A 493,842-nucleotide genomic window follows, 5' to 3' on the forward strand; every position below is an offset into this window, starting at 1 on the left:
CTCACTCAGTCACTGCATCACATTTAACGGATACAGTGAATCCTATTCAAATGAGACGGTGAATCAATTTCCATCAGTCACCACACCCTATTCCCCATAGTCACGGCACCACATTTCACTCAGTCACTGCCTCCCACTTCACTCAGTCACCGCCTCCCATTTCAGTCACTCACTACCTCCCATTTCAGTCAGTCACTGCATCCCATTTCAGTCAGTCACTGCATCCCATTTCAGTCAGTCACTTCATCCGATTTCCCTCAGTCACTGCATCCTACTGCTGTCAGTCAGTGCATCCCATTTCACTCAGTCACTGCATCCCATTTCACTCAGTCACTGCATCACATTTCACTCAGTCACTGCATCTCATTACCCTCAGTCACTGCATGTCATTTCCCTCAGTGACTGCATCCCATTTCACTCAGTGACTTCATCCCATTTCACTCAGTGACTGCATCCCATTTCACTCAGTCACAGCATCCCATGTCACTCAGTCACTGCATCCCATTTCACTCAGTCATTGCATCACATTACCCTCGGTCACTGCATCCCTTTTCACTCAGACACTGCATCGCTTTTCAGTCAGTCACTGCATCCCATTTCACTCAGTGACTGCATCCTATTTCACTCAGTGACTGCATCCAATTGCAATCAGTCACTGCATCCCATTTCACTCAGTCACTGCCTCCCTTTTCCCACAGTCACTGCAAACATTTCTCACAGTCACTGCAACCCATTTCCCATGGTCACTGCATCTCCTTTCCCTCAGTCACTGCATCGACTTTCCCTCAGTCATGGCACCTCATTTCATTCATTCACGGCACCTTCTGTCCCTCATTCACTGCATCTCATTTCCCTCTGTCACTGCAACTCATTTCGTTCAGTCACTGCATCCCATTTCCATTACTCACTGCATCCCATTATCACTCAGTCACTGCATCCCATTTCAATCAGTCACTGCATCCCATTTCACTCAGTCACTGCATCCCATTTAACGGAGACAGTGAATCCTGTTCAACTGAGACAGTGAATCAATGTCCATCAGTCACCACACCCTACTCCCCACAGTCCCGGCACCCCAACTCACTCAGTCAGTGCATCCCATTTCCCATAGTCACTGCATGTCCTTTCCTTAGTCACTGCATCGCATTTCACTCAGTCACTGCATCGCATTACCCTCAGTCCCCACACCCTATTCCCCACAGTCACGGCATCACATTTCACTCAGGCACTGCATCCCATTTCACTCAGTCACTACATCCCATTTCACTCAGTCACTGCATCCCATTTCACTCAGTCACTGCATCCCATTTCACTCAGTCACCGCATCCCACTGCTGTCAGTCACTGCATGTCATTTCCCTCAGTGACTGCATCCCATTTCACTCAGTGACTGCATCCCATTTCACTCAGTCACTGCATCCCATGTCACTCAGTCACTGGATCCCATGTCACTCAGTCACTGCATCCCATGTCACTCAGTCACTGCATCCCATTTCACTCAGTCACTGCATCCCATTTCACTCAGTCACTGTCTCCCATTTCACTCAGTCACTGCCTCCCATTTCACTCAGTGACTGCACCACATTTCACTCAGTCACTGCCTCCCACTTCACTCAGTCACTGCCTCCCACTTCACTCTGTCACTGCCTCCCATTTCAGTCAGTCACTGCATCCCATTTCCCTCAGTCACTGCATCCGATTTCCCTCAGTCACTGCATCCCACTGCTCTCAGTCACTGCATCCCATTTCACTTAGTCACCACCTCCCATTTCTCTCAGTCACTGCATCTCCTTTCCCTCAGTCACTGCATCACATTTCACTCAGTCAAAGAATCACATTTCCCTCAGTCACTGCATCTCCTTTCCCTCAGTCACAGCATCACATTTCACGGAGACAGTGAATCCTATTCAAATGAGATGGTGAATCAATTTCCATCAGTCACCACACCCTATTCCCCACAGTCACGGCATCACATTTCACTCAGGCACTGCATCCCATTTCACTCAGGCACTGCATCCCATTTCACTCAGTCACTGCATCCCATCACCCTCAGGCACGGCATCCCATTTCACTCGGGCACTGCATCCCATTTCACTCGGGCACTGCATCCCATTTCACTCGGGCACTGAGGCCCATTTCACTCGGGCACTGCAGCCCATTTCACTCGGGCACTGAAGCCCATTTCACACGGGCATTGCAGCCAATTTCACTCAGGCACTGCAGCCCATTTCACTCAGTCACTGCATCCCATTTCCCTCAATCACTGCAACCCATTTCCCACAATCACTGCATCTCCTTTCCCTCAGTCACTGCATCGCATTTCACTCAGTCAGTGCGTCTCATTACCCTCAGTCACTGCATGTCATTTCCCTCAGTGACTGCATCCCATTTCACTCAGTGAATGCATCCCATTTCACTCAGTCACTGCACCACATTTCACTCAGTCACTGCACCACATTTCACTCAGTCACTGCACCACATTTCACTCAGTCACTGCCTCCCACTTCACTCAGTCACTGCATCCCATTTCACGCAGCCAGTGCATCCTATTTCACGCAGCCAGTGCATCCCATTTCACTCAGCCATTGCATCACATTTCACTCAGTCACTGCATCACATTTCGCTCAGTCACTGCATCTCATTTCGCTCAGTCACTGCATCTCATTTCGCTCAGTCACTGCATCTCATTTCGTTAAGTCACTGCATCCCATTTCAGTCAGTCAATCCCTCCCATTTCAGTCAGTCACTGCATCTCCTTTCCCTCAGTCACTGCATCTCCTTTCCCTCAGTCGATGCACCTCCTGTCCCTCAGTCACGGCACCTCCAGTCCCTCAGTCACGGCACCTCCTGTCCCTCAGTCACTGCATCCCATTTAACGGAGACAGTGAATCCTATTCAAGTGAGACGGTGAATCAATTTCCATCAGTCACCACACCCTATTCCCCACAGTCACAGCATCACATTTCACTTAGGCACTGCATCCCATTTCACTCAGTCACTGCATCCCATTTCACTCAGTCACAGCTTCCCATTTCACTCAGTCACAGCATCCCATTACCCTCAGTCACAGCATCCCATTACCCTCAGTCACAGCATCCCATTACCCTCAGTCACAGCATCCCATTTCCCCACAGTCACTGCATCTCATTTCCCTCAGTCACTGCAACTCATTTCCCTCAGTCACTGCATCTCATTTCCCTCAGTCACTGCATCCCATTTCCATTAGCCACTGCATCCCATTCTCACTCAGTCACTGCATCACATTTAACGGATACAGTGATTCCTATTCAAATGAGACGGTGAATCAATTTCCATCAGTCACCACACCCTATTCCCCATAGTCACGGCACCACATTTCACTCAGTCACTGCCTCCCACTTCACTCAGTCACCGCCTCCCATTTCAGTCACTCACTACCTCCCATTTCAGTCAGTCACTGCATCCCATTTCAGTCAGTCACTGCATCCCATTTCAGTCAGTCACTTCATCCGATTTCCCTCAGTCACTGCATCCTACTGCTGTCAGTCAGTGCATCCCATTTCACTCAGTCACTGCATCCCATTTCACTCAGTCACTGCATCACATTTCACTCAGTCACTGCATCTCATTACCCTCAGTCACTGCATGTCATTTCCCTCAGTGACTGCATCCCATTTCACTCAGTGACTTCATCCCATTTCACTCAGTGACTGCATCCCATTTCACTCAGTCACAGCATCCCATGTCACTCAGTCACTGCATCCCATTTCACTCAGTCATTGCATCACATTACCCTCGGTCACTGCATCCCTTTTCACTCAGACACTGCATCGCTTTTCAGTCAGTCACTGCATCCCATTTCACTCAGTGACTGCATCCTATTTCACTCAGTGACTGCATCCAATTGCAATCAGTCACTGCATCCCATTTCACTCAGTCACTGCCTCCCTTTTCCCACAGTCACTGCAAACATTTCTCACAGTCACTGCAACCCATTTCCCATGGTCACTGCATCTCCTTTCCCTCAGTCACTGCATCGACTTTCCCTCAGTCATGGCACCTCATTTCATTCATTCACGGCACCTTCTGTCCCTCATTCACTGCATCTCATTTCCCTCTGTCACTGCAACTCATTTCGTTCAGTCACTGCATCCCATTTCCATTACTCACTGCATCCCATTATCACTCAGTCACTGCATCCCATTTCAATCAGTCACTGCATCCCATTTCACTCAGTCACTGCATCCCATTTAACGGAGACAGTGAATCCTGTTCAACTGAGACAGTGAATCAATTTCCATCAGTCACCACACCCTACTCCCCACAGTCCCGGCACCCCAACTCACTCAGTCAGTGCATCCCATTTCCCATAGTCACTGCATGTCCTTTCCTTAGTCACTGCATCGCATTTCACTCAGTCACTGCATCGCATTACCCTCAGTCCCCACACCCTATTCCCCACAGTCACGGCATCACATTTCACTCAGGCACTGCATCCCATTTCACTCAGTCACTACATCCCATTTCACTCAGTCACTGCATCGCATTTCACTCAGTCACTGCATCCCATTTCCCACAGTCACAGCATCGCATTTCACTCAGTCACTCCCTCCCATTTCAGTCAGTCACGACCTCCCATTTCAGTCAGTCACTGCATCTCCTTTCCCTCAGTCACTGCATCACATTTCACTCAGTCACTGCATCACATTTCACTCAGTCTGAGCACCCCATCTCCCTCAGTCACTGCATCCCATTTCCCTCAGTCACTGCAACCTTTTCCTATCGTCACTGCAACCCAATTCCCACAGTCACTGCATCTCCTTTCCCTCAGTCACTACATCTCCTTTCCCTCAGTCACTGCATCTCCTTTCCCTCAGACACAGCACCTCCTGTCCCTCAGACACAGCACCTCCTGTCCCTCAGACAGAGCACCTCCTGTCCCTCAGTCACTGCATCCCATTTAACGGAGACAGTGAATCCTATTCAAGTGAGATGTGAATCAATTTCCATCAGTCACCACACCCTAGTCCCCACAGTCACAGCATCACATTTCACTCAGGCACTGTATCCCATTTCACTCAGTCACTACATCCCATTTCCCCACAGTCACTGCATCTCATTTCCGTCAGTCACTGCAACTCATTTCCCTCAGTCACTGCAACTCATTTCCCTCAGTCACTGCATCCCATTTCCATTAGCCACTGCATCCCATTCTCACTCAGTCACTGCATCACATTTAACGGATACAGTGAATCCTATTCAAATGAGACGGTGAATCAATTTCCATCAGTCACCACACCCTATTCCCCATAGTCACGGCACCACATTTCACTCAGTCACTGCCTCCCACTTCACTCAGTCACCGCCTCCCATTTCAGTCACTCACTACCTCCCATTTCAGTCAGTCACTGCATCCCATTTCAGTCAGTCACTGCATCCCATTTCAGTCAGTCACTTCATCCGATTTCCCTCAGTCACTGCATCCTACTGCTGTCAGTCAGTGCATCCCATTTCACTCAGTCACTGCATCCCATTTCACTCAGTCACTGCATCACATTTCACTCAGTCACTGCATCTCATTACCCTCAGTCACTGCATGTCATTTCCCTCAGTGACTGCATCCCATTTCACTCAGTGACTTCATCCCATTTCACTCAGTGACTGCATCCCATTTCACTCAGTCACAGCATCCCATGTCACTCAGTCACTGCATCCCATTTCACTCAGTCATTGCATCACATTACCCTCGGTCACTGCATCCCTTTTCACTCAGACACTGCATCGCTTTTCAGTCAGTCACTGCATCCCATTTCACTCAGTGACTGCATCCTATTTCACTCAGTGACTGCATCCAATTGCAATCAGTCACTGCATCCCATTTCACTCAGTCACTGCCTCCCTTTTCCCACAGTCACTGCAAACATTTCTCACAGTCACTGCAACCCATTTCCCATGGTCACTGCATCTCCTTTCCCTCAGTCACTGCATCGACTTTCCCTCAGTCATGGCACCTCATTTCATTCATTCACGGCACCTTCTGTCCCTCATTCACTGCATCTCATTTCCCTCTGTCACTGCAACTCATTTCGTTCAGTCACTGCATCCCATTTCCATTACTCACTGCATCCCATTATCACTCAGTCACTGCATCCCATTTCAATCAGTCACTGCATCCCATTTCACTCAGTCACTGCATCCCATTTAACGGAGACAGTGAATCCTGTTCAACTGAGACAGTGAATCAATGTCCATCAGTCACCACACCCTACTCCCCACAGTCCCGGCACCCCAACTCACTCAGTCAGTGCATCCCATTTCCCATAGTCACTGCATGTCCTTTCCTTAGTCACTGCATCGCATTTCACTCAGTCACTGCATCGCATTACCCTCAGTCCCCACACCCTATTCCCCACAGTCACGGCATCACATTTCACTCAGGCACTGCATCCCATTTCACTCAGTCACTACATCCCATTTCACTCAGTCACTGCATCCCATTTCACTCAGTCACTGCATCCCATTTCACTCAGTCACCGCATCCCACTGCTGTCAGTCACTGCATGTCATTTCCCTCAGTGACTGCATCCCATTTCACTCAGTGACTGCATCCCATTTCACTCAGTCACTGCATCCCATGTCACTCAGTCACTGGATCCCATGTCACTCAGTCACTGCATCCCATGTCACTCAGTCACTGCATCCCATTTCACTCAGTCACTGCATCCCATTTCACTCAGTCACTGTCTCCCATTTCACTCAGTCACTGCCTCCCATTTCACTCAGTGACTGCACCACATTTCACTCAGTCACTGCCTCCCACTTCACTCAGTCACTGCCTCCCACTTCACTCTGTCACTGCCTCCCATTTCAGTCAGTCACTGCATCCCATTTCCCTCAGTCACTGCATCCGATTTCCCTCAGTCACTGCATCCCACTGCTCTCAGTCACTGCATCCCATTTCACTTAGTCACCACCTCCCATTTCTCTCAGTCACTGCATCTCCTTTCCCTCAGTCACTGCATCACATTTCACTCAGTCAAAGAATCACATTTCCCTCAGTCACTGCATCTCCTTTCCCTCAGTCACAGCATCACATTTCACGGAGACAGTGAATCCTATTCAAATGAGATGGTGAATCAATTTCCATCAGTCACCACACCCTATTCCCCACAGTCACGGCATCACATTTCACTCAGGCACTGCATCCCATTTCACTCAGGCACTGCATCCCATTTCACTCAGTCACTGCATCCCATCACCCTCAGGCACGGCATCCCATTTCACTCGGGCACTGCATCCCATTTCACTCGGGCACTGCATCCCATTTCACTCGGGCACTGAGGCCCATTTCACTCGGGCACTGCAGCCCATTTCACTCGGGCACTGAAGCCCATTTCACACGGGCATTGCAGCCAATTTCACTCAGGCACTGCAGCCCATTTCACTCAGTCACTGCATCCCATTTCCCTCAATCACTGCAACCCATTTCCCACAATCACTGCATCTCCTTTCCCTCAGTCACTGCATCGCATTTCACTCAGTCAGTGCGTCTCATTACCCTCAGTCACTGCATGTCATTTCCCTCAGTGACTGCATCCCATTTCACTCAGTGAATGCATCCCATTTCACTCAGTCACTGCACCACATTTCACTCAGTCACTGCACCACATTTCACTCAGTCACTGCACCACATTTCACTCAGTCACTGCCTCCCACTTCACTCAGTCACTGCATCCCATTTCACGCAGCCAGTGCATCCTATTTCACGCAGCCAGTGCATCCCATTTCACTCAGCCATTGCATCACATTTCACTCAGTCACTGCATCACATTTCGCTCAGTCACTGCATCTCATTTCGCTCAGTCACTGCATCTCATTTCGCTCAGTCACTGCATCTCATTTCGTTAAGTCACTGCATCCCATTTCAGTCAGTCAATCCCTCCCATTTCAGTCAGTCACTGCATCTCCTTTCCCTCAGTCACTGCATCTCCTTTCCCTCAGTCGATGCACCTCCTGTCCCTCAGTCACGGCACCTCCAGTCCCTCAGTCACGGCACCTCCTGTCCCTCAGTCACTGCATCCCATTTAACGGAGACAGTGAATCCTATTCAAGTGAGACGGTGAATCAATTTCCATCAGTCACCACACCCTATTCCCCACAGTCACAGCATCACATTTCACTTAGGCACTGCATCCCATTTCACTCAGTCACTGCATCCCATTTCACTCAGTCACAGCTTCCCATTTCACTCAGTCACAGCATCCCATTACCCTCAGTCACAGCATCCCATTACCCTCAGTCACAGCATCCCATTACCCTCAGTCACAGCATCCCATTTCCCCACAGTCACTGCATCTCATTTCCCTCAGTCACTGCAACTCATTTCCCTCAGTCACTGCATCTCATTTCCCTCAGTCACTGCATCCCATTTCCATTAGCCACTGCATCCCATTCTCACTCAGTCACTGCATCACATTTAACGGATACAGTGATTCCTATTCAAATGAGACGGTGAATCAATTTCCATCAGTCACCACACCCTATTCCCCATAGTCACGGCACCACATTTCACTCAGTCACTGCCTCCCACTTCACTCAGTCACCGCCTCCCATTTCAGTCACTCACTACCTCCCATTTCAGTCAGTCACTGCATCCCATTTCAGTCAGTCACTGCATCCCATTTCAGTCAGTCACTTCATCCGATTTCCCTCAGTCACTGCATCCTACTGCTGTCAGTCAGTGCATCCCATTTCACTCAGTCACTGCATCCCATTTCACTCAGTCACTGCATCACATTTCACTCAGTCACTGCATCTCATTACCCTCAGTCACTGCATGTCATTTCCCTCAGTGACTGCATCCCATTTCACTCAGTGACTTCATCCCATTTCACTCAGTGACTGCATCCCATTTCACTCAGTCACAGCATCCCATGTCACTCAGTCACTGCATCCCATTTCACTCAGTCATTGCATCACATTACCCTCGGTCACTGCATCCCTTTTCACTCAGACACTGCATCGCTTTTCAGTCAGTCACTGCATCCCATTTCACTCAGTGACTGCATCCTATTTCACTCAGTGACTGCATCCAATTGCAATCAGTCACTGCATCCCATTTCACTCAGTCACTGCCTCCCTTTTCCCACAGTCACTGCAAACATTTCTCACAGTCACTGCAACCCATTTCCCATGGTCACTGCATCTCCTTTCCCTCAGTCACTGCATCGACTTTCCCTCAGTCATGGCACCTCATTTCATTCATTCACGGCACCTTCTGTCCCTCATTCACTGCATCTCATTTCCCTCTGTCACTGCAACTCATTTCGTTCAGTCACTGCATCCCATTTCCATTACTCACTGCATCCCATTATCACTCAGTCACTGCATCCCATTTCAATCAGTCACTGCATCCCATTTCACTCAGTCACTGCATCCCATTTAACGGAGACAGTGAATCCTGTTCAACTGAGACAGTGAATCAATTTCCATCAGTCACCACACCCTACTCCCCACAGTCCCGGCACCCCAACTCACTCAGTCAGTGCATCCCATTTCCCATAGTCACTGCATGTCCTTTCCTTAGTCACTGCATCGCATTTCACTCAGTCACTGCATCGCATTACCCTCAGTCCCCACACCCTATTCCCCACAGTCACGGCATCACATTTCACTCAGGCACTGCATCCCATTTCACTCAGTCACTACATCCCATTTCACTCAGTCACTGCATCGCATTTCACTCAGTCACTGCATCCCATTTCCCACAGTCACAGCATCGCATTTCACTCAGTCACTCCCTCCCATTTCAGTCAGTCACGACCTCCCATTTCAGTCAGTCACTGCATCTCCTTTCCCTCAGTCACTGCATCACATTTCACTCAGTCACTGCATCACATTTCACTCAGTCTGAGCACCCCATCTCCCTCAGTCACTGCATCCCATTTCCCTCAGTCACTGCAACCTTTTCCTATCGTCACTGCAACCCAATTCCCACAGTCACTGCATCTCCTTTCCCTCAGTCACTACATCTCCTTTCCCTCAGTCACTGCATCTCCTTTCCCTCAGACACAGCACCTCCTGTCCCTCAGACACAGCACCTCCTGTCCCTCAGACAGAGCACCTCCTGTCCCTCAGTCACTGCATCCCATTTAACGGAGACAGTGAATCCTATTCAAGTGAGATGTGAATCAATTTCCATCAGTCACCACACCCTAGTCCCCACAGTCACAGCATCACATTTCACTCAGGCACTGTATCCCATTTCACTCAGTCACTACATCCCATTTCCCCACAGTCACTGCATCTCATTTCCGTCAGTCACTGCAACTCATTTCCCTCAGTCACTGCAACTCATTTCCCTCAGTCACTGCATCCCATTTCCATTAGCCACTGCATCCCATTCTCACTCAGTCACTGCATCACATTTAACGGATACAGTGAATCCTATTCAAATGAGACGGTGAATCAATTTCCATCAGTCACCACACCCTATTCCCCATAGTCACGGCACCACATTTCACTCAGTCACTGCCTCCCACTTCACTCAGTCACCGCCTCCCATTTCAGTCACTCACTACCTCCCATTTCAGTCAGTCACTGCATCCCATTTCAGTCAGTCACTGCATCCCATTTCAGTCAGTCACTTCATCCGATTTCCCTCAGTCACTGCATCCTACTGCTGTCAGTCAGTGCATCCCATTTCACTCAGTCACTGCATCCCATTTCACTCAGTCACTGCATCACATTTCACTCAGTCACTGCATCTCATTACCCTCAGTCACTGCATGTCATTTCCCTCAGTGACTGCATCCCATTTCACTCAGTGACTTCATCCCATTTCACTCAGTGACTGCATCCCATTTCACTCAGTCACAGCATCCCATGTCACTCAGTCACTGCATCCCATTTCACTCAGTCATTGCATCACATTACCCTCGGTCACTGCATCCCTTTTCACTCAGACACTGCATCGCTTTTCAGTCAGTCACTGCATCCCATTTCACTCAGTGACTGCATCCTATTTCACTCAGTGACTGCATCCAATTGCAATCAGTCACTGCATCCCATTTCACTCAGTCACTGCCTCCCTTTTCCCACAGTCACTGCAAACATTTCTCACAGTCACTGCAACCCATTTCCCATGGTCACTGCATCTCCTTTCCCTCAGTCACTGCATCGACTTTCCCTCAGTCATGGCACCTCATTTCATTCATTCACGGCACCTTCTGTCCCTCATTCACTGCATCTCATTTCCCTCTGTCACTGCAACTCATTTCGTTCAGTCACTGCATCCCATTTCCATTACTCACTGCATCCCATTATCACTCAGTCACTGCATCCCATTTCAATCAGTCACTGCATCCCATTTCACTCAGTCACTGCATCCCATTTAACGGAGACAGTGAATCCTGTTCAACTGAGACAGTGAATCAATGTCCATCAGTCACCACACCCTACTCCCCACAGTCCCGGCACCCCAACTCACTCAGTCAGTGCATCCCATTTCCCATAGTCACTGCATGTCCTTTCCTTAGTCACTGCATCGCATTTCACTCAGTCACTGCATCGCATTACCCTCAGTCCCCACACCCTATTCCCCACAGTCACGGCATCACATTTCACTCAGGCACTGCATCCCATTTCACTCAGTCACTACATCCCATTTCACTCAGTCACTGCATCCCATTTCACTCAGTCACTGCATCCCATTTCACTCAGTCACCGCATCCCACTGCTGTCAGTCACTGCATGTCATTTCCCTCAGTGACTGCATCCCATTTCACTCAGTGACTGCATCCCATTTCACTCAGTCACTGCATCCCATGTCACTCAGTCACTGGATCCCATGTCACTCAGTCACTGCATCCCATGTCACTCAGTCACTGCATCCCATTTCACTCAGTCACTGCATCCCATTTCACTCAGTCACTGTCTCCCATTTCACTCAGTCACTGCCTCCCATTTCACTCAGTGACTGCACCACATTTCACTCAGTCACTGCCTCCCACTTCACTCAGTCACTGCCTCCCACTTCACTCTGTCACTGCCTCCCATTTCAGTCAGTCACTGCATCCCATTTCCCTCAGTCACTGCATCCGATTTCCCTCAGTCACTGCATCCCACTGCTCTCAGTCACTGCATCCCATTTCACTTAGTCACCACCTCCCATTTCTCTCAGTCACTGCATCTCCTTTCCCTCAGTCACTGCATCACATTTCACTCAGTCAAAGAATCACATTTCCCTCAGTCACTGCATCTCCTTTCCCTCAGTCACAGCATCACATTTCACGGAGACAGTGAATCCTATTCAAATGAGATGGTGAATCAATTTCCATCAGTCACCACACCCTATTCCCCACAGTCACGGCATCACATTTCACTCAGGCACTGCATCCCATTTCACTCAGGCACTGCATCCCATTTCACTCAGTCACTGCATCCCATCACCCTCAGGCACGGCATCCCATTTCACTCGGGCACTGCATCCCATTTCACTCGGGCACTGCATCCCATTTCACTCGGGCACTGAGGCCCATTTCACTCGGGCACTGCAGCCCATTTCACTCGGGCACTGAAGCCCATTTCACACGGGCATTGCAGCCAATTTCACTCAGGCACTGCAGCCCATTTCACTCAGTCACTGCATCCCATTTCCCTCAATCACTGCAACCCATTTCCCACAATCACTGCATCTCCTTTCCCTCAGTCACTGCATCGCATTTCACTCAGTCAGTGCGTCTCATTACCCTCAGTCACTGCATGTCATTTCCCTCAGTGACTGCATCCCATTTCACTCAGTGAATGCATCCCATTTCACTCAGTCACTGCACCACATTTCACTCAGTCACTGCACCACATTTCACTCAGTCACTGCACCACATTTCACTCAGTCACTGCCTCCCACTTCACTCAGTCACTGCATCCCATTTCACGCAGCCAGTGCATCCTATTTCACGCAGCCAGTGCATCCCATTTCACTCAGCCATTGCATCACATTTCACTCAGTCACTGCATCACATTTCGCTCAGTCACTGCATCTCATTTCGCTCAGTCACTGCATCTCATTTCGCTCAGTCACTGCATCTCATTTCGTTAAGTCACTGCATCCCATTTCAGTCAGTCAATCCCTCCCATTTCAGTCAGTCACTGCATCTCCTTTCCCTCAGTCACTGCATCTCCTTTCCCTCAGTCGATGCACCTCCTGTCCCTCAGTCACGGCACCTCCTGTCCCTCAGTCACGGCACCTCCTGTCCCTCAGTCACTGCATCCCATTTAACGGAGACAGTGAATCCTATTCAAGTGAGACGGTGAATCAATTTCCATCAGTCACCACACCCTATTCCCCACAGTCACAGCATCACATTTCACTTAGGCACTGCATCCCATTTCACTCAGTCACTGCATCCCATTTCACTCAGTCACAGCTTCCCATTTCACTCAGTCACAGCATCCCATTACCCTCAGTCACAGCATCCCATTACCCTCAGTCACAGCATCCCATTACCCTCAGTCACAGCATCCCATTTCCCCACAGTCACTGCATCTCATTTCCCTCAGTCACTGCAACTCATTTCCCTCAGTCACTGCATCTCATTTCCCTCAGTCACTGCATCCCATTTCCATTAGCCACTGCATCCCATTCTCACTCAGTCACTGCATCACATTTAACGGATACAGTGATTCCTATTCAAATGAGACGGTGAATCAATTTCCATCAGTCACCACACCCTATTCCCCATAGTCACGGCACCACATTTCACTCAGTCACTGCCTCCCACTTCACTCAGTCACCGCCTCCCATTTCAGTCACTCACTACCTCCCATTTCAGTCAGTCACTGCATCCCATTTCAGTCAGTCACTGCATCCCATTTCAGTCAGTCACTTCATCCGATTTCCCTCAGTCACTGCATCCTACTGCTGTCAGTCAGTGCATCCCATTTCACTCAGTCACTGCATCCCATTTCACTCAGTCACTGCATCACATTTCACTCAGTCACTGCATCTCATTACCCTCAGTCACTGCATGTCATTTCCCTCAGTGACTGCATCCCATTTCACTCAGTGACTTCATCCCATTTCACTCAGTGACTGCATCCCATTTCACTCAGTCACAGCATCCCATGTCACTCAGTCACTGCATCCCATTTCACTCAGTCATTGCATCACATTACCCTCGGTCACTGCATCCCTTTTCACTCAGACACTGCATCGCTTTTCAGTCAGTCACTGCATCCCATTTCACTCAGTGACTGCATCCTATTTCACTCAGTGACTGCATCCAATTGCAATCAGTCACTGCATCCCATTTCACTCAGTCACTGCCTCCCTTTTCCCACAGTCACTGCAAACATTTCTCACAGTCACTGCAACCCATTTCCCATGGTCACTGCATCTCCTTTCCCTCAGTCACTGCATCGACTTTCCCTCAGTCATGGCACCTCATTTCATTCATTCACGGCACCTTCTGTCCCTCATTCACTGCATCTCATTTCCCTCTGTCACTGCAACTCATTTCGTTCAGTCACTGCATCCCATTTCCATTACTCACTGCATCCCATTATCACTCAGTCACTGCATCCCATTTCAATCAGTCACTGCATCCCATTTCACTCAGTCACTGCATCCCATTTAACGGAGACAGTGAATCCTGTTCAACTGAGACAGTGAATCAATTTCCATCAGTCACCACACCCTACTCCCCACAGTCCCGGCACCCCAACTCACTCAGTCAGTGCATCCCATTTCCCATAGTCACTGCATGTCCTTTCCTTAGTCACTGCATCGCATTTCACTCAGTCACTACATCCCATTTCACTCAGTCACTGCATCCCATTTCACTCAGTCACTGCATCCCATTTCACTCAGTCACCGCATCCCACTGCTGTCAGTCACTGCATGTCATTTCCCTCAGTGACTGCATCCCATTTCACTCAGTGACTGCATCCCATTTCACTCAGTGACTGCATCCCATTTCACTCAGTCACTGCATCCCATGTCACTCAGTCACTGGATCCCATGTCACTCAGTCACTGCATCCCATGTCACTCAGTCACTGCATCCCATTTCACTCAGTCACTGCATCCCATTTCACTCAGTCACTGTCTCCCATTTCACTCAGTCACTGCCTCCCATTTCACTCAGTGACTGCACCACATTTCACTCAGTCACTGCCTCCCACTTCACTCAGTCACTGCCTCCCACTTCACTCTGTCACTGCCTCCCATTTCAGTCAGTCACTGCATCCCATTTCCCTCAGTCACTGCATCCGATTTCCCTCAGTCACTGCATCCCACTGCTCTCAGTCACTGCATCCCATTTCACTTAGTCACCACCTCCCATTTCTCTCAGTCACTGCATCTCCTTTCCCTCAGTCACTGCATCACATTTCACTCAGTCAAAGAATCACATTTCCCTCAGTCACTGCATCTCCTTTCCCTCAGTCACAGCATCACATTTCACGGAGACAGTGAATCCTATTCAAATGAGATGGTGAATCAATTTCCATCAGTCACCACACCCTATTCCCCACAGTCACGGCATCACATTTCACTCAGGCACTGCATCCCATTTCACTCAGGCACTGCATCCCATTTCACTCAGTCACTGCATCCCATCACCCTCAGGCACGGCATCCCATTTCACTCGGGCACTGCATCCCATTTCACTCGGGCACTGCATCCCATTTCACTCGGGCACTGAGGCCCATTTCACTCGGGCACTGCAGCCCATTTCACTCGGGCACTGAAGCCCATTTCACACGGGCATTGCAGCCAATTTCACTCAGGCACTGCAGCCCATTTCACTCAGTCACTGCATCCCATTTCCCTCAATCACTGCAACCCATTTCCCACAATCACTGCATCTCCTTTCCCTCAGTCACTGCATCGCATTTCACTCAGTCAGTGCGTCTCATTACCCTCAGTCACTGCATGTCATTTCCCTCAGTGACTGCATCCCATTTCACTCAGTGAATGCATCCCATTTCACTCAGTCACTGCACCACATTTCACTCAGTCACTGCACCACATTTCACTCAGTCACTGCACCACATTTCACTCAGTCACTGCCTCCCACTTCACTCAGTCACTGCATCCCATTTCACGCAGCCAGTGCATTCTATTTCACGCAGCCAGTGCATCCCATTTCACTCAGCCATTGCATCACATTTCACTCAGTCACTGCATCACATTTCGCTCAGTCACTGCATCTCATTTCGCTCAGTCACTGCATCTCATTTCGCTCAGTCACTGCATCTCATTTCGTTAAGTCACTGCATCCCATTTCAGTCAGTCAATCCCTCCCATTTCAGTCAGTCACTGCATCTCCTTTCCCTCAGTCACTGCATCTCCTTTCCCTCAGTCGATGCACCTCCTGTCCCTCAGTCACGGCACCTCCTGTCCCTCAGTCACGGCACCTCCTGTCCCTCAGTCACTGCATCCCATTTAACGGAGACAGTGAATCCTATTCAAGTGAGACGGTGAATCAATTTCCATCAGTCACCACACCCTATTCCCCACAGTCACAGCATCACATTTCACTTAGGCACTGCATCCCATTTCACTCAGTCACTGCATCCCATTTCACTCAGTCACAGCTTCCCATTTCACTCAGTCACAGCATCCCATTACCCTCAGTCACAGCATCCCATTACCCTCAGTCACAGCATCCCATTACCCTCAGTCACAGCATCCCATTTCCCCACAGTCACTGCATCTCATTTCCCTCAGTCACTGCAACTCATTTCCCTCAGTCACTGCATCTCATTTCCCTCAGTCACTGCATCCCATTTCCATTAGCCACTGCATCCCATTCTCACTCAGTCACTGCATCACATTTAACGGATACAGTGATTCCTATTCAAATGAGACGGTGAATCAATTTCCATCAGTCACCACACCCTATTCCCCATAGTCACGGCACCACATTTCACTCAGTCACTGCCTCCCACTTCACTCAGTCACCGCCTCCCATTTCAGTCACTCACTACCTCCCATTTCAGTCAGTCACTGCATCCCATTTCAGTCAGTCACTGCATCCCATTTCAGTCAGTCACTTCATCCGATTTCCCTCAGTCACTGCATCCTACTGCTGTCAGTCAGTGCATCCCATTTCACTCAGTCACTGCATCCCATTTCACTCAGTCACTGCATCACATTTCACTCAGTCACTGCATCTCATTACCCTCAGTCACTGCATGTCATTTCCCTCAGTGACTGCATCCCATTTCACTCAGTGACTTCATCCCATTTCACTCAGTGACTGCATCCCATTTCACTCAGTCACAGCATCCCATGTCACTCAGTCACTGCATCCCATTTCACTCAGTCATTGCATCACATTACCCTCGGTCACTGCATCCCTTTTCACTCAGACACTGCATCGCTTTTCAGTCAGTCACTGCATCCCATTTCACTCAGTGACTGCATCCTATTTCACTCAGTGACTGCATCCAATTGCAATCAGTCACTGCATCCCATTTCACTCAGTCACTGCCTCCCTTTTCCCACAGTCACTGCAAACATTTCTCACAGTCACTGCAACCCATTTCCCATGGTCACTGCATCTCCTTTCCCTCAGTCACTGCATCGACTTTCCCTCAGTCATGGCACCTCATTTCATTCATTCACGGCACCTTCTGTCCCTCATTCACTGCATCTCATTTCCCTCTGTCACTGCAACTCATTTCGTTCAGTCACTGCATCCCATTTCCATTACTCACTGCATCCCATTATCACTCAGTCACTGCATCCCATTTCAATCAGTCACTGCATCCCATTTCACTCAGTCACTGCATCCCATTTAACGGAGACAGTGAATCCTGTTCAACTGAGACAGTGAATCAATTTCCATCAGTCACCACACCCTACTCCCCACAGTCCCGGCACCCCAACTCACTCAGTCAGTGCATCCCATTTCCCATAGTCACTGCATGTCCTTTCCTTAGTCACTGCATCGCATTTCACTCAGTCACTGCATCGCATTACCCTCAGTCCCCACACCCTATTCCCCACAGTCACGGCATCACATTTCACTCAGGCACTGCATCCCATTTCACTCAGTCACTACATCCCATTTCACTCAGTCACTGCATCGCATTTCACTCAGTCACTGCATCCCATTTCCCACAGTCACAGCATCGCATTTCACTCAGTCACTCCCTCCCATTTCAGTCAGTCACGACCTCCCATTTCAGTCAGTCACTGCATCTCCTTTCCCTCAGTCACTGCATCACATTTCACTCAGTCACTGCATCACATTTCACTCAGTCTGAGCACCCCATCTCCCTCAGTCACTGCATCCCATTTCCCTCAGTCACTGCAACCTTTTCCTATCGTCACTGCAACCCAATTCCCACAGTCACTGCATCTCCTTTCCCTCAGTCACTACATCTCCTTTCCCTCAGTCACTGCATCTCCTTTCCCTCAGACACAGCACCTCCTGTCCCTCAGACACAGCACCTCCTGTCCCTCAGACAGAGCACCTCCTGTCCCTCAGTCACTGCATCCCATTTAACGGAGACAGTGAATCCTATTCAAGTGAGATGTGAATCAATTTCCATCAGTCACCACACCCTAGTCCCCACAGTCACAGCATCACATTTCACTCAGGCACTGTATCCCATTTCACTCAGTCACTACATCCCATTTGCCCACAGTCACTGCATCTCATTTCCGTCAGTCACTGCAACTCATTTCCCTCAGTCACTGCAACTCATTTCCCTCAGTCACTGCATCCCATTTCCATTAGCCACTGCATCCCATTCTCACTCAGTCACTGCATCACATTTAACGGATACAGTGAATCCTATTCAAATGAGACGGTGAATCAATTTCCATCAGTCACCACACCCTATTCCCCATAGTCACGGCACCACATTTCACTCAGTCACTGCCTCCCACTTCACTCAGTCACCGCCTCCCATTTCAGTCACTCACTACCTCCCATTTCAGTCAGTCACTGCATCCCATTTCAGTCAGTCACTGCATCCCATTTCAGTCAGTCACTTCATCCGATTTCCCTCAGTCACTGCATCCTACTGCTGTCAGTCAGTGCATCCCATTTCACTCAGTCACTGCATCCCATTTCACTCAGTCACTGCATCACATTTCACTCAGTCACTGCATCTCATTACCCTCAGTCACTGCATGTCATTTCCCTCAGTGACTGCATCCCATTTCACTCAGTGACTTCATCCCATTTCACTCAGTGACTGCATCCCATTTCACTCAGTCACAGCATCCCATGTCACTCAGTCACTGCATCCCATTTCACTCAGTCATTGCATCACATTACCCTCGGTCACTGCATCCCTTTTCACTCAGACACTGCATCGCTTTTCAGTCAGTCACTGCATCCCATTTCACTCAGTGACTGCATCCTATTTCACTCAGTGACTGCATCCAATTGCAATCAGTCACTGCATCCCATTTCACTCAGTCACTGCCTCCCTTTTCCCACAGTCACTGCAAACATTTCTCACAGTCACTGCAACCCATTTCCCATGGTCACTGCATCTCCTTTCCCTCAGTCACTGCATCGACTTTCCCTCAGTCATGGCACCTCATTTCATTCATTCACGGCACCTTCTGTCCCTCATTCACTGCATCTCATTTCCCTCTGTCACTGCAACTCATTTCGTTCAGTCACTGCATCCCATTTCCATTACTCACTGCATCCCATTATCACTCAGTCACTGCATCCCATTTCAATCAGTCACTGCATCCCATTTCACTCAGTCACTGCATCCCATTTAACGGAGACAGTGAATCCTGTTCAACTGAGACAGTGAATCAATTTCCATCAGTCACCACACCCTACTCCCCACAGTCCCGGCACCCCAACTCACTCAGTCAGTGCATCCCATTTCCCATAGTCACTGCATGTCCTTTCCTTAGTCACTGCATCGCATTTCACTCAGTCACTGCATCGCATTACCCTCAGTCCCCACACCCTATTCCCCACAGTCACGGCATCACATTTCACTCAGGCACTGCATCCCATTTCACTCAGTCACTACATCCCATTTCACTCAGTCACTGCATCCCATTTCACTCAGTCACTGCATCCCATTTCACTCAGTCACCGCATCGCATTTCACTCAGTCACCGCATCCCATTACCGTCAGGCAGTGCATCCCATTTCACTCAATCACTGCATCCCATTTCACTCAGGCACTGGGGCCCATTTCACTCAGGCACTGCGGCCCATTTCACTCAGGCACTGCGGCCCATTTCACTCAGGCACTGCAGCCCATTTCACTCAGGCACTGCAGCCCATTTCACTCAGGCACTGCAGCCCATTTCACTCAGGCACTGCAGCCCATTTCACTCAGCCACTGCGGCCCATTTCACTCAGCCACTGCGTCCCATTTCACTCAGCCACTGCGGCCCATTTCACTCAGGCACTGCGGCCCATTTCACTCAGGCACTGCAGCCCATTTCACTCAGGCACTGCAGCCCATTTCAATCAGTCACTGTATCCCGTTTCTCACTGACGCTGCATTCAATTTCCGTCAGGTACTGCAACCCATTTCCTCAGTCACTGCCTCCCATTTTCCACATTCACTGCATCTCCTTTCCCACATTCACTGCATCTCCTTTCCCTCACTCACCGCATCGCATTTCCCTCAGTCACTGCATCCCATTTCCCTCAGTCACTGCGTCCCATTTCACTCAGCCACTGCCTCCCATTTCACTCAGTCACTGCCTGCCATTTCACTCAGTCACTGCCTGCCATTTCACTCAGTCACTCCCTCCCATTTCACTCAGTCACTGCATCCCATTTAACAGAGACAGTGAATCTTATCCAAGTGAGACAGTGAATCCATTTCCATCAGTCACCGCAGCCTATTCCCCACAGTCACGGCATCACATTTCCCTCAGTCACTGCGTCCCATTTCACTCAGTCACTGAGTCCCATTTAACTGAGACAGTGAATCTCATTGAACTGAGACGGTGCATCCCATTACCCTCAGTCACTGCATCTCTTTTCCCTCAGTCACTGCATCTCATTTTCCTCAGTCATTGCATGCCATGACCCTCGCTCACTGCATCCCCTGACCCTCACTCACTGCTTCCCATTTCACTCAGTCACTGCATCCCATTACCCACAGTCACTGCATCACATTTCACTCAGTCACTGCCTCCCACTTCACGCAGTCACTGCATCCCATTTCACCGAGTCACTGCCTGCCACTTCACACAGTCACTGCCACCCATTTCACTCAGTCACTTCCTCCCACTTCACTCAGTCACTGCATCCCAATTAACTGCATCGCATTTCACTCAGTCACTGCATTACATTTCCCTCAGTCACAGCATCCCAATTCACTCAGTCACTCCCTCCCATTTCAGTCAGTCACTCCCTCCCATTTCCCTCAGTCACTGCATCCAATTTCCCACATACACTGCAGGCCCTTTCCCTCAGTCACTGCAGCCCATTTAACAAAGACAGTGAACACTATTCAGCTGAGACAGTGCATCCGTTTCCGTTAGTCACCGCACACTATACCCCACAGTCACTGCTTCCCATTTCACTCACTCACTGCATCCCATTTCAGTCAGTCACTGCATCCCATTACCGTCCATCACTGAGTCCCATTTCACTCAGTCACTGCATCCCATTTCACTCAGTCACTGCATCCCATTTCACTCAGTCACGGCATCCCATTTCACTCAGTCACGGCATCCCATTTCACTCAGTCAATGCATCCCATTACCATCTGACACTGCATCCCATTTCACTCAGTCACTGCCTGCCATTTCACTCAGTCACTGCATCCCATTTCACTCAGTCACTCCCTCCCATTTCAGTCAGTCACGACCTCCCATTTCAGTCAGTCACTGCATCTCCTTTCCCTCAGTCACTGCATCACATTTCACTCAGTCACTGCGGCCCATTTCACTCAGCCACTGCGTCCCATTTCACTCAGCCACTGCGGCCCATTTCACTCAGGCACTGCGGCCCATTTCACTCAGGCACTGCAGCCCATTTCACTCAGGCACTGCAGCCCATTTCAATCAGTCACTGTATCCCGTTTCTCACTGACGCTGCATTCAATTTCCGTCAGGTACTGCAACCCATTTCCTCAGTCACTGCCTCCCATTTTCCACATTCACTGCATCTCCTTTCCCACATTCACTGCATCTCCTTTCCCTCACTCACCGCATCGCATTTCCCTCAGTCACTGCATCCCATTTCCCTCAGTCACTGCGTCCCATTTCACTCAGCCACTGCCTCCCATTTCACTCAGTCACTGCCTGCCATTTCACTCAGTCACTGCCTGCCATTTCCCATAGTCACTGCCTCCCATTTCCATCAGTCAATGCATCCCATTTCCCTCAGTCACTGCAACCCAATTCCCACAGTCACTGCATCCCATTTCCCTCAGTCACAGCATCCCATTTCAGTCAGTCACAGCACCCCATTTCACTCAGTCACTGCATCGCATTTCACTCAGTCACTGCATCCCATTTCCCACAGTCACAGCATCGCATTTCACTCAGTCACTCCCTCCCATTTCAGTCAGTCACGACCTCCCATTTCAGTCAGTCACTGCATCTCCTTTCCCTCAGTCACTGCATCACATTTCACTCAGTCACTGCATCACATTTCACTCAGTCTGAGCACCCCATCTCCCTCAGTCACTGCATCCCATTTCCCTCAGTCACTGCAACCTTTTCCTATCGTCACTGCAACCCAATTCCCACAGTCACTGCATCTCCTTTCCCTCAGTCACTACATCTCCTTTCCCTCAGTCACTGCATCTCCTTTCCCTCAGACACAGCACCTCCTGTCCCTCAGACACAGCACCTCCTGTCCCTCAGACAGAGCACCTCCTGTCCCTCAGTCACTGCATCCCATTTAACGGAGACAGTGAATCCTATTCAAGTGAGATGTGAATCAATTTCCATCAGTCACCACACCCTAGTCCCCACAGTCACAGCATCACATTTCACTCAGGCACTGTATCCCATTTCACTCAGTCACTACATCCCATTTCCCCACAGTCACTGCATCTCATTTCCGTCAGTCACTGCAACTCATTTCCCTCAGTCACTGCAACTCATTTCCCTCAGTCACTGCATCCCATTTCCATTAGCCACTGCATCCCATTCTCACTCAGTCACTGCATCACATTTAACGGATACAGTGAATCCTATTCAAATGAGACGGTGAATCAATTTCCATCAGTCACCACACCCTATTCCCCATAGTCACGGCACCACATTTCACTCAGTCACTGCCTCCCACTTCACTCAGTCACCGCCTCCCATTTCAGTCACTCACTACCTCCCATTTCAGTCAGTCACTGCATCCCATTTCAGTCAGTCACTGCATCCCATTTCAGTCAGTCACTTCATCCGATTTCCCTCAGTCACTGCATCCTACTGCTGTCAGTCAGTGCATCCCATTTCACTCAGTCACTGCATCCCATTTCACTCAGTCACTGCATCACATTTCACTCAGTCACTGCATCTCATTACCCTCAGTCACTGCATGTCATTTCCCTCAGTGACTGCATCCCATTTCACTCAGTGACTTCATCCCATTTCACTCAGTGACTGCATCCCATTTCACTCAGTCACAGCATCCCATGTCACTCAGTCACTGCATCCCATTTCACTCAGTCATTGCATCACATTACCCTCGGTCACTGCATCCCTTTTCACTCAGACACTGCATCGCTTTTCAGTCAGTCACTGCATCCCATTTCACTCAGTGACTGCATCCTATTTCACTCAGTGACTGCATCCAATTGCAATCAGTCACTGCATCCCATTTCACTCAGTCACTGCCTCCCTTTTCCCACAGTCACTGCAAACATTTCTCACAGTCACTGCAACCCATTTCCCATGGTCACTGCATCTCCTTTCCCTCAGTCACTGCATCGACTTTCCCTCAGTCATGGCACCTCATTTCATTCATTCACGGCACCTTCTGTCCCTCATTCACTGCATCTCATTTCCCTCTGTCACTGCAACTCATTTCGTTCAGTCACTGCATCCCATTTCCATTACTCACTGCATCCCATTATCACTCAGTCACTGCATCCCATTTCAATCAGTCACTGCATCCCATTTCACTCAGTCACTGCATCCCATTTAACGGAGACAGTGAATCCTGTTCAACTGAGACAGTGAATCAATTTCCATCAGTCACCACACCCTACTCCCCACAGTCCCGGCACCCCAACTCACTCAGTCAGTGCATCCCATTTCCCATAGTCACTGCATGTCCTTTCCTTAGTCACTGCATCGCATTTCACTCAGTCACTGCATCGCATTACCCTCAGTCCCCACACCCTATTCCCCACAGTCACGGCATCACATTTCACTCAGGCACTGCATCCCATTTCACTCAGTCACTACATCCCATTTCACTCAGTCACTGCATCCCATTTCACTCAGTCACTGCATCCCATTTCACTCAGTCACCGCATCGCATTTCACTCAGTCACCGCATCCCATTACCGTCAGGCAGTGCATCCCATTTCACTCAATCACTGCATCCCATTTCACTCAGGCACTGGGGCCCATTTCACTCAGGCACTGCGGCCCATTTCACTCAGGCACTGCGGCCCATTTCACTCAGGCACTGCAGCCCATTTCACTCAGGCACTGCAGCCCATTTCACTCAGGCACTGCAGCCCATTTCACTCAGGCACTGCAGCCCATTTCACTCAGCCACTGCGGCCCATTTCACTCAGCCACTGCGTCCCATTTCACTCAGCCACTGCGGCCCATTTCACTCAGGCACTGCGGCCCATTTCACTCAGGCACTGCAGCCCATTTCACTCAGGCACTGCAGCCCATTTCAATCAGTCACTGTATCCCGTTTCTCACTGACGCTGCATTCAATTTCCGTCAGGTACTGCAACCCATTTCCTCAGTCACTGCCTCCCATTTTCCACATTCACTGCATCTCCTTTCCCACATTCACTGCATCTCCTTTCCCTCACTCACCGCATCGCATTTCCCTCAGTCACTGCATCCCATTTCACTCGGTCAGTGCATCCCATTTCACTCAGTCACTGCATCCCATTTCACTCAGTCACGGCCTCCCATTTCACTCAGCCACTGCCTCCCATTTCACTCAGTCACTGCCTGCCATTTCACTCAGTCACTCCCTCCCATTTCACTCAGTCACTGCATCCCATTTAACAGAGACAGTGAATCTTATCCAAGTGAGACAGTGAATCCATTTCCATCAGTCACCGCAGCCTATTCCCCACAGTCACGGCATCACATTTCCCTCAGTCACTGCGTCCCATTTCACTCAGTCACTGAGTCCCATTTAACTGAGACAGTGAATCTCATTGAACTGAGACGGTGCATCCCATTACCCTCAGTCACTGCATCTCTTTTCCCTCAGTCACTGCATCTCATTTTCCTCAGTCATTGCATGCCATGACCCTCGCTCACTGCATCCCCTGACCCTCACTCACTGCTTCCCATTTCACTCAGTCACTGCATCCCATTACCCACAGTCACTGCATCACATTTCACTCAGTCACTGCCTCCCACTTCACGCAGTCACTGCATCCCATTTCACCGAGTCACTGCCTGCCACTTCACACAGTCACTGCCACCCATTTCACTCAGTCACTTCCTCCCACTTCACTCAGTCACTGCATCCCAATTAACTGCATCGCATTTCACTCAGTCACTGCATTACATTTCCCTCAGTCACAGCATCCCAATTCACTCAGTCACTCCCTCCCATTTCAGTCAGTCACTCCCTCCCATTTCCCTCAGTCACTGCATCCAATTTCCCACATACACTGCAGGCCCTTTCCCTCAGTCACTGCAGCCCATTTAACAAAGACAGTGAACACTATTCAGCTGAGACAGTGCATCCGTTTCCGTTAGTCACCGCACCCTATACCCCACAGTCACTGCTTCCCATTTCACTCACTCACTGCATCCCATTTCAGTCAGTCACTGCATCCCATTACCGTCCATCACTGAGTCCCATTTCACTCAGTCACTGCATCCCATTTCACTCAGTCACTGCATCCCATTTCACTCAGTCACGGCATCCCATTTCACTCAGTCACGGCATCCCATTTCACTCAGTCAATGCATCCCATTACCATCTGACACTGCATCCCATTTCACTCAGTCACTGCCTGCCATTTCACTCAGTCACTGCATCCCATTTCACTCAGTCACTGCGTCCCATTTCACTCAGTCACTGCGTCCCATTTCACTCAGTCACTGCGTCCCATTTCACTCAGTGAGTGCATCCCACTTCACGCAGTCACTGCCTCCCACTTCACGCAGTCACTGCCTCCCACTTCACTCAGTCACTGCAACCCATTTCCCACAGTCACTGAAAACGATTTCCCACAGTCACTGCAATCGATTTCCCACAGTCACTGCAATCGATTTCCCACAGTCTCTGCATCTCCTTTCCCTCAGTCACAGCATCCCATTTCACTCAGTCACTGCATCCCATTTAACTGAGACAGAGAAACTCATTGAACTGAGACGGTGCATCCCATTACCCTCAGTCACAGCATTCCATTTCCCACAGTCACTGCATCTCCTTTCCCTCAGTCACTGCATCTCATTTTCCTCAGTCACTGCATCTCATTTCCCTCAGTCACTGCATCTCATTTCCCTCAGTCACTGCATCCCCATTTCAGTCAGTCATTGCATCCCCATTTCACTCAGTCATTGCCTCCCATTTCACTCAGTCACTCCCATTTCAGTCAGTCACTGCATCCCATTTCCCTCATTCACTGCATCTCCTGTCCCTCAGTCACTGCATCCCACTTAACAGAGACAGTGAGTACTATTCAGCTGAGACAGTGCATCCGTTTCCGTCAGTCACCGCACCCTATTCCCCACAGTCACCACATTCCATTTACAACAGTCACCACATTCCATTTCCCTCAGTCACCGCATCCCATTTCACTCAGTCACTTGATCCCATTTCCCTCAATCACTGCATCCCATTGCCCTCAGTCACTGCATCCCATTTCACTTCGTAACTGCATCCCATTTCAGTCAGTCACTGCATCCCATTTCACTCAGTCATTGCAACCCATTTCCCACAGTCACTGCATCGCATTATCCTCAGTCACAGCATCCCATGTCCCGAAGTCACAGCATCCCACTTCACTCAGTCAGAGCATCCCATTTCACTCAGTCACTGCATCCCATTTAACTGAGACAGTGAATCTTATTGAACTGAGACAGTGCATCCCATTACACTCAGACACAGCATTCCATTTCCCACAGTCACTGCATCTCCTTCCCCTCAGTCACTACATCTCCTTCCCCTCAGCCACTGCATCCCATTCCCCTCAGTCACTGCCTCCCATTTCCATCAGCCACTGCATCCCATTCCCCTCAGTCACTGCCTCCCATTTCACTCAGTCACTGCCTCCCATTTCACTAAGTCACTGCAACCCATTTCCATCAGCCACTGCATCCCATTACCCTCAGTCACTGCATCACATTTCACACAGACACTGCATCACATTTCCCTCAGTCACAGCATCCCATTTCACTCAGTGACTGCGTCCCATTTCACTCAGTCAATTCGTCCCATTACACTCAGTCACTGCGTCCCATTTCCCTCAGTCACTGCAACCCATTTCCCACAGTCACTGCAACCCATTTCCCACAGTCACTGCATCCCATTACCCTCAGTCACAGTATCCCATTTCCATCAGTCACAGCATCCCAATTCACTCAGTGAGTGCATCCCATTTCACTCAGTCACTGCCTCCCACTTCACGCAATCACTGCATCCCATTTCACCGAGTCACTGCCTCCCACTTCACCCAGTCACTGCCACCCATTTCACTCAGTCACTGCCACCCACTTCACTCAGTCTCTGCATCCCATTTCACCGAGTCACTGCCTCCCACTTCACACAGTCACTGCCTCCCACTTCACACAGTCACTGCCACCCATTTCACTCAGTCACTGCATCTCCTTTTGGCAGTAACTGCATCGCATTTCACTCAGTCACTGCATTACATTACCCTCAGTCACAGCATCCCATTTCACTCAGTGACTGCCACCCATTTCACTCAGTCACTGTATCCTACTTCACTCAGTCACTGCCTCCCACTTCACTCAGTCAATGCCTCCCAATTCACTCAGTCACTGCCTCCCATTTCACTCAGTCACTCCCTCCCATTTCAGTCAGTCACTCCCTCCCATTTCAGACAGTCACTCCCTCCCATTTCCCTCAGTCACTGCATCCAATTTCCCACATTCACTGCATGTCCTTTCCCTCAGTCACTGCATCCCATTTAACGAAGACAGTGAACACTATTCAGCTGAGGCAGTGCATCCGTTTCCGTTAGTCACCGCACCCTATTCCCCACAGTCACCGCATTCCATTTCCTTCAGTCACTACATCCCATTTCATTCAGTCACTACATCCCATTTCATTCCGTCACTGCATCCCATTTCACTCAGTCACTGCATCCCATTACCATCCATCACTGCATCCCATTTCACTCAGTGACTGCATCCCATTTCACTCAGTCACTGCCTCCCATTTCACTCAGCCACTGCCTCCCATTTCACTCAGTCACTGCCTCCCATTTCACTCAGCCACTGCCTCCCATTTCACTCAGTCACTGCCTCCCATTTCACTCAGTCACTGCTTGCCTTTTCACTCAGTCACTGCATCCCATTTCCCTCTGTCACTGCACCCCGTTTCACTCGGTCACTGCGTCCGTTTCACTCGGTCACTGCGTCCCATTTCACTCAGTCAATGCGTCCCATTTCACTCAGCCACTGCGTCCCATTTCACTCAGCCACGGCATCCCATTTCACTCAGCCACGGCATCCCATTTCACTCAGTGACTGCATCCCATTTCACTGAGCCACTGCATCCCATTCCACTCAGTCACTGTGTCCCATTTTCCTCCGTCATTGTGTCCCATTTCCCACAGTCACTGCATCTCCTTTCCTCAGTCACAGCTTGCCATTTCCCACAGTCACTGAATCACCTTTCCCACAGTCACTGCATCCCATTCCACTGAGTCACAGCATCCCATTTCCCTCAGTCCCTGCATCGCATTTCACTCAGTCACTGCACCCCATTTCACTCAGCCACTGCATCCCATTTCACTCAGTCACTGCATCGCATTTCACTCAATCACTGCAACCCGTTTCCAAAAGTCACTGCGTCTCCTTTCCTTCAGCCACTGCATCCCAATTCCCTCAGTCACTGCATCCCATTTCACTCAGCCACTGCTTCCCATTTCACTCAGCCACTGCTTCCCATTTCACTCAGCCACTGCTTCCCATTTCACTCAGCCACTGCATCCCATTTCACTCAGCCACTGCATCCCATTTCACTCCGTTCACTCAGTCACTGCATCCCATTTCACTCAGTCAGTGCCTCCCATTTCACTCAGTCACTGCATCCCATTTCACTCAGTCACTGCCTCCCATTTCACTCAGTCACTGACTCCCATTTCACTCAGTCACTGCATCCTATTTCACTCAATCACTGCAACCCGTTTCCAAAAGTCACTGCGTCTCCTTTCCTTCAGCCACTGCATCCCAATTCCCTCAGTCACTGCATCCCATTTCACGCAGTCACTGCATCCCATTTCACTCAGTCACTGCATCCCATTTCACTCAGCGACTGCATCCCATTTCACTCAGCGACTGCAGCCCATTTCACTCCGTCCACTGCATTACATTTCACTCAGTCACTGCATCACATTTCACTCAGTCACTGCATCCCATTTCACTCAGTCACTGCCTCCCATTTCACTCAGTCACTGCATCCCATTTCCCAAAGTCACTGCATCCCATTTCACTCAGTCACTGCCTCCCATTTCACTCAGTCACTGCCTCCCATTTCACTCAGTCACTGCATCCCATTTCACTCAGTCACTCCATCCCATTTCATTCAGTCACTGCATCCCATTTCAGGCAGTCACTGCATACCATTTCCCATCGTCACTGCATCTCCTTTCCTCAGTGACTCCATCCCATTTCAGTCAGTCACTGCATCACATTTCACTCAGTCACTGCATCACATTTCACTCAGTCACTGCATCACATTTCACTCAGTCATTGCAACCCATTTCCCACAGTCACTGCATCTCCATTCCCTCAGTCACTGCATCGCATTACCCTCAGTCACAGCATCCAATGTCCCTAAGTCACAGCATCCCTTTTCACTCAGTCACTGCATCCCATTTAACTGAGACAGTGAATCTCATTGAACTGAGACAGTGCATTCCATTTCCCACAGTCACTGCATCTCATTTCCCTCAGTCACTGCATCCCATTTCCATCAGCCACTGCCTCCCATTTCACTCGGTCACTGCCTCCCATTTCACTCAGTCACTGCCTCCCATTTCATGAAGTCACTGCAACCCATTTCCATCAGCCACTGCATCCCATTACCCTCAGTCACAGCATCCCATTTCACTCAGTGACTGCGTCCCATTTCACTCAGTCAATTCGTCCCATTACACTCAGTCACTGCGTCCCATTACACTCAGTCACTGCATCCCATTTCCCACATTCAGTGCGTCTCCTTTCCCTCTGTCACAGCATCCCATTTCACACAGTCATTGCAACCCATTTCCCACAGTCACTGCATCTCCATTCCCTCAGTCACTGCATCGCATTATCCTCAGTCACAGCATCCCATGTCCCTAAGTCATAGCATCCCACTTCAGTCAGTCAGAGCATCCCATTTCACTCAGTCACTGCATCCCATTTAACTGAGACAGTGAATCTTATTGAACTGAGACAGTGCATCCCATTACACTCAGACACAGCATTCCATTTCCCACAGTCACTGCATCTCCTTCCCTCAGTCACTACATCTCCTTCCCCTCAGCCACTGCATCCCATTCCCCTCAGTCACTGCCTCCCATTTCCATCAGCCACTGCATCCCATTCCCCTCAGTCACTGCCTCCCATTTCACTCAGTCACTGCCTCCCATTTCACTAAGTCACTGCATCCCATTACCCTCAGTCACTACATCTCATTTCACACAGACACTGCATCACATTTCCCTCAGTCACAGCATCCCATTTCACTCAGTGACTGCGTCCCATTTCACTCAGTCAATTCGTCCCATTACACTCAGTCACTGCGTCCCATTACACTCAGTCACTGCGTCCCATTACACTCAGTCACTGCGTCCCATTTCCCACAGTCACTGCATCCCATTACCCTCAGTCACTGCATCCCATTTCCATCAGTCACAGCATCCCAATTCACTCAGTGAGTGCATCCCATTTCACTCAGTCACTGCCTCCCACTTCACGCAATCACTGCATCCCATTTCACCGAGTCACTGCCTCCCACTTCACCCAGTCACTGCCACCCATTTCACTCAGTCACTGCCACCCACTTCACTCATTCTCTGCATCCCATTTCACCGAGTCACTGCCTACCACTTCACACAGTCACTGCCTCCCACTTCACGCAGTCACTGCCTCCCACTTCACCCAGTCACTGCCACCCATTTCACTCAGTCACTGCCACCCACTTCACTCAGTCACTGCATCGCATTTCACTCAGTCACTGCATTACATTACCCTCAGTCACAGCATCCCATTTCACTCAGTGACTGCCACCCATTTCACTCAGTCACTGTATCCTACTTCACTCAGTCACTGCCTCCCACTTCACTCAGTCACTGCCTCCCAATTCACTCAGTCACTGCCTCCCAATTCACTCAGTCACTGCCTCCCAATTCACTCAGTCACTGCCTCCCATTTCAGTCAGTCACTCCCTCCCATTTCCCTCAGTCACTGCATCCAATTTCCCACATTCACTGCATGTCCTTTCCCTCAGTCACTGCATCCCATTTAACGAAGACAGTGAACACTATTCAGCTGAGGCAATGCATCCGTTTCCGTTAGTCACCGCACCCTATTCCCCACAGTCACCGCATTCCATTTCCCTCAGTCACCGCACCCCATTTCATTCAGTCACGACATCCCATTTCATTCCGTCACTGCATCCCATTTCACTCAGTCACTGCATCCCATTACCATCCATCACTGCATCCCATTTCACTCAGTCACTGCCTCCCATTTCACTCAGCCACTGCCTCCCATTTCACTCAGCCACTGCCTCCCATTTCACTCAGTCACTGCCTCCCATTTCACTCAGCCACTGCCTCCCATTTCACTCAGCCACTGCCTCCCATTTCACTCAGTCACTGCCTCCCATTTCACTCAGTCACTGCCTCCCATTTCACTCAGCCACTGCCTCCCATTTCACTCAGTCACTGCCTCCCATTTCACTCAGCCACTGCCTCCCATTTCACTCAGTCACTGCCTCCCATTTCACTCAGCCACTGCCTCCCATTTCCCTCGGTCACTGCGTCCGTTTCACTCAGTCACTGCACCCCATTTCACTCAGCCACTGCATCCCATTTCACTCAGTCACTGCATCGCATTTCACTCAATCACTGCATCCTATTTCACTCAATCACTGCAACCCGTTTCCAAAAGTCACTGCGTCTCCTTTCCTTCAGCCACTGCATCCCAATTCCCTCAGTCACTGCATCCCATTTCACTCAGTCACTGCATCCCATTTCACTCAGCCATGGCATCCCATTTCACTCAGCCACGGCATCCCATTTCACTCAGCCACGGCATCCCATTTCACTCAGCCACTGCATCCCATTTCACTCAGTCACTGCGTCCCATTTCCCTCCGTCATTGCGTCCCATTTCCCACAGTCACTGCATCTCCTTTCCTCAGTCACAGCTTGCCATTTCCCACAGTCACTGAATCACCTTTCCCTCAGTAACTGCATCCCATTCCACTGAGTCATAGCATCCAATTTCCCTCAGTCCCTGCATCCCATTCCATTCAGTCACTGCATCCCATTTCCCACAGTCACTGCATACCCATTACCCTCAGTCGCAGCATCCCGTTTCCACAGGCACTGAATCACCTTTCCCTCAGTAACTGCATCCCATTCCACTGAGTCACAGCATCCAATTTCCCTCAGTCCCTGCATCCCATTTCACTCAGCCACTGCTTCCCATTTCACTCAGCCACTGCTTCCCATTTCACTCAGGCACTGCATCCCATTTCACTCAGCGACTGCATCCCATTTCACTCAGTCACTGCCTCCCATTTCACTCAGTCACTGCATCCCATTTCACTCAGTCACTGCATCCCATTTCCCTCGGTCACTGACTCCCATTTCACTCAGTCACTGCATCCCATTTCATTCAGCGACTGCATCCCATTTCACTCAGCGACTGCAGCCCATTTCACTCAGCGACTGCAGCCCATTTCACTCCGTCCACTGCATCACATTTCACTCAGTCACTGCATAACATTTCTCTCAGTCACTGCATCCCATTTCACTCAGTCACTGCATCCCATTTCACTCAGTCACTGCATCCCATTTCATTCAGCGACTGCATCCCATTTCACTCAGCGACTGCAGCCCATTTCACTCAGCGACTGCAGCCCATTTCACTCCGTCCACTGCATCACATTTCACTCAGTCACTGCATAACATTTCTCTCAGTCACTGCATCCCATTTCACTCAGTCACTGCATCCCATTTCACTCAGTCACTGCATCCCATTTCACTCAGTCACTGCCTCCCATTTCACTCAGCCACTGCCTCCCATTTCCCTCGGTCACTGCGTCCGTTTCACTCAGTCACTGCACCCCATTTCACTCAGCCACTGCATCCCATTTCACTCAGCCACTGCCTCCCATTTCCCTCGGTCACTGCGTCCGTTTCACTCAGTCACTGCACCCCATTTCACTCAGTCACTGCATCCCATTTCACTCAGTCACTGCATCGCATTTCACTCAGTCACTGCATCCTATTTCACTCAATCACTGCAACCCGTTTCCAAAAGTCACTGCGTCTCCTTTCCTTCAGCCACTGCATCCCAATTCCCTCAGTCACTGCATCCCATTTCACGCAGTCACTGCATCCCATTTCACTCAGTCACTGCATCCCATTTCACTCAGCGACTGCATCCCATTTCACTCAGCGAGTGCAGCCCATTTCACTCAGCGACTGCAGCCCATTTCACTCAGTCCACTGCATCACATTTCACTCAGTCACTGCATCACATTTCACTCAGTCACTGCATCACATTTCACTCAGTCACTGCCTCCCATTTCACTCAGTCACTGCATCCCATTTCACTCAGTCACTGCCTCCCATTTCACTCAGTCACTGCCTCCCATTTCACTCAGCCACTGCATCCCATTTCACTCCGTCCACTGCATCACATTTCAGTCACTGCCTCCCATTTCACTCAGTCACTGCATCCCATTTCACTCAGTCACTGACTCCCATTTCACTCAGTCACTGCATCCTATTTCACTCAATCACTGCAACCCGTTTCCAAAAGTCACTGCGTCTCCTTTCCTTCAGCCACTGCATCCCAATTCCCTCAGTCACTGCATCCCATTTCACGCAGTCACTGCATCCCATTTCACTCAGTCACTGCATCCCATTTCACTCAGCGACTGCATCCCATTTCACTCAGTCACTGCCTCCCATTTCACTCAGTCACTGCCTCCCATTTCACTCAGCCATGGCATCCCATTTCACTCAGCCACGGCATCCCATTTCACTCAGCCACGGCATCCCATTTCACTCAGCCACTGCATCCCATTTCACTCAGTCACTGCGTCCCATTTCCCTCCGTCATTGCGTCCCATTTCCCACAGTCACTGCATCTCCTTTCCTCAGTCATAGCTTGCCATTTCCCACAGTCACTGAATCACCTTTCCCTCAGTAACTGCATCCCATTCCACTGAGTCACAGCATCCAATTTCCCTCAGTCCCTGCATCCCATTCCATTCAGTCACTGCATCCCATTTCCCACAGTCACTGCATACCCATTACCCTCAGTCGCAGCATCCCGTTTCCACAGGCACTGCATCTCCTTTCCCTCACTCACTGCATCCCATTTATCTCAGTCACTGCATCCCATTTCACGCTGTCACTGCATCCCATTTCACGCTGTCACTGCATCACATTCCCCACAGTCACCGCATCCCGTTTCCCACAGACACGGCTTCCCATTTCACTCAGCCACTGCATCCCATTTCCCACAGTCACTGCATCTCCTTTCCTCAGTCACATCTTGCCATTTCCCACAGACACTGAATCACCTTTCCCTCAGTCACTGCACCCCATTTCACTCAGTCACAGCATCGCATTTCACTCAGTCACTGCATCCCATTTCACTCAGCCACTGCATCCCATTTCACTCAGCCACTACATCCCATTTCCATCAGCCAATGCTTTCCATTTCACTCAGTCACGGCATCGCATTTCACTCAATCACTGCATCCTATTTCACTCAATCACTGCAACCTATTTCCATCAGTCACTGCATCCCAGTTCACTCAGTCAGTGCATTCCATTTCAATCAGTCACTGCATCCCATTTCCCTCAGTCACTGCATCCCATTAACTTCAGTCGCAGGATGCCATTTCAAACAGACACTGCATCCCAGTTCACAGTCACTGAATCCCATTTCACACAGCCACTGCATCCCATTTCACTCAGTCACTGCAGCTCATTTCACTCAGTCATAGCATCCCATTTCACTCAGACACTGCACCCCATTTCACTGAGACACTGCATCCCATTACCATCAGTCTCTGCACCCCATTTCACTGAGACACTGCATCCCATTACCATCAGTCACTGCATCCCATTACCCTTAGTCACTGCATCCCATTACCATTAGTCACTGCATCCCATTACCCTCAGTCACTGCATCCCATTTCCCTCAGTCACTGCATCCCATTTCGCTCAGTCACTGAATCCCAGTTCACTCAGTCACTACATCTCCTTTCCATCAGCCACTGCATCCCATTTCCCTCAGTCACTGCATCCCATTTCCATCGGTCACTGCCCCCATTTCCTTCAATCACTGCATCCCATTCCACTCAGTCACTGCATCCCATCTCACTCAGTCACTGCATCTCCTTTCCCTCAGTCAGTGCATCTCCTTTCTCGCAGTCACTGCATCTCCTTTCCTGCAGTCACTGCATCTCATTACCCTCACTCACTGCATCCCATTACCCTCACTCACTGCATCCCATTACCAAGAGTCACTGCATCCCATTTCCCACAGTCAGTGAATCTCCTTTCCCTCAGTCACTGCATCCCATTTCCCACAGTCACTGCATCTCCTTTTGTCATTCACGGCATCCCATTTCACTCAGTCACTGCATCCCATTTCACTCAGTCACTGCATCCCATTTCCATCAGTCACTGCATCCCATTTCCCTCAGTCACTACAACCCATTTCCCGCAGTCACTACAACCCATTTCCCGCAGTCACTGCAAACTATTTCACTCAGACACTGCATCCCATTTCCCTCAGTCAGTGCATCCCATTTCCATAAGTCGCTGCATCCCATTTCCACAAGCCACTGCATCCCATTACCCTCAGTCACTGCATCCCAGTTCACACAGTCACTGCATCCAATTTCACTGAGTCACTGCATCCCGTTTCACTGAGTCACTGAATCGCATTTGTTGTTCTCACTTGAATGCAATGGTCATGAATCTCCTCCAATGGCTGGTCATGTATTTCCAATGCAAAATTTTACCAAGTTTTGATTTTCAATTTTAATTACATGTGTTTCCTCTATTCTATAAGATGCTGCAATAAACTCAAATTTGATAAATCATAATTCAACCACCATTACCTACAGAGTTAATTTAATCAAACAGATCCAATTAGAATTATCACATTCCCAAATCCTGATTCAAGTTTTTCTAATTATGGGCCATGTGGTTCAGAAAAAAGACACTTAGAATCAGAGAGATGTACAGTCGGGAAACAGATCCTTTGGCACAATTTGTCTATGTTGACCAGACATCCTAAATTAATTTAGTCCCATTTGCCAGCATTTGGCCCATATTCCTCTCAACCCGTCTTATTCATATACCCATCCACATGCCTTTTAAACGTACAAGCCTCCACCACTTCCTCTGGCAGCTCATTCCATACATGCACCACGATGAAAAAAATCCGGACCATTTTAAATCTTCCCTCTCTCATTTTTAACCTATTCCCTCCAGTTTTGGATTCCAGCAACCCGGGGAAAAGATCTTGGCTGTTCGCTCTATCCACGTCCCTCGTAATTGTATAAACTTCTATATGGTCAGCCCTGAACTCCAAAGTTCCAAGAAATAGCTGCCTGTTCAAGCCCACGGTATACCTTCAACCTCCGATGCTCATAAGATCCTTGTAGATCTTCTCTGAACCCTTTCAAGTTTACAACATACAACAATACAGCGCAGAACAGGCCCTTCGGCCCTCAATGTTGCGCCGACATCCTTCCTCTCGCAAGGAGACCAAAATCGATTGCAGTATTCCAAAAGCAGCCGAACCAACGTCCTATATCGCTGCGAAGTGATCTCCCAACTCCTATACTCAATGCACTGACCGATAAAGGCGAGCACACCAAATATCTCCTTCATATCCTTTCTACTGGTGGCCGTACTTTGATGGAACTACGAAACAGCACTCCAGTGTCTCTTTATTAAGCAACTCTCCCCACAACCTTCAGTGTATACGTGCTGCCCTGATTTGCCTTTCCAAAATGTAGCACCTCACATTTATCTAACCTCAACTCAATCTGCCACTCCTCAGTTTATTGGCCCTTGTCAATGTCCCATTGTATTCTGAGGTGACCTTCTTGGCTGGCTACTACACCTTCAATCATTGGGAAACTTACTAACCACACCTTCTATTTTCATATCCAAATCATTGCATCACTTCAACTCCCCCTCCCACTCCCTGGACGACATGTCCATCCTGGGCCTCTTCCAGTGTCACAACCACACCACCCAGAAACTGGAGGAGCAGCACCTCCTATTCCGCCTCGGGAGCTTCCAACTCAATAGCCTTAATATGGACTTTGCCACCCTCAAAATCTCCCCACCCGCCAGCCTCATCCCAAGATGCAATTCTTGTGTCACAAACGCTAGTTCCTCCCCTCATCCCCGCCTCCATGACCTGTCCGCCTTCTCTCCCACCTATCCACTCCTCCCACCTCACTGACCAACTCACACCACTGCTTGGAATTATTCTTCTTTTCACACTTCATCAGCTCGACGTTATTTCTAAAATCTATTTTCCAATTGTTGGAAAAAGTGAGATAAAGAGAAGTAAAAGAAGTTACATTCTTACCACTCGTGAAATCTCTGAATATTCTTCTGTTGAAAGGCCGCCAAGGAACGATGCAATTCTTGTGTCACAAACGCTGTGAGGGAGACATCTTTTTCGGTTCCACTAACTCCACCCTAAGGAAGACAAACCCACGTAACATATCTAGTGACTTAAAACATACTCTATTGTTGCCCAAGGTGGAGAGCTGGATGAACACAGCAGGTCAAGCAGCATCAGAGAAGCAAGAAAGCTGATGTTTCGGGACGAGACCCTACTTCAGAAAATTGGCGCTGGAGAATCTGAGATAACAAGGTGCAGAGCCGGATGATACTGCTTGGCCTGCTGTGTTCATCCAGCTTTACACCTTCTTATCTCAGATTCTCCAGCATCTGCAGTTCCTACTGCCTCTATTGTTGCCCTTTCACTTAACTGAACTAATATGAGCCAGTAGTTTTGTTTAGGCTCGTGTAATCTTACGGTTATTGGCCTGTACAAAATCCTGAATTAATTTTGATCGACTGACGGGAGGGGAGATGAATTTTATAGAAATTTTTGTTTTCTACCAATTTGCAGAGGGCATCGTGGGCGATTGAAGGACAGTGTTCTTATCCTCCAGGTCTGCGGACTGCATCGTTACCAACTTGCCCATTTGCATATACATACAGTATTCATTATGTACCAATGAAACATAATAAACCAATACTGCGTACTAAAAACAACCCTCACATATCAATGGAAATTTAAATATTTATCATAGAGTTTGAAGGATTGAATTCAATGATACAAAGCAAAAACCAGTGAAGATGAGTGCAGTTGGTCAGCACTTTTGCCACTAAGTGGAGGTTGGCAGTTTGAGGCCACCCAAGAACAAGCAAGCTCTGTCTAACTCCAAGGGCAGCACGGTGGCTCAGTGGTTAGCACTGCTGACTCACAGCGCCAGGGACCCAGGTTCGATCCCACCGTTGGACGATTTTCTGTGCGGAGTTTGTACATTCTGCCCATGCCTGCATGGGTTCCTGCTGGGTGCTCTGGTTTCCTCCCACAGTCCAAAGATGTGCAGGCTCAGTGTATGGGCCATGCCAAACTTGCCCATTGTGTTTAGGGATGTGTAGATTAGGTGTGTTAGTCATGGGAAATGTACGGTTACTGAGGAAAGGGTCGGGGGATGAGTCAGGGTGAGATGCTCTTTGGAGGGTGGCCGTGGACTTCTTGGGTCAAAAGGGGCTTGTTTCCACACCGTAGGGACTCTATGATATGGAAGTATCTTTTGAAGTGGGCATTCATGGGTATGCTGTAACAGAGACCTTGAAATACTGCACAACAAATATTTGGAACTAGACTGTCAATTCAGACATAGCATCAAAAAAGGTCATGGAAGTTGTCACCGATATAAAGCAGGATTGATGAAAATCCAGCAGGAAATGGTGTCAAAAGGCACAGTATCTTTTATTCATCTCCAGTTATTTTGTCCAAGGCACTGGATGCTGGCAGGATTGAAACATTTAAGAAATGCTTCACAAATCACATTTCAGGACCTGCACATCTTTGAACGATGGGAGGAAACTGCAGCACCTGGCAGAAGCCCCTCGCAGACGCGGGGAGGACATGACAATTCCACACAGATAGTTACCCAAGACTGGAATCTCAATTGGCTCCCCAGTGCATGAGCAGCTCTCACCACTGAGCAACTACCTTGCCCAGAAGGAGTTTTATAAGCGCATACATTATTTCCATTAAGACAGATCCAATCCTCTATGTCCAATCAAAATAACATATTGTAGATATCATGACAACAATCATAAATGATTTTGAATAAGTAAATCAAAAAAATTGAAATCGTTTCCAAGCCTAAATACTAGATAAGGTGCAGTTAAGATGAATAGCGCAACAACAAAAAGGCCATATTTTATGTGACCATCGGTAACACTTGAAAACTTGCAACAATTTGTCGCCAGTAGTGCTCTGAAGTGGCTTGATGGTGCACTCCTTCATACACTGGAATGAAACTCCAAAGATCACAAATTCTCCTTCAATACCGTGTTGTAACAGTGACTGCATCAACCTGTGTTTTTGGGCCTGACTGGAAACCCACACAACATGCATAAACAAAAAAATAATCTGAGGTGATAGGAGAAAAAAATGTATGTCTGCAACGTCTTTGAAAAGCAATTATTTGTAGCGGCTGCAAGCCCATTAGGAATCTCGTTTCACAGATTATATTCATTTGCACTGCAGGTCATGCCAGTCAGAATCAGTTTTCGTTTCATGACAGATAACTAAAATGTCCATTACAATGAACTTTGGTTGATCAGAAGATTTTAAGTAAGGACTATGTCTTGTGTGAGCTGACGGCATTAGGGGATGGAGAAGGTACATGCACTGCTGGCATCTTGACACCATTGAATGAGCAAGCGTGGACGCAAAGGTTGTAACAGGTAACAATTGTACAGGCAATATCTTTTGAGCTCCTTCCGAGCAGGCCTGTAATACTCTAAAGCTGTGCTCGACCTTCACTTCCTCCACCTTACGTACGCTGCCTTTTCTTTTTGACAAGAAGCACCTCTGTACCCGTCATCCAAGGCTCCTTAATCTTACCCCTTCTTACCTGTCTCAGAGGAACAAATTTATACATCACTCGCAACAACTGCTCCTTGAACAGCCTCCACATGTCTGCTGCGCCCTTTCTGTGGAACAATTGCTCCCAATCTGTACTTCCCAACTCCTGTCTGATAGCATCATAGTTTCCTTGACCCCAGTGAAATATCTTCCCCTGGTAACTGCTCCTTTCCCTTTCCATGGCTATGGTCAATAGGAGGCTCTTGCGGTCACTGTCGCCAAAGTGTTCTCCCACCACGAGATCTGACACCTGTCCTGGCTCATCGCCGAGCACCAAATACAAAATGGCCTCCCGCCTCGTCGGCCTGTCCACATACTGAGTCAGGAAACCCTCCTGAACACACCTGACAAAAACGGCTCCATCCAAACCATCTGCACTGAGGAGGTTTCAATCTATATTGGGAAAGTTGAAGTCACCCATAACAACAACCCTGATACGTTTGCACTTTTCAACAATCTGCCGGCCAATGAGTTCTTCGATCTCCCAACTGCTATTTGGGGTCTGTAGAAAACCCCCAGTGAAGTGACTGCTGCCTTGCTGTTCCGAACTTCCACCCACACTGACTCAGTCGACAAGCCTTCCTGGGCAACCTCAGCCCATACAACCGCAGTAGACGAGTCCTCAAAGGTTCTTTCAGCCGCCGTTATACTGTCCTTGACCAACAAAGCCACACCTCCCCCTCTTTTACCACCTTCCCAGACCTTAATCAAAGATCTAAACCCGAGAACCTGCAACATCCATTCCTGACCCTGCTCTATCCATGCCTCCGAAATGGCCACAACATCGAAGTCCCAGGTACCTATCCAAGCTGCAAGCTCACCTACATTATTCCGGATACTCCCGGCATTAAAGTCGTCACACTTCAATCCAGCTTGCTGTCTGCCAGCACACTTCTGTGACAGTGAGGTCCTGACCATGTCCTCCCTATGCTCATCCTCCTGTGTACTAGGACTACACCTCAGTTTCCCATCCGCCTTCTGAGCTCGTTTAAATCCAACCAAATGGCACTAGCCAATTTCCCACCCAGGACATTCGTGCCCCTCTGGTTCAAGTGGAGACCGTCCTGTTTGTACAGGTCCCACCTTCCCCAGAACGAGCCCCAATTGTCCATGTAGCTGAAGCCCTCCCATCTGCACCATCCCTGCAGCCACGTCTTCAGCTCAAATCTCTCCCTGTTCTTTGCCTCGCTATCACGTGGTACGGGTGACAAACCAGAGATGACCACTCTGTTTGTTCTCGCTCTCGGCTTCCACCCGAGCTCCCTCAAATCCTGCCTGACATCCCTATCCCTCTTTCTACACATGCCGTTGGTGCCTATCTGGATCACGACTTGGGGCTGGTCACCCTCTCCCCTCAGGACCCGAAAGAGACGATCCGAGACATCACAGACCCTGGCACCTGGTAGGCAACACACCAATCGTGGGTCTCTTTCGTTCCCGGCAAATCTTCTATCAATCCCTCTAACTATTGAGTCCCCAATGACTATCACTCTCTTCCTATCCCCGCTTCCCTTCTGTGCAAGAGGGACAGACTCTGTGCCAGAGACCTGCACCCTACTGCGTACCCCTGCTAAGTCGTCCCCCGGAACAGTATCCAAAATGGTATCGTTGTTTTTCAGGGGAGCTACCGCAGGGGATTTCAGGGGAACGACCACAGGGGAAGGTTAGTCAAGCTACACTGGGTAAACGTGCATTTTTGGCTGAAGAAACATGTGTTTCAATGTGAGCTAATGGAAGAAGCCATGGAGTCAAAGCTAAACATTTCGACAATAAGACAACCATTCTTAAAAGCAGCAGACAGCGTGAAAAAGAAATGAGCTGCTTTAACATCCACTTAAAATTTATGTGGAATATCAGATGGAATTTTCTTATTGACTCCATTGTGCAATCATGTCGAGCTAAAAATGTCAACTGCATTAATTAATACTAACCAGAAACGGACTTTGTAGGAAATGGTTTGACGATTTTCTGTATCTGGAACATCCCTTTTCCTTCTCGAACGAAGATCGTACCAACCTGTGGTACCAAACTGTGAGTCAAACGGATGGGACACATAATCTTTAAATTCCTCATCAAAACAGTCTAATCGTATGGTTCTGTGCAATAAAAGAGAAAGAATAAACATGTTTCCCACAATTTTGCTGATGTTTACGAACAGAACGCTCAAATTCAAAAAGTTTGGGCTGGCATGTCTGCTTCCTCCAGCCTGTTTAAACTGTTCCATTCAATGTGAAATTTGTGATAAGTTTTAGCACACAGGTCTACGTGATCTGCGCCACCACCTTCTATTAGTCATACATGCTTTCCCCCTCTTCCTGTAATACATTCCTTGAAGTGTTCAATGAGATTTTGATTTTAAATCGTATCGTCATATTCTTTTGATTCTCAAGCATCAATGAATCTGATGTTGCCGCCATTCCATGCAGTGCACAGCAGTCAAACAGGAGTCTTACTCTTGCCATGAGCACTGAGGTAGTATGGGGTCACAACTGTCTCATAGTTCAGAATGAAATTCTACATATAGGGCTATGAAGAGTCATGCAGTTAATTTTATTTGACATGCTATTTCTTTTCTTCACAAATATGCTGGATTTAAAGTGATCTTCACCCTCATTTAAAATGAATTCAATATCCAACCATCTGTAAAACTAGCAGATCCAAATTTTAATTTGAGTTCAGTGTTACACAAATATATGACTTTTTTAAAAATTATGTTCGAGTCAACATTAACATTTCATTCCCTGACAGTGGGTGAACTTACTTTTTTACTCCAATTTTCCTTCGGTATTAATGGAGAGGTGAGCCTTTTTGCACCGAAAGGCTGCACCAGTTTATGCTAAAACTTACGGAACTCTAAGTTTCACAAATATGTTCCTCTTAAACACTAATTCCTATTGAAGCAGTATGAAGCTAAATTCATTCAACTGGACAGCAAAAACGGTCAAGATTTTAAAAGCAAGCAACTATTTTGAAGTCACTCTTCGAACTAAATTCCATCTTGGTGTGTGAGAGTCCATAGGTTCCTCACTCTCAACGAACCATTCAACTGTCATGCAATTACTGAAACACACAGATAAAAAACATCAATGTTAACAGTCACTAAGATTTTGAGAGTGATTTGGAATTCGTACTCAATACCCCCTGGGGAAAATCTGTTCCAATATGGATAGTACTCACTTATTACCATCCCACCTACATTCCCCAGCACCTCCTCCCCCACTAGTTGTTTCTGAGCTCCCTTCCACCCTCCATTTCTCAGGAAGGGTCCTGACCCAAAACCTCAACTTTCTTGAGCCTCTGATGCTGCCTGCCCTGCTGTGTTCCTCCAGCTCCACAATGTGTTATCTCAGACACCAACATTGGCAGGTCTTCCCACCTGGATAACTCATTCTCACCTTGCAACAAGTGTTTTATAGTCATTTTCTTTTCAGATTACGCATGTACATGTATATACATAAATATACATATTACACTTTTATGCCTGAACCACTAACCTAGAGGATATTTTAAAAGAGTCTCTTCATATCTGCATGAAAGAGAAATCATCAAGGTCATAACTTTCATTTTAGGAATAACTCGAACATTCAAAGTACTCACAGTCAGTGTCCCATTTCCTTGACCAGTCAATTTGATGTGAATCTTTCTTCCAAGTGGAAACTATAACAGCAATTATATTTGAGAGTCAAACACTTCATTGCATCACCAATATTTCCTTGTCTGTTTGAAGCATAACATAATGAAATAATCATGGACAGATTGGCCAACAGTGTAATTTAATGTGTGTTATGGCAACTGAAAATCACAACCATTGAAGTGATCTTTAAAAAGCTGCTGTCATACACCAGAGCACTTTTTGAGATGCAGTGATGAACATACTTCCTGAGATGCAAATAATATATGCCAAATTAATTCCAAAGAATACCTTTACAATTAAAAAGAAGCTAAAAATCTCTTTACATTGCGAAGCTTGTCAGATTGCTATTAGTCAATGGAAATCGTTCAGAACAATTATTTATTCCCAGATGAAAAGGAAGTGTATACATTTCATGACAACAAAATGTGAGGCTGGATGAACACAGCAGGCCAAGCAGCATCTCAGGAGCACTTTTGTGCTCCTGAGATGCTGCTTGGCCTGCTGTGTTCATCCAGCCTCACATTTTGTTGTCTTGGATTCTCCAGCATCTGCAGTTCCCATTATCTCGTATACATTTCATTTTCACATCTTATCCAAGAGAGAAAAAAAAAACACCTTCATGAATGCATTGTCAAACAAGAAGGCTCACAAAAAAAGTCATTTGGCCCATTGAATATTCCTCCATCATTCGGTGAGATCATGGTTGATCTCATTACATTTATCATGACACAGCATTTCCACCAAACCCTCCTAATAGCTAATACATTCCGATCCAAGTAACATCCTGGTAAATCTCTGTTTCTGTGCCATGCCTTGTCTTTCTAAATATTTTTTCAGTCATCTACAAATTTAGCCACAGCACATGCACCTCTTTCCTCCAAGTCATTCATAAACAAGCACAAGAGCGACCTCATTTCTTACTGACAAGCCAACCCTGGCATCTCTGTCCATTTGTATCGGAGATAATGGGAACTGCAGATGCTTCAGAATCCAAGATAACAAAGTGTGGAGCTGGATGAACACAGCAGGCCAAGCAGCATCTCAGGAGCACAAAAGCTGACGTTTCAGGCCGAGACCCTTTTCTCATTATCATTGTTTCTTGGTTTAAAAATTAACCTGGCCGTTACAGCCTAGCATATGATTAATGGCATTACCTCTAAAATCTTCTTGGCTAAAGTGTTCAATAAATTGCTACAACCTGAAAGAAGTAATTCTTCCCTGAATTCATGGGCAACCAATTTGAAAATGTGGCCTCTGGTCGTAAAATCTTTCACAAATGAGAGTAATCTCTACGGATATACACTATCAAGCCTCTTAAGAATCTTACATGTTGAAAAAATAAGATTTTTTTCAATCTTATAAACGCCAATGAATGTAGTCCCTGCCTGCCCAACTTTCATAAGCATAGCAATCCCCTCTGCCATTTCTCAAATCAACCCAGTCAACATGAGGTGTTCGGCCTCCGCAGCATTCGCTCTGTGGCCGTACATGACTTGTAAGTTACCATCCTGCTGCTACGTCTCTACTTCTATTTACGATGCAGTCCTCTGTCCATCCGAACATACTACCCTTGAACACATGGGCTCTTTTCTTTTGAGACACCTTATCAGCTGCACCTTATCAAATGCTTTTTTGAAATCTCAATGTACTACACCAACTGGTGGTCCTTCATCAGTAATGTTTGTTTCCTTCTCAAAGCACTGCAGCAAGTTTGTCAAGTATTATTTCCCCTTTATAAAAGGATGTTAACTCTGTCGGATGTTATAGCACACTAAGTACCCTGTTATTTCATCTTTCATTGCAGGCATGAACATCTACCCAGGTTGACCTAAATTGGCAATACTTGCTTACTACTTTGTCCAAGTATCTTTGTAATAATGGTGTTATGTTCACAATCTTTCAATCCTCTGAGAATTTTCCACAATCTAAGGATTCTTGGAAGATTATCATCAGTGCCTCCATTGTATCTGTAGCTGCGCTGTTCAACATGAGAGGATACATATCCCCTTGGATATTTTCTCTACTGATTGGAGTCATATTTGGAATTCTGTGCAGTGACATTCACTTTTAACAGTTTGCTAAATACTACCAGGAACAGAAATTGTGATTCAGCTGCAACTAAACTAAAGCTTTCAGCACAGAAGGAAGTCTTTCAATTCATTATGAACCTAATAACTCCTGAAAAGGGCAATACAATTTGCCTCAGTCCATAAATGTTCTTCCTCCAACATCCTGAGATGCATCATCTGTATTTCAACAAATTTACCACAGATTCTGTTTCAATCATCCTTTCAGCAATACGCATGACAACAATTCGGCATTCTTAGTCCCCCTGTAGCTTCCGTTGCACACGTGCATTGTTAGATGATTATTTATTTGTGTGCCTGCTTTTTTGCTCGAATGGATAAAGGTAAATTTCTGTTCTTTTGTCATCAGAGCTATTGCCTCCTCATTCTCATCTTCCTTGTTTTATCCTGTGCTGGAATATTTAATTTGTTGACTTATCTGAAATATGTTCTTGAATGGATCGGGTTTTGTAACATTGCATTCCCCATCGACCATCTACCGATGCTGTTGCTTGTTCTAACAGTTATTATCTTGCAGAGAGGAAAATGCAGTTTGAAAGCAATGGAACATTATCGATGAAGAAGTTGATGCATAAATTGCTGCGATCTTCCAAACTACAAACTCACCTTCAATTCTTTCTTGGTCAGAGCATTATGCCGGCGCAAATGAATCGTGTTCTCAATGGGACTTCCAAAACTATGGAATTGAATTTGCATATTGATTTCTTCTTCCCTCTTCAGAAATGCAAAGTAGTATCGTGATGAAGCTTCCAAGGCGATGATTGTGTCCTTCAATGAACGGAAAAGTGACTTTTAGCTTCATGGAAATATTTCACTACTTCTATAGACATGAAAGGCAAACATTCTCCCTGCATATGACCCAGTCTCATTTTATCGTATCTTTCTCATTTTACATGCCACGGGATAATCATTGCAGTGTAGCAGAAATGTTGATCATGGAAATTTATCACTGTTTTCATAAATAATGGCAAATTTTCAACATCTTGCAATTGTATGAAGGCTCAGTCTCATCACACCTCGCCTGCTGCACAAAGACATTCTTACACTGCTTTCAATGTTAGGGCTCAAACAAAACACAATCATGACACAAATGCATCAACACCCCACTTTCAACAGGATCTGATATCCTTGCCAGGCACTGGAGGGGTTGCGGAGACTGGTGATTGGATAAAGTCGTTCCTCTGTTCAAGCAGGAAAACAGGGACTTTCCAGGAAACTACAGACTGGTGAGTGTCTCATGTCTCAAAGGTATGGGCTAATAAGAAACAGCCAGCATGGCATTATGCGGGGCAGGTTATGTCTTACCAAGTCAGTTGAAGTTTTCACGGAGGTGACAAGGGTGATCAATTTGGGTAGAACAGTTGATAACATATACATGGATTTTACGAACGTTTTCGACAAGGTCCCTCATGGTATGCTCATCCAGAAGATTAAGATCCATGAGATCCATGGTGACTTGGCCTGCCCATATAAGGCAGACGGTAGCGGTGGAAGGCTAACAAATATCACACAGTATAGGGCTGGAGGAACACAGCAGGCCAGGCAGCATCAACAATGTCAGCTTTCCTGTTCCTCTGATGCTGCCTGACCTGCTGCGTTCCTCCAGCTCCACACTTGGTTAACTCTGATTCCAGCATCTACAGTTCTTGCCGTCTCAGTGGTGGAAAGCTCTTTTTCTGGCTGCAGCTCAGTGACGAGTGGTGTTCCGCATCAATGTGACTTCTGCTGTTTGTGATATATGTAAATGACTTGGTTGCAAATGTAGATTGGGGATTACTAAGTTTGCAGATGATATAAGGACCAGTGGACTTGTGGACAGCATGGTGAGACCACACAAAGTATTGCATCCAATTCTGGCTGCCACATTACACTAAGGATGTGCAGGCTTTGGACAGGGTGCAGAAGAGATTTACCAGCATGCTGACTGGAATAGACGGTATGAACGAGAGGGAGGAGCTGGAAAAACTCTTCGTTTTCTCTGGGGCAGTAGAAGCTGAGGGCAGGCTTGATAGAAGTCTATAAAATTAGGAGATATATAAATACAGCTAACGGTCAGAAAACTTCTCCCCCGGAGTTGAAGTGTCCACTATTAGGGGGCATGCATTTACGCTGAGAGGGGGGAAGTTCAAAAGAGATGTGAGGGGCAAATATTTCACACTGAGCATGTTACAAGTGTGGAATACATTGCCCGGGGTGGTAGTGGATGCAGATACGATGAAAGCATTTAAAAGGGACTTTTAGTTCCGTGCACGAATATGCAAGGAATGGAGGACTATGGATCAAGGACAGGCAGAAGGGATTTTTTCATTTGTTGTCATGTTTGGCCCAACACGGTGGGCCAAAGGGCACATTCCTGTTGCCGTCGTGTTCCAAGTTTTATGCTCACTTGTATCATGATTACAAAAAGTAGGATTGGGAAGAATTTTTGAGAAGCGTTTGAGAACATTATTTCATGTTAGGACAAACGGGATAAGGATGAGGTGACACAGCACAATCAGATCTTGGAGCCCATGATGAATCATAGGGACGTCACAAGCACCAATGATCAGAGGGATCTCAGGATCTTGATGTGTATGCCTGTTGATCCCACAATGTAATGGACCAGGTCGTTGAAGTGGTTTGGAAGGCAGATTGGATACTTGTCTTTATTAGACTTAATATTAAGTGGTAGAGTTTCAGAATAGGCAGGGTATGTACAACACTGTTGGGCCGAACCAACATTAAGTCAACGATGAGAAAATACAGTGAGAATTGGACAACGATCAGGCTTGGCCTGATCAAGGATAAGTTACATTTGCACCATACAAGTGCTAAGCAGCAATCAGCTCCAACAAGAGAGAATATGACCATATCAAAAAAATTCCATGTCCTTACCCTCACATCATCGTTACATTTATTTTTTTTTAAATGTGCAAGTGCAATCCAAGCCATGCAAGGCTACGGGCCAGGTGTTGGAAATGAGGTCAGAACAATTCAGTGCTTGTCCTTGACTGTCACAGAATCTGTCAGCTTAAGAATGCATTTCTCCTGTATTGTAGACTACTGAGGTGCTTGGCTATCCACTAAACCAAGGTTAACACTGATCTAAAACTAAACTGGGTCAGTTATATAATCAGCAGTAGCCAGATCCATAGTGCAAACCACCCTGCTGTGGGACAGGGTCAGGCAAATCCAAGTGAGCGAGTGTGTTTAGAGACTCATTCGTTGGGGGCATCGATTCTGTCGCCACATTTGAGACACCAGGGCTGTGTGTTGCTTCCCTGGTGCAAGGTCAAGGACATCTCTGAGTGGTTGCAACAAATTCTTAAAGGGGAGGGTGAGCAGCCAGAGGCCACGGGGCACGTTGGTACCAATGACATAGGCAGAAAGAGGGAAGACATCCTGCGGACTATGTGCAAGGAGTTAGCAAAGAGGCTGAAAGGCAGGACCGAGAGGGTAATAATTTATGGGTTGCCATGAGTGCCACATCTTAGTGAGCTAAGTCATAGAAAGATAGGTGAGATGAATGCATGGTTAAGGAGCTGGCACAGGGGGCAGGCTTTCCGGTTCATGGATAATTGGGACCGTTTCTGAGCAAGGGGTGACCTGTGCAAGAGGGATGGGAGGCAAAACGCTGTGAGCGGGTCAGGACAGAGGGGGCAAGTCGTTGTGAGCGGGTTACGACGGAGGGAACAAGTGCCTGTGAGCAGGTCAGGAAGGAGGGGCAAGTCGCTGTGAGCAGGTCAGGGCTGCGGGGGCAAGTCACAGTGAGCGGGTCAGGGCTGCAGGGGCAAGTCCCACTGAGCGCGACAGGACTGCAGGGGGCAATTCGCTGTGAGCAGGTCGGGGCTGCGGGGGCCAGTCCCTGTGAGCGGGACAGGGCTGAGGGGACCAGTCCCTGTGAGCGGGTAAGGGCACAGGGGGCCAGCCGCAGTGAGAGCGACAGGACTGCAGGGGGCAAGTCGCTGTGAGCGGGGCAGGGCTGAGGGGGCCCGTTGCTGTCAGCTGGACATGGCTACAGCGGCCAGTCCCTGAGAGCGCGTCAGGACTGCAGGGGGCAAATCACTGTGAGCCGGTCAGGCCTGCGGGGGCCAGCCGCTGTGAGAGCGACAGGAATGCGGGGGCCAGTCCCTGTGAGCGGGTCAGGGCTGCGGGGGACAGTCCCTGTGAGCGGGTCAGGGCTGCGGGGGACAGTCCCTGTGAGCGGCTCAGGGCTGCGGGGGACAGTCCCTGTGAGTGGGACAGGGCTGCGGGGCCCAGGCCGCTGTGTGCTGTCATGGCGGCGGGGCCCGGTCCGTGCCAGCGGGACAGGGCGGCGGGGGCAGGCCGCTGCGAGTCTGTCAGGGCGGCGGGGGCAGGCCGCTACGAGCGGGTCAGGGCGCCGGGGCCCAGTCCCTGCCAGCGGGTCAGGACTGAGGGGGCAAGCCGCTGTGAGCGGGTCAGGGCTTCGGGGCCCAGGCCGCTGTGAGCGGGTCAGGGCTGCGGGGGCCCAGTCCCTGCCAGCGGGTCAGGACTGAGGGGGCAAGCCGCTGTGAGCGGGTCAGGGCTTCGGGGCCCAGGCCGCTGTGAGCGGGTCAGGGCTGCGGGGGCCAGTCCCCGTGAGCGGGTCAGGGCTGCGGGGGCCAGTCGCTGTGAGCGGGTCAGGGCGCCGGGGCCCAGTCCCTGCCAGAGGGTCAGGACTGAGGGGGCAGGACACTGTGAGCGGGTCAGGACTGCAGCGGGCAATACGCTGTGAGTGGGTGAGGGCTGCGGGGCCCAGACCACTGCGAGCGGGTCAGGGCGGCATGGCCAGGGTCCCTGTGAGCGGGACAGGGCTGCGGGGCCCAGGCCGCTGTGAACGGGTCAGGGCTGCGGGGGACAGTCCCTGTGAGCGGGTCAGGGCTGCGGGAGACAGTCCCTGTGAGTGGGACAGGGCTGCGGGGCCCAGGCCGCTGTGAGCTGTCATGGCGGCGGGGCCCGGTCCGTGCCAGCGGGACAGGGCGGCGGGGGCAGGCCGCTGCGAGCAGGTCAGGGCAGCGGGGCCCAGGCCGCTGCGAGTCTGTCAGGGCGGCGGGGGCAGGCCGCTACGAGCGGGTCAGGGCGCCGGGGCCCAGTCCCTGCCAGCGGGTCAGGACTGAGGGGGCAAGCCGCTGTGAGCGGGTCAGGGCTTCGGGGCCCAGGCCGCTGTGAGTGGGTCAGGGCTGCGGGGGCCAGTCCCTGTGAGCGGATCAGGGCTGCGGGTCCAGTCGCTGTGAGCGGGTCAGGGCGCCGGGGCCCAGTCCCTGCCAGCGGGTCAGGACTGAGGGGGCAGGACACTGTGAGCGGGTCAGGACTGCAGCGGGCAATACGCTGTGAGCGGGTCAGGGCTGCGGGGCCCAGACCACTGCGAGCGGGTCAGGGCGGCAGGGCCAGGGTCCCTGTGAGCGGGACAGGGCTGCGGGGCCCAGGCCGCTGTGAACGGGTCAGGGCTGCGGGGGACAGTCCCTGTGAGCGGGTCAGGGCTGCGGGGGACAGTCCCTGTGAGCGGGTCAGGGCTGCGGGGCCCAGGCCGCTGTGAGCTGTCATGGCGGCGGGGCCCGGTCCGTGCCAGCGGGACAGGGCGGCGGGGGCAGGCCGATGCGAGCAGGTCAGGGCAGCGGGGCCCAGGCCGCTGCAAGCGGGTCAGGGCTGCGGGGCCCAGGCCGCTGCGAGTCTGTCAGGGCGGCGGGGGCAGGCCGCCACGAGCGGGTCAGGGCGCCGGGGCCCAGTCCCTGCCAGCGGGTCAGGACTGAGGGGGCAAGCCGCTGTGAGCGGGTCAGGGCTTCGGGGCCCAGGCCGCTGTGAGCGGGTCAGGGCTGCGGGGGCCAGGCCGCTGTGAGCGGGTCAGGGCTGCGGGGGCCAGTCCCCATGAGCGGGTCAGGGCTGCGGGTCCAGTCGCTGTGAGCGGGTCAGGACTGAGGGGGCAGGACACTGTGAGCGGGTCAGGACTGCAGCGGGCAATACGCTGTGAGCGGGTCAGGGCTGCGGGGCCCAGACCACTGCGAGCGGGTCAGGGCGGCAGGGCCAGGGTCCCTGTGAGCGGGACAGGGCTGCGGGGCCCAGGCCGCTGTGAGCGGGTCATGGCGGCGGGGCCCGGTCCGTGCCAGCGGCTCAGGACGGCGGTGGCAGGCCGCTGTGAGCGGGCCAAGGCGCAGGGGGCAGGCCGCTGTGAGCGGGTCAGGGGTGCAGGGGGCAGGCCACTGTGAGCGGGTCAGGGCTGATGGGGCCAAGTCGCTGCGAGCGGGTCAGGGCAGCCGTGCCCAAGCCGCTGCAAGCGGGTCAGGGCGGCGGGGCCGTGGCCGCTGCAAGCGGGTCAGGGCGGCGGGGCCCAGGCCGCTGCAAGCGGGTCAGTGAGGCGGGGGCAGGCCGCTACGAGCGGGTCAGGGCGCCGGGGCCCAGTCCCTGCCAGCGGCTCAGGACTGAGGGGGCAAGCCGCTGTGAGCGGGTCAGGGCTTCGGGGCCCAGTCCCTGTCAGCGGGTCAGGGCGGCGGGGGCAGGCCGCTGTGAGCGGGTCAAGGCGCAGGGGGCAGGGTGCTGTGAGCGGGTCAGGGCAGCGGGGCCAGGTCGCTCTGAGCGGGTCAAGGCTGGGGGGCCTGGTCCCTGTCAGCGGGTCAGGGCGGTGGGGGTAGGCCGCTGTGAGCGAGTCACGGCGGCGGGGCCAGGCCCCTGTGAGCGGGTCAGGCCTGCGGGGCCCGGTCCCTGGAAGCGGGTCCGGGCAGCGGCAGCAGGCCGCTTCGAGCCGGTTAGGGCTGTCGGGGCAGGCCACTGCGAGCGGGTCTGGGCTGCTGGGGCAATACGCTGTGAGCGGGACAGGGCTGATGGGGCCAAGTTGCTGCGAGCGGGTCAGGGCGCCGGGGCCCAGTCCCTGTGTGCGGGACAGGGCTGCGGGGCCCAGGCCGCTGTGAGCGGGTCAGGGCAGCCGTGCCCAAGCCGCTGCAAGCGGGTCAGGGCGGCGGGGCCGTGGCCGCTGCAAGCGGGTCAGGGAGGCGGGGGCAGGCCGCTACGAGCGGGTCAGGGCGCCGGGACCCAGTCCCTGCCAGCGGCTCAGGACTGAGGGGGCAGGCCGCTGTGAGCAGGTCAAGGCGCAGGGGGCAGGGCGCTGTGAGCGGGTCAGGGCAGCGGGGCCAGGTTGCTGTGCGCGGGTCAAGGCTGGGGGGCCTGGTCCCTGTCAGCGGGTCAGGGCGGCGGGGGTAGGCCGCTGTGAGCGAGTCACGGCGGCAGGGCCAGGCCTGCGGGGCCCGGTCCCTGGAAGCGGGTCAGGGCAGCGGCAGCAGGCCGCTTCGAGCCGGTTAGGGCTGTGGGGGCAGGCCACTGCGAGGGGGTCTGGGCTGCGGGGGCAATACGCTGTGAGCGGGACAGGGCTGATGGGGCCAAGTCGCTGCGAGCTGATCAGGGCGCCGGGGCCCAGTCCCTGTGTGCGGGACAGGGCTGCGGGGCCCAAGCCGCTGTGAGCGGGTCAGGGCGGCGGAGCCCAGTCCCTTCCAGCGGGTGAGGGCGGCGGGGGCAGGCTGCTGCGAGCAGGTCAGGGCGGCCGGGCCCAGGCCGCTACAAGCGGGTCAGGGCGGCGGGGCCCAGGCCGCTTCAAGCGGGTCAGGGCGGCGGGGGCAGGCCGCTGTGAGCGGGTCAGGACTGCAGGGGGCAATACGCTGTGAGCGGGTCAGGGCGGCGGGGCCAGGGTCATGTGAGCAGGACAGGGCTTCGGGGCCCAGGCCACTGCGAGCGGGTCAGGGCGGCCGGGCTCAGTCCTTGTGAGCGGGACAGGGCTGCCGGGCAGAGGCCGCCGTGAGCGGGTCAGGGAGGCGGGGCCCAGTCCCTGTCAGCGCGACAGGGCTGCGGGGGCCAGTCCGGGAGCGGGTCAGGTCTGCGGGGGCCAGACCGCGTGAGCGGGTCTGGGCTGCGGGGTCCAGTCCCTGTGAGCGGGTCATGGCTGCGGGGTTCAGTCCCTGTGAGCGGGTCAGGGCCACTGGGGCCAGTCCCTGTGAGCGGGACAGGGCTGCGGGGCCCACCTGCTGTGAGCGGGACACGGCTGCGGGGGGCAGAAAACTGTGAGCGGGACAGGGCTGCGGAACCCAGTCCCGATGAGCGGGTCTGGGCTGCGGTGGACAGTCCGTGTGAGCGGGACACGGCTGCGGGGTCCTGTCCCTGTGAGCGGGTCAGGGATATGGGGCCAGTCCCTGTGAGCGGGACATGGCTGCGGGTGCCAGTACGCTGTGAGCGGGTCAGGACTGTCGGGGGCAAGTCACTGTGAGCGGGTTAGGACTGTGGGGGGCAAGTCGCTGTGAGTGGATCAGGGCTACGGGGGCCAGTCCCTGTGAGCGGGAAAGGGCTGCGGGGCCTAGTCCGCTGTGAGCAGGACACGGCTGCAGGGGGCAGTATCTGTGAGCGGGACACAGCTGCAGGGGGCAGTACGCGGTGAGCGGGTCAGGGCTGCGGGGGGCAGTACGAGGTGAGCGGGTCAGGGCTGCGGGGGCCAGTCCCTCTCAACGGGTCAGGGCTGCGGGGGCCAGTCCCGGTGAGCGGGTCAGGACTGCGGGGTCCAGTCTCTGTGAGCGGGACACGGCTGCGGGGTTCAGTCCCTGTGAGCGGGTCAGGGCTGCGGGGTTCAGTCCCTGTGAGCGGGTCAGTGCTGCGGGGGCCAGTCCCTGTGAGCGGGTCAGGCCTGTGGGGGCCAGTCCCTGTGAGCGGATCAGTGCTACGGGGGCCAGTCCCTGTGAGCGGGACATGGCTGCGGGGGGCAGTACGCTGTGAGCAGGACACGGCTGCGGGGGGCAAGTCGCTGTGAGCGGGACAGGGCTTCGGGGCCCAGTCTCTGTGAGCGGGACACGGCCGCGGGGGGCAGCACGCTGTGAGCGGGACAGGACTGCGGCGGGCAAGTCGCTGTGAGCGGGTCAGGGCCGCGGGGGCCAGTCCCTGTGAGCGGGTCAGGGCTGCGGGGGCCAGTCCCTGTGAGCGAGTCAGGGCCGCAGGGGCCAGTCCCTGTGAGCGGGACAGCACTGCGGGGCCCAGTCCCTTTGAGCGGGACAGGGCTGTGGGGGGCAGTACGCGGTGAGCGGGACAGGACTGCGGGGGGCAAGTCGCTGTGAGCGGGTAAGGACTGCGGGGGGCAAGTCGCTGTGACCGGGTCAGGGCTACGGGGGCCAGTCCCTGTGAGCGGGAAAGGGCTGCGGGGCCCAGTCCGCTGTGAGCGGGACACGGCTGCAGGGGGCAGTATCTGTGAGCGGGACACAGCTGCGGGGGGCAGTAGGCGGTGAGCGGGACTGGACTGCGGGGGGCAAGTCGCTGTGAGCAGGAGAGGACTGCGGGGGGCAAGTCGATGCGAGCGGGTCTGGGCTGCAGGGGCATGTCCCTGTGAGCGGGACACGGCTGCGGGGGCCAGTCCCTCTCAACGGGTCAGGGCTGCGGGGTCCAGTCCCTGTGAGCGGGACACGGCTGCGGTGTTCAGTCCCTGTGAGCGGGTCAGTGCTGCGGGGGCCAGTCCCTGTGAGCGGGTCAGGCCTGTGGGGGCCAGTCCCTGCGAGCGGGTCAGGGCTACGGGGGCCTGTCCCTGTGAGCGGGACATGGCTGCGGGGGGCAGTACGCGGTGAGCAGGACACGGCTGCGGGGGGCAGTACGCTGTGAGCGGGACTCGGCTGCGGGGGGCAGTACGCTGTGAGCAGGACACGGCTGCGGGGGGCAGTACGCTGTGAGCGGGACAGGGCTTCGGGGCCCAGTCCCTGTGAGCGGGACAGGGCTGCGGGGCCCAGTCCGCTGTGAGCGGGACACGGCTGCGGGGGGCAGCACGCTGTGAGCGGGACACGGCTGCGGGGGGCAGTACGCTGTGAGCGGGTCAGGGCCGCGGGGGCCAGTCACTGTGAGTGGGTCAGGGCTGCGGGGGCCAGTCCCTGTGAGCAAGTCAGGGCCGCGGGGGCCAGTCACTGTGAGCGGATCAGGGCTGCGGGGGCCAGTCCCTGTGAGCAAGTCAGGGCCGCGGGGGCCAGTCGCTGTGAGCGGGACAGGGCTGCGGGGGCCAGTCCCTGTGAGCGGGTCAGGGCTGCGGGGGCCAGTCCCTGTGAGCGGGTCAGGGCTGCGGGGGCCAGTCACTGTGAGCAGGTCAGGGCTGCAAGGGCCAGTCTGTGAGCGGGTCAGGGCTGCGGTGGCCAGTCCCTGTGAGCGGGTCAGGGCTGCGGGGAGAAGTCACTTCGGGCGGATCAGGACTGCTGGTAGAAGTCACTGTGAGCGGGACAGGACTGCCGGGGGGAAGTCGCTGTGACCGTCTCAGGAATGCAGGGGCAAGTTGATCCAGTGAATTCAAATATGAAATTACACGAAAGACAGCAATGAATTTAAAGCATCAAGAGGAAAGGGATTTGGAATCGAGCATTAGTTCGTGGGGATGGAGCAGCGCTTGGAATATTGCCTTCAGTTCTGGTTGCTTCATTACAGGGAGGATGTGGAAGCTTTAGTGAGGGTGTAGAAGAGAGTTAGCAGGATGCTGCATGGAATGGATGGCAGGTCTTAGGAGAAAGGGTTCGGGGGCGAGGACTTTTTTCATTGGAGCAAAGAAGAATGAGAGGTGACTTGATTGAGGTATACAAGATGATGAGAGGCTTGGCTGGAGTGGATAGTCAGAGATTTTTTCCCAGAGCAGAAATGACTATTACGAGGGGGAGAAATTTTAAGGTGACTGGAGGAAGGAGGAGGGGAGATGTCAGAGCTAAGTTCTTTACACAGAGAGTGGCGGGTGTGTGGAATGCACTGCTGGCAGTGGTAATGGAGTCAGGTACATTTAGAGACTTTTAAGCGACTCTTGGATAGGCACATGAAGGACAGTAAAATGAAGGGTATGCAGGGTAGCTTGATCTTAGTGGGATAATAGGTCGGCACAACATCGTGGGCCGAAGGGCCTGTACTGTTCTTTGTTCTCTGTTCAGCCAAAGGTTCTTTTCTTTTGAGGAGCGGGGAATTGATTGTCGTTTTTAAAGACAGAACTGGAGGACAGAGAAAGATATCAAGGAAGGTTGCACGTTAGTGACAGTATCAACAAGTCCTCAGCAGATGCACTCTCTGAGTAACTACACTGTTTTGAAGGCGAGAGGACCAATGATATCATTAAGCCCCCCTTGTTTTTGTATTGTGTATGTCTGACATATGCGCAAATGGACAACCTCACTCTCCTGCTAAGCTGCAGAATGAATAATGCTGCAATATTTGTCAACTCCCAAATGGGCATTGATACATTAGTAAATCTCACATCAATAAACTTACATCTCAAGGTTCTCACCTTCTAGGACTGTTTGTACTGGGAAATAACCCAAACGAGGATGCTTGGCCAAGTATTTCTTTGATCTGAACTTATTTTTCAGCACCTTGGTGAAATCACGCACATCTTCACCTGATGTTGTCTAAAAATGTAAAATAAATCAAATTTAGTTCAGAATTAACAATGAACCAATCTACTCAACTCACTCTATAATCCATGCTCTCCCTGCTAAATGTCTTTGAAGATGTAAAATTGAAGAGTCTGCAACTCCGAGGGATAAAGTCGGCTATCTTTCTGTAAGATTATGATAAAGTTAGATATGTCTGAATGTGAGTTTCAGACTATTAAGCTTCAGTTTCATAGAGTCAGACAGCATGAAAACAGATCCTTTGGTCCAACCAGTCTATGCTGATCACAATCCCAAACTGAACTCGTTCCACCTGCCTGTGCTTGGCCCATATCTCTCCAAACATTTCTGTCATCTTTCTATCTTCTGGCTACAACATCACCTGAGAAGAATTCTCCATCTTGTGGCCAAATACTAGAACTATACAATTAAGTCATTTCAAATGATACACAGATCCAGGATTCACATTAGTGGCCTTTCTGGTTGAACTGCTAATTATTTTAACAATAGTGCATTTTTTTGTCCAATTTTGCCATGTAATCCAGTGATCCAAAATTCATCTCATTGGGTTTAATTTTTTTGGTTTTCTGTACAGTGTCAAAGATGAGATCAATACATTGGTGAGAAATTATCTTGGTTTGGAGATTCAAAGTCACTATAGTCCCAGACGGGACCACAGGGCTGCTCTCACAGTCAAGAGAAATATCTGGAGGTGGTTTAAATTGAAGGTTACCACACCTCAGATGAGGAGACAGGTTGAGAAGGAGACTCCTTCATTGTAACTTCAGACAGTGTAGTATCCCATGCTGTTGGTATCATTCTGAATTACAAACCAGCCAACTGAGCTAACTGGCTCCCAGGCAAAATATAGAATCAGTTTGGGTAGAGATAAGGAACAGCAAAGGAAAGAAGTCACGGCTGTGACAGTTTCAGATTCATAGATCCCCTGACAGAAGATACAGTCCAGGATAGCAGAGAGGCTATAGACCAAGAAGTAATGGGATCTTGTCAGAAAGATGTTACAATAAACTGTGAATTCAATTGGCACAGGTAGTCTGGAAGATTCTTTTTTATTCACGGGATGTGGATGTTGCTGGCTAAGCCCAATTACCCTGGAGAAGGTGGTGGTGAGCTGCCTTCTTGAATAACTGCAGTCCTTAGAGCAGTGCTGTTCAGAAAGAAGCTCCAGAATCTTAACTCAATGACTATTAATGAACAGTGATATCGTCCCGAGTCAGGATAGTGTGTGTGGCTTGGAGGGAAACTTGCATGGGGCACTAATTATGCATTAGTGATGATAGAACAGATGTTGAAGGTGGTGGGTGGGGTACCAATCCAACAGGCTGCTTTGTCCATATGATTCAAGCTTCCTGAGTGTTGATGGAGCTGCACCAGTCCTGACCAGTGGAGATTACATTCCTGACTTGGGCTTTATAGATGGTGGACAGGCTTTGTGTAGACAGGGGGCTCATTATTCACTGCAGAATTCTTAACCTCTGACCTGCTCTTGTCGTCACAATAATTATAAGTTTGGTCCAGTTCAGTTTCTGGAAACCTGATAAGCCTCAGCATATTGGCAGTAAAGGAGTGGAAGTCATGGGGCAATGGTTAGATTCTCCTTAATGGTGACGTTCATTGCCTGTAACTTGCGCAGCACAACTACCACTTGCTTCTCTTCAGCTCAAAACTAGTTATGTTCCGTGGACATGGACTACTTCAGCATCTGAGGAGCTATGAGTGGTGCTGAACATGACACAATCAACTGAGAACATCCCCACGTACGACCTTCTGACGGAGGGATGGCATTTGATGAAACAGTTGAAGATGGTTGAGCTCAGGGCACAAATTTACGTAACCCCCGCAGTGATGCTTTGGAGTTGGGGCAACTGACTTCCAACAACCACAACCACTTGCTTTATGGTAAGGTTCCAGCCAGCAGAGGGTTTTTCACCTGATTCTTACTGACTGCAGCTTTGCGACGGCTCCTTGATGTCATATTTGGTTGAATGGCACCTTGATGTTAAGAGCAGTTATCTACCCCTCAGCATATATTCACAGAATGCATTTGGAGTCTTAAAACTGTACCACTGGAACCAAGCAGGGATTAAGATATTTTAGACCTGATAGTATGTTTTGAGATACAACTCATCAATAGTATCGGATTCTCTGGATAAGAATGATCAGGATGTGGTAGAATTTTACATCAAGGACGAGGTTGAGAATTCGGTCTGAAACTGTTTAATATCTTAAACTTTCATTGAAGATAATTCAGGAGTATAAAGGCAGAGTTGAACTGGGAAAATAGTTTAAAAGGTAAGACCATAGAGAAACAATGGCAGATGTTTCAGGGGATATTTCATAACTCTGAACAAAAATATTGTCAATTTAGAATGAAAGGATGTACAGCTAGAATGCACCATGGTGCCATCTGTTGCTCTCTAAGAAAGTTAAAGATAGTATAAATTGAAAGAAAGATTGGAAAATTGTGGAACTGGAAATATTTCAGATGTGAACAAAAGATGACCAAAGTAATAATGAGGGAGACATTAATATAAATACAGTAAAGGCTTCCACAAGTGTATCAAAAGGAAAAGAGTAAAGACAGTGAATAATGGCTCATGAGAGGGTGAGACTGGGGAATTCATGATGGGAAATGAGGGTAATGGCACAAGCTTTGAACCAATATTTTCCATCTGATTTCACAGTAGAAAACATACAAAAAATATCAATGGGCGAAAAGTAGGGAGCGAAAGGGAGAAGGAAATCCTCAAGGAAACATTGAAGAAAACTGAGAAGACGAAGTTAACAGGTTCCCTGGACCTAAAGACTTGGATCCCAGGTATGCAAAGAGTCCAACCCCACATCGTACCATCAGAGCTTTATTTCTTTTAATAATACTCCATAAACTTCAACCCCTAATTACTAGCTCCCATATTTATACAACCAACTCACACTCAATTCATCCTCAATTAATACAGACATAAAACCTGTTCCCTCACTTCGTTAGTTCTCAGGCATCCCTTCAGACTAAATTAGATGATAACATGGAGGATTATAAGAGTTGACTGCAGAGATGAGATTAAATTAGGTTCCATACAGTGTGGAAACAGGTCCGTCAGCCCAACAAGTCCACATCGCCCCTTGCAGCATCCCACCCCACCCCTATAACCCAAACACCACTGAACACGATGGGTAATTCAGCATGGCCGATCCACCTAGCCTGCACATCTTTGGACTGCGGGAGGAAATTGGAGCACATGGAGCAAACCCATGCAGACACAGGGAGAATGTGCAAACTCCGCACAGACAGTTACCCAAGGCTGGAGTCGAACCCGGGCCCCGGCGCTGTGAGGCTGAAGAGCTAACCACTGAGTCACCGTGCTGCCCAAATGGATGTATTGGCTGTAATCTTTTCTAGATTGTGGAAAGATCCCAGCAGAATGCAGCGAAGTACGAATTTACTTCGTCTAAAGTTTGTCATTGGGAAATTGCTAGAATTTATTATTGAGAAGGCAGCAGCAAACCATTTAGATCATATTCAGGCAGATTTGATAAGTTAAGTGAAAAGGATAAATTTAAAAATATGGTGAATCCATTTGAGTTTCTACTTCAAGGAATTCTAATTCTTCAACAAACCGGGTCGTTGAAGCGAAATTAACAGATGTCGTTAATTTGGATTTCCAAAAGGCGGACATGAAGCACAAAAATTTAGCTTCTATGCACAGCATGTATTTTAGAAGGCACGTGAGGTGCAAATCTTTATTTCAAGGAGGGAAGGAGTGAAAATCTTTCCACACAAGACATTGGTGACGCCACTCAAGGAGCACAGTGTACAGTTTTGGTCTATTAAGCGAGGATATGCTTACAACAGCAGTTCTCAGAACGTTCATGATGTTAATTCCAGGGGTAAAAAGGGTTATTTTGTGCAGAGTGAACTGGACAATGTTCAGGCTCAGCTGATAACATGCTGGGTCAAAATCCAAAATTCCCTCCCTAATGACATTGTATCTACCAACAGCAAATGTACTTTCAGCAGTTCAAGAAGGAAACTAACTGCTACCTTCTCAAGGGCAACGAGGGACAGTTGTGCTTCAGACCTCAAATGCCCGTTCTCATTTAGAAAATAATCTACGCCTCCATTTTTCCTACCAAAGCACATAACCTCACAGTGTCCCACACAGTCTCTGTCTGCCACTTCTTTGCCCAGTCTCCGAGCCTATGCAAGTCCTTCTTCAACTTCCTCACTGCTATCTGTCCCTCCATCTGTCACTGTGTCGACTGTAAACTCAGCAACAATGTCTCAGTTGCTTCGTACATATCATTAAGGTATTACGTGAACTGTTGTGGTCCCAACACTGATCCCTGCAGGACTCCACTAGTCACCAGCTGCCATCCTGTAAAAGACCCCTTTATCTACACTCTCTGCCTTCTGACAGTCAGCCAATGCTCTATCTATGGCAGTACCTTGCTAAAACACTATGGGCTCTCATCTTATTTGGTACCTTCTCAACAGCGTTCTGGAAATCCAAACAAATCACATTCACTGGCTTCCTTTTGTCTAACTTGCTCACTTTCTACTCAAAGAATTCTAACAGATTTGTCAAGTATAACTTCCCCTCGATGAAGCTGTGCTGATTCAGCCCGATTTTGTCATGTACTTCCAAGGTCTCTGCAATCTCATCCTTAATAATGGACTCTAAAATCTTACCAATGATTGAGGTCAGGATAACTGGCCTATAATTTCCCTTCTTCTGCCTCTCTCTTTTCATAAACAGGGCTGTTGCTTTAGCCATTTTCCAAATCCCTGAGATCCTCCCTATCTCCAGTGATTCCTGAAAGATCACCACTAATGCCTCAACAATTTCCTCAGCTATCTCCTTCAGAACTCTGCAGTACAGTCCATCTGGTCCAGGGGTGATTGGTCCACCTTCAGACTTTTCTGCTTCCCGAGCACCTTTTCCTTAGTTATGGCTATGAAATTCACCACTGCCCCTAACTCTCAAAGTTCTAGTATGCGATGGGTGTTTTCTACCATGAAGACTGATACAAAGTACCTGTTCAGTTCCTCTTCCATTTCTTCATTCCTCATACTGATTCTTCAGCCTCCTTTTCCAGTGATCTACTGCTACTTTTTAATGTCAGTTGCAATACTGGTCGAAGACGATATCACAGCTGTACTGAAGGAGGGCCCCATGGAGGGCTCAAGCATTGAGGCAATATGGGTAGAACTCAGAAATAGGAAGGATGCAGTAACAATGCTGGGGCTGTACTACAGGCCTCCCAACAGCGAGCGTGAGATAGAGGTACAAATATGTAAACAGATAATGGAAAGGTGTAGGAGAAACAGGGTGGTGGTGATGGGAGATTTTAATTTTCCCAACATTGACTGGGATTCACTTAGTGTTAGGGGTCAAGATGGAGCAGGATTTGTAAGGTGTGTCCAGGAGGGTTTTCAAGAGCAGTGTGTATGTAGTCCAACTCGGGAAGGGGCCATACTGGACCTGGTGCTGGGGAATGAACCCAGCCAGATGGTTGAAATTACAGCAGGGAGTGACTTTGGAAATAGCGACCACAATTCCCTAAGTTTTACAATACTCATCGACAAGGATGGCAGTGGTCCTAAAGGAAGAGTTCTAAACTGGGGGAAGGCCAACTATACCAAGATTTGGCAGCATCTGGGGAATTTAGATTGGGAGAAACTGTTTGAAGGTAAATCCACATTTGGTATGTGGGAGGCTTTGAAAGAGAGTTTGATTAGTGTGCAGGACATGTTCCTGTGAAAATGAGGAACAGAAAAGGCAAGATGAGGGAACCATGGGTGACAGATGAAATTGTGAGACTAGCCAAGAGGAAAAAGGAAGCATAGATTAGGTCCAGGCGACTGGAGAGAGATGAATCTTTGGAAGAACACGGGGAATTTCGAGCGCATCTGAAACGAGGGATGAAGAGGGCTAAGAGAAGACATGAGATATTGCTGGCAAACACAGTTAAGGAAAATCCCAAAGCCTTTTATTCATATATAAAGAGCAAGAGGGTAACTAGAGGAAGGATTGGCCCACTTAAGGACAAAGAAGCAACGTTATGCACTGAGTCAGAGAAAATGGGTGACATTCTTAACAGAGATAATGGGAACTGCAGATGCTGGAGAATTCCAAGATAATACAATGTGAGGCTGGATGAACACAGCAGGCCAAGCAGCATCTCAGGAGCACAAAAGCTCCTGAGATGCTGCTTGGCCTGCTGTGTTCATCCAGCCTCACATTGTATTATCTTGACATTCTTAACAAATACTTTGCATCGGTATTCATCAAGGGGAGGGACATGACAGATGGTGATGTGAGGGATAGATGTTTGCTTACTCCAGGTCAAGTTGACACAAGGAAGGATGAAGTGTTGGGTCTCCAAAAAGGCATTAAGGTGGGGATCTATACCAGGTTATTGAGGGAAGCGAGACAGGAAATAGCCGGGGCCTTAACAGATATCTTTGCAGCATCCTTAGACACGGGTGAGGTCCCGGAGGACTGGAGACTTGCTCATGTTGTCGCCTTGTTTAAGAAGGTTAGCAAGGATAACCCAGGTAATTATTGACCAGTGAGCCTGACGTCAGTGGTCGGGAAGCTACTGGAGAAGATACTGAGGGATAGGATCTGTTCCCATTTGGAAGCAAATCAGCTTATCAGTGATAGGCAACATGGTTTTGTGCAGGGAAGGTCATGTCTAACCAACTTAATAGAATTCTTTGACGACGTGACAAAGTTGATTGAAAGGGAAAGGCTGTAGATGTCATTTACATGGACTTCAGTAAGGTGTTTGATAAGGTTCCCCATCGCAGGCTGATGGAGAAAGTGAAGTCGCATGGGGTCCAGGGTGTGCTCGCTCGATGGATAAAGAAAAAATGGGCTCGGCAACAGGAGACAGAGAGTAGTGGTAGTAAGGAGTTTCTCAAATTGGAGACCTGTGACCAGTGGTGTTCCACAAGGTTCTGTGCTGGGACCACTGTTGTTTGTGATATACGTAAATGATTTGGAGGAAGGTGTAGGTGGTCTGATCAGCAAGTTTGCAGATGACACTAAGATTGGTGGAGCAGCAGATAGTGAGGGGGACTGTCAGAGATTACAGCAGAATATAGATAGACTGCAGAGTGTGGCAGATAAATGGCAGATGGAGTTCGATCCGGGCAAATGTGAGGTGATGCATTTTGGAAGATCTAATTCAAGGGCGAACTATACAGTAAATGGTAAAGTCCTAGGGAAAATTGATGAACAGAGAGACCTGGGTGTTCAGGTCCATTGTTCCCTGGAGGTGGCAAGCCAGGTGAAGAGGGTGGTCAAGAAGGCATACGGCATGCTTTCCTTCATCGGACGGGGTATTGAGGACAAGAGTTGGCAGGTCATGTACTGTTGTATAAGACTTTGGTTCAGCCACATTTAGAGTACTGTGTACGTTACCAAAAGGACGTGGACGCTTTGGGCAGGGTGCAGCGGAGGTTCACCAGGATGTTGCCTGGTATGGAGGGTGCTAGCTATGAAGAGAGGTTGAGTAGATTAGGATTATTTTCATGAGAAAGATGGAGATTGGGGATACCTGATTGAGGTCTACAAAATCATGAGGGGAGAGACAGGGTGGATAGCAAGAAGCTTATTCCCCAGAGTGGGGGACTCAGTTACTAGGGGTCATGAGTTCAGAGTGAGAGGAGGAAAGTTTAAGGGAGATAGGCGTGGAAAGTTCTATACACAGAGGGTCGTGGGTGCCTGGAACGCGGTGCCAGCGGAGCTGGTAGACGCAGACACATTAGCGTCTTTTCAGATATATCTGGACAGATACCTGCAACAGGTATGAGATTGTTGCTCCCTGTGCGGTTGAGGAAAAGGACTGTGGACAGGATGAGCCAGCTGACCATGGCACCGTGGCGCACAAGGTCATTCAAGAGGGGGGGAGCAAAAAGACAGGTAATTGTGATCAGGGATTCTATAATTAGAGGGACAGATAGTATCCTGTGCAAGCTGCATCGGGCGTCCCGCACGGTGTGTTGCCTGCCCGGTGCCAGGGTGCGAGACATCTCCGACCGGGTTGAAAGGATATTGGAGCAGGAGGGGGAAGATCCGGTTGTTGTGGTCCACGTTGGGACTAACATCATAGGCAAAGCTAGGGTAGAGGTCCTGCTCAGGGATTATGAAACACGAGGAAAGAAATTGAAGTACAGGTCCTCAAGGGTCATAATCTCTGGATTACTGCCCGAGCCACGTGCCAATTGGCATAGGGAAAAGAAAGTTAGGGAAGTAAACATGTGGCGAAGGAATTGGTGTGGGAAAGAGGGATTCCATTTCATGGGGCATTAGCATCAGTTTTGGAACCGGGGGGGATCTGTACCATCGGGACAGTCTCCACCTGAGCCGATCTGGAGCCAGTGTTCTAGCAAAAAAGATGAATAGGGTGGTCAGTCAGACTTTAAACTCGTGAGTCGGGGGGAAGGGAAAGTGAAAGAGACAGGGAGTATGGAGTTAAATGGAAAGATAAGCAACAGGATAGCATGTGTACAGGTGGATTTAAGCTCGAGGCAGACTAGGAATACAGCAAAAAGGAAGGATAACTTAAGGCATCTTGGCATGTCCAACCTCTCTCATATTGATAAGAAAGCTCGCATTAAGACACTTCATCTAAATGCTCTTAGCATTCGCAACAAAGTAGATGAATTAACAGCACAAATCCTCTTGAATGATTATGATGTGGTAGGCAGCACAGAGACATGGTTGCAGGGAGCTCAGGACTGGCAGTTAGACATCCAAGGATTCACAACATATCGAAAAGAGAGGGAGGTGGGCAGACCGGGTGGGGTTCCCTTGTTCGTTAAGAATGGAATGAGATCTATGGCACTAAATGACATAGGGTCAGAAGATGTGGAGTCTATGTGGGTGGAATTGAGGAACCACAAAGGCTAAAAAAACTATAATGGGAGTTATGTACACACCTCCTAACAGTGATCAGGATGAGGGGCGCAAGATGCACCAAGAAATAAATAGGGCACGTCAGAAAGGCAAGGTCACGGTGATCATGGGGGACTTCAACATGCAGGTGGATTGGGTGAATAATGTTGCTGGTGGATCCTAAGAAAAAGAGTTCATGGAATGTTTGCAGGATGGCTTTTTGGAACAGCTTGTGATGGAGCCCAGAAGGGAACAGGCTATTCTGGACTTGGTGCTATGCACTGAGCCAGACTTTATAAAAGATCTTAAAGTAAGGGAACACTTAGGAGGCAGTGATCATAATATGGGAGAGTTCGGTCTGCAGTTTGAAAGAGAGAAGGCAAAATCGGATGGAATGGTATTCCAGTTAAATAAAGGTAATTACAGGGGCATGAGAGGGGAATTGACGAAGATCGACTGGAAGCAGAGCCTAGCGGGGAAGACAGTAGACCAACAATGGCAGGAGTTTATACGTGTTACTGAGGACAGAGTACAGAGGTTCATGCCAAAGAAAACAAAGATTATCTGGGGTGGGATTAGACAGCCATGGCTGACAAAGGAAGTCAGGAAATATATCAAAGTAAAAGAGACAGCCTATAAAGTGGCCAAGAGCACTGGGAAATCAGAAGATTGGGAAGGCTACTAAAACAGACAGAGGATAACAAAGAGAGCAACAAGGAAGGAGAAGATCATTTTGAAGGTAGGCTAGCTAGTAATATTAGAAATGATAGTCAAAGCTTCATTCAATACACAAGAAACAAATGAGAGGCCAAAGTAGATATTGGGCCGCTCCAAATTGATGCTGGAAGGCTAGTAATGGGAGATCAGGGAATAGCTGAAGAACTCAATAAGTACTTTGCGTCAGTCTTCACAGTGGAAGACATGAGTAGTATGCCAACAATTAGGGAGATTCAGGGGGCAGAGTTGAGTACGGTAGGCATTTCAAAAGAGAAAGTGCTAGAAAACCTAAAGGGTCTAAAAATTGATAAATCTCCTGGCCCCGATGGGCTACATCCTAGAGTTCTGTGGGAGGTGGCTGAGGAAATCGCGGAGGCATTGGTGGTGATCTTTCAAAAGTCACTGGAGTCAGGGAAAGTCCCAGATGATTGGAAAATTGCTGTTGTAACTCACTTGTTTAAGAAAGGATCAAGGCAAAAGATGGAAAATTACAGGCCGATTAGCCTAACCTCAGTAGTTGGTAAAATTCTAGAATCCATTGTCAAGGATGAGATTTCTAAATTCCTGGAAGTGCAGGGTCAGATTAAAACAAGTCAGCATGGATTTAGTCAGGGGACGTCGTGCCGATTAGAATTCTTTGAAGAGGTAACAAGTATGTTAAACCAGGGAATCCCAGTAGATGTTATCTATCTCGACTTCCAAAGGCCTTTGATACAGTGCCTCACAGGACGCTGCTGAGCAAGGTGAGGGCCCATGGTGTTCAAGGTGAGCTACTGGCTTGGATTGAGGACTGGCTGTCTGACAGAAGGCAGAGAGTTGGGATAAAAGGCTCTTTTTCAGAATGGCAACCGGTGACGAGCGGTGTCCCGCAGGGTTCAGTGTTGGGGCCACATCTGTTCACCTTATATATTAATGATCTGGATGAAGGGACTGGGGGCTTTCTGGCGAAGTTTGCCGATGATACGAAGATAGGTGGACAGTCAAGTCGTACTGAGGAGGTGGGGAAGCTGCAGAAAGATGTAGACAGTTTAGGAGAGTGACCCAGGAAATGGCTGATGAAATTCAATGTGAGTAAATGTGAGGTTTTGCACTTTGGAAAAAAGAATACAGGCATGGACTAATTTCTAAATGGTGAGAAAATTCGCAAGTCAGAAGTGCCAAGGGATCTGGAAGTGTTGGTCCAGGATTGTCTACAAGTTAACTTGAAGGTCGAGTCCGTAATTAAGAAAGCGAACGTAATGTTGTTGTTTATCTCAAGAGAGTTGGAATATAAAAGCAGCGATGTGCTTCTGAGGCTTTAGAAGGCTCTAGTTAGGCCCCATTTAGAATACTGTGTCCAATTTTGAACCTCAGGAAGGACATACTAGCCCTGGAGCATGTCCGGCGGAGATTCACACGGATGATCCCTGGAATGGTAGGTTTAACGTATGATGAACGGCTAAGGATCCTGGGATAGTCCTCATTAGAGTTTGGAAGGTTGAGGGGAGATCTAATAGAAACTTGCAAGATAATGTATGGTTTAGAAGGAGTGGACGCTAGGAAGTTGTTTCCGCTAGGCGGGGAGACTTGGACACGTGGGCACAGCCTTAAAATTAGAGGGGGTAAATTTAAAACTGAAATGAGACGACATTTCTTCAGCCAGAGAGTGGTGGTCTTGTGGAATTCATTGCCGCAGAGTGCATGGAGGCCGGGACGTTGGATGCCTTCAAGGCAGACATCGACAAATTCTTGATCTCAAAAGGAATCAAGGGCTATGGGGAGAGTGCAGGCAAGTGGTGTTGAAATGCCCATCAGCCATGACTGAAATGGCGGAGTGGACTTGATGGGCCGAATGGCCTTACTTCCACTCCTATGTCTTATGGTCTTATGGACAGGTACATGGATAGGCAGCGAGCAAATGGACACAGACCCTTAGAAAATAGGTGACAGGTTAGACAGAGGATCTCGATCGGAGCAGGCTCGGAGGGCCGAAGGGCCTGTTCCTGTGCTGTAATTTTCTTTGTTCTCTTTGTTTGTACTCTTGCCTTTCTCATACCTTTTCTAGCTGAAAAAAACTCATGCAATTTTTTTCCATATTACCCTCGTTAATATTGCCCTCAAATTTCATCATCTTCCCCCTTATTGCCTTTTTACATGTCCGCCGCTAGTTTTCGAAAGGCTTCCCAATCCACTGGCTTCCCACTAACCACAACACATTTTATGCTTTTTCTTTTGCTTTCATCCTGTCCCTGACTTATCTTGTTAGCCGTGGTTGCTGATCCTTTCCTGATCTCAACTCCACTCTCCTGCCTGCTCCCCATGGCCCTTTCTCCCTATTTTTCATCAGAAACATATCTATTTCTTTCTTGAATCGGTCGATTGGTGCTGCCTCCATTGCATTCAGGGGCAATGAATTCCACAGATTCACAACTCTCTCCTCATCTCCATTTTGAACATTCCATCTCTCACTCGATAGCTACAGCTTCTTGTTTGAGACTGTCCCACAATGGCGAACATGTGCTCAATGCCCATCTTTTCAATCCCCTTTACTATTTTATATACCTCAATCAGAACCACCCCCTCACTCTCTCGAACACCAGCAAGTACAGGCACAAGCTACTCAGCAACTTCTCATAAGACAGCCCTTTCATCCCGGGAATCAATCAGTCCAACCTCCTCTGAACTGCCTCCAGTGCAGATGTATCCATCCTCAGTAAGGGGATCAAAACTGGACACAATACTTTGGTCTCACCAACACCCAATGTGTTCGGAAAAACACTGTGTTACTTTAATGATCCAGTCCTTTGGTGATAAATGCCAGAGTTCCATCTGCCTTTCTTATGCTATGCTCTTCCTGCATACCCACTTTCAGCTACAAAGACAGCCAGACAACTGCACTGACACACTTTGAACCTTCCCTCCATTTAAATAAAAATTCGCCCTTTTTTCATGGACAAAATAGGCAAGCCTTGTGCTTATGCACATTAACCACCTGCCAGATTCTGGTCCATTCTCCTCGCCTGTCAATATTCAGCTGTCTCTGTTTTATTTCACATCACAGGCTGTTTTCCCATCTCTTTCAGAATCATCCACGCATTCTGTTATGTTACATTTTGTCTCTGCTTACATATCATTTGTATACGTTACAAATAGTTCAGGTCAGAGACCTGAACCCCGCAGCAACCCACCAGTAGCAATTCACCATCCAGGCAAAGACTCATTTATCCTGACACTCAGCTTTCTGTCAGTTAGCCAGCCCTTTATTCAAACCAATATTCTACCCTTAATCCCCTTGGATCTAACCTTCTGGTTCACTTTTTTATGCAGCAACTGGTCAAATTCTTTCTGGAAATCTCGATATGCCACATCCCTCGGATCCCTGTACAAGATCCTCAATTCTGCCACCTCATCAGCTCCTGACTTCATTACAGCTTTTGTTCAAACATGGTCAAAAGAGTTGAATTCCCGAGGTGAGCTAAGGATGGCTACATTTGATCGAGTGTGGCATCAAAGAGCGCTCGCATAACTGGAGCTGGTGGGAATCCAGCAGAAACTCACCACTGGTTGGAATAATATCTGTACAGAGGACGATATTTTTTCATTCTTGAATCGGAAAGAGGTAATTGCTGGTTAGGCCAGCTTTTATTGCCCATCCCAAATTGCCCAACTGATATCTGGAGTTCCATGTAGGCCACAGCAGGCCACGCAGTTTCCTTCCCTAAAGAACATGAGTGAATCAGATGGGTTTTTCCGACAATTGGCAATGGATTTACGATCATCATTAGACGCTTAATTCCAGATTTTCATTGAATTTAAATTCCATTATGTGCCATGGTGGAATTTGAACCAGGTCCTCAGAACATTACCTGAGTGTTTGGATTAATAGTCTAGTCATAATACCATTAGGTCATCGCCTCTCATGATTGGCATTTTGGTTGTTAGAGGTCACCTGCAGGAGGTCCTGAGGGTACAGTCCGAAGCCTAACCATCTTCAGCTGATTTATCTCATCATCTCTCCATCATAAGCTCAGAAGTGGGGATGTTCACCAGGGATAGCAGAATATTCAGCATCATTCACCACTCCTCAGATACTGAATCTGTCCATGTCCAAATGCAACAAGGCCAGAACGATGTCTCGGCTTGGGCTGGTAATTGGCAAGTCGCATTTATACTGCACAAATACCAGGTAATGACCATCTCCAGGAAGAGAAAATCCATAAATTGTCCCTTGACATTCAAAGGTGTCACCATCACTGAATTGTCCGCTATCAAAATCCCGGGTTTTACCACTGAACAGAAATTCAACTGGACTTCCTATTTAAATGCAGTGGCTACTAGAGCAGGCCCAAAGCTCCGATTACTGCATCAAGTGACTCACCTCCTGATTCCCCAAGCCTGTCCACCAGCTACATGGAACAAGTCAGAAGAATGGTGGAATAATCCCCACTTGCCTAGATGGGTGCAGCTGCGAAAGCACTCAAGAAGTTCGACACCATCCAGGAAAAAGCAGCCTCCTCCCTGCAGTCCTCAATAGCAGCAGTGTGCACCATCTATGAGATGCACTGAGAAATCTGCAAAAGATCCTGAGACAGGACTTTCCAAACCTATGACAAATTTCATCTACAAGGGCAAGCGTAACAGATATATGGGAACAGCACCACCTACAACAACCTGTCTAAGCCACTCACCATCTCAACTTGGAAATATATTGCTGTTCTTTCACTACCACTGGGTCAAAGTCCTGGAAGTTCTCCCCTGGCTGACTGAGTCTACCTCCAGCACATGGGCTACATTGATTCACCAATTACAAGGGTAACTAAGGATGGGAAGTAAATGCTGGCCCAGTTAGCGATGCCAATGGCCCAGAAACAAATAACAATTAAGTATCACCTATCTCCTCCTAATTCCAGTTTCTCATGCAGCACCATTCTGATTAATCTATAAAACCTGGTCTTTCTGTGGCAATGCTCAAAGCTACACACAGTACTCATTTGTGATCAAATCACATTCTGCACAATATTAAGAGCCATCACTGGCTGATGAGTATGATTGCCCAGCTTGGAAATTCCATATCACAGGTCATGAGCTCTGTGCGGGTTGATTAGCCTCAACTAGAGCCACATATCTGACCACATGTTTAGGAGGTCTTTCAGTGTGATGGAAGTGGTCTTGGCCTTGAGAACACCAGCATTCCTTTCTCCAGTTCCTTTCCCACACTTCAACTTCTTGTCTGGTGCTGGTGAAGAATTATGTGCCTTCATACAGGAGATTCACCAAGTTGGTTTCTTCTGAATGGGGATATCCCATACTTTGATCTCGATGTAGTATTTCTTGAAGGAACATTTCAAGGTCTTTGAAATGCTTCCTTTTACTTCTTGATCAGATGCCTTCCTTGAGTTGGCAAAAATTTACTTTGGTAGTCATAACTTAGGCATCCAAAGTACATGGCCAGCCCAATGGGGTTTGTTTCAAATCATCATGGCATCAATGCTGATGCTAGGAGGTTTTTCCTCCTAGCTGATGTGGAGAATCCATGACAAAACTATGCTGAAAGGGTCTTGAAGTGGCAGCTCTATGTTATCCAGGTTTCACAGTCATATAGAAGAGGCTGAACGATGCATGCCTTGAACTCAAGGATCTTGCGATCAGCACAGATGTCACAATTGTGCATTCTCATCCTCTGGAGTCCAAAGGTGCCACTCGCAGATTGGACGTAATGTTAGAATCTCTGTATCGATGTCAGCCTTAAAAGAGAGAGAGCGTCCCATCTAAGGGAAATGTTCTACATTTGGGAGGATTTCTCTATTAATTTTGATGAAAAGATGGGCCACAACTTGACAGATTGGTAAAGGATTTGAGTCATCTTGAGGTTCGAACACAGAACATAACAGCGCAGTACAGGCCCTTTCGGCCTTGATGTTGTGAAACCAACCTGAAGCCCATCAAAACTACACTATTCCATTATCATCCATATGTTTATCCAACGACCATTTAAATGCCCTTCAAGTTGGCAAGTCTACTACTGTTGCAGGCAGGGCATTCCATGCCGTTACTACTCTCTGAGTAAAGAACCTACCTCTGGCTTCTGTCCTATATCTATCACCCCTCAATTTAAAGCTATGCCCCACCGTGTCAAACATGGCCATCCGAGCCAAACGACTCTCACTGTCCACCCTATCTCATGCTCTGATCATCTTGTATGGTTCTATTAAGTCGCCTCTTAATCTTCTTCTCTCGAACGAAAACAGCCTCAAGTCCCTCAGCCTTTCCTCATAACGCCTTCCCTCCATACCAGGCAACATCCTGGTAAATCTCCTCTGCACCCTTTCCAACGCTTCCACATCCTTCCTATGATGTGGCGACCAGAACTGTACGTAATACTCCGAGTGCGGCTGCACCAGAGTTTTGTACAGCTGCAACATGCCCTCATGGCTCCGAAACTCAATCCCTCTACCAATGAAGCCTAACACACGGTATGCCTTCCTAACAACCCCATCAACCTGGGTGGCAAATTTAAGGTTGAGGCTAATTCTTCAGTGTACTTCTGCAAAGGCCTTAAGGGAGATTTGAAGACTTCTGCGAGCGGAAATGACGTTGTGAACCACATACTGAAGCTCCAGAAGCGAGGTCAGTGTCATTTTCTTCTGTGATTTTAACTGGTTGAGGTGAAAAGGTTTTCCATCCATCCTGTTCAGGCCACTGGGAAGCTTGTTCTTGATGAGATTAAGAATGGTGGTGACAAAGCTGGAGAAAAGAGTGGGCGTGAGCCTCAACTTGACCTCAAAGAGCTTCTGCACAACATTGTATTTCTGGTATTGAAGCCTGATTTAAGCTGTTGGCCTTTTATCATTTTAGCAAACTACTTCAACTTTGAGGGCAGATTGTATTTAAATGGTTAAATCCCTAAGTTTCCACAGATCGGAATAATTCTATCAAGTGGAACAATGTATTACTCACTGAAGTGCAGTACTCCACCATTGGGTAATGTAACTTGTGCCCCTTGGATGTGCGTCCCGAAAAGAAACAGCTTCGGCAGATGTCATAATTTAAGTGTTTGAGGCTGCGGCACCTATTAAGGAAGAACAAGAAGTAAGAGAAATGTTCATTTTTGTTTGGATATTTTTAACCATCCAAGGAATGCAAGTTAAGTAGTTAAATTATGTATTTTTTTTTATTTTGAAGAAACGGCAAAATTGTGTGGGGAGAAGCAAATGCTAGGTCAGTCGAGGAAAACTGTCCCAACTCCCCCAGTCAATTTTCATAATGGGATATCCCATCCCTGGAATTATTTAAATTGCTTCTGCTCTGCAACGTTCCCATAGTATGGAAGGTTTTCATCTGCCATGGTGGCAGAAACCTATTTAGAAGTAACCTTGCCAGAATCTTCCTGGAAAAGGTAAATCTGACGAGCAGCGATTGTAACATGTGAAGCTGCAAAGGCAACACTGAAGGAGGAGGACACACATTTTCAGCTCAGACAGCAGAAGGGAAGTACTCCAGGGAAAGAGAAGAAATAGCGAAGAAATAAACTGCAATAATGGCTGAGTCACAGTGGTATAGTGGCAATATCATTGAGCTAAATGCTCTGGAGAATGTAGGTTCATGTTCAAACACTGTAGCTGGTCAAATTTACATTTCATTAAAAAATACCCAGAACTAAAAGTTATTTCCAGCAACACTATCATGAAACTATCAACAAATGTTGGTAAAAACCCATCCGATTCACTCATGTCCTTTCGGGGAGTATTCGATCATCCTTACACCACTACATGTGGCTGCAGAGCCACAGCAATGTAGGTAGCTCTGAACCACCCTCCCAGCCATCCACTCAGTTCCACGGCAATTAGTGAAGGACAACAAATGATAACTTCACCAGTGATAGCCAAATCCCTTGCAAGAATGGAAAATGTTCTCATGAAATGGAAGGACTTGATCAATGTAGTGTGAAATTATCAACAGATGAATGGATAGAACTGCATACAGAATGTAGGTCATCAATACGATGAGATGGTGCAAAACAGAGGATATTGCCTTCAGGATTCCTGTCATGAAGCCAAACTCTGAGACTCAGCAAGCACTCAAATGTGTGAGCAGAAACTAAATAGCCATGAAAACCAACATAAAAGTACAAACAGCAGGCTCTTAAAATTTTTGGAGATATGCAAGGCAATATTAAATTATGCACTGAAGTGGTTAAGTTCAGTTAATCCTCTTGTAAATAGCACTGCTAACAGGAAACTCACTGTCAATTACAGATTAGTCCAGAATTTTCAAGGCAATAGATAAAGTGAAGCAGAATACCAGTTTCCGTGAGGAACAAACATAATTTGGAAGTTAAAGGGATGAAAGGAATTACTTTTCTGAACAACATTCGGAAGAAACACAGACAGACGGTTGATTGAGAAGATGAAACATGAGAAGATGGTAAGGAAAGAAATAGATTTGGAAGCAACAGTGTGGTAGAATTGTGGAAGTTCACTGGCCTCACGCAACATCAGGAACCAATACATTTGATCTTTAGAGAACAGAATGTCAGAGAAGGGGGGCTCTCTTCCCAAATGATCAAGCTTACAAAATGTAGGAAAAAGGCTGCCTTCCTCTTGGTGCTTCTCACTGGATGAACACGCGAGGAAAGTTGTGCTTTTTGGTTGCGGACCTATTGGTGGTTGGTTCATTCATATCAGGCAGATTCTCCAACAGCGGGTGAAGGTGTGGTCACAGTCTTCGCTCGGGGCAACTGAATCTATTCCTCTTCTTTGTTCTTTCATGCAAGTTCTGTGTTTGGATTCCTGATTGCGGCTACAAAATCTCCTATCTGTCCCTCGAACTGTCAAGTCTGCGATCACTCACGTCCTGTTTACCTCACCCTTTTCCGCCGTGTCCCAGAGCCAATTACACTTTACTTTAAAGTAATTTTAAGTCCAAATCACAGTAAAAGGAAGCCATTTGGTCCATCATGTTTGAACTAGATCTCCAAATACATATCACAAATTAGTGCCTTTTCCTTAACCTGCACATTATTTCTCTTTAATTAATCAACTAGTGCTTTCTTGCATCTTTTACTGAAACTGCCTCCTCTAGGTAATGCATTCTATAGACTGTGATAAAGCTATTTCTTACACTGCAGTTACTTCTTTAGTCAATCACTTCAAACCTCTGCATCTTATTCTCAATTCTGTCACAAGGAGCAAAGTCTTCCCCTCGTCTACTCTGACCAGACCTCAAATGATTTTGCAAGATTCAAAATAATCTCTTCTAAGTCTCAGCATCTTCGAGGAAAGCTGTCCCAATTCCTCTAATCAATTTTCATAATGAGATATCTCAACCCTGGAATCATTATTGTAAATTGGTCCTGCTCTGTCTCTCTCCAACATTTTCACAAAGTTCCCTTCGCACGGAAGGTTTTCATTTGCCATGGTGGTATAAACCTATTCAGAAGTAACCTTGCCAGAGTCTTCCCAGCAATGCAAAGGCTGGTGATCTCATGGTTCTTTGAGCAATCTGACATTTCTCCTTCAGTTTTGTACAAGATATGGCATCTTAAAGATTCTGTGAAATCCTGTCCTGTTCCTCATAGTCCATGAAAAGCTAACAGATCTTGGCCTTCAGAGTTAGGCCACCATTCCTCAAGCTTCAGATGGAATTCAATTGACTCCGGGTCGCTGTTGCTCTTGATTTAGTTACGGCAGTCATAGTTTCATCCACAGTTGGGCTCTCACTCCAGTTCTTCTCAGACAGAGAGTTGTTTGATCAGATCAATGGCAGTAACACGCACCTTCTCCAAGATGGCCAATCTTAGAAATGTAGGAGAATAGTTAACCAAAAAGGTTCAATTTACCCCTTAGAAATCCTGTCCAAATCTGCAATTTAATTTACTAGTTGTGGACAAGAAGTTTTATCGATCATTTAGCAACAACACAGCAATCACTTTCATAGGATGCACACACACTGATTACAGGACTAATAAAAAGGCCTTTCTGTAAATTCCCAATAATTGCAAATTACAGAACCAACCGGAAGTCGAGTCACAATCCGTTCTGAGCCACAGTGTCTGTGATCAATGCAACTGCGAACAAAATACCAAAAGCATGCAGCACTCACCTCTCACAAAAAATTAAGGTAAAGAAGTTGATACTTAATTTGTCCTAATTACTTCTCTGGTCCATGAATTTGTTCGGGTTTTGTGATGATCTCAGTTGTGTTGTTGACTGATGGAGTTTCTAATAGAACATCTAAAGTAAAAGCTTTCTTTAAAAACTAACTCCCTCTAACTTTCTGCTGGTTTGCACATCTCACCTGAAACCTACGAGTGGGTACTCTTTGCAGATGTTACACTTAGCCTGATGTTTTGCAGTTTCAGCAGCTGCCACACGGTGTCGAACAGGCAGCCACACCATGGACCGAGGCTCCAATCTCATCCACTCTACAAAGTGTTTATCATCAATCTCTGGTTTGTTCTGGCCCTAGAAGAAAATAAAAGATCAGCTGCATGATTAATTATGTCAAGTTTACATCCGCTGTCCTCAGACATATCTAATACACTATCATTGGGGTTTCTGACATTGTTTTTATTAAATTAATGATTAAAAACATTGACTATTTATAAACATGATAGCCTTGGATTAGTGGTGGTACATGTTGGCCTCTGGAACTCATTCAAACCGAAAATGAGCACAAAATTCGTACTGGCAAGTAGACCCGCTTGACCTTCTGAAGTGGCGCAGAGCACACTTACATGTTGGAAGCAACTGCGGACACTTGGTTCAATGTTGCTGCCTCCAAATGAAGGTACCTCACCCAGCTGCCGAGGGATCTGGACTGCATTGTGAAGCAAAAGGCTCAGGCTTTGTTGGTCACATAATTCTGTGGGTTCAGCTCCTTGTTTGAAGAGGTCTGCAAAAGTTATCCATAAGAAAAAACTTGATATTCCTAAACTTAAGGGAGGTAGTTAAGAGTTCAATACATCCAATATATCTTCCTCAATTGCCTTGCTTTGTAAATTATCTTAAAACATTATTTTATGATCTTGATTGGCTATTTGCAAACAACTGTGGAAACAAAAACTTCTGTTTCTTGGCACCAATGGACAATGTATGTTGTATGATTCTCCAAGGAAGTCATTTCTTTCTTGATTGTAAATCTCAAACCTCTCTAATATCTCCTCGTTCTTTTCACAGAGATAATCTTTGTGTGGACCTGGAAAACATGGGCACTGTCCTCAATGAATATTTTGTGTCAATCTTTACAATGGAAAAGGACACTGCAAGTATTGATATCAGGGCAGAGGACCTAGGAACATCAGAAGTTTAGACATCGGAAGATGCAGCTGGTTTAGCAAATTTAAAAGTGGATACATCTACAGGCCGAACTGAAATGTATACCAGCGAGCAAGGGAAGTGAGGGAGGAGATATTTGGGCCCCTGTCAGCAAATTTCAAACCCTTGTCAATCACACATGAAGTCATGAAGGACGATGAACATTGTCCTACGATGAACAAATGGAGAGAGGAACAGACCAGGAAATTAAAGGCCAGTCAGAATAATCTCAGCACTGGAGAAGCTATAAAGAGGCATTCTTAGGGGTAGAATGTACTTCCATGAACTAATCAGGGATAGTCAGTATGGATTTGTTAAGGTGAGGTCACGTTTCAGAAATTTGATCCTTTTTTGAGGAGATGTTGGAGTGTTGATGAGCTTAAGCATTCGATGTGGACTGAGTAAAGCCCCCCTTGGCAGACTGATCAAGAAAGCAACAGTCAACGGGATCAAAGGCAAAGAGGCACGCTGGAGCCAAAACTGGCTGAGGCAGAGAGCACAGGGTGATTGATGGTAGAGGGATATCGATTTGACAGGATGTTTGCTTTGAGTGGGGTTGTGCAGGGCTTGCCACAAGGACCCTTGAAATTTGTCAACGAGATTCATCATTTTGGCTTAAACACAGTGTGTATGACCGTGTTGCTAGCCAATGACTAATTTAGTGAGGAGGATATCGACGGAATGGTCATGTAAATAACAGCCATGGGATCAAAGGCAAAGTGGTACACTGGACCCAAAATTGGTTGACAGACAGAAAGAATAAACTTCAGGAGGAGATCAGCACACTGGTCAGCTGGACACAGCAATTGGAACTCAACCAGGAAAAGTGTGAGCTGACGAACTCGGGAGGGCTAACAAGGCAAGGGATCACACTATGAAGGGTGTGATCCTGGACATTACTGAAAAAACCAAGATGCTGCCTGGGCTGGGGGTTCTCATGGAATCATAGAGTACAGAAGAGGTCCTACGGCCCACTAAGGCTGTACCTCTAAAAACACACTGCGACATATACTAGTCCCATTTTTACACACTAGACCATTCTCAAAAATATTATGCCATTACAAGTGCTCATCCAAGTACTTTTCAAAGGGTGTGAGGTTTCCTGTTTCAACTTCCCTCCCAGGCAATGCATTCCAGACCTTTACCACACTCTGGATGAAAACGATTTTCCTCAAACCTCCGCTAAATTTCCCGTGTTTCTCTTTAACATTATGCCCTACCGTTATTGATGATTTAACTAAGGGGAACAATGCTTTCTACTCAACCTATCTTTACCTCTCATAATCTTATATGCCTCTATCAGGACCTCCACTCAACCCCGAAAACTTCTCTGCTTCACAGAAAATAATCTGAATTTTTCCAGCCTTTCTTCACAGCTAAAATGCTCCAACCTATGCAACATCCTTTTCATTCCCTCCAGTGCAATCACATCCTTCCTGATGGGTGGTGACCAAAATGCCACACACAACTCCAGCTGTGGCCTAACCAAACTTTTAAACAGCACAAAGTGACCTCCCCACTCTTACCATCTGATAAAGGGAGATGTCCCATATGTCTTTGTAACAACCCTTACTAGCCTGACCTGACCCCTTCAGGAATTTATGAACTAGCACCCTAGGATCCCTTTTCTCCTCTAAGCTTCCCAGTGTCCTGCTATGCATTAGATTTAGACTTAGGTTTTATTATCACACATATTCAATACAGGGTACAGGAGTGCAATGCCACCTCAGACGGTGCCATCTCAGGTACAAAGTACCTCGGTACGAAATTTCAGTTGCAAATGTAGAAAATTTATCCATCCTTCTTTACTCAGTCGTAGGGGAGTGGAACGCAAAGCCGGAGAGGGTAGTGGAGTCGGCCTCATTAGGGGCATTTAATCGGCCATTAGACAAGTACATGGATGACAGGATAAGGTAGTGGTGGAGGTGAGACAGACCTTAGGATGAGGGTAATAGTTCGGGACAACATCGTGGGCCGAAGGGCCTGTACTGAGCTGTACCGTTCCATGCTCTATGTTATAAAAATAATTGAATATGTTAAAAAGTTCAGCACTACAGTCTTCTTCGTATAACAGTAGAAAAATAAAAACAAAAGTTTAAAAAGTCAAACATTACAGTCCTTTCTTAAGCCACGAGTTTTCAGACACTCTGACCGAGGCTTCCCCCATGACGGTTCGTATTCCCCTGCGCTGGGCTAAGGCCCGCCCATCCTTGCCAGTGGACTTCACTGCTGACTGCCGTTGCTGACCTCCATCGGGCACGACAGGCTTTGCCACATTAAGTACTCTCTTATCTTAATCCTTCTTCAGGCTATATCAATCTGCCACTGACCTGCCCATCTGACCGATGCCAAGATTGAAGCAGACAAGGGGAACTGGTAAAGATGTTTAAGATTTTGAAGGGCATAGAAAGGATAACTGGAAGCTGCTTTTTCCATTCGTAGACATGTCAATACACAGGGGGCATAGATTGAAGTTCACAGGTAGAAAGCTAAGAGGGGAGTTGAGGAGAACCTATTTTCCCAGTGTGGTGGGAGTCCTGAGCTCACTGACTGAAAGTGTGGCTGATTCAGAAAGTGTCTGAATATTTAAGTATTTAGATATTCACTTGTGTTGCCGTAGGCTTCAGGGCTATGAGCCAAACAATCAAAACGGAAAGCAATGTCCTGTGAGTTCGATGCAGACAGATCTTTGTTGAGCAGTGCAGGAACTACGGACCGCACGGCCTCCTCCTGTGCAAAAAACATCCATGAGACGACAATTACACAGCTTTTCTTTGAGGCATTTCTCCACTTGACTGATTCTTTGTAAATGCAAGGCCGATAAAATAAATCCTTTTCTTAAAAGCTTCCATCTCACTGAGAAAGCTTCAGGCCAATTTGATAATCTGCTCTCAAAAATCTGCTCATATTTTGATAGTTATGACAAATTCTACTATCAGGGCTGACACAATCCACAACATTCTAAATCAATCAATAATATTCCAGAAAGATGATCATTTGCCTATCCGACCAATTTTAACTGTTGCTTTAAAAAATAGAGAAATAAATCTGGATCTGTCAAAAACTAATCAGTTCTTCCTTGGACCATACCCGTACGTACCAGCTTTCAATGAAATATGCCCATTAGTTTGTGAGATACATTGCTGACCAACAGAACAACAAATGGGCAAAAACATTACCTCACATTCAGTGTTATCACTGCTGCAAGTGAGCAGTAGAGTCATACAGCACTTCCAAATCTTTTTCCCAGTGCGAATGATGAAAACATTATTGGTCACAAAAACAGCCGCTAAGGTTAGTGCCTTTGAGAAACAATAGCATCATACATATGTAGCGCATCATTTATCTTGCAGGAATGCACTGTGCACATTCTGCACAGACCAAGTTATGACTTAACACTCATGTGGCAGTGACTAAATACAGAAATATACTAATACAGCAAACCTTTTGTTAAACAGCACCTGCGGTACCAGGAATGAGCTGAATAATCAAAAATTCCAGTTGATCAATAGGTCCACACACGCAAAAAACACACACTCAATAATAGGAACATAATGCATGGGATATACACATTGTATCAGTGATAATGGGAACTGCAGATGCTGGAGAATCCAAGATAATAAAATCTGAGGCTGGATGAACACAGCAGGCCCAGCAGCATCTCAGGAGAACAAAAGCTGACGTTTCGGGCCTAGACCCTTCATCAGATGAAGGGTCTAGGCCCGAAACGTCAGCTTTTGTGCTCCTGAGATGCTGCTGGGCCTGCTGTGTTCATCCAGCCTCACATTTTATTATCTGGGATATACACATCACTGTTCTCCCTCATTTACAGCATAAATGACTTCAGTAATGAGGCAACTTTGCCTCAATTAAAACTTACTGGCAGAGTGCCTTTTCACTTGCATCCTCACCATACATCACAAGATGATGAGAATACAGTAAACATCTGGTGTATAATTTTTGTCAGTTTATTGAGTGTGCTAGTTTGTTGAACAAAGTTTACATACAGTTAAATCTACAGTTTACATGTGTATCAGCAATGATAGATTTAGTACTGACACCTTTATTTTTCCTCCAGATGACCCTTGTAGAGTCACGTCAAGCCAATTTTCAAAGAAAGCACTCTGATTCTTCCACTCATACTTCTGGAAAAGGAAGTTGCAGAACGTCACTGACTGACTTTACTTATTTGAATACAGCGTAAGGTACATAGAACATCGAACAGTACAGGCCCTTCAGCCCACAATGTTGTGCCGAACTTTTACCCTAAACCTCAGGTCTATCTAACTCCACCCCTATCTTATATGACCATCCATATGCCTGTCTAATAGTCACTTAAATGCCCCGAATGAGGCCGACTCCGCAACCCACTCCAGCTGAAACAAAGATCTCTTTGAATTGTCATTTGTCACACATGTATTGAATCAAAAAGCAAATTTCTCACTTCCATAGATTTCTGTAGCATCTTAATATGATTTGTGAAGATTAATACTTCACCCGATCATTTTATAAATACAACTTTAAACAAAATGCCACTATATGGAACTTGTATGTTGGTATTTGTGCAGATGCCAATTCAGTTTGTGTGATCTGTTTCGATGCAACGAGTGATAAACACTTCGAATAAAATGGTTGAGAGCAGTGTATGTGAGATTTAATACCATGCTTTATCGACAGATAACTCATCTGCAGGTAGTTATTCATGAGACTCAACTGACATCATGTCTCAGGGGAGCTTGTGACCTCTGGGTTAGGTGTTGTTTGACCATTGCCTACTGGTCACTGGTTGAGAGGAAAGAGAACTACTAGCTGCTATCCATTTTCAACAAGTGATCACGATAATCTACCTGCGTTTCAACGTCCCATCAACATGCAAGAATTGTTGCTCGAAGAGGCTTCTGTGTAACAAACAGGAGCAGAATCAAGATCAACCTTGCTTTCCCTATCTGAACAAGCTGCCAACACCAGAAATATGGGACCGTCTTAATCATTCTTATACAATTAACTTTTACAATAGACAACAGGTGCAGAAGTAGGCCATTCGGCCCTTCGAGCCAGCACCACCATTCATTATAATCATGGTTGATCATCCACAATCAGTATCCTGTCCCTGCCTTATCCCCATAACCCTCGATTCCACTGTCTTTAAGAGCTCTATCCATCTCTTTCTTGAAACTATCCAGAGACTTGGCCTCCACTGCCTTCTGGGGCAGAGCATTCCATACATCCACTGCTCTCTGGGTGAAGAAGTTTTCCCTCAACTCTGTTCTAAATGCCCTACCCCTTATTTTTCAACTGTGTCCTCTGGTTCTGGACTCACACATCAGTGGAAACATGCTTCCTACCTCCAGAGTATCCAATCCTTTAACAATCTTATACGTCTCAATCAGACACCCTCTCGTCCTTCTAAGCCAGGTCCCTGTACAGCTGCAGAAGGACCTCTTTGCTCCTATACTCAATTCCTCTTGTTATGAAGGCCAGCATGCCATTAGCTTTCTTCACTGCCTGCTGTACCTGCATGCTTGCTTTCATTGACTTATGTACAAGAACACCTGCATCTCGTTGTACTTCCCCTTGACCGAACTTGACTCTATTTCGATAGTAATCTGCCTTCTTGTTCTTGTCACCAAAATGGATAACCACACATTTATCCACATGAAACAGCGTCCGCCATGCATCCGTCCACTCAGCTAGCCTGTCCAAGTCACCCTGTATTCTCATAACATCCTCCTCACATTTCACACTGCCACCCAGCTTTGTGTCATTGGCAAATTTGCTAATATTACTTTTAGTGCCTTCATCTGTATCATTAATGTATATTGTAAACAGCTGCGGTCCCAGCACTGAACCTTGTGGTAGCCCACTGGTCACCGCCTGCCATTCCGAAAGGGACCCGTTTATCACTACTCTCTGCTTCCTGTCAGACAGCCAATTTTCAATCCAAGTCAGTATTTTGCCCCAAATACCATGTGCCCTAATTTTGCTCACTAATCTCCTCTGTGGGGCTTTATCAAAGGCTTTCTGAAAGTCCTGGTCCACCCCATCCACTGGCTCTCCCTTGTCCATCTTCACAGTTATATCCTCAAAAAATTCCAGAAGATCAGTCAGGCACAATTTCCCCTTCGTAATTCCTGCTGACTCTGACCTATCCTGTTACGGCTATCCAAATGAGTTGTAATTTCATCTTTTATAATTCACTCCAGCATCGTTCCCACCACTGACGTCCGGCTAACCGATCTATAATTTCCTGTTTTCTCTCTCCCTCCTTTCTTGAAAAGTGGGACAACATCAGCCACCCTCCAATCCGCAGGAACTGATCCTGAATCTAGAGAACATAGGAAAATGATTACCAATGCGTTCACGGTTTCCAGAGCCACCTCCTTAAGTACCCTGGGATGCAGACCATCAGGTCCCAGGGACTTATCAGCCTCCAGACCCAACAGTCTATCCAACACCATTTCTTGCCTAACATAAATACCCTTCAATTCATCCATTACCCTAGGTCCTTCAGCCATTATTATATCTGGGGGATTGCTTGTGTCTTCCCGAGTGAAGACAGTTCCAAAGTACCTACTCAACTCTTCTGCCATTTCCTTGATCCCCATAATAAATTCACTTGTTTCTGTCTTCAAGGGCCCAATTCTAGTCTTAACCATTTTTTTTTTCAACACACCTTTTACTATCCTCCTTGATAATTGGAACTGCAGATGCTGGAGAATCCAAGATAACAAAACGTGGAGCTGGATGAACACGGCAGGCCAAGCAGCATCTCAGGAGCACAAAAGCTGACGTTTCGGGCCTAGACCCTTCACCCAGGCCCGAAACGTCAGCTTTTGTGCTCCTGAGATGCTGCTTGGCCTGCTGTGTTCATCCAGCTCCACACTTTGTTATCCTTACTATCCTCCTTCATATTTTTGGTCAGTTTTCCTTCGTACCTCATTTTTTTCTCCGCGTATTGCCTTTTTAGTGATCTTCTGTTGCTCTTTAAAAGCTTCCCAGTCCTCTGGCATCCCGCTCATCTTTGCTATGTTATACTTCTCTTTTATCTTTAGAGAGTCCTTAACTTCCCTCGTCAGCCACGGCCGCCCCTGCCTCCCCTTAGGATCTTTCTTTGGAATGAACTGATCCCGCACCTTTTGCATTATATCCAGAAATACCTGCCATTGTTGTTCCACTGCCATCCCTGCTACGGTATTGAACCATTGAACTTTGGCCAGCTCCTCCCTCATCGCTCCATAGTTCCCTTTCTTCAACTACAATACTGACACTTCCGATTCTCCCTTCTCCGTCTCAAATTGCTGATTAAAACTTATCATATTATTGTCACTACCTCTAATGGCTTCTTTACTTCGAGGTCCCTGATCAAATCCGGTTCGTTGCACAACACCAGATCCAGAATTGCCTCCTCCCTGGTAGGCTCCATACTGACTCTGCATCTCCTGATTCTACGTCTCCACTCGCAAAGGGCTGAAGATTTTATATTTCTTTACATTCATAATTTCATATCTATTTTACTATTTCTTCTTTCTTTATTATTTCATATTTCTTTACTTCTGACTATTTTAAATACAACAGGTTTTCTTATGCTACATCAGTGACGACATTTCAAAGGTAGTTTAGCTGCCTATTAAGTACTTTTTATGCCTGAGACCATAAAATGAGCTACATAAATACACTTCTTTCTTTTATTAACTTCTGTAGTTGTGTTTCTTTGCCAATGGAGGATTGGCTACAATTACACAGGGTAATGTAGGTGAAATACATTTCCTATGACAAAATTCCAAACCAAAGTTACGAAATTATAATAATAAACTATTGGCTGTTTGCAACTGAACACTGTAGATGAGCAAAGGTCACTTAATCAGTAAAGTACCAATTAAGTATGTTCCCGACATGGAGAATACAAATGAAAACTACAGTAATGCTCATAGGAAATTGGACAACGTTCTATTTTATGATCATAGCAATGCCATATCATCAACACATGTTTTAATAGATAATAAGTCACTCCAGGATATTTATTCATTTGTTTTATATCCTCAAGATCATCTTTGCAAATCCTGTGAACAGGGACCACTGAACAGCTTACTTAGCCTTTTTTTTACACCTATAATATCCATGTTTTATCCCTCTCCCCTCGATGTTTGTCTGCAGGAAGATGAGTTAACAGGGGGCTTACAGTTTTAATTTGTACAGATATGTGTCCAATGTTTGTAAATATCTGACTGTAGCTAGAATCTATGCAGTTGTAATAAATAGGCATTCTTGTTAAGAACAGAAATCTGGACCGTGGTCTTCATCAAGTTTGGATCTAAAAGACAAGTAAATTAGGGAAACTTACATACTTTTCAAAATCTTCCACATTGGGATTACTCTGGAAACTGCAGGCTCGAATTGCAGCATGGTACCCTTCTGAATGTAACACCTGAAATCACGAAAGTAATAACTTGCTTGAAAATGAACATGGACTCTATGGGTTAAGGTGACACAAGCCCACGAGCTACAACATGGGGAAAAATACAGTGGATGCTATTTTTAATGAACAGTGTGTCAACATCAACTGTTCTGTCTGAGAGTGAAATCTGAGAAATGAAAAGTGAAAACTGCCAGGTTAGAAAGTTCCAGCTACGTGCTTACCTGATGGAAATGCATTGATTGTGATATTAATATATATATATGATTGTTAATTGAGAGTACTGATGAATTTTGCTTTTTGTTTCTGTGATGATCTAAATAATCCATTTGTCAACACAATAAAGTAAATATTGTTATTGTAAAACACCCCTGAAAATCCAAAGAAAATTTCAAGAGGGGCCAAATAAGTCGTGTTGGGGAACAAACAAATGGCAGAGGAACTGAACAAGTATTTTGCATCAGTCTTCAGGTTGGAAGGCACCAGTAGTAGAACTTTAAGGGAGTCTGAAGCAGAAGTGACTGTGGTGACCATCTCAAAGGAGAAGCTGAAGGGTCTGTGTGGAATTTGTACATTCTCCCCATGTCTGCACGGGTCTCCGCCAGGTGCTCTGATTTCCATCCACAGTCCAAAGATGTGCAGGCAAGGTGGATCAGCCATGGCAAATGTGAGCTTGCGGGGAAACAGTACAGGGCTGGGTCTCGGTGGGATGTTCTTTGCGGAGATGGCGCAGACCCAATGGCCTCTTTCCGCTCTGTAGGAATTCTATAATTCCGAGAAGATGGTAAATTACATGGACCAGATGGACTGCCCCCCAGAGTTCTGAAGGAGATAAGTGAAAAAACCATGCAGTTATTGGTGATCTTTCAGGAATTACTGGAGTCAGGGTGGGTCCCAAAGGAGTACAAAATGGCAAATATAACGCCCCTGTTTAAAATGGAGGGAGGCAAAAGACAAGAAATTATAGACCTGTTAGCCTGGCGCTGGTCATTAGGTCAGATTTTAGAGTCCATTATTAAGGATGAGGCCGGAGAGTACTTGGAAGTACATGGTAATACTTGGAAATACATGCTAAATTGGGCTGAGAAAACACAACTTTGTCAAGGGAAGGTCTCTGTTAGATTCTTTGAGAATGTAACCAGTGAGTTAAAACAAAAGAGAACCATTGAACTTTATCTGTTTGGATTTCCAGAAAGCCTTTGAGAAGGTCCCACACAGGAGGCTTCAAAATTTAAAAAAATGAGCTTATGGTGTTAGGGAGTAGGTACTGCCACGGACAGAGAATTGGCTAACTGGCGGAATGCACAGAGTGGCAATAAAAGGGTCTTTTTCAGGATGGCAGCCAGCAACTATAGGAGTTCCGCAGTCATCAGAGTTCAGACTACAGCCATTCACATTATACATTAACAATCTGGACAAAGGAACTGATGGTATTGTTGTCCATAGTGGGTTGTTGCTAAGTTTGCAGATGACATTTCGATAGGTGGAAAGGCAGGCAGTGTTGAGGGGGTTGGGAGGTCACAGAGAGTCTTTCGAGAAGTGGCATTACAGGCATAGACTATTTTCTAAATGGGGAAAGGCTTCAGAAATCTGAAGCACAAAGATGCCCCAGTTCAGGATTCTTTTAACATGCAGGTTCAGTTGGCAGTTGGGAAGGCAAATGCAATGTCAGCATTCATTTCAAGACGGCAAAAATACAAGAGCAGAGATGTATTGCTGAGGCTGTGTAAGGCTCTGGTCATATTGCATTTGGAATATTAAGAGCAGTTTTTGGCCATCTATCTAAGGAAGGATGTGCGGGCCTTTGTCAGGGTCTAGCGGAGGTTCTCAAACATAATCCTGGGGATGAAGGGACTGTCATGTGAGGAGTGGCTGAGAACTCTGGGTCTGTACTCGACGGAGTTTAGAAGGACGAAGGGGGTCACACTGAAGGTCAGTCAGGCCTGGATAGAGTGCACACGGAGATGTTGTTTCCACGAGTCGGAGAGACTAGGACCTGAGGGCACAGCCTCAGAGTCAAAGGGACCACCCTTCAGGATGGAGATGAGGAGGAATTTATTCAGTCAGAAAGTTGCGATTCTGTGGAACTCATTGATGTAGAAAGCTGTGGAGGCCAAGTCAGAGTTGATTTCAGGCATAGATAGATATGTTCTTGCTTAGTATGGACAAAGGAGAATGGGATTGAGAATGATAGATCCCACTCAATGGGCTGAATGATCTAATTCTGTTCTTAAATCTTCAGGTCTAAAACACTGGAATGAATCAGTTCAGTGTCATTTTTATTGCACTGCAAGGACAGTATCTCTCCAAAAGACCGAAGAAATTTTCTCACTCTGTTGTTGAAAACCTATTCAATAACTGGCAACAATGCTCCTGTTGTGCCTCTCTCAACCGACGCTAGTTAGTTCTCCACTCAAAGTAACTGGACCATCCCGGTATTACTGGCACTCGTGCCATGTTTGAAGGCTATTATGGACCAGTAAATTGCTCAGAATCCAGAACTGCCTCGTACCGTTCATAGCATTTGTCCCAGACAGGGCAGGAAAGGGGAAATTAGCACCTTACTTTACAGTTAGGGACCTGGAGGTCCTGGTGGATGGATTGGTGCAGTGCAGAACTGTCCTCTTTCCCAAGGACAAGCACAGGAGGCCACGACACAAGACTCGGCCAGACTGATCCAAGGCTGTCCAGTGCCAATGCAGGCTCAACCACCAAAAGAACCATCCAGCAGTGCTGCAAGATCAGTGACCCCTGCTCCAACAGAAGAAGAGCCTCATTGTTCTGTGCTACCTCACATTCACCCTCTCTCTAATTCTGCACCACCCTTCAGCACAGCTCATGTAATACCATTCTCACCAAAGCATTCAATGTCTGTCTTCACTTGCTCTCGCCTACTTGAGGGCCAAGGCTATTAATCCTCTATGTCTCTGTGCCTCTTGCTCTCACCCAGGAGACCTCACCTCCCTTCCCAAACATACATGAGCACTAACAAATGCACCAGCTCATTTCATCTCACTCAATCCCTCCCTTTGTTTCATCCAGGAAAAACAGCCCACAGTAGGGCAGAAAGAGCCAACACAGGTAGTGAGGTGTCTAACGTTCGACTTCTCACAACCTATGAGGACAGTGTCCTGACGATGGTCATCCTGAGCAGCCAACTGATTGCATCCAAGCCCCTCGAGTGATATCAGACAATGCCCTGGAGTTACCTAGATCTGCTGCCTGAAACGGCCTCGCTTGACTGGAGACCATTCCCCTCGGAACCTGAAGCATGACCATGAGGTTGGAGACAATGCAACGCGTTCTGTGCTTCTGCAGCTGGCACATGCTGCAGGTGTGAGATCAACATATCACGGTGCTGAACGGCAACACACCCACTCCTTTGATTGATGACTGCTGACAAACATGACAAGCTGTCTGGCTTTGTCTCGATGCCAAAAGGTTAATCAATATACTAGCATTATGAGTCTGTGAGGTGTGGCGGAGGGGGCAACCCATAAAAAGACAAGGCAAATGAAGACAAGGCAGAGGAGCTGTTAGCATTCATGCAGGGACAAAATGAGAGTGGAGAGCTCAAGCAAGGTGTCCTGATGTGTAACGTGGCCCAATACACGAATGGGTGCCTGTTCCTGCATATAAAAGTGCCCTGGCAGTAGCACTGCAATGAGGGGGGCTGCTGCAATCCAAAATGCAGCAATGAAGTACAGAAGAGTACTGAAAGCAGATGTGAGATGTGCTGAGGCTGGAACATGCCACATGTCAAAACTGTGGAGATGGGGTGCTACTGAAGGGTGTGGCTGCAGATGCTGGTGACTACTACCCAAGTTGGAGGTCCAGAGGAGCATTGAGCAATGTGCAAGCACCACACACCCACTCAGAATTTCATTTCGGTAATTCTGAGAGTCTAGTTTCTGTCTGGCAGGTAGAAAAAGTATTAATGAGGGTGGTACTGAGAAATAATCCATGCCTTTCAGTACTCCCTAGTGTGAATTTCCGCTCAATGTCTGCAATTTTACTGGAAAATGCAACATTTTGGTTTTGACATCCAGAAGGACCTTGAGCTGCAATCAATATGAAGGCTACGCACCTAATGAACAATGTCAAAATTGACAGTCACAATAATGATATAATATTGGAACACATCTCATGCAGACGAAGCTCAATTTAATATAAATGAAATATTGGAGGTGATTAGGGGTGTATAGAAGGACACTGAAAGTTTAACCCCGGACTTTCATCTCCAAGTCCTAGAATTATATCCAGCCCGGACTGAAAGAAAATAAAATTCTCTCCGCTTGCAAGGATTCCCCAATATACTGTCACAGTCCTCATACATTTCCAAGTGAAGTGCATAACATTATTCCGAAATGGAGTTTAGTAAACAATCTGACTGAGATAAGCTGAAGGACAATTAGTCTGGAAAATACCACAATGACACAGTTAGAACATAGAACATAGAACATAGAACAGTACAGCACAGAACAGGCCCTTCAGCCCACGATGTTGTGCCGACCATTGATCCTCATGTTAGCACCCTCAAATTTCTGTGACCATATGCATGTCCAGTAGTCTCTTAAATGACCCCAATGACCTTGCTTCCACAACTGCTGCTGGCAACGCATTCCATGCTCTCTCAACTCTCTGTGTAAAGAACCCGCCTCTGACATCCCCTCTATACTTTCCTCCGACCAGCTTAAAATTATGACCCCTCATGTTAGCCTTTTCTGCCCTGGGAAATAGTCTCTGGCTATCAACTCTATCTATGCCGCTCATTATCTTGTATACCTCAATTAGGTCCCCTCTCCTCCTCCTTTTCTCCAATGAAAAGAGTCCGAGCTCAGTCAACCTCTCTTCATAAGATAAGCCCTCCAATCCAGGCAGCATCCTGGTAAACCTCCTCTGAACCCTCTCCAAAGCATCCACATCTTTCCTATAATAGGGCGACCAGAACTGGGCGCATTACTCCAAGTGCGGTCTAACCAAAGTTTTACAGAGCTGCAACAAGATCTCACGACTCTTAAACTCAATCCCCCTGTTAATGAAAGCCAATACACCATATGCTTTCTTGACAACCCTGTCCACTTGGGTGGCCATTTTAAGGGATCTATGTATCTGCACACCAAGATCCCTCTGTTCCTCCACACTGCCAAGAATCCTATCCTTAATCCTGTACTCAGCTTTCAAATTCGACCTTCCAAAATGCATCACCTCGCATTTATCCAGGTTGAACTCCATCTGCCACCTCTCAGCCCATCTCTGCATCCTGTCAATGTCCCGCTGCAGCCAACAACAGCCCTCTATACTGTCAACGACACCTCCTTGCTTCGTGTCATCTGCAAACTTGCTGACCCATGCTTCAATCCCCTCATCCAAGTCATTAATAAAAATTACAAACAGTAGAGGCCCAAGGACCAAGAGCCCTGTGGAACACCACTCACCACTGACTTCCAGGCAGAATATTTTCCTTCTACTACCACTCGCTGTCTTCTGTTGGCCAGCCAATTCTGTATCCAGACAGCTAAGTTCCCCTGTGTCCCATTCCTCCTGACCTTCTGAATGAGCCTACCATGGGGAACCTTATCAAATGCCTTGCTGAAGTCCATATACACGACATCCACAGCTCGACCCTCATCAACTTTTCTAGTCACATCCTCAAAGAACTCGATAAGGTTTGTGAGGCATGACCTGCCCCTCACAAAGCCATTTATTCCTTGACATTAACTGGATGATGTTCATATTGTGTACTTTATACACATCTTTCTCCAGCACTAACATTTGTCACCGTGAAGAGCATTACAATCAGAGTGTCAAGACGTCTACATGATCCTGTACAGATCTGACCAAATGGAATCAAAAGTATATCACTTTCAATTTTATGATTTAAAACAAAAGTCGCTCAAACTTTCAACTACTTTCTCTGTTGAACTAAAATGAAATTAGAACATACTGAAACCTTATGTCATCAATACTCGGATTGATTTTAATCAGTCAACAATCTTCACATTTACTTAACTGATCATGTACATATCAAAATCCAATACGTCGCATGCAGTTTCATGCACCTTAGGACAATCTAAACATACTACATTAAAGTGTAAATCATAGATACGTATCAAAGACGCTCAGCAGCCAGTTCAGACACATGTCGACACAGAGTGACACATTGACCAAGTGATTTTGTTCCAAACCATCATAAATGGTCGTCAAACAGTTGATTACTTCAGTCACATTTCGACGTTGCTCGTTTTGTGTCAATTTGTGTTGATCCAAGACGCGTTGTGCTGGGTGCAACTCCAACAGATCCACTACAAAGGAGGAAGAAAACTAACTTCAATTACAGTTTTAACTTATTGGAGCTATTAAATAAAATTAATTCCTTTATTTGGCCTCGAAATAAATACAAGGATTCACAAAAGTACTCTGGAATGATGGAAACAGGCCATTTCCTTCTCAAATGCAAAATGTCAAATCTAACGAGGGAACCGTCAGTGATGCTGGTCATATTCTGTTGTTTGGTTCAGTAATTTCTGCAGAACAATGGTGGAGGAACAGTAGCTTTCTATGTCATGAAGCCCTCCTTTATATTTATGAAGCAGGACTCACAACAATTTAACCTCAAACATCCATCTCTTTCAACCGATGTTCGTTCTCACGACATCCAAATCCAAAGTACAATCTAATTGGCTCTTTACCCGTTTAAAATATTGGATCTTACAACCCATATTTCACTTCTGGTAATCAGCATTCTTTTAAATCACACTATGCCACAGCTATTAAGTGTGTTAATCACACATTCTTGTTAATTTTAAAAAGGTGCTCTGTTACCGAGGTTTTGAACTAGATTTCTCTTGTAATTTTGCTATTTTGTCATACATATGCTATGTTCTACAGTGTCTACCAAAAACAATTAGTAGTTAACCAAGTATCACTTCAATGTTAGTTCACATGATGCCAACAAAATCTGGCAAACTTCATCAAAACATCAAATGCCAGTCGAACCACTCGAAATATAACAGAACCTCCATAAATAAAATCTAATGGCAATGTGAGGAATGAAGCGCCCAGAGATATGCATTCATGTGACTGAAATCATTGATTTTCTCGGCTTCTAACCCTTCCACAGGCAGCAAGATCCTGGCCCATGAACATTGACTGCTTCAAAAAAATTCCTCTTTACAACCCCTACATCTTTTCCCCAAAACATGAATGCATTCCCTTCTCCTTGTAACATCATCCATCAGCCATGGGAACACAGCCTTTCCACGTTTATTTTACCCCAACTGATCATAATCCTTTATGTTTCATTAACTACTTATTAATCCCCTGTACTCCAATGAAAATAGCATTAGCTAAATTTGTTGATAAAATGTCACATTCCTAAAATACGTTGGGTAAATTTCATCATTATTATTCAATACTACCAAAATTATTACCCTTGAAGTTTAGTCACCAGATTTGGCTGCATCATTCCAGTCCTATTTCAAGTTTCAGGATAACTTCTTTGTTTTAGCACTGCATGAGCTCGATTATACAGCCCCATCCCACAGATACGAAGGTGGGAAGAAACACATAAAATCTGGAGGGCACTGTGTGTATATGTGTGGAAGTTCTGGGGAACTGTCAAGCAGCCTGCCTATCCTTTGGCCTGCTGAGACCAATTGATGGCAATTTAAGAGATCCCCTCTATTGCCTAAGGAGATAGATGTCAATCAGAAAGACAGTCAGCTTTAGATGCATAATCCAGCCTAGAAAACGTGAGTTGGAAGGGGAACCTCATTCGCAGGCCCCTTGGCCTGATCCTAGGCACTTCACACCCTTAAACTCTCATCCAACCTTTCAACAACCCCTAACAACCCTCGACCACTCCGTACCTCTCGTCGGGGACCCGCCCTCCAGCCATCAGCAACTTCAGACTCTTCTGAGCTCTAAGTGGCCAGGAGTTTGACAAGGTAGAACTTCCATCCAAGAGGGTGCCTGATGTCCTGCCTCCAGCCATTTAATGCTGCAGGGCAGATGTGAAGAGCATGGGCAGGCTCCTATTTGGCATTTCAACTGGGAGAGACCTGAGCAGGAGCTGGGGCAACAGCACCATGTCGAGTACAATTTATCAGACCAAAACTTCCATATCCTCAGCATTCTCTCCAATGTTCTGCCAATTCAACAGTCAGTGCCCAAGGTTAGTGGGAAACCAGAAATAAGGAAAGATTTCAAAGCTGAGAAATAGAAAAGAAACAGACAATAAGAGCTTATTTGAACAAATGAAGGAAGAGGTCAAAGTGAACGCAGATCCCTTAAAGAATGAAGGCTGCAAAAATAATAATGGGGAATCAGGAAATGGCAAATGAGACAAATAAATACTTTATGTCAGTCTTCACAGCAAAAGGCACAAATACCATCTCAAAAATATTTAGTGAACAAAGAGCAAAAAGCAGACAGGAAATATCACCAGAGAAAAGGTGCTCGGGAAACTAATGGGGCTAAAGGTCGAGAGGTATCCTGGACCTGATGTACTCTGCACTAGGATATTAAAAGATGTAGCCACAGAGATACTGGATGCACTGACAGTCATCTTCCAAATATCCCGGGAATCTGGAACATTTCAAGCAGTAGATGGGAATACTGCCAATGTAACAACTTGATATGAAAAGGAAGGATGACAAAAAATAGGCAACCTCTCATTGGGAAAATATTGCAGTCTGTTGTAAAAGCTGCAACAGCAGGTCATGTGGTCTGGCAATACTATGGCTTTAAGAGGTGTATTTTGTCCTGGCTTGTGTTCTTCTCGAAACCAATAAACAACTCGTGAGGCCTTGGGGTTTTATTTTTTGGAAGTTGTAACAACAAAAGCAGCATGCATGAATGGGTAATTTCCAAAGAAGGGTCTCAGCCAAGACATCAGCTTTCCTGCTCCTCTGATGCTGCATGGCCTGTTGTGTTCATCCAGCTCTACACCTTGTTATCTCAGATTCTCCAGCATCAGCAGTTCTTACTATCTCAGTATGAATGGGTCATGTCAGGCTCCCACAGAACCAAGGTTTTCGTTGAGATTTCGACAGTTGTTGAGGTTTGAAGTTGGCTGTGGAAGCTGTTATCTCTCTCTCTCTCTCTCTGTGTTACAGCTAAAAGCAGGGGTTCTCTTTCTGCTACCAGAATCATGTGAGACAATCTGTTTTACTGACTTTGCCTTTGCCAAGATGTGTTTGTGGGATATTATGATATTGGAACAGTTGTTGTTTGGTAGTTAAGTAATATATTATTCAATTAAGTTTTCCAGTAGAGTTAAACTAATCTTAATTCTTCTTTCTTTTGCTTGCATTTTAACTGGGGGGAAAGTGGTTTTGCTTAAAGCTGAGTGGTGTGCCCAATCGATTTACATCTGGAACACAGCACCTTAGAATTGTCTTTAAATAAAAGTTTGAGTCTATGTTGTCTCCTTGATACCTATGTGTGGGGATTTGATCGAGTCCATAACAGTGGAAGCAGATAATATAATCAAGCAAAGTCAGCATAGCTTCATGGTGGGGAAATTGTGCCTGGCAATTTTTAAAAAATTCTTTGAGTAAGTAACAGACAGGATAGATAAAACAGAACCAGTAGATGTATTGTGTTTAGATTTTAAAATGGCACTTGAAAAAATATCGCCCGAAGTTTACCTAATATAAGAAAAAACACATAATTTTGGGATAGTATATTAGCATGTTTTCAGAATTGGTCAAAGAACAGAAAATAGGCAGTTGGGCTGAAGGGAGAGATAATGGGAACTGCAGATGCTGGAGAATCCAAGACAACAAAGTGTGAAGCTGGACGAACACAACAGGCCAAGTAGCATCTCAGGAGCACAAAAGCTGAAGTTTTGGGCCGAGACCCTTCATCAGAGACGGGGATGGGGAGAGGGTTCTGAAATAAATAGGGAGAGACGGGGAGGCGGACTGAAGATGGATAGAGGAGAAGATAGGTGGAGAAGAGAGTGTAGGTGGGGAGGTGGAGAGGGGATAGGTCAGTCTGGGGAGGACAGACAGGTCATGGAGGCGGGATGAGATAGTAGGTCGGAAATGGAGGTGCGGCTTGAGGTGGGAGGAGGGGTTAGGTGAGAGGAAGAACAGGTTAGGGAGGCGGGGATGAGCTGGGCTGGATTTGGGATGCAGTTGGGGGAGGAGACGAGCTGGGCAGGTTTTGGGATGCAGTGGGGGAGGGGGAGATTTTAAAACTTATGAAGCCCACATTCATACCATTGGGCTGCAGGGTTCCAAAGCGGAATATGAGTTGCTGTTCCTGCAACCTTCGGGTGGCATCATTGTGGCACTGCAGGAAGCCCATGATGGACAGGTCGTCAAAAGAATGGGAGGGGGAGTTAAAATGGTTTGCGACTGGGAGGTGCAATTGTTTATAGAACATAGAACATAACAGCACAGTACAGGCCCTTGGCCCTCGATGTTGTGCCGACCTGTCATACTGATCTGAAGCCCATCTAACCGACACTATTCCATGTACGTCCATATGCTTATCCAATGACGACTTACATGTACCGAAAGTTGGCGAATCTACGACAGTTGCAGGTAAAGCGTTTCATTCCCTCAATACTCTCTGAGAAAACAAACTACCTCTGACATCTGTCCTCTATCTTTCACCCCTCAATTTAAAGCTATGCCCCCTCGTGCTCGCCGTCACCATCCCAGGGAAAAGGCTCTCATAGCCACCCTATCTAACCCTCTGATTATCTTATATGTCTCAATTAAGTCACCTCTCAACCTTCTTGTCTCTACGAAAAACAGCCTCAAGTCCCTCAGCCTTTCCTCGTAAGACCTTCCCTCCATACCAGGCAACATCCTAGTAAATCTCCTCTGCACCCTTTCCAAAGCTTCCACATCCTTCCTGTAATGCGGTGACCAGAACTGTACGCAGTACTCCAAGTGCAGCCACACCAGAGTTTTGTACAGCTGCAGCATGCCATCTTGGTTCCGGAACTTGATCCCTCTATCAATAAAAGCTAAAACACTGTATGCCTTCTTAACAGCCCTGTCAACCTGGGTGGCAACTTTCAAGGATCTGTGTACATGGACACCGAGATCTCTCTGCTCATCTACACTACTAAGAATCTTACCATTAGTCCAGTACTTTGCCTTCTGGTTACTCCTACCAAAGTGCATCACCTCACACTTGTCTACATTAAACTCCATTTGCCACCTCTCAGCTCAGCTCTGCAGCCTATCTATGTCTCTCTGTAAACTACAGCAACATTCGACACTATCCACAACTCCACCGACCTTAGTGTTGTCTGCAAATTTACGAACCCATCCTTCTACGCCCTCATCCAGGTCATTTTTAAAAAATGACAAACAGCAGTGGACCCAACACCGACCCTTGTGGTACACCACTAGTAACTGGTCTTCAGGATGAACATTTCCCATCAACTCGCACCCTCTGTCTTCTTTCAGCAGGCCAATTTCCGATCCAAACTGCTATGTCTCCCACGATTTCATTCCTCCGCATTTTGTACAAGAGCCTCCTGTGGGAAACCTTATCGAATGCCTTGCTGAAATCCATATACACCACATCAACCGGTTTACTCTCATCTACCTGTTTGGTCACCTTCTCAAAGAACTCAATAAGGTTTGTGAGGCACGAACTTCCCTTCACAAAACCGTGCTGACTATCCCTAATCAGTTTAATCCTTTCCAGATTATTATAAATCCTATCCCTTATAACCTTTTCCAACACTTTACCAACAACTGAAGTAAGGCTCACTGGTCTATAATTACCAGGGTTGTCTCTACTCCCTTTCTTGAACAGGGGAACCACATTTGCAATCCTCCAATCATGTGGCACTATTCCTGTAGACAATGACGAGTTAAAGATCAATGGCAACGGCTCGGCAATCTCCTCCCTGGCTTCCCAGAGGATCCTAGGATAAATCCCATCCGGCCCAGGGGACTTATCTATCTTCACCCTCTGTAGGATTTCTAATACCTCTTCCTTGTGAACCTCAATCCCACCTACTCTAGTAGCCTGTATCTCTGTATTCTCCTCGACAACATTGTCGTTTTCTAGAGTGAATACTGTTGAAAAATATTCATTTCGTGCTTCCCCTATCTCCTCTGACTCCACACACATCTTCCCACTATTATGGTTGATTGGCCCTCATCTTACTCTCGTCATTCTTTTCTCTTTTATCTTATTTATCTTCATGATGTACTTTATGAACAATACCACACTTCCCCAAATCACTTTAAACCATTGGAACCTGAACAACTTGCAGATATCTCCAATTAGCTAACTTCTTCCATTGAAGCACAGCAAGGACCAAGTCCTACAGGGTGAAAATGTTAGAAACAGCAACAAGCGCTGTCCTGCCGAGCCTTACCTAACTTCGTTACTAACCAAACTCCCAGCACCCAGCTCAAAGTTGCACAATTGCTCAAGCTTTGCATTTCAGAGAGTGGCTATTGTAAACATGGAAGATAGGAGCAGGGAGGAGGCCAATTGGCTCTCCGAGTCTGCTCCACCATTCCTTCTGATCATGACTGATCATCCAACTCAATCGCCTAATCCTGCTTTCTCTCCATAACCTTTGATCCCATTCACCCCAAGTGTTATATCTAGCCATGTCTTGAATACGTTCAATGTTTTACCATCAATTACTTCCTTTGGTAATGATTTCCACGGGCTCACCATTCCTTGGGTCAAGAAATACCTCCTCACAAGCATCCTAAATCGTCTATCCTGAATCGTCATACTGTGACCCCTGGTTCTGGACACACCCACCACTGGGAACTGCATCTATCCTGTCCAGTCCTGTTCGAATTTTATAAGTCTCTGTGTGATCCACCTCATTCATTTGAATTCCAGCGAAAACAATCCTAACCGAGTCAATTTCTGATCATACATCAGATCTGCCATCCCCCGAATCAGCCTGATAAACATTCGGTGCACTGATAAACTAAGAGAGTAACAGCATCCTTCTGCAGAAAGGGAGCACAAAACTGCACACACTATATTCTAGGTGCGGCTTCACTCAGGCGCTGTGCAACTGCAAAAACACATTCTGGCTCCTGTACTCAAAACCTCTCGGAATGAAGGCCAACATACCATTTCAGAGATGATAGGAACTGCCAATGCTGGAGAATCTGAGATAACAAGGTGTGGAGCTGGATGAACACAGCTGGCCAAGCGGTATCAGAGGAGCAGGAAAGATGGCGTTTCAGGTTTGGGCCCTTCTTCAGAAATGGGAGAGGGGAAGGGGATTCTGAAATAAATAAAGCGAGAAGGGGAGGTGGATAGAAGATGGATAGAGTAGAAGGTAGGTGGAGAGGAAACAGACAGATCAAAGAGTCAGCGATGGAGCCAGTAAAAGTGAGTGTTGGTGAGGAGTTAAGAGGGGGGTTCGTCAGTCAAGGGAAAGCAGACAGGTCAAGGAGGCGGGGATTACGCTGGTAGGTAGGAGGTGGAGTGGGGATTAGACTGAGAGTTTGGGTTAGGGCTAGGTTTAGGGTTAGAGTTACACCCTAACCCCCACCCCACCTCCTACCTACAAGCCTCATCCATGCCTCCTTGACCTGTCCGTCTTCCCTTGACTGGTCAACGCCCTTCCTAACATTTGTCTTTAGCAGTCGCTTTCTCTTCACGTGTCTATAGAAACTCTTTGTGTCAGTCTTTATGTTCCCTGTATGCTTACATTTGGACTGCATTTACTCCTTCTTAATCAATCCCTTGGTCCTTCTTTGCTAAATTCGAAATTGCTGCCAATCCTCAAATGTCGTTTACTTGGATCAGATTCTATCGCTAATTTCCTTTGTCAAGTCATGGATTGGCCCTCTTACCCATTTTGCTTTAATGCCAGACAGGATTAAACAGTTGTTGCAGTCCCCCGACGTGTTCCTTAAATGTTTGCCATTGCCTATCCACTGACATCCCTTTAAGCAACTCTTTCCTATCTATCAAGGCTAACTTCATGCCTCATATCTTCAGCTTTCATGATTAAGATACAGCATCCTGGTCTCAAAATCAACTCTCTCACTCTCCATCCTGATTAAAAAATCCTATCATGTTATGGTCACTCATCTCCAAGAAATCTTGCACAGCTAGATTGGCAATGATTCCATTCTCATTACATAGAACATAGAACATAGAACAGTACAGCACAGAACAGGCCCTTCAGCCCACAATGTTGTGCCAACCATTGATCCTCATGTAAGCACCCTCAAATTTCTGTGACCATATGCATGTCCAGCAGTCTCTTAAATGAACCCAATGACCTTGCTTCCACAACTGCTGCTGGCAACGCATTCCGTGCTCTCACAACTCTCTGTGTAAAGAACCCGCCTCTGACATCCCCTCTATACTTTCCTCCAACCAGCTTAAAACTATGACACCTCGTGTCAGCCATTTCTGCCCTGGGAAATAGTCTCTGGCTATCAACTCTATCTATGCCTCTCATTATCTTGTAAACCTCAGTTAGGTCCCCTCTCCTCCTCCTTTTCTCCAATGAAAAGAGTCCAAGCTCAGTCAATCTCTCTTTATAAGATAAGCCCTCCAGTCCAGGCGGCATCCTGGTCAACCTCCTCTGAACCCTTTCCAAAGCATCCACCTTCTTCCTTTTGATGAGAAGCTCCACAGCTCTCGTCATCCAAGGTTCCTTTATCTTACCCCTTCTTGCCTGTCTCAGAGGGACATATTTACTCATCACTCACAACAACTGTTCCTTAAACAGTCTCCACATGTCTATAGTGCCCTTACCATGGAACAATTGCTCCCAGTCCATGCTTCCCAACTCATGTCTAATCGCATCATAGTTTCCTCTTCCCCAATTAAATATCTTCGCATTTTGTCTCATCCTCTCCTTCTCCATAGCTATGTACAATGTGAGGCAGTTATGGTCACTATCACCAAAATGCTCTCCCACCACAAGATCTGAGACCTGCCCCGGCTCGTTTCCGAGCACCAAGTCTAGAATGGCCTCTCCCCTCGTCGGCCTGTCAATGTACTGAGTTAGGAAACCCTCCTGAACACACCTTACAAAAACAGCACCATTCAAATCTCCTGCTCGAAGGAGGTTCCAATCAATAATGGGAAAGTTAAAGTCACCCATTACAACAACCCTACTACGTCCGCACTTTACCAAAATCTGCCGACCTATGCTTTCTTCAATCTCCCTGCTGCTACTGGGGGGCCTGTAGTAAACCCCTAACGAGGTGACTACTCCCTTGCTGTTCCCAATTTCCACCCATACTGACTCGGTAGGCAGATCTTCCTCGACAATGGAAGCTTCTGTAGCTGTGATACCCTCTCTGATTAGTAGTGCTACACCTCCTCCTCTTTTCCCCCCCTCCCTATTCTTTTTAAATGCTCTAAACCCTGGAATATCCAGCAACCGTTCCTGCCCCTGAGAAACCCATGTCTCTGTTATGGCCACAACATCATAGCACCAGGTACTGATCCATGCTCTAAGTTCATCACTTTTATTCCTGATACTCCTTGAGTTAAAGCAAACACACTTTAACTGATCCCTTGGTTTCTTCCCAGGAAAATCCTTCCCACTAGCTGGTCGACCTCTTGCTACTGCCTCACCTGCATCAACTCTCACCTCCGGTATACAGCTCAGGTTCCCACCCACCTGCCATACTAGTTTAAACCCTCTCAAACTACTCGAGGAAACCTTCCACCCAGGACATTGGTCCCCTTCCAGTTCAGATGCAACCCGTCCATCTTGTACAGGTCCCACCTTCCCCAGAAGGCATCCCAATTGTCTACATATCTGAAGCCCTCCTTCCTACACCAGCTGCGCAGCCACGTGTTAAGCTGCGCCCGCTCCCTGTTCCTCGCCTCGCGATCTCGTGGCACCGGTAGTAAACCAGAGAACACTACTCTGTTCGTCCTGCTTTGCAGCTTCCATCCTAACTCCCTGAAATCACTTTTTATATCCTCAATCCTTTTTCTGGCTATATCATTAATCCCAATATGTAACACGATTTCTCGCTGTTCGCCCTCCCCTTTTAGAACCTTATACACCCGATCGGAGACGTCCTGGACCCTGGCACCAGGGAGGCAACATACCTTCTGGGAATCCCGATCCTGACCTTTAACGTGCGTTTCCTTAGCTGTGGTGGAGTGATGACCCTCATTCCCCACAGGAGACCTCCTCCTTGTTTCGATAGTTCTAGCTTCCACGTGACATGTGGTTTCAGTTCCGGTTGCTCCCTTTGCAGTACCACACCCACCACTCACGTAGTCGTGGGTTATTTTGACTGTCTCTCTTAATTTGTCCTACCGTTGCCAGAGTGTTCCCTACTTGCTCAAAGTAGAAAATGTCTACATAAGGACTGTTTGTTGTCAACTCATTTGGCAAGGGTAATCTAAAATCCTTCAGCATTCTCTCCTAAGTGTCTGATTTACAGCATCCCACAGTGAACTTCAGTTTTTACTTTTGAAGGGGACTTGTATAATGCCATGGCATCAATGATATGGCCTTAGTATTGTATGGAAATCTTTTTTAAAAAATCACAGTCAGTTTTCCTCACTTCTTCAAATCTAACTTGTGAGGATGCTTTTTTTTTCGGTTCTCCCTATGAGTAAAATATTGTCTTGGTAACACTGGACTCCTTTCAATCCACTTCAAATCTGATCCATGGCATGTTAGAATAATCCAAGCACAGATGGATTTCAAATGGAAATCTCTTGATTTTGAATACTCCTTTACGTGTCACAATAATCAAGTATTCCCGTGACTTAGGATCTCTATTCATCTGGAGATAGACTTGACTAAGGTCAATCTTACTGAAAAGCAGACCTCTAGCTGGTCCAACAAGTAGGTCATCGATTACAAGCAAAGCATACTGCTCAGCACATCGTGCTGGATTAGTAGCGAACTTGTAAGCAACGCAGATGTGTACTCCATCTATCAGTGGAATGATAGGTGTGGGCCAATCATTTTTGGATTCAAGGATTCCAATCTTGACCAGTGTCACTCAATTATGGTCACAGTGTCATAGAGGCGTACAGCATCGAAACAGAACACTTTGGTCCAACTCATCTACGCGAACAGAATATCCTAAATTAATCTCATCCCATATTCAAGTATTTGGCCCATATCCTCTAAACCCTTCCTATTCATGTACCCATCCAAGTGCTTTTTAAATATCCTAATTGTACATGCTTCCACCACTTCCTCTGGCAGCTCATTCCTTACACACACCATCCTCTGCTTGGAAAACGTTGCCCCTTACGTTCATTTTAAATCTTTCCCCCCTCACCTTAAAGCTGTGCCGTCTCGTTTTTGACTCCACTACTTGAAGGAAAAGACCTTGGCTACTCATCCTATCCATGCCCCTCATGATTTTATAAACCTCCAAGTTCTCCCCTCAGCCTCCAAAACTGCAGGCCAAGTAGTCTAATCAGCCTCCCCATAGCTCAAATCCTCCACCCTGGCAACATCATTGGAAATCCTTTCTGAGCCCTGTCAAGTAGGTTTAATTCTGCCTCAACCTTTAGTCTGATTGCACGAGGCACTGATTCTGCCTTGCAACATTTTGCTTGACTCTCATACTTGATTTTCAATTCGACAGAGGTCTTCCCCATGTCTCCCAGATCCCGATGAAAATAATGGCACACTTCTTTAGAATTTTGCAATGAATCAGTTTCAGAATCTGACAAGCAACTCAGTTCAACCCAACTGAGTTTGATTTTTTTTCCAGCCATGGTCCTCCCAGTGAAACTAGCAGATTATCCATGCTGTCATTGTACCATGTAGATTTTTTTCCTACTCTTCACTTTCAGTACTTTTGCTGTACTCTGTTCATATTTCTTTCTCAAACACACCCATTCAATGGGCCCTTTATTGCCGCAGTTTCTGCATACGACTAATTTATACCAGCAATTTGCTGTTGAGTGAAGTGCTCTTTCACACCAATGGCAGTTGTGAGTCTGTGTTGGTGCTCATCTCTCAGCTGCCACTATTCCTACTATTTCTTCATAAGTTTTGAAACCCGGCTTCTCTGGTTGTACCAGGCTCCTCAGGTGACTAAGGACATTCCCACACCCTGCCATAATACCAGGAACAATGGATTCGCTGGGTGGAGGAATTTCAGGTCTCTTTACTATAAAATATTTAACAGCTGATCTGTGGCAAGATCAAACAGGGACAGCAGGGATTTATGAAAGGTGACAGAGGGAAATCACACTTGAAAATTTTTAGGGGATTCTTTGTGGATGTAACTCATTCAGTTGATGAGGGTGGAACCACTGGATGTGGTTTCTTTGGGCTTTCAGAAGGCTTTTAACAAAATCCCACATAAGAGATTAGTGCTTTAAATTAAAGCCCATGGGATTGCCGTAGTATATTGAGATGGAAATAAAACTGGTCAGCAAGTATCAAAGGATAGGAATAAATGGTCTTTTTCCAAAGGCAGACTCAGGTGGTGTGTCACAAGGATCTGTGCTCAGACTCCGGCTACCCACCTATTCAAACAAAGGAATCAAATGCAATATCTCCAAATCTGCAGGTGACACAAAGCTGGATGAGAGGGTGAGCTGTAAGGAGGATGCAGAGATGCTTCAGTGTCATTGGGACAAGCTGATCGACTGGGCAAATGTGAGACAGATACAGTATTACACGGATATATGTTAGATTATCCACTTTGGGAGCAAAAACGGAAAGGCAAAAACTGAATGGATATAAATTAAGACATGGGAATGTAGAATAAGATCTGGGCAAACCTGTACTTCAGTCATTGAAGGTAAGCATGCAGGTGCAGCAAGCAGTAAAGATGGCAAATAGCAGAAGGGCCTTCATAGTGAGAGAATTTGCATTCAGGAGTGGGGATGTCTTGCTGCAATTACATACCAAGAATATTACGTGCAGTTTTGGCCTCTTTATCTGAGGAAGCACACTCTTGCTCTAGGGACAGTGCAGCAAAGGTTTAGCAGACTGATTCCTGGAAGGCAGACTGGCATATAAGGAGAGGTTGCGTCAGATAAGATTATACCACTGGCATTCAGAAGAATGAAGGGGCTTCTCATCGAAGCTTAAAATTCTTACAGGACCAGTCAAGTCAAATGGAGGGCAGATGTTCTTGATGGCAGGGATGTACAGATCAAAGGAGTCACAGTCATTCTTCATACCCTTAAACGAAGATGAGGAGATATTTCTTCACCCAGAGACTGATGAGCCTACAGAATTCACTACCACAGAAATCAATGCTAAAACATTGCACAGTTTCAAAAAGGAGTTTGGGTTTAGCACTTGGAACTAAGTGGATCACAGGATATAAGGTTAAAGGAGGAACAGGCTACTGTGTTGGGTGATTCGATATATTCATAATGAATGATACAGCAAGCGTGAAGGGCCAAATGGCCCATTTCTCATTCTACTTCTTATGTTTCCGTGCCAAGTGAATGGCTACAAACTTGGCAGATGGAATATAATGTGGAAAATGTCAGGTTATGTGCTTTGGCAAGAAGAATAAAAGAGCTATATGTTATTAAAATGGAAAAAGATTGCAGAAAGCTGCAGTACAGGAGGAATTTGGAGGTCCTTGTGCATGAATCATAAGAAGTTAGCAACCATGCTCAGCAACTAACAAGGAAGTCTCCTGTTGGCCTTTAGAAGGAATGGAATAAAAGAAGAGGGAAGTATTGCTAAAACAATACAAAGTACTAGACAGACCACATCTCAAACACAGCAAATACTTTTGGCCCTTTATCAAAGGAAAGAAATCTCAACATTGGAGGCAGTCCAGTGAAGGTTAACTAAGTCGATTCTAGGTACAGAAGGATCTTCTTTCTAAGGAGGTCAAATAGGTTGGACTTGTACTCTTTAGAATTTAGAAGAGTAAAAGGTTACCTTATTAAAACATACAGGATTCTTAGGGGACCTGTTAGTGTCGATGCAGAAAGTTTGGTTCTTCTTGGAGGAGAATCTACGGCCAAAGGGCATCATCTCAGAATAAGGCGTGACATATTTAAGACAGGGATGAAGATGAATTTATTTCCTTTGTGGGCTTGATTTTGTGGAATTGTTTACTCCAGAGGCCTGTTGAAGCTGGGTTACTAAGAATATTCAAAACAGAGATAGCCATGATCTGATCGAATGGTGAAGCAAATTCAATGGGCTAAAAAGCCTACTTCCATTCCTTCATTTTATGGCTTTATGACCCCTACATTCCTGGGTTTTTCAGTCCTCACACACTCTTTGGAACAATGTCTTTCGAGTATTTATTGTTTGCCACTATCCCTTTAGTTAAACTGCTTCACCTCATGCATCGTTTTCTTTTTCCTTGGACATTTCCCATTTTATATGGGGTAACACAATGCAAGTTGATCAACGACAACAACAAGCGAAAAGTTGCTGGAAAATCCCAGTGGGTCTGGCAGCATCCGTGAAGGGAAAAATAGAGTTAACGTTTCGGGTCTAGTGACCCGAACTCAGAACAGTGAGCAAAGATCACCACTCTTTGCAATTATCATCTTTTCATCTTGTAGATATATCTGCCGCTAACCTAAGCCGTCGATCCAGGCTGAGGATTCATTACCACACAAGTTTGCTTTCCTGCACTGAATACTGGGTCCTTCTGTCTCGGAGTGAGAATCACACCGACATTTCTGACTCAGAAGGAGGGCCACTGCTGACTAAACCACACTGTATCCCAGATCCCCTCACATTTTGCTGTATTGAACTCCACCTGCCATGTCATTTCCCATTCTGTTGGCCTATTGCAGCTGATCGGAATCATCCTCATTGTTTGGGCTCCTGCAAGCTTGGCAATCGTGGTAAATTTTGGAACTTCACGCTGTATTGCTCATGTTGAGGTGTGCAATAATAAGATGGTAACTATACCAGGGGATTTCAACTTCCTCAACATTGTTTGGGATAGTCATAATCAGTGAATCATACAATATATGAGGCCCTTCAACCCACTGAGTCTGCGCTATCAAGGACATACTATTATATACACTAGACCCACTGTCAACACACTAGGTCATAGCCTTGAACGTAATGACACGTCAAGTGCTTTTTAAAGATTCTGAGATTTCCCGTCTCAACTATAATCCCAGAGAGTGCATTTCAGACCCCTCTGGATGAAAAAGGTTTTCCTCTAATCCCCTCTAAACCTTTCTTTTTAAAATAATGTCCACCTTGTTGTCGAGTGTAAAGTGCACAGTGTAAAGAGGAGTTGGATTTCTAAATGCGTGTTCAGCAGAGTTTATTGTGTCAACATATGGAAGGTCCATCAAGGGACAGTCCAGTCCCAGATCTAATTCTTGAGAACAAAGTTGCCAAGGTGTTTAAGGTGGTAGTGGGGAGAATATAGTGATAGCAACCACTGTTATGAAAAGGAAAATGGTAGATTGCAAAAAAAAAATTTTGGATCGGAGGAAGGCAGATGTTATTAAAATAAAGCAGGATCTGACCAAAGTAGACCAGGTTCAGCTACGTCTGGCAAATTCTACAGTAGAAAGTGAACGTGTGATTGGGAAGAAAATGGGGAAAGCACAGGCCCAACATGTTTCCTTTGGGATGAAATTTGGAAATAACAAGACAAAGAACCCTGGATGTGTAGGAATATTCAGAATTGGTTTAGAACAAAAAAAAAGAGGCTTTTAGTAGGTACAAAGGGAGCAAATGATGGAGACCTCAGTGGAGTATAGAAAGCTCAGAGGGAACTTGAAGCAGTTACGAGGAAACAGGCGCATGAAAAAACATGAAGATAAAATTTGACAGATCCCAAGATATTTCACAAGTACATTTAGGGTAAGAAGATAACCAGAGAAAGAATGGGGCCCATTAGGGTCCGGGGGAAAACTTTATACCGTACAGAAGGACACTGGTAGAGTGTTTCACTTTAGTCTACATTCAAGAGGAGGAAGATGGAGGTAGAGAACTTGGGGACAGGGACTGAGGTACTTGAGCAGACTGACACAGGGAGTGAGGCTTTGCTAGGCCTAAAAGTAGATAATTCTCTAGGTTTGAAGGGGTGGTATCATATGCCACAATAAGAGATGAGAGGAAATCACAGGGGCTCTGACCCAAACTTTGAATTCTTCTCTGGCTACAGGGGAATTGGTAGAGGACAACTAATGTGGTACCATTTTTCAAGGAGAGAGAGAGATACACCAGGAATTACAGACCTATGAATCTCATATCAGTGGGAGGGAAACAACTGGGGAAATTCTGGAGGAGAGAATTCATCTCCACTTGGAAATGCAAGGTTTGATCAGCATGGCTTCATCAAAGTGAGGTCACACTTCACAATTTTGATACAATTTTGCGAGGTATGTAGGTGCCCAGATTTTCACAAGGGTTTTGATGAGCTATAACACATTAGGCTACTTAATAAGATAATAGTCCATGATGTTGCTGTTGTATATTATCATGAACAGAGGACTGGCTCACTCATAGAAGACAGAATTGGGACAAGGGAGGCATTTTCAGACTGGCAACCTGCAGCTAGCGGAGCGCCGCACAGATTAGTGCTGGGGACACAATTATTTATGAAATACATTAATGCCTTGAATGACGAAAGAGAATATACTGTAGCTGATGACACAAAACCATGTGGGAAGGCAACTAGTAAGGATTAATCAAAAAGTCTGCAGAGAGATATTGACAGGCTAAGCAAATGGGCAAAAACTTCGCAGATGGAATATAATGCAGGGAAATCTGAGCTAATGTATTTTGGCAGGAAGAATAGAAAAGCTGGTTATTATTTAATGGAGAATGACTGCAGAAAGCTACGGAACAGAGGGATTTAAATATTCTCGTCTACGAATCACAAAAAGCAAGCATCCAAGTTCATTGGGTAACGAAGAAGGCAAATGGAATGGAATATAAAAGGTTTTGTTAAAATTGTACGAGGCAATTGTCAGATCACAGCTGTAACACTGAGAACAGTTTTGGGAGAAATATCTAAGGATGTGGAGGAAGTTCAAATAAGTTCTAGGAGGTTAAGAAGATTGAATCTGTTCTTGTTGTAATATAGAAAAATGAGATGCCACCTTATTGAAGCTTATAAGATTTTTGACAGGGTAGATGCAGAGAGTTTGTTTTCCCTTGTGGGAGAGTCTAGGACCAGAGGGCATAATCTCAGAATAAGGGGTCACACATTTAAGATAGAGATTGGGAGGAATTTCTTCCCTCTGAGGGTTGCAAATCTGTGGAATTCTTTGCCACAAAAGACTATTGAGGCTGGTCATTAAGTAAATTTAAGGTTGAGATAGACAGCGGATATTGGGAAAAGGCAGGAAAGTAGACTGGAGAATTAACTGTTCTGCCATGGTCTCTTTGAATCGCAGAGCAGATTCAAAGGGCTGAATGGCCTATTTCTGCTTCTGCGCTCTATGCTTATATTGCAGCTGATGCAGTTTGTATGGATTTCAAAAACGCCTTTGACAAGGTCCCACATGTGAGACTGATATTAAAGGTAAACACATCTGGCACCACTGGCTATTACGGCAAGGTAGTTCTAAAATGGCACAGTGGTAAGAGACAGAGCACAGAGGTAGAAGGCTGTTTGTGCGACTGGAAGCTTGTGTCAAATGGCGTACTGCAACGTTCCATATTGGGTCCCTCACTGTTCGTGATATATACAACACAATGAGATATAGATGGGTTGGTCAGATGAGCAGATCAGTGGCAGACAGAATTTAATCCTGAAACATATCAGGTGATGCACATCGGAAGAAGTCACAAGACAAGGAGGTACTCAATGAATGGCAAGACACTAGGAGGCTTAGGGGACACAGACGGATCATGGGGTGCTTGTACACAGAACCTTGAAGGTGGCAGGACAGGTTAACAGGATGATTAAGAATGCGTACTGAGAACTTGCCTTTATCAGTCATGGCACAGATGGTTTCAGCTGGAAGGTTCCGTTGGAATTGTATAGAACTTTAGTTAAGCCAAAGTTGGAATACTGTATGCAGTTCTCATCACCACACTGTTGGAAGGATGTGATTGAATTGGAGGGGGTGCAGAGATTATTCACTAGGATATTGCCTGGGGCGGAGCACTTTAGCTACGGAGACTAGCTGGATAAGGTCAGATTGTTCTCTTTAGAGCAGAGAAGGCTGAGGAGGGACGTGACTGAGGTGCAGAAGATTAGGAGGGGCAAGGTTAGGAAGCAGCCGTATCCTTAGTTGAAGGGTCAATAACAAGGAGACACAATTATGAGGTGAAGGGCAGGAGATGTAGAGGGGATTTGAGGAAAAATATTTTTACCCAGAGGGTGGTGGTAATCTGGAATGCACTACCCAGAAGGGTAGTTGAGACAAGAGAGCTCACAACTTTTAACAAGGTACTGGGATGAGCACGTGAAATTAAAGGTTATTCTCCAAGTGCTGCAAAGTGGGATTAGCGCAGACTTGATTGGCTGAAGGGCCTTCTGTATGCCATATTCCCAAATTCAAATCGTGCATCTATCTCCAAAAATCAGTGTCCTCATACTTGGCAAACTGCTAATAGCGATGTTCTCATCTATTTACCATAACTTGCTGCTTCTGTCCTTCAGCCATCTTTTTTAACCAAATTTGATAGTGACCTATATATTCCATGAATCTCAATTTTATAAATCAATCTTTTATATGCACCTTCCCCTCATCCTTATCTCGGAAAGATTGCACTGCTTCATGAAGGCAGGCTAAAGTAATTCAGCATTACAGCCATACTCTGGGAGTATAATGACAGCATCAGTGACAGTACAATAAGTGCCTCATATCAATTGTTTCAAAACTGGGTTCTACAGTAGAGAGGTAATTTGAGATCTACAAATCAAATCATCTGTCATAACTTGAGATTAAATATATTGGAAAAAAGCACACTAACTAACGCGAGCTTCAATGGTGATAAATTAAATGTAACTAATTGGAACAGTAATATTCCTCATCCAACCTTGCTAAGCAATGCCTCTCTGCACTGATAGGCTGGAAAGCTGCAGTCAAGAACAGATATTCACTATTTATCATCAAGTCGGAACAATTCTGGAATGCTTTTATCTGTCATGAATGTTTAATTACTGCAATTTGAAACGCTCAACGAAATGTAAATCATGAATATGTGATGTTAAAAATATACAAAAGGATCCAGCCCTTTTCTTGATTTATCAGGCGAACAATAGAAGAGCATTTGCATAAAGTGGATATACATTATGAGTGCCCTTATCAAACACCAGTCCAGGGACTGACAGATATCACAGTTAGAAGCAAATACACACATCGGGGCAGCACAGTGGCTCAGTGGTTAGCACTGCAGCCTCACAGCACCAAGTACCCGGGTTCGATTCCAGCCTCAGGTAACTCTCTGTGTGGAGTTTGCACGTTCTCCCCGTGTCTGCGTGGGTTTCCTCCGGGTGCTCCGGTTTCCTCCCACAGTCCAAAGATGTGCTGACTAGGGGGAGTGGCCATGCTAAATTGCCCAGAGTGTTCAGGGGTGTGTGTCGGTGATAGGGGGATGGGCTGAAGTGCCTGTTTCCATACTGTAGGGAATCTAATCTCATCTCCATGATAACCGTCAGGAAGTAGCTTTTTAAAAAGATGATTAGAACACTTCTTTACATGTAGCCCTTGGTCTTATGAATATGCAATTAATAATAGATAGGTTAGTGATTGCTATTAATATGAAGGCATTCAATCAAAAAGGTTCGAGAACGATTGCCTACCTTAAAGGTTAAACACTGGAAGGAGCTCACATTTAGAAGGTAGAAGGAACTATGCAAAATCCATCAGATACTTGGAGAATCACCAAGCGATACAAAATATACACTGCTCCTCAAATGGATTCAAAGAGGAAATTGGTTAATATGTTGGAGCATATAGGGTCATAGCAACAAGGAGCAGGAGTGGCAAGGACAGTATTTGCTGCCCATCCCTAGTTCCTCCAAATTGTTTGACTATTTCAGAGTGCAGTTAAGTGTCAACCACATTATTGTGGATCTGGAGTCATATGGAGGTGAGATCAAATAAGAATGGCAGAGCTCCTTTCTTAAAGAACATCAGTGAATGAGTCAAGTTTTTATAACGGTGAATAGTGTAACAGTGACAGTGTAACCATCACTGAGACCAGCTTTGTTTATGATTATATCAATTTGAGCATGTGTTGGATAACTGGCCCCATCAAGCCTGCTTCACCATTTAAGAAGGTCGTGGCTGACTTGACTGCAATCTCGGCTCCACATTCCCACCTACCCCCAAAATTATATTGAACTGAATTCAAATTCTATCAGCTGTTACAGTGGAACTTAAGCCTATACTCTACAGCATTGTCCCAGGCCTCCGGATTACTAATCCTGTGACATTAATAGTGCTTCACTGACTACCCCAGCATGTCAATCCCCGTCCTGAGCATACTTCTTGGCTGAGGCTCCACATTTTCTGGAGTACAGAATTACAAAGTTCACCTCTCTGTGAGTGAAGAGGTTCCTCATCTATCGCTGTTGTTACATTTTATTCTGAGATTGATCTCAAGTTCTACAGCCTGATCTCTTAATTCAAATTACAATAACCTGGCTTTTCAAATGCCCTGTCACATTATCCTTGCCAAGAGATTGATTGTTCATGGTTATGCACAGCATGTCCATGTTGATTTTTCTTCATTTAAGTGCCGTCACCAACCTTACAGACACTACAAATGCATTTGGTCAATGGGAGAGGTTGAATGAGCAAAATTGGACCTTCATTTCTTCCCCACCCCAGCCTCAAAAGGTTTTGTCTTCATTTCAAATTTTTCACATCTAATGGATAATTCTGGACCTTTCCGGTCCCTTCAAGAAGTGCATCCTACCCAAATTATCCTGAGTGTCTCATCTGAAAAATTAGAATATCTTTTGATATCCTCACTGTGGAACAAATCCATTATATACTTAACATAGGATTCAGGTCAAGTTTGTTTTATTCCCCACTGTTTGTTTAACTTCCTGGCCAATGCCCCACGATTTCTCAGGAAACTATTAGTCTATCTCTGTATCAGAACATCTTCAAAAAACTAATACTTTCTGCAGATCTTGATATAAAAACTGGCGAGTTTCGGTTCGAGATGAGTTCCACAGCACAAAATCATACTTGAACCTTTTAGCCATATAAATCATTTGACAAGCAGATTCTAGGGAGTCAATCTGCAGGATCAAGTGACATCTGAAATGCTGTACATTTACTGCAAACAGTCAAGTTCAGTTTTGCTGGCTTCCACAAATCTTTGACAGCATGGCCGTGGGTGTGAATCACTTCGGTCTGGCCAAATCAGTAAAATCCCACTCCTTTTCTCATCTGAACACTGCCCCAGAGCAATATCATGTGAAAGCACTGCACTTTCCACATACATGGTGGCAATGCCCAGATCTATCCACCCCCTCATTCATTTCTTCCACTGTCTCCACATAACCGGATAGTTTCCATCTATTAAATCTTGAACAGAACGAAGCCATTATCTTTGGTCCTTGAAAGGAGGTCTGCTTGCTAGCTACCGGTTTTCGTTGCACCCTTTGTTATTTTGACCCAGAGTTTAAATTCTGACCACATAGGCCTGATGTCACAAAGTCTACTTATTTTCACATCCACAACATTCGGCCCTAGGTAAGTCCGTTAGTTTTGAAACCCTACCGCATTGATTAACTGTGGTGTTGGGGGCCAGGGAATTGGACGTCCTGGAGGAGGTGGAGGGTGTGGGTGGTGTCACGGACGTAGGTAGGGAGTTCCTGGACCAAAGGGGAGAAAATGGAGTCCAGATAGGTGGAGATGAGTTCAGTGGGGCAGGAGCAGGCTGAGACAATGGGTCGACCAGGGCAGGCAGGTTTGTGGATTTTGGGAGGGAGATAGAAACGGGCCGTGCGGGGTTGAGAACAATGAGGTGGGAGGCTGTGGGTTGGAGGTCCCCTGAGGTGATGAGGTCATGAATGGTGTGGAGATGATGGTTTGGTGCTCGGGTGTGGGGTCATGATCGAGGGGGCGGTAGGAGGTGATGTCGGAGAGTTGGCGTTTGGCCTCGGCGATGTAGAGGTCAGTGCGCCATACTACCACTGCGCCACCCTTGTCTGCGGGTTTGATGGTGAGGTTGGGGTTGGAGCGGAGGGCCGGCCGTTCTGCGGGGGAGAGGTTGGAGTGGGTGAGAGGGGTGGAGAGATTGAGGCGGTTTAATGTCTCGACGGCAGTTAGAGATGAAGAGGTCGAGGGAAGGTAGGAGGCCTGGGGGTGGTGTCCAGGAGGAGGACTTGTGTTGGGAGCGGGTGAAGGGGTTAGTGGAGGGAGGGTTAGGTTCCCGGTTGAAGAAGTACGCGTGGAGGCGAAGGCGGCGGATAAACTGTTCTATGTCCAATCGTGACTGGTATTCGTTGATGTGTGGTTGTAGAGGGACAAAGGAGACCTCTGACTAAGGACTAACCGTTCGTCCTCAGTTAGTGGGAGGTCTGGGGGGATGGTGAACATGCGGCAGGGTTCAATGTGACTGTCTTCACTGGGGTTGCTGGCTGTGAAGGTTGTGGGCGGAGCGATGAGGTCGTCGGCCGTGGGCGGGGTTCCGTCGGCGTCGGCCGTGGGCGGGGTTCCGTCGGCGGTTGGAGTATCGGGGTGGGCGGCAGCAGCTGCGGCGAGGGTGGTGTGTGTGGTGTTGTAACTGGAAGTGGAGGCGGTGACTGCAGCAGCGGTTCCGGAAGTGGTGTGGCCGGCGGAGGCGAATGTGACATCATCGGTTGGGGTCTCCGGCCGTGTCCTCATGGTCAATGGGGGCAGGGAAAGACTCGGGATTTGGGAGGCACAGGAAAGTAGAGTTCTGTTTTCACAGGTTGGAGTATAATAGGATAAAGTACAATACACCAAATCTTCTTTGGTACCTTTTCCTTCCATAAAACTGCTTTTCGTCGATGCACACGGAATTCATTTTATACACATTTAAAAATTTCTAAGTTCAAGAGGCCAGTTCCAGCACTTGGACTTGCACCTTCTTCATCATCACAACAGAACAAAATAAAGACTCACTCTTTGTAAGTCACGTTTTCAATTTTTAGTGACAAGGTGTAGTGCGAGAACTGCTCACTTGATGTTAAAATCTCTAAACTATGTACCTTTCTATTTCAATCCTGTGAAATATGTGGAACGAGTTCAAGAAAAGGATTAATTTTGTTGCTCTGGGAGAGAGCTGGTACAGATAAAGTGGTTGAATGGCCTCCTCCCATGCCATGCTAAAAATGTCCACAACTGTTCTTGGCGCTGCTGAATTAAAGTGGCCATCCTTTCATTATGACTGTGAGACGCAGCATGTTACGATAGATGGCATAATGGAGAAATCCTTTGTTATTAATGAATTTTTCAGCACTAGGCATCCTTCCGAAGTCAAATGTTCAACGTATACCTGTTGCACTGACTTGGTTCCAAACATTTATAATGTGGAGGTGCTGGTGTTGGACTAGGATAGACAAAGTCAGAAGTCACATGGCATCAGGTTATAATCTGACAGGTTTATTTGAAATCACACAAGCTTTTGGAGTGCAGTCCCTTCATCAGGTACGGTCAGAGAGGAAAACACACAGACACACAATTCATAAGCAGACAGATCAAAACAGCAGACAACTGGTGTGAGTGGAGCGTCAGATAATAAGTCTTCATCCAGGATGTTTGTTTATTTGCAGATATTTTGTTGAAGAAGCACACAACTTGTAGTTACAGTCAGTCAGTGTGGCATCTTATAAATTCTTGCTTTTGAAATAAAGGTTAAAACTCTAAGACAGATTCTGAACACAAGCCTCGAAACTACAAGTCAGAGTCTGACCTGAGATGTCACCTTTTGTACATTCCTGTTGCGCTGCCTGATTATCATGACAGCACAGCACTGACATGGACTTTATAAACGCTTTACTTGCCTCTAACACTCTTGGTCACCCGTATAGAGTTATTATCTGACACTCCACTCACGCCAATTCTATGATCTTTTGATCTCTCTGCTTATAAGCTGAGTCTCTCTGTGGTCACCTCACTAACTGCACCTGATGAAGGGGCTGCACTCCAAAAGCTTGTGTGATTTCAAATGAACCTGTTGGGCTCTCAGCTGGTGTCATGTGACTTCTGACTTCAAACACTTATAGAATGTGTTTTCAATCCTACCGTGACTTGACAATAAGCCAACTTCTTAAAATTTATAAAATGACAAGTATGTCTAACCTTGAGCCTTTAAAAAAGTAAATATTACAACCATAGTACAGTCAGGCAGTAAAGGCAGAAGGAATGATTTAATCAACTGTGTCTGACACCACACAATTAATCCCCCTGATGGAAGAAAGGTTGGCTGCGTTCTCTTTCTTCAGGAACATCCAGCTAATACCACCTTACTACTGCTTGTTTTATTCATCTGGTGTCCCATCTAATTCCTTTCAGTCTTGGTCAAACCCTCATGTAATTTATTTCAATTTTCAATAAAATAAATTTAACTTTATATTCCACAACTTTAACATTTCCTTTTAAGGTTTGAATGGTTCACTTAGTACACTGCACAGGTTTTGGAAATAATTGGAGAACATGGTGGAAAAATCAAGATATATTGACAAGTAAACAAATGGCTAACTTCTGTTTCCTTGTCAGTAAAGCCTTTTGAACAGAACATAAAGTTGCGGAACTCTGTAGAGACAACAATTTAAAACTGGGAAGACCACTGTTTGTGGTCCCCACACCAATCTCTATTCACTACCTACTGAGTGCATTACTCCTCCTTGGCAACAATGTAATGTTACGCTTGTCTCAGCACAACCTTGGCATCTTGTTTATCCCGCGATGAACGTCCGACCACACATTCATGCAATCCCTAAAGCTGTCTCTTGTCTTGGCTCATTAGCAGTGAAACCTTCAACTGAAACTACTTCACTTCCGGACCTGACAATTCCAATGCATTCCCTGCTAGAGTCCCACATTTGCCCATTGAACACTTGAGGTCGTCAAAACTCCACTGCCTGAGACTCATCTTGAACCAAATCCTATTCTCTGTGCTTTCTACCTAACTGATAGTATCAACAGTAATTTTATTAAATTCTCATTTTTGTTTCCAAATTGTTCCTTGGCTATGCCTATCGCTATTTGGATAATCTCCACCAGTCCGACCATACTTCAGGGTATCTGCACTCATCTAATTATGTCCTCTTGCCCACTCTTGATTTTAAATGGCCTATCGCGATTTGGATAATCTCCACCAGTCCGACCATACTTCAGGATATGTTTGGTTGCCAAACATTTAATTTTGTAGGCTTCAAACCCAACAAGAGACTTCCTCCACCTCTTAGCCTCTGTACCTTTCCTGTTTTAAGGCACTTTTTAAAACAATCCTCTTTGATCAAGCTCTTGATCATCAGAACTAACAACTTAATATGGCTCAGTTGTATTCTGGGATCGTTAATACTCATTCCGGATGCCTTCAAAAGTTTCCATCCATTAAAGAGATTATATAAGTGGTTGAAGTCATTGCACAGCAGAGGGGGACAAATTGGGGAGTTATTTCAAAGAGCTATGATATGCCAGAAGACCTCCTTCCACACGCCAACTCTGATTCTACAAACACAAAAGTGATTTTCAGACTTGGGAAGATCCTTCAAAAATGTCACAAGTAACCAGCTTTTGGGCAGAGTAGAGTTGCTGAGATGATAGACCAGGATTTAGGGGTACCAGTAGTGATAATATACTGAACACAATCAAATTTTGAGGTTGTAGAATGATGAGGTCTTCAGCATTTTTGACACTTTGACCATTTTCCTTCCTCTTCACAGAACAAGTCAAATAGCGGCAGCTCAATGTTGCGTGGCCGCTCAAGCCTGCTCCACCGTTGATGATGATTTTGGCTGGTCTTCCACATCAGTTAAACTTTTGCTCATATCTCATCCTCTTTTCAAAACATTGATCTATTCACGTGTAGTATCCCTCTCGCTAACTTCATGTGAATTCATTCCAATCACTGAACTCCGAACGCTGACTCACCCGAGATCAAAAAATTCAGCTGAGATCAAGAACTGATCTAGCCTGTATGGCTGAGCTGGCTTTTAAAAGGTTTGCCAGTGAGAAACATTCATTAAAAAAAATACAAATGCATGGATTCCTCTCCAATCCTAAACTCTATTCAAATTCAGTTGACTGAACGGTTGGTTTGTGATGCAGAGTGATGCCCTGCAAGAGAGGGCTCAATTGCCACACCAGTGAGCTTACCACAAATGATCTTCGCCTCAAACCCTCTACTTGCCTGAGGCATGGTAATCTTCTGGTTAAATCATAACCAGTTGTCTCTCTCTAAGGAGTCGCCAAATGGCGTGGTAAGACTTTTCCTTTAATCACGATAACATGGCAACAAGTAGATAACTCAGCTGATGTCACTGACTAATAGAATCCTCAACTATACTAATATTAACGATGTGATATCATCAGAAGGCATGCTCAACTAAGTTTTAATTTGCAAATTAAGTTAACAACCATTCAATCAATATCACTGAAGTACTCATATTACTGATCGTCTCGATACAACATTGTGGTTACATCTGTTCATAAATGAAGTGTAATGTAATTGCACTTACTGTGGTTTTATCAATGCGACCCTGCAATGAGTCAATAAGCAGGTCACCCACAGGTTGCTGATCAGTGTGGACCCCCTCAGCTGTTATCACATGAGCCTCAAGATCATCCAGAGCTTTCTGCAGTTCTTGAAGTTTCTCCAACGCCTTTTCCACCTGTTTCTGCCAGTTGCTCGCACGGGTTTTCAATTGCTCCCAATTTTCCTTCACTTCTATTGACTGTTTGCGGACAGCTTTGGCAATTCTCTGGGCTCTCTCTTCCAGGGTAGGTTCTGGAAATATGAAGTGCAAATAATTTATCAACTATTCATGACTTTGATCGATGGAACTTCAGTTTTCTTTCTAAAACCCTTCCCTTTAAAAGGTCTCTCTGGACTTTCTCCTGAAATTGGGAATATCTAGTATAAGACTAAAGATTTTATTCATTAAAAATTTATGACTACCAAGGAAACTTTAAAAAAGGAAAAGGATTAGAGTGACTAAATGGGTAAAGTTCTCAACAAAAGACATGAAAAATCCGTTCAGGATATCTTTCGTAGCTATGAAACAAGCATCCAACATAAACCAACTTTCATCTTTCAGGGCTGGCAAGTTAGAATGATAAACTCTAAGTCTACCCTGCATAGTTAACTCAAGAACTCACTTAATGAGGTTGTTAAGAGATATAGGGATAACAAAGTGAGCAGCTGAATGAACACAGCAGGCCAAGCAGCATCTTAGGAGCACAAAAGCTTACATGTTGGGCCTAGACTCTTCATCAGAAAAGGGGGAGGGTGAGGGGGAGAGGCCTCTGAAATAAATAGGGAGAGAGGGGGAGGCGGATCGAAGATGGATAGAGGAGAAGATAGTTGGAGAGGAGACAGACAAGTTAAAGAGGTGGGATTGAGCTAGTAGAGGTAAGTGTAGGTTGGGGAGGTAGGGAGGGGATAGGTCAGTCCGGGGAGGATGGACAGGTCAAGAGGTGAGGTTGGTAGGTAGGAAATGGGGGTGTGGCTTGAGGTGGGAGGAAGGGATAAGTGAGAGGAAGAACAGGTGAGGGAGGCGGGGACGAGTTGGGCTGGTTCTGGGATGCAGTAGGGGGAGGGGAGATTTTGAAGCTTGTGAAATCCACATTGATACCTTTGGGCTGCAGGGTTCCCGAGCAGAATATGAGTTGCTGTTCCTGCAACCTTCAGGTGGCATTGTTGTGGCACTGCAGGAAGCCCAGGATGGACATGTCGTCTAAGGAATAGGAGGGGAAGTTGAAATTGTTCGCGACTGGGAGGCGCAGTTGTTTATTGTGAACCGAGCATAGGGACTGCTTTGCAGAACACCTAAGTCTCTCCTTGGTTTCCACGATGTTGAGGAGGCCACAACGGGTCCAGCGGATGCAGTATACCACATTGGTAGATGTGCAGTTGAACATCTGCTTGATGTGGAAAGTCTTCTTGGGGCCTGGATGGGGGTGAGGGAGGAGGTATGGGGGTACGTGTTGCACTTCCTGTGGTTGCAGGGAAAATGCCGGGTGTGGTGGGGTTGGAAGGGAGTGTGGAGCGGACAAGGGAGTCACGGAGAGAGTGGTCTCTCCAGAAAGTAGACAAGGGTCGGAGGAAAAATGTCTTTGGTGGTGAGGTCAGATTGCAGATGGTGGAAGTGTTGGTGGATGATGCGTTGTCTCCAGAGGTTGGTAGGGTGGTATGTGAGGATGAGGGGGTTCTCTTTTGGTGGTTATTGCAGGGGCAGGGTGTGAGGGATGAGTTGCAGGAAATGAGGGAGACACGGTCAAGGGCGTTCTTCACCACTGCGGGGGGTTGGGGGGGTGGGGAGGAGTTGCGCTCCTTGAAAAACGAGGACATCTGAGGTGTACGGGAATGGAATGCCTCATCCTGGGAGCAGATGCGGCGAAGGCAAAGGAATTGGGAATAGGGGATAGAATTTTAGCAGGAGGTTGGTGGGAGGAGGTGTATCCTAGGTCGCTGTGGGAGTCGGTGGGCTTGAAATGCATATCGGTTTCTAGGTGGTTGCCTGAGATGGAGATAGAGGGGTCCAGGAAGGTGAGGGAGGTGTTGGAGATAGTCCAGGTGGACTTGAGGTTGGTGCCCGAGATGGAGACATATATAGCTCCATTCATATTCACAAATCTCTGTTTCAAATCGAATCTTCTGAAGCACGTATGCAATTTTTCATTGTCAATTAATGTTGGAATGTTGATTGCACAGCAAAAGTGTTTCAAGAGACTGATTGGCCTCAGACTTTTTAGCCAATTGTATTTGGCAAGTTGACGTTCAGCACTTCTGTAACAAGTCCAATCCCAGTAAGTGGAGCAAATGGCATGGTCAACATTTCAAAAAAATACAACAGAGAAAAATTAAGACAATGGCCTGAGTGTTTCGCCCGATTACAGCAGAGGCATTAACACATACTAGTTTACATTAATTTATCTCTGAATCTACCAAGGAATGAATTCTTTGACAATGTCATGACAACATTGAGACATTTGGCAAGCTCAGGGGCAAGGGGACTGGTTCAGAACTGTACACAGAAACGTAATGAAATGCTGAAACACTGTCTGGTGAGAATGGTACGAACAAGGAAATGGTACTATTTCATCTGTATCAATGCGTAGTTGGAATACACATGGTTTGAACCGGCACCAATGCAAAATTGAATAGCCATTGCGTGACATAGCATGTGTTCAGAATGAGGAAGAGATGAAGCTTAGTTAGGATTCATTTCACTAAAATGAATCTCAACTAACTAATCTAATTAAACAAGGCAGTTTTACATACAGAACGCTGGTTTACAAACAAAATCTGCACTCATTGACTTCCAGATAGTAAAATGAAAGCTGTTGATCTCAAACTTTGATTATAAACAGAACTGAAAGATGAAGTGACAATATTGGATTCAGGATTACAAACTGACATCGGGGATTCAGCAACTGATAGAGACCATCCATGTAGTTAATCTTGAATTGGCAGCATTACAAGTGACCAGGACAATACCTGCTCTATAAAAATAAGAAACAGAAGACAACTAAGATACAAAAATGTGACATTCAATTCCAATTACAAAATACTTTAAGCAAACAATTTTATTTCATTCACATATATTATCTGCAATAATATCCATTTAATATTGGTTCTTCCAAACTGTTGCAGCACTTTGACATTAAAAGAATATTCCATCACAAGTATTGCTTGCAATAAAAATCCCAGCATGTTCTGAAATCCTTAGAATAAAAGTATTTCAATCCGATGGTGCTCCTGCATTATTCGTCAGTTCCCCACTCAATGGGTATGTTCTGATATGCAGGAAACTTCTGTTGTTCGATATGGGGACGGGTATTTACTTGGCATTGTTCTCATGGAGGCAGCACTGACAGATTATAATTTTCTTCCTGTGGGTTTTGTAGTCCAGATTTTTCTCTCCTCCATTATATTGCATTAAAGATCAACAACATTCACCATTTCCTCAGTTTGAGAACCTACCATGTTAAAAAGTGACCAATTAAATTGTTGCATTGCCTTCAATTTCACAAGGACTGAACTAATCTGCTGCTTCCGACACTGATTGCAAAATTAAACCATGAATTGAGAACAAAAACAGCGGGATTTTGTACTTTCTGTTGTGGCAAGTTTGGAAATAGAGGACATTTAATCAGGTGGAAGGATGGTACCACCTACAATTCTGCTTACAGCCAGATTAAATCCATGGTGAGAAGACTTGTACATAACTTCCCAACTTCATTGCGAGTTAAAGTCCCTAACTGAGCAACTGACGCACACATACATCATCCCACAACAACTGGTATTGACTCAACAGTGGGCAGGGGTGTCACCATTAAGAAATGTAACAAGCCTTCAAAGGCATTCAATGTGCAACATCAAGAAGGGGAAGCGGCGTGCTAATGGTGGTTCACTCAATCCTGGCCCGAGATCTAGCAATAATCGTAGGTTGGTTGCCATGGTAACAGAGATCATCACCTCCCAAGTGACACTGCTGCTCAGTACACCTGCTGGGTTCTGGTTAGCCAACAGCTCATGGCGAATGAAATCGCACCAGATCGGCCGCCGGTCTATTAAGTGCCAGAGGGGAGAAAGATGTAGCTGCCAACGCATGAGAGGAGCAAGGTCAGGATGACATACCCCTTGAGGGCAGCGACCTGAGGCTGGTGTTCCCCTGAAGGGAAGATGGTTGGGGCAAGCCGTTCCCTCATCAGTTCTCGAGTCAATGGCCTAGACCCTCGTCGCTTCCACAGGATTCCATCCAGAGGCTAAACAGCTGCCTATTCATCAGTGCATGCAACTTCTTCAACTCTGATTCACAGCTGGGCCTGCAGGTCAATCTGCAAAACCACTGTCCCAGAGTACAGTTTCTTTGCATAAAAGGCACATTTTCAAGCTAGGAAGTCAAGGTCAACCAATCTCTTCCAACATTTAGAACTTTTGATGTTGGAAGTCAGTCAAGTACAAAGTCGCAGCTCATCAGGAACTAAAACAAAGTTGCTGGAATAGCTCACCAAGTCTGGCAACATCTGTGATGGGAAAAAAAAGCAGCGTTAACACTTTGGGTGCGGTTACCATTCCGCCACTCATCAGGCATGTTTATTACTGGAATATTAATTGAGTAGAAACTAAACAAAATTGGATAAAAGGCAGGAGATGGAGAGTGGTGATGCAAGGAAGTTTTCCATCATGGAGACCTGTTGCCAGCAGTGTTCCACAGGGATCATTGCTGGGTCTGCTTTTGGTTGTCATTTATATAAATGATTTAGATGAGAATATAGAAGGCCTGGTTAGTAAGCTTGCAGATGATACCAAAATCGGTAGTACAGTCGACAGCGAAGAGGGGAAATGCCAGTTTTAAGGAAAGGTCACCGGACCTGAAACGTTAACTTTGTTTTTTCCTTCAAAGATGCTGCCCGACTTCCTGAGCTTTTACAGCAACTTTGTTTTTGTTCATAATTTACAGCATCTGTAGTTCTTTCGGTAGTTAGGAAGGTGTTTCATTACTTAGACCTTTGAGGAGAAGAGTTGGAATGCCATGTTGAAGTTGTACAGGATATTAGTGAGGCCTCTTCTACACTGTTGTGTCCAATTCTGGTCAGTGTTCAAGGAAGGATATTATTAAGCTGGAGAGGGTTCAGAAAAGATTTACCAGGATGTTGCCAGAAATGGATGGTTTGAGATTTAAGGTGAGAATAGACTGGGGCTTTTTTCACTGGAACATAGGAGGTTGAGGGGTCACCCGATGAATGTTTATAAAATAATGAGGGATCTAGATAAGGTGAACGCCAAATGTCTTTTCCCTACTGTGGAGGATTTCAAAACTTGGGGGCATATTTTTAAGATGGGAGGAGAAAGATTTAAAAAGGAAATGAGGGGCAATCTTTTTACACAGAGGATTGTTCTAATGAGTTTTGAGAAGCTTTGTAGCTCAGGCTGAGGTTCTGGATGTGAGTTTGCTCGCTGAGCTGGAAGATTCGTTTTCAGACGTTTCGTCACCATTCTAGGTAACATCATCAGTGAGCCTCCGACGAAGCGCTGGTGTTATGTCCCACTTTCTATTTATCTGGTTAGGTTTCCTTGGGTTGGTGATGTCATTTCCTGTTCTTTTTCTCAGGGGATGAGAGATTGGCTCCAAATCAATGTGTTTGTTGATGGAATTCCGGTTGGAATGCCGTGCTTCTAGGAATTCCCGTGCATGTTTCTGTTTGGCTTGTCTTAGGATGGATGTGTTGTCCCAATCAAAGTGGTGTCCTTCCTTATCTGTATGTAAGGATACGAGTGATAGTGGGCCATGTTGTTGGATTGTTCATATGTGGAATGAACTTCCAGAGGAATTGGTGAATGTGGGTACAGTTTCACTATTTAAAAGACATCCAGATAAGTACATGAATAAGAAATGTTTGGAGGGATATGGCCGAGTGCAGGAGGCAGGCAGGACTACTTTAGTTTGGGATTATGGTCAGCACGGACTAGTTGGACTGAAAGGTCTGTTTCGTGTTGTGTCACTCTATGATTCTATAAATACAATTTTATTTAAATGCTAGCGTTATCTTCTTTAGCATTGATCAAGGGTAGGTTATGGACAAAATAGAGCTTTGTATTTAGTCTGATCTCAGCTGTTTAAGGAGACTGGTGAAGTCTTTCTTGTCAGAAAAGTGGCCTAAAAAGTCATAAACAGGAAACAAATACAAGATTGGGTTGCCTCTTGAGGTTAACCACAGATCTATCTAAATGTCTGGCTCACATTCAGGAGGACTTTGCAATGTGTGACTAACTGGTGTTTTCTACCACTACAACAATTGAATACGATGGAGTTGCTTTACAAGAAAAATGGTGAAGGGCTATTTTGTTTCACTTTGTAATTTACTACACACTATCAAGGTCATTGATGTTTGACATTGAATGAATCAAATTCCATTTTAGTTGAGGAATCGAGTGGTAATATCAGGTTTGGCCTTTGAAATGACAAGTGTTATGATCCCAGTTGATGATGATACTGGACAATTCAGATCCCAGGGTGAGATAAATTTTCATTCTTTTTACTGTGGTATTCAATTACTGAAAGTGCTCACAAGCGGATGCCTATGTGTATTTTTAACAGAAGAACACAGAAAATTATTAGATTAAAACCCACCTCTTGTCCTTCTCACTGCACACGGTATAGGTGTACAAATCAAACTTAAAACTTGCGCAGCATTCCTCCAGTATAGAATCCAAGCTCACAAATAACATTATTATGTGAAGGCTGTTCAATATTGCTCTCCAGAGACAGAAAAATGTTTTCACTTTCTATTAATGTTCTCTTATCATTATTTTAATTTTACTTGGATGGATTTCATTTTAACAGCATTGAAACCTTCATTTTTTTTAGTTTTATGAATCACAGAAACCCAGTAAGCAGGTACAGCAGGTATTAAGGAAGGCAAATGGAATTTTGGCATTTGTTGCTAAAGAAAGCGAGTATAAAAATACAAAAGAAGGTTGCTGCAACTATGCAAGGCATTAGTGAGACCACACCTGGAGCCCTGTGTACAGTTCTGGTCTCCTTACTTAAGGAGAGATGTCATTGTATTGGAGGCAGTCCAGTGGAGGTTCACCAGGATGATTCCAGAGACGAGAACCTGTCTTAAGACAGACAGAGTAGTTTCGGCCTACATTCTCAGGTGTTCAGAAAGATGAGAAGGGATCTAATTGAGGGATATAAAATGTTCAAGCAGATTGATAAAGTTGACATGGAAAGGATGGTTCCTCATGCGGGCAATAGAACAAGAGGTCATAGGTTTAGCATAAGGGGAAGAAGGTTTAAAGAGTTGATGAAAAATTTCTATGCTGGAAGGGTCATGAATCTCTGGAATTCACTCCCTGAGAGGGCATTGGGGGGCTGTGACATTGAGCAAATTTGAAGAGGAGATAGAACGATTTTTGAGTTCATAATGGATTCAAGAATTATGGAGAGCAGGTAGGAAACTGAAGTTGCAGCAGAGATAAGATGAACCACAATCGTATCAAACAGCGGGGCTCGAGGAGCTGAATTGTCTTACTCCTCCTAGTACTTAAGTTCATTATCATTTTTGGCTTGGAGCTGTGAACTGTGAGCTGAGAGTGACCTTTGGACTGTGAGCAGCAGCTTATGTGAAAAAAGAAGAAACAATTTGATATTTGTTTCTGAGGCTAGGTCTGGAAGTTAATTGCAGGTCAATTCTTCTTCCAAGAAAACTCGATTGATGTGTCACTAACAAAGAGAAACCAATATTGAACTGTCTTTAAGTCAGAAGGATTATCCCTGCAAAAGCTACAGGACAGAGGTTTGATTGCCAACTGGTTGTCCTCCCATTATCAACTTAATCTAAGTGAAGAGGTCCTCTGTTACAAGTAATAATTAAATATCCCCCCAAAGCCTACTGAAAGGTATTTGCATAGCTCAGTGTTTTCAGAAACCAAGACAGAAGCTCAGAAATTACTGGAAACGCTCAGCAAGTCTGGCAGCATCTATGGACAGAAGTTAGAATTCACGTTTCCGATCCTGTGACACTTACTTCGAAATAAGGAATCCTGAGGAAGGGTAATCTGACCCAAAATGTTAACTCTGTTTTCTCTCCACAGATGCTGCCAGATCTGCTGGTTTTTTACAGCAACTTCTGTTTTTGTTCCTGATTTACAGCATCCACAGGGCTTTCCGTTTTAAAGATCATGCAGTCTGGTTAAGTAAACTGGCCAGTTACACTTGATTTATTTTTTTCCCTTTAATATATTCCTTAATTATATCAGTTTGTCTGTCTTTCTGTCTTTGTTAGAATGGGGGCTAGAATCAAAGAAGATGATGTTTAAGTCATGGGCATTCATCAGAATACCTTTTTGCTTAACTTTCTTTTAAAAGATACATATTGTTAATAAATTGTAAAATCTTTTGTTTAAGCTATAAACCTGGTGTCTGGTATTGTTATGCACAAAGTCTGGCACTGACTTTTCAAAAAAACTGATTAGGAAACATTGGGATCAATTTTGAACGTCACCAAATACTTCATATCAATGTGTTACGAACAGAGGCAGGGAAGCTGATTTAATACGGCTGTGACTTCAGGTCATAAAATCAGTAATAACATACTTATATGAAATAAATAAAGACAGTCTATCACAATCTCTTACTAATCAAGTTCACTTTGATTATGACATTAATTTCTCACAGTATTTGTACTTCATAAAGCAACCACATTGATATTGTCTCTAATTCAGATAAGTGGGCAAGTTAAGGGCACTGTGACAGTCAGCCAGTGTTACTCAGAGCAGCGGATGAGAGCTCTGTGACGGGCAATCAGTGTTACCGGGAGGAGGGAGTGAGAGGCCTGTGACAGTCAGTCAGTGATTCTGAGAGGAGCGGGTGAGGGCCCTGAGATAGTCAGTCAGTGTTACTGAGAGCGGCGGTTGAGGGCCCTGTGATGGGCAGTGTTACTGAGAGGAGCGGGTGAGCGCCCTGTGACGGGCAGTGTTACTGAGAGGAGCGGGTAAGGTCCCTGTGATGGGCAGTGTTACTGAGAGGAACGGGTGAGGGCCCTGTGATGGGCAGTGTTACTGAGAGGAGCGGGTAAGGTCCCTGTGATGGGCAGTGTTCCTGAGAGGAACGGGTGAGGGCCCTGTGATGGGCAGTGTTACTGAGAGGAGCAGGTGAGCGCCCTGTGACGGGCAGTGTTACTGAGAGGAGCGGGTAAGGTCCCTGTGATGGGCAGTGTTACTGAGAGGAACGGGTGAGCACCCTGTGACGGGCAGTGTTACTGAGAGGAGCAGGTGAGGGCCCTGTGATGGGCAGTGTTACTGAGAGGAGCGGGTAAGGTCCCTGTGATGGGCAGTGTTACTGAGAGGAACGGGTGAGGGCCCTGTGATGGGCAGTGTTACTGAGAGGAGCAGGTGAGCGCCCTGTGACGGGCAGGGTTACTGAGAGGAGCAGGTGAGGGGCCTGTGATGGGCAGTGTTACTGAGAGGAGCAGGTGAGCGCCCTGTGACGGGCAGTGTTACTGAGAGGAGCAGGTGAGGGCCCCGTGATGGGCAGTGTTACTGAGAGGAGCAGGTGAGCGCCCTGTGACGGGCAGTGTTACTGAGAAGAGCGGGTAAGGTCCCTGTGATGGGCAGTGTTACTGAGAGGAATGGGTGAGGGCCCTGTGATTGGCAGTGTTACTGAGAGGAGCGGGTGAGGGCACTGTGATGGGCAGTGTAATTGAGAGGAGCGGATGAGGGCACTGTGACAGTCAGTCAGTGTTACCGAGAGGAGGGCATGAGGGCCCTGTCCAGTCAGTCAACGTTACTGAAAGGAGCGGGTGAGGGCCCTGTGACAGGCAGTGTTCCTGAGAGGAGGGGGTGAGAGCCCTGTGACAGTCAGTCTGTGTTACCGAGAGGAGCGGGTGAGGGCCCTGTGACAGGCAGTGTTACTGAAAGTAGGGAGTGAGGGCCCTGTCCAGACAGTCACTGTTACTGAGAGGAGCGGGTGAGAGCCCTGTGACAGTCAGTCAGTGTTACCAAGAGGAGCGGGTGAGGTCCCTGTGACAGGCAGTGTTACTGAGAGGAGGGTGTGAGAGCCCTGTGACAGTCAGTCAGTGTTACCGAGAGGAGCGGGTGAGGGCCCTGTGACAGGCAGTGTTACTGAGAGGAGGGGGTAAGAGCCCTGTGACAGTCAGTCAGTGTTACCGAGAGGAGCGGGTGAAGGCCCTGTGACAGGCAGTGTGACTGAAAGTAGGGAGTGAGGGCCCTGTCCAGTCAGTCACTGTTACTGAGAGGAGCGGGTGAGAGCCCTGTGACAGTCAGTCAGTGTTACCAAGAGGAGCGGGTGAGGTCCCTGTGACAGGCAGTGTTACTGAAAGTAGGGAGTGAGGGCCCTGTCCAGTCAGTCACTGTTACTGAGAGGAGCGGGTGAGAGCCCTGTGACAGTCAGTCAGTGTTACCGAAAGGAGCGGGTGAGGGCCCTGTGACAGGCAGTGTTACTGAGAGGAGGGGGTAAGAGCCCTGTGACAGTCAGTCAGTGTTACCGAGAGGAGTGAGTGAGAGCCCTGTGACAGGCAGTGTTACTGAAAGAAGCGGGTGAGGGCCCTGTGACAGTCAGTCAATGCAACAGAGGAGCGGGTGAGGGCCCTGTGACAGTCAGTCAATGCAACAGAGGAGCGGGTGAGGGCCCTGTGACAGGCAGTGCTACTGAGAGGAGAGGGTGAGGGCCCTGTGACACAGTCAGTCAGTGTTACCGAGAGGAGCGGGTGAGGGCCCTGTGACAGGCAGTGTTACTGAGAGGAGTGGGTGAGGGCCCTGTGACACAGTCAGTCAGTGTTACCGAGAGGAGCGGGTAAGGGCCCTGTGACACAGTCAGTCAGTTTTACTGAGACGAGCCGGTGATGGCCCAGTGACAGTCAGAGAATGTTATTGAGAGGAGCGGGTGAGATAAGGCTCTCACTGAAAAGCATGCATACGAGCAGAGACCTGAGTGGGAACACTGGTTTGTGTTCCCTCCAATTGAGCAGGCGGATGAATAAATTAAAAGCAAAGATCAGTGTTCTGTTCAGTTAAGGTATGCCTGGAATTAAGCTCTGACCCATGATTGGTGCATCCTACACTACATGTCAAATGCTGAGTGCTCCTGCTGGTCTGCATGACCATGTGTACAGCAGGTGCCTCTTATTGGAGCAACTGGAGCCCAGGGTCTTGAGCAACAAGTGGGAGCATTTCAAAGCATTGGTGAGTCTGACAGGTTTGTTGATAAAAACCGAAAGAACTGCATATGCTGTAAATGACGAACAAAAACAACGTTGCTGGAAAAGCTCAGCAGGCGTGGCAGCATATGTTGGAGGAGAAAACAGAGTTTAGGTTTCCGGTCCGGTGACCCTTCCCCAGAACTGATGGTGGCTGGGAAAACATCGGTTTCTATGCAGAAAATAGGGAGGAGGGTAGTGTAGGGAGTAAACAATAGGATAGAGCCCAAAGAGAGAGAAAGACAGGTGGACAGATAAAGGAGTTGCAAACAATCAGGCTGGGAGGGTGAACAGTTGTGAATGGGGACTGTTCGTCACTAACAACAGGGAATGTGTCGTGGCAGGCTGCGTGGTAACAAAGCCTGGTGTGTGGGGTAGCGGGGGCTGGGATATGGGAGAGTTTAGGCCCTAAAATTACAGACCTCAATATTGAGTCTGGAGGGCTGTCAGGTCCTCAAGTGGAAAATGAGGTGCTGTTCTTTCTGCTTGCGCTGGGCTTCAGTGGAACACTGTAGCAAGCCGGAGACAGAGGTGTTGGCCAGGTTTGTTGACAGTATATGTTTCAGGGTGTTGTTTTGTGATTGAATGCAAGTTTTATGAGGAGAAACTGATAGGCGAAGTGCGTTTTCCATGCAGCAGAGGAGGCTGATCGACGTATACAAAATTATGAGAGGCATAGATTGATTGTGAGAACCAGGAAATGAGTTTAAGTCAGAGGGCATAGATTTCAGGTGAACTGTCAGCTATTTGGAGGGGATCTGAGGCAAGTGTTTTCACCAAAAGTGATACAAACATGTAATATGCTGCCTGGCAAGGTGGAGAAGGCAGGTACGCTTGCAATATTAAAGAAGCAACAGATGAGCATTTAAAGGGCCAGCGTATGGTCGGTAATGACTCAGTGCAGGTAAATGGGATGAGTAGTTTGATGTTTGTTAGTTGGCATTGATGTTGATTAAGTGAGCGTGTTTCTGTACTGCATGACTTTATGAAGCAGGAAAGGAGATATCAGAGGTCCTGGCAAAGATTTTCAAGTCATTTCTGGCCACAGCTAAGGTGCCAGAGGACCGCTAATACTCTCAGCAGAGAGATCTCGGTGTCCATGTACACAGATCCTTGAAAGTTGCCACTCAGGTTGACAGGGCTGTTCAGAAGGCATACAGTGTTTTAGCTTTTATTAGTAGAGGAATCGAGTTCCGGAACCAAGAGGTTATGGTGAAGCTGTACAAAACTCTGGTGCGGCCGCACTTGGAGTACTGTATACAGTTTTGGTCACCGCATTATAAGAAGGATGTGGAAGCTTTGGAAAGGGTGCAGAGGAGATTTACGAGGATGTTGCCTGGTATGGAGGGAAGGTCTTATGAGGAAAGGCTGAGGGAATTGAGGCTGCTTTCATTCGAGAGAAGAAGGTTGAGAGGTGACTTAATTGAAACATATAGGATAATCAGAGGGTTAGATAGGGTGGACAGGGAGAGCTTTTTTCCTAGGGTGGTGACGGCGAGCACGAGCGGGCATAGCTTTAAATTGAGGGGTGAAAGATATAGGACAATTGTCAGAGGTAGTTTCTTCACTCAGAGAGTAGTAAGGGTATGGAACGCATTGCCTGCAGCGGTAGTACATTCGCCAACTTCAAGTACATTTAAGTCGTCATTGGGCAAGCATATGGACATACATGGAATAGAGTAGGTTAGATGGGCTTCAGATTGGTACGACAGGTCGGCACAACATCGAGGGCCGAAGGGCCTGTTCTGTGCGGTAATGTTCGATGTTCTATAGATGTGTTGTCTTTGGGCTTTGTATTTTGACAAAAGGTTAAGTCATCATATGAGAGCCCACGGTGTTGGAGGTAGCATATTAGCATGGATACAGATTGGTTCATAGGCAAGAAACAGCAATTGGAGACAAAGGGTTTTTTTTCAGTTTGGTGACCCATGACCAGTGGGGTTCCACAGGAATCGGCGGTGGGACTACAACTGTTTACAACATATATTAGTCATTTGAAGGAAGGAGGGTGGATCCTGACAAGTAGTTCAGAGGGGATAGATTTTGAGATGAATTCTAAGTTAAAATGTTTGAGTCAGCGAGTGAGTGATTAAGTCTGGAAGGGTGAGGAACCAAATGGCATGTAAGACAGAAGTGAGTTTGATATGGTTAAATAGAATGTATTTCATTAATGTGGGCAGTGTATAGAATAAGACGGATGAGCTGAGTGTACAGACAGGCATGTGGGAGTATTATATCATAGCTAAAACTGAGGCGTGGTTGAAAGATGGGCATGATTGGCAGCTCATCACTTGTCGTTTTCGGGTATTCAGACCAGATAGAGAGCAGGACAGACAGAAGAGTGGGCCATGTAAAGAAGGTGGGTCACAATATTGAACAAGGAATCAATGAAGAAGGATTATAACTTGGAAGGATCGCAAAGCAAAGTTATATGGAAGGAGGCAACAAACATAAAAAGGGCAAGCTTACTGTTGTGTGCTCCTGAACAGTCTGAGAGATACAGGATTGAAATATAATTAAATTTCAGACAAGGGTAAGAATAATAAGGCCGTAATAGGGGACTTTAACTACCCAACCACTCACTGGAATAGTTTAAGTTTGCAAGGTAGGAAGGGAGCAAAATACTTGAGTTGCATTGCATTCGGGGGCGGGGGAGGGGGAAGGGGGGGTGGGGTGTGCACAGTTCTGGACCTAATATTTGGTAGTGAATCCAGGCAGGTCGAAGGCATATCAGTAGGAGGTTTGTCCAAAGCCAAACTCTGTCGTCACGCAGGTGCCAGCAGTCACTTCCCCGAGAGCAGACCCTGCGATGTTGACAATTGCTGGCCAAGATAGAGGCGAGAGAAGCAGTTGCAACAGCTGGCAAATATCCACTCTGACTTTCATGTCAGTAATTGTCACTGTCTAATTCCTCACTTCAAGGTGAGGTGAGATACTCATGAGACCTAAATACTCGCACAAAGGCCTTTTGCTGCACACTAGTGAAACTCATCTCTCACCGTTGAAACCTTTGATGGAAAACTGGATTTTTTTTCTCAAAGCCAAGTATTTCTTTCTAATCTTGTCATAGTTTTTCCAACTGATCCAGCACTGCCCACATCATCCAGAAAGGCTGGGAACATTTAGCCCACTGTTAGCTTCACTGATATTTTTACAGTAAATCCAGGCCATCATGGACTACCAGAACACATGACCAAAAAGTCCCAGCTATATCTCTCTGTTTGTGATGTTTATTAAGGGCTAAACAGGGAAACTGTCTTTGAAGGACTGGACAAAAAAATGTTGGATTCAACAAGTTAACAACATTACTGTTTTGCCTTCATGTAATATACTTGCAGTGCAATCAAATATTTCAGACAGAATCAATTAAAGATCTACTAATGCAACCTGAACAGGCCTATCCAGTTGTTGATTCAATCAGATTTGGGACCTTTGGCCTTTGACAAACCAAACAATGACCATTATAGAATGGGTTGGTAATTCTTTATTATCTACAAGATTTAGGGACAACAAATTGTCATAGTGGCATAAACTCTATAAATGGAAAGTAGAGTTTTCATTTCTGTCGAGTTTAACAAGGTTTAAGATTGATAGCTTAATCTGTATTAGGCTGACTCTTGAATAACATTACCAAAGAAAGTTTCAACATATTTGCCCCCAAAAAAGTCAGATATTTTGTATATATAAATCCAGGAAATAGTGGAGATGTACAGCACATTAATCAGCAAGAAAAAATATGTTGATCCTTCATTTTTTTATTCATTTGTGGGATGTGGGCGTCACTGGCTGGCCAGCATTTCTTGCCTATCCCTAGTTTCCCTTGAGAAGGGGGTGGTGAGCTATCTTCTTAAACCATTGCATTCCTCCTGCTATGGGTTGACCCACAATGCTATTTGGGAGGGAATCCCAGGTTTTTGGCCCAGCAACAGTGAAGGAACAGCCCTTTCATTAAGTTATCATCTCTTGCGTTTTCAGCATATAGAATACTGCCAAAAACAGACACAATTTGCCACAGCTTTCCACTTTGCACTCATCAGGACAAATGCAAGAATGCTAAGTTTCAAAGGATCATAATTTATAGCACAGAAGAAAAGGGCTGATCGATTGACAAGTTGACTCTAACTAGTCCAAGTGTTATTGGGTAATTTTAAAAAAGTGCAGAAATTGGACAAATCACTTGGTTCAGGAGAAAGCACCTGTGAATGTAACTAGGTCGCATCTAGCTCGAACGAATAAGATACATTACAAGATTAACCAATTAAATTGTTTTTTAGTGCAGCTACTGACACACACTTCGGATTCTTTGGTAAGCAATGCCCCAATCACAGAATCACATCTAATGCCATGTGAAACAAAATGTCTGCTAACAAGTAGCTGATCAAATTAAACATGTTCTTTCAGCCATTCACAATCGGCTTGTGCTCACGCTCAATCAGCCTACGCTTGCAAGACCCAAAGGCGGCCAGAGTCAGGACAGCAATCCGAACATTGATAGCCATGTAAAACTCTATGCCGTCAGGTTACGCTCAGAGAAGAAAATAAAACAGAATGTGTGGAAAAGTGGTCACACAAGAATGGAAGCAAGAAAATCCCTACAACACTCTGAAAGGCACAGGCAGGAACCACCATGGGTGGCACTATAAAATCAAGTCAACACAAAGAGGAGACATGAGAGTCATTTGGCAGAAAATATAAAAAAACAACAAGCTTTCTCCAAATATCTATCAAGAAGGGCAAACAAGACACCACCACAATTAGGAGTAAGGTGAAAAAGTGGCAGCATTATTACTTTCAGACTTTTGCATACATGCAACAAACCAAAAGAATTTGAAATAACAAGGCAGAGGTTTTGGCGAAATGGCATCAGACCCACTTCTAGATATTGGTAGTCCTCACACTGACCGGATGAAAAGACAATATAGACATTTTCTAATCAACCTGTTACACACCTCTGGAGCAGGTGAAACTTAAACTTGTTGGTCGAAAGACAGGGACACTATCACTGCACCACAAGGGTCCTGTGAAGACACAATGTAACAAACACACACAAGTAATACCTAGGTGCTACATAATTTGTCGCAAAATGTTAAGAAACAATTAGAAAGATCAGGGAACACTGGCCTCTATTACAAGGGGAACTGAAAAAAGGTGGGAATTCTAGCTGCCCCAATATACAGCAGGGTATAGTTTTGACCTCCTTCCTTCAGGATATGTTTATATTGGAAGCAGTTCAAAAGAACATTCTTTATGTTGATTCTTAGGGTGAGGACTTGACTACGTGGAAAGCCTGAGCAAGTTAGGCCTTAACTCATTGGCAATTAGAAGAATAAGAACTGGTCTTTTTGAAACCCAAGATTCTGAGAGGTCTTAACGGGGTAGATGCCGAAAGGATTCCAGGACTAGGCATACTGTTTAAAATTAAGGGGTCTCCTATGTAAAATAGGATGAAAAGAAAATGTTCTCAGTCATCAGTTTGGAATTCTCTGGCCCAGCTCGCAGTGGAGGCCAGGTTCCTGACTAATTCCAGGTTGCCTAACAGATTTTAGAGTTCTGGAGTTGAGGGCTACGGAAGGCAGGCAGGAAAGTGGAGTTAAGGCCCAATCAGATCAGCCATAACACTGAAAAATTCAGCAGGGTCAAGGGATAAATGGCTTACTCCTATTTCTAAGATCGATTTGGGCTTTGACTGAAGTGCCATTAAAAATCACCGATTCAATATTTGCAGTGGTGACGAGAGAAAATGTTTAAGTAAAAATGTGACTTTATATTTAAGATATTGAAGTTGCACATGGATTTGCAAGGCTATATCAAGGTTCTTAAATCTTGAGAGGAAGCAATTCACTTTGTCACTTTGGTTCCCTGCAAGCATTATCCACAATTCGCCCCACTCTATTTTCCCTTCTCTACAACTCTACACTTTTTTCAGCTTTGTGTAAATAAATTCCTTAATGGAACTTGCTACAGACTGTGCTTCTAATAGTCTAACCCTGCCACCTACAGAGACTTTCGAGTCGGTGTATGAGAACTGTTGAGTATGTGTGTCTTTATTTCTGTGCAGCCATTTAAATTATAACATTTATTCTACCTTGTTTCTGTGTCAGTTCTCACGACACATGCTGAATTTCGTCTGCCACACTAGATTTTGCATCTGGTATAAAGTATTTCGTTCCTCATTCCATCTTACAGGAAAGATGTGAATTAATGGATGGATCCCAAAGCAAGAAATCAAGGTTGATTCTTACAATGAGTTTCAGAGACAGTAGGAACTGCAGATGCTGGAGAATCTGAGATGACAAGGTGTACAGCTGGATGAACACAGCAGGACAAGCAGCATCAGAGGAGCAGAAAAGCTCATGTTTCAGGCCGAAACCCATCAGAAGAATGGTCTAGGCCCAAAACATCAGCCCTCCTGCTCCTCTGATGCTGCTTGGTCTGCTGTGTTCATCACCTCTGCACCTTGTTATCTCTCTTTTTTCTAAGAAGTGCTGATTTGTCGGAGCAATTTCTGGTTGTGAGGCTTTAATGTCTCTGAAAAAGATTCATGAGGGACCCTTAATGGAAAATAAATATCAGAGATTTATTGGGTTGGGCAAATTCCCTCAAGAATAATGCCAACTGCATGGACACGATTCCCATTCCAACTGAGGTAGATCTGGAATCTGCCTCCTCAGTCTGTCCCTAAAAGTGAAAGGGAATAGCAAACCACTGCTGGTTAAAAATAAGATTGTCAAGAAAATTGCTCAGGATCAAGCATCTGCAGATAATGAGCTTAAAACTTGCCTTAAAGCAATCCACACATCAATGACTGGAAGAACGAAATGAAAGAAAACAGATAGAGGAGGCTCTTGGTTCCAGAATCAAACAGAAACTGATGAAAGGCTTGGAAGGAATGGCTAGCTAAAGCAACGGTCTGCTACTATCAAAAACACTGCACTTTTAAGAAGCTACTAAGCCAGAATTAGGTTATTTTTAAACACACAATTAGTCTTCAACCCTTATTTCCCAAATATTGAGTGGGCAGTGCCGTGGATAAGTGGTTAGTTGTGCTGCCTCACAGCGCCAGGGACCTGGGTTCGATTCCCCACTTCGGCAGCCGTCTGTGTGGAGTTTGCACGTTCTCCCCATGTCTGCGTGGGTTTCCTCTGAGTGCTGCGGTTTCGTCCCACAGTCCTAAGGCATGCAGGTAAGGTGGATTAGCTGTGGGATGTGCAGGATGACAGGCATAATGTAGGGGGATAAATCTGGATAGGCTGCTCTTTGGAGGTTCGGCGTGGACTCGATGGAGCAAATGGTCTGCTTCCACACTAAGGATTCTATGACTGCTGCATGAACTGAGCTCTACCTTGAACGTAATATTCAGTCATACATTTGATCTACTGCTTTGCTCTGTGCCATGGTTCGCACACTGTGAAAACTGTATGAAATGCAATGCAAATGCAACACAAATGCTTTTCACAGTGTGTTAAACTCCAGAGACATTAAATTCAAATAAACAAAATCTCTCTCTCGCTCAACAGGCATCTACATGAAGGAAACAACCCCTGCACAAGAACTCAGGCTTTAATCAGCTAATAACCATGATATGTAACACCTTACTCCTCCCCCATGTTTATGCATCAATTTGTTAATTCCATAAAAACAACATGCTTGGTTCTTGCAGACAGATACAACCCCACTTCACAGTCATTCTGCCTTTGGGTACAAATTTCACTCAAAAATTAATTCAGCATCTTTTTCGTTTATCCTGAAACTGCAATAAAAGCCAAAAACATCCTCTTTGACAATTCCCCTTTTTAACATGATAACAAGACCTTATTCTACTAATTCCAAAATTGTTGCCATAGAGAGGCCAAGGGCAGGAGGTCAGGAAATGAAATGTCAGTTCAATCAATCCAGGTACCTGACAGCAAATGGATGCTCGTATAAGCATCATCCACTCTCTGGTCCAACTTTACAATGCTGTGAATAAGGCACTCTTGTTAATCCATACTATATGGATTTCTTTCACTAAATTAGCAGTGGAAATTAGGCCACAGTAAAAGGTCAGCAAAACTAATTACAAACTCTCAGGCATATGAATAATTCATGCAGTCGATGGTCAAATGCTACTAAGTTCCAGAAAATTGAGAAAACTCCCATAAATTGTGGCCCCAATTGTTTGGCTGGAAACCATGGCCAGAACAGGTTTCTTGCATTTCTCCACAGTAAATACTACTTCAAAACAATTAGAACAATGATAAACACATGTATTCGATCAATGTATTTAAAACTGGTGAATAACTATCCTCCTCAATTAAAAGCTGGATAGGTTTATGGGGTTTAAAGCAGAGTCTATTTAAGAATGACCACTGTATTTACTTTCAGCTGTTCGAATATATAAGAGAATCATTACATGTTTAATTTCTCAATTTAAACAAAGACATGGCACTCCACAGCAGGATATGCTCTCTGTAAATTGTGACAGGCATCTCTGGTAATTAACTAAAACACAAATCAACTATTCCACTGACTTTTCCCAACATTTGAACACACTTTGTAGTTCTCTATAAACTTAACATAAATGTACTTTGACTTTTACTGCTGTTGTATGTTCATAAAATTCCATTATGCGTGGCACTAACACAGTTTTCAACCTGCTTAGAAACGGATCAACAACACATTGAAGTATGTAAGAGAATGTGTGCTGTGGTATTAACCACTGCATCAACAGAAATTAAACGCAAAGTGAATAACATGGAATGAAGAACTAAATATTAGGCCATTAGATAAAATCATGTTTTTCTTACTATACCTGTTCAATTTTTCTTAGCAACTCCTGCAAGCTGAAGTTCAGGCCATTCATCATTATGTCTCACCTTGACACAGCCGACATCTTTCTGCAATAGGTTGTCCCATTACTGCTGTTGTGCTGCAGTTTTACATCTTCAAGAAGATTACCTCCTGTTTTAACCTGTCCTCATGTTTCTCTTACACACTAAATCCATCAGATTGTGGTTTACATATTAGCAGTTTCACACATCCATCAATTCAAAAGAACTCGTCCAAAGATACCCAGATCCAGGGTGCTCAGTAGTCTTTTGCGGCTTTCAGCCATCTTCCATTGTGCTTTCTTCGTCCCAGGCAGTTCTCACCCTAAAGTTCAGTCAAAGACTTTGCTAGTTCTCGCTTCTTCCAACAGCCCAGCTGTTTTTCCTTTAACGTACCCAATTTTGGGGTCCGTCTGAATCAAACAGTTGGTCTAAACCGCTGGCAATTTGGAAGTCAAAAATAACTGACCGATCGTCACATAAGAAATTTTTAAAAAGGACTTTCTGCGCAAAGGTAAGAAAACCAATCCTCGAAGGGAGTCTATTGTAAACATATAACCAAACAGTGACATCAAATGGGACTTCAGTCCCCAGGGCAAGGAAGACCACAGCAAAATACCAGACCACTCCCAATGATCTGTAAATTAATGTGTTCATGTAAAAGTCCCTCAGATTTATTACCATCTTTGCTACAGGCTGAGAGTTCAGAGATCTGTGCCCATCAGTTCCACTGTGCTTCTCTACCTCATACTACAGATCACTGCACTGCCGAGTTTAATACGAGGCCCTCAAGCTCTTATTCAACTGCTGCACTGAATGCCTGCCGTAATCTTCTATTCCTAGCTGCTGTTTATTATGTTAATCAGCATCCTGCAGCCTCCTTGTTCTCTGAAGCCAGGTACACTCCTGTTTCCTGAGGCCTCATTTTTGGCAAGACTTCAGTCCTGGAGATATGAGCAAAGAGCCAGAACCTGATTTAATAAACAGTAAACATACACCCAAAAAGCATATTGCAACATACCCCTGCTGCTGGCTTTCAGTGTAAAACTCTCTATACTGAAACAAAAAGCAGATCTAAGTTTTCAGGTACTCAGAGATTTGTTACATGTTTTACTCAACGTAACATTGACATTTATTGCAGTACTGAGCTGAAAAGCTTTTTTGTTATTTCTGACTAGCCTTCTCGGTTATCGACATTCTACTCAGCTTCTTTTGTTAAGAGATATAAAAGGTAAAGTCACCATAGACTCAAAGGAGCATGGGGCAAGAGATTACTGGTGGTGAGCTTAACCTGAAGGTCACCATGCCTCTGAGCTACGGGTGACGTTGAAACATTGGGAAATTCATGGTAACCTCAGCCAGTGTCGGAAGTGAACCCACGTTTTTGGCATCGCTCATAAACCAGCTGCCCAAACAACTGAATCAAATCCCTGTACCTTTATCTATACTGGTACATTTAGTGGCACTCGGGGCTTGAGGCTGCATTTGCATAGATTGCAGTTAAGGATACATTTCAAGCTACAGAGGTAAGATTCAGTCAAAATTAGAGAATCCCACGTTGTGCAACGGATCTCAGATAGCTAAGAGAACTGAGTGAGCTTTAACCTGCTGTAGCAGTAAAGGTCAAGTTAAGACCAACAAAAGAGGATTTTGTTTCTTTCGAAGCTCCAAATTTACTGAAGTTGTTAGAGTAGGAGCCCTTTAAGTATTAAAGTTACCTGTAGATATAAATTCATATGTAGCTGAGAAAGAGGTGACACGGTGGCTCAGTGGTTAGCACTGCTGCCTCACAGTGCCAGGAACCTGGGTTCAATTCCACCCTCAGGCAACTGTCTGTGTAGAGTCTGCTTGTTCCGCCAGGTGCTTTGGTTTCTTTCCACTACCCAAAGATGTCCAGGACTGGCCATGCTAAATTACCTCATAGTGTCCAGGCTAGTTGAGTTAGCCATGGGAAATGCAGGGTTTCCTGGATCGGGTGGATCGAGGTGGAATTGTCTTCAGAGGGTCAGTGTAAACTCAATGGAATGAATAGCCTGCTTCCACACTGTAGGGATTCTATTCTATTCAAATGACAGTGAACTAAAATGTTTAATCATTCTTGTAACTGTACAGTCAATAAAATGCACTAGAGGCAACTACACCTGGGCTGTGTGGAGAGAGACAATGGGAACTGCGGATGCTGGAGAATCTGAGATAACAAAGTGTGGAGCTGGATGAACACAGCAGGCCAAACAGCAACCTCCGAACTTGTCTGATGAATGGTCTCGGCCCGAAACGTCAGCTTTTGTGCTCCTAAGATGCTGATTGGCCTGTTGTGTTCATCTAGCTCCACACTTTGTCAACTCTACACATAGACTGTGTAGTTTATTTTGCAATTAGTGGGGCTTCACTCCCCTACGCTTACAGTTCCTGTTTTGACAAAAATATTCCTGTAAGAATCAGTGTTAAAAATTTTAAAATTAATTGGAATTTGTCATTCGTTCCCTTCGCAGGATTTATAATTGGCGTCTCCCTGACATTTTAGATTTGGCAAAGCTGTTATTATTTAACAACCAACAAATACAAAACATTTGATTAATCCTGGAAAAATAACACAAATGAAGCAATGCTCCACTGCTTGGGCCTACATTACAAAGGCTTACAATACAACTGGCACGGAATGTCCCTCTGGGAACAGCACATTTGCACAACTCCGACAGTGTTTTTGGGCCTGACTGGAAGCCCACACAACACGCACAAACAAAAATATAATCTAAGGTGATAGGAGAAATTAATGTATGTATGCAACGTCTTTGAAAAGCAATCATTTCTAGCGGATGCAAGCCCATAAGGAATCTCGTTTCGCAGATTATATTCATTTGCACTGCAGTTCACGCCAGTCAGAATCAGTTTTCGTTTCATGACAGATAACTAAAATGTCCATTACAATGAACTTTGTTTGATCAGAAGATTTTAAGTAAGGACTATGTCTTGTGTGAGCTGGCGGCATTAGGGGATGGAGAAGGTACGCTCACTGCTGGCATCTTGACACCATTGAATGAGCAAGCGTGGACGCAAAGGTTGTAACAGGTAACAATTGTACAGGCAATATCTTGTGAGCTCCTTCCGAGCAGGCCTGGAATACTCTAAAGCTGTGCTAGACCCTCACTGACTCCACCTTACGTACGCTGCCTTTTTCTTTTCGACAAGAAGCACCTCTGCACCCGTCATCCAAGGCTCCTTAATCTTACCCCTTCTTACCTGTCTCAGAGGAACAAATTCATACATCACTCGCAACAACTGCTCCTTGAACAGCTCCACATGTCTGCTGTGCCCTTTCTGTGGAACAATTGCTCCCAATCTGTAGTTCCCAACTCCTGTCTGATAGCATCATAGTTTCCTTTTCCCCAGTTAAATATCTTCCCCTGGTAACTGCTCCTTTCCCTTTCCATGGCTCTGGTAAATGTGAGGCTGTTGTAGTCACTGTCGCCAAAGTGCTCTCCCACCACGATATCTGACACCTGTCCTGGCTCATTGCCGAGCACCAAATCCAAAATGGCCTCCCTCCTCGGCCTGTCCACATACTGAGTAAGGAAACCCTCCTGAACACACCTGACAAAAACGGCACCATCCAAACCATCTGCACTAAGGAGGTTTCAATCTATATTGGAAAAGTTGAAGTCACCCTGAACAACAACCCTGCTACGTTTGCACTTTTCAACTATCTGCCGGCCAATGAGTTCTTTGATCTCCCAACTGCTATTTGGGGGCCGTAGAAAACCCCCAGTGAGGTGACTGCTGCCTTGCTGTTCCGAACTTCCACCCACACTGACTCAGTCGACAAACCTTCCTTGGCAACCTCAGCCCATACCACCGCAGGAGACGAGTCCTCAAAGGTTCTTTCAGCCGCCGTTATAGTGTCCTTGACCAACAAAGCCACACCTCCCCATCTTTTACCACCTTCCCAGACCTTAATCAAAGATCTAAACCCTGGAACCTGCAACATCCATTCCTGACTCTGCTCTATCCATGTCTCCGAAATGGCCACAACATCGAAGTCCCAGGTACCTATCCAAGCTGCAACCTCACCTAACTTATTCCGGATACTCCCGGCATTAAAGTCGTCACACTTCAATCCAGCTTGCTGTCTGCCAGCACACTCCTGTGACAGTGAGGTCCTGACCATGTCCTCCCTACGCTCATCCTCCTGTGTACTAGGACTACACCTCAGTTTCCCATCCCCCTTCTGAGCTCGTTTAAATCCACCCGAATGGCACTAGCCAATTTCCCACCCAGGATATTCGTGCCCCTCTGGTTCAAGTGGAGACCGTCCTGTTTGTACAGGTCCCACCTTCCCCAGAATGAGCCCCAATTGTCCATGTACCTGAAGCCCTCCCACCTGCACCATCCCTGCAGCCACGTCTTCAGCTGAAATCTCTCCCTGTTCTTTGCCTCGCTATCACGTGGTACGGGTGACAAACAGAGATGACCACGCTCTTTGTTCCAGCTCTCAGCTTCCACCCTAGCTCCCTCAAATCCTGCCTGGCATCCCTATCCCTCTTTCTACCTACGTCGCTGGTGCCTACGTGGACCACGACTTGGGGCTGGTCACCCTCTCCCCTCAGGACCCTAAACACACTATCCGAGACATCACGGACCCTGGCTCCTGGTCGGCAACACACCAATCGTCAGTCTCTTTCGTTCCCGGCAAATCTTCTGTCAGTCCCTCTAACTATTGAGTCCCCAATGACTATCACTCTCTTCCTATCCCCGCTTCCCTTCTGTGCAAGAGGGACAGACTCTGTGCCAGAGACCTGCACCCTACTGCATGCCCCTGGTAAGTCGTCCCCCGGAACAGTATCCAAAACCGTATACTTGTTTTTCAGGGGAGCGACCGAAGGGGATTTCAGGGGAACGACCACAGGGGAAGGTTGGTCGAGCTACACCGGGTAAACGTACATTTTTGGCTGAAGAAACATGTGTTTCAATGTGAGCTAATGGAAGAAGCCATGGAGTCAAAGCTAAACATTTCGACAGTGAGACAACCATTCTTAAAAGCAGCAGACAGCATGAAAAAGAAATCAGCGGCTTTAATATCCGGTTAAAATTTGTGGAATATCAGATGGAATTTTCTTATTGACTCCATTGTGCAATCATATCGATCTAAAAATGTTAACTGCATTAATTAATACTAACCAGAAACGGACTTTGTAGTAAATGGTTTGACTATTTTCTGTATCTGGAACATCCCTTTTCCTTCTCCAACGAAGATCGTACCAACCTATGGTACCAAACTCTGAGTCAAACGGACGGGACTCGTAATCTTTAAGTTCCTCATCAAAACAGTCTAATTGTATGGTTCTGTGCAATAAAAGAGAAAGAATAAACATGTTTCCCACAATTTTGCTGATGTTTACGAACAGAATGCACAAATTCAACAAGTTTGAGCTGGCATGTCTGCTTCCTCCAGCCTGTTTAAACTGTTCCATTCAATGTGAAATTTGTCATAAGTTTTAGCACACAGGTCTACTTGATCTGTGCCACCACCTTCTATTAGTCATACATGCTTTTCCCACCTTCCTGTAATACATTCCTTGAAGTGTTCAATGAGATTTTGATTTTAAATCTTATCGTCATATTCTTTTGATTCTCAAGCATCAATGAATCTGATGTCGCCGCCATTCCATGCAGTGCATAGCACGTCAAACAGGAGTCTTACTCTTGCCATGAGCACTGAGGGAGTACGGGATCATAACTGTCTCATAGTTCAGAACGAAATTCTACATCTAGGGCTATGTAGAGTCATGCAGTTAATTTTATTTGACATGCTATTTCTTTTCTTAACAAATATGCTGGATTTAAAGTGATCTTCACCCTCATTTAAAATGAATCCAATATCCAACCATGTGTAAAACAAGCATATCCAAATTTTAATTGGAGTTTAGTGTTTCACAAATATATTACTTTCTTAAAAATTATATTTGAGTCAACATTATCATTTCATTCCCTGACAGCGGGTGAACTTACTTTTAAACTCCAATTTTCCTTCGGTATTAACGGAGAGGTGAGCCTTTTTGCAAGCACCGAAAGGCTGCACCAGTTTATGCTAAAACTTACGGAACTGTAAGTTTCACAAATATGTTCCTCTTAAACACTAATTCCTATTGAAGCAGTATGAAGCTAAATTCATTCAACTGGACAGCAAAAATGGTCAAGATTTTAAAAGCAAGCAACTATTTTGAAGTCACTCTTTGAACTAAATTCCGTCTTGGTGTGTGAGAGTCCATGGGTTCCTCACTCTCAAAGAACCATTCAAACTGTCATGCAATTACTGAAACACACAGACAAAAAACATGAATGTTAACAGTCACTAAGATTTTGAGAGTGATTTGGAATTCGTACTCAAGACCCCCTGGGGAAAATCTGTTCCAATCTGGATAGTATTCACTTATCACCATCCCACCTACCTTCCCCAGCACCTCCTCCCCCTCCACACTGTTTGTTTCTGAGCTCCCTTCCACCCTCCATTTCTGAGGAAGGGTCCTGACCCAAAACCTCACCTTTCTTGAGCCTCTGATGCTGCCTGCCCGGCTGTGTTCCTCCAGCTCCACAATGTGTTATCTCAGACACCAACATTGGCAGTTCTTACTATCTGGATAACTCATTCTCACCTTGTCACAAGTGATTTATACTCATTTTCTTTGCAGATTACGCATGTACATGTATATACATAGATATACATTTACACTTTTGTGTCTGAACCACTAACCTAGAGGATATTTTAAAATAGTCTCTTCATATCTGCATGAAAGAGAAATCATCAAGGTCATAACTTTCATTTTAGGAATAACTCGAACATTCAAAGTACTCACAGTCAGTGTCCCATTTCCTTGACCAGTCAACTTGATGTGAATCTTTCTTCCAAGTGGAAACTATAACAACAATTATATTTGAGAATCAAACTCTTCATTGCATCACCAATATTTCCTTGTCTGTTTGAAGCATAAGATAATGAAATAATCAGGGACAGATTGGCCAACAGTGTAATTTAATGTGTGTTATGGCAACTCAAAATCACAACCATTGAAGTGATCTTTAAAAAGCTGTTGTCACACAACACACCACTTTTTGAGATGCAGTGATGAACATACTTCCTGAGACGCAAATAATATATGCCGAATTAATTCCAAAGAATACATTTACAATTAAAAAGAAGCTAAAAATCTCTTTACATTGTGATGCTTGTCAGATTGTTATTCGTCAATGGAAATCGTTCAGAACAGTTATTTATTCCCAGATGAAAAGGAGGTGTATACATTTCATTTTCACATCTTATCCAAGAGAGAAAAAAAAACACCTTCATGAATGCATTGTCAAACAAGAAGACTCAGAAAAAAAGTCATTTGGCCCATTGAATTTCCTCCATCATTCACTGAGATCATGGTTGATCTCATTACATTTATCACGACACAACATTTCCACAAAACCCTCCTTACAGCTAATACATTCCGATCCAAGTAACATCCTGGTAAATCTCTGTTTCTGTGCCATGCCTTGTCTTTCTAAATATTTTTTCAGTCATCTACAAATTTAGCCACAGCACATGCACCTCTTTCCTCCAAGTCATTAATAAACAAGCACAAGAGCTGTGGTTCCTTCAGCGCGACCTCATTTCTTACTGACAAGCCAATCCTGGCATCTCTGTCCATTTGTATCGGAGATAATGGGAACTGCAGATGCTTCAGAATCCAAGATGACAAAGTGTGGAGCTGGATGAACACAGCAGGACGAACACACAGAAGTAGAAGGGTCTCGGCACGAAACGTCAGCTTTTACGCTCCTGAGATGCTTCTTGGCCTGTTGTGCTCATCTAGCTCCACACTTTGTTATCTCTGTCCATTTGCCTGTTCTTTCTATTGGACATGAATCATTGGATATTTCATTCCCAAAACTTATCCCCTAACAACCACCTCTCAGTGATACCCAGAGTGATGTATCTGTCAATTTCAATCTGCTCCACAAACTCATTCACTTTGTTTCATACACTCCCTGCAATTCAATACAAGATCTTCAGTCTGGCATTTACAGCCACCCTTCTTATCTGCTGCAGCTGAAGTGAGATTCCTGACCATTTCGATACTTTTTGTCCTATTACTTGCTCTGGAAACTTTGCTGAGCACTTACCAGCTTCTAACTCTTTCCACAATTTTCCATGCAACTGAGCTCACCCACTCCACACTTTTTATTTTAACGCCCTACCCCAAGACCGAGCTCTGTATTTTGCCAGGATACTTGTCCCAAAATGATTCTCGTCGAGCCTATAACACCAGAACGACTCCCTCCTTCCCCATACCGATGCCAATGTCCCATCAATTCAAACACATTTCTGCCATGCCACCATCTGAACAATGCATTTGCATCTATAATTATGCTCACACCGTGCCAAATTGCTCAGATAATAATCCAGAGATTATTACCATTCTGGTTCTGCTTTCTCATTCAGCACCTCAGTGCTCATAATCCCTCAGCAGAACCTCTTTCCTCTTTCTTCCATCTCAATGGTACCTGTGTGGACCACGATAGCTGGATTTCTACTCCTCCCACTTCAAGTTCCTTTGTAGCCGAGATGGAATATCCTGAACCTGGGCACCAGGCAGGCAACACTACTTTCGAGACTCTCGATCCTAGTCACAACGAACAGTGTTCATTCCCCAAACTATACTACCTCTGATTATAACTACATTTCACTTTTTATCCCCTCTTGAACGTCCCCTGTACCACAGTGCTACAGTCAGTTTACTCATCTTCCCTATACCCTGCACTCTCATCCACACAGGAAGAAAGAATCTCAAACCTGTTAGATAAGATCAAAGGCCAAGGTTCCTTCTGCACTACATCCTGGATCCTTCCACCTGCCCTGTTCTTTGTCACAGTCTCACGTCTCTGGCCACTGACCGAGTTTCTTCGAGTTAATCTAAGGTGTGTGACTGCTTCCTGAAGCAGGGCATTCTCTGGTAACTCTGCCCCACATGATTTGTTGATTGGTCGAAACTGAGATTCCAGTTCATCAACCCTGAGCTGGAGTATGGGGTCTGACCACTCCCCCATCATGGAGGGATAAATCATCATCTGGCCTGGCATCTCCATTTCAATTACTTCGATCTTAATTTGATTTGAAAACATTCTGGTCTTTTAGTTTGTAGCCTGTAAATATTTCTCTGATTTACTTTCAATCTGAAAGCTACCGATAATAGATTCTTAAACCAGTAGCGATCACCAACCAATGAACCTGGTTCACCCTCTCGGTCCCTGATTCTGGCTTCAATTCACCCTGTCTCAACAAAAACTGCTTACGAACTATCAGGCAAAAAAAAGCAAGCAAATGGCACCTCTTACCCTCTGCACTGACTTGCCACATTGCCACCAACTTCCCCAAAATATATATTCATTTGGTGCATTTCACTCGAGATGTGATCTCTCCTTCCAGGACGTGCAAAGCATACTGAACCATCGCAATATACTACCTTCAAAACCTCAGCTCTTAGCTTATTACTTTTGAGTACATTCTCAAATGCTTTCTCCAAGTCCAAACACAACACATGTACTGGTTTTCCTCTATTAATTCTCCTTCCAAAACTTCCTCCAAAAACCCAAACAAATTAGCCAGACATAATTTCTCTTTCACCAGGCTATGGTGATTCTGTTTGATTAGATTCTGATTTTCCAAATGTCCTGCTATTATTTTCTTCATAGTTGATCACCGCATATTTCCAACAATAGATGTTAGGCTGTTTCGATTGTAGTTATCTTCTTTTTGCCTCTCTCCTTTTTAAATAGGAATGTCACATCAGCATTTTTCCAGCCCTCAGATGCTTCTCTCGAATCTAAACCTTTTTGGGAAATTACAATCAATGCATACACCGACTCTGAAGCTCATTGTTTAGAATCTTAGAAAGTCAAACATCACGGCAAAGAGTCTAATCTGCTTTCACTCCATTAGATTGTCTACTGCTACTTCTCTCATGGTAGTGATGGTGTGGTAGTGATGTGTTTAATTCCTCCCTGTATTCTTTACTAATAAGGGGATCCTTGAAGTATCTTCCACTGTAAATACTACCCTTTTCTCATTGTCGTTGTTCCTTGATTTAAAAATTAACCTGGCCATCTCAGCCGTGCATATAATTAATGGCATTACCTCTAAAACCTTCTCTGCCAAAGTGTTCAATAGATTGCTACAACCTGAAAGAAGTAATTCTTCCCCTAAATTAACAGGCAACCAATTTGAAAATGTGGCCTCTGGTCGCAAAATCTTTCACAATGGGAGTAATCTCTACGGATATACACTATCAAGCCTCTTAAGAATCTTAAATGTTGAAAAAATAAGATTTTTTTCAATCTTATAAACTCCAATGAATGTCGTCTCAGCCCGCCCAACATTCCTAAGCATGGCGATTCCCTCCGCCATTTCCGAAATCAACCCAGTCAACATGAGGTGTACGGCCTTCGCAGCATTCACTCTGTGGCCGTAGACGACTTATAAGTTACCATCCTGCTGCTACTTCTCGACTTCTATTTGCGATGCAGTCCTCTGTCCATCCTAACATACTACCCTTGAACACGTGGGCTCTTTTCTTTTGAGACACCTTATGAGCTGTACCTTATCAAATGCTTTGTTGAAATCTCAATGGACTACATCATCAGTAATGTTTGTTTCCTTCTCAAAGCACTGTAGCAAGTTTGTCAAGTATTATTTCCCCTTTATGAAAGGATGTTAACTCTGTAGGATGTTATAGCACACTAAGTACCCTGTTATTTCATCTTTCATTGCCGGCATGAACATCTACCCAGGTTGACCTAAATTGGCAATACTTGCTTGCTATTTTGTCGAAGTATTTTTCTCATCATGGTGTTATGTTCACAATCTTTCAATCCTCTGAGAATTTTCCCCAATCTAAGGATTTTTGCGATATTATCATCAGTGCCTCCATTGTATCTGTAGCTGCATTGTTCAACATGAGAGGATACAACTCATCATACCCCTTGGATATTTTCTCTACTGATTGGAGTCATGTTTGGAATTCTGTGCAGTGACATTCACTTTTAACAGTTTGCTAAATACTACCAGGAACAGAAATTGTGATCCAGCTGCAACTAAACTAAAGCTTTCAGCACGGAAGAAAGTATTTGAATTCATTATGACCCGAATAACTCCTGAAAAGGGCAATACAATTTGCCTCAGTCCATAAAAGTTCTTTCTCCAACATCCTGAGATGCATTATCTGTATTTCTTCAAATTTACCACAGATTCTGTTTCAATCACCCTTTCAGCAATATGCATGACAACATTTCAGCATTCTTAGTCCCCCTGTAGCCTCCGTTGCACATGTGCATTGTTGGACGATTATTTGTTTGTGTGCCTGCTTTTTTGCTCAAATGGTTAAAGGTAAGTTGGTGTTCTTTTGTCATCAGAGCTATTGCCTCCTCATTCTCATCTTCCTTGTTTTATCCTGTGCTGGAATATTTAATTTGTTGACATATCTGAAATATGTGGTTGAATGGATTGGGTTTTGTAACATTGCATTCCCCATAGACCATCTACCGATATTGTTGCTTGTTCTAACAGTTATTAACTTGCAGAGTGGAAAATGCAGTTTGAAAGCAATGGAACATTATCGATGAAGAAGTTGATGCATTAATTGCTGCGATCTTCCAAACTACAAACTCACCTTCAATTCTTTCTCGGTCAGAGCATTATGCTGGCGCAAATGAATCGTGTTCTCAATGGGACTTCCAAAACCATGGAATTGAATTTGCATGTTGATTTCTTCTTCCCTCTTCAGAAATGCAATGTCGTATCGTGATGAAGCTTCCAAGGCAATGATTGTGTCCTTCAATGAAGGGAAAAGTGACTTTTAGATTCATGGAAATATTTCAGTACTTCCACATGCATGAAATGCAAACATTCTCCCTGCATGCTGACAAGTCCGCAAGACTAGGGCATGACCCAGTCTCATTTTACCGTATCTTTCTGATTTTACATGCCACGGGATAATCATTCAGGCGTAACAGAAATGTTGATCATGGAAATTTATCAGTGTTTTAATAAATAATGGCAAATTTTCAACATCCTGCAAGTGTATGAAGGCTCAATCTCGTGACACCTTGCCTGCTGCACAAAGACATTCTTACACTGCTTTGAACGTTGGGGCTCAAACAAAACACAATCATTACACAAATGCATCAACACACTACTTTCAATAGGATCTGGCGCAGGCTTGGAGGGCCGAAGGGCCTGTTCCTGTGCTGTAATTTTCTTTGTTCTTTGACCACATAAAAAGGAAAACAGAAGTGTATAACAGTCATCAAGGGAACAAGAGTCCTTGTAGACGCACTAACGTCAACCAGGCCAACATCCCCAGCACTGAGGCACTGACCATCCTCGATCAGCTACAATGGGCTGGACACTTCATCTGTATGACTGACACGAGGCTCTCCACATGTTCTCATCCCAGCTTCAAAACAGCAGGTGCGACCCAGATGTGCAGAGGAAGCACTCGGTGATAAACTCAAGTCCTCAATGGTGAAGTGCGACATTCCTGCAGACACCTGGGAATCGCCGGCCTAAGACGGTCCAAAGCCTGAAGAGCACCTGGGAAGGCATCAAACACTTCGAGGCTTGCCTTTGGAAGCAGCGGAAGCCATGCAGCCACACCAACACCTCCCTCACCCCTTCCCACGACTGCCTTCTGCCCCGAGTGCAACAGAGCCGACGGTAGCTGCATCGGTCGGTACAGCCGGCGATCAATTCAGCCTGAGAGTGGGAGAGTGTCATCCATATCTGCAAGAAACCACCATGATGATGATGTATAGTGTGCAGGGGCATCTCGTCATAGCAATTCAGAGAACAAATACAGGGCAAGAGAACACTGGTGACCAAGATTAGGATTAGGGAGAACCTCACAATCTTCTCCAAGTGTCTCAGAGGGAAAGAGAAAACCCAGGGAAAACCAGGTCTCATTAGGGATGAAGAGGCAAATGAATGGTTTGAACTGGAGGGCAATTGTCAGGTGTTAAACGAGAACTTCACATCAGCTTTTACATGTGAGAAGGAGCACACAATTCTTGGACAGAATTAACAGAGGCTGGGGAGATGTTAGGTGTTTCGGTGAATTTAAAATTGGACAAATCCCAGGTTTGGATGAGGTGTATGCCAAGATGCCCAGGGAGATGAGAGCAAAAATTCCACTCGCCCTCATACAGAGCTTTCAAAAGTAACAAAGGACTGGAGAACAGGTAACATAGTTCCACTTATCAAAATGCGTGACAAACATAAAGCAGAGTATTACAGACCGGTGAGTATCACATCAGTAGATAAGAAAATATTAGAGAAAATTCTGAACGGCAGACGTAATTTCCATTTCAAGAAGTGGGGTCTGATCAGCGATCGTCAGCATAGTTTTGTCAGAGGGAGGTCACGCCTCACAAACTTAGATGATTCTTTCAAAGAGCTGACAGAGTGTGCAGATGGGAGTTGATGTAGTAAAAATAGATTTCAGCAAAGACTTGGACAGGGTCCCAAATGGGAGCGTGGCAAAGAAGGTAAAGCTCGGGGGGTCCAGGAAAATACAGCAAGTTGAATCCAAAGTTACAGATTGGTCAAATGGGCAGGTCAGTGTGAGATGGAATGTTAACCCTGATCAATAAGGCAATTTGGACAAACTAACAAGGCAAGGAATCATTTAAAGGAATGCCAGGACACTAGGAAGATCAGAGGAATGGTGTGATCTTGGGGTGCTTGTCCACAGATTCCTGAACATGGAATGGCAGCTTAAAAGGACAGTTCAGAAAGCACATGGCTCAAGAGCTGTACAGGACTTTGGTTAGGCCCCAGCTGAAGTGCTCAGTGCAGTTCTGGTCTCTCCATTATAGAAAGGAGGTGTTTGCATTTGAGCATGTGTGGAGGACATTCATCAGGATGTTCTGAGGGGGTGAAGCATTTTAACTCTTGGGAGAGTCTGGATAAGTTTGCGTTAGCAATAACTGCTAATGCTGGAGTCTGAGATCACACAGTGTGGAGCTGGAGGAACACTGCAGGCCAGGCAGCATCACTGTTGCCGATCTCTGATTTAGGGTCTAGGCCTGAAACATCAGCTTTTGTGCTCCCGAGATGCTGCTTGGCCTGCTGTGTTCAGCCAGCTCCACACTTTGTTCTCTTGGATTCTCCAGCATCTGCAGTTCCCATTGTCTCTAGCATCACTGTTTTAACTGGATAAGGTTGGATTGTTTTCTTTCGAGTAGAGAAGGTTGAAGGAGGTCCTGAAAACATTGTTTGGATTAATATGGGTAGGGGCGAGGTAAAAAGAAGGTCCATAATGGGGTCGGTCGGGGGGCGGTGGTGGTAGAGGAAGAGATACATACATTTAAGCTAAAAGCTCAGAAGGAATTTCAGGAAGGAAAAGACACCCAGAAGGTGCTGGGGGTTTGGAATTCATTGTCTGGGACTTCAGTTGAGGTGGATAATCTTTTCACATTAAAGAAAAAGGGTTGGTACAACACTTAAAATGAAATAACATTCAAGGCAATAGGCCGATTGCGAGAACATGAGCTGAATGTCAACTTAGTGTGGCTTCAGTGGTTACAGACACAATGGAATGAAGTGCCTGTTCAATTCTGTAGAATTCTCTGATTCTATGATTCTGGAGCAGGGAACAGTGAGTGGACAGCACGGGACAGTTCACCTATCTTCTCCTTTATCCATCTTCTATCTGCCTCCCCACTTCTCCCTATTTTTTACAGAATCCCCTTCTCCTCCCCCATTTTTGAAGAAGGGTCTCGACCCGAAACGTCAGCTTTCTTGCTTCTCTGATGCTGCTCGGCCCGCTGTGTTCATCCAGTTCGACACTTTGCTCTCTCAGATTCTCCAGCATTGGCATGTTCCTACTATCTCTTGAGGAAACTTACTTGTTTTTGCACCCAAACTGTGGTGAGAATGTGGAACGCACCGACTGTGTGGGTGGTAGAGGCAGAAAGCATGATAACATTTAACAAGTCTGTGATTGGGCATTTGCGATGCCAAGGCATACAAGGCTCTGGGTCGAGTGCTGGGAAATGTGATGAGAATAGTTCGGGACTTGCATCTTGTGAGGGCACATACAATTTGCTGAAGGGTCTGTTCCATTGCCATGGCACTCTATTATGCTGTCCCTCAATGATCCTGTGACAAGCAAGTGAAGGTTTACAGAAACAGGTACTTTTCAAGGACAATGCCAAAAGGAAAAGTGATGCACAGTCAAAGTGCATGTAAGAATTTAACCAAGGATTAACACCATTGAAGAACTGGAATTTGTGCCAATGCACCAAACCTGCAGATGAAAATGCAGTGCCCAGTTTGATTGCAAACTGCAACAACCACCAGTTAGTAACATGATCAATGGAAATATCTGAATGCCTGCTGTTGTGATCTCAAGCATTTACCTGCGTCGAGTGAAATCCACCACCATAGTTCTGTTGCATCGTTAGCCACCTCGCAATCGGTGTTGCATAGTCAATATCATTCCTTGACAATGCTTGAAGCAAGGCATAAGCAGTGGTTTCCACAGTCATCGCAAAAGCCTATGCTGCTTCAATTGGATACGGCTTCTCGTCCTCCAACAATGGAGACTTTCCAGTTACCAACATCACAATCTGTCATTTGAGAAAGGGATTAGCTGAGAATAAAATTTACATCATATAGATTTTTGTTTGCATTTCACCAACACAACAATGGTTTTCTGGTCAAGATCCACCATTGTCTCACCACTGATGTCCATAACATTCTCCATACTTCCCGCTCAGTGATGGGTCCTTTTGTTTGGGAAAAATAGGCACCTTCGAATGCAAATGAATCAAGATGAGCTTTAGTTTCTCATCAGGCTACATGGCAGTTATTACAAGATGTTACGAACAAAAGGTGAAGAGGCAGATGAAACCATTCAGAGCATCAGTCTGGATGATCTTCTTGCCCTCATCCTGAGGAGGCATCACAGATCTTAACTTACACACAATTCAAGTTATTTCACGCAATGACAAGACTGAATGTTCTGGATACTGCAAATGCCATGGCACCTGGCAGCATCCGACAAACTGTATTGGAACAATGTGCCCCAAGGTCAGCACACCAACAGTAAATGTTTTTCAGTACATTTTTAAACACTTGCGACACTCACATTTCAGAGAAAGATGACCTATCACGCAATCGGCAGACAAATTGTGCTGACCAATTATGGCCTCAATGTATTCTCAATCATCAGCAAAGTAATGCAACATCTGGATGACAGTGCTGTCAAACAGCTGCACACTGAGGTTCAGTTTACTTTTCGTCAGGCTCGCACTTCTCATAACCTCATTCAGGATTTACCACAAATATGATCAGAGATCCTGAGCTTGAAAAGGAAGGAAAGTGCAATCTGTCATTTCCACCAAGGCAACTTCTGATTGAATGTGGTGTGAAGCAGAGGAATAGGAAGTTGAGTCAGTGGCATTCACTGGATACCTGCACTGGTTGAAGTCATGTCTTCATTTGAACCAAAGTGGAGACATGAATGTTCACTGAATATTGTCCAGGTATCCAGCAGAATTCATGACTTTTCCAACAGTGAAGTCAACGATGAGAAAATACAGTGAGACTTGGACAACGATCAGGCTGGGCCTGATAAAGGATAAGTAACATTTGCACCACACAAGTGCTAAGCAGCAATCAGCTCCAACAAGAGAGAATATGACCATATCACAAAATTCCATGTCCTTACCTGAACATCATCCTTACATTTTTGTTTTAAATGTACAAGTGCTATCCAAGCCATGCAAGGCTATGCGCCAGGTGTTGGAAATGAGGTTAGAACAATTCACTGCTTCTCTTTGACTGTCACAGAATCCGTGAGCTTAAGAATTTAATTCTCCTGTATTGTAAACTACTGAGGTGCTTGGCTATCCACTTAATCAAGGTTAACACTGATCTAAAACTAAACCGGGTCAGTTATCTAATCAGCAGGAGCCAGGTCCGTGGTACAAACCGCCCTGCTGTGGAACAGGGTCAGGCAAATCCAAGTGAGTGATCGTGGTTGGAGATTCATTCGTTGGGGGCAGAGTGTCTGTAGCCACATTTGAGACACCAGGGCTGTGTGTTGCTTCCCTGGTGCCAAGGTCAAGGACATCTCTGAGTGGTTGCAACAAATTCTTAAGGGGGAGGGTGAGCAGCCAGGGGCCATTGTGCACATTGGTACCAATGACGTAGGTAGAAAGAGGGATGTGATCCTGTGGACTGTGTACAAGGAGTTAGCAAAGAGGCTGAAAGGCAGGACCTAGAGGGTAATAGTTACTGGGTTACTACCAAAGTCACATGTTCGTGAGCTAAATTATAGAAAGATAGGTGAGACGAATGCATGGTTAAGGAGCTGGTACTGGGGCCAGGGTTTCAAGTTCATGGATAACTGGGTCCACTTCTTCGGCAAGGGGTGACCTGTGTAAGAGGGATGGGTTGCACCTGAACTGAACGGGAACAAATATCTTCACACGGAGGTTTGCTAGTGCTACTTAGGATGATTTAAAGACTGGCAGGCAGCTGGAAACGAGAGCAGCAGGTCAGCAAGTCGATGAATTGATGGCAGGTACATGTTAGGACCAACAAATCAGAAAAGAATGGCAGTCAGAGACAGGTACATGAACATGATGGCACAAACAAGCTGACGTATGTTTCTTTCACTGCAAGGAGTATTATAGGTAAGGCAAATGAGCTTAGAGCCTGGATCAGTACATGGGACTCTGATGTTGAGGCCATTACAGAGGCTTGGTTGAGACAGAGACCGGACTGGTTGCTCAATGTTCCAGGGTTTCATTGTTTTCGACAAGATAGAGGGGAAGGTAAAAGAAGGAGGTGCACTCCTAACCTGTGGGAAATGTTACATCTGCACCGAGAAAGGACATTCAGGAGGGCTTGCCCACTGAGGCAATAGAGGTAGCGTTCAAAAATAAGATAGACACAATCACTCTGATCAGATTAAACTAATAGCCTGCTCCCCTGTTGCCACTGACACACTGAGGAACAAATATGTAGGCAGCTTGTGAAACGATGCACTAACTCAGTTGTCACAGTCAGTGAATTTAACCTCCACGGTATTGACTGGGACTCCCTTACAACAAGAGTTGAAATGAGGCTGAATTTGTTAAGTCTATCCAAGAGAGTTTCTTGACACAGTATATGGATAGAAGATGGGCCATGCTGGACTTTGTCCTGGTCAGGTAACTGGTGAGAAGGGTGGGAAAGCATTTTGGAAATAGTGATCACAACTCCTTAAATTTTAAGATTGCTATGAAGAAGGATAAGTCAGGACCTTGGGGGAGAGTAAATTATATCAATTTTAGGTAGGAGCTGGGGTGTGTTAATTGGGAGGAGCTGTCACATTTGCCATATGGGAATTGTTTAAAGGCCTGCTTATGAGTTTAGGATCAGGAAGGAGGAAGGAAAGGATGGCGAGGTAAAGACCCTTGGATAATTGGGGAGGTTGTGAAGTTCGTCAAAAGGGAAAAAAACAGAAATATGTCAGGTTTAGGAAACTAAAATCGAACAGGGCCGACATAAGAAAAAGCAGAAAAAGAAAGAGCGATGAAATGACCTTGGCAAGGAGGGTTGAAGGAAATCCCAAGGCATTCTGTGCACACATCAAAAACAAGGGGATAAATAGTGAGAAAGTAGGACCATTCAGGATAAAGGAGGGAACTTGTGTACGGAAGCAGAGGATATGGGCAAGATCCGAAATGAGTACTGTGCATCACTATTCACTCAGGCGAAGGGTGTGGATGATAGTGGGATTTGTGTGGAGCATGCTCATATGATAACAGCATTTTGAGATCAACAAAGAGCATTAAGGTGGATAAGTCCTCAGGACCCAATGGTATCTACTCAAGGATTTTGAGCGAGGTGAGAGAGGAGATTGTCGGGGCATTCAGCGATATCTTTGTATCCTTGGTAACCACTGGAGATGTACTGAGGACGAGCAAGTTGCTAAATGTTCTTCTTCTGTTCAAGAAGGTAAATAGGGTCAATCCAGGAAACTATAGACTAGAGAGTCTCTCATCGTTCATTGGGAAGCTATTGGACAGAATTCTTAGGGATTGTATTTATCTGTATTTGGAACAGCATGGCCCAATTAGGGACAGTCAGCATGGCTTTGTGCAGGGCAGGTCATGTCTTGTCTTACTAAATTGATTGAATTTTTTGAGGAGGTAACTAATGTGATCATTGAAGATAGAGTGGTGGATATTGTTGACATGGATGTTAGCAAGGCTTAAAACAAGGCGCTTCACCGTAGGATCATCCAGAAGATGAAGATCCATGGGGTCCGTGGTCACTTAGCTGCTTGGATTCACAACTGGCTTGCCCAGAGAAGGCAGAGGGTGGTGGTGGAAACGTGCTTTTTAGGCTGCAGATCCAGGACTATTGTGTTCTGCAGGGATCTGTACTGGGACCTCTGCTGTTGTGGTATATATATAAAATGACTGAGGTGACAAGATAGATGGATGGGTCAGTAAGTTTTTAGACGATAGAATGATTGGTAGAGTGGTAGTTAGGGTAGAAAGTCATAAAAGGATACAGAAGGATACAGATCCATTGCAGAAATGGCAAGTGAATTTTAATCCATTAAGTGTGAAGTGCTCCACTTTGGGAAATTAAATGTTCAGGAAAAATATACAGTTAATGGCAGGACCCTGAGCAGCATTTGTGTACACAGGGATCTTGGGATTCAGTTCATAGCTCCCCGAACGGGGCCACACAAGTTGATAGAGTGGCAAAGAAGACGCATGGCATGCTTGCCTTTATTAGTTCAGGAATCGAGCACAAGAATCAGGATGTCACGTTCCAGCTTTAGAACACTTTGGTTCGGCCTTAAGTATTGCACTCTTACGAATTGTATCCAATTCTGGTCGTCATGTTACAGGAAGGGCGTGGAGGTTTTGAATAGGGTGCAAAAGAGGTTGCCTGGATTTGAGGGCTTGAGCTAGAAAGGGGAGGCTGGAAAGACTCAGACTATTTTCTCTGCAGACGTTGAGGGAAGACTTGATCGAGGTTTACAAATTTATGACATGCATAGACAGATTCTGACTTGTAACCCTTCTCCCAGATTTGCAATGTCTAAAACTGGGGGCATGTATTTAAGGTGAGAGGGGGAAAGTTCAAAGGAGATGTCAGAGACAATTCTTATATACAGAGAGTGGTAGGAGTCTGAAAAGCACTGCCGGGGTGGCTGTGGAAGCAGATACAATAGGGCCGTTTAAGACACTTTTATATATGTACATGAATATACAAGGAATGTAGGGATATGAATCAAGGACATTCAGAAGGCTTTAGCTAAATTTGGCATCATGTTTGGCACAACATTGCATGCCAAAGGGCCTGTTCCTCTGCTGAAGTGTTCTCGGATCTATGTTCATCAATGTGACTGGAACCGTAGATCAGAGACAATAGATTCTACAGCAAGTAACTCACTTTGGACTTCTCAACATCTGTCCACTGCCGAGAAACTCCAAATCCGGGTGTCAATGAAATACTCTTCACTCAGCTGAACGAGTGCGACTCCGACAACACTATCGATAAACGACAGCAATGCAGTCAAATCATCCCATTGATTGATCCCCCTTCTTACGTAAGGATATAGGAAAACAAGTCAGCCATTCAACCCTTCAAACACTTTCTACCATCCAATGAGATTAAAACTTAATTGTGGCCTACCTCCATATTGCCTTTGGTCCATATCCCTCAATGCTGTTTTTCCTTTCGGTCGAACTGAAAATTTACAATTAACAATGGATCTAGAATGAACTGTTGTTTGAGATGGGGAGTTACAATGAGACAATGCACCAATTCATCAAACTCCTTCCACAGTACCTGATAATTGTGTGAACCCTACCACCCAAAAATATTTAAACAGCAGCTCCAGAATCTGCATGTTCCCTGTCAAAATCAGCAGAATCCTGATCTGGAACTGTATGACTGTTACTTCATTTCCACTGAGTAAAAGCAATTCATCTCCTGTCCTCAGTCGTTCATTAATATATTCATACCACGTGCATTGCAGCTATTCAACAGGCCAATTCTCCACAACCCTCTCAACAGCAATTCTGGATGGATAGCAAATGCAGCCCAAGAAAGCAACATCAATGACATGCTCGTGAATTTTAAAAATTATAATGACAATATTTGCGGATTATAACAAATCTCTGACTTCATGACGTCGCAAATCCATTCTCCCCCTCTCCCCACTGCTTGGATGTGCATTCATGATTGTGATTTACAAAGAACAGCAACTAATTTGAAACAATTAACTTGCAAAAATAGAACAGAAATCTAGTTTTGTGCAAAACCGATGCAAAACAGATAGTAGCGGATAGCGAAGGGGACTGTTGGAGAATGCAGAATATAGACAGATTGGAGAGTTAGGTGGAGAAATGGCAGATGGAGTTCAATCTGGGCAAATGTGAGGTGATGCATTTTGGAAGATCCAATTCAAGAGCGAACTTTACGGGAAATGGAAAAGCCCTGGGGAAAATTGATGCACAGAGAGATCTGGGTGTTCAGGTCCATTGCACCCAGACGGTGGCAACGCAGGTCAATAGAGTGGTCAAGGAGGCATACGGCATGCTTTCATTCATCAGACGGGGTATCAAGTATAAGAGTTGGCACGTCATGTTGCAGTTTTATAGGACTTTGATTCACATTTGGAATACGGCGTACAGTTCTGGTCGCCACATTACCAATAGGACGTGAATACTTTGGAGATGGTGCAGAGGAGGTTCACCAGGATGTTACCTGGTTTGGAGGGCACTAGCTATGAAGAGAGGTTGAGTAGATTGGGATTATTTACATGAGAAACACGGAGGTTGAAGGGGGGGACCTGATTGATGTCGACAAAATCATGAGAGGTATAGGCAGCGTGGATAGCAAGAAGCTTTCTATCTCAGAGTGGGGGGATTACTAGACGTCACAATTTCAAGGTGAGAGGGGAAAAGTTTAAGGCATATGAGTGGAAAGTTCTTTATGCAGAGAGTCGTGGGTGCCTGAAACGCGTTGTCAACGCAGGCGTTCGAGGCGGCACAATAGCGTCATTTAAGATGTATCTAGACAGAAACATGAATGGGCAGGGAGCAAAGGGAACAGATCCTTGGAAAATAGGTGACAGGTTTACATAAAGGATCTGGAATGGCGCAAGCTTGGAGGGCCAAAGGGCCTGTTCCTGTGCTGTAATTTTCTTTGTTCTTTTCCTCTTTGAAACAGTTTGAAGGCTGGCTATCAGCGAGACAACAGCAGCGATCCCTGGGATTCGTCATTAGAAACATGAAGGAGTTTCCAACATCAATTGGACAGAGAGCGTATATGAAGATTCAAGTCACTATTTCATCTACAACTTTCCACTCACACCGGTGCAATGCCCTTTCAGAACTACAGTGCATGTTAGTCCAGAACATGCTGCACTCAAGCCACTTCCATTTTTCCACTTCCTGAACTACAATTTGATCCCTTCATTTCCTGGTTTGTTTGCTTTTATGTTTTTCTAGTCTTGAAGATTTCTACAGTACAAATTTACAGTTGCCCTATTATAGGAAGGATATTTTTAAGCAAGAGTGGGCACAGAAGAAATTTACCAGATCGTTGCTGAGCATGGAAGGTTTCAGTGATAAAGGAAGGTTGGGTCAGCTGGAACTTTTTTCACTGGAGCAAAGGGGGATGAAAGGTGACCTGATCGAGGTTAATAAATAGGACAAGGCTGGAGGGATATGGGCCACGAAGAGGCAGTTGGGACTAGTTTAGTTTGGGATTATGTTGGACCTAAGGGCCCATTTCCACGCTGTACGACTATGACTCTATAAAATAGGCTGACAAGGTCAAGTAACACATACCGTACCCAAACGAGAAAAAAAAGCACAGCATCCCCCTCAAATTACATCTCACCACAGGACAAGTTAAGGCCAGGCTACTACATAGAACAAACATCAACACTGCATCTCAAACCTCCACTGGAATTGAATAGTTTTGCATTTATCTTGATAAGTGAAACCACATTCTCTTCTCCAACCCTCTGGTACTTCCCTTGTGAGAGGAATTGAAAAATTGGTCAGGGCCACTGAGAGATAATGGGAACTGCAGATGCTGGAGATTCCAAGATAATAAAATGTGAGGCTGGATGAACACAGCAGGCCAAGCAGCATCTCAGGAGCACAAAAGCTGACGTTTCGGGCCTAGACCCTTCATCAGAGAGGGGGATGGGGGAATTTTCTTTGAGGTAACAAGGTGTACAGCTGGACGAAAACAGCCGGCCAAGCAGCATCAGAGCAATAGGAAGGCTGACGTTTCAGGCCTAGACACTTCTTCAGAAATGGAGGAGGGACAGGGGGTTCTGAAATAAATAGGGAGAGAGCGGGAGGCGGATAGAAGTTGGATAAAGGAATAGATAGGTGGACAGGAGACAGGCAGGTCAAAGAAGCAGGGATGGAGTGCAGGTGGGAAGTTAGGGAGCAGACAGGGCAGTCCAGAGAGGACGAACAGGTCAAGGGGGCGGGAAGAGGCTAGTAGGTAGGAGCTGGGGGTGGGGCTTGAGGTGGCAGGATGGAATAGGTGGGTTGGTTTTGGGTTGCGGGAGCAGGAGGGGAGATTTTGAAGCTTGTGAAGTCCACATTGATACCACTGAGCTGCAGGGTTCCCAAGCGGAATATGAGGTGCTGCTCCTGCAATCTTCTGGTGGCACTGCAGGAGACCCAGGATGGACATATAATCTGAGGATTGGGAGGGAGAGTTGAAACGGTTCGCGACTGGTAGGTGCAGTTCTTTCGTGCATTAGTGACTTGCAAAGGTCCCGAAGCCTCCGCTTGGTTTCCCCGATGTAGAGGGGGCTACAATGGGAACAGCGAATACAGTATATCACATTAGCAGATGTGCAGGTGAACATCTGCTTGATGTGGAAATTTCTTCTTGGCGCTTGGGATGGGGGTGAGGGGGGAGGTATTGAGACAGGTGAGGCACTTCCTGCAGTTGCAGGGAAAAGTGCCGCGTGTACGGGGTGCTGGAGGGGAGTGTGGAGCGCACAAGGGAGTCACCTAAGGGTGGCGAGGGAAAAGAATGTCTTCGGTGGTAGGGTCAGAGTGCAGATGGCAGAAGTGTCGGCGATGATGCATTGAATCCGAAGGTTGGTGGGGTGGTACGTGAGGGCGAGGAGGACTCTGTTTTGGTTGTTGTTACGGGGAGCGGGTGTGAGGGGTGAGTTGTGGGAAATGTGGGTGACCCGGTCGAGGGTGTTTTCGACCACTGCGGGGGGGTGGGGGGTAGTTGCGGTCCTTGAAAACTAAAACTTCTCTTTTAAATCCTCCCACCTCCTCCAGGCAAAGTGGGTGGCCAGGGTATCCACATGGGCCCAAGCTATGCCTGCCTCTTTGCAGGTTACATGGAACGATCCCTCTTCCGTACCTACACTGGCCCTAAACCCCACCTCTTCCTCCGTTACATTGATGACCGTATCGGCGCCACTAATGTGGTATGCTGCAAAATGTGCTATGTGGTAATCCTTTCACCATGTATATTTCGTAATCAAACAACAACCGAAAGGAAGACAACAAAATGTGGGGCTGGATGAACACAGCAGGCCAAGCAGCATCTCAGGAGCACAAAAGCTGACGTTTCGGGCATAGGCCCTTCATCAGAGAGGGGGATGGGGAGAGGGTTCTGGAATACATAGGCGGAGAGGGGGAGGCGGACCGAAGATGGAGAGAAAATAATACAGGTGGAGAGGAGAGTATAGGTGGGGAGGTAGGGAGGTGATAGGTCAGTTCAGGGAAGACGCACAGGTCAAGGAGGTGGGATGAGGTTCGTAGGCAGAAAATGGAGGTGCGGCTTGAGGTGGGAGGAAGGGATGGGTGAGAGGAAGAACAGGTTAGGGAGGCAGAGACAGGCTGGGCTGGTTGTGAGATGCAGTGGGGGGAGGGGACGAACTGGGCTGGTTTTGGGATGCAGTGGGGGAAGGGGAGATTTTGAAGCTGGTGAAGTCCACATTGATACCATTGGGCTTCAGGGTTCCCAAGCGGAATACGAGTTGCTGTTCCTGCAACCTTCGGGTGGTATCATTGTGGCATTGCAGGAGGCCCAGGATGGACATGTCGTCTGAGGAACGGGAGGGGGAGTTAAAATGGTTCGCGACTGGGAGTTGCAGTTGTTTATTGTGAACCGAGCGGAGGTGTTCTGCAAAGCGGTCCCCAAGCCTCCGCTTGGTTTCCCCAATGTAGAGGAAGCCACACAGGGTACAATGGATACAGTATACCAACTGCACCTCCCAGTCGCGAACCAATTTAACTCCCCCTCCCATTCTTTAGAATGACATGTCCATCATGGGCCTCCTGCAGTGCCACAATAATGCCACCCCAAGGTTGTAGTAACAGCAACTCATATTCCGCTTGGGAACCCTGCAGCCCAATGGAATCAATGTGGACTTCACCAGCTTCAAAATCTCCTCTTCCCCCACCGCATCCCAAAACCAGCCCAGCTCATCCCCTCCCCCCACTGCAACCCAAAACCAGTCCAGCCGGTCTCCGCTTCCCTAACCTGTTCTTCCTCTCACCCATCCCTTCCTCCTACCTCAAGCCGCACCTCCATTTCCTACCTACTACCTCATCCCGCCTCCTTGACCTGTCCGTCTTCCCTGGACTGACCGATCCCCTCCCTACCTCCCCACCTATACTCTCCTCTCCACCTATCTTCTTTTCTCTCCATCTTCGGTCCGCCTCCCCCTCTCCCCCTATTCATTCCCGAAACCTCTCCCCATCCCCCTCTCTGATGAAGGGTCTACACCTGAAACGTCAGTTTTTGTGCTCCTGAGATGCTGCTTGGCCTGCTGTGTTCATCCAGCTTCACACTTTATTATCTTGGATTCTCCAGCATCTGCAGTTCCCATTATCTCCTGGGGGTTACCATTGACTAGAAACTCAACTAGGCTTGGCACACAAATAGATTGGCTACAAGAGCACATCAGAGGCGAGGAATACTGTGGTGAATAATTTACCTCTTGACTCCCTAAAGCCTGTGCATCATCGACAAGACACAAGTCAGGAATATGATGGAATACACCCTTCTCGCCTGGACAGCTGCAGCTCCAACATTCAAGAAACTTGACACCTTCCAGGACAAAGCAGCATGCTTGATTGGTCCCATATCCTTTCCCACGACTACTGACACTCAGTAGCAGCACTCTGTACTATCTACAAGATGCACTGCAGAAATTCACCAAAGACTCTCAGACAGCACCTTCCAAATCCACTACCAATTCCACCTAGGACAAGCACAGCAAATACATGGGAACACCACCACATGCCTGTTCCCCGCCGAGCCACTCAGCATCCTGACTTGGAAATATATCACTGTTTTTTTTCCACTGTTGCTTGGTCAAAAGACTGGAATTCCCTCCCTAACAGCATTGTCGGTCAACCTACAGCACGCGGATTGCAATGGTTCAAGAAGGCAGCTCACCACCACCTTCCCAAGGGCAACCAGGGACGGGCAATAATGCTGACCCAGATAGTGATGGCCCACGTCCCACAACTGAATAAAAATAAACATAAGAACACACACACAGTAACATGACAATGACTAGAAAATCTGTTTTTTTTTTGTTTGCTTTCATGATACTTATTGTGGGAATAAATCCCAGCCAGATTAGCAAGAAGAATGTCCATGATTACATGTGGGATTTTTTGCATCGAGCTGAGAGGGTTAATGTTTCATCTTAATTACAATACCTCAGGCAGTGTTGCACTCTATATGTCGTCCCCTGCTGTGGGATTTGAACCCCTGAACTACCAGGCAATATATCTCATAAATTTCACTTCTGAGGGTAGGAGATAATAACTTGCAGAAACTATCCTGATGTATCAATGGATTTCCCCTTAGACACAGAACCTTTTCATCATGTTTGTGCAGAAATGACCAAGTTTCTGCATTCAAAGGACAAGCAACAGCTAACACTGCTGGAGAGACTCGGAGAGAGAGAGAGAGAGAGAGAGAGAGAGAGCACCAAAAGATGAAAGCGCCATGTGAAGAAATTTCAGTGAGAAATGCAAAAACGTTCCAAATGAAAATTCAAACACAGAAAGCACAATTGCAGTATTATACTGAACGCTGAATTTAATGGAAGTGATGGACATTAAGCGAAGAAAAAAAACAACACTGAACGGTTTGTGTCTTGTATTTTATAGCTGTACTAGCATGATAGATTTTCATACAGCTCCTGGTCCATTATTAATTGGTGGGTTTTCAGTGATGGTAGCTATACCCATATTTAAAGCCCACCTCTAGCTGCCCGCAGTGAATTGTATTGAATTATTTATTGTCACTTGCAGTGAATAATACGGTAAGATACAGTGAAAAGCTCCAACTGTTTCCGCAATACAGTGCCATTATGGATGGTCTGAGAATAAAAAGAAAGTTTTTGTTCCACTGCCTCCAGGATGACTCTGAGCCGGCTCACCAAAGACATCTGCACTGCCAGCCCTCTTGCGCCGTCTTGCACCATCTGTGCCAGGTCCACCAACATAGGTGTCGCCACTCTTCAGGAGCCTTGCCACGGGGCTCACATCACTGTCACCAAGTCCCGTGCTCAACACATAATCGCCCCACATACGGGAATTCCCGATTGCAATCCGTCGCCACCTTGCCAATAACCAGGGGTCCCTGCTCCAGGCCTGCAATCAGCGGTGCCTGCCCGCACTGCCACCTTGATGATGCCAGGAGTTCCCACTCTAGGTCCACCACATCCAGGAGTCCCTGGCTCTGCTGGCGACCACCTCGCCAAGAGCCTCGCTCTGGCTGCCTTCACCCAAGGTGTTGACTTGCCGGTGCCGCCATCTTGAAGCATGCGCAGCAGCTGCTGGCCCCACGTGAGGACATCCCTGATGCCATTGCCATGGTTTCTGACTGCCAGGAAGCAGCTGCCAGTCTTCACGTGGCCCGTGCTCACTGCAACGTCAATCCGGGTGACTCACACGCCAAAAAGATAATCCAGGAAAAAAAAGCAGAAATAAAAAGAATAAAAAGTGAAAGAAAACAGATGGGAGTGGGTGAGCCCCAGGCAAGAGCCCAGACACAACACTGCTACTCCCTCCTACAAGCAGTGCAGTGGTTTCAGGCACTTGAAGAGTTTGAGTAACAGGCTGAGGTCCAGTTCCTGTTCCTATCTCAGCCAGAGATAACAAGGTATAGAGTTGGATGAACACAGCAGGCCAAGCAGCATCATAGGAGCAGGGAAGCTGACGTTTTGGGCCTAGGCCCCTCTTCAGAAATTTCTGAAGAAGGGCCTAGGCCCGAAACATCAGGTCTCCTGCTCCTATGATGCTGCTTGGCCTGCAGTGTTCATCCAGCTCTACACCTTGTTATCTCAGATTCTCCACCATCTGCAGTTCCTACTGCTTATGTCAACCATCTTGTGTGGAAATGTTGTTCAGTGCAGAAAATACAACAAATGCAGACTAGCGTGGTGGCTTGCCTGACAGATATCAGGATGCCATTTAGGAGTTTGCGACAAACCAAAAGCTTTTGTCGTCATTTCCTGATGCCAGTCTGTTGTTTCCAGCATGCACTGAGAGACCACTTACTTACTGATTTTCAATCATGAAGGAGCCACGGGTTTCCATGAAAGACACTTGGAACATTGAAGGCAATGCCAGGGGCTCATGTCTTTGGAGTGTTCTGCCAGTCATGTCTAAAATAGACCAGCAGGTGAAGCAAAGTGATAATGGGAACTGCAGATGCTGGAGAATCCAAGATAATAAAATGTGAGGCTGGATGAACACAGCAGGCCCAAGCAGCATCCTGAGATGCTGCTGGGTCTGCTGTGTTCATCCAGCCTCACTTTTTATTATTAAAGGTGAAGCAAAGGGCAGTTTTCAACCTTAAAAGCTCCAACACGCAGCCACAATCAGCAGCTCTCACTGCACAATGGACGGTTCCTGCTTATTATTTCACGTTTGGAGTGCGCTCTAATGAGTACAGTTCATTTTTAATACACGAATTATTTCAAACATCAATTCAGAATGCGTAAACATTTTTGCATTAATTCAGCTTTAATTGGCCAATTTGCTCTCATAACAAGCATTGTTGCAAAACAATCTGACCCAGAGCTGAAAGATTAAAACATCCTGTAAAAGCCAACACATGAGAATTGTTAAGAATGATATTCACTCGTTCACATCACCCATTTGGATCTTTGCAGCTCTTAAAAAGGTGAATCCTGCTCTCTGTGTTTAAATAGGTTTCCAGTGGATGCTTCTGTTGCTGGTCATGAATGCCTCTGTTGGCATTGCTGAGATGTTGACTGCTCTGCGCTAACCCTCTACTAATTTTGCATTTATGGGCTTTATATCATACTAATGTACCTATCACAGCAACTTTATTCAGAACTGCAGATCATCCAGCTTGTTTAAATCTGAGCAAGGTGAAGAACTTTGAATATGGGAAAAGAAAAGCATATTTTGTGTATCATTGTCAGCTGTTTATCTCTAGCATTAGAAAGTTAGGCAGTTCTGAACAGTTTGATTAGAAAAGTAGGTCAATCATAATTTCTATTTAAAAAATGGACCAAAAGAGTGGGCACTGCAGGGGATAGGGTGCTTTATTTCCCCATGAGAAGAAAGAAAGCAAAAAGGGGAAAAAATCTAGGCAGTTATGATTCCATTATTTCCCACTCCCAGACTTAGAGTTCCACTACCTTGAATCAGTATTCAACAACCTTTTGTCATCCAACCATCCTGAGAGACTAATTGGAACAGTCTTAAAGAAAAACTGCATTAGTGCAATGCTTTTCACAAGTTCAGGGCATCTCAAAGCAATCAAAGCCAATGAAATACTTTCTGAATTGTAGTCACCACTGTAAAGTAGAAAACAGCAAACTACTGCAAGCAACAATGTAACCTTGTTTTGCCCATGAAAACACAAATTTTGATTGCATTATGTTAACTGTTGAGCTCAATGACATTCAAAAAGAAAGTCAGAATTCCATTTAATAGTTAAAAACAGTAACACTACTGAAACTTATTTTAAAACCTGTACTGCAACAGATGACCAAAACACCATTGATTAAGCATTATTATGAAAGACAACTTAGATTTTGAACTACAAAAAGGATCATTTGCCTTTTAAACTTACCCACACATTGCACATTCCATGCACATTGTAAACCATATGCAGTAGCTCCAACCCTACAATGGATTTGTATTTCCATGTTTTACATTCTAGCAGCTTCAAGTGGCCCTCTCCAGGTACTTCCCTCAATTTTTATAGTTTCCTAATCCACCAGGACTAGTAAAGTCTATCTCAATGGATTTTCTTCCCCGACCATGTCAAGACAAATCTCCTGCGATCTTTATATCTCTATGCCTATGAAATGCATCTCTTCAACTAGAGTTGGTCTCATACCACAGCCAGTTCACAAAGTCAAGTGATAATGGGAACTGCAGATGTTGGAGAATCCAAGATCATAAAATGTGAGACTGGATGAACACAGCAGGCCCAGCAGCATCTCAGGAGCACAAAAGCTGACGCTTTGGGCCTAGACCCTTCATCAGAGAGGGGGATGGGGTGAGGGTTCTGGAATAAATAGGGAGAGAGGGGGTGGCACACCGAAGATGGAGAGAAAAGAAAATAAGTGGAGAGGAGAGTATAGGTGGGGAGGTAGGGAGGGGATAGGTCAGTCCAGGGAAGACAGACAGGTCAAGGAAGTGGGATGAGGTAAGTAGGTTGGAGATGGAGGTGTGGCTTGGGGTGGGAGGAAGGGATGGGTGTGGTGCAGTCGGTGGAGGGGACGAACTGGGCCCAGTTCGTCCCCTCCCCCCACTGCACCACACAACCAGCCCAGCTCTTCCCCTTCACCCACTGCATCCCAAAAGTTGAGGGAGGCAGAGACGGGCTGGACTGGTTTTGGGATGCAGTGGGTGGAGAGGAAGAGCTGGACTGGTTGTGTCGTGCAGTGGGGGGAGGGGACGAACTGAACTGGTTTTGGGATGCGGTGGAGAATTAAAAAAAAATTATACAGGTTTAAATCAAACAGAGGCTCAAAAAAGGAGTGGGTTGGATCTGATGTTGGTGGTAGGAAAGAGCTCAGAGGGGCAAAATCAAATGATGTTACAAAGGGGGAATTGGGCACGTCTGACTCTACGTTGTGGATAAGTGATTGGAAGCTCATCTCAGAGTCACATATGACACCACCGAGTGCGCAAACAGGCTCCAGCCTCTGACAGACGCCAGGAAAAGGAATCTGTGGCCAGGAAGCGTAGTTTGTTTTGGGTTTGAAGATAATGGTTTGCAATACAGAATAGAATCACGACAAAAGGGAGATGAAAAATCGAGCACAATATCGGATTCCTCATATAACGAAAATATAATAACAATGACGTGATTGCAAGCTTTCAGGATCTCTGCCATATATTCATTAAGTGGTAATGGAAAACAATGTTGCATTGTTTGGATACAAGTGCATTTTTACAGTAGAAACATTAGAAAAAAAATTATACTGCAATATAGACAGATTAGAGAGAAGTTAAAAATAGTCTTCTGAACTTAAGTTGATGAAAGCTCCGTTAAGCCGATGGTTATGGATCTGTGCCGTTCTTTGCATTAAATCTGTCAGTGCTGGAATTTCACAGAATCTCAAACAGGGCTTTGGGTCAGCTTGGATTGAGGTGAAGTCCAAGACAAATATACAGCTATTATCACAATTCTCCAGCACAAAATAGCCACAAAACATTTGGAAGCAAACAAGACCCCATTTTCTGTTGTCAAAATTGGTTCTGCACCAACAGAATATACAGATGCAAAGACGGCATTCTGAAAAGATTCAACACTGACCAGTGGGCCATCTAAAAACTGGATTGAGGCCATTGGCTATTGTGTGTGAACAGTCCTTCCACCTCTCTGGAAGAAACTTGTGAAAATGGCAAAGGAAATGAGAATGCTTTTTGGCCTGTAGCAATGTAGAACCAATGAGATAAAGGAGAAAAATTGGGTTTCTGATATACAGCGGAAGGGGCAGTATGGTGACTCAGTGGTTAGGCCTCAAGTGCCAGAGACCCAGGTTCGCAGATGAGTGTCTGTGTGCAGTTTGCACGTTCTCCCTCTGTCTGTGTAGGTTTCCTCCAGGTGCTTTGGTTTTCTCCACAGTTCAAACAAGTGCAGGTTAGGTGGATTGGCCATGCTAAATTGTCCATAGTGCCCAGGGATGCGCAAGCTGGGTGGGTTAACCATGGGAAATGCAGGGTTACGGTGACAGGGGGTTGGGTTTGGGTGGGATACTCTTTGGAAGGTCAGTGTGAGCTCAATGGGTCGCATGGTCTGCTTCCATTCTGTGGGGATTCTACGAACTGAATTATCAGTGAGGAGGACCTGATCTTCAAACTTTACATGAGACAAATCAAAATATCTTCCAGCCACACTCTGATAAATGAGCACATATTAGAAATCAGCATTTAGCATACAAGAGCAGCTACAGCTAAATGCATTGTTACTGTTGATTACTGGCTTTAGATATGTAGAAGAAGTACATCCAACAGATTTTCATGTAGGCAGTGTGGTATTCTGCAAAGCTGCATTTGGTCAGTTGATGAGGACACTACTTCTACAACCTCCTCTTAAACAAGCAGATCTCTGATCTCCTACAACTCAGGCCTTGTGTGCAAGCCTTACTCCTTTGACCCATTGCTGGTCAAGCATTTAGCCATTTCCAACCTGAGGTTTGGAATTCATTCCAGAGACCTCTTTATCCCTGTCTCCTCCTATAAGATACTTCTCAAACACTTTCTTTCACTCAGTATGGCTCCCTGTTTGATTCTGCTCCTCTGACATGCCTTGGGGCTTGGTAGCTATGGCAAAGGCACGAGACAAATGCAACTTTGATTACAGATGACAAGTGAATGTGAAGTGTACAGAATCTGTTAGTTCGTGCCAGTTTTAGCAGCTCTGCTGATAGGTTCCTAAAGATTAGCCCTTAGGATCATCCAGACACTTGACTGCATTTACTTAATCCTGGAAAGCATCATTTTGGTCCACTTATCAATAACATTCACACTCGGAGAGAAACAAAAAATGTTGCCAAACCAGAAGTTTGTTGATTTAACAAAACAGAAATAAATCAAGAGTTAAAGAAAAATCTGCTCTCATAAAGACAGATCAGAATATCTGTTTATTTGACAATCATCCAGGACTCTAAGGGCAGAGATCTTCACCTCGTCATTGAGCTTGCTAGGAAAACACATTGCATTGAACGGAACTAATTACAATGGGAAACAAAAACACTTGTCAATAGAAGGGTGACAACTGATAGTCAGCATGTGACATTGCTGTGTTGCTGTTGCCAGGTCTATTTAAGTCACAGTAAACCTTTAGGCTCCTTGAGTCTTAGAAACAGCAGCAGCTTTCCTGAATAAAATACTACATCAAAGTCATTAGATTTCTGACAGCCTGGAACAGTTGCAAGGCCAGATTTGAAACAATAGCTGGTTGAAAATAGGCCACATAACAATCTATGCATGAGGTTTTTCTGTACTTGGGATGAAAATCTAATGTCTCATTTAGTTAAAGAACAAAGCAAAACAAAGGTCATTTTAAAAAATTGAAAAATGCAATCAAAGTTCAACAATGAAGAGAAGGAACAATTGCACTCAAACAGGGAAGTTGGTGCTTAATCGTACAAATTGATTGCTTTGGTTTTGTGTGAATTATAATGGCACTTTTACTTCACACTTAATTTTCAACCTTTTGACTGAGGCGGTCAGTCATATACAGGAAAGTTGAGTTGTGTGTGCACATGCTCTGTTTTATCTGTCCAGAAAATAAGAACAGGAGGCCATTCAGTCCTTGAACTTCTTCCACTGTTCAATTACATCATGACTGTTCTCTGATTTAACTCCAAAAGCCCAACTTGCTTCAACAAGACTCTTATAAAATCTCAGTCACCTTCCAAACTGGTGATCACTACTATTTAGATAAACAAGGAGAACTGACTCATGGGAGCACCACCTTAAAGTCACTCACTATATGTTCTTGGAACTATATCGCTGCTTCTTTGCTGCTGAGTCAGATCCTTCAAACTCCCTCCCTGACAACACTGTGATGTCCTACACCCCATCAAAAGCAGACGTTCAAGAAGGCAGTTCATGACCTTTTTCTCAAGCGCAGATAGGGATGAACAATAAATATGCATTCCAAACTCAAACAGACAAAAAGGATTGATCTCCCACCCTCGATAGGTTTTGAGAAGAAGAGCTTTCCAATGCTTTCAGCAACCTTTGTTCAAGAAGTACGTCTGGAACAGCCTAGCTCTGATTTCAAGGTTACACGCTCCTTGAGCTGCAATAGGATGAAACTGACATTGAGGGTCCTGAGCTCGCTGGGCCTGACATCAGTGAGTTCCAGCTGGTTTCAGAGCTCCATGTGTAGAAATTGCATTGTAAATGCATGTTTTGCAATGAGTTCGGAAACCACCCCATCTATCAGCATCACTGAGAGCACTTTCACTGCACAAACTGCCAGCAATTCAGCAAGGCAGCCCCTTTCGCAAGTTCAATAAACAATGATCAGCAAATGTCGACTTTGTCACCAACATCCCATGAGTTATTTTTTTACAAAAACACATTGCAAAACATTGAAATTTCTTTGACCAAGATAAAGATCTTTTACCGCATGACTGTCAACCGGAATTGCCACTGAACATATTCTTGGACTATAATCACACAAGATGTCCAAGTACTGGACTGTTTTCCTCTATTTCCAAAATTTGTTTAATTAAGAAATTGAAGTATTTAAAGAAACACCATTTTCAACGTCCCTGGATTTTTCTCTCACAATCTTCAATCCTCAAGGAATTCCAGAGAAATCCGAGAAGGTTGGAAATCCTACTCTAAGCCATGTTGATTACAGTTCAGCCACATGAAGACCCACAGCAGAAATTTGCAATCCTGAGTAGACATCATCCTCAAATGCAGGGATAGCTGATGATGGTGACTAACAATGGTGGGCTTACAATGGAAGTTAGACAAGTACATGAATAAAAAAGGAGCAGAAGGACGTGCTGATAAAGTGAAGATGAGGAAGGTATGAGGACTCATACGAAGTATAAATAGCAGCTTACCCTAGTTGAGCAGAATGGCCTGTTTCTGTGCTGTAAATTCAACATAATTCTACACAGGAGTCAGGAAATCTTTCCTGTACGATGAAACATTGAGAAGGCCATGATGAGACTGAGCTGGCAAAAACCAATTCTATCATACTCCCATATTAAAAAAACCTGAAGAGTTCTGAGGAATGGTCACTGGACCCGAAACATTAACTCTGTTTTTCCCTTTGCAGATGCTGCCAGACCTGCTGAGCTTTTCCAGCATCTTTGTTTTTGTTCTATCATACCCTTTCTGGATTGAAACACAAAAAAATAGGAATAGGAGTAGGCCATTCAGCCCTTTGAAGCCAGCTCTGCCATTATGATCGTGCTGGTCATCCAACTCAAGTACCCTGTTCCCTCTTTTAACTATACTGTTTCATCCCTTTCACTGCAGGAACTATGCTTGTCTCCTTCTTGAAAATATTCAACGTATTGGCCCCAGCTGATTTCTTTGGCAGTGAATTCCACAGGCTCACCACTCTCTGCGTGAAGGAATCTCTCCTCATCTAAGTCCCAAATGGCCTACCCATATCTTTACATTATCATTCCTGGTTCTGAACTCCCCCCTCCTCAGAAATATCCTTTCTTGGGTTTACTCTGCCTATTCCAGTTAGAATTTTATAGGTGTTTCGGACACACCCCTCCCCCCCCACCCGCAATCTGCTGAACAGCACTGAATACAGTTCAAATTGATCTTGACTCTCTTCATACAACAATCCTGTCATCCCAGGAATCAGTCAATTTCAAACTCAACATTGGATTGAATATTTCATGGTATTATTTCAAGAAATTCAGTAGCAGTGCCCAAGTATGAATACAGTGTAGGTCAATATTTTTCTCTCAGCTTTGCTTAACAATTCCAGATTATCAGAGGGTATTTGGGATGTTTTTGTCTGCACAATGATATTGGGACTACAAGAGTTAAAGTGTGGGGCAGGCTGCAAAAACTTGGCTTAATTCCCAAATTTAAAAGATTAGGGAGTTTACAAATTGATCTGCTTAAAATGATTTGATGAGGTATATGAAGAGAAACTATTTTTTTCTGGTCATACAGTCTGAAATAAGGGAATATAATGTTAAACTTAGAGCTAGGCTGTTCAGGCTGATGTCAGAAAGCATTTCTTCACCCACTGCAGAGTTGAATCCTGAAATTGGGACCTCACCCCCACCAACTCAAACCCCCTCAAAAAGCTGTTAAATGTGAGGATCAACTGAAAATCTCAAATCTGAGTTTATTTATTTAGGTAAGGGTAGTAAGGAATACAGAATCAAGTTAGGAAATCTATTATTTTAAAATTCATTCACGGGACCTGGGAATCTCTGGCTACATTAACATTGATTGTTCATCGATAATCACCTTTGACTACCAGCGAAGGTAGTGAGAAGCATTTTTTGAATCACTGCATGTTCTGAAATGTAGAAACGCCACATGAAAGGAATTTCCAGGATTTTGCCCCAGTTGACAGTGAAGGAATAATGATAAATATTTCTGAGTCAGGATCATGTGTGACTCGGAGGGGAACCTGCAGGTGGTGGTGATCCTATGTATCTACTGGCCCAATCCTTCGAGCTGGGAGAGGTCGCAGATTTGGAAGGTACTGTCAATGGAGTTATAGATAGTATTTCACTGCTTTTTCCACATGGTAGCTGTCACTGTCCATCCTGTGGTTGGAGGGCATGACTGCTGAAGTTGGTGGATGGGGTACCAATCAAATGGGTTGTTTTAGCTGGGCTGGAGTCACACTGCTCAAGTATTGTCGGGGTTATACTAATCAAGACAGTGGCCCCAGTTTGCTGTCAGCTGTTTGGATGTGCTGGGAAAGCAGGGCTTAGAGCTGATTTGTTTCTGGGCTGACCTCAGCTCTGTCTATCACTGAATGGCATGCAAGTAGTCCCATGTTGTGGCTTCACCAGGTTGACACCTCATTTTTAGGTATGTCTGGCATTGCTTCTAGCATGTCCTCCTGCCCTTTTCACGGAAGAAGGGTTGTTGCCCTAGTTTGATGGTAAGGGTAGAGTGGGGGATATGTCTGGATGTGATTATGTAAGAGTAAAATTCCGCTGCTGTTGATGCCCCTTCTGAATGCCCAGTCTTAAGCTGATGCCCTTTTGGAATGCCCAGTCTTGAGCTGCTAGATGTGTTTGAAGCCTGTCCCATCTACCATGGTGTTGGTGCCACATGACAAAATGGAGGGTACACTCAAAGCCAAAACAAGACTTTGTCTCCGCAAAGACTGTGCAGTGGTCTCTCTCACCAATACAGTCAGGGACAGACACCTCTTGGTGAGAACAAGATCAAATAGATTTTTCCCTCTTGTTGGTTCTTTCAGCACCTGCCACAGATCCAGTCAAGCAGGCTCATCCTTTCAGACTTGACCAATTCGATCAGTAGGGTACTTAATGAAACAGTCCAGAGCAGAGTTAGTAGTGAAGTCCCTCACCCAGAGAGCCCTGTGTGCCTTTAACACCCTCAATGCCACCTCCAAGTGATGTTCAACATGGAGCAGCTGTGGAGAAAGGGTGAGGAGTGGCTGTCGGGAGTAATCAGTGGGATGTTTCCTTGCTCATGTTTGATTTGACGCCATCAGACTTCATATGGGCTAGAATCAAAACCAGGGACTCGCAGGGTAATTGCTTCTTGGCTGTAGTTTCTGTGCTACCATCTCTGTCAGGTCTGTCCTGTTGGACCGGGCACACCCAGGGTGGTAATGGTGGTGTCTGGGTTATTGTCTGTCCGCTATGACTCAGTGAGCATGAGAATGACAGGTTGTTGATTGCCTCGTTTGTGGAACAGCTCTCCCTATTTTGGTGCAGATGTTAATAAGGAAGGCTTTGCAGCGTCAGGGGGGGTTAGGTTTACCATTGGTTTGACGCTGACCAGTCAATCTACTTTAGTCCCTTTGTATGGGCTTTGTAGTAGTTTGACTGGCTTGCCGAGCCATTTCAGGGGGCAGTCAAGAGTGAACCATATTGCAATGGGTCTGGAGTCACATGTAAGCCAGTCCAGGTAAAGACAGCAGATGTCGTATCCTAAAGGACACTGGCAAACCAGCTGAATTTTCATGACAATTAGCAATAATTTGATTGCTGCCATTAGTCTCTTTTTTATCTCCAGATTTTATTGAATTAAAATTTCACCATCTGCTGCCTTGGGATTTAAGGCCAATCAACCTTAATCTAACTGCATAATAGCACCAGCTTTAGAATGATGTGTCTTCTAGATATGATATGGTCTGAGTGCTGTCCTATATGTTAGCTCACATAACATATACCACAAAGACTGGGTACTCCTTGAGACAGATGTCTTGAAGTTCATTAACAACACTAACTATTTACACTGCTATAGCATCTCGTACTCATAGTCTGGTTTCAGTGCTTATTGATGTTACTACAAATTACATGCACGTAGCTGACTGAACATGCCAGACTGACCTAATTGTCTGAGAGCTTGACTGAAGGTGAGGTGGGTATCTTTATGCAAGAGTGTTACACATGATGTCAAGTAACTGTTTTAAAGGTACACTGCCTGTCTGCGCTGGAATCTCTGTAATAACAAACAGAAAAGCTGATTGGCCTACACCAGTGCATATGTCAGACAAGGAAAGGCAGCAAGTTAGCCATGATTTGAGGTTTTTTAGTCAATATGCATCTAGCAGTGCAGTGTAGGCACAGCCATTATACAAAAGCAGTGTTGCACTCCAGTATCCCACAAAGTCTTTAACAGGCTGGTAGAGCTTATAGGCACCACTGCAAAGTATTTAATTTCCATCAGATGGTGTCCTTTCAAGTGCAAGAATTTGTTTGCAGACCATCAGTCAAACCTGGCTGTTAAAATTATCCCCATTACTACAAAACACCAATTCTGCAACACTCTTTAAAAGAACTACTGAGGTGGGAGATCAGCATTTATTCATAGTGATAATGGGAACTGCAGATGCTGGAGAATCCAAGATCACAAAATGTGAGGCTGGATGAACACAGCAGGCCAAGCAGCATCTCAGGAGCACAAAAGCTGACGTTTCGGGCCGAGACCCTTCATCAGAGAGCATTTATTCAGACATCTGTTTAAGGTCACGAGTGAGCCGAGTCGAAAAACATCAGGCTCCAAGGTTGGGTACACATAATTCTATGTTTCTTCCCAAATCTGTCCTCCCCGCTACGTCTGCAAAACTATAATTATTCTTGGCATTTAAAAGCCGGAAGAAAAGAGTGGTGTTTAGAAAGGTGGGGGGACGGGGGGGGAGAAAGAGGGAGAGCTGCACATTTTATTTGTCATGAAAGGAGAAGCTTCAATTTGTAATTAGATTAAGTGACGGCAGTCGCAAATATGACCATTCTTATCAACAACTCCTCAAGTCAATTAGCTGTAGAGAGCTCTTTTCCAATCGAGTGCTGGGGAGAAAGAGTGATAAAAAGCTGCTTCATTAAAAAAAAAACAGAATTTTAATAGCCTGCCAGAGAAGAGTGGACTCACCTCTTAAAGGAACAATGGCAAACATGGACAGATGATTTTTTTTCAGGCAACTTTAGTTCGTGGGAGTTGTCACGTATTAGAGTGTCATCCCAAACCCTGCAGTAGGTACATTTTTGTTTATTTAAAAATATAATGCTGCTTTATTTGAAATGAAATGTCTGTGTGGATTTCCTCCAGGTGCTCCAATTTCCTTCCACAAGATGTGCAGGTTAGGTGGACTGGCTATTCTACGTTGCACATAGTGTCCAGGGGTGTGTGGGCTAGCCATGGGAAATGCAGGGTTATGGGGATAGGATGAATTGGGTGGGATGCTCTTTGGAAAGTCGGTGCAGATTCACTCGGCAGAATCTTGTAGGGATTCTATGATTCTAGGAAATTCCAACAAAAGTGAAGTTGTGGTTGATCTGAAGTCAAGGACAATGATGTTGTTGTCAGCAAATCTGGCTGCAAGAGAAGTCACCCTTTAAAATGAAATAGCCTTTCTGCCAGCATGAAGCATATTTCTGAATAGAACAATTAAAACTAATAGCAAACTTGCATAAGTGTTGCTTAAGAATGTATTTCTTCAGGAGGGAAGTTTCAAATTGACAGCGTACTTGGCAACATTTCCCAGAAATTATCATGTTTTCTATATGCCAGGATGTCTCAGCTGAGAAAAGGAAAGGCTTTCCAGACCTTGCATCTTGTACCAATATCAAGCACTCCTAGGTCAGGTAGAATATGGGTTGATAGTAGGGAATTGGTTCCATACTGAAAATGTATGACATTATCCATCACATGAACTATTGTTTTAGAGATTCTAAGACTGCCAATGCCATGCCAAGTAATTCCAAATCAGAATTACAGCAGCAATGGTTTACTTTATGTGGACCAATGAATAATCTAATTGCATATATTTGGTGGTTTTCACCACTGTTCTGTTTCAACTAGCATCCTATCCTCCCCATCTGAAATAAGCATCAACCAAATGCACCAAAATGGACCACATCAGCTGAATAGTTAGTTTCTATGCTGTAAAAATCTATGTAAATGTTAAATCACTCCATTCCCTATTTGTGGGATCTTTCTGTGCATGGGTAGCCACCAGCTTTGTCTACGAATTGTCATTGTACTGTAAGATGATCTACTGTAAGAGTTACTTTGAAAGATTTCTGAGGGCTAGGCATGTTTTTTTTTCCTTCGAAACCGGCTGGCTCTATGGAAGACATTGGAACATGTTCATTGGCTTCCATCATTGTAAAAGATTTCTGACTTCCCGTTGCTCACTGAGGACAACTAGTGGCAGAAACTCAGTGCTGCAGCTGTAGCGCAGCACTCCATGTGATCTTTCCCAAAATGATCTGAAATGTTGAGGCCACAGGTTCTGAGGTAGGAATGATATTCACAAAGTTCTGACCATGTTCTATCAACTGTGTGCCTATTCTAACAGTTTCCTGTTCTCACAGGCCACCCAACAACTCACAACTTCCCCCAATGACCCCGCACCCATACATGCCTCACAGAGGGGATGCAAGATGTTTTAGGCCTCAAAATGGGTCACAGTGGCAAGATGTTTAAGGAGCACTGGCTCATTGGATCCTAACTCAGTTCCCAGTGTGTACACCAGCCACAGACTCCAGTTTTAGACAAATGTGGCTATCTGTTTGACATCACTATTAATATGGCACAGTGGCTCAGTGGTTCGCACTGCTGCCTCACAGCACCAGGGACCCAGTTCAATTCTAACCTCTGGCAAATGTCTGTGTGGAGTTTGCACATTCTGCCCTTTGTCTGCGTGGGCTTCCTCTAGGTGCCCCAGCTTCCTCCCACAGTCCAAAGATGTTGCAGGTCGGGCAGATTGGCCATGGTAAATTAAGACCGTAAGACCATAAGACATAGGAGTGGAAGTAAGGCCATTCGACCCATCAAGTCCACTCCGCCATTTAAATCATGGCTGATGGGCATTTCACCTCCACTTCCCTGCACTTTCCCCGTAGCCCTTGATTCCTTCTGAGATCAAGAATTTGTCGATCTCTGCCTTGAAGGCATCCAACGTCCTGGCCTCCACTGCACTCCGTGGCAATGAATTCCACAAGCCCACCACTCTCTGGCTGAAGAAATGTCGTCTCATTTCAGTTTTAATTTTACCCCCTCTAAGTTTAAGGCTGTGCCCACCGGTCCTAGTCTCCCCACCTAACGGAAACAACTTCCTAGCGTCCACCCCTTCTAAACCACACATTATCTTGTAAGTTTCTATCAGATCTCCCCCCAAACTTCTAAACTCTAATGAGCACAATCCCAGGATCCTGAGCCGTTCACCATATGTTAAACCTACCATTCCAGGGATGATCCGTGTGAATCTCCGCTGGACACGCTCCAGGGCTAGTATGTCCTTCCTGAGGTGTGGGGGCCAAATTGACTGTCGTGTCCAGAGATGAGCAGGCTTCGTAAATGCTGGGTTACAGGGATAAGGCAGGTGCGATACTCTGCAAAGAGTTGGTGCTGACCTGATGGGCTGAATAGCCTCTATCAGTACCGTAGGGATTCTGTGGTATCAATTACAAAACTTACACTTCTAAGGGGTTAAGTACAGTAGCTATCTTGAGTTGGACAAGGGACTGAAATTTTGTGCCGTTCTATTTTCAAGGAACTGCCAGAAAACCAGCCCCATTTTACCTCAGTACCAATCACAGACATTAATGCTTTGCTCTGACGTGTTGAAAGAACAAATCAAGTCCTGCTCGGCCCTCTGCAAGTATAGGCAGAATGGTTTTGATCCAGATAGGGAGACCCAGAAACAGTCCAGGGTTCGTTGTTTTGACCATACAGTGGTCTATTCTTTTCTTTAGGTTTTGTCAAATTTTGATGTAACTGGGTGCCTTGCTAAGCCACCCCAGAGAGCAGGCACCCATCGCTGTGGGTATCAAGTCACAAGCAGGAGGCAAGTGACCAGCTAAGAATAGCAGTTAAAGGGTACTAGTGAACCAAATGAGTTTTCACAACATTCAACGTGGTTGCCACTAATTCCATTTCAGTTACTGCCATGGCAGGGTTTGAACCAACGACCTCAGTACATTGCCCTCGTCCTCGGGACTCCTCAGACAGTAAGACTGTCTTCGCCTTGCCGCCTCCCCATTTTCTCAGCACTTCTGTATGATGATGCTTGGCATAAAGGATCCCATGGCTGCTGTTGTCAAGTTTTTCCTGGTATCCTTGCTATTACTGGGATCTTGCTGTGTGCAGCCCTGTCAACCTACATTTCCTCCATCACAACTGCACCTACACTTCAGAAGTGTCTCTTAGGTTGTAACACATCCCAAAATAATGAAATATGCCAAATAAATGCAAGAATTGTCATTTTTTCATCTTTTTGTATAAGGCTAAAACCATGATAAAAGTAAAAGTAGAGGCAAGCTCAAATTAACTTAACTACAAAAGGTTCTGACTACGAGAAGCCACATTGATGCATTGATTAAAATGAATGGCTAGGTCATCAAGCAATAAGGTGAAACACACAAGAATCATGGAGCCAATTAAATTTGTGTTGCATGTGTGACAGGGTCACGGGATCATAACACACTCCTTTACAATGGGCACATATTTCACAGAATGTTACCCGATCAAAATAAGTCAATTTTTTCTCAGATTGATGCTGCATATAATTAACACAATGGTTTCCATCTGGAAGTGTTTTAACACATGAACATTCTATTTTAATATGGGACGGGAGACAAGAACTTCAATAAAGCCAGTCCATACTGGATGTAAATGCTGTTAAATACAACAAGAATAACTTGTTAATAAAATGTGAGACTGGATGAACACAGCAGGCCCAGCAGCATCTCAGGAGCACAAAAGCTGATGTTTCGGGCCTAGACCCTCCTGAGATGCTGCTGGGCCTGCTGTGTTCATCCAGCCTCACATTTTATTATCTTGGATTCTCCAGCATCTGCAGTTCCCATTATCACTCAAGAATAACTTGTTAATATGTAGTGTTTTTAGAGTCCCAAGTTGCTTCACGAGAAGTCATTGGGTAATTTTTTACATTGAGCTACATCGTGATATATTAGGACAAGTGACCAAAAGGTGAGCACTTTAAGTGAGCAGAAACAGATAGTGGAGATTCAGAGAGAGGTTTGTGAGGGAATTACAATGGTAAGGCAGTAGGAACCTGAAGCTAAAACTGCTGGAACAGTGAAGACAAAGCAAAGTTAAGTACATTTAAGACGTCATTGGACAAGCATATGGAATCGTGTAGGTTAGATGGGCTTCAGATTGGTCTGGCTGGTCGGCACAACATCAAGGGCCGAAGGGCCTCTACTGTGCTGTAATGTTCTATGTTATATTCTATGAAATTAAGGATATGGAAGAAGCCAGATTTGAAGGAATGAAAGAATCACAGAGAGTTTTAGATTTGGAGGGATTGACCAAGATAAGGAGGAATGGGGCCAAGGAGGGCCTTGGACTGTGTAGCCAAAGACCCGAGTAATATTCTGGGCACCTGGATTCATATCCTGCCGTGACAGACGGTGGAATTTGAATGTAATTTAAAAATCTGGAATTAAGAGTCTAAACAATGACCACGAATCCATCGTTGATTGTCGGAAAAAGCCGTCTGGTTCACAAATGTCATTTAGGGAAGGAAACTGCTTTCCTTACCTGGTCTGGCCTACACGTGACTTCAGACCCACAGCAACATGGTTGACTCTTAACTGGCCTCTGGGCAAATAGGGAAGGGCAATAAATACTGGCTTAACCAGCAACGCCCCCACCCTGTGAATGAATAAATAAAAATTTTGTTTCCCGAATCCTTCAGTTCTCTGATCTTTCTTTGTGTTTCCTTCACTGCTTCATAGGAGGCACAGAGTGACCAGTTCACAAATTACAAAGTCTTTGGCTTATCGGTTAAAAGCAACAGCTTACAACAAGTGTTGAGCGAAACAACTGGTTTTCTTTTAGTTCCAAGTATTATTTACTGCAGAGACAAAGAGAGACTCTACCTTCCATTTCTGAGGCCTGAAGGCTTCCACGGTATCATTCACACCCACAAGCTGTTCACTTTCCCAGGAACCAGAGAGCTGTCGTCAGGCTGATGACCTGTAGCATCCACAACTAGTCACAATTCCACAAACCAATCAGCAACCACAGCATGTACTGCATGATACGGCCCAGGCCATAAGCAGCAGGAGGCTGACTTGGGTTTTCAACTTGTGAAAGAAATAGAAAACTGGGAAAGCTAAAGACAATTTCATTGCATTGAAGAGGGAGTGAATTAGCTGAGAGAATGTGTTTTGAACTTTAATTTCAAAAAGAGGCAAATTATTCCACAGGTAAGTCCATGTAATGGACATAACATTACAGGTTCAATATCTGCCTCAGTTTCGAATACCTTCTACCCCAAGGTACCAACTTGAGGCAAGACATTTTGCTGAGGGGAATCAACAGATCTCCCATTGCTTCCTGGTATGTATGGTGATTAAAGCACTCTATTGGGTAGACAGGGGAAAATGAAATAATTGAATAGGCTAATGGCCTTACTAGAATGCAACAGGATAGAAATCATGCTTCAGTGATATGAAGCTCCAGACAGACCACATCTCAAGAGGAGTTTTGGACACCATGTCTTAGAAAGGATATTCTAACCTTGTAAATGTAGGTTTATCAGAATAATACTTCTAAAAACCGACAAGGGTGAAATAATGAAGAGAGATTACACAAACAAGGGCTGTACCTGCTATAATTCAAAAATATTAAGGCATAAATTGATTGAAGATTTTAAAATAATAAGGGGAAAAGTCGTAACAAGATGTTTCTGCTCATTTGAAAGTCTACGGCGGCGAGCGTCTTCAAAAAATTTGAGTCAGGCCTTTCAGGAATAATTGTTTTATACAAAGGGTGGCTGCATTTAGACCTTACTTCACAATTGTCAATTTTTTTTAAAAAATGATTGATTTATTTTTGTTAGCTGAGGGTATCAAAGAACATAGAGCAAAGGTGGCTATACAGAGTTGGGTCACATATTGGCTATGATCTCACAAAGTGGCAGAACAGGCTTGAGAGACTAAATGGCCTCTTCCTGTTCCAATGTTCCGGCTGTTTCATTTGGTTTGGGAATTCTGAACAACACAGCATAAACGTAACATCAGGGCTAGGCCGATCTTGGGCACCGTCAGGAAGCAGCGTTGTACACAGTGTGACGGAAATCTGGAACTCTGACATCCAAAAAGGTTAAATTTCAATTGAAAGTTTCAGAACTGAGAGACTGGTAGATTTTCATTTGGCAAAATGAAGCAATATGGAATCAGGGCAGGTCAATGGAGTTCGGATTCAGTTTGTCCGTTATCTAAGTTAAAGGTAGAATAAGCTTAAGGAGCTGTAAGGCCTCCCATGATACAGAAACACCAGTTTGTGTGTGTCTGAGCAGTTTGCCTTCCTGCCATTACCTGTTCAATTGATTCAGTGATCCACTGGGGTTTAAATGAACAGAGAACAGTAAAATAATGTGAGAATTCATAGTGATAAGGAGATAGAGCCTTACAGTCATTACAAATGAGGGGGGCGTTCCATCAATAGTACTTAATCATCATCCATGAGTAATTCCTTCAATCTATATAAATATCATACTGAACAACAGTTAGATTGTCCTATTCCTATTAATAAAATATAATACTTGAGGCATTTGGAGCCTGAAGAGCATATGAAGCAGACACAGGGCACACAGTAATTCCATCAGAATTATAAAGCAATCAAATAGAGAGAAAATAACATCTAAAATCCAGGTTCACCTATTTTAGTTCTACTGTAAAAATTTGGCCCAATATAATTTTAAAAATTAATATAACGAAAAGCATCATATTAAGTTGTCAAAACATAGTCTTTGAAATTAACCTCGAGCTACAGCTTTGAGAGGTTGACTGAGCTCGGTCTCTTTTCATTGGAGAAAAGGAGGAGGAGAGGGGACCTAATTGAGGTATACAAGATAATGAGAGGCATAGATAGAGTTGAAAGCCAGAGACTATTTCCCAGGGCAGAAATGGCTAGCACGAGGGGTCATAGTTTTAAGCTGGTTGGTGGAAAGTATAGAGGGGATGTCAGAGGCAGGTTCTTTACGCAGAGAGTTGTGAGAGCATGGAATGCGTTGCCAGCAGCAGTTGTGGAAGCAAGGTCATTGGGGTCATTTAAGAGACTGCTGGACATGTATATGGTCACAGAAATTTGAGGGTGCATACATGAGGATCAATGGTCGGCACAACATTGTGGGCTGAAGGGCCTGTTCTGTGCTGTACTGTTCTATGTTCTATGTTCTATGTTCTACAGGGAAAATTTGGCAATATTCTACAGTGGTGTATGAATAATATGTTTTCCAGGAGCAAAGCAGAGTCCTCCCACTGAAATACTAATGCACACCTTTTTTTTTATCTTTTCTGAATAAAGGCAAAAGTCTATGGTATTTGCATGCAAGAGAAAACACCCTGACCTCTGTATCGTACACACATTGTTTGTGCATCTTATATCATTAAAAAACAAATACTTTATTCTTCCTGTAATTTAAGGTATTATAACGGGCACCCTTGCATTTAGTCTTCACATCGTCAACTTTTTCACTCCTCACCAGTGATTTCTTTGCTGACATTTACAGTAGCATGTAGATGTCCTTTGGTTTCCTACTAATCGGAAACAAAGGCACCAAATGACATGAATCAGTTTCAATTGTGGGTTGACTGTTGATCACAAGTTTTATTGACCGTAACTGATATGTGTCAGAGTCGTCAGTTCATCTTATGTCCGTTGAGATTATCGTGGGTTTCATATCACATTGATGTTGCCAATTGAAAATACTATTGTATCTGAGCCCGAGTACATACTGAGTTAATTTGGTTACATTGCTTTATTTTAAAGTTCTGTCTTTCTCAGTTTGAAGAGGTTAAAGCAAGACATCATCACCTTGAAACCTCTATGTGATGTACACGCTTCACAAATAATGTTCATTAAAACATTCAAATAGGCCGGCTCCATCATTCAATTGGATTATTGATGATCCCAGCTCAACTTCATCTTCCCACGCTTTGCTCTAAATTCCTTCAAAACCTCACTGAACAAAAGAAAACTATCAGAAAATTTATACAGAGATAGTAGGAACTGCCGATGCTGGAGAATCTGCTGTGTTCATTCAGCTTCACACCATGTTATCAGAAAATTTAAAATGATGCACAAACACAGCCTTCTGGAGAGAATTTCAGATTTCCCCTGTCTTCTGTATAGACAGCTGCTCCTGCTCAGCTTGGGTTCCAATATTAAGTATTAATCTTTTGTTCTGGATTCACCCCAAGAGGAAACAGTTCCTCTATATTTATCCTAATGAATCTATTCATCATGTTAAATATTTTGTTGAGATCAATGTGGACCATCTAAACTGAAGAGATAAGCTATGTCCAGACAACCGGTCTCCATAACTTAACTCTTTAAGCCCTGCTATCATTCTGGTGAATCTACAATTTACCTCCTCAAAAGGCCTTCTCTGAGGCATGCTGACCAAAACTGAACATTGAATTCCAGATGCAGTCTGGCCAAGCTTCATGAATTTGAACTGCCTTGAGATAAAAGCAATCTTTTCTACTTGAAATCTATCCTGTAATGGTCTGTTTGTCTTGACACACCAATCTTTTAAAGCTCCTGGTCTCATCATTAAGGAGATCGGCCTCAGACTTGTCCACATTGCGATGCTTTGACCCATTCCCCTTCTTTTTGTTTCTGCGCTGTATCCTCCTGACTTTTGAAGAGATAACTCGGTGAAAATGCAGAATTTCCTATTGACAGCTTTGTTTTTTCAAATATTATTGAAATTACAACTTCTCCCTGGCATACAGTCCTTCACGGTAAACTCAGCCGGTACAAGAATCGGACTCACACTATTGGTATCATTTTGCATCCCAAACCAGCAATCCAGCCAACTCAGCTAACCAACCAAGTATATGCTGAAATATTTCAAGTTGAATGTTATGGAAAGTGCATTAGAATTCAACTTTCCTCCTTACAACATATTCCGCTCTGAGGCATCTCAGAGAGCAATTTCCGTACTATTAGTATTTACTGCATACATACCATGCCAAACGTACAACCTTCGGGAATCTATGTCGTTTTGGCCACGAGGGTAGAATAGCTAAATGGCTATGGTGATCCTTCCCCAGTACCATCTTTATTTTATATCCACCAAAGGCTCAGGCAGTACAAAAACTGTCTGGTTTGGAATTGAATGACACAGACCAGTCTGTGATATGTTATCTGATCTAAGTGATGAAGAAGACATTACTAGTAATCTCTGCATGCCAGATTAAAGGAAGGAATGGGAATCAGAGCTACCCACAACCGCTGCTCATAAGTGATATCTCTTTTCAAAAGGTTGCTATGCACAGTCACTCGGAGATATCAAGAGCTGCAGATGTTGGAGTCAGAGTCAACACAGTGTGGAGCTGGAGGAACATGACAGGTCGGGCAGCATAAGAGGAGCAGAAAAATTGACGTTTCAGATTTACAGCCCTGATAGAATGTATGGTCACTATTCGGTGCCCTGTGATGCTCCCACTGAGAACAAGTCAATTCTTGGTCTCATGACACTCCTGCAAATAGTGGGTGCTCAATTGGAGAACCAAATCCTGGCAGCTGGTGTTCTTTCTCAAATGTTGGCCTCATATAAGATGTGTGAAAGATATGTGAGCCCTCCGATGTTTGCTGGATGATTGTGCATTCTGCTACATTCAAATACCATGCCTCTTAACCTTAATCTTGAATAACTTATACAAAGGGATAATGCAATGATGCACATTAGTATTTAAGACTGCAGACTCAGCTTTACTCGTGAAAAAATACATTGCTCATACTTTGCAGTACTGCCTCATTTTAGTTTGTAATTTAATTGTAAAAGGCTACGTTTTGACTAATCATCGTTTCTTAACATAGAACTTCTATTTCACTCCACAAGAAAGGATCTTCAATGCAGCTGAAAGCTGGGTGAACTTCGCTTTGAAATGGTATTATTTCTCTGTCATTTGATAGTGATTGGTTCATCATGAACCACAGCTCTGGTAAATGCCAGTGTCTTCAGTCAGGGAAAAGGATTGGTTTTGTGCCTTCATACATGTGTTCCAATATGGTTATGAAATGCAATTGCGATATTAAAAAGAAACATCCACCAGCTCTGACTATTGGATGTCACAGTCATTCAAATTCACTCACAAGTAATTGGCTACAGCCAGTCATCAAGCATCAATGGGCAGGAGTCTCTTGCTTCTGTCAGGGAGGATCATTCACTCTTCAAACACCAATAAAACATGTCACTCAATGACACAAACTCATCTGATGTTTGTCTGATAGTTCAATAGAATAAAGCACTTTGTTTTCTTTGCCAGAAATTCTTCACTGAACTACAACCCACATTAACCATCAGGATTGTGAGAGTGTGGGGTAGAAATTACATGTAATTCATTCATTTTATTACAGCATCTGGTACTTTCATAACTTTTCTTTCCACTGGTAGATAGGTCAACACATTGAAATATCAAGCACTACTCTGGTTTGATAAGCTCCAGGCTTCTGGAAATAATAATAAATACAGATAAAATAAGGCCAGCCTCCTCCTCCCATCCAATCGCCACTCCAAATACAATGAGCATCTCTGTATTTTAGATCATAGGAGGACTCTGTAAAGCTGCACCTACTCATCCAAATTACACTTAACTGCTCGATGTACCCCACATTATTAAAAAGCACCTAATTTGTATTATCATGACTTCTGCAAAGTGAAGCATGGTGTTTAGTTATTAAATATGGTTGTAATCTCATCATTTTTCGAAATGAAATTATACTATGTCCAATATTATAGAAGCCACTGGAGAATCCTCATGCAACAGAATTCCTCTTCTTTCGTTTTTAAAAAGATGAACAATACATAGTGCCTTATAGTGCATCAAACATTTCAGGAATAGATTGTAAAATTTGAAAGTTACGAATATTAGCTTCAAATCACACAGAAGAATGAGCTGTTGAGAAAATATAACTGGAGCCAACTCTCCGACAGAAATCCACAAATAACTTGCCTTTATATAATCTCTCTCTGAGCTTCAGGACATCTCCAAAGCATTTTTTTCAGCCAAATAAGTACAATATTTGGTGAAGGCCAAACCTTAACTTAATTTCTCACCCAATAAAAAGTACCTCTGACATTGCAGCACTCCTTCAATACTGCAGTGAAACGTGCTCATATCTCTAGAAAGTGACTGAATCCACAACCTTTTGACTCAATGGTGATATTTCTACTAAGCCAATACAGTAACAATGGAATCTGTCATGTACCTTCACATCACAGCTATTTCTTTTCTCCGTGACTTCATCTTGATTGGCAGCTTGTAAAAGTCAGCACCATGCAATACTAGCATAGTAAGTGGCTCCCTACACTCAGAATAGAGAATCTCGAATGAGGATGCAAGTAGATGCCTTAAAGTGGATGCTCCAACTGGAATCTACAAGATACAGTGCAGTAACGCAACAACATTTCTTCAAAGGTTTCTCCAGAACCCACAACATCTACCAACCAGCAGGGCAAGGACAGCAGGCACATGGGGGCATCACTTCTCAGTTTCCCTCCAATCTTCGGATGTACACACAATCCTGACATGAAAATGTTGCCATTCCATCATCTTTACTGATTGAGAATTCTGCAGCTCCCTCCTTATCATCGCTTTGGGAATACTGTGGTTTTGGAAGGCAGCTCAGGAGCATCTGCTCATGAGCAATTAATGATGCCCACATTCAAGAAATAAATAATATTTTAAAAAGAGGCATTCAGAATGAATCACCTCTCTTGCCACCTACTTTGCCAATAGTGTTTCGAGGGCAACCCAAGCAGCACAATGAAAGCAAGATGCTCTGAGGCAGGAGGAATGAAGTAGTTTAAAATGGGAAATATTTGCAGTGGTGCAGAGAAAAGACTGGGAAGTGGGGCAGATCAGAAATCTCTTTCCGCCAGTCAACCCAGGCATAATGGATTGAATGGACTCATTCTGTGCTGTACAATTTAATGATTTTAACCATTGTGGGAAGTGGATGGCAAAGCACAAAGCCATCTATACAAAGTCTAAGTGCTTCAACAAGCAGCTAGGCTGCCACATTACTTTCTGATTTATTGTGCAATTCCATTTCTTTGGTTTAATAGCTTTTTTAAAAAATAAATCTGTATGTACTTACAATGTGTTCTGCAAAACCCACAGCAATTGCTATTCTCCTTCCTTGAAGTTATAAGCAGTTTTACGACAAGGTACGAGAGGCAAGCAAAATCAATAAGGCCATACAAAGCAACCAATTCTGTTCAGGCCAGCATTCATTTCCTCAATCTGAATACACCTTTTACTTTCCCTCACCATGATACAGTACATTCCACATGCACCCACAAAAAAACTATTCATTTCCTGAGTTAGATGCTATAACACTTAAAAGACACTTAGAATCGTACATGAACAGGAAAGATTTGGAGAGTTATGGACCAGGAGCAGGCAGGTGGGACTAGTTTAGCTCGAAAATATGTTTGGCACGGGCTGGTTTGACTGAAGAATCTGTTTCCATGCTGTATGATTCTATGACTCTGTTTCTCAAGCAGTTCTCAGAAATATTATAAAAAGATTGAATCTAAAATGAGAAGAACAAAAGGTACTCATATACTCCTTTTTCCTCTCTCCAAGTTTAATAAGTGACACCCAGAAAAAAACAGTCACAACTTTGGCTATTTGATCTGAGCTTACAAGCTAAGAGATTCTGGACAGCAGCAGGAAGAGGGGTCAACCTATGTGCAGTTGGATGATGGATGTTAGAACGGAATATAGGAACATGTCATTTGAGAGCAACAGAAAGCCATTCAGCCCTTTAACTCTGCTCCACCATTCAGTGGCTGATCTGCTTGTGGACTCAAGCCCCTCTGTCCCTTTTCCCCAAGCCTTCGTCTCCCACATCTATCAAAAAACCATCTAACTCAACCTAGAATAAAGTCAATGGTACAGCCGCCAATACTTTTTGGGGAAGAGAATTCCACAGACCCATACCCCTCTGATGGAAATCCTCCTCGTCTCCATCATAGAAAGAAGACCTCCTGTTCTTAAATTGTACCCCCTTTTTTGAGATTCCCTCACAAGAGGAAACATTTTCCCTGTACACAATGTATCAAGTCCCCTCAGGATTTTATATATTGCCATAGGGTCAATTCTCATTCTTCTAAGTTCCAACCGGTACAGATCCGATCATTCCTCACAGGAGAACCCTATCTTCCCAGGAACAGGTCACAGAGTGGTGTCACAGAATGGCTGCCAACAAACCACAACCGATGTATGAGGGTGGCATAAGACAGACAGAATTGGCACACCATGACAGCAGGTCTCCTGGCAGGAGCGGCTACAAGCAGCAGCTTAATAAGAAGGTGCACTCACAATCTACTGGCAAGTTTCTGAAAATTTGCTCTGAGTGAGTGAATGAGAGCAGGCTGCACAGTGTGGTGTTTACACCATTTTCCTTTCACTCACTATACAGATCAATCATTGGATATTAGCTGCAGCTCAGTGGGTTTCACTCCAACCGTTAAGACAGAATGTCATTGTTCAAGTCAGGATCTATAGACCTGAGAAGAAAATCTCGGCTAACATACCCAGTGCTCCATTGTTGGAGGTGCTGACCTTTGGATGATACCATTCGAACCAACACTCTACCCTTGGAAATTGTGGCTTCAGGTGTCTAGTTGTTAAATACTCGTATTCCCTCTCAGGTAATATAATGCCTCTGTTGTCAAGCAGAGTTATCCTGGTGTTTTGGTCAATACTAAGCTCTGAACTGATATTACTGAAGGGGTTTTCTGGTCACTGTGATGTTGCCGTTTGTGAGATCTCACTGTGCACAAATGGACTGCCATGTTTCCACATTACGACAGTGACTCCAATTCTCAACTATTCTCTTGGCCAGAAGTTGTTTGGGATATCCTAAAGCTGTGAAATGCACAATGTTAAGAAAGAAAGCCTTCTCTTTCTTCCCTTTCATGACCTCAGGACATTCCAAAGCACTTTACAGCCAATGAAGTATTTTGGCAGTAATCAGTTGGTAATACAGAACTTGAAAAACATACATTTTGTTTATCCTTTTCATCTTGCACTTATTGGGGCAATTTGCAAGAAGTGAAGGGAAAAGCTGTACACAAAGAGAGTGCTGATTCATTTGGAAGTGGAACCACATCAATATTGAGGAACAGGTACAGCAAATGGTTGAAGTAAAGATGAATAAAGCAATTACAGTGGACTCTGAGGTGTTTCCACAGGGAAAACACCAGGACTCACTTCTTATTTACTATAATAGTTGATCCTTTTACATTGTATTTGATGTGAATTGTCCTGTTCAGTGCAAGTTGAAAAACTGGAGCAATATATGCCTTTTCTCAGCAGTATTCATATTTTGGAAGTGTAGTCACTATTGCAATGTCAGGAAATGCAGCAGTCAATTTAGGCACAGCAAGCTGCTACAGTTAACAAAGCAATAGCGAGAAAAATTCATTCCCTCCACCAGTGATGGGAAGTAGCAGCTGTGCACATCATCTACAAAATCCCCTGCATAAATTCACCAAGGCTCTTTAGAAACCAACACTTTCATAAATACTACCATCTAGAAGGATAAGGGCAGCAAATTTATGGGAATACCACCACCTGCAAGTTGCCCTCCAAGCCATGGTTCAAGAAGGCAGCTCACCAACACCTTGTCAAGGGCAGCTATGAGTGGGCAATAAATACTGGCCAGCCAGCAGCAGCTCCATTCTAAGAATGAATACAAAAAAAACCCCAGGTAATTTATTCAGTGCCAGTTCTTCCTTTCTTTAATGACTATTTAAAGTCTCTATTGATGGTATAACTAAAGCAGCACAAGCCCTTGTTTCCAACTGCTGCATCAAACACATAGAGTTCAAAACGTGCAACCAGAATTAATGACTGAACAGGCAGCCAAGTCAATATTTAGGAATAGGTTAAGCAAGTGGTCAAAGTAAGGATGAATAAAGCATTCACTGGAACAGAGTGGGCACATGGGATTAAGACTCATGTCCACGTAGAGGGTAAAATCTTTATACAAAAACGTTGGTTAGAGTGAGTGGCAACTGTTTGCCTTTATTCACGTCTTTAATGGATTCTAAGGCATGTCTCAGAAACTGATACTGCAATAACAAGTAGATAGTAGCAAGGGGAAGAGGGAGGTTTTCATCAGACTGATGTTCTATGTCATGAGCGAACTTCTGGAAGAGCTTTACATTCTACTTCAATATTCAAAGGGGAGATCAAAACCTCTCCAAAGTAACGCCACTGATTATATCAAATGATTATATCAAATATCACAAGGTATATACACACACACACACACACACACACACACACACACACACAGTATCCATATTGTAATTTCCACGTCATTTTCATTGTGATTGTGTTGAAGGTCAAAAGGCATGGAATTGTCACAGCAAACCTCAAACTGCTGAAGTCTGGCAGAAATCCAAGAATCATCCCAACTGAAATAAAATGCACCTTTCAATCTGTAAAGACATGTCACAGCACAGGAGTTGACATAGGTGCAGTTGGAATTTTGAGTTTTATCATTAAGAGAATAAAAATGTCTCATCATTTTAATTTGTCAATCACTGTATCCGATTTCTATCAGTCACTGCGCGCATTTCCCTCAGTCACTGCATCTCATTTCACTCATTCACTGCATCCCATTTCACGCAGTCGCTGCTTCCCATTCCACTCAGTCACTGCAACCCATTTCCCTCAGTCACTGCATCCCATTGACCTCAGTCACTGCATCCCATTGTCCTCAGTCACTGCATCCCATTTCACTCAGTCACTGCATCCCATTTCATTCAGTCAGTGCGTCACATTTCACTCAGGCACTGTATCCCATTTCCCTAAGTTACTGCACCCCAAGCCCGCTCGGGCACTGCATCCCTATTAACTCAGTCACTCCTTCCCAGTACCTCCGTCACTGCATCCCATTTCACTCAGTCACTGCTTCCATTTCCATCAGTCACTGCATCCCATTACCCTCAGTCCCAGCAGCCATTTCCCACAGACACTGCATTTCATTTCCACCAGACACTGCATCTTATTTCCACCAGTCACTGCATCCCATTTCATTCCCCACTGCATCTCATTTCACGCAGTCACTGCATCGCATTTCACTCAGTCACTGCATCCCATTCCACTCAGTCACTGCATCCCATTTCACTCAGTCAGTGCATCACATTTCCCTCAGTCACTGCATCCTATTTCCTCAGTCAATGCATCTCCTTTCCACAGTCACGGCAATTCCATTTCACTCAGTCACTGCGTCCCATTTCACTCAGCCACTGCGTCCCATTTCACTCAGTCACTGCGTCCCATTTCCATCAGTCACTGTATCCCATTTCCCACTGTCACTGCATCCCATCTCCCAGTCACTGCATCCCATTTCCCTCAGTCACTGCATCCCATTTCACTCAGCCACTGCATCCCAGTTCACATAGTCACCGCATCCCAGTTCACACAGTCACCACATCCCAGTACACAAAGTCACCGCATCCCATTTCCTTCAGCCACTGCGTCCCATTTCACTCAGTCACTGCATCCCATTTCACTCAGCCACTGCATCCCAGTTCACATAGTCACCGCATCCCAGTTCACACAGTCACCACATCCCAGTACACAAAGTCACCGCATCCCATTTCCTTGAGTCACTGCATCCCAGTTCCAACAATCACTGTATCCGATTTCTATCAGTCACTGCGCGCATTTCCCTCAGTCACTGCATCTCATTTCACTCATTCACTGCATCCCATTTCACGCAGTCACTGCTTCCCATTCCACTCAGTCACTGCATCCCATTACCCTCAGTCACTGCATCCCATTAACCTCAGTCGCAGGATCCCATTTCAAACAGACACTGCATCCCATCTCAGTCAGTCACTGCATCCCATTTCCCTCAGTCACTGCATACCATTTCCATCAGACACTGCATCTCATTTCACTCAGTCACTGCATCCCATTTCCGTCAGTCACTGCATCCCTATTAACTCAGTCACTCCTTCCCAGTACCTCAGTCACTGCATCGCATTTCACTCAGTCACTGCATCCCATTTCACTCAGTCACTGCATCCATTTCCATCAGTCACTGCATCCCATTACCCTCAGTCGCAGCATCCCATTTCCCACAGACACTGCATTTCCTTTCCCTTCGTCACTGCATCTCATTTCCACCAGTCACTGCATCCCATTTCACTCCGCACTGCATCCCATTTCACTCAGCCACTGCATCCCATTTCACTCAGCCACTGCATCCCAGTTCACATAGTCACCGCATCCCAGTTCACACAGTCACCACATCCCAGTTCACACAGTCACCGCATCCCACTTCCGTCTGTCATTGCATCCCAGTTCCATCAGTCACTGTATCCGATTTCTATCAGTCACTGCGCGCATTTCACTCAATCACTGCATCTCATTTCACTCATTCACTGCATCCCATTTCACGCAGTCACTGCATCCCATTTCACTCAGTCACTGCACCCCAAGCCCACTCGGGCACTGCATCCCTATAAACTCAGTCACTCCTTCCCAGTACCTCAGTCACTGCATCGCATTTCACTCAGTCACTGCATCCCATTTCACTCAGTCACTGCATCCATTTCCATCAGTCAGTACATCCCATTACCCTCAGTCACTGCATCCCATTACCCTCAGTCGCAGTATCCCATTTCCCACAGACACTGCTGTTCCTTTCCCTTAGTCATTGCATCTCATTTCCACCAGTCACTGCATCCCATTTCACGCCCCACTGCATCCCATTTCACTCAGTCACTGCATCTCATTTCACTCATTCACTGCATCCCATTTCACTCAGTCACTGCATCCCATTTCATTCAGTCAGTGCGTCACATTTCACTCAGGCACTGTATCCCATTTCCCTAAGTTACTGCACCCCAAGCCCGCTCGGGCACTGCATCCCTATTAACTCAGTCACTCCTTCCCAGTACCTCGGTCACTGCATCCCATTTCACTCAGTCACTGCTTCTATTTCCATCAGTCACTGCATCCCATTACCCTCAGTCCCAGCAGCCATTTCCCACAGACACTGCATTTCATTTCCACCAGACACTGCATCCCATTTCATTCCCCACTGCATCTCATTTCACGCAGTCACTGCATCGCATTTCACTCAGTCACTGCATCCCATTTCACTCAGTCACTGCATCCCATTCCACTCAGTCACTGCATCCCATTCCACTCAGTCACTGCATCCCATTTCACTCAGTCAGTGCATTACATTTCCCTCAGTCACTGCATCCTATTTCCTCAGTCAATGCATCTCCTTTCCACAGTCACGGCAATTCCATTTCACTCAGTCACTGCGTCCCATTTCACTCAGCCACTGCGTCCCATTTCACTCAGTCACTGCGTCCCATTTCCATCAGTCACTGCATCCCATTTCCCACTGTCACTGCATCCCATTTCCCAGTCACTGCATCCCATTTCCCTCAGTCAGTGCATCCCATTTCCCTCAGTCACTGCATCCCATTGCCCTCAGTCATTGCATCCCATTGTCCTCAGTCACTGCATCCCATTGTCCTCAGTCACTGCATCCCATTTCACTCAGTCACTGCATCCCATTTCACTCAGTCACTGCATCCCATTACCCTCAGTCACTGCATCCCATTAACTTCAGTCGCAGGATCCCATTTCAAACAGACACTGCATCCCATTTCCGTCAGTCACTGCATCCCATTTCCCACAGTCACTGCATACCATTTCCATCAGTCACTGCATCTCATTTCACTCAGTCACTGCATCCCATTTCCCTCAGTCACTGCATCCCATTTCCCTCAGTCACTGCATCCCACTTCCCTCAGTCACTGCATCCCATTTCAATCAGTCACTGCATCCCATTTCACTCAGTCACTGCATCCCATTTCGCTCAGACACTGCATCCCATTTCCGTCAGTCACTCCATCCCATTTCGCTCAGACACTGCATCCCATTTTCGTCAGTCACTCCATCCCATTTCCCTCAGTCGCAGCATCCTATATCCGACAGACACTGCATTTCCATTCCTTAAGTCACTGCATCGCATTTCACTCAGTCACTGCACCCCAAGCCCGCTCGGGCACTGCATCTCTATTAGCTCAGTCACTCCTTCCCAGTACCTCAGTCACTGCATCCCATTACCCTCAGTCACTGCATCCCATTACCCTCAGTCACTGCATCCCATTTCCCACAGACACTGCATTTCCTTTCCCTAAGTCACTGCATCTCATTTCCACCAGTCACTGCATCCCATTTCACTCCCCACTGCATCCCATTTCACTCAGCCACTGCATCCCATTTCACTCAGCCACTGCATCTCAGTTCACAAAGTCACCGCATCCCAGTTCCGTCAGTCACTGCATCCCAGTTCCATCAGTCACTGTATCCGATTTCTATCAGTCACTGCGCGCATTTCACTCATTCACTGCATCCCATTTCACTCCCCACTGCATCTCATTCCACTCAGTCACTGCATCCCATTCCACTCAGTCACTGCATCCCATTCCACTCAGTCACTGCATCCCATTCCACTCAGGCACTGCATCCCATTCCACTCAGGCACTGTATCCCATTTCCCTCAGTCACTGCACTCCAAGCCTGCTCGGGCACTGCATCCCTCTTAATTCAAACACTCCTTCCCAGGACCTGAGTCACTGCATCGCATTTCACTCAGCCACTGCATCCCAGTACACACAGTCACCGTGTCCCAGTTCACACAGCCCCTGCATTCCATTTCAAACAGTCACTGCATCTCATTTCACACATTCAATGCTTCACATTCCACTCAGTCACTGCTTCCCATTTCCCACAATCAGTGCATCTCCTTTCCTCAGTCACTGCATCCCATTTCACTCAGTTACTGCAGGCCATTTCTCTCAGTCACTGCATCCCATTACCCTCAGTCACTGCATCACAGTACGCTCAGTAACAGCATCCCATTTCAATCAGTCACTGCATCCCATTTCCCTCAGTCACTGCATCCCATTGCCCTCAGTCACTGCATCCCATTGTCCTCAGTCACTGCATCCCATTTCACTCAGTCACTGCATCCCATTTCACTCAGCCACTGCATCCCATTTCACTCAGCCACTGCATCCCAGTTCACATCGTCACCGCATCCCAGTTCACACAGTCACCACATCCCAGTACACAAAGTCACCGCATCCCATTTCCTTCAGTCACTGCATCCCAGTTCCATCAATCACTGTATCCGATTTCTATCAGTCACTGCGCGCATTTCCCTCAGTCACTGCATCTCATTTCACTCATTCACTGCATCCCATTTCACGCAGTCACTGCTTCCCATTCCACTCAGTCACTGCATCCCATTACCCTCAGTCACTGCATCCCATTAACTTCAGTCGCAGGATCCCATTTCAAACAGACACTGCATCCCATCTCCGTCAGTCACTGCATCCCATTTCCCTCAGTCACTGCATACCATTTCCATCAGACACTGCATCTCATTTCACTCAGTCACTGCATCCCATTTCCGTCAGTCACTGCATCCCTATTAACTCAGTCACTCCTTCCCAGTACCTCAGTCACTGCATCGCATTTCACTCAGTCACTGCATCCCATTTCACTCAGTCACTGCATCCATTTCCATCAGTCACTGCATCCCATTACCCTCAGTCGCAGCATCCCATTTCCCACAGACACTGCATTTCCTTTCCCTTCGTCACTGCATCTCATTTCCACCAGTCACTGCATCCCATTTCACTCCGCACTGCATCCCATTTCACTCAGCCACTGCATCCCATTTCACTCAGCCACTGCATCCCAGTTCACATAGTCACCGCATCCCAGTTCACACAGTCACCACATCCCAGTTCACACAGTCACCGCATCCCACTTCCGTCAGTCATTGCATCCCAGTTCCATCAGTCACTGTATCCGATTTCTATCAGTCACTGCGCGCATTTCACTCAATCACTGCATCTCATTTCACTCATTCACTGCATCCCATTTCACGCAGTCACTGCATCCCATTTCACTCAGTCACTGCACCCCAAGCCCACTCGGGCACTGCATCCCTATAAACTCAGTCACTCCTTCCCAGTACCTCAGTCACTGCATCGCATTTCACTCAGTCACTGCATCCCATTTCACTCAGTCACTGCATCCATTTCCATCAGTCAGTACATCACATTACCCTCAGTCACTGCATCCCATTACCCTCAGTCGCAGTATCCCATTTGCCACAGACACTGCAGTTCCTTTCCCTTAGTCATTGCATCTCATTTCCACCAGTCACTGCATCCCATTTCACGCCCCACTGCATCCCATTTCACTCAGTCACTGCATCTCATTTCACTCATTCACTGCATCCCATTTCACGCAGTCACTGCATCGCATTTCACTCAGTCACTGCATCGCATTTCACTCAGTCACTGCATCCCATTTCATTCAGTCAGTGCGTCACATTTCACTCAGGCACTGTATCCCATTTCCCCAAGTTACTGCACCCCAAGCCCGCTCGGGCACTGCATCCCTATTAACTCAGTCACTCCTTCCCAGTACCTCCGTCACTGCATCCCATTTCACTCAGTCACTGCTTCCATTTCCATCAGTCACTGCATCCCATTACCCTCAGTCCCAGCAGCCATTTCCCACAGACACTGCATTTCATTTCCACCAGACACTGCATCTTATTTCCACCAGTCACTGCATCCCATTTCATTCCCCACTGCATCTCATTTCACGCAGTCACTGCATCGCATTTCACTCAGTCACTGCATCCCATTTCACTCAGTCACTGCATCCCATTCCACTCAGTCACTGCATCCCATTCCACTCAGTCACTGCATCCCATTTCACTCAGTCAGTGCATCACATTTCCCTCAGTCACTGCATCCTATTTCCTCAGTCAATGCATCTCCTTTCCACAGTCACGGCAATTCCATTTCACTCAGTCACTGCGTCCCATTTCACTCAGCCACTGCGTCCCATTTCACTCAGTCACTGCGTCCCATTTCCATCAGTCACTGCATCCCATTTCCCACTGTCACTGCATCCCATTTCCCAGTCACTGCATCCCATTTCCCTCAGTCACTGCATCCCATTTCCCTCAGTCACTGCATCCCATTGCCCTCAGTCATTGCAGCCCATTGTCCTCAGTCACTGCATCCCATTTCACTCAGTCACTGCATCCCATTTCACTCAGTCACTGCATCCCATTACCCTCAGTCACTGCATCCCATTAACTTCAGTCGCAGGATCCCATTTCAAACAGACACTGCATCCCATTTCCGTCAGTCACTGCATCCCATTTCCCACAGTCACTGCATACCATTTCCATCAGTCACTGCATCTCATTTCACTCAGTCACTGCATCCCATTTCCCTCAGTCACTGCATCCCATTTCCCTCAGTCACTGCATCCCACTTCCCTCAGTCAGTGCATCCCATTTCAATCAGTCACTGCATCCCATTTCACTCAGTCACTGCATCCCATTTCGCTCAGACACTGCATCCCATTTCCGTCAGTCACTCCATCCCATTTCGCTCAGACACTGCATCCCATTTTCGTCAGTCACTCCATCCCATTTCCCTCAGTCGCAGCATCCTATATCCGACAGACACTGCATTTCCATTCCTTAAGTCACTGCATCGCATTTCACTCAGTCACTGCACCCCAAGCCCGCTCGGGCACTGCATCTCTATTAACTCAGTCACTCCTTCCCAGTACCTCAGTCACTGCATCGCATTTCACTCAGTCACTGCATCCATTTTCACTCAGTCACTGCATCCCATTACCCTCAGTCACTGCATCCCATTACCCTCAGTCACTGCATCCCATTTCCCACAGACACTGCATTTCCTTTCCCTAAGTCACTGCATCCCATTTCACTCAGCCACTGCATCCCATTTCACTCAGCCACTGCATCCCAGTTCACAAAGTCACCGCATCCCAGTTCCGTCAGTCACTGCATCCCAGTTCCATCAGTCACTGTATCCGATTTCTATCAGTCACTGCGCGCATTTCACTCATTCACTGCATCCCATTTCACTCCCCACTGCATCTCATTCCACTCAGTCACTGCATCCCATTCCACTCAGTCACTGCATCCCATTCCACTCAGTCAGTGCATCACATTTCACTCAGGCACTGTATCCCATTTCCCTCAGTCACTGCACTCCAAGCCTGCTCGGGCACTGCATCCCTCTTAATTCAAACACTCCTTCCCAGTACCTGAGTCACTGCTTCGCATTTCACTCAGCCACTGCATCCCAGTACACACAGTCACCGTGTCCCAGTTCACACAGCCCCTGCATCCCATTTCAAACAGTCACTGCATCTCATTTCACACATTCAATGCTTCACATTCCACTCAGTCACTGCTTCCCATTTCCCACAATCAGTGCATCTCCTTTCCTCAGTCACTGCATCCCATTTCACTCAGTTACTGCAGGCCATTTCTCTCAGTCACTGCATCCCATGACCATCAGTCACTGCATCCCATTACGCTCAGTCACGGCATCACAGTACGCTCAGTAACAGCATCCCATTTCCCTCAGACACTGCATCCCATTTCCATCAGTCACTGCATCCCATTTCAATCAGTCACTGCATCCCATTACCCTCAGTCACTGCATCCCATTTCACTCAGTCACTGCATCCCATTTCCCATAGTCACTGCATCTCCTTTCCACAGTCACAGTATCCCATTTCACTCAGTCACTGCATCCCATTACCCTGAGTCACAGTATGCCATTTCCCACAGTCACTGCATCTCCTTTCCCTCAGTCACTGCATCCCATTTCCCACACTCACTGCATCCCATTTCCAACAGTGACTGCATCCCATTGCCAACAGTCACTGCAATCCATTTCCAACAGTCACTGCATCCCATTTCCAAGAGTCAGAGCATCCCATTTCACTCAGCCACTGCATCTCATTTCCCTCAGTCACTGCATCACAGTACGCTCAGTCACAGCATCCCATTTCCCACATTCACTGCATCCCATTTCCCTCAGTCACTGCATCCCACTTCCCTCAGTCAGTGCAGCCCATTTCACTCAGTCACTGCATCCCATTTCACTCAGTCACTGCAACCTATTTCACTGAGTCACTGCATCTCATTTCCACCAGTCACTGCATCCCATTTCACGCCCCACTGCATCCCATTTCACTCAGTCACTGCATCTCATTTCACTCATTCACTGCTTCCCATTTCCCTCAGTCACTGCATCCCATTTCACTCAGTCACTGCATCCCATTCCACTCAGTCACTGCATCCCATTTCACTCAGTCAGTGCATCGCATTTCACTCAGGCAGTGTATCCCATTTCCCTAAGTCAGTGCACCCCAAGCCCGGTCAGGGACTGCATCCCGATTAATTCAGTCACTCCTTCCCAGTACCTCAGTCACTGCATCCCTTTTCACTCAGTCACTGCATCCGTTTCCATCAGTCACTGCATCCCATTACCCTCAGTCGCAGCATCCCATTTCCCACAGACACTGCATTTCCTTTCCCTAAGTCACTGCATCTCATTTCCACCAGTCACTGCATCCCATTTCACTCCCCACTGCATCCCATTTCACTCAGCCACTGCATCCCATTTCACTCAGCCACTGCATCTCAGTTCACATAGTCACCGCATCCCAGTTCACACAGCCACTGCATCCCATTTCACTCAATGCTTCACTTTACACTCAGTCAGGGCATCCCATTTCCATCTGTCACTGCGTCCCATTTCCTCAGTCACTGCATCTCCTTTCCACAGTCACGGCAATCCAATTTCACTCAGTCACTGCATCCCATTTCACTCAGTCACTGCATCCCATTTCCCAGTCACTGCATCCCATTTCCCTCAGTCACTGCGTCCCATTCCCCATAGTCACTGCGTCCCATTCCCCATAGTCACTGCATCCCATTTCCCAGTCACTGCATCCCATTGTCCTCATTCACTGCAGCCGATTCCCCTCAGTCACTGCATCCCATTTCACTCAGTCACTGCATCACATTACCCTCAGTCACTGCATCCCATTACCTTCAGTCGCAGGATCCCATTTCACACAGACACTGCATCCCATTTCCGTCAGTCACTGCATCCCATTCCCCTCAGTCACTGCACCCCAAGCCCCCTCGGGCACTGCATCCCTATTAACTCAGTCACTCCTTCCCAGAGCCTCAGTCACTGCATCCCATGTCCCACAGTAACTGCATCACATTTCCATCTGGCACTGCAGCGCATGTCACTCTGTCAGTGCATCCCATTTCCGTAAGTCACTGCATCCCATTTCCCACAGTCACTGCATCTCCTTTCCCCAAGTCACGGCGTCTCATTTCCATCAGTCACTGCTTCCCATTTCACTCAGTCACTGCATCCCACTTCCCTCAGTCACGGCATTCCATTTCCCTCAGTCACTGCATCCCATTTCACAGAGTCACTGCATCTCCTTTCCATCAGTCACTGTGTCCCATTTCACTCAGTCACTGCGTCCCATTTCCCATAGTCACTGCATCTCATTTCCCAGTCACGGCATCCCATTACCTTCAGTCGCAGGATCCCATTTCCAACAGACACTGCATTCCATTTCCGTCAGTCACTGCATCCCATTTCCCTCAGTCACTGCATACCATTTCCATCAGTCACTGCATCCCAGTTCACTCAGTCAGTGCATCCCATTTCCCTCAGTCACTGCATCCCATTTCCTCAGTCACTGCATCCCATTTCCTCAGTCATTGCATCTCCTTTCCACAGTCATGGCAATCCCATTTCACTCAGTCACTGCATCCCATTTCACTCAGTCACTGCATCCCATTTCACAGAGTCACTGCATCTCCTTTCCATCAGTCACTGCATCCCATTTCACTTAGTCACTGCGTCCCATTTCCATCAATCACTGCATCCCATTTCCCAGTCACTGCATCCCATTTCCCTCAGTCACTGCATCCCATTCTCCTCAGTCACTGCATCGCATTTCACTCAGCCGATGCATCCCATGTCCCTCAGTCACTGCATCCCATGTCCCTCAGTCACTGCATCCCATTTCCCTCAGTCACCGCATCTCATTTCACTCAGTCACCGCATCCCATTTCACGCAGTCACTGCATCCCATGTCCCTCAGTCACTGCATCCCACGTCCCTCATTCACTGCATCCCATGTCCCTCAGTCACTGCATCCCATGTCCCTCAGTCACTGCATCCCATTGCCATCAGTCACTGCATCTCATTTCACTCAGTCAAAGCATCCCATTTCCCTCATTCACTGCATCCCATTTCCCTCAGTTACTGCATTCCATTTCACTCAGTCAATGTATCTCATTTCACTGAGTCACTGCATCCCATTTCCATCAGTCACTGCATCCCATTTCACTCAGTCACTGCACCCCAAGCCCGCTCGGGCACTGCATCCCCATTAACTCAGTCACTCCTTCCCAGTACCACAGTCACTGCATTCCATGTCCCACAGTAACGGCATCACATTTCCATCAGGCACTGCAGCGCATGTCACTCTGTCACTGCATCCAATTTCCATCAGTCACTGCATCTCATTTCACTAATTCACTGCATCCCATTTCCCTCAGTCACTGCATCCCATGTCCGTGTGTCACAGGATCCGATGTCCCTCAGTCACTGTATCCCACTTCCCTCAGTCACTGCAACCCAAGCCCGCTCGGGCACTGATTCCCTATTAACTCAGTCACTCCTTCCCAGTACCTCTGTCACTGCATCCCATGTCCCTCAGTCACTGCATCCCATGTCCCTCAGTCAGTGCATCCCATGTCCCTCAGTCACTGCATCTCATTTCAGTCAGCCACTGCATCACAGTGACTGAATCACAGTTCACTCAGTGACTGAATCACAGTTCACTCAGTGACTGAATCACAGTTCACTCAGTCACTGCATCCCATTGTCCTCAGTCACTGCATCCCATTTCCATCAGTCACTGCATCCCATTTCCCACAGTCACTGCATTGCCGTTCCTCAATCACTGCATGCCATTTCACTCAGTCTCTGCAGCCCATTTCACCTCAGTCACTGCATCCCATTACCATCAGCCACTACATCCCATTACCCTCAGTCACTGCATCCCAGTACGCTCAGTCATAGCATCCCATTTCCCTCAGACACTGCATCCCATTTCCCTCAGACACTGCATCTGATTTCCATCAGTCATTGCATCCAATTTCCCACATTCACTGCATCTCCTATCCCTCATTCACTGCATGCCATTAACCACAGTCACTGCATCGCGTTGCCCTCAGTCACTGCATCACATTACCCTCAGTCAGAGCATCCCATTTCCCACATTCACTGCATCTCCTTTCCCTCAGTCAATGCGTCACATTCCACTGAGTCACTGCATCCCATTCCACAGTGTCACAGCATCCCATTTCACTCAGTGACTGCAACCCATTACCCTCAGTCACTGCAACCCATTTCCATTAGTCAATGCGTCCCATTCATCTCAGTCACTGAATCCCATTTCCCTCATTCACTGCATCCCATTTCCATTAGTCACTGCATCCCATTTATCTCAGTCACTGCATACCATTACCTTCAGTCGCAGGATCCAATTTCCAACAGGCACTGCATCCCATTTCCGTCAGTCACTGCATTCCATTTCCCTCAGTCACTGCATACCATTTCCATCAGTCACTGCATCCCAGTTCACTCAGTCTCGGCATCTCATTTCCCTCAGTCACTGCATCCCATTTCCCTCAGTCACTGCATCCCATTTCCTCAGTCACTGCATCTCCTTTCCACAGTCACGGCAATCCCATTTCACTCAGTCACAGCACCCCATTTCACTCAGTCACTGCATCCCATTTCACAGAGTGACTGCATCTCCTTTCCATCAGTCACTGCGTCCCATTTCACTTAGTCACTGCGTCCCATTTCCATCAATCACTGCATCCCATTTCCCAGTCACTGCATCCCATTTCCCTCAGTCACTGCATCCCACGTCCCTCATTCACTGCATCCCACGTCCCTCAGTCACTGCATCCCATTTCACCAAGTCACTGCATCCCATTTCACCAAGTCACTGCATCCCATTTCCCTCAGTCACTGCATCCCATGTCCCTCAGTCACTGCATCCCATGTCCCTCAGTTACTGCATCCCACTTCACTCAGTCACTGCATCCCACTTCACTCAGTCACTGCATCCCACTTCACTCAGGCACTGCATCCCATTTCACTCAGTCACTGCATCCCATTAACTTCAGTCACTTCATACCATTTCCCTCAGTTACTGCATTCCACTTCACTCAGTCAATGTATCTCTTTTCACTCAGTCACTGCATCCCATTTCCATCAGTCACTGCACCCCAAGCCCCCTTGGGCACTGCATCCCTATTACCTCAGTCACTCCTTCCCAGTACCTCAGACACTGCATCCCATGTCCCACACTAACTGCATCACATTTCCATCTGGCACTGCAGCGCATGTCACTCTGTCAGTGCATCCAATTTCCATCAGTCACTGCATCTCATTTCACTCATTAACTGCATCCCATCTCACTCAGACACTGCATCCCATTTCACTCAGACACTGCATCCCATCTCACTCAGTCACTTCATCCCATTTCCTTCAGTCACTGCATCCCATTTCCGTAAGTCACTGCATCCCATTTCCCACAGTCACTGCATCTCCTTTCCCCAAGTCACGGCGTCCAATTTCCATCAGTCACTGCTTCCCATTTCACTCAGTCACTGCATCCCATTTCCCTCAGTCACGGCGTTCCATTTCCCTCAGTCGCTGGATCCCATTTCTCTCAGTCACTGCATCCCGTTTCTCACTGATGCTGCATTCAATTTCCGTCAGACACTGTATCCCATTTCCATCAGTCACTGCATCCCATTTCCATCAGTCACTGCATCCCATTTCACAGAGTCACTGCATCTCCTTTCCATCAGTCACTGCGTCCCATTTCACTCAGTCACTGCGTCCCATTTCCCATCGTCACTGCATCCCATTTCCCAGTCACTGCATCCCATTTCACTCAGTCACTGCATCCCATTACCCTCAGTCACGGCATCCCATTACCTTCAGTCGCAGCATCCCATTTCCAACAGACACTGCATTCCATTTCCGTCAGTCAGTGCATCCCATTTCCCTCAGTCACTGCATACCATTTCCATCAGTCACTGGATCCCAGTTCACTCAGTCTCGGCAAATCATTTCCCTCAGTCACTGCATCCCATTTCCCTCAGTCGCTGCATCCCATTTCCTCAGTCACTGCATCCCATTTCCTCAGTCACTGCATCTCCTTTCCACAGTCACGGCAATCCCATTTTACTCAGTCACTGCATCCCATTTCACTCAGTCACTGCATCCCATTTCACAGAGTCACTGCATCTCCTTTCCATCAATCACTGCGTCCCATTTCACTTAGTCACTGCGTCCCATTTCCATCAATCACTACATCCCATTTCCCAGTCACTGCATCCCATTTCTCTCAGTCGCTGCATCCCATTCTCCTCAGTCACTGCATCCCATTTCACTCAGTCACTGCATCACTTTTCACTCAGTCACTGCATCACTTTTCACTCAGTCACTGCATCTCATTTCCGTCAGTTACTCCATCATATTTCCATCAAACAAGGCATCTCATTTCACTCAGTCACTGCATCGCATTTCACTCAGTCAGTGCTTCCCATTTCACTTAGTCACTGCATGTCATTTCACTCAGTGACTGCATCCCATTTCCCTCAGTCACTGCGTCCCATTTCACTCAGTGATGCGTCCCATTTCACTCAGTGACTGCAACACATTTCACTCAGTGGCTGCAACACATTTCACTCAGAGACTGCATCCCATTTCCCTCAGTCACTCAGTCACTGCATCACATTTCACTCAGTCACTGCATCACATTTCACTCAGTCACTGCATCACATTTCACACAGTCACTGCATCACATTTCACTCAGTCACTGCATCTCGTTCACCATAGTCACTGCATTCCATTTCCCTCGGTCACTGTTTCCCGTATCTCACAGGTGCTGCATTCAATTTCCCACACTCACTGCATCCCATTTCCCATAGTCACAGCATCTCCTTTCCCGCAGTCTCTGCATCGCATTTCACTCAGTCAATGCTTCCCATTTCCCTCAGTCACTGCATCGCATTTCACTCAGTCAGTGATTCCCATTTCACTTAGTCACTGCATGTCATTTCACTCAGTGACTGCATCCCATTTCCCTCAGTCACTGCGTCCCATTTCACTCAGTGATGCGTCCCATTTCACTCAGTGACTGCAACACATTTCACTCAGTGGCTGCAACACATTTCACTCAGAGACTGCATCCCATTTCCCTCAGTCACTCAGTCACTGCATCACATTTCACTCAGTCACTGCATCACATTTCACTCAGTCACTGCATCACATTTCACACAGTCACTGCATCACATTTCACTCAGTCACTGCATCTCGTTCACCATAGTCACTGCATTCCATTTCCCTCGGTCACTGTTTCCCGTATCTCACAGGCGCTGCATTCAATTTCCCACACTCACTGCATCCCATTTCCCATAGTCACAGCATCTCCTTTCCCGCAGTCTCTGCATCGCATTTCACTCAGTCAATGCTTCCCATTTCCCTCAGTCACTGCATCTCATTTCACTCAGTCACTGCATCTCATTTCACTCAGTCACTGCATCCCATTTCACTCAGGCACTGTATCCCATTTCCCTCACTCACTGCACCCCAAGTCCGCTCGGGCACTGCATCCCCATGAACTCAGTCACTCCTTCCCAGTACCTCAGTCACTGCATCCCATTTCACGCAGTCACTGCATCCCATTTCCCTCAGTCACTGCATCTCCTTCACCACAGTCACTGCATCACATTTCACTCAGTCACTGAATCCCATTTCCCTCATTCACTGCATCCCATTTCCATCAGTCACAGCATCCCATTTATCTCAGTCACTGAATCTCATTTTCCTCAGTCACTGCATCCCATTCCCCACAGTCACTGAATCCCATTTCCCTCATTCACTGCATCCCATTTCCATCAGTCACTGCATCCCCTTTATTCAGTCACTGCATCTCATTCCCCACAGTCGCTGCACCCCATTCCCCACAGTCACTGCATCCCATTCCCCACAGACACGGCATCCCATTCACTTCAGTCGCAGCATCCCATTTCAAACAGACACTGCATCTCCTTTCCCTCAGTCACTGCATCCCTATTCACACAGCCACTGCATCCCAATTCACACAGCCAGTGCATCCCATTTCACTCAATGCTTCACCTTACACTCAGTCAGGGCATCCCATTTCCATCCGTCACGGCAATCCCATTTCACTCAGTCACTGCGTCCCATTTCACTCAGTCACTGCATCCCATTTCCCTCAGTCACTGCATCCCATTTCACTCAGTCACTGCGTCCCATTTCCCATAGTCACTGCATCCCATTTCCTAGTCACTGCATCCCATTTCCCAGTCACTGCATCCCATTTCCCAGTCACTGCATCCCATTGTCCTCATTCACTGCAGCCGATTCCCCTCAGTCACTGCATCCCATTTCACTCAGTCACTGCATCACATTACCCTCAGTCACTGCATCCCATTACCTTCAGTCGCAGGATCCCATTTCCCTCAGTCACTGCATCCCATTTCCCTCAGTCACTGCATCCCATTTCCCTCAGTCACTGCATCTCCTTTCCACAGTCACGGCAATCCCATTTCAGTCAGTCACTGCATCTCCTTTCCATCAGTCACTGTGTCCCATTTCACTTAGTCACTGCGTCACATTTCCATCAATCACTGCATCCTAGTGTATACGTGCTGCCCTGATTTGCCTTTCCAAAATGTAGCACCTCACATTTGTCTAACCTCAACACCATCTGCCATTCCTCAGTTTATTGGCCCTTGTCAATGTCCCATTGTATTCTGAGGTGACCTTCTTGGCTGGCTACTACACCTTCAATCATTGGGAAACTTACTAACCACACCTTCTATTTTCATATCCAAATCATTGCATCACTTCAACTCCCCCTCCCACTCCCTGAATGACATGTCCATCCTGGGCCTCTTCCAGTGTCACAACCAGACCACCCAGAAACTGGAGGAGCAGCACCTCACATTCCGCCTCGGGAGCTTCCAACTCAATAGCCTCAATGTGGACTTGGCCACCCTCAAAATCTCCCCACCCGCCAGCCTCATCCCAAGACTAGTTCCTCCCCTCATCCCCGCCTCCATGACCTGTCCGCCTTCTCTCCCACCTATCCACTCCTCCCACCTCACTGACCTACTCCCACCACTGCTTGGAATTATTCTTCTTTTCACACTTCATCAGCTCGACGTTATTTCTAAAATCTATTTTCCAATTGTTGGAAAAAGTGAGATAAAGAGAAGTAAAAGAAGTTACATTCTTACCACTCGGGAAATCTCTGAATATTGTTCTGTTGAAAGGCCGCCAAGGAACGATGCAATTCTTTTGTCACAAACGCTGTGAGGGAGACATCTTTTTCGGTTCCACTAACTCCACCCTAAGGAAGACAAACCCATGTAACATATCTAGTGACTTAAAGCATACTCTATTGTTGCCCAAGGTGGAGAGCTGGATGAACACGAGGGGTCATAGTTTTAAGCTGGTTGGTGGAAAGTATAGAGGGGATGTCAGAGGCAGGTTCTTTACGCAGAGAGTTGTGAGAGCATGGAATGCGTTGCCAGCAGCAGTTGTGGAAGCAAGGTCATTGGGGTCATTTAAGAGACTGCTGGACATGCATATGGTCACAGAAATTTGAGGGTGCATCCATGAGGATCAATGGTCGGCACAACATTGTGGGCTGAAGGGCCTGTTCTGTGCTGTACTGTTCTATGTTCTATGTTCTATGTTCTATGTTCTAACACAGCAGGTCAAGCAGCATCAGAGAAGCAAGAAAGCTGATGTTTCGGGACGAGACCCTACTTCAGAAAATTGGCGCTGGAGAATCTGAGATAACAAGGTGTCGAGCCGGATGATACTGCTTGGCCTGCTGTGTTCATCCAGCTTTACACCTTCTTATCTCAGATTCTCCAGCATCTGCAGTTCCTACTACCTCTATTGTTGCCCTTTCACTTTACTGAACTCATATGAGCCAGTAGTTTTGTTTAGGCTCGTGTAATCTTACGGTTATTGGCCTGTACAAAATCCTGAATTAATTTTGATCGACTGACGGGAGGAGAGATGAATTTTATAGAAATTTTTGTTTTCTACCAATTTGCAGAGGGCATCGTGGGCGATTGAAGGACAGTGTTATTATCCTCCAGGTCTGTGGACTGCATCGTTACCAACTTGCCTATTTGCATATACATAAAATATTCATTATGTACCAATGAAACATAATAAACCAATATTGCGTACTAAAAACAACGCTCACATATCAATGGAAATTTAAATATTTATCATAGAGTTTTAAGGATTGAATTCAATGATACAAAGCAAAAACCAGTGAAGATGAGGGCAGTTGGTCAGCACTTTTGCCACTAAGTGGAGGTTGGCAATTTGAGGCCACCCAGGAACAAGCAAGCTCTGTCTAACTCCAAGGGCAGCACGGTGGCTCAGTGGTTAGCACTGCTGACTCACAGCGCCAGGGACCCAGGTTCGATCCCACCGTTGGACGATCTTCTGTGCGGAGTTTGTACATTCTGCCCATGCCTGCATGGGTTCCTGCTGGGTGCTCTGGTTTCCTCCCACAGTCCAAAGATAGAACATAGAACATAGAACATAGAACATAGAACAGTACAGCACAGAACAGGCCCTTCAGCCCACAATGTTGTGCCGACCATTGATCCTCATGGATGCACCCTCAAATTTCTGTGACCATATGCATGTCCAGCAGTCTCTTAAATGACCCCAATGACCTTGCTTCCACAACTGCTGCTGGCAACGCATTCCATGCTCTCACAACTCTCTGCGTAAAGAACCTGCCTCTGACATCCCCTCTATACTTTCCACCAACCAGCTTAAAACTATGACCCCTCGTGCTAGCCATTTCTGCCCTGGGAAATAGTCTCTGGCTATCAACTCTATCTATGCCTCTCATTATCTTGTATACCTCAATTAGGTCCCCTCTCCTCCTCCTTTTCTCCAATGAAAAGAGACCGAGCTCAGTCAACCTCTCTTCATAAGATAAGCCCTCCAGTCCAGGCAGCATCCTGGTAAACCTCCTCTGAACCCTCTCCAAAGCATCCACATCTTTCCTATAATAGGGCGCCCAGAACTGGACGCAGTATTCCAAGTGCGGTCTAACCAAAGTTTTATAGAGCTGCAACAAGATCTCACGACTCTTAAACTCAATCCCCCTGTTAATGAAAGCCAAAACACCATATGCTTTCTTAACAACCCTGTCCACTTGGGTGGCCATTTTAAGGGATCTATGTATCTGCACACCAAGATCCCTCTGTTCCTCCACGCTGCCAAGAATCCTATCCTTAATCCTGTACTCAGCTTTCAAATTCGACCTTCCAAAATGCATCACCTCGCATTTATCCAGGTTGAACTCCATCTGCCACCTCTCAGCCCATCTCTGCATCCTGTCAATGTCCCGCTGCAGCCTACAACAGCCCTCTACACTGTCAACGACACCTCCGACCTTTGTGTCGTCTGCAAACTTGCTGACCCATCCTTCAATTCCCTCGTCCAAGTCATTAATAAAAATTACAAACAGTAGAGGCCCAAGGACAGAGCCCTGTGGAACCCCACTCACCACTGACTTCCAGGCAGAATATTTTCCTTCTACTACCACTCGCTGTCTTCTGTTGGCCAGCCAATTCTGTATCCAAGCAGCTAAGTTCCCCTGTATCCCATTCCTCCTGACCTTCTGAATGAGCCTTCCATGGGGAACCTTATCAAATGCCTTACTGAAGTCCATATACACCACATCCACAGCTTGACCCTCATCAACCTTACTAGTCACATCCTCAAAAAACTCGATAAGGTTTGTAAGGCATGACCTACCCCTCACAAAGCCGTCTTGACTGTATTTGATCAAGCCATGCTCTTCCAGATGGTCATAAATCTTATCCCTCAGAATCCTTTCTAACACCTTGCAGACGACAGACGTGAGACTTACCGGTCTATAATTGCCGGGGATTTCCCTATTTCCTTTCTTGAAGAGAGGAATTACATTTGCCTCTCTCCAGTCCTCAGGTACGACTCCAGTGGAGAGCGAGGATGCAAAGATCTTCGCAAGTGGCGAAGCAATTGCATTTCTCGCTTCCCAAAGCAGCCGAGGACAAATCTGATCCGGGCCTGGCGACTTGTCAATCTTAATGTTTGACAAAAGTGTTGTGCAGGCTCAATGTATGGGCCATGCCAAACTTGCCCATTGTGTTTAGGGATGTGTAGATTAGGTGTGTTAGTCATGGGAAATGTAGGGTTACTGAGGAAAGGGTCGGGGGATGAGTCAGGGTGAGACGCTCTTTGGAGGGTGACCGTGGACTTCTTGGGTCAAAAGGGGCTTGTTTCCACACCGTAGGGATTCTATGATATGGAAGTATCTTTTGAAGTGGACATTCATGGGTATGCTGTAACAGAGACCTTGAAATACTGCACAACAAATATTTGGAACTAGACTGTCAATTCAGACAGAGCATCAAAAAAGGTCATGGAAGTTGTCACTGATATAAAGCAGGATTGATGAAAATCCAGCAGGAAATGGTGTCAAAAGGCACAGTATCTTTTATTCATCTCCAGTTATTTTGTCCAAGGCACTGGATGCTGGCAGGATTGAAACATTTAAGAAATGCTTCACAAATCACATATAAGGACCTGCACATCTTTGAACAATGGGAGGAAACTGCAGCACCTGGCGGAAGCCCCTCGCAGACGCGGGGAGGACATGTCAGTTCCACACAGATAGTTACCCAAGACTGGAATTTCAATTGGCTCCCCAGTGCATGAGCAGCTCTGACCACTGAGCAACTACCTTGCCCAGAAGGGGTTTTATAAGCGCATACATTATTTCCATTAAGACAGATCCAATCCTCTATGTCCAATCAAAATAACATATTGTAGATATCATGACAACAATCATAAATGATTTTGAACAAGTAAATCAAAAAACTTGAAATAGTTTCCAAGCCTAAATACTAGATATGGTGCAGTTAAGATGAATAGCACAACAACAAAAAGGCCATATTTTATGTGACGATCGGTAACACTTGAAAACTTGCAACAATTTGTCGCCAGTAGTGCTCTGAAGTGGCTTGATGATGCACTCCTTCATACACTGGAATGAAACTCCAAAGATCACAAATTCTCCTTCAATACCCTGTTGTAACAGTGACTGCATCAACCTGTGTTTATGGGCCTGACTGGAAACCCACACAACATGCATAAACAAAAAAATAATCTAAGGTAATAGGAGAAAAAAATGTATGTGTGCAACGTCTTTGAAAAGCAATTATTTGTAGCGGCTGCAAGCCCATAAGGAATCTCGTTTCGCAGATGATATTCATTTGCACTGCAGGTCATGCCAGTCAGAATCAGTTTTCGTTTCATGACAGATAACTAAAATGTCCATTACAATGAACTTTGGTTGATCAGAAGATTTTAAGTATGGGCTATGTCTTGTGTGAGCTGATGGCATTAGGGGATGGAGAAGGTACATGCACTGCTGGCATCTTGACACCATTGAATGAGCAAGCGTGGACGCAAAGGTTGTAACAGGTAACAATTGGACAGGCAATATCTTTTGAACTCCTTCCCAGCAGGCCTGTAATACTCTAAAGCTGTGCTAGACCCTCACTTCCTCCACCTTACGTACGCTGCCTTTTCTTTTTGACAAGAAGCACCTCTGTACCCGTCATCCAAGGCTCCTTAATCTTACCCCTTCTACCCTGTCTCAGAGGAACAAATTTATACATCACTCGCAACAACTGCTCCTTGAACAGCCTCCACATGTCTGCTGCGCCCTTTCTGTGGAACAATTGCTCCCAATCTGTACTTCCCAACTCCTGTCTGAGAGCATCATAGTTTCCTTGACCCCAGTGAAATATCTTCCCCTGGTAACGGCTCCTTTCCCTTTCCATGGCGATGGTAAATGGGAGGCTCTTGCGGTCACTGTCGTCAAAGTGTTCTCCCACCACGAGATCTGACACGTGTCCTGGCTCATCCCCAGCACCAAATCCAAAATGGCCTCCTGCCTCGTCGGCCTGTCCACATACTGAGTCAGGAAACCCTCCTGAACACACCTGACAAAAACGGCTCCATCCAAACAATCTGCACTAAGGAGGTTTCGATCTATATTGGGAAAGTTGAAGTCACCCACAACAACAACCCTGATACGTTTGCACTTTTCAACAATCTGCCGGCCAATGAGTTCTTCGATCTCCCAACTGCTATTTGGGGTCTGTAGAAAACCCCCAGTGAAGTGACTGTTGCCTTGCTGTTCCGAACATCCACCCACACTGACTCAGTCGACAAACCTTCCTTGGCAACCTCAGCCCATACCACCGCAGTAGACGAGTCCTCAAAGGTTCTTTCAGCCGCCGTTATACTGTCCTTGACCAACAAAGCCACACCTCCCCCTCTTTTACCACCTTCCCAGACCTTAATGAAAGATCTACACCCGAGAACCTGCAACATCCATTCCTGACCCTGCTCTATCCATGCCTCCGAAATGGCCACAACATCGAAGTCCCAGGTACCTATCCAAGCTGCAAGCTCACCTACATTATTCCGGATACTCCCGGCATTAAAGTCGTCACACTTCAATCCAGCTTGCTGTCTGCCAGCACACTTCTGTGACAGTGAGGTCCTGACCATGTCCTCCCTATGCTCATCCTCCTGTGTACTAGGACTACACCTCAGTTTCCCATCCCACTTCTGAGCTCGTTTAAATCCAACCGAATGGCACGAGCCAATTTCCCACCCAGGATATTCGTGACATCACAGACCCTGGCACCTGGTAGGCAACACACCAATCGTGAGTCTCTTTCGTTCCCGGCAAATCTTCTATCAGTGCCTCTAACTATTGAGTCCCCAATGACTATCATTCTCTTCCTATCCCCGCTTCCCTTCTGTGCAAGAGGGACAGACTCTGTGCCAGAGACCTGCACCCTACTGCATACCCCTGCTAAGTCATCCCCCGGAACAGTATCCAAAATGGTATAGTTGTTTTTCAGGGGAGCTACTGCAGGGGATTTCAGGGGAACGACCACAGGGGAAGGTTAGTCAAGCTACACCGAGTAAACGTGCATTTTTGGCTGAAGAAACATGTGTTTCAATGTGAGCTAATGGAAGAAGCCATGGAGTCAATGCTAAACATTTCGACAATAAGACAACCATTCTTGAAAGCAGCAGACAGCGTGAAAAAGAAATGAGCTGCTTTAATATCCACTTAAAATTTATGTGGAATATCAGATGGAATTTTCTTATTGACTCCATTGTGCAATCATGTCAATCTAAAAATGTTAACTGCATTAATTAATACTAACCAGAAACGGACTTTGTAGTAAATGGTTTGACGATTTTCTGTATCTGGAACATTCCTTTTCCTTCTCCAACGAAGATCGTACCAACCTATGGTACCAAACTGTGAGTCAAACGGATGGGACACATAATCTTTCAATTCCTCATCAAAACAGTCTAATCGTATGGTTCTGTGCAATAAAAGAGAAAGAATAAACATGTTTCCCACAATTTTGCTGATGTTTACGAACAGAACGCTCAAATTCAAAAAGTTTGGGCTGGCATGTCTGCTTCCTCCAGCCTGTTTAAACTGTTCCATTCAATGTGAAATTTGTGCTAAGTTTTAGCACACAGGTCTATGTGATCTGCGCCACCACCTTCTATTAGTCATACATGCTTTCCCCCTCTTCCTGTAATACATTCCTTGAAGTGTTCAATGAGATTTTGATTTTAAATCTTATTGTCATATTCTTTTGATTCTCAAGCATCAATGAATCTGATGTTGCCGCCATTCCATGCAGTGCACAGCACGTCAAACAGGAGTCTTACTCTTGCCATGAGCACTGAGGTAGTATGGGGTCACAACTGTCTCATAGTTCGGAATGAAATTCTACATATAGGGCTATGAAGAGTCATGCAGTTAATTTTATTTGACATGCTATTTCTTTTCTTCACAAATATGCTGGATTTAAAGTGATCTTCACACTCATTTAAAATGAATTCAATATCCAACCATCTGTAAAACTAGCATATCCAAATTTTAATTTGAGTTCAGTGTTACACAAATATATGACTTTTTTAAAAATTATGTTCGAGTCAACATTAACATTTCATTCCCTGACAGCAGGTGAACTTACTTTTAAACTCCAATTTTCCTTCGGTATTAATGGAGAGATGAGCCTTTTTGCAAGCACCGAAAGTCTCCACCAGTTTAAGCTAAAACTTGCGAAACTGTAAGTTTCACAAATATGTTCCTATTAAACACTAATTCCTATTGAAGCAGTATGAGCTAAATTCATTCAACTGGACAGCAAAAACGGTCAAGATTTTAAAAACAAGCAACTATTTTGAAGTCACTCTTCGAACTAAATTCCATCTTGGTGTGTGAGAGTCCATAGGTTCCTCACTCTCAACGAACCATTCAACTGTCATGCAATTACTGAAACACACAGACAAAAAACATCAACGTTAACAGTCACTAAGATTTTGAGAGTGATTTGGAATTCGTATTCAATACCCCCTGGGGAAAATCTGTTCCAATCTGGATAGTACTCACTTATTACCATCCCACCTACATTCCCCAGCACCTCCTCCCCCTCCATGCTATTTGTTTCTGAGCTCCCTTCCACCCTCCATTTCTCAGGAAGGGTCCTGATCCAAAACCTCAACTTTCTTGAGCCTCTGATGCTGCCTGCCCTGCTGTGTTCCTCCAGCTCCACAATGTGTTATCTCAGACACCAACATTGGCAGTTCTTACTATCTGGATAACTCATTCTCACCTTGTAACAAGTGATTTATACTCATTATCTTTTCAGATTACGCATGTACATGTATATACATAAATATACATATCACATTTTTATGCCTGAACCACTAACCTAGAGGATATTTTAAAAGAGTCTCTTCATATTGACAGGAATTAGAAATTTCAGTATTAAGGATAGATTGAAGAGGTTGATATTTACACAAATAATATTCGCTGACCATGACAGGACTCAAACCTAGAGGCTATTTTTTGTGATTAACACAGTCAGATGTGCTCGACTGTACTCAAACAGTCCTGTCTTTCCCCACACCCCAGCTTCATGATTCTGAGTAAGACGATCTCAATGTAGACACATTCCCTATATATGGGACAAACCAGCATAGACCCACTATCCACATTTTCCCTCAGAACACATTCCTGACAAAATATTTAGTTATCTTGGTGTGCAGATACATGGATCTTGGTGTGCAGATACATGGATCCCTTAGGATGGCCACCCAGGTGGACGGGGTTGTTAAGAAAGCATATGGTGTTTTGGCTTTCATTAACAGGGGGATTGAGTTTCAGAGTCGTGAGATCTTGTTGCAGCTCTATGGGACTTTGGTTGGACCGCACTTGGAGTGCTGCGTCCAGTTCTGGGCGCCCTCTTGTGGGAAGGATGTGGATGCTTTGGGGGGGGGTTCGGCGGGGGTTTGCCGGGGTGCTGCCTGGACTGGAGGGCTTATCTTAGGAAGAGAGGTTGACTGAGCTCGGTCTCTTCATTGGAGAAAGGCAGGAGGAGAGGGGACCTGGTTGAGGTATACGGGATAGTGAGAGGCGTGGATAGAGTTGATAGCCAGAGACGATTTCCCAGGGCAGAAATGGCTAGCACGAGGGGTCATAGTTTTAAGCTGGTTGGTGGAAAGTATCGAGGGGATGTCAGAGGCGGGTTCTTAGCGCAGAGAGTTGTGGGAGCATGGAATGCGTTGCCAGCAGCAGTTGTGGAAGCAAGGTCATTGGGGTCATTTAAGAGACTGCTGGACATGTATATGGTCACAGAAATTTGAGGGTGCATACATGAGGATCAATGGTCGGCACAACATTGTGGGCTGAAGGGCCTGTTCTGTGCTGTACTGTTCTATGTTCTATGTTCTATATCTGCATGAAAGAGAAATCATCAAGGTCATAACTTTCATTTCAGGAATAACTCGAACATTCAAAGTACTCACAGTCAGTGTCCCATTTACTTGACCAGTCAATTTGATGTGAATCTTTCTTCCAAGTGGAAACTATAACAGCAATTATATTTGAGAATCAAACTCTTCATTGCATCACCAATATTTCCTTGTCTGTTTGAAACATAAGATAATGAAATAATCATGGACAGATTGGACAACAGTGTAATTTAATGTGTGTTATGGCAACTCAAAATCACAACCATTGAAGTGATCTTTAAAAAGCTACTGTCATACAACAGAGCACTTTTTGAGATGCAGTGATGAACATACTTCCTGAGATGCAAATAATATATGCCAAATTAATTCCAAAGAATACCTTTACAATGAAAAAGAAGCTAAAAATCTCTTTACATTGCGAAGCTTGACAGATTGCTATTAGTCAATGGAAATCGTTCAGAACAATTATTTATTCCCAGATGAAAAGGAAGTGTATACATTTCATGACAACAAAATGTGAGGCTGGATGAACACAGCAGGCCAAGCAGCATCTCAGGAGCACTTTTGTCCTCCTGAGATGCTGCTTGGCCTGCTGTGTTCATCCAGCCTCACATTTTGTTGTCTTGGATTCTCCAGCATCTGCAGTTCCCATTATCTCGTATACATTTCATTTTCACATCTTATCCAAGAGAGAAAAAAAAAACACCTTCATGAATGCATTGTCAAACAAGAAGACTCACAAAAAAAGCCATTTGGCCCATTGAATATTCCTCCATCATTCGGTGAGATCATGGTTGATCTCATTACATTTATCATGACACAGCACTTCCACCAAACCCTCCTTATAGCTAATACATTCCGATCCAAGTGACATCCCGGTAAATCTCTGTTTCTGGGCCATGCCTTGTCTTTCTAAATATTTTTTCAGTCATCTGCAAATTTAGCCACAGCACATGCACCTCTTTCCTCCAAGTCATTAATAAACAAGCACAAGAGCTGTGGTTCCTTCAGCGCGACCTCATTTCTTACTGACAAGCCAACCCTGGCATCTCTGTCCATTTGTATCGGAGATAATGGGAACTGCAGATGCTTCAGAATCCAAGATAACAAAGTGTGGATCAGGATGAACACACAGAAGTAGAAGGGTCTCGGCACAAAACGTCAGCTTTTACGCTCCTGAGATGCTGCTTGGCCTGCTGTGCTCATCCAGCTCCACACTTTGTTATCTCTGCCCATTTGCCTGTTCTTTCTATCGGACATGAATCATTGGCTATTTCGTTCCCAACACTTATCCCCGAACAACCACCTCTCTGTGATACCCAGAGTGATGTATCTGTCAATTTCAATCTGCTCCACAAAAACATTCACTTTGTTTCATACACTCCCTGCAATTCAATACAAGATCTTCAGTCTGGCATTTACAGCCACCCTTCTTATCTGCTGCAGCTGAAGTGAGACTCCTGACCATTTCCAAACTTTTTGTCCTATTACTTGCTCTGGAAACTTTGCTGAGCACTTACCAGCTTCTAACCTTTTCCACAATTTTCCATGCAACTGAGCTCACCCACTCCACACTTTTTATTTTAACGCCCTAGCCCCAGGCCTAGCTCTGTATTTTGCGAGGATACTTGTCCCAATATGATTCTCGTCGAGCCTATAACACCAGAACGACTCCCTCCTTCCCCGTACCGATGCCAATGTCCCATGAATTCAAACACATTTCTGCCATGCCACCATTTGAACAATGTACATCTATAATTATGTTCACACCGTGCCAAATTGCTCAGATAATAATCCAGAGATTATTACAATTCTGGTTCTGCTTTCTCACCTCAGCACCTCGGTGCTCATAATCCCTCAGGAGAACCTCTTTCCTCTTTCTTCCATATCAATGGTACCTGTGTGGACCACGATAGCTGGATTTCTACTCCTCCCACTTCAAGTTCCTTTGTAGCCGAGATGGAATCTCCTGAACCTGGGCACCAGGCAGGCAACACTACTTTCGAGACTCTCGATCCTGGTCACAACGAACAGTGTTCATTCCCCTAACTATACTACCTCTGATTATAACTACATTTCACTTTTTATCCCCTCCTGAATGTCCCACCTATACCACAGTGCTACAGTCAGTTTACTCATCTTCCCTATACCCTGCACTCTCATCCACACACGAAGAAAGAATCTCAAACCTGTTCGATAAGATCAAAGGCCAAGGTTCCTTCTGCACTACATCCTGGATCCTTCCACCTGCCCTGTTCTTTGTCATTGGCCACTGACCGAATTTCAGCTAGTTAATCTAAGGTGTGTGACTGCCTCCTGAAGCACAGCATTCCCTGGTAACTCTGCCCCACATGATTTGTTGATTGGTCAAAACTGAGATTCCAGTTCATCAGACGTAAGCTGGAGTATGGGGCCTGACCACTCGCCCGTCATGTAGGTACAAATCATCATCTGGCCTGGCATCTCCATTTCAATTACTTCGCTCTTAATTTGATTTGAAAACATTCTGGTCTTTTAGTTTGTAGCCTGTAAATATTTCTCCGATTTACTTTCAATCTGAAAGCTACCGATAATAGATTCTTAAACCAGTAGCGATCACCAACCAATGAACCTGGTTCACCCTGATTCTGGCTTCAATTCACCCTGTCTCAAAAAAAAATGCTTATGAACTATAAGGCAAAAAAAGCAAGCAAATGGCACCTCTTACACTCTGCACTGACTTACCGCATTGCCACCAAGTTCCCCAAAATATATATTCACTTGGTGCATTTCACTCGAGATGTGATCTCTTCTTCCAGAACATGCAAAGCATACTGATCCATAGCAATATACTACCTTCAAAACCTCAGCTCTTAGCTTATTACTTTTGTGTACATTCTCAATGCTTTCTCCAAGTCCAAACACAACACATTTACTGGTTTTCCTCTGTTAATTCTCCTCCCAAAACTTCCTCCAAAAACCCAAACAAATTAGCCAGACATAATTTCTCTTTCATCAGGCTATGGTGATTCTGTTTGATTAGATTATGATTTTCCAAATGTCCTGCTATTATTTTCTTCATAGTTGATTGCCACACATTTCCAACAATATTAGACTGGTTCGGTTGTAGTTATCTTCTTTTTGCCTCTCTCCTTTTTAAATAGGGACATCACATCAGCATTTTTCCAGCCCTCAGATGCTTCTCGAGAATCTGAACCTTTTTGGGAAATTACAGTCAATGCATATACCGACTCTGAAGCTCATTGTTTAGAATCTTAGAAAGTCAACCATCACGGCGAAGAGTCCAATCTGCTTTCACTCCATTAGATTGTCTACTACAACTTCTCTCATGGTAGTGATGGTGTGGTAGTGATGTGTTTAATTCCTCCCTGTATTCTTTAGTAATAAGGGGATCCTTGAAGTATCTTCCACTGTAAAGGCTACCCTTTTCTCATTGTCGTTGTTCCTTGATTTAAAAATTAACCTGGCCATCTCAGCCGAGCATATAATTAATGGCATTACCTCTAAAACCTTCTCTGCTAAAGTGTTCAATGGATTGCTACAACCTGAAAGAAGTAATTCTTCCCCTAAATTAATTGGCAACCAATTTGAAAATGTGGCCTCTGGTCGTAAAATCTTTCACAATATTAAGGGAGTGCTGCACTGTCACTGGAGGCCCCAAACCCCACCTCTTCCTCCGGTACATTGATGACTGTATCGGTGCCGCCTCTTGCTCCCCAGAGGAGCTCAAACAGTTCATCCACTTCACCAACACCTTCCACCCCAACCTTCAGTTCACCTGGGCCATCTCCAGCACATCCCTCACCTTCCTGGACCTCTCAGTCTCCATTTCAGGCAACCAGCTTGTAACTGATGTCCATTTCAAGCCCACCGACTCCCACAGCTACCCAGAATACACCTCCTCCCACCCACCATCCTGCAAAAATTCCATCCCCTATTCCCAATTCCTCCGCCTCCGCCGCTTCTGCTCCCACGATAAGACATTCCACTCCCGCACATCCCAGATGTCCAAGTTCTTCAAGGACCGCAACTTGCCCCCCACAGTGATCGAGAACGCCCTTGACCGCATCTCCCATATTTCCCGCAACACATCCCTCACACCCCGCCCCCACCACAACCGCCCCAAGAGGATCCCCCTCGTTCTCACACACCACCCCACCAACCTCCGGATACAACGCATCATCCTCTGACACTTCCGACATCTACAATCCGACCTCACCACCCAAGACATTTTTCCATCCCCACCCCTGTCTGCTTTCCGGAGAGACCACTCTCTCCGTGACTCCCTTGTTCGCTCCACACTGCCCTCCAACCCCACCACACCCGACACTTTCCCCTGCAACCGCAGGAAATGCTACACTTGCCCCCACACCACCTCCCTCACCCCTATCCCAGGCCCCAAGATGACATTCCACATTAAGCAGAGGTTCATCTGCACATCTGCCAATGTGGTATACTGCATCCACTGTACCCGGTGTGGTTTCCTCAACATTGGGGAAACCAAGCGGAGGCTTGGGGACCGCTTTGCAGAACACCTCCGCTCAGTTCGCAACAAACAACTGCACCTCCCAGTCGCAAACCATTTCCACTCCCCCTCCCATTCTTTAGATGACATGGCCATCATGGGCCTCCTGCAGTGCCACAATGATGCCACCCCAAGGTTGCAGGAACAGCAACTCATATTCCGCCTGGGAACCCTGCAGCATAATGGTATCAACGTGGACTTCACCAGTTTCAAAATCTCTCCCACCGCATCCCTAAACCAGCCCAATTCGTCCCCTCCCCCCACTGCACCACACAACCAGCCCAGCTCTTCCCCTTCACCCACTGCATCCCAAAACCAGTCCAACCTGTCTCTGCCTCCCTAATCTGTTCTTCCTCTCACCCATCCCTTCTCCCACCCCTAGCCGCACCCCCATCTACCTACTAACCTCATCCCACCTCCTTGACCTGTCCGTCTTCCCTGGACTGACCTATCCCCTCCCTACCTCCCCACCTATACTCTCTCCACCTATCTTCTTTTCTCTCCATCTTCAGTCCGCCTCCCCCTCTCTCCCTATTTATTCCAGAACCCTCACCCCATCCCCCTCTCTGATGAAGGGTCTAGGCCCGAAACGTCAGCTTTTGTGCTCCTGAGATGCTGCTTGGCCTGCTGTGTTCATCCAGCCTCACATTTTGTCATCTTGGATTCTCCAGCATCTGCAGTTCCCATTATCTATGGTGATTCTGTTTGATTAGATTCTGATTTTCCAAATGCCCTGCTATTATTTTCTCCATAGTTGATTGCCACATATTTCCAACAATTGATGTTACGTTGTTTCGGTTGTAGTTATCTTCTTTTTGCCTCTCTCCTTTTTAAATAGGTATGTCACATCGGCAGTTTTCCAGCCCTCAGATGCTTCTCTGGAATCTAAACCTTTTTGGGAAATTACAATCAACGCAGACACCGACTCTGAAGCTCATTGTTGAGAATCTTAGAAAGTCAACCATCACGGCAAAGAGTCTAATCTGCTTTCACTCCATTAGATTGTCTACTGCTACTTCTCTAATGGTAGTGATGGAGTGGTAGTGATGTGTTTAATTCCTCCCTGTATTCTTTAGTAATAAGGGGATCCTTGAAGTATCTTCCACTGTAAAGACTACCCCTTTCTCATTATCACTGATAATGGGAAGCTCAGATGCTGGAGAATCCAAGATAACAAAGTGTGAAGCTGGATGAACACAGCAGGCCAAGCAGCATCTCAGGAGCACAAAAGCTGACATTTCAGGCCTCGACCCTTTTCTCATTATCATTGTTTCTTGATTTAAAAATTAACCTGGCCGTTACAGCCTAGCATATGATTAATGGCATTACCTCTAAAACCTTCTTGGCTAAAGTGTTCAATAGAGTGCTACAACCTGAAAGAAGTAATTCTTCCCTGAATTAATAGGCAACCAATTTGAAAATGTGGCCTCTGGTCGTAAAATCTTTCACAAATGGGAGTAATCTCTACGGATATACACTATCAAGCCTCTTTAGAATCTTACATGTTGAAAAAATAAGATTTTTTCAATCTTATAAACGCCAATGAACGTAGTCCCAGCCTGCCCAACTTTCCTAAGCATAGCAATCCCCTCCGCCATTTCCGAAATCAACCCAGTCAACATGAGGTGTATGGCATCCGCGGCATTCGCTCTGTGGCCGTACATGACTTGTCAGTTACCATCCTGCTGCTACGACTCTACTTCTATTTACGATGCAGTCCTCTGTCCATCCGAACAAACTACCCTTGAACACATGGGCTCTTTTCATTTGAGACACCTTATGAGCTGTACCTTATCAAATGCTTTGTTGAAATCTCAATGTACTACATCAACTGGTGGTCCTTCATCAGTAATGTTTGTTTCCTTCTCAAAGCACTGTAGCAAGTTTGTCAAGTATTATTTCCCCTTTATAAAAGGATGTTAACTCTGTAGGATGTTATAGCACACTAAGTACCCTGTTATTTCATCTTTCATTGCCGGCATGAACATCTACCCAGGTTGACCTAAATTGGCAAGACTGGCTTGCTATTTTGTCGAAGTATCTTTGTAATAATGGTGTTATGTTCACAATCTTTCAATCCTCTGAGAATTTTCCACAATCTAAGGATTCTTGGAAGATTATCATCAGTGCCTCCATTGTATCTGTAGCTGCATTGTTCAACATGAGAGGATACAACTCATGATACCCCTTGGATATTTTCTCTACTGATTGGAGTCATGTTTGGAATTCTGTGCAGTGACATTCACTTTTAACAGTTTGCTAAATACTACCAGGAACAGAAATTGTCATCCAGCTGCAACTAAACTAAAGCTTTCAGCACAGAAGGAAGTCTTTCAATTCATTATGAACCTAATAACTCCTGTAAAGGGCAATACAATTTGCCTCAGTCCACAAATGTTCTTCCTCCAACATCCTGAGATGCATCATCTGTATTTCTTCAAATTTACCACAGATTCTGTTTCAATCATCCTTTCAGCAATACGCATGACAACAATTCGGCATTCTTAGTCCCCCTGTAGCCTCCGTTGCACACGTGCATTGTTAGATGATTATTTATTTGTGTGCCTGCTTTTTTGCTCGAATGGATAAAGGTAAATTTCTGTTCTTTTGTCATCAGAGCTATTGCCTCCTCACTCTCATCTTCCTTGTTTTATCCTGTGCTGGAATATTTAATTTGTTGACATATCTGAAATATGTGGTTGAATGGATTGGGTTTTGTAACATTGCATCCCCCATAGACCATCTACCGATACTGTTGCTTGTTCTAACAGTTATTATCTTGCAGAGTGGAAAATACAGTTTGAAAGCAATGGAACATTATCGATGAAGAAGTTGATGCATAAATTGCTGCGATCTTCCAAACTACAAACTCACCTTCAATTCTTTCTCGGTCAGAGCATTGTGCCGGCGCAAATTAATCGTGTTCTCAATGGGACTTACAAAACCATGGAATTGAATTTGCATGTTGATTTCTTCTTCCCTCTTCAGAAATGCAAAGTAGTATCGTGATGAAGCTTCCAAGGCGATGATTGTGTCCTTCAATGAACGGAAAAGTGACTCTTAGATTCATGGAAATATTTCACTACTTCTATAGACATGAAAGGCAAACATTCTCCCTACATATGACCCAGTCTCATTTTATCGTATCTTTCTCATTTTACATGCCACGGGATAATCATTGCAGTGTAACAGAAATGTTGATCATGGAAATTTATCACTGTTTTCATAAATAATGGCAAATTTTCAACATCTTGCAATTGTATGAAGGCTCAGTCTCATCACAACTCGCCTGCTGCACAAAGACATTCTTGCACTGCTTTGAATGTTAGGGCTGAAACAAAACACAATCATGACACAAATGCATCAACACCCCACTTTCAACAGGATCTGATATCCTTGCCAGGCACTGGAGGGGTTGCGGAGACTGATGAGTGGATAAAGTTGTTCCTCTGTTCAAGCAGGAAAACAGGAACTTTCCAGGAAACTACAGACTGGTGAGTGTCTCATGTCTCAAAGGTATGGGCTAATAAGGGACAGCCAGCATGGCATTATGCGGGGCAGGTTATGTCTTACCAAGTCAGTTGAAGTTTTCAAGGAGGTGACAAGGGTGATCAATTAGGGCAGAACAGTTGATAACATATACATGGATTTTACGAAGGTTTTCAACAAGGTCCCTCATGGTATGCTCATCCAGAAGATTAAGATCCATCAGATCCGTGGTGACTTGGCCTGCCCATATAAGGCAGACGGTAGCGGTGGAAGGCTAACAAAGAGAACACAGCAGGCCAGGCAGCATCAACAATGTCAGCTTTCCTGTTCCTCTGATGCAGCCTGACCTGCTGCATTCCTCCAGCTCCACACTTGGTTATCTCTGATTCCAGCATCTACAGTTCTTGCCGTCTCAGTGGTGGAAAGCTGTTTTTCTGGCTGCAGCTCAGTGACGAGTGGTGTTCCGCATCGATGTGACTTCAGCTGTTTGTGATATATGTAAATGACTTGGTTGCAAATGTAGATGGGGGATTACTAAGTTTGCAGATGATATAAGGACCAGTGGACTTGTGGACAGCATGGAAGGTTGTCAAAGGACACAGCAAGATACAGACCAATTGCAAACACGAGCGGAGAAATGGCCGATGGAATTTAATCTGGGCAGGCATGAGGTGTTGCATTTTAGGAGACCAAGTGTTAAGGAAAGGGATACACAGTTAATGGCAGGACCCCAAACAGCAGTGATGTCCAGAGGGATCTTGGGGTCCTAGACCATAACTCCCTGACAGTAGCCACACAAGTAGATAGGGTGGTCAAGAAGGCATATCGCATGCTTGCCTTTATTCATAGGGGAACTCAGTGCAAGAGTCAGGATGTCACATTGCAGCTTTACAAGACTTTGGTGAGACCACACAGAGTATTGCATTCAATTCTGGCCGCCACATTACACTAAGGACGTGCAGGCTTTGGACAGGGTGCAGAAGAGATTTACCAGCATGCTGACTGGAATAGAGGGTATGAACGAGAGGGAGAAGCTGGAAAAACTGTTCGTTTTCTCTGGAGCAGTAGAAGCTGAGGGCAGGCTTGATAGAAGTCTATAAAATTAGGAGATACATAAATACAGCTAACGGTCAGAAAATTTCTCCCCCGGAGTTGAAGTGTCCACTATTAGGGGGCATGCATTTAAGCTGAGAGGGGGGGAAGTTCAAAAGAGATGTGAGGGGCAAATATTTCACACTGAGCATGTTACAAGTGTGGAATACATTGCCCGGGGTGGTATGGATGCAGATACGATGAAAGCATTTAAAAGGGACTTTTAGTTAAGTGCACGAATATGCAAGGAATGGAGGACTATGGATCAAGGACAGGCAGAAGGGATTATTTCATTTGTTGTCATGTTTGGCCCAACATGGTGGGCCAAAGGGCACATTCCTGTTGCTGTCGTGTTCCAAGTTTTATGCTCACCTGTGTCATGATTGCAAAAAGTAGGATTGGGAAGAATTTTTGAGAAGCGCTTGTGAACATTATTTCATGTAAGGACAAATGGGATAAGGATTAGGTGACACAGCACAATCAGATCTTGGAGCCCATGATGAATCATAGGGACCTCACAAGCACCAATGATCAGAGGGATCTCAGGATCTTGATGTGCATGCCTGTTGATCCCCCAATGTAATGGACCAGGTCGTTGAAGTGGTTTGGAAGGCAGATTGGATACTTGTCTTTATTAGACTTAATATTAAGTGGTAGAGTTTCAGAATAGGCAGGGTATGTACAACACTGTTGGGCCGAACCAACATTAAGTCAACGATGAGAAAATACAGTGAGACTTGGACAACGATCAGGCTTGGCCTGATAAAGGATAAGTTACATTTGCACCATACAAGTGCTAAGCAGCAATCAGCTCCAACAAGAGAGAATATGACCATATCAAAAAAATTCCATGTCCTTACCCTCACATCATCGTTACATTTATTTTTTTTTGATGTGCAAGTGCAATCCAAGCCATGCAAGGCTACGGGCCAGGTGTTGGAAATGAGGTCAGAACAATTCAGTGCTTGTTCTTGACTGTCACAGAATCTGTCAGCTTATAATGTATTTCTCCTGTATTGTAGACTACTGAGGTGCTTGGCTATCCACTAAACCAAGGTTAACACTGATCTAAAACTAAACTGGGTCAGTTATACAATCAGCAGTAGCCAGGTCCATAGTACAAACCACCCTGCTGTGGGACAGAGTAAGGCAAATCCAAGTGAGCGAACGTGGTTGGAGACTCATTCGTTGGGGGCATAGATTCTGTTGCCACATTTGAGACACAAGGGCCGCGTGTTGCTTCCCTGGTGACAAGGTCAAGGACATCTCTGAGTGGTTGCAACAAATTCTTAAAGGGGAGGGTGAGCAGCCAGAGGCCACGGGGCACGTTGGTACCAATGACATAGGCCGAAAGAGGGATGACATCCTGCGGACTATGTGCAAGGAGTTAGCAAAGAGGCTGAAAGGCAGGACCGAGAGGGTAATAATTTATGGGTTGCCATGAGTGCCACATGATAGTGAGCTAAGTCATAGAAAGATAGGTGAGATGAATGCATGGTTAAGGAGCTGGCACAGGGGGCAGGGTTTCCGGTTCATGGATAATTGGGACCGTTTCTGAGCAAGGGGTGACCTGTCTAAGAGGGATGGGAGGCAAGACGCTGTCAGCGGGTCAGGACGGAGGGGGCAAGTCGTTGTGAGCGGGTTACGACGGAGGGAACAAGTGCCTGTCAGCGGGACAGGTCTGCGGGGGCCAGTCCCTGTCAGCGGGAGAGGGCTGCGGGGGTCAGTCCCTGTCAGCGGGAGAGGGCTGCGGGGGCCAGTACCACTGAGCGCGACAGGACTGCAGGGGGCAAATCGCTGTGAGCGGGTCAGGGATCGGGGGCCAGTCCCTCTGAGCGGGTCAGGACTGCAGGGGGCAAATCGCTGTGAGCGGGTCGGGGCTGCGGGGGCCAGCCGCTGTGAGTGGACAGGGCTACGGAGGCCAATCCCTGTGAGCGGGACAGGGCTGCGGGGGCCAGTCCCTGTGAGCGGGTCAGGGCTGCGGGGGGGCAGTCCCTGTGAGCGGGTCAGGGCTGTGGGGGCCAGTCCCTGCGAGCGGGTCAGGACTGCGGGGGCCAGAGCCTGTGAGCGGGTCAGGGCTGCGGGGGCCAGTAACTGTGAGGGGGTCAGGTGTGCGGGGGAAAATCGCTGTGACCGAGAGGGCTGCAGGGGACAGTCCCTGTGAGCAGGTAATGGCTGCGGGGGCCAGTGCCTGTGAGAGGGTCGGGGCTGCGGGGGCCAGTGCTTGTGAGCGGGTCAGGGCTGCGGGTCCAGACCGTCTGAGCGGGTCAGGACTGCGGGGGCCAGTTCCTGTGAGCGGGTCAGGGCTGCGGGAGCCAGAGCCTGTGAGCGGGTCAGGGCTGCGGGGGCCAGTCCCTGTGAGAGGGTCAGGGCAGCGGGGGCCAGTCCCTGTGAGAGGGTCAGGGCAGCGGGGCCAAGTCACTGTGAGCGGGAAAGGACTGCGGGGGACAGTTCATGTGAGCGGGTCTGACTGCAGGGGGCCAGTAACTGTGAGGGGGTCAGGGGTGTGGGGGCCAGTCCCTGTGAGCGGGTCAGGGCTGCGGGGGCCAGTGCTTGTGAGCGGGTCAGGGCAGCGGGGGCCAGTCCCTGTGAGCGGATCAGGGCTGCGGGGGCAAGTCGCTGTGAGCGGGTCAGAGCTGCGGGGGGCAAGTCGCTGTGAGCGGGTCAGGGCTGCGGGGGCCATTCGCTGTGAGCGGGTCAGGGCTGCGGGGGCCATTCCCTGTCAGCGGGACAGGGCTGCGGGGGCCAGTCACTGTCAGCGGGACAGGGTTGCGGGAGCCAGTCCCTGTCAGCGGGACAGGGCTGAGGGGGCCAGTTGCTGTCAGCTGGACAGGGCTACAGCGGCCAGTCCCTGAGAGCGCGACAGGACTGCAGGGGGCAAATCGCTGTGAGCCGGTCAGGCCTGCGGGGGCCAGCCGCTGTGAGACCGACAGGAATGCGGGGGCCAGTCCCTGTGAGCGGATCAGGGCTACAGCGGCAAGTCGCTGTCAGCGGGAGAGGGCTGCGGGGGGCAAGTTGCTGTGAGCGGGTCTGGGCTGCGTGGGCCAGTCCCTGTGAGCGCCAAAGGACTGCAGTGGGCAAATCGCTGTGAGCCGAACAGGGCTGCGGGGGGCAAGTCCCGTGCGCGGGTCAGGGCTGCGGGGTCCGTCCCTTTGAGCGGGTCAGGGCTGCGGGGGCCAGTCCCTGTGTGCGGGTCAGGGCTGCGGGGGCCAGAGCCTGTGAGCGGGTCAGGGCTGCGGGGGCCAGTAACTGTGAGGGGGTCAGGGGTGTGGGGGAAAATCGCTGTGACCGGGAGAGGGCTGCGGGGGACAGTGCCTGTGAGCAGGTCATGGCTGTGGGGGCCAGTGCCTGTGAGCGGGTCGGGGCTGCGGGGGCCAGTTCCTCTGAGCGGGTCAGGGCTGCAGGGGGCCAGCCCCTGTGAGCGGGTCAGGGATGTGGGGGCGAGCCCCTGTGAGCGGGTCAGGGCTGCGAGGGCAAGTCCCTGTCAGCGGGACAGGACTGCGGGGTAAATCGCTGTGAGCGGATCAGGGCTGTGGGGGCCAGTCCCTGTGAGCGGGTCAGGACTGCAGGGGGACTGTCCCTGTCAGCGGGACAGGACTGCAGGGGGCAAATCGCTGTGAGCGGGTCAGGGCTGCAGGACCCAGTCCCTGTGTGCGGGTCAGGGCTGCGGGGGCCAGAGCCTGTGAGCGGGTCAGGGCTGCGGGGGGCCAGTCCCTGTGAGCGCGAAAGGACTGCAGGGGGCAAATCACTGTGAGCGGGTCAGGGCTGCGGGGGCCAATCCCTGTGAGCGGGTCAGGGCTGCGGGGGAAAGTCCCTGGGAGCGGGTCAGGGCTGCGAGGGCAAGTCCCTGTCAGCGGGACAGGACTGCGGGGTAAATCGCTGTGAGCGGATCAGGGCTGCGGGGGCCATTCCCTGTCAGCGGGACAGGGCTGCGGGGGCCAGTCACTGTCAGCGGGACAGGGCTGCGGGGGCCAGTATCTGTCAGCGGGAATGGACTGCAGGGGGCAAATCACTGTGAGCGGGTCAGGGCTGCAGGGGGCAAGTCGCTGTGAGCGGGTCTGGGCTGCGTGGGCCAGTCCCTGTGAGCGGGTCAGGGCTGCGGGGGAAAGTCCCTGTCAGCGGGACAGGACTGCGGGGTAAATCGCTGTGAGCGGATCAGGGCTGCGGGGGCCATTCCCTGTCAGCGGGACAGGGCTGCGGGGGCCAGTCCCTGTCAGCGGGAATGGACTGCAGGGGGCAAATCACTGTGAGCGGGTCAGGGCTGCAGGGAGCAAGTCGCTGTGAGCGGGTCTGGGCTGCGTGGGCCAGTCCCTGTGAGCGGGTCAGGGCTGCGGCAGCCAGTCCCTGTGAGCGGGTCAGGGCTGCGGGGGCAAGGCCCTGTCAGCGGGACAGGACTGCAGGGGGCCAGTCCCTGCGAGCGGGTCAGGACTGCGGGGGCCAGTCCCTGTGAGCGGGTCAGGGCTGCGGGGGCCAGTTCCTGTGAGCGGGTCAGGGCTGCGGGGGCCAGTGCCTGTGAGCGGGTCGGGGCTGCGATGGGCCAGTGCTTGTGAGCGGGTCAGGGCTGCGGGTCCAGTCCCTGTGAGCGGGTCAGGGCTGCATGGGGCCTGCCCCTGTGAGCGGGTCAGGGATGTGGGGGCGAGCCCCTGTGAGCGGGTCAGGGCAGTGGGGGCCAGTCCCTGTGAGCGGGTCAGGGCTGCGGGGGCCAGACCCTGTGAGAGGGTCAGGGCAGCGGGGGCGAGACCCTGTGAGCGCGAAAGGACTGCAGGGGGAAAATCACTGCGAGCGGGTCAGGGCTGTGGGGCGAACCCCTGTGAGCGGGTCAGGGCTGCGGGGGCCAGTCCCTGTCAGCGGGAGAGGGCTGCGGGGGTCAGTCCCTGTCAGCGGGAGAGGGCTGCGGGGACCAGTACCACTGAGCGCGACAGGACTGCAGGGGGCAAATCGCTGTGAGCGGGTCAGGGATCGGGGGCCAGTCCCTCTGAGCGGGTCAGGACTGCAGGGGGCAAATCGCTGTGAGCGGGTCGGGGCTGCGGGGGCCAGCCGCTGTGAGTGGACAGGGCTACGGAGGCCAATCCCTGTGAGCGGGACAGGGCTGCGGGGGCCAATCCCTGTGAGCGGGTCAGGGCTGCGGGGGGGCAGTCCCTGTGAGCGGGTCAGGGCTGTGGGGGCCAGCCGCTGTGAGAGTGACAGGAATGCAGGGGCCAGTCGCTGTGAGCGGGTCAGGGCTGCAGGGGCCAGTCGCTGTGAGCGGGTCAGGGCTGCGGGGGCCAGTCCCTGTCAGCGGGACAGGACTGCAGGGGGCAAATCCCTGTTAGCGGGTCAGGGCTGCGGGGGCCAGTAACTGTGAGGGGGTCAGGGGTGCGGGGGAAAATTGCTGTGACCGGGAGAGGGCTGCAGGGGACAGTCCCTGTGAGCAGGTAATGGCTGCGGGGGCCAGTGCCTGTGAGAGGGTCGGGGCTGCGGGGGCCAGTGCTTGTGAGCGGGTCAGGGCTGCGGGTCCAGTCCCTCTGAGCGGATCAGGGCTGCACGGGGCCAGCCCATGTGAGCGGGTCAGGGCTGCGAGGGCAAGTCCCTGTCAGCGGGACGGGACTGCGGGGTAAATCGCTGTGAGCGGATCAGGGCTGTGGGGGCCAGTCCCTGTGAGCGGGTCAGGACTGCGGGGTCCAGTCCCTGTGAGCGGGTCAGAGCTGCGGGGGCAAGTCACTGGGAGCGGATCAGGGCTGTGGGGGCCAGTCCCTGTGAGCGGGTCAGGACTGCAGGGGGACTGTCCCTGTCAGCGGGACAGGACTGCAGGGGGCAAATCGCTGTGAGCGGGTCAGGGCTGCAGGACCCAGTCCCTGTGTGCGGGTCAGGGCTGCGGGGGCCAGTTCATGTGAGCGGGTCGGACTGCAGGGGGCCAGTCCCTGTGAGCGGGAGAGGGCTGCGGGGGCCAGTCCCTGTGAGCGGGTCAGGGCTGCGGGGGCCAGTAACTGTGAGGGGGTCAGGGGTGCGGGGGAAAATCGCTGTGACCGGGAGAGGGCTGCGGGGGACAGTGCCTGTGAGCAGGTCATGGCTGCGGGGGCCAGTGCCTGTGAGCGGGTCGGGGCTGCGGATCCAGTTCCTCTGAGCGGGTCAGGGCTGCAGGGGGCCAGCCCCTGTGAGCGGGTCAGGGATGTGGGGGCGAGTCCCTGTGAGCGGATCAGGGCTGCGGGGACCAGTCCCTGTGAGCGCAAAAGGACTGCAGGGGGCAAATCGCAGTGAGCAGAATAGGGCTGCGGGGGCCAGTCCATGTGAGCGGGTCAGGGCTGCGGGGGCCAGTGCCTGTGAGCGGGTCTGGGCTGTGGAGGCCAGTGCCTGTGAGCGGGTCGGGGCTGCGGGTCCAGTCCGTGTGAGCGGGTCAGGACTGCAGGGGACAAGCCCCTGTGAGCGGGTCAGGGCTGTGGGGGCGACCCCCTGTGAGCGTGTCAGGGCTGCGGGGACCAGTCCCTGTGAGTGGGTCAGGACTGCAGGGGGACAGTCCCTGTCAGCGGGACAGGGCTGCAGGGGGCAAATCGCTGTGAGCGGGTCAGGGCTGCAGGGCCCAATCCCTGTGAGCGGGAGAGGGCTGCTGGGGCCAGTCCGTGTGAGCGGGTCAGGGCTGCGGAGGCCAGGCCCTGTGAGCGGGTCAGGGCTGCGGGGGCCAGCCGCTGTGAGCGGGGCAGGGCTGCGGGGCCAGTCCCTGTGAGCGGGAGAGGGCTGCTGGGGCCAGACCGTGTGAGCGGGTCAGGGCTGCGGGGGCCAGGCCCTGTGAGCGGGTCAGGGCTGCGGGGGCAAATCGCTGTGAGCGGGTCATGGCTGCGAGGGCCAGCCGCTGTGAGCGGGGCAGGGCTGCGGGGCCAGTCCCTGTCAGCGGGAGAGGGCTGCTGGGGCCAGTCCGTGGGAGCGGGTAAGGGCTGCGGGGGCCAGGCCCTGTGAGCGGGTCAGGGCTGCGGGGGCCAGCCGCTGTGAGCAGGGCAGGGCTGCGGGGCCAGTCCCTGTGAGCGGGAGAGGGCTGCTGGGGCCAGACCGTGTGAGCGGGTCAGGGCAGCGGGGGCAAGGCCCTGTGAGCGGGTCAGGGCAGCGGGCGCCAGTCCCTGTGAGCGGGGGTCAGGGCGGCGCGGGCAAGTCCCTGTGAGTGGGTCAGGGCTGCGGGGGAAAGTCCCTGGGAGCGGGTCAGGGCTGCGAGGGCCAGTCCCTGTCAGCGGGACAGGACTGCGGGGTAAATCGCTGTGAGCGGATCAGGGCAGTGGGGGCCAGTCCCTGTGAGCGGGTCAGGACTGCAGGGGGACAGTCCCTGTCAGCGGGACAGGACTGCAGGGGGCAAATCGCCGTGAGCGGGTGAGGGCTGCAGGGCCCTATCCCTGTGAGCGGGTCAGGGCTGCGGGGGCCAGTAACTGTGAGGGGGTCAGGGGTGCGGGGGATAATCGCTGTGACCGAGAGGGCTGCAGGGGACAGTCCCTGTGAGCAGGTAATGGCTGCGGGGGCCAGTGCCTGTGAGAGGGTCGGGGCTGCGGGGGCCAGTGCTTGTGAGCGGGTCAGGGCTGCGGGTCCAGACCGTCTGAGCGGGTCAGGGCTGCAGGGGGCCAGCCCCTGTGAGCGGGTCAGGGATGTGGGGGCGAGCCCCTGTGAGCGGGTCAGGGCTGCGAGGGCAAGTCCCTGTCAGCGGGACAGGACTGCGGGGTAAATCGCTGTGAGCGGATCAGGGCTGTGGGGGCCAGTCTCTGTGAGCGGGTCAGGACTGCAGGGGGACTGTCCCTGTCAGCGGGAGAGGACTGCAGGGGGCAAATCGCTGTGAGCGGGTCAGGGCTGCAGGACCCAGTCCCTGTGTGCGGGTCAGGGCTGTGGGGGCCAGAGCCTGTGAGCGGGTCAGGGCTGCGGGGGGCCAGTCCCTGTGAGCGCGAAAGGACTGCAGGGGGCAAATCACTGCGAGCGGGACAGGGCTGCGGGGGCCAGTTCATGTGAGCGGGTCTGACTGCAGGGGGCCAGTCCCTGTGAGCGGGTCAGGGCTGCGGGGGCCAGTAACTGTGAGGGGGTCAGGGGTGCGGGAGAAAATCGCTGTGACCGGGAGAGGCCTGCGGGGGCCAGTTCCTGTGAGCGGGTCAGGGCTGCGGGGGCCAGTGCCTGTGAGCGGGTCGGGGCTGCGATGGGCCCGTGCTTGTGAGCGGGTCAGGGCTGCGGGTCCAGTCCCTGTGAGCGGGTCAGGGCTGCAGGGGGCCTGCCCCTGTGAGCGGGTCAGGGATGTGGGGGCGAGCCCCTGTGAGCGGGTCAGGGCAGTGGGGGCCAGTCCCTGTGAGCGGGTCAGGGCTGCGGGGGCCAGACCCTGTGAGAGGGTCAGGGCAGCGGGGGCGAGACCCTGTGAGCGCGAAAGGACTGCAGGGGGAAAATCACTGCGAGCGGGTCAGGGCTGTGGGGCGAACCCCTGTGAGCGGGTCAGGGCTGCGGGGGCCAGTCCCTGTCAGCGGGACAGGTCTGCGGGGGCCAGTCCCTGTCAGCGGGAGAGGGCTGCGGGGGTCAGTCCCTGTCAGCGGGAGAGGGCTGCGGGGGCCAGTACCACTGAGCGCGACAGGACTGCAGGGGGCAAATCGCTGTGAGCGGGTCAGGGATCGGGGGCCAGTCCCTCTGAGCGGGTCAGGGCTGCGGGGGGAAGTCCCTGTCAGCGGGTCAGGACTGCGGGGGCCAATCCCTGTGAGCGGGTCAGGGCTGCGGGGGAAAGTCCCTGGGAGCGGGTCAGGGCTGCGAGGGCAAGTCCCTGTCAGCGGGACAGGGCTGCGGGGTAAATCGCTGTGAGCGGATCAGGGCTGCGGGGGCCAATCCCTGTCAGCGGGACAGGGCTGCGGGGGCCAGTCACTGTCAGCGGGACAGGACTGCGGGGGGCAAATCACTGTGAGCGGGTCAGGGCTGCAGGGGGCAAGTCGCTGTGAGCGGGTCTGGGCGGCGTGGGCCAGTCCCTGTGAGCGGGTCAGGGCTGCGGCAGCCAGTCCCTGTGAGCGGGTCAGGGCTGCGGGGGGAAGTCCCTGTCAGCGGGACAGGACTGCAGGGGGCCAGTCCCTGCGAGCGGGTCAGGACTGCGGGGGCCAGTCCCTGTGAGCGGGTCAGGGCTGCGGGGGCAAGGCCCTGCGAGGGGGTCAGGACTGCGGGGGCCAGTCCCTGTGAGCGGGTCAGGGCTGCGGGAGCCAGAGCCTGTGAGCGGGTCAGGGCTGCGGGGGCCAGACCCTGTGAGAGGGTCAGGGCAGCGGGGGCGAGACCCTGTGAGCGCGAAAGGACTGCAGGGGGAAAATCACTGCGAGCGGGTCAGGGCTGTGGGGCGAACCCCTGTGAGCGGGTCAGGGCTGCGGGGGCCAGTCCCTGTCAGCGGGACAGGTCTGCGGGGGCCAGTCCCTGTCAGCGGGAGAGGGCTGCGGGGGTCAGTCCCTGTCAGCGGGAGAGGGCTGCGGGGGCCAGTACCACTGAGCGCGACAGGACTGCAGGGGGCAAATCGCTGTGAGAGGGTCGGGGCTGCGGGGGCCAGTGCTTGTGAGCGGGTCAGGGCTGCGGGGGCAAGTCACTGGGAGCGGATCAGGGCTGTGGGGGCCAGTCCCTGTGAGCGGGTCAGGACTGCAGGGGGACTGTCCCTGTCAGCGGGACAGGACTGCAGGGGGCAAATCGCTGTGAGCGGGTCAGGGCTGCAGGACCCAGTCCCTGTGTGCGGGTCAGGGCTGCGGGGGCCAGTTCATGTGAGCGGGTCGGACTGCAGGGGGCCAGTCCCTGTGAGCGGGTCAGAGCTGCGGGGGCCAGTCCCTGTGAGCAGGTCAGGGCTGCAGGGTCCAGTGCTTGTGAGCGGGTCAGGGCTGCGGGGGCCAGTGCTTGTGAGCGGGTCAGGGCTGCGGGGGCCAGTGCTTGTGAGCGGGTCAGGGCTGCGGGGGCCAATCCCTGTGAGCGGGAGAGGGCTGCGGGGGCCAGTCCCTGTGAGCAGGTCAGGGCTGCGGGGGCCAATCCCCGTGAGCGGGTCAGGGCTGCGGGGGAAAGTCCCTGGGAGCGGGTCAGGGCTGCGAGGGCAAGTCCCTGTCAGCGGGACAGGACTGCGGGGTAAATCGCTGTGAGCGGATCAGTGCTGCGGGGGCCATTCCCTGTCAGCGGGACAGGGTTGCGGGGGCCAGTCACTGTCAGCGGGACAGGGCTGCGGGGGCCAGTCCCTGTCAGCGGGAATGGACTGCAGGGGGCAAATCACTGTGAGCGGGTCAGGGCTGCAGGGGGCAAGTCGCTGTGAGCGGGTCTGGGCTGCGTGGGCCAGTCCCTGTGAGCGGGTCAGGGCTGCGGCAGCCAGTCCCTGTGAGCGGTTCAGGGCTGCGGGGGGAAGTCCCTGTCAGCGGGACAGGACTGCAGGGGGCCAGTCCCTGTGAGCGGGTCAGGGCTGCGGCAGCCAGTCCCTGTGAGCGGGTCAGGGCTGCGGGGGGAAGTCCCTGTCAGCGGGTCAGGACTGCGGGGGCCAATCCCTGTGAGCGGGTCAGGGCTGCGGGGGAAAGTCCCTGGGAGCGGGTCAGGGCTGCGAGGGCAAGTCCCTGTCAGCGGGACAGGACTGCGGGGTAAATCGCTGTGAGCGGATCAGGGCTGCGGGGGCCATTCCCTGTCAGCGGGACAGGGCTGCGGGGGCCAGTACCACTGAGCGCGACAGGACTGCAGGGGGCAAATCGCTGTGAGCGGGTCAGGGCTGCGGGGGCCAGTCCCTGTCAGCGGGACAGGACTGCAGGGGGCAAATCCCTGTTAGCGGGTCAGGGCTGCGGGGGGGCAGTCCCTGTGAGCGGGTCAGGGCTGTGGGGGCCAGCCGCTGTGAGAGTGACAGGAATGCAGGGGCCAGTCGCTGTGAGCGGGTCAGGGCTGCAGGGGCCAGTCGCTGTGAGCGGGTCAGGGCTGCGGGGGCCAGTCCCTGTCAGCGGGACAGGACTGCAGGGGGCAAATCCCTGTTAGCGGGTCAGGGCTGCGGGGGCCAGTAACTGTGAGGGGGAAAATTGCTGTGACCGGGAGAGGGCTGCAGGGGACAGTCCCTGTGAGCAGGTAATGGCTGCGGGGGCCAGTGCCTGTGAGAGGGTCGGGGCTGCGGGGGCCAGTGCTTGTGAGCGGGTCAGGGCTGCGGGTCCAGTCCCTCTGAGCGGATCAGGGCTGCAGGGGGCCAGCCCCTGTGAGCGGGTCAGGGCTGCGAGGGCAAGTCCCTGTCAGCGGGACAGGACTGCGGGGTAAATCGCTGTGAGCGGATCAGGGCTGTGGGGGCCAGTCCCTGTGAGCGGGTCAGGACTGCGGGGGCCAGTCCCTGTGAGCGGGTCAGGGCTGCGAGTCCAGTCCATGTGAGTGGGTCAGAGCTGCGGGGGCAAGTCACTGGGAGCGGATCAGGGCTGTGGGGGCCAGTCCCTGTGAGCGGGTCAGGGCTGCGGGGGAAAGTCCCTGGGAGCGGGTCAGGGCTGCGAGGGCAAGTCCCTGTCAGCGGGACAGGACTGCGGGGTAAATCGCTGTGAGCGGATCAGGGCTGCGGGGGCCATTCCCTGTCAGCGGGACAGGGCTGCGGGGGCCAGTCACTGTCAGCGGGACAGGGCTGCGGGGGCCAGTCCCTGTCAGCGGGAATGGACTGCAGGGGGCAAATCACTGTGAGCGGGTCAGGGCTGCAGGGGGCAAGTCGCTGTGAGCGGGTCTGGGCTGCGTGGGCCAGTCCCTGTGAGCGGGTCAGGGCTGCGGCAGCCAGTCCCTGTGAGCGGGTCAGGGCAGCGGGGGGAAGTCCCTGTCAGCGGGACAGGACTGCAGGGGGCCAGTCCCTGCGAGCGGGTCAGGACTGCGGGGGCCATTCCCTGTCAGCGGGACAGGACTGCAGGGGGCCAGTCCCTGCGAGCGGGTCAGGACTGCGGGGGCCAGTCCCTGTGAGCGGGTCAGGGCTGCGGGGGCAAGGCCCTGCGAGCGGGTCAGGACTGCGGGAGCCAGAGCCTGTGAGCGGGTCAGGGCTGCGGGGGCCAGTCCCTGTGAGAGGGTCAGGGCAGCGGGGGCCAGTCCCTGTGAGAGGGTCAGGGCTGCGGGGGCCAGTCCCTGTCAGCGGCACAGGACTGCAGGGGGCAAATCGCTGTGAGCGGGTCAGGGCTGCAGGACCCAGTCCCTGTGTGCGGGTCAGGGCTGCGGGGGCCAGTTCATGTGAGCGGGTCGGACTGCAGGGGGCCAGTCCCTGTGAGCGGGTCAGAGCTGCGGGGGCCAGTCCCTGTGAGCAGGTCAGGGCTGCAGGGTCCAGTGCTTGTGAGCGGGTCAGGGCTGCGGGGGCCAGTGCTTGTGAGCGGGTCAGGGCTGCGGGGGCCAGTGCTTGTGAGCGGGTCAGGGCTGCGGGGGCCAAGCCCTGTGAGCGGGAGAGGGCTGCGGGGTCCAGTCCCTGTGAGCAGGTCAGGGCTGCGGGGGCCAATCCCCGTGAGCGGGTCAGGGCTGCGGGGGAAAGTCCCTGGGAGCGGGTCAGGGCTGCGAGGGCAAGTCCCTGTCAGCGGGAAAGGACTGCGGGGTAAATCGCTGTGAGCGGATCAGTGCTGCGGGGGCCATTCCCTGTCAGCGGGACAGGGTTGCGGGGGCCAGTCACTGTCAGCGGGACAGGGCTGCAGGGGCCAGTCCCTGTCAGCGGGAATGGACTGCAGGGGGCAAATCACTGTGAGCGGGTCAGGGCTGCAGGGGGCAAGTCGCTGTGAGCGGGTCTGGGCTGCGTGGGCCAGTCCCTGTGAGCGGGTCAGGGCTGCGGCAGCCAGTCCCTGTGAGCGGTTCAGGGCTGCGGGGGGAAGTCCCTGTCAGCGGGACAGGACTGCAGGGGGCCAGTCCCTGTGAGCGGGTCAGGGCTGCGGCAGCCAGTCCCTGTGAGCGGGTCAGGGCTGCGGGGGGAAGTCCCTGTCAGCGGGTCAGGACTGCGGGGGCCAATCCCTGTGAGCGGGTCAGGGCTGCGGGGGAAAGTCCCTGGGAGCGGGTCAGGGCTGCGAGGGCAAGTCCCTGTCAGCGGGACAGGACTGCGGGGTAAATCGCTGTGAGCGGATCAGGGCTGCGGGGGCCATTCCCTGTCAGCGGGACAGGGCTGCGGGGGCCAGTCCCTGTCAGCGGGAATGGACTGCAGGGGGCAAATCACTGTGAGCGGGTCAGGGCTGCAGGGGGCAAGTCCCTGTGAGCGGGTCAGGGCTGCGGGGGCCAGTAACTGTGAGGGGGTCAGGGGTGCGGGAGAAAATCGCTGTGACCGGGAGAGGCCTGCGGGGGACAGTCCCTGTGAGCAGGTCATGGCTGCGGGGGCCAGTTCCTGTGAGCGGGTCAGGGCTGCGGGGGCCAGTGCCTGTGAGCGGGTCGGGGCTGCGATGGGCCAGTGCTTGTGAGCGGGTCAGGGCTGCGGGTCCAGTCCCTGTGAGCGGGTCAGGGCTGCAGGGGGCCTGCCCCTGTGAGCGGGTCAGGGATGTGGGGGCGAGCCCATGTGAGCGGGTCAGGGCAGTGGGGGCCAGTCCCTGTGAGTGGGTCAGGGCTGCGGGGGCCAGACCCTGTGAGAGGGTCAGGGCAGCGGGGGCGAGACCCTGTGAGCGCGAAAGGACTGTAGGGGGAAAATCACTGCGAGCGGGTCAGGGCTGTGGGGCGAACCCCTGTGAGCGGGTCAGGGCTGCGGGGGCCAGTCCCTGTCAGCGGGACAGGTCTGCGGGGGGCAGTCCCTGTCAGCGGGAGAGGGCTGCGGGTGTCAGTCCCTGTCAGCGGGAGAGGGCTGCGGGGGCCAGTACCACTGAGCGCGACAGGACTGCAGGGGGCAAATCGCTGTGAGCGGGTCAGGGATCGGGGGCCAGTCCCTCTGAGCGGGTCAGGACTGCAGGGGGCAAATCGCTGTGAGCGGGTCGGGGCTGCGGGGGCCAGCCGCTGTGAGTGGACAGGGCTACGGAGGCCAATCCCTGTGAGCGGGACAGGGCTGCGGGGGCCAGTCCCTGTGAGCGGGTCAGGGCTGCGGGGGGGCAGTCCCTGTGAGCGGGTCAGGGCTGTGGGGGCCAGCCGCTGTGAGAGTGACAGGAATGCAGGGGCCAGTCGCTGTGAGCGGGTCAGGGCTGCAGGGGCCAGTCGCTGTGAGCGGGTCAGGGCTGCGGGGGCCAGTCCCTGTCAGCGGGACAGGACTGCAGGGGGCAAATCCCTGTTAGCGGGTCAGGGCTGCGGGGGCCAGTAACTGTGAGGGGGTCAGGGGTGCGGGGGAAAATTGCTGTGACCGGGAGAGGGCTGCAGGGGACAGTCCCTGTGAGCAGGTAATGGCTGCGGGGGCCAGTGCCTGTGAGAGGGTCGGGGCTGCGGGGGCCAGTGCTTGTGAGCGGGTCAGGGCTGCGGGTCCAGTCCCTCTGAGCGGATCAGGGCTGCAGGGGGCCAGCCCCTGTGAGCGGGTCAGGGCTGCGAGGGCAAGTGCCTGTCAGCGGGACAGGACTGCGGGGTAAATCGCTGTGAGCGGATCAGGGCTGTGGGGGCCAGTCCCTGTGAGCGGGTCAGGACTGCGGGGCCAGTCCCTGTGAGCGGGTCAGGGCTGCGGGGGCAAGGCCCTGCGAGCGGGTCAGGACTGCGGGAGCCAGAGCCTGTGAGCGGGTCAGGGCTGCGGGGGCCAGTCCCTGTGAGAGGGTCAGGGCAGCGGGGGCCAGTCCCTGTGAGAGGGTCAGGGCTGCGGGGGCCAGTCCCTGTCAGCGGGACAGGACTGCAGGGGGCAAATCGCTGTGAGCGGGTCAGGGCTGCAGGACCCAGTCCCTGTGTGCGGGTCAGGGCTGCGGGGGCCAGTTCATGTGAGCGGGTCGGACTGCAGGGGGCCAGTCCCTGTGAGCGGGTCAGAGCTGCGGGGTCCAGTGCTTGTGAGCGGGTCAGGGCTGCGGGGGCCAGTGCTTGTGAGCGGGTCAGGGCTGCGGGGGCCAGTGCTTGTGAGCGGGTCAGGGCTGCGGGGGCCAATCCCTGTGAGCGGGAGAGGGCTGCGGGGGCCAGTCCCTGTGAGCAGGTCAGGGCTGCGGGGGCCAATCCCCGTGAGCGGGTCAGGGCTGCGGGGGAAAGTCCCTGGGAGCGGGTCAGGGCTGCGAGGGCAAGTCCCTGTCAGCGGGACAGGACTGCGGGGTAAATCGCTGTGAGCGGATCAGTGCTGCGGGGGCCATTCCCTGTCAGCGGGACAGGGTTGCGGGGGCCAGTCACTGTCAGCGGGACAGGGCTGCGGGGGCCAGTCCCTGTCAGCGGGAATGGACTGCAGGGGGCAAATCACTGTGAGCGGGTCAGGGCTGCAGGGGGCAAGTCGCTGTGAGCGGGTCTGGGCTGCGTGGGCCAGTCCCTGTGAGCGGGTCAGGGCTGCGGCAGCCAGTCCCTGTGAGCGGTTCAGGGCTGCGGGGGGAAGTCCCTGTCAGCGGGACAGGACTGCAGGGGGCCAGTCCCTGTGAGCGGGTCAGGGCTGCGGCAGCCAGTCCCTGTGAGCGGGTCAGGGCTGCGGGGGGAAGTCCCTGTCAGCGGGTCAGGACTGCGGGGGCCAATCCCTGTGAGCGGGTCAGGGCTGCGGGGGAAAGTCCCTGGGAGCGGGTCAGGGCTGCGAGGGCAAGTCCCTGTCAGCGGGACAGGACTGCGGGGTAAATCGCTGTGAGCGGATCAGGGCTGCGGGGGCCATTCCCTGTCAGCGGGACAGGGCTGCGGGGGCCAGTCCCTGTCAGCGGGAATGGACTGCAGGGGGCAAATCACTGTGAGCGGGTCAGGGCTGCAGGGGGCAAGTCCCTGTGAGCGGGTCAGGGCTGCGGGGGCCAGTAACTGTGAGGGGGTCAGGGGTGCGGGAGAAAATCGCTGTGACCGGGAGAGGCCTGCGGGGGACAGTCCCTGTGAGCAGGTCATGGCTGCGGGGGCCAGTTCCTGTGAGCGGGTCAGGGCTGCGGGGGCCAGTGCCTGTGAGCGGGTCGGGGCTGCGATGGGCCAGTGCTTGTGAGCGGGTCAGGGCTGCGGGTCCAGTCCCTGTGAGCGGGTCAGGGCTGCAGGGGGCCTGCCCCTGTGAGCGGGTCAGGGATGTGGGGGCGAGCCCATGTGAGCGGGTCAGGGCAGTGGGGGCCAGTCCCTGTGAGTGGGTCAGGGCTGCGGGGGCCAGACCCTGTGAGAGGGTCAGGGCAGCGGGGGCGAGACCCTGTGAGCGCGAAAGGACTGCAGGGGGAAAATCACTGCGAGCGGGTCAGGGCTGTGGGGCGAACCCCTGTGAGCGGGTCAGGGCTGCGGGGGCCAGTCCCTGTCAGCGGGACAGGTCTGCGGGGGGCAGTCCCTGTCAGCGGGAGAGGGCTGCGGGTGTCAGTCCCTGTCAGCGGGAGAGGGCTGCGGGGGCCAGTACCACTGAGCGCGACAGGACTGCAGGGGGCAAATCGCTGTGAGCGGGTCAGGGATCGGGGGCCAGTCCCTCTGAGCGGGTCAGGACTGCAGGGGGCAAATCGCTGTGAGCGGGTCGGGGCTGCGAGGGCCAGCCGCTGTGAGTGGACAGGGCTACGGAGGCCAATCCCTGTGAGCGGGACAGGGCTGCGGGGGCCAGTCCCTGTGAGCGGGTCAGGGCTGCGGGGGGGCAGTCCCTGTGAGCGGGTCAGGGCTGTGGGGGCCAGCCGCTGTGAGAGTGACAGGAATGCAGGGGCCAGTCGCTGTGAGCGGGTCAGGGCTGCAGGGGCCAGTCGCTGTGAGCGGGTCAGGGCTGCGGGGGCCAGTCCCTGTCAGCGGGACAGGACTGCAGGGGGCAAATCCCTGTTAGCGGGTCAGGGCTGCGGGGGCCAGTAACTGTGAGGGGGTCAGGGGTGCGGGGGAAAATTGCTGTGACCGGGAGAGGGCTGCAGGGGACAGTCCCTGTGAGCAGGTAATGGCTGCGGGGGCCAGTGCCTGTGAGAGGGTCGGGGCTGCGGGGGCCAGTGCTTGTGAGCGGGTCAGGGCTGCGGGTCCAGTCCCTCTGAGCGGATCAGGGCTGCAGGGGGCCAGCCCCTGTGAGCGGGTCAGGGCTGCGAGGGCAAGTCCCTGTCAGCGGGACAGGACTGCGGGGTAAATCGCTGTGAGCGGATCAGGGCTGTGGGGGCCAGTCCCTGTGAGCGGGTCAGGACTGCGGGGGCCAGTCCATGTGAGTGGGTCAGAGCTGCGGGGGCAAGTCACTGGGAGCGGATCAGGGCTGTGGGGGCCAGTCCCTGTGAGCGGGTCAGGACTGCAGGGGGACTGTCCCTGTCAGCGGGACAGGACTGCAGGGGGCAAATTGCTGTGAGCGGGTCAGGGCTGCAGGACCCAGTCCCTGTGTGCGGGTCAGGGCTGCGGGGGCCAGTTCATGTGAGCGGGTCGGACTGCAGGGGGCCAGTCCCTGTGAGCGGGTCAGAGCTGCGGGGGCCAGTCCCTGTGAGCAGGTCAGGGCTGCAGGGTCCAGTGCTTGTGAGCGGGTCAGGGCTGCGGGGGCCAGTGCTTGTGAGCGGGTCAGGGCTGCGGGGGCCAGTGCTTGTGAGCGGGTCAGGGCTGCGGGGGCCAATCCCTGTGAGCGGGAGAGGGCTGCGGGGGCCAGTCCCTGTGAGCGGGTCAGGGCTGCGGGGGCCAATCCCCGTGAGCGGGTCAGGGCTGCGGGGGAAAGTCCCTGGGAGCGGGTCAGGGCTGCGAGGGCAAGTCCCTGTCAGCGGGACAGGACTGCGGGGTAAATCGCTGTGAGCGGATCAGTGCTGCGGGGGCCATTCCCTGTCAGCGGGACAGGGCTGCGGGGGCCAGTCACTGTCAGCGGGACAGGGCTGCGGGGGCCAGTCCCTGTCAGCGGGAATGGACTGCAGGGGGCAAATCACTGTGAGCGGGTCAGGGCTGCAGGGGGCAAGTCGCTGTGAGCGGGTCTGGGCTGCGTGGGCCAGTCCCTGTGAGCGGGTCAGGGCTGCGGCAGCCAGTCCCTGTGAGCGGTTCAGGGCTGCGGGGGGAAGTCCCTGTCAGCGGGACAGGACTGCAGGGGGCCAGTCCCCGTGAGCGGGTCAGGGCTGCGGGGGAAAGTCCCTGGGAGCGGGTCAGGGCTGCGGGGGGAAGTCCCTGTCAGCGGGTCAGGACTGCGGGGGCCAATCCCTGTGAGCGGGTCAGGGCTGCGGGGGAAAGTCCCTGGGAGCGGGTCAGGGCTGCGAGGGCAAGTCCCTGTCAGCGGGACAGGACTGCGGGGTAAATCGCTGTGAGCGGATCAGGGCTGCGGGGGCCATTCCCTGTCAGCGGGACAGGGCTGCGGGGGCCAGTACCACTGAGCGCGACAGGACTGCAGGGGGCAAATCGCTGTGAGCGGGTCGGGGCTGCGGGGGCCAGCCGCTGTGAGTGGACAGGGCTACGGAGGCCAATCCCTGTGAGCGGGACAGGGCTGCGGGGGCCAGTCCCTGTGAGCGGGTCAGGGCTGCGGGGGGGCAGTCCCTGTGAGCGGGTCAGGGCTGTGGGGGCCAGCCGCTGTGAGAGTGACAGGAATGCAGGGGCCAGTCGCTGTGAGCGGGTCAGGGCTGCAGGGGCCAGTCGCTGTGAGCGGGTCAGGGCTGCGGGGGCCAGTCCCTGTCAGCGGGACAGGACTGCAGGGGGCAAATCCCTGTTAGCGGGTCAGGGCTGCGGGGGCCAGTAACTGTGAGGGGGAAAATTGCTGTGACCGGGAGAGGGCTGCAGGGGACAGTCCCTGTGAGCAGGTAATGGCTGCGGGGGCCAGTGCCTGTGAGAGGGTCGGGGCTGCGGGGGCCAGTGCTTGTGAGCGGGTCAGGGCTGCGGGTCCAGTCCCTCTGAGCGGATCAGGGCTGCAGGGGGCCAGCCCCTGTGAGCGGGTCAGGGCTGCGAGGGCAAGTCCCTGTCAGCGGGACAGGACTGCGGGGTAAATCGCTGTGAGCGGATCAGGGCTGTGGGGGCCAGTCCCTGTGAGCGGGTCAGGACTGCGGGGGCCAGTCCCTGTGAGCGGGTCAGGGCTGCGAGTCCAGTCCATGTGAGTGGGTCAGAGCTGCGGGGGCAAGTCACTGGGAGCGGATCAGGGCTGTGGGGGCCAGTCCCTGTGAGCGGGTCAGGGCTGCGGGGGAAAGTCCCTGGGAGCGGGTCAGGGCTGCGAGGGCAAGTCCCTGTCAGCGGGACAGGACTGCGGGGTAAATCGCTGTGAGCGGATCAGGGCTGCGGGGGCCATTCCCTGTCAGCGGGACAGGGCTGCGGGGGCCAGTCACTGTCAGCGGGACAGGGCTGCGGGGGCCAGTCCCTGTCAGCGGGAATGGACTGCAGGGGGCAAATCACTGTGAGCGGGTCAGGGCTGCAGGGGGCAAGTCGCTGTGAGCGGGTCTGGGCTGCGTGGGCCAGTCCCTGTGAGCGGGTCAGGGCTGCGGCAGCCAGTCCCTGTGAGCGGGTCAGGGCAGCGGGGGGAAGTCCCTGTCAGCGGGACAGGACTGCAGGGGGCCAGTCCCTGCGAGCGGGTCAGGACTGCGGGGGCCATTCCCTGTCAGCGGGACAGGACTGCAGGGGGCCAGTCCCTGCGAGCGGGTCAGGACTGCGGGGGCCAGTCCCTGTGAGCGGGTCAGGGCTGCGGGGGCAAGGCCCTGCGAGCGGGTCAGGACTGCGGGAGCCAGAGCCTGTGAGCGGGTCAGGGCTGCGGGGGCCAGTCCCTGTGAGAGGGTCAGGGCAGCGGGGGCCAGTCCCTGTGAGAGGGTCAGGGCTGCGGGGGCCAGTAACTGTGAGGGGGTCAGGGGTGCGGGGGAAAATTGCTGTGACCGGGAGAGGGCTGCAGGGGACAGTCCCTGTGAGCAGGTAATGGCTGCGGGGGCCAGTGCCTGTGAGAGGGTCGGGGCTGCGGGGGCCAGTGCTTGTGAGCGGGTCAGGGCTGCGGGTCCAGTCCCTCTGAGCGGATCAGGGCTGCAGGGGGCCAGCCCCTGTGAGCGGGTCAGGGCTGCGAGGGCAAGTCCCTGTCAGCGGGACAGGACTGCGGGGTAAATCGCTGTGAGCGGATCAGGGCTGTGGGGGCCAGTCCCTGTGAGCGGGTCAGGACTGCGGGGGCCAGTCCATGTGAGTGGGTCAGAGCTGCCGGGGCAAGTCACTGGGAGCGGATCAGGGCTGTGGGGGCCAGTCCCTGTGAGCGGGTCAGGACTGCAGGGGGACTGTCCCTGTCAGCGGGACAGGACTGCAGGGGGCAAATCGCTGTGAGCGGGTCAGGGCTGCAGGACCCAGTCCCTGTGTGCGGGTCAGGGCTGCGGGGGCCAGTTCATGTGAGCGGGTCGGACTGCAGGGGGCCAGTCCCTGTGAGCGGGTCAGAGCTGCGGGGGCCAGTCCCTGTGAGCAGGTCAGGGCTGCAGGGTCCAGTGCTTGTGAGCGGGTCAGGGCTGCAGGGGCCAGTGCTTGTGACCGGGAGAGGGCTGCGGGGGACAGTGACTGTGAGCGGGTCAGGGCTGCGGGGTCCAGTCCATGTGAGTGGGTCAGAGCTGCGGGGGCAAGTCACTGGGAGCGGATCAGGGCTGTGGGGGCCAGTCCCTGTGAGCGGGTCAGGACTGCAGGGGGACTGTCCCTGTCAGCGGGACAGGACTGCAGGGGGCAAATCGCTGTGAGCGGATCAGGGCTGCGGGGGCCATTCCCTGTCTGCGGGACAGGGCTGCGGGGGCCAGTCACTGTCAGCGGGACAGGGCTGCGGGGGCCAGTCCCTGTCAGCGGGAATGGACTGCAGGGGGCAAATCACTGTGAGCGGGTCAGGGCTGCAGGGGGCAAGTCGCTGTGAGCGGGTCTGGGCTGCGTGGGCCAGTCCCTGTGAGCGGGTCAGCGCTGCGGCAGCCAGTCCCTGTGAGCGGGTCAGGGCTGCGGGGGGAAGTCCCTGTCAGCGGGACAGGACTGCACGGGGCCAGTCCCTGTGAGCGGGTTAGGGCTGCGGCAGCCAGTCCCTGTGAGGGGGTCAGGGCTGCGGGGGGAAGTCCCTGTCAGCGGGTCAGGACTGCGGGGGCCAATCCCTGTGAGCGGGTCAGGGCTGCGGGGGAAAGTCCCTGGGAGCGGGTCAGGGCTGCGAGGGCAAGTCCCTGTCAGCGGGACAGGACTGCGGGGGGCAAATCACTGTGAGCGGGTCAGGGCTGCAGGGGGCAAGTCGCTGTGAGCGGGTCTGGGCTGCGTGGGCCAGTCCCTGTGAGCGGGTCAGGGCTGCGGCAGCCAGTCCCTGTGAGCGGGTCAGGGCTGCGGGGGGAAGTCCCTGTCAGCGGGACAGGACTGCAGGGGGCCAGTCCCTGCGAGCGGGTCAGGACTGCGGGGGCCAGTCCCTGTGAGCGGGTCAGGGCTGCGGGGGCAAGGCCCTGCGAGGGGGTCAGGACTGCGGGGGCCAGTCCCTGTGAGCGGGTCAGGGCTGCGGGAGCCAGAGCCTGTGAGCGGGTCAGGGCTGCGGGGGCCAGTCCCTGTGAGAGGGTCAGGGCAGCGGGGGCCAGTCCCTGTGAGAGGGTCAGGGCAGCGGGGCCAAGTCACTGTGAGGGGTTCAGGGGTGCGGGGGAAAATCGCTGTGACCGGGAGAGGGCTGCGGGGGACAGTGACTGTGAGCGGGTCAGGGCTGCGGGGGCCAGTCCATGTGAGTGGGTCAGAGCTGGGGGGCAAGTCACTGGGAGCGGATCAGGGCTGTGGGGGCCAGTCCCTGTGAGCGGGTCAGGGCTGCAGGACCCAGTCCCTGTGTGCGGGTCAGGGCTGCGGGGGCCAGTTCATGTGAGCGGGTCGGACTGCAGGGGGCCAGTCCCTGTGAGCGGGAGAGGGCTGCGGGGGCCAGTCCCTGTGAGCGGGTCAGGGCTGCGGGGGCCAGTAACTGTGAGGGGGTCAGGGGTGCGGGGGAAAATCGCTGTGACCGGGAGAGGGCTGCGGGGGACAGTGCCTGTGAGCAGGTCATGGCTGCGGGGGCCAGTGCCAGTGAGCGGGTCGGGGCTGCGGATCCAGTTCCTCTGAGCGGGTCAGGGCTGCAGGGGGCCAGCCCCTGTGAGCGGGTCAGGGATGTGGGGGCGAGTCCCTGTGAGCGGATCAGGGCTGCGGGGACCAGTCCCTGTGAGCGCGAAAGGACTGCAGGGGGCAAATCGCAGTGAGTGGAATAGGGCTGCGGGGGCCAGTCCATGTGAGCGGGTCAGGGCTGCGGGGGCCAGTGCCTGTGAGCGGGTCGGGGCTGTGGGGGCCAGTGCCTGTGAGCGGGTCGGGGCTGCGGGTCCAGTCCGTGTGAGCGGGTCAGGACTGCAGGGGACAAGCCCCTGTGAGCGGGTCAGGGATGTGGGGGCGACCCCCTGTGAGCGTGTCAGGGCTGCGGGGACCAGTCCCTGTGAGTGGGTCAGGACTGCAGGGGGACAGTCCCTGTCAGCGGGACAGGGCTGCAGGGGGCAAATCGCTGTGAGCGGGTCAGGGCTGCAGGGCCCAATCCCTGTGAGCGGGAGAGGGCTGCTGGGGCCAGTCCGTGTGAGCGGGTCAGGGCTGCGGAGGCCAGGCCCTGTGAGCGGGTCAGGGCTGCGGGGGCCAGCCGCTGTGAGCGGGGCAGGGCTGCGGGGCCAGTCCCTGTGAGCGGGAGAGGGCTGCTGGGGCCAGACCGTGTGAGCGGGTCAGGGCTGCGGGGGCCAGGCCCTGTGAGCGGGTCAGGGCTGCGGGGGCAAATCGCTGTGAGCGGGTCATGGCTGCGAGGGCCAGCCGCTGTGAGCGGGGCAGGGCTGCGGGGCCAGTCCCTGTCAGCGGGAGAGGGTTGCTGGGGCCAGTCCGTGGGAGCGGGTCAGGGCTGCGGGGGCCAGGCCCTGTGAGCGGGTCAGGGCTGCGGGGGCCAGCCGCTGTGTGCAGGGCAGGGCTGCGGGGCCAGTCCCTGTGAGCGGGAGAGGGCTGCTGGGGCCAGACCGTGTGAGCGGGTCAGGGCAGCGGGGGCAAGGCCCTGTGAGCGGGTCAGGGCTGCGGGCGCCAGTCCCTGTGAGCGGGGGTCAGGGCGGCGCGGGCAAGTCCCTGTGAGTGGGTCAGGGCTGCGGGGGAAAGTCCCTGGGAGCGGGTCAGGGCTGCGAGGGCAAGTCCCTGTCAGCGGGACAGGACTGCGGGGTAAATCGCTGTGAGCGGATCAGGGCAGTGGGGGCCAGTCCCTGTGAGCGGGTCAGGACTGCAGGGGGACAGTCCCTGTCAGCGGGACAGGACTGCAGGGGGCAAATCGCCGTGAGCGGGTCAGGGCTGCAGGGCCCTATCCCTGTGAGCGGGTCAGGGCTGCGGGGGCCAGTCGGTGTGAGCGGGTCAGGGCTGCGGTGCACATCGCTGTGAGCGGGTCAGGGCTGCGAGGGCCAGGCCCTGTGAGCGCGAAAGGACTGCAGGGGGCAAATCGCTGTGAGCAGAATAGGGCTGCGGGGGCCAGTCCCTGTGAGCGGGTCATGGCCGCGGGGGGCCAGTCCCTGTGAGCGGGTCAGGGCTGCGGGGGCCAGTGCCTGTGAGCGGGTCGGGGCAGTGGGGGCCAGTGCCTGTGAGCGGGCCGGGGCTGCGGGTCCAGTCCCTGTGAGCGGGTCAGGACTGCAGGGGGCCAGCCCCTGTGAGCGGGTCAGGGCTGTGGGGGCGAACCCCTGTGAGCGTGTCAGGGCTGGGGGGGCCAGCCCCTGTGAGCGGGTCAGGGCTGTGGGGGCGAGCCCCTGTGAGCGTGTCAGGGCTGCAGGGGGCCAGCCCCTGTGAGCGGGTCAGGGCTGCGGGGGCCAGTCCCTGTGAGCGGATCAGGGCTGCGGGGACCAGTCCCTGTGAGCGCAAAAGGACTGCAGGGGGCAAATCGCAGTGAGTGGAATAGGGCTGCGGGGGCCAGTCCATGTGAGCGGGTCAGGGCTGCGGGGGACAGTGCCTGTGAGCGGGTCGGGGCTGTGGGGGCCAGTGCCTGTGAGCGGGTCGGGGCTGCGGGTCCAGTCCGTGTGAGCGGGTCAGGACTGCAGGGGACAAGCCCCTGTGAGCGGGTCAGGGCTGTGGGGGCGACCCCCTGTGAGCGTGTCAGGGCTGCGGGGACCAGTCCCTGTGAGTGGGTCAGGACTGCAGGGGGACAGTCCCTGTCAGCGGGACAGGGCTGCAGGGGGCAAATCGCTGTGAGCGGGTCAGGGCTGCGAGGGCCAGCCGCTGTGAGCGGGGCAGGGCTGCGGGGCCAGTCCCTGTCAGCGGGAGAGGGCTGCTGGGGCCAGTCCGTGGGAGCGGGTCAGGGCTGCGGGGGCCAGGCCCTGTGAGCGGGTCAGGGCTGCGGGGGCCAGCCGCTGTGAGCAGGGCAGGGCTGCGGGGCCAGTCCCTGTGAGCGGGAGAGGGCTGCTGGGGCCAGACCGTGTGAGCGGGTCAGGGCAGCGGGGGCAAGGCCCTGTGAGCGGGTCAGGGCTGCGGGCGCCAGTCCCTGTGAGCGGGGGTCAGGGCGGCGCGGGCAAGTCCCTGTGAGTGGGTCAGGGCTGCGGGGGAAAGTCCCTGGGAGCGGGTCAGGGCTGCGAGGGCAAGTCCCTGTCAGCGGGACAGGACTGCGGGGTAAATCGCTGTGAGCGGATCAGGGCAGTGGGGGCCAGTCCCTGTGAGCGGGTCAGGACTGCAGGGGGACAGTCCCTGTCAGCGGGACAGGACTGCAGGGGGCAAATCGCCGTGAGCGGGTCAGGGCTGCAGGGCCCTATCCCTGTGAGCGGGTCAGGGCTGCGGGGGCCAGTCCGTGTGAGCGGGTCAGGGCTGCGGGGGCAAATCGCTGTGAGCGGGTCAGGGCTGCGAGGGCCAGGCCCTGTGAGCGCGAAAGGACTGCAGGGGGCAAATCGCTGTGAGCAGAATAGGGCTGCGGGGGCCAGACCCTGTGAGCGGGTCATGGCCGCGGGGGGCCAGTCCCTGTGAGCGGGTCAGGGCTGCGGGGGCCAGTGCCTGTGAGCGGGTCGGGGCAGTGGGGGCCAGTGCCTGTGAGCGGGCCGGGGCTGCGGGTCCAGTCCCTGTGAGCGGGTCAGGACTGCAGGGGGCCAGCCCCTGTGAGCGGGTCAGGGCTGTGGGGGCGAGCCCCTGTGAGCGTGTCAGGGCTGTGGGGGCCAGTCCCTGTGAGCGGGTCAGGGCTGCGGGGGCCAGTCCCTGTGAGTGGGTCAGGGCTGCGGGGGCAAGTCCCTTTGAGCGGGTCAGGGCTGCGAGGGCAAGTCCCTGTCAGCGGGACAGGACTGCAAGGGGCAGGTCCCTGTCAGCGGGACATGGCTGCGGGGGGCAAGTTGCAGTGAGCGGGTCAGGTCTGCGGGGGGCAAGTCACTGTGAGCGGGTCAGGGCTGCAGGGGGCAAGACGCAGTGAGCAGGTCAGGGCTGTGAGGGCCAGTCCCTGTCACCGGGTCAGGGCTGCGGGGGGCCAATCCCTGTGAGCGGGTCAGGGCTGCGGGGGCCAGTCCCTGTGAGTGGGTCAGGGCTGCGGGGGAAAGTCCATGGGAGCGGGTCAGGGCTGCGAGGGCAAGTCCCTGTCAGCGGGACAGGACTGCAAGGGGCAGGTCCCTGTCAGCGGGACAGGACTGCGGGGGGCAAATCGCAGTGAGCGGGTCAGGGCTGCGGGGGCAAGTCGCAGTGAGCGGGTCAGGGCTGCGGGGGCCAGTCCCTGTGAGCGGGTCAGGTCTGCGGGGGCCAGTCCCTGTGAGCGGGTCAGGGCTGCGGGGGCCAGAACCTGTGAGCGGGTCAGGTCTGCGGGGGCCAGTCCCTGTGAGCGGGTCATGGCCGCGGGGGGCCAGTCCCTGTGAGCGGGTCAGGGCTGCGGGGGCCAGTGCCTGTGAGCGGGTCGGGGCAGTGGGGGCCAGTGCCTGTGAGCGGGCCGGGGCTGCGGGTCCAGTCCCTGTGAGCGGGTCAGGACTGCAGGGGGCCAGCCCCTGTGAGCGGGTCAGGGCTGTGGGGGCGAGCCCCTGTGAGCGTGTCAGGGCTGTGGGGGCCAGCCCCTGTGAGCGGGTCAGGGCTGTGGGGGCGAGCCCCTGTGAGCGTGTCAGGGCTGCAGGGGGCCAGCCCCTGTGAGCGGGTCAGGGCTGCGGGGGCCAGTCCCTGTGAGCGGATCAGGGCTGCGGGGACCAGTCCCTGTGAGCGCAAAAGGACTGCAGGGGGCAAATCGCAGTGAGTGGAATAGGGCTGCGGGGGCCAGTCCATGTGAGCGGGTCAGGGCTGCGGGGGACAGTGCCTGTGAGCGGGTCGGGGCTGTGGGGGCCAGTGCCTGTGAGCGGGTCGGGGCTGCGGGTCCAGTCCGTGTGAGCGGGTCAGGACTGCAGGGGACAAGCCCCTGTGAGCGGGTCAGGGCTGTGGGGGCGACCCCCTGTGAGCGTGTCAGGGCTGCGGGGACCAGTCCCTGTGAGTGGGTCAGGACTGCAGGGGGACAGTCCCTGTCAGCGGGACAGGGCTGCAGGGGGCAAATCGCTGTGAGCGGGTCAGGGCTGCGAGGGCCAGCCGCTGTGAGCGGGGCAGGGCTGCGGGGCCAGTCCCTGTCAGCGGGAGAGGGCTGCTGGGGCCAGTCCGTGGGAGCGGGTCAGGGCTGCGGGGGCCAGGCCCTGTGAGCGGGTCAGGGCTGCGGGGGCCAGCCGCTGTGAGCAGGGCAGGGCTGCGGGGCCAGTCCCTGTGAGTGGGAGAGGGCTGCTGGGGCCAGACCGTGTGAGCGGGTCAGGGCAGCGGGGGCAAGGCCCTGTGAGCGGGTCAGGGCTGCGGGCGCCAGTCCCTGTGAGCGGGGGTCAGGGCGGCGCGTGCAAGTCCCTGTGAGTGGGTCAGGGCTGCGGGGGAAAGTCCCTGGGAGCGGGTCAGGGCTGCGAGGGCAAGTCACTGTCAGCGGGACAGGACTGCGGGGTAAATCGCTGTGAGCGGATCAGGGCAGTGGGGGCCAGTCCCTGTGAGCGGGTCAGGACTGCAGGGGGACAGTCCCTGTCAGCGGGACAGGACTGCAGGGGGCAAATCGCCGTGAGTGGGTCAGGGCTGCAGGGCCCTATCCCTGTGAGCGGGTCAGGGCTGCGGGGGCCAGTCCGTGTGAGCGGGTCAGGGCTGCGGGGGCAAATCGCTGTGAGCGGGTCAGGGCTGCGAGGGCCAGACCCTGTGAGCGGGTCATGGCCGCGGGGGGCCAGTCCCTGTGAGCGGGTCAGGGCTGCGGGGGCCAGTGCCTGTGAGCGGGTCGGGGCAGTGGGGGCCAGTGCCTGTGAGCGGGCCGGGGCTGCGGGTCCAGTCCCTGTGAGCGGGTCAGGACTGCAGGGGGCCAGCCCCTGTGAGCGGGTCAGGGCTGTGGGGGCGAGCCCCTGTGAGCGTGTCAGGGCTGTGGGGGCCAGTCCCTGTGAGCGGGTCAGGGCTGCGGGGGCCAGTCCCTGTGAGTGGGTCAGGGCTGCGGGGGCAAGTCCCTTTGAGCGGGTCAGGGCTGCGAGGGCAAGTCCCTGTCAGCGGGACAGGACTGCAAGGGGCAGGTCCCTGTCAGCGGGACAGGGCTGCGGGGGGCAAGTTGCAGTGAGCGGGTCAGGTCTGCGGGGGGCAAGTCACTGTGAGCGGGTCAGGGCTGCAGGGGGCAAGACGCAGTGAGCAGGTCAGGGCTGTGGGGGCCAGTCCCTGTCACCGGGTCAGGGCTGCGGGGGGCCAATCCCTGTGAGCGGGTCAGGGCTGCGGGGGCCAGTCCCTGTGAGTGGGTCAGGGCTGCGGGGGAAAGTCCATGGGAGCGGGTCAGGGCTGCGAGGGCAAGTCCCTGTCAGCAGGACAGGACTGCAAGGGGCAGGTCCCTGTCAGCGGGACAGGACTGCGGGGGGCAAGTCGCAGTGAGCGGGTCAGGGCTGCGGGGGCAAGTCGCAGTGAGCGGGTCAGGGCTGCGGGGGCCAGTCCCTGTGAGCGGGTCAGGTCTGCGGGGGCCAGTCCCTGTGAGCGGGTCAGGGCTGCGGGGGCCAGTCCCTGTGAGCGGGTCAGGTCTGCGGGGGCCAGTCCCTGTGAGCGTGTCAGGGTTGCGGCAGGCCAATCCCTGTGAGCGGGTCAGGGCTGCGGGGGGCATGTTGCAGTGAGCGGGTCAGGGCTGCAGGGGCCAGTCCCTCTGAGGGGGTCAGGACTGCGGGGGCAAAGTCGCACTGAGTGGGTCAGGACTGCGGGGGGCCAGTTCCTGTGAGCGGGTCAGGGCTGCGGAGGACAGTTCCTGTGAGCGGGTCAGGGTGCGGGGACCAGTCCCTGTGAGTGGGTCAGGGCTGCGGGGGAAAAGTCGCAGTGAGTGGGTCAGGGCTGCGGGGGCCAGTGTCGCAGTGAGCTGGTCAGGGCTGCGGGGGGCCAGTCCCCGTGAGCGGGTCTGGGCTGCGGGGGCAGGTCGCAGTGAGCGGTTCAGGGCTGCGGGGGCAGGTCGCAGTGAGCGGGTCAGGGCTGCGGGGGGCCAGTCGCAGAGAGCGGGTCAGGGCTGCGGGGGCAAGTCCCAGTCAGCGGGACAGGACTGCGGGGGTCAAGTCGCAGTGAGGGGGTCAGGGCTGCGGGGTGCAGTGTCGCAGTGAGCGGGTCAGGGCTGCAGGGGCAAGTCCCTGTCAGTGGGACAGGACTGCGGGGGGCAAGTCGCAGTGAGGGGGTCAGGGCTGCGGGGTGCAGTGTCGCAGTGAGCGGGTCAGGGCTGCAGGGGCAAGTCCCTGTCAGTGGGACAGGACTGCGGGGGGCAAGTCCCCGTCAGCGGGTCAGGGCTGCGGGGGGCAAGTCGCAGTGAGCGGGTCAGGGCTGCAGGGGGCAGTGTCGTAGTGAGCTGGTCAGGGCTCTGGGGGGCAAGTCGCAGTGAGTTGGTCAGGGCTGCAGGGGGGCCAGTCGCAGTAGGCGGGTCAGGGCTGTGGGGGCCAGTCCCTGTGAGCTGGTCAGAGCTGCGGGGGCCAGTCCCTTTCACCGGGTTAGGGCTGCGGGGGGCAGTGTCGCAGTGATGCGGTCAGGGCTGCAGGGGCAAGTCCCTGTCAGCGGGTCAGGGCTGCGGGGGGCAAGTTGCAGTGAGCAGGTCAGGGCTGCGAGTGGCAGTGTCGCAGTGAGCGGGTCAGGGCAGCGGGGGGCAAGGCCCCGTGAGCGGATCAGGGCTGCGGGGTGCGAGTCGCAGTGAGCGGGTCAGGGCTGCGGGGGGGCCAGTCACAGTTAGCGGGTCAGGGCTGCGGGGGGCCAGTCGCAGTAGGCGGGTCAGGGCTGTGGGGGCCAGTCCCTGTGAGCTGGTCAGAGCTGCGGGGGCCAGTCCCTTTCACCGGGTCAGGGCTGCGGGGGCCAGTCGCAGTGAGCGGGCCAGGGCTGCGGGGGCAAGTCAATGTGAGCGGGACAGGACTGCGGGGGAAATTCCCCATGAGCGGGTCAGGGCTGCGGGGTGCAAGTCGCAGTGAGCGGGTCAGGGCTGCGGGGGGGGCCAGTCGCAGTGAGCGGGTCAGGGCTGCGGGGGGCCAGTCGCAGTAGGCGGGTCAGGGCTGTGGGGGCCAGTCCCTGTGAGCTGGTCAGAGCTGCGGGGGCCAGTCCCTTTCACCGGGTTAGGGCTGCGGGGGGCAAGTCGCAGTGAGCGGGTCAGGGCTTGGGGGACCGGTCCCCGTAAGCGGGTCAGCGCTGCGGGGGGCCGGTCCCCCTGAGCGGGTCAGGGATGCGGGGGGAAGGTCGCAGTGAGCGGGGAGGTCTGCGGGGGGCAAGTCGCAGTGAGCGGGTCAGGGCTGCGGGGGGCAGTGTCACAGTGAGCGGGCCAGGGCTGCGGAGGCCAGAACCTGTGAGCGGGTCAGGGTGCGGTGACCAGACCCGGTGAGTGGGTCAGGGCTGCGGGGAGAAAGTCGCAGTGAGTGGGTCAGGGCTGCGGGGGCCAGGTCGCAGTGAGCGGGTCAGTGCTGCGGGGGACCAGTCGCAGTGAGCGGTCAGGTCTGCGGGGGGCCAGTCGCAGTGAGCGGGTCAGGGCTGCGGGCGGCAAGTCGCAGTGAAATGGGTCAGGTCTGCGGGGGGCAAGTCGCAGTGAGCGGGTCAGGTCTGCGGGGGCTCGTCCCTGTGAGCGGGTCAGGGGTGCGGCGGGCCAGTCCCTGTGAGCGGGTCAGGGCTGCAGGGGCCAGTCCCTGTTAGTGGGTCACAGCTGCGGGGGCCAGTCCCTGTGAGCGGGTCAGGGCTGCGGGGGCCAGTCCCTGTGAGCGGGTCAGGGCTGCGGGGGGCAAGTTGCAGTGAGCGGGTCGGGGCTGCAGGGGACAGTCCCTCTGAGGGGGTCAGGGCTGCGGGGGGCAAGTCGCAGTGAACGGGTCAGGGCTGCGGAGGACAGTTCCTGTGAGCGGGTCAGGGCTGCGGGGGAAAGTCGCAGTGAGCGGGTCAGGGCTGCGGGGGCAAGTCCCTGTCAGCGGGACAGGACTGCGGGGGTCAAGTCGCAGTGAGCAGGTCAGGGCTGCGGGAGGGCATTGTCACAGTGAGCGGGTCAGGGCTGCGGGGGCCAGTCGCAGTGAGCGGGTCAGGGCTGCGGGGGCAAGTCAATGTGAGCGGGACAGGACTGCGGGGGCAATTCCCCATGAGCGGGTCAGGGCTGCGGGGTGCAAGTCGCAGTGAGCGGGTCAGGGCTGCGGGGGGGGCCAGTCGCAGTGAGCGGGTCAGGGCTGCGGGGGCCAGTCGCTGTGAGCGGATCAGGGCTGCGGGGGGCAAGTCGCAGTGAGCAGGTCAGGTCTGCGGGAGGCAAGTCGCAGTGAATTGGGTCAGGTCTGCGGGGGGCAAGTCGCAGTGAGCGGGTCAGGTCTGCGGGGGCCAGTCCCTGTGAGCGGGTCAGGGCTGCGGCGGGCCAGTCCCTGTTAGCGGGTCACGGCTGTGGGGGCCAGTCCCTGTGAGCGGGTCAGGGCTGCGGGGGGAAAGTTGCAGTGAGTGGGTCAGGGCTGCGGGGGGCAAGTCGCAGTGAGCGGGTCTGGGCTGCAGGGGCAAGTCGCAATGAGCAGGTCAGGGCTGCGGGGGGCCAGTCCCTCTGAGCAGGTAAGGGATGCGGGGGCCAGTCCCTGTGAGTGGGTCAGGGCTGCGGGGGCATGTCCCTGTCAGCGGGACAGGACTGCCGGGGGGCCAGTCCCTGTGAGCGAGTCAGGGCTGCAGCAGGCCAGTCCCTGTGAGCGGGGTCAGGGCTGCGGGGGGCAAGTCGCAGTCAGCGGGTCAGGGCTGAGGGGGGCAAGTCGAAGTGAGTGGGTCACGGCTGCGGGGGGCGAGTCCCTGTGAGCGAGTCAGGGCTGCTGCGGCCAGTACCTGTGAGCGGGTCAGGGCTGCGGGGGACAAGTCGCAGTGAGCGGGTCAGGGCAGCGGGGGCAAGTCCCTGTCAGCGGGACAGGACTGCAAGGGGCAGGTCCCTGTCAGCGGGTGAGGCCTGCGGGGGGCAAGTCGAAGTGAGCAGGTCAGGGCTGCGGGGGACAAGTCGCAGTGAGCAGGTCAGGGCTGCGGGACGCCAATCGCAGTGAGCGGGTCAGGGCTGCGGGGGGCCAGTCCCTGTGAGCGAGTCAGGGCTGCGGCGGAGAGTCCCTGTGAGCAGGTCAGGGCTGCGGGGGCCAGTCCCTCTGAGCGGGTCAGGGCTGCGGGGGCCAAGACCTCCGAGCGGGTCAGGGCTGCGGGGTCCAGTCCCTCTGAGCGGGTCAGGGCTGCGGGGGCCAGTCACTCTGAGCGGGTCAGGGCTGCGGGGGCCAAGTCCTCTGAGCGGGTCAGGGCTGCGGGGGCCACGCCCTCTGAGCGGGTCAGGGCTGTGGGGGACAGTCCCACTGAGCGGGTCAGGGCTGCGGGGCGCAGTGTCGCAGTGAGGGGGGTCAGGGCTGCGGGGGGCCAGTCCCCGTGAGCGGGTCAGGGCTGCGGGGGGCAGTGTCGCAGTGAGCGGGTCAGGGCTGCGGGGGCCAGTCCCTGTCAGCGGGACAGGGCTGCGGGGGGCAAGTCACAGTCAGCGGGACACGACTGCGGGGGGCAAGTCGCAGTGAGCAGGTCAGGGCTGTGGGGGGCAAGTTGCAGGGAGCGGGTCACGGCTGCGGGGGGGCAGTGTCGCACTGAGCGGGTCAGGGCTGCGGGGGGCAAGTGGGGGACAGTCCCTCTGAGCGGGTCAGGGCTGCGGGGGACAGTCCCTCTGAGCGGGTCAGGGCTGCGGGGGCCAATCCCTCTGAGCGGGTCAGGGCTGCGGGGGCCAGTCCATCTCAGCGGGTCAGGGTTGCGGCGGCCAGTCCCTCTGAGCGGGTCAGACCTGCGGGGGCATGTCCCTGTCAGCAGGACAGGATTGCGGGGGGGCAAGTCCCTGTCAGCGGAACACGACTGCGGGGGGAAAGTCGCAGTGAGCGGGTCAGGGCTGCGGGCGGCCAGTCGCAGTGAGCGGGTCAGGGCTGCGGGCGGCAAGTCCCTGTCAGCGGGACAGGACTGCGGGGGGCAAGTCGCAGTGAGCGGGTCAGGTCTGCGGGGGACAAGTCGCAGTGAGCGGGTCAGGGCTGCGGGGGGCCAGTCCCTGTGAGCGGGTCTGGGCTGCGGGGGCCAGTCCCTGTGAGCGGGTCAGGGCTGTGGGGGGCCAGTCCCTGTGAGCGGGTCAGGACTGTGGGGGGCAAGTCGCAGTGAGCGGGTCAGGGCTGTGGGGGGCAAGTTGCAGTGAGCAGGTCAGGACTGCGGGGGGCAAGTCACAGAGAGTGGGTCAGGGCTGCTGGGGGCCAGTCCCTGTGAGCGGGTCTGGGCTGCGGGGACCAGTCCCTGTGAGCGGGTCAGGGCTGCGGGGGGCCAGTCCCTGTGAGCGGGTCAGGGCTGCGGGGGGCAAGTGACAGTGAGTGGGACAGGACTGCGGGGGCCAGTCCCTGTGAGCGGGTCAGGTCTGCGGGGGCCAGTCCCTGTGAGCGTGTCAGGGTTGCGGCAGGCCAATCCCTGTGAGCGGGTCAGGGCTGCGGGGGGCATGTTGCAGTGAGCGGGTCAGGGCTGCAGGGGCCAGTCCCTCTGAGGGGGTCAGGACTGCGGGGGCAAAGTCGCACTGAGTGGGTCAGGACTGCGGGGGGCCAGTTCCTGTGAGCGGGTCAGGGCTGCGGAGGACAGTTCCTGTGAGCGGGTCAGGGTGCGGGGACCAGTCCCTGTGAGTGGGTCAGGGCTGCGGGGGAAAAGTCGCAGTGAGTGGGTCAGGGCTGCGGGGGCCAGTGTCGCAGTGAGCTGGTCAGGGCTGCGGGGGGCCAGTCCCCGTGAGCGGGTCTGGGCTGCGGGGGCAGGTCGCAGTGAGCGGTTCAGGGCTGCGGGGGGCAGGTCGCAGTGAGCGGGTCAGGGCTGCGGGGGGCCAGTCGCAGAGAGCGGGTCAGGGCTGCGGGGGCAAGTCCCAGTCAGCGGGACAGGACTGCGGGGGTCAAGTCGCAGTGAGCGGGTCAGGGCTGCGGGGCCAGTCGCAGTGAGCGGGTCAGGGCTGCGGGGGCCAGTCGCAGTGAGCGGGTCAGGGCTGCGGGGGCAAGTCAATGTGAGCGGGACAGGACTGCGGGGGCAATTCCCCATGAGCGGGTCAGGGCTGCAGGGTGCAAGTCGCAGTGAGCGGGTCAGGGCTGCGGGGGCCAGTCCCTGTGAGCAGGTCACGGCTGCGGGGGCCAGTCACTGTGAGCAGGTCACGGCTGCGGGGGCCAGTCCCTGAGAGCAGGTCAGGGATGCGGGGGCCAGTCCCGGTGAGCGGGTCAGGGCTTCGAGGGCATGTCCCTGTCAGCGGGACAGGACTGCAGGGGGGCAGGTCCCAGTCAGCGGGACAGGACTGCAGCGGGGCAGGTCGCAGTGAGCGGTTCAGGGCTGCGGGGGCCAGTCCCTGTGAGCGAGTCAGGGCTGCGGCTGAGAGTCCCTGTGAGCGGGTCAGGGCTGCGGCGGGCCAGTTCCTGTGAGCGGGTCAGGGCTGCGGGGTGCAAGTCGCAGTCAGCGGGTCAGGGCTGCGGGGTGAAAGTCGCCGTGAGCGGGTCAGGGCTGCGGGGGTAAAGTCGCAGTGAGCAGGACAGGGCTGCAGGGGCAAGTCCCTGTCAGTGGGACAGGACTGCGGGGGGCAAGTCGCAGTGAGGGGGTCAGGGCTGCGGGGTGCAGTGTCGCAGTGAGCGGGTCAGGGCTGCAGGGGCAAGTCCCTGTCAGTGGGACAGGACTGCGGGGGGCAAGTCGCAGTGAGGGGGTCAGGGCTGCGGGGTGCAGTGTCGCAGTGAGCGGGTCAGGGCTGCAGGGGCAAGTCCCTGTCAGTGGGACAGGACTGCGGGGGGCAAGTCCCCGTCAGCGGGTCAGGGCTGCGGGGTGCAAGTCGCAGTGAGCGGGTCAGGGCTGCGGTGCCAAGTCCCTGTCAGCGGGACAGGACTGCGGGGGGCAAGTCGCAGTGAGCGGGTCAGGGCTGCAGGGGGCAGTGTCGTAGTGAGCTGGTCAGGGCTCTGGGGGGCAAGTCGCAGTGAGTTGGTCAGGGCTGCAGGGGGGCCAGTCGCAGTAGGCGGGTCAGGGCTGTGGGGGCCAGTCCCTGTGAGCTGGTCAGAGCTAGGGGGGCAGTCCCTTTCACCGGGTTAGGGCTGCGGGGGGCAGTGTCGCAGTGATGCGGTCAGGGCTGCAGGGGCAAGTCCCTGTCAGCGGGTCAGGGCTGCGGGGGGCAAGTTGCAGTGAGCAGGTCAGGGCTGCGAGTGGCAGTGTCGCAGTGAGCGGGTCAGGGCAGCGGGGGGCAAGGCCCCGTGAGCGGATCAGGGCTGCGGGGTGCGAGTCGCAGTGAGCGGGTCAGGGCTGCGGGGGGGCCAGTCACAGTTAGCGGGTCAGGGCTGCGGGGGGCCAGTCGCAGTAGGCGGGTCAGGGCTGTGGGGGCCAGTCCCTGTGAGCTGGTCAGAGCTGCGGGGGCCAGTCCCTTTCACCGGGTCAGGGCTGCGGGGGCCAGTCGCAGTGAGCGGGTCAGGGCTGCGGGGGCAAGTCAATGTGAGCGGGACAGGACTGCGGGGGCAATTCCCCATGAGCGGGTCAGGGCTGCGGGGTGCAAGTCGCAGTGAGCGGGTCAGGGCTGCGGGGGGGGCCAGTCGCAGTGAGCGGGTCAGGGCTGCGGGCGGCCAGTCGCAGTAGGCGGGTCAGGGCTGTGGGGGCCAGTCCCTGTGAGCTGGTCAGAGCTCGGGGGCCAGTCCCTTTCACCGGGTTAGGGCTGCGGGAGGCAAGTCGCAGTGAGCGGGTCAGGGCTTGGGGGACCGGTCCCCGTAAGCGGGTCAGCGCTGCGGGGGGCCGGTCCCCCTGAGCGGGTCAGGGATGCGGGGGGAAGGTCGCAGTGAGCGGGGAGGTCTGCGGGGGGCAAGTCGCAGTGAGCGGGTCAGGGCTGCGGGGGGCAGTGTCACAGTGAGCGGGCCAGGGCTGCGGAGGCCAGAACCTGTGAGCGGGTCAGGGTGCGGTGACCAGACCCGGTGAGTGGGTCAGGGCTGCGGGGAGAAAGTCGCAGTGAGTGGGTCAGGGCTGCGGGGGCCAGGTCGCAGTGAGCGGGTCAGTGCTGCGGGGGACCAGTCGCAGTGAGCGGTCAGGTCTGCGGGGGGCCAGTCGCAGTGAGCGGGTCAGGTCTGCGGGGGGCCAGTCGCAGTGAGCGGGTCATGGCTGCTGGGGGCAAGTCGCAGTGAGCGGGTCAGGGCTGCGGGCGGCAAGTCGCAGTGAAATGGGTCAGGTCTGCGGGGGGCAAGTCGCAGTGAGCGGGTCAGGTCTGCGGGGGCTCGTCCCTGTGAGCGGGTCAGGGGTGCGGCGGGCCAGTCCCTGTGAGCGGGTCAGGGCTGCAGGGGCCAGTCCCTGTTAGTGGGTCACAGCTGCGGGGGCCAGTCCCTGTGAGCGGGTCTGGGCTGCGGGGGCCAGTCCCTGTGAGCGGGTCAGGGCTGCGGGGGGCAAGTTGCAGTGAGCGGGTCGGGGCTGCAGGGGACAGTCCCTCTGAGGGGGTCAGGGCTGCGGGGGGCAAGTCGCAGTGAACGGGTCAGGGCTGCGGAGGACAGTTCCTGTGAGCGGGTCAGGGCTGCGGGGGAAAGTCGCAGTGAGCGGGTCAGGGCTGCGGGGGCAAGTCCCTGTCAGCGGGACAGGACTGCGGGGGTCAAGTCGCAGTGAGCAGGTCAGGGCTGCGGGAGGGCATTGTCACAGTGAGCGGGTCAGGGCTGCGGGGGCCAGTCGCAGTGAGCGGGTCAGGGCTGCGGGGGCAAGTCAATGTGAGCGGGACAGGACTGCGGGGGCAATTCCCCATGAGCGGGTCAGGGCTGCGGGGTGCAAGTCGCAGTGAGCGGGTCGGGGCTGCGGGGGGGGCCAGTCGCAGTGAGCGGGTCAGGGCTGCGGGGGCAAGTCCCTGTCAGCGGAACAGGGCTGCGGGGTGCAAGTCGCAGTGAGCGGGTCAGGGCTGCGGGGGCCAGTCGCTGTGAGCGGATCAGGGCTGCGGGGGGCAAGTCGCAGTGAGCAGGTCAGGTCTGCGGGAGGCAAGTCGCAGTGAATTGGGTCAGGTCTGCGGGGGGCAAGTCGCAGTGAGCAGGTCAGGGCTGTGGGGGGCAAGTTGCAGGGAACGGGTCACGGCTGCGGGGGGGCAGTGTCGCACTGAGCGGGTCAGGGCTGCGGGGGGGCAAGTGGGGGACAGTCCCTCTGAGCGGGTCAGGGCTGCGGGGGACAGTCCCTCTGAGCGGGTCAGGGCTGCGGGGGCCAATCCCTCTGAGCGGGTCAGGGCTGCGGGGGCCAGTCCATCTCAGCGGGTCAGGGTTGCGGCGGCCAGTCCCTCTGAGCGGGTCAGACCTGCGGGGGCATGTCCCTGTCAGCAGGACACGACTGCGGGGGGAAAGTCGCAGTGAGCGGGTCAGGGCTGCGGGCGGCCAGTCGCAGTGAGCGGGTCAGGGCTGCGGGCGGCAAGTCCCTGTCAGCGGGACAGGACTGCGGGGGGCAAGTCGCAGTGAGCGGGTCAGGTCTGCGGGGGACAAGTCGCAGTGAGCGGGTCAGGGCTGCGGGGGGCCAGTCCCTGTGAGCGGGTCTGGGCTGCGGGGGCCAGTCCCTGTGAGCGGGTCAGGGCTGTGGGGGGCCAGTCCCTGTGAGCGGGTCAGGACTGTGGGGGGCAAGTCGCAGTGAGCGGGTCAGGGCTGTGGGGGGCAAGTTGCAGTGAGCAGGTCAGGACTGCGGGGGGCAAGTCACAGAGAGTGGGTCAGGGCTGCTGGGGGCCAGTCCCTGTGAGCGGGTCTGGGCTGCGGGGACCAGTCCCTGTGAGCGGGTCAGGGCTGCGGGGGGCCAGTCCCTGTGAGCGGGTCAGGGCTGCGGGGGGCAAGTGACAGTGAGTGGGACAGGACTGCGGGGGGCAAGTCCCTGTCAGCGGGTCAGGACTGCGGGGGGCAAGTCGCAGTGAGTGGGTCAGGGCTGCCGGGGGCAAGTCGCAGTGAGCCGGTCAGGGCTGCGGGCGGCCAGTCCGCGTGAGCGGGTCAGGGCTGCGGGGGGCAGTGTTGCAGTGAGCGGGTCAGGTCTGCGGGGGCAAGTCCCTGTCAGCGGGACAGGACTGCAAGGGGGAAGTCCCTGTCAGCGGGTCAGGTCTGCGGGGGGCAAGTTGCAGTGAGCGGGTCAGGACTGCAGGGGGCAAGTCGCAGTGAGCGGGTCAGGACTGCAGGGGGCAAGTCGCAGTGAGCGGGTCAGGGCTGCGGGGGCCAGTCCCTCTGAGCGGATCTGGCTGCGGGGGCCAGTCCCTCTGAGCGGGTCAGGGCTGCGGGGGCCAGTCCCTCTGAGCGGGTCAGGGCGGCGGGGGCCAGGCCCTCTGAGCGGGTCAGGGCTGCGGGGGCCAGTCCCTCGGAGCAGGAGACAGTGACACCTGTCCAAGTCAGGCAGGGAATCCACTTCCATCAGTCACCACACCCTATTCCCCACAGTCACTGCATCCCATTTCAGTCAGTCACTGCATCCCATTACACTCAGTCACTGCATCCCATTTCACTCAGTCACTGCATCCTATGTCACTCAGTCACTGCATCACATTTCCCACGTTCACTGCATTTCCTTTCCCTCAGTCACTGCATCCCAATTCACTCAGCCACTGCATCCCATTTTACTCAGCCACTGCATCACATTTCACTCAGCCACTGCATCCCATTTCACTCAGCCACTGCATCCCATTTCACTCAGCCACTGCAACCCATTACCCGAGTCACTGCATCCCATTATCCCAGTCACTGCATCCCATGTCCCCACAGTCACTGCATCTCATTTCCCTCAGTCACTGCATCCCATTTCAATCAGTCACTGCCTCCCATTTCACTCAGTCACTGCCTCCCATTTCACTCAGTCACTGTTTCCCATTTAACAGAGACAGTGAATCCTATCCAAGTGAGACAGTGAATCCATTTCCAACAGTCACCGCACCCTATTCCCCACAGTCACGGCATCACATTTCCCTCAGTCACTGCGTCCCATTTAACTGAGACAGTGAATCTCATTGAACTGAGACAGTGCATCCCATTACCCTCAGTCACTGCATCTCTTTTCCCTCAGTCACTGCATCGCATTTTCCTCAGCCACTGCATCCCATTTCACTCAGCCACTGCATCCCATTTCACTCAGCCACTGCATCCCATTTCACTCAACCACTGCAACCCATTTCACTCAGTCACTGCATCCCATTTCACTCAGTCACTGCATCCCATTTCACTCAGCCACTTGATCATATTCACTCAGTCACTGCATCCCATTTAACTGAGTCACAGCATCCCATTTGACTCAGTCACGACATCCTATTTAACGGAAACATTGAATCCTATTCAACTGGGATCGTGCATCCATTTCCCTCAGTCATCGCACCCTATTCCCCACAATCACCGCATTCCATTTCCCTCAGTCACCACATCCCATTTCCTTCAGTCATTGCATCCCATGACCCTCGCTCACTGCATCCCATGACCCTCACTCACTGCTTCCCATTTCACTCAGTCACTGCGTCCCATTTCACTCAGTCACTGCCTCCCACTTCACGCAGTCACTGCCTCCCACTTCACGCAGTCACTGCCTCCCACTTGACGCAGTCACAGCCTCCCACTTGACGCAGTCACAGCCTCCCACTTCACGCAGTCACAGCCTCCCACTTCACACAGTCACTGCATCTCCTTTTGCCATTAACTGCATCGCATTTCACTCAGTCACTGCATTACATTACCCTCAGTCACAGCATCCCAATTCACTCAGTCACTGCATCCCATTTCACTCTGTCACTGCACCCATTTCAGTCAGTCACTCCCTCCCATTTCAGTCAGTCACTCCCTCCCATTTCCCTCAGTCACTGCATCCAATTTCCCACATTCACTGCATGTCCTTTCCCTCAGTCACTGCAGCCCATTTAACGGAGACAGTGAACACTATTCAGCTGAGACAGAGCATCCGTTTCCGTCAGTCACCGCACCCTATTCCCCACAGTCACCGCATTCCATTTCCCTGGTCACTGCTTCCCATTTCACTCACTCACTGCATCCCATTTCACTCTGTCACTGCACCCATTTCAGTCAGTCACTGCATCCCATTTCACTCAGTCACTGCATCCCATTTCACTCAGTCACGGCATCCCATTTCACTCAGTGACTGCGTCCCATTTCACTCAGTGACTGCGTCCCATTTCACTCAGCCACTGCCTCCCATTTCACTCAGTCACTGCCTCCCATTTCACTCAGTCACTGCATCCCATTTCACTCAGTCACTGCATCCCATTTCACTCAGTCACTGCATCACATTACCCTCAGTCACAGTATCCCATTTCCATCAGTCACAGCATCCCATTTCACTCAGTCACTGCCACCCATTTCACTCAGTCACTGCCTCGCACTTGACTCAGTCACTGCATCTCCTTTTACCATTAACTGCATCGCATTTCACTCAGTCACTGCATTACATTACCCTCAGTCACACGATCCCAATTCACTCAGTCACTGCCTCCCATTTCAGTCAGTCACTCCCTCCCATTTCAGTCAGTCACTCCCTCCCATTTCCCTCAGTCACTGCATCCCATTTCCCTCAGTCACTGCATCCCATTTAACGAAGACAGTGAACACTATTCAGCTGAGACAGTGCATCCGTTTCCGTTAGTCACCACACACTATTCCCCACAGTCACCGCATTCCATTTCCCTCGGTCACTGCTTCCCATTTCACTCACTCACTGCATACCATTTCAGTCAGTCACTGCATCCCATTTCACTCAGTCACTGCATCCCATTACCATCCATCACTGCATCCCATTTCACTCAGTGACTGCATCCCATTTCACTCAGTCACTGCATCACATTTCACTCAGTCACTGCATCACATTTCACTCAGTCACTGCTTCCCATTTCACTCAGCCACGGCATCCCATTTCACTCAGCCACGGCATCCCATTTCACTGAGCCACTGCATCCCATTTACATCAGTCACTGCATCCTATTTCACGCTGTCACTGCATCCCATTTCACGCAGTCACTGAATCCCATTTCCCTCAGTCACTGCATCACATTCCCCACAGTCACCGCATCCCGTTTCCCACAGACACGGGATCCCACTTCACTCAGCCACTGCGTCCCATTTCCCTCCGTCATTGCATCCCATTTCCCACAGTCACTGCATCTCCTTTCCTCAGTCACAGCTTGCCATTTCTCACAGTCACTGAATCACCTTTCCCTCAGTCACTGCATCCCATTCCACTGAGGCACAGCATCCCATTTCACTCAGTCACTGCATCCCATTTCACTCAGCCACTGCATCCCATTCCACTCAATCACTGCTACCTATTTCACTCAATCACTGCAACCCGTTTCCAAAAGTCACTGCGTCTCCTTTCCTTCAGCCACTGCATCCCAATTCCCTCAGTCACTGCATCCCATTTCACGCAGTCACTGCATCCCATTTCACTCAGTCACTGCATCCCATTTTACTCAGTCACTGCATCCCATTTCACTCAGTCACTGCCTCCCATTTCACTCAGTCACTGCCTCCCATTTCACTCAGTCACTCCATCCCATTTCACTCAGTCACTCCATCCCATTTCACTCAGACACTCCATCCCATTTCAGTCAGTCACTCCATCCCATTTCATTCAGTCACTGCACCCCATTTCACTGAGTCACTGCCTCCCACTTCACTCAGTCACTGCCTCCCACTTCACTCAGTCACTGCCTCCCATTTTACTCAGTCACTGCATCTCCTTTTGCCATTAACTGCATCTCATTTCCCTCAGTCACTGCATCCCATTTCCATCAGTCACTGCATCCCATTTCCATCAGTCACTGCATCCCAGTTCACTCAGTCACTGCATCCCAGTTCACTCAGTCACTGCATCCCATTTCCCTCAGTCACTGCATCCCATTAACTTCAGTCGCAGGATCCCATTTCAAACAGACACTGCGTCCCAGTTCACAGTCACTGCATCCCATTTCACACAGCCACTGCATCCCATTTCACTCAGTCACTGCAGCTCATTTCACTCAGTCACTGCATCCCATTACCATCAGTCACTGCATCCCATTACCCTCAGTCACTGCATCCCATTACCCTCAGTCACTGCATCCCATTTCCCGCAGTCACTGCATCCCATTTCCCGCAGTCACTGCATCCCATTTCGCTCAGTCACTGAATCCCAGTTCACTCAGTCACTACATCTCCTTTCCATCAGCCACTGCATCCCATTTCCCACAGTCACTGCATCCCATTTCCCTCAGTCACTGCAACCCATTTCCCACAGTCACTGCATCTCCTTTCCCTCAGTCACTGCATTTCATTTCACTAAGTCACTGCATCCCATTTCCCACAGTCACTGCATCGCATTTCATTCAGTCACTGCGTCTCATAACCCTCAGTCCCTGCATTTCATTTCCCTCAGTGACTGCTTCCCATTTCACTCAGTGACTGCATCCCATTTCACTCAATGACTGCATCCCATTTCACTCAGTCACTGCATCACATTTCACCGAGTCACAGCACCCCATTTCACTCAGTCACTGCATGTCCCTTCCGCAGTCACAGCATCGCATTTCACTCAGCCACTGCATCACATTACCCTCAGTCACTGCATCTCATTTCCCTCAGTGACTGCATCACATTTCACTCAGTGACTGCATCCCATTTCCCTCAGTCACTGCATCCCATTTCACTCAGTCACAGCATCCCATTTCACTCAGTCACTGCAGCCCATTTCCCTCAGTCACTGCCTCCCATTTCCCTCAGTCACTGCATCCCATTTCCCTCAGTCACTGCAACCTTTTCCTATAGTCACTGCAACCCAATTCCCACGTCACTGCATCCCATTTCCCTCAGTCACTGCATCCCATTTCACTCAGTCACAGCATCCCATTTCACTCAGTCACTGCAGCCCATTTAACTGAGACAGTGAATCTCATTGAACTGAGACAGTGCATCCCATTACCCTCAGTCACAGCATTCCATTTCCCAGAGTCACTGCATCTCCTTTCCACAGTCACTGTATCTCCATTCCGTCAGTAACGGCACCTCCTGTCCCTCAGTCACTGCATCCCATTGCCCTCAGTCACTGCGTCCCATTACCCTCAGTCACTGCATCTCATGTCCCTCAGTCACTGCATCCCATGTCCCTCAGTCACTGCATCCCATGTCCCTCAGTCAGTGCGTCCCTTTTCGGTCAGGCACTGTATCCCATTTCCCTCAGTCACTGCATCCCATTTCAATCAGTCACTGCATCCCATTTCACTCAGGCATTGCATCCCATTTCACTCAGGCACTGCAGCCCATTTCCCCCAGTCACTGCAACCCATTTCCCCCAGTCACTGCATCACATTTCAATCAGACACTGCATCTCATGTCAATCTGTCACTGAATCCAATTTCCATCAGTCACTGCATCCCATTTCAAGCAGTCACTGCATCGCATGTCACTCAGTCACTGCATCACATTGCACTCAGTGACTGCATCGCATTTCGCTCAGTCACTGCATTCCATTACACGCAATCACTGCATCGCAATTCCCTCAGTCACTGCATCCCATGTCCGTGTGTCACTGCATCCCATGTCCCTCAGTCACTGCATCCCATGTCCCTAAGTCACTGCATCCCCTGTCCCTCAGTCACTGCATCCCATTTCACTCAGCCACTGCATACTATTTCACTCAGCCACTGCATCACAGTTCACTCAGTGACTGAATCACAGTTCACTCAGTGACTGAATCACAGTACACTCAGTGACTGAATCACAGTACACTCAGTGAGTGCATCATATTTCACTCAGTGACGTAATCACATTTCACTCAGTGACGGAATCACATTTCACTGAGTCACTGCATCCCATTTCACTCAGTCGCTGCATCCCCTTCACCACAGTCACTGCATCCCATTTCCATCAGTCACTGTTTTCGTATCTCACAGACAGTGCATTCTATGCTTCTCATTTCACTCAGTCACTGCAGCTCATGTCGCTCTGTCACTTCATCCAATTTCCATCAGTCAGTGCATCTCATTTCACTCAGTCAGTGCATCTCATTTCACTCAGTCAGTGCATCTCATTTCACTCAGTCAGTGCATCTCATTTCACTCAGTCACTGCATCGCATTTCACTCAGTCACTGCATCGCATTTCACTCCGCCACTGCATCGCATTTCACTCCGCCACTGCATCGCATTTCACTCAGTCACTGCATCACATTTCAATCAGACACTGCATCTCATTTCACTCGGTCACTGGACCTCATGTCACTCTGTCACTGCATCCAATTTCCATCAGTCACTGCATCCCATTTCACTCAGTGATGCATCCCATTTCACTCAGTGACTGCATCCCAATTCACTCAGTGACTGAATCACATTTCAATCAGTCACTGCATCGCATTTCACGCAGTCACTGCATCCTATTTCACTCAGTCACTGCATCCCATTTCACTCAGTCACTGCATCTCCTTCAACACAGTTACTGCATCCCATTTCCATCAGTCATTGTTTCCCGTATCTCACAGACGCTGCATTCAATTTCCCATACTCAGTGCATCCCATTTCCCATAGTCACAGCATCACCTTGCCCTCAGTCTCATCATCTCATTTCACTCAGTGATTGCATCCTTCTTCCCACAAATACTGCACCCCATTTCACTCAGTCACTGCATCCCATTTCCGTCAGTCACTGCATCTCATTTCACTCGGTCAGTGCATCCCATTTCCCTCAGTCACTGCATCCGATTTCACTCAGTCACTGCATCCCATTTCATCCAGTCACTGCATCCCATTGTACTCAGTAATGCATCCCATTTCACTCAGCGGCTGCATCCCATTTCACTCAGTGACTAAATCACATTTCACTCAGTCACTGCATCCGATTTCACCCAGTCACTGCATCCCATTTCCCTCAGTCACTGCATCCCATTTCAAGCAGTCACTGCATCACATTTCAAGCAGTCACTGCATCATATTTCAAGCAGTCACTGCATCACATTTCAAGCAGTCACTGCATCTCCTTCACCACAGTCACTGCATCACACTTCCATCAGTCACTATTTCCCTTATCTCACAGACGATGCATTCAATTTCCCACACTCACTGCATCCCATTTCCCATATTCACAGCATCTCCTTTCCCTCAGTCTCTGCATCGCATTTCACTCAGTGATTGCATCCTCCTTCCGACAAATACTGCATCCCATTTCCCTCAGTCACTGCATCCCATGTCTGTGTGTCACTGCATCCCATGGCTCTCAGTCACTGCATCTCATGTCCCTCAGTCACTGCATCCCATATCCCTCAGTCACTGCATCCCATTTCACTCAGTCAGTGCGTCCCTTTTCGGTCAGGCACTGTATCCCATTTCCCTCAGTCACTGCACCCCAAGCCCGCTCGGGCACTGATTCCCTATTAACTCAGAAGCTCCTTCCCAGTACCTCTGTCACTGCAGCTCATGTCCCTCAGTCACTGCATCCCATGTCCCTCAGTCACTGCATCACATTTCACTCAGTCACTGCATCACATTTCACTCAGTCACTGCATCACATTTCACTCGGTCAAAGCATCCCATTTACTAAATCACTGCATCTCCTTCACCACAGTCACTGCATCACATTTCCATCAGTCACTGTTTCCCGTATCTCACAGACTATGAATTCAATTTTCCACACTCACTGCATCCCATTTCCCTCAGTCACTGCGTCCCATTTCCCTCAGTCACTGCATCACATTTCCATCAGACACTGCAGCTCATGTCACTCTGTCACTGCATCCAATTTCCATCAGTCACTGCATCCCATTTCACCCAGTCACTGCATCCCATGTCCGTGTGTCACTGCATCCCATGTCCCTCAGTCACTGCATCCCATGTCCCTAAGTCACAGCATCCCATGTCCCTCAGTCACTGCATCCCATTTCACTCAGCCACTGCATCCTATTTGACTCAGTGACTGCATCACAGTTCACTCAGTGACGGAATCACATTTCACTCAGTGATGGAATCACATTTCAGTGAGTCACTGCGTCCCATTTCACGCAGTCACTGCATCCCTTTTCACTCAGTCACTGCATCCCATTTCACTCTGCCACTACATCACATTTCACGCAGTCACTGCATCCCATTTCCATCAGTCACTGCATCCCATTTCACACAGTCACTGCATCGCATTTCAGTCAGTCACTGTATCCCATTTCAGTCAGTCGCTGCATCCCCTTCACCACAGTCACTGCATCCCATTTCCATCAGTCACTGTTTTCGTATCTCACAGACAGTGCATTCTCAGCTTCTCATTTCACTCAGTCACTGCAGCTCATGTCGCTCTGTCACTGCATCCAATTTCCATCAGTCAGTGCATCTCATTTCAATCAGGCACTGCATCTCATTTCACTCAGTCAGTGCACCTCATGTCACTCTGTCACTGCATCCAATTTCCATCAGTCACTGCATCCCATTTCACTCAGTGACTGCATCCCAATTCACTCAGTGACTGAATCACATTTCACTCAGTCACTGCATCGCATTTCACGCAGTCACTGCATCCCATTTCCCTCAGTCACTGCATCCCAATTCCCTCAGTCACTGCATCCCATGTCCGTGCGTCACTGCATCCCATGTCTCTCAGTCACTGCATCTCATGTCCCTCAGTCACTGCATCCCATGTCCTTCAGTCACTGCATCCCATTTCACTCAGTCAGTGCGTCCCTTTTCGCTCAGGGACTGTATCCCATTTCCCTCAGTCACTGCACCCCAAGCCCGCTCGGGCACTGATTCCCGATTAACTCAGTCACTCCTTCCCAGTACCTCTGTCACTGCAGCTCATGTCACTCTGTCACTGCATCACATTTCCATCAGACAGTGCATCTCCTTTCAGTCAGTCACTGCATCCCATTTCCCTCAGTCACGGCATCCCATTTCCCTCAGTCACTGCATCCCATGTCCCTCAGTCACTGCTTCCCATGTCCCTCAGTCACTGCATCCCATTTCACTCAGTCACTGCATCCCATTTCACTCAATCACTGCATCCCATTTCACTCAGTCACTGTATCCCATTTCCTTCAGTCACTGCATCTCCTTCACCACAGTCACTGCATCACATTTCACGCAGTCACTGCATCACATTTCACTCAGTCACTGCATCGTATTTTACTCAGTCACTGCATCCCATTTCACTCAGTCACTGCATCTCCTTCACCATAGTCACTGCATCCCATTTCCATCACTCACTGTTTCCCTTATCTCACAGATGCTGCATTCAATTTCCCACAGTCACTGCATCCCATTTCCCATCGTCACAGCATCTCCTTTCCCTCAGTGTCTGCATCGCAATTCACTCAGTGATTGCATCCCATTTCCCTCAGTCACTGCATCTCATTTCACTCGGTCAGTGCATACCATTTCACTCAGTCACAGCATCACATTTCACTCAGTCACAGCATCACATTTCACTCAGTCACTGCATCACATTTCACTCAGTCACTGCATCACATTTACTCAATCACTGCATCTCCTTTCACCACAGTCACTGCATCACATTTCCATCAGTCACTGTTTCCCGTATCTCACAGACGATGAATTCATTTTCCCAGACTCACTGCATCCCATTTCCCTCAGTCACTGCATCCCATTTCCCTCAGTCACTGCATCACATTTCCTTCAGACACTGCAGCTCATGTCACTCTGTGACTGCATCCAATTTCCATCAGTGACTGCATCCCGTTTCACCCAGTCACTGCATTCCATTGCACTCAGTGATGCATCCCATTTCAAGCAGTCACTGCATCACATTGCACTCAGTGACTGCATCGCATTTCACGCAGTCACTGCATCCCAATTCCATCAGGCACTGCATCCCATGTCCGTGTGTCACTGCATCCCATGTCCGTGTGTCACTGCATCCCATGTCCGTGTGTCACTGCGTCCCATGTCCCTCAGTCACTGCATCACATTTCACTGAGTCACTGCATCACATTGCACTCAGTGACTGCATCGCATTTCACTCAGTCACTGCATCCCATTTCATGCAGTCACTGCATCCCATTTCGATCAGTCATTGCATCCCATGTCCGTGTGTCACTGCATCCCATGTCCCTCAGTCACTGCATCCCATGTCCCTCAGTCACTGCATCCCATTTCACTCAGTCACTGCTTCTCATTTCACTCAGTCACTGCTTCTCATTTCACTCAGTCACTGCATCCCATTTCACTCTGCCACTTCATCCTATTTCACTCAGTGACGGAATCACAATTCACTCAGTGACAGAATCACATTTCACTGAGTCACTGCGTCCCATTACACGCAGTCACTGCATCCCATTTCACGCAGTCACTGCATCGCATTTCACGCAGTCACTGCATCCCATTTCACGCAGTCACTGCATCCCATTTCACTCAGTCACTGCATCACATGTCACTCAGTCACTGCATCACATTTCAGTCAGTCACTGCATCCCAATTCACTCCATCACTGCATCTCCTTCACCACAGTCACAGCATCCCATTTCCATCAGTCACTGGTTCCCCTATCTCACAGACGCTGCATTCAATTTCCGACACTCACTGTATCCCATTTCCCATAGACACAGCATCTCCTTTCCCACAGTCTCTGCATCTCATTTCAATCAGTGATTGCATCCTACTACCCAAAAATAGTGCATCCCATTTCGCTCAGTCACTGCATCTCATTTCACTCGGGCACTGCATCCAATTTCCCTCAGTCACAGCATCCCACTTCCCTCAGTCACTGCATCCCATTTCACTCAGTCACTGCATCCCACTTTCCTCAGTCACTGCATCCCATTTCACTCAGTCACTGCATCCCATTTCACTCAGTCACTGCAACCCATTTCACTCAGTCACTGCATCCCATTTCGCTCAGTCACTGCATCCAATTTCCGTCAGTCACTCCATCCCATTTCCCTCAGTCGCAGCATTCCATTTCCCACAGACACTGCATTTCCTTTCCTTAAATCACTGCATCCCATTTCACTCAGTCACTGCACCCCAAGCCCGCTCGGGCACTGCATCCCGATTAACTCAGTCACTCCTTCCCAGTACCTCAGCCACTGCATCGCATTTCACTCAGTCACTGCATCCCATTTCACTCAGTCACTGCATCTCATTTCACTCAGTCACTGCATCCCATTTCACTCAGCCACTGCATCCTCTTTCACTCAGTGACTGCATCCCATTTCACTCAGTCACTGCATCACATGTCACTCAGTCACTGCATCACATGTCACTCAGTCACTGCATCACATTTCAGTCAGTCACTGCATCCCAATTCACTCCATCACTGCATCTCCTTCACCACAGTCACAGCATCCCATTTCCATCAGTCACTGGTTCCCCTATCTCACAGACGCTGCATTCAATTTCCGACACTCACTGTATCCCATTTCCCATAGACACAGCATCTCCTTTCCCACAGTCTCTGCATCTCATTTCAATCAGTGATTGCATCCTACTACCCAAAAATAGTGCATCCCATTTCCCTCAGTCACAGCATCCCACTTCCCTCAGTCACTGCATCCCATTTCACTCAGTCACTGCATCCCATTTCACTCAGTCACTGCATCCCACTTTCCTCAGTCACTGCATCCCATTTCACTCAGTCACTGCATCCCATTTCACTCAGTCACTGCAACCCATTTCACTCAGTCACTGCATCCCATTTCGCTCAGTCACTGCATCCAATTTCCGTCAGTCACTCCATCCCATTTCCCTCAGTCGCAGCATTCTATTTCCCACAGACACTGCATTTCCTTTCCTTAAATCACTGCATCCCATTTCACTCAGTCACTGCACCCCAAGCCCGCTCGGGCACTGCATCCCGATTAACTCAGTCACTCCTTCCCAGTACCTCAGTCACTGCATCGCATTTCACTCAGTCACTGCATCTCATTTCACTCAGTCACTGCATCTCATTTCACTCAGTCACTGCATCCCATTTCACTCAGCCACTGCATCCTATTTCACTCAGTGACTGCATCACAGTTCACTCAGTGAGTGCATCATATTTCACTCAGTGACGGAATCACCTGTCACTCAGTGACTGAATCACATTTCACTGAGTCACTGCGTCCCATTTCACGCAGTCACTGGATCCCATTTCACGCAGTCACTGCATCCCATTTTACTCAGTCACTGCATCCCATTTCACTGAGTCACTGCATCACATTTCACTCAGTCACTGCATCACATTTCACTCAGTCACTGCATCACATTTCACTCAGTCACTGTATCCCAATTCACTCCATCACTGCATCTCCTTCACCACAGTCACGGCATCCCATTTCCATCAGTCACTGGTTCCCGTATCTCACAGACGCTGCATTGAATTTCCGACACTCACTGTATCCCATATCCCATAGACACAGCATCTCCTTTCCCACAGTCTCTGCATCTCATTTCAATAAGTGATTGCATCCTACTTCCCAAAAATACTGCATCCCATTTCGCTCAGTCACTGCATCTCATTTCACTCGGTCAATGCATCCCATTTCCCTCAGTCACTGCATCCCATTTCCCTCAGTCACTGCATCCCATTTCACTCAATCACTGCATCACATTTCACTCAGTCACTGCATCACATTTCACTCAGTCACTGCATCCCATTTACTCAATCACTGCATCTCCTTCACCACAGTCACTGCATCAAAATTCTTTCAGTCACTGTTTCCCGTATCTCACAGACGATGAATTCAATTTCCCACACTCACTGCATCCCATTTCCATCAGTCACTGCATCCCATTTCCCTCAGTCACTGCATCACATTTCCATCAGACACTGCAGCTCATGTCACTCTGTCACTGCATCCAATTTCCATCATTCACTGCATCACATTTCACTCAGTCACTGCATCACATTGCACTCAGTGACTGCATCGCATTTCACTCAGTCACTGCATCCCATTTCACGCAGTCACTGCATAATAATTCCCTCAGTCACTGCATCCCATGTCCGTGTGTCACTGCATCCCATGTCCGTGTGTCACTGCATCCCATGTCCCTCAGTCACTGCATCCCATTTCACTCAGTCAGTGCGTCCCTTTTCGGTCAGGCACTGTATCCCATTTCCCTCAGTCACTGCACCCCATGCCCGCTCGGGCACTGATTCCCTATTAACTCAGAAACTCCTTCCCAGTACCTCTGTCACTGCAGCTCATGTCACTCAGTCACTGCATCCCATTTCCCTCAGTCACTGCATCCCATTTCACCCAGTCACTGCATCCCATGTCCGTGTGTCACTGCATTCCATGTCCCTCAGTCACTGCATCCCATGTCCCTAAGTCACAGCATCCCATGTCCCTAAGTCACAGCATCCCATGTCCCTCAGCCACTGTATCCTATTTGACTCAGTGACTGCATCACAGTTCACTCAGTGACGTAATCACATTTCACTCAGTGACGGAATCACATTTCACTGAGTCACTGCGTCCCATTTCACGCAGTCACTGCATCCCTTTTCACTCAGTCACTGCATCCCATTAAACTCTGCCACTACATCACATTTCACGCAGTCACTGCATCGCATTTCAGTCAGTCACTGCATCCCATTTCACTCAGTCGCTGCATCCCCTTCACCACAGTCACTGCATCCCATTTCCATCAGTCACTGTTTTCGTATCTCACAGACAGTGCATTCTCAGCTTCTCATTTCACTCAGTCACTGCAGCTCATGTCGCTCTGTCACTGAATCCAATTTCCATCAGTCAGTGCATCTCATTTCACTCAGTCACTGCATCCCATTTCCCTCACTCACTGCATCACATTTCAATCAGGCACTGCATCTCATTTCACTCAGTCAGTGCACCTCATGTCACTCTGTCACTGCATCCCATTTCCATCAGTCACTGCATCCCATTTCACTCAGTGATGCATCCCATTTCACTGAGTGACTGCATCCCAATTCAGTCAGTGACTGAATCACATTTCACTCAGTCACTGCATCGCATTTCACGCAGTCACTGCATCCCATTTCACTCAATCACTGCATCCCATTTCACTCAGCCACTGCATCCTATTTCACTCAGTGACTGCATCTCATTACACTCAGTGACTGAATCACAGTTCACTCAGTGACTGAATCACAGTACACTCAGTGAGTGCATCATATTTCACTCAGTGACGGAATCACCTTTCACTCAGTGAGCGATTCACATTTCACTGAGTCACTGCGTCCCATTTCACGCTGTCACTGCATCCCATTTCACGCAGTCACTGCATCCCATTGCACTCAGTCACTGCATCCCATTACACTCAGTCACTGCATCCCATTACACTCAGTCACTGCATCACATTTCACTCAGTCACTGCATCACATTTCACTCAGTCACTGCATCCCAATTCACTCCATCACTGCATCTCTCTCACCTCAGTCACCGCAACCCATTTCGATCAGTCACTGCATCCCATTTCCACCAGTCACTGCATCCCATTTCACTCAGCCACTGCATCCCATTTCACTAAGACAGTGCATCCCATTTCTCTCAGCCACTGTATCCCATTTCCCTCAGTCACTGTACTCCAAGCCGGCTCGGGCACTGCATCCCTATTAACTCAGTCACTGCATCCCATTTCACTCAGTCACTGCATCGCTTTTCACTCTGTCACTGCATCTCATTTCCGTCACTTACTGCATCATATTTCCATCAAACAAGGCATCTCATTTCACGCAGTCACTGCATCGCATTTCACTCTGTCAGTGCTTCCCATTTCACTTAGTCACTGCATCCCATTTCCGTCAGTCACTGCATCCCATTTCCCTCAGTCACTCCTTCCCAGTACCTCAGTCACTGCATCCTATTTCCCTCAATTACTGCATCACATTGCACTCACGCACTGTATCCCATTTCCCTCAGTCATTGCACCCCAAGCCCGCTCGGGCACTGCATCACTATTCACTCAGTCACTGCATCCCATGTCCCACAGTAACTGCATCACATTTCCATCAGTCACTACATCTCATTTCACTAATTCACTACATCTCATTTCACTAATTCACTGCATCCCATTTCACGCAGTCACTGCATCCCATTTCCCTCGGTCACAGCATCTCATTTCACTCGGTCACTGCATCCCATTTCCCTCAGTCATTGCATCCCAATTCTCAAAGTCACTGCATCCCATGTCCGTGTGGCAGTGCATCCCATGTCCGTGTGTCACTGCATCCCATGTCCCTCAGTCACTGCATCACATGTCCCTCAGTCACTGCATCCCATGTCCCTCAGTCACTGCATCCCATGTCCCTCAGTCACTGCATCCCATTTCACTCTGTCACTGCATCTCATTTCCGTCAGTTACTGCATCATATTTCCATCAAACAAGGCATCTCATTTCACTGAGTCACTGCATCGCATTTCACTCACTCAGTGCTTCCCATTTCACTCAGTCACTGCAACCCATTTCCCTCAGTCACTGCATCCCATTTCACTCAGTGATGCGTCCAATTTCACTCAGTGACTGCAACACATTTCGCTCAGAGACTGCATCCCATTTCACTCAGTCACTGCATCCCATTTCACTCAGTCACTGCTTCCCATTTCACTCAGTGACTGCATCACATTTCACTCAGTGACTGCAACACATTTCACTCAGAGACTGCATCCCATTTCACTCAGTCACTGCATCCCATTGTCCCTCAGTCACTGCATCCCATTTCACTCAATCACTGCATCCCATTTTACTCAATCACTGCATCCCATTTCACTCAGTCACTGTATCCCATTTCCCTCAGTCACTGCATCTCCTTCACCACAGTCACTGCATCCCATTTCACTTAGTCACTGCATCCCATTTCCGTCAGTCACTGCATCCCATTTCCCTCAGTCACTCCTTCCCAGTACCTCAGTCACTGCATCCTATTTCCCTCAATTACTGCATCACATTGCACTCAGGCACTGTATCCCATTTCCCTCAGTCACTGCACCCCAAGCCCGCTCGGGCACTGCATCACTATTCACTCAGTCACTGCATCCCATGTCCCACAGTAACTGCATCACATTTCCATCAGTCACTACATCTCATTTCAGTAATTCACTACATCTCATTTCACTAATTCACTGCATCCCATTTCACGCAGTCACTGCATCCCATTTCCCTCAGTCACAGCATCTCATTTCACTCGGTCACTGCATCCCATTTCCCTCAGTCATTGCATCCCAATTCTCTCAGTCACTTGCATCCCATGTCCGTGTGACAGTGCATCCCATGTCCGTGTGTCACTGCATCCCATGTCCCTCAGTCACTGCATCACATGTCCCTCAGTCACTGCATCACATGTCCCTCAGACACTGCATCTCATTTCACGCAGTCACTGCATCACATTTCACTCAGTCACAGCATTGTATTTTACTCAGTCACTGCATCCCAATTCCCTCAGTCACTGCATCCCATTACACTCAGTCACTGCATCACATTTCACTCAGTCACTGCATCTCATTTCACGAATTCACTACATCTCATTTCACTAATTCACTGCATCCCATTTCACGCAGTCACTGCATCCCATTTCCCTCAGTCACAGCATCTCATTTCACTCGGTCACTGCATCCCATTTCCCTCAGTCATTGCATCCCAATTCTCTCAGACACTGCATCCCATGTCCGTGTGACAGTGCATCCCATGTCCGTGTGTCACTGCATCCCATGTCCCTCAGTCACTGCATCACATGTCCCTCAGACACTGTATCTCATTTCACTCAGTCACTGCATCCCATTTCCCTCAGTCACTGCATCCCATGTCCCTCAGTCACTGCATCCCATGTCCCTCAGTCACTGCATCCCATTTCACTCTGTCACTGCATCTCATTTCCGTCAGTTACTGCATCATATTTCCATCAAACAAGGCATCTCATTTCACTGAGTCACTGCATCGCATTTCACTCAGTCAGTGCTTCCCATTTCACTCAGTCACTGCATCCCATTTCCCTCAGTCACAGCGTCCCATTTCACTCAGTGATGCGTCCAATTTCAGTCAGTGACTGCAACACATTTCGCTCAGAGACTGCATGCCATTTCACTCAGAGACTGCATCCCATTTCACTCAGAGACTGCATCCCATTTCACTCAGAGACTGCATCCCATTTCACTCAGTCACTGCATCCCATGTCCCTCAGTCACTGCATCCCATTTTACTCAATCACTGCATCCCATTTCACTCAGTCACTGTATCCCATTTCCCTCAGTCACTGCATCTCCTTCACCACAGTCACTGCATCCCATTTCACGCAGTCACTGCATCACATTTCACTCAGTCATTGTATTTTACTCAGTCACTGCATCCCAATTCACTCAATCACTGCATCTCCTTCACCATAGTCACTGCATCCCATTTCCATCACTCACTGTTTCCCTTATCTCACTGACGATGCATTCAATTTCCCACACTCACTGCATCCCATTTCCCATCATCACAGCATCTCCTTTCCCTCAGTCTCTGCATCTCATTTCAATCAGTGATTGCATCCTACTTACCAAAAATAGTGCATCCCATTTCGCTCAGTCACTGCATCTCATTTCACTCAGTCACTGCATCCCATTTCCCTCAGTCACTGCATCCCATTTTCCTCAGTCACTGCATCGCACTTCCCTCAGTCAGTGCATCCCATTTCACTCAGTCACTGCAACCCATTTCACTCGTCACTGCCACCCATTTCGCTCAGTCACTGCATCCCATTTCCGTCAGTCACTCCATCCCATTTCCCTCAGTCGCAGCATTCCATTTCCCACAGATGCTGCATTTCCTTTCCTTAAGTCACTGCATCCCATTTCACTCAGTCACTGCACCCCAAGCCCGCTCGGGCACTGCATCCCTATTAACTCAGTCACTCCTTCCCAGTACCTCAGTCACTGCATCGCATTTCAGTCAGTCACTGCATCTCATTTCACTCAGTCACTGCATCTCATTTCACTTAGTCACTGCATCCCATTTCCGTCAGTCACTGCATCCCATTTCCCTCAGTCACTCCTTCCCAGTACCTCAGTCACTGCATCCTATTTCCCTCAATTACTGCATCACATTGCACTCATGCACTGTATCCCATTTCCCTCAGTCACTGCACCCCAAGCCCGCTCGGGCACTGCATCACTATTCACTCAGTCACTGCATCCCATGTCCCACAGTAACTGCAGCACATTTCCATCAGTCACTACATCTCATTTCACTAATTCACTACATCTCATTTCACTAATTCACTGCATCCCATTTCACGCAGTCACTGCATCCCATTTCCCTCAGTCACAGCATCTCATTTCACTCGGTCACTGCATCCCATTTTCCTCAGTCATTGCATCCCAATTCTCTCAGTCACTGCATCCCATGTCCGTGTGACAGTGCATCCCATGTCCGTGTGTCACTGCATCCCATGTCCCTCAGTCACTGCATCACATGTCCCTCAGACACTGCATCTCATTTCACTCAGTCACTGCATCCCATTTCCCTCAGTCACTGCGTCCCATGTCCCTCAGTCACTGCATCCCATGTCCCTCAGTCACTGCATCCCATTTCACTCTGTCACTGCATCTCATTTTCGTCAGTTACTGCATCATATTTCCATCAAACAAGGCATCTCATTTCACTCAGTCACTGCATCGCATTTCCCTCAGGTCACTGCGTCCCATTTCACTCAGTCACTGCATCCCATTTCCCTCAGTCACTGCGTCCCATTTCACTCAGTGATGCGTCCAATTTCAGTCAGTGACTGCAACACATTTCGCTCAGAGACTGCATCCCATTTCACTCAGAGACTGCATCCCATTTCACTCAGAGACTGCATCCCATTTCACTCAGAGACTGCATCGCATTTCACGCAGTCACTGCATCCCATTTCACTCAGTCACTGCATCTCCTTCAACACAGTTACTGCATCCCATTTCCATCAGTCACTGTTTCCCGTATCTCACACACGCTGCATTCAATTACCCACACTCAGTGCATCCCATTTCCCATAGTCACACCATCTCCTTGCCCTCAGTCTCATCATCTCATTTCACTCAGTGATTGCATCCTTCTTCCCACAAATACAGCATCCCATTTCACTCAGTCACTGCATCACATTTCCCTCAGCCACTGCATCCCATTTCCCACCGTCACAGCATCTCCTTTCCCACAGTCTCTGCATCTCATTTCAATCAGTGATTGCATCCTCCTTCCCAAAAATAGCGCATCCCATTTTGCTCAGTCACTGCATCTCATTTCACTCGGTCACTGCATCCCATTTCCCTTAGTCACTGCATCCCATTTCCCTCAGTCACTGCATCTCATTTCCGTCAGTTACTGCATCATATTTCCATCAAACAATGCATCTCATTTCACTCAGTCACTGCATCCAAATTCCCTCAGGTCACTGCATTCCATGTCCATGTGTCACTGCATCCCATGTCCCTCATTCACAGCATCCCATTTCCCTCAGTCACGGCATCCCATTTCCCTCAGTCACGGCATCCCATGTCCCTCAGTCAGTGCATCCCATGTCCCTCAGTCACTGCATCCCATGTCCCTCAGTCACTGCATCCCATTTCACTCAGTCACTGCATCTCATTTCACTCAGCCATTGCATCCCATTTCACTCAGTGACTGCATCACAGTTCACTCAGTGACTGCATCACAGTTCACTCAGTGACTGAATCACAGTACACTCAGTGAGTGCATCATATTTCACTCAGTGACGGAATCACATTTCACTCAGTGACTGATTCACATTTCACTGAGTCACTGCATCCCATTTCGCTCAGTCACTGCATCTCATTTCACTCGGTCACTGCATCCCATTTCCCTAAGTCACTGCATCCCATTTCCCTAGGTCACTGCATCCCATTTCCGTCAGTTACTGCATCATACTTCCATCAAACAATGCATCTCATTTCACTCAGTCACTGCAGCTCATGTCACTCTGTCACTGCATCCAATTTCCATCAGTCAGTGCATCTCATTTCACTCATTCACTGCATCGCATTTCACTCAGTCACTGCATCGCATTTCATTCAGTCACTTCATCAAATTTCACACAGTCACTTCATCCCATTTCACTCAGTCACTGCATTCCATTTCCATCTGTCACTGCATCCCATTTCACTCAGTGATGCATCCCATTTCACGCAGTCACTGCACCGCATTTCACGCAGTCACTGCACCGCATTTCACGCAGACACTGCATCCCATTTCACTCAGTCACTGCAGCCCATTTCACTAAGACAGTGCATCCCATTTCTCTCAGCCACTGTATCCCATTTCAGTCAGTCACTGTACTCCAAGCCTGCTCGGGCACTGCATCCCTATTAACTCAGTCACTGCATCCCATTTCACTCAGTCACTGCATCGCTTTTCACTCTGTCACTGCATCCCATTTCCGTCAGTTACTGCATCATATTTCGATCAAACAAGGCATCTCATTTCACTCAATCACTGCATCGCATTTCACTCTGTCAGTGCTTCCCATTTCACTTAGTCACTGCATCCCATTTCCGTCTGTCACTGCATCCCATTTCCCTCAGTCACTCCTTCCCAGTATCTCAGTCACTGCATCCTATTTCCCTCAATTACTGCATCACATTGCACTCACGCACTGTATCCCATTTCCCTCAGTCACTGCACCCCAAGCCCGCTCGGGCACTGCATCACTATTCACTCAATCACTGCATCCCATGTCCCACAGTAACTGCATCACATTTCCATCAGTCACTACATCTCATTTCACTAATTCACTACATCTCATTTCACTAATTCACTGCATCCCATTTCACGCAGTCACTGCATCCCATTTCCCTCAGTCACAGCATCTCATTTCACTCGGTCACTGCATCCCATTTCCCTCAGTCATTGCATCCCAATTCTCTCAGTCACTGCATCCCATGTCCGTGTGACAGTGCATCCCATGTCCGTGTGTCACTGCATCCCATGTCCCTCAGTCACTGCATCACATGTCCCTCAGACACTGCATCTCATTTCACTCAGTCACTGCATCCCATTTCCCTCAGTCACTGCATCCCATGTCCCTCAGTCACTGCATCCCATGTCCCTCAGTCACTGCATCCCATTTCACTCTGTCACTGCATCTCATTTCCGTCAGTTACTGCATCATATTTCCATCAAACAAGGCATCTCATTTCACTGAGTCACTGCATCGCATTTCACTCAGTCAGTGCTTCCCATTTCACTCAGTCACTGCATCCCATTTCCCTCAGTCACTGCGTCCCATTTCACTCAGTGATGCGTCCAATTTCAGTCAGTGACTGCAACACATTTCGCTCAGAGACTGCATCCCATTTCACTCAGTGACTGCAACACATTTCGCTCAGAGACTGCATCCCATTTCACTCAGAGACTGCATCCCATTTCACACAGAGACTGCATCCCATTTCACTCAGTCACTGCATCCCATTTCACTCAGTCACTGCATCACATTTCACTCAGTGACTGCAACACATTTCGCTCAGAGACTGCATTCCATTTCACTCAGAGACTGCATTCCATTTCACTCAGTCACTGCATCCCATGTCCCTCAGTCACTGCATCCCATTTTACTCAATCACTGCATCCCATTTCACTCAGTCACTGCATCCCATTTCCCTCAGTCACTGCGTCCCATTTCACTCAGTGATGCGTCCAATTTCAGTCAGTGACTGCAACACATTTCGCTCAGAGACTGCATCCCATTTCACTCAGTGACTGCAACACATTTCGCTCAGAGACTGCATCCCATTTGACTCAGTCACTGCATCCCATTTCACTCAGTCACTGCATCACATTTCACTCAGTGACTGCAACACATTTCGCTCAGAGACTGCATCCCATTTCACTCAGAGACTGCATCCCATTTCACTCAGTCACTGCATCCCATGTCCCTCAGTCACTGCATCCCATTTTACTCAATCACTGCATCCCATTTCACGCAGTCACTGCATCACATTTCACTCAGTCACTGCATTGTATTTTACTCAGTCACTGCATCCCAATTCACTCAATCACTGCATCTCCTTCACCACAGTCACTGCATCCCATTTCCATCACTCACTGTTTCCCTTATCTCACAGACGCTGCATTCAATTTCCCACACTCACTGCATCCCATTTCCCATCGTCACAGCATCTCCTTTCCCACAGTCTCTGCATCTCATTTCAATCAGTGATTGCATCCTACTTCCCAAAAATAATGCATCCCATTTCGCTCAGTCACTGCATCTCAATTCACTCAGTCACTGCATCCCATTTCCGTCAGTCACTCCATCCCAATTCCCTCAGTCGCAGCATTCCATTTCCCACAGACACTGCATTTCCTTTCCTTAAGTCACTGCATCCCATTTCACTCAGTCACTGCACCCCAAGCCCGCTCGGGCACTGCATCCCTATTAACTCAGTCACTCCTTCCCAGTACCTCAGTCACTGCATCGCATTTCACTCAGTCACTGCATCTCATTTCACTCAGTCACTGCATCCCATTTCACTCAGTCACTGCATGCCATTTCACTCAGCCACTGCATCCTATTTCACTCAGTGACTGCATCACAGTTCACACAGTGACTGAATCACAGTTCACTCAGTGACTGAATCACAGTTCACTCAGTGACTGAATCACAGTTCACTCAGTGACTGAATCACAGTGCACTCAGTGAGTGCATCATATTTCACTCAGTGACGGAATCACCTTTCACTCAGTGAGTGATACACATTTCACTCAGTCACTGCGTCCCATTTCACGCAGTCACTGCATCCCATTTCACGCAGTCACTGCATGCCATTGCACTCAGTCACTGCATCCCATTACACTCAGTCACTGCATCACATTTCACTCAGTCACTGCATCACATTTCACTCAGTCACTGCATCCCATTTCCCTCAGTCACTGCATGTCCTTCACCACAGTCATTGCATCCCATTTCACGCAGTCACTGCATCACCTTCACCATAGTCACTGCATCCCATTTCCATCACTCACTGTTTCCCTTATCTCACAGGCGCTGCATTCAATTTCCCACACTCACTGCATCCCATTTCCCATCGCCACAGCATCTCCTTTCCCACAGTCTCTGCATCTCATTTCAATCAGTGATTGCATCCTACTTCCCAAAAATAGTCCATCCCATTTCGCTCAGTCACTGCATCTCATTTCACTCAGTCACTGCATCCCATTTCCCTCAGTCACTGCATCCCATTTTCCTCAGTCACTGCATCGCACTTCCCTCAGTCACTGCAACCCATTTCACTCGTCACTGCCACCCATTTCACTCAGTCACTGCATCCCATTTCCGTCAGTCACTCCATCCCATTTCCCTCAGTCGCAGCATTCCATTTCCCACAGACACTGCATTTCCTTTCCTTAAGTCACTGCATCCCATTTCACTCAGTCACTGCACCCCAAGCCCGCTCGGGCACTGCATCCCTATTAACTCAGTCAATCCTTCCCAGTACCTCAGTCACTGCATCGCATTTCAGTCAGTCACTGCATCTCATTTCACTCAGTCACTGCATCCCATTTCACTCAGCCACTGCATAACATTTCACTCAGTCACTGCATCACATTTCACTCAGTCACTGCATCACATTTCACTCAGTCACTGCATCTCCCTCACCTCTGTCACCGCATCCCATTTCGATCAGTCACTGCATCCCATTTCCACCAGTTACTGCATCCCATTTCACTCAGCCACTGCATCCCATTTCACTAAGACAGTGCATCCCATTTCTCTCAGCCACTGTATCCCATGTCCCTCAGTCACTGTACTCCAAGCCAGCTCGGGCACTGCATCCCTATTAACTCAGTCACTGCATCCCATTTCACTCAGTCACTGCATCCCATTTCACTCTGTCACTGCATCTCATTTCCGTCAGTTACTGCATCATATTTCCATCAAACAAGGCATCTCATTTCACGCAGTCACTGCATCGCATTTCACTCTGTCAGTGCTTCCCATTTCACTTAGTCACTGCATCCCATTTCCGTCAGTCACTGCATCCCATTTCCCTCAGTCACTCCTTCCCAGTACCTCAGTCACTGCATCCCATTTCCCTCAATTACTGCATCACATTGCACTCACGCACTGTATCCCATTTCCCTCAGTCACTGCACCCCAAGCCCGCTCGGGCACTGCATCACTATTCACTCAGTCACTGCATCCCATGTCCCACAGTAACTGCATCACATTTCCATCAGTCACTACATCTCAATTCACTAATTCACTACATCTCATTTCTCTAATTCACTGCATCCCATTTCACGCAGTCACTGCATCCCATTTCCCTCAGTCACAGCATCTCATTTCACTCGGTCACTGCATCCCATTTCCCTCAGTCATTGCATCCCAATTCTCTCAGTCACTGCATCCCATGTCCGTGTGACAGTGCATCCCATGTCCGTGTGTCACTGCATCCCATGTCCCTCAGTCACTGCATCACATGTCCCTCAGACACTGCATCTCATTTCCCTCAGTCACTGCATCCCATTTCCCGCAGTCACTGCATCCCATGTCCCTCAGTCACTGCATCCCATGTCCCTCAGTCACTGCATCCCATGACCCTCAGTCACTGCATCCCATTTCACTCTGTCACTGCATCTCATTTTCGTCAGTTACTGCATCATATTTCCATCAAACAAGGCATCTCATTTCACTCAGTCACTGCATCGCATTTCCCTCAGGTCACTGCGTCCCATTTCACTCAGTCACTGCATCCCATTTCCCTCAGTCACTGCGTCCCTTTTCACTCAGTGATGCGTCCAATTTCAGTCAGTGACTGCAACACATTTCGCTCAGAGACTGCATCCCATTTCACTCAGTGACTGCAACACATTTCGCTCAGAGACTGCATCGCATTTCACGCAGTCACTGCATCCCATTTCACTCAGTCACTGCATCTCCTTCAACACATTTACTGCATCCCATTTCCATCAGTCACTGTTTCCCGTATCTCACACACGCTGCATTCAATTTCCCACACTCAGTGCATCCCATTTCCCATAGTCACACCATCTCCTTGCCCTCAGTCTCATCATCTCATTTCACTCAGTGATTGCATCCTTCTTCCCACAAATACTGCATCCCATTTCACTCAGTCACTGCATCACATTTCCCTCAGCCACTGCTTCCCATTTCACTCAGTGACTGCATCACAGTTCACTCAGTGACTGCATCACAGTTCACTCAGTGACTGAATCACAGTACACTCAGTTGTGCATCATATTTCACTCAGTGACGGAATCACATTTCACTCAGTGACTGAATCACATTTCACTGAGTCACTGCATCCCATTTCCCACCGTCACAGCATCTCCTTTCCCACAGTCTCTGCATCTCAATTCAATCAGTGATTGCATCCTCCTTCCCAAAAATAGCACATCCCATTTTGCTCAGTCACTGCATCTCATTTCACTCGGTCACTGCATCCCATTTCCCTTAGTCACTGCATCCCATTTCCCTCAGTCACTGCATCGCATTTCCGTCAGTTACTGCATCATATTTCCATCAAACAATGCATCTCATTTCACTCAGTCACTGCATCCCAATTCCCTCAGGTCACTGCATCCCATGTCCATGTGTCACTGCATCCCATGTCCCTCATTCACTGCATCCCATGTCCCTCAGTCACGGCATCCGATGTCCCTCAGTCACTGCATCCCATGTCCCTCAGTCACTGCATCCCATTTCACTCAGTCACTGCATCTCATTTCACTCAGCCATTGCATCCCATTTCACTCAGTGACTGCATCACAGTTCACTCAGTGACTGCATCACAGTTCACTCAGTGACTGCATCACAGTTCACTCAGTGACTGAATCACAGTACACTCAGTGAGTGCATCATATTTCACTCAGTGACGGAATCACATTTCACTCAGTGACTGAATCACATTTCACTGAGTCACTGCATCCCATTTCGCTCAGTCACTGCATCTCATTTCACTCGGTCACTGCATCCCATTTCCCTAAGTCACTGCATCCCATTTCCCTCAGTCACTGCATCTCATTTCCGTCAGTTACTGCATCATACTTCCATCAAACAATGCATCTCATTTCACTCAGTCACTGCAGCTCATGTCACTCTGTCACTGCATCCAATTTCCATCAGTCAGTGCATCTCATTTCACTCATTCACTGCATCGCATTTCACTCAATCACTGCATCACATTTCACTCAGTCACTTCATCCCATTTCACACAGTCACTTCATCCCATTTCACTCAGTCACTGCATCCCATTTCCATCTGTCACTGCATCCCATTTCACTCAGTGATGCATCCCATTTCACGCAGTCACTGTACCGCATTTCACGCAGTCACTGCACCGCATTTCACGCAGACACTGCATCCCATTTCCCTAAGTCACTGCATCCCATTTCCCTCAGTCACTGCATCTCATTTCCGTCAGTTACTGCATCATACTTCCATCAAACAATGCATCTCATTTCGCTCAGTCACTGCAGCTCATGTCACTCTGTCACTGCATCCAATTTCCATCAGTCAGTGCATCTCATTTCACTCATTCACTGCATCCCATTTCACTCAGTCACTGCATCGCATTTCACTCAGTCACTGCATCGCATTTCACACAGTCACTTCATCCCATTTCACACAGTCACTTCATCCCATTTCACTCAGTCACTGCATCCCATTTCCATCTGTCACTGCATCCCATTTCACTCAGTGATACATCCCATTTCACGCAGTCACTGCACCGCATTTCACGCAGTCACTGCACCGCATTTCACGCAGACACTGCATCCCATTTCACTCAGTCACTGCATCCCATTTCACTCAATCACTGCATCTCCTTCACCACAGTCACTGCATCCCATTTTCATCACTCACTGTTCCCCGTATCTCACAGACGCTGCTTTCAATTTCCCACACTCACTGCATACCATTTCCCATAGTCACAGCATCTTCTTTCCCTCAGTCTCTGCATCGCATTTCACTCAGTGATTGCATCCTACTTCCCAAAAATACTGAATCCCTTTTCCCTCAGTCAGTGCATCTCATTTCACTCAGTCCCTGCATCCCATTCAACTCAGTGATGCATCACATTTCACTCAGAGACAGCAACAGATTTCACTCAGTGACTGCAGCCCATTTCTCTCAGTCACTGCAGCCCATTTCACGCAGTCACTGCAGCCCATTTCACTCAGTCACTCCATCTCATTTCATTCAGTCACTGCATCTCATTTCACTCAGTCACTGCATCTCATTTCATTCAGCCACTGAATCCCATTTCACTCAGTAACTGCATCACAGTTCACTCAGTGAATGAATCACAGTACACTCAGTGAGTGCATCATATTTCACTCAGTGACGGAATCACATTTCACTCAGTGACTAAATCACATTACACTCAGTCACTGCGTCCCATTTCACGTCGTCACTGCATCCCATTTCACGCAGTCACTGCATCGCATTTCACGCAGTCACTGTGTCGCATTTCACGCAGTCACTGCATCACATTTCACTCAGTCGCTGCATCACATTTCACTCAGTCACTGCATCCCCTTCACCACAGTCACTGCATCCCATTTCCATCAGTCACAGTTTTCGTATCTCACAGACAGTGCATTCTAAGCTTCTCATTTCACTCAGTCACTGCAGCTCATGTCGCTCTGTCACTGCGTCCAATTTCCATCAGTCACTGCATCCCATTTCCCTCAGTCACTGCATCACATTTCAATCAGTCACTGCACCTCATGTCACTCTGTCACTGCATCCAATTTCCATCAGTCACTGCATCCCATTTCACTCAGTGATGCATCCCAATTCACTCAGTGACTGAATCACATTTCACTCAGTGGCTGAATCACATTTCACTCAGTCACTGCATCGCATTTCACGCAGTCACTGCATCCCATTTCACTCAGTCACTGCATCTCCTTCAACACAGTTACTGCATCCCATTTCCATCAGTCACTGTTTCCCGTATCTCACACACGCTGCATTCAATTTCCCACACTCAGTGCATCCCATTTCCCAAAGTCACACCATCTCCTTGCCCTCAGTCTCATCATCTCATTTCACTCAGTGATTGCATCCTTCTTCCCACAAATACTGCATCCCATTTCACTCAGTCACTGCATCACATTTCCCTCAGCCACTGCATCCCATTTCACTCAGTGACTGCATCACCGTTCACTCAGTGACTGCATCACAGTTCACTCAGTGACTGAATCACAGTACACTCAGTGAGTGCATCATATTTCACTCAGTGACGGAATCACATTTCACTCAGTGACTGAATCACATTTCACTGAGTCACTGCATCCCATTTCCCACCGTCACAGCATCTCCTTTCCCACAGTCTCTGCATCTCATTTCAATCAGTGATTGCATCCTCCTTCCCAAAAATAGTGCATCCCATTTTGCTCAGTCACTGCATCTCATTTCACTCGGTCACTGCATCCCATTTCCCTTAGTCACTGCATCCCATTTCCCTCAGTCACTGCATCTCATTTCCGTCAGTTACTGCATCATATTTCCATCAAACAATGCATCACATTTCACTCAGTCACGGCATCCCAATTCCCTCAGGTCACTGCATCCCATGTCCATGTGTCACTGCATCCCATGTCCCTCATTCACTGCATCCCATTTCCCTCAGTCACTGCATCCCATTTTCCTCAGTCACTGCATCGCACTTCCCTCAGGCAGTGCATCCCATTAAACTCAGTCACTGCAACCCATTTCACTCGTCACTGCCACCCATTTCGCTCAGTCACTGCATCCCATTTCCGTCAGTCACTCCATCCCATTTCCCTCAGTCGCAGCATTCCATTTCCCACAGACACTGCATTTCCTTTCCTTAAGTCACTGCATCCCATTTCACTCAGTCACTGCAGCTCATGTTGCTCTGTCACTGCATCCAATTTCCATCAGTCAGTGCATCTCATTTCACTCATTCACTGCATCGCATTTCAGTCAGTCACTGCATCGCATTTCACTCAGCCACTGCATCCCATTTCACTCAGCCACTGCATCACAGTTCACACAGTGACTGAATCACAGTTCACACAGTGACTGAATCACAGTACACTCAGTGAGTGCATCATATTTCACTCAGTGACGGAATCACCTTTCACTCAGTGAGTGAATCACATTTCACTGAGTCACTGCGTCCCATTTCACGCAGTCACTGCATCCCATTTCACGCAGTCACTGCATCCAATTGCACTCAGTCACTGCATCCCATTACACTCAGTCACTGCATCCCATTACACTCAGTCACTGCATCACAATTCACTCCATCACTGCATCTCCCTCACCTCAGTCACCGCATCCCATTTCGATCAGTCACTGCATCCCATTTCCACCAGTTACTGCATCCCATTTCACTCAGCCACTGCATCCCATTTCACTAAGACAGTGCATCCCATTTCTCTCAGCCACTGTATCCCATTTCTCTCAGTCACTGTACTCCAAGCCAGCTCGGTCACTGCATCCCATTTCACTCAGTCACTGCATCGCATTTCACTCTGTCAGTGCTTCCCATTTCACTTAATCACTGCATCCCATTTCCGTCAGTCACTGCATCCCATTTCCATCAGTCACTCCTTCCCAGTACCTCAGTCACTGCATCCTATTTCCCTCAATTACTGCATCACATTGCACTCACGCACTGTATCCCATTTCCCTCAGTCACTGCACCCCAAGCCCGCTCGGGCACTGCATCACTATTCACTCAGTCACTGCATCCCATGTCCCACAGTAACTGCATCACATTTCCATCAGTCACTACATCTCATTTCACTAATTCACTACATCTCATTTCACTAATTCACTGCATCCCATTTCACGCAGTCACTGCATCCCATTTCCCTCAGTCACAGCATCTCATTTCACTCGGTCACTGCATCCCATTTCCCTCAGTCATTGCATCCCAATTCTCTCAGTCACTGCATCCCATGTCCGTGTGACAGTGCATCCCATGTCCGTGTGTCACTGCATCCCATGTCCCTCAGTCACTGCATCACATGTCCCTCAGACACTGCATCTCATTTCACTCAGTCACTGCATCCCATTTCCCTCAGTCACTGCATCCCATGTCCCTCAGTCACTGCATCCCATGTCCCTCAGTCACTGCATCCCATGTCCCTCAGTCACTGCATCCCATTTCCGTCAGTTACTGCATCATATTTCCATCAAACAAGGCATCTCATTTCACTGAGTCACTGCATCGCATTTCACTCAGTCAGTGCTTCCCATTTCACTCAGTCACTGCATCCCATTTCCCTCAGTCACTGCGTCCCATTTCACTCAGTGATGCGTCCAATTTCAGTCAGTGACTGCAACACATTTCGCTCAGAGACTGCATCCCATTTCACTCAGTGACTGCAACACATTTCGCTCAGAGACTGCATCCCATTTCACTCAGAGACTGCATCCCATTTCACTCAGAGACTGCATCCCATTTCACTCAGTCACTGCATCACATTTCACTCAGTGACTGCAACACATTTCACTCAGTCACTGCATCACATTGCACTCAGTGACTGCAACACATTTCGCTCAGAGACTGCATCCCATTTCACTCAGAGACTGCATCCCATTTCACTCAGTCACTGCATCCCATGTCCCTCAGTCACTGCATTCCAATTTACTCAGCCACTGCATCCCATTCCACTCAGTGACTGAATCACAGTTCACTCAGTGACTGAATCACAGTTCACTCAGTGAGTGCATCATATTTCACTCAGTGACGGAATCACCTTTCACTCAGTGAGTGAATCACATTTCACTGAGTCACTGCGTCCCATTTCACGCAGTCACTGCATCCCATTTCACGCAGTCACTGCATCCCATTGCACTCAGTCACTGCATCCCATTGCACTCAGTCACTGCATCCCATTGCACTCAGTCACTGCATCCCATTTCACTCAGTCACTGCATCCCATTTCACTCAGTCACTGCATCCAATTTCCGTCAGTCACTCCATCCCAATTCCCTCAGTCGCACCATCCCATTTCCCACAGACACTACATTTCCTTTCCTTAAACCACTGCATCCCATTTCACTCAGTCACTGTACCCCAAGCCCGCTCGGGCACTGCATCCCTATTAACTCAGTCACTCCTTCCCAGTACCTCAGTCACTGCATCACATGTCACTCAGTCACTGCATCACATTTCACTCAGTCACTGCATCCCAATTCACTCCATCACTGCATCTCCTTCACCACAGTCACAGCATCCCATTTCCATCAGTCACTGGTTCCCGTATCTCACAGACGCTGAATTCAATTTCCGACACTCACTGTATCCCATTGCCCGTAGACACAGCATCTCCTTTCCCACAGTCTCTGCATCTCATTATAATCAGTGATTGCATCCTACTTCCCAAAAACAGTGCATCCCATTTCGCTCAGTCACTGCATCTCATTTCACTCGGGCACTGCATCCCACTTCCCTCAGTCACTGCATCCCATTTCACTCAGTCACTGCATCCCATTTCACTCAGTCACTGCATCCCACTTTCCTCAGTCACTGCATCCCATTTCACTCAGTCACTGCATCACATTTCACTCAGTCACTGCATCGCATTTCACTCTGTCAGTGCTTCCCATTTCACTCAGTCACTGCATCCCATTTCACTCAGAGACTGCATCCCATTTCACTCAGTCACTGCGTCCCATTTCACTCAGTGATGCGTCCAATTTCACTCAGTGGCTGCAACACATTTCACTCAGAGACTGCATCCCATTTCACTCAGTCACTGCATCCCATTTCACTCAGTCACTGCATCCCATTTTCCATCGTGACAGCATCTCCTTTCCCTCAGTCACTGCATCACATTTCACTCAGTCACTGCATCACATTTCACACAGTCACTGCATCCCATTTCCCTCAGTCACTGCATCCCATTTCACTCAGTCACTGCATCCCATTTCACTCAGTCACTGCATCACATTTTACTCAGTCACTGCATCCCATTTCACTCAGTCACTGGATCTCCTTCACCATAGTCACTGCATTCCATTTCCATCAGTCACTGTTTCCCGTATCTCACAGGCGCTGCATTCAATTTCCGACACTCACTGCATCCCATTTCCCAGAATCACAGCGACTCCTTTCCCTCAGTCACTGCATCTCATTTCACTCAGTCACTGCATCCCATTTCCCGCAGTCACTGCATCCCATTTCCCTCAGTCAATACATCCCATGTCCCTCAGTCACTGCATCCCATTTCACTCAGTCAGTGCGTCCCATTTCGCTCAGGCACTGTATCCCATTTCCCTCACTCACTGCACCCCAAGTCCGCTCGGGCATTGCACCCCGATGAACTCAGTCACTCCTTCCCGTTACCTCAGTCATTGAATCCCATTTCCCTCAGGTTCTGCATCACATTTCCATCAGATACAGCAGCTCATGTCACTCTGTCACTGCATCCCATTTCCCTCAGTCACTGCATCCCATTTAACTCAGTCACTGCATCCCATTTCACTCAGTCACTGCAGCTCCTTCGCCACAGTCACAGCATCCCATTTCAAGCAGTCACTGCATCACATTTCACTCAGTCACTGCAGCTCCTTCGCCACAGTCACAGCATCCCATTTCAAGCAGTCACTGCATCACATTTCACTCAGTCACTGCATCGTATTTTACTCAGTCACTGCATCCCATTTCACTCAATGACTGCATCTCCTTCCCCACAGTCACTGCGTCCAATTTCCATCAGTCACTGTTTCCCGTATCTCACAGACGCTGCATTCAATTTCCCACACTCACTGCATCCACATTTCCCATCGAAACAGCATCTCCTTTCCCTCAGTCTCTGCATCGCATTTCACTCAGTGATTGCATCCCATTTCCCTCAGTCACTGCATCCCATTTCCCTCAGTCACTGCATCCCATTTCCGTCAGTCACTCCTTCCCAGTACCTCAGTCACTGCATCCTATTTCCCTCAATTACTGCTTCACATTGCACTCAGGCACTGTATCCCATTTCCCTCAGTCACTGCACCCCAAGCCCGCTCGGGCACTGCATCACTATTAACTCAGTCACTGCATCTAATGTCCCACAGTAACTGCATCACATTTCCATCAGTCACTACATCTCATTTCAATAATTCACTGCATCCCATTTCACGCAGTCACTGGATCCCATTTCCCTCAGTCACTGCATCTCATTTCACTCGGTCACTGCATCCCATTTCCCTCAGTCACTGCATCCCATGTCTCTCAGTCACTGCATCCCATTTCACTCAGTCAGTGCGTCCCTTTTCGTCCAGGCAGTGTATCCCATTTCCCTCAGTCACTGCACCCCAAGCCCGATCAGGCACTGATTGCCTATTAACTCAGTCACTCCTTCCCAGTACCTCTGTCACTGCATCCCATGTCCCTCAGTCACTGCAACCCATTTCACTCATTCACTGCATCCCATTTCACTCAGCCACTGCATCACATTTCACTCAGTCACTGCGTCCCATTTCACACAGTCATTGCGTCCCATTTCACACAGTCACTGCGTCCCATTTCACGCAGTCACTGCATCCCAATTCACTCAGTCACTGCATCCCATTTCACTCAGTCACTGCATCGCTTTTCACTCTGTCACTGCATCTCATTTCCGTCATTTACTGCATCATATTTCCATCAAACAAGGCATCTCATTTCACTCAGTCACTGCATCGCATTTCACTCTGTCAGTGCTTCCCATTTCACTTAGTCACTGCATGTCATTATACACAGTCACTGCAACCCATTTCCCTCAGTCACTGCGTCCCATTTCACTCAGTGATGCGTCCAATTTCACTCAGTGGCTGCAACACATTTCACTCAGAGACTGCATCACATTTCTCTCAGTCACTGCATCACATTTCTCTCAGTCACTGCATCACATTTCACTCAGTCACTGCATCACATTTCACACAGTCACTGCATCCCATTTCACTCAGTCACTGCATCTCCTTCACCATAGTCATGGCATCCCATTTTCATCTCTCACTGTTGCCCGTATCTGACAGACACTGCATTCAATTTCCCACACTCACTGCATCCCATTTCCCATCGTGACAGCATCTCCTTTCCCTCAGTCTCTGCATCGCATTGCACTCAGTGGTTGAAACCCATTTCCCTCAGTCACTGCATCCCATTTCACTCAGCCACTGCATCCTATTTGACTCAGTGACTGCATCACAGTTCACTCAGTGACGTAATCACATTTCACTCAGTGACGGAATCACATTTCACTGAGTCACTGCGTCCCATTTCACGCAGTCACTGCATCCCTTTTCACTCAGTCACTGCATCCCATTTCACTCTGCCACGACATCACATTTCACGCAGTCACTGCATCCCATTTCCATCAGTCACTGCATCCCATCTCACACAGTCACTGTATCCCATTTCACGCAGTCACTGAATCCCATTTCACTCAGTCGCTGCATCCCCTTCACCACAGTCACTGCATCCCATTTCCATCAGTCACTGTTTTCGTATCTCACAGACAGTGCATTCTAAGCTTCTCATTTCACTCAGTCACTGCAGCTCATGTCGCTCTGTCACTGCATCCAATTTCCATCAGTCAGTGCATCTCATTTCACTCAGTCACTGCATCGCATTTCACTCAGTCACTCCTTCCCAGTACCTCAGTCACTGCATCCCATTTCCCTCAGTCACTGCATCACATTTCAATCAGGCACTGCATCTCATTTCACTCAGTCAGTGCGCCTCATGTCACTCTGTCACTGCATCCAATTTCCATCAGTCACTGCATCCCATTTCACTCAGTGACGAATCCCATTTCACTCAGTGACTGCATCCCAATTCACTCAGTGAATGAATCACATTTCACTCAGTCACTGCATCGCATTTCACGCAGTCACTGCATCCCATTTCACTCAGTCACTGCATCTCCTTCAACACAGTTACTGCATCCCATTTCCATCAGTCACTGTTTCCCGTATCTCACACACGATGCATTCAATTTCCCACACTCAGTGCATCCCATTTCCCTCAGTCACTGCATCTCCTTCACCACAGTCACTGCATCACATTTCACGCAGTCACTGCATCACATTTCACTCAGTCACTGCATTGTATTTTACTCAGTCACTGCATCCCATTTCACTCAATCACTTCATCTCCTTCACCATAGTCACTGCATCCCATTTCCATCAGTCACTGTTTCCCTTATCTCACAGACGCTGCATTCAATTTCCCACACTCACTGCATCCCATTTCCCATCGTCACAGCATCTCCTTTCCCTCAGTCTCTGCATCTCATTTCAATCAGTGATTGCATCCTACTTACCAAAAATAGTGCATCCCATTTCGCTCAGTCACTGCATCTCATTTCACTCAGTCACTGCATCCCATTTCCCTCAGTCACTGCATCGCACTTCCCTCTGTCAGTGCATCCCATTTCACTCAGTCACTGCAACCCATTTCACTCGTCACTGCCACCCATTTCGCTCAGTCACTGCATCCCATTTCCGTCAGTCACTGCATCCCATTTCCCTCAGTCGCAGCATTCCATTTCCCACAGACACTGCATTTCCTTTCCTTAAGTCACTGCATCCCATTTCACTCAGTCACTGCACCCCAAGCCCGCTTGGGCACAGCATCCCTATTAACTCAGTCACTCCTTCCCAGCACCTCAGTCACTGCATCGCATTTCAGTCAGTCACTGCATCTCATTTCACTCAGTCACTGCATCTCATTTCACTCAGTCACTGCATCTCATTTCACTTAGTCACTGCATCCCATTTCACTCAGTGACTGCATCACAGTTCACACAGTGACTGAATCACAGTTCACTCAGTGACTGAATCACAGTACACTCAGTGAGTGCATCATATTTCACTCAGTGACGGAATCACCTTTCACTCAGTGAGTGAATCACATTTCACTGAGTCACTGCGTCCCATTTCACGCAGTCACTGCATCCCATTTCACGCAGTCACTGCATCCCATTGCACTCAGTCACTGCATCCCATTACACTCAGTCACTGCATCCCATTACACTCAGTCACTGCATCCCATTACACTCAGTCACTGCATCACATTTCACTCAGTCACTGCATCTCCCTCACCTCAGTCACCGCATCCCATTTCGATCAGTCACTGCATCCCATTTCCACCAGTTACTGCATCCCATTTCACTCAGCCACTGCATCCCATTTCACTAAGACAGTGCATCCCATTTCTCTCAGCCACTGTATCCCATTTCCCTCAGTCACTGTACTCCAAGCCGGCTCGGGCACTGTATCCCTATTAACTCAGTCACTGCATCCCATTTCACTCAGTCACTGCATCGCTTTTCACTCTGTCACTGCATCTCATTTCCATCAGTTACTGCATCATATTTCCATCAAACAAGGCATCTCATTTCACTCAGTCACTGCATCGCATTTCACTCTGTCAGTGCTTCCCATTTCACTTAGTCACTGCATCCCATTTCACTCAGTCACTGCATCACATTTCACACAGTCACTGCATCACATTTCACACAGTCACTGTATCCCATTTCACTCAGTCACTGCATCTCCTTCACCATAGTCACTGCATCCCATTTTCATCTCTCACTGTTCCCCGTATCTCACAGACGCTGCATTCAATTTCCCACACTCACTGCATCCCATTTCCCATCGGGACAGCATCTCCTTTCCCTCAGTCTCTGCATCGCATTTCACTCCATGATTGCATCCCATTTCCCTCAGTCACTGCATCCCATTTCCGTCAGTCACTGCATCCCATTGCACTCAGGCACTGTATCCCATTTCCCTCAGTCACTGCACCCCAAGCCCGCTCGGGCACTGCATCACTATTCACTCAGTCACTGCATCCCATGTCCCACAGTAACTGCATCACATTTCCATCAGTCACTACATCTCATTTCACTAATTCACTGCATCCCATTTCACGCAGTCACTGCATCCCATTTCCCTCAGTCACAGCATCCCAATTCTCTCAGTCACTGCATCCCATGTCCGTGTGACAGTGCATCCCATGTCCGTGTGTCAATGCATCCCATGTCCCTCAGTCACTGCATCACATGTCCCTGAGTCACTGCATCCCATGTCCCTCAGTCACTGCATCCCATGTGCTTCAGTCACTGCATCCCATGTCCTTCAGTCACTGCATCCCATGTCCCACAGTCACTGCATCCCATTTCACTCTGTCACTGCATCTCATTTCCGTCAGTTACTGCATCATATTTCCATCAAACAAGGCATCTCATTTCACTGAGTCACTGCATCGCATTTCACTCAGTCAGTGCTTCCCATTTCACTCAGTCACTGCATCCCATTTCCCTCAGTCACTGCGTCCCATTTCACTCAGTGATGCGTCCAATTTCAGTCAGTGACTGCAACACATTTCGCTCTGAGACTGCATCCCATTTCCACCAGTTACTGCATCCCATTTCACTCAGCCACTGCATCCCATTTCACTAAGACAGTGCATCCCATTTCTCTCAGCCACTGTATCCCATTTCCCTCAGTCACTGTACTCCAAGCCGGCTCGGGCACTGCATCCCTATTAACTCAGTCACTCCTTCCCAGGACCTCAGTCACTGAATCCCATGTCCCACAGTAACTGCATCCAATTTCCATCAGTCACTGAATCTCATTTCACTCATTAACTGCATCCCATTTCAATCAGACACTGCATCCCATCTCACTCAGACACTGCATCCCATCTCACTCAGACACTGCATCCCATCTCACTCAGTCACTGCATCCCATTTCCATTCGTCACTGGTTCCCGTATCTCACAGGCGCTGCATTCAATTTCCGGCACTCACTGTATCCCATTTCCCATAGACACAGCATCTCCCTTCCCTCAGACTCTGCATCTCACTTCAATCAGTGATTGCATCCTACTTCCCACAAATACTGCATCCGATTTCGCTCAGTCACTGCATCTCATTTCAGTTGGTCACTGCATCCCATTTCCCTCAGTCACTGCATCCCATTTCCCTCAGTCACTGCATCTCATTTCCGTCAGTTACTGCATCATATTTCCATCAAACAATGCATCTCATTTCACTCAGTCAGTGCATCCCATTTCCCTCAGTCAGTACATCCCATTTCACTCAGTCACTGCATCCCATTTCACTCAGTCACTGCATCCCATTTCACTCAGTCACTGCAACCCATTTCGCTCAGTCACTGCAACCCATTTCCGTCAGTCACTCCATCCCATTTCCCTCAGTCGCAGCATCCCATTTCCCACAGACACTGCATTTCCTTTCCTTAAGTCACTGCATCCCATTTCCCTCAGTCACTGCATCTCATTTCACTCGGTCACTGCATCCCATTTCCCTCAGTCACTGCATCCCATTTCACTCAGTCACTGCATCACATTTTACTCAGTCACTGCATCACATTTTACTCAGTCACTGCATCCCATTTCACTCAGTCACTGGATCTCCTTCACCATAGTCACTGCATCCCATTTCCATCAGTCACAGTTTCCCGTATCTCACAGGCGCTGCATTCAATTTCCGACACTCACTGCATCCCATTTCCCAGAATCACAGCGACTCCTTTCCCTCAGTCACTGCATCTCATTTCACTCAGTCAATGCATCCCATTTCCCACAGTCACTGCATCCCATTTCCCTCAGTCAATGCATCCCATGTCCCTCAGTCACTGCATCCCATTTCACTCAGTCAGTGCGTCCCATTTCGCTCAGGCACTGTATCCCATTTCCGTCACTCACTGCACCCCGAGTCCGCTCGGGCATTGCACCCCGATGAACTCAGTCACTCCTTCCCGTTACCTCAGTCACTGAATCCCATTTCCCTCAGGTTCTGCATCACATTTCCATCAGATACTGCAGCTCATGTCACTCTGTCACTGCATCCCATTTCCCTCAGTCACTGCATCCCATTTAACTCAGTCACTGCATCCCATTTCACTCAGTCACTGCATCTCCTTCGCCACAGTCACAGCATCCCACTTCAAGCAGTCACTGCATCACATTTCACTCAGTCACTGCATCGTATTTTACTCAGTCACTGCATCCCATTTCACTCAATGACTGCATCTCCTTCCCCACAGTCACTGCGTCCAATTTCCATCAGTCACTGTTTCCCGTATCTCACAGACGCTGCATTCAATTTCCCACACTCACTGCATCCACATTTCCCATCGTGACAGCATCTCCTTTCCCTCAGTCTCTGCATCGCATTTCACTCAGTGGTTGCATCCCATTTCCCTCAGTCACTGCATCCCATTTCCGTCAGTCACTGCATCCCATTTCCCTCAGTCACTCCTTCCCAGTACCTCAGTCACTGCATCCTATTACCCTCAATTACTGCATCACATTGCACTCAGGCACTGTATCCCATTTCCCTCAGTCACTGCACCCCAAGCCCGCTCGGGTACTGCATCACTATTCACTCAGTCACTGCATCCCATGTCCCACAGTAACTGCATCACATTTCCATCAGTCACTACATCTCATTTCACTAATTCACTGCATCCCATTTCCCTCAGTCACAGCATCTCATTTCACTCGGTCACTGCATCCCATTTCCCTCAGTCATTGCATACCAATTCTCTCAGTCACTGCATCCCATGTCCCTGTGACAGTGCATCCCATGTCCGTGTGTCACTGCATCCCATGTCCCTCAGTCACTGCATCACATGTCCCTCAGTCACAGCATCTCATTTCACTCGGTCACTGCATCCCATTTCCCTCAGTCATTGCATCCCAATTCTCTCAGTCACTGCATCCCATGTCCGTGTGACAGTGCATCCCATGTCCGTGTGTCACTGCATCCCATGTCCCTCAGTCACTGCATCACATGTCCCTCAGACACTGCATCTCATTTCACTCAGTCACTGCATCCCATTTCCCTCAGTCACTGCATCCCATGTCCCTCAGTCACTGCATCCCATGTCCCTCAGTCAATGCATCCCATTTCACTCTGTCACTGCATCTCATTTCCGTCCAATTACTGCATCATATTTCCATCAAACAAGGCATCTCATTTCACTCAGTCACTGCATGTCATTTCACTCAGTCACTGCATCCCATTTCCCTCAGTCACTGCATCCCATGTCCTTCAGTCACTGCATCCCATGTCCCTCAGTCACTGCATCCCATGTCCCTCAGTCACTGCATCCCATTCCACTCTGTCACTGCATCTCATTTCCGTCAGTTACTGCATCATATTTCCATCAAACAAGGCATCTCATTTCACGCAGTCACTGCATCGCATTTCACTCAGTCAGTGCTTCCCATTTCACTCAGTCACTGCATCCCATTTCCCTCAGTCACTGCGTCCCATTTCACTCAGTGATGCGTCCAATTTCAGTCAGTCACTGCAACACATTTCGCTCAGAGACTGCATCCCATTTCACTCAGTGGCTGCAACACATTTCGCTCAGAGACTGCATCCCATTTCACTCAGAGACTGCATCCCATTTCACTCAGAGACTGCATCCCATTTCACTCAGTCACTGCATCCCATTTCACTCAGTCACTGCATCCCATTTCACTCAGTCACTGCATCCCATTTCCCTCAGTCACTGCATCTCATTTCACTAAGGCACTGTATCCCATCTCCCTCACTCACTGCACCGCAAGTCCGCTCGGGCACTGCATCCCCATGAACTCAGTCACTCATTCCTACTACCTCAGTCACTGCATCCCATTTCGCTCAGGGACTGCATCACATTTCCATCAGACACTGCAGCTCATGTCACTCTGTCACTGCATCCCATTTCCCTCAGTCACTGCATCCCATTTCCCTCAGTCACTGCATCCCATTTCACTCAGTCACTGCATCACATTTCCCTCAGCCACTGCATCCCATTTCACTCAGTGACTGCATCACAGTTCACCCAGTGACTGCATCACAGTTCACTCAGTGACTGAATCACAGTACACTCAGTGAATGCATCATATTTCACTCAGAGACGGAATCACATTTCACTCAGTGACTGAATCACATTTCACTGAGTCACTGCATCCCATTTCACACAGTCACTGCATCCCATTTCCCACCATCACAGCATCTTCTTTCCCACAGTCTCTGCATCTCATTTCAATCAGTGATTGCATCCTACTTCACAAAAATAGTGCATCCCATTTTGCTCAGTCACTGCATCTCATTTCTCTCGGTCACTGCATCCCATTTCCCTCAGTCACTGCACCCCAAGCCCGCTCGGGCACTGATTCCCTATTAACTCAGTCAATCCTTCCCAGTACCTGTGTCACTGCAGCTCATGTCACTCTGTCACTGCATCTCATTTCCATCAGACAGTGCATCTCCTTTCACTCAGTCACTGCATCCCATTTCCCTCAGTCACGGCATCCGATTTCCCTCAGTCACTGCATCCCATGTCCCTCAGTCACTGCATCCCATGTCCCTCAGTCACTGCTTCCCATGTCCCTCAGTCACTGCTTCCCATTTCACTCAGTCACTGCATCCCATTTCACTCAATCACTGCATCCCATTTCACTCAGTCACTGTATCCCATTTCCCTCAGTCACTGCATCTCCTTCACCACAGTCACTGCATCCCATTTCACGCAGTCACTGCATCATATTTCACTCAGTCACTGCATTGTATTTTACTCAGTCACTGCATCCCATTTCACTCAGTCACTGCATCACATTTCCCTCAGTCACTGCATTGTATTTTACTCAGTCACTGCATTGTATTTTACTCAGTCACTGCATCCCATTTCACTCAGTCACTGCATCACATTTCCCTCAGTCACTGCACCCCAAGCCCCAACGGGCACTGATTCCCTATTAACTCAGTCACTCCTTCCCAGTACCTCTGTCACTGCATCACATTTCCATCAGACAGTGCATCTCCTTTCACTCAGTCACTGCATCCCATTTCCCTCAGTCACGGCATCCCATTTCACTAAGACAGTGCATCCCATTTCTCTCAGCCACTGTATCACATTTCCCTCAGTCACTGTACTCCAAGCCGGCTCGGGCACTGTATCCATATTAACTCAGTGAGTGCATCCCATTTCACTCAGTCACTGCATCGCTTTTCACTCAGTCACTGCATCTCATTTCCATCAGTTACTGTATCATATTTCCATCAAACAAGGCATCTCATTTCACTTAGTCACTGCATCCCATTTCACTCAGTCACTGCATCTCCTTCACCATAGTCACTGCATCCCATTTCCATCAGTCACTGTTTCCATTATCTCACAGACGGTGCATTCAATTTCCCACACTCACTTCATCCCATTTCCCATCGTCACAGCATCTCCTTTCCCTCAGTCACTGCATCTCATTTCACTCAGTCACTGCACCCATTTCCCTCAGTCACTGCATCCCATTTTCCTCAGTCAATGCATCCCATTTCACTCAGTCACTGCAACCCATTTCACTCAGTCACTGCAACCCATTTCGCTCAGTCACTGCATCCCATTTCACTCAGTCACTGCATCACATTTCACTCAGTCACTGCATCACATTTCACTCAGTCACTGCATCCCAATTCACTCCATCACTGCATCTCCCTCACCTCAGTCACCGCATCTCATTTCGATCAGTCACTGCATCCCATTTCCACCAGTTACTGCATCCCATTTCACTCAGCCACTGCATCCCATTTCACTAAGACAGTGCATCCCATTTCTCTCAGCCACTGTATCCCATTTCCCTCAGTCACTGTACTCCAAGCCGGCTCGGGCACTGCATCCCTATTAACTCAGTCACTCCTTCCCAGGACCTCAGTCACTGAATCCCATGTCCCACAGTAACTGCATCCAATTTCCATAAGTCACTGCATCTCATTTCACTCATTAACTGCATCCCATTTCAATCAGACACTGCATCCCATCTCACTCAGACACTGCATCCCATCACACTCAGTCACTGCATCCCATTTCCCTCAGTCACTGCATCCCATTTCCATTCGTCACTGGTTCCCGTATCTCACAGGCGCTGCATTCAATTTCCGACACTCACTGTATCCCATTTCCCATAGACACAGCATCTCCCTTCCCTCAGACTCTGCATCTCACTTCAATCAGTGATTGCATCCTACTTCCCACAAATACTGCATCCTACTTCCCACAAATACTGCATCCGATTTCGCTCAGTCACTGCATCCCATTTCCCTCAGTCACTGCATCCCATTTCCCTCAGTCACTGCATCCCATTTCCGTCAGTTACTGCATCATATTTCCATCAAACAATGCATCTCATTTCACTCAGTCAGTGCATCCCATTTCCCTCAGTCAGTGCATCCCATTTCCGTCAGTCACTGCATCCCATTTCACTCAGTCACTGCAACCCATTTCACTCAGTCACTGCAACCCATTTCACTCAGTCACTGCATCCCATTTCCGTCAGTCACTCCATCCCATTTCCCTCAGTCGCAGCATCCCATTTCCCACAGACACTGCATTTCCTTTCCTTAAGTCACTGCATCCCATTTCCCTCAGTCACTGCATCTCATTTCACTCGGTCACTGCATCCCATTTCCCTCAGTCACTGCATCCCATTTCACTCAGTCACTGCATCACATTTTACTCAGTCACTGCATCACATTTTACTCAGTCACTGCATCCCATTTCACTCAGTCACTGGATCTCCTTCACCATAGTCACTGCATCCCATTTCCATCAGTCACAGTTTCCCGTATCTCACAGGCGCTGCATTCAATTTCCGACACTCACTGCATCCCATTTCCCAGAATCACAGCGACTCCTTTCCCTCAGTCACTGCATCTCATTACACTCGGTCACTGCATCCCATTTCCCTTAGTCACTGCATCCCATTTCCCTTAGTCACTGCATCCCATTTCCCTCAGTCACTGCATCTCATTTCCGTCAGTCACTGCATCATATTTCCATCAAACAATGCATCTCATTTCACTCAGTCACTGCATCCCAATTCCCTCAGGTCACTGCATCCCATGTCCATGTGTCACTGCATCCCATGTCCGTGTGTCACTGCATCCCATGTCCCTCATTCACTGCATCCCATTTCCCTCAGTCACGGCATCCCATTTCCCTCAGTCACGGCATCCCATGTCCCTCAGTCACTGCATCCCATGTCCCTCAGTCACTGCATCCCATGTCCCTCAGTCACTGCATCCCATTTCACTCAGTCACTGCATCCCATTTCACTCAGTCACTGCATCTCATTTCACTCAGCCATTGCATCCAATTTCACTCAGTGACTGCATCACAGTTCACTCAGTGACTGAATCACAGTACACTCAGTGAGTGCATCATATTTCACTCAGTGACGGAATCATATTTCACTCAGTGACGGAATCACATTTCACTCAGTGACTGAATCACATTTCACTTCGTCACTGCGTCCCATTTCACGCAGTCACTGCATCCCATTTCACGCAGTCACTGCATCCCATTTCACGCAGTCACTGCATCCCATTTCACGCAGTCACTGCATCCCATTTCACGCAGTCACTGCATCCCATTTCACACAATCACTGCATCCCATTTCACTCAGTCACTGCATCACATTTCACTCAGTCACTGCATCCCAATTCACTCCATCACTGCATCTCCTTCTCCACAGTCACAGCATCCCATTTCCATCAGTCACTGGTTCCCGTATCTCTCAGACACTGCATTCAATTTCCGACACTCACTGTATCCCATTTCCCAAAGACACAGCATCTCCTTTCCCACAGTCTCTGCATCTCATTTCAATCAGTGATTGCATACTACTTCCCAAAAATACTGCATCCCATTTCGCTCAGTCACTGCATCTCATTTCATTCGGTCACTGCCTCCCATTTCCCTCGGTCACTGCATCCTATTTCCCTCGGTCACTGCATCCTATTTCCCTCGGTCACTGCATCTCATTTCCCTCAGTCACTGCATCCCATTTCCCTCAGTCACTGCATCCCATTTCCAACAGTCACTGCATCGCATTTCACTCAGTCACTGCATCGCATTTCACTCAGTCACTGCATCCCCTTTCACTCAGTGACTGCAACACATTTCACTCAGTGACTGCAACACATTTCACTCAGTGACTGCAACACATTTCACTCACTGACTGCATCCCATTTCACTCAGTCACTTCACCCCATTTCACTCAGACACTTCACCCCATTTCACTCAGACACTTCATCTCATTTCACTCAGTCACTGCATCCCATTTCCATCTGTCACTGCATCCCATTTCCGTCAGTCACTGCATCCCATTTCACTCAGTGATGCATCCCATTTCACTCAGTCACTGAATCCCATTGCACTCAGTCACTGCATCCCATTTGAAGCAGTCACTGCATCCCATTTCACTCAGTCACTGCATCCCATTTCACTCAATCACTGCATCTCCTTCACCACAGTCACTGCATCCCATTTTCATCACTCACTGTTCCCCGTATCTCACAGACGCTGCTTTCAATTTCCCACACTCACTGCATACCATTTCCCATAGTGTCAGCATCTCCTTTCCCTCAGTCACTGCATCTCATTTCACTCAGTCCCTGAATCCCATTCAACTCAGTGATGCATCACATTTCACTCAGAGACAGCAACAGATTTCACACAGTGACTGCAGCCCATTTCTCTCAGTCACTGCAACCCATTTCACGCAGTCACTGCAGCCCATTTCACTCAGTCACTCCATCTCATTTCCGTCAGTTACTGCATCATATTTTCATCAAACAATGCATCTCATTTCACTCAGTCACTGCAGCTCATGTCACTCTGTCACTGCATCCAATTTCCATCAGTCAGTGCATCTCATTTCACTCATTCACTGCATCGCATTTCACTCAGTCACTGCATTGCATTTCACTCAGTCACTGCATCACATTTCACTCAGTCACTTCATCCAATTTCAATCAGTCACTACATCCCATTTCACTCAGTCACTGCATCTCATTTCACTCAGTGATGCATCCCATTTCACTCAGTGATGCATCCCATTTGAAGCAGTCACTGCATCCCATTTCACGCAGTCACTGCACCGCATTTCACGCAGTCACTGCACTGCATTTCACGCAGACACTGCATCCCATTTCACGCAGACACTGCATCCCATTTCACTCTGTCACTGCATCCCATTTCACTCAATCACTGCATCTCCTTCACCATAGTCACTGCATCCCATTTTCATCACTCACTGTTCCCCGTATCTCACACACGCTGCATTCAATTTCCCACACTCACTGCATCCCATTTCCCACAGTCACAGCATCTCCTTTCCCACAGTCTCTGGATCGCATTTCACTCAGTGATTGCATCCTACTTCCCAAAAATACTGAATCCCTTTTCCCTCAGTCACTGCATCTCATTTCACTCAGTCCCTGCATCTCATATCCCTCAGTCACTGCATCCCATTCCACTCAGTGATGCATCACATTTCACTCAGTGACTGCAACACATTTCACTCAGTGACTGCATCTCATTTCACTCAGCCCCTGCATCTCATATCCCTCAGTCACTGCATCCCATTCAACTCAGTGATGCATCACATTTCAGTCAGTGACTACAACAGATTTCACTCAGTGACTGCAGCCCATTTCTCTCAGTCACTGCAGCCCATTTCTCTCAGTCACTGCAGCCCATTTCAATCAGTAATGCATCCCATTTCACTCAGTGACTGCATCCCATTTCACTCAGTGACTGCATCCCATTTCCCGCAAACACTGCATCCCATTTCACTCAGTCACTGCATCCCATTTGAAGCAGTCACTGCATCCCATTTCACGCAGTCACTGCATCGCATTTCACGCAGTCACTGCATCGCATTTCACGCAGTCACTGCATCCCATTTCACTCAGTCACTGCATCCCATTTCACTCAGTCACTGCATCCCATTTCACTCAGTCACTGCATCCCAGTTCACTCCATCACTGCATCTCCTTCACCACAGTCACAGCATCCCATTTCCATCAGTCACTGGTTCCCGTATCACACAGACGCTGCATTCAATTTCCGACACTCACTGTATCCCATTTCCCATAGACTCAGCAACTCCTTTCCCACAGTCTCTGCATCTCATTTCAATCAGTGATTGCATCCTACTTCCCAAAAATACTGCATCCCATTTCGCTCAGTCACTGCATCTCATTTCACTCGGTCACTGCATCCCATTTCCCTTGGTCACTGCATCCCATTTCCCTCAGTCACTGCATCTCATTTCCGTCAGTTACTGCATCATATTTCCATCAAACAATGCATCTCATTTCACTCAGTCACTGCAGCTCATGTCACTCTGTCACTGCATCCAATTTCCATCAGTCAGTGCATCTCATTTCACTCATTCACTGCATCGCATTTCACTCAGTCACTGCATTGCATTTCACTCAGTCACTGCATCACATTTCACTCAGTCACTGCATCACATTTCACTCAGTCACTGCATCACATTTCACTCAGTCACTGAATCCCATTTCACTCAGTCACTGCATCCCATTTCACTCAGTGATGCATCCCATTTGAAGCAGTCACTGCATCCCACTTCACGGAGTCACTGCACCGCATTTCACGCAGTCACTGCATCCCATTTCACGCAGACACAACACCGCATTTCACTCAATCACTGCATCTCCTTCACCATAGTCACTGCATCCCATTTTCATCACTCACTGTTCCCCGTATCTCACACACGCTGCATTCAATTTCCCACACTCACTGCATCCCTTTTCCCACAGTCACAGCATCTCCTTTCCCACAGTCTCTGCATCGCATTTCACTCAGTGATTGCATCCTACTTCCCAAAAATACTGAATCCCTTTTCCCTCAGTCACTGCATCTCATTTCACTCAGTCCCTGCATCTCATATCCCTCAGTCACTGCATCCCATTCCACTCAGTGATGCATCACATTTCACTCAGTGACTGCAACACATTTCACTCAGTGACTGCATTTCATTTCACTCAGTCCCTGCATCTCATATCCATCAGTCACTGCATCCCATTCAACTCAGTGATGCATCACATTTCAGTCAGTGACTACAACAGATTTCACTCAGTGACTGCAGCCCATTTCTCTCAGTCACTGCAGCCCATTTCTCTCAGTCACTGCAGCCCATTTCAATCAGTAATGCATCCCATTTCACTCATTGACTGCAACACATTTCACTCAGTGACTGCATCCCATTTCACTCAGTGACTGCAACACATTTCACTCAGTGACTGCAACACATTTCACTCAGTGACTGCAACACATTTCACTCAGGCACTGCATCCCATTTCACTCAGGCACTGCATCCCATTTCCCTCAGTCAAAGCGTCCCAATTCCCTCAGTCAAAGCGTCCCATTTCCCTCAGTCAAAGCGTCCCATTTCCCTCAGTCATTGCGTCCCATTTCTCTCAGTCACTGCAGCCCATTTCAATCAGTAATGCATCCCATTTCACTCAGTGACTGCATCCCATTTCACTCAGACACTGCATCCCATTTGAAGCAGTCACTGCATCCCATTTCACGCAGTCACTGCACCGCATTTCACGCAGTCACTGCATCGCATTTCACGCAGTCACTGCATCCCATTTCACTCAGTCACTGCATCACATTTCACTCAGTCACTGCATCCTATTTCACTCAATCACGGCATCTCCTTCACCACAGTCACTGCATCCCATTTCCATCAGTCACTGGTGCCCGTATCTCACAGACGCTGCATTCAATTTCCCACACTCACTGCATCCCATTTCCCATAGACACAGCATCTCCTTTCCCTCATTCTCTGCATCTCATTTCAATCAGTGATTGCATCCTACTTCCCACAAATACTGCATCCCACTTCCCTCAGTCAGTGCATCCCATGTCCCTCACTCACTGCATCCCATGTCCCTCACTCACTGCATCCCATTTCACTAAGACAGTGCGTCTCATTTCTCTCAGCCACTGTATCCCATTTCCCTCAGTCACTGTACCCCAAGCCCGTTCGGGCACTGAATCCCTATTAACTCAGTCACTCCTTCCCAGGACCTCAGCCACTGCATCCCATGTCCCACAGTAACTGCATCACATTTCCATCAGTCACTACATCTCATTTCACTAATTCACTACATCTCATTTCACTAATTCACTGCATCCCATTTCACGCAGTCACTGCATCCCATTTCCCTCAGTCACAGCATCTCATTTCACTCGGTCACTGCATCCCATTTCCCTCAGTCATTGCATCCCAATTCTCTCAGTCACTGCATCCCATGTCCGTGTGACAGTGCATCCCATGTCCGTGTGTCACTGCATCCCATGTCCCTCAGTCACTGCATCTCATTTCCCTCAGTCACTGCATCCCATTTCCCTCAGTCACTGCATCCCATGTCCCATGTCCTTAAACCACTGCATCCCATTTCACTCAGTCACTGTACCCCAAGCCCGCTCAGTCACTGCATCCCATTTCACTCTGTCACTGCATCTCATTTCCGTCAGTTACTGCATCATATTTCCATCAAACAAGGCATCTCATTTCACTCAGTCACTGCATCGCATTTCACTCAGTCAGTGCTTCCCATTTCACTCAGTCACTGCATCCCATTTCCCTCAGTCACTGCGTCCCATTTCACTCAGTGATGCGTCCAATTTCACTCAGTGACTGCAACACATTTCGCTCAGAGACTGCATCCCATTTCACTCAGTGACTGCAACACATTTCGCTCAGAGACTGCATCCCATTTCACTCAGAGACTGCATCCCATTTCACTCAGAGACTGCATCCCATTTCACTCAGAGACTGCATCCCATTTCGCTCAGTCACTGCATCACATTTCACTCAGTCACTGCATTCCATTTTACTCAGCCACTGCATCCCATTCCACTCAGTGACTGAATCACAGTTCACTCAGTGAGTGCATCATATTTCACTCAGTGACGGAATCACCTTTCACTCAGTGAGTGAATCACATTTCACTGAGTCACTGCGTCCCATTTCACGCAGTCACTGCATCCCATTTCACGCAGTCACTGCATCCCATTGCACTCAGTCACTGCATCCCATTGCACTCAGTCACTGCATCCCACTTTCCTCAGTCACTGCATCCCATTTCACTCAGTCACTGCATCCCATTTCACTCAGTCACTGCATCCAATTTCCGTCAGTCACTCCATCCCAATTCCCTCAGTCGCACCATCCCATTTCCCACAGACACTACATTTCCTTTCCTTAAACCACTGCATCCCATTTCACTCAGTCACTGTACCCCAAGCCCGCTCGGGCACTGCATCCCTATTAACTCAGTCACTCCTTCCCAGTACCTCAGTCACTGCATCACATGTCACTCAGTCACTGCATCACATTTCACTCAGTCACTGCATCCCAATTCACTCCATCACTGCATCTCCTTCACCACAGTCACAGCATCCCATTTCCATCAGTCACTGGTTCCCGTATCTCACAGACGCTGAATTCAATTTCCGACACTCACTGTATCCCATTGCCCGTAGACACAGCATCTCCTTTCCCACAGTCTCTGCATCTCATTTCAATCAGTGATTGCATCCTACTTCCCAAAAACAGTGCATCCCATTTCGCTCAGTCACTGCATCTCATTTCACTCGGGCACTGCATCCCATTTCACTCAGTCACTGCATCCCACTTCCCTCAGTCACTGCATCCCATTTCACTCAGTCACTGCATCCCATTTCACTCAGTCACTGCATCCCACTTTCCTCAGTCACTGCATCCCATTTCACTCAGTCACTGCATCACATTACACTCAGTCACTGCATCGCATTTCACTCTGTCAGTGCTTCCCATTTCACTTAGTCACTGCATCCCATTTCACTCAGTCACTGCATCACATTTCACTCAGTCACTGCATCACATTTCACTCTGTCAGTGCTTCCCATTTCACTTAGTCACTGCATGTCATTATACACAGTCACTGCAACCCATTTACCTCAGTCACTGCGTCCCATTTCACTCAGTGATGCGTCCAATTTCACTCAGTGGCTGCAACACATTTCACTCAGAGACTGCATCCCATTTCACTCAGAGACTGCATCCCATTTCACTCAGTCACTGCGTCCCATTTCACTCAGTGATGCGTCCAATTTCACTCAGTGGCTGCAACACATTTCACTCAGAGACTGCATCCCATTTCACTCAGTCACTGCATCCCATTTCACTCAGTCACTGCATCCCATTTTCCATCGTGACAGCATCTCCTTTCCCTCAGTCACTGCATCACATTTCACTCAGTCACTGCATCCCATTTCACTCAGTCACTGCATCCCATTTCCCTCAGTCACTGCATCACATTTTACTCAGTCACTGCATCCCATTTCACTCAGTCACTGGATCTCCTTCACCATAGTCACTGCATTCCATTTCCATCAGTCACTGTTTCCCGTATCTCACAGGCGCTGCATTCAATTTCCGACACTCACTGCATCCCATTTCCCAGAATCACAGCGACTCCTTTCCCTCAGTCACTGCATCTCATTTCACTCAGTCACTGCATCCCATTTCCCGCAGTCACTGCATCCCATTTCCCTCAGTCAATACATCCCATGTCCCTCAGTCACTGCATCCCATTTCACTCAGTCAGTGCGTCCCATTTCGCTCAGGCACTGTATCCCATTTCCCTCACTCACTGCACCCCAAGTCCGCTCGGGCATTGCACCCCGATGAACTCAGTCACTCCTTCCCGTTACCTCAGTCATTGAATCCCATTTCCCTCAGGTTCTGCATCACATTTCCATCAGATACAGCAGCTCATGTCACTCTGTCACTGCATCCCATTTCCCTCAGTCACTGCATCCCATTTAACTCAGTCACTGCATCCCATTTCACTCAGTCACTGCAGCTCCTTCGCCACAGTCACAGCATCCCATTTCAAGCAGTCACTGCATCACATTTCACTCAGTCACTGCATCGTATTTTACTCAGTCACTGCATCCCATTTCACTCAATGACTGCATCTCCTTCCCCACAGTCACTGCGTCCAATTTCCATCAGTCACTGTTTCCCGTATCTCACAGACGCTGCATTCAATTTCCCACACTCACTGCATCCACATTTCCCATCGAAACAGCATCTCCTTTCCCTCAGTCTCTGCATCGCATTTCACTCAGTGATTGCATCCCATTTCCCTCAGTCACTGCATCCCATTTCCCTCAGTCACTCCTTCCCAGTACCTCAGTCACTGCATCCTATTTCCCTCAATTACTGCTTCACATTGCACTCAGGCACTGTATCCCATTTCCCTCAGTCACTGCACCCCAAGCCCGCTCGGGCACTGCATCACTATTAACTCAGTCACTGCATCTAATGTCCCACAGTAACTGCATCACATTTCCATCAGTCACTACATCTCATTTCAATAATTCACTGCATCCCATTTCACGCAGTCACTGGATCCCATTTCCCTCAGTCACTGCATCTCATTTCACTCGGTCACTGCATCCCATTTCCCTCAGTCACTGCATCCCATGTCTCTCAGTCACTGCATCCCATTTCACTCAGTCAGTGCGTCCCTTTTCGTCCAGGCAGTGTATCCCATTTCCCTCAGTCACTGCACCCCAAGCCCGATCAGGCACTGATTGCCTATTAACTCAGTCACTCCTTCCCAGTACCTCTGTCACTGCATCCCATGTCCCTCAGTCACTGCATTGTATTTTACTCAGTCACTGCATCCCATTTCACTCAGCCACTGCATCACATTTCACTCAGTCACTGCGTCCCATTTCACACAGTCATTGCGTCCCATTTCACACAGTCACTGCGTCCCATTTCACGCAGTCACTGCATCCCAATTCACTCAGTCACTGCATCCCATTTCACTCAGTCACTGCATCGCTTTTCACTCTGTCACTGCATCTCATTTCCGTCATTTACTGCATCATATTTCCATCAAACAAGGCATCTCATTTCACTCAGTCACTGCATCGCATTTCACTCTGTCAGTGCTTCCCATTTCACTTAGTCACTGCATGTCATTATACACAGTCACTGCAACCCATTTCCCTCAGTCACTGCGTCCCATTTCACTCAGTGATGCGTCCAATTTCACTCAGTCACTGCATCACATTTCTCTCAGTCACTGCATCACATTTCACTCAGTCACTGCATCACATTTCACACAGTCACTGCATCCCATTTCACTCAGTCACTGCATCTCCTTCACCATAGTCATGGCATCCCATTTTCATCTCTCACTGTTGCCCGTATCTGACAGACACTGCATTCAATTTCCCACACTCACTGCATCCCATTTCCCATCGTGACAGCATCTCCTTTCCCTCAGTCTCTGCATCGCATTGCACTCAGTGGTTGAAACCCATTTCCCTCAGTCACTGCATCCCATTTCACTCAGCCACTGCATCCTATTTGACTCAGTGACTGCATCACAGTTCACTCAGTGACGTAATCACATAACACTCAGTGACGGAATCACATTTCACTGAGTCACTGCGTCCCATTTCACGCAGTCACTGCATCCTTTTTCACTCAGTCACTGCATCCCATTTCACTCTGCCACGACATCACATTTCACGCAGTCACTGCATCCCATTTCCATCAGTCACTGCATCCCATCTCACACAGTCACTGAATCCCATTTCACTCAGTCGCTGCATCCCCTTCACCACAGTCACTGCATCCCATTTCCATCAGTCACTGTTTTCGTATCTCACAGACAGTGCATTCTAAGCTTCTCATTTCACTCAGTCACTGCAGCTCATGTCGCTCTGTCACTGCATCCAATTTCCATCAGTCAGTGCATCTCATTTCACTCAGTCACTGCATCGCATTTCACTCAGTCACTCCTTCCCAGTACCTCAGTCACTGCATCCCATTTCCCTCAGTCACTGCATCACATTTCAATCAGGCACTGCATCTCATTTCACTCAGTCAGTGCACCTCATGTCACTCTGTCACTGCATCCAATTTCCATCAGTCACTGCATCCCATTTCACTCAGTGACGAATCCCATTTCACTCAGTGACTGCATCCCAATTCACTCAGTGACTGAATCACATTTCACTCAGTCACTGCATCGCATTTCACGCAGTCACTGCATCCCATTTCACTCAGTCACTGCATCTCCTTCAACACAGTTACTGCATCCCATTTCCATCAGTCACTGTTTCCCGTATCTCACACACGATGCATTCAATTTCCCACACTCAGTGCATCCCATTTCCCTCAGTCACTGCATCTCCTTCACCACAGTCACTGCATCACATTTCACGCAGTCACTGCATCACATTTCACTCAGTCACTGCATTGTATTTTACTCAGTCACTGCATCCCATTTCACTCAATCACTTCATCGCCTTCACCATAGTCACTGCATCCCATTTCCATCAGTCACTGTTTCCCTTATCTCACAGACGCTGCATTCAATTTCCCACACTCACTGCATCCCATTTCCCATCGTCACAGCATCTCCTTTCCCTCAGTCTCTGCATCTCATTTCAATCAGTGATTGCATCCTACTTACCAAAAATAGTGCATCCCATTTCGCTCAGTCACTGCATCTCATTTCACTCAGTCACTGCATCCCATTTCCCTCAGTCACTGCATCCCATTTTCCTCAGTCACTGCATCGCACTTCCCTCTGTCAGTGCATCCCATTTCACTCAGTCACTGCAACCCATTTCACTCGTCACTGCCACCCATTTCGCTCAGTCACTGCATCCCATTTCCGTCAGTCACTGCATCCCATTTCCCTCAGTCGCAGCATTCCATTTCCCACAGACACTGCATTTCCTTTCCTTAAGTCACTGCATCCCATTTCACTCAGTCACTGCACCCCAAGCCCGCTTGGGCACAGCATCCCTATTAACTCAGTCACTCCTTCCCAGCACCTCAGTCACTGCATCGCATTTCAGTCAGTCACTGCATCTCATTTCACTCAGTCACTGCATCTCATTTCACTCAGTCACTGCATCTCATTTCACTCAGTCACTGCATCCCATTTCACTCAGCCACTGCATCCCATTTCACTCAGTGACTGCATCACAGTTCACACAGTGACTGAATCACAGTTCACTCAGTGACTGAATCACAGTACACTCAGTGAGTGCATCATATTTCACTCAGTGACGGAATCACCTTTCACTCAGTGAGTGAATCACATTTCACTGAGTCACTGCGTCCCATTTCACGCAGTCACTGCATCCCATTTCACGCAGTCACTGCATCCCATTTCACGCAGTCACTGCATCCCATTGCACTCAGTCACTGCATCCCATTACACTCAGTCACTGCATCCCATTACACTCAGTCACTGCATCCCATTTCACTCAGTCACTGCATCACATTTCACTCAGTCACTGCATCTCCCTCACCTCAGTCACCGCATCCCATTTCGATCAGTCACTGCATCCCATTTCCACCAGTTACTGCATCCCATTTCACTCAGCCACTGCATCCCATTTCACTAAGACAGTGCATCCCATTTCTCTCAGCCACTGTATCCCATTTCCCTCAGTCACTGTACTCCAAGCCGGCTCGGGCACTGTATCCCTATTAACTCAGTCACTGCATCCCATTTCACTCAGTCACTGCATCGCTTTTCACTCTGTCACTGCATCTCATTTCCATCAGTTACTGCATCATATTTCCATCAAACAAGGCATCTCATTTCACTCAGTCACTGCATCGCATTTCACTCTGTCAGTGCTTCCCATTTCACTTAGTCACTGCATCCCATTTCACTCAGTCACTGCATCACATTTCACACAGTCACTGCATCACATTTCACACAGTCACTGTATCCCATTTCACTCAGTCACTGCATCTCCTTCACCATAGTCACTGCATCCCATTTTCATCTCTCACTGTTCCCCGTATCTCACAGACGCTGCATTCAATTTCCCACACTCACTGCATCCCATTTCCCATCGGGACAGCATCTCCTTTCCCTCAGTCTCTGCATCGCATTTCACTCCATGATTGCATCCCATTTCCCTCAGTCACTGCATCCCATTTCCGTCAGTCACTGCATCCCATTGCACTCAGGCACTGTATCCCATTTCCCTCAGTCACTGCACCCCAAGCCCGCTCGGGCACTGCATCACTATTCACTCAGTCACTGCATCCCATGTCCCACAGTAACTGCATCACATTTCCATCAGTCACTACATCTCATTTCACTAATTCACTGCATCCCATTTCACGCAGTCACTGCATCCCATTTCCCTCAGTCACAGCATCTCATTTCACTCGGTCACTGCATCCTATTTCCCGCAGTCATTGCATCCCAATTCTCTCAGTCACTGCATCCCATGTCCGTGTGACAGTGCATCCCATGTCCGTGTGTCAATGCATCCCATGTCCCTCAGTCACTGCATCACATGTCCCTGAGTCACTGCATCCCATGTCCCTCAGTCACTGCATCCCATGTCCCTCAGTCACTGCATCCCATGTCCTTCAGTCACTGCATCCCATGTCCCTCAGTCACTGCATCCCATGTCCCTCAGTCACTGCATCCCATTTCACTCTGTCACTGCATCTCATTTCCGTCAGTTACTGCATCATATTTCCATCAAACAAGGCATCTCATTTCACTGAGTCACTGCATCGCATTTCACTCAGTCAGTGCTTCCCATTTCACTCAGTCACTGCATCCCATTTCCCTCAGTCACTGCGTCCCATTTCACTCAGTGATGCGTCCAATTTCAGTCAGTGACTGCAACACATTTCGCTCTGAGACTGCATCCCATTTCCACCAGTTACTGCATCCCATTTCACTCAGCCACAGCATCCCATTTCACGAAGACAGTGCATCCCATTTCTCTCAGCCACTGTATCCCATTTCCCTCAGTCACTGTACTCCAAGCCAGCTCGGGCACTGCATCCCTATTAACTCAGTCACTCCTTCCCAGGACCTCAGTCACTGAATCCCATGTCCCACAGTAACTGCATCCAATTTCCATCAGTCACTGCATCTCATTTCACTCATTAACTGCATCCCATTTCAATCAGACACTGCATCCCATCTCACTCAGACACTGCATCCCATCTCACTCAGACACTGCATCCCATCTCACTCAGTCACTGCATCCCATTTCCCTCAGTCACTGCATCCCATTTCCATTCGTCACTGGTTCCCGTATCTCACAGGCGCTGCATTCAATTTCCGGCACTCACTGTATCCCATTTCCCATAGACACAGCATCTCCCTTCCCTCAGACTCTGCATCTCACTTCAATCAGTGATTGCATCCTACTTCCCACAAATACTGCATCCGATTTCGCTCAGTCACTGCATCTCATTTCAGTTGGTCACTGCATCCCATTTCCCTCAGTCACTGCATCCCATTTCCCTCAGTCACTGCATCTCATTTCCGTCAGTTACTGCATCATATTTCCATCAAACAATGCATCTCATTTCACTCAGTCAGTGCATCCCATTTCCCTCAGTCAGTACATCCCATTTCACTCAGTCACTGCATCCCATTTCACTCAGTCACTGCATCCCATTTCACTCAGTCACTGCAACCCATTTCGCTCAGTCACTGCATCCCATTTCCGTCAGTCACTCCATCCCATTTCCCTCAGTCGCAGCATCCCATTTCCCACAGACACTGCATTTCCTTTCCTTAAGTCACTGCATCCCATTTCCCTCAGTCACTGCATCTCATTTCACTCGGTCACTGCATCCCATTTCCCTCAGTCACTGCATCCCATTTCACTCAGTCACTGCATCACATTTTACTCAGTCACTGCATCACATTTCACTCAGTCACTGCATTCCATTTCACTCAGTCACTGGATCTCCTTCACCATAGTCACTGCATCCCATTTCCATCAGTCACAGTTTCCCGTATCTCACAGGCGCTGCATTCAATTTCCGACACTCACTGCATCCCATTTCCCAGAATCACAGCGACTCCTTTCCCTCAGTCACTGCATCTCATTTCACTCAGTCACTGCATCCCATTTCCCACAGTCACTGCATCCCATTTCCCTCAGTCAATGCATCCCATGTCCCTCAGTCACTGCATCCCATTTCACTCAGTCAGTGCGTCCCATTTCGCTCAGGCACTGTATCCCATTTCCGTCACTCACTGCACCCCGAGTCCGCTCGGGCATTGCACCCCGATGAACTCAGTCACTCCTTCCCGTTACCTCAGTCACTGAATCCCATTTCCCTCAGGTTCTGCATCACATTTCCATCAGATACTGCAGCTCATGTCACTCTGTCACTGCATCCCATTTCCCTCAGTCACTGCATCCCATTTCACTCAGTCACTGCATCTCCTTCGCCACAGTCACAGCATCCCACTTCAAGCAGTCACTGCATCACATTTCACTCAGTCACTGCATCGTATTTTACTCAGTCACTGCATCCCATTTCACTCAATGACTGCATCTCCTTCCCCACAGTCACTGCGTCCAATTTCGATCAGTCACTGTTTCCCGTATCTCACAGACGCTGCATTCAATTTCCCACACTCACTGCATCCACATTTCCCATCGTGACAGCATCTCCTTTCCCTCAGTCTCTGCATCGCATTTCACTCAGTGGTTGCATCCCATTTCCCTCAGTCACTGCATCCCATTTCCGTCAGTCACTGCATCCCATTTCCCTCAGTCACTCCTTCCCAGTACCTCAGTCACTGCATCCTATTACCCTCAATTACTGCATCACATTGCACTCAGGCACTGTATCCCATTTCCCTCAGTCACTGCACCCCAAGCCCGCTCGGGTACTGCATCACTATTAACTCAGTCACTGCATCCCATGTCCCACAGTAACTGCATCACATTTCCATCAGTCACTACATCTCATTTCACTAATTCACTGCATCCCATTTCCCTCAGTCACAGCATCTCATTTCACTCGGTCACTGCATCCCATTTCCCTCAGTCATTGCATACCAATTCTCTCAGTCACTGCATCCCATGTCCCTGTGACAGTGCATCCCATGTCCGTGTGTCACTACATCTCATTTCACTAATTCACTGCATCCCATTTCCCTCAGTCACAGCATCTCATTTCACTCGGTCACTGCATCCCATTTCCCTCAGTCATTGCATACCAATTCTCTCAGTCACTGCATCCCATGTCCCTGTGACAGTGCATCCCATGTCCGTGTGTCACTGCATCCCATGTCCCTCAGTCACTGCATCACATGTCCCTCAGTCACAGCATCTCATTTCACTCGGTCACTGCATCCCATTTCCCTCAGTCATTGCATCCCAATTCTCTCAGTCACTGCATCCCATGTCCGTGTGACAGTGCATCCCATGTCCGTGTGTCACTGCATCCCATGTCCCTCAGTCACTGCATCACATGTCCCTCAGACACTGCATCTCATTTCACTCAGTCACTGCATCCCATTTCCCTCAGTCACTGCATCCCATGTCCCTCAGTCACTGCATCCCATGTCCCTCAGTCAAAGCATCCCATTTCACTCTGTCACTGCATCTCATTTCCGTCCAATTACTGCATCATATTTCCATCAAACAAGGCATCTCATTTCACTCAGTCACTGCATGTCATTTCACTCAGTCACTGCATCCCATTTCCCTCAGTCACTGCATCCCATGTCCTTCAGTCACTGCATCCCATGTCCCTCAGTCACTGCATCCCATGTCCCTCAGTCACTGCATCCCATTCCACTCTGTCACTGCATCTCATTTCCGTCAGTTACTGCATCATATTTCCATCAAACAAGGCATCTCATTTCACGCAGTCACTGCATCGCATTTCACTCAGTCAGTGCTTCCCATTTCACTCAGTCACTGCATCCCATTTCCCTCAGTCACTGCGTCCCATTTCACTCAGTGATGCGTCCAATTTCAGTCAGTCACTGCAACACATTTCGCTCAGAGACTGCCTCCCATTTCACTCAGTGACTGCAACACATTTCGCTCAGAGACTGCATCCCATTTCACTCAGAGACTGCATCCCATTTCACTCAGAGACTGCATCCCATTTCACTCAGTCACTGCATCCCATTTCACTCAGTCACTGCATCCCATTTCCCTCAGTCACTGCATCTCATTTCACTAAGGCACTGTATCCCATCTCCCTCACTCACTGCACCGCAAGTCCGCTCGGGCACTGCATCCCCATGAACTCAGTCACTCATTCCTACTACCTCAGTCACTGCATCCCATTTCGCTCAGGTACTGCATCACATTTCCATCAGACACTGCAGCTCATGTCACTCTGTCACTGCATCCCATTTCCCTCAGTCACTGCATCCCATTTCCCTCAGTCACTGCATCCCATTTCACTCAGTCACTGCATCACATTTCCCTCAGCCACTGCATCCCATTTCACTCAGTGACTGCATCACAGTTCACCCAGTGACTGCATCACAGTTCACTCAGTGACTGAATCACAGTACACTCAGTGAATGCATCATATTTCACTCAGAGACGGAATCACATTTCACTCAGTGACTGAATCACATTTCACTGAGTCACTGCATCCCATTTCACACAGTCACTGCATCCCATTTCCCACCATCACAGCATCTTCTTTCCCACAGTCTCTGCATCTCATTTCAATCAGTGATTGCATCCTACTTCACAAAAATAGTGCATCCCATTTTGCTCAGTCACTGCATCTCATTTCTCTCGGTCACTGCATCCCATTTCCCTCAGTCACTGCACCCCAAGCCCGCTCGGGCACTGATTCCCTATTAACTCAGTCAATCCTTCCCAGTACCTGTGTCACTGCAGCTCATGTCACTCTGTCACTGCATCTCATTTCCATCAGACAGTGCATCTCCTTTCACTCAGTCACTGCATCCCATTTCCCTCAGTCACGGCATCCGATTTCCCTCAGTCACTGCATCCCATGTCCCTCAGTCACTGCTTCCCATGTCCCTCAGTCACTGCTTCCCATGTCCCTCAGTCACTGCTTCCCATTTCACTCAGTCACTGCATCCCATTTCACTCAATCACTGTATCCCATTTCCCTCAGTCACTGCATCTCCTTCACCACAGTCACTGCATCCCATTTCACGCAGTCACTGCATCATATTTCACTCAGTCACTGCATTGTATTTTACTCAGTCACTGCATCCCATTTCACTCAGTCACTGCATCACATTTCCCTCAGTCACTGCATTGTATTTTACTCAGTCACTGCATCACATTTCCCTCAGTCACTGCACCCCAAGCCCCAACGGGCACTGATTCCCTATTAACTCAGTCACTCCTTCCCAGTACCTCTGTCACTGCATCACATTTCCATCAGACAGTGCATCTCCTTTCACTCAGTCACTGCATCCCATTTCCCTCAGTCACGGCATCCCATTTCACTAAGACAGTGCATCCCATTTCTCTCAGCCACTGTATCACATTTCCCTCAGTCACTGTACTCCAAGCCGGCTCGGGCACTGTATCCATATTAACTCAGTCAGTGCATCCCATTTCACTCAGTCACTGCATCGCTTTTCACTCTGTCACTGCATCTCATTTCCATCAGTTACTGCATCATATTTCCATCAAACAAGGCATCTCATTTCACTTAGTCACTGCATCCCATTTCACTCAGTCACTGCATCTCCTTCACCATAGTCACTGCATCCCATTTCCATCAGTCACTGTTTCCATTATCTCACAGACGCTGCATTCAATTTCCCACACTCACTGCATCCCATTTCCCATCGAAACAGCATCTCCTTTCCCTCAGTCTCTGCATCGCATTTCACTCAGTGATTGCATCCCATTTCCCTCAGTCACTGCATCCCATTTCCCTCAGTCACTCCTTCCCAGTACCTCAGTCACTGCATCCTATTTCCCTCAATTACTGCTTCACATTGCACTCAGGCACTGTATCCCATTTCCCTCAGTCACTGCACCCCAAGCCCGCTCGGGCACTGCATCACTATTAACTCAGTCACTGCATCTAATGTCCCACAGTAACTGCATCACATTTCCATCAGTCACTACATCTCATTTCAATAATTCACTGCATCCCATTTCACGCAGTCACTGGATCCCATTTCCCTCAGTCACTGCATCTCATTTCACTCGGTCACTGCATCCCATTTCCCTCAGTCACTGCATCCCATGTCTCTCAGTCACTGCATCCCATTTCACTCAGTCAGTGCGTCCCTTTTCGTCCAGGCAGTGTATCCCATTTCCCTCAGTCACTGCACCCCAAGCCCGATCAGGCACTGATTGCCTATTAACTCAGTCACTCCTTCCCAGTACCTCTGTCACTGCATCCCATGTCCCTCAGTCACTGCATTGTATTTTACTCAGTCACTGCATCCCATTTCACTCAGCCACTGCATCACATTTCACTCAGTCACTGCGTCCCATTTCACACAGTCATTGCGTCCCATTTCACACAGTCACTGCGTCCCATTTCACGCAGTCACTGCATCCCAATTCACTCAGTCACTGCATCCCATTTCACTCAGTCACTGCATCGCTTTTCACTCTGTCACTGCATCTCATTTCCGTCATTTACTGCATCATATTTCCATCAAACAAGGCATCTCATTTCACTCAGTCACTGCATCGCATTTCACTCTGTCAGTGCTTCCCATTTCACTTAGTCACTGCATGTCATTATACACAGTCACTGCAACCCATTTCCCTCAGTCACTGCGTCCCATTTCACTCAGTGATGCGTCCAATTTCACTCAGTCACTGCATCACATTTCTCTCAGTCACTGCATCACATTTCACTCAGTCACTGCATCACATTTCACACAGTCACTGCATCCCATTTCACTCAGTCACTGCATCTCCTTCACCATAGTCATGGCATCCCATTTTCATCTCTCACTGTTGCCCGTATCTGACAGACACTGCATTCAATTTCCCACACTCACTGCATCCCATTTCCCATCGTGACAGCATCTCCTTTCCCTCAGTCTCTGCATCGCATTGCACTCAGTGGTTGAAACCCATTTCCCTCAGTCACTGCATCCCATTTCACTCAGCCACTGCATCCTATTTGACTCAGTGACTGCATCACAGTTCACTCAGTGACGTAATCACATAACACTCAGTGACGGAATCACATTTCACTGAGTCACTGCGTCCCATTTCACGCAGTCACTGCATCCTTTTTCACTCAGTCACTGCATCCCATTTCACTCTGCCACGACATCACATTTCACGCAGTCACTGCATCCCATTTCCATCAGTCACTGCATCCCATCTCACACAGTCACTGAATCCCATTTCACTCAGTCGCTGCATCCCCTTCACCACAGTCACTGCATCCCATTTCCATCAGTCACTGTTTTCGTATCTCACAGACAGTGCATTCTAAGCTTCTCATTTCACTCAGTCACTGCAGCTCATGTCGCTCTGTCACTGCATCCAATTTCCATCAGTCAGTGCATCTCATTTCACTCAGTCACTGCATCGCATTTCACTCAGTCACTCCTTCCCAGTACCTCAGTCACTGCATCCCATTTCCCTCAGTCACTGCATCACATTTCAATCAGGCACTGCATCTCATTTCACTCAGTCAGTGCACCTCATGTCACTCTGTCACTGCATCCAATTTCCATCAGTCACTGCATCCCATTTCACTCAGTGACGAATCCCATTTCACTCAGTGACTGCATCCCAATTCACTCAGTGACTGAATCACATTTCACTCAGTCACTGCATCGCATTTCACGCAGTCACTGCATCCCATTTCACTCAGTCACTGCATCTCCTTCAACACAGTTACTGCATCCCATTTCCATCAGTCACTGTTTCCCGTATCTCACACACGATGCATTCAATTTCCCACACTCAGTGCATCCCATTTCCCTCAGTCACTGCATCTCCTTCACCACAGTCACTGCATCACATTTCACGCAGTCACTGCATCACATTTCACTCAGTCACTGCATTGTATTTTACTCAGTCACTGCATCCCATTTCACTCAATCACTTCATCGCCTTCACCATAGTCACTGCATCCCATTTCCATCAGTCACTGTTTCCCTTATCTCACAGACGCTGCATTCAATTTCCCACACTCACTGCATCCCATTTCCCATCGTCACAGCATCTCCTTTCCCTCAGTCTCTGCATCTCATTTCAATCAGTGATTGCATCCTACTTACCAAAAATAGTGCATCCCATTTCGCTCAGTCACTGCATCTCATTTCACTCAGTCACTGCATCCCATTTCCCTCAGTCACTGCATCCCATTTTCCTCAGTCACTGCATCGCACTTCCCTCTGTCAGTGCATCCCATTTCACTCAGTCACTGCAACCCATTTCACTCGTCACTGCCACCCATTTCGCTCAGTCACTGCATCCCATTTCCGTCAGTCACTGCATCCCATTTCCCTCAGTCGCAGCATTCCATTTCCCACAGACACTGCATTTCCTTTCCTTAAGTCACTGCATCCCATTTCACTCAGTCACTGCACCCCAAGCCCGCTTGGGCACAGCATCCCTATTAACTCAGTCACTCCTTCCCAGCACCTCAGTCACTGCATCGCATTTCAGTCAGTCACTGCATCTCATTTCACTCAGTCACTGCATCTCATTTCACTCAGTCACTGCATCTCATTTCACTCAGTCACTGCATCCCATTTCACTCAGCCACTGCATCCCATTTCACTCAGTGACTGCATCACAGTTCACACAGTGACTGAATCACAGTTCACTCAGTGACTGAATCACAGTACACTCAGTGAGTGCATCATATTTCACTCAGTGACGGAATCACCTTTCACTCAGTGAGTGAATCACATTTCACTGAGTCACTGCGTCCCATTTCACGCAGTCACTGCATCCCATTTCACGCAGTCACTGCATCCCATTTCACGCAGTCACTGCATCCCATTGCACTCAGTCACTGCATCCCATTACACTCAGTCACTGCATCCCATTACACTCAGTCACTGCATCCCATTTCACTCAGTCACTGCATCACATTTCACTCAGTCACTGCATCTCCCTCACCTCAGTCACCGCATCCCATTTCGATCAGTCACTGCATCCCATTTCCACCAGTTACTGCATCCCATTTCACTCAGCCACTGCATCCCATTTCACTAAGACAGTGCATCCCATTTCTCTCAGCCACTGTATCCCATTTCCCTCAGTCACTGTACTCCAAGCCGGCTCGGGCACTGTATCCCTATTAACTCAGTCACTGCATCCCATTTCACTCAGTCACTGCATCGCTTTTCACTCTGTCACTGCATCTCATTTCCATCAGTTACTGCATCATATTTCCATCAAACAAGGCATCTCATTTCACTCAGTCACTGCATCGCATTTCACTCTGTCAGTGCTTCCCATTTCACTTAGTCACTGCATCCCATTTCACTCAGTCACTGCATCACATTTCACACAGTCACTGCATCACATTTCACACAGTCACTGTATCCCATTTCACTCAGTCACTGCATCTCCTTCACCATAGTCACTGCATCCCATTTTCATCTCTCACTGTTCCCCGTATCTCACAGACGCTGCATTCAATTTCCCACACTCACTGCATCCCATTTCCCATCGGGACAGCATCTCCTTTCCCTCAGTCTCTGCATCGCATTTCACTCCATGATTGCATCCCATTTCCCTCAGTCACTGCATCCCATTTCCGTCAGTCACTGCATCCCATTGCACTCAGGCACTGTATCCCATTTCCCTCAGTCACTGCACCCCAAGCCCGCTCGGGCACTGCATCACTATTCACTCAGTCACTGCATCCCATGTCCCACAGTAACTGCATCACATTTCCATCAGTCACTACATCTCATTTCACTAATTCACTGCATCCCATTTCACGCAGTCACTGCATCCCATTTCCCTCAGTCACAGCATCTCATTTCACTCGGTCACTGCATCCTATTTCCCGCAGTCATTGCATCCCAATTCTCTCAGTCACTGCATCCCATGTCCGTGTGACAGTGCATCCCATGTCCGTGTGTCAATGCATCCCATGTCCCTCAGTCACTGCATCACATGTCCCTGAGTCACTGCATCCCATGTCCCTCAGTCACTGCATCCCATGTCCCTCAGTCACTGCATCCCATGTCCTTCAGTCACTGCATCCCATGTCCCTCAGTCACTGCATCCCATGTCCCTCAGTCACTGCATCCCATTTCACTCTGTCACTGCATCTCATTTCCGTCAGTTACTGCATCATATTTCCATCAAACAAGGCATCTCATTTCACTGAGTCACTGCATCGCATTTCACTCAGTCAGTGCTTCCCATTTCACTCAGTCACTGCATCCCATTTCCCTCAGTCACTGCGTCCCATTTCACTCAGTGATGCGTCCAATTTCAGTCAGTGACTGCAACACATTTCGCTCTGAGACTGCATCCCATTTCCACCAGTTACTGCATCCCATTTCACTCAGCCACAGCATCCCATTTCACGAAGACAGTGCATCCCATTTCTCTCAGCCACTGTATCCCATTTCCCTCAGTCACTGTACTCCAAGCCAGCTCGGGCACTGCATCCCTATTAACTCAGTCACTCCTTCCCAGGACCTCAGTCACTGAATCCCATGTCCCACAGTAACTGCATCCAATTTCCATCAGTCACTGCATCTCATTTCACTCATTAACTGCATCCCATTTCAATCAGACACTGCATCCCATCTCACTCAGACACTGCATCCCATCTCACTCAGACACTGCATCCCATCTCACTCAGTCACTGCATCCCATTTCCCTCAGTCACTGCATCCCATTTCCATTCGTCACTGGTTCCCGTATCTCACAGGCGCTGCATTCAATTTCCGGCACTCACTGTATCCCATTTCCCATAGACACAGCATCTCCCTTCCCTCAGACTCTGCATCTCACTTCAATCAGTGATTGCATCCTACTTCCCACAAATACTGCATCCGATTTCGCTCAGTCACTGCATCTCATTTCAGTTGGTCACTGCATCCCATTTCCCTCAGTCACTGCATCCCATTTCCCTCAGTCACTGCATCTCATTTCCGTCAGTTACTGCATCATATTTCCATCAAACAATGCATCTCATTTCACTCAGTCAGTGCATCCCATTTCCCTCAGTCAGTACATCCCATTTCACTCAGTCACTGCATCCCATTTCACTCAGTCACTGCATCCCATTTCACTCAGTCACTGCAACCCATTTCGCTCAGTCACTGCATCCCATTTCCGTCAGTCACTCCATCCCATTTCCCTCAGTCGCAGCATCCCATTTCCCACAGACACTGCATTTCCTTTCCTTAAGTCACTGCATCCCATTTCCCTCAGTCACTGCATCTCATTTCACTCGGTCACTGCATCCCATTTCCCTCAGTCACTGCATCCCATTTCACTCAGTCACTGCATCACATTTTACTCAGTCACTGCATCACATTTCACTCAGTCACTGCATTCCATTTCACTCAGTCACTGGATCTCCTTCACCATAGTCACTGCATCCCATTTCCATCAGTCACAGTTTCCCGTATCTCACAGGCGCTGCATTCAATTTCCGACACTCACTGCATCCCATTTCCCAGAATCACAGCGACTCCTTTCCCTCAGTCACTGCATCTCATTTCACTCAGTCACTGCATCCCATTTCCCACAGTCACTGCATCCCATTTCCCTCAGTCAATGCATCCCATGTCCCTCAGTCACTGCATCCCATTTCACTCAGTCAGTGCGTCCCATTTCGCTCAGGCACTGTATCCCATTTCCGTCACTCACTGCACCCCGAGTCCGCTCGGGCATTGCACCCCGATGAACTCAGTCACTCCTTCCCGTTACCTCAGTCACTGAATCCCATTTCCCTCAGGTTCTGCATCACATTTCCATCAGATACTGCAGCTCATGTCACTCTGTCACTGCATCCCATTTCCCTCAGTCACTGCATCCCATTTCACTCAGTCACTGCATCTCCTTCGCCACAGTCACAGCATCCCACTTCAAGCAGTCACTGCATCACATTTCACTCAGTCACTGCATCGTATTTTACTCAGTCACTGCATCCCATTTCACTCAATGACTGCATCTCCTTCCCCACAGTCACTGCGTCCAATTTCGATCAGTCACTGTTTCCCGTATCTCACAGACGCTGCATTCAATTTCCCACACTCACTGCATCCACATTTCCCATCGTGACAGCATCTCCTTTCCCTCAGTCTCTGCATCGCATTTCACTCAGTGGTTGCATCCCATTTCCCTCAGTCACTGCATCCCATTTCCGTCAGTCACTGCATCCCATTTCCCTCAGTCACTCCTTCCCAGTACCTCAGTCACTGCATCCTATTACCCTCAATTACTGCATCACATTGCACTCAGGCACTGTATCCCATTTCCCTCAGTCACTGCACCCCAAGCCCGCTCGGGTACTGCATCACTATTAACTCAGTCACTGCATCCCATGTCCCACAGTAACTGCATCACATTTCCATCAGTCACTACATCTCATTTCACTAATTCACTGCATCCCATTTCCCTCAGTCACAGCATCTCATTTCACTCGGTCACTGCATCCCATTTCCCTCAGTCATTGCATACCAATTCTCTCAGTCACTGCATCCCATGTCCCTGTGACAGTGCATCCCATGTCCGTGTGTCACTACATCTCATTTCACTAATTCACTGCATCCCATTTCCCTCAGTCACAGCATCTCATTTCACTCGGTCACTGCATCCCATTTCCCTCAGTCATTGCATACCAATTCTCTCAGTCACTGCATCCCATGTCCCTGTGACAGTGCATCCCATGTCCGTGTGTCACTGCATCCCATGTCCCTCAGTCACTGCATCACATGTCCCTCAGTCACAGCATCTCATTTCACTCGGTCACTGCATCCCATTTCCCTCAGTCATTGCATCCCAATTCTCTCAGTCACTGCATCCCATGTCCGTGTGACAGTGCATCCCATGTCCGTGTGTCACTGCATCCCATGTCCCTCAGTCACTGCATCACATGTCCCTCAGACACTGCATCTCATTTCACTCAGTCACTGCATCCCATTTCCCTCAGTCACTGCATCCCATGTCCCTCAGTCACTGCATCCCATGTCCCTCAGTCAAAGCATCCCATTTCACTCTGTCACTGCATCTCATTTCCGTCCAATTACTGCATCATATTTCCATCAAACAAGGCATCTCATTTCACTCAGTCACTGCATGTCATTTCACTCAGTCACTGCATCCCATTTCCCTCAGTCACTGCATCCCATGTCCTTCAGTCACTGCATCCCATGTCCCTCAGTCACTGCATCCCATGTCCCTCAGTCACTGCATCCCATTCCACTCTGTCACTGCATCTCATTTCCGTCAGTTACTGCATCATATTTCCATCAAACAAGGCATCTCATTTCACGCAGTCACTGCATCGCATTTCACTCAGTCAGTGCTTCCCATTTCACTCAGTCACTGCATCCCATTTCCCTCAGTCACTGCGTCCCATTTCACTCAGTGATGCGTCCAATTTCAGTCAGTCACTGCAACACATTTCGCTCAGAGACTGCCTCCCATTTCACTCAGTGACTGCAACACATTTCGCTCAGAGACTGCATCCCATTTCACTCAGAGACTGCATCCCATTTCACTCAGAGACTGCATCCCATTTCACTCAGTCACTGCATCCCATTTCACTCAGTCACTGCATCCCATTTCCCTCAGTCACTGCATCTCATTTCACTAAGGCACTGTATCCCATCTCCCTCACTCACTGCACCGCAAGTCCGCTCGGGCACTGCATCCCCATGAACTCAGTCACTCATTCCTACTACCTCAGTCACTGCATCCCATTTCGCTCAGGTACTGCATCACATTTCCATCAGACACTGCAGCTCATGTCACTCTGTCACTGCATCCCATTTCCCTCAGTCACTGCATCCCATTTCCCTCAGTCACTGCATCCCATTTCACTCAGTCACTGCATCACATTTCCCTCAGCCACTGCATCCCATTTCACTCAGTGACTGCATCACAGTTCACCCAGTGACTGCATCACAGTTCACTCAGTGACTGAATCACAGTACACTCAGTGAATGCATCATATTTCACTCAGAGACGGAATCACATTTCACTCAGTGACTGAATCACATTTCACTGAGTCACTGCATCCCATTTCACACAGTCACTGCATCCCATTTCCCACCATCACAGCATCTTCTTTCCCACAGTCTCTGCATCTCATTTCAATCAGTGATTGCATCCTACTTCACAAAAATAGTGCATCCCATTTTGCTCAGTCACTGCATCTCATTTCTCTCGGTCACTGCATCCCATTTCCCTCAGTCACTGCACCCCAAGCCCGCTCGGGCACTGATTCCCTATTAACTCAGTCAATCCTTCCCAGTACCTGTGTCACTGCAGCTCATGTCACTCTGTCACTGCATCTCATTTCCATCAGACAGTGCATCTCCTTTCACTCAGTCACTGCATCCCATTTCCTTCAGTCACGGCATCCGATTTCCCTCAGTCACTGCATCCCATGTCCCTCAGTCACTGCTTCCCATGTCCCTCAGTCACTGCTTCCCATGTCCCTCAGTCACTGCTTCCCATTTCACTCAGTCACTGCATCCCATTTCACTCAATCACTGTATCCCATTTCCCTCAGTCACTGCATCTCCTTCACCACAGTCACTGCATCCCATTTCACGCAGTCACTGCATCATATTTCACTCAGTCACTGCATTGTATTTTACTCAGTCACTGCATCCCATTTCACTCAGTCACTGCATCACATTTCCCTCAGTCACTGCATTGTATTTTACTCAGTCACTGCATCACATTTCCCTCAGTCACTGCACCCCAAGCCCCAACGGGCACTGATTCCCTATTAACTCAGTCACTCCTTCCCAGTACCTCTGTCACTGCATCACATTTCCATCAGACAGTGCATCTCCTTTCACTCAGTCACTGCATCCCATTTCCCTCAGTCACGGCATCCCATTTCACTAAGACAGTGCATCCCATTTCTCTCAGCCACTGTATCACATTTCCCTCAGTCACTGTACTCCAAGCCGGCTCGGGCACTGTATCCATATTAACTCAGTCAGTGCATCCCATTTCACTCAGTCACTGCATCGCTTTTCACTCTGTCACTGCATCTCATTTCCATCAGTTACTGCATCATATTTCCATCAAACAAGGCATCTCATTTCACTTAGTCACTGCATCCCATTTCACTCAGTCACTGCATCTCCTTCACCATAGTCACTGCATCCCATTTCCATCAGTCACTGTTTCCATTATCTCACAGACGCTGCATTCAATTTCCCACACTCACTGCATCCCATTTCCCATCGTCACAGCATCTCCTTTCCCTCAGTCACTGCATCTCATTTCACTCAGTCACTGCACCCATTTCCCTCAGTCACTGCATCCCATTTTCCTCAGTCAATGCATCCCATTTCACTCAGTCACTGCAACCCATTTCACTCAGTCACTGCAACCCATTTCGCTCAGTCACTGCATCCCATTTCACTCAGTCACTGCATCACATTTCACTCAGTCACTGCATCACATTTCACTCAGTCACTGCATCCCAATTCACTCCATCACTGCATCTCCCTCACCTCAGTCACCGCATCTCATTTCGATCAGTCACTGCATCCCATTTCCACCAGTTACTGCATCCCATTTCACTCAGCCACTGCATCCCATTTCACTAAGACAGTGCATCCCATTTCTCTCAGCCACTGTATCCCATTTCCCTCAGTCACTGTACTCCAAGCCGGCTCGGGCACTGCATCCCTATTAACTCAGTCACTCCTTCCCAGGACCTCAGTCACTGAATCCCATGTCCCACAGTAACTGCATCCAATTTCCATAAGTCACTGCATCTCATTTCACTCATTAACTGCATCCCATTTCAATCAGACACTGCATCCCATCTCACTCAGACACTGCATCCCATCACACTCAGACACTGCATCCCATCACACTCAGTCACTGCATCCCATTTCCCTCAGTCACTGCATCCCATTTCCATTCGTCACTGGTTCCCGTATCTCACAGGCGCTGCATTCAATTTCCGACACTCACTGTATCCCATTTCCCATAGACACAGCATCTCCCTTCCCTCAGACTCTGCATCTCACTTCAATCAGTGATTGCATCCTACTTCCCACAAATACTGCATCCTACTTCCCACAAATACTGCATCCGATTTCGCTCAGTCACTGCATCCCATTTCCCTCAGTCACTGCATCCCATTTCCCTCAGTCACTGCATCCCATTTCCGTCAGTTACTGCATCATATTTCCATCAAACAATGCATCTCATTTCACTCAGTCAGTGCATCCCATTTCCCTCAGTCAGTGCAACCCATTTCCGTCAGTCACTGCATCCCATTTCACTCAGTCACTGCAACCCATTTCACTCAGTCACTGCAACCCATTTCACTCAGTCACTGCAACCCATTTCGCTCAGTCACTGCATCCCATTTCCGTCAGTCACTCCATCCCATTTCCCTCAGTCGCAGCATCCCATTTCCCACAGACACTGCATTTCCTTTCCTTAAGTCACTGCATCCCATTTCCCTCAGTCACTGCATCTCATTTCACTCGGTCACTGCATCCCATTTCCCTCAGTCACTGCATCCCATTTCACTCAGTCACTGCATCACATTTTACTCAGTCACTGCATCACATTTTACTCAGTCACTGCATCCCATTTCACTCAGTCACTGGATCTCCTTCACCATAGTCACTGCATCCCATTTCCATCAGTCACAGTTTCCCGTATCTCACAGGCGCTGCATTCAATTTCCGACACTCACTGCATCCCATTTCCCAGAATCACAGCGACTCCTTTCCCTCAGTCACTGCATCTCATTTCACTCAGTCACTGCATCCCATTTCCCACAGTCACTGCATCCCATTTCCCTCAGTCAATGCATCCCATGTCCCTCAGTCAATGCATCCCATGTCCCTCAGTCACTGCATCCCATTTCACTCAGTCAGTGCATCCCATTTCGCTCAGGCACTGTATCCCATTTCCGTCACTCACTGCACCCCGAGTCCGCTCGGGCATTGCACCCCGATGAACTCAGTCACTCCTTCCCGTTACCTCACTCACTGAATCCCATTTCCCTCAGGTTCTGAATCACATTTCCATCAGATACTGCAGCTCATGTCACTCTGTCACTGCATCCCATTTCCCTCAGTCACTGCATCCCATTTAACTCAGTCACTGCATCCCATTTCACTCAGTCACTGCATCTCCTTCGCCACAGTCACAGCATCCCATTTCAAGCAGTCACTGCATCACATTTCACTCAGTCACTGCATCGTATTTTACTCAGTCACTGCATCCCATTTCACTCAATGGCTGCATCTCCTTCCCCACAGTCACTGCGTCCAATTTCGATCAGTCACTGTTTCCCGTATCTCACAGACGCTGCATTCAATTTCCCACACTCACTGCATCCACATTTCCCATCGTGACAGCATCTCCTTTCCCTCAGTCTCTGCATCGCATTTCACTCAGTGGATGCATCCCATTTCCCTCAGTCACTGCATCCCATTTCCGTCAGTCACTGCATCCCATTTCCCTCAGTCACTCCTTCCCAGTACCTCAGTCACTGCATCCTATTTCCCTCAATTACTGCATCACATTGCACTCAGGCACTGTATCCCATTTCCCTCAGTCACTGCACCCCAAGCCCGCTCGGGCACTGCAGCACTATTCACTCAGTCACTGCATCCCATGTCCCACAGTAACTGCATCACATTTCCATCAGTCACTACATCTCATTTCACTAATTCACTGCATCCCATTTCACGCAGTCACTGCATCCCATTTCCCTCAGTCACAGCATCTCATTTCACTCGGTCACTGCATCCCATTTCCCTCAGTCATTGCATCCCAATTCTCTCAGTCACTGCATCCCATGTCCGTGTGACAGTGCATCCCATGTCCGTGTGTCACTGCATCCCATGTCCCTCAGTCACTGCATCACATGTCCCTCAGTCACAGCATCTCATTTCACTCGGTCACTGCATCCCATTTCCCTCAGTCATTGCATCCCAATTCTCTCAGTCACTGCATCCCATGTCCGTGTGACAGTGCATCCCATTTCCCTCAGTCACTGCATCCCATGTCCCTCAGTCACTGCATCCCATGTCCCTCAGTCACTGCATCCCATGTCCCTCAGTCACTGCATCCCATTTCACTCTGTCACTGCATCTCATTTCCGTCCAATTACTGCATCATATTTCCATCAAGCAAGGCATCTCATTTCACTCAGTCACTGCATGTCATTTCACTCAGTCACTGCATCCCATTTCCCTCAGTCACTGCGTCCCATTTCACTCAGTGATGCGTCCAATTTCACTCAGTGACTGCAACACATTTCGCTCAGAGAGTGCATCCCATTTCACTCAGTGACTGCAACACATTTCGCTCAGAGACTGCATCCCATTTCACTCAGTCACTGCATCCCATTTCACTCAGTCACTGCATCCCATTTCACTCAGTCAGTGCTTCCCATGTCACTCAGTCACTGCATCCCATTTCCCTTAGTCACTGCATCTCATTTCACTCAGTCACTGCATCCCATTTCCCACAGTCACTGCATCCCATTTCACGAAGGCACTGTATCCCATCTCCCTCACTCACTGCACCGCAAGTCCGCTCGGGCACTGCATCCCCATGAACTCAGTCACTCATTCCCACTTCCTCAGTAACTGCATCCCATTTCCCTCAGGTACTGCATCACATTTCCATCAGACACTGCAGCTCATGTCACTCTGTCAGTGCATCCCATTTCCCTCAGTCACTGCATCCCATTTCACTCAGTCACTGCATCACATTTCCCTCAGTCACTGCATCCCATTTCCCTCAGCCACTGCATCCCATTTCACTCAGTGACTGCATCACAGTTCACTCAGTGACTGAATCACAGTACACTCAGTGAGTGCATCATATTTCACTCAGTGACGGAATCACATTTCACTCAGTGACTGAATCACATTTCACTGAGTCACTGCAGCCCATTTCACACAGTCACTGCATCCCATTTCCCATCGTCACAGCATCTCCTTTCCCACAGTCTCTGCATCTCATTTCAATCAGTGATTGCATCCTCCTTCCCAAAAATAGTGCATCCCATTTTGCTCAGTCACTGCATCTCATTACACTCGGTCACTGCATCCCATTTCCCTTAGTCACTGCATCCCATTTCCGTCAGTCACTGCATCTCATTTCCGTCAGTCACTGCATCATATTTCCATCAAACAATGCATCTCATTTCACTCAGTCACTGCATCCCAATTCCCTCAGGTCACTGCATCCCATGTCCATGTGTCACTGCATCCCATGTCCGTGTGTCACTGCATCCCATGTCCCTCATTCACTGCATCCCATTTCCCTCAGTCACGGCATCCCATTTCCCTCAGTCACGGCATCCCATGTCCCTCAGTCACTGCATCCCATGTCCCTCAGTCACTGCATCCCATTTCACTCAGTCACTGCATCCCATTTCACTCAGTCACTGCATCCCATTTCACTCAGTCACTGCATCTCATTTCACTCAGCCATTGCATCCAATTTCACTCAGTGACTGCATCACAGTTCACTCAGTGACTGAATCACAGTACACTCAGTGAGTGCATCATATTTCACTCAGTGAGTGCATCATATTTCACTCAGTGACGGAATCACATTTCACTCAGTGACTGAATCACATTTCACTTCGTCACTGCGTCCCATTTCACGCAGTCACTGCATCCCATTTCACGCAGTCACTGCATCCCATTTCACGCAGTCACTGCATCCCATTTCACACAATCACTGCATCCCATTTCACTCAGTCACTGCATCACATTTCACTCAGTCACTGCATCACATTTCACTCAGTCACTGCATCACATTTCACTCAGTCACTGCATCTCCTTCTCCACAGTCACAGCATCCCATTTCCATCAGTCACTGGTTCCCGTATCTCTCAGACACTGCATTCAATTTCCGACACTCACTGTATCCCATTTCCCAAAGACACAGCATCTCCTTTCCCACAGTCTCTGCATCTCATTTCAATCAGTGATTGCATACTACTTCCCAAAAATACTGCATCCCATTTCGCTCAGTCACTGCATCTCATTTCATTCGGTCACTGCCTCCCATTTCCCTCGGTCACTGCATCCTATTTCCCTCGGTCACTGCATCCTATTTCCCTCGGTCACTGCATCTCATTTCCCTCAGTCACTGCATCCCATTTCCCTCAGTCACTGCATCCCATTTCCAACAGTCACTGCATCGCATTTCACTCAGTCACTGCATCGCATTTCACTCAGTCACTGCATCCCCTTTCACTCAGTGACTGCAACACATTTCACTCAGTGACTGCAACACATTTCACTCAGTGACTGCAACACATTTCACTCACTGACTGCATCCCATTTCACTCAGTCACTTCACCCCATTTCACTCAGACACTTCATCTCATTTCACTCAGTCACTGCTTCCCATTTCCATCTGTCACTGCATCCCATTTCCGTCAGTCACTGCATCCCATTTCACTCAGTGATGCATCCCATTTCACTCAGTCACTGAATCCCATTGCACTCAGTCACTGCATCCCATTTGAAGCAGTCACTGCATCCCATTTCACTCAGTCACTGCATCCCATTTCACTCAATCACTGCATCTCCTTCACCACAGTCACTGCATCCCATTTTCATCACTCACTGTTCCCCGTATCTCACAGACGCTGCTTTCAATTTCCCACACTCACTGCATACCATTTCCCATAGTGTCAGCATCTCCTTTCCCTCAGTCACTGCATCTCATTTCACTCAGTCCCTGAATCCCATTCAGCTCAGTGATGCATCACATTTCACTCAGAGACAGCAACAGATTTCACACAGTGACTGCAGCCCATTTCTCTCAGTCACTGCAACCCATTTCACGCAGTCACTGCAGCCCATTTCACTCAGTCACTCCATCTCATTTCCGTCAGTTACTGCATCATATTTTCATCAAACAATGCATCTCATTTCACTCAGTCACTGCAGCTCATGTCACTCTGTCACTGCATCCAATTTCCATCAGTCAGTGCATCTCATTTCACTCATTCACTGCATCGCATTTCACTCAGTCACTGCATTGCATTTCACTCAGTCACTGCATCCCATTTCCCTTAGTCACTGCATCCCATTTCCGTCAGTCACTGCATCTCATTTCCGTCAGTCACTGCATCATATTTCCATCAAACAATGCATCTCATTTCACTCAGTCACTGCATCCCAATTCCCTCAGGTCACTGCATCCCATGTCCATGTGTCACTGCATCCCATGTCCGTGTGTCACTGCATCCCATGTCCCTCATTCACTGCATCCCATTTCCCTCAGTCACGGCATCCCATTTCCCTCAGTCACGGCATCCCATGTCCCTCAGTCACTGCATCCCATGTCCCTCAGTCACTGCATCCCATTTCACTCAGTCACTGCATCCCATTTCACTCAGTCACTGCATCCCATTTCACTCAGTCACTGCATCTCATTTCACTCAGCCATTGCATCCAATTTCACTCAGTGACTGCATCACAGTTCACTCAGTGACTGAATCACAGTACACTCAGTGAGTGCATCATATTTCACTCAGTGACGGAATCACATTTCACTCAGTGACTGAATCACATTTCACTTCGTCACTGCGTCCCATTTCACGCAGTCACTGCATCCCATTTCACGCAGTCACTGCATCCCATTTCACGCAGTCACTGCATCCCATTTCACGCAGTCACTGCATCCCATTTCACACAATCACTGCATCCCATTTCACTCAGTCACTGCATCACATTTCACTCAGTCACTGCATCACATTTCACTCAGTCACTGCATCACATTTCACTCAGTCACTGCATCTCCTTCTCCACAGTCACAGCATCCCATTTCCATCAGTCACTGGTTCCCGTATCTCTCAGACACTGCATTCAATTTCCGACACTCACTGTATCCCATTTCCCAAAGACACAGCATCTCCTTTCCCACAGTCTCTGCATCTCATTTCAATCAGTGATTGCATACTACTTCCCAAAAATACTGCATCCCATTTCGCTCAGTCACTGCATCTCATTTCATTCGGTCACTGCCTCCCATTTCCCTCGGTCACTGCATCCTATTTCCCTCGGTCACTGCATCCTATTTCCCTCGGTCACTGCATCTCATTTCCCTCAGTCACTGCATCCCATTTCCCTCAGTCACTGCATCCCATTTCCAACAGTCACTGCATCGCATTTCACTCAGTCACTGCATCGCATTTCACTCAGTCACTGCATCCCCTTTCACTCAGTGACTGCAACACATTTCACTCAGTGACTGCAACACATTTCACTCAGTGACTGCAACACATTTCACTCACTGACTGCATCCCATTTCACTCAGTCACTTCACCCCATTTCACTCAGACACTTCATCTCATTTCACTCAGTCACTGCTTCCCATTTCCATCTGTCACTGCATCCCATTTCCGTCAGTCACTGCATCCCATTTCACTCAGTGATGCATCCCATTTCACTCAGTCACTGAATCCCATTGCACTCAGTCACTGCATCCCATTTGAAGCAGTCACTGCATCCCATTTCACTCAGTCACTGCATCCCATTTCACTCAATCACTGCATCTCCTTCACCACAGTCACTGCATCCCATTTTCATCACTCACTGTTCCCCGTATCTCACAGACGCTGCTTTCAATTTCCCACACTCACTGCATACCATTTCCCATAGTGTCAGCATCTCCTTTCCCTCAGTCACTGCATCTCATTTCACTCAGTCCCTGAATCCCATTCAGCTCAGTGATGCATCACATTTCACTCAGAGACAGCAACAGATTTCACACAGTGACTGCAGCCCATTTCTCTCAGTCACTGCAACCCATTTCACGCAGTCACTGCAGCCCATTTCACTCAGTCACTCCATCTCATTTCCGTCAGTTACTGCATCATATTTTCATCAAACAATGCATCTCATTTCACTCAGTCACTGCAGCTCATGTCACTCTGTCACTGCATCCAATTTCCATCAGTCAGTGCATCTCATTTCACTCATTCACTGCATCGCATTTCACTCAGTCACTGCATCCCATTTCCCTTAGTCACTGCATCCCATTTCCGTCAGTCACTGCATCTCATTTCCGTCAGTCACTGCATCATATTTCCATCAAACAATGCATCTCATTTCACTCAGTCACTGCATCCCAATTCCCTCAGGTCACTGCATCCCATGTCCATGTGTCACTGCATCCCATGTCCGTGTGTCACTGCATCCCATGTCCCTCATTCACTGCATCCCATTTCCCTCAGTCACGGCATCCCATTTCCCTCAGTCACGGCATCCCATGTCCCTCAGTCACTGCATCCCATGTCCCTCAGTCACTGCATCCCATTTCACTCAGTCACTGCATCCCATTTCACTCAGTCACTGCATCCCATTTCACTCAGTCACTGCATCTCATTTCACTCAGCCATTGCATCCAATTTCACTCAGTGACTGCATCACAGTTCACTCAGTGACTGAATCACAGTACACTCAGTGAGTGCATCATATTTCACTCAGTGACGGAATCACATTTCACTCAGTGACTGAATCACATTTCACTTCGTCACTGCGTCCCATTTCACGCAGTCACTGCATCCCATTTCACGCAGTCACTGCATCCCATTTCACGCAGTCACTGCATCCCATTTCACGCAGTCACTGCATCCCATTTCACACAATCACTGCATCCCATTTCACTCAGTCACTGCATCACATTTCACTCAGTCACTGCATCACATTTCACTCAGTCACTGCATCTCCTTCTCCACAGTCACAGCATCCCATTTCCATCAGTCACTGGTTACCGTATCTCTCAGACACTGCATTCAATTTCCGACACTCACTGTATCCCATTTCCCAAAGACACAGCATCTCCTTTCCCACAGTCTCTGCATCTCATTTCAATCAGTGATTGCATACTACTTCCCAAAAATACTGCATCCCATTTCGCTCAGTCACTGCATCTCATTTCATTCGGTCACTGCCTCCCATTTCCCTCGGTCACTGCATCCTATTTCCCTCGGTCACTGCATCCTATTTCCCTCGGTCACTGCATCTCATTTCCCTCAGTCACTGCATCCCATTTCCCTCAGTCACTGCATCCCATTTCCAACAGTCACTGCATCGCATTTCACTCAGTCACTGCATCGCATTTCACTCAGTCACTGCATCCCCTTTCACTCAGTGACTGCAACACATTTCACTCAGTGACTGCAACACATTTCACTCAGTGACTGCAACACATTTCACTCACTGACTGCATCCCATTTCACTCAGTCACTTCACCCCATTTCACTCAGACACTTCATCTCATTTCACTCAGTCACTGCTTCCCATTTCCATCTGTCACTGCATCCCATTTCCGTCAGTCACTGCATCCCATTTCACTCAGTGATGCATCCCATTTCACTCAGTCACTGAATCCCATTGCACTCAGTCACTGCATCCCATTTGAAGCAGTCACTGCATCCCATTTCACTCAGTCACTGCATCCCATTTCACTCAATCACTGCATCTCCTTCACCACAGTCACTGCATCCCATTTTCATCACTCACTGTTCCCCGTATCTCACAGACGCTGCTTTCAATTTCCCACACTCACTGCATACCATTTCCCATAGTGTCAGCATCTCCTTTCCCTCAGTCACTGCATCTCATTTCACTCAGTCCCTGAATCCCATTCAGCTCAGTGATGCATCACATTTCACTCAGAGACAGCAACAGATTTCACACAGTGACTGCAGCCCATTTCTCTCAGTCACTGCAACCCATTTCACGCAGTCACTGCAGCCCATTTCACTCAGTCACTCCATCTCATTTCCGTCAGTTACTGCATCATATTTTCATCAAACAATGCATCTCATTTCACTCAGTCACTGCAGCTCATGTCACTCTGTCACTGCATCCAATTTCCATCAGTCAGTGCATCTCATTTCACTCATTCACTGCATCGCATTTCACTCAGTCACTGCATTGCATTTCACTCAGTCACTGCATCACATTTCACTCAGTCACTGCATCACATTTCACTCAGTCACTTCATCCAATTTCAATCAGTCACTACATCCCATTTCACTCAGTCACTGCATCTCATTTCACTCAGTGATGCATCCCATTTCACTCAGTGATGCATCCCATTTGAAGCAGTCACTGCATCCCATTTCACGCAGTCACTGCACCGCATTTCACGCAGTCACTGCACCGCATTTCTCGCAGACACTGCATCCCATTTCACGCAGACACTGCATCCCATTTCACTCTGTCACTGCATCCCATTTCACTCAATCACTGCATCTCCTTCACCATAGTCACTGCATCCCATTTTCATCACTCACTGTTCCCCGTATCTCACACACGCTGCATTCAATTTCCCACACTCACTGCATCCCATTTCCCACAGTCACAGCATCTCCTTTCCCACAGTCTCTGGATCGCATTTCACTCAGTGATTGCATCCTACTTCCCAAAAATACTGAATCCCTTTTCCCTCAGTCACTGCATCTCATTTCACTCAGTCCCTGCATCTCATATCCCTCAGTCACTGCATCCCATTCCACTCAGTGATGCATCACATTTCACTCAGTGACTGCAACACATTTCACTCAGTGACTGCATCTCATTTCACTCAGCCCCTGCATCTCATATCCCTCAGTCACTGCATCCCATTCAACTCAGTGATGCATCACATTTCAGTCAGTGACTACAACAGATTTCACTCAGTGACTGCAGCCCATTTCTCTCAGTCACTGCAGCCCATTTCTCTCAGTCACTGCAGCCCATTTCAATCAGTAATGCATCCCATTTCACTCAGTGACTGCATCCCATTTCCCGCAAACACTGCATCCCATTTCACTCAGTCACTGCATCCCATTTGAAGCAGTCACTGCATCCCATTTCACGCAGTCACTGCATCGCATTTCACGCAGTCACTGCATCGCATTTCACGCAGTCACTGCATCGCATTTCACTCAGTCACTGCATCACATTTCACTCAGTCACTGCATCACATTTCACTCAGTCACTGCATCCCAGTTCACTCCATCACTGCATCTCCTTCACCACAGTCACAGCATCCCATTTCCATCAGTCACTGGTTCCCGTATCACACAGACGCTGCATTCAATTTCCGACACTCACTGTATCCCATTTCCCATAGACTCAGCAACTCCTTTCCCACAGTCTCTGCATCTCATTTCAATCAGTGATTGCATCCTACTTCCCAAAAATACTGCATCCCATTTCGCTCAGTCACTGCATCTCATTTCACTCGGTCACTGCATCCCATTTCCCTTGGTCACTGCATCCCATTTCCCTCAGTCACTGCATCTCATTTCCGTCAGTTACTGCATCATATTTCCATCAAACAATGCATCTCATTTCACTCAGTCACTGCAGCTCATGTCACTCTGTCACTGCATCCAATTTCCATCAGTCAGTGCATCTCATTTCACTCAGTCACTGCATCACATTTCACTCAGTCACTGCATCACATTTCACTCAGTCACTTCATCCCATTTCAATCAGTCACTGAATCCCATTTCACTCAGTCACTGCATCCCATTTCACTCAGTGATGCATCCCATTTGAAGCAGTCACTGCATCCCACTTCACGGAGTCACTGCACCGCATTTCACGCAGTCACTGCATCCCATTTCACGCAGACACAACACCGCATTTCACTCAATCACTGCATCTCCTTCACCATAGTCACTGCATCCCATTTTCATCACTCACTGTTCCCCGTATCTCACACACGCTGCATTCAATTTCCCACACTCACTGCATCCCATTTCCCACAGTCACAGCATCTCCTTTCCCACAGTCTCTGGATCGCATTTCACTCAGTGATTGCATCCTACTTCCCAAAAATACTGAATCCCTTTTCCCTCAGTCACTGCATCTCATTTCACTCAGTCCCTGCATCTCATATCCCTCAGTCACTGCATCCCATTCCACTCAGTGATGCATCACATTTCACTCAGTGACTGCAACACATTTCACTCAGTGACTGCATTTCATTTCACTCAGTCCCTGCATCTCATATCCATCAGTCACTGCATCCCATTCAACTCAGTGATGCATCACATTTCAGTCAGTGACTACAACAGATTTCGCTCAGTGACTGCAGCCCATTTCTCTCAATCACTGCAGCCCATTTCTCTCAGTCACTGCAGCCCATTTCTCTCAGTCACTGCAGCCCATTTCAATCAGTAATGCATCCCATTTCACTCATTGACTGCAACACATTTCACTCAGTGACTGCATCCCATTTCACTCAGTGACTGCAACACATTTCAATCAGTGACTGCAACACATTTCACTCAGTGACTGCAACACATTTCACTCAGTCACTGCATCCCATTTCACTCAGGCACTGCATCCCATTTCACTCAGGCACTGCATCCCATTTCCCTCAGTCAAAGCGTCCCAATTCCCTCAGTCAAAGCGTCCCATTTCCCTCAGTCAAAGCGTCCCATTTCCCTCAGTCATGGCGTCCCATTTCTCTCAGTCACTGCAGCCCATTTCAATCAGTAATGCATCCCATTTCACTCAGTGACTGCATCCCATTTCACTCAGTCACTGCATCCCATTTGAAGCAGTCACTGCATCCCATTTCACGCAGTCACTGCATCGCATTTCACGCAGTCACTGCATCGCATTTCACGCAGTCACTGCATCCCATTTCACTCAGTCACTGCATCACATTTCACTCAGTCACTGCATCCTATTTCACTCAATCACGGCATCTCCTTCACCACAGTCACTGCATCCCATTTCCATCAGTCACTGGTGCCCGTATCTCACAGACGCTGCATTCAATTTCCCACACTCACTGCATCCCATTTCCCATAGACACAGCATCTCCTTTCCCTCATTCTCTGCATCTCATTTCAATCAGTGATTGCATCCTACTTCCCACAAATACTGCATCCCATTTCCCTCAGTCACTGCATCCCACTTCCCTCAGTCAGTGCATCCCATGTCCCTCACTCACTGCATCCCATGTCCCTCACTCACTGCATCCCATTTCACGAAGACAGTGCGTCTCATTTCTCTCAGCCACTGTATCCCATTTCCCTCAGTCACTGTACCCCAAGCCCGTTCGGGCACTGAATCCCTATTAACTCAGTCACTCCTTCCCAGGACCTCAGCCACTGCATCCCATGTCCCACAGTAACTGCATCGCAATTCCATCAGGCACTGCAGCTCATGTCACTCTGTCACTGCATTCAATTTCCATCAGTCACTGCATCTCATTTCACTCATTAACTGCATCCCATTTCACTCAGACACTGCATCCCATCTCACTCAGACACTACATCCCATCTCACTCAGACACTGCATCCCATCTCACACAGCCACTGCATCCCATTTCACACAGCCACTGCATCCCATTTCACTCAATGCTTCACTTTACACTCAGTCAGAGCATCCCATTTCCATCCCTCACCGCGTCCCATTTCCTCATCACTGCATCTCCTTTCCACAGTCACTGCATCCCATTTCCTCATCACTGCATCTCCTTTCCACAGTCACTGCATCCCATTTCACTCAGTCACTGCATCTCCTTTCCATCAGTCACTGCGTCCCATTTCACTCAGTCACTGCGTCCCATTTTCCATAGTCACTGCATCCCAATTACCAGTCACTGCATCCCCTTTCCCTCAGTCACTGCATCACATTTCCCTCAGTCACTGCATCACATTCCTCTCAGTCACTGCATCCCATTGTCCTCAGTCACTGCATCCCATTGTCCTCATTCACTGCATCCGATTCCCCTCAGTCACTGCATCCCATTTCACTCAGACACTGCATCCCATCTCACACAGCCACTGCATCCCATTTCACACAGCCACTGCATCCCATTTCACTCAATGCTTCACTTTACACTCAGTCAGAGCATCCCATTTCCATCCCTCACCGCGTCCCATTTCCTCATCACTGCATCTCCTTTCCACAGTCACTGCATCCCATTTCCTCATCACTGCATCTCCTTTCCACAGTCACTGCATCCCATTTCACTCAGTCACTGCATCTCCTTTCCATCAGTCACTGCGTCCCATTTCACTCAGTCACTGCGTCCCATTTTCCATAGTCACTGCATCCCAATTACCAGTCACTGCATCCCCTTTCCCTCAGTCACTGCATCACATTTCCCTCAGTCACTGCATCACATTCCTCTCAGTCACTGCATCCCATTGTCCTCAGTCACTGCATCCCATTGTCCTCATTCACTGCATCCGATTCCCCTCAGTCACTGCATCCCATTTCACTCAGTCACTGCATCCCATTACCCTCAGTCACTGCATCCCATTACCCTCAGTCACTGCATCCCATTACCTTCAGTCGCAGGATCCCATTTCCAACAGACACTGCATCCCATTTCCGTCAGTCACTGCATACCATTTCCATCAGTCACTGCATCCCAGTTCACTCAGTCTCGGCATCTCATTTCCCTCAGTTACTGCATCCCATTTCCCTCAGTCACTGCTTCCCATTTCCCTCAGTCACTGCATCCCATTTCCTCAGTCACTGCATCTCCTTTCCACAGTCACGGCAATCCCATTTCACTCAGTCACTGCATCCGACATCCCTCATTCACTGCATCCCACGTCCCTCAGTCACTGCATCCCATTTCAGTCAGTCACTGCATCCCATTTCACTCAGTCACTGCATCCCATTTCCCTCAGTCACTGCATCCCATTTCACTCAGTCACTGCATCCCATTTCACTCAGTCACTGCATCACATTTCCCTCAGCCACTGCATCCCATTTCACTCAGAGACTGCATCCCATTTCACTCAGTCACTGCATCACATTTCACTCAGACACTTCATCCCATTTCCCTAAGTCACTGCATCCCATTTCACTCAGTGATGCATCCCATTTCACTCAGAGACTGCATCCCATTACACTCAGTGATGCATCCCATTTCACTCAGTGATGCATCCCATTTCACTCAGTCACTACATCCCATTTCCCGCAGACACTGCATCCCATTTCACTCAGTCACTGCATCCCATTTCACTCAGTGATGCATCCCATTTCACTCAGTCACTGCATCCCATTTCACTCAGTGATGCATCCCATTTGAAGCAGTCACTGCATCCCACTTCACGGAGTCACTGCACCGCATTTCACGCAGTCACTGCATCCCATTTCACGCAGACACAACACCGCATTTCACTCAATCACTGCATCTCCTTCACCATAGTCACTGCATCCCATTTTCATCACTCACTGTTCCCCGTATCTCACACACGCTGCATTCAATTTCCCACACTCACTGCATCCCATTTCCCACAGTCACAGCATCTCCTTTCCCACAGTCTCTGGATCGCATTTCACTCAGTGATTGCATCCTACTTCCCAAAAATACTGAATCCCTTTTCCCTCAGTCACTGCATCTCATTTCACTCAGTCCCTGCATCTCATATCCCTCAGTCACTGCATCCCATTCCACTCAGTGATGCATCACATTTCACTCAGTGACTGCAACACATTTCACTCAGTGACTGCATTTCATTTCACTCAGTCCCTGCATCTCATATCCATCAGTCACTGCATCCCATTCAACTCAGTGATGCATCACATTTCAGTCAGTGACTACAACAGATTTCGCTCAGTGACTGCAGCCCATTTCTCTCAATCACTGCAGCCCATTTCTCTCAGTCACTGCAGCCCATTTCTCTCAGTCACTGCAGCCCATTTCAATCAGTAATGCATCCCATTTCACTCATTGACTGCAACACATTTCACTCAGTGACTGCATCCCATTTCACTCAGTGACTGCAACACATTTCAATCAGTGACTGCAACACATTTCACTCAGTGACTGCAACACATTTCACTCAGTGACTGCAACACATTTCACTCAGTCACTGCATCCCATTTCACTCAGGCACTGCATCCCATTTCACTCAGGCACTGCATCCCATTTCCCTCAGTCAAAGCGTCCCAATTCCCTCAGTCAAAGCGTCCCATTTCCCTCAGTCAAAGCGTCCCATTTCCCTCAGTCATGGCGTCCCATTTCTCTCAGTCACTGCAGCCCATTTCAATCAGTAATGCATCCCATTTCACTCAGTGACTGCATCCCATTTCACTCAGTCACTGCATCCCATTTGAAGCAGTCACTGCATCCCATTTCACGCAGTCACTGCATCGCATTTCACGCAGTCACTGCATCGCATTTCACGCAGTCACTGCATCCCATTTCACTCAGTCACTGCATCACATTTCACTCAGTCACTGCATCCTATTTCACTCAATCACGGCATCTCCTTCACCACAGTCACTGCATCCCATTTCCATCAGTCACTGGTGCCCGTATCTCACAGACGCTGCATTCAATTTCCCACACTCACTGCATCCCATTTCCCATAGACACAGCATCTCCTTTCCCTCATTCTCTGCATCTCATTTCAATCAGTGATTGCATCCTACTTCCCACAAATACTGCATCCCATTTCCCTCAGTCACTGCATCCCACTTCCCTCAGTCAGTGCATCCCATGTCCCTCACTCACTGCATCCCATGTCCCTCACTCACTGCATCCCATTTCACGAAGACAGTGCGTCTCATTTCTCTCAGCCACTGTATCCCATTTCCCTCAGTCACTGTACCCCAAGCCCGTTCGGGCACTGAATCCCTATTAACTCAGTCACTCCTTCCCAGGACCTCAGCCACTGCATCCCATGTCCCACAGTAACTGCATCGCAATTCCATCAGGCACTGCAGCTCATGTCACTCTGTCACTGCATTCAATTTCCATCAGTCACTGCATCTCATTTCACTCATTAACTGCATCCCATTTCACTCAGACACTGCATCCCATCTCACTCAGACACTACATCCCATCTCACTCAGACACTGCATCCCATCTCACACAGCCACTGCATCCCATTTCACACAGCCACTGCATCCCATTTCACTCAATGCTTCACTTTACACTCAGTCAGAGCATCCCATTTCCATCCCTCACCGCGTCCCATTTCCTCATCACTGCATCTCCTTTCCACAGTCACTGCATCCCATTTCCTCATCACTGCATCTCCTTTCCACAGTCACTGCATCCCATTTCACTCAGTCACTGCATCTCCTTTCCATCAGTCACTGCGTCCCATTTCACTCAGTCACTGCGTCCCATTTTCCATAGTCACTGCATCCCAATTACCAGTCACTGCATCCCCTTTCCCTCAGTCACTGCATCACATTTCCCTCAGTCACTGCATCACATTCCTCTCAGTCACTGCATCCCATTGTCCTCAGTCACTGCATCCCATTGTCCTCATTCACTGCATCCGATTCCCCTCAGTCACTGCATCCCATTTCACTCAGTCACTGCATCCCATTACCCTCAGTCACTGCATCCCATTACCCTCAGTCACTGCATCCCATTACCTTCAGTCGCAGGATCCCATTTCCAACAGACACTGCATCCCATTTCCGTCAGTCACTGCATACCATTTCCATCAGTCACTGCATCCCAGTTCACTCAGTCTCGGCATCTCATTTCCCTCAGTTACTGCATCCCATTTCCCTCAGTCACTGCTTCCCATTTCCCTCAGTCACTGCATCCCATTTCCTCAGTCACTGCATCTCCTTTCCACAGTCACGGCAATCCCATTTCACTCAGTCACTGCATCCGACATCCCTCATTCACTGCATCCCACGTCCCTCAGTCACTGCATCCCATTTCAGTCAGTCACTGCATCCCATTTCACTCAGTCACTGCATCCCATTTCCCTCAGTCACTGCATCCCATTTCATTCAGTCACTGCATCCCATTTCACTCAGTCACTGCATCACATTTCCCTCAGCCACTGCATCCCATTTCACTCAGAGACTGCATCCCATTTCACTCAGTCACTGCATCACATTTCACTCAGACACTTCATCCCATTTCCCTAAGTCACTGCATCCCATTTCACTCAGTGATGCATCCCATTTCACTCAGAGACTGCATCCCATTACACTCAGTGATGCATCCCATTTCACTCAGTGATGCATCCCATTTCACTCAGTCACTACATCCCATTTCCCGCAGACACTGCATCCCATTTCACTCAGTCACTGCATCCCATTTCACTCAGTGATGCATCCCATTTGAAGCAGTCACTGCATCCCATTACACGCAGTCACTGCACCGCATTTCACGCAGTCACTGCACTGCATTTCACGCAGACACTGCATCCCATTTCACTCTGTCACTGCATCGCATTTCACTCAGTCACTGCATCACATTTCACTCAGTCACTGCATCCCATTTCACTCAATCACTGCATCTCCTTCACCATAGTCACTGCATCCCATTTTCATCACTCACTGTTCCCCGTATCTCACACACGCTGCATTCAATTTCCCACACTCACTGCATCCCATTTCCCACAGTCACAGCATCTCCTTTCCCACAGTCTCTGGATCGCATTTCACTCAGTGATTGCATCCTACTTCCCAGAAATACTGAATCCCTTTTCCCTCAGTCACTGCATCTCATTTCACTCAGTCCCTGCATCTCATATCCCTCAGTCACTGCATCCCATTCCACTCAGTGATGCATCACATTTCACTCAGTGACTGCAACACATTTCACTCAGTGACTGCATCTCATTTCACTCAGTTCCTGCATCTCATATCCCTCAGTCACTGCATCCCATTCAACTCAGTGATGCATCACATTTCACTCAGTGACTACAACAGATTTCACTCAGTGGCTGCAGCCCATTTCTCTCAGTCACTGCAGCCCATTTCTCTCAGTCACTGCAGCCCATTTCAATCAGTAATGCATCCCATTTCACTCAGTGACTGCAACACATTTCACTCAGTGATTGCATCCCATTTCACTCAGTGACTGCATCCCATTTCACTCAGTGACTGCAACACATTTCACTCAGTGACTGCAGCCCATTTCTCTCAGTCACTGCAGCCCATTTCTCTCAGTCACTGCAGCCCATTTCAATCAGCAATGCATCCCATTTCACTCAGTGACTGCAACACATTTCACTCAGTGATTGCATCCCATTTCACTCAGTCACTGCATCCCATTTCACTCAGGCACTGCATCCCATTTCACTCAGGCACTGCATCCCATTTCCCTCAGTCAAAGCGTCCCAATTCCCTCAGTCAAAGCGTCCCATTTCCCTCAGTCAAAGAGTCCCATTTCACTCAGTCACTGCATCTCATGTCCCTCAGTCACTGCATCCCATTTGACTCAGTCACTGCATCACATTTCACTCAGACACTGCATCACATTTCACACAGTCACTGCATCCCATTTCACTCAGTCACTGCATCACCTTCACCATAGTCACTGCATTCCATTTCCATCAGTCACTGTTTCCCGTATCTCACAGGCGCTGCATTCAATTTCCCACACTCACTGCATCCCATTTCCCATAGTCAGAGCATCTCCTTTCCTTCAGTCTCTGCATCGCATTTCACTCAGTCAGTGCTTCCCATGTCACTCAGCCACTGCATCCCATGTCACTCAGTCACTGCATCCCATTTCACTCAGTCACTGCATCCCATTTCACTCAGTCACTGCATCCCATTTCCCTCAGTCACTGCATCTCATTTCACTAAGGCACTGTATCCCATCTCCCTCACTCACTGCACCGCAAGTCCGCTCGGGCACTGCATCCCCATGAACTCAGTCACTCATTCCCACTACCTCAGTCACTGCATCCCATTTCCCTCAGGTACTGCATCACATTTCCATCAGACACTGCAGCTCATGTCACTCTGTCACTGCATCCCATTTCCCTCAGTCACTGCATCCCATTTCACTCAGTCACTGCATCACATTTCCCTCAGCCACTGCATCCCATTTCACTCAGTGACTGCATCACAGTTCACTCAGTGACTGCATCACAGTTCAGTCAGTGACTGAATCACAGTACACTCAGTGAGTGATTCATATTTCACTCAGTGACTGAATCACATTTCACTGAGTCACTGCATCCCATTTCACACAGTCACTGCATCCCATTTCCCATCGTCACAGCATCTCCTTTCCCACAGTCTCTGCATCTCATTTCAATCAGTGATTGCATCCTACTTCCCAAAAATAGTGCATCCCATTTCGCTCAGTCACTGCATCTCATTTCACTCGGTCACTGCATCCCATTTCCCTCAGTCACTGCATCCCATTTCCCTCAGTCACTGCATCCCACGTCCCACAGTCACTGCATCCCATTCCACTCAGTCACTGCATCCGATTTCACTCAGTCAGTGCGTCACATTTCACTCAGGCACTATATCCCATTTCCCTAAGTCACTGCATCCCAAGCCCGCACGGGCACTGCATCCCTATTAACTCAGTCACTCCTTCCCAGTACCTCAGTCACTGCATCGCATTTCACTCAGTCACTACATCCCATCACCCTCAGTCGCAGCATCCCATTTCCCACAGACACTGCATTTCCTTTCCCTAAGTCAGTGCATCTCATTTTCACCAGTCACTGCATCCCATTTCACACAGCCACTGCATCCCATTTCACACAGCCACGGCATCCCATTTCACTCACAGCTTCACTTTACACTCAGTCAGAGCATCCCATTTCCATCCGTCACCGCGTCCCATTTCCTCAGTCACTTCTTCTCCTTTCCACAGTCACGGCAATCCCATTTCACTCAGTCACTGCATCCCATTTCAATCAGTCACTGCATCTCCTTTCCATCAGTCACTGCGTCCCATTTCACTCAGTCACTGCGTCCCATTTCACTCAGTCACTGCGTCCCAATTCCCAGTCACTGCATCCCATTGTCCTCAGTCACTGCATCCCATTTCACTCAGTCACTGCATCCCATTGTCCTCAGTCACTGCATCCCATTGTCCTCATTCGCTGCATCCCATTTCACTCAGTCACTGCATCCCATTACCCTCAGTCACTGCATCCCATTTCACTCAGTCACTGCATCCCATTACCCTCAGTCACTGCATCCCATTACCTTCAGTCACTGCATCCCATTTCCAACAGACACTGCATACCATTTCCTTCAGTCACTGCATCCCAGTTCACTCAGTCTTGGCATCTCATTTCCCTCAGTCACTGCATCCCATTTCCCTCAGTCACTGCATCCCATGTCCCTCAGTCACTGCATCCCACGTCCCTCAGTCACTGCATCCCACGTCCCTCAGTCACTGCATCCCATTTCACTCAGTCACTGCATCCCATTTCCCTCAGTCAGTGCATCCCATGTCCCTCAGTCACTGCATCCCATGTCCCACAGTCACTGCATGTCATTTCACTCAATCACTGCATCCCATTTCACTCAGTCAGTGCGTCCCTTTTCGGTCAGGCACTGTCTCGCATTTCCCTCAGTCACTGCACCCCAAGCCCGCTCGGGCACTGATTCCCTATTAACTCAGTCACTCCTTCCCAGTACCTCTGTCACTGCATCCCATGTCCCTCAGTCACTGCATCCCATGTCCCTCAGTCACTGCATCTCATTTCACTCAGTCACTGCATCTCATTTCACTCAGTCACTGCATCTCATTTCACTCAGTCACTGCATCCCATTCCACTCAGCCACTGCATCACAGTTCACTCAGTGACTGAATCATAGTTCACTCAGTGACTGAATCACAGTTCACTCAGTCACTGCATCCCATTGTCCTCAGTCACTGCATCCCATTTCCATCAGTCAGTGCATCCCATTTCCCACAGTCACTGCATCTCCGTTCCTCAATCACTGCATGTCATTTCACTCAGTCTCTGCAGCCCATTTCACCTCAGTCACTGCATCCCATTACCATCAGTCACTGCATCCCAGTACGCTCAGTCACTGCATCCCAGTACGCTCAGTCACTGCATCCCAGTACGCTCAGTCACAGCATCCCATTTCCCTCAGACACTGCATCTGATTTCCATCAGTCACTGCATCCCATTTCCCTCAGTCATTGCATCCCATTTCCCACAGTCATTGCATCTCCTATCCCTCATTCACTGCATTCCATTAACCACAGTCACTGCATCGCGTTACCCTTAGTCACTGCATCACATTACCCTCAGCCAGAGCATCCCATTTCCCACATTCACTGCATCTCCTTTCCCTCAGTCAATGCTTCACATTCCACTGAGTCACTGCATCCCATTCCACAGTGTCACAGCATCCCATTTCACTCAGTGACTGCAACCCATTACCCTCAGTCACTGCAGCCCATTTCACTCAGTCACTGCATCCCATTAACTTCAGTCGCAGGATCCCATTTCAAACAGACACTGCATCCCATTTCCCTCAGTCACTGCATCCCATTTCCCTCAGTCACTGCATCCCATTTCCATCAGTCACTGCATCCCATTTCCATCAGTCTTGGCATCTCATTTCCCTCAGTCACTGCATCCCATTTCCCTCAGTCACTGCATCCCACGTCCCTCAGTCACTGCATCCCACGTCCCTCAGTCACTGCATCCCATTTCACTCAGTCACTGCATCACATTTCACTCAGTCACTGCATCACATTTCACTCAATCACTGCATCCCATGTCCCACATTCACTGCATCCCATTTCCATCAGCCACTGTTTCCCCTATCTCTCAGACGCTGTATTCAATTTCCCACACTCACTGCATGCATTCCCCTCAGTCACTGCATCCCATGTCCCTCAGTCACTGCATCCCATTTCCCTCAGTCACTGCATCTCATTTCACTCAGTCACTGCATCTCATTTCACTCAGTCACTGCGTCTCATTTCACTCAGTCACTGCGTCTCATTTCACTCAGCCACTGCATCACAGTTCACTCAGTGACTGAATCACAGTTCACTCTGTGACTGAATCACAGTTCACTCAGTCACTGCATCCCATTGTCCTCAGTCACTGCATCCCATTTCCATCAGTCAGTGCATCCCATTTCCCACAGTCACTGAATCTCCGTTCCTCAATCACTGCATGTCATTTCACTCAGTCTCTGCAGCCCATTTCACCTCAGTCACTGCATCCCATTACCATCAGTCACTACATCCCATTACCCTCAGTCACTGCATCCCAGTACGCTCAGTCACTGCATCCCAGTACGCTCAGTCACTGCATCCCAGTACGCTCAGTCACTGCATCCCATTTCCCTCAGACACTGCATCCCATTTCCCTCAGACACTGCATCTGATTTCCATCAGTCACTGCATCCCATTTCCCTCAGTCATTGCATCCCATTTCCCACAGTCATTGCATCTCCTATCCCTCATTCACTGCATTCCATTAACCACAGTCACTGCATCGCGTTACCCTCAGTCACTGCATCACATTACCCTCAGCCAGAGCATCCCATTTCCCACATTCACTGCATCTCCTTTCCCTCAGTCAATGCTTCACATTCCACTGAGTCACTGCATCCCATTCCACAGTGTCACAGCATCCCATTTCACTCAGTGACTGCAACCCATTACCCTCAGTCACTGCATCCCATTTCCCTCAGTCACTGCATCCCATTAACTTCAGTCGCAGGATCCCATTTCAAACAGACACTGCATCCCATTTCCCTCAGTCACTGCATCCCATTTCCATCAGTCACTGCATCCCATTTCCATCAGTCTTGGCATCTCATTTCCCTCAGTCACTGCATCCCATTTCCCTCAGTCACTGCATCCCATTTCCCTCAGTCACTGCAGCCCATTTCCCTCAGTCACTGCATCGCATTTCACTCAGTCACTGCATCACATTTCACTCAGTCACTGCATCACATTTCACTCAATCACTGCATCCCATGTCTCACATTCACTGCATCCCATTTCCATCAGCCACTGTTTCCCCTATCTCTCAGACGCTGTATTCAATTTCCCACACTCACTGCATGCATTCCCCTCAGTCACTGCATCCCATGTCCCTCAGTCACTGCATCCCATTTCCCTCAGTCACTGCATCCCATGTCCCTCAGTCACTGCATCCCATTGTCCTCAGTCACTGCATCCCATTTCACTCAGTCACTGCATCCCATTTCACTCAGTCACTGCAACACATTTCACTCACTGACTGCATCCCATTTCCGTCAGTCACTGCATCCCATTTCCCTCAGTCACTGCATCCCATTTCCAACAGTCACTGCATCGCATTTCACTCAGTCACTGCATCGCATTTCACTCAGTCACTGCATCCACTTTCACTCAGTGACTGCAACACATTTCACTCAGTGACTGCAACACATTTCACTCACTGACTGCATCCCATTTCCCTCAGTCACTGCATCTCATTTCACTCAGTCACTGCATCACATTTCACTCAGTCACTGCATCACATGTCCCACACTCACTGCGTCCCATTCCCCTCAGTCACTGCATCCCATTACCCTGAGTCACAGTATGCCATTTCCCACAGTCACTGCATCTCCTTTCCCTCTGTCACTGCACCCCACGTCCCTCAGTCACTGCATCCCATTTCCCTCAGTCACTGCATCCCATGTCCCTCAGTCACTGCATCCCATGTCCCTCAGTCACTCCTACCCAGTACCTCAGTCACTGCATCGCATTTCCCTCAGTTACTGCGTCACATTTCCATCAGACACTGCAGCTCATGTCACTCTGTCACTGCATCCCATGTCCCTCAGTCACTGCATCCCATGTCCCTCAGTCACTGCATCCCATGTCCCTCAGTCACTGCATCCCATGTCCCTCAGACACTGCATCTCATTTCACTCATTCACACAATCCCATTTCACGCAGTCACTGCATCCCATTCCACTCAGTCACTGCATCCGATTTCACTCAGTCAGTGCGTCACATTTCACTCAGGCACTGTATCCCATTTCCCTAAGTCACTGCATCCCAAGCCCGCACGGGCACTGCCTCACTATTAACTCAGTCACTCCTTCCCAGTACCTCAGTCACTGCATCGCATTTCACTCAGTCACTGCATCCCATTTCACTCAGTCACTGCATCCATTTCCGTCAGTCACTGCATCCCATCACCCTCAGTCGCAGCATCCCATTTCCCACAGACACTGCATTTCCTTTCCCTAAGTCAGTGCATCTCATTTCCACCAGTCACTGCATCCCATTTCACACAGCCACTGCATCCCATTTCACACAGCCACTGCATCCCATTTCACACAGCCACGGCATCCCATTTCACTCAATGCTTCACTTTACACTCAGTCAGAGCATCCCATTTCCATCCGTCACCGCGTCCCATTTCCTCAGTCACTGCATCTCCTTTCCACAGTCACGGCAATCCCATTTCACTCAGTCACTGCATCCCATTTCACAGAGTCACTGCATCTCCTTTCCATCAGTCACTGCGTCCCAATTCCCAGTCACTGCGTCCCATTTCCCTCAGTCAGTGCATCACATTTCCCTCAGTCACTGCATCCCATTCCCCTCAGTCACTGCATCCCATTGTCCTCAGTCACTGCATCCCATTGTCCTCCGTCACTGCATCCCATTGTCCTCCGTCACTGCATCCCATTGTCCTCAGTCACTGCATCCCATTGCCCTCAGTCACTGCATCCCATTGTCCTCATTCACTGCATCCCATTTCACTCAGTCACTGCATCCCATTACCCTCAGTTACTGCATCCCATTTCACTCAGTCACTGCATCCCATTTCACTCAGTCACTGCATCCCATTACCCTCAGTTACTGCATCCCATTTCACTCAGTCACTGCATCCCATTACCCTCAGTCACTGCATCCCATTACCTTCAGTCGCAGGATCCCAATTCCAACAGACACTGCATCCCATTTCCGTCAGTCACTGCATCCCATTTCCCTCAGTCACTGCATCCCATTTCCCTCAGTCACTGCATCCCATTTCCTTCAGTCACTGCATCCCAGTTCACTCAGTCTCGGCATCTCATTTCCCTCAGTCACTGCATCCCATTTCCCTCAGTCACTGCATCCCATGTCCCTCAGTCACTGCATCCCACGTCCCTCATTCACTGCATCCCACGTCCCTCAGTCACTGCATCCCATTTCACTCAGTCACTGCATCCCATTTCCCTCAGTCAGTGCATCCCATGTCCCTCAGTCACTGCATCCCATGTCCCACAGTCACTGCATGTCATTTCACTCAGTCAGTGCGTCCCTTTTCGGTCAGGCACTGTCTCCCATTTCCCTCAGTCACTGCACCCCAAGCCCGCTCGGGCACTGATTCCCTATTAACTCAGTCACTCCTTCCCAGTACCTCTGTCACTGCATCCCATGTGCCTCAGTCAGTGCATCCCATGTCCCTCAGTCAGTGCATCCCATGTCCCTCAGTCACTGCATCCCATTTCCGTCAGTCACCGCATCCCATTTCCCTCAGTCACCGCATACCATTTCCATCAGTCACTGCATCCCAGTTCACTCAGTCTTGGCATCTCATTTCCCTCAGTCACTGCATCCCATTTCCCTCAGTCACTGCATCCCATTTCCCTCAGTCACTGCATCCCATTTCCCTCAGTCACTGCATCCCATTTCCCTCAGTCACTGCATCGCATTTCACTCAGTCACTGCATCACATTTCACTCAAACACTGCATCCCATGTCCCACATTCACTGCATCCCATTTCCATCAGTCACTGTTTCCCGTATCTCTCAGACGCTGTATTCAATTTCCCACACTCACTGCATCCCATTCCCCTCAGTCACTGCATCCCATTACCCTGAGTCACAGTATGCCATTTCCCACAGTCACTGCATCCCATGTCCCTCAGTCACTGCATCCCATGTCACTCAGTCACTGCATCCCATGTCACTCAGTCACTGCATCCCATGTCACTCAGTCACTGCATCCCATTGTCCTCAGTCACTGCATCCCACTTCATTCAGTCACTGCATCTCATTTCACTCACTGACTGCATCCCATTTCCGTCAGTCACTGCAACCCATTTCCCTCAGACACTGCATCCCATTTCCAACAGTCACTGCATCGCATTTCACTCAGTCACTGCATCGCATTTCACTCAGTCACTGCATCCCCTTTCACTCAGTGACTGCAACACATTTCACTCACAGACTGCATCCCATTTTCCTCAGTCACTGCATCTCATTTCACTCAGTCACTGCATCCCATTTCACTCAATCACTGCATCCCATTTCCAACAGTCACTGCAGCCCATTTCACTCAGTCACTGCATCACATTTCACTCAGTCACTGCATCACATTTCACTCAATCACTGCATCACATTTCACTCAATCACTGCATCCCATTTTCATCAGTCACTGTTTCCCGTATCTCTCAGACGCTGCATTCAATTTCCCAGACTCACTGCATCCCATTCCCCTCAGTCACTGCATCCCATTTCCCTCAGTCACTGCATCACATTTTCCTCAGTCACTGCATCACACTTCCCTCAGTCACTGCATCACATTTCCCTCAGTCACTGTTTCCCGTATCTCTCAGACGCTGTATTCAGTTTCCCACACTCACTGCATCCGACTCCCCTCAGTCACTGCATCCCATTACCCTGAGTCACAGTATGCCATTTCCCACAGTCACTGCATCTCCTTTCCCTCAGTCACTGCATCCCATGTCCCTCAGTCACTGCATCCCATGTCCCTCAGTCACTGCATCCCATGTCCCTCAGTCACTGCATCCCATTTCCCTCAGTTACTGCATCCCATTTCCATCAGTCACTGCAGCTCATGTCACTCTGTCACTGCATCACATTTCCATCAGACACTGCATCTCATTTCACTCATTCACTGCATCCCATTTCACGCAGTTACTGCATCCCATTCCACTCTGTCACTGCATCCGATTTCACTCAGTCAGTGCGTCACATTTCACTCAGGCACTGTATCCCATTTCCCTAAGTCACTGCACCCCAAGCCCGCACGGGCACTGCATCCCTATTAACTCAGTCACTCCTTCCCAGTACCTCAGTCACTGCATCGCATTTCACTCAGTCACCGCCTCCCATTTCACTCAGTCACTGCATCCATTTCCATCAGTCACTGCATCCCATCACCCTCAGTCGCAGCATCCCATTTCCCACAGACACTGCATTTCCTTTCCCTAAGTCAGAGCATCTCATTACCACCAGTCACTGCATCCCATTTCACACAGCCACTGCATCCCATTTCACACAGCCACGGCATCCCATTTCACTCAATGCTTCACTTGACACTCAGTCAGAGCATCCCATTTCCATCCGTCACCGCGTCCCATTTCCTCAGTCACTGCATCTCCTTTCCACAGTCACGGCAATCCCATTTCACTCAGTCACTGCATCCCATTTCAATCAGTCACTGCATCTCCTTTACATCAGTCACTGCGTCCCAATTCCCAGTCACTGCGTCCCATTTCCCTCAGTCAGTGCATCACATTTCCCTCAGTCACTGCATCCCATTCCCCTCAGTCACTGCATCCCATTCCCCTCAGTCACTGCATCCCATTGTCCTCAGTCACTGCATCCCATTGTCCTCCGTCACTGCATCCCATTGTCCTCAGTCACTGCATCCCATTGCCCTCAGTCACTGCATCCCATTGCCCTCAGTCACTGCATCCCATTTCACTCAGTCACTGCATCCCATTACCCTCAGTTACTGCATCCCATTTCACTCAGTCACTGCATCCCATTTCACTCAGTCACTGCATCCCATTACCCTCAGTTACTGCATCCCATTTCACTCAGTCACTGCATCCCATTACCCTCAGTCACTGCATCCCATTACCTTCAGTCGCAGGATCCCAATTCCAACAGACACTGCATCCCATTTCCGTCAGTCACTGCATCCCATTTCCCTCAGTCACTGCATCCCATTTCCTTCAGTCACTGCATCCCAGTTCACTCAGTCTCGGCATCTCATTTCCCTCAGTCACTGCATCCCATTTCCCTCAGTCACTGCATCCCATGTCCCTCAGTCACTGCATCCCACGTCCCTCATTCACTGCATCCCACGTCCCTCAGTCACTGCATCCCATTTCACTCAGTCACTGCATCCCATTTCCCTCAGTCAGTGCATCCCATGTCCCTCAGTCACTGCATCCCATGTCCCACAGTCACTGCATGTCATTTCACTCAGTCAGTGCGTCCCTTTTCGGTCAGGCACTGTCTCCCATTTCCCTCAGTCACTGCACCCCAAGCCCGCTCGGGCACTGATTCCCCATTAACTCAGTCACTCCTTCCCAGTACCTCTGTCACTGCATCCCATGTGCCTCAGTCAGTGCATCCCATGTCCCTCAGTCAGTGCATCCCATGTCCCTCAGTCACTGCATCCCATTTCCGTCAGTCACCGCATCCCATTTCCCTCAGTCACCGCATACCATTTCCATCAGTCACTGCATCCCAGTTCACTCAGTCTTGGCATCTCATTTCCCTCAGTCACTGCATCCCATTTCCCTCAGTCACTGCATCCCATTTCCCTCAGTCACTGCATCCCATTTCCCTCAGTCACTGCATCGCATTTCACTCAGTCACTGCATCACATTTCACTCAATCACTGCATCCCATGTCCCACATTCACTGCATCCCATTTCCATCAGTCACTGTTTCCCGTATCTCTCAGACGCTGTATTCAATTTCCCACACTCACTGCATCCCATTCCCCTCAGTCACTGCATCCCATTACCCTGAGTCACAGTATGCCATTTCCCACAGTCACTGCATCCCATGTCCCTCAGTCACTGCATCCCATGTCCCTCAGTCACTGCATCCCATGTCCCTCAGTCACTGCATCCCATGTCACTCAGTCACTGCATCCCATGTCACTCAGTCACTGCATCCCATGTCACTCAGTCACTGCATCCCACTTCATTCAGTCACTGCATCTCATTTCACTCACTGACTGCATCCCATTTCCGTCAGTCACTGCAACCCATTTCCCTCAGACACTGCATCCCATTTCCAACAGTCACTGCATCGCATTTCACTCAGTCACTGCATCGCATTTCACTCAGTCACTGCATCCCCTTTCACTCAGTGACTGCAACACATTTCACTCACAGACTGCATCCCATTTTCCTCAGTCACTGCATCTCATTTCACTCAGTCACTGCATCCCATTTCACTCAATCACTGCATCCCATTTCCAACAGTCACTGCAGCCCATTTCACTCAGTCACTGCATCACATTTCACTCAGTCACTGCATCACATTTCACTCAATCACTGCATCACATTTCACTCAATCACTGCATCCCATTTTCATCAGTCACTGTTTCCCGTATCTCTCAGACGCTGCATTCAATTTCCCAGACTCACTGCATCCCATTCCCCTCAGTCACTGCATCCCATTTCCCTCAGTCACTGCATCACATTTTCCTCAGTCACTGCATCACACTTCCCTCAGTCACTGCATCACATTTCCCTCAGTCACTGTTTCCCGTATCTCTCAGACGCTGTATTCAGTTTCCCACACTCACTGCATCCGACTCCCCTCAGTCACTGCATCCCATTACCCTGAGTCACAGTATGCCATTTCCCACAGTCACTGCATCTCCTTTCCCTCAGTCACTGCATCCCATGTCCCTCAGTCACTGCATCCCATGTCCCTCAGTCACTGCATCCCATTTCCCTCAGTTACTGCATCCCATTTCCATCAGTCACTGCAGCTCATGTCACTCTGTCACTGCATCACATTTCCATCAGACACTGCATCTCATTTCACTCATTCACTGCATCCCATTTCACGCAGTTACTGCATCCCATTCCACTCTGTCACTGCATCCGATTTCACTCAGTCAGTGCGTCACATTTCACTCAGGCACTGTATCCCATTTCCCTAAGTCACTGCACCCCAAGCCCGCACGGGCACTGCATCCCTATTAACTCAGTCACTCCTTCCCAGTACCTCAGTCACTGCATCGCATTTCACTCAGTCACCGCCTCCCATTTCACTCAGTCACTGCATCCATTTCCATCAGTCACTGCATCCCATCACCCTCAGTCGCAGCATCCCATTTCCCACAGACACTGCATTTCCTTTCCCTAAGTCAGAGCATCTCATTACCACCAGTCACTGCATCCCATTTCACACAGCCACTGCATCCCATTTCACACAGCCACTGCATCCCATTTCACACAGCCACTGCATCCCATTTCACTCAAAGCTTCACTTTACACTCAGTCAGAGCATCCCATTTCCATCCGTCACCGCGTCCCATTTCCTCAGTCACTGCTTCTCCTTTCCACAGTCACGGCAATCCCATTTCAATCAGTCTCTGCATCTCCTTTCCATCAGTCACTGCGTCCCATTTCACTCAGCCACAGCGTCCCAATTCCCAGTCACTGCATCCCATTTCCCTCAGTCACTGCATCACATTCCCCTCAGTCACTGCAGCCCATTGTCCTCAATCACTGCATCCCATTGCCCTCAGTCACTGCATCCCATTGCCCTCAGTCACTGCATCCCATTGTCCTCAGTCGCTGCATCCCATTGTCCTCAGTCACTGCATCCCATTGTCCTCAGTCACTGCATCCCATTGCCCTCAGTCACTGCATCCCATTGCCCTCAGTCACTGCATCCCATTGTCCTCAGTCACTGCATCCCATTGTCCACCCTAAGGAAGACAAACCCACGTAACATATCTAGTGACTTAAAACATACTCTATTGTTGCCCAAGGTGGAGAGCTGGATGAACACAGCAGGTCAAGCAGCATCAGAGAAGCAAGAAAGCTGATGTTTCGGAACAAGACCCTACTTCAGAAAATTGGCGCTGGAGAATCTGAGACAACAAGGTGTAGAGCCGGATGATACTGCTTGGCCTGCTGTGTTCATCCAGCTTTACACCTTCTTATCTCAGATTCTCCAGCATCTGCAGTTCCTCCTACCTCTATTGTTGCCCTTTCACTTTCCTGAACTAATATGAGCCAGTAGTTTTGTTTAGGCTCGTGTAATCTTACGCTTATTGGCCTGTACAAAATCCTGAATTAATTTTGATCGACTGACGGGAGGAGAGATGAATTTTTTAGAAATTTTTGTTTTCTACCAATTTGCAGAGGGCATCGTGGGCGATTGAAGGACAGTGTTATTATCCTCTAGGTCTGCGGACTGCATCATTACCAACTTGCCCATTTGCATATACATACAATATTCATTATGTACCAATGAAACATAATAAACCAATACTGCGTACTAAAAACAACGCTCACATATCAATGGAAATTTAAATATTTATCATAGAGTTTGAAGAATTGAATTCAATGATACAAAGCAAAAACCAGTGAAGATGAGTGCAGTTGGTCAGCACTTTTGCCACGAAGTGGAGGTTGGCAGTTTGAGGCCACCCAAGAACAAGCAAGCTCTGTCTAACTCCAAGGGCAGCACGGTGGCTCAGTGGTTAGCACTGCTGACTCACAGCGCCAGGGACCCAGGTTCGATCCCACCGTTGGACGATTTTCTGTGCGGAGTTTGTACATTCCCATGCCTGCATGGGTTCCTGCTGGGTGCTCTGGTTTCCTCCCACAGTCCAAAGATGTGCAGGCTCGGTGTATGGAAGATGCCAAACTTGCCCATTGTGTTTAGGGATGTGCAGAGTAGGTGTGTTAGTCATGGGAAACGTAGGGTTACTGAGGAAAGGGTCGGGGGATGAGTCAGGGTGAGATGCTCTTTGGAGCGTGGCCGTGGACTTCTTGGGTCAAAAGGGGCTTGTTTCCACACCGTAGGGATTCTATGATATGGAAGTATCTTTTGAAGTGGACATTCATGGGTATGCTGTAACAGAGACCTTGAAATACTGCACAACAAATATTTGGAACTAGACTGTCAATTCAGACATAGCATCAAAAAAGGTCATGGAAGTTGTCACCGATATAAAGCAGGATTGATGAAAATCCAGCAGGAAATGGTGTCAAAAGGCACAGTATCTTTTATTCATCTCCAGTTATTTTGTCCAAGGCACTGGATGCTGGCAGGATTGAAACATTTAAGAAATGCTTCACAAATCACATATAAGGACCTGCACATCTTTGAACAATGGGAGGAAACTGCAGCACCTGGCAGAAGCCCCTCGCAGACGCGGGGAGGACGTGTCAATTCCACACAGATAGTTACCCAAGACTGGAATCTCAATTGGCTCCCCAGTGCATGAGCAGCTCTAACCAGTGAGCAACTACCTTGCCCAGAAGGGGTTTTATAAGCGCATACATTATTTCCATTAAGACAGATCCAATCCTCTATGTCCAATCAAAATAACATATTGTAGATATCATGACAACAATCATAAATGATTTTGAATAAGTCAATCAAAAAAATTGAAATAGTTTCCAAGCCGAAATACTAGATATGGTGCAGTTAAGATGAATAGCGCAACAACAAAAAGGCCATATTTTATGTGACGATCGGTAACACTTGAAAACTTGCAACAATTCGTCGCCAGTAGTGCTCTGAAGTGGCTTGATGGTGCACTCCTTCAGACACTGGAATGAAACTCCAAAGATCACAAATTCTCCTTCAATACCGTGTTGTAACAGTGACTGCATCAACCTGAGTTTATGGGCCTGACTGGAAACCCACACAACATGCATAAACAAAAAAATAATCTAAGGTGACAGGAGAAAAAAATGTATGTATGCAACGTCTTTGAAAAGCAATTATTTGTAGCGGCTGCAAGCCCATAAGGAATCTCGTTTCGCAGATTATATTCATTTGCACTGCAGGTCATGCCAGTCAGAACCAGTTTTCGTTTCATGACAGACAACTAAAATGTCCATTACAATGAACGTTGGTTGATCAGAAGATTTTAAGTAAGGACTATGTCTTGTGTGAGCTGACGGCATTAGGGGATGGAGAAGGTACATGCACTGCTGGCATCTTGACACCATTGAATGAGCAAGCGTGGACGCAAAGGTTGTAACAGGTAACAATTGTACAGGCAATATCTTTAGAGCTCCTTCCGAGCAGGCCTGTAATACTCTAAAGCTGTGCTAGACCCTCACTTCCTCCACCTTACGTACGCTGCCTTTTCTTTTTGACAAGAAGCACCTCTGTACCCGTCATCCAAGGCTCCTGAATCTTACCCCTTCTTATCTGTCTCAGAGGAACAAATTTATACATCACTCGCAACAACTGCTCCTTGAACAGCCTCCACATGTCTGCTGCGCCCTTTCTGTGGAACAATTGCTCCCAATCTGTACTTCCCAACTCCTGTCTGATAGCATCATAGTTTCCTTGACCCCAGTGAAATATCTTCCCCTGGTAACTGCTCCTTTCACTTTCCATGGCTATGGTAAATGTGAGGCTCTTGCGGTCACTGTCACCAAAGTGTTCTCCCACCACGAGATCTGACACCTGTCCTGGCTCATCGCCGAGCACCAAATCCAAAATGGCCTCCCCCCTCGGCCTGTCCACATACTGAGTCAGGAAACCCTCCTGAACACACCTGACAAAAACGGCTCCATCCAAACCATCTGCACTAAGGAGGTTTCAATCTATATTGGGAAAGTTGAAGTCACCCATAACAACAACCCTGATACGTTTGCACTTTTCAACAATCTGCCGGCCAATGAGTTCTTCGATCTCCCAACCGCTATTTGGGGTCCGTAGAAAACCCCCAGTGAAGTGACTGCTGCCTTGCTGTTCCGAACGTCCACCCACACTGGCTCAGTCGACAAACCTTCCTTGGCAACCTCAGCCCATACCACCACAGTAGACAAGTCCTCAAAGGTTCTTTCAGCCGCCGTTATACTGTCCTTGACCAACAAAGCCACACCTCCCCCTCTTTTACCACCTTCCCAGACCCTAATGAAAGATCTAAACACGAGAACCTGCAACATCCATTCCTGACCCTCCTCTATCCATGCCTCCGAAATGGCCACAACATCGAAGTCCCAGGTACCTATCCAAGCTGCAACCTCACCTACATTATTCCGGATACTCCCGGCATTAAAGTCGTCACACTTCAATCCAGCTTGCTGTCTGCCAGCACACTCCTGTGACAGTGAGGTCCTGACCATGTCCTCCCTACGCTCATCCTCCTGTGTACTGGGACTACACCTCAGTTTCCCATCCCCCTTCTGAGCTAGTTTAAATCCAACCGAATGGCACTAGCCAATTTCCCACCAGGATATTCGTGCCCCTCTCATTCAAGTGGAGACCGTCCTGTTTGTACAGGTCCCACCTTCCCCAGAACGAGCCCCAATTGTCCATGTACCTGAAGCCCTCCCACCTGCACCATCCCTGCAGCCACGTCTTCAGCTGAAATCTCTCCCTGTTCTTTGCCTCGCTATCACGTGGTACGGGTGACAAACCAGAGATGACCACTCTGCTTGTTCTAGCTCTCGGCTTCCACCCTAGCTCCCTCAAATCCTGCCTGACATCCCTATCCCTCTTTCTACCTATGCCGTTGGTGCCTATGTATATCACGACTTGGGGCTGGTCAGCCTCTCCCCTCAGGACCCTAAACACACGATCCGAGACATCACAGACCCTGGCACCTGGTCGGCAACACACCAATCGTGAGTCTCTTTCGTTCCCGGCAAATCTTCTATCAGTCCCTCCAACTATTGAGTCCCCAATGACTATCACTCTCTTCCTATCCCCGCTCCCCTTCTGTGCAAGAGGGACAGACTCTGTGCCAGAGACCTGCACCCTACTGCATACCCCTGCGAAGTCGTCCCCGGAACAGTATCCAAAATGGTATAGTTGTTTTTCAGGGGAGCTACCGCAGGGGATTTCAGGGGAACGACCACAGGGGAAGGTTGGTCAAGCTACACCGGGTAAATGTGCATTTTTGGCTGAAGAAACATGTGTTTCAATGTGAGCTAATGGAAGAAGCCATGGAGTCAAAGCTAAACATTTCGACAATAAGACAACCATTCTTAAAAGCAGCATACAGCGTGAAAAAGAAATGAGCTGCTTTAATATCCACTTAAAATTTATGTGGAATATCAGATGGAATTTTCTTATTGACTCCATTGTGCAATCATGTCAAGCTAAAAATGTTAACTGCATTAATTAATACTAACCAGAAATGGACTTTGTTGTAAATGGTTTGACGGTTTTCTGTATCTGGAACATCCCTTTTCCTTCTCCAACGAAGATCGTACCAACCTATGGTACCAAACTGTGAGTCAAACGGATGGGACACGTAATCTTTAAATTTCTCATCAAAACAGTCTAATCGTATGGTTCTGTGCAATAAAAGAGAAAGAATAAACATGTTTCCAACAATTTTGCTGATGTTTATGAACAGAATGCTCAAATTCAAAAAGTTTGGGCTGGCATGTCTGCTTCCTCCAGCCTGTTTAAACTGTTCCATTCAATGTGAAATTTGTCATAAGTTTTAGCACACAGGTCTATGTGATCTGCGCCACCACCTTCTATTAGTCATACATGCTTTCCCCCTCTTCCTGTAATACATTCCTTGAAGTGTTCAATGAGATTTTGATTTTAAATCTTATCGTCATATTCTTTTGATTCTCAAGCATCAATGAATCTGATGTTGCCGCCATTCCATGCAGTGCACAGCACGTCAAACAGGAGTCTTACTCTTGCCATGAGCACTGAGGTAGTATGGGGTCACAACTGTCTCATAGTTCGGAATGAAATTCTACATATAGGGCTATGAAGAGTCATGCAGTTAATTTTATTTGATATGCTATTTCTTTTCTTCACAAATATGCTGGATTTAAGGTGATCTTCACCCTCATTTAAAATGAATTCAATATCCAACCATCTGTAAAACTAGCATATCCAAATTTTAATTTGAGTTCAGTGTTACACAAATATATGACTTTTTAAAAAATTATTTTCGAGTCAACATTAACATTTCATTCCCTGACAACGGGTGAACTTACTTTTAAACTCCAATTTTCCTTCGGTATTAATGGAGAGGTGAGCCTTTTTGCAAGCACCGAAAGGCTGGACCAGTTTATGCTAAAACTTACGGAACTGTAAGTTTCACAAATATGTTCCTATTAAACACTAATTCCTATTGAAGCAGTATGAAGCTAAATTCATTCAACTGGACAGCAAAAACGGTCAAGATTTTAAAAGCAAGCAACTATTTTGAAGTCACTCTTCGAACTAAATTCCATCTTGGTGTGTGAGAGTCCATAGGTTCCTCACTCTCAACGAACCATTCAACTGTCATGCAATTACTGAAACACACAGACAAAAAACATCAATGTTAACAGTCACTAAGATTTTGAGAGTGATTTGGAATTCGTACTCAATACCCCCTGGGGAAAATCTGTTCCAATCTGGATAGTACTCACTTATCACCATCCCACCTACCTTCCCTACCACCTCCTCCCCCTCAAAACTATTTGTTTCTGAGCTCCCTTCCACCCTCCATTTCTCAGGAAGGGTCCTGACCCAAAACCTCAACTTTCCTCAGCCTCTGATGCTGCCTGCCCTGCTGTGTTCCTCCAGCTCCACAATGTGTTATCTCAGACACCAACATTGGCAGTTCTTACTATCTGGATAACTCATTCTCACCTTGTCACAAGTGATTTATACTCATTATCTTTTCAGATGACGCATGTACATGTATATACATAAATATACATATTGCACTTTTATGCCTGAACCACTAACCGAGAGGATATTTTAAAAGAGTCTCTTCATATCTGCATGAAAGAGAAATCATCAAGGTCATAACTTTCATTTTAGGAATAACTCGAACATTCAAAGTACTCACAGTCAGTGTCCCATTTCCTTGACCAGTCAATTTGATGTGAATCTTTCTTCCAAGTGGAAACTATAACAGCAATTATATTTGAGAGTCAAACACTTCATTGCATCACCAATATTTCCTTGTCTGTTTGAAGCATAAGATAATGAAATAATCATGGACAGATTGGCCAACAGTGTAATTTAATGTGTGTTATGGCAACTCAAAATCACAACCATTGAAGTGATCTTTAAAAAGCTACTGTCATACAACAGAGCACTTTTTGAGATGCAGTGATGAACATATTTCCTGAGATGCAAATAATATATGCCAAATTAATTCCAAAGAATACCTTTACAATTAAAAAGAAGCTAAAAATCTCTTTACATTGCGAAGCTTGTCAGATTGCTATTAGTCAATGGAAATCGTTCAGAACAATTATTTATTCCCAGATGAAAAGGAAGTGTATACATTTCATGACAACAAAATGTGAGGCTGGATGAACACAGCAGGCCAAGCAGCATCTCAGGAGCACTTTTGTGCTCCTGAGATGCTGCTTGGCCTGCTGTGTTCATCCAGCCTCACATTTTGTTGTCTTGGATTCTCCAGCATCTGCAGTTCCCATCATCTCGTATACATTTCATTTCCACATCTTATCCAAGAGAGAAACAAAAAACACCTTCATGAATGCATTGTCAAACAAGAAGACTCAGAAAAAAAGTCATTTGGCCCATTGAATATTCCTCCATCATTTGGTGAGATCATGGTTGATCTCATTACATGTATCATGACACAGCATTTCCACCAAACCCTCCTTATAGCTAATACATTCCGATTCAAGTAACATCCTGGTAAATCTCTGTTTCTGGGCCATGCCTTGTCTTTCTAAATATTTTTTCAGTCATCTACAAATTTAGCCACAGCACATGCACCGCTTTCCTCCAAGTCATTAATAAACAAGCACAAGAGCTTTGGTTCCTTCAGCGCGTTCCTTCATTTGGTTCCTTCATTTCTTACTGACAAGCCAACCCTGGCATCTCTGTCCATTTGTATCGGAGATAATGGGAACTGCAGATGCTTCAGAATCCAAGATAACAAAGTGTGGATCTGGATGAACACAGCAGGATGAACACACAGAAGTAGAAGGGTCTCGGCACAAAACGTCAGCTTTTACGCTCCTGAGATGCTGCTTGGCCTGCTGTGCTCATCCAGCTCCACACTTTCTTATCTCTGTTCATTTGCCTGTTCTTTCTATCGGACATGAATCATTGGCTATTTCGTTCCCAACACTTATCCCCTAACAACCACCTCTCTGTGATACCCAGAGTGATGTATCTGTCAATTTCAATCTGCACCACAAACTCATTCACTTTGTTTCATACACTCCCTGCAATTCAATACAAGATCTTCAGTCTGGCATTTACAGCCACCCTTCTTATCTGCTGCAGCTGAAGTGAGACTCCTGACCATTTCCAAACTTTTTGTCCTATTACTTGCTCTGGAAACTTTGCTGAGCACTTACCAGCTTCTAACTTTTTCCACAATTTTCCATGCAACTGAGCTCACCCACTCCACACTTTTTATTTTAACGCCCTAGCCCCAGACCTAGCTCTGTATTTTGCGAGGATACTTGTCCCAATATGATTCTCGTTGAGCCTATAACACCAGAACGACTCCGTCCTTCCCCATACCGATGCCAATGTCCCATGAATTCAAACACATTTCTGCCATGCCACCATTTGAACAATGTACATCTATAATAATGTTCACACCGTGCCAAATTGCTCAGATAATAATCCAGAGATTATTACCATTCTGGTTCTGCTTTCTCACCTCAGCACCTCGGTGCTCATAATCCCTCAGGAGAACCTCTTTCCTCTTTCTTCCATATCAATGGTACCTGTGTGGACCACGATAGCTGGATTTCTACTCCTCCCACTTCAAGTTCCTTTGTAGCCGAGATGGAATCTCCTGAACCTGGGCACCAGGCAGGCAACACTACTTTCGAGACTCTCGATCCTGGTCACAACGAACAGTGTTCATTCCCCTAACTATACTACCTCTGATTATAACTACATTTCACTTTTTATTCCCTCTTCAATGTCCCCCTGTACCACAGTGCTACAGTCAGTTTACTCATCTTCCCTATACCCTGCACTCTCATCCACACAGGAAGAAAGAATCTCAAACCTGTCAGATAAGATCAAAGGCCAAGGTTCCTTCTGCACTACATCCTGAAACCTTCCACCTGCCCTGTTCTTTGTCATTGGCCACTGACCAAGTTTCAGCTAGTTAATCTAAGGTGTGTGACTGCCTCCTGAAGCACAGCATTCCCCAGTAACTGTCCCCCACATGATTTGTTGATTGGTAAAAACTGAGATTCCAGTTCATCAACCCTAAGCTGGAGTATGGGGCCTGACCACTCGCCCGTCATGTAGGTACAAATCATCATCTGGCCTGGCATCTCCATTTCAATTACTTCGCTCTTAATTTGATTTGAAAACATTCTGGTCTTTTAGTTTGTAGCCTGTAAATATTTCTCCGATTTACTTTCAATCTGAAAGCTACCGATAATAGATTCTTAAACCAGTAGCGATCACCAACCAATGAACCTGGTTCACCCTCTCGGTCCCTGATTCTGGCTTCAATTCACCCTGTCTCAAAAAAAATGCTTACGAACTATCAGGCAAAAAAAGCAAGCAAATGGCACCTCTTACCCTCTGCACTGACTTACCGGATTGCCACCAAGTTCCCCAAAATATATATTCACTAGGTGCATTTCACTCGAGATGTGATCTCTCCTTCCAGAACGTGCAAAGTATACTGATCCATAGCAATATACTACCTTCAAAACCTCAGCTCTTAGCTTATTACTTTTGAGTACATTCTCAATGCTTTCTCCAAGTCCAAACACAACACATTTACTGGTTTTCCTCTGTTAATTCTCCTCCCAAAACTTCCTCCAAAAACCCAAACAAATTAGCCAGACATAATTTCTCTTTCATCAGGCTATGGTGATTCTGTTTGATTAGATTCTGATTTTCCAAATGTTCTGCTACTATTTTCTTCATAGTTGATTGCCACATATTTCCAACAATAGATGTTAGGCTGGTTCGGTTGTAGTTATCTTCTTTTTGCCTCTCTCCTTTTTAAACAGGGATGTCACATCAGCAGTTTTCCAGCCCTCAGATGCTTCTCTGGAATCTAAACCTTTTTGGGAAATTACAGTCAAAGCAGACACCGACTCTGAAGCTCATTGTTTAGAATCTTAGAAAGTAAACCATCACGGCAAAGAGTCCAATCTGCTTTCACTCCATTAGATTGTCTACTGCTACTTTTCTCATGGTAGTGATGGTGTGGTAGTGATGTGTTTAATTCCTCCCTGTGTTCTTTAGTAATAAGGGGATCCTTGAAGTATCTTCCACTGTAACGACTACCCTTTTCTCATTATCACTGATAATGGGAACTGCAGATGCTGGAGAATCCAAGATAACAAAGTGTGAAGCTGGATGAACACAGCAGGCCAAGCAGCATCTCAGGAGCACAAAAGCTGACGTTTCAGGCCTCGACCCTTTTCTCATTATCATTGTTTCTTGATTTAAAAATTAACCTGGCCGTTACAGCCTAGCATATGATTAATGGCATTACCTCTAAAACCTTCTTGGCTAAAGTGTTCAATAAATTGCTGCAACCTGAAAGAAGTAATTCTTCCCTGAATTAATGGGCAACCAATTTGAAAATGTGGCCTCTGGTCGTAAAATCTTTCACAAATGGGAGTAATCTCTCCGGATATACACCATCAAGCCTCTTAAGAATCTTAAATGTTGAAAAAATAACATTGTTTTCAATCTTAAAAACGCCAATGAACGTAGTCCCTGCCTGCCCAACTTTCCTAAGCAGAGCAATCCCCCCCGCCATTTCCGAAATCAACCCAGTCAACATGAGGTGTACGGCCTCCGCAGCATTCGCTCTGTGGCTGTACATGACTTGTCAGTTACCATCTTGCTGCTACAACTCTACTTCTATTAACGATGCAGTCCTCTGTCCATCCGAACATACTACCGTTGAACACACGGGCTCTTTTCCTTCGAGACACCTTACGAGCTGTACCTTATCAAATGCTTTGTTGAAATCTCAATGTACGACATCAACTGGTGGTCCTTCATCAGTAATGTTTGTTTCCTTCTCAAAGCACTGTAGCAAGTTTGTCAAGTATTATTTCCCCGTTATGAAAGGATGTTCACTCTGTAGGATGTTATAGCACACTCAGTACCCTGTTATTTCATCTTTCATTGCCGGCATGAACATCTACCCAGGTTGACCTAAATTGGCAATACTTGCTTACTATTTTGTCCAAGTATCTTTGTAATAATGGTGTTATGTTCACCATCTTTCAATCCTCTGCGAATTTTCCACAATCTAAGGATTCTTGGAACATTATCATCAGTGCCTCCATTGTATCTGTCGCTGCGCTGTTCAACATGAGAGGATACAACTCATCACACACCTTGGATATTTTCTCTACTGATTGGAGTCATGTTTGGAATTCTGTGCAGTGACATTCACTTTTAACAGTTTGCTAAATATTACCAGGAACAGAAATTGTCATCCAGCTGCAACTAAACTAAAGCTTTCAGCACAGAAGGAAGTGTTTCAATTCATTATGAACCCAATAACTCCTGAAAAGGGCAATACAATTTGCCTCAGTCCATAAATGTTCTTCCTCCAACATCCTGAGATGCATCATCTGTATTTCTTCAAATTTACCACAGATTCTGTTTCAATCATCCTTTCAGCAATACGCATGACAACAATTCGGCATTTTTAGTCCCCCTGTAGCATCCGTTGCACACGTGCATTGTTAGATGATTATTTATTTGCGTGCCTGCTTTTTTGCTCGAATGGATAAAGGTAAATTTCTGTTCTTTTGTCATCAGAGCTATTGCCTCCTCACTCTCATCTTCCTTGTTTTATCCTGTGCTGGAATATTTAATTTGTTGACATATCTGAAATATGTTGTTGAATGGATCGGGTTTTGTAACATTGCATTCCCCATAGACCACCTACCGATGCTGTTGCTTGTTCTCACAGTTATTATCTTGCAGAGTGGAAAATGCAGTTTGAAAGCAATGGAACATTATCGATGAAGAAGTTGATGCATAAATTGCTGCGATCTTCCAAACTACAAACTCACCTTCAATACTTTCTCGGTCAGAGCATTATGCCGGCGCAAATGAATCGTGTTCTCAATGGGACTTCCAAAACCATGGAATTGAATTTTCATGTTGATTTCTTCTTCCCTCTTCAGAAATGCAAAGTAGTATCGTGATGAAGCTTCCAAGGCGATGATTGTGTCCTTCAATGAACGGAAAAGTGACTTTTAGATTCACGGAAATATTTCACTACTTCTATAGACATGAAAGGCAAACATTCTCCCTGCATATGACCCAGTCTCATTTTATCGTATCTTTCTGATTTTACATGCCATGGGATAATCATTGCAGTGTAACAGAAATGTTGATCATGGAAATTTATCACTGTTTTCATAAATAATGGCAAATTTTCAACATCTTGCAATTGTATGAAGGCTCAGTCTCATCACACCTCGCCTGCTGCACAAAGACATTCTTACACTGCTTTGAATGTCAGGGCTGAAACAAAACACAATCATGACACAAATGCATCAACACACCACTTTCAACAGGATCTGATATCCTTGCCAGGCACTGGAGGGGTTGCGGAGACTGGTGAGTGGATAAAGTCATTCCTCTGTTCAAGCAGGAAAACAGGGACTTTCCAGGAAACTACAGACTGGTGAGTGTCTCATGTCTCAAAAGTATGGGCTAATAAGGGACAGCCAGCATGGTATTATGCAAGGCAGGTTATGTCTTACCAAGTCAGTTGAAGTTTTCGCGGAGGTGACAAGGGTGATCAATTCGGATCGAACAGTTGATAACATATACATGGATTTTACGAAGGTTTTCAATAAGGTCCCTCATGGTATGCTCATCCAGAAGATTAAGATCCATGAGATCCATGGTGACTTGGCCTGCCCATATAAGGCAGACGGTAGCGGTGGAAGGCTGACAAAGATAACACAGTATAGGGCTGGAGGAACACAGCAGGCCAGGCAGCATCAACAATGTCAGCTTTCCTGTTCCTCTGATGCTGCCTGACCTGCTGCGTTCCTCCAGCTCCACACTTGGTTAACTCTGATTCCAGCATCTGCAGTTCTTGCCGTCTCAGTGGTGGAAAGCTGTTTTTCTGGCTGCAGCTCAGTGACGAGTGGTGTTCCGCATCGATGTGATTTCTGCTGTTTGTGATATGTGTAAATGACTTGGTTGCAAATGCAGATGGGGGATCACTAAGTTTGCAGATGATATAAGGACCAGTGGACTTGTGGACAGCATGGAAGGTTGTCAAAGGACACAGCAAGATACAGACCAATTGCAAACACGAGCGGAGAAATGGCCGATGGAATTTAATCTGGGCAGGCATGAGGTGTTGCATTTTAGGAGACCAAGTGTTAAGGAAAGGGATACACAGTTAATGGCAGGACCCCAAACAGCAGTGATGTCCAGAGGGATCTTGGGGTCCTAGACCATAACTCCCTGACAGTAGCCACACAAGTAGATAGGGTGGTCAAGAAGGCATATCGCATGCTTGCCTTTATTCATAGGGGAACTCAGTGCAAGAGTCAGGATGTCACATTGCAGCTTTACAAGACTTTGGTGAGACCACACAGAGTATTGCATTCAATTCTGGCCACCACATTACACGAAGGACGTGCAGGCTTTGGACAGGGTGCAGAAGAGATTTACCAGCATGCTGACTGGAATAGAGGGTATGAACGAGAGGGAGAAGCTGGAAAAACTCTTCATTTTCTCTGGAGCAGGAGAAGCTGAGGGCAGGCTTGATAGAAGGCTATAAAATTAGGACATACATAAATACAGCTAACGGTCAGAAAATTTCTCCCCCGGAGTTGAAGTGTCCACTATTAGGGGGCATGCATTTAAGCTGAGAGGGGGGAAGTTCAAAAGAGATGTGAGGGGCAAATATTTCACACTGAGCATGTTAAAAGTGTGGAATACAGTGCCCGGGGTGGTAGTGGATGCAGATACGATGAAAGCATTTAAAAGGGACTTTTAGTTAAGTGCGCGAATAGGTAAGGAATGGAGGACTATGGATCAAGGACAGGCAGAAGGGATTATTTCATTTGTTGTCATGTTTGGCCCAACATGGTGAGCCAAAGGGCACATTCCTATTGCTGTCGTGTTCCAAGTTTTATGCTCACTTGTATCATGATTGCAAAAAGTAGGATTGGGAAGAATTTTTGAGAAGCGTTTGTGAACATTATTTCATGTAAGGACAAACGGGATAAGGATCAGGTGACACAGCACAAACAGATTTTGGAGCCCATGATGAATCATAGGGACCTCACAAGCACCAATGATCAGAGGGATCTCAGGATCTTGATGTGCATGCCTGTTGATCCCCCAATGTAATGGACCAGGTCGTTGAAGTGGTTTGGAAGGCACATTGGATACTTGTCTTTATTCGACTTAATATTAAGTGATAGAGTTTCAGAATAGGCAGGGTATGTACAAAATGTTGGTTAGGCCCAACAGTGAAGTCAACGGTGAGAAAATACAGTGAGACTTGGACCACGATCAGGCTTGGCCTGATGAAGGTTAAGTTACATTTGCGCCACACAAGTGCTAAGCAGCAATCAGCTCCAACAAGAGAGAATATGACCACATCAAAAAAATTCCATGTCCTTACCCTCACATCATCCTTACATTTATTTTTTTTTTTAAACGTGCAAGTGCTATCCAAGCCATGCAAGGCTATGGGCCAGGTGTTGGAAATGAGGTTAGAACAATTCAGTGCTTGTCCTTGACTGTCACAGAATCCGTGAGCTGAAGAATGTATTTCTCATGTATTGTAGACGACTCAGGTGCTTGGCTATCCACGAAACCAAGGTTAACACTGATCTAAAACTAAACTGGGTCAGTTATACAATCAGCAGTAGCCAGGTCCATGGTACAAACCACCCTGCTGTGGGACAGGGTCAGGCAAATCCAAGTGAGCGAACGTGGTTGGAGACTCATTCGTTGGGGGCATAGATTCTGTAGCCACATTTGAGACACCAGGGCTGCGTGTTGCATCCCTGCTGCCAAGGTCAAGGGCATCTCTGATTGGGTGTCAGAAATTCTTAAGGGGGAGGGTGAGCAGCCAGAGGCCACTGTGCACGTTGGTACCAATGACATAGGCAGAAAGAGGGATGACATCCTGCGGACTGTGTACAAGGAGTTAGCAAAGAGGCTGAAAGGCAGGACCGAGAGGGTAATAATTTATGGGTTACCACGAGTGCCACATGTTAGTGAGTTAAGTCAGAGAAAGATAGGTGAGATGAAAATGCATGGTTAAGGAGCTGGCACAGGGGGCTGGATTTCCGGTTCATGGATAATTGGGACCATTTCTGAGCAAGGGGTGACCTGTGTAAGAGGGATGGGAGGCAAGACGCTGTGAGCGGGTCAGGGCTGCGGAGGCCGGTCCCTGTGAGCGGGTCAGGGCTGCGGGGGCCGGTCCCTGTGAGCGGGTCAGGGCTGCGGGGGCAGGTCCCTGTGAGCGGGTCAGGGCTGCGGGGGCCGGTCCCTGTGAGCGGGTCAGGGCTGCGGGGGCCGGTCCCTGTGAGCGGGTCAGGGCTGCGGGGGCCGGTCCCTGTGAGCGGGTCAGGGCTGCGGGGGCCGGTCCCTGTGAGCGGGTCAGGGCTGCGGGGGCCGGTCCCTGTGAGCGGGTCAGGGCTGCGGGGGCCGGTCCCTGTGAGCGGGTCAGGGCTGCGGGGGCCGGTCCCTGTGAGCGGGTCAGGGCTGCGGGGGCCGGTCCCTGTGAGCGGGTCAGGGCTGCGGGGGCCGGTCCCTGTGAGCGGGTCAGGGCTGCGGGGGGCAAGTCGCTGAGAGCGGGTCAGGGCTGCGGGGGCCGGTCCCTGTGAGCGGGTCAGGGCTGCGGGGGCCGGTCCCTGTGAGCGGGTCAGGGCTGCGGGGGCCGGTCCCTGTGAGCGGGTCAGGGCTGCGGGGGCCGGTCCCTGTGAGCGGGTCAGGGCTGCGGGGGCCGGTCCCTGTGAGCGGGTCAGGGCTGCGGGGGCCGGTCCCTGTGAGCGGGTCAGGGCTGCGGGGGGCAAGTCGCTGAGAGCGGGTCAGGGCTGCGGGGGGCAAGTCGCTGTGAGCGGGTAAGGCCTGCGGGGGGCAAGTCGCTGTGAGCGGGTAAGGGCTGCGGGGGGCAAGTCGCTGTGAGCGGGAGAGGGCTGCGGGGGGCAAATCCCTGTCAGCACGACAGGGCTGCAGGGGCCAGTCCCTGTGAGCGGGTCGGGCTGCGGCGGCCAGTCCCTGTGAGCGGCTCAGGGCTGCGGGGGCCAGTCCCTGTGAGCGGGACAGGGCTGCGGGGGCCTGTCCCCTGAGCGGGACATGGATGCGGGGGCCAGTCCCTGTGAGCGGGACAGGGCTGCGGGGGCCAGTCCCTGTGAGCGGGACAGGGCTGCGGGGGCCAGTCCCTGTGAGCGGGACAGGGCTGCGGGGGACAGTCCCTGTGAGAGAGTCAGGGCTGCGGGGGACAGTCCCTGTGAGTGGGTCAGGGCTGCGGGGGACAGTCCCTGTCAGCGGGTCAGGGCTGCGGGGGACAGTCCCTGTGAGCGGGACAGGGCTGCGGGGGACAGTCCCTGTGAGCGGGACAGGGCTGCGGGGGCCAGTCCCTGTGAGCGGGACAGGGCTGCGGGGGCCAGTCCCTGTGAGCGGGACAGGGCTGCGGGGGCCAGTCCCTGTGAGCGGGACAGGGCTGCGGGGGCCAGTCCCTGTGAGCGGGACAGGGCTGCGGGGGCCAGTCCCTGTGAGCGGGACAGGGCTGCGGGGGCCAGTCCCTGTGAGCGGGACAGGGCTGCGGGGGCCAGTCCCTGTGAGCGGGACAGGGCTGCGGGGGCCAGTCCCTGTGAGCGGGTCAGGGCTGCGGAGGCCAGTCCCTGTGGCGGAACAGGGCTGCGGGGGCCAGTCCATGTCAGCGGGACAGGGCTGCGGGGGACAGTGCCTGTGAGCGGGACAGGTCTGCGGAGGCCAGTCCCTGTGATCGGGTGAGGGCTGCGGTGGCAAATAGCTGTCAGGGGGTCAGGGCTGCGGGGGCCAGTCCCTGTGAGCGGGTCAGGGCAGCGGGGGCCAGTCCCTGTGAGCGGGTCAGGGCTGCGGGGGCCAGTCCCTGTGAGCGGGTCAGGGCTGCGGGGGCCAGTCCCTGTGAGCGGGTCAGGGCTGCGGGGGCCAGTCCCTGTGAGCGGGTCAGGGCTGCGGGGGCCAGTCCCTGTGAGCGGGTCAGGGCTGCGGGGGCCAGTCCCTGTGAGCGGGTCAGGGCTGCGGGGGCCAGTCCCTGTGAGCGGGCGAGGGCTGCGGTGGCAAATAGCTGTCAGCGGGACGGGGCTGCGGGGGCCATTCCCTGTGAGCGGGTGAGGGCTGCGGTGGCAAATAGCTGTCAGGGGGTCAGGGCTGCGGGGGCCAGTCCCTGTGAACGGGTCTGGGCTGCGGTGGCAAATAGCTGTCAGGGGGTCAGGGCTGCGGGGGCCAGTCCCTGTGAGCGGGTCAGGGCTGCGGGGGACAGTCCCTGTGAGCGGGTCAGGGCTGCGGGGGACAGTCCCTGTGAGCGGGTCAGGGCAGCGGGGGCAAGTCCCTGTGAGCGGGTCAGGGCAGCGGGGGCCAGTCCCTGTGAGCGGGTCAGGGCTGCGGGGGACAGTCCCTGTGAGCGGGTCAGGGCTGCGGGGGTCAGTCCCTGTGGCGGGACAGGGCTGCGGGGGCCAGTCCATGTCAGCGGGACAGGGCTGCGGGGGACAGTGCCTGTGATCGGGTCATGGCTGCGGGGGCCAGTCCCTGTGAGCGGGACAGGGCTGCGGGGGCAAATCGCTGTCAGCGGGTCAGGGCTGCGGGGGCAAATCGCTGTGAGCGGGTCAGGGGTGCGGTGGCAAATAGCTGTCAGCGGGTCAGTGGTGCGGGAGACAGGGCTGCGGTGGCAAATAGCTGTCAGCGGGTCAGGGGTGCGGGGGACAGTCCCTGTGAGCGGGACAGGGCTTCGGTGGCAATTAGCTGTCAGCGGGTCAGGGGTGCGGGGGACAGTCCCTGCGAGCGGGTCAGGGGTGCGGGGGACAGTCCCTGTGACCGGCTCAGGGCTGCAGGGGACAGTCCCTGTGAGCGCGTCAGGGCTGCGGGGGGCAAGTCGCTGTGAGCGGGTCAGGGCTGCGGGGGGCAAGTCGCTGTGAGCGGGTCAGGGCTGCGGGGGGCCAGTCCCTGTGAGCGGGTCAGGGCTGCAGGGGGCCAGTCCCTGTGAGCGGGTCAGGACTGCAGGGGGCCAGTCCCGGTGCGCGGTTCAGGGCTGCGGGGGCCAGTCCCTGTCAGCGGGACAGTACTGCGGAGTAAATCGCTGTGAGCGGGTCGGGACTGCAGGGGGCAAGTTGCTGTGAGCGGGTCAGGGCTGCGGGACCCAGTCCCTGTGAGCGGGTCAGGGCTGCGGGACCCAGTCCCTGTGAGCGGGACAGGGCTGCGGGACCCAGTCCCTGTCAGAGGGTCAGGGCTGCAGGGGCAAGTCGCTGTGAGCGGGTCAGGGCTTCGGGGCCCAGGCCGCTGTGAGCGGGTCAGGCCTGCGGGGCCCGGTCCCTGGAAACGGGTCAGGGCAGCGGCGGCAAGCCGCTTCGAGCGGGTTAGGGCGGTGGGGGCAGGCCGCTGCGAGCGGGTCTGGGCTGCGGGGGCAATACGCTGTGAGCGGGACAGCGCTGATGGGGCCAAGCCGCTGTGAGCGGGTCAAGGCGGCGGGGCCCAGTCCATCCAGCGGGTGAGGAGGGCGGGGGCAGGTCGCTGCGAGCGGGTCAGGGCGGCGGGGGCCCGTCCCTGTGAGCGGGACACGACTGCGGGGAGGCAATACCATGTGAGCGGGACAGGGCTGCGGGGCCCAGTCCGCTGTGAGCGGGACACGGCTGCGTGGGCCAGTCCCTGTGAGCGGGACACGGCTGCAGGGGGCAATACGCTGTGAGCGGGTCAGGGCTGCGGAACCCAGTCCCTGTGAGCGGGTCAGGGCTACTAGGCCCAGGCCGCTGTGAGCGGCTCACGGCTGCGGGGCCCAGTCCCTGTCAGCGGGTCAGGGCGGCGGGGGCAGGCCGCTGTGAGTGGGTCAAGGCGCAGGGGTCAGGCCGCTGTGAGCGGGACAGGGCTGCGGGGCCCAGGCCACGCTGAGTGGGTCAGGGAGCAGGGGGCAAGCCGCTGTGAGCGGGTCAGGGCGGCGGGGCCCAGGCCGCTGCAAGCGGGTCAGGGCGGCGGGGGCAGGCCGCTGCGAGCCTGTCAGGGCGGCGGGGGCAGGCCGCTGCGAGCGGGTCAGGGCGCCGGGGCCCAGTCACTGCCAGCGGGTCAGGACTGAGGGGGCAGGCCGCTGTGAGCGGGTCAGGACTGCAGGGGGCAATACGCTGTGAGCGGGTCAGGGCTTCGGGGCCCAGGCCGCTGTTAGCAAGTCAGGGCGGCGGGGCCTGGTCCCTGTCAGGGCGACAGGGCTGCGGGGGCCAGTCCGGGAGCGGGTCAGGGCTGCGGGGGACAGTCCCTGTGAGTGGGACAGGGCTGCGGGGGGCATTACGCAGTCAGCGGGACACGGCTGCGGGGGTCAGTCACTGTGAGCGGGACAGGGCTGTGGGGGGCAGTACGCTGTGAGCGGGACAGGACTGCGGGGGGCAAGTCGCTGTGAGCGGGACACGGCGCGGGGGCCCGTCCCTGTGAGCGGGTCAGGGCGGCGGGGGCAGGGCGCTGCGAGCGGGTCAGGGCGGCGGGGCCCAGGCCGCAGCAAGCGGGTCAGGGCAGCGGAGCCAGAGTCCCTGTGAGCGGAACACGGCTGCGGGGGGCAGTACGCTGTGAACGGGTCAGGGCTGCGGGGCCCAGGCCGCGGTGAGTGGGTCAGGGCGGCGGGGGCAGGCCGCTGCGAGCCTGTCAGGGCAGCGGGGGCAGGCCGTTGTGAGCGGGTCAGGGCTTCGGGGCCCAGGCCGCTGTTAGCAAGTCAGGGCGGCGGGGCCTGGTCCCTGTCAGGGCGTCAGGGATGCGGGGGACAGTCCCTGTGAGGGGGTCAGGGGTGTGGGGACCAGACCCTGTAAGCGGGACACGGCTGCGGGGGGCAGTACAATGTGAGCGGGTCAGGACTGCTGGGGGCCAGGCCCTGTGAGCGGGTCAGTGCTGCGGGGGGCAATACCAAGTGAGCGGGACAGGGCTGCGGGGCCCAGTCCGCTGTGAGCGGGACACGGCTGCGGGGGGCCGTACGCTCTGAGCGGGTCAGGGGTGCAGGGCCCAGTCCCTGTGAGCGGGTCAGGGCTGCAGGGCCCAGTCCCTGTGAGCGGGTCAGGGCTGCAGGGCCCAGTCCCTGTGAGCGGGTCAGGGCTGCAGGGCCCAGTCCCTGTGAGCGGGTCAGGGCTGCAGGGCCCAGTCCCTGTGAGCGGGTCAGGGCTGCAGGGCCCAGTCCCTGTGAGCGGGTCAGGGCTGCGGGGCCCAGTCCCTGTGAGCGGGTCAGGGCTGCGGGGGCCAGACCCTGTGAGCGGGACAGGGCTGCAGGGGGGCAGTGAGTTGTGAGCGGGACAGGACTGCTGAGGGCCAGTCCCTGTTAGTGAGCCACAGCTACGGGGGTCAGTCCCTGTGAGCGGGTCAGGGCTGCGGGGGCCAGTCGCTGTGAGCAGATCAGGGCTTTTGGGGCCAGTTTCTGTGAGCAGGACACGGCTGCGGGGGGCAGTACGCTGTGAGCAGGTCAGGGCTGCGGGGGCCAGACCCTGTGAGCGGGACAGGGCTGCAGGGGGGCAGTGCGCTGTGAGCGGGACAGGACTGCTGAGGGCCAGTCCCTGTTAGTGAGCCACAGCTACGGGGGTCAGTCCCTGTGAGCGGGTCAGGGCTGCGGGGGCCAGTCGCTGTGAGCAGATCAGGGCTTTTGGGGCCAGTTTCTGTGAGCAGGACACGGCTGCGGGGGGCAGTACGCTGTGAGCAGGTCAGGGCTGCGGGGGCCAGACCCTGTGAGCGGGACAGGGCTGCAGGGGGGCAGTGCGCTGTGAGCGGGACAGGACTGCTGAGGGCCAGTCCCTGTTAGTGAGCCACAGCTACGGGGGGCAGTCCCTGTGAGCGGGTCAGGGCTGCGGGGGCCAGTCGCTGTGAGCAGATCAGGGCTTTTGGGCCAGTTTCTGTGAGCAGGACACGGCTGCGGGGGGCAGTACGCTGTGAGCAGGTCAGGGCTGCGGGGGCAAGTCCCTGTTAGTGGGTTAGGGCTGCGGGCGCCAGTCGCTGTGAGCGGGACATGGCTGCAGGGTCAGTACGCTGTGAGCGGGTCAGGGCTCCGAGGGCCAGACCCTGTAAGCGGGACACGGCTGCCGGGGGCAGTACGCTGTGAGCGGGACAGGACTGCTGGGGACAAGTCACTGTGAGCAGGACACGGCTGCGGGGGGCAGTACGCTGTGAGCGGGTCAGGGCTGCGGGCGCCCGTCCCTCTGAGCGGGACACGGCTGCGGGGGGCAATACCATGTGAGCGGGACAGGGCTGCGGCTCCAATCCGCTGTGAGTAGGACAGGGCTGCGGGGGCCAGTCCCTGGCTGCGGGACAGGACGGCGGGGGACAAGTCGCTGTGACCGGGTCATGGCTGCAAGGGCCAGTCCCTGTGAGCGGGTCAGGGCTGCGGGGGCAAGTCACGATGAGCGGGTCAGGGCTGCGGGGGCAAGTCACGATGAGCGCTCAGGGCTCCGGGCTCCAGTCCCTGTGAGTGGGACACGGCTGCGGGGGCCAGGACGCTGTGTGCGGGACAGGGCTGCAGGGCCCAGGCCCTGTGAGCGGGACACGTCTGCGGGGGGCAGTACGCGGTGAGCGGGACAGGACTGCGGGGTGCAAGTCGCTGTGAGCGGGTCATGGCTGCGGGGGCAGGTCCCTGTCAGCGGGTCAGGGCTGCTGGGGGCAGTACGCTGTGAGCGGGACATGGCTGCGGGGCCAGTCCCTGTGAGCTCCAGCTCCAGTTCCCTAACGCGGTTTTCAAGGAGCTGGAGTTGGGTGCACTTCCCGCAGATGTGGTCAGCAGGGACACTAGTGGTGACCCTTACCTCCCACATTCTGCAGGAGGAGCATTCAACTGCCCTGACCTCCGTTCCCATTATTCTAAATTCCCAAAGAGACTGTTTAAAATATAGAATAAAAAATAAACTAGTTACCTTCGGTCGCACAGAAACTTTTTTTTTTGCTTCGAGGAGGAGGATGGGTGGGAGACACTACCCGAGTCGTGTTTCGGGTAATGCAACCAACACAAATATATTCATATAAATATTATATATATGTAATATATAAAATATTATATGTATAAATATTATATACACAAATATAAATTAGTACATATATTTTCTCATGAGGTTTACCCATGCAACGAATTAAGTGACTATGTAGAGTGTTTAAAGGAGTTTAAATTGCTTACTCCCTGTGCACAATGTCCACGAGCATTCATCAAATGCCACTTTAAACAGAAACACATGAGTTAACCACAATAATAGTGAAAACAATGCAAGGTCCAATGGCTGGAATATTGAACTCTCATGTTAATGAAATAATAACTTACAACTAGCAGCAGCTAACCACTATTTCACAATACACAGTTCGAATGAGAAACACTCCACTTTCCATAGTGGAGAACAAATTTAAAACAACCATTGATCCAACTTTGTCCACGAAGACATTCTACGAATTCGGGAAATGTTTTCTGTGTGGTGTATTCCTGATGAAGTTGATGCTAATAATGAAGCATCATTTCACTGAACTCTTGAACTTCCTGGTACGGTCACAGCCAGGAAACGTACAGATTTATCACCAATGCAGCACAGCAGGACAAGAAATGAGAACCGTGACGATTCCAGCTGCTTCAGCAAGTGGAATAGTCAAACCCCAGAATAAAACCTGCCTCGCTCGATCTTTTTCCCCTTTGTCAAACCTTGTGGTCTTTCACTGAAACATAAGCACATCAGACTACAGATTAGATTTTACCAATAAAACAGAAGTTTATTACATTGAAGAAATAAAATAAACCAAAATATCAAATATAGCAGTTTCAAAAATTTCAGAACACATTGCAAAAGAAAGTTACCCATGAGAACTTTCCCCTTGACTACTCACAAACTTAAGCTTAGCCTTCCTCAGTTTTTTCACAGTCTGCAGAATTCAAACAAAATACTCGGGGTCTGAAAGATTCACAAATAATAACCCTTACTCTGAGACAACTTATTCCTTTAACTGTTCTAAACAATCGCCTTTTCTGGAGAGACTGTGCTTAATTCTGAAGTCAATGCTTAACAAACAGAGCTTGCAGTACAGAAACAGGCTCATGATGTTATCTATGTTTCACACAAGACTCTTTCTACCCCTTTTTAACCCTACCATCCCCTTTACCTCATGTGCTCCTCTGGCTTCCTCTTAAAAGTATCTGTGCTATCATTTCAGCCACTCTTCCTGGTTCAAATTTTAACCACTTTCTGGGCAAAGTTGCTTCTCCTGAGTTTCCTGTTAGATTTATTAGTGGCTATGTAGCATCTATATGAATAAAACATTCTTCTATCTGGTCTCAAGAATGAAGCTCCAATAATAGAATTACGAGGTGTGAAGATTTGATAGAGTATAAAACTTGTGCTCTTTCCCCAACATTTTCCACTGAGGAATGAACAAGGAGAGTTCAAGAGCATCCCTGTCACATCCATTGATCAGGAGACTAAAATATCCATTAAACATTCAGTCGGCATTCCACAGCAGTAACACTGATCATATTGTAGTATTCCTCAGAGAGTTTCATGACTGATTCACTGAGAAGCAATCTTGGCTGAGGTTTCTCAGTGGATATTATTCAGAATAAAGCAACATGTTGCCTTCGGCTGTATTGGAAAGCTGCTGGTAATGGAACTGTTGAAAGCATTCACACCTTTTCTGGATCCATCTTTTATTCCTGTACTTATCTCATTGCTACACTTTTTGTGCTTTACAAAAGCATTTCCTTTGTCATTTAAAACAATGCAGTCTCTGTCTCTGTAACTTCTATCTCTGTCTAATTTTACATTGTTGCATTTTTCTTGACTCATTCACAAGATGAGGGCGTCACCGGTCAGGCAGCATTTATTGCCCATCCCTTATTGCCCGGAGGGCAGTTAAGAGTCAACCACATTGCTGTGGGTCTGGAGTCACATGTAGGGCAGACCAGGTAAGGAATGCAGTTTTCTTTCCTAAAGGACATCAGTGAACCTAGACAGGTTTTTCCAACAATCGACAATGGATTCACGGCCATCATTAGATTGTTAATTCCAAATATTTATTGAATTCAAATTCTACCATCTGCCGTGGTGGGTTTCGAACCCAGGTCCCCAAAACATTACTTGGGTTTCTGGATTAACAGTCCAGCGATAATATCACTAGACCATCACCCCTCCTCCAACTTTTAGCTGCCTAGGCCCGAATCTCTGGAATTCCCTTCCCATGCCCCTCCATTTTCACTCTTTCCTCCTGAAAGCTGCCTTTTTGGCAATACTTTATGTCACTTGTCCTAATAACTACCGATTTGTAATTAAATACACTCAGTGTGGATTTGTTCACGGGTGATCACGTCTGGGTAGTACAACAGCAAAATACTGCAAATGCTGGCAATCTAAAGTAAGACCAAAACACGCTGGAAATATTCAGCACAATGGACCTATCTTTGGACTTCTGATGGCAGGTTAATGAAACATTAATTCTGTTTCTCTGTCCACAGACGCTGCCAGACCTTCTGAGCAGTTCTGGGATTTTCTGATTTCATTTGTGTCTGATGAACTTGATTCTATATTTGAATTTCATGATTCATAGAATCCCTACAGGGTGCAAGCAGGCGATTCATCCCATCAAGTCAACACCAACCCTCCAAACAGCGTCCCAGCCAACACATCCCCTATCCTATCCCTGTAACCCTTCATCTCCAATGGCTAATCCACCTAATCTACACGTCCCTGCACACTATGGGTAATTTCGCATAGGCAATTTAGCATGGCCAATCCACCTACCCTCCACATCTTTGGACTGTGGAAGGAAACCAGAGCACCTGGAGGAAGCCCACACAGACATGGTGAGAGTGTGCAAACTCCGCACAGACAGTCTCCTGAGGCTGGAATCAAACCCTGATCCCTGGTGCTGTGAGTCAGCAGTTCTAACCACAGAGTCACTATGCCGCACCAATTTGAATTGGTGTTAAAGAGGGTCAAGGAGAGTAGAGCATTTGATGCAGCTTACGGAGGTTTCAAGGTGGCTTTGGACTAGTTCACACATGATGAATTGGTCAAAACAGAAGGTGGTGATGGAATCTGAGGGAAAGTAGCAAATGGAACAAAATAAACTCAGTGACTGCAGACAAAGGGTAATGCTCACTGTAGTTGTAGTTGAAAGGTCATTTCTATTGGGATTCCACAGGGTTCAGTATTGGGTCCTTTCCCTTTCATGGTAGATAGCAAAGAAGCAAACTTAAGTGCAGGGGGCACCATTAAAAATTTGCAGATGATAGACTAAAAATGAGTGCATGGTTGATAAAGAGGAAGAAAGCTGCAGACTTGGAATATAGTAACAATGGGCTGATCGGTTAACAGAAAGGGACAAATAGAATTTAATCTGCCGGAATGTGCAGTAAGGCATTTGGGGAGGGCAAACTAGTCAATAGGATACACAATAAATGATACAATACTGATCAGCTTAGAGGCACAGCGTATGTTTCCAGATACTGGGGGGGAGCAATGAGCAGCACATGGTTTGCAACTCTATCAGCTACAAGTTCCCCTCCAAGTCATACTCTCAACTCAACTGGGGTCAGAACCAAGTATAATCTATCCTAGAAATGGAGACTGTTCAGAGGGGCTAAGGAAATAAGCTATTTTTGTGAAAGGGTGTAGTTAGTGAAACTTCCAGAGCTGGAATGTCTGGGGAGAACCGTGTGGATTAGTAAAACACTGAGGAAGTCTAAACTCTCAGTTGTGTGAATGGTGAAGGAGGAAGACCCCACAATTTGAGGGACAGAAACTGAGCAGAAGCAGTTAAATCTAACATGCAGATTTGATAGAGAAAGAAAACCGCTCCAGATTGTTAAGTAACTGTAAAGTGACTGTTTTAGGGAGTACATGGGATGCTGTTTTGTTGTGTTTTGCAACCTTTCAAACTGTGTTATATAGTTAGTTTGGTTTGCTTTATTGTATTTTACTTTCTTGAGTGCAATGAACTGTTTTATTGTTAAAACCAAATGTGCAGCTTTGTGTGCTTATGTTTCAGTGAAAGGCTGCCACACTAAATTGAAGAAAAATTGATAATCAAGTCAGATTTCATTCTCGGATGTGGCCTGGCTTGTAACAACAGCAGCTGGAATCATAGCACCAGCAAAAGAAGAATAAATGAAAAAACTTTGTTGGGAGCAGACTGTATAGTTTTCGACATTGTAGAAGAGAAAGAGGACTAACAGAGGTGCTTCTGATCCGGAAGGGAAACAACCAGTGATTCTGTTGTGCACATTATTTGCCCAAAGACAAGCATTGAATACAAGTTAATTGTGCCCTTGGACACAGCACTGTTTTAGTAGGATATGAAATTTCACTTTAGAATCCATTTTCACTCGCAAATATTGATGGGGAGCACTATTTAATAAAGTGAATTTCTTCAACATCTTCAGAGCTGCATGTTTATCATTCGTATACATGGGAAATCTCAAATTCATTTTGCAGTTACATGAAAATAATGTACAAGGAAAGGAATTTAAACTCAGTATTTTGCACTTCAATTGAGCACAGGCCTTACTCATAAAAATCTCATCTCCTGAATCCCTCTCCAGAATTGATTAACAATGGATACTATATTCATTACAGACAGTATAGGAGATTTTCCGTGTTGTAGCCCATTCCGAAATCTAGGCAAAGCTTCTTGGCGCCTCGCTGCAGGAGTTAAAGATCTGGGGAAATTGCTACATCTTACATCCCTGCCTAGGGGATGCTTCAACATCATTTCCTAAGATAACCACATGTCCATATACATGTTTTCATATTGGGGAGGTCTAAACAGGACACAAACACCTCCAAGGGTATGCCAGCTGACGCCTACATTGAAAGCGTAATACTGAGAATGCTGGAAATCTGAAATAACAGCAAGCGCTGGAGAAACTCAACAGGCCTGGCAGAATTTATGGAGAGAAAAAGGCCGAATTTTACTGTCAGCTATACATCAGTGACTAATACTATTTATTTCAGAGGAAAGGTGACCGGACCTGAAGCCTTAACTTTGATTTCTCTTCACAAATGCTGCCCAGACCGGCTGAGCTTTTTCAGCAACTTCTGTTTTTTGTCTCTTATTTACAGCATCCACAGTTCTTTTGGTTTTTAACACTATTTATTTCTTGAGTTGTAAGGTTTTTGGATTTAAGTTCTTGCCCACTGAGGTGAAAGCTATATCTAGCCCATGTAGTATGGTAGTAAAGGGATGGTGCACTGACTGTGGGGCTGCCTTATGGATGTGTGGTTAAACATTAAACATTCAGTAGGCATTCCACAGCAGTAACACTGATCATATTGTAGTATTCCTCAGAGAGTTTCATGACTGATTCACTGAGAAGCAATCTTGGCTGAGGTTTCAGAATAAAGCAACATGTTGCCTTCGGCTGTATTGGAAAGCTGCTGGTAATGGAACTGTTGAAAGCATTCACACCTTTTCTGGATCCATCTTTTATTCCTGTACTTATCTCATTGCTACACTTTTTGCGCTTTACAAAAGCATTTCCTTTGTCATTTAAAACAATGCAGTCTCTGTCTCTGTAACTTCTATCTCTTGTTTAGAACAGTTAAAGTATTTTGTTAGAATTCTGCAGACTATGAAAATACTGAGGAAGGCTAAGCTTTAAGTTTGTGAGTAGTCAAGGGGAAAGTTCTCATGGGTAACTTTCTTTTGCAATGTGTTCTGAAATTTTTGAAACTGCTATATTTGATATTTTGGTTTATTTTATTTCTTCAATGTAATAAACTTCTGTTTTATTGGTAAAATCTAATCTGTAGTCTGATGTGCTTATGTTTCAGTGAAAGACCACGAGGTTTGACAAAGGGGAAAAAGATCTAGCGAGGCAGGTTTTATTCTGGGGTTTGACTATTCCACTTGCTGAAGCAGCTGGAATCGTAACAATTCTCATTTCTTGTCCTGCTGTGCTGCATTGGTGATAAATCTGTACCTTTGTTTGCTCTCCCAGGTGGAAGTAAAAAAAATCACATGGTATTCTTTAGAGGAAAAACAGGTGAGATCTCACTGGAATCAACATTGCTAAAAGTGATTATCAGGTCATTATCACATTACAGTTTGTGGGAGCTCATGCAAGTAAATTTACTGTTTGTAGGAACTTATGTAAATACATTCTCTATGTTACAGCAGTGACTACACTTTGTCTGTTTCAAAGCACTTTGGTTTGTCCTTATTGGGGAATATCAATCAAGTCTGAATCCTATTTATGTGTGTTTGGAACTAGGTCAGTGAGTTATAAATGTTCAGTTTAATTTTATGCTTAAAGCAATAATTAATTAACTACCGGATTATCCATTCCCCTTTCCCAATTTAACATAGAAACAGAGAAAATTGGACTGGGAGTAGGCCATTCAGTTCTTGAGCCTGCTCCACCATAAAATATGAGCATGCCTGCTCATTGCTGTTCCTGCTTTCTCCCCATATTCTTTGATCTCTTTAGCTCGAAGAACAATATCTAACTCTGTCTTAAAAATATTCAATGATAGAAAATTCCACTGGCTCACCATTCTCTTGGCGAAGACATTTCTCCTCATCTTCGTTCTACTGTGCATCCTTAGTCTGTGACCTTTGGTTCTGCAATCTCCAGTCATGAGGAACACCCTTCTTCACTTACTCTCTCTGATACTCTCCAGCTGTGTGACTTGAATCCACAACCTTTTGACTCAATGGTGATATTTCTACTAAGCCAATACAGTAACAATGGAATCTGTCATGTACCTTCACATCACAGCTATTTCTTTTCTCCATGACTTCATCTTGATTGGCAGCTTGTAAACAGTCAGCACCATACAATACTAGCATAGTAAGTGGCTCCTTACACTCAGAATAGAGAATCTCGAATGAGGATGCAAGTAGATGCCTTAAAGTGGATGCTCCAACTGGAATCTACAAGATACAGTGCAGTAACGCAACAACATTTCTTCAAAGGTTTCTCCAGAACCCACAACATCGACCAACCAGCAGGGCAAGGACAGCAGGCACATGGGGGCATCACTTCTCAGTTTCCCTCCAATCTTCGGATGTACACACAATCCTGACATGAAAATGTTGCCATTCCATCATCTTTACTGATTGAGAATTCTGCAGCTCCCTCCTTATCATCGCTTTGGGAATACTGTGGTTTTGGAAGGCAGCTCAGGAGCATCTGCTCATGAGCAATTAATGCTGGCCCCGTATCAGTGATGCCCACATTCAATAAATAAATAATATTTTAAAAAGAGGCATTCAGAATGAATCACCTCTCTTGCCACCCACTTTGCCATTTGTGTTTCTAGGCCAACCCAAGCAGCACAAGGAAAGCAAGATGCTCTGAGGCAGGAGGAATGAAGTATTTTAAAATGGGAAATATTTGCAGTGGTGCAGAGAAAAGACTGGGAAGTGGGGCAGATCAGAAATCTCTTTCCGCCAGTCAACCCAGGCATAATGGATTGAATGGACTCATTCTGTGCTGTACAATTTTAATGATTTTAACCATTGTGGAAAGTGGATGGCAAAGCACAAAGCCATCTATACAAAGTCTAAGTGCTTCAACAAGCAGCTAGGCTGCCACGTTACTTTCTGATTTATTGTGCAATTCCATTTCTTTGGTTTAATAGCTTTTTTAAAAAATAAATCTGTATGTACTTACAATGTGTTCTGCAAAACCCACAGCAATTGCTATTCGCCTTCCTTGAAGTTATAAGCAGTTTTACGACAAGGTACGAGAGGCAAGCAAAATCAATAAGGCCATACAAAGCAACCAATTCTGTTCAGGCCAGCATTCATTTCCTCAATCTGAATACACCTTTTACTTTCCCTCACCATGATACAGTACATTCCACATGCACCCACAAAAAAACTATTCATTTCCTGAGTTAGATGCTATAACACTTAAAAGACACTGAGAATCGTACATGAACAGGAAAGATTTGGAGAGTTATGGACCAGGAGCAGGCAGGTGGGACTAGTTTAGCTCGAAAATATGTTTGGCACGGGCTGGTTTGACTGAAGAGTCTGTTTCCATGCTGTATGATTCTATGACTCTGTTTCTCAAGCAGTTCTCAGAAATATTATAAAAAGATTGAATCTAAAATGAGAAGAACAAAAGGTACTCATATACTCCTTTTTCCTCTCTCCAAGTTTAATAAGTGACACCCAGAAAAAAAGAGTCACAATTTTGGCTATTTGATCTGAGCTTACAAGCTAAGAGATTCTGGACAGCAGCAGGAAGAGGGGTCAACCTATGTGCAGTTGGATGATGGATGTTAGAACGGAATATAGGAACATGTCATTTGAGAGCAACAGAAAGCCATTCAGCCCTTTAACTCTGCTCCACCATTCAGTGGCTGATCTGCTTGTGGACTCAAGCCCCTCTGTCCCTTTTCCCCAAGCCCTCGTCTCCCACATCTATCAAAAAACCATCTAACTCAACCTAGAATAAAGTCAATGGTACAGCCGCCAATACTTTTTGGGGAAGAGAATTCCACAGGCCCATACCCCTCTGAAGGAAATCCTCCTTGTCTCCATCATAGAAAGAAGACCTCCTGTTCTTAAATTGTACCCCTTTTTTTGAGATTCCCTCACGAGAGGAAACATTTTCCCTGTACACAATGTATCAAGTCCCCTCAGGATTTTATATATTGCCATAGGATCAATTCTCATTCTTCTAAGTTCCAACTGGTACAGATCCAACCTTTCCTCACAGGAGAACCCTATCTTCCCAGGAACAGGTCACAGAGTGGTGTCACAGAATGGCTGCCAACAAACCACAACCGATGTATGAGGGTGGCATAAGACAGACAGAATTGGCACACCATGACAGCAGGTCTCCTGGCAGGAGCGGCTACAAGCAGCAGCTTAATAAGAAGGTGCACTCACTATCTACTGGCAAGTTTCTGAAAATTTGCTCCGAGTGAGTGAATGAGAGCAGGCTGCACAGTGTGGTGTTTACACCATTTTCCTTTCACTCACTATACAGATCAATCATTGGATATGAACCCTTTGAAGAGCAGGTGTGCATGCTGGAATGGATAGAGATAGAGGAAGCTGATGTGCTGAAAATTTTGTCAAACATTAACATTGACAAGTCGCCAGGCCAGGACCAGATTTGTCCTCGGCTGCTTTGGGAAGCGAGAAATGCAATTGCTTCGCCACTTGCGAAGATCTTTGCATCCTCGCTCTCCACTGGAGTCGTACCTGAGGACTGGAGAGAGGCAAATGTCATTCCTCTCTTCAAGAAAGGAAATAGGGAAATCCCCGGCAATTATAGACCAGTAAGTCTCACGTCTGTCGTCTGCAAGGTGTTAGAAAGGATTCTGAGGGATAAGATTTATGACCATCTGGAAGAGCATGGCTTGATCAAATACAGTCAACACGGCTTTGTGAGGGGTAGGTCATGCCTTACAAACCTTATCGAGTTTTTTGAGGATGTGACTAGAAAAGTTGATGAGGGTCGAGCTGTGGATGTGGTGTATATGGATTTCAGTAAGGCATTTGATAAGGTTCCCCATGGTAGGCTCATTCAGAAGGTCAGGAGGAATGGGATACAGGGGAACTTAGCTGCTTGGATACAGAATTGGCTGGCCAACAGAAGACAGCGAGTGGTAGTAGAAGGAAAATATTCTGCCTGGAAGTCAGTGGTGAGTGGGGTTCCACAGGGCTCTGTCCTTGGGCCTCTACTGTTTGTAATTTTTATTAATGACTTGGATGAGGGGATTGAAGGATGGGTCAGCAAGTTTGCAGACAACACAAAGGTCGGAGGTGTCGTTGACAGTGTAGAGGGCTGTTGTAGGCTGCAGCGGGACATTGACAGGATGCAGAGATGGGCTGAGAGGTGGCAGATGGAGTTCAACCTGGATACATGCGAGGTGATGCATTTTGGAAGGTCGAATTTGAAAGCTGAGTACAGGATTAACGATAGGGTTCTTGGCAGTGTGGAGGAACAGAGGGATCTTGGTGTGCAGATACATAGATCCCTTAAAATGGCCACCCAAGTGGACAGGGTTGTGAAGAAAGCATATGGTGTTTTGGCTTTCATTAACAGGGGGATTGAGTTTAAGAGTCGTGAGATCTTGTTGCAGCTCTATAAAACTTTGGTTAGACCGCACTTGGAATACTGCGTCCAGTTCTGGGCGCCCTATTATAGGAAAGATGTGGACGCTTTGGAGAGGGTTCAGAGGAGGTTTACCAGGATGCTGCCTGGACTGGAGGGCTTATCTTATCAAGAGAGGTTGACTGAGCTCGGTCTCTTTTCATTGGAGAAAAGGAGGAGGAGAGGGGACCTAATTGAGGTATACAAGATAATGAGAGGCATAGATAGAGTTGATAGCCAGAGGCTATTTCCCAGGGCAGAAATGGCTAGCACGAGGGGTCATAGTTTTAAGCTGGTTGGTGGAAAGTATAGAGGGGATGTCAGAGGCAGGTTCTTTACGCAGAGAGTTGAGAGAGCATGGAATGCGTTGCCAGCAGCAGTTGTGGAAGCAAGGTCATTGGGGTCATTTAAGAGACTGCTGGACATGTATATGGTCACAGAAATTTGAGGGTGCATACATGAGGATCAATGGTCGGCACAACATTGTGGGCTGAAGGGCCTGTTCTGTGCTGTACTGTTCTATGTTCTATGTTCTATATTAGCTGCAGCTCAGTGGGTTTCACTCCAACCGTTAAGACAGAATGTCATTGTTCAAGTCAGGATCTATAGACCTGAGAAGAAAATCTAGGCTAACATACCCAGTGCTCCATTGTTGGAGGTGCTGACCTTTGGATGATACCATTCGAACCAACACTCTACCCATTGAAATTGTGGCTTCAGGTGTCTAGTTGTTAAATACTCGTATTCCCTCTCAGGTAATGTAATGCCTCTGTTGTCAAGCAGAGTTATCCTGGTGTTTTGGTCAATACTAAGCTCTGAACTGATATTACTGAAGGGGTTTTCTGGTCACTGTGATGTTGCCGTTTGTGAGATCTCACTGTGCACAAATGGACTGCCGTGTTTCCACATTACGACAGTGACTCCAATTCTCAACTATTCTCTTGGCCAGAAGTTGTTTGGGATATCCTAAAGCTGTGAAATGCACAATGTTAAGAAAGAAAGCCTTCTCTTTCTTCCCTTTCATGGCCTCAGGACATTCCAAAGCACTTTACAGCCAATGAAGTATTTTGGCAGTCATCAGTTGGTAATACAGAACTTGAAAAAATACATTTTGTTTATCCTTTTCATCTTGCACTTATTGGGGCAATTTGCAAGAAGTGAAGGGAAAAGCTGTACACAAAGAGAGTGCTGATTCATTTGGAAGTGGAACCACATCAATATTTAGGAACAGGTACAGCAAATGGTTGAAGTAAAGATGAATAAAGCAATTACAGTGGACTCTGAGGTGTTTCCACAGGGAAAACACCAGGACTCACTTCTTATTTACTATAATAGTTGATCCTTTTACATTCTATTTGATGTGAATTGTCCTGTTAAGTGCAAGTTGAAAAACTGTAGCAATATATGCCTTTTCTCAGCAGTATTCATATTTTGGAAGTGTAGTCACTATTGCAATGTCAGGAAATGCAGTCGTCAATTTAGGCACAGCAAGCTGCTACAGTTAACAAAGCAATAGTGAGAAAAATTTATTCCCTCCACCATTGATGGGAAGTAGCAGCTGTGCACATCATCTACAAAATCCCCTGCATAAATTCACTTCGGCTCTTTAGAAACCAACACTTTCATAAATACTACCATCTAGAAGGATAAGGGCAGCAAATTTGTGGGAATACCACCACCTGCAAGTTGCCCTCCAAGCCATGGTTCAAGAAGGCAGCTCACCAACACCTTGTCAAGGGCAGCTATGAGTGGGCAATAAATACTGGCCAGCCAGCAGCAGCTCCATTCTAAGAATGAATACAAAAAAAACCCAGGTGATTTATTCAGTGCCAGTTCTTCCTTTCTTTAATGACTATTTAAAGTCTCGATTGATGGTATAACTAAAGCAGCACAAGCCCTTGTTTCCAACTGCTGCATCAAACACATAGAGTTCAAAACGTGCAACCAGAATTAATGACTGAACAGGCAGCCAAGTCAATATTTAGGAATAGGTTAAGCAAGTGGTCAAAGTAAGGATGAATAAAGCATTCACTGGAACAGAGTGGGCACATGGGATTAAGACTCATGTCCATGTAGAGGGTAAAATCTTTATACAAAAACGTTGGTTAGAGTGAGTGGCAACTGTTTGCCTTTATTCACGTCTTTAATGGATTCTAAGGCATGTCTCAGAAACTGATACTGCAATAACAAGTAGATAGTAGCAAGGGGAAGAGGTAGGTTTTCATCAGACTGATGTTCTATGTCATTAGCGAACTTCTGGAAGAGCTTTACATTCTACTTCAATATTCAAAGGGGAGACCAAAACCTCTCCAAAGTAACGCCACTGATTATATCAAATGATTATATCAAATATCACAAGGTACACACACACACAGTATCCATATTGTAATTTCCACGTCATTTTCATTGTGATTGTGTTGAAGGTCAAAAGGCATGGAATTGTCACAGCAAACCTCAAACTGCTGAAGTCTGGCAGAAATCCAAGAATCATCCCAACTGAAATAAAATGCACCTTTCAATCTGTAAAGACATGTTACAGCACAGGAGTTGACATAGGTGCAGTTGGAATTTTGAGTTTTATCATTAAGAGAATAAAAATGTCTCATCATTTTAATTTGTCATACCAACTTGCAGAGAAATCATGTACTACACATCTGGCACGATAGTAAAATAACAGTGGGACACATAGATGCTCTACAATAGCGATAACAAGGTGTACAGCTGGATGTACACAGCAGGCCAAGCAACATCAGAGGAGCAGGAAGGCTGATGTTTCAAGCCAAAACCCTTCTTCAGAAATCTTTGACATGATTTTGGAGTATCGTGGAAATTTGCAGCAATGGAAGGAGAGCATTTGGCCCAGCGCATCTTTGCCAGCCAAATTAAAACTATCAAGTTGAATCCTGTTTTCCAGCTCTTGGCCCTCGACATTAATGTTAGTTCAAATACAGATCCAAGTTATTTTTAAACTCTAGCAGCTTTTATGTCTTCAGTTGCAAAACTTTATGGACCCTCTCGACACTCTAAATATTTTGTCTCATCCTCTCCTAAAAACACTGCTTCGTGTTTTTGGCTGCCAACTAAGTGACCACAGTCTCAGCCAAGAAACCAATCAGTCAGTACCTTGTATTATCATGGGAGGTGGAGACAGAACACTGGGCTTAGCCAGGATCTGTACTTCCATTAGCATTGCACACACCACACAGAGTTCCCAATTTAATAAAGAAAAGTTCTAATTATGTGGATTATGCTGGCAAAGTCACCATTTTATTGCCCATTTTTATGAACTATTTGCTATACTACTTCAGAAGGCAAGTAAGGGTCAACTGCCTCAGGGCTGAATGACACAAGACTCTGGGTTCCCCACCTCTTTGACAAAAGCACAGAGGTGGGGAAGTCTGCCAAGCTCTGCAACCATCTGATGGGTTGATTGCTCCGCTTATACATGAAGATGTCCTGCCTCAGAGAGATTCAGGCCAGTAAGAGATTGGCAGCATTCCAGCATTGTACCAGCAGCACCACCAGAAGACGTGATCATTACTGGTATTGCACTTGGGACTTAGACAATTGTTCCAGATTCAGCTCACCAAGTGAGAAGAATTGGTAGGCCCTAGTGAGGATATGTTGGGGAGTTGGGGTGTTGTCAGAATTTTGAAGACTGGTGATAAGCAAGGCATTACATATGATCCTCTAATGGGAGCATGGGCTAATTTAGAAGAGACAGTCACCATCTGCCACCCCACCCTCAAACCCAGCCCCAACACAGCTACCTGCTGGGTATTTGGCGTTAGGCCTCTCCAGCCATTTAAATCCCAATGATACCGCACCCTCCCACCTCGACTTATTGTCTAATAACAACAGCATGTATGCATCTTGCATTGGTAAAAGTAAAATGTCTCACAATATTTCATAGGAGGAATGATCTAATCAAACGTGACACTGGCGATATCAACACAGGTAACCGCTCTGGTATTTTATAACCAATAATGTAAAGGAGAACATGGTCGGTGGGGGGGGGGGGGTGGTAAAGGAGTGGTGAGGTTTATGGAAGAAATTCCAGAGCTTAAGGCATTGTCAGCTGAAGGCATGGTCACCAATTATGGAGCACCAATAGACACGAAGACAGACTTTGTGAAGCATGGAGATTTTCATTATCTGTCCCAAGGAAAATATCATCATCACAGATATGATCATTATTGGTAAACATTGATACAGTGTTGCATTCAGTCAGTGAACTTAGAGAACCAATAGAGAGAAATCCAACAAATGCACAGGCCACGCATTCAAAATCTAAACTCAACAGGGATCATGAGGTCAAAGGGAGAGTCAACCCACAAAGGTTCTCAACACCAGAGAATAAGCCAGAAAATTACAAATCAAAGTACTGTGTGTGACATGATAAATCAGTAAGAAACTATTTTTAAAAGGGACATGGTGTCTTCTCCTGAAAGACTTCCACTGCATCCAACAATTGGAGTCTTGTAGAACACAACTACAGCAGCTCTTCATAACTGGATAGCAGAGCAGCGCATCTCCAGACTATGACAGAATCTCATCCTGGCAAATAATGCTTTTAGTTTATTCCATCATCCTTAATCACAATATGTTTTACTCATGTAGGAGCAAGTCACATCAAAATAAATTAACATTTTCCCACGATTTACTCGCAGTGTACCCTTCAAATCCCATTATTCTTTTATTTTTAACAAAATATCAGGAGTGAAGCTTTAGGCAAATATAGAACTGAATAAGATTCCCCCTCCCACATTGTGGCGTACATTATCAAGTTTCCAGTTAAGCGATACATAAATGTTTCAGAAATCCTCACTGTGCCTTGTTCGGAAAGGGTTGCCTTTTCCTCCTCCATGCAGCCAGGATAGCTGGGAGAGACATCACTCCTGCGTCTCAGACAATCTTTCCGAAAATACTGTTATTACTACATCATAGATCAGCCAGCTCGAGGTCTCCCCCGTTTAATCCTGGTTAATTTTAGAATTGAAATCTATCAATTAAAGCGTCTCCCAGCAAAACTGCTTCTCATTACCAGATCTGCAGCATCTATTGCTTTGTCATCAACAGGCACTTGTCAGCCCATCAATCAAGGGGTTAAATTTAAAATAGCCCCGGTTGTTTGGGGCGTGCGAGCCAGTGAGCATCCGGCAGTAAGGGAACAGCGTCAGAGGGCTGCAAGCTAACGGGGTCCGAATCATGTTGCCAAACCACTGCCCGGGTGTGGAGTCACTGCATTTGTCACATCCAAGTCCCCCCTCGCGTCTCTAGGCTCTCTTTGCAACACAGCAGCAACAACCTGCACAGAGTGGGTCAAACAAGATCTCCAGTTTGCACTTCCTCAGAAGCGAGACTCTGAGCTATTACCTTCTTGACAGCTTTCCACTAGAATTAGCTGTTTAACCATCTTAGTCACTGGCCTGATATTCTCTGGTCGGGCACTTTTTTTGCCGAAACAGAACAGTGCAAACCTCCAGAACCACCTTTCCCCTTATACGAACTGATTCTGTGCGTTGTATCTCAACCGTGGATTCGCTACAAACCATCTGTAATCTCTTGCCCGGTTGATAGGGAATCTAGGATTCCCAGTATTGACCTTATCTATCCTCAACGTCCAATCTGCGCTGTTAGGAGCAGAAAGCGCCGGCTTGTGAAGCTAAGGGATGCAGGGGAGCTGTCTGAGGGAGAGAGAACGCACTATTCAGGCTAATGCTACATTCCCACCGATTGCACTGTATCAAGAGTCACTAACAGCATCGGTCAAGATAGGAGAGCCCATATTGAACAACAGACCAAACTCCCTCCCCTCCTACTCCACAATAACAGGACATTTGCAAAACACACACACACACACAAAAAAACGCAGGCACATTCACATCAGCCAATGGAACGGTGTGTAAAGGGTACTCACTCGCTTTGCCTTGTTTCGGCCTTTGCAACAGCTTCTGCATTGCAGCTACATCTTCGGTTTTGACAGCTTGCAGTAATTCCTGATCTTTCTCCATGGCTTGTTGATGTGTGTGTGTGTGTGTGTGTTTATGTGCGTGTTTTTATATCCGATGCATCTTAGGTTTAGGAGCTGAAGCGAGAGAGACACACACACACACACACACACACACAGAGGGAGGAAGACTATGCCTGGCAGAGTGTGTGCATAGAGGCAGGGACAGGAGGAGAGCTACCGATGGGTGAAAGGCATAGACAGCCTCGTCTCTTGTATCACAAACCAAAACAGCTCTCTCTCCTAAAATAATAAAATGTGAGGCTGGATGAGCACAGCAGGCCAAGCAGTATCTCAGGAGCACAAAAGCTGACGTTTCGGGCCTAGACCCTTCATCAGAGAGGGGGACGGGGAGAGGGAACTGGAATAAATAGGGAGAGAGGGGGAGGCGGACCGAAGGTGGAGAGGAGAGAAAAGGTCAGTCCAGGGAAGACGGACAGGTCAAGGAGGTGGGATGAGGTTAGTAGGTAGCTGGGGGTGCGGCTTGGGGTGGGAGGAAGGGATGGCTGAGAGGAAGAACAGGTTAGGGAGGCAGAGACAGGTTGGACTGGTTTTGGGATGCAGTGGGTGGAGGGGAAGAGCTGGGCTGGTTGTGTGGTGCAGTGGGGGGAGGGGACGAACTGGGCTGGTTTAGGGATGCGGTGGGGGAAGGGGAGATTTAGCATCCCTAAACCAGCCCAGTTCGTCCCCTCTCCCCACTGCACCTCACAACCAGCCCAGCCCAGCTCTTCGCCCCCACCCACTGCATCCCAAAACCAGTCCAACCTGTCTCTGCCTCCCTAACCGGTTCTTCCTCTCACCCATCCCTTCCTCCCCCCGACAAGCCGCACCTCCATCGACCTACTAACCTCATCCCACCTCCTTGACCTGTCCGTCTTCCCTGGACTGACCTATCCCCTCCCTACCTCCCCACCTATCTTCTTTACTCTCCATCTTCGGTCCGCCTCCCCCTCTCTCCCTGTTTATTCCAGTTCCCTCTCCCCATCCCCCTCTCTGATGAAGGGTCTAGGCCCGAAACGTCAGCTTTTGTGCTCCTGAGATGCTGCTTGGCCTGCTGTGTTCATCCAGCCTCACATTTTATTATCTTGGAATTCTCCAGCATCTGCAGTTCCCATTATCTCAGCTCTCTCTCCCCTTCCCCACCCCGGATTATTGCAAATAAAAAGGACAACACAAAATTCTCCTTGCTGTCCTCCCCCGAGAGCCTGGTGGCTGCACTAAGTACACAGCGGCGATGCCATGGTTCTTCCGTCCGTCCTGACTCCCATCGCGTTTCGCAGCCGCTGCCTCACGCTTTCTCTCTCTCTCCACAAGAGCTGAGATCTGCTTTCAATGCTCCTACCCTGCCGCATGGCGGAGGAAGATTGTACAGGAGCCAAATCATCACATCCCTCTCATACCAAATAGGACAGAACCTGGGCCAAGGCAGGTTTATTTCTGGAAGCGCTCTTAAAGGAAACCCCTACCAAAAAGTGCGTGTTGGGGGTGGGGTGGGAAAGGGGTGGAACTAATCCTTTTAAAATCTCTGGTTTGTAACCATTTTCTGAAAATAACACCGCTTTGCTTTCTAACATCCCGCTAATCCTTCCCACCATTGCAACATCTGTATTTATTGGTCGATAGACAAGAATTGAACAGGTGAAACTGCACATTTAAACATTATGCTCGTCACAATATTAACTGATGGAAATGGATGCTGTAACTTCAACTTGGCCGGGACTGTTCCAAACTCTCTATCATCCTGGATTAAGAACTGCAAGGTGATGCAGCGTTGGTACCTGGTCCCTTTTCACTGGGGGTTGCCAACCTGCTGTCTCAGGAGTCAGCATAACATTTGGCGATTGCAATTTTACGCTGCAAATAGCGCCAATTTGAAAATAATACCGGCGTCTCCGGAAGTGAATTAAACTTGGACAAGAAGCAAATGCGGCTTCCATCAATCATTCCACCCGCCACCACAGCCCTCTCCCACTTCTTACGCCCCTTCAATTATACTTAACACACAAATACAGCTCAATTCCGATTAGCACGTCTCGTTATTTTTTCACTCCCTTCCCCGCCATGTTAACCAGTTATCATTGAGCACCCTGGCTGGTTCCTTATCTGGTCAATCCATAATTGTACATCCCATCTATGGTCTGGGATCAAGCTAGTTATTTGGGAATTATCTCCACACCTGTCTGAAAGGCAGTGTCTTGTTCTCCCTGGGTTATTTTTAATCTGGAAGCAATGCTAATGATGCTGTCTGACTTGGGGCCATGCTTGTCATCAAGATTTGTATGTGCACTCTGCGCAGGGTGGCAATTAACTCGGAAATGTTTTCACCTAGCGGCTGAATGGCTCTAAGTGTCTGCACCCCTCTCATGTGCGTAAATTATCACCGACATGTAAATCTCTGATGGTTCTAATTTGGGATACCACATTATCAATGAGTTATTTTCCGTGTCTTAAGATCCAATAACGTCAGTATCCACTTGCCCACATCATTTGGATGCTTGAGATAGTCGCAGGTAACAGAGAAGGTTGAAAAGGACAAAGATGCTGTTGTGCTGTGCATGGGCTATCCAAAAGCATTTTGTACAATTTTTGAAGAAAATCTCAGAATGAAAGGGATCCAAAATTGTCTGAGGGATGAGAAAGAGAGTGTAATATAACAAAGTGTGTAGGTGGATGAACACAGCAGGCCAAGCAGCATCTCAGGAGCACCAAAGCTGACGTCAGCTGCTGTGTTCCTGAGATGCTGCTCAGCCTGCTGTGTTCATCCAGCTACACACTTTGTTATCCTGGATTCTCCAGCATCTGCAGTTCCCATTATCTCTGATCACAAGAAAGAGAGTGTGATGGGTGTTTTTCTGATTGAGAGGATGTTTGTTGTGGAGTTCCCCTGAGGCTGGTATTGAGACCCTTGCTTTCCTGATACGGACATAAATGATCTAGGCTTGGGTGTGCAGGGGACAACATTGTACTGTGCAGATGACACAAAACTCCAATGTACTGCGACCTGTTATGAGACATAGAGTCATAGAAATGTACAGCACAGTCGTTGGTCCATTTCATGGGCGCCATTAGACTTTCATTCCTGGGTGTTGTTTTTAAATTGAAATTGGATTCAAACATGCGTCATGGTGAAAGTTGATTCTGATTACCTGAATCTCCGGATTACTAGTCCAGTGATGTTGTCACAACGCCTCCATTTATGAGAATGATTCTCAGGGATGAGAAACTCAGTTATGAGGATTTTTTCAAGGTACTGGGACTGCTTTCCTTGGAAACTTGATAGAAACTTTCCAAAAACATGAGTGCTCAGGAGAAAGCAGATGGGAATAAAATGCTTCAGAGATAGTAGGAACTGCAGATGCTGGGGAATCTGAGATAACAAGGTGCTGAGCTGGATGAACGCAGCAGGCCCAGCTGCATCAGAGGAGCAGGAAGGCTGACATTTCAGGCCTAGACCCTTCTTCATTTTTCTGAAGAAAGTTCAGAAAGCTCTTCATCCAGTTCTACACCTTGTTATCTAGGAATAAAATGTTCCCACTCCTAAAATGAATCTAGAACCAGAGGGCACAGTTTCAAAGATGCTAACAAAAGAAGCTAATGGCCAGTGAGAAAAAATACTTTATTCAACCAGTGAGTGATCTGGGCCTGGAATCCACTGCCCGGAAATGTGGTGGTGGCAGATTAAGCGAAGGCACGCAAGAGGGATGGTTACTTAAACAGAAAAAAAAATACATGCAGGGTTTTTGGAAAAAGGTAGAAGATTGGCCTTAAATTAGAGTGCTCAGAGAGCTTGGCAAGTATGATGGGCTGAATGTCTTCCTTCTGCGTTGTAGCAATTCTGCGTTTCTGCCAGGTTCACTCTTCTGTTGTGGGCAGTGATGGATGGCATTTTTGCAGGCAATCACGTAGGTGCTGGATTTTGTACATGACGGGTAGAATTTAACACCCCTCTCTTTATGCGGGGTTTGAGCTGGAGAGTGTAAGTACGGACCTGACTGTCTTTCAAGTTTTACCCTGATGCAGTCTCGATTGGGAAGGCTGGTAAATGGTCTTTACTCCCCTGAGTGGGCAATTAATAACTTAGGCTGAACAGATATCACACAGAAAGTTTGAGAAGTAAAACTCTTAATTATAGAATCCCTACAGTGTACAATCAGACCCTTTGACCCAACATTGACCTTTGCAGCATTCCACCCACACCCATTCCACTATAACCCACCTAACCCACACATACCTGGACACTCTGGGAAACTTAGCATGGCCAAGCCATCTAACCTGCACATCTTTGGACTGTGGGAGGAAACTGGAGCACCCAGAGGAAACCCATGCAGACATATACAGAATGTGCAAACTCCACACAGACAGTCACCTGAGGTTGGAATTGAACCTGGGTCCCTGGAGCTGTGAGGCAGCAGTGCTAACCGTTGATCCGCCATGCCATATTAGTAGCGATGGCAAACAGATAGCACCTGACTACCTTTTCTTACAACCTCCTGATTCCCTGGCCAGAAAACCTCTCCCACGACCCCAATTTGTTCATGACTCACTAATAGCATTGGATTAATTGCAGTACCAGCATCAGCCACCCTTCCTGGTGGCACCACCTGCAATGGCGAGACACTAGTCTCTGTTTGGCCAGCATCTCTCAGTGAGTGGGGTTTTAGCCACAGACTGCCCCCGAATGGTAAGTGCTCGGTTGGCACTTCATTCACTGGAACTTTCCTGACACGGTAACCTGGGGTTTCTGTCAGTTCTCCAAGTGCTAGGTATAATCCCTGTCATCTGATTCACATTCTGATGGAAGTATGCGTAATGCTGCTTGGATGCTAATGGTATATGTTTTGACCTCAGTATTCCAGTTACAATCCTCTCTTAATCCAGTGCAGTGAGGATAGAGATATCACCAACTACTTACAGGTTAGATGCAAGTGGATTTCCGCTGACTCTTGTAAAAGTGTTTCGTGGTTTTCAGAGCTGTTTAAGCCAGCTGAAATCTCTCAGGAATGGGGAAGCATTCCCTGACTGTGAGGATACTGCACAAGTCAACAACAGGGCTACAGTAGTGGCTATCCCCTCAGACAAGCATGACTGAGAGAATGGACAGAAATCACACAGAGCAGGACAGGTGACTGGAATAAGGTGAATGATGAAGGAGACAACGATTCTCAGTGGGATACCTGAATCTCCAGAGTCTGAATGGAGCCATTTTTCCCGTCGTGAAGAACTGTGCGTGAGCTTTCACCTTAGTACAGACATCCTCACTGGAATTGATCACTTCTGAAACTGTAACTACAACCTCCAAGCAGGGTCACAAGGTCATGGCCAGAGGATGGGAAGATTCCAGGCTGGCCCAAAGATTACTTGCAAAATTTTCCAGCTTGTCATTTTTCCTGTTCCCGTAAGGACCTGTAATGGGAATCAAAATTACATGAAAATCAAGTACATTTCAGTTTTCCTTGTCAGAGAGCAGCAGGATACTGAACAGAAGACTTTGTAATAATTCTTCAATATTCTGCCCTGCCATCCTCATTTGAACAACTTGAAGTAATGAGGAGGTGACAAGAGCCTTTGTTTGATGACGTGGTCCATATGGGAGTGTGTATTACACACTCAGAGGGGCTGCATAAAGTACCACAGGAAATGTAATGGTGCAGACCACTGGAGTAGTTCAATGTTGCTTCTGCTGCCTGGAGCACTCTGGGGCAGTCCTGCAGTACAGAGAAGGGCCGGTGTCGTCATGATTCTTGATAGTCTCCAACCTTGGCATCATGAGGGTACGCTGTCGCTGCCAGTGATCGGGCACCAGCTGAGAAAGAGGAGGAGTTGGAAGCAGTGACGAGGTAACCATTGCAGCTTTTTTGTTGCCAGACTTTCTGTGATCCACTCGACCAACTGTAATACAGGTAAATGTAAGCTCAAATTCCACTAACAAGGCTGAACCTTCCCTCTCCTTGGCTGTTGACTACCACTGCACCACTTGTCTACAAACAACAGTAAATGCCATCACAATATCGATATTTCAAAACAATAATAATGTTGAACAATCTATGCCATAATGCATGCAAATATCAACTGCCCTCATTTATTTCCTTCATACCAGTATTACAGGTGCCTTTTTCTTGCTTAATGCTCCCACAGAGTGCGATCCCTGTGACTGTGGCACTGCAGGTGAAAGCTGATGATTTTTATTGTGTTTATCCTGAGTAACTCGAGCTCCAGAAGGGCCCACCCACGACTGTACCACAACAGCTTCTGCTTTTTCTGGAGCAGAGATACCAATCATGACTCAGTCTGTAACTGTTCCCATCAGGTTGGCCACAACTCAGTGCTGGAGTGGATGGGTTCCAAACACTGCGCCAGATTGAAGCCAGAGTCTTTCATGCTCCGTGACATTAATGGCAGGCTTTCTAACCTGCCAATGCACCAATCCTTCTTCTGTCGGCCACCCCATCCCCATTGCAGTTCTCATCTGAATCCCCTGTAGCTGAAATGGAGTGTGACTTCATCCTCTGGTGAACTGGCACCAATTCCTTGAGACCTCACTGCAGGTCACTCATGCTCAGTGTACGAAATGAGGAATAACTGGTTGAGGGACAGAGTGGTTGAGGAAAGAAATTCCAGTGTTAGTACCTTGGCAGCTCACAGCAATGCCACCTGTGAGCTAACTACAACTGGAAATGTTCAGGAATGAGTTAGTGTAATACTGTAGATAGCTCTGAAAACTAGGAGACTGGAGGGGATTACAGAGATTAGGGGAGGGATTCAAGACCGTGGAGGGATTTGAAACCGAAACTAGAGTTTATTAATTAATATTAAAATTGAGGATTTGCTGAACTTGGAATTGATGCAGGTCAAGGGGCACAGGATGTGCTATGAACGGTTAACATAAACAGCAGAAGACCCTGATTTTATCGAGAATAGAAAGCGGGAGGTGCGCAGGGTGCATTGGAATAATTAAGTGCAAAGGGACCAATAGCAAGAAAGTCTGTTTCAGCAACAAATAAACTGGGATTGGAACAAAGTAAGATGTTACAACAGCATTCGTTTGATCGTTCTTTGTGAAAGGGGTGGGGAGCGGTTGTGAGGAAAGAAGGGGTGAGGGCAGGACATTTCCATAATTCTTCTTTCTTTCAATTAGAGTTTCTTTATTTAGTTTTACTGTCTTCTGTCCCTGTAGAGTGCACTGGGTTAATGGCAGGAAATGTACAAGGAGAAGTCCCCTCAGTGACAGCCAACTGTGTGAGAGCTATTAAAAGAGGAATTACTAAATAATGTTTACTAAATCTGGAGAACTATGATTTTGTTTACTAATGAGATTTATCAGCTCTGGTTTCTTTCAGTTGACAGCAAGAGGTTTGTTGATGAATCTCTAACATTCACAGCTTTGACTTTCAACCAACTTTCCACAAGGGGTGGGGGGGGTGGGGTTCGTGAATGGAAGGAGCTGCCAACAGATGTGGTCGAGGCAGATAAAATTGCTGTATTTAAAAGACATTTGGACAGGTACACAATTAGGAAAGGTTTAGACGGATACCAAACACAGGCAAATGGGACCGGTTAAGTTTGGGACACCTGATCAGTACAGATGATTGGGACTGAAGGTCCTCATTCTGTGCTGTATGACTCTATGAATCTATGATTGAAGAGCTAACTAGGTGTGTGCATGAGGGCAATGCATTTGATACAGTCTACTTGGGCATCAGCAAAGCTTTTGACAAGATCCCCCATTTGAAGACTGTTAGAACAGGAAACAGTCCATGGGATCCGAGGACACATGTGCACAGGAAATCATAACTCATGTAATTTGATTGAGTTTTTTAAAGTAGTAATCAAGAGCATTGACGAAGGCAGAAAGATGGACGCATACGGGCTTCAGTAAGGCGTTCAAGGTGGTTCCTCACGGTACTCCAAGAGGGAAGTTAAATCACACGGAGCACAGGGAGAGCTAGCCATAGAACATAGAACATTACAGCACAGTACAGGCCCTTCGGCCCTCGATCTTGTGCCGACCTGTCATGCCGATCTCAAGCCCATCTAACCTGCACTATTCCATGTACGCCCATATGCTTATCCAATGGCGACTTAAATATACCTAAAGTTGGCAAATCTACGACCGTTGCAGGCAAAGCGTTCCATTCCCTTACTACTCTCTGAGTAAACAAACTACCTCTGACATCTGTCCTATATCTTTCACCCCTCAATTTAAAGCTATGCCCCCTCGTGTTCGCCGTCACCATCCGAGGAAAAAGGCTCTCCCTATCCACCCTATCTAGCCCTCTGATTATTTTATATGTCTCAATTAAGTCACCTCTCAACCTTCTTCTCTCGAATGAAAACAGCCTCAAGTCCCTCAGCCATTCATTCTAAGACCTTCCCTCTATACCAGGCAACATCCTAGTAAATCTCCTCTGCACCCTTTTCAAAGCTTCTACATCCTTCTTATAATGCGGTGACCAGAACTGTACGCAATACTCCAAGTGCGGCCGCACCAGAGTTTTGTACAGCTTCACCATAACCTCTTGGTTCCGGAACTCGATCCCTCTATTAATCAAAGCTAAAACACTGTATGCCTTCTTAACAGCCCTGTCACCCTGGGTGGCAACTTTCAAGGATCTGTGTTCATGGACACCAAGATCTCTCTGCTCATCTATACTACTAAGCATCTTACCATTAGCCCTGTACTTTGCCTTCTGGTTACTCCTACCAAAGTGCATCACCTCACACTTGTCTGCATTAAACTCCATTTGTCACCTCTCAGACCAGCTCTGCAGCTTATCTATGTCCCTCTGCAACCAATCCTTTGTCACTATCCACAACTCCACCGATCTTAGTGTCGTCTGCAAATTTACTAACCCATCCTTCTACGCCCTCATCCAGGTCATTTATAAAAATGACAAACAGCAGTGGACCCAACACCCACCCCTGCGGTACACCACCAGTAACTGGTCTCCAGGATGAACGTTTCCCATCAACTACCACCCTCTGTCTTCTTTCAGCAAGCTAATTTCCGATCCAAACTGCTGTATCTCCCACAATTCCATTCCTCTGCATTTTGTACAATAGTCTGTTATGGGGAACCCTATCGAACGCCTTGCTGAAATCCATATACTCCACATCAACCGGTTTACTCTCATCTATCTGTTTGGTCACCTTCTCAAAGAACTCAATAAGGTTTGTGAAGCACGACCTTCCCTTCACAAAACCGTGCTGACTATCCCGAATCAATTTATTCTTTTCTAGATGATTGTAAATCCTATCCCTCAGAACCTTTTTCAACACTTTACCGACAACTGAGGTAAGGCTCACTGGCCGATAATTACCAGGGTTGTCTCTACTCCCCTTCTTGAACAGGGGAACCACAATTGCTATCCTCCAGTCATCTGGCACTATTCCTGTAGACAATGATGAGTTAAAGATCAATGCCAAAGGCTCGGCAATCTCCTCCCTGGATTCTCAGAGGATCCGAGGATAAATCCCATCCGGCCCAGGGGACATAGCTATCTTCACCCTCTGTAGGATTTCAAAAACCTCTTCCTTGTGAACCTCAATCCCACTTAGTCCAGTAGCCTGTATGTCTGTATTCTCCTCGACAACATTGTGGTTTTTTAGAGTGAATACTGTTGAAAAATATTCATTTAGCGCTTCCCCTATCTCATCTGACTCCACACACAACTTACCACTACTATCCTTGATTGGGCCTCATCTTACTTTTGTCATTCTTTAATTCCTTAAATACCGAGAGAAAGCCTGAGGGTTTACCCTGATCCTATCCGCCAACAACTTCTCATGTCTCCTCCTGGATCTTCTGAGCTCTCTCTTTCGGTCTTTCCTGGCTACCTTGTAACCCTCAATCACCCTAACTGAGCCTTCACATCTGAAAGTAACAGAAGCATTCTTCTTCCTCTTGACCAGAGATTCCACTTCCTTCGTAAACCACGGCTCCCGCACCCTACAGCTTACTCCCTGCCTGACAGGTACATACTTACCTAGGACACACAGGAGCTTTCCCTTGAATAAGCTCCACATTTCTATTGTGCCCATCCACTGCAGTTTCCTTCCCCATCCTATGCTCCCTAAATCTTGCATAATCTCTTCGTAATTGCCTTTCTGCCAGCTATAACTCTTGCACAGTGGTGTACACCTATCCCTTTCCATCACTGAAGTAAACATAACAGAATTGTGATCGCTATCACCAAGGTGATCAACGACTTTGAAATCTAACACCTGGCCAGGATCATCACCCAGTACTGATGTGGTCACTGCACCCCAATTCCATCAGTCACTGCTTCCCATTTCACTCAGTCACTGCATCTCCTTCACCATAGTCACTGCATTCCATTTCCATCAGTCACTGTTTCCCGTATCTCACAGGCGCTGCATTCAATTTCCCACACTCACTGCATCCCATTTCCCATAGTCACAGCATCTCCTTTCCCTCAGTCTCTGCATCGCATTTCACTCAGTCAATGCTTCCCATGTCCCACAGTCACTGCATCCCATTTCTCTCTCTCACTGCATCTCATTTCACTCAGTCACTGCATCCCATTTCCCTCAGTCACTGCATCTCATTTCACTCAGGCACAGTATCCCATTTCCCTCACTCACTGGACCCCAAGTCCGCTTGGGCACTGCATCCCCATGAACTCAGTCACTCCTTCCCAGTACCTCAGTCACTGCATCCCATTTCCATCAGGTGCTGCATCACATTTCCATCAGACACTACAGCTCATGTCACTCTGTCACTGCATCCCATTTCCCTCAGTCACTGCATCTCCTTCACCACAGTCACTGCATCCCATTTCACGCAGTCACTGCATCACATTTCACTCAGTCACTGCATCGTATTTTACTCAGTCACTGCATCGTATTTTACTCAGTCACTGCATCCCATTTCACTCAATCACTGCGTCTCCTTCACCACAGTCACTGCGTCCAATTTCCATCAGTCACTGTTTCCCGTATCTCACAGACGCTGCATTCAATTTCACACCCTCACTGCATCCCATTTCCCATTGTCACAGCATCACCTTTCCCTCAGTCTTTGCATTGCAATTCACTCAGTGATTGCATCCCATTTCCCTCAGTCACTGCATCCCATTTCCGTCAGTCACTGCATTCCATTTCACTCAGCCACTGCATCCCATTTCACTCGGTGACTGCATCACAGTTTTCTCAGTGACTGAATCACAGTACACTCAGTGAGTGCATCATATTTCACTCAGTGATGGAATCACATTTCACTGAGTCACTGCGTCCCATTTCAGGCAGTCACTGCATCCCATTTCAGGCAGTCACTGCATCCCATTACCCTCAGTCACTGCATCCCATTAACTTCAGTCGCAGGATCCCATTTCAAACAGACACTGCATCCCATTTCCATCAGGCACTGCAGGTCATGTCACTCTGTCACTGCATTCAATTTCCATCAGTCCCTGCATCCCATTACACTCATTAACTGCATCTCATTTCACTCAGTCACTGCATCCCATTCCATTCAGTCACTGCATCCCGTTTCACTCAGTCAGTGCATCACATTTCACTCAGGCACTGTATCCCATTTCCCTAAGTCACTGCACCGCAAGCCCACTCGGGCACTTCATCCCTATTAATTCAGTCATTCCTTCCCAGTACCTGAGTCACTGCATCGCATTTCACTCAGCCACTGCATCCCAGTTAACACAGTCACCGCATCCCAGTTCACACAGCCACTGCATCCCATTTCAAACAGTCACTGCATCTTATTTCACTCATTCAATGCTTCACATTCCACTCAGTCACCGCTTCCCATTTCCCACAGTCACTGCATCTCCTTTCCTCAGTCACTTCCTCCCATTTCACTCAGTCACTGCAGGCCATTTCCCTCAGTCACTGCATCCCATTACCATCAGTCACTACATCCCATTACCCTCAGTCACTGCATCACAGTACGCTCAGTCACAGCATCTCATTTCACTCAGTCACTGCATCCCATTTCACTCAGTCACTGCAACCTATTTCACTCAGTCACTGCATCCCATTTCGTTCAGTCACTGCATCCAATTTCCGTCAGTCACTCCATCCCATTTCCCTCAGTCGCAGCATCCCATTTTCCACAGACACTGCATTTACTTTCCCTAAGTCACTGCATCTCATTTCCACCAGTCACTGCATCCCATTTCACTCCCCACTGCATCCCATTTCACTCAGCCACTGCATCCCATTTCACTCAGCCACTGCATCCCAGTTCACATAGTCACCGCATCCCAGTTCACACAGCCACTGCATCCCATTTCACTCAATGCTTCACTTTACACTCAGTCAGGGCATCCCATTTCCATCTGTCACTGCGTCCCATTTCCTCAGTCACTGCATCTCCTTTCCACAGTCACGGCAATCCAATTTCACTCAGTCACTGCATCCCATTGCCCGCCGCCACTGCATCCCATTGTCCTCAGTCACAGCATCCCATTGTCCTCATTCACTGCATCCCATTGTCCTCATTCACTGCATCCGATTCCCCTTAGTCACTGCATCCATTTTCACTCAGTCACTGCATCCCATTTCACTCAGACACTGCATCCCATTTCACTCAGACACTGCATCCCATTTCACTCAGACACTGCATCCCATTTCACTCAGACACTGCATCCCATTTCACTCAGACACTGCATCCCATTTCACTCAGACACTGCATCTGATTTCCATCAGTCACTGCATCCCATTTCCCTCAGTCATTGCATCCAATTTCCCACATTCACTGCATCTCCTATCCCTCATTCACTGCATCCCATTAACCACAGTCACTGCATCGCGTTGCCCTCAGTCACTGCATCACATTACCCTCAGTCAGAGCATCCCATTTCTCACATTCACTGCATCTCCTTTCCCTCAGTCAATGCGTCACATTCCACTGAGTCACTGCATCCCATTACCCTGAGTCACAGTATGCCATTTCCCACAGTCACTGCATATCCTTTCCCTCAGTCAATGCATCCAATTTCCATCAGTCAATGCGTCCCATTTCACACAGCCACTGAATCCCATTTCCCTCATTCACTGCATCCCATTTCCATTAGACACTGCATCCCATTTATCTCAGTCACTGAATCCCATTTCCCTCAGTCACTGCATCCCATTCCCCACAATCACTGAATCCCATTTCCCTCATTCACTGCATCCCATTTCCATCAGTCACTGCATCCCATTTATCTCAGTCACTGCATCTCATTCCCCACAGTCGCTGCACCCCATTCCCCACAGTCACTGCATCCCATTCCCCACAGACACATTCACTTTAGTCGCAGCATCCCATTTAAAACAGACAATGCATCTCCTTTCCCTCAGTCACTGCATCCCTATTCACACAGCCACTGCATCCCAGTTCACACAGCCACTGCATCCCATTTCACACAGCCACTGCATCCCATTTCACTCAATGCTTCACCTTACACTCAGGCAGGGCATCCCATTTCCATCCGTCACGGCAATCCCATTTCACTCAGTCACTGCATCCCATTTCACTCAGTCACTGCATCTCCTTACCATCAGTCACTGCGTCCCATTTCACACAGTCACTGCATCCCATTTCCCAGTCACTGCATCCCATTGTCCTCATTCACTGCAGCCGATTCCCCTCAGTCACTGCATCCCATTTCACTCAGTCATTGCATCACATTACCCTCAGTCACTGCATCCCATTACCTTCAGTCGCAGGATCCCATTTCCCTCAGTCACTGCATCCCATTTCCCTCAGTCACTGCATCCCATTTCCCTCAGTCACTGCATCTCATTTCCACAGTCACGGCAATCCCATTTCACTCAGTCACTGCATCCCATTTCACTCAGTCACTGCATCCCATTCCCCTCAGTCACTGCATCCCATTACCCTCAGTCACTGCATCCCATTACCCTCAGTCACTGCATCCCATTACCCTCAGACACTGCATCCCATTTCCCTCAGACACTGCATCTGATTTCAATCAGTCACTGCATCCCATTTCCCTCAGTCATTGCATCCAATTTCCCACATTCACTGCATCTCCTATCCCTCATTCACTGCATCCCATTAACCACAGTCACTGCATCGCGTTGCCCTCAGTCACTGCATCACATTACCCTCAGTCAGAGCATCCCATTTCCCACATTCACTGCATCTCCTTTCCCTCAGTCAATGCGTCACATTCCACTGAGTCACTGCATCCCATTACCCTGAGTCACAGTATGCCATTTCCCACAGTCACTGCATCTCCTTTCCCTCAGTCACTGCATCCCATTTCCATCAGTCAATGCGTCCCATTCATCTCAGTCACTGAATCCCATTTCCCTCATTCACTGCATCCCATTTCCATCAGTCACTGCATCCCATTTATCTCAGTCACTGAATCCCATTACCCTCAGTCACTGTATCCCATTACCCTCAGTCACTGTATCCCATTACCCTCAGTCACTGTATCCCATTACCCTCAGTCACTGTATCCCATTACCCTCAGTCACTGCATCCCATTACCCTCAGTCACTGCATCCCATTACCCTCAGTCACTGCATCCCATTCCCCTCAGTCACTGCATCCCATTCCCCTCAGTCACTGCATCCCATTTCCCTCAGACACTGCATCCCATTTCAATCAGACACTGCATCCCATTTCAATCAGACACTGCATCCCATTTCCCTCAGACACTGCATCTGATTTCCATCAGTCACTGCATCCCATTTCCCTCAGTTACTGCATTCCATTTCACTCAGTCAATGTATCTCTTTTCACTCAGTCACTGCATCCCAATTCCCTCAGTCACTGCATCCCATTTCACTCAGTCACTGCACCCCAAGCCCCCTCGGGCACTGCATCCCCATGAACTGAGTCACTCCTTCCCAGTACCTCAGTCACTGCATCCCATTTCAATCAGTCACTGCATCCCATTTCCATCAGTCACAGCATCTCCTTCACCACAGTCACTGCATCCCATTTCACTCAGTCACTGAATCCCATTTCCCTCATTCACTGCATCCCATTTCCATCAGTCACTGCATCCCATTTATCTCAGTCACTGCATCCCATTTATCTCAGTCACTGCATCCCATTTCACTCAGTCACTGCACCCCAAGCCCCCTCGGGCACTGCATCCCCATGAACTGAGTCACTCCTTCCCAGTACCTCAGTCACTGCATCCCATTTCCATCAGTCACAGCATCTCCTTCACCACAGTCACTGCATCCCATTTCACTCAGTCACTGAATCCCATTTCCCATAGTCACTGCATCCCATTTCCCAGTCACTGCATCCCATTTCCCTCAGTCACTGCAGCCGATTCCCCTCAGTCGCAGGATCCCATTTCCCTCAGTCACTGCATCCCATTTCCCTCAGTCACTGCATCCCATTTCACTCAGTCACTGCATCCCATTTATCTCAGTCACTGCATCTCATTCCAAACAGTCACTGCACCCCATTCCCCACAGTCACTGCATCCCATTCCCCACAGACACGGCATCCCATTCACTTGAGTCGCAGCATCCCATTTCAAACAGACACTGCATCTCCTTTCCCTCAGTCACTGCATCCCTATTCACACAGCCACTGCATCCCATTTCACACAGCCACTGCATCCCATTTCACTCAATGCTTCACCTTACACTCAGTCAGGGCATCCCATTTCCATCCGTCACGGCAATCCAATTTCACTCAGTCACTGCATCCCATTTCACTCAGTCACTGCATCCTATTTCACAGAGTCACTGCATCTCCTTACCATCAGTCACTGCGTCCCATTTCACTCAGTCACTGCGTCCCATTTCCCATAGTCACTGCATCCCATTTCCCTCAGTCACTGCGTCCCATTCCCCATAGTCACTGCATCCCATTTCCCAGTCACTGCATCCCATTGTCCTCATTCACTGCAGCCGATTCCCCTCAGTCGCAGGATCCCATTTCCCTCAGTCACTGCATCCCATTTCACTCAGTCACTGCGTCCCATTTCCCATAGTCACTGCATTCCATTTCCCAGTCAGTGCATCCCAGTTCCCTCAGTCACTGCGTTCCATTCCCCATAGTCACTGCATCCCATTTCCCAGTCACTGCATCCCATTGTCCTCATTCACTGCAGCCGATTCCCCTCAGTCACTGCATCCCATTTCACTCAGTCACTGCATCACATTACCCTCAGTCACTGCATCCCATTACCTTCAGTCGCAGGATCCCATTTCCCTCAGTCACTGCGTCCCATTTCCCTCAGTCACTGCATCCCATTTCCCTCAGTCAATGCGTCCCATTCCCCATAGTCACTGCATCCCATTTCCCAGTCACTGCATCGCATTGTCCTCATTCACTGCAGCCGATTCCCCTCAGTCACTGCATCCCATTTCACTCAGTCACTGCATCACATTACCCTCAGTCACTGCATCCCATTACCTTCAGTCGCAGGATCCCATTTCAAACAGTCACTGCATCCCATTTCCCTCAGTCACTGCATCCCATTTCACTCAGTCACTGCATCTCCTTTCCATCAGTCACTGCGTCCCATTTCACTTAGTCACTGCGTCCCATTTCCGTCAATCACTGCATCCCATTTCCCAGTCACTGCATCCCATTGCCATCAGTCACTACATCCCATTACCCTCAGTCACTGCATCACAGTACGCTCAGTCACAGCATACCATTTCCCTCAGACACTGCATCCCATTCCCATTAGTCACTGCATCCCATTTCCATCAGTCACTGCATCCCATTACTCTCAGTCACTGCATCCCATTTCACTCAGTCACTGCATGCCATTTCCCACAGTCACTTCATCTCCTTTCCATCAGTCACTGCATCCCATTTCCATCAGTCAATGCGTCCCATTCATCTCAGTCACTGAATCCCATTTCCCTCATTCACTGCATCCCATTTCCATCAGTCACTGCATCCCATTTGTCTCAGTCACTGAATCCCATTTCACACAGCCACTGCATCACATTTCACTCAGTCACTGCATCACATTTCACTCAGTCACTGCATCACATTTCACTCAGTCACTGCATCACATTTCACTCAGTCACTGCATCACATTTCACTCAGTCACTGCATCACATTTCACTCAGTCTCTGCATCTCGTTCACCATAGTCACTGCATTCCATTTCCCTCGGTCACTGTTTCCCGTATCTCACAGGCGCTGCATTCAATTTCCCACACTCACTGCATCCCATTTCCCATAGTCACAGCATCTCCTTTCCCTCAGTCTCTGCATCGCATTTCACTCAGTCAATGCTTCCCATTTCACTCAGTCACTGCATCTCATTTCACTCAGTCACTGCATCTCATTTCACTCAGTCACTGCATCTCATTTCACTCAGTCACTGCATCTCATTTCACTCAGTCACTGCATCCCATTTCACTCAGTCACTGCATCCCATTTCACTCAGTCACTGCATCCCATTTCACTCAGGCACTGTATCCCATTTCCCTCACTCACTGCACCCCAAGTCCGCTCGGGCACTGCATCCCCATGAACTGAGTCACTCCTTCCCAGTACCTCAGTCACTGCATCCCATTTCACTCAGTCACTGCATCCCATTTCCCTCAGTCACTGCATCCCATTTCCCTCAGTCACTGCATCTCCTTCACCACAGTCACTGCATCCCATTCCCCACAGTCACTGAATCCCATTTCCCTCATTCACTGCATCCCATTTCCATCAGTCACTTCATCTCCTTTCCACAGTCACGGCAATCCCATTTCACTCAGTCACTGCATCCCATTTCACTCAGTCACTGCATCCCATTTCCTCAGTCACTGCATCTCCTTTCCACAGTCACGGCAATCCCATTTCAGTCAGTCACTGCATCTCCTTTCCATCAATCACTGCATCCCATTCCCCATAGTCACTGCATCCCATTTCCCAGTCAAGGCATCCCATTGTCCTCATTCACTGCAGCCGATTCCCCTCAGTCGCAGGATCCCATTTCCCTCAGTCACTGCATCCCATTTCCCTCAGTCACTGCAACCTTTTCCTATAGTCACTGCAACCCAATTCCCTCAGTCACTGCATCCCATTTCCCTCAGTCACTGCATCCCATTTCAAGCAGTCACTGCATCACATTTCACTCAGTCACTGCATCCCATTTCACTCAATCACTGCATCACATTTCCATCAGTCACTGTTTCCCGTATCTCACAGACGATGCATTCAATTTCCCACACTCACTGCATCCCATTTCCCATGGTCACAGCATCTCCTTTCCCTCAGTCTCTGCATCTCCTTTCCCTCCGTCACCGCCTCCCATTTCAGTCACTCACTACCTCCCATTTCAGTCAGTCACTGCATCCCATTTCACTCAGTCACTTCATCCGATTTCCCTCAGTCACTGCATCCCACTGCTGTCAGTCACTGCATCCCATTTCACTCAGTCACTGCATCCCATTTCACTCAGTCACTGCATCCCATTTCACTCAGTCACTGCATCACATTTCACTCAGTCACTGCATCACATTTCACTCAGTCACTGCATCACATTTCACTCAGTCACTGCATCACATTTCACTCAGTCACTGCATCCCATTTCACTCAGTCACTGCATCCCATTTCACTCATTCACTGCATCCCATTGCACTCAGTCACTGCATCCCATTGCACTCAGTCACTGCATCCCATTACACTCAGTCACTGCATCCCATTACACTCGGTCACTGCCTCCCACTTCACTCGGTCACTGCATCCCACTTCACTCAGTCACTGCCTCCCATTTCAGTCAGTCACTGCATTCCATTTCAGTCAGTCACTGCATTCCATTTCCCTCAGTCACTGCATCCGATTTCCCTCAGTCACTGAATCCCACTTCACTCAGTCACTGCATGCCATTTCACACAGCCAGTGCATCCTATTTCACTCAGCCACTGCATCACATTTCACTCAGCCACTGCATCACATTTCACCCAGTCACTGCATCACATTTCACCCAGTCACTGCATCACATTTCACCCAGTCACTGCATCACATTTCACCCAGTCACTGCATCACATTTCACCCAGTCACTGCATCTCATTTCGCTCAGTCACTGCATCTCATTTCGTGAAGTCACTGCATCCCATTTCAGTCAGTCACTCCCTCCCATTTCAGGCAGTCACTGCATCTCCTTTCCCTCAGTCACTGCATCTCCTTTCCCTCAGTCACTGCATCTCCTTTCCCTCAGTCACTGCATCTCCTTTCCCTCAGTCACGGCACCTCCTGTCCCTCAGTCACGGCACCTCCTGTCCCTCAGTCACGGCACCTCCTGTCCCTCAGTCACTGCATCCCATTTAACGGAGACAGTGAATCCTATTCAAGTGAGACGTGAATCAATTTCCATCAGTCACCACACCCTATTCCCCACAGTCACAGCATCACATTTCACTCAGGCACTGCATCCCATTTCACTCAGTCACTACATCCCATTTAACTCAGTCACTGCTTCCCATTACACTGTCACTGAATCCCATTGCCCTCAGGCATGGCATCCCATTTCACGCAGTCACAGCTTCCCATTTCACTCAGTCACAGCATCCCATTACCCTCAGTCACAGCATCCCATTTCCCACAGTCACTGCATCCCATTTCCCACAGTCACAGCATCCCATTTCCCCACAGTCACTGCATCTCATTTCCCTCAGTCACTGCATCTCATTTCCCTCAGTCACTGCATCCCATTTCCATTAGTCACTGCATCCCATTATCACTCAGTCACTGCATCACATTTAACGGAGACAGTGATTCCTATTCAAATGAGACGGTGAATCAATTTCCATCAGTCACCACACCCTATTCCCCATAGTCACGGCATCACATTTCACTCAGGTACTGCATCCCATTACCCTCAGGCACGGCATCCCATTTCACTCGGGCACTGTGGCCCATTTCACTCGGGCACTGCGGCCCATTTCACTCGGGCACTGCGGCCCATTTCACTCGGGCACCCCGGCCCATTTCACTCAGACAGTGCATTTCATTTCACTGAGTCACTGCATCCCATTTCCCTCAGTCACTGCATCCCATGTCACTCAGTCACTGCTTCCCATGTCAATCAGTCACTGCTTCCCATTTCACTCAGTCACTGCATCCCATTTCACTCAGTCACTGCATCCCATTTCACTCAGCCACTGCATCCCATTTCACTCAGGCACTGCATCCCATTTCACTCAGGCACTGCATCCCATTACCCTCAGGAACGGCATCCCATTTCACTCGGGCACTGCATCCCATTTCACTCGGGCACTGCATCCCATTTCACTCAGGCACTGCATCCCATTTCACTCGGGCACTGCATCCCATTTCACTCGGGCACTGCATCCCATTTCACTCGGGCACTGCAGCCCATTTCCCTCAATCACTGCAACCCATTTCGCACATTCACTGCAACCCATTTCCCACAATCACTGCATCTCCTTTCCCTCAGTCACTGCATCGCATTTCACTCAGGCACTGCATCCCATTTCACTCAGTCACTGCATCCCATTTCCCTCAGTCACTGCATCCGATTTCCCTCAGTCACTGCATCCGATTTCCCTCAGTCACTGCATCCCACTTCTCTCAGTCACTGCATCGCATTTCACTCAGTCACTGTGTCTCATTACCTTCAGTCACTGCATCCCATTTCCCTCAGTGACTGCATCCCATTTCACTCAGTCACTGCATCTCCTTCACCACAGTCACTGCATCCCATTTTCATCTCTCACTAATCCCCGTATCTCACAGACGCTGCACTCAATTTCCGACACTCACTGCATCCCATTTCCCATCGTGGCAGCATCTCCTTTCCCTCAGTCTCTGAATCGCATTTCACTCAGTGACTGCATCCCAATTCACTCAGTCACTGCATCCCATTTCCCTCAGTCACAGCATCACATTTCCCTCAGTCACAGCATCACATTTCCCTCAGTCACAGCATCACATTTCCCTCAGTCACAGCATCACATTTCCCTCAGTCACAGCATCACATTTAACGGGGACAGTCAATCCTATTCAAATGAGATGGTAAATCAATTTCCATCAGTCACCACACCCTATTCCCCACAGTCACGGCATCCCATTTCACTCAGGCACTATATCCCATTTCACTCAGTCACTGCATCCCATTACCCTCAGGCACGGCATCCCATTTCACTCGGGCACTGCATCCCATTTCACTCAGGCACTGCGGCCCATTTCACTCGGGCACTGCGGCCCATTTCACTCGGGCACTGAAGCCCATTTCACTCGGGCACTGAAGCCCATTTCACTCGGGCACTGCAGCCCATTTCACTCAGTCACTGCATCCCATTTCCCTCAATCACTGCAACCCATTTCGCACACTCACTGCAACCCATTTCCCACATGAACTGCAACCCATTTCCCACAATCACTGCATCTCCTTTCCCACAGTCACTGCATCGCATTTCACTCAGTCACTGCGTCTCATTGCCCTCAGTCACTGCATGTCATTTCACTCAGTGACAGCACCACATTTCACTCAGTCACTGCCTCCCACTTCACTCAGTCACTGCCTCCCATTTCAGTCAGTCACTGCATCCCATTTCCCTCAGTCACTGCATCCCATTTCCTTCAGTCACTGCATCCCATTTCCCTCAGTCACTGCATCCCATTTCCCTCAGTCACTGCATCCCATTTCCCTCAGTCACTGCATCCCATTTCCGTCAGTCACTGCATCCCATTTCCCTCAGTCCCTGCATCCCATTTCCTTCAGACTCTGCAGCTCATGTCACTCTGTCACTGCATCCAATTTCCATCAGTCACTGCATCCCATTTCACCCAGTCACTGCATCCCATTGCACTCACTGATGCATCCCATTTCAAGCAGTCACTGCATCACATTTCCATCAGTCACTGTTTCCCGTATCTCACAGACGATGAATTCAATTTCCCACTCACTGCATCCCATTTCCCTCAGTCACTGCATCCCATTTCCCTCAGTCACTGCATCACATTTCCTTCAGACACTGCAGCTCATGTCACTCTGTCACTGCATCCAATTTCCATCAGTCACTGCATCCCATTGCACTCACTGATGCATCCCATTTCAAGCAGTCACTGCATCACATTGCACTCAGTAACGGCATCGCATTTCACGCAGTCACTGCATCCAAATTCCCTCAGTCACTGCATCCCATGTCCATGTGTCACTGCATGCCATGTCCGTGTGTCACTGCATCCCATGTCCCTCAGTCACTGCATCCCATCTCCTTCAGTGACTGCATCACATTTCACTCAGTCACTGCATCACATTGCACTCAGTCACTGCATCACATTTCACTCAGTCACTGCATCCCATTTCAGCAAGTCACTGCATCCCAATTCCATCAGTCACTGCATCCCATGTCCGTGTGTCACTGCATCCGATGTCCGTGTGTCACTGCATCCCATGTCCCTCAGTCACTGCATCCCATGTCCCTCAGTCACTGCATCCCATGTCCCTCAGTCACTGCATCCCATGTCCCTCAGTCACTGCATCCCATGTCCCTCAGTCACTGCATCCCATGTCCCTCAGTCACTGCATCCCATGTCCCTCAGTCACTGCATCCCATGTCCCTCAGTCACTGCATCCCATGTCCCTCAGTCACTGCATCCCATGTCCCTCAGTCACTGCATCCCATGTCCCTCAGTCACTGCTTCTCATTTCACTCAGTCACTGCTTCTCATTTCACTCAGTCACTGCATCTCATTTCACTCAGTCACTGCATCTTATTTCACTCAGTCACTGCATCTCATTACACTCAGTCACTGCATCTCATTTCACTCAGTCACTGCATCCCATTTCACTCAGCCACTTCATGCTATTTCACTCAGTGACTGCATCACAGTTCACTCAGTGACTGAATCACAGTACACTCAGTGACTGAATGACAGTACACTCAGTGACTGAATCACACTACACTCAGTGAGTGCATCACATTTCACTCAGTGACGTAATCACATTTCACTCAGTGACGGAATCACATTTCACTGAGTCACTGCGTCCCATTTCACGCAGTCACGGCATCCGTTTTCCCTCAGTCACTGCATCCCATTTCACTCTGTCACTGCATCTCATTTCACTCAGTCACTGCATCTTATTTCACTCAGTCACTGCATCTCATTTCACTCAGTCACTGCATCTTATTTCACTCAGTCACTGCATCTTATTTCACTCAGTCACTGCATCTTATTACACTCAGTCACTGCATCTCATTACACTCAGTCACTGCATCCCTATTCACAGAGTCACTGCATCCCAGTTCACACAGCCACTGCACCCCATTTCACACAGCCACTGCACCCCATTTCACACAGCCACTGCATCCCATTTCACACAGCCACTGCATCCCATTTCACACAGCCACTGCATCCCATTTCACACAGCCACTGCATCCCATTTCACACAGCCACTGCATCCCATTTCACACAGCCACTGCATCCCATTTCACTCAATGCTTCACTTTACACTCAGTCAGAGCATCCCATTACCATCCGTCACCGCGTCCCGTTTCCTCAGACACTGCATCTCCTTTCCACAGTCACGGCAATCCCATTTCACTCAGTCACTGCATCCCATTTCACAGAGTCACTGCATTTCCTTTCCATCAGTCACTGCGTCCCATTTCACTCAGTCACTGCGTCCCATTTCCCATAGTCACTGCGTCCCAATTCCCAGTCACTGCGTCCCAATTCCCAGTCACTGCGTCCCAATTCCCAGTCACTGAAGCCCATTTCCCTCAGTCACTGCATCCCATTGTCCTAAGTCACTGCATCCCATTGTCCTAAGTCACTGCATCCCATTGTCCTAAGTCACTGCATCCCATTGTCCTAAGTCACTGCATCCCATTGTCCTAAGTCACTGCATCCCATTTCACTCAGTCACTGCATCCCATTTCACTCAGTCACTGCATCCCATTTCACTCAGTCACTGCATCCGATTCCCCTCAGTCACTGCATCCCATTACCCTCAGTCACTGCATCCCATTACCCTCAGTCGCAGGATCCCATTTCCAACAGACACTGCATCCCATTTCCGTCAGTCACTGCATCCCATTTCCCTCAGTCACTGCATCTCCTTTCCACAGTCATGGCAATCCCATTTCACTCAGGCACTGCATCCCATTTCACTCAGTCACTGCATCTCCTTCACCACAGTCAGTGCGTCCCATTTCATTTAGTCACTGCGTCCCATTTCCATCAATCACTGCATCCCATTTCCCAGTCACTGCATCCCATTTCCCTCAGTCAATGCATCCCATTGTCCTCAGTCACTGCATCCCATTGTCCTCAGTCACTGCATCCCATTTCACTCAGACACTGCATCCCATTTCACTCAGTCACTGCATCCCATTAACTTCAGTCGCAGGATCCCATTTCCCTCAGTCACTGCATCTTATTTCCCTCAGTCACTGCATCCCATTTCCCTCACTGACTGCATCCCATTTCACTCACTGACTGCATCCCATTTCACTCACTGACTGCATCCCATTTCACTCACTGACTGCATCCCATTTCACTCACTGACTGCATCCCATTTCACTCACTGACTGCATCCCATTTCACTCACTGACTGCATCCCATTTCACTCACTGACTGCATCCCATTTCACTCACTGACTGCATCCCATTTCACTCACTGACTGCATCCCATTTCACTCACTGACTGCATCCCATTTCACTCACTGACTGCATCCCATTTCACTCACTGACTGCATCCCATTTCACTCACCGACTGCATCCCATTTCACTCACTGACTGCATCCCATTTCACTCAGTCACTGTATCCCATTTCATTCAGCCTCTGCATCACATTTCACTCAGTCAGTGCATCCCATTTCACTCAATCATTGCATCTCCTTCACCACAGTCACTGCATCCCATTTCCAACAGTCACTGTTTCCCGTATCTCACAGGCACTGCATTCAATTTCCCACACTCACTGCATCCCATTTCCCACAGTCAGAGCATCTCCTTTCCCTCAGTCTCTGCATCGCATTTCACTCAGTCGATGCATCCCATGTCCCTCAGTCACTGCATCCCATGTCCCTCAGTCACTGCATCCCATTTCCCTCAGTCACTGCATCCCATTTCCCTCAGTCACCGCATCCCATGTCCCTCAGTCACCGCATCCCATGTCCCTCAGTCACCGCATCCCATGTCCCTCAGTCACTGCATCCCACGTCCGTCATTCACTGCATCCCACGTCCCTCAGTCACTGCATCCATTTCCCTCAGTCACTGCATCCCAAGTTCCACAGTCACTGCATCCCACATCCCACAGTCACTGCATCCCATTTCACTCATTCACTTCATCCCATTTCACTCAGTCACTGCGTCCCATTTAAGGAGGTCACTGCATCCCATTTCACTCAATCACTGCATCTCCTTCACCACAGTCACTGCATCCCATTTCCATCAGTCACTGCATCCCAATTCCCTCAGTCACTGCATCCCATTTCCCTCAGTCACTGCATCCCATTTCCCTCAGTCACGACATCTCCTTCACCACAGTCACTGAATCCCATTTCCAACAGTCACTGTTTCCCGTACCTCACAGACGATGCATTCAATTTCCAACACGCACTGCATCCCATTTCCCATAGTCACAGCATCTCCTTTCCCTCAGTCTCTGCAACGCATTTCACTCAGTGATTGCATCCTACTTCCTACAAATACTGCATCTCATTTCCCTCCGTCACTGCATCCTATTTCCTTTAGTTACTGCATCACCTTTCCATCAGTCACTGCATCTCATTTCACTCATTCACTGCATCCCATTTCACACAGTCACTGAATCACATTTCCATCAGTCACTGCATCCCAGTTCACTCAGTCTCGGCATCTCATTTCCCTCAGTCTCGGCATCTCATTTCCCTCAGTCACTGCATCCCATTTCCCTCAGTCCCTGCATCCCATTTCCCTCAGTCCCTGCATCCCATATCCCTCAGTCACTGCATCCCATTTCCCTCAGTCACTGCATCCCATTTCCCTCAGTCACTGCATCCCATGTCCCTCAGTCACTGCATCCCATGTCCCTCAGTCACTGCATCCCATTCCCCACAGTCACTGCATCCCATTCCCCACAGACACGGCATCCCATTCAATTGAGTCGCAGCATCCCATTTCAAACAGACACTGCATCTCCTTTCCCTCCGTCACTGCATTCCTATTCACACAGTCACTGCATCCCAGTTCACACAGCCACTGCACCCCATTTCACACAGCCACTGCACCCCATTTCACACAGCCACTGCATCCCATTTCACACAGCCACTGCATCCCATTTCACACAGCCACTGCATCCCATTTCACACAGCCACTGCATCCCATTTCACACAGCCACTGCATCCCATTTCACACAGCCACTGCATCCCATTTCACTCAATGCTTCACTTTACACTCAGTCAGAGCATCCCATTACCATCCGTCACCGCGTCCCATTTCCTCAGACACTGCATCTCCTTTCCACAGTCACGGCAATCCCATTTCACTCAGTCACTGCATCCCATTTCACAGAGTCACTGCATCTCCTTTCCATCAGTCACTGCGTCCCATTTCACTCAGTCACTGCGTCCCATTTCCCATAGTCACTGCATCCCAATTCCCAGTCACTGCAGCCCATTTCCCTCAGTCACTGCATCACATTTCACTCAGTCACTGCATCCCATTGTCCTCAGTCACTGCATCCCATTGCCCTCAGTCACTGCATCCCATTGCCCTCAGTCACTGCATCCCATTGCCCTCAGTCACTGCATCCCATTGCCCTCAGTCACTGCATCCCATTGCCCTCAGTCACTGCATCCCATTGCCCTCAGTCACTGCATCCCATTGCCCTCAGTCACTGCATCCCATTGCCCTCAGTCACTGCATCCCATTGCCCTCAGTCACTGCATCCCATTGCCCTCAGTCACTGCATCCCATTGTCCTCATTCACTGCATCCGATTCCCCTCAGTCACTGCATCCCATTTCACTCAGTCACTGCATCCCATTACCCTCAGTCACTGCATCCCATTAACTTCAGTCGCAGGATCCCATTTCCAACAGACACTGCATCTCATTTCCCTCCGTCACTGCATCCCATTTCACTCAGTCACTGCATCCCATTTCACTCAGTCACTGCATCCCATTTCACTCAGTCACTGCATCCCATTTCACTCAGTCTCTGCATCACATTTCACTCAGTCACTGCATCCCATTTCACTCAGTCACTGCATCCCATTTCACTCAGTCACTGCATCCCATTTCACTCAGTCACTGCATCTCCTTCACCACAGTCACTGCATCCCATTTCCAACAGTCACTGATTCCCGTATCTCACAGACACTGCATTCAATTTCCCACACTCACTGCATCCTATTTCCCACAGTCGGAGCATCTCCTTTCACTCAGTCTCTGCATCGCATTTCACTCAGCCGATGCATCCCATGTCCCTCAGTCACTGCATCCCATGTCCCTCAGTCACTGCATCCCATTTCCCTCAGTCACCGCATCCCATTTCACTCAGTCACTGCATCCCATTTTACGCAGTCACTGCATCCCACGTCCGTCATTCACTGCATCCCACGTCCCTCAGTCACTGCATCCAATTCCCTCAGTCACTGCATCCAATTCCCTCAGTCACTGCATCCAATTCCCTCAGTCACTGCATCCCACGTCCCACAGTCACTGCATTCCACTTCACTCATTCACTTCATCCCATTTCAGTCAGTCACTGCATCCCATTTCACTCAGTCACTGCGTCCCATTTCACGCAGTCACTGCATCCCATTTAAGGCGGTCACTGCTTCGCATTTCACTCAGTCACTGCATCCCATTTCACTCAATCACTGCATCTCCTTCACCACAGTCACTGCATCCCATTTCCAACAGTCACTGCAGCCCATTTCACTCAGTCACTGCATCACATTTCACTCAGTCACTGCATCACATTTCACTCAATCACTGCATCCCATGCCCCACAGTCACTGCATCCCATTTCCATCAGTCACTGTTTCCCGTATCTCTCAGACGCTGTATTCAAATTCCAACACTCACTGCATCCCATTCCCCTCAGTCAGTGCATCCCATTACCCTGAGTCACAGTATGCCATTTCCCACAGTCACTGCATCTTCTTTCCCTCAGTCACTGCATCCCATTTCCATCAGTCACTGCATCCCATCTCCCTCAGTCACTGCACCCCATGTCCCTCAGTCACTGCATCCCATCTCCCTCAGTCACTGCACCCCATGTCCCTCAGTCACTGCATCCCGTGTCCCTCAGTCACTGCATCCCGTGTCCCTCAGTCACTGCATCCCGTGTCCCTCAGTCACTGCATCCCATTTCCCTCAGTCAGTGCATACCATTTCCATCAGTCACTGTATCCCAGTTCACTCAGTCTTGGCATCTCATTTCTCTCAGTCACTGCATCCCATTTCCCTCAGTCACTGCATCCCATTTCCCTCAGTCACTGCATCCCATTTCACTCAGTCACTGCATCCCATTTCACTCAGTCACTGCATCCCATTTCACTCAGTGACTGCAACACATTTCACTCACTGACTGCATCCCATTTCCCTCAGTCAATGCATCTCATTTCACTCAGTCACTGCATCCCATTTCACTCAATCACTGCATCTCCTTCACCACAGTCACTGCATCCCATTTCCACCAATTACTGCATCCCATTTCACTCAGCCACTGCATCCCATTTCACTCAGCCACTGCATCCCATTTCACTCGGCCACCGCATCCTGGATCACACAGTCACTGCATTACAGTTCACACAGACACTGCAGCCCATTTCACACAGTCACTGCATCCCATTTCACCGAGTCACTGCATCCCATTTCACTCAGTCACTGCATCTCATTCCCCTCAGTCACTGTTTCCCATTACCCTGAGTCACAGTATCCCATTTCCCACAGACACTGCATCTCCTTTCCCTCAGTCACTGCATCTCTTTTCCCTCAGTCACGGCATCCCATTTCACTCAGTCACTGCGTCCCATTTAACTCAGTCACTGCGTCCCATTTCCATCAATCACTGCATCCCATTGTCCTCAGTCACTGCATCCCATTTCACTCAGTCACTGCATCCCATTGTCCTCAGTCACTGCATCCCATTGTCCTCAGTCACTGCATCCCATTGTCCTCAGTCACTGCATCTCATTGTCCTCAGTCACTGCATCTCATTGTCCTCAGTCACTGCATCTCATTGTCCTCAGTCACTGCATCCCATTTCACTCAGTCACTGCATCCCATTTCACTCAGTCACTGCATCCCATTTCAAGCAGTCACTGCATCCCATTTCATTCAGCCTCTGCATCACATTTAACTCAGTCACTGCATCCCATTTCCCTCAGTCACTGCATCCCACTTCCCTCAGTCACTGCATCCCACTTCCCTCAGTCACTGCATCCCACTTCCCTCAGTCACTGCATCCCACTTCCCTCAGTCACTGCATCCCACTTCCCTCAGTCACTGCATCCCATTTCATTCAGCCTCTGCATCACATTTAACTCAGTCACTGCATCCCACTTCCCTCAGTCACTGCATCCCATTTCCCTCAGTCACTGCATCCCATTTCACTCAGTGACTGAATCACATTTCACTCAGTGACTGAATCACATTTCACTCAGTCACTGCATCCCATTTCAAGCAGTCACTGCATCCCATTTCATTCAGCCTCTGCATCACATTTAACTCAGTCACTGCATCCCACTTCTCTCAATCACTGCAGGCCATTTCACTCATGGACTGCATCCTATTTCACTCTGACGCTGCGTCCCGTTTCCCTCAGTCAATGCATCCCATTACCGTCCGTCACTCCATCCAATTACTGTCAGTCACTGCATCCCATTTTGATCAGTCACTGCATCCCATTACACTCAGTCACTGCATCCCATTTCCCTCAGTCACTGCATCCCATTTCCACCAATTACTGCATCCCATTTATCTCAGTCACTGAATTCCATTTCCCTCAGACACTGCATCCCATTCCCCACAGTCACTGAATCCCATTTCCCACATTCACTGCATCCCATTACCATCAGTCACTGCATCCCATTTATCACAGTCACTGCATCCCATTCCCCACAGTCACTGCATCCCATTCCCCACAGTCACTGCATCCCATTCACTTGAGTCACAGCATCCCATTTCAAACAGACACTGCATCTCCTTTCCCTCAGTCACTGCATCCCTATTCACACAGTCACTGCATCCCAGTTCACACAGCCACTGCATCCCAGTTCACACAGCCACTGCATCCCAGTTCACACAGCCACTGCATCCCAGTTCACACAGCCACTGCATCCCAGTTCACACAGCCACTGCATCCCATTTCACTGAATGCTTCACTTTACACTCAGTCAGGGCATCCCATTTCCATCCGTCACTGCACCCCATCTCCCTCAGTCACTGCACCCCATGTCCCTCAGTCACTTCATCCCATCTCCCTCAGTCACTGCACCCCATGTCCCTCAGTCACTGCACCCCATGTCCCTCAGTCACTGCATCCCGTGTCCCTCAGTCACTGCATCCCGTGTCCCTCAGTCACTGCATCCCGTGTCCCTCAGTCAGTGCATACCATTTCCATCAGTCACTGCATCCCAGTTCACTCAGTCTTGGCATCTCATTTCCCTCAGTCACTGCATCCCATTTCCCTCAGTCACTGCATCCCATTTCCCTCAGTCAATGCATCTCATTTCACTCAGTCACTGCATCCCATTTCACTCAATCACTGCATCTCCTTCACCACAGTCACTGCATCCCATTTCCACCAATTACTGCATCCCATTTCACTCAGCCACTGCATCCCATTTCACTCAGCCACTGCATCCTATTTCACTCGGCCACCGCATCCTGGATCACACAGTCACTGCATTACAGTTCACACAGACACTGCAGCCCATTTCACACAGTCACTGCATCCCATTTCACCGAGTCACTGCATCCCATTTCACTCAGTCACTGCATCTCATTCCCCTCAGTCACTGTTTCCCATTACCCTGAGTCACAGTATCCCATTTCCCACAGACACTGCATCAACTTTCCCTCAGTCACTGCATCTCCTTTCCCTCAGTCACGGCATCTCTTTTCCCTCAGTCACGGCATCCCATTTCACTCAGTCACGGCATCCCATTTAACTCAGTCACTGCGTCCCATTTCCATCAATCACTGCATCCCATTGTCCTCAGTCACTGCATCCCATTTCACTCAGTCACTGCATCCCATTGTCCTCAGTCACTGCATCCCATTGTCCTCAGTCACTGCATCCCATTGTCCTCAGTCACTGCATCCCATTGTCCTCAGTCACTGCATCCCATTTCACTCAGTCACTGCATCCCATTTCAAGCAGTCACTGCATCCCATTTCATTCAGCCTCTGCATCACATTTAACTCAGTCACTGCATCCCATTTCCCTCAGTCACTGCATCCCACTTCCCTCAGTCACTGCATCCCATTTCAAGCAGTCACTGCATCCCATTTCATTCAGCCTCTGCATCACATTTAACTCAGTCACTGCATCCCATTTCCCTCAGTCACTGCATCCCACTTCCCTCAGTCACTGCATCCCACTTCCCTCAGTCACTGCATCCCATTTCATTCAGCCTCTGCATCACATTTAACTCAGTCACTGCATCCCATTTCACTCTGACGCTGCGTCCCGTTTCCCTCAGTCACTGCATCCCATTTCACTCAGTCACTGCATCCCATTTCAAGCAGTCACTGCATCCCATTTCAAGCAGTCACTGCATCCCATTTCATTCAGCCTCTGCATCACATTGAACTCAGTCACTGCATCCCACTTCTCTCAATCACTGCAGGCCATTTCACTCATTGACTGCATCCTATTTCACTCTGACGCTGCGTCCCGTTTCCCTCAGTCACTGCATCCCATTACCGTCCGTCACTCCATCCAATTACTGTCAGTCACTGCATCCCATTTTGATCAGTCACTGCATCCCATTACACTCAGTCACTGCATCCATTTGACACAGTCACTGCATCCCATTTCCCTCAGTCACTGCATCCCATTTCCACCAATTACTGCATCCCATTTATCTCAGTCACTGAATTCCATTTCCCTCAGACACTGCATCCCATTCCCCACAGTCACTGAATCCCATTTCCCACATTCACTGCATCCCATTACCATCAGTCACTGCATCCCATTTATCTCAGTCACTGCATCCCATTCCCCACAGTCACTGCATCCCATTCCCCACAGTCACTGCATCCCATTCCCCACAGTCACTGCATCCCATTCACTTGAGTCACAGCATCCCATTTCAAACAGACACTGCATCTCCTTTCCCTCAGTCACTGCATCCCAGTTCACACAGCCACTGCATCCCAGTTCACACAGCCACTGCATCCCAGTTCACACAGCCACTGCATCCCAGTTCACACAGCCACTGCATCCCAGTTCACACAGCCACTGCATCCCATTTCACACAGCCACTGCATCCCATTTCACACAGCCACTGCATCCCATTTCACACAGCCACTGCATCCCATTTCACACAGCCACTGCATCCCATTTCACTGAATGCTTCACTTTACACTCAGTCAGGGCATCCCATTTCCATCCGTCACTGCGTCCCATTTCCTCAGTCACTGCATCTCCTTTCCACAGTCACGGCAATCCCATTGCCCTCAGTCACTGCATCCCATTGCCCTCAGTCACTGCATCCCATTGCCCTCAGTCACTGCATCCCATTGCCCTCAGTCACTGCATCCCATTGCCCTCAGTCACTGCATCCCATTGCCCTCAGTCACTGCATCCCATTGCCCTCAGTCACTGCATCCCATTGCCCTCAGTCACTGCATCCCATTGCCCTCAGTCACTGCATCCCATTGCCCTCAGTCACTGCATCCCATTGCCCTCAGTCACTGCATCCCATTGCCCTCAGTCACTGCATCCCATTGCCCTCAGTCACTGCATCCCATTGCCCTCAGTCACTGCATCCCATTGCCCTCAGTCACTGCATCCCATTGCCCTCAGTCACTGCATCCCATTGCCCTCAGTCACTCCATCCCATTGTCCTCAGTCACTCCATCCCATTGTCCTCAGTCACTCCATCCCATTGTCCTCAGTCACTGCATCCCATTGTCCTCAGTCACTGCATCCCATTACCCTCAGTCACTGCATCCCATTACCCTCAGTCACTGCATCCCATTACCCTCAGTCACTGCATCCCATTACCCACAGTCACTGCATCCCATTACCCTCAGTCACTGCATCCCATTACCTTCAGTCGCAGGATCCCATTTCCAACAGACACTGCATACCATTTCCATCAGTCACTGCATCCCAGTTCACTCAGTCTCGGCATCTCATTTCCCTCAGTCACTGCGTCCCATTTCCATCAATCACTGCATCCCATTTCCCAGTCACTGCATCACATTACCCTCAGTCACTGCATCCCATTGTCCTCAGTCACTGCATCCCATTATCCTCAGTCACTGCATCCCATTATCCTCAGTCACTGCATCCCATTATCCTCAGTCACTGCATCCCATTTCAAACAGACACTGCATCTCATTTCCCTCAGTCACTGCATCCCATTTCCCTCAGTCACTGCATCCCATTTCCCTCAGTCACTGCGTCCCATTTCCCTCAGTCACTGCGTCCCATTTCCCTCAGTCACTGCATCCCATTTCACTCAGTGACTGAATCACATTTCACTCAGTCACTGCATCCCATTTCCCTCAGTCACTGCATCCCACTTCACTCAATCACTGCAGGCCATTTCACTCATTGACTGCATCCTATTTCACTCTGACACTGCGTCCCGTTTCCCTCAGTCACTGCATCCCATTACCGTCCGTCACTCCATCCAATTACTGTCAGTCACTGCATCCCATTTTGATCAGTCACTGAATCCCATTACACTCAGTCACTGCATCCATTTGACACAGTCACTGCATCCCATTTCCCTCAGTCACTGCATCCCATTTCCACCAATTACTGCATCCCATTTCACTCAGCCACTGCATCCCATTTCACTCAGCCACTGTATCCCATTTCACTCGGCCACCGCATCCTAGATTCACACAGTCACTGCATTCCAGTTCACACAGACACTGCACCCATTTCACAGAGTCACTGCATCTCATTCCCCACAGTCACTGCTTCCCATTCCCCTGAGTCACAGTATCCCATTTCCCACAGACACTGCATCTCCTTTCCCTCAGTCACGGCATCTCCTTTCCCTCAGTCACGGCATCTCCTTTCCCTCAGTCACGGCACCTCCTCTCCCTGAGTCACAGCATCCTGTTTCCACAGTCACGCAATCTCCTTTCCCTGAGTCAATGCATCACATTTCCATCAGTCACTGCAATCCATTTCCAACAGTCACTGCATCCCATTTCCAAGAGTCAGGGCATCCCATTTCACTCAGCCACGGCATCCCATTTCCCTCAGTCACTGCATCCCACTTCACTCAATCACTGCAGGCCATTTCACTCATTGACTGCATCCTATTTCACTCTGACACTGCGTCCCGTTTCCCTCAGTCACTGCATCCCATTACCGTCCGTCACTCCATCCAATTACTGTCAGTCACCGCATCCCATTTCGAACAGTCACTGCATCCCATTATACTCAGTCACTGCATCCATTTGACACAGTCACTGCAACACATTTCCCTCAGTCACTGCATCCCATTTCCACCAATTACTGCATCACATTTCACTCAGCCAATGCATCCCATTTCACTCAGCCACCGCATCCTAGATCACACAGTCACTGCATTACAGTTCACACAGACACTGCAGCCCATTTCACACAGTCACTGCATCCCATTTCACCGAGTCACTGCATCCCATTTCCATCAGTCACTGCATCCCATTTCCATCAGTCACTGCATCCCATTTCCCTCAGTCACTGCATCCCATTTCCCTCAGTCACTGCATCCCATTTCCCTCAGTCACTGCATCCCATTTCCCTCAGTCACTGCATCCCATTTCCCTCAGTCACTGCATCCCATTTCCCTCAGTCACTCCTTCCCAGTACCTCAGTCACTGCATCGTATTTCCCTCAATTACTGCATCACATTGCACTCAGGCACTGTATCCCAAATCCCTCAGTCACTGCACCCCAAGCCCGCTCGGGCACTGCATCACTATTCACTCAGTCACCGCATCCCATGTCCCACAGTAACTGCATCACATTTCCATCAGTCACTACATCTCATTTCACTAATTCACTGCATCCCATTTCACGCAGTCACTGCATCCATTTCCCTCAGTCACATCATCTCATTCCACTCGGTCACTGCATCCCATTTCCCTCGGTCATTGCATCCCAATTCTCTCAGTCACTACATCCCATGTCCGTGTGTCAGTGCATCCCATGTCCCTCAGTCACTGCATCACATGTCCGTCAGACACTGCATCTCATTTCACTCAGTCACTGCATCCCATTTCCCTCAGTCACTGCATCCCATTTCCCTCAGTCACTGCATCCCATGTCCCTCAGTCACTGCATCCCATGTCCCTCAGTCACTGCATCCCATGTCCCTCAGTCACTGCATCCCATGTCGCTCAGTCACTGCATCCCATTTCACTCAGTCACTGCATCCCATTTCACTCAGTCACTGCATCCCATTTCACTCAGTCACTGCATCCCATTGCACGCAGTCACTGCATCCCATTGCACGCAGTCACTGCATCCCATTGCACGCAGTCACTGCATCCCATTTCACGCAGTCACTGCACCGCATTTCACGCAGTCACTGCACCGCATTTCACGCAGTCACTGCACCGCATTTCACGCAGACACTGCATCCCATTTCACTCAATCACTGCATCTCCTTCACCACAGTCACTGCATCCCATTTTCATCATTCACTGTTCCCCGTATCTCACAGACGCAGCTTTCAATTTCAGAAACTCACTGCATCCCATTTCCGAGCCACTGCTTCCCATTTCCCTCAGTCACTGCATCCCATTCTCCTCAGTCACTGAATCGCATTTCACTCAGTGAGTGCTTCCCATTTCACTTAGTCATTGCATGTCATTTCACTCAGTCACTGCATCGCATTTCCCTCAGTCACTGCGTACCATTTCACTCAGTGATGCGTCCAATTTCACTCAGTGACTGCAACACATTTCGCTCAGAGACTGCATCCCATTTCGCTCAGAGACTGCATCCCATTTCACTCAGAGACTGCATCCCATTTCACTCAGAGACTGCATCCCATTTCACTCAGAGACTGCATCCCATTTCACTCAGAGACTGCATCCCATTTCACTCAGAGACTGCATCCCATTTCACTCAGAGACTGCATCCCATTTCACTCAGAGACTGCATCCCATTTCACTCAGAGACTGCATCCCATTTCACTCAGTCACTGCATCACATTTCACTCAGACACTGCATCACATTTCACACAGTCACTGCATCCCATTTCACACAGTCACTGCATCCCATTTCACTCAGTCACTGCATCTCCTTCACCATAGTCACTGCATTCCCTTTCCATCAGTCAGTTTCCCGTATCTCACAGGCCCTGCATTCAATTTCCCACACTCACTGCATCCCATTTCCCAAAGTCAGAGCATCTCCTTTCCCTCAGTCTCTGCATCGCATTTCACTCAGTCAGTGCTTCCCATGTCCCTCAGTCACTGCATCCCATGTCACTCAGTCACTGCATCCCATTTCCCTGAGTCATTGCATCTCATTTCACTCAGTCACAGCATCCCATTTCCCTCAGTCACTGCATCTCATTTCACGAAGGCACTGTATCCCATCTCCCTCACTCACTGCACCCCAAGTCCGCTCGGGCATTGCATCCCCATGAACTCAGTCACTCATTCCCACTACCTCAGTCACTGCATCCCATTTCCCTCAGGTACTGCATCACATTTCCATCAGACACTGCAGCTCATGTCACTCTGTCACTGCATCCCATTTCCCTCAGTCACTGCATCCCATTTCCCTCAGTCACTGCATCCCATTTCACTCAGTCACTGCATCACATTTCCCTCAGCCACTGCATCCCATTTCATTCAGTGACTGCATCACAGTTCACTCAGTGACTGCATCACAGTTCACTCAGTGACTGCATCACAGTTCAGTCAGTGACTGAGTCGCAGTACACTCAGTGAGTGCATCATATTTCACTCAGTGACGGAATCACATTTCACTGAGTCACTGCATCCCATTTCACTCAGTCACTGCATCCCATTTCCCATCGTCACAACATCTCCTTTCCCACAGTCTCTGCATCACATTTCAATCAGTGATTGCATCCTACTTCCCAAAAATAGTGCATCCCATTTCGCTCAGTCACTGCATCTCATTTCACTCGGTCACTGCATCCCATTTCCCTCAGTCACTGCATCTCATTTCCGTCAGTTACTGCATCATATTTCCATCAAACAATGCATCTCATTTCACTCAGTCACTACATCCCAATTCCCTCAGGTCACTGCATCCCATTTCCCTCAGTCACGGCATCCCATGTCCCTCAGTCACGGCATCCCATTTCACTCAGTCACTGCATCCCATTTCACTCAGTCACTGCATCCCATTTCACTCAGTCACTGCATCCCATTTCACTCAGTCACTGCATCCCATTTCACTCAGTCACTGCATCCCATTTCACTCAGTCACTGCATCCCATTTCACTCAGTCACTGCATCTCATTTCACTCAGTCACTGCATCTCATTTCACTCAGTCACTGCATCTCATTTCACTCAGCCATTGCATCACAGTTCACTCAGTGACTGCATCACAGTTCACTCAGTGACGGAATCACATTTCACTCAGTGACTGAATCACATTTCACTTAGTCACTGCGTCCCATTTCACACAGTCACTGCATCCCATTTCACGCAGTCACTGCATCACATTTCACGCAGTCACTGCATCCCATTTCACGCAGTCACTGCATCCCATTTCACGCAGTCACTGTAACCCATTTCACTCAGTCACTGCATCCCAATTCACTCCATCACTGCATCTCCTTCACCACAGTCACTGCATCCCATTTTCATCACTCACTGTTCCCCGTATCTCACAGACGCTGCATTCAATTTCCCACACTCACTGCATCCCATTTCCCATAGTCACAGCATCTCCTTTCCCTCAGTCTCTGCATCGCATTTCACTCAGTGATTGCATCCTACTTCCCAAAAATTCTGAATCCCTTTTCCCTCAGTCACTGCATCTCATTTCACTTAGTCCCTGCATCCCATTCAACTCAGTGATGCATCACATTTCACTCAGAGACAGCAACAGATTTCACTCAGTGACTGCAGCCCATTTCTCTCAGTCACTGCAGCCTATTTCACTCAGTCACTGCACCCCGTTTCACTCAGTCACTGCACCCCGTTTCACTCAGTCACTGCACCCCGTTTCACTCAGTCACTGCACCCCGTTTCACTCAGTCACTGCACCCCGTTTCACTCAGTCACTGCATCTCATTTCACTCAGTCACTGCATCTCATTTCAGTCAGTCACTGCATCTCATTTCACTCAGTCACTGCATCCCATTTCACTCAGTCACTGCATCACAGTTCACTCAGTCACTGCATCACAGTTCACTCAGTCACTGCATCACAGTACACTCAGTGAGTGCATCATATTTCACTCAGTGACGGAATCGCATTTCACTCAGTGACTAAATCACATTACAGTCAGTCACTGCGTCCCATTTCACGCAGTCACTGCATCCCATTTCACGCAGTCACTGCATCGCATTTCACGCAGTCACTGCATCGCATTTCACGCAGTCACTGCATCGCATTTCACGCAGTCACTGCATCGCATTTCACGCAGTCACTGCATCGCATTTCACGCAGTCACTGCATCCCATTTCACGCAGTCACTGCATCCCATTTCACGCAGTCACTGCATCCCATTTCACGCAGTCACTGCATCCCATTTCACTCAGTCACTGCATCCCAATTCACTCCATCACTGCATCTCCTTCACCACAGTCACAGCATCCCATTTCCATCAGTCACTGGTTCCCGTATCTCACAGACGCTGCATTCAATTTCCGACACTCACTGTATCCAATTTCCCATAGACTCAACATCTCCCTTCCCACAGTCTCTGCATCTCATTTGAATCAGTGATTGCATCCTACTTCCCAAAAATACTGCATCCCATTTCGCTCAGTCACTGCATCTCATTTCACTCAGTCACTGCATCCCATTTCCCTCAGCACTGCATCTCATTTCCATCAGTTCCTGCATCCAATTTCCATCAGTCAGTGCATCTCATTTCACTCATTCGCTGCATCTCATTTCACTCATTCGCTGCATCGCATTTCACTCATTCGCTGCATCGCATTTCACTCAGTCGCTGCATCGCATTTCACTCAGTCGCTGCATCGCATTTCACTCAGTCGCTGCATCGCATTTCACTCAGTCGCTGCATCCCATTTCACTCAGTCGCTGCATCCCATTTCACTCAGTCACTGCATCCCATTTCACTCAGTCACTGCATCCCATTTCAAGCAGTCACTGCATCCCATTTCAAGCAGTCACTGCATCCCATTTCACTCAGTCACTGCATCCCATTTCACTCAGTCACTTCATCCCATTTCACTCAGTCACTTCATCCCATTTCACTCAGTCACTGCATCCTATTTCACTCAGTCACTGCATCCTATTTCACTCAGTCACTGCATCCCATTTCCCGCAGACACTGCATCCCATTTCACTCAGTCACTGCGTCCCATTTCACGCAGTCACTGCACCGCATTTCACTCAGTCACTGCATCTCATTCCCCTCAGTCACTGTTTCCCATTACCCTGAGTCACAGTATCCCATTTCCCACAGACACTGCATCTCCTTTCCCTCAGTCACTGCATCTCCTTTCCCTCAGTCACGGCATCTCTTTTCCCTCAGTCACGGCATCCCATTTCACTCAGTCACTGCATCCCATTTAACTCAGTCACTGCGTCCCATTTCCATCAATCACTGCATCCCATTGTCCTCAGTCACTGCATCCCATTTCACTCAGTCACTGCATCCCATTGTCCTCAGTCACTGCATCCCATTGTCCTCAGTCACTGCATCCCATTGTCCTCAGTCACTGCATCCCATTGTCCTCAGTCACTGCATCCCATTGTCCTCAGTCACTGCATCCCATTGTCCTCAGTCACTGCATCCCATTGTCCTCAGTCACTGCATCCCATTTCACTCAGCCACTGCATCCCATTTCAAGCAGTCACTGCATCCCATTTCATTCAGCCTCTGCATCACATTTAACTCAGTCACTGCATCCCATTTCCCTCAGTCACTGCATCCCACTTCCCTCAGTCACTGCATCCCACTTCCCTCAGTCACTGCATCCCACTTCCCTCAGTCACTGCATCCCATTTCATTCAGCCTCTGCATCACATTTAACTCAGTCACTGCATCCCATTTCACTCTGACGCTGCGTCCCGTTTCCCTCAGTCACTGCATCCCATTTCACTCAGTCACTGCATCCCATTTCAAGCAGTCACTGCATCCCATTTCAAGCAGTCACTGCATCCCATTTCATTCAGCCTCTGCAACACATTGAACTCAGTCACTGCATCCCACTTCTCTCAATCACTGCAGGCCATTTCACTCATTGACTGCATCCTATTTCACTCTGACGCTGCGTCCCGTTTCCCTCAGTCACTGCATCCCATTACCGTCCGTCACTCCATCCAATTACTGTCAGTCACTGCATCCCATTTTGATCAGTCACTGCATCCCATTACACTCAGTCACTGCATCCATTTGACACAGTCACTGCATCCCATTTCCCTCAGTCACTGCATCCCATTTCCACCAATTACTGCATCCCATTTATCTCAGTCACTGAATTCCATTTCCCTCAGACACTGCATCCCATTCCCCACAGTCACTGAATCCCATTTCCCACATTCACTGCATCCCATTACCATCAGTCACTGCATCCCATTTATCTCAGTCACTGCATCCCATTCCCCACAGTCACTGCATCCCATTCCCCACAGTCACTGCATCCCATTCCCCACAGTCACTGCATCCCATTCCCCACAGTCACTGCATCCCATTCACTTGAGTCACAGCATCCCATTTCAAACAGACACTGCATCTCCTTTCCCTCAGTCACTGCATCCCTATTCACACAGTCACTGCATCCCAGTTCACACAGCCACTGCATCCCAGTTCACACAGCCACTGCATCCCAGTTCACACAGCCACTGCATCCCATTTCACACAGCCACTGCATCCCATTTCACACAGCCACTGCATCCCATTTCACTCAATGCTTCACTTTACACTCAGTCAGGGCATCCCATTTCCATCCGTCACTGCGTCCCATTTCCTCAGTCACTGCATCTCCTTTCCACAGTCACGGCAATCCCATTTCACTCAGTCACTGCATCCCATTGCCCTCAGTCACTGCATCCCATTGCCCTCAGTCACTGCATCCCATTGCCCTCAGTCACTGCATCCCATTGCCCTCAGTCACTGCATCCCATTGCCCTCAGTCACTGCATCCCATTGCCCTCAGTCACTGCATCCCATTGCCCTCAGTCACTGCATCCCATTGCCCTCAGTCACTGCATCCCATTGTCCTCAGTCACTGCATCCCATTGTCCTCAGTCACTGCATCCCATTACCCTCAGTCACTGCATCCCATTACCCTCAGTCACTGCATCCCATTACCCTCAGTCACTGCATCCCATTACCCACAGTCACTGCATCCCATTACCCTCAGTCACTGCATCCCATTACCTTCAGTCGCAGGATCCCATTTCCAACAGACACTGCATACCATTTCCATCAGTCACTGCATCCCAGTTCACTCAGTCTCGGCATCTCATTTCCCTCAGTCACTGCGTCCCATTTCCATCAATCACTGCATCCCATTTCCCAGTCACTGCATCCCATTTCCCTCAGTCACTGCATCCCATTTCACTCAGTCACTGCATCCCATTGTCCTCAGTCACTGCATCCCATTATCCTCAGTCACTGCATCCCATTATCCTCAGTCACTGCATCCCATTTCAAACAGACACTGCATCTCATTTCCCTCAGTCACTGCATCCCATTTCCCTCAGTCACTGCATCCCATTTCCCTCAGTCACTGCATCCCATTTCCCTCAGTCACTGCATCCCATTTCCCTCAGTCACTGCATCCCATTTCACTCAGTGACTGAATCACATTTCACTCAGTCACTGCATCCCATTTCCCTCAGTCACTGCATCCCACTTCACTCAATCACTGCAGGCCATTTCACTCATTGACTGCATCCTATTTCACTCTGACACTGCGTCCCGTTTCCCTCAGTCACTGCATCCCATTACCGTCCGTCACTCCATCCAATTACTGTCAGTCACTGCATCCCATTTTGATCAGTCACTGAATCCCATTACACTCAGTCACTGCATCCATTTGACACAGTCACTGCATCCCATTTCCCTCAGTCACTGCATCCCATTTCCACCAATTACTGCATCCCATTTCACTCAGCCACTGCATCCCATTTCACTCAGCCACTGTATCCCATTTCACTCGGCCACCGCATCCTAGATTCACACAGTCACTGCATTCCAGTTCACACAGACACTGCACCCATTTCACAGAGTCACTGCATCTCATTCCCCACAGTCACTGCTTCCCATTCCCCTGAGTCACAGTATCCCATTTCCCACAGACACTGCATCTCCTTTCCCTCAGTCACGGCATCTCCTTTCCCTCAGTCACGGCACCTCCTCTCCCTGAGTCACAGCATCCTGTTTCCACAGTCACGCAATCTCCTTTCCCTGAGTCAATGCATCACATTTCCATCAGTCACTGCAATCCATTTCCAACAGTCACTGCATCCCATTTCCAAGAGTCAGGGCATCCCATTTCACTCAGCCACGGCATCCCATTTCCCTCAGTCACTGCATCCCACTTCACTCAATCACTGCAGGCCATTTCACTCATTGACTGCATCCTATTTCACTCTGACACTGCGTCCCGTTTCCCTCAGTCACTGCATCCCATTACCGTCCGTCACTCCATCCAATTACTGTCAGTCACCGCATCCCATTTCGAACAGTCACTGCATCCCATTATACTCAGTCACTGCATCCATTTGACACAGTCACTGCAACACATTTCCCTCAGTCACTGCATCCCATTTCCACCAATTACTGCATCACATTTCACTCAGCCAATGCATCCCATTTCACTCAGCCACCGCATCCTAGATCACACAGTCACTGCATTACAGTTCACACAGACACTGCAGCCCATTTCACACAGTCACTGCATCCCATTTCACCGAGTCACTGCATCCCATTTCCCTCAGTCACTGCATCCCATTTCCATCAGTCACTGCATCCCATTTCCCTCAGTCACTGCATCCCATTTCCCTCAGTCACTGCATCCCATTTCCCTCAGTCACTGCATCCCATTTCCCTCAGTCACTGCATCCCATTTCCCTCAGTCACTCCTTCCCAGTACCTCAGTCACTGCATCGTATTTCCCTCAATTACTGCATCACATTGCACTCAGGCACTGTATCCCAAATCCCTCAGTCACTGCACCCCAAGCCCGCTCGGGCACTGCATCACTATTCACTCAGTCACCGCATCCCATGTCCCACAGTAACTGCATCACATTTCCATCAGTCACTACATCTCATTTCACTAATTCACTGCATCCCATTTCACGCAGTCACTGCATCCATTTCCCTCAGTCACATCATCTCATTCCACTCGGTCACTGCATCCCATTTCCCTCGGTCATTGCATCCCAATTCTCTCAGTCACTACATCCCATGTCCGTGTGTCAGTGCATCCCATGTCCCTCAGTCACTGCATCACATGTCCGTCAGACACTGCATCTCATTTCACTCAGTCACTGCATCCCATTTCCCTCAGTCACTGCATCCCATTTCCCTCAGTCACTGCATCCCATGTCCCTCAGTCACTGCATCCCATGTCCCTCAGTCACTGCATCCCATGTCGCTCAGTCACTGCATCCCATTTCACTCAGTCACTGCATCCCATTTCACTCAGTCACTGCATCCCATTGCACTCAGTCACTGCATCCCATTGCACGCAGTCACTGCATCCCATTTCACGCAGTCACTGCACCGCATTTCACGCAGTCACTGCACCGCATTTCACGCAGTCACTGCACCGCATTTCACGCAGTCACTGCACCGCATTTCACGCAGACACTGCATCCCATTTCACTCAATCACTGCATCTCCTTCACCACAGTCACTGCATCCCATTTTCATCATTCACTGTTCCCCGTATCTCACAGACGCAGCTTTCAATTTCAGAAACTCACTGCATCCCATTTCCGAGCCACTGCTTCCCATTTCCCTCAGTCACTGCATCCCATTCTCCTCAGTCACTGCATCCCATTTCACTCAGTCACTGCATCGCATTTCACTCAGTGAGTGCTTCCCATTTCACTTAGTCACTGCATGTCATTTCACTCAGTCACTGCATCGCATTTCCCTCAGTCACTGCGTACCATTTCACTCAGTGATGCGTCCAATTTCACTCAGTGACTGCAACACATTTCGCTCAGAGACTGCATCCCATTTCACTCAGAGACTGCATCCCATTTCACTCAGAGACTGCATCCCATTTCACTCAGAGACTGCATCCCATTTCACTCAGAGACTGCATCCCATTTCACTCAGTCACTGCATCACATTTCACTCAGACACTGCATCACATTTCACACAGTCACTGCATCCCATTTCACACAGTCACTGCATCCCATTTCACTCAGTCACTGCATCTCCTTCACCATAGTCACTGCATTCCCTTTCCATCAGTCAGTTTCCCGTATCTCACAGGCCCTGCATTCAATTTCCCACACTCACTGCATCCCATTTCCCAAAGTCAGAGCATCTCCTTTCCCTCAGTCTCTGCATCGCATTTCACTCAGTCAGTGCTTCCCATGTCCCTCAGTCACTGCATCCCATGTCACTCAGTCACTGCATCCCATTTCCCTGAGTCATTGCATCTCATTTCACTCAGTCACAGCATCCCATTTCCCTCAGTCACTGCATCTCATTTCACGAAGGCACTGTATCCCATCTCCCTCACTCACTGCACCCCAAGTCCGCTCGGGCATTGCATCCCCATGAACTCAGTCACTCATTCCCACTACCTCAGTCACTGCATCCCATTTCCCTCAGGTACTGCATCACATTTCCATCAGACACTGCAGCTCATGTCACTCTGTCACTGCATCCCATTTCCCTCAGTCACTGCATCCCATTTCCCTCAGTCACTGCATCACATTTCCCTCAGCCACTGCATCCCATTTCATTCAGTGACTGCATCACAGTTCACTCAGTGACTGCATCACAGTTCAGTCAGTGACTGAGTCGCAGTACACTCAGTGAGTGCATCATATTTCACTCAGTCACTGCATCCCATTTCCCATCGTCACAACATCTCCTTTCCCACAGTCTCTGCATCACATTTCAATCAGTGATTGCATCCTACTTCCCAAAAATAGTGCATCCCATTTCGCTCAGTCACTGCATCTCATTTCACTCGGTCACTGCATCCCATTTCCCTTAGTGACTGCATCCCATTTCCCTCAGTCACTGCATCTCATTTCCGTCAGTTACTGCATCATATTTCCATCAAACAATGCATCTCATTTCACTCAGTCACTACATCCCAATTCCCTCAGGTCACTGCATCCCATTTCCCTCAGTCACGGCATCCCATGTCCCTCAGTCACGGCATCCCATTTCACTCAGTCACTGCATCCCATTTCACTCAGTCACTGCATCCCATTTCACTCAGTCACTGCATCCCATTTCACTCAGTCACTGCATCTCATTTCACTCAGTCACTGCATCTCATTTCACTCAGCCATTGCATCACAGTTCACTCAGTGACTGCATCACAGTTCACTCAGTGACGGAATCACATTTCACTCAGTGACTGAATCACATTTCACTTAGTCACTGCGTCCCATTTCACACAGTCACTGCATCCCATTTCACGCAGTCACTGCATCACATTTCACGCAGTCACTGCATCCCATTTCACGCAGTCACTGCATCCCATTTCACGCAGTCACTGTAACCCATTTCACTCAGTCACTGCATCCCAATTCACTCCATCACTGCATCTCCTTCACCACAGTCACTGCATCCCATTTTCATCACTCACTGTTCCCCGTATCTCACAGACGCTGCATTCAATTTCCCACACTCACTGCATCCCATTTCCCATAGTCACAGCATCTCCTTTCCCTCAGTCTCTGCATCGCATTTCACTCAGTGATTGCATCCTACTTCCCAAAAATTCTGAATCCCTTTTCCCTCAGTCACTGCATCTCATTTCACTTAGTCCCTGCATCCCATTCAACTCAGTGATGCATCACATTTCACTCAGAGACAGCAACAGATTTCACTCAGTGACTGCAGCCCATTTCTCTCAGTCACTGCAGCCTATTTCACTCAGTCACTGCACCCCGTTTCACTCAGTCACTGCACCCCGTTTCACTCAGTCACTGCACCCCGTTTCACTCAGTCACTGCACCCCGTTTCACTCAGTCACTGCACCCCGTTTCACTCAGTCACTGCATCTCATTTCACTCAGTCACTGCATCCCATTTCACTCAGTCACTGCATCACAGTTCACTCAGTCACTGCATCACAGTTCACTCAGTCACTGCATCACAGTACACTCAGTGAGTGCATCATATTTCACTCAGTGACGGAATCGCATTTCACTCAGTGACTAAATCACATTACAGTCAGTCACTGCGTCCCATTTCACGCAGTCACTGCATCCCATTTCACGCAGTCACTGCATCGCATTTCACGCAGTCACTGCATCGCATTTCACGCAGTCACTGCATCGCATTTCACGCAGTCACAGCATCGCATTTCACGCAGTCACTGCATCGCATTTCACGCAGTCACTGCATCCCATTTCATGCAGTCACTGCATCCCATTTCACGCAGTCACTGCATCCCATTTCACGCTGTCACTGCATCCCATTTCACTCAGTCACTGCATCCCAATTCACTCCATCACTGCATCTCCTTCACCACAGTCACAGCATCCCATTTCCATCAGTCACTGGTTCCCGTATCTCACAGACGCTGCATTCAATTTCCGACACTCACTGTATCCAATTTCCCATAGACTCAACATCTCCCTTCCCACAGTCTCTGCATCTCATTTGAATCAGTGATTGCATCCTACTTCCCAAAAATACTGCATCCCATTTCGCTCAGTCACTGCATCTCATTTCACTCAGTCACTGCATCCCATTTCCCTCAGCACTGCATCTCATTTCCATCAGTTCCTGCATCCAATTTCCATCAGTCAGTGCATCTCATTTCACTCATTCGCTGCATCTCATTTCACTCATTCGCTGCATCGCATTTCACTCATTCGCTGCATCGCATTTCACTCATTCGCTGCATCGCATTTCACTCATTCGCTGCATCGCATTTCACTCATTCGCTGCATCGCATTTCACTCAGTCGCTGCATCGCATTTCACTCAGTCGCTGCATTGCATTTCACTCAGTCGCTGCATCGCATTTCACTCAGTCACTGCATCGCATTTCACTCAGTCACTGCATCCCATTTCACTCAGTCACTGCATCCCATTTCACTCAGTCACTGCATCCCATTTCACTCAGTCACTTCATCCCATTTCACTCAGTCACTGCATCCTATTTCACTCAGTCACTGCATCCCATTTCCCGCAGACACTGCATCCCATTTCACTCAGTCACTGCGTCCCATTTCACGCAGTCACTGCACCGCATTTCACGCAGACACTGCATCCCATTTCACTCAATCACTGCATCTCCTTCACCATAGTCACTGCATCCCATTTTCATCACTCACTGTTCCCCGTATCTCACACACGCTGCATTCAATTTCCCACACTCACTGCATCCCATTTCCCATAGTCACAGCATCTCCTTTCCCACAGTCTCTGCATTGCATTTCACTCAGTGATTGCATCCTACTTCCCAAAAATAGTGATTCGCTTTTCCCTCAGTCACTGCATCCCATTCAACTCAGTGATGCATCACATTTCACTCAGTGACTACAACAGATTTCACTCAGTGACTGCAGCCCATTTCTCTCAGTCACTGCAGCCCATTTCACTCAGTCACTGCAGCCCATTTCACTCAGTCACTGCAGCCCATTTCACTCAGTCACTGCAGCCCATTTCTCTCAGTCACTGCAGCCCATTTCTCTCAGTCACTGCAGCCCATTTCTCTCAGTCAGTGCAGCCCATTTCAATCAGTAATGCATCCCATTTCCCTCAGTGACTGCAACACATTTCTCTCACTGACTGCATCCCATTTCACTCAGTCAATGCATCCCATTTCACTCAGGCACTGCATCCCATTTCACTCAGGCACTGCATCCCATTTCCATCAGTCAAAGCGTCCCATTTCCCTCAGTCACTGCGCCCCATTTCCCTCAGTCACTGCGCCCCATTTCCCTCAGTCAACGCATCCCATTTCCCTCAGTCAAAGCGTCCTATTTCCCTCAGTCAAAGCGTCCTATTTCCCTCAGTCAAAGCGTCCCATTTTCCTCAGTGAAAGCGTCCCATTTCCCTCAGTCACTGCATCCCATTTCACTCAGTCACTGCATCCCATTTCACTCAGTCACTGCATCCCATTTCACTCAGTCACTGCATCCCATGTCCCTCAGTCACTGCATCCCATGTCCCTCAGTCACTGCATCCCATGTCCCTCAGTCACTGCATCCCATTTCCCTCAGTCACCGCATCCCATTTCACTCAGTCACCGCATCCCATTTCACTCAGTCACTGCATCCCATTTTACGCAGTCACTGCATCCCACGTCCGTCATTCACTGCATCCCACGTCCCTCAGTCACTGCATCCAATTCCCTCAGTCACTGCATTCCATTTCACTCATTCACTTCATCCCATTTCAGTCAGTCACTGCATCCCATTTCACTCAGTCACTGCCTCCCATTTCACGCAGTCACTGCATCCCATTTAAGGCGGTCACTGCTTCGCATTTCACTCAGTCACTGCATCCCATTTCACTCAGTCACTGCATCTCCTTCACCACAGTCACTGCATCCCATTTCCCTCAGTCACTGCACCTCATTTCACTCAGTCACTGCATCCCATTTCACTCAATCACTGCATCTCCTTCACCACAGTCACTGCATCCCATTTCCAACAGTCACTGCAGCCCATTTCACTCAGTCACTGCATCACATTTCACTCAGTCACTGCATCACATTTCACTCAGTCACTGCATCACATTTCACTCAGTCACTGCATCACATTTCACTCAGTCACTGCATCACATTTCACTCAGTCACTGCATCACATTTCACTCAATCACTGCATCCCATGTCCCACAGTCACTGCATCCCATTTCCATCAGTCACTGTTTCCCGTATCTCTCAGACGCTGTATTCAAGTTCCAACACTCACTGCATCCCATTCCCCTCAGTCACTGCATCCCATTACCCTGAGTCACAGTATGCCATTTCCCACAGTCACTGCATCTTCTTTCCCTCAGTCACTGCATCCCATTTCCATCAGTCACTGCATCCCATCTCCCTCAGTCACTGCACCCCATGTCCCTCAGTCACTGCACCCCGTGTCCCTCAGTCACTGCACCCCGTGTCCCTCAGTCACTGCACCCCGTGTCCCTCAGTCACTGCATCCCGTGTCCCTCAGTCACTGCATCCCATTTCCCTCAGTCACTGCATCCCATTTCCCTCAGTCAGTGCATACCATTTCCATCAGTCACTGTATCCCAGTTCACTCAGTCTTGGCATCTCATTTCCCTCAGTCACTGCATCCCATTTCCCTCAGTCACTGCATCCCATTTCCCTCAGTCACTGCATCGCATTTCACTCAGTGACTGCAACACATTTCACTCACTGACTGCATCCCATTTCCCTCAGTCAATGCATCTCATTTCACTCAGTCACTGCATCCCATTTCACTCAATCACTGCATCTCCTTCACCACAGTCACTGCATCCCATTTCCACCAATTACTGCATCCCATTTCACTCAGCCACTGCATCCCATTTCACTCAGCCACTGCATCCCATTTCACTCAGCCACTGCATCCCATTTCACTCAGCCACCGCATCCTGGATCACACAGTCACTGCATTACAGTTCACACAGACACTGCAGCCCATTTCACACGGTCACTGCATCCCATTTCACCGAGTCACTGCATCCCATTTCACTCAGTTACTGCATCTCATTCCCCTCAGTCACTGTTTCCCATTACCCTGAGTCACAGTATCCCATTTCCCACAGACACTGCATCTCCTTTCCCTCAGTCACTGCATCTCCTTTCCCTCAGTCACGGCATCTCTTTTCCCTCAGTCACGGCGTCCCATTTAACTCAGTCACTGCGTCCCATTTCCATCAGTCACTGCATCCCATTTCACTCAGTCACTGCATCCCATTTCACTCAGTCACTGCATCCCATTTCATTCAGCCTCTGCATCACATTTAACTCAGTCACTGCATCCCACTTCCCTCAGTCACTGCATCCCACTTCCCTCAGTCACTGCATCCCACTTCCCTCAGTCACTGCATCCCACTTCCCTCAGTCACTGCATCCCACTTCCTTCAGTCACTGCATCCCATTTCATTCAGCCTCTGCATCACATTTAACTCAGTCACTGCATCTCATTTCCCTCAGTCACTGCATCCCATTTCCCTCAGTCACCGCATCCCATGTCCCTCAGTCACCGCATCCCATGTCCCTCAGTCACTGCATCCCATGTCCCTCAGTCACTGCATCCCACGTCCCTCAGTCACTGCATCCCACGTCCGTCATTCACTGCATCCCACGTCCCTCAGTCACTGCATCCATTTCCCTCAGTCACTGCATCCCAAGTTCCACAGTCACTGCATCCCACATCCCACAGTCACTGCATCCCATTTCACACATTCACTTCATCCCATTTCAGTCAGTCACTGCATCCCATTTCACTCAGTCACTGAGTCCCATTTCACGCAGTCACTGCATCCCATTTAAGGCGGTCACTGCATCCCATTTAAGGCGGTCACTGCATCCCATTTCACTCAATCACTGCATCTCCTTCACCACAGTCACTGCATCCCATTTCCATCAGTCACTGCATCCGATTTCCCTCATTCACTGCATCCCATTTCACTCAGTGACTGAAACACATTTCACTCAGTGACGGCATCCCATTTCATGCAGTCACTGCATCCCAATTCCCTCAGTCACTGCATCCCATTTCCCTCAGTCACGACATCTCCTTCACCACAGTCACTGAATCCCATTTTCAACAGTCACGGTTTCCCGTACCTCACAGACGATGCATTCAATTTCCAACACGCACTGCATCCCATTTCCCATAGTCACAGCATCTCCTTTCCCTCAGTCTCTGCAACGCATTTCACTCAGTGATTGCATCCTACTTCCTACAAATACTGCATCTCATTTCCCTCCGTCACTGCATCCTATTTCCTTTAGTTACTGCATCACCTTTCCATCAGTCACTGCATCTCATTTCACTCATTCACTGCATCACATTTCCATCAGTCTCGGCATCCCAGTTCACTCAGTCTCGGCATCTCATTTCCCTCAGTCACTGCATCCCATGTCCCTCAGTCACTGCATCCCATGTCCCTCAGTCACTGCATCCCATGTCCCTCAGTCACTGCATCCCATTCCCCACAGTCACTGCATCCCATTCCCCACAGTCACTGCATCCCATTCCCCACAGACACGGCATGCCATTCACTTGAGTCGCAGCATCCCATTTCAAACAGACACTGCATCTCCTTTCCCTCCGTCACTGCATTCCTATTCACACAGTCACTGCATCCCAGTTCACACAGCCACTGCACCCCATTTCACAGAGCCACTGCATCCCATTTCACACAGCCACTGCATCCCATTTCACACAGCCACTGCATCCCATTTCACACAGCCACTGCATCCCATTTCACACAGCCACTGCATCCCATTTCACACAGCCACTGCATCCCATTTCACACAGCCACTGCATCCCATTTCACACAGCCACTGCATCCCATTTCACACAGCCACTGCATCCCATTTCACACAGCCACTGCATCCCATTTCACACAGCCACTGCATCCCATTTCACACAGCCACTGCATCCCATTTCACACAGCCACTGCATCCCATTTCACACAGCCACTGCATCCCATTTCACTCAATGCTTCACTTTACACTCAGTCAGAGCATCCCATTACCATCCGTCACCGCGTCCCATTTCCTCAGACACTGCATCTCCTTTCCACAGTCACGGCAATCCCATTTCACTCAGTCACTGCATCTCCTTTCCATCAGTCACTGCGTCCCATTTCACTCAGTCACTGCGTCCCATTTCCCATAGTCACTGCATCCCAATTCCCAGTCACTGCAGCCCATTTCCCTCAGTCACTGCATCACATTTGCCTCAGTCACTCCATCACATTCCCCTCAGTCACTGCATCCCATTCCCCTCAGTCACTGCATCCCATTGTCCTCAGTCACTGCATCCCATTGTCCTCAGTCACTGCATCCCATTGTCCTCATTCACTGCATCCGATTCCCCTCAGTCACTGCATCCCATTTCACTCAGTCACTGCATCCCATTACCCTCAGTCACTGCATCCCATTAACTTCAGTCGCAGGATCCCATTTCCAACAGACACTGCATCTCATTTCCCTCGGTCACTGCATCCCATTTCACTCAGTCACTGCATCCCATTTCACTCAGTCACTGCATCCCATTTCACTCAGTCACTGCATCCCATTTTACGCAGTCACTGCATCCCACGTCCGTCATTCACTGCATCCCACGTCCCTCAGTCACTGCATCCATTTCCCTCAGTCACTGCATTCCATTTCACTCATTCACTTCATCCCATTTCAGTCAGTCACTGCATCCCATTTCACGCAGTCACTGCATCCCATTTAAGGCGGTCACTGCTTCGCATTTCACTCAGTCACTGCATCCCATTTCACTCAATCACTGCATCTCCTTCACCACAGTCACTGCATCCCATTTCCCTCAGTCACTGCACCTCATTTCACTCAGTCACTGCATCCCATTTCACTCAATCACTGCATCTCCTTCACCACAGTCACTGCAGCCCATTTCACTCAGTCACTGCATCGCATTTCACTCAGTCACTGCATCGCATTTCACTCAGTCACTGCATCACATTTCACTCAGTCACTGCATCACATTTCACTCAGTCACTGCATCACATTTCACTCAGTCACTGCATCACATTTCACTCAGTCACTGCATCCCACGTCCGTCATTCACTGCATCCCACGTCCGTCATTCACTGCATCCCACGTCCCTCAGTCACTGCATCCATTTCCCTCAGTCACTGCATTCCATTTCACTCATTCACTTCATCCCATTTCAGTCAGTCACTGCATCCCATTTCACGCAGTCACTGCATCCCATTTAAGGCGGTCACTGCTTCGCATTTCACTCAGTCACTGCATCCCATTTCACTCAATCACTGCATCTCCTTCACCACAGTCACTGCATCCCATTTCCCTCAGTCACTGCACCTCATTTCACTCAGTCACTGCATCCCATTTCACTCAATCACTGCATCTCCTTCACCACAGTCACTGCAGCCCATTTCACTCAGTCACTGCATCGCATTTCACTCAGTCACTGCATCGCATTTCACTCAGTCACTGCATCACATTTCACTCAGTCACTGCATCACATTTCACTCAGTCACTGCATCACATTTCACTCAGTCACTGCATCCCACGTCCGTCATTCACTGCATCCCACGTCCGTCATTCACTGCATCCCACGTCCCTCAGTCACTGCATCCAATTCCCTCAGTCACTGCATTCCATTTCACTCATTCACTTCATCCCATTTCAGTCAGTCACTGCATCCCATTTCACGCAGTCACTGCATCCCATTTAAGGCGGTCACTGCTTCGCATTTCACTCAGTCACTGCATCCCATTTCACTCAATCACTGCATCTCCTTCACCACAGTCACTGCATCCCATTTCCCTCAGTCACTGCACCTCATTTCACTCAGTCACTGCATCCCATTTCACTCAATCACTGCATCTCCTCAACCACAGTCACTGCATCCCATTTCCAACAGTCACTGCATCCCATTTCCAACAGTCACTGCAGCCCATTTCACTCAGTCACTGCATCGCATTTCACTCAGTCACTGCATCGCATTTCACTCAGTCACTGCATCGCATTTCACTCAGTCACTGCATCGCATTTCACTCAGTCACTGCATCGCATTTCACTCAGTCACTGCATCACATTTCACTCAGTCACTGCATCACATTTCACTCAGTCACTGCATCACATTTCACTCAGTCACTGCATCACATTTCACTCAATCACTGCATCCCATGTCCCACAGTCACTGCATCCCATTTCCATCAGTCACTGTTTCCCGTATCTCTCAGACGCTGTATTCAAGTTCCAACACTCACTGCATCCCATTCCCCTCAGTCACTGCATCCCATTACCCTGAGTCACAGTATGCCATTTCCCACAGTCACTGCATCTTCTTTCCCTCAGTCACTGCATCCCATTTCCATCAGTCACTGCATCCCATCTCCCTCAGTCACTGCACCCCATCTCCCTCAGTCACTGCACCCCATCTCCCTCAGTCACTGCATCCCATCTCCCTCAGTCACTGCACCCCGTGTCCCTCAGTCACTGCACCCCGTGTCCCTCAGTCACTGCATCCCGTGTCCCTCAGTCACTGCATCCCATCTCCCTCAGTCACTGCATCCCATCTCCCTCAGTCTTGGCATCTCATTTCCCTCAGTCACTGCATCCCATTTCCCTCAGTCACTGCATCCCATTTCCCTCAGTCACTGCATCGCATTTCACTCAGTGACTGCAACACATTTCACTCAGTGACTGCATCCCATTTCCCTCAGTCAATGCATCTCATTTCACTCAGTCACTGCATCTCATTTCACTCAGTCACTGCATCCCATTTCACTCAGCCACTGCATCCCATTTCACTCAGCCACTGCATCCCATTTCACTCAGCCACTGCATCCCATTTCACTCGGCCACCGCATCCTGGATCACACAGTCACTGCATTACAGTTCACACAGACACTGCAGCCCATTTCACACAGTCACTGCATCCCATTTCACCGAGTCACTGCATCCCATTTCACTCAGTCACTGCATCTCATTCCCCTCAGTCACTGCATCTCATTCCCCTCAGTCACTGTTTCCCATTACCCTGAGTCACAGTATCCCATTTCCCACAGACACTGCGTCTCCTTTCCCTCAGTCACTGCATCTCCTTTCCCTCAGTCACGGCATCTCTTTTCCCTCAGTCACGGCATCCCATTTCACTCAGTCACTGCATCCCATTTAACTCAGTCACTGCGTCCCATTTCCATCAATCACTGCATCCCATTGTCCTCAGTCACTGCATCCCATTTCACTCAGTCACTGCATCCCATTTCACTCAGTCACTGCATCCCATTTCACTCAGTCACTGCATCCCATTTCACTCAGTCACTGCATCCCATTTCACTCAGTCACTGCATCCCATTTCATTCAGCCTCTGCATCACATTTAACTCAGTCACTGCATCCCACTTCCCTCAGTCACTGCATCCCACTTCCCTCAGTCACTGCATCTCATTTCCCTCAGTCACTGCATCTCATTTCCCTCAGTCACTGCATCTCATTTCACTCAGCCACTGCATCCCATTTCACTTAGCTACTGCATCCCATTTCACTCAGTAACTGCATCACAGTTCACTCAGTGACTGAATCACAGTACACTCAGTGAGTGCATCATATTTCACTCAGTGACGGAATCACATTTCACTCAGTGACTAAATCACATTACAGTCAGTCACTGCGTCCCATTTCACGTAGTCACTGCGTCCCATTTCACGTAGTCACTGCATCGCATTTCACGCAGTCACTGCATCCCATTTCACGCAGTCACTGCATCCCATTTCACGCAGTCACTGCATCCCATTTCACGCAGTCACTGCATCCCATTTCACGCAGTCACTGCATCCCATTTCACGCAGTCACTGCATCCCAATTCACTCCATCACTGCATCTCCTTCACCACAGTCACAGCATCCCATTTCCATCAGTCACTGGTTCCCGTATCTCACAGACGCTGCATTCAATTTCCGACACTCACTGTATCCAATTTCCCATAGACTCAACATCTCCCTTCCCACAGTCTCTGCATCTCATTTCAATCAGTGATTGCATCCTACTTCCCAAAAATACTGCATCCAATTTCCATCAGTCAGTGCATCTCATTTCACTCATTCGCTGCATCGCGTTTCACTCAGTCACTGCATCGCGTTTCACTCAGTCACTGCATCGCGTTTCACTCAGTCACTGCATCGCGTTTCACTCAGTCACTGCATCGCGTTTCACTCAGTCACTGCATCGCATTTCACTCAGTCACTGCATCGCGTTTCACTCAGTCACTGCATCGCGTTTCACTCAGTCACTGCATCGCATTTCACTCAGTCACTGCATCGCATTTCACTCAGTCACTGCATCCCATTTCCAACAGTCACTGCATCCCATTTCCCTCAGTCAAAGCGTCCTATTTCCCTCAGTCAAAGCTTCCTATTTCCCTCAGTCAAAGCTTCCTATTTCCCTCAGTCAAAGCGTCCCATTTTCCTCAGTGAAAGCGTCCCATTTCCCTCAGTCACTGCATCCCATTTCACTAAGTCACTGCATCCCATTTCACTCAGTCACTGCATCCCATTTAACTCAGTCACTGCATCCCATTTCACTCAGTCACTGCATCCCATTTCACTCAGTCACTGCATCCCATTTCACTCAGTCACTGCATCACAGTTCACTCACTGTCTGAATCACAGTTCACACAGTGAGTGCATCACATTTCACTCAAAGACGGAATCACATTTCACTCAGTGACTGAATCACATTTCACTCAGTGACTGAATCACATTTCACTCAGTGACTGAATCACATTTCACTCAGTGACTGAATCACATTTCACTCAGTGACTGAATCACATTTCACTCAGTGACTGAATCACATTTCACTCAGTCACTGCATCCGATTTCACGCAGTCACTGCATCCCATTTCACGCAGTCACTGCGTCCCATTTCACTCAGTCACTGCATCCCATTTCACTCAGTCACTGCATCCCATTTCACTCAGTCACTTCATCCCATTTCACTCAGTCACAGCATCCTATTTCACTCAGTCACTGCATCCTATTTCACTCAGTCACTGCATCCCATTTCCCGCAGACACTGCATCCCATTTCACTCTGTCACTGCATCCCATTTCACTCAATCACTGCATCTCCTTCACCATAGTCACTGCATCCCATTTTCATCACTCACTGTTCCCCGTATCTCACACACGCTGCATTCAATTTCCCACACTCACTGCATCCCATTTCCCATAGTCACAGCATCTCCTTTCCCACAGTCTCTGCATTGCATTTCACTCAGTGATTGCATCCTACTTCCCAAAAATAGTGATTCGCTTTTCCCTCAGTCACTGCATCCCATTCAACTCAGTGATGCATCACATTTTACTCAGTGACTACAACAGATTTCACTCAGTGACTGCAGCCCATTTCTCTCAGTCACTGCAGCCCATTTCACTCAGTCACTGCAGCCCATTTCACTCAGTCACAGCAGCCTATTTCTCTCAGTCACAGCAGCCTATTTCTCTCAGTCACTGCGTCCCATTTCCCTCAGTCACTGCGCCCCATTTCCCTCAGTCACTGCGCCCCATTTCCCTCAGTCAAGGCATCCCATTTCCCTCAGTCAAAGCGTCCTATTTCCCTCAGTCAAAGCTTCCTATTTCCCTCAGTCAAAGCTTCCTATTTCCCTCAGTCAAAGCGTCCCATTTTCCTCAGTGAAAGCGTCCCATTTCCCTCAGTCACTGCATCCCATTTCACTAAGTCACTGCATCCCATTTCACTCAGTCACTGCATCCCATTTAACTCAGTCACTGCATCCCATTTCACTCAGTCACTGCATCCCATTTCACTCAGTCACTGCATCCCATTTCACTCAGTCACTGCATCACAGTTCACTCACTGTCTGAATCACAGTTCACACAGTGAGTGCATCACATTTCACTCAAAGACGGAATCACATTTCACTCAGTGACTGAATCACATTTCACTCAGTGACTGAATCACATTTCACTCAGTGACTGAATCACATTTCACTCAGTCACTGCATCCGATTTCACGCAGTCACTGCATCCCATTTCACGCAGTCACTGCATCACATTTCACTCAATCACTGCATCTCCTTCACCACAGTCACTGCATCCCATTTCCATCAGTCACTGGTGCCCGTATCTCACAGACGCTGCATTCAATTTCCCACACTCACTGCATCCCATTTCCCATAGACACAGCATCTCCTTTCCCTCAGTCACTGCATCCCTATTCACACAGTCACTGCATCCCAGTTCACACAGCCACTGCACCCCATTTCACACAGCCACTGCATCCCATTTCACTCAATGCTTCACTTTACACTCAGTCAGAGCATCCCATTACCATCCGTCACCGCGTCCCATTTCCTCAGACACTGCATCTCCTTTCCACAGTCACGGCAATCCCATTTCACTCAGTCACTGCATCCCATTTCACAGAGTCACTGCATCTCCTTTCCATCAGTCACTGCGTCCCATTTCACACAGTCACTGCGTCCCATTTCCCATAGTCAGTGCATCCCAATTCCCAGTCACTGCAGCCAATTTCCTTCAGTCACTGCATCACATTTCCCTCAGTCACTGCATCACATTCCCCTCAGTCACTGCATCACATTCCCCTCAGTCACTGCATCACATTCCCCTCAGTCACTGCATCCCATTGTCCGAAGTCAGTGCATCCCATTGTCCGAAGTCAGTGCATCCCATTGCCCTCAGTCACTGCATCCCATTGTCCTAAGTCACTGCATCCCATTGTCCTAAGTCACTGCATCCCATTGTCCTCATTCACTGCATCCGATTCCCCTCAGTCACTGCATCCCATTTCACTTAGTCACTGCATCCCATTACCCTCAGTCACGGCATCCCATTACCCTCAGTCACTGCATCCCATTACCTTCAGTCGCAGGATCCCATTTCCAACAGACACTGCATCCCATTTCCGTCAGTCAAGGCATCGCATTTCCCTCAGTCACTGCATACCATTTCCATCAGTCACTGCATCCCATTTCCCTCAGTCACTGCATCCCATTTCCTCAGTCACTGCATCTCCTTTCCACAGTCATGGCAATCCCATTCCACTCAGTCACTGCATCCCATTTCAGTCAGTCACTGCATCCCATTTCACTCAGTCACGGCATCTCCTTCACCACAGTCAGTGCGTCCCATTTCACTTCGTCACTGCGTCCCATTTCCATCAATCACTGCATCCCATTTCCCAGTCACTGCATCCCATTTCCCTCAGCCACTGCATCCCGTTGTCCTCAGTCACTGCATCCCATTGTCCTCAGTCACTGCATCCCATTGTCCTCAGTCACTGCATCCCATTGTCCTCAGTCACTGCATCCCATTGTCCTCAGTCACTGCATCCCATTGTCCTCAGTCACTGCATCCCATTACCCTCAGTCACTGCATCCCATTACCCTCAGTCACTGCATCCCATTACCCTCAGTCACTGCATCCCATTACCCTCAGTCACTGCATCCCATTACCCTCAGTCACTGCATCCCATTACCCTCAGTCACTGCATCCCATTACCCTCAGTCACTGCATCCCATTACCCTCAGTCACTGCTTCCCATTACCCTCAGTCACTGCTTCCCATTACCCTCAGTCACTGCTTCCCATTACCCTCAGTCACTGCTTCCCATTACCCTCAGTCACTGCATCCCATTTCACTCAGTCACTGCATCCCATTAACTTGAGTCGCAGGATCCCATTTCCAACAGTCACTGCATCCCATTTCACTCACTGACTGCATCCCATTTCACTCACTGACTGCATCCCATTTCACTCACTGACTGCATCCCATTTCACTCACTGACTGCATCCCATTTCACTCACTGACTGCATCCCATTTCACTCACTGACTGCATCCCATTTCACTCACTGACTGCATCCCATTTCACTCACTGACTGCATCCCATTTCACTCACTGACTGCATCCCATTTCACTCACTGACTGCATCCCATTTCACTCACTGACTGAATCACATTTCACTCAGTCACTGCATCCCATTTCATTCAGCCTCTGCATCACATTTAACTCAGTCAGTGCATCCCATTTCACTCAATCATTGCATCTCCTTCACCACAGTCACTGCATCCCATTTCCAACAGTCACTGTTTCCCGTATCTCACAGACACTGCATTCAATTTCCCACACTCACTGCATCCCATTTCCCACAGTCAGAGCATCTCCTTTCCCTCAGTCTCTGCATCGCATTTCACTCAGTCGATGCATCCCATGTCCCTCAGTCACTGCATCCCATGTCCCTCAGTCACTGCATCCCATTTCCCTCAGTCACCGCATCTCATTTCACTCAGTCACTGCATCCCATTTTACGCAGTCACTGCATCCCAAGTCCCTCAGTCACTGCATCTCACGTCCGTCATTCACTGCATCCCACGTCCCTCAGTCACTGCATCCATTTCCCTCAGTCACTGCATCCCACGTCCCACAGTCACTGTATCCCACGTCCCACAGTCACAGCATCCCATTTCACTCACTCACTTCATCCCATTTCACGCAGTCACTGCATCCCATTTAAGGCGGTCACTGCTTCGCATTTCACTCAATCACTGCATCTCCTTCACCACAGTCACTGCATCCAATTTCCAACAGTCACTGCAGCCCATTTCACTCAGTCACTGCATCCCATTTCACTCACTCACTTCATCCCATTTCACGCAGTCACTGCATCCCATTTAAGGCGGTCACTGCTTCGCATTTCACTCAATCACTGCATCTCCTTCACCACAGTCACTGCATCCAATTTCCAACAGTCACTGCAGCCCATTTCACTCAGTCACTGCATCGCATTTCACTCAGTCACTGCATCCCACTTCCATCAGTCACTTCAATCCATTTCCGTCAGTCACTGCATCCCATTTCCGTAAGTCACTGCATCCCATTTCCCTCAGTCACGGCATCCCATTTCCCTCAGTCACGGCATCCCATTTCCCTCAGTCACGGCATCCCATTTCCCTCAGACACGGCATCCCATTTCCCTCAGACACTGCATCCCATTTCCCTCAGTCACTGCATCCCATTTCCCTCAGTCACTACATCTCCTTCACCACAGTCACTGAATCCCATTTCCAACAGTCACTGTTTCCCGTATCTCACAGACGCTGCATTCAATTTCCAACACGCACAGCATCCCATTTCCCATAGTCACAGCTTCTCCTTTCCCTCAGTCTCTGCATCGCATTTCACTCAGTGATTGCATCCTACTTCCTACAAATACTGCATCTCATTTCCCTCGGTCACTGCATCCTATTTCCTTCAGTTACTGCATCACCTTTCCATCAGTCACTGCATCTCATTTCACTCATTCACTGCATCCCACTTCACGCAGTCACTGAATCACATTTCCATCAGTCACTGCATCCCAGTTCATTCAGTCTCGGCATCTCATTTCCCTCAGTCACTGCATCCCATGTCCCTCAGTCACTGCATCCCAAGTCCCTCAGTCACTGCATCCCATGTCCCTCAGTCACTGCATCCCATGTCCCTCAGTCACTGCATCCCATGTCCCTCAGTCACTGCATCCCATGTCCCTCAGTCACTGCATCCCATGTCCCTCAGTCACTGCATCCCATGTCCCTCAGTCACAGCATCCCATGTCCCTCAGTCACAGCATCCCATGTCCCTCAGTCACTGCATCCCATGTCCCTCAGTCACTGCATCCCATGTCCCTCAGTCACTGCATCCCATGTCCCTCAGTCACTGCATCCCATGTCCCTCAGTCACTGCATCCCATGTCCCTCAGTCACTGCATCCCATTCCCCACAGTCACTGCATCACATTCCCCACAGTCACTGCATCCAATTCCCCACAGACACGGCATCCCATTCACTTGAGTCACAGCATCCCATTTCAAACAGACAATGCATCTCCTTTCCCTCAGTCACTGCATCCCTATTCACACAGCCACTGCATCCCAGTTCACACAGCCACTGCAACCCATTTCACACAGCCACTGCATCCCATTTCACACAGCCACTGCATCCCATTTCACACAGCCACTGCATCCCATTTCACACAGCCACTGCATCCCATTTCACACAGCCACTGCATCCCATTTCACACAGCCACTGCATCCCATTTCACACAGCCACTGCATCCCATTTCACACAGCCACTGCATCCCATTTCACTCAATGCTTCACTTTACACTCAGTCAGAGCATCCCATTACCATCCGTCACCGCGTCCCAATTCCTCAGACACTGCATCTCCTTTCCACAGTCACGGCAATCCCATTTCACTCAGTCACTGCATCCCATTTCACTCAGTCACTGCATCCCATTTCACTCAGTCACTGCATCCCATTTCACTCAGTCACTGCATCCCATTTCACTCAGTCACTGCATCCCATTTCACTCAGTCACTGCAACGCATTTCACTCACTGACTGCATCCCATTTCACTCACTGACTGAATCACATTTCACTCAGTCACTGCATTCCATTTCACTCAGTCAGTGCATCCCATTTCACTCAATCATTGCATCTCCTTCACCACAGTCACTGCATCCCATTTCCAACAGTCACTGTTTCCCGTATCTCACAGACACTGCATTCAATTTCCCACACTCACTGCATCCCATTTCCCACAGTCAGAGCATCTCCTTTCCCTCAGTCTCTGCATCGCATTTCACTCAGTCGATGCATCCCATGTCCCTCAGTCACTGCATCCCATGTCCCTCAGTCACTGCATCCCATGTCCCTCAGTCACTGCATCCCATGTCCCTCAGTCACTGCATCCCATGTCCCTCAGTCACTGCATCCCACGTCCGTCATTCACTGCATCACACGTCCCTCAGACACTTGCTCCATTTCCCTCAGTCACTGCATCCCACGTCCCACAGTCACTGCATCCCATTTCACTCAGTCACTTCATCCCATTTCAGTCAGTCACTGCATCCCATTTCACTCAGTCACTGCGTCCCATTTCACGCAGTCACTGCATCCCATTTAAGGCGGTCACTGCACCTCATTTCACTCAGTCACTGCATCCCATTTCACTCAATCACTGCATCTCCTTCACCACAGTCACTGCATCGCATTTCACTCAGTCACTGCATCGCATTTCACTCAGTCACTGCATCGCATTTCACTCAGTCACTGCATCGCATTTCACTCAGTCACTGCATCGCATTTCACTCAGTCACTGCATCGCATTTCACTCAGTCACTGCATCGCATTTCACTCAGTCACTGCATCGCATTTCACTCAGTCACTGCATCACATTTCACTCAGTCACTGCATCACGTTTCAAACAGTCACTGCATCCCATTTCATTCAGCCTCTGCATCACATTTAACACAGTCAGTGCATCCCATTTCACTCAGTCAGTGCTTCCCATTTCACTCAGTCAGTGCTTCCCATTTCACTCAATCACTGCATCCCATTTCACTCAATCACTGCATCTCCTTCACCAGAGTCACTGCATCCCATTTCACACAGCCACTGCATCCCATTTCACACAGCCACTGCATCCCATTTCACACAGCCACTGCATCCCATTTCACACAGCCACTGCATCCCATTTCACACAGCCACTGCATCCCATTTCACACAGCCACTGCATCCCATTTCACTCAATGCTTCACTTTACACTCAGTCAGAGCATCCCATTACCATCCGTCACCGCGTCCCAATTCCTCAGACACTGCATCTCCTTTCCACAGTCACGGCAATCCCATTTCACTCAGTCACTGCATCCCATTTCACTCAGTCAGTGCATCCCATTTCACTCAGTCAGTGCATCCCATTTCACTCAATCATTGCATCTCCTTCACCACAGTCACTGCATCCCATTTCCAACAGTCACTGTTTCCCGTATCTCACAGACACTGCATTCAATTTCCCACACTCACTGCATCCCATTTCCCACAGTCAGAGCATCTCCTTTCCCTCAGTCTCTGCATCGCATTTCACTCAGTCGATGCATCCCATGTCCCTCAGTCACTGCATCCCATGTCCCTCAGTCACTGCATCCCATGTCCCTCAGTCACTGCATCCCATGTCCCTCAGTCACTGCATCCCATGTCCCTCAGTCACTGCATGCCACGTCCCTCAGTCACTGCATCACACGTCCGTCATTCACCGCATCACACGTCCCTCAGTCACTTGCTCCATTTCCCTCAGTCACTGCATCCCACGTCCCACAGTCACTGCATCCCATTTCACTCAGTCACTTCATCCCATTTCAGTCAGTCACTGCATCCCATTTCACTCAGTCACTGCACCTCATTTCACTCAGTCACTGCACCTCATTTCACTCAGTCACTGCATCCCATTTCACTCAATCACTGCATCTCCTTCACCACAGTCACTGCATCCCATTTCCAACAGTCACTGCATCGCATTTCACTCAGTCACTGCATCGCATTTCACTCAGTCACTGCATCGCATTTCACTCAGTCACTGCATCGCATTTCACTCAGTCACTGCATCACGTTTCAAACAGTCACTGCATCCCATTTCATTCAGCCTCTGCATCACATTTAACACAGTCAGTGCATCCCATTTCACTCAGTCAGTGCTTCCCATTTCACTCAATCACTGCATCCCATTTCACTCAATCACTGCATCCCATTTCACTCAATCACTGCATCCCATTTCACTCAATCACTGCATCTCCTTCACCAGAGTCACTGCATCCCATGTCCCTCAGTCACTGTTTCCCCTATCTCACAGACACTGCATCCCATTTCCCACAGTCACCGCATATCATTTCCCACAGTCACCGCATCACATTCCCCTCAGTCACTGCCTCCCATTGTCCTCAGTCACTGCATCCCATTGCCCTCAGTCACTGCATCCCATTGCCCTCAGTCACTGCATCCCATTGTCCTCAGTCACTGCATCCCATTGTCCTCAGTCACTGCATCCCATTGTCCTCAGTCACTGCATCCCATTGTCCTCAGTCACTGCATCCCATTGTCCTCAGTCACTGCATCCCATTGTCCTCAGTCACTGCATCCCATTGTCCTCAGTCACTGCATCCCATTGACCTCAGTCACTGCATCCCATTGACCTCAGTCACTGCATCCCATTGTCCTCAGTCACTGCATCCGATTCCCCTCAGTCACTGCATCCCATTTCAGTCAGTCACTGCATCCCATTACCCTCAGTCACTGCATCCCATTACCTTCAGTTGCAGGATCCCATTTCCAACAGACACTGCATCCCATTTCACTCAGTCACTGCATCCCATTACCCTCAGTCACTGCATCCCATTTCACTCAGTCACTGCATCCCATTTCCCTCAGTCACTGCATCCCATTTCCTCAGTCACTGCATCTCCTTTCCACAGTCATGGCAATCCCATTTCACTCAGTCACTGCATCCCAGTTCAGTCAGTCACTGCATCCCATTTCACTCAGTCACTGCGGCCCATTTCACTCAGTCACTGCGGCCCATTTCACTCAGTCACTGCGGCCCATTTCACTCAGTCACTGCGGCCCATTTCACGCAGTCACTGCATCCCATTTAAGGCGGTCACTGCTTCGCATTTCACTCAGTCACTGCATCCCATTTCACTCAATCACTGCATCTCCTTCACCACAGTCACTGCATCCCATTTCCAACAGTCACTGCAGCCCATTTCACTCAGTCACTGCATCCCATGTCCCACAGTCACTGCATCTCATTTCCATCAGTCACTGTTTCCCGTATCTCTCAGACGCTGTATTCAAATTCAAAAACTCACTGCATCCCATTCCCCTCAGTCACTGCATCCCATTACCCTGAGTCACAGTATGCCATTTCCCACAGTCACTGCATCTTCTTTCCCTCAGTCACTGCATCCCATTTCCATCAGTCACTGCACCCCATGTCCCTCAGTCACTGCACCCCATGTCCCTCAGTCACTGCACCCCATGTCCCTCAGTCACTGCACCCCATGTCCCTCAGTCACTGCACCCCATGTCCCTCAGTCACTGCACCCCATGTCCCTCAGTCACTGCATCCCATGTCCCTCAGTCACTGCATCCCATGTCCCTCAGTCACTGCATCCCATGTCCCTCAGTCGCTGCATCCCACTGCCCTCAGTCGCTGCATCCCACTTGACTCAGTCACTGCATCCCATTTCACTCATCTGGATAGTGCTCACTTATTACCATCCCACCTACCTTCCCCAGCACCTCCTCCCCCTCCACGCTATTTGTTTCTGAGCTCCGTTCCACCCTCCATTTCTCAGGAAGGGTCCTGACCCAAAACCTCAACTTTCTTGAGCCTCTGATGCTGCCTGCCCTGCTGTGTTCCTCCAGCTCCACAATGTGTTATCACAGACACCAACATTGGCAGGTCTTACCATCTGGATAACTCATTCTCACCTTGCAACAAGTGATTTCTCGTCATTTTCTTTTCAGATTACGCATGTACATGTATATACATAAATATACATATAACACTTTTATGCCTGAACCACGAACCTAGAGGATATTTTAAAAGAGTCTCTTCATATCTGCATGCAAGAAAAATCATCAAGGTCATGACTTTCATTTTAGGAATAACTCGAACATTCAAAGTACTCACAGTCAGTGTCCCAGTTCCTTGACCAGTCAATTTGATGTGAATCTTTCTTCCAAGTGGAAACTATAACAGCAATTATATTTGAGAATCAAACTCTTCATTGCATCACCAATATTTCCTTGTCTGTTTGAAACCTAAGATAATGAAATCATCATGGACAGATTGGCCAACAATGTAATCTAATGTGTGTTATGGCAACTGAAAATCACAACCATTGAAGTGATCTTTAAAAAGCTGTTGTCATACAACAGAGCACTTTTTGAGATGCAGTGATGAACATATTTCCTGAGATGCAAATAATATATGCCCAATTAATTCCAAAGAATAACTTGACAATTAAAAAGAAGCTAAAAATCTCTTTACATTGTGATGCTTGTCAGATTGCTATTAGTCAATGGAAATCGTTCAGAACAATTATTTATTCCCAGATGAAAAGGAAGTGTATCCATTTCATTTTCACATTTCATTCAAGAGAGGAAAAAAAACACCCTTATGAATGCATTGTCAAACAAGAAGACTCACTAAAAAAGTTACTTGGCCCATTGAATTTCCTCCATCATTCTGTGAGGTCATTGTTGATCTCATTGCATTTGTCATGATCCAACATTTCCACCAAACCCTCCTTGTAGCTAATACATTCCAATCCAAGTAACATCCTGGTAAATCTCTGTTTCTCTGTCATGCCTTGTCTTTCAAAATATTTTTGAGTCATCTACAAATTTAGCCACAGCACATGCACCTCTTTCCTCCAAGTCATTAATAAACAAGCACAAGAGCTGTGGTTCCTTCAGCGCGACCTCATTTCTTACTGACAAGCCAACCCTGGCATCTCTGTCCATTTGTATCAGACAGAATGGGAACTGAAGATGCTTCAGAATCCAAGGTAACAAAGTGTGGAGCTGGATGAACACAGTAGGATGAACACACAGAAGTAGAAGGGTCTCGGCCCGAAACGTCAGCTTTTGTGCTCCTGAGATGCTGCTTGGCCTGCTCTGCTCATCCAGTTCCACACTTCCTTATCTCTGTCCATTTGCCTGTTCTTTCTATCGGACATGAATCATTGGATATTTCGTTCCTAACACTTACCCCTAACAACCTTGTCTCTGTGATACCCAGAGTGATGTATCTGTCAATTTCAATGCGCACCACAAACTCATTCACTTAGTTTCATACACTCCCTGCAATTAAATACAACATCTTCAGTCTGGCATTTACAGCCACCCTTCTTAGCTGCTGCACCTGAAGTGAGAGTCATGAACATTTCCAAACTTTTTGTCCTATTACTTGCTCTGGAAACTTTGCTGAGCACTTACCAGCTTCTAAATTTTTCCATAATTTTCCATGCAACTGCGCTCACCCACTCCAGGCATTTTATTTTAGCGCCCTACCCCGAGACCTTGCTCTGTATTTTGCCAGGAGACTTGTCCCAATATGATTCTCGTCGAGCCGATACCACCAGAACAACTCCCTCCTTCCCCGTACCGATGCCAATGTCCCATGAATTCAAACACATTTCTGCCATGCCACCATTTGAACAATGCATTTACATCTATAAATTATGCTCACACCGTGCCAAATTGCTCAGATCGTAATCCAGAGATTATTACCATTCTGGTTCTGCTTTCTCACCTCAGCACCTTGGCGCTCATAATCCCTCAGCAGAACCTCTTTCCTCTTTCTTCCATATCAATGGTACCTGTGTGGACCACGATAGCTGGATTTCTACTCCTCCCACTTCAAGTTCCTTTGTAGCCGAGATGGAATATCCTGAACCTGGGCACCAGGCAGGCAACACTACTTTCGAGACTCTCGATCCTCATCACAACCAACAGTGTTCATTCCCCTAACTATACTACCTCTGATTATAACTACATTTCACTTTTTATCTCCTCTGGAATGTCCCCCTGTACCACAGTGCTACAGTCAGTTTACTCATCTTCCCTATACCGTGCACTCTCATCCACACAGGAAGAAAGAATCTCAAACCTGTTAGATAAGATCAAAGGCCAAGGTTCCTTCTGCACTACATCCTGGATCCTTCCACCTGCCCTGTTCTTTGTCACACTCTCACGTCTCTGGCCACTGACCGAGTTTCAGCTAGTTAATCTAAGGTGTGTGACTGCCTCCTGAGGCACAGCATTCCCCGGTAACTGTCCCCCACATGATTTGTTGATTGGTAAAAACTGAGATTCCAGTTCATCAACCCTGAGCTGGAGTATGGGGTCTGACCACTACCCCGTCACGTAGGTATAAATCATCGTCTGGCCTGGCATCTCCATTTCAATTACTTCGATCTTAATTTGATTTGAAAACATTCTGGTCTTTTAGTTTGTAGCCTGTAAATATTTCTCCGATTTACTTGCAATCTGAAAGCTACCGATAATAGATTCTTAAACCAGAAGCGATCACCAACGAATGAGCCTGGTTCACCCTCCGGGTCCCTGATTCTGGCTTCAATTTACCCTGTCTCAATAAAAAATGCTTACAAACTATCAGGCAAAAAAAGCAAGCAAATGGCACCTCTTACACTCTGCACTGACTTACCGCATTGCCACCAAGTTCCCCAAAATATATAGATAATAAAATGTGAGGCTGGATGAACACAGCAGGCCAAGCAGCATCTCAGCAGCATCTCTCTCCCCAAAATATATATTCACTTGGTGCATTTCACTCGAGATGTCATCTCTCCTTCCAGAACGTGCAAAGCATACTGATCCAAAGCAATATACTACCTTCAAAACCTCAGCTCTCAGCTTATTACTTTTGAGTACATTCTCAAATGCTTTCTCCAAGTCCAAACACAACACATTTACTGGTTTTCCTCTATTAATTCTCCTTCCAAAACTTCCTCCAAAAACCCAAACAAATTAGCCAGACATAATTTCTCTTTCAGCAGGCTATGGTGATTCTGTTTGATCAGATTCTGATTTTCCAAATGTTCTGCTGTTATTTTCTTCATAGTTGATTGCCACATATTTCCAACAATAGATGTCAGGCTGTTTCGATTGTAGTTATCTTCTTTTTGCCTCTCTCCTTTTACAATAGGGACGTCACATCGGCATTTTTCCAGCCCTTGGATGCTTCTCTAGAATCTAAACCTTTTTGGGAAATTACAATCAATGCATATACCGACTCTGAAGCTCATTGTTTAGAATCTTAGAAAGTCAACCATCACGGCGAAGAGTCTAATCTGCTTTTACTCCATTAGATTGTCTATTGCTACTTCTCGAATGGTAGTGATGGTGTGGTAGTGATGTGTTTAATTCCTCCCTGTGTTCTGTAGTAATAAGGGGATCCTTGAAGTATCTTCCACTGTAAAGACTACCCTTCTCTCATTGTGGTTGTTCCTTGATTTAAAAATTAACCTGGCCATCTCAGCCGAGCATATAATTAATGGCATTACCTCTAAAACCTTCTCTGCTCAAGTGTTCAATAAATTGCTACAACCTGAAAGAAGTAATTCTTCCCCTAAATTAATAGGCAACCAATTTGAAAATATGGCCTCTGGTCGTAAAATCTTTCACAAATAGGAGTAATCTCTACGGATATACACTATCAAGTCTCTTAAGCATCTTAAATGTTGAAAAAATGAGATTTTTTTCAATCTTATAAACTCCAATGAATGTAGCCCAACTTTCCTAAGCATAGCTGTAAAGACTACCCTTTTCTCATTATCACTGATAATGGGAAGCTCAGATGCTGGAGAATCCAAGATAACAAAGTGTGAAGCTGGATGAACACAGCAGGCCAAGCAGCATCTCAGGAGCACAAAAGCTGACGTTTCAGGCCTAGACCCTTTTCTCATTATCATTGTTTCTTGATTTAAAAATTAACCTGGCCGTTACAACCTAGCATATGATTAATGGCATTACCTCAAAAATCCTCTTGGCTAAAGTGTTCAATAAATTGCTACAACCTGAAAGAAGTAATTCTTCCCTGAATTAATAGGCAACCAATTTGAAAATGTGGCCTCTGGTCGTAAAATCTTTCACAAATGGGAGTAATCTCTACGGATATACACTATCAAGCCTCTTAAGAATCTTAAATGTCGAAAAAATAAGTTTTTTTCAATCTTATAAACTCCAATGAATGTAGCCCAACTTTCCTAAGCATAGCAATCCCCTCCGCCATTTCCAAAATCAACCCAGTCAACATGAGGTGTACGGCCTCCCCAGCACTCGCTCTGTGGCCGTACATGACTTGTAAGTTACCATCCTGCTGCTACGTCTCTACTTCTATTTACGATGCAGTCCTCCGTCCATCCGAACATACTACCCTTGAACACATGTGCTCTTTTCTTTTGAGACACCTTACGAGCTGTAGCTTATCAAATGCTTTGTTGAAATCTCAATGTCAACTGGTGGTCCTTCATCAGTAATGTTTGTTTCCTTCTCAAAGCACTGTAGCAAGTTTGTCAAGTATTATTTCCCCGTTATGAAAGGATGTTAACTCTGTAGGATGTTATAGCACACTCAGTACCCTGTTATTTCATCTTTCATTGCCGGCATGAACATCTACCCAGGTTGACCTAAATTGGCAACACTTGCTAACTATTTTGTCCAACTATCTTGGTAATAATGGTGTTATGTTCACAATCTTTCAATCCTCTGAGAATTTTCCACAATCTAAGGATTCTTGGAAGATTATCATCAGTGCCTCCATTGTATCTGTAGCTGCATTGTTCAACATGAGAGGATACAACTCATCACACCCCCTGGATATTTTCTCTACTGATTGCAGTCATGTTTGGAATTCTGTGCAGTGACATTCACTTTTAATAGTTTGCTCAATACTACCAGGAACAGAAATTGTGATCCAGCTGCAACTAAGCTAAAGCTTTCAGCACAGAAGAAAGTCTTTGAATTCATTATGACCCAAATAACTCCTGAAAAGGGCAATACAATTTGCCTCAGTCAATAAATGTTCTTTCTCCAACATCCTGAGATGCATTATCTGTATTTCTTCAAATTTACCACAGAATCTGTTGCAATCACCCTTTCAGCAATACGCATGACAACAATTCGGCATTCTTCGTCCCCCTGTAGCCTCTGTTGCACATGTGCATTGTTAGGTGATTATTTGTTTGTGTGCCTGCTTTTTTGCTCAAATGGATAAAGGTAAGTTCGTGTTCTTTTGTCATCAGAACTCTTGCCTCCTCACTCTCATCTTCCTTGTTTTATCCCTCTGCTGGAATATTTAATTTGTCGACATATCTGAAATATGTTGTCGAATGGATTGGGTTTTGTGCCATTGCATTCCCCAAAGCCCATCTACCCATCCTATTGCTTGTTCTAACAGTTATTATCTTGCAGAGTGGAAAATGCAGTTTGAAAGCAATGGAACATTATTGATGAACAAGTTGATGCATAAATTGCTGCGATCTTCCAAACTACAAACTCACCTTCGATTCTTTCTCGGTCAGAGCATTATGCCGCCGCACATGAATCGTGTTCTCAATGGGACGTCCAAAACCATGGAATTGAATTTGCATGTTGATTTCTTCTTCCCTCTTCAGAAATGCAATGTCGTGTCATGATGAAGCTTCCAAGGCAATGATTGTGTCCTTCAATGAAGGGAAAAGTGACTTTTAGATTCATGGAAATATTTCAGTACTTCCACATGCATGAAATGCAAACATTCTCCCTGCATGCTGACCCAAGTCCGCAAGACTAGGGCATGACCCAGTCTCATTTTATCCTATCTTTCTGATTTTACATGCCACGGGATAATCATTGCAGTGTAACAGAAATGTTGATCATGGAAATTTATCAGTGTTTTAATAAATAATGGCAAATTTTCAACATCTTGCAAGTGTATGAAGGCTCAATCTCATGACACCTTGCCTGCTGCACAAAGACATTCTTACACTGCTTTGAGTGTTCGGGCTCAAACAAAACACAATCATTACACAAATGCATCAACACGCTACTTTCAATAGGATCTGGCGCAGGTTTGGAGGGCCGAAGCGCCTGTTCCTGTGCTGTAATTTTCTTTGTTCTTTGACCAGATAAAAAGGAAAAGGGAGGTGTATAACAGTCATCAAGGGAACAAGAGTCCCTGGGGACGCACTAACGTCAACCAGGCCAACATCCCCAGCACTGAGGCACTGACCATCCTCGATCAGCTACAATGGGCTGGACACTTCATCTGTATGACTGACACGAGACTCTCCGCATGTTCTCATCCCAGCTTCAAAAAAGCAGGCGAGACCCAGATGTGCAGAGGAAGCACTCGGTGATAAACTCAAGTCCTCAATGGTGAAGTGCGACATTCCTGCAGACACCTGGGAATCGCCGGTCTCAGACGGCCTAAAGCCTGAAGAGCACCTGGGAAGGCATCAAACACTTTGAGGCTTGCCTTTGGAAGCAGCGGAAGCCATGCAGCCACACCAACACCTCCCTCACCCCTTCCCACGACTGCCTTCTGCCCCGAGTGCAACAGAGCCGACGGTAGCTGCATCGGTCTGTACAGCCGGCGATCAATTCAGCCTGAGAGTGGGAGAGTGTCATCCATATCTGCGAGAAACCACCATGATGATGATGTATAGTGTGCAGGGGCATCTCGTCATAGCAATTCAGAGAACAAATACAGGGCAACAGAACGCTGGTGACCAAGATTAGGATGAGGGAGAATCTCAAAATCTTCTACAAGTGTCTCAGAGGGAAAGAGAAAACCCAGGGAAAACCAGGTCTCATTAGGGATGAAGAGGCAAATCAATGGTTTGAACTGGAGGGCAATGTCAGGTGTTAAACGAGAATTTCACATCAGCTTTTACATGTGAGATGGAGCACACAATTCTCGGACAGAATTAACAGAGACTGGGGAGATGTTAGGTGTTTTGGTGAATTTAAAATTGGACAAATCCCAGGTTTGGATGAGGTGTATGCCACGATGCCCAGGGAGATGAGAGAAAACATTCCACTCGCCCTCATACAGAGATTTCAAAAGTACCAAAGGACTGGAGAACAGGTAACATAGTTCCACTTATCAAAATGCGTGACAAACATAAAGCAGAGTATTTCAGACCGGTGAGTATCACATCAGTAGAGAGGAAAATATTGGAGAAAATTCTGAACGGCAGACTTAATTTCCATTTCAAGAAGTGGGGTCTGATCAGCGACCGTCAGCATAGCTTTGTCAGAGGGAGGTCACGCCTCACAAACTTAGATGATTCTTTCAAAGAGGTGACGGAGTGTGCAGATGGGAGTTGATGTAATGAAAATAGATTTCAGCAAAGACTTGGACAGGGTCCCAAATGGGAGCGTGGCAAAGAAGGTAAAGCTCGGGGGGTCCAGGAAAATACAGCAAGTTGAATCCAAAGTTACAGATTGGTCAAATGGGCAGGTCAACGGTAGATGGAATGTTAACCCTGATCAATAAGGCAATTTGGACAAACTAACAAGGCAAGGAATCATTCAAAGAAATGCCAGGACACTAGGAAGATCAGAGGAATGGTGTGATCTTGGGGTGCTTGTCCACAGATTCCTGAACATGGAATGGCAGCTGAAAAGGACAGTTCAGAAAGCACATGGCTCAAGAGCTGTACAGGACTTTGGTTAGGCCCCAGCTGAAGTGCTCAGTGCAGTTCTAGTCTCTCCATTATAGAAAGGAGGTGTTTGCATTTGAGCATGTGTGGAGGACATTCATCAGGATGTTCTGAGGGGGTGAAGCATTTTAACTCGATGGAGAGTCTGGATAAGTTTGCGTTAGCAATAACTGCTAATGCTGGAGTCTGAGATCACACAGTGTGGAGCTGGAGAAACACTGCAGGCCAGGCAGCATCACTGTTGCCGATCTCTGATCAAAGGTCTAGGCCTGAAACATCAGCTTTTGTGCTCCCGAGATGCTGCTTGGCCTGTTGTGTTCAGCCAGCTCCACACTTTGTTCTCTTGGATTCTCCAGCATCTGCAGTTCCCATTGTATCTAGCATCACTGTTTTATCTGGATAAGGTTGGCTTGTTTTCTTTCGAGTAGAGAAGGTTGAAGGAGGTCCTGAAAAAATTGTTTAGATTAATATGGGTAGGGGCGAGGTAAAAAGAAGGTCCATAATAGGGTCGGTCGGGGGGCGGTGGTGGGAGAGGAAGAGATACATACATTTAAGCTAAAAGCTCAGAAGGAATTTCAGGAAAGAAAAGACACCCAGAAGGTGCTGGGGGGTTGGAATTCATTGTCTGGGACTTCAGTTGAGGTGGATAATCTTTTCACATTAAAGAAAAAGGGTTGGTACAGCACGCAAAATGAAATAACATTCAAGGCAATTGGCCTATTGCTAGAACATGAGCTCAATGTCAACTTAGTGTGGTTTCAGTGGTTACAGACACAATGGAATGAAGTGCTTGTTCAATTCTGTAGAATTCTCTGATTCTATGATTCTGGAGCAGGGGACAGTGAGTGGACAGCACGGGACAGTTCACCTATCTTCTCTTTTATCCATCTTCTATCTGCCTCCGCACTTCTCCCTATTTTTTACAGAATCCCCTTCTCCTCCCCCATTTTTGAAGAAGGGTCTCGATCTGAAACGTCAGCTTTCTTGCTTCTCTGATGCTGCTCGGCTCGCTGTGTTCATCCAGTTCGACACCTTGCTCTCTCAGATTCTCCAGCATTGGCAAGTTCCTACTATCTCTTGAGGAAACTTACTTGTTTTTGCACCCAAACTGTGGTGAGAATGTGGAACGCACCGACTGTGTGGGTGGGAGAGGCAGAAAGCATGATAACATTTAACAAGTCTGTGATTGGGCATTTGCGATGCCAAGGCAAACAAGGCTCTGGGTCGAGTGCTGGGAAATGTGATGAGAATAGTTCGGGACTTGCATCTTGAGAGAGCACATACAATTTGCTGAAGGGTCTGTTCCATTACCATAGCACTCTATTATGCTGTCCCTCAATGATCCTGTGACAAGCAAGTGAAGGTTTACAGAAACAGGTACTTTTCAAGGACAATGCCAAAAGGAAAAGTGATGCACAGTCAAAGTGCATGTAAGAATTTAACAAAGGATTAACACCATTGAAGAACTGGTATTTGTGCCAATGCACCAAACCTGCAGATGAAAATGCAGTGTCCAGTTTGATTGCAAACAGCATCAACCACCAGTTAGTAACATGATCAATGGAAATATCTGAATGTCTGCTGTTGTGATCTCAAGCATTTACCTGCGTCGAGTGAAATCCACCACCATAGTTCTGTTGCATCGTTAGCCACCTCGCAATCGGTGTTGCATAGTCAATATCATTCCTTGACAATGCTTGAAGCAAGGCATAAGCAGTGGTTTCCACAGTCATCGCAAAAGCCTCTGCTGCTTCAATTGGATACGGCTTCTCGTCCTCCAACCATGGAGGTTTTCCAGTTACCGACATCAGAATCTGTCATTTGAGAAAGGGATTAGCTGAGAATAAAGTTTACATCATATAGATTTTTGTTTGCATTTCACCAACACAACAATGGTTTTCTGGTCAAGATCCACCATTGTCTCACCACTGATGTCTATAACATTCTCCATACTTCCCGCTCAGTGATGGGTCCTTTTGTTTGGGAAAAATAGGCACCTTCAAATGCAAATGAATCAAGATGAGCTTCAGTTTCTCATCAGGCTACATGGCAGTTATTACAAGATGTTACGAACAAAAGGTGAAGAGGCAGATGAAACCATTCATTGCATCAGTCTGGATGATCTTCTTGCCCTCATCCTGAGGAGGCATCACAGATCTTAACTTACACGCAATTCAAGTTATTTCATGCAATGACAAGACTGAATGTTCTGGATACTGCAAATGCCATGGCACCTGGCAGCATCTGACAAACTGTATTGGAACAATGTGCCCCAAGGTCAGCACACCAACAGTAAATGTTTTCCAGTACATTTTTAAACACTTGCGACACTCACATTTCAGAGAAAGATGACCTATCATGTAATAGTCAGACAAATTGTGCTGACCAATTATGGCCTCAATGTATTCTCAATCATCAGCAAAGTAATGCAACATCTGGATGACCGTGCTGTCAAACAGCTGCACACTAAGGTTCAGCTTACTTTTCGTCATGCCACACTTCTCGTAACCTCATTCAGGAGTTACCACAAATATGATCAGCGATCCTGAGCTTGAAAAGGAAGGAAAGTGCAATCTGTCCTTTCCACCAAGGCAACTTCTGATTGAATGTGGTGTGAAGCAGAGGAATAGAAAATTGAGTCAGTGGCATTCACTGGATACCTGCACTGGTTGAAGTCATGTCTTCATTTGAACCAAATTGGAGACATGAATGTTCATTGAATATTGTCCAGGTGTCCAGCAGAATTCATGACTTTTCCAACAGTGAAATCAACAATGAGAAAATACAGTGAGACTTGGACAACGATCAGGCTGGGCCTGATAAACGATAAGTAACATTTGCACCACACAAGTGCTAAGCAGCAATCAGCTCCAACAAGAGAGAATATGACCATATCACAAAATTCCATGTCCTTACCTGAACATCATCCTTACATTTATTTTTAAATGTACAAGTGCTATCCAAGCCATGCAGGGCTATGGGCCAGGTGTTGGAAATGAGGTCAGAAAAATTCACTGCTTCTCTTTGACTGTCACAGAATCCGTGAGCTTAAGAATTTAATTGTCCTGTATTGTAGACTACTGAGGTGCTTGGCTATCCACTTCATCAAGGTTAACACTGATCTGAAACTAAACTGGGTCAGTTATCTAATCAGCAGTAGCCAGGTCCGTGGTACAAACCGCCCTGCTGTGGAACAGGGTCAGGCAAATCCAAGTGAGTGATTGTGGTTGGAGGCTCATTCGTTGGGGGCATGGTGTCTGTCGCCACATTTGAGACAGCAGGGCTGTGTGTTGCTTCCCTGGTGCAAAGGTCAAGGACATCTCTGAGTGGTTGCAACAAATTCTTAAGGGGGAGGGTGAGCAGCCAGAGGCCATTGTCCACATTGGTACCAATGACGTAGGAAGAAAGAGGGATGTGATCCTGTGGACTGTGTACAAGGAGTTAGCAAAGAGGATGAAAGGCAGGGCCTAGAGGGTAATAGTTACTGGGTTACTACCAGAGCCACATGTTCGTGAGCTAAATTATACAAAGATAGGTGAGATGAATGCATGGTTAAGGAGCTGGTACAGGGGCCAGGGTTTCAAGTTCATGGATAACTGGGTCCACTTCTTCGGCAAGGGGTGACCTGTGTAAGAGGGATGGGTTGCACCTGAACTGAACGGGAACAAATATCTTCACACGGAGGTTTGCTAGTGCTACTTAGGATGATTTAAAGGCTGGCAAGCAGCTGGAAACGAGAGCAGCAGGTCAGCAAGTCGATGAATTGATAGCAGGTACATGTTAGGACCAATAAATCAGAAAAGAATGGCAGTCAGACACAGGTACATGAACATGCTGGCACAAACAAGCTGACCTATGTTTCTTTCACTGCAAGGAGTATTATAGCTAAGGCAAATGAGCTTAGAGCCTGGATCAGTACATGGGACTCTGATGTTGAGGCCATTACATGGGTTTGGTTGAGACAGAGACCGGACTGGTTGCTCAATGTTCCAGGGTTTCATTGTTTTCGACAAGATAGAGGGGAAGGTAAAAGAAGGAGGTGCTCTCCTAACCTGTGGGAAATATTACATCTGTACCGAGAAAGGATATTCTGGAGGGCTTGCCCACTGAGGCAATAGAGGTCGCGTTCAAAATTAAGACAGACACAATCACTCTGATCAGATTAAATTAATAGCCTGCTCCCCTGTTGCCACTGACACACTGAGGAACAAATATGTAGGCAGCTTGTGAAACGATGCACTAACTCAGAGTTGTCACAGTCAGTGAATTTAACCTCCACGGTATTGACTGGGACTCCCTTACAACAAGAGTTTAAATGAGGCTGAATTTGTTTAGTCTATCCAAGAGAGTTTCTTGACACAGTATATGGAGAGAAGATGGGCCATGCTGGACTTTGTCCTGGTCAGGTAACTGGTGAGAAGGGTGGGAAAGCATTTTGGAAATAGTGATCACAACTCCTTCAATTTTAAGATTGCAATGAAGAAGGATAAGTCAGGACCTTGGGGGAGAGTAAATTATATCAATTTTAGGTAGGAGCTGGGGAGTGTTAATTGGGGGGAGCTGTCACATTTGCCACATGGGAATTGTTTAAAGGCCTGCTTATGAGTTTAGGATCAGGAAGGAGGAAGGACAAGGATGGCAAGGTAAAAGACCCTTGGATAATTGGGGAGGTTGTGAAGTTAGTCAAATGGGCAAAAAACAGAAATATGTCAGGTTTTGGAACCTAAAATCGAACAGGGCCGACATAAAGAAAGCAGAAAAAGAAAGGGTGATGAAATGACCTTGGCAAGGAGGGTTAAAGGAAATCCCAAGGCATTCGATGCATACATCAAAAACAAGGGGATAAATAGTGAGAAAGTAGGACCATTCAGGATAAAGGAGGGAACTTGTGTACGGAAGCAGAGGATATGGGCAAGATCCGAAATGAGAACTGTGCATCACTATTCACTCAGGCGAAGGGTGTGGAGGAGAGTGGGATTTGTGTGGAGCATGATCATATGACAACAGCATTTTGAGATCAAGAAAGAGCATTAAGGTGGATAAGTCCTCAGGACCCAATGGTATCTACTCAAGGATTTTGAGCGAGGTGAGAGAGGAGATTGTCGGGGCATTCAGCAATATCTTTGTATCCTCAGTAGCCACTGGAGGGGTACTGGAGGACGAGCAAGTTGCTAAATGTTCTTCTTCTGTTCAAGAAGGTAAACAGGATCAATCCAGGAAACTATAGACTCGAGAGTCTCTCATCATTCATTGGGAAGCTATTGGAGAGAATTCTTAGGGATTGTATTTACCTGTATTTGGAACAGCATTGCCCAATTAGGGACAGTCAGCATGGCTTTGTGCAGGGCAGGTCATGTCTTACTAACTTGATTGAATTTTTTGAGGAGGTAACTAATGTGATCATTGAAGGTAGAGTGGTGGATATTGTTGACATGGATGTTAGCAAGGCTTTCAACAAGGTGCTTCACCGTAGGATCATCCAGAAGATTAAGATCCATGGGGTCCGTGGTCACTTATCTGCTTGGATTCACAACTGGCTTGCCCAGAGAAGGCAGAGGGTGGTGGTGGAAACGTGCTTTTTAGGCTGCAGATCCAGGACTATTGTGTTCTGCAGGGATCTGTACGGGGACCTCTGCTGTTGTGGTATATATATAAAATGACTGAGGTGACAAGATAGATGGATGCGTTAGTAAGTTTTTAGACGATAGAATGATTGGTAGAGTGGTAGTTAGGGTAGAAAGTCATAAAAGGATACAGAAGGATACAGGTCCGTTGCAGAAATGGCAAGTGAATTTTAATCCATTAAGTGTGAAGTGCTCCACTTTGGGAAATTAAATGTTAAGGAAAAATATACAGTTAATGGCAGGACCCTGAGCAGCATTTGTGTATACAGGGATCTTGGGATTCAGTTCATCGCTCCCCGAAAGGGGCCACACAAGTTGATAGAGTGGCAAAGAAGACGCATGGCATGCTTGCCTTTATTAGTTCGGGAATCAAGCACAAGAATCAGGATGTCATGTTCCAGCTTTAGAACACTTTGGTTAGGCCTTAAGTATTGCACTCTTAAGAATTGTATCCAATTCTGGTCATCATGTTACAGGAAGGGCGTGGAGGTTTTGAATAGGGTGCAAAAGAGGTTGCCTGGATTTGAGGGCTTGAGCTAGAAAGGAGAGGCTGGAAAGACTCAGACTGTTTTCTCTGCAGTGGCAGAGGTTGAGGGAAGACTTGATAGAGGTTTACAAATTTGTGACATGCATGGACAGATTCTGACTGTAACCCTTCTCCCAGATGTGAAATGTCTAAAACTGGGGGCATGTACTTAAGGTGAGAGGGGGAAAGTTCAAAGGAGATGTCAGAGACAATTCTTATATACAGAGTGGTAGGAGTCTGAAAAGCACTGCCGGGGTGGCTGTGGAAGCAGATACAATAGGGCCGTTTAAGACACTTTTATATACGTACATGAATATACAAGGAATGTAGGGATATGAATCAAGGACATTCAGAAGGCTTTAGCTAAATTTGGCATCATGTTTAGCACAACAGTGCATGCCAAAGGGCCTGTTCCTCTGCTGAAGTGTTCTTGGATGTATGTTCATCAATGTGACTGGAACCGTAGATCAGAGACAATAGATTCTACAGCAAGTAACTCACTTTGGACTTCTCAACATCTGTCCACTGCCGATAAACTCCAAATCCGGGTGTCAATGAAATACTCTTCACTCAGCTGAACGAGTGCGACTCCGACAACACTATCGATAAACGACAGCAATGCAGTCAAATCATCCCACTGATTGATCCCCCTTCTTACCTAAGGATATAGGAAAACAGGTAGGCCATTCAAACCTTCAAACACTTTCTACCATCCAATGAGATTATAACTTAATTGCGGCCTACCTCCATATTGCCTTTGGTCCATATCCCTCAATACTGTTTTTCCTTTCGGTCGAACTGAAAATTTACAATTAACAATGGATCGAGAATGAACTGTTGTTTGAGATGGGGAGTTACAACGAGACAATGCACCAATTCATCAAACTCCTTCCACAGTACCTGATAATTGTGTGAACCCTACCACCCAAAAATATTTAAACAGCAGCTCCAGAATCTGCATGTTCCCTGTCAAAATCAGCAGAATCCTGATCTGGAACTGTATGACTGTTACTTCATTTCCACTGAGTAAAAGCAATTCATCTCCTGTCCTCAGTATTTCATTAATATATTCATACCACGTGCATTGCAGCTATTCAACAGGCCAATCCTCCACAACCTTCTCAACAGCAATTCTGGATGGATAGCAAATGCAGCCCAAGAAAGCAACATCAATGACATGCTCGTGAATTTTAAAAATTATCATGACAATATTTGCGGATTATAACAAATCTCAGACTTCATGACGTCAAAAAATCCATTCTCCCCCTCTCCCCACTGCTTGGATGTGCATTCATGATTGTGATTTACAAAGAACAGCAACTAATTTGAAACAATTCACTTGCAAAAATAGAACAGAAATCTAGTTTTGTGCAAAACCGATGCGAAACAGATAGTAGCGGATCGCCAAGGGGACTGTTGGAGAATGCAGAATATAGACAGATTGGAGAGTTAGGTGGAGAAATGGCAGATGGAGTTCAATCCGGGCAAATGCGAGGTGATGCATTTTGGAAGATCCAATTCAAGAGCGAACTGTACGGGAAATGGAAAAGCCCTGGGGAAAATGGATGTACAGAGAAATCTGGGTGTTCAGGTCCATTGCACCCAGACGGTGGCAACGCAGGTCAATAGAGTGGTCAAGAAGGCATACGGCATGCTTTCATTCATCAGACGGGGTATCAAGTATAAGAGTTGGCACGCCATGTTACAGTTTTATGGGACTTGGGTTCACATTTGGAATATGGCGTACAGTTCTGGTCGCCACATTACCAATAGGACGTGAATGCTTTGGAGATGGTGCGGAGGAGGTTCACCAGGATGTTACCTGGTATGGAGGGCACTAGCTCTGAACAGAGGTTGAGTAGATTGGGATTATTTACATGAGAAAGACGGAGATTGAAGGGGGGGACCTGATTGATGTCGACAAAATCATGAAAAGTATAGACAGGGTGGATAGCAAGAAGCTTTCTATCTCAGAGTGGGGGGACTCAATTACTAGACGTCACAATTTCAAGGTGAGAGGGGAAAAGTTGAAGGCATATGAGTGGAAAGTTCTTTATGCAGAGAGTCGTGGGTGCCTGAAACGCGTTGTCAACGCAGGCGTTCGAGGCGGCACAATAGCGTCATTTAAGATGTATCTAGACAGAAACATGAATGGGCAGGGAGCAAAGGGAACAGATCCTTGGAAAATAGGCGACAGGTTTACATAAAGGATCTGGAATGGCGCAAGCTTGGAGGGCCAAAGGGCCTGTTCCTGTGCTGTAATTTTCTTTGTTCTTTTCCTCTTTGAAACACTTTGAAGGCTGGCTATCAGCTAGACAACAGCAGCGATCCCTGGGATTCGTCATTAGAAACATGAAGGAGTTTCCAACATCAATTGGACAGAGAGCGTATATGAAGATTCAAGTCACTATTTCATCTACAACTTTCCACTCACACCGGTGCAATGCCCTTTCAGAACTACAGTGCATGTTAGTCCAGAACATGCTGCACTCAAGCCACTTCCATTTTTCCACTTCCTGAACTACAATTTGATCCCTTCATTTCCTGCTTTGTTTGCTTTTATGTTTTTCTAGTCTTGAAGATTTCTACAGTACAAATTTACAGTTGCCCTATTATAGGAAGGATATTTTTAAGCAAGAGTGGGCACAGAAGAAATTTACCAGATCGTTGCTGAGCATGGAAGGTTTCAGTGATAAAGGAAGGTTGGGTCAGCTGCAACTTTTTTCACTGGAGCAAAGGGGGATGAAAGGTGACCTGATCGACGTTAATAAATAGGACAAGGCTGGAGGGATATGGGCCAGGAAGAGGCAGTTGGGACTAGTTTAGTTTGGGATTATGTTGGACCTAAGGGCCCATTTCCACGCTGTACGACTATGACTCTATAAAATAGGCTGACAAGGTCAAGTAACACATACCGTACCAAAACGAGAAAAAAAAAAGCACAGCATCCCCCTCAAATTACATCTCACCACAGGACAAGTTAAGGCCAGGCTACTACATAGAACAAACATCAACACTGCATCTCAAACCTCCACTGGAATTGAATAGTTTTGCATTTATCTTGATAAGTGAAACCACATTCTGTTCTCCAACCCTCTGGTACTTCCCTTGTGAGAGGAATTGAAAAACTGGTCAGGGCCACTGAGATTTTCTTTCTGAGGTAACAAGGTGCAGAGCTGGATGAAAACAGCCGGCCAAGCAGCATCAGAGGAACAGGAAGGCTGACGTTTCAGGCCTAGACACTTCTTCAGAAATGGGGGAGGGAGGGGGGGTTCGGAAATAAATAGGGAGAGAGCGGGAGGCGGATAGAAGTTGGATAAAGGAAAAGATAGGTGGACAGGAGACAGACAGGTCAAAGAGGCAGGGATGGAGTGCAGGTGGGAAGTTAGGGAGCAGACAGGGCAGTCCAGATAGGACGAACAGGTCAAGGGGGCGGGAAGAGGTTAGTCGGTAGGAGGTGGGGGTGGGGGTGGGGCTTGAGGTGGCAGGATGGAATAGGTGGGTTGGTTTTGGGTTGCGGGAGCAGGAGGGGAGATTTTGAAGCTTGTGAAGTCCACATTGATACCACTGAGCTGCGGGGTTCCCAAGCGGAATATGAGGCGCTGCTCCTGCAATCTTCAGGTGGCACTGCAGGAGACCCAGGATGGGCATGTAATCTGAGTATTGGGAGGGAGAGGTGAAACGGTTCGCGACTGGTAGGTGCAGTTCTTTCGTGCATCGGTGACTTGCAAAGATCCCGAAGCCTCCGCTTGGTTTCCCCGATGTAGAGGGGGCCACAATGGGAACAGCGAATACAGTATATCACATTAGCAGATGTGCAGGTGAACATCTGCTTGATGTGGAATTTCTTCTTGGGGCCTGGGATGGGGGTGAGGGGGGAGGTATCGAGACAGGTGAAGCACTTCCTGCAGTTGCAGGAACAAGTGCCGCGTGTACGGGGTGCTGGGGGGGGGAGTGTGGAGTGCATAAGGGAGTCACCTAAGGGTGGGGAGGGAAAAAATGTCTTTCGTGGTGGGGTCAGAGTGCAGATGGCAGAAGGGGTGAGGGGTGAGTTGTGGGAAATGCGGGTGACCCGGTCGAGGGTGTTTTCGACCACTGCGGGGGGTGGGGGTGGTGGAGTTGCGGTCCTTGAAAACTAAAACTTCTCTTTCAAATCCTCCCACCTCCTACAGACAAAGTGGGTGGCCAGGGTATCCACATGGGCCCAAGCTATGCCTGCCTCTTTGTAGGTTACATGGAACGATACCTCTTCCATACCTACACTGGCCCTAAACCCCACCTCTTCCTCCGTTACATTGATGACTGTATCGGCGCCACTAATGTGGTAGCTGCATCCGCTGTTCCCATTGTGGCCTCCTCAACATCACGGAAACCAAGCGGAGGCTTGGGGACCGCTTTGCACATCACCTATGCTCACTTCACACTAAGCAACTCTCCCTCGCAGTCCTCAGATGACATGTCCATGCTGGGCCTCCTGCAGTGCCGCAATGATGCCACCCGAAGGTTGCAGGAAGGGCACTTCATATTCTGCTTGGGAACCCTGCAGCCCAATGCTGTCAATGTGGACTTCACAAGCTTCAAAATCACCCCTCCCCACAACTGCATCCCAAAACCAGACCAGCTCATCCCCGCCTCCCGAACCTGTCTTTTCTCCCTCCTATCCCCTCCTCCCACATCAAGCCCCACCACCATCTCCTATCCTCTTCATCTTTGGCCTTGATCTTTGAGTCCTCATTTTCTACAGATTTAGTACCAGAGGGCTGCAAATGTTGTGCCCTTGTTCAAGAAGGGCAGGAGAGATGACCCAGGTGATTATAGACCAGTGAGCCTTACGTCTGTTGTCGGAAAAGTTTTGCAAAGGATGAGAAGAGATTTAGGATTTCTAAACATCAAGCAAGCACCAATTTGATTGGAGATCGTCAACATGGATTCGTCAAGGGCAGGTCGTGTCTCACAAACCTCACTGAGTTTTCAGAAGGTGACCAAGCATGTGGACGAGGGAAGGGCCGTTGACGTGGTGTACACGGTCTTCAGGAAAGCCTTTGATAAGGTTCCACGTGGTCGGCTATTGGAGCAAATATGGACGCATGGGATTGAGGGACATTTAGCAGTTTGGATGAGAAACTGGCTTTCTGTAAGAAGGCAACTAGTGGTGGTTGATGGAAAATATTCAGCCTGGAGTCAATTCGCTCGTGGTGTGCACAAGCATTTGTTTTGGGACCACTGCTGTTTGTCATTTTTATAAATGATTTGGATGCAGGCACAGGTGGATGGATTACTCAGTTTGCAGGTGACACTGAAGTTGGTGAAGTGGTGGGCAGTGTGGAAGAACGTCGCAGGTTGCAGGGAGACTTGGATAAACGGCAGAATTGGGCTGAAAGGTGGCAAATGGAGTTCAATGTGGATAAATGTGAGGTGATTCACTTTGGGAAGAATAATAGGAAGGCAGAATACTGGGTCAATGCAAAGATTCTGGGCAGTGTGGATGTGCAGAGGGATCTTGGTGTCTATGTACATAGATCCCTGAAAGTTGCCACCCAGGTTGATGGTGCTGTTAAGAGGGCTTACAGTGCGTTAGGTTTCATTGGTAGAGGGAATGAGTTCCGGAGCCAAGATGTCACACTGCAACTGTACAAAATGCTAGTGCGGTCTCATTTTGGAATATTGCGTGCAGTTCTGGTCGCCCCATTACAGGAAGGATGTGGAACCATTGGAAAAGGTGCAGAGGAGATTTACCAGGATGTTGCCTGGTCTGGACCAAAGGCCTTATGAAGAAAGGCTGAGGGGCTTGGTCAGTTCTCATTGGAGAGGAGAAGACTAAGAGGGGATTCAAGAAACACATACAAGATGATCAGAGGATTAGATAGGGTGGAGAGTGAGAGTCTTTTTCCGAGGACGATGACATCAGCTGGTTGAGGGGGCATAGCTACAAATTGAGGGGTGATAGATTTAAGACAGCTGTCAGAGGCAGGTTCTTTCCTCAGAGAGTGGTAAGGGCATGGAACGCCCTGCCTGCCAATGTAGTTAAATCAGCCACATTAGGGGCATTTAAACAGTCCTTGGATAAGCATATGGATGATGAAGGGATAGTGTCGGGGGATGGGCTTCGATTAGTTCACAGGTCAGCGCAACATCAAGGACCGAAGGGCCTGTTCTGCACTGTATTGCTCTATGTTCTAACTCCCCACCTGCACTCTTCTTCAGTGGTTCCATCCCCGCCTCTTTGAACTGTCTGTCTCCTCTCCACCTATCTTCGATCCGCCTCCACTTCTCTCCCTATTTATTTCAGAATCCCCTTCCCCTGCCCCATTTCTGAAGAAGGGTCCAGATTCAAAACATCAGCCGTCCTGTTCCTCTGATGCTGCTTGTCCTGCTGCGCTCATCCAGCTCTACACCTCCTTACCTCAGATTCTCCGGCATCTGCAGTTGCTACTATCTCTGAAGAGATTTTCTTTCTCTTCTCCCACAGCAGTCTTGGAAACAACACATCTGGGCGTGGGGATTTGTTCACTTTTAAACCAGCCAAAAATTTCAGTTTCACACTGCATCTTCCTGCTTTATAGACATGAATGCTTCTCCTTGAAGGGAGAGCCGATGGGAGGGACTTGTCTACTGTATCAATGCCCTTCAGTTCCGAACACAGATTGCTCCCTCACCCCGTGTACACCCCGGTTTCTAATTGGCGCTACTCTTTCCCTGGTTATTCTCCTGCTTCATGTACCTGTGGAATATCTTGATATTCTCTCCAATATTGGCCACCACCGTTTCTTCACACTTCCTTTTTATACGCCACTAGTCATCCATTCATTTGCTTCCTTCGCACTTGTCGTAAACATGTCCTGAACATTCCTCAAGATCCAGGGTTTTCCAGGCTTGTCGATGATAAATTTCACCCAAAATGGAATGGCCTTTACTCTCCCAGTTCCTTTCCTGGACGTATCCGACTATTCTGCTGCAGATTCGCCCTCAAGTAACTTCACAAAATATTTTACCCAGATCCTGCCTTGTTTAAATAAAATATGCCTCTTCCCAAACCAAAGACACTTGGTTGTTTTAACAGACTGACATTCTCCTTTCCCGTAACATATGTTGAAAAGTCTGTTGTCATGGTCACTATCGCTAAAGCACTTAGCCACTGTCACCTTGAACACTGGCTTTGTGTCCCAGAAATAGGTCCAGCATTGGAATACTGCGTCCAGTACTTGGAATACTGCGTCCAGTTCTG

At 48.7% G+C, this 493,842-nt stretch overlaps 1 protein-coding gene and 2 long non-coding RNA genes across 5 annotated transcripts; all 3 read right to left on the reverse strand.

Moving 5' to 3' along the window:
• Positions 1–74,330: 74,330 nt before the first annotated feature.
• Positions 74,331–140,437, reverse strand: LOC132209151 (utrophin-like). Its single transcript, XM_059644306.1, has 4 exons — positions 139,736–140,437; positions 78,163–78,320; positions 77,724–77,890; positions 74,331–74,496 (listed from the first exon to the last, which is right to left on the reverse strand). The coding sequence occupies exons 1-4, from the start codon at positions 139,773–139,775 to the stop codon at positions 74,331–74,333; spliced, it is 531 nt and encodes a 176-aa protein (XP_059500289.1). The 5' UTR covers positions 139,776–140,437.
• A 14,712-nt stretch (positions 140,438–155,149) lies between these two features.
• LOC132209154 (uncharacterized) lies at positions 155,150–406,852 on the reverse strand. The gene is made up of 8 exons (XR_009445246.1): positions 406,195–406,852; positions 373,222–373,386; positions 227,848–228,009; positions 220,503–220,622; positions 217,835–217,999; positions 211,787–211,899; positions 160,431–160,484; positions 155,150–155,350 (listed from the first exon to the last, which is right to left on the reverse strand). It is a non-coding gene; the product is annotated as an uncharacterized LOC132209154 (long non-coding RNA).
• A 3,040-nt stretch (positions 406,853–409,892) lies between these two features.
• LOC132209156 (uncharacterized) lies at positions 409,893–482,155 on the reverse strand. 3 transcript variants are annotated; one of them, XR_009445248.1, is made up of 4 exons: positions 482,072–482,155; positions 478,323–478,484; positions 472,925–472,984; positions 409,893–411,687 (listed from the first exon to the last, which is right to left on the reverse strand). It is a non-coding gene; the product is annotated as an uncharacterized LOC132209156 (long non-coding RNA). The 3 variants fall into 3 exon arrangements; XR_009445249.1 differs by having other exon boundaries at positions 409,893–412,173; XR_009445250.1 differs by having other exon boundaries at positions 472,925–473,055.
• Positions 482,156–493,842: the final 11,687 nt, after the last annotated feature.

Source organism: Stegostoma tigrinum, unplaced genomic scaffold, assembly GCF_030684315.1.
Source record: "Stegostoma tigrinum isolate sSteTig4 unplaced genomic scaffold, sSteTig4.hap1 scaffold_68, whole genome shotgun sequence".
Classification (NCBI taxonomy): Eukaryota; Metazoa; Chordata; class Chondrichthyes; order Orectolobiformes; family Stegostomatidae; genus Stegostoma; species Stegostoma tigrinum.

Coding starts and splice junctions, on each gene's coding strand:
- LOC132209151 (XM_059644306.1), bottom strand. CDS start 139,775: ATGGGACAACCTATTGCAGAAAGATGTCGGCTGTGTCAAG. Junction 78,321..139,735: donor AAGATGTCGGCTGTGTCAAG/GTGAGACATAAT, acceptor TAACTTTTGCAG/ACCTCTTCAAACAAGGAGCT. Junction 77,891..78,162: donor TCCGCAGTTGCTTCCAACAT/GTAAGTGTGCTC, acceptor ATTTTCTTCTAG/GGCCAGAACAAACCAGAGAT.